General features: G+C 43.0%; 3 protein-coding genes and 1 non-coding gene across 54 annotated transcripts; 2 read left to right on the forward strand and 2 right to left on the reverse strand.

The window, feature by feature from the left end:
• Window positions 1-18,317: 18,317 nt before the first annotated feature.
• MB (myoglobin) lies at window positions 18,318-34,703 on the reverse strand. 2 transcript variants are annotated; one of them, XM_069581089.1, is made up of 5 exons: window positions 34,456-34,703; window positions 31,020-31,086; window positions 29,581-29,683; window positions 23,465-23,687; window positions 18,318-19,008 (listed from the first exon to the last, which is right to left on the reverse strand). In XM_069581089.1, exons 3-5 carry the CDS (start codon window positions 29,673-29,675, stop codon window positions 18,862-18,864), a joined length of 465 nt encoding a protein of 154 aa, XP_069437190.1. In that variant the 5' UTR covers window positions 29,676-29,683; window positions 31,020-31,086; window positions 34,456-34,703; the 3' UTR covers window positions 18,318-18,861. The 2 variants fall into 2 exon arrangements, with proteins under 2 accessions (XP_069437190.1, XP_069437191.1); XM_069581090.1 differs by lacking the exon at window positions 34,456-34,703 and adding an exon at window positions 34,260-34,452.
• Window positions 34,704-76,069: 41,366 nt separating this feature from the next.
• On the forward strand, window positions 76,070-84,857 carry LOC138435908 (apolipoprotein L6-like). The gene is made up of 5 exons (XM_069581091.1): window positions 76,070-76,246; window positions 78,335-78,419; window positions 81,412-82,237; window positions 83,223-83,318; window positions 83,894-84,857. Exons 2-5 carry the CDS (start codon window positions 78,373-78,375, stop codon window positions 83,903-83,905), a joined length of 981 nt encoding a protein of 326 aa, XP_069437192.1. The 5' UTR covers window positions 76,070-76,246; window positions 78,335-78,372; the 3' UTR covers window positions 83,906-84,857.
• A 23,073-nt stretch (window positions 84,858-107,930) lies between these two features.
• Window positions 107,931-401,134, reverse strand: RBFOX2 (RNA binding fox-1 homolog 2). Of its 50 annotated transcripts, none has more exons than XM_069581109.1 (15): window positions 400,445-401,011; window positions 313,967-314,017; window positions 175,609-175,833; window positions 148,650-148,793; window positions 146,215-146,268; window positions 136,998-137,090; window positions 134,145-134,205; window positions 130,835-130,888; window positions 130,602-130,694; window positions 129,351-129,483; window positions 125,636-125,675; window positions 120,515-120,546; window positions 115,973-116,061; window positions 115,452-115,524; window positions 107,931-113,526 (listed from the first exon to the last, which is right to left on the reverse strand). In XM_069581109.1, the coding sequence occupies exons 1-15, from the start codon at window positions 400,625-400,627 to the stop codon at window positions 113,472-113,474; spliced, it is 1,380 nt and encodes a 459-aa protein (XP_069437210.1). In that variant the 5' UTR covers window positions 400,628-401,011; the 3' UTR covers window positions 107,931-113,471. The 50 variants fall into 50 exon arrangements, 44 of the variants coding, with proteins under 44 accessions (XP_069437210.1, XP_069437208.1, XP_069437225.1 ...); XM_069581107.1 differs by having other exon boundaries at window positions 129,351-129,493; window positions 130,600-130,694; XM_069581124.1 differs by having other exon boundaries at window positions 129,351-129,493; window positions 130,600-130,694; window positions 148,650-148,796; window positions 400,445-401,006.
• On the forward strand, window positions 317,268-317,374 carry LOC138438381 (U6 spliceosomal RNA). Its single transcript, XR_011256320.1, has one exon. It is a non-coding gene; the product is annotated as a U6 spliceosomal RNA (small nuclear RNA).
• Window positions 401,135-447,973: the final 46,839 nt, after the last annotated feature.

Below are 447,973 nucleotides of genomic sequence, written 5' to 3' on the forward strand. Positions count from 1 at the left end.
TCTTGATTCCAGCTTGTGTTTCTTCCAGTCCAGCGTTTCTCATGATGTACTCTGCATATAAGTTAAATAAGCAGGGTGACAATATACAGCCTTGACGTACTCCTTTTCCTATTTGGAACCAATCTGTTGTTCCATGTCCAGTTCTAACTGGTGCTTCCTGACCTGCATACAGATTTCTCAGGAGGCAGGTCAGGTGGTCTGGTATTCCCATCTCTTTCAGAATTTTCCACAGTTTCTTGTGATCCACACAGTCAAAGGCTCTGGCATAGTCAATAAAGCAGAAGTAGATGTGTTTCTGGAACTCTCTTGCTTTTTCCATGATCCAGCGGATGTTGGCAATTTGATTTCTGGTTCCTCTGCCTTTTCCAAAACCAGCTTGAACATCAGGGAGTTCACGGTTCACGTATTGCTGAAGCCTGGCTTGGAGAATTTTGAGCATTACTTTACTAGTGTGTGAGATGAGTGCAATTGTGCGGTAGTTTGAGCATTTTTTGCCATTGCCTTTCTTTGGGATTGGAATGAAAACTGACCTTTTCCAGTCTTGTGGCCACTGCTGAGTTTCCCAAATTTGCTGGCATATTGAGGGCAGCACTTTCACAGCATCATCTTTCAGGATTTGAAACAACTCAACTGGAATTCCATCACCTCCAGACAGCCTGTGCTAAGAGCACCCCTCCTAGTAACACCCCCATAGGAGGTAGGCACTGTTACTATTCCCTTTTACAGATGAGGAAACTGAGGCCAAAGAGGGAAGCAAGTGAGCATCAGAGCTGAGGTGCCACACAGTCCATCTCATGGTGTACAGGCTGTGAAGCACCCTCCCCTATCTGATCTATATTTGTTGTATACACAGGCATAGAGATAGACTCTAAGTGGCAATAATAACTCCCCACCCCTGAGCTCATTCTCTGTGCCAGGCATCGTACTAGGTGCTTTACACATATTGATTCTCGGTAAATGGTTACAAGAATCCTGTGGTTGAAGAACCAGGCACAGTGAGGTTAAGTGACGTGCCCAACAGCACACCAGCAGAGCTCCGACCTGCCCCCCGGCATCTGGGGCCACAGTGAACATCACACTGCCTGGCTGGCTCCTACCCCATGCTAGTCCCCCCACTGTGGCCCTTGCCAACTCACGGGGGCTCAGGAAGGGGTCCCTCCTGCAGGCTGTGTGGTCCTGCAGACAGTGTGACCCTGGAGTTGAGTGGATGCAGGCATCAGAGCTACGGATGGCAGAATTCATGACCTGGAGCCGGCTTCTCTTGCCAGCTGCTGGGGGCACTGCCTTGTCCCCACCTACGGATGCCAGCTGGACGGGACAGGAGGGGGAAGGCAGCTTGTGTTGAGTCATTCCCAGTGGAACCGAGTCACTGTGCGGATGGCATGGGGGTCAGAGAGCTCAGGTTCCAGCCAGCTTGTCATCATTGTGCTCTTTAGCAAATCCACTAAGGTGACAGCTCTCAGGGGCTGGCTGGGCACATGGAGGGCCTCAGAGACTCTGTTGTCTGGATCCTAAACAATATGGCAGGGGCAGAGCTAAAATTAACAATGGGAAACCACCAGCTCCTCTTGTCCCCTAAGGAAAGGGAGCTAAAACAGTCTGCAGGCTTCTGGGAGAGCATGGAGCTCTCACACCCACGTTTTGTAAAATGGGAACCCGGCTGCACAGAGCCAGCCTCTTCTGAGAGGGTGAGGCGCAAGGGGCCTGGGCGCAGACAGCCTGGGTCCAGATTGAGTTCCGCCCATCTCACTTACTGCGTGACCTCAGGCAAGTTGCTCAACCTCTCTGTGCCTCTGAAAAATTCATCTGAAAAAGATTGAGGTGGGGACAGCATCTGCTCCCCAAGAAAAAGTGGGTGTGGCACGAAGCACCAGGATCTTCAGCTTACCCCAGCAGTCTCCCCATGACCTTACAAGACAGGCATTGCGATGGCCATTTCCGACGAAGGACCTGAGTCTAGTACTTTCTCTCAGGGGCCATGCAGAGCTAGGAAGAGGCAGAAGCAGTCAGGTTCAAACACGAACAATGGCCTTGCTTCTGTGTTTATTTCTGAACCTTCTTCACCTGCCACTGTGTGTGGCACCTGTTAGATGCAATCATTATTGTCAAGCAAACAGATAAGATGGTTTTGGGAACTAGTAATGAGCTCCCCATCACCCCAGAGGTATGCAAGCATAGTCTGAAATTGGCTGGGGTCCTCAAGCCTTGGATTTAGGGTTGAAAAGTGAGAGTGAAAGTCGCTCAATTGTGTCCGACTCTTTGTGACCCCGTGGACTATACAGTCCAGGCCAGAATACTGGAGTGGTTTCCTTTCCCTTCTTCAGGGGAGCTTCCCAACCCGGGGATCAAACCCAGGCCTCCCGCACTGCAGGCAGATTCTTGGCCAGCTGAGCCGCAAGGGAAGCCCAGGAATACTGGAGTGGGTAGCCTATCCCTTCTCCAGGGGATCTTCCCAACCCGGGAATCTAACCAGGGTCTCCTGCATTGCAGGAGGATTCTTTACCAACTGGGAAGCCCATACGAACGTGGGTTGAATTCACTGCCATTTAAGGCCCTTGCTAAGTTGCTTTAGTCATGCCTAACTCTGCAATGGACTGTCTCACCAGGCTTCTCTGTCCATGGGGTTCTCCAGGCAAGACTACTGGAGTGGGCTACTGTGCCCTCTTCTTAAGGCCCTTTGCTGCCCTTAGGCCTTAGGGCTCATCTCTGTCCTTCCCTGGAACACAAAGAGGACACAGGAATTATTTGGCTTGTTTGACGTTGGGGAAAACCGAGGCTCAGAGTCAGGATTTGCCCAAGATCACTCATCCAGCCCAACATGAACCTGGGTTAGGGCCTCAGTCAAGGCAGATGGCCAGCGGAGCCCACCTTACATTACACTCCAGCGGGTACAGGGAGTCAGAAAGGTGGGCTCCTGTCCCAGAGGGACTAGAGAAGAGGGCTGGTGCAAAGAGGACCTCGGCCCTTGGGCAAGGAAGGGCGAGTCTTAGAACCAAAGGCGGGCCCTCGGGGTGCAGGGACCAGGGAGCTGGTGCAGGACCCCCAGAAATGGGCACTTTGGACTTCTTTTGGTCCCTTGCTGGACAACATGAACAGATGAAGACCCAGAGAGGAGCTTCTTCTGTGTCTGTAACGTCATGCAGTGCCCTGGGCCGCTGAGAACGGAAGACGAGGAGGAGACGGGGAGGGAAAGAGATGGGCTGGCAAAGCCTGATTCTTCAGCAAAGGTGGAAGGAGGGTGATTCCCACTGGGCAGGGGTCTTCTGGCCCCACTCAGCCCCTTCCAACTCCTCTCTCCTACCAACAACAGAAATAGCCATGATGTTCCGAGCACTCGGGATGCACGAAGCCCAGTTCACTCATGTTCTGCATTTATCCTAACACAGTCCTGTGAGGGAAGGCCTGGGAATGCCGTCACCTCCATTTCTTCCGAAGAGGAAGCTTCAGCCAGAGAGGTTAAGTCACCTGCCTTAGGCCACACAGCCAGTGAGAGGCAGAATTTGGAGTCAAGCTCTGGTGGGTGCTGAGTCCCAGGTCTTTAACCCACATCACCCTGGTTCTGGTGGCTGCCTTCTAAGGGTAGAGGATGCCTTCCTCCTTTCCCTCTAAGGTGATCATTTCATCTGACCTTCAAGATAAGAATATCTTAACCTCAGCCTCCATCTTCTGGAAAATGAGCCGTGCTCTGGCTAAGAAACCACAGCCCTGGCCCAGGACTCAGGACAGATGGCAAAGCACCCAACCAGGTCAGCACTGTAAGCCTTGGGCACCCATTTGCCACCCACCCAATGGGAATCTCCTTCAAAAAAAAAGAAAAAAAGAGCAGCTTTTAGGTGCTAAAACTCACATCCTGTATGCTTCACACTGGTAAAGTGCACAATTCAACGGGTTCAGCCTCTTCTCAAGAGAAAGCATCAGGACAATCCCTGTAAGAGCACTTTCATCATCCCCAAATGAAACCCTGCACACCTGGGCCGTCCCTCCCCATACCCCACCCCAGGCAATCACCAATCTACTTTATGTCTCTGGGTTTGCCTCTCTGGACCTTTCTAGAGATGGAGTCTTAAGGATCATGGTCTTTGCAGGCATCTATTTTTGAAGCCTTGTAATCACATTTTGTAGGACGACAGTGTTCTCTTGATTTGATAGGGGAGGGCACCCTGGCTCAGAGTGGTCAAGTAACTTGCCCCGGGTCACCCAGCTTGGCCATGGTGGGCTGATTTGGATCATATCTGTCTGGCTTCTGAGACCCCAGTTACTCTTTAAGTCCTCAAACCCAGAGTGATGTGACAGCTTCAGTGGAGTCTGAGGTTAGGGGTAAGGGCGGGAGAAAGACTGAAATGTTAGGTGTGTTTGTGGGTATGGAGGGCCTGGATTGGAGGAGCAGAGGCCTAGGGGAGGCACTGGGTCCCACCACCAGACGCAGGATCACAGGGAGGAAAGGAAATGGGAAGGGTAGGTGGTGGGGCCAGGCGAGGACTAGGGTGGCAGAATGTCCCCGGGGGCGGCAGTCTGGCTCCAGCTCTCTGCCCTCCCTGCTGGTTGGCCCAGTCACATACCCCTCAACCCAGCTTGCCCCCTGCTGCCTCCTTCCCCTCTGGAAAGAGCTCTCTGCCCTCCTGCTCCCGGACAGCCTCCACCCCCACAACAAGAGGATGACTCAGCCTGAGCCCAGAACTGGCTGCCCTTTGACCACCTCCTCCCCCTCCACCTGTTCCTCTGGCTGGAGCTCCCAGGAGGTATTGGCAGTCCCAGCGGGTTGTGCCAGGGCCGCCTCAGCCCACACGTCCTCTGGACCAGGCTCTACCCTCATGCCCTTCTAGCTAGGGTGCTCTGCTCAGCCTTCACTGGAAACCCACCTTGGGGTGTGCACAAGAACCTTAGGTCCTCTTGCAACACTCTGTATTTTTCAAGTGATTTCTATATCTTGACCAAAATAAACCAAGTTTTAGAATGTGCTCTTTCAGGCTTCTCTCAGTTTCGTTTCCCCCATCCAATCCATCCATCAGCCCGCCTGGGGAATCACCAACTTGATAAGCCTCCCCTTTCATGCATAGAGAAACTGAGGCTCAGAGAGGCTTCCCCAAGGTCACACAGCTGGGAAAGGGGCACAGTTGGAGCTTGAATGTGTATACTCATCCCCTGGAAATGACATTCTGAGGGTTTGGTTGTGGGCTCAGCCTGCCAGTGTGTGGAGGAGGACTCTTGACCCTTGGTGGCTTAAGAGTCAAATGATAGCTGCTGTTTATCTTGCATAAGAACCAAACTTCTATTCACTTTTTCATTCACTGACTCATGTAGAGCCAGACAGCCTGGACTGGATTACCAGCTCCAGCAAACTTCGTGCTCTGTGACTCTGAGTAAGTCACAGAGACTTGCTCTCCTTGTCTAAAAAACGGATATGGTAATAATAGCCCTCTTGGACGTCCCTGGTGGTTCAGTGGCTAAGATTTCTGCTCTCAATGCAGGAGGCGTGGGTTTGATCCCTCATCAGGGAACCAGACCCCACATGCTGCAACTAAGACACAGCATAGCCAAATAAATAAATATTTTTTAAAAATAATAATAGTAAACATTGTCTCATAGGGCTATAATAAAGGCTGAATGAGTGAATATGTGTGCATTGCTTCAAAAGTACCTAGCAAGTGTTGATACATATGAGCTGTTGTTATTATTATTCCCAGCGAGTGTATTACATGGGTGCAGCCCAATGCCCCTCCCCTGCCCCCAGCCACAAGGAACTCACAGGGACATGTGGGAATCTGTCTACAAAATAGGGCTGTTATGGCCCAAAGAGGTGGGGCCTGGAGTGAAGACTGAGGCTGGGCTTTCAGGACCTGCAAAGGGGACCTGACCCAGGCTGGGTCCCTAGGGATTTCCAAGATGCTATTTTTACTGAAAGAGTATGGCTACTTGCCCCCACCCCACCCCGCCCAAAGCCAAAAAACAGGCCAGACTGGTGGAAAGGAAAGGTTGCTTTATTTCAGATGCTGGCAACTGGGAAGTAGGGTGGTGGACATCTGTCTAAAGGCCCACTCCCTGCACCCTGCCCCTGGCCCCTGACAGGCAGGGGGTGGGAGCTTTTATAGCCAGAGTGGGGACAGGGGTGCCACATGAAGTATCTCTCAACAGTCATCTTCAAATTGGTCGTCAGTGGTCTGAGCAGCAGCATCTTGGTTGTTTTCAGTTCAGTTCAGTTCAGTCGCTCAGTCATGTCCAACTCTTTGTGACCCCATGGACTGCAGCACACCAGGCCTCCCTGTCCATCACCAACTCCCAGAGTTTACTCAGACTCGCATCCATCGAGTTGGTGATGCCATCCAGCCATCTCATCCTCTGTCGTCTCCTTATTCTCCTCTCTTCAGTCTTTCCCAGCATCAGGGTCTTTTCTAATGAGTCAGCTTTTCGAATCAGGTGGCCAAATAATTGGAGTTTCAGCTTCAGCATCAGTCCTTCCAGTGAATATTCACTGATCTCCTTTAGGATCGACTGCTTGGATCGCCTTGCTGTCCAAGGGACTCTCAAGAGTCTTCTCCAACATCACAGTTCACAAGCGTCAGTTCTTCGGTGCTCAGCTTTCTTTATAGTCCAACTCTCACATCCATACATGACCATTGGAAAAACCATAGCCTTGACTAGATGGACCTTTGTTGGCAAAGTAATGTATCTGCTATTTAATATGCTCTCCAGGTTGGTCATAACTTTTCTTCCAAAGAGTAAGCGTCTTTTAATTTCGTGGCTGCAGTCACCATCTGCAGTGATTTTGGTTGTTTTAGGTACAGTTAATCTTCAGTTCTGGGGTCCATTTGCTCCTATTTCTTTGCAGCCAATTTTAGGAATTATGGGAGCTCAGGTTCTGGGTGCAGTCTGGTCCTCATGTAGTTAATTTCTCCACCTGGTGTTTTGGTATCTACAAGACAGCTCACAGGGTATGGCTCAAAATATTATCTACAGCCCTTGAGAACGAACTAAAGGCTCTTGACTGTGCTTCAGCTCAGTTCAGTCGCTCAGTCGTGTCTGACTCTTTGAGACCCCATGAACTGCAGCACGCCAGGCCTCCCTGTCCATCACCATCTCCCGGAGTTTACCCAGACTCGCGCCCATCGAGTCGGTGATGCCATTCAGCCATCTCATCCTCTGTCCCCTTCTCCTCCTGTCCCCAATCCCTCCCAGCATCAGGGTCTTTTCCAATGAGGCAACTCTTCGCATGAGGTGGCCAAAGTACTGGAGTTTCAGCCTCAGCACCAGTCCTTCCAATGAACACCCGACTGACTACATTATTATTGTTTGGTCTCCTTTAACTGTTTTCCTTTTTTCAGTGTTTCTCGCTTCTCTGATGAAACTTACTCTTTGACTAAAGTCTTCCACAGGCAAAAGGCAGGCAGAGGATATAGCAGGGGTGGGGGTGATGCAAAGACCATAGGTCCTGCTCTGTTTCTCTGTGGAGGTGCCAGCTGGGAGTCAGAGGCTGGAGTTTCAGCTCCAGCTCTGCTGCCCATCTGCCCTGTGACCTTGGGCAGGTCACTTGCCTGCTCTGGGCTGCACGGTGGAGGTGCTGGACCATCCTCTAGGGATCTGGGCAGTCAGACATCCGGGAGGACAGCCATGTCGCTCGGCTATTTTTACCAGGACCATGGGCAGTCACATACTTGCCTTGGAATCAGAACCTGGGGGTTGCAAGGAAGCCCCGAGGTCATGCAGCTCAGCCCCTCTTGTGTCTGAGGCTGGGCAGACTTACTCAGCAGCCTTTTGGGGCCCAATCTGGTCCCATCTATAAAACCCAAGGTGGGAGTATCCCACTCTCTCTGGTCCCCTCAGAACACCTCACAAAGGTGATTACAGCCTGACCTCAGGCACCTGCCATGCTTGGACAAGTTATTTTTATTTGAAGCTGTTTAGAAAGTCACAGACAAATTGGATTGGAGAAGGGGAGAAAAGCTGAGCACAGAGATGACTGACATGGATACAAAGATACAGAGATGGGGAGAGAGAACAGGGAGACGGATGGAAACAGACAAAGACCGAGAAGGAAAGAGAGGCACATAATCAACACAAGGAGACATAGAAAGACAAGACATAGAAAAGGATTTAAAGAAAGAGAGAAGGGGACGTCCTTGGTGGTCCAGTGGTTTAGACTCCCGGGTTCCATCCCTGGGCAAGGAACTAGATCCCACATGCTACCACTAAAGATCTTGCATGCCGCAACTAAGAGCTGGTACAGCCAAACAGATAAATTAATTTTTAAAGGAAACTATAATAGGCTAAAAAAGAAAGAGGAAAAACCCTGGGGGTGGCGGGGGGTCGGGGCGGGGGGAATGGTGAGTAAGGAAAGCGCACCGTGGAGGAGATATAGAGCAGAGGAGGGGCCAGGCACAGGGTCTGGCCAAGCTATCTCTTCTCTGGGCCTCTTTGTTCCTACATGTGCAACCCCATCTGGGCTAAGTGACCCCTAAGGGCCCCTGGACCCTGCTGTTCGGACCCTGTGGCGTGAGGCATCTTGAGAATGAGTTGGGCGATGGGTCCTGCCACCCTCCTAACTCCTCGGAGTTGGATAACACTTTATTATTCACTCCCCACTGTTGGCTCAATACGACTAACCCCTTCTAGCATGTGGAAAGTTGGGGCTCAGACAGGGGCAGACAGTTCTTTGAGGCCACACAGCTGACTGTGATGGGATGGGCAGACGTGAGCCAGCCACACGCACGTTCTGTCCATGCTGGCTGTGGGCCCTCTCTGAGCAAAGGGCAAGGGGAGAGCATGGCTTCTGCTCCTAGGCCTCCTTCTCCACCTCCCTCAGTGATACACAGCAGCCTGGAACATCTTCACGAAGGAAAGAAATGCAGCTCAGGGGGAAGAAATGGAGAAATAAAGCCGAGGCCGGCTTCCTGCTGCTGCAACAGGACAACGTGCCCTCCCAGAGTGCCCCCACACCCCAGCCCTCACGGCCAACACTGTTGGTTCCCTACCCAACAGCCCTCCCCTCAACTCCATCCCACCAGCCATCTTCCTTTCCTTCAGAGTCTCACATTAGTTTGCAGGCTCACCCCCCCCCCCCCACCCAGTAATGCTCAGGAAAGATGACTCCAGGCTGCCCTGCGAGGTGAGTTACAATTGCTCTCAGGCCGTCATGGTGGTCTTGCCTGTGACTGGCTTTAGGCATGGACATGTGATTGTGTCCTGGGAAATGGAGGCTGAGAGGGAACTGGTCAGAGCAAAGAGAGAGGGGTTTCTAGGAAGTTCTTCCTTGTTTTCAAAAGGGGACATGAAGCAGAAACTTGCTTTTTCCTGCCTTTGGATGTTGAATAAGGATGTGATGCCTGGAGCTGTGGCAGCCATCTTGTGACCTTGAGGAGAAGGTGACTTGTGGAGAAGCAGACTCAGAGCTGCAAAAGTGACCTTGAGTCAGAGTCCCCTTGCTGAGCCCTGTCAAGCCCAAGAGCCATGAAAGGCAATAATGAAATATTGAGCTGTTGTCCTTTAAAACATTATAGTTTGGAATGATTTATTATACAGCAATAAAACCCAGCAGTGTTTCACAGATATTTGGTGAATTAGTGTATTGGGTACATGGTTAGGTAAAATTATTTTTCTAAGAGAAGCTGCCACATAAAAGAATCCAAGAGTTTTCATTGAGTGGCAGTGACCTCAGGTCCCCTGGAGTGACTCACCTCTTCTCCAGAGAGTTCTTCAATGGCCTCTTGTGAACAGTTTCACGTAAGGTGAGAGGTGAAATATGGGTGACCCGGATCTGGCTAACCCGTAGCTTTTGGAACATCACCCGTAGCTTAGGAACCTTGCCAGCCCAGTCTGCAGACACTTAGCAGGGATTTGGTCACTTGGCTTCAGCTAGCAGTTCAGTGAGTCTTGCCTGGAGAATATCATTGAATGTCATAGGCTCTATCTCAAGGTGCCCGCAGCACAGAGGGCGGGACTTCAGGACACAAGTCACTGGAAAAGGGAGCGTCAGCCTGTCCAGAAGGTATATCAAGATCACAAGCATCTGGCAAGTGACAGGGGCAGCACCAGAGGCCACCACAGGAGGACAGACCAGGACTTCCAGACTTCTTCCACCCCGACTGGACATGCCCTCCCCCATCAGACTGAGTTAGCCCATGGGCTCTAGGTCAATTCAGGCAGAAGAAAGGAGGCCCCAAAGGAGACACTGGACTTCCTGCTAATTTGAAAGCGGAGGCTCAAGCTGGTTTTGCTTTGAAAAATGCGGGAGTTGGCGTTCTATGAATCCCCCAGGGAACGAGGCATGTCATGCTGCTTACGTAAAATCTGGACATCCCATGAGGAAGGAAGCAGTTAAGAGTGAATACTCTATGATACGTTCTGCAGAAATTAACATTGTAAATCAACTACACATCAATAAAATAAATTTTAAAAATTCCATCAAAAATCAATATTGTGATGAAAAAAAAGAGAGAGAGTGAATACTCTGGGTGCAGTCTCAACTCTACCATTTCTCAGCTGGGCACTCTCAGGCAGGCTGTCTAAAATCTCTGTGTCTTGGTTTCCCCATCTGTAAGATAGGGATCATGGCTGTACTAGTCAGAGTACTCCTGAGAAACAGAATCACTAGGATGTACAGAGAGAAATTTACTTTAAGGAACTGGCTTGCACAATTGTAGGGGCTGGCTAATCTAAACTCTGTATGGGCACGCCGGGAGCTTAGACAACCCCATCTCCACCACCTGCGCACACTCCACCATCTCGTACATCTTAGCTTGGCGCAGGAGACACTTAATCTCCCAGAATTATCTAAAACCACCATTTCCTTTTTCACACTGGGGCTTCTCAGGTAGCTCAATGGTAAAGAATCTGCCTGCCAATACAAGAGACACAGGTTTGATCCCTGGGTCGGAAAGATCCCCTGAAGAATGAAATAGCAACCCACTCCAGTATTCTTGTCTGGAAAATCCCATGGACAGAGGGGCCTGGTGGGCTACAGTCCATGGAGCTGCAAAGAGTCAGACATGACTGAGCACACACACCAATTTCTCCTTCACACTATGGGCTGCAGCTCCACTAAGTTGCCTCCAGGTGGGACCTGGTCCATCCCAGCTCTGCACTATCACATCTGTTCTCTCCTGCCTGATCCCCACCATAAGGATGATAAACTTCTGCCCATCCTTCAAGACCCAGAGTGCCTGATCCCCTCTAGGCAATATTGACCTTGTCTTCCCTGTCTGCTTACACTGTACCCTGTGGACATCTCCCTTTCTTCCCCCTCCCCAACAAGATTGCAAACTTCCTGAAACTGGAGATTTTGTCTTATTCATCTTCTGGTCTCCCCTTCTCCACCTGTCCCTGGCTCAAAGGCGGCTGATAAATGTTGCAGATGAGTTAAATGGTTCATTCTCGCTTGTGTCTACTGACAGGGAGTGCACTTCTCCCCAGGCAGCCTGTTCCATTTTCAGAAACTCTAACCTGCTGGGATGGTACAAAAAGTATGAACATGGGATTTCTACAGAATCGCTGGCTCTCAGATCTGGATGAAGACCATCTTTCGGTTATTTGTCCATTTTTCACTCTCCTTCTCTTCTTCCTAAAGAGGAGGACAATTTTTTAAATTACTTGAGAGAAGCTAATTTTATGTATATAATAAAGTCATGGCGGTGGAGAGAAAGATGAGAAAAAGTTGTGTTGGCAAGGAGTTTTAAGAAGAGAGGTGCCCAGACTTCCTTGGTGGTCCAGCGGTTGGGACATCACCTTTCAATGCAGGGGGTGTGGGTTGGATACTTGGTCAGGGGGCTAAGATGCCACATGCCTCAGTGCCAAAAAATCAAAGCATAAAACAGAAGCAATATTGTAATAAATTCCATATAGACTTTAAAAGTAGTCCATACCACAAAAAAAAAAAAATGAGGAGGAGGGGAAGAAGTAGTGACGTGGCCTGTGTATCGGGGGATCTTTTAAGGGCCTTCAAGAAACTCAAGAATGGAATTTCTCCTTAATGACTTTTTGTTGTTGCATGGTCTCATTTAAACATGACATTACTCTGAGACTGAGCTACATGAGTCTCCAAGTTTATCAGGGTTACACCCAGTTAGTGATAGATTCATCTGTGCCCAGATACTGGTTTCTCTTTGGTGTTGTGACCTTTACTTGTGTGAATGCACAATCATGTTGATGAGCATCTAGTTTAGAACCTGCAGTTTCTGAAGTTTATTTTCTAACTGTGCTGTAACTTTGATGAATATTTTCCCCTACACCTCCTACCTATACCAGCCTCCTATACTACGGGAAATCAGAACGGTTGGCCCCATTGCAGAGGCCTCAGGATCAGTGGTTATCAGCACCATTAGGCAATATCCCTTCTTTATAACAAATATTTGGTAACAACTCCTTTATTATCCTAAAATGAAGCTCACTGATAATATAATCTACCATATCCATAATGTTAAAAATTTAATATCATGTCCTAGCTATGATATGTATAAAGATAAAAAGAAAGTTTTTCAATGATCAAATAAATGCTTTTCAATATTTAAATGCTCAGGCATGATGGCACCAGAGGACACGTGGAGCAATTCAGTGTTTGCACCTATTCACAGACTCACCTATGCAATACTTTGCAGCGCAAGTTTGTTGGGTGGAGGACTGCATAGTCAGGACAGGACAGGCTCTGCTGCAGTGACAAACACTCTTAATCTTCTCCCAACCCCTCAAGGTGATTTCTCACTCACATTTCACGTTTAGTGTGGTCAGGAGGGGCTCTGCACGTCCCTGAGACCCAGCTGGACCACAAGCACCCCATCTAGACCTTCATGATCACCACCGCCGTGACTGCTGCCCAGAATACTCATTAGCTCGTAAAATCTCCACCAGCAGTGACGCACATCTCCATGCATTTCACTGGCCACACAAGCATTATGGCTGTACCTACACTGAAATATCCTACCACGTGCCTGAAAGAGGGGACGTCAGACTATGTCCTGGAATCCATTGTAATGGCCACAGGCACCACAATCCCGTGGTGGCACTGCCATGAGGGGTGTCATTTTTTCTGAAATGACAAGACTTGGAAAGTTCCCAATAACAATTTTTTCCCCAATTTACACAGTAGCTGTATTCCTGGAACATTCGATGTATTTTTAAACAATTCAAAGACAGTGTATGTATAAGTAAAATTTATAAGTTTTAGAGTAAGGGTCTAGATCACAGGATAAATCTTCTCTGTGTGTTTTTTCCTGCAGATTCCAAAACACCCAGCACGCCTCCCTCTCCCCTCCCCCCACCAAATGTCAATATTGGTGGAGCAGGAAACACTCCCCCAATACCCAAATGCCACCGTAAGGGACAATACAAGTCCCACTGAGAACCACTCATCTGGGCTAGTGGTTGGGGCAAACCTTTTGCAACAGGATACCCTTATTTGGCTTACTTCTAACAAAATATCATCAGACTCTAAATATTACTTTGGCTGAAAGTCCTACTGCTCTAGCTGAGGCAGGGATGCCCATTCTGCAGAACCCCTGTTCTGCCATACCCACTCCTTCCCACACCTGTCAGAAGACCCTGAGTCTCCAGTGCCCAAACCCTGTGCTTGGACTTCCCTGATGGCTCAGTGGTAACGAACTCACCTGTCCATAGAGGAGACAGATCTTCCTGATCCAGGAAGATCCCATAAGCTGCAGAGCAGCGAAGCCCATGTGCCGCAACTATCGAGCCTTCACTCTAGGGCCTGGGAGCCGCAGCTACTGAGGCTGCACGCTGCAGCCACTGAAGCTCACACCTCTGGAAGCTGTGCTTTACAGTGAGAAGCCACCCCAGTGAGAAGCCCTTGCACCCCAATGAGGAGTAGCCCTCGCTCATAGTAACCGGAGAAGCTGGGGCTCCAAATAACCTGGTGTCATCATTCACTAGACACACAAGCTCACCTCCCCTCTGTGATGAGTGGGGGGCCACCCTGCCCACTGAGTGTTTTGAACTGGATAATTCACGGGAAAACTTTTGATGAGGTGGTTGAACTCTGCATTCGCCATGATGGAGGGAAAGGCCACCAGCCAGAATGTGAAACATTCTGTACCTGGGACACGAGATTTTCACTTTCCTTGAGAAGATAATATCCTTTGGTGAGTGGAAATATTTCCAGCAAAGATCCTGGTCTTCTAAATGTGGTAACATAGGTTCAATATTTTTCACTTTCTGTGGGAAATGTCAGCACAGAAAGAGTTTCATATCTGTGGGTAATGTATATGCACACTCACGTGGTTGCACCAAGGCAACAGAATTGATGTGGGTCAACAGAGGTGAAGCTTTTGTGGCCATTTTTTTTTCTTTAAAGATGCACCTTTCACTTGCTTAGGGACAAAAAATGAAGCTTGTGTGTGTCTGAGAGAGAGAGAGAGAGGGAGGGTACACAGTGAAAAAGAAAATGCAAGATATAATTTAAATTATGGATTAAAAGGCAAACGTGTGTGTGATATCTGGTAGACTTTACAAAGCCTGGCCTGTCATTTGTTTGGGCATCACCTGATACCTCCAGCTCTGCTCAGTTAAAGGTTTGCCAAGTCAAGAGCTCAAATGAGTCATCGCATACACAGCCCTTCACGGTTTATCACTTAGACTTTCTCAGATCTTACCCAAGCCCTGATTTCTTTTATGTCCTCTCCAAGTTCTCAGCCTGTCTCCACCCCTAAAAGCCACAGTCCTGGGCAGAGACATTAGAGCCGGATTTTACAGTCCAAAGAGGTCACATCAGCTGTCCCAGGGGCCTGAGTCCCGTGGATTTCAGAGCAGCAGGTAAAAGGTCAAGACTGGACCTCACAGTGGAGGGATTAGACAGATGCTCACACACTCAGACTCACACATAGAGCTGCCCACACCTCAGGCATCCTCACAGAACCACACACACACACACACACACACACACAACTCAACCTCAGGAACCAGATATTCAGAATCAGGCTCCACTGATGCTGTCTGAGTCATCTAATGTTTCAAATGTTCAAAAATAAATATATCAATGGGACTTTCCTGGTGGTCCAGCAGTTAACACTCCATGCTTCCCCAGATGGGGACCTAAGATCTCACATGTCATGGATAAATAAACAAATAGAATGCTCTACAGTTGAGAGCATGCCTTCATGTCCAGGAAAGAAACAAGGGCGGCTTCGTTCTCATCTTCAACTCACACCATTTGAACTGCCGTAATAGAGTGGGAGCTGGGTCAGGGGATAAGCACACAAAGATAACCAAAGCTGAGGGGACCCCAACCTTCTGTGTCTGACCGAGGAAACACAAAAAGTCAAAGGGAACAGACAAAACAGGGGGAAAAAAACCCCACAATCATAAATTGTAGTAAAGATGTCCACTTCTGGAAAGATGGCAGACTAGATGGGGTGAAATACACATTCCTAACATCTCAATGATTCTGGATAAAAGAACATTTGAGAAACTGAAAGAAATAAAAAAGGTATAACTGCACAAGAAGATAAGGAAAATTCTCAGGATGCAAAATAGCCATGAGATGGAAACTAGGAGAGAGTCACGGAGGAGGATGTGAGCCAGGCGAGAAATGCTTCACGGAGATTCCAGGAGGCGATGAGAGAGCGCACGCAGGAAAGGTGGCACGGAAGAGGTGCTTTATCCATAAACACGCATAACACATGCATGACTGGCCAACAAGTGATCCGCCCTCTCTGTGACTCGTCCCCAGGACTGGACCCCCCAGTCTCCCCAGAATCCTCAAGGCTCAGCCTTCCCATATCTATACGGGAAGAGCCCTAAGCCCATAAGCTCCCAGAAGACGGGGCCAGGCCTGTGGGCTTCACCAGGGCACTCTGGAATGAGCCCAGGACCTGGCATGATGTAGCCCTCAATAGATACATGTCTGATGAATGCATTTTCGTGCTGCTCTCAAAGCCTAGCACAGATTCTTTCCTCTTCACTCCCACTCCACAGAAAGTGGAGACCATTTGCCTTATTTGAAGCTGGGACCCTTAGTCCCAAATCTGGGGCCTGGTCCATAACATTTGCTCAAGAAATATGTGTTAGGTTAATGCAGAATACATTCCATTGCAGGATCACATTTTAAAAGTATTATCCTGAATTTTCCCCTGAAACTTCCTTTTCTCCTTTGCTCTTTCCTTTTGAGACAGCCAGGTATTTCTGTGCCCAAGCCTCAGGAAAAGACTTGACAGCTGAGAGCAAGAAAAACATGTCCCTTGCCTGGATTTGAAGATTCAAAAGCTCAGGCCTGAGAGGACCAGAAAGAACACACAGAAAGGGCAAAAGATTTGGAGGAAAGCATGAGGCATCCGTGCTGTACAGTTTGGAAAATCGTTTTCTGAACCATCAGAAGGGAAGGAGTTGAAAGGAAAGAATAAGATTGCAGTTGGTGGAGGTTACCAAAGAAAGTGTGCCTGTGCTGGAGGCCACTGCGAGCTCACAGAGCACCCTTATGTGAATGGGGATGAGGCATCCTTTCCCAGTGCACAGTTCAGCAACTAGAGCACAGTCTGGGTCTAGCTTTATTAGTCCCCTGGCCAGGCACTCATGTGCAGTGTACACCCTGTACCACTGCACAGGACAGCCAGGCATAAGCCCTGCTAATCCCTGCAGAAGGTCCGAAAGCTCAGACAGGCCCATGGGGTCTGAGCAGAGGAAACTTCTGCCTCATATCCCAGGTGGAGAGCACTTGGGGTGGGTGTAGGGGTCCCTGGAAAGAAGTGGCAACAGGCAAAGGGAGCCTTGGGCGGCCTCAGAATTTCCTTAAGTGCCTGATGGGGACAATAACTCAAGACCAGGTGGAGTGCAGCACCCCTGAGGATACTACTGGGGACAGATGACAATAGTGACCAGATTGCCACCTCCCTACCCATGTACACCACAGCCCAGCACATGTAAGCTTCTTGGAAGTAATTAGTCAAAATCCCAGGGACATTTGGATTGTGGGGAGTGGGGATAGGGTGTTTCTTAAAGAGACTGAGGTTAAGTATTTGCCATCCAGCCACACTGAGGATTCCAAACAAAAATTTGAGTTGTAGAAAAAAAAGAAGTTGCCTTTTTTGCACATCAAAGGTATAAACTGAGCTTTTCTTACCTGCTGAGCTCCACAAATATTTGTTATATGAATACTGATGGTGTGTGACAAATACCTGGTTCTTCTCTGCGACCCTGAATTTTTTTTTATCATCAGAGCACACGTGTCTCCCTGACTAGATGGTCAATTGCTTGAGGGCAGGGACCAAATTATTCCTCTTTACATCCCGCATACATATATTCGTCATTTGGGCATTCGGTGGAGTTACTATATAAATACATGGAATTTTTCTCCAGGCTCCAAGATCCCCCTCCCGCTGTTTTCCCTTCCACTCGTTTCTCAACTTATCAGATTGTGGAAGAATTCCAGAAGCCTGAAGCAGAGCAGGAGGCCTCTGCCCTCTGCTGCTGCAGCAGGACCGGACGAATGAGTCTGTTAGGATTTGAGACATGTCTATTTCTGAAGATGGGCTCTGGTTGGTTCAGTGGCTGTGAAACCTGGCATAGTCTGAGATTTGGGACAGGGAGGTCGGGCTCATCACAGGGGTCTGACTGCTTGAGGGCAGGGGGCACCAGGTTGCCTGTCCTGGGAGCCCCTGGAGATGTATGGGGCGGAGGACTCAGGGCTTCCCACAGATGGCGCCCTGAGTCTTGAATGCTCTTCAAGCCCCTCTCAGCTTGGGTACTCACATTGATCCAGACTACCAGACCCCTTTCTACAGCCTGTTCCAGCCTGCTACCTGGCTGCTGCAGCCACAGGCCAAGGTTTTATTCTAGTTCCCTGCAGCGAAACTTACACATTCCACCCATGCGCTCCGCTCAGCCTTTGTAGATATGGACTGTGTCTCTTGGCCCGCTTTGGTAAGTTATTCTCCATGCTTCTGCCCTGTCTCTGTGGCCAGAAGGTCAGTCCTGCCACGGGCTGGCCGCCTAGCTGTCTCCTCAGCTGGAGTCTCTGCCAGCTTCCAGGCTGCACTTTAAACCAAGTTCTGCCACTTACTAGTGTCCTTGAGCATCTTTCCTAAGTTGTGGTAACCATGATGACCATCTTCCCCTGAGTCTGCACCTTCTCTGGGCCCCCACACTTGCTCTAGGGCAGCAGTCCCCAGGGATCCGTCTCGTGGGAGATGACTTTTCCATGGACGGGTGTGAGGGGTAGAGGTGGGGGATGAGGGGATGGTTTCAGGATGACTCAAGTGCATTACTTTTATTGCGCATTTTGTTTCTATTATTATTACATCAGCTCCACCTCAGATCATCAGTTATGAGATCCCAGAGGTTAGGGACCCCTGCTCTAAGAGATGAAAAATGCCAGACAGAGACTGTGACGTGAGAAATCCTTTATTAAACCAGGTGTCACTCCCCCACCTGAGAAGGGACATTATGTTGCAGACACCATGCCTCCATGCCTCCCTAGGGCTGGGTGTGACTGTCTCACCCAGCCCACACTTCCTTCTCAGGGCAAGCCGACATTCTGCTGTCTTCAAGGGGCTAGGTGATGGGGTCAGAGAATTAGGCTGGAGTTTATGTTGACAGCTCGGATTAGGGATTCAAGGTGAGGGTAAAGGTGCGGGTCAGTTTAGGGGTTGGTAGGAATTGGCTTGGCATTGAGGTGAAAGGAAAGTTGAGTTTGACCCAAACTTAGCCAGCCACAGTCAAGCTTCTCCTGGTTCCCAAGTTGATGACCCTCCACTGAAAGCCCGGTCCCCAGGCCTCTCCCAAGGCTCCCTCCACCCACAACCCATCCACCTCTTCCACCCACCTCTTTTAAACAAAGCACACACTCAGAAGCAAACCCTATAACTACTTGGGATTCAGTCCCTGCCCGCCCTGCCCAGGTGGGTAGGGTGAGGGGCACAGGGGTGGGACTTAGCCCTGGAAGCCCAGCACCTTGTACTGGGCAGCCATGTCGTTCCGGAACAGTTCCAGGGCCTTGCTCATGGCGCCCTGTGCATCAGCACCGAAGTCTGAAGGATGCTTGGCATGCAGAACATGGATGATGGCGTCCGAGATGAACTGCAGGGGCAGGAGCAGAGGGGTGCTGGTCACGGCAGGACGAGCCAGGGGCCAGATGGTAATCAACCCCAGCCCCAGCTTTGCTTTATTGCAGGGCCATTTATTGAGCACTTATTATATATCAGGCACACTACTGAGTGGTCTCCATGGATTAACTCCTCTAATCCCCACAACCCATGAGACAAGTACAGATGGGATAACAGAGGCCCATCTTAATACAGAGGAGGAAAGGTCAGGCCTTGGGCTTGTGGCCACAGTCACATGGCTTGGTGGGTTGGCTACCCCCACCCCCAACCAGGGGCTTCCCAGGTGGCTCAGAGTAAAGAATCCACCTGCAATGCTGGAAATGCAGGAGACATGGGTTCAGTCTCTGGGTTGGGAAAATCCCCTGGAGGAGAGCATGGCAACCCACTCCAGGATTCTAGCCTGGAGACTCTCATGGACAGAGATGGGCTACAGTCCCTAGGGTCACAGAGTTGGACATGACTAAAGCGACTTAGCATGCACACACGCTACGCCCCTCTACTATGTTCAGGATGTTTTATTGTTCAGTCATCAGTCCTGTTAGACTCTTTGCAACCCCGTGGACAGCAGCACGCAAGGCTTCCCTGTCCTTCACTATCTCCCTGCATGTGCTCAAACTCACGTCCATTGAGTCAATGATGCCATCTAACCATCTCATCTTCTGTTGCCCCCTTCTCCTGCCCTCAATCTTTCCCAGCATAAGGGTCTTTTCCCATGAGTTGGCTCTCCACATCAGATAGCCAAGGTACTGGAGGTTCAGCTCAGAATGAGGACCCAACCTATTACATGGTTTTAATCCAGGATTTTGCAATCAGAAAGTCTAGAAAATACTTCTATGTGTGTGGATTTAATTTTTGCATTTAATGGCTTAGGATGGTGATCTCTTTCAGTAGCCTTTTGGAGGGATGGTGGGGGAGGGTGGTCAGAACATCTTATTTTCTGCACCAAGCATGGAGCTGGTCCTCAGAAGCATTGGTGGAAGGGAAGGAGAGAGAGGAAGCGGAAAGGGACCAGTCCATGCTCGGGCCCAAGACTGATAATATGTTACAGCAGCCTCACCGTCACCGCTGGCTCTACCATCCACATTGTCATGCCCAGAAAGATGGGCACAAACATCGCCACAGCACAGGGCTGCTTTAAGGGACTGAGCAACCTTATATAGTAAGAAGCGACTTGCTTTTTCAACAGTTCAGAAAGATTTGATGCCAATTTCAGCCATGGCCTTTGGACAAGGGGTGTCATTTTACAGAGGCCCAGACTGAGGTCATGTTGCAAGGGGATGAGAGAGCTGGAATCTGCACCCAGGGGACTGTGGACAAACAACAGCCAGAGCCAGGGAGACAGAGGCCACCACTGGTGGGTTTGTTCATATTCTCTGGCATCCAGGGTACAAGTGGCCAAAAGCTGATGGGTAGGGGTGAGGGGAGCACGTGCAGGGCAGCCTCAGAAGCACAAATGTCAACACCTAGTAAATCCTGCTTGGCTCAGAAACTGGGACAGCGCCACAAACACCTACTGCTGGGCATCAAATGGAACATGTATTTAATTCCCTTTTAATGTCATAAACATAACAAAGCCAAGTGAGGGGATGAACTGACCTAGCAAGAACTTGGAGACCCAGGTTCCAGGCCCAGTTCCACCCTGACCTCCATGGATGACCTCACATGTAAGAGCGAGATCCTGACTCCATTAGGTCCCTCAATTCAGCCTTTCCTGAGTCAACTTCTGAGTCACTAATACTTACAAAATTGTGGGCTGAGGCAGCTAGAAGACTGAGAAAAGACTTTAGCACCCAGCACCCGCTGGGGCCCCCTTGCTCACGGGTGAGAAGGAGCAGTTTCTCATGAAGAACAGGACAAAGGTTCCATGGTGAGGGGAACAGCAGATGCAGGGCGCTGTCTCAATTTTTTACAGTAGCTCAGACGGTAAAGCGTCTGCCTGCAATGCGGGAGACCTGGGTTCGATCCCTGGGTCATGAAGATTCCCTGGAGAAGGAAATGGCAACCCACTCCAGTACTCTTGCCTGGAAAATTCCATGGATGGAGAAGCCTGATGGGCTACAGTCCATGGGGTCGCAAAGAATCGGACACGACTGAGTGACTTCACTTCCACTTTCTTTTCAAACTTGTTTTAAGTAGACCTGGTTCTAGTCTGCTAGCTGGTAGTCCTATTTCTAGACCGCACTGGTTTCTCTCTAAGCCTGTCTGCTTGTCCCTGGAGACAAGATCCATCATTCAAGCTGGGTTGTGAGCCCCCTGCCTGTCACTGGGGTTCAGATATGGAAGAAGCCAGGGTCTGACCTTGAGGAGCTCCTGTCCCACCCAGGAGACAGCTGGATAAAGAGATAAATTACAATACAGCCGGCAGGCGCCACAGCAGGACTGGAATAAATGCCTTTGCTGGGGAGGGCTGGCAGGTGGAGCAGCTGACTGCCTCGTGGGCCAGAACTGAAGAGGTGACTTCTGAGCTGGGCCTTGGAGAATGAACAGGGATTTGCCGAGAGAAGACGGGGAGGCAAAACCACCACTTGTGCAGAATCCCAGGGGCAGGAACTGTTCCTCATGTCTGTGATGCTCAGATGGGCAGGCAGAATTGTTTGTGTGTGATGTGGGAGAGCAGGTGGGGCTTCCCCGGTGGCTCAGAGGGTAAAGAACCTGCTTACAATGCAGGAGACCTGGGTTCGAGATCCCCTGGAGGAGGGCATGGCAACCGATGGTATTCTTGTCTGGAGAATTCCATAGACAGAGGCTGGACTGATAGGCTACAGTCCAGAAGGTCACAAAGAGTCAGACACGACTGCTGCTGCTGCTAAGTCGCTTCAGTCATGTCCGACTCTGTGCGACCCGATGGACTGTAGCCCACCAAGCTCCTCCATCCGTGGGATTTTCCAGGCAAGAGTACTGGAGTCGGGTGCCATTGCCTTCTCCAGACATGACTGAGCAGCTAACAGTTTCACAGTAACCATTGGGAGAGCAGGTAGGGGAGCTAGATGATGGGACAGAAGACGATGGTGACAGCAGTTGCTCATGGGAGACATTGTACCATCAGGAATTAAGAGCATACGTTCCAGAGTAACATAGATCAGACTGTCCCTCCTGGCTTATAAGCTGTGTGACTGGGGGCAAGCTACTCAACCTCTCTGAGCCTTGTTTCCAAATCAGTAAAATGGGGATGAGAAGAGTCCCTGCCTGGGGAAGAGAATGCTATTTACCTGCCCAATGGCCATTTTCACCTTCTTCCTTGTAAGAGAACACTAGTTTGTCTTTGGAGTGGCAATAGACCATGTTTCCCAGCTTTCCACACAGATAGATGTGATCTCATGACTAAATTTTGGACAATGAGATGTAAATAACACTGTTGGGTGAGATGCCTGGGGTTTCTCAAAAGAGAGCCTTTGTCTCTTCCTCCTGCTCTCTGTTTGAAATATGGACCAGAAGGCTGGAGCTCTAGCAGCTTATGCCAAGGATGCCAACATAGAAAGAGCCTGCATCCCCGGTGCCTATGGGGCTCCCACACCAGCTCTGGGCTCCTGATCTCTGAACTTCTTTCATGAAAGATTAAAAGACAACACTGAATGCAGTTCCTAAGCTCATGGGGGTGATCATGAAAGTTCCATGCCATGACCCATGCAAACTGCTTCTCATGGCCCATCCTAACCGGAAGTTATCATGGCTAACCGCACCTTCACTGCTGCACCAAACTGCCTGTGGCCCCCATCCTCAGGGGTGATAGCCCCAGGGCCCTCTATTCACCAGTTCCCTAGTTCTCCTTCCTGCCACATCCCTCCTCCCACTGGGTCTGGACACAGGACTTGAAACTCAGACTCTCCCCAGCCCACCCAACTTCTCAGTCAGTCACAGGAGATTCAAGCCAATTGCTTATGCCTCGGACACCTGAGGTGCCCTCTCTTCATCTGTAAAGATGCTAGAACTAATAATTCCCACCCAGAATCAAGCCCCAGCTACGGAACTCCTGCCACATGAGTCCTGTGTATGTCCGACTTGCAGTGGCACAGAGACTAGGAGCTGGGTTTCTGGAGGAATAGAGACCTAGTCTGAATCCTGGTCCTGCTATTTGGTGCCTCTGTGACCAGGGGCAAGCTGCTTAAGCTCTCTCTGCCTCAGTTTCCTCATCTGTCGAGAGGGTGGGGTAGTGGTGCCTACCCGTGGACAGAATGCAAGCTGTGTACTTCACAGCCACTTCTCCCTTGATAACAAGACACTCATTTGGGGGAAAAATATGCTTACTCTCAATGACCCAGGAAGAAGGCCAAGTGGGTAGCAGCCCACTTTACAGATGAGAAAACTGGGGGATAAAGAGGAACAGCATAGGTTACCCAGCAAGTTATAACTAAGCTGGGACTTGAACCCGAATCTCAGGTCTTCGAGGTCTCCCCTTCCATCTTCCCAGCCACTCAGGCCCCGCCACTCACCTCCAGGTACTTGACAGGGATCTTGTGCTTGTTGGCGTGTGACTCGGCCAGGTGCTTCACCTCCGCCTCGTGGTGACCCTTCTTTTTCAGGATACCCCCTAGGGCCGTGAGCACGGTGTTGCCATGCTTCTTCAGGTCCTCGGAGGCCTTCATCTCAGCCTCTGTCTTCAGGTGCTTGAACTTGTCAAATTTCTCCAGGGTCTCGGGATGACCTGTGAAGAGCCTGGGGGGTACAAGGAGGGCTCGAGTTAGACACAGGGGTCAGGAGGTGGCCAGACTCAAGTTCAAATCCATACCTTCCCAGTTGCTAGCTGTGTGACTCTGGGCAATTCACTTCACCTCTCTGTGCTTCAGTCTCCCCATCCAAGGAATAGGGATAACGAGTCCCTCCTTATAGAAGGGTGAGGATTAAATTGAGATGGTATAGGCTGAGGGCCACACAGGAAGTGTCCTATAAATGCTTGCTATTACTATTTTTAGCATCATCATCCACTTCATTGTTACTGTAAAAAGCTGGAAGGAAAAACATGTGCGTGGTTCCTGGCCTCACCCCCATCTGCTCTAAGTTGTTGGGAGCAAAGATGACTAGACGGTGTCACAGTGGAGCAGGGAGGAGCACGGGGGCTAAGGATTTGTGAAGCATGTGCTGTGTGCCAGGCCCATGCTAGGCTCTGCACTTGCAGTTCCCTTTGGGGATGTATTATCCCTATTTTACAGATGAGGGAACAGAGGCTGAGGAGCATGAGGTCCTAGCTCAATATCACATAGCCGGGCTGCAGACGAGCCAGACTGAAATCAGATCTGAGTGACTCAAAATGTAGTCCATGCAGGGGACCATCTCTGCAGCTTCCTGCCGGAGGATCATCCTTTGGTCACTTAAATACCTCCAGCCCCAGGAGGCTCACCACTTCCTGTGACAGCTTTTCTAGTCTGAACAGCTCTCAGGCTCAGAAAGCTCTTGCTTATTTTGCTCTGCCTCCCTGTTCTTCCCAGGCCTCTCACAGGACTGACAGTGAGAATCTCCAGTGGGAGCCATCTGCTAAAGACCAGGTCCCCACTCCTGCCAGGGACCCAGGGAGCTGGCCGCAGTGATCCGAGGAGTCACCTGTTGCCTCAGACTTCAGTCTTTCATTCTGCAGAAAGGTGGGAATCATTAAAGGGAGTTGTACCTGCCACGGGGAGGAAGGAGAGATTTTCCCCATTGCTCATGGGCAAAGGGAAGGCTGCAGAGGTAGGTGACTTGTCCAGGGTCACATGTCTAGTCAGTAGCAGAGCCAGACACGAACCCACACAGATGGTTTCATAACTCATGCTCTCTCTTTTGTGTTGCACCAGGAAACCTCTGCCGGAGTGGCCCTGTCTGCTGGAGTTCCCCTCCTCTTGTCTGATGGCTTCAGTTCCTTGAAAGCTTTCTCTTTTGCGGTTTCCTGGCTCTGGAACACCCTTAAACCTAACTGTGGACACACTCCAGTGTGCACAAGTATCTCATAGCATATACCCACAATCACACGCGTGCTCATGCAATCACACACACACACACATACATACACAGGGCATAGCACAGACAGGGAGCGCCCCGTTCCCCCAGGGGCGTGTCCCCCCTGCCCTCCCAGAACACCCATGGCCCACAGCCATGCTCAATGTCACTACTTCAACTGGGGCCCTGGCCAACCCTTCTACATCACTGACAGCTCATCTCCAGCACCTTTCACCCCAGGGTCCCTGAGATCCTGACTATTATTATCTGGTGACAATGATCCTTGGACTCCTGCCTGACAGGTGCAAGACCCAGAACCCACAGGTGAAGGTCGGGACACTGGAGGGAGACTCTCTGGGGAAGAAGAGGACCGAGGACCTGGGACCCAAGGCCGCCAGGGGTCTGAGACATCTTGGGAGACCCCCGGATGTCTGGGGAAGAGACTAAGCACTGAGAATTATGAAAGCTGGGTTCTGGCCCCAGCTCTGCCTCTGCTTTGCTCTGTGATGTTGAAAAAGTCACTCAGCTCCTCTGGGTCTTGGATCAACTATCTGTAAACCAAAAAGTTTATTTCTCAGCTTCCAAGTTCTAAGGCTTGACCCCTCCAACCCGGACCTCACCCTACACTCTTAGCACTTGTCAGCCAGAGAGGTAGCCCCGGATTTACTTTAACACTGCAGAAAAACCTGGCTCCTGAATGCCCACCAGATCTTTTCCTATAGATGCCTCCCTCCACTGCCCCCAAGGCCGGCAGCTGGGAGTCCCTGGGAAGCCACAGAAAGCCCTACCTGGGAACTTGTGACAGTGGCAACTCAGAAAACGAGCAGCTGGAAGACCTTCACCCTGTAGAAATGGGTGGGTGGGGGGATGGGGGGCGTTTTTCTTCCAGTGTTTCAGAAGCAGGCGCTTGCCTTGTGCTTTCATCCTCAATCCTATCGTCAACCTGCCTAGTTTATTACCGGTCAGTGGGAAAGGAGGCCAGTTCCCAGCTGTGCTCTGAGCTGAGACCCAACCAGACACCCACATGAAAGATGGAAGACACTCCCAGGCCTGCATAAATTCTTCTCTGCTCTAGAACCCAAGAGCCAGATGAGACTGGGAACACATCTCTAGTGTGCTGAGACTGCGGGACGATGTGGCATAGGGTTCAAGAGTGGGCGTGCTGATCCGGGCTGCTGGACTTGAACTCCAGCCTTGGGATTTCAGGCAAGTCACTTAACCTCTCTGTTAAAAGTGGGGACTATAATAATGTCTACCTCATGAGGTTATTGTGAGGCTGAAATGAGTTAATATACAGGAACACTTAACACAGGGCCTAGCAATCAGTGTGTAATATATATACATATTTGCTGTCCTCATCAAAATCTCTAGGCCACTATCACCATCACCATCTGCGTCATCCTCACCACTCCATCCTCACCATCATCCCCTCCATCATCCCCTCCGTCATCCTCACCAGCTCCATCGTCACCATCATCCCCTCCGTCATCCTCACCAGCTCCATCGTCACCATCATCTCCTCCATCATCCCCTCCATCATCCTCACCAACTCCATTATCACCGTCATCTCCTCCATCATCCCCTCCATCATCCTCACCAGCTCCATCCTCACCATCATCCCCTCCATCATCCTCACCACTCCATCCTCACCATCATCCCCTCCATCATCCCCTCCATCATCCCCTCCATCATCCTCACCAGCTCCATCCTCACCAGCTCCATCCTCACCATCATCCCCTCTGTCATCCTCACCAGCTCCATCGTCACCATCATCTCCTCCATCATCCCCTCCATCATCCTCACCAGCTCCATCATCACCATCCTCACCACCATCATCCCCTCCATCATCCTCACCAGCTCCATCATCACCATCCTCACCACCATCATCCCCTCCATCATCCTCACCAACTCCATTATCACCATCATCTCCTCCATCATCCCCTCCGTCATCCTCACCAGCTCCATCATCACCATCCTCACCACCATCATCGTCATCACTGGGATTGGGCATCTTGGGTTCTGTCTGTAGCTGCCACTGGTTGACTGGGACTCTTGAGCCATGTTTTCTCCTGGAGACATGAGACATACTGGCCACCAGCAGTGACTTCCCAATTTTTCATGGCCTTGAAATCCTTTGCTCAAATGCAAAAATAAATAAAGCAGAAAAGGTCTAGGGAAAAGAAGGAGAGGCAGGGGCCCAAAGCCCTCTTCCGCTGCTTCCGCCCTCCTAAAAATCCCCGTTTCCTGGAGCCAGACTCTGCAACTGACCTTCCAGCTATTATGTTCTAGGATATAATGATCACATACTTGCAATGAAGCCCTCAGAGTTTTATTAACAGACCGAACAGAATTTGCTATCTGTCATAACCAGAGGAGTGGGAGAAATGACCTTTTCAAGAAGAGTAAGAAAGCCCAGGTTCGGCATCTGGAACAAAATCACAAGGTCATTTCTCACAGGGCACCCTGGGAGTCAGCATTCCTTTCTCCTTGTCCTTGGCCCCCAAACACCAAGAGGCAGAAGCTGTCGGCGTGGTTTCTGCATGTCTTCAGCTTAAGACGTGATGGGGCATCAGGCTCTCTGGGGCCTGCCAGGGGTCAGCAGTCTCCAGCATCACATCTCGCCCCTGGCTCCTGGCCCCTGGCAGTTTTCTCTGATCCACCCTGGGAAGGGAGGGGCTGTTTCTCCCATGATACAATACCCCAAGTCTCCTTCCAGACCTCCAAGTCACTGACTTAGGGCTGACAGCCCCCAGGTCACCTGGGAAAGACTCCTGTTTGGCAAACTGGTCTCCCACCCAGCTACCCTGCCTCCTCTCCAAAAGCAAGGCAGGATTAAGGACTCAAAGAATGCCAAGGCATGAGGGTGGGCAGGGATCTCAGAGACCATGAAGGCAATCCCTCCACTCAACAAATAGGGAAATGGGACCAGAGAGGGTTAGTGACTTGTCCAAGGTCACACAGCAAAGGGAGCGCTGAGGAGGTGATGTCTGCTTTGGAGAGTCTTCTGTCCAGTCAAATGGGACCTGTTGCAGTGCCAGTAGCCAACTGACAGAGGCGTAAGAGGAGAAAGACACAAAGGAAACCCCCCAGATGCCAGTTAGATTCAACAGGGAACTTGACCATCCTTTCTCATGTGTTTTTGGCATGGGCCACTAAGGGCTGAAACTCCAGATAACAGAGCTTATAGCTTATGTCTGGGTCGTTCTCCCAGACACGGGAGCTGGAAATGGGTGAAGCCTGAGGGAGGCTGAAAGGGTGTCTAAATGGGAGAGGAAAAGCTGCTCTGACTCGTAAAGAAGGAGAAATTCATCTGTAAAGTGTAAAGGACAATCCATTCACTTATGGCAACCAGGGCCCAGCTCTTCCCAGGTGCACAAATGTCGATGTAGGCTTTTGACTCGTGCTGCCCAGAGCATGAGAAAGGACCAGGAGGAGAGGGGAGTCTATCACCACTTGGGGAAGACGGCAATGGGAACATGAGGTTCTATTTCTGAACCACAAGCCATCCTCTGCTTACAAAACTCGGAATTTGGGGGCGGGGAGCGGGAGGGTGTTCTTTATTCAGGAATCCCTTGCTAAAGAAGGCAAGATGTGCTTGGAGATTATTCTGAGCCTTCAAAAGACACACCCAACATCAAAAGTCAGGATTAGGGACTTCTGTGGTGGCACAATGGGTAAGACTCTGCCGGCCACTGCAGGAGACATGGTCTGGAAAGATCCCATATACCGCCGAGCAACTAAGCCCACGCACCACAACTACTGAGCCCAGGCTCTAGAGCCCTAGAACCGCAACCACGGAGCCCGCGTTCCTGCACCTACAGCCTGTGTTCCCCAACAGGAGAAGCCACAGCAGTGAGAAGCCCATGCTTGGCAATGAAGAGGAGCCCCGGCTCACCACAACTAGAGAAAGCAACAAAGACCCAACACAGTAATAATAATTCCTATTATTATTATTATACTTTAAAGGGCCCAATTCTAAGCTTCATCTCCAAGAGTTACTGACATCTTTCAGAACTCACTCTATGCCAGGAATTATGCTGGGCTCCTTAGATGCAGCATCTTATTTAATTCTTACTTCTACTGTATAATGTAGGTATTAGGATTCCCCCCTCCCATTTGATAGGAGAAGAAGCTGAGGCTCAGAGAGGTTGTGTGCTTTCCCAAAGGTCACACAACAGCTCGGCGGCAGAGCCAGGTGTAGAACTCCACATCTCATCTTGAAGGCCGTGTCTTAATCCTTGGCATTTTACAGACTTTAATGAACTTGTGACTCTGGGGTCATCCTTCCCTTCTTAGGTCCTTTGGGTCCTCATCCATTAGGTGAGGTGAGAAAGACCTCTCAGACCTTTCTTGTTAATTCTAGCTATAATTTTAGGATTCCTCCTGGTGGGCTCTAAGCATCGAGGATTTGATCATTAAAGCTCCTCCCAGCTGCTAGCACAGGTGTGAAATGGATCTGCTTTCCTGATTCCAACCTCTGACACATAAAAACAAAGGAGAACCAAATAGGGGGTTTAACAAAGTTAATTAACACAGCAGCCAACTGGTCAACCCCGGGCGCAAACGTTCCACCTTGCAGGCAAACATTCTTGACCTTGAGGAAGGAGGTGATGGGGGCAGTGGGATCTCTTCCTTTTACCTGATGAGGACCTCCTGCCCATGGCCTGCGACATCAGCCTCCACCTTCCCCCAGGCATTCAGCACCAACTGCCATTCCCCGTCGCTGAGCCCCATGGCGCAGTCTGAAGAAGAGAAAAAGAACAAGGGCGGACTGACTGGGTGTTCTGTCTCCGACAGCTGGGGTTTGAGGCTGCCTGGCCCCAAAGGGATTTTATACCTTCCCAAATGCTTGACAGGGATCACCTGACAGCTTGTTCACTCTCTCTCTCCCTCCCCCTCACCCCCCTCTCTCATGCAGGGGTCTAATCTCTTCCTTTCTCTAGCCCTCACATGGAAGCTATTTTGAGGCAGGTGCCATTGTGGGGAGGTAGGCCAACTCAGGTCACGGGTGTGGTGGTGGGGTTGTGTGTGCGGAGAGTGGGGTGGAGGCTGGGCCACTGTCTGGACTCTCAGAGGCCAACAGAAAGGGCACAGCTAAGGCCGATGCCAGTGGCCTGAAACCCAACTCCCCCTGCTGTCAGCTACCCCAAGAGGAACTGCCATGTCTCTAAGCCCAGGGCAGCAGGCACCCTGGCGTGGCCCTGGGACTGTCCTGGCCTTAGCAGTCTCTTTGCCCACCTTCTAGAAGCCCACTTTGCCAGAATGCCTCTCACTCTTCAGAGTGGTGGGAAGGAACCTTGATGGTTTCCTGCTTATAAATGGGTGAACCCGGGCAGATCCATAACCTCTTGGAGCCTGCATTTTCCTGCTCCACCCAGAAAGCTCAAATATTGTTCAGATATTTTCCTCTGAAAAATTTTGCTTCATGGACCCCCTCAAGGCACAATTAACTTCCTGCCCTTTCCACTTATTCCCTGTGTTCCTGTCACACTGCTCACCTCACTGCATCCTATTTCTTTGCATCCATGCTGGCTCCTCAATTAGTACCCTAGCACCCGGTACTCAGAGACTTTGCCAGGTGCCAGGCTCTATTCTAATCACTTTACATTTGGTAACTCGCTTAGTCTCCTGACAGCCCTATATGATACAGACATCACCCCCGTCTCGTGGAGGAGAAGTTAAGGAGCTGTGCCATGATCACACACATAGCTGATGGAAGAGCTGGGTTTTGAACCAGGAAGTCAGGCCCCTGAGTCCATGCTCTCAAACACTTTACTTGGTTATCACGTGCAGGAGCTTTGTTTCCTTCATCTGTGTGTTTCTTGGGCCTTGCACAGTGCTGTATACCAAGTTGAACTGAATAAATGTTCACTGAATTAAAAAGGTGGATGGCGTTCCGAGGAAGGCAAGAGAATGATCAACCCTTATTTTTCATTCATCCACCTTCCCATCCATCCATCCATCCATCCATCATCCATTCATCCACCCATCAACCCCTCTATCCACTCACCCACCATCCATCCATCTGTCTATCATCCATTCTGCCATCCATCCAACAAACAGTTATAAGGTACCTACTGTGTGTTAGAAACTGCTACATGCTGAGGACACAAACCAGATAAAACATATCCTGGTGTTCAATCTCCTAGGAGAGATAAATAAGAGGAATAACATTACAGTTCAGTTTACGTAGCTGAGGGTCTCCATAGAACTTTACAGTTTACAAAGTGCCTCCTTGGGCAGGATTAATCTAGTCTTCCCAATGCCCCAGCAAGGTAGAAAGCATCATCCCATTTTATAGCTGTGGACCATGAGATTCAGCAGGGATAAACATCAGGTGTCCTGGCCACCCTGGGACTGTATTGGACCTGTCAGTCATGACTGCCCTACATACACAGCTCTTTCTAAAGATAACTGCCCTGCCCCAGCCCCTGAGGTCATGTCCTCTCCCAAATCCCGTGGCTAGTCACAGCTGATTGAACCAAGGCTGGGACCTAATTAGAGGCAGCCAATGGCATGGCTCTGTCAAATAGCCAGTGTCTATTAACTACACCAATCAGATCCCCCTCTTTAAAATATGAACAGGGATGACTGATAAGAATTGGCTATGTGGTAGGAAATGCTAGGTGAAAGGGTTCCATGGCTAGCACCAAGTAAGACCCCCAAACTGAGAGCTTCTCCAGAACAACCTTGGGTCTCCATTATGATTCTGGTAAAGCCTGCTCCCATTTCAATTCAAGGATGACCATCACACTTCCTGTGTGACCTCTTGTGTATCATTGAGTGATCCCTATTTAGATATTGAGTCAGCAAACTCCTAATAACCGAAGAGACCAGAAGCACAAAGGCCCCTTCTTGACAATGTGCTCCTGAACCACGCGTGAGGTTCCATATTAACCCAGGACACTGAGCTGGTATATCTCCAGAAGTCATTCAGCTTTCACAGCGAAAGGGTCAGTTGTAAAATGAGTAACTAAGGGACTACCCTGGTGGTCAGGTGGTAAAGAATCTGCCTTCCAATGCTGGGGACGTGGGTTCGATCCTTGGTCAAGGAACTAAGAGCCCACGTGCCCGCTAAGCCCAAGCGCTGTCACTAGAGAGCCTGCACACTGAGACTACTGAGCCCATGCAGGCTGCAACCAGAGCCTGGGGGCCACACAAGGGAAGCCCGCGCACCGCGACACAGACCCAGCTGAGCATTTGCTCATCTGTCCATTCCCCATCCCGCTACCGAGGGCCGACTCTGTGCCAGCCTCAGGGTCAAAGAGAAAGGCCACTCTGAGAGAGTTTGCTGAGGTGTCAGCTCCTAGTCCTGGCTCCTTGCTGGAGGGTGAGCCCATCAGTATGGGAGGGAAGCGCAGAAGGAAGAGCAGCGAGAAGAGCAGAAGCAGCAGCGAGCTGCCCCCAGGCTGGACCAACCCCTGGGGCCCACTGGGGCCACCCTTGAAAGAATCAGCATCACTGGTTCCGATTTAAATCCCCAGCCCTGGCTATGCCACTTGCAAAAACCTTCCACCTGGTGCCCTCTTGAGAACCTCGGCACATCCCTGAGGGGCTGGCAGAACAGGGCTCATTGTTATCCCACATGGCTGTTCAGAAACAGAGGCTTGGAGATCTTGTGCACCTGCCTGAAGTTGGTAAGTGGCAGAGCTGGAATCAACAGCCCAATCCACAGCCTTTGTCCCATCTCCAGCCTCCAGAGTTTTCCAAGGATGGCCTGAGTACTTAAAATCTCATCAACTTGTTACCAGCACTAAAGTGTTTAATATAAAGCTGTCACCCCCTTGGCAGGCACCCTCATTAACTGGCAAGTTCATGGAAACCCATGGCTTTGAAGTTGATGAACCTTTTAAGTTTTACCTTGTAAGTTAATAGGAGGGACCGACATCTGTTTGTACTTACACATCTCTACAACAGAACTGGCGGTACCTAGCAGTTGCTATGGCTACCTGCAGCCGCCAGCTTTGTTTGGGGGCTATAATTATCCCTGTGACAGCCTTCTAATAGCTGGGGCAGGGAAACTGGAAAGGCACAGAATAGGAAAGCCAGGCTGCCTCTGCACGCAAAATTTTCTGCAGCCTTACACGCTCATGTATACACACACACAGGTGAGTTAGTCTGACACTCAGTGGGGCAGAACTAGATCCCACCAAGGGAGACCTGCCTCTTCCTCTTCTTCCCTTTCATATCACGGAATCCTTTGAATGGGAAAATCTGAAACATATAGAATCATCCTCGAGTCTTCAAACTCTGGGCACTTGAGATGCTAGAGTTACAGTTCTAGAGGGCCAGAGTCTTCAGCTCTCACCCCTCTGAAAATTTGGGTTCTACATTCAGAGTCAGAAAACTAAAGAAAGAGGAATCTAGAATCGTAGAGACATAGGATCTTGAAACTTACAGAGGCCTAGGTGGTATCAAAGTTCCCACTGAATCAGCGGTCCCCAACCTTCTTGACACTAGGGACTGGTTTCGTGGAAGATAGTTTTTCCATGGGCCAGGGGTGGGGGGATGGTTTGGGGATAATTCAAGCGCATTACATTCATTGTGCAATTTATTTCTATTGTTATTACATCAGCTCCACCTCAGATCATTGGGCCTTAGATTCCAGAGGTTGGGAGACCCCTGCACTAAATGCAGGAATTTTCCCTACAGATCATAATCTGCTTGAATACTTCTAGGAGCAGCGAATTCACTTTCTAAAAACCAAAGTATGCCCTGTTGTCAAGCTCACTCCCTTGTCCTGGCTCTCTGGTGCTCCTTGGGAATGTAGAGAAGTAGCTGAGAGAAGTTTCAGGCTCACCTAAGATTTTTCTTGTCCAGACTACACATCCCCAAGGCTTTTTAACTGAATGCCCTCTGCTGGCAAGGTAAGCCAGGAGCCTGTCTAGTCAAAAAAGGCCGTTCTCCACCTTGCTCCCTGTGACTCCCACCTCTCCTCACTTACATACTCAGAACTCTCTAGCAAGGGGCTTCCAGCTCCCCCTGCACAAGTTTGAGGCCCAGATGACTGTGCACCAAACTCTCTTTCAAAGGTGACCTGGGAATTCATGAACCCAGCTAACAACTCACACCTCGCCGCCCCCCCTCCCCCCACCCCCGGCCCCCCGCGGCCCCTCCCCAGTGAATCTGGGGGAGGGAAGAGGTGTTACACTTTAAGACTCCACGGTGGGGAAACAAAGATGGCAAGAAAGAACATTTTGGATCTTCAAAGCTGTAGGTCCCCTCAGTCTTGGCCACCCCCCTTCCTCCTCCACCTCCTCCTCCTCCTCCCCGAAGCCGCCCCTTTGGAGGCCAGCCCAGGCAGCGCCTCCCACCCACTTCCAGCTCAGCTTGCTCCTTCCTGGCAGAGTCTGCCTCCCGGACCAGTGCCAGACGAGACTCAGAGCAGGGCTGGGGCCTGGAGCCTGCAGGATCTGCTGAGGTCATGCATGAGTTTGAGGACCCTCCAAAGCTGGCCCCAGACCCCCCGAGGCCCGCCCTCCTCCCAGCCCCCACCAGCAGCCCTTGCACTGACCACGTCTCCCCTTCTGCCCAGCTGTCCTTCTGGAGCCTTCAGCCAAGTGGGCTGGGGGTGGGGAGAGGTGTCTTATAGCAGCTGGGGAGAGGCACAGGGAACTAAAAATACAGTTTATATGGCAAGGCTCCTCCCTCCTCTCCCTGGAGGCCCAGAGGGGCTTATTGGAGGAGGGCTGGCAGGGACCAGAGCCCAATATCCCAGTCGACAGGTGTAGCCCAGGGTCACCTGCCTTCCTTCCTGCCTTCACCCTACACCCCCAGCCTCTGAGGCTTACAGTCACCCTCCCAGCCCCTCCTCCTACCTGTCATCTGTAGGAGTCCAGCACCACCCCCATGCTGCCCCTCCCTCATCAGTCCACCCTCCCTCTGTCCTGGTGGATCTCACAGAAATAGCTCCCCCTCCAAGAATCCCCCCTCCCCATGCCACCCCTTTCCCAGCAGGTGTGCCCTCTTCCTCCCCACCTTGGGCTCCAACATGGATGCAGCCTTCTCGGCTCTCTCTGCTTCGGGGTGCAGCACCCCATTCCTACCCTGTGAGCTTCTTCACAGGTAGGGATGTAAAAGCTACAGACACACTGGCCTTAAGACCCCTCCCAGGAGCCCTTTGCAATGGACACTTAAGAAAAAGAAACGGAAGCAGAGTTGCTTTCCAGCGTTTCAGGATAGACACTCTTCTAAGCCTCACTCGTCACAAAGGGAGAGAAAAGCACAGTGATATTAAGTTGCCCAAGGTCACAGGGCTAGGAAATGGGCCAAGCACGAAATTCAAAGCTGGGCAGTCTGGTTTCAGAATTTGTGCTTCACAGTTAGGAACTGGTCTAACCTGGGATTCTGCAAACCCCTACCAAAGAGCCAGTTCGATAAACTCTCTGAGTTGTTTTATTGAACTGAGTCCATCCAGGTTCCTGGAGGTGAAGGCAAAGACAGTGCGCTGGGAGGCCAACAATCAGGAGGCCCTGCTGTCATCTAGTGGCGGCGAGGAGAAAAGCCTCCATCCCTGGCTCCGCCCCGCTCACTGTGTTCTTTTGTTTGTTTAGCCAGCCGGCTGGCAGGCAGACGGGATCTTTTTCCACCTTTACTTTTGTGGCACCCACCAAGACTGGCTTTCCACGTTATTTAAATAGGCCATGGTCCGTGCTCTCAAGGACCTCAAAGTTGGGGGGAGGAAACGTACGAGGGGCATTAGAAACACAACAGAGATTTGAACAAAGAGCTACAGGCAAGTGAGAAGGTGGCCCCCCAGGTCCACATGGAGAAGACCTGTTGGCAGAGGTGACAGCTGGACTGGGTCTTAACGTATAAGGGAGCTCCTGCAGGGCCTCCTAAGCAGAAATAGTGAACTGTGTATGCAAAGACCAAGGGGTTCAGAGGAAAGGAGTGCTACGGGGGTGGGAGCTGTAAGACCCCTCCCTGTCCAGGTCCTCCTGCACCCAAGCAGGAGGTTTTGAATGGGGGACTTAGAACTGACATTCCAGTTCCACAAACACTCGTGCTCACTGAGTGCCAGGTTCTGTGCTGCACCCCAAGGAGACCAGGGTGAGAATCAATCCTCCTTGAGCTTTAGAGGGAATGGGAGGAAGGCATGTGTAAACAGATGGTGACAGCACTGTGTGATAGGGGCAGAAACAGAGGCAGTTCCACACAGGAATAAAGACTTTGGAATCAGACACCTGGATTCGAGGCTTGGCTCCATCAGGTATTGTGCTTGTGATCCGGGGACGGTTTCATCACTTTTCAGGGCTTTTGTTTTTGTATCTGTAAAATGGGAACTTTGAAAATAATTACCTATCTCAAATGTCATCATGAAGATTCAAAGAAGAGTGCACGCATAGGATTCAGGGTAGTGCCTGGCACACAGTAAGCGCTCAATAATTGTTCCCTGTGAAGCAAGATGCAAAGGAATCATAAAGGAGGAAATTATTAATTCCATCAAGGAGCATGCAGCAAAGAAGGTGATGTCTAGGTAGGAATTTGAAGGATCAACAGGGGTTGGAGCAAAGTGAGGAAAGAATATTCCAAGCACAAGGACTGAAATACTCAAGGACATGGAAGTTGGTGTATAAGGACTAAGTTTTAGTTGTGGGTAGCAGGAAATCCAAAGAAACTTGGCGTTAACAAGAGAATATTCGTTTCTCTTTCATATAGAAGTCCAGAGGTAGTGGTCCAGGGTTGGTGGGCCCATAACATGTCAGGACTCCAGCCCCAGTCTACTTCAGTAGCTCTGTCATATTACACACATGGTCTCCACCTCCTGATCCAAAATGGCTGCTCGCGTCCAGTCATCACATCATCATTCCAACCAGCAGAAAGTCAAAAAAGGTGAAGACGCTGTGTCCTCTACCTTTAGGGACACTTCCCGGAAGTTGTGATCAATACTTCCTCTCCTTAAACATCACATGGTCACACTTCTCTGTAAGGGAGGCTGAGAAATGTAGTGTGTATTTCTATATGGCCATATCCCCAGATAAAAACTGGAAAATGTTTTACTTAGAAAAAGGGGGAAATGTAAACTCGATGAAACTAGACTTTTCTGCCATCGGAGGTGTAAAGAACATGTAAAGATACAGGAAACTAAAAATATTTTGATGTTTTTATGGTGGAAAAATTGATGGAGCAAGTAATGAAAGATGCAGCCTAAGAAATAAACAAAAGCTGAGGAAGGGTTTTGAGCACAGGAGAACCATGGTCTGATTTCCTGCATTGGAAACACCACACTAGTTGCATGGGGATAATGTAAGGGGTGAGGGAAGTGGAGGCAGGAGACATTTCTTCACAACATTTCCTTCTGAAAGTTCTCATGAAGCTAAGTTCAAAATGCAAAAAGGAGTATGTCAAAGCTATTTATTGACACCCTGCTTATTTAAATTATATGCAGAGTACATCATGAGAAATGCTGGGCTGGATGACTGACAAGCTGGAATCAAGATTGCTGAAAGAAATATCAGTAACCTCAGATATGCAGATGACATCACCCTTATGGAAGAAAGCAAAGAACTAAAGAGTCTCTTGATGAAAGTGAAAGAGGAGGGTGAAAACATTGGCTTAAAATCCAACATTCAGAAAACCAAGATCATGGCATCCGGTCCCATCACTGCATGGCAAATAGATGGAGAAACAATGGAAAAAGTGAGAGACTTTATTTTTTGGGGATCCAAAAATAAAAAACTTTATCTTCCTGGACTCCAGAATCACTGCAGATGGTGACTACAGCCATGAAATTAAAAGACGCTTGCTCCTTGGAAGAAAAGCTATGACCAATCTAGACAGCATATTAAAAAGCAGAGATATTACTTTGCCAACAAAGGTCCATCTAGTCAAAGCTATGGTTTTTCCAGTGGTTATGTATGGAAATGAGAGTTGGACCATAAAGAAGGCTGAGAGCTGAAGAATTGATGCTGTCGAACTGTGGTGTTAGAGAAGCCTCTTGAGAATCCCTTGGACTGCATGGAGATCAAACCATTGTAAAGGAAATCAACCCTGAATATTCATTGAAAGGACTGATGCTGAAGCTGAAACTCCAATACTTTGGACACCTCATGCGAAGAACTGAGTCATTTGAAGAGACCCTGTTGCTGGGAAAGATTGAAGGCAGGAGGAGAAGGGGACGAACAGAGGATGAGATGGTTCGATGGCATCACTAACTCAATGAAGGTGAGTTTCAGCAAACTCTGGGAGATACTGAAGGACAGGGGAGCCGGTGTGCTGCAGTCCATGGGGTTGTAAAGAGTTGGTCACGACCTAGCAACTGAACAACAACAACAAGTTAAACAAATTTTAACGTGACCGTCTTATACCCACCACCGAAATTCTATCAACATTTTACTAAACCAGTTTTCTCCGCTATCTAGCCAGCCTTCCATGCCTCCAATCTTATTTCCGAGGCCTTTCAAAGCAAACTGCAAACAACTGTCCATCCACTTCTTCCTAAATACTTCAGCATGCATGTCATTAGTGAGAATTTTGTTTGCGTTTTTTTCTTTTGATGTAAAATTTACATCCAATGAAATCCACACAACTGAAGCCGACTCTTGCTGTTTTGATAAATTTATACACCTGTGTAATGTGAACCCCTATCAGGATATAGAACGCTATTATCATCACTCCCAAAAGTAGTTCCCACAGGCCCTTTCCCGGTCAGTCCCCGCTCCCCGCCCCCGCCCCCGCCCCACGCCCCTGGCCAGGCAACCGCTGTCCAGCAAATTTGGTTTGTATAAACCACAGATTGGTTTGCGGGGAAAAGTGAAAGTCGCTCAGTCGTGTCCGACTCTTTGTCACCCGGTGGACTGTACAGTCCATTTCTCCAGGCCAGAATACTGGCATGGATAGCTGTTCCCTTCCCCAGGGGATCTTCCCAACCCAAGGATGGAATCCACGTCTCCTGCATTGCAGGCGGATTCTTTACCAGCTGAGCCACAAGGGGCACCCGTTAAGGGCCACCTCTGGGTTGAGGGAGAGGCGAGGCGGAGGGGCGAGGGGGAAGAGGGGACTGGCTTCACAAGGGACGCTGGGGACGCCGAGATGAGCTGAGAGGCCAGCACAGCGCCGGCAGCCCGAGCTGAGTTTCTGGCTGAATTAACTGAGCAGATGGTGGCGCTATTTACTAAGGCGGGCGGGGTACCGGGGAGGAGGGGATGGAGAATGACTCTCCCTGGGTTCCGTAGCATTTGGGCGTCTGTGAGACATCTGTCTAGCAGGCCTAAGGCGACACACGCGTCCCCGAGGCTTGCACTGTCGAGATGGCATCGGAGAAGTGGTGGCCGGGCTTCTCCAGAATCTCCATCTTTCCCCCCGCCCAGCCCCGGCACCCACAGGACTCCGGCGCCCAGAAAGGAGAACGGGCCCCTCCTCCGCGGATCCGCAGGCCACAGCCCTGCTTTCCCCGAGGCCGCCGCGGGAGGGCGGTGGGGAAGGCACTGGGGCGGCGAGTTCTGGCTGGCGGGATCCAGACAGGAACCCTCACTCCCGACTCCCGAAGGCGGGCGGAGGAGGCAGGGAAGGCAGGCTCCGCAGCCCACCTGGGCGGTGCCTCCCTTCCCTCCTCCCTCGCAAGCGTCCTGCAGTCGAATACTTCCTCTCTAGCGCCTGCCGCCCACCTCTTTCCAAATTCCTCTTCCCTCCCCTTTAAAAACTACGAAAGCCCAGGTCTTAGCTACTCAGCTCTTCAGGGAGGAGGCCGTTTGGTCCGCTTCTCCTGCGAGGACAATGGAAACAGAGAAACAAAAGTGAAACCTGACCCTCAATCCCAGACCGCAGTCGGGTCTCCTAGACTACCTAAAATCAAACGCAGCTCACCCTAGCAAAGGCATTTCTTTCTTAAAAACCCCCTTGGGCAACAGGAGATATTCCTCTTTCCCCTGAGCAAGACTTGGACTTACTCCTTGGGAGTTAAGGAATTCTGATTCTGCTAAGAGAGGCCTTGTCCCCACACCCACCCTCTCGGGCTGCAGCACAGAACATCCTGAATTTGCCTGGCCATTTGGAGAATCATCTCATCAGACACAGGACCAGAGGGTGAGCTGTTAGTGTACGTGAAGTGGCGGGGATCACCCCAGGAGAGAATGTGAGGGAAGAGGAGAAGGACCCCAAGGAACACCCCAACATTTAAGAATTGAGAAGGGGAAGAGGAGCTAGAGATGGAAACTTCCAAGGATGATGGGGACCCTGGGAGATTATGGGGGCTGGGGAGTGACAGGGTCAGGATTGCATATAGAGGATGGTTGGAAGAGAAGTCTTGTGGGACGCGAGGATGAATATTAAGGACTCTTTATGCACCAGATGTGGGTCAGGGCTGAACCACAAATATGGAGGCATTCATGTATTACAGCACTAGCCACTATAAAAATACCCCCCAAATCTCAGTGGCTTGTTAGAACTTCACAGTGGCTCCATGGGTTTGGATCCCATTTACCTCACTATCCAGTGCAAGTGGAGAGAGGACTTTGCTTCACACAGTGATTCGGAGACCCAGGCTCTGCCCCTCAAGGACTTCAGAAACCTGATTCCTCCCTATCCAGCAGGCAAATAGATGGGTTAACAGTGGAAACAGTGACAGACTTTATTTTCTTGGGCTCCAAAATCACTCCAGATGGTGACTACAGCCATGAAATTAAAAGACGCTTGCTCCTTGGAAGAAAAGCTATGACCAACCTAGACAGCATATTAAAAAGCAGAGATATTACTTTGCCAACAAAGGTCCATCTAGTCAAAGCTATGGTTTTTCCAGTAGTCGTGTATGGAAATGAGAGTTGGACCATAAAGAAGGCTGAGAGCTGAAGGATTGATGCTGTCGAACTGTGGTATTAGAGAAGCCTCTTGAGAGTCCCTTGGACTGCAAGGAGATCAAACCAGTCGATCAAAAAGGAAATCAACCCTGAATATTCATTGAAAGGACTGATGCTGAAGCTGAAACTCCAATACTTTGGCCATCTGATGCGAAGAACTAACTCACTTGAACAGACTCTGTTGCTGGGAAAGATTGAAGGCAGGAGGAGAAGGGGACGACAGAGGATGAGATAGTTGGATGGCATCACCGACTCAATGGACATGAGTTTGGGTAACCTCCAGGAGTTGATGATGGACAGGGAAGCCTGGTGTGCTGCAGTCTATGGGATCTCAAGGAGCTGGACACGACTGAGTGACCAAACTGAACCGAATAGATCCAGCAGGCAGACCACAGGACTGTGTGTGAGAGGTTTTACAGGCCATGCCTGAAATGGAGGCTCACCGTTTCTGGCCATAGTCCATCAGCCAGGTCACAGCCACGCCATGGGAATGAAATTTGTGTGTCCAGGAGGAAGAGAGGCTGGCTAGGCTGGCTAGACACAGCATTGTGTCTGCCAGTCATGGCCTGAGATAATAAAATGTTTTTATAATCTAGTGGGAAGATGAGGAAGAGGAGCTGGGAATGAAACATTCCTATAAATCATGTCTTAATAGTTCACAGAGTAGATGTTTCAGATTTATTAGGGCTGTTTGGGTCATCATCCTCCAGATGAGTTTTATCACCACTGATAAAATACTTAGGAAGCGGGAAAAGACTTCCCTGGCAATCCAGTGGTTAAGACTCTGCACCTTCACTGCTGGAGCCCAGGTTCAAACCCTGGTTGGGAACCAAGATCCCACAAGCCACATGGCATAGCCAGAGAAGAGCTAGCACCCTTTCTGATGATGAGAAAGGCATTCTTAAAAAGGGGGCATCTGAATAAGGAGCTGAAAGATGGTCAGAGAGGGCTAGGGAAGCAGGAATGCATATGGAATCTTCAGGAAACCCTGAGAAGACCAGTTTAGCAGGGTCAGAAGTTTCGTGAAGGGGATTGGTCATGGACGAGGCTGGAATGTGGGCTTGGAGCGGCTCAGGAATGACTTTGAACTTGAAGAATTTTGGCAGCTCTTCAGCAGGCCCTGTGGTTGTGGCTTAGGGTGGGGTGAGGTGGGGGTGGGGTGGAGGAGGAGGTTCCCAGCCATCTCGGATGAATCAGCAGGGTCAGTTAAAATTAGTCATGATGGCCCAGAGGACATACGCCAAGGCCAACAGTCATGTCGGTCCATGTGGCAGCCGAAGTTTGCTTCTCCAGGGAGTGTTCGGGTTGGGGGAGCTCAGAGCCGGAGCAGGTGCTCTGGGCTGTCCGGGAACCATTGAGACTGCTGGGCAGCACCTCTCGGTTTCTGACCTTGATTGCAGGAGAAGGGGGCACAGTTTGGCCCGACTCCCTGATTATCCTCTCGTGGACCCCCTTGGCATGGAGTGGTCTTCCCTTCACCTTGCCAATCCCTTCTTCATGGAGCCTTCCTCACCAGTAAAACCGGGTTCTAGACTCTTTTGCTTGACCTAGGTAGTATTATTCACAATTGTAATTGTGAACTGGATAATGGTTAAAATTTTTAAATAATGCATTATTCAGCCAGTCACCTCCAAGGGCATGTCTCTCATCTCCTCTCTCCCATATATCCGGGTATCATCTTAAAGAGGAGAAGGTGCGTGGTGGTTAGGGGTGCATGTGTGTGCATGTAACCAGAGACAGAAGCATGAGGAGAGATTGAGATCCCATTAACTGAATCATCTAAGTTGCCCCCAACACACACGCACACACAGAGTAGTGAGGGGTGCTTACAGGCAAGAGGCAATGTACTACAGGATCAAGGCTATGGATTCTGACACCAGACTACTGATTTTGAATTATACCTTCATTGTTTGCTTGCTGTGTGACTTCAGGCAAGTTACTTAACCTCTCTGTGCCCCAGTTTCTTCATCTACTAAATGGCAGTCATAACAGTGCCTTCCTTACAGGGTGAAATTTAAGCTAGTAATTTAGGCTAATACCTAAAACTATGCCTGGCACAGAATTGAGTAAACGCTCATATACATGTGGTCTATGGCACCTATTAATAGTAATAAACCACTTTTTTCTCAGACATCTGAGTTGAAATGAACAGACTCTTGACTGTTTTATATAATTAGTGAATTAAGGTCCCTCTCCCTGATGGACTAGGGGGTCCATGAGAACGTGTTTTGAATTTCTGTTGTCTGATGCAAGGCCAAGTTCAGGCTGATTAAAACAGCTGCACCACATCTCCCTGCCCCAGTCCCACACTACAAGCATGCACTGCTGGCCTTCCAGGGCCCACTGTGGCTCCAAATCCTTTATATAAAGAGGTCATTTAGCCCTCAGGACCACCACAGAAGGCTCTTGATAAATATTTGTTGAATAAAGAAATGCCTGCCACCCAGGAATAGGTAGATTCTGAATGGGAAAATGCTTTGTAAACTGTAAAGCATGCAAGTTGCGAGAATGGAAACACTTGGAACCTCTTTCCCAAGGGCCTAGGATTCTTTCCACTTTTGACTTCATTGAGTGCCTTGGGAACAAGTCCTGTGTTCTAGAACTTTCCCTCCACTTGCCCCTCTATCTCAATGTAGTTGTCTAGGGTATCATTTTCCCTTGTGATCTGTCTTAATGGTTACTAGTAGAATTCAACCCTTTTTCCTCCCCACCAAGAGATTTTATTTCAACAAAGGCAAGCACTAGCTTGTCATCTAACCTCTAAGAAAAACTCCTTACTCCCCTCTGCCCCCACCTGTTCAAAGCCCACCCTTCTCAACATGTCACTTCCTCAAGGAAGGCCTCCTTGCAGAGCCACAGCATCATATAGACACCTCCCTCCAGGCTCCCATTATATCTACTACTGTGGGCAGGAATCCCTCAAAAGAAATGGAGTAGCCATCATGGTCAACAAAACAGTCCGAAATGCAGTACTTGGATGCAATCTCAAAAACGACAGAATGATCTCTGTTTGTCTCCAAGGCAAACCATTCAATATCATGGTAATCCAAGTCTATGCCCCAACCAGTAACGCCAAAGAAGCTGAAGTTGAACGGTTCTATGAAGACCTACAAGACCTTTTAGAACTAACACCCCAAAAAGATGTCCTTTTCATTATAGGGGACTGGAATGCAAAAGTAGGAAGTCAAGAAACACCTGGAATAACAGGCAAATTTGGTCTTGGAATGCAGAATGAAGCAGGGCAAAGACTAATAGAGTTTTGCCAAGAAAATGCACTGGTCATAGCAAACACCCACTTACAACAACACAAGAGAAGACTCTACACATGGACATCACCAGATGGTCAATATGAAATCTGATTGATTATATTCTTTGCAGCCAAAGATGGAAAAGCTCTATACAGTCAACAAAAACAAGACTGGGAGTTGACTGTGGCTCAGATCATGAACTTCTTATTACCAAATTCAGACTCATATTGAAGAAAGTAGGGAAAACAACTAGACCATTCAGGTATGACCTACATAAAATCCCTTATGATTATGCAGTGGAAGTGAGAAATAGATTTAAGGGCCTAGATCTGATAGATAGAGTGCCTGATGAACTATGGAATGAGATTTGTGACATTGTACAGGAGACAGGGATCAAGACCATCCCCATGGAAAAGGAATGCAAAAAAGCAAAATGGCTATCTGAGGAGGCCTTACAAATAGCTGTGAAAAGAGAAGTGAAAAGCAAAGGAGAGAAGGAAAGATATAGGCATCTGAATGCAGAGTTCCAAAGAATAGCAAGAAGAGATAAGAAAGCCTTCTTCAGTGATCAATGCAAAGAAATAGAGGAAAACAACAGAATGGGAAAGACTAGAGATCTCATCCAGAAAATTAGAGATACCAAGGGAATATTTCATGCAAAGATGGGCTCAATAAAGGGCAGAAATGGTATGGACCTAACAGAAGCAGAAGATATTAAGAAGAGGTGGCAAGAATACACAGAAGAACTGTACAAAAAAGATCTTCACAGCCCGGATAATCACAATGGTGTGATCACTCATCTAGAGCCAGACATCCTGGAATGTGAAGTCAAGTGGGCCTTAGAAAGCATCACTATGAACAAAGCTAGTGGAGGTGATGGAATTCCAGTTGAGGTATTTCAAATCCTAAAAGATGATGCTGTGAAAGTGCTGCACTCAATATGCCAACAAATTTGGAAAACTCAGCAGTGGCCGCAGGACTGGAAAAGGTCAGTTTTCATTCCAATCCCAAAGAAAGGCAATGCCAAAGAATGCTCAAACTACCGCACAATTGCACTCATCTCACACGCTAGTAAAGTAATGCTCAAAATTCTCCAAGCCAGGCTTCAGCAATACGTGAACCATGAACTTCCTGATGTTCAAGCTGGTTTTGGAAAAGGCAGAGGAACCAGAGATCAAATTGTCAACATCTGCTGGATCATGGAAAAAGCATCAGAGTTCCAGAAAAACATCTACTTTTGCTTTATTGACTATGCCAGAGCCTTTGACTGTGTGGATCACAAGAAACTGTGGAAAATTCTGAAAGAGATGGGAATACCAGACCACCTGACCTGCCTCCTGAGAAACCTATATGCAGGTCAGGAAGCAACAGTTAGAACTGGACATGGAACAACAGACTGGTTCCAAATAGGAAAAGAAGTATGTCAAGGCTGTATATTGTCACCCTGCTTATTTAACTTATATGCAGAGTACATCATGAGAAACGTTGGACTGGAAGAAACACAAGCTGGAATCAAGATTGCTGGGAGAAATATCAATAACCTGCAGATGACACCACCCTTATGGCAGAAAGTGAAGAGGAGCTAAAAAGCCTCTTGATGAAAGTGAAAGAGGAGAGTGAAAAAGTAGGCTTAAAGCTCAACATTCAGAAAATGAAGATCATGGCATCTGGTCCCATCACTTCATGGGAAATAGATGGGGAAACAGTGGAAACAGTGTCAGACTTTATTTTGGGGGGCTCCAAAATCACTGCAGATGGTGATTGCAGCCATGAAATTAAAAGACGCTTACTCCTTGGAAGAAAAGTTATGACCAACCTAGATAGCATATTCAAAAGCAGAGACATTACTTTGCTGACTAAGGTCCGTGTAGTCAAGGCTTTGGTTTTTCCTGTGGTCATGTATGGATGTAAGAGTTGGACTGTGAAGAAGGCTGAGAGCTGAAGAATTAAAGCTTTTGAACTGTGGTGTTTGAGAAGACTCTTGAGAGTCCCTTGGACTGCAAGGAGATCCAGCCAGTCCATTCTGAAGATCAGCCCTGGGATGTCTTTGGAAGGACTGATGCTAAAACTGAAACTCCAGTACTTTGGCCACTTCATGCGAAGAGTTGACTCATTGGAAAAGACTTTGATGCTGGGAGTGATTGGGGGCAGGAGAAGAAGGGGCCGACAGAGGATGAGATGGCTGGATGGCATCACGGACTCAATGGACATGAGTCTGAGTGAACTCCAGGAGTTGGTGATGGACAGGGAGGCCTGGCATGCTGGGATTCATGGGGTCGCAAAGAGTTGGACATGACTGAGTGACTGAACTGAACTGAACTCCAGGCCCCCATCCTATTCTTGCCAGCAGAATGCTAAGTGAAAGTGAAAGTCGCTCAGTCATGTCCTATACAGTTCATGGAATTCTCCAGGCCAGAATACTGGCGTGGGTAGCCTTTCCCTTCTTCAGGGCATCTTCCCAACCCAGGGAATGAACCCAGTATCCCACATTGCAGGTGAATTCTTTACCAGCTGAGCCACCAGGGAAGCCCAAGAATACTGGAGTGGGTAGCCTATCCCTTCTCCAGTGGGTCTTCCTGACCCAGGAATCGAACTGGGGTGTCTTGCATTGCAGGTGGAATCTTTACCCACTGAGCTATCAGGAAAGCCACAGAATGCTAAATATGCCCTTATTATATCTCCAAGGGAAGATTTTGGAGAAGGCAATGGCACCCCACTCCAGTACTCTTGCCTAGAAAATCCTGTGGACGGAGGAACCTGGTCGGCTGCAGTCCATGAGGTTGCTAAGAGTCAGACAGGACTAAGCGACTTCACTTTCACTCTTCACTTTCATGCATTGGAGAAGGAAATGGCAACCCACTCCAGTGTTCTTGCCTGGAGAATCCCAGGGATGGGGAAGCCTAGAGGGCTGCTGTCTATGGGGTCGCACAGAGTCGGAGATGACTGAAGCGACTTAGCAGCAGCAGCAGCAGGGAAGATTTTATCCATTTACTGATTCATTCATTCATTTGTGCAATAATATTTGTGACGTCCGTCTTCCTTATCAGGTACTGTAGCACTTCAAGGATATAGAGAATTATCTTGGTTTCTGAAGAAGAGGAGAGTATCAGCTACAGGCAAGAAGATGAGCGAAGGCATAGCAGTGTCACAACTTTTTTTTAAATTAAAAATTAAAAAAAATTTTAATTTTGGCTGCACTGGGTCTTTGTTGCTACCCGTGGGCTTTCTCTAGTTGCAGAGAGCAGGGGCTGCTCTCCAGCTGTGGCACGCGGGCTTCTCATCGCAGCGGCTTCTCTCATTGCTGAGCACAGGCTCTGCGGCACTCAGGTTCAGTAGTTGTGGTGCTAGGGCTTAGTTGCTCTGAGACATGTGGGATCTTCCTGGACTAGGGATCGCCAAGTAAGGAAGATGTGAACCCAGGGCAGCAAGTGGCCCCTGGACTGAAAGGCAAAATCAAACAGATAAGAGAACCATGAGATATAGTGAGGTGATGCCCAGGGGAGTTTTTCTGATCTACTGGGTTCAACTATGTCTGAAGTCAGTTGTATCCTGGACCACCCAGTTACATGCATTTGATCATTTGTTCATTCAACAGTTAGTTACTGGGCTTCCCTGGTGGTCTAATGGGTAAGAATCTGCTGCCAGTGCAAGGGACATGCTCTGACCCCGGCTTCGGGCAGGTTCCACATGCCGCAGAGCAGCTGAGCCTGTGTCAGAACTACTGAGCTCGCACTCGAGAGCCTGTGCTCACCAACGAGAGAAGCCACCGCAACGAGAAACCGGTGCACCCCAGCTTGGGTGGAACCTGCCACAACTAGAGAAAGCCTGCGTGCCGCAGCGAAGACCCAGCACAGCCAAATAAATAAATCACATGATTTCTCTAAAGAAAAACAAGAGAGAAAATCCAGAAAAACACCTAGTTACTGAATGCTTACTACACTAGTCAGGGTTCTCCAGAGAGACAGAACCATTAGGAAATAGATAGATACGAAAAAACTTATTAGAAGGCACTAGCTCATGCAGTTAGGGGCTGTGAGGTCCATGATCCACAGTTGGTGAGCTGCAGGCCAGAAGAACCAGTGGTGAGTGTCCATTCGGAGATCGAGGACTGAAAACCAGGAGAGCTGATGATGTAGGTCTCAGTCCAGTGGCAAAACCAAAGTCCCAGCTCCAGCAGTCAGGCAGGCAGCACACTCTGACTTCCTCCACCTCTTTCTTCTATTCAGGCCTCAACATATAGGATAAGAGCCACGTTGCAGAGGGCAATTTGCTTTACCCAGTCTATGAATTCCAGGGTTAACCTCATCTGGAAACACCCCCACAGACCCAGAAATAATGTCTAGCCAAATATCTGGGCACCCTGGGGCCCTGTCAAGTTAATAAACAAAAGTAGCCATCACGCCCACTATGCAATGCACACCTCTAGGAGGCGGAAATATAGCAGCAGGCGAGGAGAGGGTAGTGTCAGGGGATGGGAGACAGTGAGTTAGTGGTTTGTTGTGGTTTTTTTTGAGTTTTTTTTTTAGTTAGTGTTTAATGGGGACACGTTTCAGTTTACGAAGGTGAAAAATTTGGGAAATGGATGATGGTGAGAGTTTCACAGCAATGTGAATGTACTAAGTGCCACTGGACTGTAAAGCTAAATATGGTTGGATAGTATGTGTTATGCTATGTGACTTTTACCACAATTTAAAAAAAAAAAGTTAAAAGAAAGGATGAAAATCCTACAAGTGGAGTTTACCCGGTAGGAGGTGTGAGGTGCAGGTAGAAAGATTTATAAATAAAATAAGCAAATAATTAAAATAGCATGTTCAGTGATAACAAATGCTATGGGGAAAAGCGACAAAGCAGAGGAGAGTCATAAAGAGTGTTGGGTGGGGAGTAGGGGATACGTTTTAAAATTTTGTTTCAAAATGTAAGTAAAATTTTAATTTAAATTTATTTGGTAACCATCTAAAGAGATACAGAAAAGAAAAAAAAAAAGAGGTAAAGAAAAGAACCAGGGATAAATATTGAGAAAAAGCTTTCCAGCAGAGGGAACAGCAGTTGCCCTGAGGTAGGACCAGGCTTTGTTTGTTCAATTAGACATCACTCCTTCTGGCCTCCGCTGCCTGTGGCCTGTTCCTCTCACATTTACTGTCAGTGCTCACCACACAGTTGCCTTTATCTGAGTTCATGTGTGATTTAGAAATACCACCAAATACCTGCTGCTGCTGCTGCTGCTAAGTTGCTTCAGTCGTGTCTGACTCTTCGCGACCCCATGGACTGCAGCCCACCAGGCCCCTCGGTCCATGGGATTTTCCAGGCAAGAGTACTGGAAAGGGGTGTCATTGCCTTCTCCTACTATTTCCCAAACAGTGAAGCTCTCACCCTGGTGTCAATACGATCTCTCATTTATAGATGAGGTCAGGAAAGTTCAGAGAAGATAGGTAATTTTTTCCAGGGCAACCATCCCAGGAAAAGGCTGAGCTAAGATTCAAACCCAGGCTTTCCCACCTCCAAACCGGGTTTTGCAGCCCTGACTCCCACGGTTGGTGGTTGAAGACACTGAGTACATATTTGGGAAGAACACTGACTTCTTTGAAACTTATCTGTAATTCAAGCAACTGGCTCTGAGGACAGCAATGCCTTGAATAATCAAACTTTGGCCAAATATTCCATTTATACTGTGACTATTAGCCCATTTCATTTCATAAACCCCTTGTAAGGCAGGGACAGCTATGTCTGTTTTCGGGTGGATAAAGTGAGAATCCACCAACCTGCTGAAACTCACAGGTCAGCCTGGTTGATGACTGTCTCAGTTTCTGGTTCCTTAATCCTCTCCTCTGGAGTCTGCAAAGCCCTTGGCCCTGGGCTAGGCTTTGCCCTCTGCATCCTTTTTCTGCCCTGGCAGACGGTCACCCCTGAGCTTAGACCCCTGCACCTAGAGGCCCCTTTGCAGAGCCACTGCATGCCCTAGAAAAGATGCTGGCCCAGTGCTGGCCCTGTGGTGCTTTGAGCTCCCTGGGGGTGACCCTGCCAGCACTGACATCCCAGCCCCCCTGCTCTGCACCCTGCGGGTGCTGGGGGCCAATCCTTCTCCGTGCTTTGAATTTCCACCCACCACTCTCCCTGGCTGGGAGCACCCACCAGCCTGGGCACCTTGCATTCTATGTACAAAAGGGTAATCAAGATGGCATTTCAGGGAATTCCCTGGTGGTCCAGTATTTAAGACTCCATGCTTTTACTTCCAAGGGCCCGGGTTCAATCCCTGATCTGGGAACCAAGATCCCACAAGCTGCGTAGTGTGACCAAAAAAATTTTTTTCAAATAAAGAGGGGCCTTCCCTGATGGTCTAGTGGTTAAGAGTCCTCCTGCCAACACAGGGGACATGGGTTTGATCCCTGGTCTGGGAAGAGCCCCCATGCCATGGAGCATCTAAGCCTGTGAGCCACAACTGCAGAAGCCTGTGCACCCAAGAGCCTGTGCTTTGCAACAAGAGGAGCCGTTGCAATGAGAAGCCCGAGCACCACAACTAGAGAGTAGCTCCCACTTGGAGGAGCAAGAGAAAAGCCCGTGTGCACAGTGGAGACCTCAGTGAAGCCAAAAATAAATCTGTAAACTATAACAAGGATTGGCATTCAACAGATAACTACACATTAAAAAAAAAAAAAAAAGATGGCACTTGAAATGTAGTAACTCTGTGCAGGTTTTTTGGTTTCTCGACTCAACTGTGAGCTTCTCAGGGTGGGGACCAAGTTCAGGTCTCTTTTATTCTCTTAACCCATGGGAGACGTCCTGGCCTTATCAATAATCTTGGAGACGCTGTATTAGTTTTCTAGGGCTCCTGTAACAAATGGAAGCAACCTGGTGGCTTAAAACAACAGAAAGTTATTCTCTCATAGTTCTGGAAGTCACAGGTTCAAAATCAAGGTGTTGGCAGGGCTGGCTCCTGCTGGAGGTGTGGAGGGGTGGTCTGCTCCAGCCCCACTCCCAGCTCTGGGCAGTCACCGGGATCCTTTCCTTGCGCCTGCATCACCCCAGTCTCTGCCTCCGGCTTCACACAGCCCTCCCGCTGTGTGTCTGACTTCCCTTTGGTCTCTCTCTCTTTAAACAAACAGCTCTTTTTAGCATTTTATTTTGTTTTAGTTTTCTGTGTTCTTGGCCATGCCTCATGGCATATGGGATCTTAGTTCCCTGATCAGGGATTGCACCCATGCCCCTTGCAATGGAAACATGGAGTCGTAACCACTGGACCACCAGAGAAGCCACTCTTGGGTGTCTTTTAGGGACTCTGTTGTCAGATGTAGGGCCCACCCTAAATCCGGCTTGACCTCATCCTGAGAGTTTTAATTACATTGGCAGAGGATCAGATGGTTAGATAGCATCACTGACTCAATGGGCATGAATTTGAGCAAACTCTAGGAGACAGTGAAGGACAGGGGAGCCAGGCGTGCTGCAGCCATGGGGTCAGAAAGAGTCAGACACTATTTAGTGACTGAACAACAACAATTACGTTTTCAAGGACTCTTTTCCAGGTAAGATCACATTCACAGGTACTGGGGGGTTAGGACTTGGACCTGTCTTTGTAGGGTCACTAATCAGCACTGGAGCGACTTTGAGGAGATACCCCACATCCAAGGGCAAAGGAGAAACCCCAGAAAGACAGTAGGAGGGGTGAAATCATGTTTAGAATCAAACCTCATACCCACCAGAGATGCTCAGAGGACTCAAACAAACCTTGTGCACACCAGAACCCAGAGACCCCGCAGAGACTGATACAGAACTGGGTTTGAGTGTCTCCTGTGAAGGTGTGGGTCAGCGGCGGCCTGCCACAGGGGCAGGGGATCTGGGTGCAGCAGACCTGGGTATGGCATACTCCCTCTTGGAGAAGGTTGCCATTAACCCCACCACAGAGCCGCCAGAACTTACACGGGACTGGGAAACAGACTTTTGGAGGGCTCAAACAGAACCTGTGTGCACCAGGACCCAGGAGAAAGGAGCAGTGACTCCACAAGAGACTGACCCAGACTTGCCCATGAGTGTCTAGGAGTCTCTGGTCGGGATGTGGGTCGGCAGTGGCCTGCTGCAGGCTTGGGGGCACTGAGTGTAGCAGCGGGTGCATGGGACCTTTTGAAGGAGGTCACCATTATCTCCATTACCTCCACCATAGTTTGGCCTCAGGTCAAATAACAGGGAGGGAACACAGCCCCGCCATTCAACAGAAAACTGGATTAAAGATTTACTGAGCATGGCTCCGCCCATCAGAACAAGACCTAGTTTCCCCCTCAGTCAGTCTCTCCCATCAGGAAGCTTCCATAAGCCTCTTATCCTTCTCCATCAGAGGGCAGGCAGACTGAAAACCACAATCACAGAAAACTATCTGATTACACGGACCACAGCCTTGTTCAACTCAATGAAACTAAGCCATGCCATGTCCACCCAAGACGGACAGATCATGGTGGAGAATTCTGACAAAACGTGGCCCACTGGAGAAGGGAATGGCAAACCACTTCAGTATTCTTGCCTTAAGAACCCCATGAACAGTATGAAAAGGCAAAAAGATAGGACACTGAAAGATGAATTCTCCAGGTCAGAAGGTGCCCAATATGCTACTGGAGATCAGTGGAGAAATAACTCCAGAAACAGTGAAGGGATGGAGCCAAAGCAAAGACAACACCCCGTTGTGGATGTGACTGGTGATTGAAGTAAAGTCTGATGCTGTAAAGAACAATATTGCATAGGAACCTGGAGTGTTAGGTCCATGAATCAAGGCAAACTGGAAGTGGTGAAACAGGAGATGACAAGAGTGAACATCAACCTTTTAGGAATCAGTGAACTAAAATGGACTGGAATGGGTGAATTTAACTCAGATGACCATTATATCTACTACTGTGTGCAAGAATCCCTTAGAAGAAATGGAGTAGTCATCATAGTCAACGAAAGAAATGCAGTCATAGTCAACAATCATAGACTATGATAGAGTAGCCATCATAGTTAACAATCTGAAATGCAGTATTTGGATGCAGTCTCAAAAATGACATAATGATTGTTCATTTCCAAGCAAACCATTCAATATCACAGTAAACCAAGTCTATGTCCTGACCAGTAATGCTGAAGAAGTTGAAGACCTACAAGAGCTTCTAGAACTAGCACCCAAAAAAGATGTCCTTTTCATTATAGGGGACTGGAATGCAAAAGTAGGAAGTCAAGAAATACCTGGAGTAACAGGCAAATTTGGCCTTGGAGTACAGAATGAAGCAGGGCAAAGGCTAATAGAGTTTTGCCAAGAGAACGCACTGGTCATAGCAAACACCCTCTTCCAACAACACAAGAGAAGACTTTATACGTGGACATCACCAGATGGTCCATATGAAATCAGACTGATTATATTCTTTGCAGCCAAAGATGTAGAAACTTTATACAGTCAGCAAAAACAAGACTGGGAGTTGACTGTGGCTCAGATCATGAACTCCTTATTGCCAAATTCAGACTTAAATTGAAGAAAGTAGGGGAAACCACTAGATCATTCAGATATGACCTAAATCAAATCCCTTATGATTATACAGTGGAAGTGAGAAATAGATTCAAGGGATTAGATCTGATAGACAGAGTGGCTAAAGAACTATGGACAGAGGTTCGTGACATTGTACAGGAGACAGGGATCAAGACCATCCCCAAGAAAAAGAAATGCAAAAAAGCAAAATGGCTGTCTGAGGAGGCTTTACGAACAGTCAAGTAAAGAAGAGAAGTGAAAGGCAAAGGAGAAAAGCAAAGATACACCCTTTTGAATGCAGAGTTCCAAAGAATAGCAAGGAGAGATAAGAAAGCCTTCCTCAGTGATCAGTGCAAAGAAATAGAGGAAAACAATAGAATGGGAAAGACTAGAGATCTCTTCAAGAAAATTAGAGATACCAAGGGTATATTTCATGCAAAGATGAGCACAATAAAGGACAGAAATGTCATGGACCTAACAGAAGCAGAAGATATTAAGAAGAGGTGGCAAGAATACACAGAAGAACTGTACAAAAAAGATCTTCAAGACCCAGATAATCATGATGATGTGATCACTCACCTAGAGCCTAAGATCCTGGAATGTGAAGTTAATGTGAAGTTAGGAAGCATCACTATGAACAAAGCTAGTGGAGGTGATGGAATTCCAGTTGAGCTATTTCAAATCCTGAAAGATGATGCTGTGAAAGTGCTGCACTCAATATGTCAGCAAATTTGGAAAACTCGGCAGTGGCCACAGGCCACAGTGACCAAAAGATCAGTTTTCATTCCAATCCCAAAGAGAAGCAATGCCAAAGAATGCTAAAACGACTCATCTCACATGCTAGCAAAGTAATGCTCAAAATTCTACAAGCCAGGCTTCAGCAGTATGTGAACCATGAACTTCCAGATGTTCAAGCTGGATTTAGAAAAGGCAGAGGAACCAGAGATCAAATTGCCAACATCTATTGGATCATCAAAAAAGTGAGGGAGTTCCAGAAAAACATCTATTTCTACTTTATTGCCAAAGCCTTTGACTGTGTGGATCACAATAAACTGTGGAAAATTCTGAAAGAGATGGGAATACCAGACCACCTGACCTACCTCTTGAGAAATCTGTATGCCGGTCAGGAAGCAACAGTTAGAACTGGACATGGAACAACAGATTCGTTCCAAATAGGAAAAGGAGTACATCAAGGCTGTATATTGTCACCCTGCTTATTTAACTTCTATGCAGAGTATATCATGAGAAATGCTGGGCTGGATGAAGCACAAGCTGGAATCAAGAGTGCCGGGAGAACTATCAACCTCAGATATGCAGATGACGCCACCCTTATGGCAGAAATTGTAGAGGAACAAAAGAGCCTCTTGATGAAAGTGAAAGAGGAGAGTGAAAAAGTTGGCTTAAAGCTCAACATTCAGAAAACAAAGATCATGGCATCTGGTCCCATCACTTCATGGGAAATAGATGGGGAAACAGTGGAAACAGTGAGAGACTTTATTTTGGGGAGCTCCAAAATCACTGCAGATGGTGATTGCAGCCATGAAATTAAAAGATGCTTGCTTCTTGGAAGAAAAGTTATGACCAACCTAGACAACATGCTGAAAAGCAAAGACATTACTTTGCCAACAAATGTCTGTCTAGTCAAAGCTATGGTTTTTCCAGTGGTCATGTATGGATGTGAGAGTTGGACTATAAAGAAAGCTGTGTGCTAAAAAAATTGATGCTTTTGAACTGTGGTGTTGGAGAAGACTCTTGAGAGTCTCTTGGACTGCAAGAATATCCATTCTAAAGGAAATCAGCCCTGAATATTCATTGGAAGGACTGATGCTGAAGCTGAAACTCCAATACTTTGGCCACCTGATTCAAAGAACTGACTCATTTGAAAAGACCCTGATGCTGGGAATGACTGAAGTCAGGAGGAGAAGGGGATAAGAGAGGATGAGATGGTTGGATGGCAGCACTGACTCAATGGACATGAATTTGAGTGAGCTCCAGGAGTTGGTTATGGACAGGGAAGCCTGGTGTGCTGTAGTCCATGAGGTCACAAAGAATCAGACACAACTGAGTGACTGAACTGAACTGAGTCGGCCCACTGCAGATGGAGAAACACAGGCCCAGAGGAGAATGGATTTTCTCAGGGTCCCAAGGGCACCCTGCTCTCCAGATGCTAAATCAGAGCTCTGTTGCCCTCCAGTACTGGCCTGAATTCCGGAGACTCTCTGGGAAAGCCTTCAGTGAAAACCGTCTGGAGACTGACTGTCTGGGCTTCGGGGGAGCCTGCCCTTTCCTGTGCAGAGTGGCTGAGAATGTGATCAGAGAGGGAGTTTCCTTTCCCGTTGGCTCTGTGCCTGGGGCCTGGCGGGGCTGTCAGGCAGACCCTGCTCTGCTCCTCGTCCTGCCTGCGCTCACAGTCACTGCTCCCTCCCTTCTTTCGCAGGCCTGGACACTGCAGGGAGAGGAGAGGGACATGGTTCTTCTGACCTCAGGGTCAATTTCTTTCCAGGAGAAAGCTCCTGCCTTCTTTGGAGAGAGATGAGAACATTGCATAAAATTTAAACCAGTGACTGACTCTGAATACCTGATTCCTAGAGTCTGTAGAGCATCGTGATTAGGATTCTGGCCTCAGAATCCAGACAGCCCGGCCTAGGTTCAAGCCCCTGCTCTGCCGTTCGCTGAATGTGCGGCCTTGGACACACTATTAATTCCTCTAAGTCTTGCTTCTCTCAGTGGAAAGAGAGGCGCAAAGACAGACAGACCTCCTGAGTTACTGAAAGGATGAACATGACCACAGTAGGCCCTTATCCCAGAGCCTGTACTGAGATCAGGAGAGATGACTGTTGTCCCCATGTGTGACCTGGAGTGTCGCTGGACCTCGGGCTACAAATATAGTCAAATGTCAGCTGTGATCTAATTCATATGACCTTTAGAACTCAGCTTTTCCTGGAAGCCTCCTCTCTCTTCTTCCCAGGGTTTTGCTTTTCTGGCTAAATCACAACTCAAGTCCATACCAGTAGGGAATGGCCATGGGTCATATTAAGCCAATCCCGATTTTAAGAAATTCCAAGACAGAAAGATAGGGAGAGTCATTTTTAGTCTGACATCATCTTATTCAGTGCTGGCCAGGATGGTGACTTCAATTTCTTGCCTTAAGAAAATAACCTACAAACAGGCCCTGATGCCTGTCATGGAGACCAAATCCTGTTGGTAGACCCTTTCTTCTGATGCATCCTCACTGCCTCACGGAAGCCTGAGATCTGGGGGCCAGGCTGCTGGTGAGGGCTCTTGGGGTCCTGTGTCCCAAGAGCAGTATGTCACAGTGCCCACCTTGGCAGGAAGGAGCAAGGGGCTTCCTCCTTCTGTCCCAGAAGACTTCTTAGTCTCTGCATATCCACCCAACTCCTAGCCAGCAACCTTGGTGCCCTGCACAGGGTGGGATGTGAGTCTGTGTTGTTCTGTGTCAGGCCAAACATTGCCTTCCTTCCTATGGAATTTTAGAATCTAGACCGAGAATCTAGAACCTCAGATGTCAGCCGCCCAGCTTTGGGCCTCACCCTGCCAGCACTTCCTTGTGGCCACATGAAAGAGTTCAGATCCATAGACAGAAAGATCTGGTGTCAACATCTTTCCTGGCAAGGTGACAGGGACCTGGCGGAGACTGTCTTGACAAACAAAAACTCCATTTGCTGTGTTTGTTCAGCCACAGTTCCACAATAGCAAGTCCTTTCTCCCTGTGCCCTCTGACCTCTCCCCAGCTGCTTCTTCCTCCCCTGCCAGGCCCTATGAACTTGATGTCATGCCTCAAAACACGCTGCCCCCAAGGACTGAGGCTAGTGTGCAGCCCCACCTGCTTTGCGCACAGAGAACAAGCTATGAGCTGCTGGAGCTCCCTGGAGCCCCCCTGGATAACTTCCTCCATCTGGCTATTGGAACCACATGGACCATGAACTGTGGGATTTAGGTCACTTTGAGTCAACAAAGGTTCACTGTGCTAAAAGCAAATTGCCAAGGAGAAAAAATGACACAGAGGCAGGCCCTGCCCCAGTGAAGAAAGGGGCATAAAGATAGGAGAACGCAGTCTCATTTCTTCTGAAGCTCACTCCAGGCGAGGGCGAGACCAAATATATTTCCCGTGGGTGGCCTTCTTGAGGTCAAGGGCAGTCTAAAAAAACAAATCTGCAGGACTGGGGAGAGAATAAGGCTTGGATCCAAAGCAACAGTCAAGGACACAAAGGGCTCTTCAGTTCCTAGGATCTCAGAATCATAGAATGTTGGAGTCTAAGGATCATAGAATCATAGCCCAAAAAAAGATCCTGGCTCCTACAATGGGCTTCCTGACTTTCACAGATGGGGCGGGAGTCTGGCAGTTTCAGGGGGAAGCCCAATAGGCTTCTTACTCATTCCTGAAGGCTAAGGGTCCACCCAGCAGAAGACACTCCCTGTGGAAGACACTAAGATGAAGTTATGGGGATCCCCTTCCAGCTAGAGCCCAACTGCCCAGCTTTGCAGGTAAAGTGCAAAGGGAACAGACCTGGGTCTGCCAGTCTCCAGGCAGACTCTGGTGGCCTCTGGACTTTCTGTCTTTGGCCACAGTAATGTTTCCCGTAGCCACTCTCCCACCCCCAGTAGTGCCTTAGAGACATCAACAAAAGCCCCAGGTGAGATAACATCACCTCATCCAAACAAAAAGGCAAGTTCTGGTTCCAGGAGGACCGGCTCTCTTCTCAGAGGGCATCTCCCTAAGTCCCAGCTCCAGAGAGGGCAGGAGACATCCCAAAACAGAGTCTTCTGTTTGAGCAGAGTGGGCAGCTCAGCCAGGGACCTGCAGAGCCGCAGGGGGCCCAGATCCACACACATACACACCCACCTTGGAGGGTCAGCTGCTTGGGAAACAGGCTACTCTGCAAAACACTACCCAGGTGATATGTGAACCAAGTTGGCACCCCCAGCTCTTAGATCACTGACCCTCCTCATGGAAGACAGTCATGAGTTGATTTGTCCAGAAGAGCCCCCCGCCCCTCCCTGGGCTGTAGGGACCTTGTTTCTTCCTCTCTTCAACCTCAGGGCTTTGGTGAGGACTTTTGGAAAAAGCACACTGTGTTCAGTATGGGAGAGGGAATGTGCCCCGGGCTGGGGAAACCAACGACCATAGTCCTCTGACCACAGGGACCAGCAGGACATGGGACACAGGGTAACCCAGAGAGCTCTTCCCAAGGAATCTTCTTCCTAAATCTGGCGGAGAAAATGCTCTTGCATCTGCACTGCAGGAACCAGAAAGACATAAAGAGGAATAGGCCTGAGGCTGTGTTCTCTCAGTTATGGGGGGAAAAAAACCAACAATCTATGGACTTCCTGGGTGTTCTTGCGGTTAAGAATACACCTCTCAATGCAGGGGACACAGGTTCCATCCCTGGTCTGGGAAGATTACTCATGCTACAGGGCAACTCAGCCCGCGTGCCACAACTCCTAAGCCTGCGATCCGAAGCAGAGAACCAACTACAGTGAGAAGCCGTGCACGACAGCTAGAGAGTAGCTCCTGCTTGCAACAACTAGAGGAAGCCCACACGCAGCAGTGAAGGCCCAGCGCAGTCCAAAAGAAAGCCTGCCTATAACAGGACAGAATGAGGTTGGAACCCGGCCCTTCTCCCCTCTGAGGGAAGCCCAGAGTTTGGGGAAAGGAAAGAGTGAGCGAGAGCACGACCACCTACAATGGACTCCTGGTCTCAGGGCCTGTGGTCCCTGCAGCTGCCTGACACTCCGTAGGCTTTTCTTTGGTTCTGTGAGCGATTAGGACATTAGCAGCTCTGAAACACTCTCTATGACCCAGTTCACATGGCAGTTCAGAACACAGGCACACATGCGTGTGTTATGATTATATGCATATCATTTTCATGAAACAGTATGTAAGCCCTTATGAGGTATGATACATTCCGATACTTTCCATTCTATTCCATGTCATTTTCCTTTACTATTAGTCAACTAATAAAATTAAATCCATTAAATTGATTTCGTGACACATTGAAAGGGTTGTGACCTGCAATATAAAAATAACCAAGCCAGATCAAAAGCCCTCCAATAGAGCCCTGTTTTCGCCAACACTAGTTCAGGTTGTGTTTGTCACTTGCAACCCAAGACTAACTAGATTCACTTCTCTGGCATGCCCTCTGCTCCCATTCCAGCCCCACCCGGCCCTGGCCAGGCTTCCACAAGGAGCTCATTTTGCCAATTCACTTACTCACTCATCTATGCAATGAATCCACCCTGGGTTCTGACCCCAGCCCTGGCACTTAGTGGTGGCATCAGATCCTGGGTGAGGGCCTCCACCCCACCAGCTCAGTCTGGGCCACTATGAATTAGGCTTGCGTCCCCTGCCTCTTAGAGGGACCATGTGGGTCAAATGAGAGCCTGCATGAAATGCTCCCAGACAGGGCTGCACATGTGAAGGGTGCTCTGCCTGTGCCATCCCCATCCTCCAGCCCCACCAGTGCAAAAATCTCATTTTAATTTGAGTTCCGAGAATGAGGGAGAAACACCCCTTCAGGAGTTTCTCAAGGACTTCCCTGGTGGTTCAGTGGTAGAGTCTGCCTGCCAACGCAGGAGACCTGGGTTCAGTCCCTGATCCGGGACGATCCCATGTGCTGCGGAGCAACCAAGCCTGTGCACAGCTCCTGAGCCTGTGCTCCAGAGCCTGAGAACAGCGAGCTGCTGAAGTCTGAGTGCCCTAGAGCCGACGCTCAGCAGCTAGAGAAGCCTCAGCAATCAGAAGCTCACACCCACCGCCACGAGAGAGCAGCCACTGCTTGCCACTAGTAGAGAAAAGCCCCTGCGGCAACAAAGACCCAGCGCAGCCTAAACAAACACCTGTGTGCTGTGTGCTCGGTCGCTTCTGCTGTGTCTGACTCTTTGCAGCACCATGGACTGTAGCCCGCCAGGCTCCTCTGTCCATGGGATTCTACAGGCAAGAATACTGGAGTGGGCTGCCATACCCTCGTCCAGGGGACCTTCCCGACCCAGGGACTGAACCGCATCTCTTATGTCTCCTGCATTAGCAGGTGGGTTCTTTAACACCAGCACCGCCTGAGAAGCCCAAATGAATATATATAAAATTATGTACATAAAAAAGAGTTTCTCCTATCTTCCATGAATGGAAAGTGCTGTGTATGTGAAAAGGGTAACAATGCGGGAGCAACTGTTGGCGATTCTTCCCACCGTCCAGATAAACCTGTTTTACACCCCTAGGAAGTGGGTGAAATGGTGCTGGAGGGTTATTAGGACAGGCAGCAAGAGCCTGGAACCCAGGGGTCCCAGGGCCAAGTTCAGTGACCCTCTCTCCCCTGAGACTGCTGCTTTCCTGCTCCGACGAGAACTGGACTTGGCTTCCCGGCAGAGCGATGGGGGTGGAGACGGTACTTTTGCTACATTTGGCAAAGTGGTCTCAGACAGCATTTACTCAAACTATCCTAAATGCCAGGGTGACAGGCAGCAATTCCCAGAATCCAAGGATTTGGGGATCAGAGTGTTCTTTGGTCCCCTTCTCCGTCCCTCATGCCAGGGACTGTCACTGCCCCAGCCAGGGACAATGGAGCTGCCAATCGATGCCTTTCGGGGCCATGAACATGGAGCCACAGTTGGGGATTATTATAACCTTGGGCCTGAGAGTCCTGCTCTGAGCCGCCCAATGGGATTCAGGTTGCTGACTCTCCTGTCCTGGGTCAGAGGAGGAGCCAGTAAGCAGCTGTTGCTGTTATTCAGTTGCTAAGTCACGTCTGACTCTTTGTGACCCCATGGACTTCAGCATGCCAGGCTTCCCTGTCCTTCACCATCTCCTGCAGTTTGCTCAAACTCATGTCCATGGAGTCTGTGATGCCATCCAACCATCTCATCCTCTGTCATCCCCTTCTCCTCCTGCCTTCAATCTTTTCCAGCATCAGAGTCTTTTCCAATGAATCAGTTCTTCACATCAGGTGGCAAAAGTATTGGAGCTTCAGCTTCAGCATTAGTCCTTCCAATGTATTCAGGGTTAATTTCCTTTAGGATTGACTGGTTGATCTCCTTGCAATTCAAAGCACTTTTTAAAGTCTTCTCCAGCACTACAGTTCAAAAGTTAGCAGCTGGGCTGGGCCATTTTCCAATAGCTCAGAGTGGGGAGGGAGCCCCTGTGTTCAGCTCAGGCCCTTGCCTAACAGAGAACCTCAAAGAGCATAGCGTGGCATGTCCTTTGGGAAATCTAACATCTTCACCATTTGTCGGTGTACCGTTCAGAGTCATTAAGTACATTCACATGGCTGTGCAACCATCACCACCATCCATTCACAGAACCCTTTCCATCTCACAAAACTACAGTCTGTCCCCATTAAACAACATCTTCCCATTCCTGCCTCCCCACCAGCCCCTGGTAACCAGCATTCTACTTCTGTCTCTATGAATTGGACTACTGTAGGTGAAATTGGAGGGAAGGGGGCAGGGTACAAACTCTAAAAGAATGACGTAGCCCCAGGACATGACATAAACTGATTAGAACCAAATAAGTTCAAAATGGCAGACAAGTCAGCTTTCACTAGACCTTGAGCCTCAGTATAAACTCACTGTAACACATCAGCAAGCCAAGTGCTACCCTCACTAGCACCATTACAATTCTGAGGCCACCCATCAAAGGCCAAAAAGTGGCCCAGTTCCTGGAAGTCCTGGCTCCTTCCCCCAAACTATTGGAATAATCCTCCCACTGATCAGCCTATGAAATTACCCAACCTGGTAACCCATAGCCTTGCAGTGCTCTGGCCTTCTGAGATGGCCCACACATTGGCTATGGAGTGTGTTTCTCTCTAAATAAATCCGCTTCTTATCTATCACTTTGTCTCTCTCTGAATTCTTTCTGCAGTGAGACAACAAGAACCTCTGATCTTCATGAAGTCCTGAAACCAAGTGTGTGATCTCAGTTAAAAGACCGTAAATTCAAGTCCCAATCCGAGTTACATAGTTTCATTGGGACCTCATCAAAGTGGAATTGTGCAGTACTTGTCCCTCACTTAATTTCGCTGAGCATAATGCTTCCGAGGCTCATCCATGTTGTAGTATGTGTCAGAATTCCTTCCCTTTTTTAAAGGTTAAATAATATTCAAATGTGTGTGTGTGTGTGCGTTTGCTTTCCTTGTGTTGGCAATCCAAATTCATGTGCCCAAATAAATACGAGGTCAAACAAACCAAAACATTGGAGTTCGGAGCAGAGAAAAGTTTACTGCAGGTCTGAACAAGGAGGATGGGTGGTTCATCCTCAAAAATCCAAACTCCCTGATGGTGTTTAGGGGAAGAGCTTTTAAAGGGAAAACTGGGGGGAGGGTTGCAGGGTGTGTGGCCTCCTTCTGATTGGTTGGTGGGAGGTAACAGGGTGGGGCTCCAGGAATCTCAGGCAGCAGCCTCTGGTTCCATCCAGGCTGGGGTCTCAGAGCTTGTGCAGATCTGAAGTCCCCCTTGGCCATGTGGGTGGGAGCCCGCTCCAGCAGCAGAACTCTGAGTTGTCTGTCGGATTAAGCCAACCCCTTGAGTAGAAACTAGGACTTTTTACTGCTGCACTGTTGTTTCTTGACTGCTTTCTCTTTATTTCTGTGTCCCCTCCCTCCTAATTAGTAATCTAATAACTGATCTGCCCTCTGGAACTCAGGGAAGATTTAGGAGACTGAAGCCTTTTTCCTGTAAATAAGAAATAGGGGACACGGAAAGGCTCTTGTACCCAAAAGGGTCCCTTTGGGTCTTGTTTGGTTTCAGTCCTTCCCTTTTCTTTGATACTCCTCAGTCTCAAGGATAACAGGTGTGGGACAAGAAAGAGAATAATTTTTTTTGGATAGAGAGGTTAATCGTAACCTTGACAGAGGAACCCAGTTTTAGGGAGGACTTTGTTTTACATGGACACTTGCTTGTCTCCGTCTTTTGGCTACTGTGAATAACACTGCTATGAATGTGGCGGTACAAATATTTCTGAGCTCCTGCTTTCCATTCTTTTGGGTGTATGCCCAGAAGTGGAATTGCTGGGTCGAATGATAATTCTATTTTTAATTTTTTTGCAGAGCTTCCATATTGTTTTCCACAGCAGCTGTACCATTTTACATTCCCATCAGTAATATACGACTGTCCAATTTCGCCATGTCCTTGCCGACACTCATTTTCTTTTTTTTTTAATTTAAAATTTTATTTATTTATGGTTACACCAAGCAGCTTGTGGAATCTTAGTTCCCCAACCATGGATTGAACCCAGGCCCTCAGCAGTGAAAGCACATTCTTAACCACTGGACCACCAGGGAATTCTCCCTCATTTTCTTTAGTTTAAATATAATAACCATTCTAGTGATAGCGAGGTATCTACGGGGGATGTCATGTGGTGGTGATGGGGAGCCCAGCTCTACCCCTGCTCACTGCCAGGACCTGAGACTCTAGTGAGTGCAGGAGGGGTGGGGCAGGACGCTACTCAAAGGATCCTGTATAAGTTCCAGTCCACGTTCAGTTTCTCCCAATAACTAGAACGCATGAGCCTGAAATCCAGGGTCACCTCTTGGTCCATGTCAAGCCAATAGATACAACCAAACCAGAGATCAGGAAAGTGAAAGTGAAAGAGATCAGGAGAAGGAAAGATTTATTACTTACAGTAAGTAAAGAGAACACCAGAGATCTTTCCCAAAGCAGTGTCTTCCTGAGCATGAAAATTAGGGAAGTTTTAAGCTAGGATACATGAATATTCATAAAGAGGCTTGAGCAGGGGAGAATTCAGCATAGCGTTGGGGCAAAGATTGACAAACCACTCAATCCTAAAGGAAATCAGTCCTGAATATTCATTGAAAGGACTGATGCTAAAGTTGAAGCTCCAATACTTTGGCCACCTAATATGAAGAGCTGACTCATTGGAAAAGACCCTGATGCTGGGAAAGATTGAAGGCAGGAGGAGAAGGGGATGACACAGGATGAGATGGCTGGATGGCATCACTGACTCAATGGACATGAATTTGGGTAAACTCTGGGAGTTGGTGATGGACAGTAAGGCCTGGTGTGCTGCAGTCCATGGGGTTGCAAAGAGTAGGACATGACTGAAGACTGAATTAAATTGAACTGAAAGGTTGACAGACTCCAAGCTCTAGTTGATTCATGTCAGTCAGTTCAGTTCATGTCAGAAGGGTCAACATCACCATTCTGTCTTCCACGTGGGTGGGGGGCTTAGTTCCTGCAAAACTCAAAGGTATATTATTATGAAAATCCCTTGAGGAGGAACTGAGACTCAGTTTTAATGCTAAACTATTGTTTCTTGATTGCTTTCCTTTGTTCCTATGGTCCCTCACTTTCCTTAAGATCATTGATTACTGAGAACTGTTCAAGGGCAAGTATTGCAGCTAGGCTTACATCACAAAATGGCTTAGGCCAAACTGGTTTTTCTTACATCAGGAAAGCCATTCCTGGTCGTTGTCTCTGGGGACCCCATAACTTATCTGCTTGCTTACAATTCTATGACTTCTGGCTTTATTCCTTTAGAACATTTAGCTTGGTGTCCCCTCAAAAAAAAAAACTTCCACCAGTTCACAGAGTTCACTTAGTATATTAAATTGGAAGTTAAAAAAGGAAGCTGGCCTTTGAAAAAACAGCACAACTTCACTGAGATAAATTCACATATCATACCATTCGCTTATAAGATGAACAAGTCAGGGGTGTTTGTATGATCATGGAGTTGTGCAGGCGTCACACTAATTCCAGAACATTCTCGTCACCCCCAAAGGAAACCTGGTACCCATGAGCAGTCTCTCCCCATTCCTCCCTCACGCCTCCCTGGGCAACCACAAGTCCACTTTGGTCTCTACGCATCTGCCTTTTCTAGACATTCCATGTAAATGGAATCAGACACCGATATGAGCAAAGGATGAGAGGCCATTAGCACCTGTCGTGTTTGCCTGCACATCCTCTCTTGTTCTTTTCTGGGATCAGTGCCCTTTCCGTTGAGTAACTGCCTCTCTTCCACCACATATAGTGCTGGTGGGGGTGCTGACCAACAAATCTCAACTTCATGCCCATCACCCTGTTGTAGCCTGAATGTCTGTGCCCCCCCTGCCCCCAACATTCACAAATTGGAATTCTGCAACCAATGTGAGGTTATTAGGGGGCAGGTCTTTTGGGGGTGACTAGGTCATAAGACACAGGAAATGTGGATTCAATCCCTGGGTCAGGAAGATCTCCTAGAGAAAGAAATGGCCACCCAATCCAGTATTCTTGCCTGGAGAATCTCATGGACAGAGGAGCATGTTGGGCTATAGTCCATGGGGTCTCAAATGGTCGGACACAGCTAAGCAGCTGAGCAGGTCACAAGGATGGAGCCCTCCATAATGAGATTTGTTGTTGTTCACTCAGTTGTGCCCAACTCTTTGCAACCCAATGGACTGCAGCACACCAGGCCTCCCTGTCCATCACCATCTCCCGGAGCTTGCTCAAACTCATGTCCATTGAGCTGGTAATGTCATCCAATCATCTCATCCTCTATTGTCCTCTTCTCCTGCCTTCAATGTTCTCAGCATCAGGGACTTTTCTAATGAATCGGCTCTTTGCATCAGGCGGCCAAAGTATTGGAGCTTCAGCATTAGTTCATCTAATGAATATTCTGGATTCATTTCCTTTAGGATTGACTAGTTTGATCTCCTTGCAGTCCAAGGGACTCTCAAGAGTATTCTTCAACACCATGGCTCAAAAGCATCAAGTCTTCATCATTCAGCCTTCTTTACAGTCCAACTTTCACATCCATACATGACTACTGGAAAAACCACAGCTTTGACTAGATGGACCTTTGTTGGTAAAGTAATGTCCCTGCTTTTTAACATGCTGTCTACATTTGTCATAGTTTTTCTTCCAAGGAGTAAATGTCTTTTAATTTCGTGGCTCCAGGCACCATATGCAGTGATTTTGGACCCCAAGAAAATAAAGTCTGTCACTGTTGTCATTGTTTCCCCATCTATTTGCCATGAAGTGATGGGACCAGATGCTGTGATCTTTTTTGAAATGTTGAGTTTTAAGCCAGCTTTTTCATTCTCTTCTTTCACTTTCATCAAGGGTCTCTTTAGTTCCTCTTTGCTTTTTGCCATAAGGATGGTTTCATCTGCATATCTGAAGTTATTGATATTTCTCCCGGAAATCTTGATTCCAGCTGTGCTTCATCCATTATAGGATTTTGCATGATGTACCCTGCATGTAAGTTAAATAAGCAGGGTAGCAATATACAGCCTTGATATACTCCTTTCCCAATTTGTAAACAGTCCATTATTCCATGTCCAGTTTTAATGGTTGCTTCTTGACCTGCATACAGGTTTGCAGGAGGCAGGTCAGGTGGTCTGGGATTCCTATCTCTTTAAGAGTTTTCCATAGTTTGTTGTGATCCACATAGTCAAAGGCTTTAGCATAGTCAATGAAGCAGAAGTAGATGTTTTTCTGGAATTCTCTTGCTTTATCTATGATCCAACAGATGTTGGCAATTTGATCTCTGGTTCCTCTGCCTTTTCTAAATCCAGCTTGAACATCTGCAAATTCTCAGTTCACATACTGCTGAAGCCTGACATTTAGAATTCTGAGCATTACTTTGCTAGCTTGTGAAATGAGTGCAATTGTGCAGTAGTTTGAACATTCTTTAGCATTGCCTTTCTTTGGGATTGAAATGAAAACTGATCTTTTCCAGTCCTGTGGCCACTGCTGAGTTTTTCATATTTGCTGACATATTGAGTGCAGCACTTTAACAGCATTATCTTTTAGGATTTGAAATAACTCAACTGGAATTCCATCACCTCCACTGGTTTTGTTCATAGTGATGTTTCCTAAGGCCCACTTGACTTCGCATTCCAGGATATCTGGCTCTAAGTGAGTGATCACACCATCGCGGTTATCTGGGTCATTAAGATCTTTTTTGTATAGTTTTTCTGTGTATTCTTGCCCCCTCTTCTTAATATCTTCTGCTTCTGTTAGGTCCATACCATTTCTGTCCTTTATTGTGCCCATCTTTTCATGAAATCTTCCCTTGGTATCCCTAATTTGCTTGAAGAGATCTCTAGTTTTTCCCATTCTGTTGCTTTCCTCTATTTCTATGCATTGTTCATTTAGGAAGACTTGTAAAGGAGACCCCAAGCTCCCCTGGTGGCTCAGTGGTAAAGAATCGCCTGGTAATGCAGGAGACTCAGGTTTGATCCCTGGGTCAGGAAGATTCCCTGGAGAAGGAAATGGCAACCCACTTTAGTATTCTTGCCTGGGAAATCCCGTGGACAGAGGAGCCTGGTGGGCTACAGTCCACAGACTTGCAAAGAGTCAGACACGACTTGTCAACTAAGCAACAGCAACAACAGGAGAACCCACAGAGCTCCCTGGTCTTTTCCGCCACGTGAGGGCAAGTGAGAAGTTAGTTCTCACCAGAATCTCACCACCTGGCTGCCTGACCTCAGACTTCCAGCCTCCAGACTGTGAGCAGCAAATGTTGTTTATAAGCCGCTCAGTCTGCATAATTTCGTTACAGCAGCCCAAATGAACTAAGACATACCCCAACACACAGGGATGGCCATGTGACACCAGCTAGCCAATCAGATTCTCTGGCAGGAACACAAAACTGGAGCGGAAGAGAGGGACAAGTGGCCGAGTCATGTGATGGAAGCAGCCTTGTGCATCAGTCCCGAGGCCCCGACAAGTTACCAGGCTGCCTGCTTCCTGGTCTCTCCTAGCCTTGCTGGTCCAGATGTACCTTTGAGGCTGGAGCTGCCCCAGAGGCCTTCCAAAAGATTCTGAAGTTTAAGTGAGCTCTACTAGAGTCCTCGAGCTGCCGTGACTGAGCCCACATGCCGCAACTGCTGAAACCCGTGTGCCCTAAAGCCTGTGCTCTGCAACATGAGAAGCCTTTGCACTGCAGCTAGAGAGTGGCCCCGCTCTCTTCAACTAGAGAAGGCCCTGTGCACAGCAATTAAGACCCAGCACAGCCAAAAATAAGCAATAGATAAATACATAAGTAAAAATGAGCCCTGCTGTGCTTTTGATTTAAATGAGTGATTATATAATATTCTAAAGCAATTATTTCGTGTCCCCTTAAGATTTAGTAAATAAAGGGAATGAATCAAGCATTAAAACAAATAAATAGACAAGCTCAAGAATCAGTCTCTGTTGCTTGCAGTTCAAAGGACTTAATAAAATTGTACCTCCAGACAAATGTCTGATATTCAACTCGATAATGCTTCAGCCACAGTGAAGGGGCCAGGCCCCAGGCCAAGGGAAGGTGAAGCTTGCTCAGTTGTGTCCAACTCTTTGAGACCCCATGCTCCTCTGTCCGTGGGATTCTCCAGGCAAGAATACTGGAGTGGGTTGCCATTTCCTTTTCCAGGAGATCTTCCCAACCCAGGGATCAAACCCGGGTCTCCCGCATTGTAGGTAGATAATTTACCATCTGAGCCACCAGGGAAGCTCAGACCAAGGGAAGGTGACCAGGAAATTCTGATTTCCTGCAATCTGGCTGATTAAACAGATTGGTTTAATCTGTTTAAACCAATTGAAACAGATTCCCCGTTAGGTCACTATAGTAAAAATGTTGTGGTTTATTTTCTTGCTTGTTTGAAGATTCCCTGGAGAAAAGAATGGCATCCCACTCCAGTATTCTTGCCTGGAGAGTTCCATGGACAGAGGAGCCTGGCAGGCTACTCCATGACTGAGTAACTAGCACTTTAACATCTTTAGCTTTCATTAACAGTAGAAATTCTCTAAGTGTTTGACAAGTGTAACTAGGATATTTTTAAAAATACCCCTCAATGCATGTGGTGGTGGTTTAGTTGCTACGTCGTGTCTGACTCTTGTGACCCCATGGACTGTAGCCTGCCAGGCTCCTCTGTGCATAGGATTTCTCAGGCAAGAATTCTGGAGTGGGTTGCCATTTCCTTTTCCACCCCCAATGCATAGTTCCCTTTATTTGCAAACTGTTCCTCTCCCCCCAACCCCGATCCTGTTCAACAGTGGCTAAATCTTGTGCTTCATTTCCCAAAGAATAAGAATGGGAGGACAAGTCCTCAGGGTGTGGGAGGGTTGGACATGATTTCAGTTCAGTTGAGTTCAGTTGCTCAGTTGTGTTCAACTCTTTGCGACCCCATGAATCGCAGCACACCAGGCCTCCCTGTCCATCACCAACTCCTGGAGTTCACTCAAACTCATGTCCATCAACTCGGTGATGCCATCCAGCCATCTCATCCTCTGTCGGCCCCTTCTCCTCCTGTCCTCAATCCCTCCCAGCATCAGAGTCTTTTCCAATGAGTCAACTCTTCCCATGAGGTGGCAAAAGTACTGGAGTTTCAGCTTCAGCATCAGTCCTTCCAATGAACACCCAGGACTGATCTCCTTTAGGATGGACTGATTGGATCTCCTTGCAGTCCAAGGGACTCTCAAGAGTCTTCTCCAACACCACAGTTCAAAAGCATCAATTCTTTGGCACTCAGCTTTCTTCACAGTCCAACTCTCACAACCATACATGACCACTGGAAAAACCATAGCCTTGACTAGATGGACCTTTGTTGGCAAAGGAATGTCTCTGCTTTTCAATATACTATCTAGGTTTGTCATAACTTTCCTTCCAAGGAGTAAGTGTCTTTTAATTTCATGGCTGCAATCACCATCTGCAGTGATTTTGGAGCCCCCAATAATAAAGTCAGCCACTGTTTCCACTGTTTCCCCATCTATTTCCCATGAAGTGATGGGACCGGATGCCATGATCTTCATTTTCTGAATGTTGAGCTTTAAGCCAACTTTTTCACTCTCCTCTTTCACTTTCATCAAGAGGCTTTTTAGCTCCTCTTCACTTTCTGCCATAAGGGTGGTGGCATCTGCATATCTGAGTTTATTAATATTTCTCCCGGCAATCTTGATTCCAACTTGTGCTTCATCCAGCCCAGCATTTCTCATGATGTACTCTGTATATAAGTTAAATAAACAGGGTGACAATATACAGCCTTGATGTACTCCTTTTCCTATTTGGAACCAGTCTGTTGTTCCATGTTCTGTTCTAACTGGTGCTTCCTGACCTGCATATAGGTTTCTCAGGAGGCAGGTCAGGTGGTCTGGTATTCCCATCTCTTTCAGAATTTTCCACAGTTTCTTGTGATCCACACAGTCAAAGGCTTTGGCATAGTCAATAAAGCAGAAGTAGATGTTTTTCTGGAACTCTCTTGCTTTTTCCATGATCCAGCAGATGTTGGCAATTTGATCTCTGGTTCCTCTGCCTTTTCTAAAACCAGCTTGAACATCTGGAAGTTCACAGTTCACGTACTACTGAAGCCTGGCTTGGAGAATTTTGAGCATTACTTTACTAGCATGTGAGATGAGTGCAATTGTGTGGTAGTTTGAGCATTCTTTGGCATTGCCTTTCTTTGGGATTGGAATGAAAACTGACCTTTTCCAGTCCTGGTTTAGCAAGTAGCTTTCCAGGAATGGGAGGGAAAGAGGCAGAGGAAGAAATCACCTGCAGTTTCTCCCCATTGTGCTCAAACTTGGCATAAGTGGTATAAAACCTTCCAATGGGTTTTGGGGTGTGGAGGGCGTGGCTGAGAGCAGTAAGGAGGCTGTTGCTGTTTAGGTGGATAGAGGGGCTGAAACACCTCCTGCCTCCCCGGCCTGAGTCCAGTCTTCCCACTGCAGCCCCCAAGGCCTGAGTGAGGCCTGGGAGACAGGCTGAGGGATAAAGGACTTCACAGAGAGATAGGAGCCTGGTCTCAGGGTGGGCTGGATGCTGGGGGTGGAAAGGCTGAGAAGCTTACAGCTCCTCAGAGCCAGGCTGGCACCAGGGAGCCGGCAGAGAGATGCCAGGGGGTATTTCACCAACAGGAGGCAGCAGGCACCCAGTTGGAGGGCTGGGCAAAGGGGGCCTCTATGCAAGGCAGCCAGACCTCAGAGGGACCACACAGGCACCTCCAGCCAGATGCCACCCAGGGCATAGCAAACTTTGGGAAGGGAAAAGCCCCTGTTAAAAGGAAACAGAAGGGCTTCCCTGGTGGCTCAGCGGTAAAGAATCGCCTGCCAGTGCGGGAGACACAGGTTCGATCCTGATCCAGGAGGATCCCACATGCCCCAGAGTGACTAACTAAGCCCGTGCACCACAACTATTGAGCCTAGTTCTAGAGTCAGTTCAGTTCAGTTGCTCAGTCGTGCCCGACTCTTTGCGACCCTGTGCACTGCAGCCTGGTAGTCTTCCCTGTCCATCACCCACTCGTTCTGGAGTCTGGGAGCCACAGATGCTGAGTCCCTGCACCCTAGGGCCTGTGCTCTGCAACAAGAGGAGCCACCCGATGAGAAGCCCACGCACCTCACCTGGAGAGTAGTCCCCACTTGCTGCAGCTAGAGAAAAGCTAGCAAAACAGTGAAGACTCAGCACAGCCAAAAATAAGGAAATGAGTAATTTTTTTAAAAAAGGGAAACAGTAGCCCCCAGATGGAGTCACTCAGGTTAAACTCACAATGGCAAAGCAAGACTTAGCACTTACCCTAACTGCAGCATCAACCCCCCAGGAAGGGGACCTATCATCAATCAGCCTGATGGGGTGACTCCGTTCCCTTTAAGAGGTACGCTTTGCCTGAAACAATGCACCCTTTCTCTGCTACTAATTTCCTTTTTCTATCTCTTTCCCCCTTGAGAAACCTTTCCTTTTCTACAATTCAGCTCAGCTTCTGTTTGCTAAATGGGGCACCGCTTGATTTATGAATTGGTGCATAAATCCAATGTGATCCTTACATTTACTCAGTTGAGTGGTTTTTTTTTTTTAATGCCCTGATAGGAAATTGGGGCCTGAATTTGCCAAATACTCACCCACAAATGACTTACTCTGAAACCATGCCTGATAGGGTTAAAAAACCCATATTGAAACTGTGTCCAATTAGAGTTAATAGAAACTGGTGACTAAGAAATTCCTGAGCTTGCCTTGCAGAACAGGAGGTAAGAACAGCTTGTTAAAAACTCCCCCGCTTGTAATCCGCCTTCCCTGACCAGGCTCACCTTAATTATTTTCTGACTTCTTAACCCCCTATGCAGACAAGTCTGCATATGGGTCATTGTAGTAATAGGTAGATGGGCTCAAGTTGTTTTCCAAGAACTTAAGGTTGACTCTGGTCCGTTTCAAGCCAGCTAAGAGTGTAGGGACTACCTACCCTAAAACTGGACCTGCTCAGGTGTTCAAAGAACAACCTTTTGACATCAAACTACACCCTCAGATCACACTAAGAGCTACCACTTTAGAACACAACTCCCCCAGAGAAGGATGTGACTCAGATACACTTGCACAGAACCCTGATCACCTCACCTTTTCCTCTGCCTCCCATCTCCCTGCTTCTTTATCCCGTAAACATCTCAAGCCCATTGTCTTGAGGCAGGCATGTCTAAGATTCATTCTCCTATCTCCTCACTTGGCTGCCTTGTGAGTAAACTCTTTCTCTGCTGCAAACCCCATGGTTGTCAAGAAAATGTTGCCGAAAAGATTGTGTTTCATATGCAAGAGATGGAGGTTTTTTCCTTTCTAGCAAGTTGGAGATGGTTAGGGGAGTTTAAGGAAATGAATTGATTCATGTTCATCTGGGTTACAGGGTGTGCTTTCTGTCTCACCAGAGAAGCAGGTTTCCTGCAGGTGACAGGTAACTGGCTCATCCAGCATCTCTTGGGGCTATGGTTTCATAAAAATCACTGTAGCAAACACACCCTGCTGCCCTCAGTCCAATGGCCGGCCAATCCCTGAGGCTCCCAGGACTGAGAAGAAGCCATGCCTGGAGTGTTGCCAGGGAAAACAGCAGGGAGGCCCGGATGGCCCGGTGGCCCAGGGTTGGTCAGTTCCACCTCCAGGATGGCTTCAGGTCAGAGCAGCTCCAGGTGTGGGAGGCCAGGACAGCAGGGCTACAAAAGTCCCCACGGGTCCCAGCTCAGGGCCCTCCAGCTTCTCATTTCTCCTCACAGGCCCAGGAAAAGCAGTCAGTCCCCATCCTGCAGACCAAGCCTGGCTGGGTGGGCTCCCTACCACCACCCCCAACAAAGCAAAGCCCCCAGTGTGGCCTCAGGGGGCACTGAGGAGAGGGCCTGGGACCTCTGGACATATAAATGTAAACAAATCACACAGCCCTAGGTTCCAGCTGGTGTGTGAACACACACACACATACACACACATGGACAAATCTCAGCCCATGACTGCCCAAAAGGCTGTTCCCACAGGCACAGGGTCTAGAACTGGGGCTCTCATTTCTTAGCTATATGACCATGGGGCAGGCCACCCCACCCTCTCGAGCTCTCAGTTTCCTCATTTGTGAAATGGGAGGGAGCATCAGGACCACAATCCCATGTCTCAAATCAAAGGGGTCAGAAGCGTTTCAGTTTCCAATTTGGGGGATCCTGGAAAGGTGCAGATATCATATATTATGTAACACCCCCTGAAGCCCTCTTGTAGAGTAAACCCTAAACCTGGGGGTTTTTGTTGTTTGTAATGCAAGAGCCTGACTTAATCTTTTATTGCTGAGGCATCCGCTTTGAAGATGGTGATATTGAATAAACACATTGGTAGCCCTAGCACTCGATAAAAAGCCAGCTGCCTTCCCCATGGAGGCCCCTTGGTTTTAGAGCTCTTGGCCATGAAATTAAAAGACGCTTACTCCTTGGAAGAAAAGTTATGACCAACCTAGATAGCATATTCAAAAGCAGAGACATTACTTTGCCGACTAAGGTCTGTCTAGTCAAGGCTATGGTTTTTCCTGTGGTCATGTATGGATGTGAGAGTTGGACTGTGAAGAAGGCTGAGTGCCGAAGAATTGATGCTTTTGAACTGTGGTGTTGGAAAAGACTCTTGAGAGTCCCTTGGACTGCAAGGAGATCCAACCAGCCCATTCTGAAGGAGATCAACCCCGGGATTTCTTTGGAAGGAATGATGCTAAAGCTGAAACTCCAGTACTCTGGCCACCTCATGCGAAGAGTTGACTCATTGGAAAAGACTTTGATGCTGGGAGGGATTGGGAGCAGGAGGAGAAGGGGACGACAGAGGATGAGATGGCTGGATGGCATCACGGACTCGATGGACGTGAGTCTGAGTGAACTCCGGGAGATGGTGAAGGACAGGGAGGCCTGGTGTGCTGCGATTCATGGGGTCGCAAAGAGTCGGACACGACTGAGCGACTGAACTGAACTGGTTGATTTTAATCACTGACCATTTGGGTCACTTGCTCCCGTGCCTTCAATTTCCCCTCTTAGGTTTAAATTTACCAGTAAAGAGGGAGCCCTTGAAGACTCTGGGCCCCACCTTTGACCCCAGTAAAAGCAGAACCCCAGGCTCTTCTGCTCTGTCTTTTCTCCATTCCCCTCTTAACCACCCCCCAACCCCGGACTTGTAAGTAATAAACCTTTATTTAATTAACCAATTTTTTTTCTTTTATGTAATTTTATAGTCCATGGGGTTGCAAAGAGTCGGACACAACTGAGCTACTAACACATAAGTCTTAAACCTTTATTTATTTTTAAGTTTTTTGATGGTTATTGCTGCAGGGCACCTTGTAAGCATGAGAACCCCAGGGGCGGTCCAAACACAACATGGATTATTGTACACTGAGACCGGGGCTTCCCTGGTGGCTCAATGGTAAAGAATCATGCAGGGAACCAGGGTTTGGTCCCTGGTCGGGAAAAGCCTGCACGCTGTGTGGCAGCTAAGCCCATGAACCACAACTGCAGAGCCGGTGCTCTAGAGCCTGGGAGCCGCAACTGCGGAAGCCCATGTGCCTGGAGCCCGTGCTCCTCAACAAGAGGAGCCGCTGCGACGAGCCACTCATGCACCCCAGCTAGAGAGGAGCCCCGCTCGCCAGACGAGGGAAAAGCCCACAGAGCAGTGAAGGCCAGCACAGCCGAAACCAAATAAACGAATAAATACAGTTATATATATAGATAGCCCTGAGATCAGCCCCAAACACCCTCCTTGTTCAAACATTAGGTTTATTTCTGCAGGGAAACAATATTCAAGAGAAGGTAGATGCATCAAAACTATACACTTGTTCCAGCTTGGGTCATTTTACCACCAAATGAACCATGAAAAAACGTTTCTGTTTTCCAGAGCCTTTTGCGTTTCACAGTCACAGAAAAGAGGCCTTCGACTTTGGGGTCAACCCCCTCCTCGGAGGGCAGGTGAGCGCTCTCATGGCAGGGCCGTGGACGCATTTGTTAGGTGTTGGTTCCATGCTGAGCGTTGCCTCATTTGCTCCGGGGCTCCTCACAGTGGCTCTCTGCCACAAGGGCTGTTTTACTAAATACCCATTTCACAGATGGGGAATCAAGGCCAAGGGCAGTTGAGAAAGCAGCTCACAGTGACACAGCTCCAGATGGTCTGCTTGACTTCAGAGTTCTTGCAGGGCGTAAGCACCCTCACTCTGCTCTTGGAACAGCTGGGACCAGGAGAGGTGAGACTGGACCTGACAGATTCAGATAGCTCCTTCATTGCACATCTCCTAGAGAAAGAAGCAGAAAGGAAAGTAAAAGTGCAGCCATTGCTCAATAAGCTCCGGGGAGGTCTCCCCCACCGCGCCCCCCCCGCCCACCCCCCCAGAGCTGCTTTGGCATTGACACTTCTGTGCTTGCCTCACTGAACTTGCATCCAGTTTTGCAATCAGAGCCTCGGGTCTTTCCCATGATGAGCAAGACCAGCTGGAGACTGCTCTGTGTGTTTGCCCTCCTGCAGCCTAGACGCTCACAGCCCTCTGCTGGATCTGAGACCCCTGGAGGGGAGACGAAGGCAGGCCCTTGGGACCTGAGGCCACGGTGAGTGCTTCATTGAGAGCAGGTGGGCCAGGAGACCCAGGAGGAGGGCTGCTCTGCGGCCTCACTTCTAAAGGACAATGGGCCCAAGAGGTTGCCCCTGCAGTTGGTTTGGGAGAAAGAGTTATACTGTCAGGAACCCCCATGCTGTTCAAATCCCCATCCGGCCAGCTCCTAGTGTCAGCTCCGGTCTGAAATTCAGTTTCTTTACTTGATAAATTGGGATAGAAATCTCTCCCTCAGAGGTCATTTGAAGTTTAAATAAAAACATGATTAAGCATGTGATTAGACCAACCAAACTGCATCTTCCCCTCCATTGGCTGGGGACCCCTGGATCGTAGACAGAGAGAAACCTGGACCCCAGAACACAGGCGACATCACGGGCCAAGGCATTTCCCTAGCAGTTCTTTACAAGAGTGGTTTAGGAGTATCATCTTTATAGGAAAAGATGCCAGATGAATTGTCTCAAAATTGCCACCTGCAATGTTTCTTGTGTTGTATGCTTATTTAGGGAGTTTGAGGGGCAGGAGTTGGTGATAAAGATTAAGGGGATTATCTCAAAGCTGTGTTCCAGAGTATCCAACTTCTCTGACATCAATGGTGTATATGAGGGAATTGGTTTGAGGGGAAGGGACAGAATACGGCAGAGCTGAAGGCTCCCCAAACAACAAAGAAAGTCTCATACATATCAGCTCTCATATGAAAATGACTTCTCTAATCCTCGCCCATCATTTCCATCCCTCTCCCAACATAACATCCTCTGACATCTCCCGAGAGAAGGTCAGTAGTGAGAGGATGGGACCTGGTGGGACCAAAGGGCTCCCTGCTGTCACTTTAGCTCTTCATTTAGTAGGAATAATAGGGGAAATGGGGGAGCTTTCAGGAGCTGCTGGGAAAGGCTGGGGCTCCTCCAGGGTTTCTCAGCCTCAGCACCGCTGACAGCTTGGACAGGACCATTCTTTGCTGTGGGGCCGTCCTGTGCACTGTAGGGTGTTTAGCAGCATCTCCGACCTCTACCCACTAGGTGCCAGGAGCAGTGTCCCCTGACGCCCACCACTGAATGTCTATGGGCGTCACCACTATCCCCCGGGGAGAAAGCTCATCCCTGATGGAGATCCACTGCTCGAGACCTAACTGGAATCACACGGGGCTCCTCCACTTCCCAAGTGCTTGACATTTGCTTTGTAGCGTATTTCTAGCATTATTTATTTGGGGCTGTGCTGGGTCTTCATTGCTTCGAGAGCTCTAGCTGCGGCTAATGGGGCCTTCTCACTGCAGTGACTTCTCTTGTTGCGGAGCACAGACTCTAGGGTGTGTGGGCTTCAGAAGTTGCAGTTCCCAGGCTCTGGAGCACAGGCTCAGTAGTTGTGGCACACGGCCTTAGCTGCTCCCTAGCAGGAGGGATCTTCCCCGATCAGGGACTGAACTAGTGTTTACCGTATTGGCAGGCAGGTTCTTTACCACTGAGCCATCAGGGAAGCCCTCTCATTTTTTGAAGCTACTGAATGTTTTTAAAACCACGACAACATGAAAGAATTTCACAGACATTGTGTTGGGAGAAAGAAACCAAAGAACTGATGCCATTGACGTGAAAATCAAGACCAGGCAAACAAATGAAAGGTTATAGAAATCAGCGTAGTGATCACCAGTGTGGTGGGGTGCATGTTGGCTGGGTTTGGGTTAAGGAAACCGTCTGTCCTTTATCTCGATCTGGGTGGTGATGACTTGGATGTGTGACGTCAAAATGTATGAAGCTGAGGACTTTGTTTTGTGTACTTATCCTATAGAAGCTCACCTCAACATATAATGTAAAAACAACAGTTTTCAAATATTTAGTCCTTTATGTCTTATTATTATTTGGATTTCGCATCATCTAAAATCCCTCCACACTTGAGTTTCTTTTTTGAAGTTTTAAAAATCTTTTTGTCCATAAGTCACAGCAGGTGGGATCTTAGTTCCCCGATCAGGATTGAACCTGTGTCCCCTGCATTGGAAGTGTGGACGGAAACTTAATCACTGGACTGCCAAGGAAGTCCCCACACTTGAATTTCATACGATTTCATGGAACTTGTTTTCTGTGTCTTCACCCAGAAAATCCTTTGAGTCGTGGTGACAGCTCTCATTCTCCCATGGACAAAATGAGCATGGATTTGGTGCCACAGAACCTGCTGGACAGGTAGGCAGGGAAAGCCTGCAAGACTGGTGTCAGTTTGCAAAGGTAATCCAGAGCCCTGTGTCCCTGGGGAAAGGGCGACTTCTGCAGAAATGCTTAGGCATTCTCACGACATGTGACAAATGTGTTCCAGGAGAACAGCCATGAATGAGGCCTGCCGTCTCACTGGTCATTATGTATGTGAAGATATGTCCCTGGGAGAAAAATATTCCACGGTTTACACTATTTTGGAGCACAAGTCAAGTTCTTGTTAGGTACCTGACCCTGGGCAACAGGACTCCGAGGGCAGAAACTGCCCCCTTGGACGTCACTTCTGTGAGGTTGATGTATCACCAAAAAAGCCCCTTAACATTGCCTCATTCATGAATTTAAGCTCCAGCATGCATTCATCAGCAGACATAGCATCGCCAGCCCCACATAGGCCATCAGCCAATGTCTCCTGAGGGAATTAGGTGAGCTACACATGTGTAACAGAATTAGATTGTAGTTCTGTGTCAGGAGGCATTGCTGCCTAACATAGGATGCGTGCATACTCAGTCATTCAGTCCTGTCCGACTCTGCGACCTTACAGACTGTAGCCTGCCAGGCTCCTCTGTCCACTCTAGTATTCTTGCCTGCAGAATCCCATGGACAGGGGAGGCTCGTGGGCTGCAGTCCATGGGATGCCAAGGAGTTGGACACAACTCAGTAACTAACACTTTCACGTTCCATCTGGGCTTCTGCTTCCACCACAGAAAAGTAAAGGAGGAAGCTTAGATCTTCCCCAGGGCTCCTTCCACCTCTGATATCCTCCTGTGGGCCTCACCTGGCCTCCTCAGCTCGCCCTGAAGGAGTTGCACCCAGGGCCCTGAGCTTGAGGAAAGCACCTGAGGGAGCAGGCTTTCTTCCTCAGCCCCCAGACTGCTCTCCCATGGAGGCCACACTCAGCCGAGCCGGTGAAGATCCCTCGGTACTGCCTAAGGACACGGAGAGGGGAGGGGAGGGGAAGGGGTCCTCTTGTCCCTGACTTCTTCCGTGAAGAATCAGTCTGCTTAAGAGAGGGAGGAAAGCCAGCCAAGTGCCAAGGAGAACACTCAGAACATTAGCGATCATTTATCTCAGCCCTCTCAGTGTGTGACTCCTGAGAGAAACAAAGGCACAGCAGAGTAACCGAGTTCAAGGGCATCAAAGTGAAGGATGCACTATACAATACAGGGCCCCTTCCCGCTGACTCACCCCTGCGTGTGCAGGGCTCCCAACCTCCCGCCCAGCACCTGGTCGCCTCTTCCTCCTACTTTCCTCAGACCTTTCCCTGCCCCCAGTTAGTCCCAGGTTCCTGATCGTGACTCGGATCTTAGCATCAGCCACTGCCCCACCTCAGTTACATTTTCATAGCCTCTTTGAACACGGTTGAAAAAGTCCCTTGGCGCTAATCCATTTCCTCCCTCCCTTTGGCCAAAGCTCCATTTCTCTCATTTCCTTCCAGATGCCCCTCTTACATCTTTCTTCTCTGAAGCAAATTAGCAGCTCCTAACGATGTTCTGGGACATTTCTTATTAATAGTTGGGTTAGAGGTAACAGAGATGCTAGGAAGATGCAAGGAGAATGTAAAGTCTGGAGTGGCAAGAAGATCCAGAAACCATGTGGGTGCCGGGGTCCAGCCCTGGTAGACCCAGGGTGATTTGAAGGGGAGATGGAGTAGGCGAGGAAAAAACTTATTTATTTATAAATATAAGATTAGATTAGGAAGAAATAGTGTAGTAGGAAAATTTAGTGGAGAAAAGAGGCTGCATAACTTGGTTTACGTGGAAAACTAATAAAGTTTCAGACAAGGAACTTGCACCATCTATGTTAGGCCACTGGCGTCCTCTTGAATAGCAGGGGATGCCCCACCTTGGGCTCCCTCTCCGTGGATCTTAGAAGCCAGGGCAAGTAAATAGACATGGCGAGCCTCCACGCCCCAGATGGGAATTCAGCCTGAAATTAGAATAAAGAGGAGACACGGGGGAGACCAGTCCTTCCAATGACTGGCCTGGCCTCTATTGTCTAGAAAGGCCTTTTATACCTTTTTGATTATACATAGAGATCAATGAGTAATATAAAATTATGCAGTGTTAGCAGCCCAGACTCTTATCAAAACCAGGCTTTTCTCTCTGTATACCTAGTTGTATACACAAGTCTTAGGTGATTTACATCATCTTTTGGCCAAAAGGGCCAATTAACATTTTACAGCCTTTTTTCTGATAAGGGTTTGTCAACCAGAAGATTTATTTGTGTTTTTTTGTTGTTTTTTTTAAAGTCTGGTGCCACTCTCAGAAAGTACTAAATAAAGTTACATTCTTATATAGCAAAGATACAGCAATTTATAACAAGTAAAAGGAGTACAGTGATTTATAACAAAAGAAAAGTAACCAACTCAAAAGTCTAGTGTTGCTAACATCAAAACTACTGTATACCTTTTTCCATATCCCAATTACATTGATTAATATCTTCTCAGGTGCCTAAAAGATAAAGAATATGGAGGCCTGGCAGCAATCTTTGAGTCAACAGTGAAATCCATCACCAATATGATTTTTAGCTCTTTAGAAAAGGCTCTGTATTTTTAAGATGCTTTAAGCTTTGTCCCTCTCTTGGTTGGGGGGCTGTAAGCAATTTATAAGCTGTAAAAAGTCTAGGGGAACCTGTTAGGCAAACTAGAGAGTTATCAGAGGGGGTTTGAACTGAAACATCCCTTTCAAATGCAGAAGACTAAAGCCCTGAGTTAACTTTATCTAGAGTGTGTCAGAAGAGTGGAAAAGTAAAATACAATAAGGCAGGCAGATTCTGGTTTGGGGGGTACATGCTCAGGAAATTCCAGGGGGAAACCCTGAGGCTTGACTCGCCTTGCCCATCAGGCCTCTCCGCATGACCTTGTCACGGGTGGGATTCCTCACACTGGCTCCCGGCACGTGGGCTTGGCTAAGAATTTGGCTTTCCCATCCGGGGGACTGGAAATCTTTATTTCGCTCATCCACAGGGACGCGGATGACATTCTTCCGTGTGATGATGTGAAGCCGCAAGATAGTGACCTGTCAGCTGAAGAAAGAATATTTTTGGAAGAGTTTCCCAACTTGAAAGGGGAGCTGGACGTGGACATCCAGAAGCTCCGTGCCCTTGCAGACCGCGTTGACACAACACACAAAACCCTCTCCAAGACCAGCGTGGTGGCCAGTTCCATCACCGTGGTCTCCAGAGCCATCAGCATCCTGGGCTTAGTCCTTGCTCCGGCAACAGCAGGGGGAAGCCTGGTGCTCTCCACTGCAGGTAGAGTTCTGGGGACAGCAGGGGAGGTCACCAGTATCTTGACCAATGTTTTGGAACGTTTTCACAGTCAAGAAGCCCAAGCTCAGGTCGGTAGCCTAATGCCCTCCCATGGCCGAAAAGTCAGGCGAGCAGGGGTGGACTACATCATGGCCGCTGGAAAGGTGATTCAGAATTGTAGAAGCACCATCGAGGATGTTCAGAAGAGCATCCGTGCCTTTCAGATCACCAAGGCCCACCCACACCTGGCCACCGCTGCCAAGCGCCTCCTGACCACTGGCCAGGTCTCAGCCCGAAGGAGCAGGCAAGTGCAAAGGGCCTTTGAAGGTACCACACTGGTGATGAAAACCAAGGCTCGCTTGCTGGGCAGTGCGCTGGCTGGCTTTTCCCTCAGCGTGGACTTGGCCTCCCTCCTCAAGGACTGGAAGCAGCTGAAGGAGGGAGCCAGAACAGAGCTTGCGGAAGGGCTAAGGGCCCAGGCTCGGGAGCTGGAAAGGCAGCTGACACAACTCACCCAGCGCTACGAGAGCCTGCAGCAGAGGGTGAGGCTGTGCGGTCCCTCGTGGGTGGCAGAGCGGGGGGAAAGCTTTAACTGGGTGTATGGGAGCTGGGGCCTGTGGGAGGGGTCATGAGGAAGCCAGTGTGTGTACAGTTTGCCTGCCTATTCCCAAGGATGTGGGGCGTCTGGTGGCCCTGGACGTCCAAATGGCATCAAGTGCATCTTGAAACTGTTCTGCATAGACCTGTCATGCTTTCTGTTTTCCCACCAAAGCTTCTTCTTTTTGTTTTTTAACTTTTCTTTATTTAGAAAAACAACTTTTTATTTTGTATTGGAGTATAGCCAATTAACTATGTGATAGTTTCAGGTGGACAGCAAAAGGCCTCAGCCATACATACACATGTACCCATTCTCCTCCAAATTTCCCTCCCATCCAAGTTGCTACGTAACATCCGCCAATGGTTCTAGACTTCCCTGTACTGGGAAGAGGGTCTTCCCAGCAGTACAGAAGAGGACACTGAGTCCAAGGGAGTGTTAGGGATTGAAATGTATCCCCCTAACCTTTATACACAGAAGTGCTAAGCCCAAAGGTGACGTTTTGTTGCTGGGGTCTTTGGGGGGCGGTGACTGGGGTTGAATGAGGTTGTAGGACTGGGGCTGTAATCCTCGGAGACTGGTGTTCTTATAAGAGGAGGAGGGAACACAGGGGGACTCTCTTTCTCTGCCTACACCGGCACAGAGGAAAGACCATAAGCCAGGAGGCGTCCTCACCAGGAGCCCAACCGACCAGCACCTGAATGTAGGGCTTGCAGCCTCCACAACTATGAGAAAATACATTTCTGCTGTTTAACCTCCCAGACTGCAGTGTTCATAAGGAGCTTATATAACTTGCCAAATGCTTGCAGCAAGGTGGAGGGAATCAGAATGACAGCCGGGAAGCCTGACCTAGGAGCCTGGGCTTGGATCTCCATGCTGAGCTGCCCCAGTAGCGTCACTCTGGTGTTTTTGTGGCTTTTTTTTTCCCCCAGAAACTCTTGCAAGAAAAAAAGCCTGTGAGCTCTTCAGAGGGAACCATGGGGACTGTGCCTCTGCCTCCAGCCACGTGTGGGGAAGCCGGATCCCAGGTGACAGGGGAAGATGAAGGCAATTGATCTCGGGGTCTCTGAGTGGAATCAAAGGGGACCAGGGAGGGGGAGGGCAAGGTTGGCAGAAGCCATGCCTGGAGACTTACCAGCTGGCAGGCCCACAAGGGGCTGGTGCGTGTCACACTGTCTGCTAGTGGGAGTCAGTTGGTCCCCCTTCTTCCTTCCTGCATGTAACTCACTCCCTGGACTCCAGCATCTCCTCCCCTCACACTTACTCTCTTGCATTGTTGACGCCAGGCTCTAGGTTAAGTACTGACATCAGACACAAGGGCTCCAGGGATGGAGGATATGTTGTGTTCTCCTTCGGGTTGCCCTTCTCTGTCCTTCCCCTCCCCAACCTGGGCAGTAATTGCCAGAGAAGTTCCTGGAGGTTTGCACAAAACAGGATGTCACTGGAACCTGCTCAACCAGATTTGCATTAGGAAGGGGCCGCTCTGTCCTCCTCACTGAGCGCAAGTTCTTGGAGCTCCTCAGTACCTTGGAACCTGTAAGGACTCTTAATTCCCAGTTCACCCAACTTACATCTTTTTTTTTTTTTCTTTTCTGTGTTTCAGCTCCTATTTTAGAAGTCATGCATGGACGTTCAGCACAACTTTTTAAAATTCAGGAAAGTAATAAGGGAAGAAAATAGTGCCCCAGTCAAGGCTGACAGCTGCTGGTTATTTTGCTGGAGAATTTTCTTCCTGTGCTTTTCTTGCTTTGGGCATTACTGCCTACTGGAGAGCCTTCTTCAAGGTTGCATTGTAAAATAGACTTTTCCTGTAACCCACTGAGTTTTCTTTCTTTTTCATTCTCAATTCCCTCATTTGTCTGCAGAGCTATAACCTTCCATTTTGGTGTTTTCACTTAGGAATATTTTCTACCATTCCATGTTTCCCTGCATTTTTATAGACATTGTGTTTTTTTGTTACAAACTATTCTTACCTATAACCTTTTAGTTAGATATATATTAGTCATCACTGTTAAGTGGCCAAAACCAATTTAAACAGACTTATACAAAAGAAAAGAATTTATTGGCTCATGTACTTTAAAACCTTAAGGGAACAGTGAGCTTCAGGTGTGTGTGTGTGTGTGTGTGTGTGTGTGTGTGTGTACCCAGGGGATTAAAATGATGTCATCAGGCATCTGTCTTTCCATTTCTCAGAAAGACTTCTGTCAGGTTCAGCCATCTTTGCCTCATCACCCCCAGGTGTGCCTGCTGCTGGCTGGGGGCTCCCACGTGGAAAGGAGTGGGGCAAAGTCTAGAGACCCACTCTGATTGATCAGGACTGGTTCACGTGCCTATGCTGGCACTGGTTGCTAAGATGGGCTATGGGAACTCTCTTCTGATTCAGCGTTTTTAAATAGTTGTCTCCCAGGCTGTGGTTCCTGCTTTTTTTGCTGCCATTCCCTTTTTATAATTTTTTCATGAGCCTAACAGTAAGTAAACAGCTTTCATCCCATTTAATATTGTTCTGTACGTGTGCATGAGCACTGTTCAAGTTCTGAATAAATATTATCAATAATACTTGCATAAAATACTGTGTTCACAAAACTAGGGGGTTTGTTTGTTTTGTGGAAAGTTTGGAATGAAAGAAAAGAAAGAATCAGACAATGGAGACTGGAGATTCACGTCTGAGGCTTATTGGCCTGGTTACATTTCTGAGTTTCGGTTTGTTGAGCCATGAAATAAGCGTCGCCTGAATAAAATCCAGGTCTCCATCTGGGTGCAGATATGCAGCATCCAGCTCAGTGCAGTCTGGGATAAAACACCTTGACATAAGCTCAAATCTTTGCTAGTGCCCTGAGTCAGCACGCAGAGAGGATGAGGGTGGAGGCTGGGAAAGGGAGGGGTTCTCTGGTTCCTCCACTGGGGCAGAAGCTTCTGGAAAGAAGACATTCCTCTTCTCCCCTGCCCCTTTCTCCATCCCTTCCTTCCTTCCTCATAGCCCAGACAGCTTCTGTGCCATCTTCTTCCCTGAAATGCCTTCAGCAGGCAGCACCCCCACTAAACACACACTTCCCTATTAGGGTCTACGTCCCAGAAACATGCTCGTCTACATCACCTGGAACTCTGGTGAACAAATGCCTTCCCGTCATTTTATCTCCCCACTGGTTACATCTTAGTCCTCTTTGCCAAGAGAAGCCCATTGACTTCTTCTGTTACTTAGGGCAGCCCCCACCCCCACCCCCACTGTCCTCCTCTCCCTTCTGGATTGAGTGGGGTTCTTCATGGGTGCCCTGGGGGTGGCACATGGCCCTCCATCACAGTCAGGAGTTCTGAGACACCTCTCAGTTCTGAGGCATTCTCTATAAGATGAAGAAGGTGCAGTTACATGACCCAGTGAGAGCAGAGCCATCAGATACCAGATACCAGATACCTACCCCTCTCCTCAGGGTCCTCTGCCTGCCTCTTGTCTGTAGAAAAACTTTAGCCTCCTACGCCTTTCCTGAGTTCCAAAGAATAAATTAGAGAAGTGAGAAAATGCAGAAAGACAGGAAAACAGTCAAGCAAGACAAAATGATAACAGTCTAGCCCACTAAACAAAGTCAGGAACTTTCAGCTCTCCCTCCAGGCCTGTAGAGAATACTCTGAGCTCCTCCTGAGTTGTTTTGCAGATACTGAAACCCCCACCAGGGGGAGGAAGTTAACTGTTTGCTGCCCGCAAGCCCGCAAGCGCATGGATCCCAGGCTGGTCAGAACCAGATGGTTGACAATGTTGACAGTTGATTACCTCACCACCTGCCAGTCAGAAGACGGTCCACGAGCTGGTCATGCACCCCACAATCCCCCTCCCTCACCATGTCTTTAAAAACCTTTCCCTGAAAGCCATCGAGGAGTCAGCGTCTTTGACCACTAGCTTCCTGGACTCCTTGCTTGGAGCCCTTCAATACGTGCTGAACTTTCCTTGGTGTCTGCACATTGTCTTTATTGCATGCAGGTGAGTGGACCCAACTTTGGTTCCTTCCATTACTTCCTAACCTTCTTTTAGAAAAACTAAAACAGGGACTTCCCTGGGGGTCCAGTGGTTGAGAATCCACCTGCCAATGCAGGGGACTCAGGTTTGATCCCTGGTTGGGGAACTAAGATCCCGTATGCCACAAGGTGACTAAACCAGCATGCTGCAACTAGAGAGAGCCCGCGAGCTTCAACTAGAGAAGCTTGAATGCTATAATAAAGACCTAGCACAGAGAAGATACATAAAAATTTAAAAATTAAAAGAAATAAAAATCTTTTAAAGCTCAGAAGAACCGAAGACCAAAATCAAATTCTCTTCTACAGTCCAAATGCAATTTTTAAAATCAAGAAAGCATCCTCCCCAACGTCTTATTTTGACCAGTTTCAGCGAATGGCGTTCTCCTAGTATAGTTTTTTAATTTAGGAGTAATTTCAAACATATAGAAGTGTTCAAGAGTGTGTAAAGAACTCCCGATTCATGGCCATTCTTTGCCCCTGTGCCAGTTTTCAATGTATTGCCTCTCCGCTCCAAACCCACCCTTGAGTGCACAGCCTGTGAGTGCAGAACTGGACCCTCTTGATGGTTCTCTGTTGCCAGCTGGCTCCATGTTAAGCTTGGTCAGTGCAGGGTGTACTGCAGGGGGAGGGGTGTGGGCGCGTGTTCTTGTCCCTGGGGAGCTCAGTCGTCAGGTGGACCGGTGAATTCAAGATCAGCCCCAAGGCAACTTTCTTCGGGTTCCGTGGATGCAGCTTCCCACCTGAGGCTTCCCCTAAAGGCGGCTTCTGCCCAGTTGGATTGAGAAGGTCGACAGCGGCCCCTCCACCTGGTAGTTTTTGCCTGCCCCTCAAACGGCAAGCATCAGATGCCTAGTCCAGTTTCATATTCAGTTTTCTACGGGACTGTTTGTAGTTTTTTAGTGGGCTTGTTGGAGTTCTTTAAGTTTTCTGGATACGGGTCTTTTGAGGATCAGGAGACCATGCAGTAATGAAGATGGAGGCAGAGGCTGGAAATGGGGGTTGAGTCAAGCAGACCGTAGGAGCTGCGGTAAAAAGCCTGGGCTTGGACTTGAAAGCCAGGGGCATCCTGAGAAGGGTTTCTTGTCACTGAGTTTCTTGCCTAGTTTGGTCAAGGACTGGGGACAGTAGAGCTTCCTGGGAGTTTGATTAGAAATGTGGAATTTCAGTCATCTGAATCCTAGTCAGCCATCGGACAAGACCCCAGGGGACTTGTGTGCACATTGCGAGATGTGCTGCCCCATGAGGAACCCTCAGCATCTCTGGAGCATCCTGTCTCTGTGGCCGAAAAGGAGGAAGTGGGCAGAGTTGTCTTCAGACATGGTTTCTGGTCCGAGGTAAGTGCCCTCATTCCTGTGAGCTGTTCACTAGCTGAGCTCTTTTCCTGACTAGAGGGCTGAAGTATGGTGATAAGCAGCTCCCCAGTTCCCGAGAGCTGTGTCTGCTACCCAGGCAGCACTGCAGACGGCAGTCAGCTGTGGCCCAGACCTTTGGAAACCCAGCTCAAAGCTGCCTCATCTCATCTGCCTCACTTTCCAAAATGAGAGATGTGCCTTCAAGTTGTGGGGACCCAGCATAGAAGCAAAAAGTGGGCCAACCTGTGTCCACACGCTGCACATACCAGGAGAGATGCTCAGTGAACACACTTCCTACTGAGCTGCCTTCCCTTGGCTATAAGATGCAAGGAACATAAATGCACTGACCTATGTGTTGTGTGGAGCAACGTGGGAGAAAACGAATGTAAAGTCCTTTATTAAATAACACACCCTTCAAAATACTCATTTGTACACTGGCTGAGGGTGGTAGAAGCAAAAGAGATTCATGTCTTCTCTCTTGCTTATCTGAAGTGTCGGTATCTTTTATAAAAAACAGGTAAAAGGTAAATGGGTTCTGAACACAAAGCTGAAAAGATGCATCCTTTGTCAGTTTCCAGATAATTTCTGAGTAGACCTAAGCTATCGTATGCCAGCAAATTTGGAAAACTCAGCAGTGGCCACAGGACTGGAAAAGGTCACTTTTCATTCCAATCTCAAAGAAAGGCAATGGCAAAAAATGCCCAAACTACCGCATAATTGCACTCATCTCACACGCTAGTAAAGTAATGCTCAAAATTCTCCAAGACAGGCTTCAGCAATATGTGAACCGTGAGCTTCCAGATGTTCAAGCTGGTTTTAGAAAAGGCAGAGGAACCAGAGATCAAATTGCCAACATCTTCTGCATCATCAAAAAAGCAAGAGAGTTCCAGAAAAACATCTACTTCTGCTTTATTGACTATGCCAAAGCCTTTGACTGTGTGGATCACAAGAAACTGTGGAAAATTCTGAAAGAGATGGGAATACCAGACCACCTAACCTGCCTCCTGAGAAACCTATATGCAGGTCAGGAAGCACCAGTTAGAACTGGACATGGAACAACAGACTGGTTCCAAATAGGAAAAGGAGTGCGTCAAGGCTGTATATTGTCACCCCGCTTATTTAACTTATATGCAGAGTACATCATGAGAAATGCTGGGCTGGAAGAAGCACAAGGTGGAATCAAGATTGCCAGGAGAAATATCAGTAAACTCAGATATGCAGGTGACACCACCCTTATGGCAGAAAGTGAAGAGGAGCTAAAAAGCCTCTTGATGAAAGTGAAAGAGGAGAGTGAAAAAGTTGGCTTAAAGCTCAACATTCAGAAAATGAAGATCATGGCATCTGGTCCCATCACTTCATGGGAAATAGATGGGGAAACAGTGTCAGACTTTATTATTTGGGGGTCCAAAATCACTGCAGATGGTGACTGCAGCCATGAAATTAAGACGCTTACTCCTTGGAAGAAAAGTTATGACCAACCTAGATAGTATATTGAAAAGAAGAGACATTTCTTTGCCAACAAAGATCCGTCTAGTCAAGGGTATGGTTTTTCCAGTGGTCATGTATGGATGTGAGAGTTGGACTGTGAAGAAAGCTGAGCGCCGAAGAATTGATGCTTTTGAACTGTGGTGTTGGAGAAGACTCTTGAGAGTCCCTTGGACTGCAAGGAGATCCAACCAGTCCATTCTGAAGGAGATCAGTCCTGGGTGTTCATTGGAAGGACTGATGCTGAAGCTGAAACTCCAGTACTTTGGCCCCCTCATGCGAAGAGTTGACTCATTGGAAAAGACTCTGATGCTAGGAGGGATTGAGGGCAGGAGGAGAAGGGGATGACAGAGGATGAGATGGCTGGATGGCATCACCGAGTTGATGGACATGAGTCTGAGTGAACTCCGGGAGATGGTGATGGACAGGGAGGCCTGGCGTGCAAGGATTCATGGGGTCATGCAAAGAGTCAGACATGACTGAGCGACCGAACTAAACTGAAGCTATCGTGAGTCAAAACATCTTTTCTTCTATAATCCTGAGAGCCAATAGCATAGCAGACATTATCCTGGAAAGTGAGAATCACGGCATTGGCATGCACACCCCCACTTGCAGAGCCTCTGAAGATCTCTCCATCTCCATTTCTGTAGCTGCTGCTTGCTTGCTCTTGTGATGGAGGTTACTATGGAAAGGTGTTTTTCTTTTCTTTTTTTTTATTTTATTTTATCTTTAGATGGGGCTAAGGCATGGCCAGGGGCTTTCCTGGTGGCTCAGATGGTTAAGAATCTGCCTGCAATGAGGGAGACCTGGGTTCGATCCCAAGGTCCAGAAGATCCACGGGAGAAGGAACTAGCAACCCACTCCAGTATTCTTGCCTGGTGATTTTCACAGAGGAGGGCTACAGTCCATGAGGTCGCAAAGAGTTGGATACAGCTGAGTGACTAACACCACCATATCTTTACATATTTGTTCTGTTCACGCTTCTCAGTTTCCTTCTTCGGGGATTCCAATGAGCACAGGTTGGAGTTCTGCCTTTATTTCATCTATTTTTGCCAAATCTTTTCAGCATTTCATTTTGCTCAGTATTCTCATCTCTGTCTTTCGTGTGGCTTTTTTTTTTTTTTAATAGTGTCTCTTCCCCCTTGTATGAATGCTAATAAGCATTTGCTTCTGTGACAGATTTATTTTTCTTTTCTGGGGGTGTTGAATCAAGAGGCATGTGGGATTGTAGCTCTCAGATCAGGGATCTAATCCGGGGCCCCTGCAGTGGAAATGCGGAGTATTAATCACAGGGGCATAAGGGAAATCTCTTATTTTTCTCTTCTTTTCCTTCCTAAGTTTTACCAGTTGCCAGTGAATTTCCTCCAACTGTCTGGCCATGCCTTTCCTCAGCCCTCAGATCTCTGTTTACAACCTTGCATTGTAGAGGAAATTGCTTCAGCAAATTTTTAAAAAATTAATTGCAAAATAATTGTTCACAATTTTCATCAGCTTTTGGCTTCACTTTTCTGGTGAGGATTCTTTATCTGTCATCTGTTTTTGTTGTTGCTGTTTAGTATCTTCCTTTTTATCATTACTTTTTTTATTGTGGTAAAATACATAATACCACATAAAATTGATCATTTCATCAGTGGTATTAAGCAAATTTACATGGTTGTACAACCATCACCACCATCCATCTTCAGAACTTTTTCATCTTCTCAAATGGAAACTCTGCTCCCAGTAAACACTAACTTCCTATTCTTCTCCCCCTCAGCCCCGGGTGCTGCTGCTGCTGCTATGTCACTTCAGTCGTGTCCGACTCTGTGTGACCCCATAGATGGCAGCCCACCAGGCTCCCTTGTTCCTGGGATTCTCCAGGCAAGAACACTGGAGTGGGTTGCCATTTCCTTCTCCAATGCATGAAAGTGAAAAGTGAACGTGAAGTCGCTCAGTCGTGTCCGACTCTTAGTGACCCCATGGACTGCAGCCTACCAGGCTCCTCTATCCATGGGATTTTCCAGGCAGGAGTACTGGAGTGGGGTGCCATTGCCAACAACCCTTTAATTTTGACTTTTTTAAAAAACTTGCATTGTGTAACTTGTGGCATCTTAGTTCCCTGAAAAGGGATCAAACCCAGGCCCCCTGCAGTGGAAACACAGAGTCCTAACCACTGGCCCAGCAGGGAAGTCTCCAAATTGGACTGTCTTAGGTGCCTCAGATAAATGGAATCATACAATATTTGGCTTTTGAAAGTTCAGTCGTATCTGACTCTTTGCGACCCCATGGACTGTAGCCTGCCAGGCTCCTCTGTCCATGGGATTTTCCAGGCAAGAATACTGGAGTGGGTTGCCATTCCCTTCTCCAGGAGATCTTCCTGACCCAGGGATTGAACGCAGGTCTTCTGCATGGCAGGTAGATTCTTTACCATCTGAACCACCAGGGATCTGTGACTGGTTTATTTCAATTAGTTTTCTTAAAATAACTTTCTAGGCTCAAGATGCTTCTGCCTAGTGTGCCAAATAAACCCAAATGTAGACAGTTTCCCTGTGTCTGTAAATGGTCTGCTGACCAGAAACACAGTGTATCCAGTTGGCTGAACCCTAAACAGCAAGCTGTTCTGGGCCTTCTCGTCCCAAACAAGGTTGATTATATGGCCCCGGCCAATCAGATAGTTTACTTTTCTCGTCCTTGCTCTTTATTCTATAAAAGCTTCTTGCCTGCCACCCTGTTTTACACTCCTCCAAAAGGACACTATCTGCTTCATGAAGTGTGAAAAGTTATTTGTATCACCTAGAATTTTTTCATTGATCATTATTTAAACAGTATCAATACAATGTCCTCAGTGTTCATCCATGTAGTTGCCTTGTCAGAAAATAATTTCTTCTTATGTCTGAATAATATTTCATGCTACGGATGCACTACGTTTTATTCCGCCATTCATCCATTGACAGACATTTGGGTTGTCCACCTGTTAGCTATTGTGATTAGTGCTAATATGAATATGCATATACCAATATCTGTTCTAGACAGCACTTTCAATTCTTTTGGATATATACCCAGAAATGGAATTTTGGGATCATATGGTCATTACAGTTTTAATTTTTCAAGTCGCTGATTTACCGTTAGCAGTGGCCACACCATTTTATATTCCTGCCAACAATGCACAAGTGTTCCAGTTTCTTCACAGTCTTGACAATACTTGCTGTCCTCTGGAATTTTTGCTTTTTGTTTTCATTTTCTTCTGCATCATATTGTGGGTATGAGATGGTACCTCAGTGTGGTTTTACTTGGCCTTATTGATTAGTGGCGTTGAGCATCTTTTCATGCGCTTATTGGCCATTTGTATGTCACCTTTTCGTCTATTTACTTATCTTTGGCTGTGCTGGGTCTTTGTGGTTGCTCGTGGGCTTTCTCCAGTTACAGCGAGCTGGGGCTGCTCTCTAGTCGCGATGTGTGAACTTACCGCAGTAGCTTCTCTTGTTGAAGAGCACGGGTTCCAGGGCATGAGGACTTCAGTAATTGTGGCCCACAGGCTTAGTTGGCCCAAGGCATGTGGGCCAATCCCGGATCAGGGATGGAACTCATGTCCCTGCATTGGAGGTGGATTCTTAACCGCTGGACCACCAGGGAAGTTCTATATATCTTCTTTTGAGAAATGTCTATTTAAGTCCTTTGCCCATTTTAAAATTCGGTTGGTTGTTTTTTGCTGTTCTTGGGTTAATACTTTTTGTGTAGACTTTGTGTTGGTTGCCTTTTTTCATGAGCCAGCTTTTTGTGAGACATCCAAATAGAGAAGAAGCCTGGGCTGTGTTCTAGGCTCAGAACTGTTCTTTCTAATCTAGGACCATCTGCATGTCTGATCTGAAAGTGAAAGTGTTCATTGTTCATTCGTGTCTGACTCTTTGCCACCCCCATGAACTGTAGCCTGCAGGCTCCTCTGTCCATGGAATTCTCAGGAAAGAATACTGGAGTGGGTTGCCATTCCCTTCTCCAGGGGAGCTAGCTAACCAACCCAGAGATCGAACTTGAGTCTCCTGCATTGCAGGCAGATTCATTAACATCTGAGCCACCAGGAAAGCCCATATTTCTGCTGCTGTAGCTAAGTTGCTTCAGTTGTGTCCAACTCTGTGCAGTCCCATAGACGGCAGCCCACCAGGCTCCCCCGTCCCTGGGATTCTCCAGGCAAGAACACTGGAGTGGGTTGCCATTTCCTTCTCCAATGCATGAAAGTGAAAAGTGAAAGTGAAGTCGTTCAGTTGTGTCCGACTCTTAGCGATCCCATGGACTGCAGCCTACCAGGCTCCTCCATCCATGGGAGTTTCCAGGCGAGAGTACTGGAGTGGGTTGCCATTGTCTTCTCTGCTATATTTCTGATCTAGAACCTTATACCCCACGTCCAAGGTAAGAGAAACCCAACTAAGACGGTAGGTGTTATGAGAGGACATCAGAGGGCAGACACACTGAAACCATAATCACAGAAAACTAGCCAGTCTGATCACACAGAGCACAGCCTTGTCTAACTCAATGAAACTAAGCCATGCTGTGTGGGGCCACCCAAGATGGCCAGGTCATGGTGGAGAAGTCTGACAGAATGTGGTCCACTAGAAAAGGGAATGGCAAACCACTTCAGTATTCTTGCCTCGAGAACCCCATGAACAGTATGAAAAGGCAAAATGATAGGATACTGAAAGAGGAACTCCCCAGGTTGGTAAATGCCCAATATGCTACTGGAGATCGTGAAGAAATAACTCTGGAAAGAATGAAGGGATGGAGCCAAAGCAAAAACAATACCCAGCTGTGGATGTGACTGGTGATACAAGCAAGGTCCCATGCTGTAAAGAGCAATATTGCACAGGAACCTGGAGTGTTAGGTCCATGAATCAAGGCAAATTGGAAGTGGTCAAACAGGAGATGGCAAGAGTGAACATTGACATTCTAGGAATCAGTGAACTAAGATGGACTGGAATGGGTGAATTTAACTCAGATGACCATTATATCTACTACTGTGGGTAGGAATCCCTTAGAAGAAATGGAGTAGCCATCATGGTCAACAAAAGAGTCCGAAATGCAGTACTTGGATGCAATCTCAAAAATGACAGAATGATCTCTGTTCGTTTCCAAGGCAAACCATTCAATGTCACAGTAATCCAAGCCGATGCCCCAAGCTGAAGTTGAATGGTTCTATGAAGACCTACAAGACCTTTTAGAACTAACACCCAAAAAGATGTCCTTTTCATTATAGGGGACTGGAATGCAAAAGTAGGAAGTCAAGAAACACCTGGAGTAACAGGCAAATTTGGCCTTGAAATACAGAATGAAGCAGGGCAAAGGCTAATAGAGTTTTGCCAAGAGAACGCACTGGTCATAGCAAACACCCTCTTCCAACAACACAAAAGAAGACTCTACACATGGACATCACCAGATGGTCAACACCGAAATCAGACTGATTATATTCTTTGTAGCCAAAGATGGAGAAGCTATACACAGTCAGCAAAAACAAGACTGGGAGCTGACTGTGGCTCAGATCATGAATCCTTATTGCCAAATTTAGACTTAAATTGAAGAAAGTAGGGAAAACCACTAGACCATTCAGGTATGACCTAAATCAAATCCCTTATGATTATACATTGGAAGTGACAAATAGATTTAAGGGACTAGATCTGATAAACAGAGTGCCTGATGAACTATGGAATGAAGTTCGTGACATTGTACAGGAGACAGGGATCAAGAGCATCCCCATGGAAAAGAAAGGCAAAAAAGCAAAATGACTGTCTGAGGAGGTCTTACAAATAGCTGAGAAAAGAAGAGAAGCAAAAAGCAAAGGAGAAAAGGAAAGACATAAGCATCTGAATGCAGAGTTCCAAAGAATAGCAAGAAGAGATAAGAAAGCCTTCCTCAGTGATCAGTGCAAAGAAATAGAGGAAAACAACAGAATGGGAAAGACTAGAGATCTCGTCCAGAAAATTAGAGATACCAAGGGAACATTTCATGCAAAGATGGGCTCGATAAAGGACGGAAATGGTGTGGGTCTAACAGAAGCAGAAGATATTAAGAAGAGGTGGCAAGAATACACAGAAGAATTGTACAAAAAAGATCTTCACGACCCAGATAATCATGATAGTGTGATCCCTCACCTAGAGCCAGACATCCTGGAATGTGAAGTCAAGTGGGCCTTAGAAAGCATCACTACAAACAAAGCTAGTGGAAGTGATGGAATTCCAGTTGAGCTGTTTCAAATCCTGAAAGATGATGCTGTCCAAGTGCTGCACTCAATATGCCAACAAATTTGGAAAACTCAGCAGTGGGCACAGGACTGGAAAAGGTCAGTTTTCATTCCAATCCCAAAGAAAGGCAATGCCAAAGAATGCTCAAACTACCACACAATTGCACTCATCTCACATGCTAGTAAAGTAATGCTCAAAATTCTCCAAGACAGGCTTCAGCAATATGTGAACCGTGAACTTCCAGATGTTCAAGCCGGTTTTAGAAAAGGCAGAGGAACCAGAGATCAAATTGCCAACATCCGCTGGATCATCATAAAAGCAAGAGAGTTCCAGAAAAACATCTATTTCTGCTTTATTGACTATGCCAAAGCCTTTGACTGTGTGGATCACAAGAAACTGTGGAAAATTCTGAAAGAGATGGGAATACCAGACCACCTAACCTGCCTCTTGAGAAACCTATATGCAGGTCAGGAAGCACCAGTTAGAACTGGACATGGAACAACAGACTGGTTCCAAATAGGAAAATCAGTATGTCAAGGCTGTGTATTGTCACCCTGCTTATTTAACTTATATGCAGAGTACATCATGAGAAATGCTGGACTGGAAGAAACACAAGCTGGAATCCAGATTTCCGGGAGAAATATCAATAACCTCAGGTATGCAGATGCCACTACCCTTATGACAGAAAGTGAAGAGGAACTAAAACACCTCTTGATGAAAGTGAAAGAGGAGAGTGAAAAAGTTGGCTTAAAGCTCAGCATTCAGAAAACAAAGATCATGGCATCTGGTCCCATCACTTCATGGGAAATAGATGGGGAAACAGTGGAAACAGTGTTAGACTTCATTATTTTGGGCTCCAAAATCACTGCAGATGGTGACTGCAGCCGTGAAATTAAAAGATGCTTACTCCTTGGAAGGAAAGTTATGACCAATCTAGATAGCATATTCAAAAGCAGAGACATTACTTTGCCAACAAAGTTCTGTCTAGTCAAGGCTATGGTTTTTCCAGTGGTCATGTATGGATGTGAGATTGGACTGTGAAGAAAGCTGAGTGCCAAAGAATTGATGCTTTCAAACTGTGGTGTTGGAGAAGACTCTTGAGAGTCCCTTGGACTGCAAGGAGATCCAAACAGTCCATCCTAAAGGAGATCAGTCCTGGGTGATTATTGGAAGGACTGATGCTGAAGCTGAAACTCCAATATTTTGCCACCTCATGCGAAGAGTTGACTCATTGGAAAAGACCCTGATTCTGGGAGAGATTGGGGGCAGGAGGAGAAGGGGATGACAGAGGATGAGATGGCTGGATGGCATCACCGACTCAATGGACATGGGTTTGGGTGGACTCTGAGAGTTGGTGATGGACAGGGAGGCCTGGCGTGCTTTGATTCATGGGGTGGCAAGAGTCAGACACGACTGAGTGACTAAACTGAACTGAACCCCCTATTTCTCCTCGGGCAATGGAATTGGCTGGTTTTCAGACTGTTCATAATGCATATTCTTTTTCTCCTTCCTGTCTTGAGGACAAACTGCTTCTAATTATAGCTTCTCTTACTGTGTTTCCTCACTTAGTCATTTAAATAAATTTTTTAAAATTGGAGCATAATTGCTTAGCAGTGTTGTATTGGTTTCTGCCATACAACAACGTGAATCGGTTGTAAGTATCTTCAACGTTTCTTGGAACCAGTTCAGATTTATTGAAAAACTTATTCTTACTATTTTCTTAAAATGGATTTTTTTTGTAGTTTTTTACTTTGGGAATGCTCTCCACTTGAAGAGGCACAATTTTTCCTGAAATCTTCAATCATCATCCACTTTTTCTGCAATCTGCAATTATTGGCATCTTCTCCCCTTTCCTCTCAAAGCCCTACTCCTTCCCAGTGCTTTTGGCTTCCTTCTGATCTATTTTACCTACTTTCCCTATTCTCTAATAGATGGTGCCTGAATCCTTTCTTTGCTGCTTTGGGTAATTGCCAAGAAAAGAGACACCGATAGCTCGGTCCATTCTTTACACAGAAGCAGTTTCGGAGCATTATGTCAAAATGGAGATAGGAAAGACTTGACATCAGAGGAAATACCCTTCCCCCTACTTCTCCTGCCTCTTAGGCAATTTCCTCTGAGTCTTTAAAGGGTTCCTTTCATTCCTTATTTCCCTCCCTAGGGTTTCCTCCCAAGCTTTCTTCCCTCACAGTTACGAACTCCCAGGCCCGAGTCACAGGGTCTCAGCGCTGTAGGATGTCACCACTTCTCTGAATGACTGTGAAGTCTGTTTTCTCCTCTCTGGGGTGAAGCCACATCTCTGGCCCAGGACCCACTGTCATCTGTAGAAAGAGAAGCACCCAGGAACCTCAGAGGCCCCATGACTGCAGCCTCGGCTGAACTCCACCCAGGAAACCCTCTCCTTTTCCTGGCATATTCTTTTCAACACAGTGCACTGTCTTGGCCGACAGGGGATGACACTGGGACCTGGGGAGGGACCAGGCCCTCGGTGTGGGTGATCCCAGCTCCTCAAGGGAAGGTGCGGGTCTGATGTCCTGCTCCTGCCCTATTTCCCTGAGACCCAGCTCCCACTCCTCCTGCAGTTACAGACATCTCATCCTGGATCCCTTAACTACAGGGACTGTATTTTACAACTCTGAATCAGAAGGTATATTCAGAGCAGGATACAACATCTGTGTTACCCCCTCTGGCCCCTGCCACTCTCAGCTGGCAGGTTTCTGTGATCAATTTGGGGGTCATCTCCTGGTTGTACAATCAGGACCCCCAAGAAGTTACTGAACTTGGCCTTGGTCCAGCCATGCTTCCTTACTCAGTGGTCCTTGATGGAGGTATTAGGAGAAGGACATTGGTGGCGGGAAGGCAGAAAGAACATCCTCTTCTTCTGGTTTGGACCTGAACTTCCAGAGCAGAGTCTCTGGCAAAATGAATTTAGTGATGAGGCTTTCAGTCCAAGAGAGCCTCTCCTTTGCTTTAAATCCAAACCGAGGTCTCAGGAGCATGCTGACCTCCAGCTAGTGAACAGATATGGGAAGAAGGAGAGAAGAGGGCGCGAGGCAGAGGAGCTCAGCCAGAGACCACATCCTGGTTGAGGATGGAGGAGGAAGGAGAGCGAGCTAGTGTTCTGAGCATTTGTGAGCGGGTCTTGAATAGAATAGCCGTGGTTGGGGCTAGATGTGGCCCCTCGGTGTCAGGGAATCTAAGCCAGAGGACTATCATGCCGTCCTTGGGGGAAGTGAGGAAAAGCAAGCTTCTTCCCAGGTAGTGGGGTATTCTGAGCTTTCTCAGCAGAAGCAGAGACGTGATGGAATACAAAATAGGATGACTCCTGAAACCAGCTGGGAAAGTGATGAAACATGGTCAGGGTTCTATCTCATCTCTAATCCTATGTGTCAATCACAAACCTCTCAGAGACTGTTTACTAAAATGGGGAAGGAAACAGCCTGGCCCGTCTCCTGGAGACCAGAACACCACCCCCACCATTTGACTTGACTCTGCCTTTTCTCTGCCTTAGTCCTGTTCCCTCCCCCGTCACTCCTTCCCCAAAATGAAGCAGAGTTCTCTCCCCAAGGCCTCTTCTAGGCCACGACAGGGGAGCCTGTCAACCATGGTAGTACCATGAACTATGAGCCCTTATACTAACGTGTCCCCAGTAGCTGTCATTTGCCAGAGGAGGAGATGGTTGGATGGCATCACTGACTCAACGGACATGAGTTTGAACAAACTCCTGGAGACAGTGGAGGACAGGGAGGCCTAGCTGCTGCAGCCCATGGGGTCACAAAGAGTTGGACATGACTTAGCGACTGAATAACAACACCAGGTACATGTAGATAAGAAGGCAGACAGGACTTCTTTGGTAGTCCAGTGTTAAGAATCTGCCTGCCAATGCAGGGGATGCGGGTTTGATCCCTGGTCGGGGAACTAAGATCCCGCATGCCACAAGGCAACTAAGCCTGTGCTGCGGTTACTGAGCTCTCACTAGTGGTCTGTAACTAGAAACCCCAGTGCAGTCACAATTTAAATAAACAAATAAGAAAACAGAGCCATTTCTACCTTCCAGAAGCTGTTCTGGGCAGCATGCTAAACTGCTCACTACATCAGCTGAAACCTACTCACCATGTGCATCTGTGGAGCATATAAAAACCAAAGAAATAAAAAGCAGGATTCTTAAAATAGGGTGGCTTGAATCCAAGTGGAAAAATTACGACCATGAGTTCAGTTCAGCTCAGTTACTCAGTCATATCTGACTCCTTGCGACTCCATGAACCACAGCACACCAGGCCTCCCTGTCCATCACCAACTCCCAGAGTCCACCCAAACCCATGTTCATTGGGTCGGTGATGCCATCCAACCATCTCCTCCTCTGGCATCCCCTTCTCCTCCTGCCCCCAATCCCTCCCAGCATCAGAGTCTTTTCATATGAGTCAGCTCTTCGCATGAGGTGGCCAAAGTATTGGAGTTTCAGCTTCAACATCAGTCCATCCAATGAACACCCAGGACTGATCTCCTTTAGGATGGACTGGTTGGATCTCCTTGCAGTCCAAGGGACTCTCACGAGTCTTCTCCAACACCACAGTTCAAAAGCATCAATTCTTCATCGCTCAGCTTTCTTTATAGTCCAACTCTCACATCCATACATGACCACTGGAAAAACCATTTTTTTATGACCATATGTAATAATAATTAATAGCGCTAATAAGTAAAGGGTATCAAATTGGGTGAAAATCAGATTGGAATAATTTTCTGCTTATAAGAGATATCCTGAAGTAAAATGCCACAAAAGCCTAAACTAATAGGAAAACTTACCACAATGTAAATTTTTAAAAAGATGACAATATTTAACAACAATTTATCCAAACTTTGTCTTACTAGGTGCTCAGTTGTGTTCCTTGCACTAAATGCCATTTATCCCAAGTTAGAGATTTTATAGCGATAAAAGAATGAGTCATACAGATGTCTGTTTTTACTTTATTGGTTTTTATTATGAAAGCAGGACATGATGCTTGAGTGAAAGTTACAGGTGTGGGTCCCCCTCCCCTCAACCTCAACACCTCTCTCCCAAGCTGAGCCTGCTCAGATGTATCTCCTTCCAGAATTTTCCCTTAGTCCTATACCACACATTTAATACTTAAAAAAAAAATGGAGATTATATTCAACTATTTTTCTTTTCTTAATATATATTCTGGGTCTTTTCCCAGGTCACTTTATGTATGTCCCAGGTCACTTTATGTATGTTCTTTCTGTGTCTGTGTCCTTTATTATTATTTTAAACAATATAGTTATTTGGCTATGCCAAGCCTTAGCTGCGGCACCTGGGATCTTCAGTCTTCCTTTTGATATACAGGACCTAGTTACCTGACCAGGGATGGAACCCAGGCCGTCTGCATGGGGAGAGTGGAGCCTTGGCCACTGGACCACCAGGTAAGTCCCGAGCCTTTATTTTATATTGTTGTCTTTTAATGTGAACAGTTTCCCTGCATGCATATTTCAGATTGCTTCTATTTCTTTTTACCACTTCAAGAAACTGGCGGACATCCTTATGTGTTTCTCTGTGTATGCCATTGCAGGGTGAATTTCTAGAGGGAGGGTGTTGAGTTTCAGGCATATGTACTTTTTATGCTGTGATCACCGTTTCAGAAATTACATCATTTTATGCTCCCACAAGTGTTTAAGAGGGGACACTCTGCTCTTTCTTTCTCAGCAACATAGGTCGCTTTCATTCTTTTTACTTTTGCCAAAGTGATAAAAAAAATGGGGTCTTGCTGAGGTCTAAATCGCATTTTTGGGCAGACTAATGACGTTAAGTATCTTTTCATATATTTATCGGCCATTGTATTTCTTCGGTAAAACACCTTTTCAATGGGCATGAGAAATACCTATTTACAGAAAATGAGAACCAAGTGCAGTTTGAAATGTCAAGGGTTTTGTTATTACTTCTTAAGTCTTTAAAAAAGAATAGGCGTGGAGACAGAGTGGGAGAGTGAGGTTTCAGGAGTGGGGAAGAGAAATGGAGTCACGTTTATCAATCACACTGAAATCAGAAAAAAATAAAAAGTGTCCTATGAAGATGTGGTGAACCTAAGCGAGTCTGCAAATTTTTTTAAGCTTTCAGAAAATAAGCAGTTTTCATGTTAGGAAAATTGTCCTAGAAACAGAAAACATAATATGCTATTGAGTTCATTTTTATGAAGCAAATATAACAGTAATAATAAACCTTGATTACCAAGAAAGACAACTTATTATCATTTGTGGCTCTAAGATGAACATATTAAACACACTGCTAGAAAATAAAATCTATAACATACTGAAGCAAAATTCTGCAATAACAAAGTTGACATTTTTATGAACTATAAGGAAAATTTGATATATGTAAATTTATGCACATAATATACAATATTCATGGGCTAAACAGGAAAGGAAAATTATGGTCTTCTCATTGGAGTCTGAAAATTCAGCACCTAATCCTAATACAAATCTAGGAATAAAACATACTGCCTTTTCATGAAGAAAAGTAGTTTTTGTAAACCAGCTGCCAACAATACTGGAGTCAATTTCATAAAATTAAATAATTTAGGAATTAAGCTAACCCAATAAGGTATGGAACCAAAATAAGAAAAATAAATATTAAAAAATAGAAAAGAAAACCAGTATTAGGTATTCATAGAATATTCATTTCATAGTTACTGTAATTAGTAAAAATTCAGCAAAGCACAAGGGAAGTATTTTAAATGAATAATATTTCTACAGAGTAACAAAACAAGTTAGAAAACATGACATTATAAGATATTATTCATAGTAGCCTCAAAACAATTCAAAGTACCAAGGAAATAATGTTAGCACAAATGCAAAGAAGCAACAAATCTTAAATGAAAAATTTAAACGAGAAGCCCTGGGGAGGCTATACCAAGAGACTATTATTATTCACACTATATACAGAAATTAAAAGATGCTTGCTCCTTGGAAGAAAAGCTATGACCAACCTAGATAGCATATTAAAAAGCAGAGACATTACTTTGGTGACAAAGGTCCATCTAGTCAAAGCTATGGTTTTTCCAGTAGTCATGTATAGATGTGAGAGCTGGGACCATAAAGAAAGCTGAGTGCCAAATAATTGATGCTTTTGAACTATGGTGTTGGAGAAGACTCTTGAGAGTCCCTTGGACTGCAAGATCAAACCAGTCAATCTTAAAGGAAATCAGTCCTGAATATTCATTGGAAGGACTGATGCTGAAGCTGAAGCTCCAATACTTTGGCCACCTGATGCGAAGAATTGACTCACTGGAAAAGACCCTGATGCTGGGAAAGATTGAAGGCAGGAGAAGGGGACGACAGAGGATGAGATGGTTGGATGGCATCACTGACTACGGACATGAGTTTAAGCTGGTTCCAGGAATTGGTGATGGACAGGGAAGCCTGGCGTGCTGCAGTCCGTAGGGTTGCAATGAGTCGGACACGACTGAGCGACTGAACCAAACTGAACTGATATACTGAAATCTTCCCAATGGCCCACATTTGCAAATACAACAGCAAATAACTTCCTGCATCAAGTTTAACTAGAAAGGTAAGCTGTCCCCAGCCCCTGCATGGGTGTCATTGTCCACAGAAGCGCATGAAGCCAGCAAACAGAGGAGGACGAGGAGTTGACCATAGGCCTGGTCACTGGTCAGAGTGGAGACATCAACCAGGACAGAATCAGTGCCATTTTATAAAAAACCTGAATACCCCAACGGGCCACAATAAAGGAGCGTTTCTATAAACACAAAGTTACATCCTCTCTTGGTGAAACAGCACAGAGTCACCAAAAATATCCTCATGACAGTTGTGTAGCAATATGAAAAAAACTTGCCTTATAATATTACTACATTTAAAAAATAAGACAGACAGGGACTTCCCTGGCAGTCTGGTGGTTAGGACTTGGAACTTTCACTGCTGGGGCCCAGATTTGATCCCTGGCCAGGGAACCAAGATCCCACAAGACATGCAGCGTGGCAAAATAAAATAAAAAGACACAAAATGACAAGTATGTAATAAAAGTCATGAGGAAAGGAATATGCATTGGAAAAACAGGTAAATGAATAAAATCAAGAGATGTTGTGCTCTTAGGAGTGGATCTTTAATTATATTGAAAATATATTTAAAGTGATTTCTGAGCAACAAAATGTGCAACAGAAGAGGCTTTAAACAAGGATATCTATGCAACCCTGCCTGTGTTGGAGAGGAAAAATAATTTGCCCTCTACCTTTCAGCATTCTAGAGTGAAATCCCTGTAATAAAAGACAGGTTAACCAGAAAGAAACAGACAGAAGTTAAGGAGGGGTAGGCTTCTGGGAAGCTGGAATCCTAGGTTCTTAGGCTAATCCCATTACTATTTGGTTTATAATCTAGGGGGAGTCACCTTGCCCTTGGGACCAGCTTTTTCCTCTGTGATGGGGAAGGTGGCATTCACTGATGGTGCAAATGTGGTAGATAAGCACTTAATCTTCTGTGTTGGGGCTGCAGAAAGCATCACGGGCCAGCTGCAACATTTTCTCAAACAGCCTGGATGCAGTATCCCAGCTCTCCTCGTGAAAGTGGTCCAGATACCCTCACCAACAGTGGCAGGGGAGATCATGTCTCTTTGTCATCTATGTGCAGATGAGCTCTACGATGTAGGCTGGAAAGGGGCTGAACTCCTAAGTGTATGGAGATGTCCAAAAGAAAATGCTAACTTAGCCTTTTAAAAAAATTGAAGTATAGCCAATGTATCAATCTTAAGGGAGATCAACCCTGAATACTCACTGGAAAGACTGATGCTGAAGCTGAAGCTCCAGTATTTTGATCATCTGATGTGAACAGACAACTCATTGGAAAAGTCCCTGATGCTGGGAAAGATTGAGGGCAGGAGAAGAGGGTGTCAGAGGATGAGATGGCTGGATGGCATCACCGAGGCAATGAACATGAATTTGGGCAAACTCTGGGAGACAGTGAGGGACAGGGAGGCCTGGCGTGCTGCAGTCCATGGGATCGCAAAGAGTCGGACATAACTGGGCGGCTGAACAACAACATAGCCAATGGATAACAGAATGTAAGTTGCACAAATACAATACAGTGATTCACAATTTTTAAAGATTCTATTCCATTTATAGTTAATATAACATATTGGCTACATTCCCTGTATTGTACAATATTCCACGTATGTTATTTATTTTATACATAGTAGTTTGTTCTCCTTAATCCTCTTGCTGTTTCTTGCCCCTTCCCCTTCCCTCTTTCCTCATTCATTTGTTCATTCAACAGATTTTAATTAAATGAGGCCTGTGACTGGACATGGAATAATAGACTGGTTCCAAATCAGGAAAGGAGTACGTCAAGGCTGTATATTGTCACCCTGCTTATTTAACTTATACGCAAAGTACATCATACAAAATGCTGGGCTGGATGAAGCACCAACTGGAATCAAGATTGCCAGGAGAAATATCAATAACCTCAGATATGCAGATGACACCACCCTTAGGGCAGAAAGTGAAGAAGAACTAAAGAGCCTCTTGATAAAAGTGAAAGAGGAGAGTGAAAAAGTTGGTTTAAAACTCAACATTCAAAAAACCAAGATCATGACATCCGGTCCCATCACTTCATGGCAAATAGATGGGGAAACAATGGAAACAGTAACAGACTTTATTTTCTTGGGCTCCAAAATCACTGCAGATGGTGACTGCAGCCACGAAATTAAAAGATGCTTGCTCCTTGGAAGAAAAGCTATGACCAACTTAGATGGCATGCTAAAAAGCAAAGACATTACTTTGCCAACAAAGGTCCGTCTAGGCAAAGCTATGGTTTTTCCAGTAGTCATGTATGGATGTGAGAGTTGGACTATAAAGAAAGCTTTATAGTACTGAAGAATTGCTTTTAAACTGTGGTGTTAGAGAAGACTCTTGAGAGTCCCTTGGACTGCAAGGAGATCCAACCAGTCCATCTTAAAGGAACTCAGTCCTGGATATTCATTGGAAGGACTGTTGCCGAAGCTGAAATTCCAATACTTTGGCCACCTGATGCAAAGAAATGACTCATTGGAAAAGACCTCGATGTTAGGAAAGATTGAAGGCAGAAGGAGAAGGGGATGACAGAGGATGAGATGGTTGGATGGCATCACCAACGCGATGGCCATCAGTTTTGGTAAGCTCTGGGAGTTGGTGATGGACAGGGAAGCTTTGTGTGCTGCAGTCCACAGGGCCACAAAGAGACACAACTGAGAGGCTGAACAGAACTGAACTGTAGAAGGGGCCAAGGATTTAAGGAAATGTTCCCAAATGTTGGAATCACCTGGCAAGGCTTTAAGAAATAGTGGCGAGTGGGTGGGTCTTACTTCCAGTGATAGGGATTTCACTGATCTGTGACATCACTCGGCGTGGGAAGTTTTCAAAGATCTGCAAGTAATTCTGTCGAGTTTGGGAACTGCTGCATTAAGGCATGAGGTCCTTTTTTTTTCGGACTCTACGGCAGGCTCAGTAGGGGTACATACCCCAGATAAGGTTTTAACAGAAGTAAGTGGTAGGAACAAGGGGAGGCCAAGGGGGATGGGGTGCTGTGGGAGCCCCTCAAGGGACATCTTCTCCTGGGATGGGTGGGCTCTGGGGGGAAGGGAGGGAGTACCTGAGGGTGAGAAGCTGGTGCTTTGCCATTCTGTTTTCACCACATGGAATCCTGGACCTGGGCCTTTGCCAATCAGCACACTGAGCACTCTCTGCCCATTACCTACATGCATTTCCAGCCAGAGGGGCCATTCATTAAGTTATTTGATGCAGACGTGTTAATTGAGTACCTCTGTGCTGGGCATCAGACCAGATCCTGCTGTGAACTAGGCAGACAAGGACAGGGAGAGCATTACCTCACCCAGCCCTGTAACCTCTGGGCAAGCATGTGAACCTTCAGGGAGACGGCAGCGACGCTCCACAAGCGAACACACTACTTCCTTCTCCTTTATGTCCTAGTTACCGTCCCATGGACACCTTGTGTGCCAGAGGCAGAATGCCAGTCTTTGACTATGCCCGCAAAGACGCTCCCAGCAACGGCAACACAGGCAGATCAGCCATGGTTCCTGATCACCCCTGGGGACACCAGGAACACCTGGGATGGAAGGAAAGTTTGTCAGAGACCAGACTTTCGGTGTGGACAAGTGGGGCTGGAGACCAAGACGACCTACATATTCATGTGAATTTCAACTGACTTTGGGACATATTCAGACCACATTTTCCAAATTGTATAAAACCACACAGTATATTTATGACTAAAATGAGAAAAAAATCCTTTAAAATCAACTACGCTCTACAGCTGGTCTATATCCTTCCTTGCCCTGCCCCCACCCCATCTCTCATCACAGCCCGCAGCACTGCTGAGATCTGATCTACTTTCCTGGTACCCCGAGGAAAAGTCAGCAATTTGACAGAAGCCGTTACTGAGAGACAGTTATCCCTTTTATCTCAGCGGAATTTAGAACCGTGAAAAATTGGACACAGTTGAAACGTTCCAACACTAGGAGTCAAGACTTGTTAAATACAAACCATTCGTCCACTGGAGAGACCACAGCGTAGTGATCAAGAGGATGTTCACGAGAGCCATTAACTGGATTCACATGGAAAATGTTTATCAAGTACGGCGGACAAGGCAGGGTGAACACTGTATACGCACTTTCTCACTTAGACTCTAACCAGGGGAAACACACCTTTCAAACCTGGGAGTAGAGAAAACAAAACCTTGCAAGGAAGCTGAGCAAGGTCACATTGCAGCTATGGTGGTGGCTGCTTAGTTGCTAAGTTGTGTCCGACTCTTGTGACCCCGTGGACTATAGTCCACCAGGCTCCTCTATCCATGGGATTTCCCAGACAAGAATACTCGAGTGGGCTGCCATTTCCTTCTCCAGCGGATCTTCCTGACCCAGGGATCGAATCTGCATCTCCTGCATTGCAGGCCGATTCTATACCACTGAAGGGAAGCAAGGAAGCTATGGTTATTTAGAGGTCGTCTCGTTCCTTTTTCCCTTTGATGTGATCTCTATGGTTTGAATTATTTTATGAATTGGAAACAGATAATACATCAAAAATACTTTTCTAAAAAGAGAGGACCAACTCAGGGTCTGCTGGTCTTAACTCAGCTTCCTCCAGCAGTTGAACAGGCTCACCCTCACGAGTGTTGGAGGTCACAGCGGGATGAGCATGAGCGTGTCTTCTTGGGAGGCCACGCCCATAATGCTCGCCTTGGCTGAAAACCACGAGCCCATGAGGCTGAGTCTTTCGGGTTTCTGGATCGAATTCTAAGGAAGGGTGGCTCGGGAGTTTGCATGGCAGCCAGGGAGCCAGGGGAGAGGTAGCAGTTTCTGAAGCAGGTGAGGGCGGCAGCGGGGACACGTGGAGAGGATGGGAGAGAACAAGGGAAGGGGAAATTTCTGAGGGAGAGACAGGAAGGCAGCTCCCGAGGGGCTGGAGAGCAGGCCTCTCATTCAGGGAGCTCTGCATTTGCCGCCTTCCTTTCTCCATCTTAGAATTCGGATCCAACCTCTACCTTGGGAGCCTCAGGGGGAGGCAACAGCGGGATTGCTGAGGATCAACACACGCAGGCAGGAGAATGGTGTTTCTCTCTTTTATTTAAAAACAGTGCTTCATTACCATTTGCGAAGGCAGAGGCAGTGCTCTTCCTTCGCTTAGAGTTTATAAAAGCCAGCAACATGATCAATAATTTATACACATGGATAGTAATACAAAAAAAAATAAGGAATCAAAGCTAAAGATCTAACTACTCCGACCTTCACAATTCCAGCTACTTGATAATAATAGGAGTAACCCAATGAATACTGTATGGTCTAAAAGCTACTATACAATATGATTCTTAACGAGAGGGAAGGGATTAGAGACTGTCACAAAGCCCTGGGTGCTTCTCTGGAGTTGGCAGGGAAACAGGACCCTGGGCAAGCAGCTCGGGTGTCCTAGGAAGTGATTCCGGAGGGTGGGAAGGGGAGGGAGAAAAGGCGAGGCGGTGGATTATGCGAGCATCCCACTGGAGGCCCCCGTGCCCTGCAGGTACCTGTTTTGCCATGGCAACAGGAGGGGGCCTAAGAAACTGCAAGTAAGGATGGTTCCGTCCCTGCCATGGGGAGCGGGGAGAAGAGGGGAGGTTTGCTGGCGATTTTAGCCTTGCAGAGATTTGGACTGAAAAGCTCAGAGACTCAGGTGGGTCAGCCTGTCAGGGACAAGCCAACCCGCCCTGCTCTCTCAGCACTCTGCAGCCCTAGCTTAGTGTATCAGCCCCAGGTTTGCTCCAGCTGTTCACAAGCAGGATTATAACACAAGGAGAAAACAATTAATATCCCATGGGGGGGAAAAAAGGATCAATTCATCACTCGATATATAATACAGCCAAAATGAGCTGCCAAAACTTTGCACACACACACACAAAATACTGTGAACAGAAAAATACAAAAAAAAAAAAATGAAGAAGCTGGGGGCCTGGCAGGGTATTGATGCTGCTTAAAGCACTCATCGGTCCCCAGAAAAACCAAACCAAAAAACATTTTTTAAAAAATTCAAAAACATATGTACCCCCTGGGAATCTGGCATTGGTAACAGGGGTGGGGAGCGGGGGTGTGGGGTTGGGGGGAGAAAAGAGAATTGCTGTTCCCTTTTGCTGGCGGGTGTGAGCTGAGCCCTCACCACACCGGCTGGTGTGTGAGTCACTGCCAGGCGGGGCCCCTCCAGCTGGCAGTCCCCTTCAAGGCCAGGTCTGAGTGGTGGCCGATGAGCAGTTCTCTCCGTTACCAAGCCCTGCCAACCAGCACTACCATGGCTGAAGGATCGACCGTTTTCCTGAGTAAGCTGTAACTGGCTACAGTTCTGGTAACGTGGAGAACTCAGCTGCTGCGGCCGCAGGCCCATGGGCTCTGCGCGAGCGCTCCCCTGGCCCCCTCAGCTCCTCCTTCCTAGTGCACTGGAGTTGGGAATTGGAGAGTCTGCTGTGGCCTGGTCTGGAAGCCTTAAAGATGGGGGCCAGGGACTCGATGGCAGCCGCTGGACCAGAGGGCACCCCCCGGCTGAGGACACCCAGAGTCTACTTGGAAAGGGCCCTGCTCCTCACTCCAGCTCCTGATGGCTACTGCCTGGTTGATCAGTCAGGCGAGGATGAAGGAAGAACACAGGAGAGGGGAAAGGGAGGGAAGAGGCTTTCAGACAGTAACATTTCCAAAAAAATAGTGTTTTATGCAACAGAGCATCAGGCTTCACCGGTGGATACTATAAACGGTCAAACATTTTCAAGAGCATGACAAAAGAAAAACACACAAGCTTACGTTGGATGTTCACCTTGCCCACTATATATTTTTTTTCCTATCTCAAAACAGTGCAAACAGTAACTTATGCTTTTAAAACACCACTATCCCTTCCCCACCCACCAAAGTCCCTTTCCTCCTATCTTCTGGGGGAAACAAGTCTGTGATTTTGCACATGTTACTGTGCTATAGGGGGTTGCAAGCAGCAGAGAAGCGGTGGGCTTGGTGGAAGGGGGCGGTCCCCAGGGCTTCCCCTTCCCCTCCCTACGGCTCTGTCCTATCCTTGCTGGGCTCATCCTCCTGCCAGAGCGAAGGGGGCTGCCCAGCCCTTCACAGATAGACCTGGAGGGTGCTCCTGCCCCGAGTTCACACCTCCCTTCTATCTGGAAGCTATGTGACTAGTTAGAACGTGGCGGTGACTCAAACTTCTCTGCCAGAACTCTAGAAAAGTAGAACCTAAACTAAGAGCAGTTCAGCCCCTGAGGAGTCACTTGCAGGAAAAGCTGCTATCATTGACGTCTACTGAATAGAGCCCCACTAGCTCCCCTGAAACTAAGAGCTGAGCCCCAGTTCCCTTCTTTTTCAAGGAAAGATAATATTGGCTCAAGTCCACTGTGGCTGCTGGAGGAGGATGGTGCCGGTAGGTTTTGTAAAACCTGAGAGCCTTAAAAATGACGAATCACAACAGCTGATCAGGGTCAGTGGGAGCTGAATTATGTAATATAATGGATTCTGGAGAAGCTCTGAGGACAGCTCTCTGGGCTGAAAGACGGATATTCAGATAAAGGTGTTCACTAGAGGATTCCTGGAAGGAGCCTGGCTTCTAAGAGTAAGAAGCATGGTATAGAAGTCTACATGGTGACCTACAGTAAAGCTGTTGAAGTCATTCACGTGACTCAGCATGGGTAAGCTTTCTAGATTTATCCACCAGCATCCTCTAACAAACTCACGAGATGCCAGCTCTTCTGACTTTGTTTCTGAGTCCACTGGGAATGAGAGTCAGGAAGAAACAAGCACTGATGGTTCGAGGAACCTGCCTCTGATGAAGTTGCCTGTGTGGAGTCTCAAAGTTCAGAAGCTGATGGGGTAGACTGATGCCAGTAAACTGAGGTGCTTCAAGAGCCCCAATCAGTGCTGACACTGAAAACCAAAGGCCCTTTAATAACCCTTTAATAACTATTTAGTCTTTCTTAGTAAAGGGAGCTGAAGGAAGCAGTGTTAACACCATCCCTGGAAGTACAGCAGAGGCCCGCTGGGAAACACAGAGCTTGCCTACCAAGTCCTCAGCCAGAGCCAGCTGAACTGAAATGTACGAAAGCTCAGGCCTCCGCCTCTTTTAAAAAGGGCTGTGGAAGCTGCCTTCCCTGCCTTTCCCATCACCATTCCCTCTTTCTGGAAAAAAGAAAAGAAAATCCTTGAACTCACTGCCCTGTTCTCTTCTGCCATGGATACGACTATTTAGCATTTGGCCTTGTCTCCACTGAGGCAGTGGCTCACCATTTGTAAGAATGGCCCCTGTGTGAACAGGACAGAACATTTCTCTCAGATTCTTTAGTCAGTAAAAGCTCTCCCTCAAAACAAAAGCGAAAGAAAGAAAAATCCTCTCTGCCCCTAGTCCTTCAGACTGTGAAAGCCCCACATCCCATTCCCCTACCCCAAACTGAAATATTTATATACACACAAGAAAAATTGTCTTAACAGCAACAAACCAAACTTTGGCTTGGGGAGGAGAACCCTTAGAAAATGGCCAATGGACCGGGCAGTCTGGCGCACTCTAACCGTGCGTTCCTCCCCAGAGTCAGTAAGATTGCATCGAGGCCTCTAGCTTCCTTGATGTCTCCCCTGATTTCAGGGAAGCCTCTCTCCCGGTTATTAGGAGAGAAAGGATTCTGAAGGGGGAGAAGATATGTATTATACATGACAGGTCAGCCCCCCCACCCCCACCCCAAGACAGATCCCTCTGCTTACAAAGAATGCTTGATGCTGTCATACGTCAGTCATTTTAATTCAGGGACAAGAATCAGGATCAGGCAAGAACATGTGTGGAGGCAGGAGTGAAAAAAAAAAAATTAAAACAACAACAACAACAAAACAACAAACCAAAACAAACCCATAACAAACCAGAAGCTCCATGTCTCTGAATTGCTCCCTTTAGCAGCTATCCCACGGGTGAAAGGTCACCCTAGTACCAATGTGAATAGACCAGGGAGCCAAATGGACCGTGCTTTTCCATTTGCTAATGCCTTCATTTTGGAAATACTGCAGGACCCTTGCCTTTAACAGCTAATAGCTAGAAGAGAAGCCTAGCCCCCCTGCCCTGATAAAAGACAGAAAATTGAAGCTGGGTAGTGTAGCAGGGACTCACTGTGTGGCCACATGAGTGGCTCTTTCTGGCGACATGTGAAGTCCTGGCCATTTGAGACTCTCCTTCCTGTACGGGAGGGAGGGGAGCAGCCTCAGGGGCTTCAGGTTCACGTCCTGTAGTGTTCACCAATACCAAGTGGTCCAGGTGCTCAGCTGGCTGTCTTTGGAGGATAATGAGAAGCTGGGTGAAACGGCCATGAGGGCTCCAGGCTGTGGGCAGAGACGTGACTCGCACAGGCTCTGGAAGATGAGCAGTCCTATGGCTGTGCAGCTCGTACAAAGTGCCTTTGCCTGCTCTTACACGCCCTGTTCACCAGACTTCAGGGACCGCTGACCTAGGGCTCGGTGCTTTATCTTTTGCCAACAGAGCCTATATTACATGTTTTATACTCTGAGCTGACTTTCTGATGCAAGAGAAAGACTGGGGATATCAGGGCACCTTGTCAGATAGCATCTAACATCCTTTTTCTTGCCCTCATCCTCTTCACTGCCACTCGACAATTTGGACTTCCAGCCTGCAAGCCGTGCCCAGATCTCTGGGGAAATCTGGCCACTGGCTATTTATTCTTCTATCCCTGGGTCCTAAATTCTTGAATCTTGAGGACATGGGAGCAGGGTGTTAGTAAACAGAGAGATGAGCTAAGCGGCGGTTCAAAGAAAGGGAAGAAGCCCAGCAGGAACGCTAGGGTTTACAGGAAAGAAAAGAATGGTCTTTCTCAGACTCCAGAGTTCATTCTGAGACCGGATGCCTAATGAGGTGTTTATTATCCACAGTCTGAGTGCATGTTTGGAAATATTAATACTATAATTCCAAAAACCATGCCAACTATCTCAGGCTGTGCATGTTAAGATGATTATAAAAAGAATGGAGAAGACAGGAGGGAAGAGGAGAGGAAAGCGTCTTTGTGATTCTCCTGCTTTGCAAGCACACATTCCTATTATCCATTAGCATGTGGATTCCAGCCACAGCCAATCAGAATGGCCTGCCAAAGACCAGAAACTCAGAAGACTAGAAGGAGATCCTGTTGCAGAGAGGTCTCTTCTACTTCTGCTTGTCCCCCAGCCAGTCAGCACCAGATTCACTTTGGTAATCCTGTCTGCTGATTTCTGATCAGGTGCATGTATCAGCTCCTAATGTCTCTCCTTCCTCATTAACTGCCTCTTCCATGACTGATAGAATAAGCTAAGCACGGAGATACAGACATGGAAATGCATTTTTTTTTTTTTTACCACAGTTAAAAAAAAAAAGAAAAAAAAAAGAAAAAAAATGCACAATCTTTGGAACAAAAGAATTAAAGGCAGAAATTTAAAGGAAAAATACATATTCAAAGAACATAGTGAGGTATAAAAAAGTATTCTCTCTTTTTTTGTGTTTTTTTTTGTTTGTTTGTTTTTCCTCTTCATCTTGCTATAGAGTTCCTCTACTAGTAAATATTGCAATAGCCAGGCCTCATGAACTGGGGGGCTGTCCCACTTGCAGGGGTCTCACGTCACTTCAGTAGGGGGCAAATCGGCTGTAGCCACCTCGGTATAAACTCGCCTGCAGTAATTAAAGACACAAAAATTATTAAAAGGTTGATGAGAGAAGCATTATGAAAGAAGACATATGTCCTGAGAAGGTTTTTGGAAAAACAGCTTCCTTAGAAGCGTCAATGCAACTGGTTAGTGTCTAGTGCATGAGGTCAGGAAACTAACTTCTATCTCTAAAATGCTCAAATCGGGACCCAAATATTTATTGCCAACCTGATATTCTCAAGGGGAGGGGATCATAACAATTCATTTCATTATTTACACGAATTAGCACAGAAGAGAAATTGTGCCCAGTTTAAAACCAGGTCTGTAAATAGGTGGATTTTGAAAAGCATGTTATCTTGTTTACCTTGATTATTTCAACATAATCGTGGCCTAAAGCAGATTTGCTGACTTTACCTACCTACCCTTTACCTGACAATGGAGAACATGGGACTTCTGATCACTATCACTGTCATATCCCATGCTTGAGATGGTGCTGGATTTAAACCTGAGTTACTCTTTCAATGAATAAAGCCTATTGCCTCAGTAATTTATAAAAACAACAACCAGGTTGTTTCTTGACGTATGGATTTTTATCTTTATATGTATATGTATATGTGTGTGTGTGTATATATATATGTATATATATATATATGTGTGTATATATATATATATATATATATATATATATATATATATATATATATATAGCAATGGCACCCCACTCCAGTACTCTTGCCTGGAAAATCCCATGGACAGAGGAGCCTGGAAGGCTGCAGTCCGTGGGGTCGCTGAGGGTCGGACACGACTGAGCGACTTCACTTTCACTTTTCACTTTCATGCATTGGAGAAGGAAATGGCAACCTACTCCAGCGTTCTTGCCTGGAGAATCCCAGGGACAGGGGAGCCTGGTGGGCTGCCGTCTATGGGGTTGCATAGAGTCAGACACGACTGAAGTGACTTAGCAGCAGCAGTAGCAGCATGTATATATAGCTGGGGTTTTAGCTGGACTTTATTCCTTTAATCATTATCAAATGATTTATCCTTTTCAATCAAAAGTTCCTTAGGACCATATCACTCCTTGGGTCATTCTTTTAGTATAGGATTTATAATATTTGGGCACTAAATAAAACCTTAGGAATTCCCATCCCTTTCTTTATATTTTATGTTCCTATCTCAATTCTGACACCTCCCCCACCCCAACCCAGACCTATTACTTCCTCCTACAGATCCTCATCACTAGACTCAGTGTGGAAAATGGCAAGCTCTCGAACACCCTTTATGTCTTAACTGGGACCCATCACCTGCGTCCCTCTCAGACATGGCCACCTGTGTTCCCAAGCCCTTGCCTGGTGGCACTGAAGATGGCAAGAGAAACTCTGGCATGAGGTAGCATCTCTATGGACCGGCCACTGCTGAACCCAGTAAGTCCTGGTCACTGGACCTGGAGGTGTCCTGGGGGATTATTCTAGATGAGCTCTATGGACGCTTTGTATACTTCTAAGAAAATATTGTATTTTGCCACAAATGTTACTAATAAAATATCTTTGGAAGGCAATTGCTTGGTGATTTCTAGTACTATCTACTGGAAGGCTTAAGAATAGGGACATCTTTTGGCATCTGCATTTGAAAACAGGTGAAGTTTTCTGAAAACTTAACTGTGAAAACTAGAGAGTCCTATGTCCCCAGGTGTTAGTAAAACTCTCCTCAGGCATGCATCTAACATCTGCGGCAACATAAAACAGCAGACTCCATTCTGCTGTCTTTACCCAGGCCGGGGGCTCACATGAGCACACAAAGGAGCCACGTGAAATTTACAGGTAGTCCTACTGGATTTAATACTTGGGCAATGGAAACAGGGCTGAATTTATTACCTCCCTACATCTTTTATAATCTGTAGGTAAAAGTCAGAAGTAAAATGTTTAAAGAATAAAAAAAGGCACATCTACTTACCACAGCGCCAACTCCATAGCTAGCGGCAGGGGCAAGGGCATGGTAGGGGTCGGCTGTGTACACCCTGCCATAACTGGAAAAAGAAATCCAATCAGAGATAAAGAGAAAGGAAAGACAGTAATCAAACAAAAAATGCAAAAACTTAAAAGTGTGTTTCACTGTCTAGGGATTTGTGAGTAACTTAGTCTTGGAATGCTATTAGGAAACTAGCAGAATGGAAAAAAAATCTGTCTGCTCCTAAAGGCAGTAACTGAAAAATCTCTGAAGTACATCTATAAAACAGGAAAGAAGGGCATTGGTGATGAGGAAGCGGGAAACCGGGGTCAGAGCCAGAAGGTCCCAAGAAAGACGGAAGGAAGGGTCTGAGCTGGTGGGTTTCTGGTGGGGCAGGGTCTGGGGAGAAGGCCTGCAGAAAACCCAGCTCAGCAGCAGCCCCGGGGCCCAAGTGCCCTTCTGGAAAGGGTGCAGGAAGGGAAGGGGGTGGCACAAGGCGGCGGGGCTCGCCCTCCCTCAGCACCTACCCGTCGCTGTAAGCGGCTGCAGCAGCGGCAGCGGCGGTGGCTGCGGTCGCAGTGGCAGGCTGTGCGTATCTGTAGGCTGCGTACCCACCCTACAGGAGAGAAGAGAACTCACTTTACAGACACCTCTCCCCCCGGGGGACAGGTGAACACACACCCGCCCACACGCAGACAGACGGGACGCAGAGACAGACATGGACACAGACACACGTGGGGAGAGTGTTTCAAACTGCATCAGTCTGCATGTTGCTCCTCAGTGCAAAATTAAGCTCCACCCAAGACAGGGATCTGATTTGCAATTTGTAGTAGTAACATAAGTAAACTACACTGGGGTACCTGTTCTCAAATTTAAGAAGTGAAAATATGATTTAAAATACTTTTTAAAAATTAAAATATGGTTGATGTACAATGTGGTGTTAGTTTCAGGTATATATCTAAGTATCTATTCTTTTTAGGATTATAGGTTATTAGAAGATATTAAGTAGAGTTCTCTGTGCTATACACTAGGACCTTGTTGGTTATCTATTTTTATATATAATAGTGTATATGTTTTAATCCCAAGCTCCTAATTTATCCCTCTTCCCCTCAAATGAAGATATATGATTTTGGATCTATCTTTGTTGGAACCTTCAGCAAGGAAAATATTTACAGCAAGTTGGGAGAACTTTATCTGACAGGAAATGGAAACTTAAGAATTAAAACATTTAAGTTTATATGTGCTATCTTCAGATTCTCTGACATGTACTCAAACTGATCTACTGCTAAAAGACAGCAGTTTATAGAGAAAGGGCCCATACAAGTGCTCTGCTCCATGTGGCCTAGCATGTTTGCCAAGAGGCTAGGACAATCAAATGACATTTAGAAGGAAGAACCAGTGTAAACCAGGGGCTGGCAAACCTCCATACGTGGGCCAATGTGGTCTGCCACCTGTTTCTGAAACTAGCTGTAACACAGAACGTATGGCCAATGAAGATGAAAGGCTTTACCACTTGGCCCCCTACAGAAAAAGTATGCCAACTTCAGTCTATATTTCAGACTCAGGCACATCAGATTACAAACAGCTGGGGGCTCCTTGGGCCAGGTTCAAACAGATCAGGAAGCCCTTCCCACCTCCCCCGAGCATTTAACCGCATTTGCTTTTCTTCCCTAGAAGGTTTTGGGATCCTTATGTCCCAATCTCACAGCAGGCTCTGGAGCTTTTTTTCCACGGGTTCAAATATCCTCTTAGTCCCAAAGAGCTTCCAGCTCCCCTGTCCTGCTATTTTACCTCCGTTTAGATGAATCAAATACTCAAAAGGTTTTTACTGCCAGGGGGAAGCATGTGTATTTCTTCATAAAGTATTCCAAAGATAATCACAACAACAAATGGCACATGAGACAGGCTACTGGAAAAAGTGGAAAGCCCTATTTTCCTTCTTTTTCTTTACCTTTTTAGAATTCATCTATTTTGCCTAAACCTAATTCAGTTGTGTACTTATATTATTGTCTTAGCTCCATCAGATATAGCAAAATACAACCATGTCCATTTGGAGGGCTTCTCAGCAGTGAGCCACAGCCCATTTCATTTCCATAGATTAGTATGTCTGTTTCTCATGGACATCTGAAGCTTTCTGCCCTGTGCTTTCTACTTTCGATCTCTTCAAATGTTCAATTTTTGCTAAGTCTACAAAAAAAAATTTGAATTTTTCTGTATTGTTTCTTAGGATTGAAAACAAGCATTTTCTAATGGGACCTCTGGTCTTCTTAACCATCTTACTGGGCAGCTTCTAGCTTGCTGCTTTTATTTCTGTCCAAATCTTTTGGAAATACCTGTAATTTCTTCTTACGGCTTTTTGCTTTTTTCTTACATAATTTATGCTTTCTCTAACTGACGACACTGTAGGGTGGGGTGAAGCATACTCCTGCTCTTTAAGTTTATGCTCCTCAAATTCATCAGAAGTAGCTGCAAATGTACATTAAAAAAAAAATCTGATTGGTTTTCAGTGGTTTTGTATTATTCCTTTCTTGTTTAAGTGAATGATTTGAACACTGCTTCAATTATAGATCTTTCCATAGATATTTACATAAATAAGAAAATTCTCATTAATATTACTAACACTGTAATGGGATGGGGCCATGGCAGGAGCACCCTCAGGGGCTAGCTACGATCCACAAGCTTCCTCTGAATTCTAGCCAGGTCTACCAGGACACACAGGAAAGACTGATTTGGGTAAAGCCCTATATCCAGGCTGCAACACATACCCTGTCATACATACACGCCTAAGTATCTATATTATATATAAACTAACTAAAGTATCTCCTTCCTTCACTGTAAAAAAAAACTTATAAAGAAGAAATGAAACAGTAAAACCAACTGTTAAACAAAACAAGATGTTAATCATTGTAGTTGAGATTTTAAGCTTTGTATGAATCTTGCTGCTGCTGCTGCTAAGTCGCTTCAGTCGTGTCCGACTCTGTGCGACCCCATGGACTGCAGCCCACCAAGTCCCTCCATCCATGGGATTCTCCAGGCAAGAGTACTGGAGTGGGCTGCCATTGAATCTTGAAGGTTCACTTTTTCCATATCATTATAAATGGTTGCACTTATTTAGAATTAAAGTTTGCTTGTGTGAAGTCTAGAGCAGGGCCACGTTCAGGAAAACCTCTTTGTAAATGAGGATGATGTGGTAAACAAGACATCAGGAAGTCTGTCCCTTCAGCAGGTTTCCAAAATCCAAAATAATCTCTAAAAATGGAAAAAGTCAAGGTAATAAAAGCAATTAAAGCCCAATGTATACTACCCGGGTAAAACAACTAAAAACTTAAGTTCTATGCCATGGAGCAGAGGTATACGTTCCCATAAAAATACTAACTAGATTCTCAGTAAGTCCTGGTATGTCGGATATACTGGGGATTGTATTCAGTCATTAAATTTGAGCAGTAGTGCACTAATTCTGGAAGAAAAGAAGTTCTGAATGAGGTTACTAATAGACATTTCCTCTTGGTTTCCTCAGCCTGCAAGAAACCAGGGGAACCTTAGTGGTTTTGGGGCAATGCTATTGTTTTATTATTACTTTTTGAACTTTTTAGTTTATATTGGGGTATAGCCAATTAACAATGTTGTGACAGTTTTGGGTGAACAGTGAAGGGATTCAGCCATACATATACATGCACCCATTCTCCCCCAAAGCGGTAATGTTACTGTTGATCAAGACAATTTTAAAAGGATCAGGCTGTGGGAAAGAAGGCTCCTTCCAAACCAGAAGGAAATGCAGATAATCTACCTCCAGTCCTTTCCTTTTCCTTAAAGTGAACTCTGACTCTGGAGCCTGAATCTGATGAGGGTCTTTTGCCATTCAAAATCAGAAGCGCAGGACAGAGATGCAAATATTTGATTAATAACAAAAGGCTCAAGAACGTCAACAGAATTTTAAGAAAACTACATCTATTTGTTTTTTTTATAAAAAAGCAGATAATATTTCCACATGTCTACTCTTCTAATTACTTTACGATAATGGCGCTATAGACAGGCTCTTTTAGGAGGAGGGATCTACCTTTAGGACAGGAAGTAATATCCTAATTAACTTGTTAATTTCATCTATGACTACCCCCAAATTAGACAAGCTAAATTGCATGTCACAGATTTACTCCTCTTAGATGTATTCTTGTCTAAAGTATTTCTGACGGTGCTTTCAATTGGTTATTCAACAATGTGTCTCACCATAATGTAAGCCAGTGAACATTCAGGCATATTTATTTCCAGTTTGGATGTTGGAAGGCATAAAGCATCCAGGAGGAGAAACCATTTTCTCAACTTTCACTTCTATGAGCAAATCTGAAGTTGTTTATGGAACATGAGAACAAAGTGCAGTTTGAAACACCAAGGGTTTCATTGCTGTTTCTTAGGTTGTTCAAAAAGAACAAGGGTGGGGGAAGGGGTAGGAGAGACAGGGTTCAGGCGTGGGGAAGGGGTATGGCGCCACATTTATTAATCACATTAAAAACTAAGCATGCCAACATCTGGAGCTAGAACGACCAGCAAAATCACCACGTTCAGACTCGGATTGGCTAACTCTATCTATCCCAGCATTCTCTTGGGACAGCGGTTCGCCCTAGGCTCTACCACAAGCTCGGTGAAGTACACAGCCTCAATTACTAGAGCGTGCAGCCACAACGACCTGGTATTACGGAAACAGTCAGTCACCACTCGAGTTAACATTCCAGACCCTAACGACTGGCCCCTCCCAGCCCAGAGAAAGAGTCAATCTGGCCCGCCCGAGCCCTGGCCCACACCACGATGTTAATAATTATAACAAGCAGTAACCCATCTGTTATATCAGAGAAGGGAACAGAGACTCCACTGAGAGATTTAGAGTGAGATGTTAACATTTCTTCAGCTGACTGCACAAACAAACAAACAAAAAAAGAGGAGAAATAATTCATTTGGAGATATGAAGTCATGAGATAGCTGATGTGTATTGCTTTGAACCATGCACCAATGCAAAACTGAAGCAACCATTAATAATAAAAATTAAAAAGGACATATGTATTTACACACAATCAGACCTGTTTGATCTGAAGCAGTTTGCAGATTCTATCTGTGTGTGATTTGAAATAAAACAAAAAATGGGGATTAGCATGGCCACAGCACATCCTAATGTCGGAGGGCAGACACGGACAGCTTTTTGGAACCTGACAGCTGGATAAATCTGGCATGGCTAAGCCTGGTCCAAATATTCCACATGCCCCAAACAATTACTTTCTTATTCCTTTGTAATTCATTTTGAATGACTCCTCATGCTCCCAACTGGGGCAGTCCAATGCTATTCCACTTCCCTAGTCCATCTTCCTGATTCACTTCTGACCCACAGTGCTCACTTGTATGCTTGCCCTCTGTCAACACCCAGACCTACTGACCCAGTGTTCTCAAATATTTCCTGTGTTTAGGCATTCTATCTTTTCACATGTCTGTAACACACCCCTGCCTTCAACTTCTAGCTTTTTCAAATGAAAATGCTGTTACCTTTAAGATCCTTTTGTTGTTGTTAAACTCTCACTTTTCCACTGCTCAATGTCACCTAGGGACTCCGCTCTGAACCAATTTTGTTGTCTAGTGAACTTTAGAGTGCTGCCACGCCGACCACGTGACTCCTCTGCACAGGCCTGAGCTGTGTCTTAATTAGAACAGAGTGGAAGCGTTCTACAAAACTCTCCTCTTACACCTGGCCTTTCTCTGTCTCCATTTAACCTTCCCTTGTCTTGATTTTAACCTGGCCATTAAGTATATTACTACATTTTTGTTTTAGGATTTACATTAAAACAGGACTTTGGTGAGCATGTGATGTCAAGACACCTTCTTTCTACCTGGAAGACAATGACATTATGTGACACTGAGGAGAAGAATGTATATTTCAAGACCAGCAGACAAATGAAAGCTTGTTCCCTGCATGTGGTGTATGGATTTACAGAGCAAAGGGAGTTGGGGTTGGGGGGGGGGGAGGTGGGGAGAATGGCAAGTGTGATGCTTTGAATCACTATGGCAGAGCAGAGATCTAGTCCACCTGGCTTGGGCCTAAGGCTGTGCCTCTGGGGATCACTGTCTTTACATGATTCTACCTCCTTCCTTTCCCTCACCTCCTCCACTGAGATCCATGGCTCTGGACTGAACTTGTATGAGGAGGGGCTCTTTAGGAGAACAAAGGTTCTTTGGTGGCAAGATGGCACACTGGATTAAATGTGAGTAATACAGATGTGAATACAAAACTTGTAATAATGATAATATTGTTACTGCTTTTGACTGGGAGACCTTATCTACTTGGAAGAGTAGATAATGAAAAATTTTTAAGGAAAATATTTTAAATTTCTATTATTATTAAAATTGGGGTTAAGGAAAGAAATCTTTATGACCGATTTGGTATCCTCCACTTATTAATTTTATGATAGATGAAAGACGATCTTCAACTGACTAAGCCTTTCAAACACTTTTCTTCCGCATCTCTATAATCGGTTCACCTCCAGAAGCTCGCTGGGTGGCCACATAAATAGACTAACTGAATTGTGACAAGTTACCTGCTGCTTCCCCTTTTGCTGAGCACCCAGCTACCAGCAAATTGAACAGGGCCTCAATCCACTGCCCTCACTAATCTGGTTTTAAAGTGAAAAGGAGAGAGGGCCCAGGAAACATATGCTTCCATTTTAGAGTTCTAGTATACCTAGATTTTTAGGACAACTTCAAACTTACATAGCAGCACAGCCCAACTACTACAATGATTTCACAACAGGGGCCAATTTGGGATTCAGAAATCCTGTCTAGACGGATTCTACTTTTTCTCTTTTCTCATTTCTTTCACAGAAGTAAGAAGATGTCCCAAATGGCTAAGCTCTTCAAAATATAAAAGACCAGTTTCAACACCATGGATAAATGTGATTGACAAACTAAAAGGGGTGGCAGTGATGGGACAGTGCGTGTAACACACCTGGTGCGGATGTGTGGCAATGGGGCGGGAGCACGGAATTTTGGAGGAGGTGCCCTCATGTAAGGAGCTTGACTGGGTGCACTGCTGAGGTAGCAGGCCTTAGATCACACGCTCACAAGTCTTGATTGTCCAAAAAAGCCTCTGTTCCCATCTCTAACGTGGAGCTGGAATGGTTAGTATAATTCAATTTTTTCACTGCAATCCACAATCTGATTGATTGGCAGGTCACACTGGCACTCCTACCTGAGGTATTTTAGCGCTAATGATTGGTTCCTGTAAGACTATTCTATAACAGAACACAGGAAGAGCAGTTCAAAAAACACAGCTGTGGAAGGAAAACAATCATACAAAAAAGCCCGCGAAGGGGCCCACCAGCCTTTTCTTTCCTTTGGATGCAAGCATGCTTTTCACAGGGTGAGAATTAGGAGCAGTTGTTATCCCATTAAAAAAGTGGTTTAGGGTAAACGGTGTCTTTCCTACTGATCAGAAAAAGAGGGTGTGGGCAGACACATAATCCACCTGCGACACTTCCAAATCTTAGCGTGGGGAACCTCTTTACAAGTCATGGGCACGACTGCTAGATCAGTTCTCCAGACAGGAATGTGCCATGAAAGACACGGGGAGGAAGGAAGTGGCCAGCAGGGGTTACGGCCTAAGAAGAGGACAGGGAGAGATTACAAACAAAACAAAACCAAAAAAACCTACAAAAAACACCTTCACAGTTAATAGCCTAAATTAATACAGCTTAAATAAAAGCCAGCAATTTAAACTCTTTTCCCTCATGTTGTCTCCTCAAGTTCAGGTTCAGGGCACTTTTCAGACTAGATAAACCAACCTCTCTATTTCTGATCTTCCTTTCTGAGATAACAAGAACTAAACATACATTAATAGATTTTCACAGAAGGGAAAATGTACAGAGAGAAGCAGAAACAAATTCAACATAAAATGAGGGGTTTTTATTGTTGCTGTTTGTATCTTTTTTAAAGAAGCCTCCTTTTCCACCTCACACATGGAGTGGGGATTGTGCAGTTTTAAAAGCTGTATTCAAAGTTAACTCTAAGCCTCACTCAACAGTTCCTACCTCATGTTTTCCGGTTTTCCATTTGTGGGTTTGGGTATTATTTCAGCACTAGTAACCAACTCTTTCTTCTTTCCTCTAAGTAACTAACTGGTTTAAGATAACTAAGAAATAAAAATACCATCAGTATTCAGTCTTTTCATCAACTAGGGGCCATGGGTCAAAAAAATGTTTTGGCAAAGTTGCTGAATTACTTCTGTTCAGCTTGATAAGGTGGTCCAATTCATAGATTAAAAAAAAAATCAAGAGTATTTTCTCAACAAGTGCAGAAAAATAATTTCTCTCTTAATAAAGTCATACATTGTAAACTAAGGAAGTGAGAGAACTGTTAACAAATACTCGGTTGGATGACTTAACAAGGTGGAAGGAGGCAAATCTTAATAAGGTAGAAGTACATTATACTTAAGAAATCCCCAAATAAGATATCAGAGGACAAAAACAAACCCCAATTCAAGAGGAAGTATACTCTAACAGACCAGATTTCAAGAAAACTTAAATAACATAAACGTGAGCTTCATGAGACTATGGATACTAATGTATATGGGAGGATGTACATGCTTATAAGAGCTTATGTAAATACATATATTTAGAAAAGTGCACTCTGGTGTAAAAGTAGGATATATTAATAGTTTCCTAATCCTCAAGTTTCACCGTGAGCATAAGAAAAAAAGATCTTTCATTTACTTCTTGAAGACCATTAGGGGAAAGATGTGGATTTTAACTAAATTACTATAGGAGGTAATGAAATATTGATTATTTGGGTTTTATGCTTGGATAAACAAACACTTTCGGTAATCTGGGTGTCACAATCTAAGAAACATCCGCAAAGTGAGGAGGCTGGACCAAATTATGGTTAAGATTCCTTCAAGCATGTGTTCAAGTCTACTTTGAAGGTCTGCTCTAAATGGCCAGGTGTGTACACCCCCTCACCGTATCTCAGAGAACTGCTCTCTCCTGTTTACTTCCAGCAACACAGAATGCATACTCCACATGCATTCTGGAGGGGCATTAATGTTTTAAGATTGCTGGGAGTCTCTGGCAGACTGTGGAAACAGTTCATTAAAAAGGTACCCTTATTGACTTTGGAGAAATTAGGGTGTAAAAATCATTTCCAGACAATTCTACACTGTGCCTAAAGAATCATTTCATGCTGACACGTTTTTCTCAGGAAACTATTTCTTAGCAATGTGGGTAGTTAGACTAAGCATGCATTCAGAAAGAGATCTTTGGAGAGAGGTCCCAATAAAAGACTTGCAAAACTCAAAAACTTGACTCTTTTGTCAGGTTAGATCATTTTGTCCATATTTTAAATAACATGTGACCACCAATCATGAGACTCGAGCTATAGCTAGGCAGTTTAAATAATGGAGAGTAATAAAGATGTTACCATGGCTGGTCAAATCAACAAATCCTGTATGAGTCAAACATTTGTAGAAGAGTGTAGGTTGTTAATGATGCCATTTGTTTCCTTCTAGATGGCTCTTAAAGAAAGAGCCCCACTGGCTGTGGACCTTCTGATATAGAAAAGCCTTATGCACTGAGTATTTGGTTTCCTCTCATTCCTACCCACTCTCCACTGGCATCAATTCCTCACCTCACTCTCACCAAGACAGTGCTCTCTCAAAGTATGTGAAACAGGAACACACACATTTCAGGAAGCTTCTTGCCATTTACAGAAATCAAAGCCCTAATGATCTAAAGAGGGATGTGAAATGAAAAGAAAAGCAGAAAAGGGAAAGAGCTGGTTTCAGGCTATGCTGGTCCTGTTATTTATGTATGCACATGAGACGACAGGAAGAAAAGACTTTAAACCTGCTGATCATCTCTCAAGTATATTTGTGGAACACAGAATATCTGTGGGAATAGGGAAGGGAAAAGAATATGTCCAGTAGACTGATTCTAGCAATGACCAGGAAACCCAAAGGCTTAGTTTTTGCACCCAGGGGCAAGCGCAGTGGCAGAGAAGCATGCTTGCATTCTTAAATATATAAATATATATATATCCACAAGGAAAAAGAAAATAAAAATTAAATAAACTATATTAAAAAAAAACCAAACAAACCAAAGAAACAGAAAAAAAAAGGCTGGCTTGTCAGGGGATGGGGACGAGAAGGCCCCGGTGTGTGTACTTACATAGAGGTCAGCACCGTAAAATCCGTCCTGGTAAACCACACTGCAGAAAATCCACACAAAAACAAAAACAAAAAAACAAAAGAACAGAAACACATTCCGGTTATTGAGGACGGCAGCATGCACATGCGCTCTACACGGGCAGGTGATGTATGAATACGGACCCTGGGCTGGAGAGGTTGGGGCAGCTCTGGGACAGGCAAGGCAGGGGAGGGTTGCAACCCTAGAAGGAAACGCCTGCCAATCTAGTAACTAGAGTGGGATGAGAACAATAAAGAGCATCCCCAGAGGGCCAAGTATAGCTATGGAGAACCTGCTGGATTGGAAACACCAACCTTTCATATTGAGAGTATTAAAAAAAATAAGCATGTCCTAAGAGGACATTTTTCTTCAAAAAGGGTGTGTGTATGTGGGGGTGGGGGCAGGGTTTGTGCAGAGAGGGGTTAAATATGAAAAAAGGAAAAAAACAAAAACAGAAAAAACCCCCAAAGAATCCCACTAGGGCAGGACCTGTATGCAAAGTATGCTTCAACATTATGTCTAGTATTTTGTTATCAGTTTCAGAGAAACGTAGAAATTCTTTTCTGATATCCATACATCACCTGCTTTTTACCCTGCACATTAGACATGCGATAAGATTTGGCTGATCACACAAGCATGCAAAGTATTATTATTCAGCATTTTAAGAACCAATGCAACACCTCAGAAAAACAAGTCAATCAATTCTGACCAAAGTAAACAGAGAAATGTAATTAAAAAAAAAACACAACCAAAAATACCCACAATGCATTGCTTTCACAAGCAGAGATAATGAGCTAAAGGTTAAGGTGATTGGTCCAAGGTCCAAGAATTGAAAGGTGCAGTGGGGATCCCAGATAGTAACAATATAATCCAGAGTGGGGGGAGTAACTGGAAGACTTTAAGGGTTCTTTTTTGACCATAAGAATATTCATGGAATTCTGAAAAATACAGCTGATAACTAAGGTTCTGGGCATGACCTGTTTTATTTAAATGAATAAAATCGAGAAGGTAGCTTGATTAGGAATAAAAATATTTATTTTCCTGTTTAGAAAATAAATTTGCATTGAACAAAAAAAATACACGATTCTGTTTTTAATCCTAAGCAACACTAAACTATTATAATGAAGATATAGATTTCAAGCCTTTTGAGGTATTTTGTGCATACAATTTCCCCAAAATGTTATGTTGGGACCAAAAGACAGGATAGCAGTAGAGAAAAAAAGATAAAGAGTCTTTTCACTAAACCAAGATTTGGTTATTTAAAATTAAAAGATCTGTTTATCATTTATTCAACTAAACAAGCTGGAAATTTTCACTACTACCTTCTCCGCTATAACAAACAAGCTAGCAAGTGAGGTTATCAAGTCATAGTTTTAATATGAATATGAAAATAATTTATTTTTTACAGGTAGCTATAAAGTTTCTGAATTCTACTCCCAGTGAGGTTCTGTTGTATTTACAGGATAGTATGATAACACTTTGTGATGCCCCAATTATTCTGTGCCTTTGTATTATTACACAACAGGCAAATTCATCGCTAAGGTCATTTAGATAAATTCTGTCCATTTTCAGTCTCTAATTGCAGTTAAAATCTGAGGTTAGAAAATAATCTGCCTCTCAATTGCATTTTAGTAAAAAAGAGACTTGTTCATAATGAGAAGGCTGATAAAATGCCAAAGCATTGATGCCAAGTGGTGACTAATTAACCTTCAACTATTTTAGTAAGGGGAAATAGGCAAAGTTCGAAAATATTTCTTCTATAGAGAAGAGTGGTGGCATTAAAAATATGAGTAAATTTTATGCTAAACTGTTTCACTCATTGGGAATATTCACCTAAATCTAGGAGAATTCCAATATTCCCTATATCAAATGCCACGAGGAGGCTAGAACACAATGATTTATGATGAAATTAGTTCACTAAGCTAAAAAGCAATTTTAGGCCACTCCCCATAAAATACTGGACTTATTCCTTGCCATCTTCCATGTAAACAGGTGGTTTAGTTAATAAAAAATAAAACATGGGAAATTAGTGTTCAATGTAATGCACAGAAATTGATGTGATTAGACATAAAGGTAAAATATCTTTGAGAAAATATATACCTAACACAGACTTGGTAGAGAATGGGTTTTCAAGTCTGGCAAATATACTGAAATGACCTATATTGAATAGGAACGAATTCAACCACTTGATAAAGTTAACTCAGGAATATTACAAAATGCAATCCCATGTTTCTGGTGAGCAGTATCTCTTTGCAAACATGACAGCACAATCTTTTGGACTGAAATGGAAGACACTTTGTAAACAATTTTCCTAGTGTGTAGAACATCCAAGGCTCAGTTTTATGTTTTACTTGAATATTTCTTGATGAAACAATATTATGTCTTTAGTCACTTCTTTAAAAGGAGATGTCAGAGGTTGAAGGTCAAAGGTCAAGTTGAGAGGGAAAAAAGGATAAAATTAAAAGTAAGTAATGGTAGAAGATGGAGATGATGGAATGCATGGGATTTAAACATCTATAAACTGCAAACAAAGGTTTATTTCTAAAGTAGTTCCCCTTCCAGTGGCTTCTGGAGCCTGCCAATTTCAACACCCATTATTTGTCTTGTCTGATAAAAATGCTTTAATTCTGTGTAATTGAGGACCCCAACTGGCATGTCCCTTTGGTCTATGACTGACTACTAAATTAGTACACCTCACAGTCAATTTTGCTGTCAGAAAAGGACCTACAAAGGAGGCTCTTTCCCTTTACATTTTTACTAAGTAGCAATGAATAGGCTGCTCTGCCACTGTTTATTCTTCAGTAAGTATATGGGAAAAAAACCTGTCACAGGCAGAAAAAAGATGAGGAACACAAACGTCACATCTTTGAAGAAAGAAAAGTCCTGATACAACTAACTTATAAAAGTCCACTTTTTATATAAAAATATACATTGTAGGCTGACCTTGAGAAACAACGGAAATCAAAATCTGCCATCTTCACTCCTTCTCCCCCGTTCAGTAACAAAGGATTTATTTGTTGCTATGGAATCATTCCACTGCATGAGACACCCTCCATACAAAAATCAAAAGGTGAAGGATGCTCAGCTCCATTAGTTGTTTTACCATCATTCAGAAGCCAACTGTAGTTTAATTCTTCCTACTTCTCCCTTTCTCCCTTGATTCAATTGGACTTGGCTCATCTTTGAATTAACCTCTTTTAATCCGTCTCCTACAAAGAAAGCAAATCCATTGTGGGTAACTAGCTCTGCTGCTCACCACCCAGGCAGTGAAACCACAAGGGAGGGCACATGTGAGAGCCTCAGCCCCAGCAAGGGTGGTGGTGAGGGGTGAGCCCAGCAGATGCAGTCTTGCACTACAATCTTCAGCTCCTAGTTTGGTTCTCTGCAGGAGTGTTAATCCAAATTCGTGCGATGCTGAGTGAACTCCATGCCAACACACTGCTAGTGAACACAAGACAGTTCTGGCTACTGTCTTAAGCCACTACTGTGAGGGCTTAAGGTGGCCAAGATGAAGATTTATATAATGCATTGATATTCTGTTACATTCTGACAATGGTATGGTTCTTGCCATCTAATCTGTTAATTTGCAAATATTCAAAGAGTCTCTACTATGCGGCAGGGCAACAACCCAGAAGTTATAAGAGGGCCATGGTATTCTGGTTTTATCCAGTTGCTTATTTGGGAATCTACTGCTTACCCTGGATAGGCGGGAATGGCTGCTGGAGGTACCGCTCGGACTGCGCCATATACCGTCCGCCCTCTGCCCCTCAGGTGGGCTCCTCTGAAAGCGGCCGCCGTGGTGGCTGCAGTTGGGTAAGGGAAGCCAGGAACTAAAGGGAGACCCAAAATATGACAGAAATGTCAACTTGCATTCAGCAGCACGTGTAACATCACAACATCACAACAGCTACAATTGTTGTAGCTTTACAACAATTACAGGAGAGATGAAAAGGTACCTCCACATCACAACTTTTCTCAAAAAGAAATGGAAATATGCGATATGCCATAACTCATTGACACCATGCCTCACTTATCACAAATCATGAGTTTTCTTTGTTCCTTCCCAATTTTGGCCTTGCAATGCAAGCTGATGAGAAACAGGTCAAGAAACTTGAGAACTGCTGCCATAATGGAGACGAGACTTTTCATTTCTACAGCCAGTTTAAGTTTGATATAAACTCTTTCACTGACTGATTATTAATCTTATTTCCAGATGTTATTACATCAATTTAAATAATTATTTTTCATAAGCATATCCTTTTGTGCTTTGACATGCCACCACATTCCAAGGCACACTAAATAGTCTTCAGACACGTCATGAGTCCACCTTACTCTTTATCTAACATGTTTCAATCCAGAAATGAGAGGTGAGAAGGAAACTGCCTCTCCTCTGCAGCCCTGTGTCCTTTAAAGAGGCAGACATTCTCTAAGGACCTGTTTTAAGTGTGCTATCCTCTGCAAAGCATGCAGGGACATTGATTCCGTATCCACTGAACTCTGTTTAATTATATCTCTTGCTGGAGCTAAATAGCTCAGGTCAAAATGACTTTAGAGGTACCAACAGAGCTGAGAATAATCAATAAAACTGGAGCAGTGTTTGAGTGGTATTCTACTCAAGGGCCCAGAGCTGACTTGCAGATAGCATGTACATGTTCTACCAATAGTCCCTTCTTTGCTTGCTTCATTACCAAAGTGCAAAACTAAAATTTTCTTTACATGCCCTCATTCTCTTCTACCTTTTCCGACTATTTGTGCTTTATGGCCATCTTAACATTTGATCAAAAAGATTCTAGCACAGGACAGGGCATTAATGACAGTATTTAACTCTCTCGTGAATGCCTCCTTTTCAGTTACGTGTATTTGGGAGTACAAAAAGACCAATACCTCGCTGTTTACTCACAACAGTCAAACTCTCAAACTCCAAGCCAGGTCAACATAGGCTACTTACTGATTAAAGGAATGTAAGTGTTGATGCCCCCTCTTCCTGACAGGGGCACGGCTGCATCGTTGCCTAGAGACACATCTGCTTGGAAGCTGGATGCTAAGTGTATTTAGGAAATGAAAAGGTGCAAAAAGATTACCAAGGAGTAGGAAAGTGAAAAATAATAGATTCATATATATATATATATAAATAAATATATATGTAAATAGCACAAATGGAAAAATTAACTTAAATACTACCTGCATACAACTCAGGGCCATATACAGCTCCAACTACTGGGCTTAATTTCCAACCTGAAATGGAAGAGAGGACAGTGAGCAAATGTTTAAGACTACATGAGGAACAGAAGGTAAAGGAGGGCTTCAGATGCTCTGGATTCGTTTTTGCCTGGTACCATCTTCTTTTTAGGATACCGGTGGGTGTTTACATGCCGGTGGGTGATGATATTTTTGGACCTGACCCTCTTTAAGCAGGACTAGCACAGTGAAGGGATAATGAAGATTTGGCAGAGGGAGAGGTGGCAGGGGAAAGAGGAGGTGAGAAAAAAATTGGGAGGGAGGAAGGAAGGAAGATGGAGAGGGAATGAGAGAAGGAAAAAGAAATACAAATAAATCCTGGGGGTTTCGTACACTGTCTCTCACAGAACGGCTAAATGACCTAGTCCTTGTTTAGAAGAAGGGAGAAAGGCACAATATATGTAATTTGGTATCACACTGTGATGCGCTGTCTTCTATATCATCTTGACATTGTTTATTACTCTAGCTGTTTTATTATAAAACAGTATCCTTTGACTGAATTAAAATCTGACCTGGACCTCTGAACTCCAGGTTCATTTATAGCATGCTAATGGTATTCTGGGTAAATGGAAATCTTTCATTGCGATTTCCCATTGAGATTTCACTGGAATTTATTTAACCAAGTCACCAAGGAGAGATATGCAATGATAAAATTCAAGGTATGTTCCTAACTTTGGTGCATGTCTTCTGAAATTTTAATTTTATAAGAAGCATATTTACATTAATCAGACTTTTAAGCTAAAGAATACAAGACCACTACAGAACATTAGTGTAAACATTTTAAGTATTTCGAAACAACATTATGTTTGATGTCACTTTAATTTCTACATTTCCTTTTTTATATTTATAGGAATATGGTAAGTGGTTAAAAAAAAAGAGAGAGAAATGTTCTATTGCCCACTGACAGAGTAGCATTCTACATGAAAAATCTTAATGAATATTTCTGAATTTTATCACTTTATAAAATTTTTATAAATAAATAAGCCATTTTACTTTTCTGAAAAATTGGCCCTTTGGTTTAATTCTTTTATAACATTGTAACATTGTGTCACTGCTAAGCTGCTTCAGTCGTGTCCGACTCTGTGCGACCCCATAGACGGCAGCCCACCAGGCACCCCAGTCCCTGGAATTCTCCAGGTAAGAACACTGGAGTGGGTTGCCATTTCCTTCTCCAACGCATGAAAGTGAAAAGTGAAAGTGCAGTCGCTCAGTCGTGTCCGACTCATCGAGACCCCATGGACTGCAGCCCACTAGGCTCCTCCGCCCATGGGATTTTCCAGGCAGGAGTACTGGAGTGGGGTGCCATCGCCTTCTCCGATTGTGTCACTGCTACTCTATAAATATGCGACTGGAAAGATGAAAAGGCCAATCACCAGATGTAAATGACTATAAGCAAAGAAATTACTCAAGAGAAAACCCATTCATTTGGAATCATTCCAATCCCCCATTCATTATTTTATGTGCTTATAGACACGCTTCTTCATTATTCTGCATGGAAATTTCAAAATTTGTCTTTAGATCATACTGGAGTTGTAAAAGCACAAATATTCTGCATTGTTAGACAAGTCAGGAGACTCAAAGCCAGTAAGAACATGCTGAGAATTCACCAGAAGGCACCTAGCATGCTCTTTGCAGAGTCTCTTTTTAACACAGCAGCTGAAGGTTTCTAAAGTCTGCCTCCAGTAGGCTTGAGTAGTGATTTAGAATAATATTAAAAAATGAACTTTTCCTTTCCTATCAGTGGCACTACTACTTAAGCACTCCCTTTAAATGCATACAATGGCTGCACATGATAATAATGGAATATTGTCAACAAAAGCTTGAATATGTTTAGTTTTGTACACTTTACAATGTATTTTTACGAGTGTTTATGTCACTTGATTTTCACAAAACTGAAAAAGAGTGGTAAGATAGGCACCACTTCTGGGACAATGAGTAAATATCCATATTATATTTCCCTGTGCTTTATTTCCTGAAGAATAAGCTAAGAGGGCTGGATTTTGATGACTTCTAAAGAAGAGCCTGGTGGTGCTAAAATTCTGGCTGCCACTTGATAGCGGTGAAAACAGAAATGGGTTAGGAAACTGGCCCACTGTCACAGAGTAAAATGGAGAGACAGATTAAACAGGAGAATTCCTGTCTTCTCAATTCCAGTCAGTAGCTCTGTCTGTCCCACTGGATCTAAAGGAAATCCGACATACGTTGCCTCTCCTTATTTTGTTTAAATTTGATTTTTTAAAAATCAAAATTGCAAAAACTTGTTTTTGTGAAGCAGTGAAAAGAAGAAAACAAAAGGTAACTTGGAAGGTGATGGTATCCCAAGATACACCACTGGTAAAATGACTAAGGAAAATGCAAGTTACGCTAATAAATGCAAATTATGCTATACTCTATTTGAAAAGCTGAGCTACACATATTTATTGAAGGCCAACTAATACATTTCTTCTTGACTTAAGACATTACCAGCACATACTGTCATACTCTAGCAAAAGAGGGAGAAACTCTTCTTTTTACTCTAGATAAAATCTCATGCAGAACTCTAAAATATACAATAGTGAATGAGGTTCTTCAAAGTAGAGCCATGGGCCTCAAGACGCAGTCCATTCAGTTTTCTTTCCCCCCGAAAGATGGTCCTGTGGAACACAGTGTGCAAAACTACTCTTGTGCTATAGATTAAAATTATATCCTGTCTTACTCAGGCAACATGAATCTAGATTAACTTTGACAACCGAAGCAGAAGTTCGGTTTTTGTTAAACAAAATATTTACAGAATAATTCCCACTTAATGAGAAACATTTATAAAACTCACTACATAACATGTAACCATCAAATATAAAATATTTTTATTTTTACACAAACACATACCCCGTGGCTATTACCTCTAGAGCATTCCTTTAAAAGGAGAACAAGAGGTCAAGAATTATTCCACTCATGTTCAGATAAGTAAGATCTTGAACAAGCCTAACATATTACAAAGAACTTCAGCAGCTAAAAGAGGGTTATGAGCAGAAATCTCAAATGACATGCTCACACTATATAACATGGATTTTACTAAGACTGTAATAATTTAAAAAACCAAAAAGGTAATTTATAAAAATTAACTCTGCCAGGTAAAAAAAATACTTCAATGTACATGAAAAAAATTGAAGACTGAAATCAAGAAAGTCTTTGATGTTTGTGAAAAGTTCATGTATCTATACAAGAATAGATGACATAAGTGACATTTTCCTGAAGATGATTCGTAGCCTCTTACCGTTTGCATATGGTGTGACCATCTTCTTATTGGTCATTACACGCGCTGTAGCATTATTCACCTACAGGTACAAAGTAGAAAGGGGGGGCAGGGAGGAAGGAGACCACATTAGGGAACATGGAGGTGCTTTTCAATAACAAAGTATTCAGTTTACAATGCAAATTTCAGAGATAATTTATTTAAATACTACAGCAATATAAAATATTAATATATAGTATTTTAATTAAAGTGTTCATTAAATGAGGCTAACAAGAGTAAAATACAGTTTCTTGGTCTTCAAATGGAAAACTAGGGCAACTTTACCACCCAGGACTCCAAAGAAAAAGTACATTTGCAAGTTCTTTGGAGATCTTTTAACAGAGGTCTCTGCACTGAGGAAAATATGGAAAAAATTGGAAAGAGCCCTGTTTGCATGTGAACTTTGAAGTTCATTAATAAAACAAAGGCTTGCTACATTGGTTCAGGAAATAGATTTACAGGAAGATAGGAGAAAAAAAATCTGTGGATCTGATCTGTTCTTATGTTTATCGTTGTTTACATGCTTGTATAACATTTTACTGTTTGAAAAAAAAAGTATAGGAACTTAGATTCCTATGTTGATAGGCTTTAGGACTATTTTGAATTTTCTTGATTATGTGCCCTCCTCATTTAAGAAGAAAGTTTTCAGAAGGCTGTTAAATCAGGCACTTAAAAGAATTGAAAAAAAAATAAAGCTTTATGTTTCTTTTGTTTTATGGTACTCTCTACCCTCATTACAGAACTGCATAATTAAAGCATTCTCAGTGCTAAGGTAAGTAGGCATTATGAAGATGGTGCTGATAAAGAAAAGATGAATGGGGCTTAGAAGCCAGGATCCTGTAGTCAGTCCAGTGTCAGAATCAGCTCCAAAGTTCTTGCAAGGAGGGTAGAGCCTTACCATAGAACCTGGTTATATACTATGCTGTCAGGTACATAGAAACAGACCAGTTTTTAAAAGAATTATAAAACATAAAAATTATACAAAATGTTTTATTTCACTCTGTGGATTTATATTACGTTAAATTTGAATAGCAATAAATTTGCTACCAAAAACTCCACCAATTTTAGGTGGAGTTGGAACCAAAAATGTTTTGTGTTTTTTTAAGATTTGTATAGTGATCACCTTCCTATGTGAGGAAGAGCTTGAAACTTCATTTACTCTAGTTTGCCCATAAAATCATATCAACATTTCACATTTAAAAAGAAAGAATGGGATACAACAATGATGAGACTGAGAGCATGCAGTTAAAAAACACACACACACAAATAAAAGAAAGAAAAAAACAATCAATTTTGGAAAGACGGGAGAAAGTGAAGAGCGAGGCTCTCACAGACAAGGATTAGAATGGGTCAAGAGCTTCTACTAGCTGCTAGAGCAGAAAGCACCCAAGCACTTAAAGGAAAAATGGCCAGAACCAATCAGAAACCACCAGTCAGCAAAGAGACCAATAGCTGCACAGAACAGAGAAGGGGCGGGAAGGACTAGGGCGGAGGATGGGAAGAGAGTGGGTCAGGAGAACAAAAAGCAAGGGAAGAGAAGAGAGAAAGTCAGGAAGGCTGTCACGGGCAGGAGAGAGAGCTGTCAAGGGCAAAGAAGGGACAGTCATAGCTACAAACAGAGGTCTGGGAAAGGAGGAAAGGAAGTAGGGGCAGGAAGTGCATTAATAAAACCAGCCAAACTGGAGTTCAGTAACTCTGAGTAAGATGTGCAAGGGGAAAAAAATCACCATGACGTCAGTACTCAAACAGCTCAGACGGCTACAAAACAATATGTACATCCAGAGTCCAGGCGGCATTACTCAACAGCATTGAAAATAAAAGGGGGAAAGGAAAAGGAAGAGGAACAAGTCAAATCACATTTTGTAGTGTTAATGTGAGATGGCAGATGGACTTTTTCTTTCTTATTTGTTCGTAATTACATTTTTAAAAAGCTTCTTCTCTAGTGCTTTGGTTTCACTTACCGCCAACGGGCACCATCGCCAGCATTGTGTATAGTTACCATGGAAAGAGTGAGTCAAGTGAAGGGCCCTAAATGCTAAACCATTGGAAAGGGAGGGGGGGAAAAAAAGCAAAATATGCAGACATCTTACTCAAAATGGTGGCTTTTATATTTCATACTTTTAAAAACTGGGAAAGGGGAAAGGAGCCAGTTAACCTTCACCGTGTGATGAAAAGGGCCAGTGAGCACCAGGTGGCCAACTCAGTCTCAGTTTTAGTACATGCTACAGGTGGCCACCCAACCCTCTGCTGGAGAATTTTACCCAGTAATTGCTGAAATTCTGGATATTAAATATATTTAAAAACCACATGAGTTTTGGATTCTTTCCTCCCCACCTCCCAACCTCTACTATCTTTTATTCCTTACTTATTAGACACAGGTGGAGGCAAACTGGACTCCCAAGAGAGAGAGGATACTGGCTGGCCCCTTGATTCATTACAGGACACACTTCTAAACTGGACAGTTTTTAGACGTTTTCAAAGTTAGTTTTATTTTGGCCTGATTACAGGACTTCAGAGTCTCGCAAACCGAAGCAAAGGAAAAAAATCAAGAGAGTAGAAGGATGAACATCTCAGAGGAAAACAGTAAATGAAATCAGATACATATACATTCGCACACAGGTAAATTGAAAGGAAAACCCCCAAACAATCAAAAAATGGGGGGGAGGAGGATAGAAGTGTTATTTTACAGCATTTTAGTGCAAGAAAGTGAAGGACACAGAGACACAATACACACACCACACACAAGACAGGGTTCCAAATGTGAAGTAAGTGAGGCAATACATAAAAAGAGAAATAAAAATATAAACCAGAAGTTGAATTATTGAAGACATGCACCTCGATTTTACGGCCCTCTACCACGGTGCCGTGTAATTTCTCCCTGGCCCTGTCTGCATCAGCACTATTCTCGAAAGTTACGAACCCGAATCCCTGCATGCAGCGGGAGAAGGGGGGAAAACATGCACATCGTTATATTGAAGTACTCATTTCTTGGTAAATAGAAAAAAAAATATCACAGTATGAAACTGACATCAGCAACAACTCAGCAATACTCTCCCAAAGTCACATTGTTGGTCCATGCATATTTTGTAAAGGGAAATGAAATCCAATAAAAGGATAAAGAACTATAGTAGTAGTGATAACAGTAATAATGTGATTAACAACAATAATAATGAAATAAAACAAAAAGCATGTGAGGCCAGACCAAAACTGAGGTATAGAGTTACTCGGGTCAAACTAGTCAACCGAGAACCTGAACATTTAAAAATAATCCTATCTTTCTCATTTCATGCTGTTAATGTACATGTCTCTTTATCTAATACTAAAAAATAATCAAATCTATTACTCCTCAGCAACTTCTATATGAAGCTTGATATTTGGGTGCCAGCGTCATAAAATGAATTTGTTAGGAGGTCTGACCATTTTAGCTTCACTTGGCCTATGTCTTACAGCACCATCAATTCCTCTGGGAACGGAACAATTTAAGACATAGTGTGGATGTTTGATTCGTGGGTACTGGGTGTGGGAGAAGACAGCACTCATGTTCGTCTAAGCAAATGAAAAGACCATTAGGCAGTGGTCGATTATAACTTTTCTTCAATGTGAATTTTAAACAAACAGATTGACACAAGAGTAAGAATATATTCAGCTGGAGCTCAGAAACTGCTTATCCAGATCTGCCTAAATTATACATCTGTTGAAGCCTACTCAATGTGTTCGTTTCTTTCCATATGTAGAGAGAAAAGGAATCGTTAAAAGATAGTGGGAGTGAGATCTAGTTGGTGACATGAACTGCGTACTATTCAACAGGAAAGAATACCATAGAACAGCAATAGGATTAATTTATTTGTCCACCGTAGACACTGGAAACAAACAAACCATGAGGCTTTCATTCGTCAGCAGAAAATGCAGGAGACCAGGGAGCCAACCCGCTTTACTCCTTTGTGTGTAAGCGCGTGTGCTGTCGCTCAGTCGTCTCTGACTCTCTGCGATCTTATGGACCACAGCCGTCAGGCTCCTCGGTCCATGGGACTCTCCAGGCAAGAATACAGGAGTGGGATGCCCTTTCCTCTACTTCCTTTGTTCACGCTATATCTGAAAAGCCAGTCTGGGTCATCATCCTGCTACCAATTTCAACACCAGCAGGATGTACTATATACTACAGGGCTATTTCAAAAAGCACTTCATCAGCTTCATTCTAGGCGCCTTGTCCTTGTCTCGCTACTCAGCAACTATAACAATTTCTCAAGCTATTTTCCTCTGTAGAGCGGTAACTTCTTAGAGTTTTCTGAGACAGTCCTCATTTTTCAATAGCTTCACTGTCCCTCCAGCATTCTTTGAATATTCCATTGTAGGATAACCTGAACCCTTTATTTTTACGGAAGTTCTGCTTTGCTGCTTCATCCATGAGCACTCCTATATATATGACACATATTCTTAACTGAGATGGCCAGCAATATGCACTGTTCGACAAGATTTTTTATAAAAGCAATTTCATCATTCCGAAAGATCTGATGACTCAGCATCTAAATGATTATACGATTGGGTAGCAATCCGTGGAGGATTCCAGTGGATTACCTCCACCTTCAATCTGGATATCTAGAAAGTGAAATGCTAAGCTGAAAAGAATTTTTTTGTAAAAAATATATAGCTTAGGATATAATACTATGGGTAATTTTAATGAAAAATGTTCCTTTAAAATGTATATGTGTTGAAAGTATCAATGGGAACTCATTTTCAGAAACAAATTTTGATATCAAGATGTTATAGCCACTTTGACAACTCAAGTTGTACAAGGGCAAGCTACTAATTAATTATTCCATCTATCACACTAGCATCTAAGGCAGGAAGCCAGTTCTCCAATCCTGGAGAGCCCTCCAATAGGAAAGTCAAATCTTTTAAAAAAGGTTGCAGGTTGTAATGAGGTTTTGTATCACATTTTAGAAGTACTATAAGCTGTATTTCAACTGTTTGTCACAGCCTCATACATTTGATACCTTCAGTTAAATTAGTGAACTATAAATTATCTGATGTCCAACTAGCACCTAAGTTTTTAATTCTAGCATTGACTATCTGTATCTGTATACCCATATACATACATACATACTTGTCTTTTAAATACACCCATGGGTAGAAAGGATTAACCTGTTGGTCTCCTTTTGAAGTAAAGACATGGAGTCAACCTGAGGTTAAGGACTCAAGCATCAACAAGGCCCAGAGCAACAGCAAGGTCTTCTTCCTTCTGTGTAGCTTTTTTTCTACAGCTAATGGTGAGAAAATTAGAAATTACACTTCGAAATCTAAGTTCTGAATTCCATTAACTAAATTACATTAGCCCCACAGTTTTTTAAATTTCTGCTTTCAAATCTAATTGTTAAATGTGTTCTATGATCCTCCTTTCTGTAATGTGTTGATGGGCCATCTGTGACACAGTGGCTGCATGGTATCATAAGCACTGGCAGCTCACGGTCAGCAAATGACAAAGTTTAACATTGAAGCCTACATGTGTAAGATTTTTTTCAATATGACTTTAGTATTCTGGAACAAAATTTCACTTTTAAATGCTTTTAAAATATTTTATAAGGAAAAGTACTTATAAACTAAAAGAAACTCTAATTAAGGTAGCAAAGACTTAAAAATGAAGCCATCTTTACAGGCATATTTACTAACCTAAGAGGAGGAAGAAGGCCTTGTTGATAATTTTGGGATTTCTTGATAAGAAACACAGAGCTAAGAGGATTTCTTTCTTTCCTTCAAAGGTAAACAGACCTTGTGTCAGGCAGAGAAACAGCCCCCCAGCTGTCCATGGCCTAATCCCCTGTGAATGTGTTCCCTTACAGGGCAGAAGGGGTTTTGCAGATGTGATTAAATTAATGACCCTGAGATAGGGAGATGATCATGGATTATCCAGGTGAACCCGATGTAATCCAAGGGTGCTTACAAGTGAAAGAGGAAAAGAGGAGAGTCAGAATCGAAAGGCTGGGCTGGCCATTGCTGACTTTAAAGGTGCAAGGGAGGCTTACAGGCCAAGGAATGTGGGCTGCCTCCAGAAGCTGACCAAGGCAGGCAGCGGAGCATCCGTCGCTTAGCGCCACCTGAAGGAAAACAGCCGCTGACACCTTGATTTTAGCCTAGTGAGACCCTCTTTGGACTTCCAATCTCCGGAACTGCAAGATAATAAATCTGTGTGGTATTAAGCCACACAGTGTGGCTTAATGTGTTTGTGATAATTTGTTCAGAAGCACCAGGAAATTAGGATACACTTCTCAGGATTAAGGTCTGTGATAAGGAAGGGGAGAAGCATCACCAGCATTTTTGGAGTATTGTTCTTAAGTACTTTTGTCTTGAGTGGAAATTTCAAACAGGTGATTTTCCATCAACTCAGCTTCCTTCCTACCTGCTTATCTGTCGAATTTACAATTTGGTTTTATGAATATTAACTCAAAGTTTGAAAAAAATTTAAAGCACTGCTCCTTTAATAAAATTTACCCATTTTTGAAAATGTGCCAGGAATTGAGCTAAGGATATTCACAGACTTATAATAAAGTTACTAAAAGTAAAACTCGCTTCCACAAAATTATGCTTAATGTTTCTTTATTCTTAGAAATCTAATTCATATTAAGTCTGGTCATTTGGATCTCTTGTTTTGAAAAAAAAAAAAAATCATACAATCATGTCTAAACCCAATGGTTTCCTTAGAAGAGCTTCAAAATGATCATACATTTATCAAATAGGAAAATGTAATAACTCTCCGAATAATCACAAACTCTTAACAGGAGTAACTATTTAAGGTATGTAAGAAGATAAAGAACAGATAAACAAAAAGTAAAGTTTTATTTTTAATTAAAAAAATTATGTTGACACATTTGCTTGTACCAGAACTATCTGATAGAAATGTAACATAAGCCACATATATAATTTCAAATTTTCCTCTAGCTACAGTAAAGTAAAAATATGTGAAATGAATTTCAATAATGTATTTTATTTAAGCCAGTATATATGACATAATTGTAACATGGCATCATTATAAAACCACTATTAGTGAGATGTTTAAGATTCTTTTTTTGATGTAAGTCTTTGAAATTGGCATTTATTTTATACTTAAAGCACATCCTCAATTTAGACTTGCCACATGTCAAATGGTCTGTTTGGCCACTGCACTGGACAATACTCTTAACAAGGTTCTCGGCTTCCAAAGTTCTTCTATGTTAATAATTTAAACTTATCAGTGTTAATTCATGATTTACCAGCTATCTTAGCTGTCTTTTGGAAATTAAGAGATGCTGTATTTATCAGGTGTATGGTGTGGTTAAAACTTCGACAGAGTGTGACAAAAATGTTACTGTCTGCCTTGATATCCATTTGTCATCAAGGGCACACAGGAGCCGAATAACTGTTACCTTTTTAGTCTGGCCTCAGACTGCAATAAATAACAAGCAATAGGATGAGCATTGTAAAAATATCTTAAAATTTGTATAATCTTTGAATTTTTCCATCTCAGAAGAATGAGAAAGAAAATTTACCATGTAACTTTTAAGGGAGAAATCAAAAGCAGATGGTTCTCCTGGGTATGGCCAGAACACAGAAATTAAAAAATAAATAAAAGAAAAATAAAACTAAAACCCATAAAATGGTAACAAAAGAAAATAAACTAAGACTTTTGGAATTACATGCACTGTTAATTCAGTTTTAAATATAATGAAAACATTTCATTTCAGCATTACCCATCAAATTTTACCAAAAATCACAAACGCCTACTTAGTGCAATTTCAAAGACAGTCTTTCGACCATATTTAGAAATAAATAATTTCCCTTTGCATAAAATCAAGAGCCAGGGAAATAGGAGAGAAATTACAGCACACTTCTTATGTCTGAGGAATGGGAATAAACATTTTATCTTCCCAAACTCCAGTCTAAACTATAGCTTAACCCAAACCCAGATTCCCATCATTCCAGAAAGCCACCTGAGAGAAGTAATGAGAACACATTAACTAAAAATCCACTAGAAATCTCAATAATTGTTGCTGTGCTCTATTTTGCAATCCTTTAGTGGACTTAATAATTGACACTGTCTGAGGAAGTGCAGAGCTCCTACACAGTCAGTATTTGTAAGACATGTCCCTTCAAAAGTGACAACTGTACTTCAAAGTGTGTTGACAAAACTCTATGGAAAATCTAAATGTTAGAATCTGTGTATTTCTTTTAAAATAAGCTTGATAATTATCACAAATGAATTGCTACAGGGCTGGGTGATGGTGAACAGGATTGTGGAAGGTCTGAATTTTAACAATGGAAGAAACTTTTGAAAAACTAGTCAGTCATTGAAAGTGTCTAGCAGACAGTACAAGGTCAAGAGTATTGGTTGTTGAATTAGGTGACCTTTAAGAGTTCTGTTTAAGATTCTATGTGAGATTTCTATATTTTAAATGGCTAACCACCTAGAACCTACTGTATAGCAAAGGAAACTCTGCTCAATGTGATGTGGCAGCCTGAATGGGAGATGAGTTTGGGGGAGAATCGATACATGTATATGTATGGCTGAGTCCCTTCACTGTTCACCTGAAATCATCACAACACTGTTAACTGGCTGTACTCCAATACAAGAATAAATTATTTTTCTTCCAATAAAAAGACGAAAAAAAAGATTCTACATTAAGAAAAATGACTGGAAGGACATACATGAGAATATTGTGAATAATCTCATTAATGAACTATGTATGTCCCCCTTCTCATTAAACATCATGTTTTCCTTTTATAATGATTTTTTTAAGGGTGCTTTTTAAAAATTGTTACTTAAAGGATCTATGAGGAGAGTGAAAATAAAATTTACTGTTCAAACTAAGACACTTTGAGGGAGAAATAGGACATTAACAATTATACTAAAACAACAGGTATAAACTAGAACAACTAGGTATAAACTAGGACATATGGCTGCTCTTGCCATCCATTATCTTCTTATTGTTTGTACTAATACTTTGTCATGACTGGTGAAATCTGGAGGATCAATAAAGCTATTCATATCTGTATAATCATTTTCTAGATTCTGAATACATTAGTTAATTTTTTTGGTAGGGGTACCATTTTTCATCATATATCTTAATTGAACATTTTCAAAAGGATAGTCTATTCTTTATTTCAGTTAATCATAGAAAACTAAATACAGGTGACTTTGTCTGTACAAAGGAATAAGGGGTAAAAGGAAGATTTAAAAAATCACATGAAATAATTTAAATAAATATGTATGTATATGCATGTTAATGAAATAAATTCCTTTCATAATAGCCAAATTCAGAATATGCAGGTCAAAGGAGAAAAAAGGAAAGTAGTTAACAACAAAGAAGCAACTACTTTCTGGAACACAGAAATCCTACTGCCCAGGCAAGCTAAAAAGGTAGGCTATTGGTAGGCAGGGAAGAAACGGGCATGGCAGCAAAAGCGTTCATTTTGTTTTTAAAGGGGTATATTCACAAACCCGGGTCCAATATTCTCATAAAAAATAAGACATGGCAATAAAGAGATGCTTTTTGTCTTGCAGCCCACTTGGTTAAATATTGTTTTACATGTAAGTATTACTTATGTCTAAAAACTTGTCAGTTTTTCCATTATTGCTTCAGAAAAAGTTCAATAAAGCTAACTTCTGTATAGAAAAGCACTCTGTTAAAAGACTGAACAATTCTTAGCTAAAAATGTAAGTTTCCTTTTCTCTGGTTCCTTCCAAGACATGTGGTAATTTTATAGTCAAGTCCAGACACAAAAGAAATGAGAAACTAAACTTAATTTACAAAAACCAAAGTACTCATCACTTTATCTTAGGTGGATCCCGGAAGAGGCATCTAGGTTTTGACTCCAAAATAAATCTCTATTAATAAGCCTATTCCATAAAAGAACTCTGGGTAACAGTTAAGAAGGGCAAAGGATGAAGACAGGTTTTGTATCAGTTCTGGAAGGCAGGTGCAAGGCAATTCTGAATTTTGTTCTGTAACACATTTTCCAATCAGTACGTAGTCTATCTCCCCTGCAGTAGCCCAAAGCAAAAGGGGCAGTGAGGACACAGCATAAGCTGAGAGAAGGAGCATATACTTTTAGATTCCCCAAAGAGAAAGGAAGGCTTGTGTCATTTTAAATGAAAACTACAGGGGAGAAGCAATTGAATTGGATAAATTAAAAAATTTCTGGTAGTAGGCAAATCCTTGAAGTCAGTGAAAGAAGCCTTAGAAAGATCAATTTCCTTTGCTTCACAAGAATTCAAATTATTTTCTTGGTAAGGAGCAAGTCCTCAATGCCTGATAGAATTTTATTGGGCTTCTGGCTGTTAGAGTCTAGCAAAGAGTATTTTAAGTGCATACACTTAAAACCAAAAACATTTAAACTACTGGTTTAGATAAACAATGTGGTCAATAATCTTCACCTATTTATTTCACATTCACGTGCTTCTCATCTCTAAACCATCGTCATTTTTCCACCTTTTATCTAAAAAGTTCACAAAAAATACAGCAATCTATATAACAAAAGCATAGAAATCCACTGTGAGCAATTACAAGTATAAAGAGTTTTACTGGTTACGGTTTGAACAGATTTCTCTTCAAAAATACTTACCAAGTTAAGTGCTGGAGAAAGTTCTGTATAGGCATATTAATCTTTAATCTTTTTTTTGTTTTAACTGAAAACTAAAAGCTTAAGAGTGTAATTACCTCTTTAATAATTAACAAATAAATTATTATAGTCAGAATTAAACACTTATAGTGTTGATGCATTCTCTAAAGGAAGGGAATAATAATCATACATTTGTATTAGCACAGATGGGGGCAGAAAAGTATTAATATATACAACTCGGTAGGTATGTTATCAGTTCCCAGAGTATGGTTAACTTGGAGTAAGAAACTGAAGAGAGGCAAATATTAGCTCATTTATTCACTTCAGCTTTTCTCAAATTACATTCTTAGAGATTAAATCATAGCGAAGGGCTATGTTCAAAGTTTAGCAGAGATGACCACAGGAAAATTAATTAAAACAATTGGTCTAACCTAAAAGTGCAAGTAGAGTGAAATCTAACAAGGTAAATATTTATAAGCCCGGCCCACATCTGACTGTGTCTGTGGTGTATATTCCATCTGCTGAAAAGGAAGAAAACTCTCAAATAGAACTTTATGAAATTCAGTTCATCAAATATTTTTTCACAACACCACTTTACCATTCCCTCATTTCTAAAAGCGCTGCTGCTTATTTTAGGGAATAAAATTCTAAATCATACAGATTGGGAATTTAAAATAGCAAACTACTAGGTAAATTATTATGCCCATTCTCATGTGAAAAGCTCCCAACTCATTTGTAACTGAACTAACGTGACTCTCAGCCTCAAGTCTTAGTCTTGAAGCTTGCGTCTGGGTATAACTTAAAGGAGGAAATCCACAGTGAATACCTGAATCTCTTCTCCCTGTGTTTAAGCTTTGTCAAAATTTCCTGAACAGAGAGAGCAAGTCAACTGGATAACTGAAATACTAAGTTTCTTCTAAGTATGTAAATTTGAAGTTCTATTTTTCAAAGCTGAATTGTTCCGATAGAATTCTGACTAGAATTCTCACAGGATTTAACTTTCTCCCTGTCATGTCTCTCATCCTTTATTATTCTTACTTTCCCGGCTGTGTCCACAGCATGTGGGATCTTAGTTCTCTGACCAGGGATGGAACCCAGGCACCCTGCAGTAGGAGCGTGGAGTTTTAACCACTGAACCGTCTGGGAAGTCCCTCTCTTGTCCTTTAAAATAAGAAGCTTAGGCCAAATTTAAATCTGAGAAAGAAATGGTGTCTCTGGCAGACTTTCTTCCTTACAGCCACACTCTCCCCTCAAACTTCTCACTTTTATCCCATCACTCTCCAATGTAAGATTTAGGAAAACGTATGGACCCTTGGTGGTTTCTGTACAGAGGTAATCTAATCAAGCTAGATTGCTGGGATACTTTTTGCAGGCTTAAAACAACAACTTAAGTTTTCTGACTACTTACTATTTTAAATAAAACTAAAAGAAACCAAGCACACAATACTGAAATGGAGCTTACCTTAGAGCCACGTTCATTAAAGATTATTTCTACATCTAGGATTTTGCCAAACTGCTGCAGAGACAAAAATAAAAGCATTTACTTATGGTCAGCTTTTTTTCCCATATACTTTACTTTCTTCTGAAAAAAGAGGAGTTTTTTTCTTTTTTCCTTTATTTATTGGACCAATACCAGTTGGTATTTCCTCATCATTGAGCTGATAGTTCCATCTTTTAAAATTCACTCACACATGCATCATCCACCTAAATACAGTGGAAGCTATTTTCAGAAGATATTCACAGTGTCACCCCATTATATGCTTCTTCACATGGACAAACTGGAGGTTTTCCTATCTGCAACTCTAAGTTTTGAAATGCTTGTTTTAAGAAGTAAATCCTAAGTAGAAAGATAAACTATCAAAGGCTGTTTTTCTTCCCTTTCTTTTTTAAAAAATTAATAAAAGTGACCATGTTCACTGACGACCAAAAAAAAAAAAAAAACCACCCAGAAAATATAGATTAAAAAAAAGGAAAAGGGGGCACAGAAAATCAAGATCATCTTTAATCCCATCATCTTAACATTAAAACCATGTTTTAAAATGTTTGTATTTTGGCTGTGCTGGGTCTTCACTGCTGCCTGGGCTTTTCTTCAGTTGCAGAGAGTGGGGGCCATTCTCTAGTTGCAGTGGGCGGGCTCAGCAGTTGCAGCTCCTGGGCTCTAGAGCAAAGGTTCAACAACCATGGCACTTAGTTGTCCTGTGGCATGTGGGATCTTCCAGGACCAGGGATCGAACCTGGGTCTCTTGCATTGGCAGGCGGACTCTTTATCACTGAGCTACCAGTGAAACCCCATCTTAACATTTTGGTATCATCTTCCCAGCCTTTCCTTAGGCATGTGTGCGTTTGTATAAAACTATAGACATCTGACATACTATACATATTGCTTTTATTACTTTCCTTAAACTTAGTATACTTATATTTATAAATCTGAGTAACTTTCCAAATCAATAAATATATATTTGTATTATTTCTGTTTCCAAGCATACCAAACATTCATGGACATTATGAATGATTTTATTCATTTGCCACTTTATATGTGGCATGTGGGATATCAGTTCCCCAACCAGGGACCGAACCTGTGCCCTCTGCCGTGGAAGCACAAGTCTCAAACACTAGACTATCAGGGAAGTCTCTCATCAAGAACATCTGAAATAATAACTGTATCTTGTAATTAGTTAAGTATTTCAACATTAAGAAAATCAAACAAAGCTAAAAGCACAAAACCTAAATAACTATTGCTACATAGCCAAATAGCTGAGGAGGGGCATACACACACAGAGTAATTATTTTGAGGAGAGGTATATATATAAGGTGACCAAACTATCTGTTTTAATCGATAAGTGAATAAACTGAATTGAGGGATGGGAAGGGAATTATACATTTTAAGAAATCCCTGACAACTGGTATAGGCAGATCTTCAGTAGACAATATTTTTCTGCCTCAAGAGAAAACACACTTCTGACAGAAGAGGATGTACCCATTTTCACAGACCTCCAGAGATTACGGTTCCATACCATCTCTGATAATGCAGTAGAGAACCTAATAACTCATATTCCTGGGAAGTTTCTTCTTAAATGTAACCTAAATTCTTTATGTTGCCCCTTATATTTTCTGTTGCTCTTCTTTCTATAGAGCTGGAAAACAGCTGGCTACCATTTTCTGTCTAAAAGCTCTTTCAGTGCTTCAAGAATATCATTAAATCTCAACCATGACCTTGTATTTGGTATAGAAAACACTTCCAGGAAGTTGTCTGTAAGTGACAGAACTCTGCTCCAGGGTCTTGTCACCTTGAGGTGGCCACAACCAAGACGTAGACAAGGGTACCTGCTTTTCTGACAAAGAACTCGACTGCTGCACAAATATTCAGGGAAAAAGACCCCAATCATTTCTTATTCCTAGTTCAAGTTAAGAGTTTGATCAAATTAAGACAGGCAACAACATATTAGCCCAGAAAAAAATTAAGGTTCTCAGCAGCCATTCACTTTTGAGTGATTTTGGGAGGAAGTAAAGCTGGAAGAACGTGTCAGGTAACAAGCTAACCCTGTATACATGATTTGAGATCACAGATATTATTTCATTTAATTCACTGCCCTTGAAAGGCAGGAATTACTATCTGGTCCTGATTTTAGCACCTGAAGTCTCACGTCCCAGGAAATCCCTCAGTCCCAGGCAAACTCAGTTCTACGGTCACCTTACGTATGTGAGAACTTGCAAGGCTAATGTCCAGAACAGGCCGGGTGATGGGAATGTTTCTAAAGGGTGATGAAAATACTGACTGAGCTTACAATCCTCAGTGTATTTGTAGTTTTACCCTAAACTATCAATACTAACGACAAATTATACATTGGCAGATTATATTTTCATTGAAAAGCCAATAAAAGGACTTCAGAGACTTACCCCAAACATCTGCCGGAGGTCAGGGTCCCGGAAGCGGAAAGGAATATTAGAGACATGCAGTCGTTTAGGGGTAGATTTACTTTCTGAATTTTCACTACTTTGTGTCTGTGACTGCTGGCCGTCTGTCTGTGCGCCTCCTTCTGTCTGCTAAGCAAAGAAATAAACAACATTAAGGAAAAAATAAATACAATTATTTCACAGGAATTACATAAAATAAGGTCCTTTCCCATCCCGATCGTTTTCAGTGTGTCTTTAAGCCAAAATACAACTGTCCCTTCAAAGAGAAAAAAAAACCACTAAGATGTTATCTATGTTGAAAATGCTATCAGTTCAGTTCAGTTCAGTCGCTCAGTAGTGTCCAACTCTTTGCGACCCCATGAATCGCAGCACGTCAGGCCTCCCTGTCCATCACCAACTCCCGGAGTTCACGCAGACTCATATCCATCGAGTCAGTGATGCCATCCAGCCATCTCATCCTCTGTCGTCCCCTTCTCTTCCTGCCCTCAACCCCTCCCAGCATCAGAGTCCTTTCCAATGAGTCAACTCATCGCATGAGGTGTCTAAAGTACTGGAGTTTCAGCTTCAGCATCATTTCCTCCAAAGAAATCCCAGGGCTGATCTCCTTCAGAATGGATTGGTTCGATCTCCTTGCAGTCCAAGGGACTCTCAAGAGTCTTCTCTAACACCACAGTTCAAAAGAATCAATTCTTTGGCACTCAGCTTTCTTCACAGTCCAACTCTCACATCCAAACATGACCACTGGAAAAACCATAGCCTTGACTAGACGGACCTTTGCTGGCAAAGTAATGTCTCTGCTTTTGAATATGCTATCTAGGTTGGTCATAACTTTTCTTCCAAGGAGTAAGCATCTTTTAATTTCATGGCTGCAATCACCATCTGCAGTGATTTTGGAGCCCCCCAAAATAAAGTCTGACACTGTTTCCACTGTTTCCCCATCTATTTGCCATGAAGTGATGGGACCAGATGCCATGATCTTCGTTTTCTGAATGCTGAGCTTTAAGCCAACTTTTTCACTCTCCTGTTTCACGTTCTTCAAGAGGCTTTTTAGTTAGTCTACCAAAAAAATTTAGGTTCTTGCATATTTATAGTATGTTAGTAAAATGGGAGATAGAAGAAAAATGAAAAGACTTGAAATATCACATGAAAATACATTAGGAAAACAAGATATAAGAGGAGTACATTATTCCTAGACTCTGCATCACTGACTCAATGGACATGAGTTTGAGCAAACTCTGGGAGATGGTGAAGGACAGGGAAGCCTGGCATGCTGCAATCCATGGGGTCGAAAAGAGTCAGACATGACTGAATGACTGAACAACACTTTGAAAATAAAGAGTTTGTTATGAAGATTCTAGCATTTCTGGTTCATCATTTCAGGATATAAGGGAATATTTTTATATTTCATTCCCTCTAGTAGTTTCAGAGTTTATGGCTACTAGGTTACCAACGTACTCTAATATCATTTATTAAGAAGAGATACCTAGTGACCAAGGGCATTCTGCTTGAAAACTGAAGAAGCTTCTTAATATGAAGCCAATCTGTACTTCCCAATTTATGCACTCACTGCTATTTTAGTAGAGGGAACATTCCTTCTGTAGCTCAGAGCAAAGCTGAATTTATAGTCTGTCGGGAAAGGCTTGAAGGGACCCTGATCAATCTACTACACACAAATATATGCTAGGTTTGTATATATCCGCAGTGAAAGAATAAGGAGGAGTGTGGGTATGCATTTTTGTTTCATTTTTTATGGGTTAATCAATGATTAACAATGTTGTGTTAGTTTCAGTTGTACAGCAAAGTGACTCAGTTATACACATACATTTATCTATTCTCCAAATTCTTTCCCATTTAGGTTGTAACATAATATTGGGTTGAGTTCCCTGTGCTATACAGTAGGTCCTTGTTGGTAATCCATTTTACATACAACAGTGTGCACATGTCAATCCTAAACTCATTATGGGTGTGCATTTTTAATCTTGAATCTCCTTGGCAATGTCTTCAGTTCAGTTCAGTCGCTCAGTCTTGTACAACTCTTTGTGACCCCATGAATCGCAGCACGCCAGGCCTCCCTGTCCATCACCAATTCCCGGAGTTTACCCAAACTCATGTCCATCGAGTAGGTGATGCCATCCAGCCATCTCATTCTTTGTCGTCCCCTTCTCCTCCTGCCCCCAATACCTCCCAGCATCAGAGTCTTTTCCAGTGTATCAACTCTTCGCATGAGGTGGCCAAAGTACTGGAGTTTCAGCTTCAGCATCAGTCCTTCCAATGAACACCCAGGCCTGATCACCTTTAGGATGGACTGTTTGGATCTCCTTGCAGTCCAAGGGACTCTCAAGAGTCTTCTCCAACACCACAGTTCAAAAGCATCAATTCTTTGGTGTTCTTCACAGTCCAATTCTCACATCCATACATGACCATTGGAAAAACCATAGCCTTGACTAGATGGACCTTTGTTGGCAAAGTAACGTCTCTGCTTTTTAATATGCTGTCTAGGTTGGTCATAACTTTTCTTCCAAGAGTAAGCGTCTTTTAATTTCATGGCTGCAATCGGCATCTGCAGTGATTTTGGAGCCCAGAAAAATGAAGTCTGACACTGTTTTCACTGTTTCCCCATCTATTTGCCATGAAGTGATGGGACCAGATGCCATGATCTTCATTTTCTGAATGTTGAGCTTTAAGTCAACTTTTTTACTCTCCTCTTTCACTTTCATTAAGAGGCTTTTTAGTTCCTCTTCACTTTCTGTCATAAGGGTGGTATCATCGGCATATCTGAGGTTATTGATAGTTCTCCCAGAAATCTTGATTCCAGCTTATAAGCATGTGTTAATTTAATTCCTTTTCAATAAATCCTCAAAAAACGCTATGTTGAGAAATACTTTTGACAAATATTTAACTGGTGTGATATACTTCAAGCATTCAAATAATATTTACTCTGAAGTATTAATCTGACAATTCAAGGACCTTATGTTTTTAACTATTCCCTATGAAGTGCATGCCAAACTGGATAGCTTGCTAAGATAATTTAATCAACATATTTTTTAAAACAGGAGAGGAACCTGCTGTTCTTATTATCTCAACTGAAAGAGCACTGAGAAAACTCCAGCAGATTCTGGGTGACACGGAATGGATTCCCCTCCTCTACTTTAACCTAGTGTTCAGCTAAAAGAAACTAACCAGAGATACTGCTGGCTCAGAGATGTTTGCAACCATCTTGAAATGAAGTCTGAGACTTTATAAAGGATAATCAGGAATGTACTCCAAATGAACACCAGCTTTTCAAGTGTCAATCTAAGGGATGGCAGCTTTTATCTCCTATTCAGGCTTTGCAGATGGCTTCACTGTGCCATGATTCACATGTTACAAAAATAGCAGAAAAGGGAAGAGCTGTATACAAAGCCATGTTCTGCGAAAGTGCAAGGTTTTTAGTCCTCAATCTGGGCACAGTGCAGACTAAACAAAACACATTCCACTCAAAGATGAAACTCGCTCAGTTACTAAAACAGCATCACGGATGCCAAAGCAACTAGCACAAGCATCAATTACAACTGATGCTCATTTGGGCATCTGCCAACTTGCCTCTCCCATCTCACAGCTGGATCACATAAAACTCTTTCTTCAACCAGTTTCTAGGCCCACCAGATCTGAACTGCAGGTGAATTACTCTGAGAAAAGCAAAAAAAAAAAAAAAGCTGATAAAACTTCAAAGCACAGTTCTATAATTTAATGTAGTCCATGTAGTCTGTAAAAGAGTATGTAAGGTGGTAGGATAAATGAAAACTAATCATTACTTCCAAGTATGTTGCCTGAGGTCCTTATTTGTGGTTCTTGACAATTCTTTTTTTTTTTTTTTTAACAGTCCTGAAGATACAACTTATGAAGAAGCCAGATTGGTTAATTTTCCAGCCTTGTGGTAAGTACCTAACATTATTCAAAGGTATGAAATCTTTAATTCTCAGAAAACGTGGCAAGTAGAAAAAGTAAACCCATTATTTCCAAAATTCTTAAGCCATCTGATTTTAAATACATTTACAAATGGAAGTTTAACATATCTAGCTACAAATACATAAACCATAAGCCTACAGCTGCATGAGTTTTCACAAAGAAAATACACTCCTGCAACAGCATCACTACAAAGCTAGTGGAGGTGATGGAATTCCAGTTGAGCTATTTCATAAAATATGATTCTGTGAAAGTGCTGCACTCAATATGCCAGCACATTTGGAAAACTCAGCAGTGGCCACAGGACTAGAAAAGGTCAGTTTTCATTCCAATCCCCCAAAATGCTCAAACTACTGCACAATTGCACTCATCTTACACGCTAGCAAAGTAATGCTTAAAATTCTCCAAGCCGGGCTTCGGCAACATGTGAATCATGAAATTCCAGATGTTCAAGCAGATTTTAGAAAAGGCGGAGGAACCAGAGATCAAACGGCCAACATCCGCTGGATCATCGAAAAAGCAAAAGAGTTCCAGAAAAACATCATTTTTGCTTTATTGGCTATGCTAAAGCCTTTGACTGCGTGGGTCACAAGAAACTGTGGAAAATTCTGAAAGAGATGGGAATACCAGACCACCTGACCTGCCTCTTGAGAAACCTGTATGCAGGTCAGGAAGCAACAGTTAGAACTGGACATGGAACAACAGACTGGTTCCAAATAGGAAAAGGAGTACATCAAGGCTGTATATTGTCACCCTGCTTATTTAATTTATATGCAGAGTACATCATGAGAAACGCTGGGCTGGATGAAGCACAAGCTGGAATCAAGACTGCTGGGAGAAATATCAATAACCTCAGGTATGCAGATGACATCACCCTTACAGCAGAAAGCAAAGAGGAACTAAAGAGCCTCTTGATGAAAGTGAAAGAGGAGAGTGAAAAAGTTGGCTTAAAGCTTAACATACAGGAAATGAAGATCATGGAATCTAGTCCCATCACTTCATGGCAAATAGATGGGGAAACAGTGGTAACAGTAGCTGACTTTATTTTTTTGCGCTCCAAAATCACTGCAGATGGTGATTGCAGCCATGAAATTAAAAGACGCTCACTTCTTGGAAGGAAAGTTATGACCAATGTAGACAGCATATTCAAAAGCAGAGACATTTCTTTGTCAACAAAGGTCTGTCTAGTCAAGCCTATGGTTTTTCCAGTGGTCATGTTTGGATGTGAGAGTTGGACTGTAAAGAAAGTTGAAAGTGAAGTCGCTCAGTCGTGTCCGACTCTTTGCGACCCCATGGACTATATAGCCTACCAGGCTCCTCAGTCCATGGGATTTTCCAGGCAAGAATAGTGGAGTGGGTTGCCATTTCCTTCTCCAGGGGATCTTCCCAACCCAGGGATGGAACCCAGGTCTCCCGCATTGTGGGCAGACGCTTTACCGTCTGAGCTACTAGAGAAGCCCCAAAGAAAGTTCAGTGCTGAGGAATTGATGTTTTTGAATTGTGGTGTTGGAGAAGACTCTTGAGAGTCCCTTGGACTGCAAGGAGATTCAACCAGTCCATCCTAAAGGAGATTAGTCCTGCGTGTTCATTGGAAGGACTGATGCTGAAGCTGAAACTCCAATACTTTGGCCACCTGATGCAAAGAGCTGACTCATTTGAGAAGACCCTGATGCTGGGAGAGATTGAGAGCAGGAGGAGAAGGGGATAACAGAGGATGAGATGGTTGGATGGCATCACCGACTCAATGGACGTAAGTTTGGGTAAACTCCAGGAGCTGGTGATGGACAGGGAGGCCTGGTGTGCTGCAGTCCATGGGGTTGCAAAGAGTCAGACATGACTGAGCTACTGAATTGAACCATCAGATTAGGTCAAGCCACAGAACTCCAAAAGCACCCATGGGCCCCACTCTAGTCCCCACTCCCCTGCCAAAGGGTCACCAGTATTCTGACTTCTAACTCCACAAATTAGTTCTGTTGTTTTTGAACTTACAAAAGAAAAAAAAAGAAGGAATGACACTATGTACTTTTTTGTGTCTGGCTTCTTTTCCACATTGTAATACATATACTGTTGTAAATTTTATAAACATACAGAATTTTTATCTGAGTGGCTTCCAGTTTTTAGCTATTATGGATAATGTTCCTATAAATATTCTTGTTACAGGTCTTTGAGTGCATAGGAGCAGGCATTTCTGTTGGATGAAGACATCTAAGATTGGATTTGTTGGGTCAAGGATATATCTTAATTCAGCCTTCAAAGTTATTGTCAGTTTTGCAAAGTGGCTGCATTAACCTACACTCCATCAATGGTGTATACAACTTCTAGCTGTTCTTAGTAACTTTGTCTCATTTTAACTATTCGGGTGGGAGGTAGTGGCATCCTACTGTGGCTTTCACTTGCTTTCTTCTCTTTCAGCCTCAGACCTTTTCTTCTCTCCACTTCTATATTTTTGAATTTTGTTGAAAAATGAGAATTCCCTGTAAGACAATAGCTATTAAAAAAAAAAAAAACAGCAAAGAGATACTTTTTGGCTCAGATGTTAGCAACCACCTTGAGGAGTCTGAGGAATAGAAAGATGGCCTAAGTAATGGCGCAAGGACTTGAATATAAGCAGCCTGGCTCCAGAGTATATGTTTTTAATCACTACTTCATAGTGTACTTCACATGTATTACTTCCTTCTAATCTCACAGTAATTGACCAGGCAGGTACTGCTGTTGTTGTTGTTTAGTTGCTGAGTTGTGTCTGACTCTTTCGGGACCCCATGGGCTGTGACCCACAAGTCTCCTCTGTCCATGGGATTTCCCAGACAAGAATACTGGAGTGGGCAGCCAATTCCTTCTCCAGAGGATCCTCCCAACCCAGGGGCGGATCTACACTGGCAGGCGCATTCTTCACCACCGAGCCACCTAGGACGCCCATCAAGTACTATCACTGTCGTCCAATTGACAGAGGCACGAACAGGAATGGCAAAGTTAAATTTATTGCCCAAGGTCACAGATCGAGTGGCAGTGTAGGAAGTCAAAACTAGGAGCCCAATTTCATATGCTAAACCACCCCTGTTTAGCATTGCACCCACGCTCACCTTTTTTCTCATTAGATTGGAAAACATGCTCCACTTTTTCAGGAACCCCACCTGAAGGAGCAAGGTTTCTCCTGGAGTGGAGGCAGGCATGAGGTTATGGGCCAGGGAAAGCTATTCAAGAGGTGATGTGACTTGAGGGAACAGGAGCAGGTCAGACCATGAAAGGAAGGAAAGAAACAAGCAAAGGCACACTGACATTTATGAAAGAAAAAAGTCAGAGAACTACTAAACTGATACTCAGAGGGGCTGAAAAGATTTCTGCACACAGTGGAAATAGGAAAGTGAAATATACACTGAATATAGTTAAATGAGACATTTCCCATTTGTCATTCTCAACTTTAAGTTTACTTCACTATAGATTACTAATTGTTGAAATACACAAATCAGAGCAAAGGCAAAGAAAAGTTTAAACCGTTCTGAGAAAAATCTCAGTCAATGCAGTGCTGTTTTGCTTTATTTTCTATTGTTAGCTGCTGAGCAACTTTACTAACTATATAAATAATCTTCCGAGGTTCTGTTTCTCCCTTCTGTTTTCTGATCTAATTGATTCCTGGGGCAGAGGATGCAATGGAAAAGGCTGGAGTCCATGGACTGTTTACAGTAAGGCCCGAGAGTGGTCCTGATGGATGTCACCATGTGACTAAAAGCCTATATATCCACTCTCCAGACATCCTGGCCTCCTCCCCAGCAAGGGCCACTCTACTTGAGGGCAAGCCAAGGGCACGTGACGCTGAAGAGCAAATCTAAAAAAGTTTTAAATAAACTTTAAAAATTCTTATAACTAGAAAATGGATTTACCTTTCTGACTTGCCTATGAAACAACAGAAATATATTTTAACTATTTATACATTGTGAACAAATGTTCTATTATGGACTGAGAAAGAACCCTGGGGAATACAAGATGAAGTAGTACTTTCTAAGTCTGCTTTTGAACTGTGGTGTTGGAAAAGACTCTTGAGAGTTCCTTGGACTGCAAGGAGATCCAACCAGTCCATTCTAAAGGAGATCAGTCCTGGGTGTTCATTGGAAGGACTGATGTTGAAGCTGAAACTCTAGTACTTTGGCCACCTGATGCGAAGAGCTGACTCATGTGAAAAGACCCTGATGCTGGGGAAGACTGAGGGCAGGAGGAAAAGAGGACTACAGAGAATGAGATAGTTGGTTGGATGGCATCACTGACTCAATGGACATGAGTTTGGGTTAACTCTGGGAGTTGGTGATGGACAGGGAGGCCTGGAGTGCTACATACAGTTCACGGTGTTGCAAAGAGTCAGACACGACTGAGCAACTGAACTGAACTGATCACATACTACATAATCTGCGATACTAAGGAATCTCTTGATTAATTCAGGAATAATATTTTGATTTATGGACTATCTATTTTCTTCAATTTTTATAATGTCTTCATTTCTTATTTCCACCTCTGTGAGGATGAAGGGGAAGAAAAAGAAAAGAGGACATTCAATTTAGCAAAGTTTCTTGAGAATCTGATTCATGTCCTAACCATCCCAGTTTAATGACAGTTTGGGTACAGAATTCTAGGTAGGGGGAAAAAATCCTTTGGAATTTTTAAAATAAGTTAAAACTTTTGTAATTAATTAGCTTGTTTTTGGCTATGCTAGGTCTTCGTTGCTGTGCATGGGGCTTCTCTGGCTGTGGTGTATGGCTTCTCACTGTGGTGGCTTCTCTTGCGGAGCATGAGCTCCAGGGTGTGTGGGCTTCAGTAGTTGTGGTGCTCGGGCTTAGCGGCCCTGAGGCATGTGGAATCTCCAGACTAGGGATTGAACCTGTGTTTCCCTGCAATGGCAGGCAGATTCTTAACCCCTGGAACACCAGGGAAGTCCATCCTCCTTCAGAACTGTGAAGGTAACTCTCAACTGCAGCCAAGCTTCCAGTGCTGATGTTGAGAGATCTGGACACTGTGACTCTGTCTCCCTGTCTGTGACTTTTCCCACTCTCCCTCTCTGGTTTGTATACTAACCAAATATATCCAGTGCTCCTAAAATTTCATAGTGATGTGCCTTAATGTGGGTTTATTTCAGCCTATTTTTCTGAGGTCTCTTTTAAGGTGGAAATTAAGATCTCTCAGTCCTGGACCTTTTTTTGTATTACTTTGCTGATGATTCCCACTCTATGTCATTTTGTCTCTCTTTCTGAAACCTGTATTATTAGACACTGGATCTTCTGAACTGATCCTCTAATTTTCTTATTTCTTGTATTTTCCATCTCTCTGTCTTTGGTTCTGTTTTCTGGGATATAGGTCCTTAATCCCTCATCTGAAAACTTTGAGTCCATATGTATAGCAGAATTCAGAATTTTTAGAAAGGCAATAATGATTTAAACCCATATATAACATTATCAAAGAGACGTGAGGCAGTGGTATTTCTGTAGCAAAATGTAAGCATATTCATATAAATGTGATAAAGACTGTACATAAAGTTGTGTGCTTTACTGTAATCTTTTTTTGATTTTTAGGACTTTATAGATTTTGGAATTGTGGATAAGAGACCAGAGACTTCTATATCTTCTATCTCATCTTTCAATGCTCCAATAAAGTTTCTTTATTTTGTTACCATGCTTTTAATTTCAAGGGCACGTTTCTCTTCTCTGAATCTCCCATTCCCCAACTTCCTTTTTAAAATTATATTTATTTATTGGGTCTTTGTTGCAGTGTGCAGGCTCTAGAGTGTATGGACCCCCTAGCTGGGATGCACAGACTTAGCTGCAGTATGTAGGATCTAGTTTCCTGACTGGGGATTGAACCAGGGCCCCCTGCATTGGGAATCTTAACCACTGGGCTGCCAGGGAAGTCCCCCACCCCTTTTAAACTAGCATTTCATTCTTGTTTAGATAATGCATATCTTCCCTTATTTCTCTGAGGAAATCAAATATTGTTTTTGATGGTTTTTGAGGAGAAAGGGGATTCTCTTTCTTCCAAATTTCTTTTTTGTTTTTATTCGCTGTCTTCCATGGTGAGGTTTTCCCCATGTATCTAGTAATCTTTGGCTGTCTTGTTTATAATTAAGAGCTGAAGGGAGAAAGGTAGCTAATAAACTAATTAGAAGTTCTGAGTGGGTGGGATGGAGGGGCTTGATGACTTTGTGTTCATTCTAGGTTCAGTTAGGTAAGCAATTTTTTGAGAAACCCCTTGATTTGTACATCTTTAGGTATTTCCTCTTGAGTTAGGTTTTCCAGAGAAGAGTTTTCCAAATCTTCTAACTAGAGTCATGTTTCTGAAACTCAAATTTTTGTAGTATAAACTGAATCACTTGTCAACTTTCCCTCACTACTGGCCTAGTGATAAATTCATTTTGGGCTTGTTCAGTTAGTTGCTAATTGGCCATGTGCTTTCTAGCTTCAAAAATTATTAATTCTCTTGTTCTTATTTTTTATATTTCTGAAAACACACAGACACAAACACCATTTACGGCAGTTTTGGAAGAAGCATTAGATGGATGTATTCAAAAGTAACCTGAAATTAATAAGTGTTTTAAATAAAATCTTGTAATACGATATGTACATATTTTATTGAAGGCAGCAAAATAGGGCAACACAGCCTATATTTGCTTTGAGCTGACTCCTGTACAATACTTTGGGAAACATGGATTGCTTTAGAAAATAATCTTAGTATCTCAAGAAGGAAGAGCCTTATTACAGCCCTTTTCCAATGAAAGGTTGAGGTAGAATGAAGGCCTCCGAGACAAGACACTGTTATCAGTTAATAGCAAATCTATAAACACAAGATTTTTTCCTTTCTTTGTTCTTTAGATCAAAGAACTAAGAACTACTTCAGATGTAAGCTGAGGATGATTAAAACATTTTGGGATGGCACTTCCCTGGTGGTTCAGTGGTTAAGATTTTGCCTTCTAATGAACGGGATGCAAATTTGATCTGGAGAAAGCAATGACACCCCACTCCAGTACTCTTGCCTGGAAAATCCCATGGACAGAGAAGCCTGGTAGGCTGCAGTCCATGGGGTCGCTAGGAGTCGGACACGACTGAGCGACTTCACTTTCACTTTTCACTCTCAAGCATTGGAGAAGGACATGGCAACCCACTCCAGTGTTCTTGCCTGGAGAATCCCAGGGACGGGGGAGCCTGGTGGGCTGCCGTCTCTGGGGTCGCACATAGTCGGACACGACTGAAGCGACTTAGCAGCAGCAGCAGCAGGGGAGCTAAGATCCCTCAAGCCTCCTGGCCAAAACCAAAACATAAAACAGAAACAATATTGTAACAAATTCAACAAAGGCTTTAAAAACGTTAACATAAAAAAAAATCTTTAAAAACAAAATACTGTGGGATAAGGAGACATGACAACTTACTGCAATGTGGGATTCTGGACTGGATTCAGAACAGAAAACTGGTGATTAAATAAGATCTATATTTTACCTAAAAATATTGTACCAATGTTTCTTATTTTCTGATTATGGAAGATGTTCATATCAGGGGAAGTTAGGTAAACAGTACTCAGAAACTTTCTGTACTATTTTTACAACTTTAAGTCTAAAATTATTTCAACAGAGTTTTTTAAAAAAGAAAAATAGATTTTTGGTTTGTCAGATTCTAAACCCTACAATATATTAGAACATGGCAAAGAATGTTTTGTTGGTTTAATGATTATTGTTGCTGTTCAGTGGCTAAGTCATGTCTGACTCTTTGAGACCCACGGACTGCAGCACACCAAGCTTCCCTGTTCTGCACTCTCTCCCAGAGTTTACTTAAACTCAAGTCCATTAAGTCAGTGATGCCGTCCAACCTCATCCTCTGGCGTCCCCTTCTCCCACCTTCAATCTTTCCCAACATCAGGGTATTTTCCAATGAATCAGTTCTTCACATTAGGTGGCCAAAGTATTGGAGTTTCAGCTTCAGCATCAGACCTTCCAGTGAATATTCAGGACTGATTTCCTTTAAGATAGACTGGTTGGATCTCCTTGCTGTTCAAGGGGCTCTCAAGAGTCTTCTCCAACACCACAGTTCAAAAGCATCAATTCTTCTGCACTCAGCTTTCTTAACAGTCCAACTCTCACATCAATACATGACCACTGGAAAAACCATAGCTTTGACTACACGGACCTTTGTTGGCAAAGTAATGTCTCTGCTTTTCAAAATGCTGTCTTTCCTTCCAAGGAGTAAGCATCTTTTAATTTCATGGCTGCAGTCACCACGAAATTAAAGATTTTGGAGCCCCCCAAAACAAAGTCTGTCACTGTTTCCATTGTTTCCCCATCTGTTTGCCATGAAGTGATGGGACTGGATGCCATCTTAGTTTCCTGAATGTTGAGCTTTAAGCCAACTTTTCCACTCTCCTCTTTCACTTTCATCAGAGGCTCTTTAGCTCTTCTTCGCTTTCTGCCTTAAGTGTGGCGTCATCTGCATATCTGAGGTTATTGATATTTCTCCTGGCAATCTTGATTCCAGCTTGTGCTTTATCCAGTCCAGCATTTCTCATGATGTACTCTGCATATAAGTTAAATAAGGGTGTTCTCTTGATAAGTTAAATAACCAGCATATTCTCTTGACAAAACCCTGTTAGCCTTTGACCTGCTTCATTTTGTACTCCAAGGCCAAGTCCTTGTTCTTCTGGGCATCTCTTGACTTCCTACTTTTTCATTCCAATCCCCTATGGTGAAAAAGATATCATTTTTGGTGTTAGTTCTAAAAGGTCTTGTAGGTCTTCATAGAACCGGTCAACTTCAGCTTCTTTGGCAGCAGTGGTTGGGGCACAGACTTGGATTACTGTGATGCTGAATGCAAACAGAGATCATTCCGTCATTTTTGAGACTGCACCCAAGTACTGCATTTCGGAGTCTTCTGTTGACTATGAGGGCTACTCCATTTCTGCTAAGGAATTCTTGCCCACAATAGTAGATATAACAGTCACCTGAATTAAATTCACCCATTCCCATCCATTTCAGTTTACCGATTCCTAAGATGTCAATGTTCAGTCTTGTCATCTCCAGCTTGACCACGTCCAATTTACCTCAGTTCATGAATCTAATATTCCAGGTTCCTATGAAATATTGTTTTTTTTTTTTTTTTCACAAAATCAGATTTTACTTTCACCACCAAACATATCCAAAATTGAGCATCATTTCCACCTTGGCCTAACTGCTTCATTCTTTCTGGTGTGCTCAGTCCCGCAGTCGTGTCCAACTCTTTGCGACCCTACAGACTGTAGCCCACCAGGCTCCTCTGTCCGTAAGATTTTCCTGACAAGAATTCTGAAGTGGGTTGCCATTTCCTCCTCCAGGGAATCTTCCCAACCCAGGGACTGAACCTGTGTCTCCTGCGGCTCCTGCATTCGCAGTTGGATTCTTTACCACTGAGCCTGCGGAGAAGTCCTATTCGTTCTCTCTAGAACTGTCAGTAATTACCTTTGCTGTTCCCCAGTAGCACACTGGACACCTTCTGACCTGGGGGGCTCATCTTCCAGTGTTGTATCTTTTTGCCTTTTCATACTGCTCATGGGGTTCTCCAGGCAAGAATACTGGTGTGGGTTGCCATTTTCTCCTCCAATGGACCACATTTTGTCAGATCTCTTCACTGGGATGCCTTCATCTTGGGTGACCTGCATGGGCTCATGGCTTCATTAAGTTACACAGGCCCCTTCTGCCACCACAAGGCTATGATCCATGAGGGGGTGAATTTTGTTAACAGCTTAAAATGTACGCAAAAGTGAAATGAATTAATTTTTCTATATCATACTATTTCTGTCCTGAACCATTCAAATTTGTATTAAGATGGTGATATATTTTAAATCTGAGAAAATCTAATTGAAAGGTCACTGCCCAAAACCGCTTTAACCACAACTAAAGGATACATGTGTGTGTGTACATGCTTCAAAAATTATACAGCAAGACTTCCCAAAGGGTAGATTAACACTTCTGCAGGATGCTAACTGGTATTTTTAGAAAATGAGTTTCACGGTCAAACAAATTTGGGAAATACTGGACTAATAAAGTTAAAAGGTTTCCTGTGAATTTTGAATAGAGAAAACTCACCTTTCTCCCTAAACCTATACATATTACTCATTCATTCATTTTATAGGAGGCAAGCTATAAAATTCACTTTCAAAAATACCTCTTTTATCAGAATGACCTTTAGAGCACTGGTTCCCTAGAGTATGAAGGTAAACAATGGCAAAAGAGAAAAGACATGTATAACTGGATAGCCTATTAATTTGTAGTAAGTCAAGAACTGCCTATAATTCCTTCTTTGAAATGAAATAATTACATACTAATAGAATTATAGGTAATATTTATTGAAGATTTATTATGTGCCAAGTATTTCACAAAGTATTTGCTATTCATTTTCTCATTTATTGTTAAAAACAACTCTATGAGTCAGGAACTAGTATCACCAGTTTTACAGGTTAGGAAAATGAGCATGAGTTGTCATTCTCTCACGGTTACACATTTAGCAAATGGAAAGGGCTGGGAGCTAACCCTAACTCAATCTGGTTTCCAAGCTTGAGCTCCCTCACCAAATATGATACAATAAAAAGTTTTTTCAAGATTGCCTTAAAATAAATTCAGTTTCTCCTAATAATATTTTAGAAAGTTGGCTGGGATACTTTTCATTATGTCATCTTGCACAGCCTTAAAGGAAAATTAGGTACTAAAATCCATGTTGATCCATCAACCAGACTTGGTAGCATTTACAACTTAAAACATTTTTATAAATGTTTATAATGGAGTACATACTGGGTTAAAACTGGTAGAATTATATCTTATGAATTCCTTCTTAAAGAGTAAAAATCTCCTAACATGATTGAATATCTTTCTAAAAAGTGAAATCCTGGCTTATATACTTAGTTACCAACAATCAGAGTAATTTCATAATGCTAGAATAACATATCAAGAACACCTGTGCACATAAAATTATTTACCCAATGCAACACCAAACAAATTTTAAGGGCATAAAAAATTGGATTTACATCTATGTAGAGCAATGGCACCCCACTCCAGTACTCTTGCCTGGAAAATCCCATGGACAGAGGAGCCTGGTAGGCTGCAGTCCATGGGGTCTTGAAGAGTCGGACACAACTGAGTGACTTCTCTTTCACTTCACTTTCATGTACTGGAGAAGGAAATGGCAACCCACTCCAGTGTTCTTGCCTGGAGAATCCCTGGGACGGGGGAGCTGGTGGGCAGCCTGGTGGGCTGCCATCTATGGGGTTGCACAGAGTCGGACATGACTGAAGCGACTTAGCAGCAGCAGCAGAGCAATCCCTTGAGCTAAAATACATATAGATTTAGTTATTTTAAAGATTAATGCTTAAGTATTTCTTCTGTGTATTTGAATGTTGCTATAAGTCAAATTCTGAGAATCTGGTCTTGTTTGGGCATTTAGAGGTAAGCTAACATTTCCCCAAAAAACTAGTAATTCAAGTTTCTTCAGAAAATATCTAATTCTATTTTATCAGTGGGTCAAAGTGCTATAAACCACAGTAAATCATTTATTTTTTTAAAACCAGGAGTCAGAATTATGTAAGAATTATTATGGAGAACTAGCAGAAACAATAGACTCAATTTCTAAACGCTTTACATTTAACTGAATGATTCTTCTATATTTCAGAATGAAAGAAATCTGTTAAGTATATTTTCGTTGGAGTTTTTGCATTTAAAGTTGAAGAGCAAGTGGAAGCTGAGAAGACACAAGGGCTTCCCAGGTGGCTCCATGGGAAAGAATCCACCTGCCAATACAGGAGACGCAGGAGATGTGGGTTTGATCCCTGGGTTGAGACAATCCCCTGGAGTAGGAAATGGCAACCCATTCCAGTACTCTTGTCTGGAAAACTCCATGGACAGAGGAACCTGGCAGGCTACAGTCCATGGGGTCACAAAGTGTTGGTCATGATTGAGTGACTGAGTGTGAATACATCAGAAGTATAGATGTCTTTTATTTTCTATAATTTACATGGGGAAGTAAAAAAAAAAAAAAAAAAAAAAGGCCTTGACTTAAAGCATTTTTCCTGAGTCCCAGCTCTGCTACAAGCTAGCTTGTTCAAGTCACTTAAAATTGCTGGTTTCTGCTGTAAAAGAAAGGCATGAGATGATTTCTAAAATTCATTTGAGTTTTAAAATCCAGTGATTCTAATGAGTTTACTGACTTCAAAAGACAGTACAAAATATTTACAGAAAATGCACACCCCCTGTAAACAGGTTAAGAAAAATCACGACATTGAATTAATCATTGGTGCTTCTTCAGCCTGACCCTAAGGCACAGGGGAGCAATAAGGGCCAGCAGAGTGGAGTAGGAGCAGTACTGTTCTCAGAACATTTTAGCTCTAATTTCTGTTTTTGAGGGCTTCCCTTGTGGCTCAGCTGGTAAAGAATCTGCCTGCAATGCGGGAGACCTGGGCTCAATCCCTGGGTTGGGAAATCCCCTGGAGAAGGGAAAGGCTACCCACTTCAGCATCCTGGCCTGGAGAATTCCATGGAATGTGTAGTACGTGGGGTCGCAAAGAATCGGACACGACTGAGCGACTTTCACTTCACTTCTGTTTTTGAGGGGTGAAAGTGAAACTGAAGTCGCTCAGTTGTGCCCGACTCTTAGCGACCCCATGGACTGCAGCCTACCAGGCTCCTCCATCCATGGGATTTTCCAGGCAAGAGTACTGGAGTGGGTTTGAGGGGTGGGGTGGGTAATAATAATCAATAATTAATAAGTAAATAAATAAATGAAGGCATGCAAAGGAGAAAAAGCAATAATCTTAACAATATTAACAATTTGCTGAAAGGGTGTCCTGAGTCTTACATGAACCAAAGGGCAATTTTCTCTACTGAAAAACATGCCTGCCTGCCTCTGAGTGTGGTTTTCTGTAGCAACTTTTACATTTCAGGCCAGGCTGTAGTTTCCTCATTAACCCAGCTGTGAACCTGTCCAGCTGCTCACAAGCATCAACACTCCCAAGGTGGAGTATATAAGTAATTGCCTTTTAAGGTTCAATCAGTTATAAGTGTGGGTAATTTGTATAGGCTCATCATCCTCTACTATTTTTTTATTTTGGGGAAAAATCAGGACCTCTCCTGGAAAAGTGGATGACGGCATAAATGAATCCCCTGCTGTCTGAGGCCTCTAATTCTAGCCTGGAGGTGGAAGATGCTAATGATCATACTTACATGGCAGGTCAAAGGTAACATGGCACAACAATACACAACGGGAAGTAAGGACTGGGTCCTATTTTTACTATTATATTCCAGAAGTCCTCCTTTGGGGAAATGGACCCATTGTTCAGGGTTATAGCTGCTTGGCTACATCTGAGTGGATTATCAATCCACAAGGCATCTTCAAGTAAGGGTTAGTGGGTAATTCCAAGTGAGGATGATTAGACTGATCTTCTGACAGAAGAAATACAAGAAAATCTGAACTCCAGAGAAAGGGTGTACAAAAAAGAGAAGAAATTGAGGATGATGAACAATATGGGGTCTGAGTCATCTTTACTTGGAGGTGTGCTCAAAGACCCACCAATGAGGAGGGCTGTAAAACTTACAGTGGACTATGTCACAGTAAGGCAGGCCACTCAACTAGTCCTCAAATCTCTGGTGTAAAGGCACCAGCAACTTATTTGGAATGTTGTTACTGACTGGTGTGTACTCTGCTTTAGAAGCTTCTTTTTTTTTCCCCATTCAGAAATCATTTACTAAGTGTCCATTATATACCACTGAGAGTAATAAGAAGAGGGACTAAGTAATAGTTCCTGCCCTCAATAGGTTGCAATAGGTCCAATAGGTTGGAAGAATGTGTACCCAAATATAAATCTTGTATCTGAAGATCACTCACCAAAGTTTGTCTACTTCAAATACTTGGGTTATTTATTCTTGCTGGCATTTGGAAAAAATATCTAAACATACAGGAACTGAGAACCTTTCTTCTCTGCAGGCAGGCTCAGTGATAATCAAGCCTCTGCAGACCCAGGTGGGAGATCCCTAACTGTTATCTCTCTTGCTCATGCACAGTATGGGACCAAATGACTGTCAAAACAAGATCTCACATCAAGAGCATGAGACACTTCTAGCCCAATGTTCAGTTCAGTTGCTCAGTCGTGTCCGACTCTTTGAGACCCCATGAATCGCAGCACGCCAGGCCTGCCTGTCCATCACTAACTCCCGGAGTTCACTCAGACTCACATCCATCGAGTCAGTGATGCCATCCAACCATCTCATTCTCTGTCGTCCCCTTCTCCTCCTGCCCCCAACCCCTCCCAGCATCAGAGTCTTTTCCAATGAGTCAACTCTTCGCATGAGGTGGCCAAAGTACTGGAGTTTCAGCTTCAGTATCATTCCCTCCTAAGAAATCCCAGGGCTGATCTCCTTCAGAATGGACTGGCTGGATCTCCTTGCAGTCCAAGGAGCACGCCAACTCTCACACCCATACATGACCACTGGAAAAACCATAGCCTTGACTAGATGGACCTTTGTTGGCAAAGTAATGTCTCTGCTTCAAAAGACATATGCTGTCTAGGTTGGTCATAACTTTCCTTCCAAGGAGTAAGCGTCTTTTAATTTCATGGCTGCAGTCACCATCTGCAGTGATTTTGGAGCCCCCCCAAATAAAGTCTGACACTGTTTCCACTGTTTCCCCATCTATTTGCCATGAAGTGATGGGACCAGATGCCATGATCTTCGTTTTCTGAATGTTGAGCTTTAGGCCAACTTTTTCACTCTCCTCTTTCACTTTCATCAAGAGGCTTTTCAGTTCCTCTTCACCCTCTGCCATAAGGGTGGTGTCATCTGCATATCTGTTAATACCATCTAAAACATTCTGGAAACAAAAATTCCAGATTTCATTGCTTATTTCTTATTTTTATGTCAGAAATCCTTTCTTTTTGTTTTCTCCATCAATAAGATGGAACTATCCAACATAAACAAGATCCATATTAAGATACAGCAGTTCAGTTCAGTTGCTCAGTCATGTCCAACTCTTTGTGACCCCATGGACTGCAGCACACCAGGCTTCCCTGTCCATCACCAACTCCTGGAGCTTACTCAAACTCAAGTCCATTGAGTTGGTGATGCCATCCAACCATCTCATCCTCTGGCGTCCCCTTCTCTTCCCTCCTTCAATCTTTTCCCAGCATCAGGGTCTTTTCAAATAAGTCAGTTCTTCGCATAAGGTGGCTAAAGTACTGGAGTTTCAGCTTCAGCATCAGTCCTTCCAATGAATATTCAAGACTGATATCCTTTAGGATGGACTGGTTGGATCTGTTTGAAGTCCAAGGGACTGTCAAGAGTCTTCTCCAACACCACAGTTCAAAAGCATCAATTCTTCGGCGCTCAGCTTTCTTTATAGTCCAACTCTCACATCCATACATGACTACTGGAAAAACCATAGCTTTGACTAAACAGACTTTTGTTGGCAAAGTAATGTCTCTGCTTTTTAATATGCAGCAGTAGCCCACAATAATGAAAAGGACAAATAAATGTCATTAACAAATGATTTTTAAAAAGATGATAAAAACAATTATTTCAAAGAACTATTTAAACAAGCAATCTCCATAGCTTCTCTAATTTATTCTCCCTATAATCCTACCAGGTAGGCATTATTACCTTTGTTTGATAGATGAAGAAACTGAAACCTGGGAGGGTAAAATGATTTTATTCAAGATACATTTATTGCAATAAGGATGAAAAATCTCACTCTGATCTCATTTTACTCATCCAACCAGCTGTCAAATTCTGTTTATTCTACCCTCATAATTTTTTTTAATGTATTTCCTCCTTTATATAATCACTGCAGCCCCAATTCCAGAACCCCATTATCAACTCCAACCACAGGACCCTTTCCTAACCAGTCTTCCTGCTTCTCTACTATCTTGTATACGTGAGATCAATTTTCTGAAGCACCATTCTGCTCGCTTCCATTTCCTGCTCAAACATCTTTAACAAAGTCATTTCTCAGTCAGGCACTCAAACACTTCCCCATCTGTGTTCTTGAGTGACCTTTCTCCCACCGTGCTCCCCATTCGTCTCCACCAAGCACCCAAGCTTCAATCAAACAGAAACCCATGCTTTTATTCAAAGACATTTTTATCTTTTTTGTCTCTCCAACTTTGCTTTGAGAAATGACTTTCCTAATTCTTCCCACCATATCGAAGCATGTCTGAACTCCAGGCACTTAAGAGTACAAGGCCCAGGTCTATGCCTTCTCCACCAAGGAGGCTGAGCTTCTCTCTCCTCAGGCTGCCCATGGCACACCTCTATCTTTTCATTTTTTTTCCCCAAGAAATATTTACTGTGTAACTATTAAGTGTTAGTTACTACAGTAAATCAAGCAAAAAAAGCTTACACTTTAGTTAGGGAGTCAAAAGTGAACAAAAAACCATCACATCTTATAAGGTCCACAGAAAGTGGTCAGCTCAGGAGTCTACCTGAGCTTAAAGGAAGGGTACATGAATTTGGCTTTGCCTAGGAAGGTCAAGCGTGGCTTCCCAGGAGACTTAACACTTGAACTGAATGGGAAAAGCTGCACAAGTGTCTGTTCAGAAGACCAGTGCATATACATAATCACAGGCATTGAGCTGGACATGCAGAGTCAGAGTGGCAGCCTGGATTCCCACAGTATAAAAACAACAGCATACCACCACAAAGGGCTATTTTATGAGCCACAATAAAATGTCTGTGGAAGCAAGATTTAAATTGAAAACTGTTATACAAATTTAAGATATCATTTATTTATAAAGTGAAAGAAAATAAAGTCGCTCAGTCATGTCCAACTCTTTGCAACCTCATGGACTGTAGACCGCCAGGCTCCTGCATCCATGGGATTTCCCCAGCAAGAATACTGCAGTGGGTTGCCATATCCTCCTCCAGGGGATCTTCCTTCCCCAAGGATTGAACCTGGGTCTCCTGCATTGCAGGGAGACGCTTTACCATCTGAGCCACCAGGGAATCCCTCATTTATTTATAAATAACATATAAATGCTTCTCATCTACCATTTGAATGTAACTGGCCACAGGAATTATCAGACTCTTAAGAAACATATACGTAGGAGGTAAAGGTTTAACAGTATCATTTATAAGGAAGGCAAACCTAGGTTTCACAATATACTGCTCTACTGCTCAGTTTCTCTATGCACACATTCCCTGGCCTGAGAAACACACACCCATACACAACTTCCAAAAGTGAAGGGCTTACGAGCAGCGGATCTACACTAATATTTTAAATGGACACTTAAAAACATAAGCAGAATCTTCAACTAGGGCTTCCAGATGATCTCCCCTTTTACTGTTAGCAGCTTCCTAACATGACAGAACCTGTGTGTGGTTTGCAGGCACAAGTCAAGGAGTTTCCATTTTCTCCACAGCACTAATGAACTCACAATCTATTCACAAGGATTCCTAGTCTTACTTCAATATATCTGTAGGAACTCAAACTGGTCAACATACTATAAAATAACATAATGAATAGTTGGTCATATGGATGAGGAACACAAGTCTAAACTGTATATATTCTTATGGAGGAACAGAGCTCACTGTCGTTAGAAACACACACTCTGGGATTCTGAAACCATGGGAAACTGTGGCAATGAGAGAGAGAAAGAAAGAGAAATGGGTAGGGGTGAGGAGAGGTGTACTGTGCCTTGTACCTGTTCAGGAAATGATTCAGGGAAGGGACTTCAGGCTCTAACGGTATGAATAGGTTAGTGAGTCCCCTCCTCAAAACAATGAGAAAACTTATCAGTCATTTCAGGGTTCCAGAAATCAGTTAAAGGCAGATAACAGAATAATTTCATGAAAAGTTGCTACAGCTTTAGGGTTAATACCAGCAGGGGGCTAGAAACCTTCTTGCTGGGGCTATTCCAACCCAAGAACTCCATCCTCTAATCCTCAGCTCTGCCAGGAAAGCTTTCAGGATAGTTAGGCGAAGACTCTTGAGAGTCCCTTGGAGAGCAAGGAGATCAAACCAGTTAATCCTAAAGGAAATCCTAAATATTCATTGGAAGGACTGACACTGAAGCTGAAGCTCCAATACTCTGGCCTCCTGATGTGAAGAGCTGACTCATTAGAAAGAACCTGACACTGGGAAAGACTGAAGGCAGGAGGAGAAGGGGACGACAGAGGACAAGACGGTTGGGTGGCATCACCGGCTTGATGCACGAGTGTGCACAAGCTCCAGGAGACGGTGAAGGACAGAGAAGCCTGGTGTGCTACAGTCTGCGGGGTTGCAAAGTTGGACATGACTGAGCATCTGAGCAACAACAAACCATGAAAACCAGTAGTTTTGCTGTCAGAGGGGGTAGACTCAGCTTGGGGTACTGGGGTGCAGTAGAAAGCCACAGCTTTGTCAGCTAAAAGTGGCAAACTTGGTAGGAACCTAACTGGTTCTTCTAGCTTGAGGTTGTGGTCTGACTGGTGTGCGTGGCCGATCAGCTACAAATACGAGGGGAAGATCTGGGAAATGAGAGAATTGTAGAGTAACCAGTTATGCTCTCCTGACACTCCCGACTGGCTGAAAATACTGGGATGGGGACGGGGGAGACAAAGGAGGGCGCAACGAGAGAAAAGGCGAAGGCACACTTGAGAACTGGCTGGGCTCTAAACGCACTTCCCAATCACAAACAGATCGGTTGAAGGCAGAAGCTTTCCACACTCCAGGTGCTTGAGCACAACATATGCCCAAATCACTGTCTACGAAGAGAGAGGAGTGACTCCCAGCCAGGATAACAAGTAAACAGGAGAATAAAAATCATTAAGCAGACACATCAGTGACCATGGTGGAGTCACAGTCCACAGTTTAATCCAGGTTAAGTACTGAAAACACACACATAAACACTCATCTCTGTGTTTCTCAAAAACAAAACCAACAAACTTCACAGTGTTGAAATATATTACTAAAACATCCAATTTACTAAAAAGTTACAAGACATGCAAAGAAATAGGAAAAGTGAGGCCCTGACTCAAGTAAACAAGAAACAGGCCCTGACTCAAGTAACTAGAAACAGGCTCTCAGCAGGCCTAGATGTTGTAGCAGATGACTTCACAGTAACAATTACAAATGTATTCAAAGAATTAAAGGAAACATGACAAGAATTTAAGGAAATATTCCCTAGTCAAGCAGGGAATCTCGACAGAACTATAGAAATCCTAAATGAAGTTTCTAGAGTTGAAAAGTACATTAACTAAAATAAAAATTCACCAGATGAGCTTAATAACTGATTTGACCTGGTGGAATAAAGAATAAGTAAACTGAAACAGATTAATCGAAATTATCCAATCAAAAGAAAAGAAAGAAAAAACACTTTAGAAAAATGAACAGAACTTTAGATCCAGCTTAAAAACGAACAGAATCTGAACCTGTAGGGAACAAACAAGCATCCCTATATACTTGTGGCAAAAGTCCCAGAAGAAGAGAAGGAAAGAACAAATATTCGAAAAAATTATGTTAAAAATTTTCCCAATTTTGATGGAAAACAATCCACAGACCCCCAAATTTCAATAAACTGCAAGTATGATAAAACCAAAAATATCTATCCTTGATCTATCAGTGTCAAACTGCTCAAAGCCAAAGATAAACCAAAAATCTTGAAGACCGCAAGAGAAAAACAGCTCAACACATACAGGGGCACAACAGCAGGGTTAACAACTGACTTCTCGCTGAGGTCATAGGGCTGAGGAGACAGGGAGAAACTGTCAACCAAGAATTCTACAGCTAGCAAAACTATCCTTCAGAAATGAAGACAAAAGAAAGACATTCCTAGACAAATAAAAACAGAAATTTTGTTTCAAGCAGATCTAGCCTCCAGAAAATTCTACATGATGTACTATCAGCTAAAAGGAAATGACATTAGAAGATAACTCAAATCCATAGGAAGATATGAAGATCAATGGAAATGGTAAATTTCTTTAAAAATAAAAGATTTTTTAAAGCAATAATTGTACTACTATATTGTTTCATTTCATATGACAATAATCCTGCAGAAAGGATGGTAAGGGACAGAACCCCACTGGACCAAACTGCTATATTTTACCAGCAGCATAACACATACATACAAACACACACACACACAGCCATCAGTAGGTTGTAGTAACTCCAAGATGTAATTCTTGATCCAGAACTAAGAAAATAAAAAAATAACAACAAAAATAAATAATTTAAAAAATTGCAAAGGGATTCAAAAGATACAGAAAGAATTTATTTAACATAAATTAGTAAAGAAGGAACAATAGAGGACAAGACACATATAAGAACAAATAGTAAAATGGCAAACATAAATCCACCTATATTAACAATTATATTAAAAGTAAATAGACTAAATACTGATACAAAGGCAGTAATTTTCAGATTGGAAAAAGAAGTACGATCCAGATGTATGTATGTTTGCTTGTTTGTTTGTTTTCCCCAAGAGACATACCTTAGATTCAGAGTTTGAAACTAAATGAAGGAAAAAGATGCCATGTAAATAGCAATTAAAAGATAGATACAGTGGTGATATTAATATCAGACAAAACAGAATTAAGACAGGAACTACTAATAGAAACAAAAAGGGACATTTCATATTGATAAAAGGCCTAATTGGTTAGGAACATTCTGTAGGACAGACCGTCTCATCTACTAAGCTGTAAAACAAGTCTCATTAAGTTTAAAAAGACTGAAATCAAAGTATATTCTCTGAGAACAATGGGATTATAAAAGAGAAAGACTTGGGACATCCTTAGACATCTGGAAATTAAACAACACACTTCTATATAAGCTAAGACCAAAGAAAAAATCATAAGGAAAAATTTAAGAATATCTTGAACTGAATGAAAATGCAAACACAATATATCACACTTTATGGGATGCAGCTAAAGGGAAACTTAAGGGGTAAAGTGTACCTTTAAACATATATTAGAAAGGATAAAATTCTAAAATCAATGACGTAGGATTACATGTCAAGAAGCTAGGAAAATAGGACCAAATCAAACCCAAAGCAAGCAGAAGGAAAGAAATAATAAAGATCAGAATGGAAATAAATGACATACAAAAGAGAAAAACAATAGATTTTTAAAAGTCAATGAAATTGAAAGCTGGTTTTCTGGAAAAAGCTGCAAAATCAAAAAACCTTAGCTAGATGAACCAAGAAAAAAAGAGAAGACATAATTACCAAAATCAAGGATGAAAGGGTGGGTATCACTGCAAACGCAGTAGAAATTAAAATAATCAATGGAATTATTATCAGAATAACTTTATACCAACAAAATAGCTAATTAACAGGTAACAGAAAAATTCTAGAAAAACACCAGTTACCAAAACTGATTTAATAAGAAATAGAAAATAGAAAAAAGAAAAACACTGATAACTAGCAAAGAAATACTTAGTGATTAAAATACCTTGATAAAGCCTCTGATGTATAATATTTTATTCTTTCTTTTTCCTTCTTTTCTAGTACTTCTGTTAAATCTGTAAGTTCCTCATCATTTGTACGTGATTTGGAAATGCAGCCAATACAGCAGCCTGTGTGTTTTAATTCTAGAATGGACGCTATAGAAAGCCTCATTTGTTACTACCATGCCCACTTTTCAAGGCTCTTTACAGGGAAGTAAATCTTATCAAGTGATTTAAAGATTGAGTTAAGCTCTCCTCCTGATAATCTGATACAGAAAGGCAAAAAGAAAGCTAAAAACTAGAGAGAGATCTTTCTATGCAGAGTACTGGACATTTTTATCTTAGGAAATATACCACACAATTCCACAAACAAAATGATTTCCTGTATGATGTGATAACATACCTACTGTAATTTATGATGCTTCCTTTACTCGCTTACTAAATTAGTAGTAACAGGTAAAGTCAAAGAGGGAGGCTGGGGCCAGGGATTAGTAAACCAAGTACGAGTTTGGATTTTATTCTAAGCATGTTAGAAAACCATTAGAATCAAACAGGGAAATAGCATTATTTGCATTAAGAGGAAAAGGATCTTGGCTGCTATGTGATAAATTAGGCAACAGTAACAGAAAAAGTGAAAAGGTTTGGATTAGAGTGGTGACAATGATGATGAACACCTCACATGAATTAAATTCTTTTAAGTCTCCTAAAAGCCACTTGAAATAGGTGCTACTGTCTTCATCTTGCAGATGAACATGCCAAGGCAGAGAGAGATTAAATAACTGGCCAAAGGGCATACTACTAATTAGAGAAGATATTAGGATTCAGACCTAAAAAATCTGGTGGAAATGCTGAGCTCTTAATTATGGACACTATCCAGCTATGGTCGTAAGATGAAGAGAAGAGGCTGAAGTGAGAAAATGTTCTAGAGTCACGGTGACCACGACTTGCTAATGGATTGGATGCAGAGATGATGGAGACAGAGAAAAAACCATTCATAGGTTTCGCTTGAGAAACTAGGTGATTTAGTAGTATCAGTATGCAACAGAGACAAGATAAAAAACAGGAGGGAAAGGAGTCCTAGGACCCAGCTCTGGAGTAACTACATTTAAAAGCTCAACAGACAAAGACAAACCAGCAAGAAAGACCAAGGAAGGACTTTCAGTGCCTAAGAGGGAAACAGGGAGCGTCATGAAAGCCAACAACTCAAGTGTTTCAAGGAGGATGGAGGAGGCAATGTGTAGAATACTGCTGACAGATTGTGGACAATGAGGACAGAGAAGGACCGTGAGATTTTTGCAGAATGAAGGTTACCCGTAAAGCTGAAAAGAGCAGCATCTTGCTAAGTTAACTCTCATCATCACATTTACCTTGTTTTACTGTCTGTCCCATGTCTAGACTGTAAGCTGCTGGGCATTGACTGTGAGCTTTATTCTAAACCCTTATCTTCTAATTACAGTGCTTGGAGTAGAATGGAAATTACATTAGCGTTATGCAATGTAAGGTACATGCAAAATTAATTCAAAGGGTTTTTGGGTATGATGATTAAGAAGATTTCAAAAGGACGATGACAGGCCTCCTTCTATTTTGCTGCCTCATCACTCACGTACCGTCAGAGATCCGTTCTGTGTGCTGGGTGAGTTGCTGCTCTGCTCCCCGTGGGCTTGCGTGCTTCCGTACAGTGTCAGGTTATGCTCACTGGTCTGGCCGGCATAGTCCTGAGTGTGTGGCACTCCATACTCTGTGGGAATTCCATTCTGTGGAGGTGGTGGAAACGGGATGGTAGTAAAAGGCTGAACCATTGCGTCAGGAGTTGTTGTTGGCTCCTGGTTACCCTGGAACAGAGAAAGAGAAGATAAGACTAACAAAAAAAGTTGACTAGTTACCAAAGGACCAAAGATTTTCCTTTAAACCAAACTTTTTTAAATGCAAGGAAATTTGTTACAGAAGGTAAGTTATAAGATTTGAAATTTGTTTGAGCCATTACTGTTTTCGTTAGTACACTCTATTCCTTTAGTGATTCTTAGGGGAAAACAAATTAATTTCACTAAATTATAATTCTTTGTAATTTATTTGTAACTTGTTGTAAACTCCAATACTTTGGCCACCTGATGCAAAGAACTGACTCACTTGAAAAGACCCTGATGCTGTGAAAAGACTGAAAGCAAGAGGAGAAGGGGACGACAGAGGATGAGATGGTTGGATGGCATCACGGACTTAATGGACATGAGGTTGAGCAAGCTCTGGGAGTTGGTGATGGACAGGGAAGCCTGGTGTGCTGCAGTCCATGGGGTCGCAAAGAGTTGGACATGACTGAGTGACTGAACTGAAATTACAATTCATAGCAACAGGTAGAATGACAGTATAAATTAAATTCTCAAAACCAGATGATATATACCTCTAGATTTTAAGAACACAGAGTTCAGGAGAAAGTATATTTTTGACAAAATTAATCTTTGAATTTCAAGGTAGAGATTTAGTTAAGTCTTGGCCACTAGGTTAATTAAAAAAAAAAAACCAAAACAAAACCTTTCCTTAAATTAGAAACTAGACAAAAAAATTTCCTAGACGAAAACCCTGAGTTTTTCATAATTACTGCTAGCATTTCAAGGCTAGCAGGTACTTCTCGACACGGCGTCCATTCCCAGATGCTTACCTGGGATCTCCTGTGCTATCTCAAATATCACTACAGAACATACAGTAACAGCGGGAGCCCGTTAGAAGCCATGTTGACTCCATAGCCCCTGTCTTGTTTCTGTTCAGTCTTTAAGTTCAGATACAAACAAGGAGTTAAATCTTGTGTAAGAGATTTTGTAAAATCCTCCCTCTCAACAACTTACCTTCTGACCTCCCATTTTAGTCCATAAAAGGCAGAGTCATTATTTTACTAAAAACAAACACATTTTCAAAGTCTGGGGCCACTATCCTTTCGGAAATAGCTGAAAGAGATGGTCAAATGCTTCAAAGTGGTAGCGCTTTGATAAACCCTCTCCCCCATATTTTAGACATCATATCATTAGGGATCAAAGAAAATCTGGGTTTAAGTCACTTGGATTCCTCCTAGTCATGAGCATCATTTCCTTCCAAACAACATAGTAATTATTCCTCTTTCTTTCTCAGTTATGGTTATCCTTCTTTTCCCTCAATTTAAGAAGGGATTCTCTACCCACTGAGAGCTACAGGAAACTAAACTTCCAGCTGCTGCTGCTGCTGCTAAGTCACTTCAGTTGTGTCCGACTGTGCAACCCCACAGACGGCAGCCCACCAGGCTCCCCCATCCCTGGGATTCTCCAGGCAAGAACACTGGAGTGGGTTGCTATGTCCTTCTCCAATGCATGAAAGTGAAAAGTGAAAGTGAAGTCACTCAGTTGTGTCCGATTCTTAGCAACCCCACGGACTGCAGCCTACCAGGCTCCTCCACCCACGGGATTTTCCAGGCAAGAGTACTGGAGTGGGATGCCATTGCCTTCTCCGAACTTCCAGCAGCACTAACACCATTCCAGGTTTTTAGCATTAATTTGCTGGCCATTAAACTCATACTATTGCAACAAAATGAATCCAAAACTGGAGAAAGATCTCACATTACTTTTTAAAGGAAGGTTCACCCATCCTTTAAAATCTGCCTAAAATAAAACAACAATTTTACAAAGACTGTTATAAATAGAGAAATATATGATCACAGGTTGGAAAGCTGGATATTCTGAAAATGACAATGCACCCCAAATTCCACAAACCAAATCAAAATCTCAGCAGGTGTTTTTGTATAAATTGACAAGTTGTTATTAAAATTTCTATGGAAATGCAAAGGATCTAGAGTAGCCAAAACAGTAACACAAACTGGAGAACTTACACTACCCGAGTTCAAGATTTACAAAGTGATGATAATCACAATAGTGTGGTACTGGTTTAAAGACAATGGATAAATGAGACAGAAAAGAATCCAGAGTCAGAAATAAACATTTACAGTGAATGTTAAGGCATCAAGTCAATTCAGCGAGGGAAAGGAAAAGACTTTTTAATAAATGGAAAACCGAATACCCAATGAAAAAAAAAAAACCTCAACTTTCACCCTATATTTGTAAAAGTTAACCTGAAAGAGATAACAGACCTAAGTGTAAGAGCTAAAACTGTAAAACTTTTAGAAAAGGCAGCAAAATCTTCACATATTTGCGATAAACAAGGAATCTGGGGGGACACAAAAAAATTAAGAACTATTAAAGAAAAAAATGACAGACTAGATTTCACCAAAATTAAAAAACAATTGTTATCCAAAAATCAACTTAAAATAATTAAGAGACAAGGCAGAGACTGCAAGACAATATTCACAATACATGTATCTGGTAAAGGACACTAGAATCTATAAAGAAATGTTACAGATCACAATGAAAAGAACAAGGCATGTTTGAAAGAAAGCTAATGACTTTTTAACAACCACATCCCACAGAAAGATATACCAATGGGCAGAAAATACTTGAAAAACTATTTAAAAATACATGAATGGCTATTTTAAAATTAGCAATAATCATCTATTTAAGAGTACCCAAATTTAAATTATAATATAAAACATACAATATATAAGATCTGAATAAATAGAAAGATATATTTTATTTCTGAGTAATAATAAAGATAAAAGGTTAATCATTCCCCAAATAAAATATAAACCTAGTATAATTTCCAATTAGAAGCAAATCAAATGGTGCCTAAAGAAGGAAACAGGACCAAACACTTTTCTAACTTGCATATGAAAAAATATTAATAATGTCTGCAAAAGGAAAAACCATGGAGAAGGAGATGCTCTATCATATATTAAAACTTGCCATAAAACTACTATGATTCAATATACAAAATGATTAAAGGAACACTGATAATGCTGATTCAAGTTTATATGGAAACTCAATAGAAGATAAAAGTGGCATTTCAATTCAGTGGAGGGGATGATTATTTATCATATGGCATTGGTATTAAAGAGGCTTCCCTGGTGGCTCAGATGATATTTGTATTGAATAGAAGTTGGCTACCCACCAAAAAGAAAATACTTATGCTACATGCAAAAAAAGAAAAAGGAATAAAATATAATTAAAACTATGAAAATATAAGAAATATTGGGAGTGTTACTGGGGTGGGGAGATTATTAAGTAAGACAGGAAACCTAAAAACCAGAAAAGTTAAAAAAAAAAAGATTTGGCTACGGAAGACAGGAAGAAAAGAAGAGAGAGGAGGGGGAGGAGGGGAAAAGAGAGGGGAGAAATGGATTTTAAAGTCAAAAGAAAAACCTACTGGGGAAAACATCTACAAAGTCAGACAGACACACACTGGTAACCATCACTAAGTGCAGGTTATTCAAACTGATGAGAAACACACACATAAACAGAAAAAGAGGCAAAGAATGTAACAACAATTCACAGCAGATGAAATACAAATGGCTGTATGATAAAAATGCTTAATCTCACTAACAAATTGAAATACATATTAATGGCAAAATAAGTCCATTTTTTTCACCATCAAGTCATAAAAAATTAATAAACCATTTTATTGACACAATTATAATACAGTTGGCCTTCTCTATCTGTGGGCTCTGCAGTGTGTATTCAAATAACCACTGATTGAAAAATACTAGGGAAAAAAAAAGTCCCAGAAAAGTAAAGCTTTACTTTGCCATAGTCCAGCAACTATTTACATTGTATTTATAACTATTTACATGACATTTACACTGTACTAGGTATTATAAGCAATCTAGACGTGATTACCGAACTGAACTAAGACATGATTAAAAATATATGGGAGGATGTGCACAGGTTATATGCAGATATAGTTATGCCATTTTATACAAGGGACTTGAGCATCTGCGGATTCTGGTATCTGCAGGGGGTCCTGGAACCAATCCCCTGTGGATACCGAGGGACAATTCTACAGTAAGCCTCACTGGTTTATTCATAGTGTACGCTTTGGTAAGTTTTGACATATATATGTACACTCATGAAATCACCACAATCAAAACAGTGAACATATCTATCCAACCCCCTCTCTCAATTTCCTCTTGCTCCTAATGAGTTTATATTACTTTTGTAATAAAGCCTACAAAGTATTTTTTAATATAATCAGAGAATGATGACTAGTGTAATCAGTAAAGGGAAACCAATATACTGAAGCATTGAGTTATTGTGCTCTTCTCAAAAAAAATGGCATTGACATTACCTACAGAAGTTATACAGCATCAAAATTCAGCTGTCTCTAGTGTCTAAGAATCACGTCTACAAAGCAATAGGAATGCTTTACATAAAAATCCTTCCCTTTATTTAGTTCTTAAAAATTATGCTAGTTTTTACCCATAGTTTTTCAGAAAAGAAAATCCTTGTCATTCATCACTATATAAGTTCTTTTCATAATCTCAAGGTCAGGGTACTGTAAATGATTTTGCTTTAGCTATTCTGGGTGTCCTAAGAAGGAAATAAAATAATCCTGTCCCTTCTCTTTCAAATTATTCAGTGCTATCTAACTATCTATCTACCTACCAACCTACATGAAGCATACCTCTTCAGAAGTCCTCATGGGATTTACTGGCCTGAAGACAGATAAGAAAAAATTCTGTTTCAGGTGGGTTGGTGAATATAAGGGAATAAGAGCACCAAAGGTATTCACAGACTTACGCTTCAACTCCAGGCATAAATAGAGACACAGGACAGGTCTACTAAATAACCCATAAAGGCTAAAGACACTGTTGTGCAGTTTATGGACACAGCAAGGGTGACTTCTAATGCCCCACTGGGCTCCTCTCAGACTCTCCTCTTTCAGGGCAGCCTCCATCCTCCATTTCAGCTCTGCCGGGGAGGGTGCTCTGGCACACAAAGCACAATATTAACTCTCCCCCAGAGGCAGTCTTGACAAAGCTGGCTCAGTCAACTGAGCAAACCTGTCAATTAGCAGTGGGAGATGGGGGGAAGAAAGGTCAAAACTTCTAAGATTCGCTTGTGGCCTTTGTACCATGTGTTTCAAAGTAATGCAAGACAGGTAGAGGCTGAACTATTTCTCCCCCAAAAGGGAAATGTAAACACTTATCAGGAGATATAGAAGAAACTCTTGATAGTTTATTTTGTTACATACAGGAATTTTTTTTAATGTTATCAAAAAATGCTATGTTTATACACTACAGGTAAGAAACTGGAATAGGAGTGAGTTTGCGTTTTACCTCACACACTCTGCAATGTCTAAAAACTTCCCCAGGTAAACATCATTATAATTTAGAAATGTTATATGGTTTTCAGACTTCCATTAAATTTCCAGGCTATATTCCTAAGTTTTAAGTTCAGAAGGGAAGCACTATAGCCTGCAGACAAACTGTGAGATAATAGTCAACATGATTATTTCTAGGTAAGAATTTACCTCTTAAGTTTGTATGAAAATGTTTTAAAATCACAGACTAAACAGTTTAAGTATATCTCATCTGACAGAATGAATTAACTTTTTCTTGTAGCCCACAAAACTAGACATAACTTCTTTTCCTTAATTTAACAGCCTATAAACTTTCTCATCCACAAGATTAAAAAACTGACAATAAGGAGTACGATGAAAATAAAATTTCTACCTTGCCTAACAAGGCTCTAATAAAGATTTATCTACAACGCCTTTCTTTCCTAGAATATAAACTAAGATTTTATGTGAAAGATGAGAGGAAAAATAAAGGACAGTTAGCTTTTAGTTCTTATCAGTGTAGCTCATTAAAACGAAAGAGAGTTACTTTGTATTCTGCCCTGCCTCTCATGGTGCCACAGGTACTCCAGCATTTGTTGACTTGTACACCTCCCTCAGGTCTCTCTGCTCAAACGTCAACTCCCCTGAGCATTCCTTTTAGAACTTCAACCCCTATTTCTCCCTAACCCTTCATAACAACACTGCTTTCAAAAAAGCAGAATGATGTCCCCATTTTGTGAAGAGGATACGAAAAGCAGGATGCATCCAATCCTCCCACCATCCACATGAATTCGCTACAGTGGCTGGCAGGATATTATAAACAAACAAAAAAAAAGCTTTGGTTTCCAGAAGCAACATAATTTACAACTATACTAAAAAGTCAGATTTCCCAAATTTCAGAAAAACCTACCTACATTTCTAATTCTCTGGTTTAAAAAGTAAGAAGATATAAATAAGTGAGAAGAGTTTTTCTAAAGTTATTTTCAAATGACTGGGGGAAAGAAAAACCCTGAAGAGAGGTACATGAAACAGACAAATCTCGGTTATATTTGATATTTCAACAAACTGAGTCAAGACTGTCATCTCATCATCATTATATTATCTACACAAAAGTTTAAGGAGAAAAATTAAATATTAGGAAGATAAGAATAGTACTTATTTCACACAGAATGTACACCACTGCAACTCAAATGATTTGAGGGTGCCATCTTTGAGTAAAGTTCAAGATGATAAGCACAAAGGAATGTATAAGTTATGAAGACTGTTAATAACTTTTGAAAATGTATTTTTCGCCCATGCAAACAAATTTGTTTATTCCACTATTTACACATTACCTAAAATTTTATCAAATTCATCTGAGACCCAACAAATTTTGTATTTCACAAAGAGGAATGCTGGAGTGTATGGTCAGAACATAATTTCAACCTCAGTTCTGTCACTTACTACAGCTGTAAACAATTAAATATGCTACAACCTACTTTCTCTGTGGCCCATTTTCTTAATCTATAAAACAGCAATGTTAATGTTATTATACTGTTGTGAAGAACTGGTAACATAAAATGTGAAGCGATTAAAACTCTAGACTCTCAATAAAAGTTGTTTTCAACAAACACAAGCACCAGGTAGACCAGTGGAGCCAAACTTCCACAACTTGATAAAATATTAAAATCCTACTGGATGCCCCTGTAATGGATGTCACGTGAAATTAAAAAAAAAAAAAACAAACCAAACAAAAACAACCCTCATTACCATATATTTGTGGGAACAATATTTAAGAAAACAAACTACAGGGATTTCCCTGGCGGTCAGTGGTTAAGGCTCTGTGCTTCCAATGTAGGGGGCATAGATTCAGTTGATGCCTTACAGCTCAGCCAAAATAAAAAGAGAAACAAAACAAACTAAGTGAAAAGTCACTCAGTCGTGTCCAACTCTTTGCAAACCCATGGACTATACAGTCCATGGAATTCTCCAGGCCAGAATACTGGAGTGGGTAGCCTTTCTCTTCTCCAGGGGATCTTCGAATCCAGGGATCAAATCAAGGTCTCTCTCATTGCAGGTGGTTTCCTTACCCGCTGAGCCACCTGGGAAGCCCAAAACAAACTATAGATATACAAAACTTATTATAGTGACAGAGGCACCAACTTGCAAAGAAGAAAAATCCACTGAAAAAGCTTTTAGAATGATCAACCAGCTGAAAAGGAAATGAAGAGATTTGAAATCTAATTTCAATTCCAAGACATGTACTAAATTAACTACTGTGGGTCCACAGCTGTTTTAGGCACTGAAGACATAACACAAATTAAAAATTTGCCTCTTAGGAGTTTCAGTTCAGTTCAGTTCAGTTCAGTCGCTCAGTCGTGTCCCACTCTTTGTGACCCCATGAATACCTGTCCATCACCAACTCCTGGAGTTCACTCAAACTCATGTCCATTGAGTCAGTGATGCCATCCAGCCATCTCACCCTCTGTCGTCCCCTTCTCCTCCTGCCCCCATTCCCTCCCAGCATCAGAGTCTTTTCCAATGAGTCAACTCTTTGCATGAGGTGGCCAAAGTATTGGAGTTTCAGCTTCAACATCAGTCCTTCCAATGAACATTCAGGACTGATCTCCTGTAGGATGGACTGGTTGGATCTCCTTGCAGTCCAAGGGACTCTCAAGAGTCTCCAACACCACAGTTCAAAAGCATCAATTCTTCGGCGCTCAGCTTTCTTCACAGACCAACTCTCACATCCGTACATGACCACTGGAGAAACCATAGACTTGACTAGATGGACCCTTGTTGGCAAAGTAATGTCTCTACTTTTGAATATGCTATCTAGGTTGGTCATAACTACTGTCTACTAAATGTATTTGAAAGTATATATTCTAAATATACAGAGGGTCTATGTTTCTCATATGTCTGGTAAAAGTCTAAGCACTTTGAATATATTAACTCATTTAATTCTCACAACTCTAAAGCTAGGTATTTCCAATGTTCTCCTTTTACAGATAGAGAAACCGACACTTTAAAAGGTTAAGAATCTTATCAAAAACCACTCAGCAAACAGCTGACATATGCAGACTCTAATCCAAATCTAAGCCAATTTTATAGCTGGGGTTGCTAGTCACTACTCCTCGTAGCATCTCCAGCAGGGTTCTCAACACAATATATATATATGTCTGTATTGCACTGAATCTAGAATATTCCCTAAAGATGATGCTTTCCCAAGTCACAGCCAGACTGCAACAGTGAGGGTCAGGGTCTTTCCCAGTGCTGTCCTCCCTCTATCACAATATTCATTATACTGAAAAACTAAGCAACTCAAGTAATGCCTTCCTCTGTAAAGCCATCCTTAGAGGAGGGTGGGAGAAAGCAGGAGTCAGCTGCAACTCCTCTGCTGCTACAGCTGGAAAGCAGCCCACAGGTAACAGGTAAACAAAAGGGTGTATCTGTGTTCCAGGAAAATCTTCACGGACACTGAAATATTCCTCTTTTGATTTTTTTCTCAACCATTTAAAAATGTGAGAATATCACGAGCCTTACTAAAGCAGGTAGTGGGCCCAATTTGCCCACAGGCCAGTCTGTTGACATCAGGTGTAGAAGAGACAGATTACACTTTAGATCTAAATAAACCTGGGATAGAACCCTAACTCTGTGATCGGTTACTTATGTGGCTTTGGACAAGACACTAAGCCTCAGTTTTGTCTACCATAAAACAGACATAACAGCACTGACCGTGAGGCTGAAAGGAGCTAAAAGATAAAAACAAAAACAACAGCACCTCATACAATGTCTAATACAGGAGACCTTCAGTGAGTGACTGCATTCACCCTTTCCAGTTGGAAACAAATTCTCCTCTCCTGGATTCTCATAGCATTTAACTTGCACAACTAAGGTCTACAGACATTTAAACGCAAAGCCTTATATTTAACATATCTAGATACGAGTTCCATCTCTCCTATTAGATTAAAAGCTTCATCATAATGAGTGGGGTCAGTTTTGCACAATGCAGAATTACATATGGTACCTAATAAATATAAAGTGTTAAGATTTTTTAAATAAATGAAGATTAAGAAGAACGGTCACATGTATGTGCCCAGCAGTAAATTGTTTTGTTTGGCTAGAGTAGAGAGCCATCAGGAAGGATAGTATGAAATCAAACAAATGTTATCTTGGGTTGATATTAAGTGGGGGATGAGTGTTGGAAAAGGAAGTGAGAACTGGTGCAGTATTGTTTGTAATGAGAGGAATCAACACTTACACGCTTATGCTTTAGGTATGTGGTTTTGCAAACACAAGAGTTAAAGATGATGTCTTTCTCCTTTAAATCACATGGAGTAACAGAGGTGAAACATTATCTCTGATCTTCTGGTGTACAATGTGAAATATGTCTAATGTCTTAATCTTAAATTTGAATGTACTATCATAGTGAACAGGCCCCATCAAACAGGAAAAATGTATAACCTAAGGACCAAGCAAGACTCAACCCTTTTATCAGTCTACTCTCCCACATCAATCCCAGAACTCCAACAGTTACCTGCCTAGGAGTGACTTCCATGTATTTTTTAGGTCCAGCCATGCCCATTCTCCCAAGCTTTCATTGAAGAAACAGCCTGACCTTGAAAGACAGACCTTGGTTCAAATCCTAACCATACCTCTTATCAGATATGGATGAGTCACTTTAAGCATTTCTAGCCCGTTTCTTCATCTGCAAACTGGCTTATTTACTTAGAAAGTTAAGAGGATTACATGAGAACAAGTGAAACTGTTGACCTGGGGCCCAGCTTCCCAGCTGATCAGTCCAGGTCTTCTGGGTAAACATCCCCTCTTAGCATCCCACTATCACGACAAACTACTGAAGAACTGAGTCTGTCACTTCTTTTTCGGATTTCTGCTGATGAGTTAAGCACCCTTCCAGTCCAAGACTTACTTGGAATCTCTCCCTCATCCTTTGTGATGTTCTGTTCTGTGTACTGAATATCCCTATACCCCAATACTTAGATACTGATGATTTTAACTATTATTCCTCGGCAGTGAACAACTGTTCAAATAGAGGAATAACAGAATCACAGTTTATAATATTAGCAATACATGGAATGTACTATAAGGGGGGAGAACTAGAAGGCTTTTGTAATATATTGGAGAAGACAGGTAGGCCTAGACAAATGTAGCAGGGCAAAGGAAATGGAATCAAGAGATGCTGTGTGATGGAATTATAAGAACTTGGAAACCAACCAGTTACAGAGAAGTAGGCAGAACAGGTGATTTTTTAAGATTTATAGTTGCAGACTCACTATTCATGATGACCTATTAACCCACTCACCTTTATCAATACTTTAAAGAAAAAAATTTTTCACTCTTTACAAGTTACACTGCCTAGGGTAAATGAGTCAAGGTTTGTTATCATTCCTTAACTATGTTCTCTGTTCTTAATAAATTATTCTGCATATTGTTCGACATTACTTACCGACATTTAAACATTTATAACACTCTGTCTTCAACACGGTGGGGAGAGGAAATAAAAATGAGATTTTGCTTTTGTAGGACCAAATTTAGAAACTGAGAAAGGCACATAAGCTAATAATTACATCAATGTTATCTGTGCTACAAATAAAGCTAAGCATAAAGTACTGTAAGAAAGGCCCCAAATATAACTATCTTCATTTTCCTAGGGTAATAAAAGTCTAAGTAATCTTAAGGAGAGAAAAGTATTTTGTCTGTATCTTCCAATTTACTTTTCAACTTCACTGTAATTTTTTCAGCTTGGTTATCTTGAGTCCCATTTTGATACTAGTCTGCTGTTGTGTTACAAATCACAGGCTACAAATCCTATCTTAAAAGTTTACCAATTTGCACATTACATCTGTGCTCAGAATGGATCACCGATAGAAACAGATCAATATTAATTTTATTTAAACCATCATAAAAAGAATCACTTAGTTTTTTAGATAATGCCAATGTCACTAATCTTTTTCCTAATGCTGTAGATAAATGGACATTAATTCTCTAGGTTTGTAACAGAGGAAAAAATATTTTTATATTAAGTATTTTATAAATTATATCATTTTTATCCCTTGGGATTTTTCAGACAGGCTCAGATTTCAAACTCTACCTGCTTCTGTAAAGTAAGTTTACAAAGAGCTCTCCGTTGAGAAGGACCGAGCAGAGGCTTGTCACTCTTCTCAGCTCTTATACCAAATGTTTGTGACCAAAGGAAGAAAGAGCTGTACAACTAGTAATGCAGAAAGATAAGGACAGAACACTGGATTTAAGATGATCCAGAGCCAATTAAAATAATTTTTAAGAACTCTGTAGAGAATTGACAGGCCATGGAGAAAACCCAGAGAAATAAAACGGATGAGTAAACATGTACAAAGACAAAACAACACCAGTTTACTGGGCAAAAAGTGAAATTCATTCTAGACTCTCAATTTACCTACACGCTTATGGCAAAAAAGAGAAAAATAATGTATTTTCTCTCTTACAATAAATATAAATTATACCCAAAGCCATAAGATGTCAGACAATCTGTAGGTCAGTTAGAAATTGGGAGGAAAAACCTATGAAGTTTTTCATGAAGTTTCATGAAAGTTTCCATGCAGCCTCTAAGTGGGACTTCCCTCGTGGCTCAGATGGTAAAGTGTTGCCTGCAATGTGGGAGACCCAGGTTCAGTCCCTGGGTTGGGAAGATCTCCTGGAGAAGGAAATGGCAACCCACTCCAGTATTCTTGCCTGGAAAAACCCATGGACGGAGAAGCCTGGTAGGCTGCAGTCCATGGGGTCGCAAAGAGTCGGACACTACTGAGCGACTTCACTTCACTTCACTTCAATTTCAGCAGTTCATTTTTCATTTGGCTGTTTGTAGCTTAGTAGATGGCTGGGACCCCAAGGAAACTCACAAAAACAGATTTAATGATTATAGGATAATGACTACACTAATAAAATCCAATCACCAATATTAATTTTGAAATATTAATTTTAAGGGAAAGTATTTCTGATTCCAAGAAAGGAGTCCAGGGCCACATCTATTCCAAATGCGGTCTCAATGATATGATCACCAAACCCACACGGTAGGGACCCAGCCCCTCACACCCACAAACTCATCTTTTACCTGGTTCCTTGAAAGTAGAGATTCCGTATTTTACTGTGCATAACAAACACTCTGGGGACATATCTTTAACGAATCATGATACTGATACTACTCCAGTAGGCAGTTTGGGTACCACACTGAGAAATACTGCTTTTAGAGGCTTTGGCTGGGCAAAATGAAGAGAGTGACGGTGGGGGCAGGTGCTTATAGAAAATACCCTGAAGCATCTAAACGTCTAGAAGGGCAGACCTTAGGGAGGGAGTGGGCTATGAGAAGAAAGTAATAGTGGCCATAAATGTAGGTTACCTGAAAGGAGACAATTACCTCATATGGAATCCACAGATAAGAGAATAAGCACCATTTTTTTTTTTTAAATGCAAACCCTGAAATGCAAGCCTAACAAGGGCCCTTGTTCTAGAGTGGGTATAACTGAGGAACCAGGACCCAAAGTGAGAGTGTTCTGTAGCCACATGAAGGGGAGATGGAGTGCAGGAGGGGACTGAGGGTAGTTCTGAGCTCTTGCAAACAGATGATAAACAAAAATAAAACAGGAAATACAATATACTTTACCTTCATGCTTAGACTAAAAGTCAATTTCAGGATCTGGTACTAGTACTAAGGGAGGCACAGGCTTGGCCGACAAGAACATTGCAAAATGTGTGTTAGTTGCTCAGTCGTGTCTGATTTTTTGCGACCCCACGGGCTGCAGCCTGCCAGGCTCCCCTGTCCGTGGAGTTCTCCAAGCAAAAATACTGGAGTGGGTTGCCATTCCCGTTCCAGGAGAATCTTCCAGATCCAGCGATTGAACCCAGGTCTCCCACACTGCGCAAACTTGCCACCAAATCATTTGTCTTCAAAATACACACACACATCCCTCTTTCAAATTAGTAAGAGAGAAAAGCCAGCCTGATCTCTCCCCTGAGGCTGAGTTCTGCTATCTCAAAACAATAAATATTTAAACAGAAAAATAAATATTTCAGAACAAAGTCATTCAAACCAATAGTCTATTAGGCTAAAAATGACAAACCCGGTAATAGTCTTAATGTCTCCAACCTCTTAAGAGCTCTTTCTTCCAGATCTCCTTAAAGCAGTATTGAGAACCTCAAACATCTGTGAATCACGTCTTCTACTGGCAACAAGAGACCACAAGAGATACTCCGGTCAGCTACCAGCTTCCTTGGAAATGAAAGGATCTTACACAGAATTAATGGTTGACTGTCTATTCTATCCAATGTAATTTGGATAGAATGCAATGGATAATTATTCTTTTTCTCAACCAAACTTTTCACTCCAATTTAAATTAATTTAGTCTTTATTGTGTCTTCACGGACAATTAAGTTTTGTGTCTTCTCTATGTTAAACTGAAATATCATTAAAATTATCCGCAACTCACGTTCAGAATAAGACATTAGCAAGATTTTGCTGTGTGGGCTAAATAATAAAATAGTTAATGATTCTTCATAGATTTTTGCACTGGATGTTCTATTATAGTCTACCTCTTTAAAATGAGTAATTTGCATGATATGTACATACAATAATAGACAAAATTTTTCCCCATACCCTTTACAGGATAAAACTGCATTTTGCCTGGCAACCACAGTTAACATGATGGTTTATATTTCCTCTAGTCATTTCATAAGTAAAGCCCCTAAACAGATCAGGGACTGAGTCATATACTACTTTACAGTAGCTTCCTCACCAAACAATAAGCACACTGTAATTGATGTTTAAAAAATACACGCTAAACTGAATTAACCAGGTAGTTGAATATCTGCTTCTGAAGTTGTCTGTAAAAAAGATAGGGACCTTTCTCTCAATAGCTTAGGAACTCTGAAGGAAGTTCACTACAACGTAATCACTCATAATTATTTACTATAGAAGGAGTTATTCATATATATACATATTAACTGAGAAGCTACATGTGAGAGTCCATGCTACGTACTGCGGAAAATGAAAAGAAAAATGAGTCTCTGCTCTCAACAATTCTCACCCAGGGTAACCCAAGAATCTTTCTTTTAATAGTTCTTCTTTCTTCTAGCTTAACCTCAACCTAATGAATTTTCCAAGCAGCTGCCAGTGAACTTTCTAAAATAAAACCTAAATCAGGTATCACTAATTAATTCTTTTCTTAAAATCCTAGATTCCTCAATGCCTACAGCTCAAGTCCCAATACTTCTGCATGGAAGTCATGCTCCCTGCAAAATTCATCTATTCGGCTTCAATTCTTGCCATCAAATATTTACCGAGTACTTACTATGGATTATTAAGACACTTTGTTCTAGGTGCTGGGGAACAGTGATTAAAAATACAGGGCTCCTGCCCTTATAGAGTCTACCTTCTAGTGGAGAGACGGATAATGAACAGGTGAGAAAAACAAGAAACAGAAGGAGCGGTGTGGAGAGAACGAAGCAACAAAGCGGGCAGGGGAAGACCAGGCTGGAGGGGCACAGAACCCTCTCAACTACTGATTAGACTTCACCTTTCAATATTTTCCCCCCAAATATATTCTAAAAAGCTTTTGGCATTTATTTCCAGGGTATTTTGGGTCATCTATTTTTTGTTTTTAAAGTTGATTTTTATTTTTATGAAATTATACCTGCACATGATAGTGAACCCAATGGATACGGAAGAATTTATGACAGAAAACGGCAGTCTCCTCCCCGCTCCTTCCCTTCACCAGTTCTCTTGGGAATGACCCTCTGTTAACCTTTTCTTAAAAGGCAGAGGCTCCAAGGCTGGAGGCTACCTAGAGTATGTGCTCAGTTGCTCAGCTGTGTCCAACCTTTGTGATCCCGTGGACAGCAGCCCATCAAGCTTCTCTGTCCATGGGATTCTCCAGGCAAGAATACTGGAGTGGGTACCTTCTCCAGGGGATCTTCCCAACCCAGGGATCAAACCCAGGTCTCCTGAATTGCAGGCTACCTTAGGGCTACTGACTCCTCTCACCTCTCCAGACTTAGATATCACATCAATCTGCAGATCTGTGCACACAGAGAGTAGGTCTTGGCCTCCCCAAGAGGCCACTGAACAGGTCAGGTGTGGTAATCGTTTGAACAGCAAACTTTGACCAAAAAGTGGGATGAGCAGGAGGTGAGAGGAAACCAGTAGATGAAAACATGTCCCCATACTCAGGAGGCCTGGCAAGAGGAACAGTAATCCATACAATGTCTCTTAAGACTTCTGCTGAAGCCAAGGCATCAGCAATGTCTTTTACAAAGCTTTGTCCAACCTTTCTCCTTTGTTCTCTCTCCCCTTTTCTTGTCCTGCTTTCCTGAGATTGTATTCCCCAATAAAGTACTGTCTCAGGCTCTGTTTTTAGGGCACACGGGCTAAGGAAATCATCTGAGACTTATCTCTTGTGTTTTCCATCTTTGCATCTTGAAGCTTGCATTTTGGGAAATATCTTTACTTTCTTTCCTTCGATGGCCTGTTTTCTTTTGACTATCACATTCTTAACCTCTTAAGCTCTTTCACATTCTCAAATTGTCCCCTTCTCATTGTACCCAGTACTGGTTTTAGGCATGCTTTCTCTTCTTTAACCTTACTACGTTAGTTAGAATGCTTCTTTAAATTCTTCTCTGCCCCTGGATTATGTTTCCGTTAGGGTAAGTACTTCTTTTTGTTTCTTCTCTTCCCTTTCATGCTTAAAGTGCACTGGTGACCCAGGTATAAAACTTGGTTAGCTGGTGTGGGTTTCCTCTGCTATCCTGTAAGGAAATCTGTTCTGTTACTCGGTCTCTTCCTAGAATTAAAATTCTAATTGGGAACTCAGTATGAGATAAGAAAGAGCACATCAGTGGTTTTCAGGGTTCATTTCAGAGTATGCAACGACCTCCTCCTAGGCCCCAAATATCATATTAAAGAAGGGGTGCCAATATTTAATACAAAAAGCTAAATTTCGCCAAACATTTTTGATCAATTTATTTGGAGTTAAACAACCTGGGGTTTTGATTTTTCCTTTTTTTTTTTAATGCTGGAGAAAAGAGGCAGCAATCGTAAACACTGGCTACTTCCACTGGGAAGGAGTTGGAAAGGTTACATTGAGGCCAAGCAGTTGAATCAACCCTTGTAGAATGCACACGAAATCCCTGTTGTCCATCCCTTCTTCACTCCTGCTCTGAACCCAGAGCCTCTTGGGGTTCCTGCTAGGCAAACCAGCTTCCACACCACTCACAGGCTCCTGGTAATAACCGGCAGGCTTTAGCTTCTCGTCCATTCATCCATCAACTGGTTCCTTTTTGCTTTCTTTTAAAGAAATCTGTTTAACGTTTGTTTATAATAATTCTTCACCCTTTTCTGTTAGTGTTTGCTGTTCTTGGTTTATTTCTTTTTGCACTTCTATACTGTTATTTCAGTGGAGTCTTATAAGAGATGTAAGGCAAGTAAAGTATCTATCATTCTGACCCAGAGGTCATAATTTATTTTCCGGAAAGGATTTCAACCATAAGTAAATTACAGAATTCCAGGTTCCTTTTTCATTTTGAGAAAGGACATTGATTTAATGGACTTCTATGTTTCTTTCACCATTTAACAATACTAAGATTTATTAAAGGCAAATGAAAGAAGTTAAAGGAAGATGAGAAGTATTTAGCACAATTCTAAAAACAGCCCTTTTACTTACACTTTAGGCAATTAGATACATTTAGATTACAGGAAGTAAAAAGAAAAACAAAACAAAAAACTCAAAGAAGAGCAGAAACAGATGTGTACTTTACTTCTGGTCATAGTCCGAGCGCCATGTACAAGTATATCCAACACTATGTGCTAAACATCATTCTAAGTCCTGAAAAGCAAGACTTTCAAGGGTCTAATCACTCTCAGAACATAAACAAAAGAAAAACAAGTATTTATCAATTAAAATGTGTAACTCTTCGTCTTCCTCCTTCACAAATGTAATGGTGGCCAATATCAGAATGCAGTTTAAAGGAAGGAAAACAATTCCCATTATTCTACTGGTCTCTAACACACAAATCAATCAGGCACACTACAGACTCTGACCCGTCAGGAATGGCAATGAAATATAAACTAGTGGCTGCAATATTTATTCCTTCCTCAAAATGAGGCAAATAAATCTAGAAAAGAAATTAAAAGTCCTATGTTGGGAGAAGTCATGAAAAAATATCTATCATGGAGAAACCGTCATTACTAACCAGGAAAACCTAGTCCTATCTCAAAGTAAGGGAGGATATTCAACTTTAGAAAGGTGGCATGCAGAAAACCAAGAGCGGAGATCTAAAATCAGTTCCTGAGAGCACTAAAAAGAAGCTATCTATATGGATGTTAGAGTTGGACTATAAAGAAAGCTGAGTGCCGAAGAATTGATGCTTTTGAACTGTGGTGTTGGAGAAGACTCTTGAGAGTCCCTTGGACTGCAAGGAGATCCAACCAGTCCATCCTAAAGGAAATCAGTCCTGAATATTAACTGGAAGGACTGATGCTGAAGCTGAAACTCTGATACTCTGGACACCTGATGTGAAGAACTAAGTCACTGGAAAAGACCCTGATGCTGGGAAAGATTGAAGGCAGGAGGAGAAGGGCATGACAGAGGATGAGATGGTGGGATGGTATCACTGACTTGATGGACATGAGTTTGAGCCAAGCTCCGGGAGTTGGCAATGAACAGGGAAGCCTGGTGTGCTGCAGTCCATGGGGTCACAAAGACTGGGATATGACTGAGCGACTGAACTGACTAATACACTATAATGATTGCTTGGTAACAAAAACACTCCCAGATTTCATTCCACGTTTCCTATTTCCAAGTCAAGACAAATGCTCAAAAAGCAAACCAGAAAATCTTCAAGCATTTCAAAGGGCACATTTATTTCTTACTTATAATCTTTCTTCCTTAGAACTTCATTATCATTATCACATCAACTAGACTATCCAGCTTCATTCAAGAATAATTTCCCAGCAAAGAACGCCCAAGATATCTGAGTTCACCTTTTAACTCATTTTCATTTTTTCTCTCTAGGAACAGAGGGCATACAAACTTCACATTTTAGCCTCTACAGACTGAACATCTTTTATTAAAGGCCTGGAGGTTTCTAAGATGTTCTGAACTGGAGAACTAGCTCCAGTTCTGCTGTACTGAACTGTATGACCTTGGACAGCTCACTTCCTCTGGGGTTCTGTTTCCTGATTAGTAAAGTAAAGCTCATTACAGCTCTTAGAATCTGATTCTGTGAGAAAGAGACCTTACCCAAGGGATAGCATATAATGAAAAAGAAGAAACATTAGGTATACCATGTGAAACTGCGTTTTCTTCTGTAATAGTCAGCAAAGTGCCATTAAATCTTAGCTGCTTCCTTGCCCAAAGTGGCTAAGAGCTGCTCAAAAGAGCCAGTGCTTTGATATCTCTCTTACCCTGTACAAATGCTCCCATGTGATACACTAAGCCATCAAACTCTAAGAGCTGAGATAAAATTTCAGGAAATGAAAGTTATGTATACTGCTACTGCTAAGTCGCTTCAGTCGTGTCTGAATCTGTGCGGACCCATAGACGGCAGCCCACCAGGCTCCCCCATCCCTGGAATTTTCCAGGCAGGAGCACTGGAGTGGGTTGCCATGTCCTTCTCCAACGCATGAAAATGAAAAGTGAAAGTGAAGTCGCTCAGTCGTGTCTGACTCTTTGCGACCCCATGGACTGCAGCCTACCAGGCTTCTCCGTCCATGGGATTTTCCAGGCAAGAGTACTGCAGTGGGGTGCCACTGCCTTCTCTGAAGTTATATATAGAATAGTTAAATTGATCAATTCTGTACTTAGCCCAGAGAAACCTAAGGCTCTAAGAAAATTAGCAGACACTTCTCAAGGTTCTGGCTAAAGGTAAATTACAGAGATTTTTCTTATGTCAAAGAAAAAGTTAAATAAATACTAAGGCCTGTATCCTCCATATGATACTTAAGGTAATGGCTAGCATTAAAAAAGGGGGGGGGATAGAAATAGCATAAATGCTGAAATAAGCTAAATGTGGATTCAAACCCAGGCTTTGCCATGTACGGTTGTGTGACTGTGGACAAGTCACTGACCTTCTCAATTCCTCAATACTTTTATTTGTAAAATGAAGACAGCTACCCAGTGGGGTATCTACAAGAATTCACTGAGAGCATGTATACAAAATTCTCTGCTTTTGGCTAAAAAAAAAAAGTAGTAGAAATAATAACTACCTATTGTGAAGGAAGAAGAAAAAAGGGGGAAAGAATATATAGTCCACAATATAAACCTAAGAGTTGAGTTATAACTTTAAAGTTCTTCAAGTTCTTTTTCACACAATAGCAATATCACTACCAATGTTCGGGGGTGGTGGTGTTTGGTTCATATTCTTTTTACTAAAAGCTTTATATAAAATATAGGCTAAGTAAAATGAACCCAAACACAACACATATATTCCCAGTTGTTCCAAAATGTCTCCTGGTTCCTCAAGAGAGAAAATGATAACAGCATATATTTGGCTGAACTTCTGTTCATAGTTACTGCACAGGTAAGTGACAGGCAACCATTCCAACTCAAGAAAGCTCCACCCAGAGCCACCCCACTCACTTTCTCTAGCAGGTCCATGTTGAGTTCAACAGCACCCCCACCCCACTTCAACGTCTAGATAACCTGAAAACCATTTAAATAGCAATGGCTGAAAGCCTAAAGGCTACTTACTACGGGATTTCTAAAGATTCATAAATCTCAGACCAACGCTCATCATCTTCACTGTCCACAGTGCTGTGTCTTCTCCACTGCTGAAGTGAGCAGATGGAACACTGACTTTTCTTCCTTCCTCTTCTGCTAGGACTGCAATGACAGGGAATCTATAGGACAAAGGCATCTCTCTCCTTTTCCACAACAGACCACAAATCATGCTCAACCAGAAAAACACAGAAACCCTATTCTTCCTGTGATCTTCTCCATGTATTCTTAAAAAACTATCTTTAACTGTGATTAGACCAGTCCTAGACTCTCTCTGAAATTATTCCACCACTGAGTCTCACGTAATACTCAAAAATTTGCTTCTAGATCCACTTAATATCTTACCTAACACACACACACACACACACACACACACACACACACACACACACACACACACACACACGCCATAGCCTTTTCTCACTCCTTCCCGTTCTGCCAAACTCCCCAAACTAATTCTTTTCTCATCGGAACTTCTAAAGGTATTTTATGGACATCATATCCACGTAATTTACCATATTCTATCTTGGTATTTTAATTATTCTTTTACATCAAATGCATTCTTCTCCAACATTGCTTGAAATTATTGTTCAGCTGATTTTTCATTCATAAATTAGGAATACATTAAATGAAAATCATGTAATCTTTTTAAAAAATAAACGTTCTCATTTCTGCTTTCAATTAGGATGGAGTAACGAGGACAAGACTTATCTTGCCACCTCAAACAACTAAAAACAGAAAAAGTACATGAAGCCTGGAGAAAGTTCTCAAGCTGTGGCACAAAAAGGGAAGCCAGGCAGTGGTCTCCATGAGATGAGGCGATAAAGCTTCAAGTCCAGGGAAGCCAAGACCGCCAGAGGTCACAGGGGAGAGCGCTGTAGGAGAGAACTGTAGAGAGAGAATCCTGAAGACCCACGGCGGGCTCTCCTCAAGAACCCAGCTGAATGACAGCATATGCGAGAAGCTACTGAAAGAATTGAAGGGAGCAGTGCTAAGAGCTCACACAGCATCAGAAACAGCCTGTTCTCCAAAGTGAGAGTGGAAAATCTGATAATTTAAAAATCATCAGTTACAGCACCAAGAAGAGTCTTGCCTCAAACGCGAGGCAGACTAATAAACACAGCTCTAGTCCTATCTAAGAAAGCTTAAAAATAAATCCAGAAAGGATTAAACTATTTCTAAGAAAGTCAGCTGTGTTGTAGACAAAGCTCAAGAATATTTGCAAGCAGAAAAAACAAACAAAACAACCCATCTAGCATCTAACAAGGTAAAATTCACAACGTCTGGTATCCATTCAAAAATTACCATGGATTCAAAGAAGCAGAAAAATACAACCCATAATGATAAGAAAGATCAACCAACTGCAACTGATCCAGAATGAATATAGATATTAGAATTAACAGATAATGACATTAAGACATCTGTATTCCACATGTTCAAAAAAACTGTACATAAAAGAAAACTGAGCATGTTAAGAGAAATGGGAGATACAAAAAGATCTGCATCAGAATTCTAGAGATGAAAACTATACTATCTGAGCTTAGAAAAATTCTATTGGACTAATAATGACAGGTTAGACATTGCAGAAGAGAAGTTCAGTACACTAAATACTACCACAACAGAAACTACCCAAAGGAAATACACAGAGAGTAAAAAAGATTAACAGTAATGAACAGCAAGCCCTGAAAATAACATGGAATGGTTATGACCTAATATATACTGGTGATGATCGTTTTTTTAAAAATTGAAGAATAGTTGATTTACAATGTGGTGTTAGCTTCAGGTGTACAGCAAAGAGATTCAGTTTTATGTAGATTCTTTTCCATTATAGATTATTATAAGATATTGAATATAGTTTCCTGTGCTATACAGTAGGTCCTTGTTTATCTCTTTTATATGTAATAGTGTGATCTGTTAATCCCGAATTACTAATTTATCCCTTCCCTGCCCACCAGCTGCATCCCCTCCTCCTCCTAAACTTTTTTTTTTAATTTTTAATTTTTATTTTTACTTTATTTTACTTTACAATACTGTATTGGTTTTGCCATACGTTGACATGAGAAAGAATCTACTTCTGGTCATCTTGAGTGGAAGGAAAAGGGAGAAGGAGATAGCTTGTAGTCAATATACCACATTTGGTATACTTATTATGGGTTATCAGTCCCTTAAATTTCACTGTCACCTTTTCACATTCTTTGCCTTTCTACACTTATTGGAGTCATACTCTCTTTCCTTTCCTCTTTGCTGACCTCTCAAGCCAGAGCTCCTATGCCACCTACCCACATTCTATCTTCTGGATATATGCAGCCTTCCACTGGAAGATCTACAAGAGATTTGTGTGTTCTCCAAACAGCCAAAAGTCCTCCTTTCTTCTTACCAAATAAAACATCCATTTCCAAAATGACATCCTATTTTAAGTATTGACTGATTTAGGTAATAAACACGAGAATATATGTGACTTTAACTCTTTTGGTTTGAACTTGTCATGAAGGAACAAGTTAAAATTCATTAATTCAATCAAGAAGTATTAAATTGAACTAGATATGATGACAAACACAGGCGATACAGTCTCAATCCTACAAGAAACTACAGTCTGATGGAAAAAACAGACAAATGTATTCACAATTAGAGTAAAAATGGAAACCTACATACTATGGACTAAGAGAACAATACATACACAATGCCAAGGAAGCACAAAAAAGGGAAAACTATGAGACAGGGCAAGTTTTCTGAAGCGGGTAACATCTAAGCTGAATCCTTAAGGCAAGAAATAAATCACGTGGGAGAAAGTAATAATATATAAAAAATAATATATTAATATGAAGAATTATATGAAAAGCATGAAGGTACAAAATTGCAAGTGGTTCAGTAGAGTGGAGGGAGAAAGCAAGTGAGGAAAGGAAAAGAATCATCAAGATTTCTAGGAGGAAAATGAGAGAAGCAAACCTTAACAGGGATTGAAGACGACCTGTCAAAGCTGCTAGAAACCATGTCCCCGTCATCAAGTTAGATGGGGATGCTTCCCCTCTGCTAAATATCAGGGTGAACTGCAGCCCTCCAAGTCAGGGGTTGGCAAGATACGGCTTTCGTCCAAAGCTGCCCCACCACCTGCTTTGGATAATCTGAAAGCTAAGTGTAGTTTTTACATTTTCAAATAGTTAAAAAATTCAAAAGAAGAATATTTTGTGGCACATGGAAATAATATGAAACTAAAATTTCAGAAGTGTTTTTAAATAAAGTTTAACAAGAACATAGCCACGCCCATTCACTTACCAATCCTGGATGACCACTTTCATGTCACAACAGTAGAACTGAATAGCTGTAACAGAGACAGCATGGCTTGAAAAGCCAAAAAAAATTTACTATCTATCTAGTCATTAATGGAAAAAGTTTATGGAATTCTGCTCTGAGTCTTTCAAAATCCCATCTCCTTCAATTAAATCTCAGCTTATCTGTTAAGAAGTTCTTATAAGAAACCTCATAATATTAGATAAAAGACTAATTATATTATTTGTAGATATGAGTATTATTTTTTAATTTCATAAAGTAATTACTGATTTCCATTTCTATATTTTCTTCTTAAATATTCCTTTACATATGAAATATCAAATTTTGATTGCAGAACTTTATCCTGCAATTCTAAATGAATTAAATATCTCTAGTTATATGATTCCAAATTAAAAAGTTTAAAACTGTGTTTCCTTCTGTTAATAGCAGTCGAGCTGTACTTATTTCCTGGGTCATTAATTAAATAAATGTTATTCTAATATTCCAAAACTGATAGATAGCCTTTGAAAATTTTAAGAGGAATGATGGAAAAAATAATATATCAAAATATGATAATCTAAGATTATTTCTAAAGTATTTGATTTATAATAAGTATTATTAAATCAAAATAATTTCCCAGGATTTAATTTCTTTTTTTTGGGTGTGTTTTGCTTCTATTCGCAATAGAAATAGAACAGTATGATTTACTGTTGCTATCAATTTAAAAGACTCTATAATTCCCAATTTTAGCTCTTCAACACTTTTTCGATACAATTTCAACATCTCAAGGAAGGTGATCAAATTTATTTTTGTTGATTTTTAATATGTCATTTGTTGGCCCAACTGGCATCTTCAAAACAGAATTTGTAAAAAAAACAAGTTTAAAAAGTGAAAACTTCAGTGTTAGTAACCTTTGAAGGATCTGGGCAAGACCTAGAAGTTAGAAGGCAGGGGAGAGTCTCACCAATCAGCTGACAGTGTGCATTAAAATGGAGAAGAAAACAAATATTCTACTTTAAGAGGTGAGGGAAGTAAGTCATTACTTTTGAAGTTGTGAATTGGTGACAACATTACATGGCCAATAGACTTTGAAAACTGAGTAAACTCAACGTGCTGTCAAAAAATAAAACCTATAACAAAGATATGCTGCTTAATAATACTCATAACTACTTAGTAATTAGATATAAATGATACACCATTCATATAAATTGTCATAATTAGACCAGAACAGCAAAGACTCTAGAAACCATATGGTTTCCTATCTATGAGGAATAATTCAAGGAGGCAGGTAAGATGAGCACAGAAAACAGAAGACTGAAGGGGACATGTAGCAGTTATTTTCAAATACCTGGGTTTTATGAAGGAGAGATGAAACCCCTCCAACGTGAGTCTGGATGACAGAACAATGAAGAAGGAGAAGACAAGAATGGAGACAGACTTATGCTCACCATGAGGAAATGAGAAGAGAATAACGGAAACAGATTTGACCTCACCATGAGCAAAGTATTTCAACTCTGTAATGGCCAACAATGGAGCGGTTTATCTATGAGGTTTGTGGTATAATGGAAGAATATGCAAATCTGGAATTAAAGGCATCTCAAATCTGAATCCTATTCCTATCCGTTCCTAGAACTATCAAACTGCTTGACTTCTTGAATCTCAGTTTAATGTACTGGAAAAAAAAATGGGAAAAACACCACCTACCTCAAAAAGAGATTGGCAAGTGACATATGATATCAGTAAAACAATTTTATATATGTAAATGTGCACACGTGTAGGTATGCTAAGTCTCTTTGGTCATGTCCAACTCTTCGTGATCCTATGGGCCATAGCCCACCAGGCTCCTCTGTCCATGGGATTTGTACGTAAAACTGGTACAAAGTAGGTATGCAAAAACAAAAGGTTATTTCAATAACAGTAATTATTAGTGGTGGTCAAGAACAGGGAAGCTGAAGGCAAACTCTGGTTGAAATCCTGGAGCTGCCAACTTAACTTCTTTGTATTCCTGTTTGCTGATTTCTACAATATGGGTATAACAGTACTTATACGGCTGCTGAAAGGAACTGTACAAGGTGCTGACGATGGTGCCTAATGCGTAATATATATACGCTACAATGTTATTGCCTGTGTGCTTAGTCGCTTCAGTTGGGTCCAGCTCTTTGTGACCCTATGGACTATAGCCCGCCAGACTCCTTTGTCCATGGGAGTTTTTCAGGCAAGAATACTGGAGTGGGTTCAGCCATACCCTCTTCCAGGGGATCTTCCCGACCCAGGGATCGAACCTGCATCTCCTGCCTTGCAGGTATATTCTTTACTGCTGAGCCACTAGGGAAGCTCAACCTATTATTATGTAATATCAGAAAAATAAATTCATTTAGTGAATTCCTTGTTATTTCAAGTATTCTATCAAAGCCTTGAACATGTAAGAGATGGAAATTTCAGAAGTAAATAAGAGAGTCTCACCTAAATTTATTCATTAACACAGTCAACAAGTATTATATGAATATGTAATACTTACAAGGGGCATTAGAGCACAGTGGTTAAGAGTACAGATTCCTAAGACAGTCTGTGGATATGAATCCTGACAGTATCTCTTAGTAGCTTATAAACTGGGGCAAATTACCTAATCATGGTATTCCTCAGTTTCTTCTGTCCTATGAGGGATAATTACAGGGCTGATGAGAGCATTCAATGATCTCAGGCAGGGACTTCCCTGGTGGTCCAGTGGCTACAACTCCACACTCCCAAAGCAGGTGGCCTGGGTTCAATCCCTGGACAGGGAACTAGATCCCACCCACATGCCTCAAATGAGTTCCCAGGCCACAACTAAAGATCCTGCATGCCCCAACAAAGACCAAAGGTCCCGCATGTTGCAACTAAGACCCAGTGCATCCAAATAAATAAATAATTTTTTAAAATGAGTTAATATAGGTAAAGTACTTAGGACAGTACTTGACAGTAATACATCATATATAAAGATTAGCTGATTAGCTATTCTTTTTTTTTGACTACATGCCAGGCACAGTTCTAGATACAACTGACTTCTGACAGCGTTCCTGCTTTAAAGACCTTACATTCTTTGGAGGGGTGGGATAGCACTGATGATAAACAAGCAAGTAATAAGTAACGACAAAAATATCAGTGACCAGAGAAAACAGGTTAAGGGGATAGGGAGAGATTGGGGAATTTGAGTTAAGAAAGTCAAAGGAGAGCTCTTGAGAAACCTCGAAGATGAGCATTTATATGACTAAAGAGAAAAACAGAAGGAAAAGTTCTGAGCAGGAGGATGCAAGGCATGTTAAAAGGAACAGCAAAGATGTCAGTGCCAAAGGGCAGTAGGAGGTAAGGCTGGAGAGAGACAGCCAGGTTCCCGATCACTCAAGAGCCTTAAGAGATCAGAGTGAGGGCACTGGATTTTATTCGGAATCTGAAGGGAAACAAGGTTTAAAGCACGGGAGTGACAAAATCCAGTGTGCACTTCAAATGACTCACTCTGCCAATGAACCCAATTATTAATCAACTATTAATCAATCTAATCAATTATTTGGCTCCAAGGCTTTCTGAATTTAATCATTCTACTACTAGTGGTGGTTTAGTTGCTAAGTCGTGTCCAACTTGTGTAACCCCATGGACTGTAGCCTGCCAGGCTCCTCTGTCCATGGGATTCTCCAGGCAAGAATACTGGAGTGGGTTGCCATTTCCTTCTCCAGGGGATCTTCCTGACCCAGGAATCGAACCCGGGGCTCCTGCATTGCAGGCAGATTCTTTACCAACTGAGCCAGGGGGGACATTTTGCATATTTTGGGAAATGGAAACAATACGTCACAATAGCAGACTGAGGCATTTCTGACTGCTTGAAAATCAGGCATCCAAATCCAATAATGAAACTGCTACATTTAAAATGACAAAGCATTTACTGCAGGAGAGCATTCCATTTGTGTTTGTTAGACTTCACATATGAAGTACTGTTTAGAAATGTTTGAGAAAGATTTGACAGCGGTTTTGGAATATTGGAAAAAAAAAAGACTGAGAAGTTATGATTCCAGAAGGGAATGCTTGAGATATCAACAACATAAGATTCCAGAGAGGAACTATACACCAAAAGGCGGGCTAGGGGGGGCTGTATCATCACCATGACAACACACACAGATGACCAAGAAACAAACCAAGATAAGAATGACCTGAAGAGAAGTTAAAATGTGAGCACTCCACGAACCAAAAGTCTGAAGAGAAATGAGACTGTTTCCATACGGCAGGCAACCTTTTAGAAATGAGTCTGAAGATTTTCAGAGAGATCAGAACAATGGAGGAACAAAACCAGGACTCTGAGCTGAGCCACTGACCAGGATGAGGAGTGGCATCTCCTTTTCAACAGGGAGGTGTCCTCCACAGCAAGACAAACTTGAACAGCGGACTGTCAAACACGAAGCTTTCCTAGTCTCAGCTGCAAAACTAAGCATAAGGATAAAGGGAAAAAATTTAGAGAAAGGGTCAAAAAAAGGTGTGTGTTTTGGGGTTATGGGAGGTGACCAAAAAGAAAAACCATTCGATAAGTCAAAATTGCTCAGATTTATGGGATTCTGGGTATCTTTTATGGAATTCTGGGTATCTTTTCAGGGCAGCTGACTAATTTTTAGAATAGCAGTGTTTTTCAAGAGCCAGCCTTGGCCATGGCAAGGAAATGGTTATAAGTGAAGATATGTAGCAATGTAGAAGAATTCTGAAACAAACCAAAGCTCTGGAAAAAGTGAGGCTTTTTTTGGGTTCATTGTAAAGGAACATAAATTAGTCTCAAACCCACAATCTCCGCCTACCCCCCAACTTCCCAGAGTCCTGTGCAGCCCACAGCAAGTGGAAGTGTGCCAAGACCAACAGTGTGGACTGAAGCTCTGTGGATGAAGGGCGTGATGGGCTCTGGTGGACCTGGCGGGCAACCCAATGGGAATCATTTGAAAGCGGTGTCACAAAATGGAGACTAAATAATCACTAAGGACAGTCAAAACGCACAGAAAATACGCTTAGCAAAATCAGAGGACAGATTCCCTACTCCAACTCATTAAAAAAAAAAAAATCCAAAACTAAACAAACAAAAAATCCAGATAAGATAGTAGAAAATGAAACAAAGCAAAATATACCTGCCCCCTTACCTGCCTTTAACTAAAGTATAACACCCTCCCTCTTCTCTCCTCCCAGCCACCCTGGAACAGAATAGGGAACTAGCCACAGCTCAGGTGAAGACTTAGGCCATCTAGCTACACAGAGGGGAGATGGCAGACAATGGAAGTGGTGATTCATTACAAAAGAATACACTCCTAGCGGCCTGCTGCCTCCTGGGCTCACTGCACTATTTAAAGGAACAGCAACCCCCTTTCCAACCTCCCTTATTCTTAACACCTTCCCTCCTCTTGGTCCTGATGGAAAACAGATTTTGAAGAAAATGCCAGCAAAGCACTGAGCTGTCCAAGAAAGGGAGGGCTTTGTGTTCCACAGAAACTGGCAGTCTTACTCTAGAGAAGAGAACAAAAATTTTCTTTCACATCCACACTGTAAGATCTTCCTCTCTGTCTAGTATACCTTCCCTTTCAACCTTTTCTTATTAATTGGAGTTGAGGTCATTTACAACTTTGCCTAATTTGACACATATTACAAGGATGATTTCTCTTCTCCTTCCTTTTATTCCACACTGTTATTTTCACAGACGAGAAGAGATGCAATATTTTGGTTCATAGGCTCTGAAAGAAGAGAGCATCTCAGTGAAATACTCCAACATATATAGGAATGACAGGAAACCTAAAGTTATTTTTTTTTAAATCACATGAGCATGTGTGTCTACTATACTAGAATTCCATAATTAAATGGCCATCTGCTTTTTTCTTTTTAAAGCAAAACTTTGATAACATCGCAAATAACCGAGCATTATAAACCAAAAGCAGGCCTTATAAAACCAGAGCATAGATAATAACAATGAGTGCACACCATGCAGCTATTGATACAGATCTAAACATGTGATGAAAATGTCATCCACTGAAAGCCCTTCACCTTCTTCCACCAAGTGAGGGACGGAAATGGGATGCAGATCAAAGATGCAAAGAACCTAGGTGACAAAATGGTGAAAACATACCTAAATGCCTTTCCTAATATACTTGCTGAGATATTAAATACCACAATGAACTCTTTGATAACTTGAACCATAAACAATGCAGACATTTTCTACTCAGAAAGCTTTACGTTGACAGATCATTATCAAATACTGGGATCCTATGTCTGGCTCAAAAAACCAAAAACTAGCCCTTCACCCTCCCCCCAAAACCCCCATAGAACAAATAAAGATTTGGCCTGTTTGGCTACTTGCTTCATTTTCCCCCTAGATTATTAACAGCTATGTATGTTACATTAACATAGGAAGTGTATACAAAAAACAAACACATTGGAATACCGGAACTTCCCAAGTGTGACATTCTGTATTTTCCATTTGTATACATTCAGAACCGGAAAAACTGAGCTCCTACTTTCCCTTCAGCATTCACACACACTGAGAAAATCATTAATGAGTTTCACTCATCTATTAGAATTCTTAACCACTCCCAAACTCCTTCTTTCCAGTTTCTACTTATCTCTTCTGCTTCCTTCCTAAAATTATAGTTTTCTTAAATGCTGATTATTAAGACCAAGTTATTAAGTGTGCAAACGCTTATGCATTCTAACTTGGGCTTGCACATGCTTACTCAGCTCCTCTAGAAACTAAGGGGACAGGTTCCAAGAGGTCATGGAAAACCTCTGATTATAAGAAGTCCTAGTTTAGGTAACTCTTTCACTGACTTAAAAATATATATAACAAAAGTCATATTTACATTAAAAAGTATATATATAATGAAAGTCAAGTAGTTGAAAAGGCTCCAGTAATAGCTGAGAAAGAAGAGAGCTGGTACCCTCTAATACGGTCAGTTAATGAAAAGTGAATGAGGGCTCCAAGGTTAAGAAGTATCATCTACCAAGCAACAAAGAGAAGCCAGAAACAGGTTCTCTGTCTCTCTTTGTTAAAGTATAGCATATTTCAAAAGAGTTAATCAGGCTCATGATCAAGGGATAAGAAATGCAACAGAAAATATTTCAAGGGCTTCTCCCCTTTGCAGAAGAGGGAGGGGTCTCTTAATAATCTCCAAACTTAAATCCACTGAAAAATTATTTTGCAGAGACATATTCTTTGAAACTCCCCTTTCCTCCAGGTCACGTTGGGAAAACCTCCCTAAAGCTTTACCTCCTTCCAAACAGCACTGCGGGGCATTATATAACATTTACGGAACAGGGCTCCAGCTCCTAAAATCATGCCTCTATCCAGATAGCCAGCTGACTCTCTCGCCCTCCGGTGGTGACTTAGGAAGAGAGACAAGAGAATACAAAAAAGGGGGGCAACATCCTTAAAAGGAAAGCACTGTCCAGTGATGAAATTTCCCTACAGAGCATAAAACCTGGAGTGAAACACATCCCAAGTCTGAGACCAAAGGATATGAAGTTCTACAATGCAACAATGCAAACGATTCTAATTGATCAGTCACAGCCTCATCATTTCCTCTCAACCTATATATAAAGAAAAATGGGTAAAAGGATCATACGGAAGGATGCCAAAAGGAAAAACAGCACCGCCAGGGAAAATCGGGGAAGAGTATTCACCTTTCTATTTGTCAGGAATGACTTGCTAAAATGCAGATACTGCTTGGCACAAGTAAAGACAGGCAGAGAGGGAGAGGGAGGGAGGGAAGGAGGGAGGAAGGGAGGTCTTCCATTTCCTACTCCCTCTCCTTCAGATGTCTTTTAATGCCCCCGTGACTGTCACTTATACATTCAGACCTGCTCTCCTGCCAGGGAGGGCTCTAACCTGCCTGTGGTGCACCTAGATGCTTCTACAGTTCTCATGGAAAACAAACCATGCAGTAACAAAGACATGAAAATCAAACGTATTTTTTTTCAAGCCTTCATTTTTAATAAGCCCTTTAGAGCAAAGGCAGCAAAACTGCAATTCCATCGCCTCTTTGGAGACACCGAAGTGCATCTGAAATTGGATTTCCCTACAACACAGATTCTTCTGCTATTCTTAAAAGGAAGTCAATCCCGCTCCCCTCTTTTTGGCCGTCTACAAGAATCTCTTCCTACCTCTGCAGTCTTTCTCTCCCTCCCTCTTCTCAGAACCAAGACAAAGAGGTAGACAAATCCCCACAGGGTCTTTCCTGAGCCACAGCTGCACAGTACAGGAAACAGGAATCTGCTATGGAGCTAAGGGAGGGGGAGAATAAAGGATACGCACACAACACACACACACACACACACACTCACTCACTCACTCTCCCTCTCTCTCTCTCTCTCTCTCTCTCTCTCTCTCTCTCTCTCTCTCTCTCTCTCTCTCTCGCGGACCCACAACAGGCACAGACTAGCTTTCCAGCTGATAACAGTAATTTTGACCCTTTCTAGAAAGACAATAATAATTAAAACTCTGGTGATTCTGCCCCACCCGCATAGCTCTTTTTAGATCTCGGAAATGAGAAAAGAAACGAACGGAGCAAACACAGATCTTACCTGAGTTACCATTTTCTTTTTCTCCATAAACCAAAGGGAACAGATGATGAACACTCAGAGCAGTTGCGCTGGGGGGGACACCTTCCACGGCTTTCTTTCCACCCCCCTCCCCCCCCAGTCTAGCTTGTTAAGGGCTGGTGACTGTTCTCCCTTTATCTCGTATTCCTTCCTTTTTCTTTCTAGTGTTTCTTCCTTTCTTTTCTCTTCCTCTCTGGCAGTCTCTCCCCCTCCTTCCTTCTCCAGCTCCCTCCCATATCTCAGGCAGATGGCTGAAGGAAGCCCCACCCCTGAATGCCTAAGGTAATTAATCAGAGTAGAGCCCCACCTCTTCCTCCTCCCCCCACCCCCTCCTGGCTGGCTGACATCTCCCAACTCCAGAAACAGGCCTGCTGGAGAATGGCAGTTTGGTGTGTGCTTTGCGCACGCGTGTGTGTATGTGTGTGTGTGTGTGTGTGCGTATGCGCGCGCGTGTGCTCGTGAGGAGAGGAGGGAAGGAGGGGGAGAGAGGCAAGGGCAGGCGCCATGTGCAGGCATATTTTAAGGAGTGAGATTCTGCGATGGTGGCATTAATTATATAGCACAGGAAGTATTCAGGGCAGCTTACCATAGTTAGTACAGATTTAAAATGTTCCATCTAAGAATATCTGATAATATGAAATAAGAAAGAAATTATTTTTTTAAAAAACATTTCCACAGATGTATAGTTTATAGATGCAGTGGATTTAATAAAAGATGAGAAAAGCTGCTCAATGACAGTTGACTGGAAGGTTTTCAAGGAACGGAAATATGCAAGAACCTGCCTGTCCTAAATCAGCCTAAAGACTTCAAAGAACCAAAAGAGAGAAGGGAGGTAATTTAAGTGCATATTTTTTCCATTGTAAAAAAACTGGGGATTCTGAAAAAGGTATCTACAAACATGATGGCTTATGAAACGTAGGGTGGATACTAATTTGACTGTTCAAGGCCTCCAGCTTCATTACAAATTCTGGTTAACTGAGAATTCACCTTTTGTGTTTCTCAGCCTTCTGCAACTCAGCCTCTAGTGAAAAACGTAGACCTTTGTTCTACACATTGGACAACTGTTTCATTGCTATTACTAGTTATTGTTACTATACAGTGCTAGAGATACAGGAGACATGGGAGAATATTCATTAAATATAAGAGTTTCTTTTAAGTTCTCTTAGTAGAAAATCAGGTTTTATTAAAGGGCTTCCCTGTGGCTCAGATGGTAAAGCATCTGCCCGCAATGCAGGAGACCCGGGTTTGATCCCTGGGTCGGGATGGCAACCCACTCCAGTACTCTTGCCTGAAAAACTCTATGGACTGTCTGCTGAGAAGCCTGGTAGCCAACAGTCCATGGAGTTGCAAAGAGTTGCACACGACTGAACACCTTTCACTAAGGTGGCTTAGTGGTAAAGAATCTGCCTGCCAACGAAGGAGATGCTGGAGATGCGGGTTCCATCCCGAGTTGGAGAAGATTGCTTGGAGGAGGAAATGGCAACCCATTTCAGTACTCTTGCCAGGAAAATTCCATGGACAGAGGAGCCTGGAGGGCTAGTCTGTGGGGGTCGCACAACTGAGAGACTGGACACACACACACAGTAAAAAGCCATAGTGGAAAAAAAGCATCAGAGGTGTGATTCAGTTCAGAAGCCCTGGTCAGAGTCCTAATTCTGCCTTTTATAAGTGATCTTGGAAAAGTCTTTGACCTCTGAATATAAATGGTATAATCTTCCTACTTCCCTACTTTCTATTATTAAATATTCAAATAATCTATGTGAATGTTTGATGAGTTCATGGTATTTGTCTCATAACAGTAACAATTTCTATTTTTTTAGTATTCTAATAAATAAGATTCTATATTGTTTTTTATTTTGTATTTTAAGTTATGCTATATTTATGTTATAACCTCTAATAGATTACCTGAAGGGCAAAGAGATTAATTCCAAAGTTAAGCTTCCTATTTTTAACATAAATGCATAAAAAAATCAAAATTAAAAATCACAAATCACATGGAGAATACATTAAGTTTTTTCTGTCTCAATGAGGATTATTTGGCAAAATATATAGTCAGGCTTTAAAAGCAATGTACATATAACAGTGCTGGTTGGCACACTGCCAATATAACATCATCATAAAGTGCTAGTCACTCAGACACGTGCAACTCTGCAACCCTATGCTCCCATCCAAATTAGTAACCATTTTAACAACTCGGAAAACACAGAAACTACCAAATCACCTGAAGAGCCTGGCACAGTCATAGCTATTTACTGAGTGCCTACAACACGCCAGGCACTATTCTGGGCACGTTACAGATACTTGAATACTTTTAGTATATGTGTAAAGAAATACATACAAAAGAAAGGGATCTTTTAACATTAGGAAAAACAACATTAAGAGAAAAGGGGTGGGTCAGTTTTGAACTTGTTCTCATTTAACATTTTTAGAAATGATCTAGAAGACAGAACATATTACATTCTCTGAATCTGTGACTGCAAAGCCAACCTGGAGATAAAATGCAGACAAAAAAGGCAAAGACAGTGGCAGTGAGAGCCGCTCAGTCGCGTCCGACTCTTTGAGAACCCGTGGACTTTAGAGACCACGGAATTCTCCAGGCCAGGGTACTGGAGTGGGTAGCCTCTCCCTGCTTCAGTGGACCTTCCGGACCCAGGAATCGCACTGTGCATTGCAGGTGGATTCTTTACCAACTGAGCTATTAGGGAGAGACAAAGTAAGGAAGCAGAAAAGAGTTCCCTGGGAGCAAGGGCAATGCAGTGTGCTTTGGGGAAAATCTAAACCATATTCATGAGATAATTATTTATGTTTTCAGTTCTAATATAAGAAATAAACTGAGAATCATTGTATACCGTTCTCTGAATCCGCTGGCCCATGACAGGGCAGGGGACAAAAACCCGGAGCACGGAGAAGGCAGAGTCCCCCATTCCGCACCACACAGACACACACACGCACACACACGCACACACGCTACTCTTACGAAACCATAGCTGTCTTGAGTCTGCAAACCTTCATACGTATGGAAAGACAACAAGCCCCAAGAGATTTTTTTTTTTAATAAAAACGAGGAATTCCCACATGCAAAAAGCCTAGGATATAGGTTTCCTTAGGTCTGGTATTCATGCCTCTTTTCCACACGTAGGACGAGTATTTTATGTCGCAGATAATAAACTTGAAACTATTAAAATAATTTTCATAAACTCACTGATTCTAGTGAGCAGTGCACAAATGCAAGGCTATTCTGATGCGCGTCCCTGACTTTAAAGTCTGTAGTTATAGAGGACAACTTGCTCCCTCATGCCCGAGAGAGAAGAGCAACTGAACAGCCTGGGTCTGACCCAGCAACATGCCTAAAGTCCCCTGGTGCTGAGTGTGCCCAGTGGTGTTCCAAGGAGAAACTCATTTCAGGGCATTTTCTGGGCAGGAGGGAGGGGTTTGGGGAGAGAGGCAGGCAAACAGACAATCAATGTCAGCTAAGGGAGGAGACCATGTCCACCCTCAAGGATCAACCCTCAGCTTCCAGCACAGGGCCTAATATATGGCAAGGACTCAATAAATATCTGGGAAATTAACAAGTGAACTTCTAGTCGTCTCAATGTCTTCATTGTTTCCTAGGGGCTTCATGTAATCCCCAGAACTCTAGCTTCCTTTCCCCCATAACACTGAGTGGAAATGGATCTTATCAAAGTCACCAAAGACAGACCTCGGATGGCCAAATTCAATGGACAGGTTATATCTTCTTCTTTGGCATCTGGCACTCCCTCCTTTTGGAAACTTTGACTCTCAGCTTCAAATGAGACCAGTCCTTCCTGATTCTCCTCCTTCCCTGTTACTCGCTTCCCCACCTTACTCTTCTTCCTCTGCTGTTGGGCTTTCAGTCACTAAGTAGTGTCTGACTCCGGGGCCCGGTGGACTGCAGCACGCCAGGTTTCCCCGTCCTTCACTATCTCCCGGAGTCTGCTCATCATAATCATGTCCATTGACTCAGAGATGCCACCTAGCCATCTCATTCTCTGTTGCCCCCTTCTCCTCCTGTCCTCAATCTTTCCCAGCATTAGGGGCTTTTCCAGTGAGTCAGCTCTTCAAATTAGGTGGCCAAAGTAGTGGAGCTTCAGCATAAGTCCTTCCAATGAACAGTCAGGGTTGGTTTCTTTTAGGATTGACTGGTTTGATCTCCTTGCGTCCAAGGGACTCTGAAGAGTCTTCTCCAGAACCACAATTTGAAAGCATTAATTCTTCGGTGCTCAGCCTTCTCTATGGTCCAATTCTCAAATCCATACATGACTACGGGAAAAACCATAGCTTTAATTGCCAACCTTCAATGTTGGTATTGCATGACATGCCATCTTCAGACCTCTTTAACTATATACCACAGGTCCTTAACCAAGGTCCTGAGTATATAGTTCCTCACACAGGTAGCCCAGTGGAAATCTGTTTTCTTATGTGCAATTCTGTGCAGAGAGGATTTATGGTATTCATCAGATTTTCAAAAAGGTACACAACTCAAAAAAGTTAGGCAATGTTTCTTAGTTCCCAAGGCCTCCTGTTGACCAACATGCTTGCCCTGGGTGGTGTGACCGCTCCACTGCTGCAGCTACTACCCACTGACCTTGGTGACCCCCCACATTGCTATGTTCATTCCAGACACCTCTCCTGAGCTCCAGACCAAATTATTCAAATACTGAACAACTGTTACTACCATTTAGATATTCAACAAATTTCTCTATTTTAAAAGTCCAAATTAAATTCTCAAAATGGAATCAATAATTCATTTAGCAAACATCCTAGTGTCAATCATGTGCCAGGCACTGGGGGCGCACAGTAATGGACAAAGGAGATAACCAGTCCTGGATTCTAGGACTCACTCTGCCATGCCTTACTTGGTGAAATGTGGTTAAACTTGCTAACTGGTAAGAGGTATCATTTCTTGAAAACTTACTCTGTGGTGGCTTCTTATCAGGACACTACATATATTCTTAGCTCACTTCATCCTCAGGAAAAGATGCTTTAATCTCCTTTGCAGAGAGGAGGGAACTAAGATGAGGTGAGGCTAAGTATCTCGCCCAAAGCCACGCGAGCTTCACCCAGATTTAAACCCAAATCTGACGGAAAGTCTGGAGACCTTCCAGGTCTTCCAGGACTCCTCCCTCTCACCTGACACCACACCAAACCAAATGCAAGTCCTTTTGATTTCTCTGAAATCTCTCTCTTTGATTTCTCTCTGAAATCTGCCCTTTCTTTTCACCCTGGCACCACAAATTTGGCTCTGACCTTATTATTTTGCATTCAACCTCCTACCAGCTCTCTGCCTTTGGTCTACCCCTCTTCCTGTGCAGGCCTCTCACCATTGCCAGAGCCTGAAATCTCATCATGCCACCTCCCTGGTTAAAATCCTCCACTGCTGCCCACAGCCTAACAAGCGGGACAATCCTGACAGTTAAGGAGGCACCTAACACATACCATGTGGCTTCAGCTCACCTGTCCAGAGCCCCTGCTTTCCCTCTCCCCACCCACCGCCTTCCTCTGCTCCTGCCACACTTCACCGTGTGCAGTCAGCTCCTCTACAACTCCTCCGTTCTTTTCTGTTTCTCACTCCAGGCATCCCAGGCTCCAAAGAGCCTCTGCTGCCCTAACCTGCACCCACACGTGGGTTAAGGACCCCTTATCCCTGTGCCTTGGCACCTGAGCCACAGTTCATATTGTTCCTGTATAACTTTGAACAGACTGTGAGCAATCTGAGGGTAGGAACTGTGTTTCACAATCTTAACTCAGTTCCTAACCCAGCACCTAAATATCTAGTAGATGAATGAATGTTTGATGAAATCAAACTGTGTAATGCTTTGATTTCTACCTCTTGCCATTTATATATCCATGGAGGGTACCTAAGAACAAAAGGCATCTCTGTGGTTACCAATATACTATATAAAAGCAATCTTTTCTTCCCAAAGAGTACTTGGAAATATCTTTAAATTTATAAATTTACTTTAGTATTTTAGAAATTTGAAGGGGAAAGGAAGATGTACAAGATGAGAAAATGGGAGAAAGGCCTGATTTTCAACGTTATTAGAATAGTTTAGATTCTAGACCAAACAATAATCACTGATTAAAAAAAACAAAAAAAAACAAAAAAAAAACACCTCACGACTTCAGGTACCTTGCTCCTCACAATTTTACCCAGACCAGGACGCAACCTCCCCACCTCCTACCCACATACCAGCAATGCTCTAAAACCAGGTCTGAGAGTCCCTGACCAGAAGGCATACTTTCCCAGGCTGCCGCTAACACCCAGGTGAAAAGCAACATTAAAGGGATGGCATTTCCTGTGACAATAAAAACTTGCCAGTATAAAAGCTCTTCACTGCACAGCCCCCTCACCCATAATCCTAAGTGTAAATAACAATTTACACCTAACAGATATAAATACCTTTGCAGAAGCATCTCTAAGACAATACTACTTTAATATCACTTGCACCAGCATTCCCTTTAATATAAATGATGTCAAATTACAGATAATTATATTATATCCTAGCTCATTTTCTCTGGCTTAGGTAGTGTTCAGTTATATATAACTCATTCTAGAACAACAGGTGAGAGCAAAATTTGACATCAACTGCTTTGGACCTTAAATGCTTATAAAAATCAAATAGTCCTCAATTTATTTCCTGTCTCCCCAAAATCAAACCCTTAGAACAAGATCACAAGTAGTACACACTAAGACATAAGTGAGGCCAGAGAAACTAGAAAATATAACTTAATAAACTATTAACTTAGAGTTGCATAACATGTTCTGTAAATCTCTTTAAATTATCCCAAAACATATACAATTGAAATTACATGTACATTCTCTATATTCTCTGAGAGATTAAGGAAATGGTTCTTAGACAAATACTAAAAGGGATGGGACACAAACATATTTATTAATAACCAAATTAACAAGAAAATATATGATTAATCTGTGAAAACCGAACTGTACTGTTTTTCCAATAATAAAATATGCCACGTCTCTATTACTAAATTACTGGAGACTCTGCTGATTTTCTCCACCACTAAATCCTTGTGCCTGGCATAGTATCTGGCACATAGTATGTGCTCCACTAATTCAAAATGAGAAATTACAGTGTACGTATATATCCCTCTACATCAAGGTCATCTGCCCACAAGGAAGTGGGCAGTCTTTGGTCTAGCTCACTCTATACACTCTATCCAGCCCCCAGCATTCTCTTGGCATTCTCTACTGTATTCATTAAACAGGTCACTTCTGTCTCTCGATCTTCCAGAGGCCTAATATCCTCAAGCTGTACTTTACTCTCCTAAACTCTCAAACCATGACACACAGCTGCAACCCCCAAATGTAAGACTCTGCTTCTTCTCCCTCCAACTGCCCTATTCACCTCAAAATGACAATCACTGCCAAAATGGGTGATTGGCAGGTTAAGTACAGTGGCCTCAGGAAAAACTGTGATAAAAGATGAACCCCTAACTTGCAACCAGTTATCACATAACATGAATTTACTGTCTTAGTCATTTATACGGTTCTGTGGTATTAAATACAGTGGGGCTCTGCAGAACACAAGTTTGAACCACTGTACGTTCACCTACATGGGGATTTTTTTTTTTTTACTGAACATGTGCACAATCAGTGGTCGGCTGAATCTAAACAGGCAGAACCACAGATACGGTAATTCTTTTATTTTTTAGGAACCATCAAACAGTTTTCCACAGTAGCTGTACATTCTTATAAACAAATGCACAAGGGTTCCAATCTTACCACATCCTTGTCAACACTTGTTATTTTCTGTCTTTCTTCCTTTTTTTGTTTTTACAGTAGCCATCCTAACAAGTTATATTTTAACCATTCAGTCACAGGCGGTAAATGTACAATCCAAAAGACTAATTTCAAAAAGTTTCTCAAATAGATTTCCCTCTGATCTGGCCACGCTGTGAGGTTTGAGGGATCTTAGTTTCTGGATCAGGGACTGAACCCAAACCCTTGGCACTGAAAGTGTGGAGTCCTAATCACAGGACTGCCAGGCGTGCATGTGTGGTTCAGTAGTTCAGTCATGGCCAACTTGGCGACCCTATGGAACTGCTGCCAGCCAGGCTCACCTGTCCATGGGATTTTCCCAGCAAGAACACTGGAGGTGGTTGCCGTTTTCTTCAGGGATCTTCCCAACCCAGGAAGTGGACCTGCATCTCCTACACTGCAGGTAGATTCTCTACCACTGATCGACTGCGGAAGCCCCTAGACCGCCAAGGAATTCTCTCACATCGGTTTTTATGGGCAGGGAGGCCATACTTACTATCCTTTAAATCATGTCTAGCAACCCTCTACCTACTTACTTTGCCTGTATTTTAAAATGATTTGGCTCAGATTTGGTTCTGCAAAAATTATAACTAATAAAATAACTAATTTAAATTTCACACTCTTAAGACAGGTATGATTTTATGAATCATAGGAGCAATAAAAGGTCAAATATCTAAAATACTTCATTGCCCTATGCTGAGAATTCACTTTGTTTCATTATCTTCACATTAGCAATTCTATAAATTTAATCTAAAAAAACATGTGCAAAACTTTTAATTTTTTAAAAATACTATTCAATCACCTCCTCAATAATGTCCAATTGCATAAAGCATTGGCACAGAACCATAAGCATCAGGCAACAAAGAGCTTTGATTTAACTAAGTTCAAGAATACAACAGAAGCTAAAAATAAAATTTTATAACTATAGTGGAGATAAGAGTTTGGAGAGCAAACAACCATTGTAAATGCACCAACATTTATAAATGTACTGGAAGAACCTGTTACCCTAACAGAATTGAGAAACACGACTGTAAGACAGTTTGGGATCCTTCAACATAAAGTTTAGTTTCCAATCACATTAATTTCCATAATGTGGTGGAGAGTGTACTCTTAAATTTTAGTATCCTATTACCTGCATTTCTAAGCTATCTTAATTTCAGATAGAATGACCTAATAAATGGAGCAAAGTCGGGAAAGTGCAGTTTTAAATCCTGAGCACCACATTTATCAGTACTAAACCTTAATGACTGAAAAGATTTGGGGTGGCAAGTTCATTTTATCATAAACGAATATAATTTTAGCATAAAGACTATCAAATATGTCATAATTTCTAAACAACAACCCTTTAATCCACTCTACCATTTTTAGTTTTGGGGAGAATGGCCAATTTTCTACATTGAAAAATTTATTTACAAATTAATTTATTTTTCTCATAAATTTTAAATACCTCAATCTTCTTTAGAAATATTCTTGCCTTTTCAGTTTCTTTTTTTTACATTACTTACAGTTATTACAAGTCCCTTCCTTTACTAGCTGGGTCTCAGAAATTTACTGTTCATAGATGTTTGTCTTCAAAAGCACATCATTATTTACTTGTGAGAAGTTTTGCTTTTAATCTAGCCTCATGACACTTTACACTGACCAATCAATTGTGTTATGCCAGGAGAGAAATAGCTCACACATAAACGAGATATATAAATACTTTAAAACGTCATTATGGAAAATACTTGCTCAATCTGACTAACTCAAATCATAGAAGATTATACAGTTAAAACAAAACATATGGTATAGACCAGTACACTAGAATATAGTTAAAGAAACATAACCATATCCCCTCCCACATGACATCCACACTGGTAGCTCACAACTTGAACGAGAGCTGTGAGTTTACACTGGAGCGCTTATCCATTAGGTCCAATTAAAAAGAGCTTGGTTTAGCCTTCAGGCCCAACCTATCTAATAAGATAAACTGGGGTTTGTCACTTCCTTTAACCCTAAGCATTTCTGTCAAAACCACAACTTAGGAGCTAATTACTAGAGAAATGTCTGTCTGAAAGAAAAAATTAAGTGCCATGAAAACAAAACAAACCAAACAGAAACCAAATAGTACTGATAATTCAGAATTAATTATATCGACCATTTTTGTTTTCCTAGTCTAGATTTTCAGCACAATCAATATTTCAAAGAATTACAACATATGAAAAATAACCTAGTTCAATCTCTTTATTTTATATACAAGTAAAGTGAAGTCAAGAAAAATGAAGTTATTTGAACATGAATATGGAGGTTTAATACTATAGCTTGAATCAGAATCCATAATCCTTCAACTTCATTCACTATATTGCTACTAACTTAAAGGCAAATAGTTATTCAAGAGTATGGCTGATAAAGGCCTAAATTTTTATGATTCTGGATTTCAACAAGTAAATAACTAAAATGGCAATATCACAGAATAATCTAAAATGCTCAGTGTGGATAGAGCGCCCTCTACTGTATATTACCTCTCTGACAACTACGGCAACAGTTAGAAACTGCCATCTGTGTATCTAGTCTACTCAAAATGAGCCTGAAGTTACTATAATATATACTGTGGCTTAGTTATGTTACAACTATAATGCCAGGCCCAGTATTTAAAACATACATACATACATGTGGGTTAGGTAACCACCCTTCCCCCTGCCACACACACACACACACAAGAATCTCTGAAGCTTCAGAACTTGTAGGACTGAAAGCAACCACCTCCCTGCCCAGCCGTCAATACCATAAATATCAAACTTCCTGTTATAGTAAATTAGCAAATAACTTTGGGAAATCTATGCTCTGAATGGTACCAGGTCAGAAGACAGGAAACTTATAAGCATTTCATCCCACCATAAAATTCTCACTTCAATCAATCACTATCTAGAAAACAAGTTACAACCCTCAGCTTACCTGGACAACAGGATACTGATAATCCATACAATATACACCATACATAGCAAAGGGGGAAAAGATCTTCAGATAAAGACAGTACAGAAAGTATTTAAGCTTCTGCCTTGTTTGATGTGGGTGTCCTGTCCAAAGGAACCTGGAAACACCAAAAAATCCTTGGCTGACTTCCAGCCTACGCAGATAAGTATGTTGACTCAGATGACGAAAGAGCTTGGCTCAGCCCAGGCTTCCACCCCAATAAGACTCTACACTACACAAAAGAAATGTTCAAGGAAAAGCAGACAGTTCCAAACGGAGTTACTAGCTATAGACTGAAAACTACACTAGAGGTTTGCTGTTACTGTTGATTTTAAACTGAAAACTTCTCCAGAAACTCAAGAGGTAGAGAATGACAGCCAAGGACGGATCGTAGGCTCCTTAAAGTGGCACAAAGAACGGTAGGAAGCACAAGGTATCCAGGATCCAAAGTGATATATATATTCCAGGCTTTAAATACGTCAGAGGGAACACTCCCAATCCAGGAGGTGGAAAAGCAAGTGGGACTCGTGTTATTTCCCTACTTCTTCTGGGGCGGGGACTGCGCACACTCACATGCACGTACACACACACACACACACACACACCCTTCTCACTGTCTCCGGCACAGACAGGTGTTAGGATTAACAGTATAAAATCCTTCTGCTGTGGAAAGAAATGGGAAAGAAATGAAGTCACACTGCTACAGGCAGTGAAAGGAGCTCTTTCATGACATTGTATGTTTTTGTATCATTTAACATCTCCTCTGCTGGGCTCCAGCAGAAGCGCGGACAGCTGGCAGGATCAGCACAAGAAAAGAGGAAGGTGGCCCCGACTCTGAGGCAACATGAGTCCACTGGAGACCTTCAGATATGCCAGAGACTCTCTCAGCTGTTCCAGTCAAACATGGAAGGATTAAGTGCGGCTGCCTGCAGAAAGGTGGGGGTGGAAAGGTCTTTTCAGAAAAGCCAGTTGCTCTTCCCCTTTTAGGAAGCTGCTATACCCACCCTACCATTATATACAAACACACATGTGCACACATATTTCTATAACAGATATTAAAAGCAGTAACAAACACAGACAGGTGTTTGGTCAGTCTGACAATGTAGGGCAGGTTAAAGAGTTGGCTTTCAGAGCTTAAACGGCCCTGTAAAACCAGGGAACTGCTAAGTAATTCTTCGAAAATTGAATGTAGAGTGAGCAGAAAGTAAAGATAAATGCTCAGTAAGAGAGGCACATTTATAACTATCATTGCTAACAAATCCCCTAGTTGGGGTAAACATTCAAAAGTTCAAAATGATAAATAATTCTAAATTAGTTTCGGGGGCTCTGATCTCCCTAGTCTTAGAGAGAGAGTAATACTGTAACATGTTTTACTAAGATTAACCCATGAGGATTATCTGCAACTGTGAGGCATTTGTAAGAGTTAAGTCTTACCAAGTCCATTCCACCCCCAGTGCAGTTTTTCTCCTTTTATGGTCACTGCAATTTATTTCAGTATTGTTCAGGAGAAACTGCTTTTTAAGAGTCAAAATGGCCTTAGTACGTTTAAGATAGATATCTTGGTTAAGCATTTACATTAATTCGGTTCTTAGAGATCAGGTGGACCACTGCAATGTACTAGATTATCTTTGCACTGCTGGTACTGATTCTATGTGTATTACACATAAGGGACAATAATAAACCAATCCAGTATAATTAAAAAATTTACTGACCTATTATACACAAGGTATTGTGCTAAGCAATGGAGAAATGAACAGGCACAGTTTTGTTGTCAAGGAATTTGCAGCTTGTGGGAGAATAGACAAGTACACAGGTAAAACCAAAAGGCAAAACAATGCTACAGCTCCAAAATTAAACATCGTGAGCAATTTCTCACTCAGATAATGATATTTTTTAAATGCTACTCTTAATGAACACTTCCACAGTGTCACTTTCTTACCACTAAAACGATGCGACCCTGCTTCAATTCTTAACAGAGATTGTCTGAGCCTGGCCTGTAACAAACATTCTACTTGTCCCAAGAGTCCCTTGGACTGCAAGGGGATCAAACCAGTCAATCCTAAAGGAAATCAAACTTGAATTATTCATTGGAAAGACTGATGCTGTAGTTGAAGCTCCAGTACTTTGGCCACCTGATGCAAAGAGCTGACTCACTGGAAAAGACCCTGATGCTGGGAAAGTTTGAATGCGGGAGGAGAAGGGGACGACAGAGGATGAGATGGCTGGATGGCATCATTGACTCCATGGATATGAGTTTGAGTAAACTCTGGGAGACAGTGAAGGACAGGGAAACCTGGTGTGCTGTAGTCCACGGGGCTGCAAAGAGTCAGACACAACTTAGCAACTGAACAACAACAAAGAGATAACAAAAGGGATGTTTCTATAACAAAATCTTATACTAAATTTTCCCTGGGGTCTTCCTTGGTGATCCAGTAGCTAAGACTCCATTCTCCAATGCAGGGGGCCTGGGTTTGATCCCTGATCAGGGAACTAGATTCCACATGCCACAACGAATTCGCATGCTGCACCTAAAGATAGATAATCCCAAGTACTGCAACTGAATAACGAAGATTTCATGTGCCGCACCTAAGACTCGGTGCAGCCAAATAAATATATAAAATGTTGTTTAAATAAATACAAATAAATATTACAAATAAAAACTAAAATTCTCCTTCTAATCAAATCAAATAATCCTCCAATCCTTCTTCTTCCTGTCCATTCTGCTGTCCCACCTCCAGCAGTACAGTGGTACTGGCCACACAAACACAGGTGAACTAGCATCTTAATCACTATTACACCTTCTTGATATGACTGGTATCAAGATTCCCTTGATATAAAGACTGGAAAATGATACTCGTAAACTGGAAGAGGGCATTGTTAACCATGAACTACAACTGACAAACTTAACTTTCATGAGTTAATAACGCAGTTCAGTACCTGATGAATTAATCACAGAAGATGCATTTTTCCCAAACTGTACTATATTTAAGATGACAGACTGTAACTCAAACTCTGGAACAACTAACCTAATTTCAACCTGAAAGTATCCCCAGATATGTTATTGAGGGCCTTATCAATCTCTGTAGCTTTAAGTTCTTCTTGTGGATAGATCTATATGGACATGGTGAAAAGATATGACTGATACATTTTTAAGTGAGAAAAATTATGTTGTTGAATAGTGGTTATAGTACAATTCTGTAGTTCCATATTTGTAAATGCATATATATATATATCTGTGTGTCTGTGAATAAATTATATATGTAATTTACAAGCTTTATGTGTCTCACATATAAGTTATATTTTATATATTTATATACACATATAATTTATTGGTTAACATGCACACCAATATATGTCATACATAGTTCATATTTATATACACACATAGGCATAGGACAAAACCAAAAGCTCTAGGGGGTGGGATAGCGGTTTTCATTTATTACCTTAAAATAAACTTCGAATTTGTTTAAATACATTTAAATGAGCATTTAATGTTCTATAATTCATCTTTTTTTAAGTTTAAGGGAATCAAAGCAGATTTTATTTTGAGTACAAGTACTTTAAAAACTGGGCTTCCCTGGTAGCTCAGCTGAAAAAAATCTACCTGCCAATGCAGGAGATACAGGTTCAATTCCTGGGTTGGGAAAATGCCCTGAAGAAAGGAATGGCAACCCACTGCAGTAATCCTGCCTGAAAAATCCTATGGACAGAAGAGCCTAGCAGGCTACAGTCCATGGGACCACAAAGAGTTGGACATGACTTAAGGACTAAACAACAACAACTTTAAAAATTAGTAATATTCTCAATGTTATCACATTTGCTTTACCTAACATGATGACATAAATATAAGCTCTCATTTAATACTGGAGGATTTAGATGATAAACAATCAGTACCTAGGTATAGTTTAAACAATGAGCCCTTTGGAAAAATGTCAAAATATTTCAATATGTGAATTATAACTCCTTGTACTTTTGCTTGCCCTTTTACTTACCTCTTTCTACAGATTTTTTGAAATTGTAATTTAAGGCCAATAATTTAGTCAAACAAAAATTCTAAAAATTTCTTACAGAAAGAAAGGTGAATCTTTCACCAGGAAGAAAGCATACTACAAAAGATCAAATTACAAATGTTATGGTTAAGAGTCAAGCTTCTTTCTTTTCCAGACATACAGTCTTTCTGTAGACTAACAGAGCCTTAGTTACTAATAGAGATTTGTTGCGTGGGTCAAAGTTGAACATCGTTTCAATATTTTTCTCCCATTTTCAAAGATTTAAAAGATAAACAAAAAATGTGAACATTTTCAGTTTAAATTAGTACTGTGTCCCTCCCTCAGAGGAAACAGTCTAGGTATTTCCTTTAGATTTAAATACTATCGGCAACCCACTCCAGTACTCTTGCCTGGAAAATCCCATGGATGGAGGAGCCTGGTGGGCTATAGTCCATGGGGTCGCTAACAGTCGGATATGACTGAGCATCTTCACTTTCACTTTTCACTTTCATGCACTGGAGAAGGAAATGGCAACCCACTCCAGTGTTCTTGCCTGGAGAATCTCAGGGACGGGGGAGTCTGGTGGGCTGCCATCTATGGGGTCGCACAGAGTCGGACACGACTGAAGTGACTTAGCAGCAGCAGCATGTTTATTAAAAATAAAATTCCAAAAACAAAAAGACTATTCTCCACAATAAGCTCAGTTATTTGCTGACAATCCCAAATTACACCAATAAAAAATATGCAATGCAACATCATGAATGCTTTTTAGTGTTAAAGTTTCTGCGTATGCATCAATTAGAAATATGAATATAGAAAATGGGCTCCATATACTTCTATATATTTCATTAGCAGAGACACGTAGTCTACAAATTTCAACACCTGTTACACCTAGAACGTGTCTGTTAAATAGAATGTTAACGATATAGAGGAACAAGACCTAGTGAGGGAGTGCGCTATCTAGAAATGATCTCGAGATTTAGGAAATTTAAATTTAGCTAAAGAAAAGGAGACAATTTGCAGTCCCATGCCAGAAGGAATAGCTGGTAACTGTAGTGTAAACTGTACTATCTACAACCCTAGGGATCTCAAGACTTACTCAATACTGGATAATCAGAAAATATCTGAGAGTCTTTGTATTTCTACTCTCTCATTCTTGTTTTCTTCTCTCCTTTTCTTTCCCTTCTGCCTATGTCATAAACCATAGGTATTCAAAGCATAGGTGTTCAAAGATGTGTTCATTGTTCAGAGATAACTAGCTAGGCCTCTGGGTAGAATGCTTTGGCAAAGACTGTAAAGACCTCTGCCCTAAGGTATAACTGATTTTAGTAGCAAGCTAAGAAGATGCCAAAGATTGCTGTGTAGTGGACTAACACATAAGTTCAAAAAGAGATAAAGCTTGAGATAGACAGATGAGGGTGGAGGGGATGGGACAAAGAAAGATACATATGTAGGCAAAATACTATAGTTAGAGATACGTAAGACTTACATAGGGATTAGTGTGGCCAGTCTATTGGACTGTGGGTAAATAGTGGCAAGCAAGAGGAGTAGGCCAGGGTCACTGTGGAGGGCTTAGGCTATCAAGCTATGTATTTCAGACTTTTAAAGACTGAGAGGGAACGAATATTACAAAAGTAACTTTTTGTGAAAATGGCCTTTGGTGGCTGCAGGAAGAATGGAAAGGGGAACACAGCAGTAGACAGATTTATTAATGTAAAACCCACATGTTACCAGAAGGAATAAAGAAGGAACAGATGTAGGAGACATTACAGGAACTGGAGACTGTTCACACATAGTTGGATGGCATCACCGACTCAATGGACATGAGTTTGAGCACACTCCAGGAGATGGTGAAGGACAGGGAAGCCTGGCATGCTACAGTCTATGGGGTCGCAAAGAATCAGACACCACTGAGCAGCTGAACAACAACAAAACACATAGGGTCTAAGAGAGCAGGTAATTAAATATAACACTAAGGTTCTAAGTCTAGTTGGCCAGATAGGGATAACAGTGCTAAAACAGGGAAGTCAGAAGCATGAACTGGTTTGAAATTGTGAAAGGACATCCAATAGAAAATGTCTAACTGGAGAATCACCACTCACAGAGGAGTCTGGTGGGCAGAGGAGCCCATGGGGTCGCAAAGAGTCTGACACAACTTAGTGACTAAGCACAGCACAGCACAAGTACTCAGAATTATAGGTGGCAGCCCCAGAGAGAGGTCAGGGTTAGAAATGAAGATCCAAGAGGAGCACGTGAGGAACAGTTAAGGTCATAATGAGTTAGTCCACAGCATGTTCTGAACATCAAACATAAGCTTCAAAAAGGGAGGGGGGGAAGGGGAGGGAAGGAGGGACAGAGGAAAAGAAGAGGGAAAAAGACAGCAGTTGATACAAGGCAAAGGTCTGAAAATAGAATCTTAAGGAATACACACTTCTAGAAGGCAGAAATAGCAACAAAGGATTAAAAGATTAAGCAGGATTCTGTACTATTCACAAAAGCCAGGACACAGAGGACATGTGTGACTTTTCTTCTATCCTGTGTCTCTTACAGTAGGGATAGCATTTAATAAATTGATACCCAGATAAGAGTAGTTAACAATGTCAAGCAGATATAGAAAGGTTAGAGAATGTAGAAAAGATGATTGAATTGAGCAAATAGGAGAGCAAGAGAAGTTTTGAGAGAGCTATTTCAGTAATATCAGTAAAAAGATGGCAGCAAAGTTGATAAACACATGATCAGAATGAAAAACAGACATGATGCCTACTTTAACAAAACCTTTTACCTTGGGCTGCTTCTTTGTCTTCCAAGTGGCAAGTAAATGCCAAAATTATCGATACATTCAACTCTCCACTGTTGTCTCCATCAAGGCAGACTTTTATCTTCTTTTGTTTGATTATATTGTTCCTTTACAAAATATTCACATCTGAAAGTGACTCCTTCAAGGCCTACCTTAAATGCTATCTGTCCCATGAAGCTCCTCCTGATTACTTCCAGCTAGAAATAATTTTTCTTTTGTCTGAACTTCAAGATGGTTTATCTGTAGCCGACTTAATAGCACTTAGCACTTTCTATACATTTTAAGGCATACTTTATTAACTGGATGATTTCTTTAAGAATGGGACATGTCTATTCATCTTGGTATTTCTCTCAAAGGATGAAGCCAGTACCTTTTACACAGATACAGCCATCAGTATATGAAAAGGGAGGGTCTACATTTTATTACTTGAGAATACAAACCAGAGGTAAATGAATTAAACACCAGGCACAGACCATCTCTTATCTGTTCAGTCAACCTTCATTTATTCAAGCAAGATGTCCCCAGCAGTGAAGTCCTAGGAATACAGAAAGCTCTCAAAGAGCTGACAGTAGCGGAGAGAAAGTAGAAAATAATAAGTATCAAAGTACCACGTGATTAATGCCATCAGAACAAGGCTCGGGAGAAAAATTAAGAGGCAACTGCTGCCACAGTCACCACTGCCATCATCTAATTTCCCAGGGTGGAGTCACCCAGGAATAGCTCACAAGCACTTAATGCTGGAAAAGAATTGTGGAAAGCTAGTAAGAGTCTTCCAGATGGATTGGAGTCAATGGCGGGGAGCTTGGAGGCAGCAGGACAGCATTCCAAATCCACAAACCAGCATAGCATAAGCAAAGTCATACTTTAGGTGCTTACAGCAAGGCAGGCACGTAAACATATGCAGAGTCAAACGCCTATTCAAAAATATTCATATGAGTTCCACTCGTTCTCAGGTCCTGTAAGAATCACTGAATCTTCTATACCAGTGGAAATGTTTTGAATTATATCTGCCAGAGAGGAGCAAATCAAAAGGAAGTGCAGAAACACTCCTTTGTGTGACACATGGTCCAGAAGGAAGGATGGGTAATAACAGGGGGTGCCATGCTATGGCTGAGACACATTCTTCTGTTGATGCTTGGAGTGACAGACATGGCATACAGTCTGCGAGGCCAGGAATTAGTACCGCTTTTAGAAGTGTCTTTCAACTGCTCTTTCATTCTAAATCAGCATTATTCAGAGGTAAAAAGTATCCATAAATCATGGGACAATAGACATTCACTTTAAATCCATAAAGACAAATAGTACATAAAAGATCAGGGTAAAAAGTTATTACCTTTAAGACAGAAAATAATTGTAAATATTCTCATATTGTTGGGGAAATAAGTCTACAAATGATTCTACATAATTATCTTATACAGTAGAGACTTTTACTTTCCACAGAAACGTTCATCTCAACTGACTGATAATATCTCTGTGTGAGATTACAAAAATGGTCACAACATTTCACAGCCCCCCGTTTAAGAGATGCAATTTTCCCTCCAGCCCTGGAGTTTGGCCTCAGCTTCGCGACTCGCACCGGCCATTGGGACATCAGCAAACGTGACACAAGCAGAGAGCTGGCAGGTGCTTGTCCCAGGGGCTGGCCCTCTCTTCCTCTCTAGAACCCTGAGCTGACATGGGAAGAACTGGGAAGAACGAGAAGCCAAGTAGAAGAGGGCCGAGCTGTTCCAGCTGAGCCTCCCAACCCACTAGCTCACCAACTGCCAGACATGTAAGTGTGGTCACCCTAGAGCACCTGCGCCCAGCCGCCCCAGACGAGAAGAGCCACCCAAATTCCTGACCCACAGAATTGTGCGCAAATAAATGATCAATGTGGTTTTAAGCTATTATGTTTGGGGGAGGTCTGTTATGCCACAAAACCTAACAGACACAATCTCACTGCCTAACATTAAAAGGGATATCTCAATATTGGCACTAATACGACATCATCTTAATTACTGTCACTTGAAATCAGGCTGTGTTAGTCGTCCAACTTTGTTTTTCTTTTTCAAAGTTGTTTTGGCTCTTCCAGGTCCTTGGCATTTCCACATGAATTTTAGAATCAGCTTACTAATTGTTGAAAGAATCTGGCTTGGATTCTGATTTGCATTACACTGAATCTACAGATCAGTTTGGGGAGAATTATTATCTTAAGACTATAGGTCTTCTAGGCCATGAACACAGTATATTTCTCTACTTCATTCTACTATTCAAAAATAGGTTTTAAAATATTATGATTACCTTTTTTTTTCCCCTAGTATGTGCTAAAAGCAAATGCTATGTCTGAGGTACAGGACATCTTATTACCACTTTCCTGAAGTCTGCTAAATCCCATAATACTCACATTCCTATAAGACAGTGTGGTATTGGTGTCAAGATAGAAAAATAGATCAATGGAACAGAAGAACCAAAAATAGACCCACAGGTGCAAAGGCAACTCAGTGGAGAAAGAACAGTCTTTTCAGCAAGTGGTACCAGAACAACTGGATATCCACATAAGATAAAAATGAACCTAGATCCATACTTTACACCATGTACAAAATTTAACTCAAAACGAACCACAGACCTGAAACGTAAAACACAAAACTATAGCACTTCAAATAGAAAACTTCTGTGACCTTTGATTAAGCAAAGATTTCTAAGATGTGATGCCAAAAGCACAATTCACAAAAGAGCAAGTCTGCTTTTCAAAAGACACTGCGAGGACAACAAAAAGACAAGTCATAACTGAGAGAAAATATCTGCAAAGCATGTATGATAAATGACACCCAGAATATATAAAACGTCACCAAGCTCAACCATAAGAAAACATGCAACCTATTTTTTTAATGGGCAACGATTTGGATACCTGACCAAAGACAAGTCAGGGATGCTCAAGACACTCCTGAAAAGGTGCTCAATATCACTATCTATTAGGAAATGAAAACCACAACAATACTACTACCTTCCTATTACACTAAAATTAAAAAAGACTGACAACACCAAGTGTTGACAAGTCTACGGAGGAACAAAGTCTCAAATACTGCTGGCAGGAATGTCAAACGGTACAACCAATGTGAAAATAGTTTAAAAATTTCTCAAAAAGCTAATTATACCCCTATCATATGATCCATGCATTTCACTTCTAAGTATTTACTCAAGAAATATGAAGACATATATCCATATAAAGATTTGGCAATGAGCACTCCGAATGGCTTTATGTGTCATGCTGTGAAACTGAAGATGAACGCAAACGTCCATGAACAGATAAGTGATGAGCAAACTGTGGTACATCCACATGGACTACTGCTTGGCTATAAAAATAAATGAACCATTGGTAAATGAAATAATATGGATGAATTTCAAAATAACTATCTGGGTGAAAGATGCTAGGCAAAAAATATTTATTGTATTATCCCATTTTTATAAAACACTAGAAAATAAAAACTAAGCCGCAGTGTCAGAGAGCATAGCAGAGGTTGCTTGGAAATTGCTTGGAAATGGGTGGGGATAAGAAAGACTACCAAGGGGCACAAGGAATCTTTTGGAGATGATTAATATATTTATTGTCTTGGTTGTGGTGATGATTTCATAGGCATATACATATGTCAAAACTTAAAATAAGCTTTACACATTTGCAGTTTATTGCATATTAATTATACTTCAATAGAGCTGTTTAAAAATTAAAATAAATGAACTGCTGTCTTATTTACTGCAATGAATTTGCAGAGGGCTAGTTATTTCCTTTTGGGGGAGATATGTAGACTGGTAAGGGTCTGAAGGGGAAGTATGCCCTAAAATATTACAGAAAAAGTCTTATCAAAAGGAAGATTATGTGTATGGTGGTAAATTAGGTATAAGATATAAGCAGAAGCAAAAGGGCAGGTTCTTCTGAAAATCACCTTGGATTAATCTAGGTTGGACCCCTACTACATGTCCCCTTAGCACTTGTATATGTCCTTTCCAACTTGTCATACATATAATTTCTGCCTCTCCCACTCCAGGAGAGCAGGCACTATAGCATCTATCTTATTCCTTAAAATATCCCTAATGCCCATGAGAGGGTCTACTGGGTTACATAAGCAACACACTGGGTAGTCAGGAGTCCAGGGTTCTGAAGCCAAACCCCTGGGATTCAAATTGTAGTTCCATCACTCCTAGCTGTGTAACTGGGCCAGAAGATAAAGAATTCACCTTCAGTGTGAGAGACCTGGGTTCTATCCCTGGGTCAGGAAGATCCCCTGGAGAAGGGAATGGCAACCCATTCCAGTATTCTTGCCTAGAGAATCCCATGGACAGAGAAGCCTGGGGAGCTACTGTCCACGGTGTTGCAAAAGTCGGGCATGACTTATGACTAACACTTACACTTCTAGCTGCGTAACTTTGGAAAAATTATTTAACATCTCTGCCTCAGGTCCTTCATGTGGAAAACGAAAATAACAAAAATTCCTACTTCAGAGGATGGATGCGATTGTTACGTCAGGTAACGTATGAACGCACCTGCTGCTGCTGCTAAGTCGTGTCAGTCGTGTCCGACTCTGCAACCCCACAGACGGCAGCCCACCAGGCTCCTCCGCCCATGGGATTCTCCAGGCAAGAGTACTGGAGTGGGGTGCCACTGCCTTCTCCATGAATGCACCTAGCGTATAGCAAATAGTTACTGTTATTGTGGTGGTTGTTGTCATCGTTTCCAATAATTTAAGAAGGGCATTTAAAAGAGATTCAGAATTACCTGATTTATGAAGTCAGATGGATATCTGAGGAAAAGCAGCCTCAACAGGAAGCACAAAGTATGTAAAAGCCAGATGCTTGTGTCAAAAAGTGGAACGGGTGCTCCTTGGCACAGGCAGGAAGGGCAGCACATTTCTTTTGAATGAATTTCTCAAAGTGAGAAGACCATGCTTGACCAAGAAGGCAATATTAGTAAGTAAAGCAGCAGAGACAGTACACAGTGATTTTTATCTCAAAGCAAATCTCCTCAAGTGGAAACCGTTCATCATGCCTGCGCCTTCTAGATGAACTGTCAGGCATCACTTGGCGCTTGTCCCCACTGAGGATGGGAGCAGGGCTCTGACAGCAGCGATGCAGCACTGTGGGAATCCCTGGGTTGGCACCAGCCCCTTGCTTGATGCAGACCTATAATCTCTTCTGACTTTGATTTAATACAGCAATTACTGGTAATGTGTTTTGAAGGAGATAAATGCCCAGTGTAGCCGCCTGTCGCTTACTCTGCTTATGATGCAAGAACATTCTTTAATTAAAATTCTCTTTATGATAAAAGAGCTGCTTCATTGAATGTTTCTGTACAGCCCTGATATGGAGCTTCCCCCAAAGCAGATTAGAAATCTGGTTGCCCCTGCTCACTTCCGGCAAAGCATCTAGATACACAATCACTCCATCACCTAAAGTGAGTTCCTTAACCGCCCCCCCCCCAAATTCTCCCATTTTTATAATTAGATCCTAGTAAAGAACCCATCTGCCATTAAAGATCTAAATGTAAGACCAGAAACTATAACACTCTAGAGGAAACATAGGCAAAATCACAGCAAGATCCTCTATGATCCACTTTCCAGCGTAATGGAAATAAAAGCAAAAATAAACAAATGGGACCTAATTAAACTTAAAAGCTTTTGTACAACAAAGGAAACTATTAGCAAGGTGAAAAGAGAGCCTTAAGAATGGGAGAAAATAATAGCAAACGAAGCAACTGACAAAGAATTATTTAAAAAATATACAAGCAGCTCATGCAGCTCAATTCCAGAAAAATAAACGACCCAATCAAAAAACAGGCCAAAGAACTGAACAGACATTTCTCTAAAAAAGACTATAGATGGCCAGCAAACACATGAAAAGATGCTCAACATCATTCATTATCAGAGAAATGCAAATCAAAACCACAGTGAGGTACCATCTCACACCAGTCAGAATGGCTGCTATCAAAAAGTCTACAAGCAATAAATGCTGGAGAGGGCGCAGAGAACAGGGAACCCTTTTACACTGTTGCTGGGAATGCAAACTAGTGCAGCCATTATGGAGAATAGTGTGGAGATTCCTTAAAAAACTGGAAACAGAACTGCCTTATGACCCAGCAATTCTACTGCTGGGCATACACACCAAGGAAACCAGAATGGAAAGAGACACGTGTACCCCAGTGTTCATCGCAGCACTGTTTATAATAGCCAGGACACGGAAGCAACCTAGGTGTCCATCGGCAGACGAATGAATAAGAAAGTTTCGGTACATATACACAATGGAATATTACTCAGCTATTAAAAAAATGCATTTGAGTCAGTTCTAATGAGGTGGATGAAACTGAAGCCTATTATACAGAGTGAAGTAAGTCAGGAAGAAAAACACCAATACAGCATATTAATGCATATATATGGAATTTAGAAAGATGGTAACGACAACCCTATATGCAAGACAGCAAAAGAGATGCAGATGTAAAGAACACACTTTTGGACTCTGTGGGAGAAGGCAAGGGTGGGATGATTTGAGAGAATAGCATTGAAACGTGTATATTACCACATGTGAAATAGATGACCAATCCAAGTTCAATGAATGAAATGGGGCACTCAAAGCCGGTGCACTGGGACAACCCTGAGGGATGGGATGAGGAGGGAGGTGGGGGGGGGGTGGTTTCAGGATAGGGGGACACATGTACACCCATGGCTGATTCATGTCAACATATGGCAAAAACCACCACAATATTGTAATTAGCCTCCAATTAAAATAAATTAATTAATTTTAAAAAATCTGCTTGCCAGTGCAGGAGATGCAGGTTTGATCCCTGGGTCAGGAAGATCCCCTGGAGAAGCACATGGCAACCCATTCCAATTTTCCAGTATTCTTGCCCGGGAAATCCCATAGACAGGGGAGTCTGGTGGGATACAGTCCATGGGGTTGCAGAGAGTTGGACACAACTGAGTGACTGAACACATTACTTCTCACAATCACAATGTCAGTATTACACTATTTCCAGTAAGACTCATTTCTCGTTTTTGCAAAGAAGATCCTTTAATTTTCTTCTTAATAAGTATGCAAAGTAAACATTTATAAACATACATGCGTAAAAAGATTTTGGACCCATTTGATTGAAAAATAAAATACAGCTGAATATACCAACATATATACCAATAAACCAATATATTCTAAAGTTTGGTTTTAATTCGTAAAGCAATGGTTTGTTATACTTTTTATATATAGGAATCCTTGCATAACTGTCATAAGTGAAATAAGTAGAGAAAGATTAATAGTCTATCACAGTTGTCTTTGCCCAGAACATAAAACCATCATGTTCTAGGAGTTTAAGGAATCGACATCAGGTATTCCAACTGTTAGTTAGACAACAATAGCAACAACTACCCAACAGCTAGAGGGAGAACAGTATCTACATGGGGCCTCCAGAAGGATCATCTGGTACAGGTTTACTAGCTCCTGAATCAATAAGTATAACTTTTGATCCAGTTACAAGACTTTCCACTGCTAAAAGTAGAGATTAGAAGAGGAGGGGAAAAAAAAAAAAAAGAATTTACAGTTAGCTAGGATCTGTTATTTTGATTGCCTTGGAGAAGATGGTCATTGACAATTATTCCTTTAAAATAAGGAGAGAAAGAAACAGAGAATACAGGTCTAATCAGTTCTCTTCTGCAAAGTGGAAGCAAGGAGATCCAAGACCAAACACGCGCTTTCTTTTCCCATGACACAAGGTACAATTTCAAGGTGAAGGTCAAAACCTGAGAACTATTTTCTGTTCTATTACAAGGGAGTGGTGTCTCAATTACAATCAATCCAATGAATATATTCTGACTAAGAGCTTCTAAATTCAAATAATATCTTCTTTCAGAAGAGTGCCATACGCCTCCCTCAGGAAATACAAGAAGACAACTAGATTCCCCTCTCAGGAGGCCATGCCAAGACCCACTTTCATCTTATGTGTACGAACACAGAACTGATGTCATCCTTGCACTAATACTAATGCTACTTCAGAGAAGTATGTGTGTCTCTCTAGTTCTGCATGAGAAAAGTGATCTTTTTGAGAAAGAAGGGGCTGGTGGAGAGAGATATCTTGGAGAAACAACTATATGAATATATACACTATATTTACCCAAGCCCTTGGGAAAATGGCCTGGCATAATTAACAAGATTAAAGAGGGATTTAGGATAAATAAGATGAAAGTTAGTCTGATCCTTACAGGATTAAACTCAAAATCCTAATTCGAATCCAACTGTATTTTAAGATCAACACCATATAACAGGATTAAACCAATAGCTGCTTTTGTTTTTGTACTGGAAACAATCACAGTTGGCAAATCCAGGCCTAGAGCAGCACCTCAGCAGTCAGACAGCTGGGAGTTCAGGTCTAAAAATAGCGGCCTCTACTCTAACTGGGCTTGCTGAGTGTCTGTCTCCGCAGGTCCACAAGTCCTTCTGTGTAAAATAAAGTCCAAAGACTTGGAAAACTTTCCTTCTTTCTGCTCCCTCTCCCTACCCTTTTTTTGTGTGTGGTGGTGGAAGAGAGAGATCCATTAGGTGATGAAATGGGACCCAACACTGTAACCCGAGTGAATATTAAAAATAATTTAGCTGGAAATATATGAACGAGTGTGATGACTAGCTAGCATCCCAACTAAGGGTGTGACCCTAACAGAGAGTACATGTACTGCTTTTCCTTTCTAAAAATCTAAGATTCCAAATTATAGTAGATATCTGACTCCAAAGGTCTCAGATAAGGACTGTGGGAACTGGAATTACTTTCTAAAGTGTAGTTCTTTAACTTTAAAAAGGTGGCCATGACATGAACAATGGCACATCCAGGGAAACAAAACTGCTGACACACTAAGCAACGAGATGTCAAATAACGGCTGTCAAATTGCAGCCAGTGCGTCTAAGACAGACATGCGCTGGGGACGAATGAGAAGACACACAGACCCGGTGGAACCAAACATGTTGCAGACTGACGATTACATTTTAAAAGTGGCCAGAAAAGCAGTGTATTTTGAGGAAATTTTCTCAAAAGTCTAGTTCAGGGGTAAGTTTTTAAAACTTGCCATAAATCAAAAGAAACAAACAAAAAAAATTGGGGGTGGGGGGGTGGGAGGTGGGTCGTATACCAGAAAAGATCCATGAAGGCTCCATTCACTGGCATTATTAGATAATTATCTATTTGCAGAAAATCTCTGGAGTCCTATGATTTGTAGAATTTTAATTCATAGGAAAAGAAAAAATGTAACACAGAAAGACAATTTGGAAGATAGCACATGGACCATTTATTTCTCTTGAAACATTTATATTGAGATATATGTTTCTCTTTGACAGGAATACTATCAGTTAACATAAAACAAAAGGAGTGACATCTGCTTCCCAGAAGGAGTACATACACTTATCCCTATTCTTTCCACTAGATACAATTTAAGACCCTACACATTTATATATTAAACAAACATAAGACACCTCTTAGAGGTGGAGAGAAGACAGCAAACTGGACTGGGACCTCAGAACACGGTGGTGAGTTCCCTGGGTTTCCCATATGCCTTCTAGAACCCAAACTTGTAGCTAAACAACCTGGAAATGCCAATGGTTCAGACAAAAGAGGTCCTAAATGAAAGCTTGCTCTCTGTAAGCAAAGGACACAGAAACGGCCACCTTAGCAAGATGGAAAATTTAAGACTGCTCAAGTCTAGCCATATCCCCATCTCACTCCCACACACAGCAGAAAAGGCCAAGTGGAGAGCTGAGACTTCCACCCTTGCTAGGCTATAACCAGGCTTCCCAACAGCTCTGCCCAAGTAATATTCTAGTGTCGAGAAAACAGAAAGAGCCCTCAAAACTCAACAGTGAAGAAACAATCCGATAAGAATGCAGGCAAAAATCACTTACACCACAAAATGATTACGCCTAACATTTATAATTATTCTATCATATGTTCCTTCCTATGGAGTTACCAAAACATTATGGGCTTTACAAGGTTTTCTTTGTGCTCACTAGAGGCATAGTTGCTCTTATCAGAAGACAAAAGCAGTATGCGGACCTTGTCTCATAAGAGTCATGTTTCTTAAACATACTAACTAAAGGTTTTGCTTTGGAAAGCACTATCAGAATTTAAGTACAGGCAACTGTACTCAGTAGCTTATGAAAAGGGCAAAGAATTAAGAAGAAAAAAATGTATTTCTTTTACAGAATATATATATTAATATATGTTAGTTTCAGGTATGCATATATACAGTATATATAACATTGCAAATCAACTATGTTTCAATTTTTAAAAAATTTTTAAGAAGAACTTAAGAGATGTTTCCTTGGTTAACATGTTTGATAAGCTTTTTTCCATTACACTCCTTGAAAATTATTTTATGCAGAAAAGTAATAAGGATTCACATGTTCCATTTGATTGTCAGTTTCCAAGCCAAAATTTTGTGTTCTTTATTATCTCTAGATTAAGTTCCCTTCAGTGACCTTAGCTAAAACGAAACATAAATATAAGAAAACACACTTTTAGATATGATTATTTTACCAATGTAATATCCAACACTGTATATCACATCACTTTTTAAAAAAACTTTTTTATATTACTTATATAAACCATTAAAACTGAAAGGAAGAAAGGAAGAATTAAAACAGAAGATCTGGTTCAAATCAATAAGGGAACAATATGTAGAATCTTTTCTAGAGAAGTCTTGTAGGTAGCATTACGGTACTCATTACTTCCCACTTAAGACAACTAGAGGAAAGGATCCATCACAGAGACTCTGAAATCACATCTAAAACCAAAATACCATGCATAAGATTCCCCCAAATATCAAAAACTATGATATTATTCACCACCAAATCAAAAGGATCCAGGAAAATCAACCCTTAAGTTCTAAAATATTTGTGAGGGCAGGAAGAAATAACTGTTTTATTTACTGTCTCCTTCCTTTTATTCCAGCCAGACTGTCTCGCTCCAGACTGTGCCAAGCTTTAGGCTAATTAAGTCTAGGAACTCACCCCTACTTTTACCAAAAGCATATAAAAGTAGTTCTCTGATGAAGCACTGGTTTGATTGATTCAGCATCAAGTCAAAGATGCTGCATATTCCTAGAACTGACAGCAGTGCTTGGCCCACAGCAGGTTTGCACAATGTATTTGCTGAATAAAAGACAAATTAAAAAAAGGAATAAATGGTGTACAAAACCTATTTACTAAAGAGGCCCTGAATCCCTAGTGCTCAGGTACCTTACTCAAGAATGGAATCTCTTAACAGTCTGCCTGGGCTATCTGCCTCAGCATGAAAATGCACCTGCCTCGGCTAGTATCCTTGGGTTCCAGACTTTGGCACATGAAAGGTCAGTATCACCTGACCTTTCAGTTCTTAGCCCCAGTGAGTAAGCCCACCACAGCTTCAGTTTTCTTACATATACAGGAAAGGAAAGTGAAGTCGCTCAGTAGTATCCAACTCTTTGCGACCCCATGGACTGCAGCATACCAGGCTCCTCCGTCCATGGGATTTCCCAGGCAAGAGTCCTGGAGTGGGTTGCCATTTCCTTCTCCAGAGGATCTTCCCAAACCAGGGATTGAACCCGGGTCTCCCACATTGCAGGCAGACACTTTACCAGGGAAGCCTTTTTACATATACAGGACCTCACTCTAAATCTATCACCTGATCCAGCCTGCTATCTTCACCTTAACTACAAGCTGCCATGCACAGAAACCTTCAATTTTGTATTAGCCTCTGAGATCATGATTCCCTGGCTTGTAGTTCTATGATACCTATGGTTTTAACATGAAGTTACATGACTTGGAGCAACTCTGTATGTGCTGCTTTCCAGTATCCTACAATTTAGTTTGCTAGCATTATCTACAACCCACTCCAGTGTTCTTGCCTGGAGAATCCCAGGGACGGGGGAGCCTGGTGGGCTGCCATCTATGGGGTCGCAGAGTTGGACACGACTGAAGCGACACAGCAGCAGCAGCAGCAGCAGCAGCAGCAGCAGCATTATCTACGACGCATGTTTTTATACAACAGGATAAATGACTTACTCAGAGTTGTAGTGAATGACAAAGCCTGGATTGCAGCTGATTTTCTAGGATCTTATGTCCAGCCCATTAAATAATATATATATACACCCCCTACTGCAGCTGTATCAATTACCTTCTTTTTTAAATTTTAAGTACTAAATAAGGAGACATGCAAAGAAAGAAAATTCTTTAAAATCCAGATTCTATTACTGCCTGGCACAAGAGTTCGAGTCTAATGCACACATACACTTTTTACCTTGAATTTAATCCATTCTTCATCCACATGCCAGCAGTATTAATCATCTTACAGCATTCAGATACTTCCTATGGCACCAAGTTCATTATCTTTTGGCTAAGTCTGGGCAGCAGCAGCTAACAGAAAAGTTAATATGTTCTTAGTATGGTTGGGCTTCATAAGACCCGTTTTTCCTCTGAAAACTGTGTACAAAATGTTGTAAAAATGGACATTGTTCTGGGGACCTGGTCCAGAGCTCTCATTTGATTCTCAAGAGGTTCAAGATCCAAAATAAAGATCAAGAACCCAAAGGCCAAAAAACTAACAGGGTTGTGATAATTCCTTCTTTAAGAAGCTGTTCCATTCAAACATTCTTATTTTTCCTTGGTGAACAATTAATATTCTAATTTATGTATTTTCCCTAAGTTCTCTTCCTAATCCTAACTCTGATGTTTCCTTTTGATTAAAGGTCCTTTACTTTCATTTATAACCCTCATCACCTTTCACAAAACCCCCAAGCTCTTTCTCTCTGAAGAGTTAGAACAGAGACCCAAATCCTAGGCCCACTGTAATTTTTTCAAGTCGGGGACCAACTGACAAGAAACATTCCGGCTCCAACATTCCAACTGTCTTACTAAGGGGCTAAAATAGTAAGAGAGACCTTTGTTGTGTGTGTGTATGTGTTTTGCTTTTTTTAAACAGTTGTTTAAGCCAATCTGGCTACAAATCCTCAAGGGAAAATATGGGGTCAAGAATCTATTGCCCCTTTCTTGTTGGGCCCGAATTTTCCTCAAGCCATCCCACATCGTCTAAGTTGAACAGGCTCTAATGAAATACTTTACTGCAAGCATGGAAAATACTGCAAGTGGAAATTCTTCCAGCCACTCTGAGAAAATCAGAGACTCCAAACAAGTGTTTCTTACTCATTTTAAAAACACTTGTACTACACTATTTACTGACTTTCATCTTCTGAATCCTTCTTCATCAGCCCAGCCTAACTTGCATAAAATGTTCACTATGACTTGGAGGTCTGAATATTCTTTTTTGAACTGTACAGTCTCACCCCCCAGCTCTGAGATTCTGGTTTATATCTCCTTCTCATTTCTAACTGAGATCATGGCCCTAAACACACTTCTGGACTTTTGTGACAAGCTTCTTTCCAGTGGTTCAAAACAGTAACCTATATGCAAAAGGAGGACACCAGAAAAGGCTTTTTAACAACTTCTGTGCCCTACAAGAATTAGTAAAGTTGAATTTTAAAAAAAAAATACAAAAAAAAGCCCACCACCACAGAACTTTCTGGTTAACTGAGAACTGTTGTACATGAGAATTAATAACACAGAACTAAACGGAAGATATCTGGATCACATTATAAATACCAACTATTCTACAGAGAATACGCTGACAGTGCAGGAGACTCGGCTGGATTTACACAGAGCATACGCCTTTCTGGATAAATGGTGAATAAGAGCAGGTCTCAATTTCCTCTCAGAATGGTAAGATGGGTTATGTTTTTAGGCACTGACTTCCAGATATTTGAACTGTCAGGATTTGTTTGGAGGCAACAAGAGTTTAATGTTCCACACAAAATGTGAAAATTAAGGAAAAGCACTCCCTGGGGTTCTCCGCACATTCCGGATCGCCTTTATTATCTTTACACTCAATCTCACCCACATCTGCGTCTCCCGTCCCCCCCGCCCTACCCCCTGCTTCTTTGGCTTCCATTAGCTCCAGAGCTCTGATGGGTGATTTTAATGGTTCACTCTTTGTGCTCCTCCTCCCTCGTGCCACTTGGCTCCCCATCGGCAGCATCCTAAGGGAGCTGGTATGTTGCTCCCTCCCTTGAAAGCTACTCTAAAAGGTCACTATTTTCAGTAAGGTGAAGGGGAGGTAAGATGAAGGGAAACTGAACTTTGGCGATGCATAAACATGTTTCAAGACCCACACTCTGAAATACAGCTGGGTTTCCCTAAGTAATGTGTGTCGTGTGGGTGGAAGAGAGGGGGACAGAAGAGGTGTGGAGGTAAGAGAAAGGAAGACAGAACAGGAGGAAGCAGGGAAGGCCCAGTGCAGAGGGAATGGAGTCCTGAACAACAGTGAAGAGAGATTCAGGGTGAGGGTAACATCAGTAGGCAGCATGAACATATAGGGACATGGTGAGCGAGTCTGAGGAGCAAGGAATTATTACGTGGAAATAAATAATGCAGTATAAATGGGGAAAGACGCATCTTACAGAAAGAGGCCAAGATCCAAACGATTCAGGCTTCCAGTCATTATCAAATTAGCCTAATCTGAGCTGTCCTCATTTAACGGGTGCAGTGTGAAAGGACAGGCCAAACCTCACTTTTCCTAGTCATACAAGGAATGCCATCCAACTCAAAGAAGAAAAAGGCAATCAGGATCCAATATATCAAAGAAACATACGCGTCAAGGGAGTCCTCTGTAAACTGAACCGGGGTTCAGTGCTGGGTTCAGGCCCCAAGAAAAACTAGGGCATCATCACGAACCAGAATAAAAAGACCAGGCGAGGAGATAAGCCACTCTAACAAGGGTCATGTTTAAACCCTGGGACATAGGTAAGGAAGCATCAGATTATTTAAAGACTGTGCTGAGCAGTGGGAAAGTGGCTCTGTGATATAAGGCCAGGATGAACTCTAACTCAGAGATTTGAACTTGCATGCCTTCTGTGGCCATGGCTGGGCAGGGCAAGTGCAGGTGGAGACCAATAATTCTAAGCAAGATGGTATGCCAGAGTTCAAGTCGATTCAACCTTTACCACTGAGTATCTGATATACATTCAATCCTGAGCTAAGTGCTGGGACACAGAGAATTCACCCCCGACTTGAAAGAGTTCACAGGGAAAACTAGAACAAACAGCTTGAAATTGTGGAGAATTTGTTTCAGAATGATTTGTTTCTTCAGATTCTGCCCATCAGACTAAGAATTTGTATTACACCTAGGGTGCGACCTCTCCCCACTGACAATCTAGTTCTTATAACAGTCCAGGTAACACTGTTTCTGGCAAGCCTTCTCCATCAGTCATGGGAATGTCAGCGCCAACACAGTCTTGCACCCATGTTACCCATGTTTTTTATAACCTGTGAAGCTGACTTCAGAGATCATTGCTGATCCTCACAAAAGACGACTGTGGAACAACTATATTATTTTGTCACAAATCAAAAGGGAGAGATTGGAAGGGCTAGCACAGGTCATTCCTTGCCCTGAAAGTGAAAAGTCCGTTGCTGTCATCATTGTTAAGTCATACTGCTCTCCCACAATGAATCTGAGTAAAAGCATACATGAAAAACAACACCTCTAGCCTCCATCAGGCTAAATTCTAAGAAAAATAGGAAAACAACCTAAAAATGTTCAGAGTTGATCTGATATAAAGATTTGCAGTATATCGTAACAGAAATAAATATGAGACATTCCATCTACCTGTTAAATTTTTGCACCAATAAATATAGTAAACTTAAAAGTTCTTAGAAAATATGTCTAATTTAGGGAAGAGTGGATGGAGAGAGAAGGCAGAGAAAAAAAGGGTAAAAACAGAGAGAACACCTGAGGCAAAATCCTAAGTGTACCAGGGAAAGAGGAAAATAAGAGCAAATGAAAATGGAATTAGTATTGATGGAGGTTGAGTGAATCATGGCTACTGACAGGTTCGACCCTTTGTTTTACAGATAAGCTGTGGCCTAGTGAGGCTGAGTCACTGCTTTGAGTTTACATAGTGACAGACTTATTTTCCTGGGTTCCAAAATCACGGCAGATGGTGACTGCAGCTATGAAATTAAAAGACGCTTGCTCCTTGGAAGAAAAGTTATGACAAATCTAGACAGCATATTAAAAAGCAGAGACATTACTTTGGCCAACAAAGGTCTGTCTAGTCAAAGCTACGGTTTTTCCAATAGTCATGTATAGATGTGAGAGTTGGACTATAAAGAAAGCTGAGTGCCAAAGAACTGATGCTTTTGAACTGTGGTGTTGGAGAAGACTCTTGAGAGTCCCTTGGACTACAAGGAAATTCAACCAGTCCATCCTAAAGGAAATCAGTCATGAATATTCATTGGAAGGACTGATGCTGAAGCTGAAACTCTAATACTTTGGCCACCTGATGTGAAGAACTGACTCACTGGAAAAGACCCTGATGCTGGAAAAGACTGAAGGTGGGAGGAGAAAGGGACGACAGAGGATGAGAGGGCTGAACGGCATCACTGACTCGATGGACAGGAGTTTGAGCAGGCTCCAGGAGCTGGTGATGGACCAGAAAGCCTGGCATGCTACAGTCCATGGGATCACAAAGAGTCAGACACGACTGAGCGACTAAACTGAACTGAACTGAGCTGGATGGTGGCAGGACTAGAAAGGAGGTCAGTGCATAGTAACTACTCAAATTTGGGATGAATTAAGAAAATAAGTGAATGGTCTGAATGTTGGTGGGTCCCTCCCTGGCAAAATTCACGTGATGAAGTCCTAATCCCCAGTGCAGCTTTGTTAGAAGACAGCGCCTCAGGGTCCCCAAACTGATAGTCCTTACAGTGGTGAGTTGACCTCCACGAGCACCCAAATTCCTGCTCTTGCTCCCCAACAAGGCATGCACAAAAATGAGGTCAAGTAAGCACACAGGGAGATGGTGGTAGCCTATGAGCCGAGAGGCCTACCTGGTAGGCACCTTGATCTGGGACTTCCCAGCCTCCAGAACAGCGAGAGAGAAACTTCTGCTGTTTAAGTCACGGGTCTCTGGTTCTCTGTTACAGGCGACCCAGTGAACTAAGACAACAGAACTGAAGTCCTTTGGCAAGGTATTCGAAAGGAAAGCTTAATTCATTTGTTAAATCTAAAATATAAACACATCTTACCCTCCTCCCTCTCACCTTTTCTTTCAGTTGAAGAATGAGAATGGGCCACTAGTTAGCTTTAAGCAAAAATTCAGGTAACATTCTGAGAGGCAAACTATAAGACACCTACACATAGGAGAAATTAAATAAAATCAGTCAAATAATGGGTGGTCAAAATATGATTCTGTGCTTAGGAAAGTAACATATCCTTCACCCAGTCTCCAAACTATGCAAATAGCACATGCTCAAGGTAGGTCTGTGCATGTGTCTGTTCTGCAGCCAGCACCATGAAGAGGCAGACTGCCATTTTAAGAACCTGGCCAAGCCCCAAGCACCCTTTCAACCTGCCTACTCTCCGAGCTCCTTCTTATGCCATGGGAGTCTATGACTTGACACTTATATTTTTACATATTACTTGCAAAACAAAATAGAATTTTTCATTACCAAATTTTTAAGCAATTTGCTTAATATATTTCTGTTTGGTGAAATAGTAAAAATAAAAAGCTTTACTGCCTAGCTTGAACATATATTTATTTATTTGATTAATAAATTAGGCTACTTCTTGGTGAAAAGAGAATCTTAAGGGTTCAAAGGAAAATAAAAATGAGTGGAGGGAGGGAGGAGGTTTAAGAGGGAGGGGACATGTGTATGCCTGTGACTGATTCATGCTGATGCATGGTAGAACCATCACAATATTGTAAAGTAATTATCCTCCAATTAAAAATTAAAAATAATAATAAAAATGAAAACACAACAAAAAAGCTACTGGAAAACGCAAATTACCAATATATAGAAGTAGAAATTCAGCAGTTTTCATTATGCTTTATAGTACTTCCGCACAATGGTCACCGTCAATTAGCATGGATGAATGGGCTATGTAACAGAGAAACAGTAAGAAGAAGCCACAGTTCATACATACAGACAGGACACTTTCAACTAACATTTTAATCATCTTTAATTTGTTTATGAAATGTGCCCAGAAAATGATTAAACCGAGAAAAGGGAGCAAAAAGAGTACTGTTTTTCTTGTAACATGAATTAGGTAAAACCACAGCATACCTTACAGATAGATGAAAGGCCCACAGAGTTTCAAAATAAAACCTCTTTAAATAGATGCCTAGATGGGTCCATCTTGTCTGCTCTGAAAAGAATTTTATAGCCAATATACAATCTAAAATTTATAAAGTGGGTCATAGTCTAAAAATTCATCTTTACTTCAGAATGTTCAGAATTGATCATATTTCCCCATTAAAAGAAACACACACACACGTACATATTTATAAATGGTGGCTGGGTTTCCAGACCAGACCATGAGAGCCCAGTAATGTAATCAGGGAGGGGTTGGAGGGGTGGAATAGGAGGAACACAGGAGTCCATGGAACCAGTAATGGACATGAACTACCGTACATCTGAAATAAACAGGAGGACAAGATAGCTAAAACAGCAGCAAATTACAAGTAATGCCAATGTAATTAAATAAGAAATGATGTGTTTTTTTCCAAATCATCTTGCATATTGGTTAGAAGTAGAAGACAAATTTAATCCACTAAGAAAGTGGAGGCTTCTATGGAGACTTAGAGGAAGGAGCAGGAGTACTTTCAAGCCTTTTATCGATGGGTGCAATTTTTTGGGGGGAGGATGCAACTTTTAAAAATACAACCTCATTTCCAATCTACATTTCCATTTTCCTCGATACAAATGCATTTCTAATCAATCAGTCTTAAGGAAGGTAATCTGTTTACTTTGTAAATGGGATAAAAAGATGGAGACAAGGAAAAGGAAACATAGGAAGATTTAGAACAGAACGGGGAAGGGGAAGTAAGCGCTTAATTAAATACTTGCTGAAATGAGAGGAGGGAGAAACCTAAGAGTGTGCTGGTAGTGGGAATAACTAAAGTTTGAATAGTAAAAGAAAAAGAGCTAAAAAGGAGAAAGAAAGACCCAACATACCCGTACTATTTTCAAAGGAGGAAGAATACAGATGTTAAGTAAACCCTGAATCAGAGTTCTCTGTACTGCCATCAGAAATGTCACTGACTCAGAACAGTCTGGATGGGTCTAACCAGGTAGCAATCATGGTAACTAACATAAACTGAATATTTATCATATGCCAAGGACTAGAGCTTTTACAGGCTCAAAACAACCTTCTGAGATACATACTATTTTTGATGTTCTAATTTTATAGATCAAGAGACACAGTAATATACCCGATGTCATTAAGACAGAATGCCACACAGCCAGGTTTGAAAACTTGTCAATTTGGTTCCAAAGCCCACACCATGAAGCACTACTGCCTCTACAGTATAACCATCAGAGAGGGACAAATGGCCGTAGTATATGAGAGAACAGGAAAAATACAAAGAGAGTTCTGCACTAAAAATTTCTATGAATGAATGAATGAATGAATGAAAGTCGCTCAGTCGTGTCCGACTGTTTGCAACCCCATGGACTGTAGCCTACCAGGGTCTTCCGTCCATGGGATTTTCCAGGCAACAGTACTGGAGTGGGTTGCCATTTCCTTCTCCAAGGGATCTTCCCGACCCAGGGATCGAACCGGAGTCTCCCACATTGTAGCCAGATGCTTTACCATCTGAGCCATCAGGGAAGTCTTAGTTACTATAAATATTCCCTTGTCAATGAAAAAGTGAGAAGTAGAAAGGGCCTCCCAGGTGGTGCGAGTGGCACAGAGTCCACCTGCCAATGCAGGAGACGTGGGTTCAGTCTCTGGGTCGGGAAGATCCCCTGGAGGAGGGCATGGAGACCCACTCCAGTATTCTTGCCTAGAGAATTCCACGGACAGAGGAGCTGGTGGGATACAGTCCGCAGGATTTCAGAGAGTGAGCACACACTCTTTCAATGACTGAGCACACACACACACACCCAGGAGGTAGAAAACCTCTGGAATTTACCACCCATGTGACAAATATTTATTGAGCATCATTACTATTCTAGACACTGAGGAAACAGCAATAAACAAACCCGACAAAAACCTCTATAGGTGAGGAAAGCAGTAAAAGAGATGTTTTTATAATATACTAGAAGCTGGTGAGGGCTGTGGAGAATTTACAATAAAATGACTGAAAAAGCGCTAAATGCAAAGGTAACGTGAGCAAAGATGCGGAGGAACTGAAGCCGTACACATGAGGGTATCTGAAAGGAGCACAATCAGCAGAGGAAAGAAGTACGATTACAGAGTGCCTGGCAAGCCTGAGGAGCAGCGAGAAGGCCAGGGTGGCTGCAGGAGTGTGAGGAATGGGAAGAACGGAAGGAGACAGACGTCAAAGTGGCCCCCCAGGAGCCAGTTCAACAGAGCCTTGCAGGGACTCTGCCTTTTCTTCTGAGTGAAACCCGTCAGTGGATTTTTGAGCATGATCAGATTTATATTTTCAAAGGTTTAAGTCAGATGGTGTGCTCAGAATAAATTATTTGGAGTCAATGGTGGAAGTGGGGGAGAACAGGTAGGAGACTTCTGCAATAAAACAGGCGGGAGAGGATGGGGTACTGAGCTGGGAGAGCCACTGCAGAGCTCCTAAAAGGAGATGAGATTTAGGTGATTTTTGAAAGGCACAGCCTAAAGGATTTGCTGATTAATAAGACTGGAGTGAGGGAGAAAGAGGAGTCCAAGACAGCTTCAAGTGTTTTTCTGGCCCAAGGAACAGAAAGACGTCATCTGAGATGGGAAGACTGTAGGTGTTCCCACAGGTGTGAGACTCAGCGAAGGCAAGTGGAGACCAGGAGTCCAGCTTGGCCAAGTTAAGTCTGAGGTAACGATGAGGTATGGGAATGTCAAGTAGGGAGGTGGATGCAAACTTCCTGGGATGGGTCTTCTTTTAGAACGTGACAAAATTTACTAACACCTGAAACAGTTAATAAGCGGCCACATGCTGAAGGTAGATACATGTATAAAGGTAGCTGGAAGAAAACAGACAGTATAGAAATGAAAAAAAAGGTTCTGCGTTGATCATTCTAAATACTGCTTTTATAAAAATAAAAATGTTTTGCAGTTATGAAGCAAAGAAGATCATCTTGTCAACACAATTATGTAGTGTCAAAAGATTTCAAAAAAATCTTTAAATATTGCATTTAGACTATGTAAGTATGGGAAGAAGAACCAGAAGCAATAATTAACTAGAACCTATTAGAGGCTATGTTTGGAATCTGGAATCAGAACTTATAAGATGGGTATGTTCCACGTTAATGAATGACTATTCAAAAGCAATTAGATTATATTCAAAGGAAGCTGCCTTTTTAATATATGCTTTCAAAACTAAGGAAAATTGGGAATAAAAATTGGGACAGTGCATGTCGGTGAAACATCATAGATTTGGAAGATACAGATCTACACAGATAGAGCTCTACAAAAGGACCAGGAGCAGAACAAAGGGTCAAAACAGTACAAACACTGACACAGAACCTAGAACTCATGGCATAAATATAACTTGTGACAATTTTAGAACAAGTTTGGGATTGGCTTGAGTACTACTCAGCAAAAAATTTGCTTCAGTTAGTGCTTTGAGGAAGAAAAGGGCTGAATTTCAATGTATTTTCACAGATGGAAAAGGAAGAGAAATCAAGAGTACATTATTTAGATTTCAAAGAGAGCAATGATTCTTTCTGTGCTTAAAAAAACTAACATTCTTCTCAGCTCAGTGTATTAACTATTAATAGATTAAAAACCGGTTTTTAAAATATATCCAGAGATCTTGTACTATTAAAAAGGCTAAAGAAGGGGTAGACACAATGATGAGTTAGAATCTGCACTTGCAAAAGAACGGCTGGAAGACAGCTTATGTCTGTTTCCTTCAATATGATATTAGTACAATAAATGCTTTCGTTTTACAGGAGAAGCTGCAATTACAAGACTGCAAATTAGTAAGACAATTCCTCATACAGCTAGGAAATGAACTTGCAGGAATAAATACAGAACTAGGAGGAGAACATCGACCCTCTCAACCATAAGCACATGTCTTGGATAACAGGAAGAAAGGGAGAGGATACAAAAAGAACAAAAAAACATGAAGCACTGCAAAAAAGATTTTGTAAAAAACCATGAATAGTATTCAAATGTGACTTGTAGTCATTACAGGAGAGATATGTAATTAGTTGCATGAATGAATTTTTTCTTATCTCTAATAAAGCTGTTTTTCACTCTCATTTCTTAATTTCTTAAGGCAGATTTTTTACCATCTGAGCCCCTAGGGAAGCCCTCATAAAGAATTAAACAAGATAAAACATCAGAGCTCCCACTGGACCCAGATGATAAATGGTTTTGGCTATCTGTCCTGGTTAACTGAAAAGCAGGAGGGGCCTGACGTTGAAGGTCAGGAAGGGTGGTGGTGAGGAGATACCCTTCGTCCAAGGTAAGGAGCAGCGGCTGCGCTTTGCTGGAGCAGCCGTGAAGAGATATCCCACACCCAAGGTAAGAGAAACCCAAGTAAGATTGTAGGTGTTGCAAGAGGGCATCAGAGGGCAGACACACTGAAACCATACTCACAGAAAACTAGTCAATCTAATCACACTAGGACCAGCCTTGTCTAACTCAATGAAACTAAGCCATGCCCGCAGGGCAACCTAAGACGGGCAGGTCACGGTGGAGAGGTCTGACAGAATGTGGTCCACTGGAGAAGGGAATGGCAACTTCAGTATTCTTGCCTTGAGAACCCCATGAGCAGTATGAAAAGGCAAAATGATAGGATACTGAAAGAGGAACTCCCCAGGTCAGTAGGTGCCCAACATGCTACTGGAGATCAGTGGAGAAATAACTCCAGAAAGAATGAAGGGATGGAGCCAAAGTAAAAACAATACCCAGCTATGGATGTGACTGGTGATAGAAGCAAGGTCCGATGCTATACAGAGCAATACTGCATGGGAACCTGGAATGTCAGGTCCATGAATCAAGGCAAACTGGAAGTGGCCAAACAAGAGATGGCAAGAGTGAACGTCAACATTCTAGGAATGAGCGAACTAAAATGGACTGGAAAGGGTGAATTTAACTCAGATGACCATTATATCTACTACTGCGGGCAGGAATACCTCAGAAGAAATGGAGTAGCCATCATGGTCAACAAAACAGTCCGAAATGCAGTACTTGGATGCAGTCTCAAAAGCGACAGAATGAACTCTGTTCGTTTCAAAGGCAAACCATTCAATATCACAGTAATCCAAGTCTATGCCCCAACCAGGAATGCTGAAGAAGCTGAAGTTGAACGGTTCTGTGAAGACCTACAAGACCTTTTAGAACTAACACCCCAAAAAGATGTCCTTTGCATTATAGGGGACTGGAATGCAAAAGTAGGAAGTCAAGAAACATCTGGAGTAACAGGCAAATTTGGCCTTGGAATGCGGAATGAAGCAGGGCAAAGACTAATAGAGTTTTGCCAAGAAAATGCACTGGTCATAGCAAACACCCTCTTCCAACAACACAAGAGAAGACTCTACACATGGACATCACCAGATGGTCAACACCGAAATCATATTGATTTTATTCTTTGCAGCCAAAGATGGAGAAGCTCTATACAGTCAACAAAAACAAGACCAGGAGCTGACTGTGGCTCAGATCATGAACTCCTTATTACCAAATTCAGACTTAAATTGAAGAAAGTAGGGAAAACTGCTAGACCATTCAGGTATGATCTAAATTAAATCCCTTATGATTATACAGTGGAAGTGAGAAATAGATTTAAGGGTCTAGATCTGATAGATAGAGTGCCTGATGAACTATGGAATGAGGTTCGTGACATTGTACAGGAGACAGGGATCAAGACCATCCCCATGGAAAAGAAATGCAAAAAAGCAAAATGGCTGTCTGGGGAGGCCTTACAAATAGCTGTGAAAAGAAGAGATGCGAAAAGCAAAGGAGAAAAGGAAAGATATAAGCATCTGAATGCAGAGTTCCAAAAGACAGCAAGGAGAGATAAGAAAGCCTTCTTCAGCAATCAGTGCAAAGAAACAGAGGAAAACAACAGAATGGGAAAGACTAGAGATCTCTTCAAGAAAACTAGAGATACCAAGGGAACATTTCATGCAAAGATGGGCTCAATAAAGGACAGATATGGTACGGACCTAACAGAAGCAGAAGATATTAAGAAGAGGTGGCAAGAATACACAGAAGAACTGTACAAAAAAGATCTTCACGACCCAGATAATCATGATGGTGTGATCACTCATCTAGAGCCAGACATCCTGGAATGTGAAGTCAAGTGCACCTTAGAAAACATCACTACGAACAAAGCTAGTGGAGGTGATGGAATTCCAGTGGAGCTATTTCAAATCCTGAATATGATGCTGTGAAAGTGCTCCACTCAATATGCCAGCACATTTGGAAAACTAAGCAGTGGCCACAGGACTGGAAAAGGTCACTTTTTATTCCAATCCCAAAGAAAGACAATGCCAAAGAATGCTCAAACTACCACACAATTGCACTCATCTCACATGCTAGTAAAGTAATGCTCAAAATTCTCCAAGCCAGGCTTCAGCAATATGTGAACCGTGAACTTCCTGATGTTCAAGCTGGTTTTAGAAAAGGCAGAGGAACCAGAGATCAAATTGCCAACATCCGCTGGATCATCGAAAAAATAAGAGAGTTCCAGAGAAACATCTATTTCTGCTTTATTGACTATGCCAAAGCCTTTGACTGTGTGGATCACAATAAACTGTGGAAAATTCTGAAAGAGAGGGGAATACCAGACCACCTAACCTGCCTCTTGAGAAATCTGTATGCAGGTCAGGAAGCAACAGTTAGAACTGGACATGGAACAACAGACTGGTTCCAAATAGGAAAAGGAGTACGTCAAGGCTGTATATTGTCACCCTGCTTATTTAACTTATATGCAGAGTACATCATGAGAAACGCTAGGATGGAAGAAGCACAAGCTGGAATCAAGATTGCCAGGAGAAATATCAATAACCTCAGATATGCAGATGACACCACCCTTATGGCAGAGGGTGAAGAGGAACTCAAAAGCCTCTTGATGAAAGTGAAAGAGGAGAGTGAAAAAGTTGGCTTAAAGCTCAACATTCAGAAAACGAAGATCATGGCATCTGGTCCTATCATTTCATGGGAAATAGATGGGGAAACAGTGGAAACAGTGTCAGACTTCATTTTTTGGGGCTCCCAAATCACTGCAGATGGTGACTGCAGCCATGAAATTAAAAGACACTTACTCCTCGGAAGAAAAGTTATGACCAACCTAGATAGCATATTCAAAAGCAGAGGTGCCGACTAAGGTCCGTCTAGTCAAGGCTATGGTTTTTCCTGTGGTCATGTATGGATGTGAGAGTTGGACTGTGAAGAAGGCTGAGCGCTGAAGAATTCATGCTTTTGAACTGTGGTATTGGAGAAGACTCTTGAGAGTCCCTTGGACTGCAAGGACATCCAACCAGTCCATTGTGAAGGAGATCAGCCCTGGGATTTCTTTGGAAGGACTGATGCTAAAGCTGAAACTCCAGTACTTTGGCCACCTCATGTGAAGAGTTGACTCATTGGAAAAGACTCTGATGCTGGGAGGGACTGGGGGCAGGAGGAGAAGGGGACAACAGAGGATGAGATGGCTGGATGGCATCACTGACTCGATGGATGTAAGCCTGAGTGAACTCCGGGAGCTGGTGATGGACAGGGAGGCCTGGTGTGCTGCGATTCATGGGGTCTCAGAGTCAGACACGACTGAGTGACTGAAGTGAACTGAAATCTGAGACTAGGAGCAGCAGCAGATGAAATCACTAAATAAAAGAATCAAGAAAAGTGGCCCAAGACTTGGCCCAGAGTATGACAACTTTAAAACAGAAGGAATCACCCAAAAGTTAAAAAAAAAAACCAAGAGAGTATAATGTCCTGGAAGTCAAGTACCCAGGAAAGTGTCACAGAGAAGGAAGTTACTGACCATGTTCTGCTCTGCAGGTGGTCCGGTAAGCAGAAGACTGAGGCCTGACCACTGGACTGAGCAGCAGGGAAGCTGCTGGTAAAACTGGCAAGAGCCACTTCAGCAGGACAGTGGCAATAAAAACCTAACTGAGGCGGCTTAGAGGGAATGAGGGAAAAATTGGTATGTACAAACAGAGACAACTCTAAGGGAAAATAAATTTATCAGTAGCTGAGAAAAGTGAGGCTAAGGGCATTAAAGCGGCTGAAAGAACACCTTAATTGTAATGTTAACAGAGCTCACCCAGAAAAGAGAAAACCTGATGATCCCAGAGAGAGGGGGAGAATTGCTGGGTCCAGGTCTTCAACAGGCCAGCAGAGATGGGACCCACTACAAAACTGAGGGGTTGGCCTGATAAGGAAGGCAACTGTTTCATGTATAGTAATAGAAGAGAGGACAAGTTCACTGACGCTGATGGGACAAAGTGGGTCAAGTGTGGGGATGGGAAAGCTGATTGCTTCAGCTTTCTTACATATACTCTGGCAACTAGAAGATCTATAAACTAAAAGGAGTGATTCAGCAACGGATACAGCATTCTGGGGAGACTGGCCTAAGTGGCACGGTATCAGGGCACCCTTCTCATCTGCCCTCTAGGCTTCTGGAACTCTGAAATCTCTTGTAATCTCTAAATGGCGTAACTTCTCCAAAGGGGAGAACAAAGGAATCACTGGTCCACAGTGATGCTGAAATCTCACTGGGCAAATGCTGAGAGTTCCTTGATCAGGTCTCAGGCTAGGGTAGGAATTCTCTGTGGTTCTTGACTTTGAATCATCCTTCCCTTTTCATGAAAGGTAGCAGGTGTTAGCAGCTGAGTAATTTTCTCAGTCTGCTTCCTGCCAGAACAATTTTTGGGGTTCAACAGCTTCTTTTGTTCCTTCTCCTTTCAGCTGTAGCTGCAGTGGGCCTCCTATGACTCTTGCTGAGATTACTGCAATAGACAAAAGCTACACCCACAAACACCTTCAAGATAAGCCCTTTTTCTACTCTCTCCTGCTAAAATGGCTAGAAGTCCTAGTGCTTGACTGAGAGGTCTTCTGTGTGACTCTTAAGGCACTACCTCTGGTTTTTCTCAGGTCTTAACAAAAGATTTTACAGCCACACCCTCAGCTTCATCTTTAGACTACCATTCTCCTGACTCAGTGGAAAAGACTCTGATGCTGGGAGGGATTGGGGGTAGGAGAAGGGGACGAAAGAGGATGAGATGGCTAGATGGCATCACCGACTCGATGGACGTGAGTTAGAGTGAACTCTGGGAGTTGGTGATGGACAGGGAGGCCTGGCGTGCTGCGATTCATGGGGCTGCAGAGTTAGACACTACTGAGTGACTGAACTCCTGAAAGTGCCCTTGAATTGACCTTTCCTAGAAATTTATGTCTTAATTTTACCATCATTTGCTCTGCATAAAGTCCGAAAATTTTCAAAACAATCACGTCCTGGCTCCTTTTTTAACAGTCCTTTCCTCAATTTATTTCTCTCTTCTTACCCTCTACTATAAGTAGCAAGAAGAAAGAAGTGGGCACCTTCAATGTTTTGCTTGAAAATTTACTTAGGGACATCTCCCAGCTCCTCAGGCACGTTTCCACTTTCCACACAACTACAAACAAGAGTGCTGCTAAACTTTCTGCCACTGCATAACAAGGATTCCCCTTCCTCCAGTTTCCTTTCCTTTGAGCCTTCATGGCAATCTCCTCAAGGTCCCCAACTTTAGCAACAACATAGGTACTCTGATTTTTCACCAAAACTCCCCTCAAAGGCCACTGCCCCATTCCAAAGTCACTCCCCCATTTTACATTTCCTGTGCAGAAACACCCACTTTGGGTACTAAAATCTACAGCTGTCCATTTCTCTTTAACAAATCATTCTCAAACAACAGCTTAAAACACTACCTTTTATCTTGCAGTTTACATGGATCAGGAAGCCAGGTGAGTTGGAGCTGGGTGCCTCTGGTTTGGGGTCTCTCCTTTGGTCTCTCTGTCACCGAATCTTAGCAGCGACATCCTATCACATTTGCCACATTCTATTAGTCCAAAGTGAGTCACTCAGTTCAGCCTACACTCAAAGGCAAGAGACTGCATAAGGGAATGAATACCAAGAGGCAGGAATCATGGGGACTATCTTAGAGGCTGTGTATCAGAGATGAGATGGAAAGCATGTAGCAGGCTGATTAACAGTATTGACTCTGAAACAAAACTATGGGGTTTGACTTTTGCTTCCGTATCACAATGTGAAAAAAGGATCATAAAGTAAGACAAGAGTTGAAAAAGGACCTGACTTCATAAACACGTTGCACTTGGGAATTTCTGTTCCCCTCTCTCTTCCAATCCTAACTGTCTTAAACCACCTTGAGGATTTCCCTGGTATTAGATGTAATCTGCAAGCAGCCGGTGCCAGAGAAACATGCAAAAACATGATTTTGACTTTCAGTGAGTCCAAGAAACTTATTTTTAATAAATTTAATAAAAAACAAGACAAAAGGGTAAAAAGAAAGATCCAGAATTAATGAAACAGCAGAGGGAAATCTACACAAAACCGCACAAGGGTGGAGGTTTGTCCCTCCCCCCCAGCCCCCTGCCCTAATTGTGGCACCTGCTTTTAAATTGTAATGCCAGTCTTAATCAATAAATACCATACCACCTTTTCTCTAATTGGCAAATAAAAGTACAAAATAAACAGAAGAAATAAATCATTAAGAATGATTTAGATGCTTTTATTTAGATGTCAGTTTATATGAGGAATACAGCATTCAGCAGTTAACACTGGGGAGTGACACCATCCCCATTTTACAGATGAGACACAAGAGCATGAAGGTCTTGTGGCGCGTTCTAGTGACACAGCAGCAGTGACCGCCGAGCACGAGCAGAACTGCTGCCAGCATGTGATGTGACAGGCAATGAAGCCACAATTGACTGGTTTTGATTTGCATGGATATGATGATCTGGCTGAGATGGCCAGTGATCCAGTGTTCATTTCACAGTCAGGAAAAATAACTGACACTTATTTTAAGTAATGAAAGTCAGGTTTTGATCACTTAACCTCTAAATTAATGGTCTGAATCCAAATAAGCAAATAAAACACCATATGAGCTAACATGCAAATAAGATAGCATAGACCCTACAGATATGAATTAAGTTGGACACTGTACTACACAGATAGTTCATTTTACTAAGAATATCTAATTAACCTTTCAATTAATGTATGTGGAGTGTCTATTCTATGCAGGTCTTATATTACAGATATTGTATGTTATCTCATCCAATATCATTAATAATAAAGGATGCTGAAAAAGCATTTGGGAAGAGGAGCCACAAGCTTACCTTCAGAGAAGGAATAAGAATGCAGTGCTTAAAACCAGCTCAGGAGTTTTATTAAAAACAGCACATACTTCCAGAACCAAAACGAGGAAAGGGAGCACTACAACTCCTAAAATGTAATTTCTTCATTGCAAAAAGAAGTGAAAGAAAATGCGTCTTGGGAGTTACAGGCTTCGCTTCCCTCCCCTCCCCATTCCCAAGCCAGTATGTGTGTTTTACCACATTGATTTTCTACCCCTTCAAGTATACAATTTAAATCTTTAAAAATGAATGTTTGCTTAAATGGTTTCAACGTTTTATCCCCTAATTTATACATTTTACAACAACAAAATTCCATATTATGGTTCAAAAAATGATAAAGGATACTTGCTTGAGATTAAATGCCACATTTACGACAAACAGCATTGAAACATACATACTAAGATAGGCAACTTTCTTATATAACTGGAAGCACTTCTCTCTCAGCATTCGAGCATCCGGCCATCATCTCTATCTAAACATGTTATTCTCACTTTCAAACCCTGATCCTAAGGCCTTTTACTTCATACCTGTACAACCCTATAGTTGCTACCCAACAAGTGCCCAATAGTAACTATCTTCCTGCTTCTAGTCCCTCTCCAAACTATTCTATCCACAGAATCTTAACAGCAAAGCACTCCTTCGAGAAGGTTAAATATTGCTGTAATGAAAAATTTCAGAATTTCTTATTTTCTATAGAACAGTGATCTACTATTCAAGATCTGCCAGGTTATCCATCAAGGCATTTCTTCCATTCCTGTCTCTCCAGCAATACTGGACCCTTCACTATTCCCCAAACTTTCTTTCCTCCTTTCTTTTCACTACACGATGTCCAGCCAGTGCCTACTCTACACAGGCGCAGAGGACACACCAGTGCCTTCATGGAGTTTACATTCTGGCTGGAAGAGAAAAGCAATAAACAAACACAGCGAGTCAGATGGTGGTAGGTGCCTGGGAGAAAAACAAAGACCAGGAAAGGGAATGGGAGATGTTGGACACGGGAGTAGGGAATTACTATTTATCTAGGATGCTCCTGATAAGGTAACCACTGAGTAGAGATTTCATATAAATAAGAAGTCAAGCAGATACCTGCAGAAAGAGCAAGCCAACAGGCAAAACCTAAGGCCTGGCGGCAATGGTGTTGTTTGAAATATTCAAAGAATAGGCAGGGGTACAGAAAAACAGGAGGTCAAAGACAGCCACGGGAACAAGTCATACAGGGCTTTACAGACCAGTGCAGGGCACTTGACTTTTATGCTGAGTGAGATATGAAGCCTCTGCAGAGTTTCGCCAGAGGAGCAATATAATGTGACCTATGAAAGGATCACTCTGGCTGCTGTGTTGAGAACAGACTTAGAGAAGGGGTTGAAGAAGAAGAGGAGAAGCAGGGAGGCTAGTTAGATAATTGTTCCAACAATACTTCTTGCCTGGAAAATTCCATGGACAGAGAATCCTGGCAGACCACAGTCTGTGGGGTCGCCAGAAGCTGGGCATGACTGGACAACTGAGCACACACACACACAGGCAGCATGAGAGCACTGGGGCTCATGAGCAGCTGGAAGGCTGTCTGGTCATTCTTGACACCATAGGGCTGCTCATGCCAGTTCTCCATCTCTTGTATTTATTTAGTTCTCCCAGAATCTAGCTTAAATCACATCTTCAAGAAACCTTCCCCAGTCAATTCCATCTTCAGTGATTAATTTTTCAAGCTCCTGCTGACAACTGCCCAAACCACCTACCAGAGGGCATGTCATCTTTGCTACAACATATGGTTGTTTATCAATTAATTTGTCTGTCCCTATTTTGTCCCATTATCCTTGAGAAAGAAAATACTGTATAACTCTCAGTATCCTCATCTTGCTGCATAAAACAGATATTCAATAAATGTTCACTAATAAACTGCATCACCTATTTTGAGGGATAAATTACTATCCCTCAAAAGAAATGATCACAGACCCACTATGTCCTTTAACTGCCAAAGTCAAAGAGAGGCCTGACACAGCTCTGCTATCACCAGGCCACATAACATCCGGAGCTTCAGTCTTCAAGAGTGGCTGACTTACCCACAATGAGATTCTCTGGACCAGTGGTTCTCAGAGAGTGGCCTCTGGCCCAGCAGCAGCAGCAGCAGCATCACCTGGGAATTTATTAGAAATGTAAACTCCCGGGTCCGCTCAGATCTCAGGAATCTAAAACTCTGGAAGTGGGCCCAGCTATCTGTGCATTCTGATGCACCATAAAAGTTTGAGAATTACTGCTCTGGCTTGAAGGTTTAAGTAATTACCCTGTTTTTCCACAAGATTTCTGGAACGATCCTGGCTAACATCTTCACTCACCTCGACCATCCTCAGAAGCCCCAGCCTTCCAGATGGCTCACCCTGTGCGATCCTGCACAGCCACTTCTCTGATCCCCGCTCCTGCGCTCCCTGCCCTCCCAAGCCCTCGTGGTCATGAGTGAGTAAACTCTTCTCTATGATGTTCCTGTCACCCTTCTGCTCCAAAGGAAGCCTGACTGCTCGTGAGAACACTGCTGCTTCTTCAGCACAAGCTTTCCTTTGGCAAACATCCTCCATCCTCCGCATTGCCATCTAGTGCTGAACCTCACAGGTATCTTCCCAGCTTCTTCCCAAGACTATTTCCACTCTCTGTCCAAACTGCAGACCCTCTGAAACAGGTATCACCCACCTATCTCAAGTCTTAGCACGGGGCTCCCTCTCTTCATCTCCTTTAATACTTTATAATTCTTGATGACCTCAAAATTCACAAAGATTATTCATTAACTACTCTGGCCTCTGAGCTGTTGCTGTTACTGTTCTAATGTGTATTTTTTTCACAACTTCACTGAAGCCTCTGACCTCACACCATATCCCAGCACTGTCAACAGAGTAACTGCGTCAACATCTCACGTGTTTCAAGCCTTCTCCTCGCACACCACACCTGTGAGCTTTCCCACGCCAGCATTTCACCAGCCTCCTTCGGATCTCTAGTCTACCAGTCGATCCTACCACTTTTTCACCACTCCTACTCTTCTCCTCCTCATGTTCTTAATTCCCTCTCAAGCCAGTTTAGATTCTAGAGTCCAACACTATACATAATCTTTTTCAAAAAGTCTTAACTCCCTTGCCCCCTTTTCCCTTAATCTAACTTACCTAGTAAAATCTCAATTCCTGGTTGCTGCTGCTGCTAAGTCACTTCAGTCGTGTCCGACTCTGTGTGACCCCATAGACGGCAGCCCACCAGGCTCCCCCGCCCCTGGGATTCTCCAGGCAAGAACACTGGAGTGGGTTGCCATTTCCTTCTCCAATGCATGAAAGTGAAAAGTGAAAGTGAAGTCGCTCAGTCGTGTCCAACCCTCAGTGACCCCATGGACTGCAGCCCACCAGGCTCCTCCATCCATGAGATTTTCCAGGCAAGAGTACTGGAGTGGGGTGCCATTGCAATTCCTGGTTAAGTCCAACTATTTACTTAATCCTCTCTTGTATCTAAAAGATTGCCACCACTCACTCAAGTTTATGACCACAGATTTTAAGCACCCTGCACCTCTCCAGTAAGTTTAACGTCCCAGTTTTGGGGGGATGACTACCACTTCACACCCTGTCCTCTCTCCTCAAACCAGCAACACTTCTCCACTCCCTGCCCTAACACTTTCAGCTATGTTCATCTTACATGTTAGAAACAAAGCAGACACGCACAGAAAGCTCTCTCTTCTGCCTGAAGCTGATGCCACCAGCCAGCCTACTTGGCTCTAAACCCATATACTCATTCCTTCTTCATATTAAGAAGAAAAAAAACCTGCCTCTGGCCAATCCCTCTTCTCTATGTGGGTTATAACAGACTTTGTTCCTGCAAGCAGCCTCTTTCTTTTCAGCACTCTCACTTCTTCTCCTACTTGATCTTTCCTACTGACATAAGACATGCCTTCACATCACCTATCTTTTCAAAACGGTCCTTGAATACACATGAACAAGCTGCCCCAATTCTTTGTTCCACCCTACAACTATACATGAGAAACGCTGGGCTGGAGGAAGCACAAGCTGGAATCAAGCTTGCCAGGAGAAATATCAATAACCTCAGATATGCAGATGACACCACCCTTAGGGCAGAAAGTGAAGAACTAAAAAGCCTCTTGATGAAAGTGAAAGAGGAGAGTGAAAAAGCTGGCTTAAAGCTCAACATTTAGAAAACGAAGATCATGGCATCTGGTCCCATCACTTCATGGCAAATAGATGGGGAAACAGTGGCTGACTTTATTTTTCTGGGCTCCAAAATCACTGTAGATGGTGACTGCTGCCATGAAATTAAAAGATGTTTACTCTTTGGAAGGAAAGTTTCAACCAACCAAGACAGCATATTAAAAAGCAGAGACATCACTTTGTCAACAAAGGTCCGTCTAGTCAAGGCTATGGTTTTTCCAGTGGTCACGTATGGATGTGAGAGATGGACTATAGAGAAAGCTGAGCACTGAAGAATTGATGGTTTTAAACTGTGGTGTTGGAGAAGACTCTTGAGAGTCCCTTGGACTTCAAGGAGATCCAACCAGTTCATCCTGAAGGAGATCGGTCCTGGGTGTTCATTGGAAGGACTGATGCTAAAGCTGAAACTCCAATTCTTTGGCCACCTGATGTGAAGAGCTGACTCATTTGAAAAAACCCTGATGCTGGGAAAGATTGAGGGCAGGAGGAGAAGGGGATGACAGAGGATGAGATGGTTGGATGGCATCACTGACTCAGTGGACATGGGTTTGGGTCGACTCTGGGAGCTGGTGATGGACAGGGAGGCCTGGCGTGCTGCGGTTCATGCGGTTGCAGTCGGGCATGACTGAGCGACTGAAGTGACTGACTGACTGACTGACAACTATACAATATTTCACTGTCTCAACATCTTCACCTAGGGACTTCCCTGGTGGTCCAGTGGTCAAGAATTCACCTGCCAATGCAGGGGACAAGCATTTGATCCCTGGTCTGGGACGATCCCACATGTTTTGAGGCAGCTAAACCCATGTGCCACGGTTACAGAACCCAGGTGCTGCAACTAGTAAAGGCCACATACCCTAGAGCCTGGGCTCGGCAACCAGAGAAGCCGCTGCAGTGAGAAGCCCCGTACTGCATTGAAGACCGAGCACAGCCAAAGTAAATAAACGAACAAGCAGAGAATGAAACATCTTCACCTACCAATTAACAATTCCAGCTGGCTTTTCAATCCCCATCATTCCAGTTCAAACAGCTCTTACCAAGCTCACCAATGACTACCATCCAATGAACCAGGCCTACCAAGACCCATTATTTCCTCCTGAGTAATCCAAACCTAGCAAGCCCTCCCCAGAGTCTGTGGTGTCACATACTTGCCTTGCTTCCCCACCACCTTACCCAATTTCCAGTATTCTCTGACCTCTAGTGACATCCTCAGGGCTTCAGCCCCTTATTCTCCAGTTACATTTTCTCCCAAGGCTTTAAATACGTGCTGATAAATTTTGACCTTATGCTTTCAACTCACATCTCTCTTCTGAGCTCCAGACTCATATCAAATTGCCACTGAATTTCTCCACTTGGATATCTACTACACATTTCAGACTAAACAAGACCAAACCATAAATACTGTTTTGTTTTTGTTCTTTCTTCTATGTACTCTCTGTTGTTACAAGGAAAAGCCCCTTCCATCCTAATTCCTTCAATCCCAAAGTTGAATAAACCAGATTCCTCTTTCATCTAACCCACACACAAACCATCTTTAATCTTACCAAATTGCCCTCCCAAGTCTAAGCCATCACCTCTTGCTTCTTGATCTCCCTTATCACTTTTCCTAAAGAAAATCAACTCTCCTGCTGAAAATCTCCCAATACCTTCCCACTTTAACTAAGAACAGAATTCTAATCTCTACCATGGGGAATGGTCCGGCCCTCACCTACCTCTCCAGTCTTATCTTTCTCCATGCATTTTGTTCTCTACACTCCAACCACATCCCCCCTTTCTGTCCTTTAAAAGCCCCAAACTCATTCCATCTGAGAACTCTGGATTTGCTATTCCTTCTGCTTATAAAGCTTTCCTCCCAAAGTGACGCAGGTTGGCATCTCTTGTCACTCAGGCCTTTCTCACTCTAGATAAAGCTTTCAGGGTCGCATTGCCTTTTCCCTGTAGCACGCATTAATTCCAGAATTTATCTTGTTTGCTTACATGTTTACAACGTTGTTTTTCCAGTTTAAAAACACAGACTCCCTGGGAAAGAACTTTGTCTCGTTCATGCTCTTTCCTCACCTCTTAGAAAGTGATCAACATACCAGCAGTCATCAATAAATGTGTTAACTGCTTGAGTCTCATTAATATAATCCTTTAATTAGTTCCTTACAGTTTCCTGGGCTTTCAAAATATACATCAAACCAATTTCATTCAAAGTGTAAATATAAATTCTGTAACAATAATAGAAGCCTCTTGTTATCTTTCTATATACAAATCTGATCACACTTGATCCTGCCTAAAATCCATCAAGAGCTTCTATTAGAATAAACAAACATCTTAAACTGTTCAGATAATCCAGCTTCCAAATTTTTTTTGGTAATTTTAGCTTTTAGAAAGAACTTCATTGAAATTTGTATGCAAACAAGCCAAAAATCCAAACTGCCGATCTTCTCATTAAGTCTCTGTCTATATATATATATATATATATATATTCAATGAACCCATACTTTTAGTTATAAATAAAATTTTATGTTACTTTTCCCTTGACATACAGTACATATCCTAGCCTCTAAAATTTTAATTTTTCATCCATCACTATCCCACTCATCTCACACATATAATTATATATGGTTCCCAAACGTATTTCTGAGATCCCCAAACTATTTTACCAATCTATCTCTTTTGGAGAAAGCAACGACCCTTTCCACTCCTCACTTACTCTGCTTGTCTATCTCCTCCTCTGTAAAGTCTCTTCTGAACTCCTAGACGCTGTAGGCTCTTCTGTCCTTTATCTGCTTTGTCTCTTGTTAAATAGAAGAATTCTCCCTACCCCTAAAGTTAATTTCATCTTCTTAAAGCACAAGCACAATCCTTTCTCCTCTCATATACTCCACTTTTCCCTCTCAAATGAATCTGTTCAGTCAGCTTTTAAACATGACCAGGTCTCTTTCATTTAAAATAGAACATAAAACTTTTCCCTACCCCACATACTCTTCAAGCTCCCTCTATATTCCTTTAAGTTAGTCAAGGTTTTCCAACAATTGTCTACACTAGTTCTTTCTCCATTTCCTTCTCCCATCCCTCCAATCCCCCACCATGAACTCCTGAACTGACTCCATTCCCAGGCTTCTGCCCTCATTAGTCCATCAAAAGAACTCCTGCAGAGGTCATCAATGACCTCCATGTTGCTAAGCCCATGGACATACTCCAGTTCTCTCTTCCTGCCACTGTTTTATCTTAGTTTCCTAGTGTCCTGGTTTTCCTCCTGAAGAACAAGCTCTCTGGAACCTGGCTCCTGGGCTCCTCTGCAGGCTCATCTTCTCCACCAGGCATCAGCTTCTCTTCTTGCTCTACTCCGTAGGCCACTGTCATCTTAAGGCACTGAGTTTCAACACCATCAAACATTCCCACATCTTCAATTACTACTGCGTGAAGATTCCTCCCAAATTTATACTATTTTTCCTTGTATTTCCAGACCTGGATAGCCAACTATGTAAGCAGTATTTCCCCCTGAACATCTCAAAGTTACCTAAAAGTACTAAATCCAGAAATCAAACTCATGAGACCCTGCATCTCCAAACACACTTGGCCCTCTTCCACATCATGACACCAGCCTGCTGACTGTACCTGGGGCATCTCTTTCAGGCAGTCCGCTTTCTCTAGCACGTGCTAGCACTACCACTCTCTGCTCCTTGAACTATGACTCAGCCATCACCTAACCTCTCTCTACACTCCTATCACTCTCTAATCTGTGTAGGTATCATTTTAAAAAACAAATCTAATTATAAACTCCACTTCAACCTATTCCCAACCCTATTTAAAATCTTTTAATGACTTTTCACTGCCAAGCATCTATTCACAGCATCTGGCCTCCAATGTTAACTGAGCTGAACTATGTCTACATTTTGTGATAACTCAATTTACTAAGTTTAGTTTTCTCAATGTGTAAACCAATCAGAGTGGCAAAATAGAGATTAAAAAGTGAGCATTTAAAAATTAGCCTGACTACAACCTGAATTGCTGCTGCTATTATTATCATTATCTTGTATATGCTTAGTACAAAATAGCTTCCAAAAATAGATTATTTCAGTAATCTTTTAGGTATTAGTTGTCCCATTTTAAAGATCAGAAGGCCAGTGTTGGAACGGTTACACACTGACAAATGGTGCCGCTGTTTCTCTGTTGTATGACAGGACTTTCACTTACTGACTAGTCTTTCTAAAACGGCTACATGTGCTTTTCTAAGATTACTCAATTACCGTTCTCAAGATCTATCACATCCTTCTCACAGCCTGGAAAATCAAGATACAAACAGTTAATAACTTGTCTCAAGTAGTTAATGGAAATGGAAACAGAATTCAGGCTACCTTATTTTCATTTCCCTACTCCAGCCTCTATCAGGATGGTAAACTGGACGCTACTGAACAAATAGTGTCAGACTTCTTTTGAAACAGTGACAGACTTTCTTTTCTTGGGCTCCAAAATCACCGCAGATGGTGACTGCAGCCATGAAATTAAAAGACGCTTGCTCCTTGGAAGAAAAGCTATGACCAACCTAGACAACATATTAAAAAGCATTACTTTGCCGAAAAGGTCCGTCTAGTCAAAGCTATGGTTTTTCCAGTAGTCAAGTATGGATGTGTGAGTAGGACTATAAAGAAAGCTGAGTGCCGAAGAATTGATGCTTTTGAACTGTGGTGTTGAAGAAGACTCTTAAGAGTCCCATGGACTGCAAGGAAATCAAACCAGTCTATTCTGAAGATCAGCCCTGAATAGTCACTGGAAGGACGGATGCTGAAACTGAAACTCCAATACTTTGGCCACCTGATGCAAAGAACTGACTCAGTGGAAAAGACCCTGATGCTGGGAAAGATTGACAGCAGGAGGAGAAGGGGACGCCAGAGGATGAGATGGTTGGATGGCATCACCAACTTGATGCACGTGAGTTTGAGCAAGCTCTGGGAGTTGGTGATGGACAGGGAAGCCTGGTGTGCTGCAGTCCATGGGGTTGCAAAGAGTTGGATACGATTGAGTGACTGAACTGAACTGACTGAACAAATAAAAGAAGATGGTACTTACGGTGTAGGAAGCTCTGAGGCCAGACAGACCAGAGTTCAAGTCTTACCTCTGCCAATTCTAAACTGTGTGACTTTTGCAAGTTACTGAAATTTCCACTTCCTCCTTTGTAAAATGAAGATAACAGCTAATTCTCGCATGAGTGGAGGACTAAGTGAGGTATATGCCTACTATATGTTATTACTAAAAAAAAAAAGGTTTAAACAAGAAAAAATTTAGCTTCTCAAAAACAAAAACAAAAAAATGTTAGCTTCTCCCTTCCAAAAAAATAAGATTCATAGAGTTAAAAAAGAAAAATCAGGAAATTTGAGTTTCCAGCCTTGCCACTTACTAACTGTCATGTACTCTTTCTTGGTCTCTTTCCTCTTCTGTACAACAGAGATATTGATTCTGGGCCCTGAGTACTGCTGTGATGATGAAATAAGATGACATATAAACATACTTTCTTGATTGAATAGCACCATGCAAAAATTATTATTATCTGTGTACACACACTGACTACCAACCACTGTGTTATAAATTCTTTAAGGCCATGAGACTCTTTAATCATCTTCGTACTTGTAACAGCTAGTGACATAGTCCTCTGTCCCCCTAAAAGCATAAAAATTATATGCTGGCTGAACTGATTTATTGAGAAGACAGGAGTGAAGTACGACAAAGCAATAGTTCAAAATGAAATCCAGAAGTTCATCCATATAGAATGTGAGTCAGGGAGTGTGAGACCAGTCTAGCTAAGATCATCTCAGACAGACAGACTATATCCTGACTTCTGGGAATTTAAGTAAGTGGTCTATAATTTTGTTTCCTGGGCTTAAATTGTAAAATTATTAAACAAGTAAGCTCCCTCAGCACAGGAATCATGTGTCTCCTCCCTCCCTCTCCCCTGCTTCCGCCTCCTACTCTCTCTGCTGCCCTCCCTGTTTTGGACACTGAAGAGGAGATGAGGAGAATAAATGACACAGTAAGTGCCCAGTGGTACTGCACCCTTTCAAAAACAAGTTTGCAAAAAGTAAAAGGGACATTCTCCATCCGGAGGCAACTTTGAGGAGAGTTTTCTAGTTGCAAGTACTTAAAAAACTGATTAATGGGAGACATTAACATAAAACTAATTTGTGTTTATCAAAGTTCTCCCTGCATGCATTCAAAGGCATCCTTTACATGCTAGAGAAAATGCTCTGGAGTAATGAGCGGTCTGCTGAATGTTCAAAGCAAAAAACCTGGCTCACGCTGGCTATTTACTGAGCATCTACTCTGTGCCATACATCATGTGAAGCACGTTTCACGGCTTATCTCAAATCTTTACAGTAATCCTGTATGACGGGCATTATTTTCCCTATGAGACAAATGAAGAAACTGAGGTTCAGAGATGTTAAGCACTTGTTCATGGCCATACAACCGGGAGTAAGAGGTGGAATTTAGACCTAGTAAAGTCTTTAAAAGCTATATTCTTTGTGCCATATCATGCTGCCCCCACTGACAGCAGAGTCCCTATAAAGAAGGGTGACAGGAAGGTGGGGAGGAGATCTGACAAAAACACATGTATAGAGCAGAAGACAGAGTTCTATCTCAGAATTTTAGATGCAAAGGAGCAAATTAATGAGCAATGTCCATCTGCACAACCCAAAATGCTAGGATGAGCTTTCCCCATTACTCTTCAGCTCTACCTGTCTAAGAATGTCCACACCACGCAGAGGTACTGACAACCAAACACAGTTTGGCAATTTTTCTAGAATGTTTAGAACGGTGCCTTTAAGCCATTGCTGGTACCAAACCAGGCAGGTGATGAGGGTGACATGTTTCATATCTCTCTCATGCCTTCCAGACACTAAACTTTCTTGCACAACAGAGTGTCTTCTTGGAACATCTATAAAATATCTAATTCTTTAGAATTAGAAGGGATATCTTATAGATGTGGAAACTGAGGTCAGAAGACTTCAATGACTGTCCAGTATCCCGTAGCTGAATGCTGGCCTGGACAAAATTCTGATCCCCCTTCCTCGTCCAGTAAGTTTTCTCTGCAGCAGCCCCTCAGGGCCTCCCACTAATCGCTTGACCACCTGGGGTTCCTTTTCTAAGGAAACAACTTGGATGTCACACAGCTATGGCTCCTCCTGGACATTTTCCTGGAATCTGACAAGTGTGTGAGGCACTGGGCAAGAAGATGTGATCATAAAGAGAGTCGACACACTTTGCCCTCTACACAGTGCTATCCCATCTTTCAGGCGTCATGGCACACACAGAAAATGGTAGTATTTTTATGGCACAAAGTAGCAAACTAGAGTGCACACAGACCGAGTGATCAGGGGGATCCTGAGTCCCTCCTGGCTGCTCCTGGGATAGAAGGGAACAGTTATCTTGGTGTACATGTATCTCAGCCTCGCATGTGGTACTCTGGATGAAAAGTCCTGTTCTGGGGCTAAATAAAGGGTATTGAGACAAATTTACAAATAAGTGTAATATAAGCACAGAGGTCACTGTCTGCTTTCCTCAAACATGAACTGAGTGGAAATGAGACTAATTCAACTTGCTTCCTTTCATAATTTCTCTTCCAAACAAATCGAAAGACAGAACAACCAATCCTCTGGCCTACAGATAGCCATCAGTCCCACTAACAAGTCTGCAAAGACCCTGGACACGGACTTCTTGTTCACAGAGATAAGAACTACTTCAAGGACATAAGTGAGTCAGAAAAGTTTTTTGACTTCCTCGAAATACCACAAAAATAAATCAACAGAGAGGAGGAAATTAGATTTTAAGGTCATATTCAAATATGAAGGAGAAAGCGAGAAAAACACTCCTTACACACGCGCGAGCGCGCACGTGCGAGCCCACAGGCACACACCCCTTTCTGATCCAGCTCCACCACCATAACCCTAATGAAAATTCCGCCGTCTGATAGTTTCAATGTAGTCTGCCTGAGCCAAGTAGGTTTCTGCAATTCCAGACATCTAGGCTGAAGGGCAAAGGGCAAAGGGAAACTCAAAAGCTGGCCAGTAGCCAAGGGCATCACATCTAGGAGGCTCCCTTAGCAACACACAACAACTGTCTCCTCAAGAGAAGACACCGCCATCTTTGCAAGGGATTATGGATGTTCTTGTTTTCCCAACTAATAGCAGGACTCTCCCCCCCTGTATTATTTTCCCGGTCATTCTCCTAAAAGTTATCACATTTCATAATTTAAAAGTCTCTCTAATCCCAGTGTGGTTTCCTCCATCCCAAAGTTCAACACAGGAGTTAACAAATTAAAATAATGTGTGGTACTAAGTTCCTGACAAACAGAAACTGTTTTGTAACATTTGGTTATGAATTAGTATTCAAGCCACCACAGACTTGGTTCCTAACTATGGGCAAGTCACTCTTTTTGAATTAATTACTTCCCTTATAAAATTTTCATAACAACAGTGACCTACTTCACATTTCTATTGTGAAGGACAATAAGAATTATTAGACAAAAACTTTCAAAGGCTTATTCCTAATTAAGAATCATGCCACCTACTGGCTCTCAGTATCTGAAGAGATGCTTTGGCTATCAAGGTCAGTGTCCCCCAAAGAGAACACAGGCAGGCCGTGGCCCGCCAGGAAACCTGCAGCTCCTGGGGTGACCGCTCACTTTCCTGCCCCATGTGCCTGCTCCAAACCTCCCAAGCCCTGGGGATGGCGCTGCACTGGGAGCTCAGCCCTAGCGCCTAAGTCAAACAAGGTAAACAACATTCAAAAAAAAAAAAAGTGCAGGCCCATGTCACAATCCCTGCGAGGTTTTAAAACCTTCACACCTGTGAGGAGAAGGGGCTGCGGCAGCCCGCGCGCTCCGTGGGGAAGGCCATTCGTGCGGGAGCAGAATCTCACAGCTTTCCACTCCTTATATGTGCAAGTGCAAGCCCTCACCCGCAGCACTCTGTACTCACCCAGAGGTACATCATGTCAGACCCGGCTGCTCAAACTCAGCGGCCAGTTGATCCTGGACTGCAGAGAGGCCCTTCAGTGGACTGGAGGAAAGGAGGTGCCAGAATGGGGGGCCGAAGTGCAGGGTGGGGAGAGCCCCCCTCCCCAGTCACTTGAATTTAAAAACCTAAAACGACCGGTCTCCTCCCCCCTCCTCCCTCCTCTCCAGCTGACTGTTCTGTTGTTCTCTCCTCCCTCTCACCCTCCCTCCCTCTCCCTCTCTCTCTCCCTCTCTCTCTCTCTCTCTCTGGGAGTTCCCAGCCCCGTGTGTCTGAACCCGAGTGTACAGCACACTCTCTGTGTATCTGCCTTCAGGGACTCTCTCTGTGTCATTCTACTTCAAGAAACACAATCATCGCTCACAAAGATTATTGCAAAAGGCAGGAATGGGTGGGGTTCCTAATAAACTACCGGCACTGGTTTCTAGTAGCTGGACAACTAGAATAAGACGGCTTCTTTAAATGTGAATGGAGCAATCAGAAAACCTCTGCCCTCCAAGATCAAGGAGGGTGAGCCCAGGCTGCCCTCTGCCTCAGTTCTTCTGGAGCCTCATGCAGAAGCCGAACCTGCTCAGAGCCTACGTTCCCTCCCTGCTAGGTCAGCCTTACGCCACAATCCTATAATAACGATCAGTCTACCAGTCATAATTCTGAATCTTAGAAGATTTTAAAACATAAAGAAATTTTCAAATAAGCTTCACAAGGTTTTCATCTTTTTTATTACTACTGCCCTAGTTCAAATCAAAAGAGAGCCTCTCCTGTTGCATATTCTTTAGCAGGCATGGGGATGGGGCAGGGCACAAAACCTGGGCTTGAAATCTGGTCTATAATTACTGTCACCATGCCCTGGGGCAAGTTATTTAACCTGTCGAGGCCTCTGTTTCCTGAAGCAAAAACCGAGTATAAAACTCCTTTTGGAGTTGCTTAGATCCAGTGATAACACTATGTAAACTGTCTGCCATGCCCCCGCTGGCCATGATTTCTGAGTTCAGTTCAGACATTTACTGAGTTTCTCCTGTGTATGCCGGGCATATTTTTGTTTACCGAGTCTCTCCTATATGCCAGGCATATTTTTGGCCATTATGTTCAGCGGTGAACGACAAGTATTATCCAGTCACCTGTCCTGGTGGTTTCTCTACCATAGGCCAATGCTCTTTCCTTACTTCCCTCCCCATTTTCCCATGTTCAAACCCAAAACCCATCCCAGCTGGAAGTGACATCTCCTCCTCTGAAAGCTTGGTGTTTGTAAAGTGGCATTCACCAACCCTGCCAGTTACTATCACAGGTACTTACCTGTACCTACCAACCTTACCCCCTTTATTCACATTTTCAGGGTACAGTTCACCTCTTTTGAGCCATGGCATCTTTGCACAGTACCTTGCACACAGTAGGTGCACAATACATTCTCAGAGGGTTGTGTGTCTTGAGGAATATTTTACTCTTTTAACTCCTTAAAGGAAAAACAAAATAAAACAAAAACAAGAGGTCTTCCACCTTTCAGCTGCCTCAGGGCTCTGTTCCCCTCAAACATGTTGAAACAGCTCTCTCCTGTTCATAAAATCTCCAAGTACGGTCTGCGAGTCTCACAGCCAAGGCAGGCCCGGCACAGGTACTAAGCACCCTCCCCTTCCTGTATAATGCTTCCGGCTGTGGAGAGAGCTCTGTCTTAAAGTTTGCTGTGGTGGAGTGTCTTTTTCCCCCAGAAGTGAAGTCACCTGTTCTCTTCCACGCTAAACATGTGCCTTTCTCAAGAGAGCTTATACCTTGCCCCTCCTCCCACCTCAGACTCCCACTCATTTAAACCTGGAGAGGCAGGGCAAGCATTCCTCTCAACCTCACCCAAATCTTTTCTTTATGCAGAACTTCTTTGCATCTTCTGAAGTCAGGAATACCTCCGTTTCAGTACAGAACAGAAGAAAGAACTTCCAAGTCTGCAACAGAGACAACCTTCTCTCTAAAATGGGAAAACAAATCTCGGCTTTCTATAAACTGCTGCTTGGCATCTGTTATATAATCAATGTTCACAGGCAACTCTCCGCTCTCGTCTCACAGCACATGCCCTAAATCATAAGTCACCAGACTTTCCTATACTCCATCCTAAACAACTACATTAAAATCACGCCGTGAAGAGATTATAGTCGTTTCAAATTCTTTGAAGACACAAAATTGCAGGGGGCTTCCCTGGTGGCTCAGACGGTAAAGAAGCTGCCTGCAACACAGGAGACTTGGGTTCGATCCCTGGGTCAGGAAGATCCCCTGGAGGAAGGTATGGCAGCCCACTCCAGTATTCTTGCCTGAAGAATCTCATAGACAGGAGATTAGCAGGCTACCCACAGGAGCCTAGAGGGCTACAGTCCGTGGGGTCACAAAGGATCGGACATGACTGAGCCACTTTCACTTCCCCTCACGGTCCAATGGTTAGGACTCTGTGGTTTTACTGCTGTGGGCCTGGGTTTGATCCCTGGTCGGGAACTAAGATCCCACAAGCTATGCAGTGCACCCAAGGGAAAAGAATTAAAAAAAAAAAAAAGTTACTACTCATTCTTAATCAAGCATCAAAAACAAATACAGTAAAATATTACTGTCATTTTATGGTTTTATCTTTTAATCAAATTTGGGATGGTATAATGGTACCCCTGTTCTCCTGGAGCAAAGCAGGAGAAAAACAGAGAAATGAGATCCCTGAAATGAAATAAGAAAAGATTAAATGCGTCACAAAAACCTACGAACTACCTCCAAAACTTCCATGAGTGGAATCACTGTAAACTTCTTTGGAACCTCAGGAAACTCTTAAACTTCTACTCTCAATGCAAGTCTTCCTTTTTTGATCATAATCTTAATAATCAGGTGAACAGTCTGTTCTATGTGTTTTCTTCACATTAAAAACAAACAAACAAAAATCCTTCAAAAACCCAAAAGCAAAAGAAGTGGATCATGCTCCTGCACGTCCACATTTTCCTAATCTTAAAAACAAAAAAAAAAAAAAAGGAAGAAAAGGAAACAAAGAGGTAGGAGAAAACAATTCTTTCCAATCAAGTCAAATAAGCTCTGCTTTACCGCTATGCAGGATTCAGTTTAAGAGACACAAACATCTAACAACTGGACATGATGAAGACCCTCTCAAAAGGATCCCAGTCTTACACACAGGATGAGGACCCACATATGCCTCCTTCTCTCAGGAGAACACTTTATCAGGCTACATAATGGTTCTCTGAAGCTTATCAGCCTCTATATTTGGAGGAAAGAACGTGTGAATTAAAACATCAGAGAAGGCACTCTTCTTGGGAGGGTCCACAGAGGAAGTCTAGCATGATTGCTTCTGGGAAAGAAAAATCAGATTATCTGGGATAGCAATATGGGTGCTGCCAGTAATTCTAACCTGATAATGCATCTTGAATTCCTGCTTCTGAAAGCACTGGATGTTGTAATGTGAAGAGTCTGGTGGTAGAAAGGGTTTAAAGCCACATTTCTGACTCTGCCTCAAAGTCTAACAATTAAAGAGGCTGCTTTTTTTTTTTTTTTTAAATTTTATTTTATACTGGAGTTGGAGAAGGCAATGGCACCCCACTCCAGTACTCTTGCCTGGAAACTCCCACGCGCAGAGGAGCCTGGTAGGCTGCAGTCCATGGGGTTGCTGAGAGTTGGACACGACTCAGTGATTTCACTTTCACTTTTCACTTTCATGCATTGGAGAAGGAAATGGCAACCCACTCCAGTGTTCTTGCCTGGAGAATCCCAGGGACGGGGGAGCCTGGTGGGCTGCCGTCTATGGGGTCGCACAGAGTCGGACACGACTGAAGCAACTTAGCAGTAGCAGCAGCATAGCCGATTAACAATGTTGTGGTAGCTTCAGGTGGACAGCAAAGGCACTCAACCATACTTATACATGTATCCATTCTCCTCCAACCTCCCCTTCCATCCAAGCTGCCAAATAACACTGAGTAGAGTTCCCTGTGCTACACAGTAGGACCTTGTTGGTTATTCATTTTTAAATATGAGACTGCATGTTTTATGACAGTAGTTCTGTTGGTGTAAAAGGCTGATGTGGCAAAGTGTGTACAGCTGGACAACCGATACAATTTTGCAAAGATATTCCTGAGAAGTCAGACATTGAAAATTTTTCTAAAGAAATATGAAGCAACCCTCTCTACATTATTTCTACTCCTTTCACTTCCAGGATCTGCAGAGATAACACAGACTCACCACAGCAATGAGCTATAGAAATGGGCCATATGAAGTCCAACTGAATTTGACTCAAAAAAAAAGTTTAAAGAATGGGGCTCTTTTAACCTCATTTCCTCTCAGCTTAAAATAGCAAGGATTCCCACAGGGCAGTTCTCTAATAGAATCTTGCTACTCAAAATGTGACCCACGGACCAGCATCAGCAGCATCAGTGTCAACTGGGAGCTTCCCAGATAAGGAAGAATCTCCAGCACCATCCGAGACTTACAGAGTTAACATCAACATCATGACAAAAGCCACAGCTGGGTCACAAGCACACTGAAGTCTGAGGTGCTAGTCCTCATGCAGTAGCACAGACTTACGCAGGACAGGAGAGCTGTGGCTGTCACTTTCCAGTGACGGCATCTAAACCACTCTGGAGCACTAACTGGAGAGAGTGTTCCATCGCCGTCTTTCAGTGTAATACCACCTGTGCTGTGCTCAGTCGTGTCCCCCTCTTTATGACCCAAGGACTGCAGCCAGGCTCCTCTGTCCATGGGATTTCCCAGGCAAGAATACTGGAGTGGGTTGCCATTTCCTTCTCCAGGGGATCTTTTCGACCTGGCATAGAACCCTTGCCTCTTTCATCTCTTGTACTGGCAGACAGATTCTTTACCACTGCACCACCTGGGAAGCCCCCATAATGCCACCAACAGCTACTGTTTGCTGAGAACATACTATGTGCCAGAACTCTCCTCGCATCATCTCACTGCATCTTCATGCCATCTCTGTAAGGAAGGCCCTACTTTATCTTTTTCACACATGGAAGAAAATTGGGGCTTAAAGTGGCTAAACACTTTGCCCATGGTCTCACAACCAGTGAGTAAAGGTGCCACAAGTTAAACATAAATTTGTAAGACTCCAAGATCAGTCCTACACTACACTTTTTCACTGATAAAATTAAACCTGCCAAGATCACAGGAAAATTTTCCCTGGGTAATACCCTTGCTCTCTTATCTCTGCTCAATACCAAGACTTCAAACAATAAAGGACAGAGATGAGGCTTGGAACCCACTGAACACACACTGTGAGTGAATTTCTGAAGGCTGCAGCTCTGTTTGAGTGTTGCTGCTATGACAGGTGTCATTATAAGAACGGTTCTGGAAACCTCCTCTGATCCTGTGGTTACCTTCTATAATGTCTAGGGAACTCTAGATGCAAACACAGAGAAGAGGGGACGTCCCTTTCTCACCTCTCGGTAAAGTTACCAGCAAACAGATGTGCCAGAGCTCTGACTGCCAGGTTTAGGGAACCCAGAGTGACCGTCCCTAAAAGATGAAAAGTGAACAATATCTTAAGAGCTGTGTTCTTCCTCATTGTGTTTCAATCATATTCTCAAATAACCTCCCATCCTTCCAACCAACTTGCTCTGGTATCCCCTCCACAAGCTCCGACCTCCTCAATGAGCTGTTCATTATCTATCCACCTCAGTCCTGTCTTCTTTTTTTTTACACAGACCATTTTTTAAGTCTTTATTGAATTTGTTATAATGTTGTTACTGTTTTTATGTTTTGGTTTTCTGGCCACAAGGCATATGGGATCTTAGCTGCCTGACCAGGGATTGAACTGGCACCTCTTGTGTTGGAAGGCAAAGTCTTATCCACTGGACCACTAGGGAAATCTCTCCATTCCTGTCTTCTACTCCCTCGTATGTCCAGTGCTGACTCTATGATCCATGATTATAATCCCTCCCTTGCAAATATCCTCAATCATTTGCCCACTCCATCACTGGCATATAGCAAAACTCGAACCCTGGTTGAATACAAGTATCTGCCTTCTCTGTGCCTGTTCCCAACCAGCTAAATGTTGCCGGAGAAAAGCCACATGACCAAGCTGACTGACTTCACTATATACTCGTGATCACAAACCTCAACTGGGCCCTTGGCAATGCCGAACAGTCCTCCCAAAGCTGCCCCAGAAGCTTTCTCACTCTCCAAAATGACTGTTTCTTACCTTCTCCTGAAACCTACTTCATTCTTTCCCCACAACTCAACCATCAGCTGTTGCTCTACTTAAGTACTTCACTTTAAAAGAGGAGCATTCAGTCTCATCTGTCCACCAAATCCACAATCCTACCTAGAAACGCGTGAATCTCCTCCGTATATCCTGTTACAATGACAGAAGTGTGCCTCGCACCAAAGGCCTGTTTCACTACTTGGGCTCACATCCCATCTGCCAGCACCCATGTAAGAACCAGGCTGCTCTGTTGACCACCTCCTCTCTCCTGCCTCATAACTCTCTCCCCTTTCCACTCACTGTCAGGCCAGCAATAAACATATGTCCATCTTCAGAAAACCTCCCCTCTGCCCTCATACACTGACAGGGAAAGTGTACGTTGGCAGCATCACTCTGGAAGTCTGCTTGGCCAAAATCTGTTTCAGATTCTGAAACTTTCATGGCCTGTAACTCAGCAATTCCACTTCCGAGTAACCTATCTTAGAAAATCCTCACAAGCGTAGAAGGAAGTTTGCTGTAGCAATCTAAGAGCAAAAACCTTAAAAAATAAAAAATAAAGTCCAATAGTAGGCAACTGACTAATTGAATCAAGGTGCAAAAATCCTCTGTGGGCCCCTCACCTCTCCCCAGCCACTCTCTCCTTTTCCCTGCTCACTACTTCACAGTGAGTGAAAGCCTCTCAGTCATGTCTGACTCCTTGTGACCCCATGGACTGTCCATGGAATTCTTTAGGCCAGAATTCCGGAGTGGGTAGCCTTTCCCTTCTCCAGGGGATCTTTCCAACCCAGGGATCAAACCCAGGTCTCCTGCACTGCAGGCAGATTCTTTACCAGCTGAGCCACAAGGGAAGCCCAAGAATACTGGAGTGGGTGGCCTATCCCTTCGCCAGCAGATCTTCCTGACCCAGGAATGGAACCAGGGTCTCCTGCATTGTTGGTGGATTCTTTACCAACTGAGCTATCAGGAAGTCCAACTTCACAGTAAATCTTCTCATAAAAAGTATCTATACCTGCTTCCACTTCTTCACCTCTTATTTCTTCTTCAGTCTACTCAAAATAAAGTTTCCAAGCCCTCCACTCCATTAAACCATTTGGTCAATGGCAACTAGGGGGTGGCCAAAAAGTTCGTTCAAGTTTCTGAACCATCTTACAGACAAACCCAAATGAACTTTGTGGCCAATCCAATACATCAGTGCTGCTGCTGCTGCTGCTGCTGCTGCTGCTAAGTCGCTTCAGTCATGTCCGACTCTATGAGACCCCATAGACAGCAGCCCACCAGGCTCCCCCATCCCTGGGATTCTCCAGGCAAGAACATTGGAGTGGGTTGCCATTTCCTTCTCCAATGCATGAAAGTGAAAAGTGAAAGTGAAGTCGCTCAGTTGTGTCCAACTCTTAGCGACCCCATGGACTGCAGCCCACCATGCTACTCAACCTAATAGACATTTTGCTGTCCTCAACTTAAGTGACCTCTTCAACAGAGTTGGCAACCTTCTTAAAACATTCTCTTCTGCTAGTTTCTAACAGGCTACAATCCTGCTTTTTTCCCCATATTGATGATTACTTCTGCTCAGCCTCTTTTTTAGCTTTTCCATTAATAGACCTTTCAAAAGGAAGTGTTTCCTGGGGCTCAATCCTGAGTCACCCTTTTCTTTTTGAGTTCTCTCAACCTATCCCATTGCTTCAAATACCATCACACTAATAATTACCAAGCTAGAGCCCTACACTAGAACTCTTCTCATGCTGCAATATGACTACGTAGCTGCCTCACAAGCATGTGAAACGAAACTCTCCCCACACTGGACTCTTGAACACCACTCTTGAAACTGGTATGTCCTTGGTGTTTCTTACCTCCGTAGGTGGTACTACCTGGCAATTACGGAAGTCAGAGACCCTCCCTGTATCCCTCACCCCTCATATCAAACCCCTCAGCATGTTGTGTGTGTGACTCGTCTTGATCTCCACTCTACCACCGGAACCCAAGTTCCGATCACCTCTTTCTGGAACATCACAGGAGTTCCGCCACTTTCACTGCTGCTCTCCTTCAAAGCACTCATCACATAGTGGCCAGAGGGACTTTCTAATCCAATCATATCACGCCTGTGATTCTGCAGCTTCATATTATGCTTAACTTTTTTCTATCTGAAGTCCTTATAACGGCTCTGAAGGTGCTACATGATTTATTTGCTAACTGCCCACCTCTCCAACCTCATTTCATATCATTACATCCACTTCAGTCACTATGCTCTAAATACTGTGCCATTTCCTCAGAGAGAAAGTCCATCCCTCTCCTGAGCACCCTTTTAGTCCCTTTATCCCATTCTTGAAATCCCTTCTCAGGCTGCCTTCATTCTCCGTAAGCCTGGCTACTTCTTATCGTCCAGATCTCAGCTTAAATAACACCCCCTCAACTAATGTTCTCTAGACCACTCTCTCTAGTTGGAAGGCCTTCCCCACAGCCCTTATTCTCTGTATCACTGTACTCTGTTTACTTTCTTCCTACTGCTGCTAAGTCACTTCAGTCGTGTCTGACTCTGTGCGACCCCATAGACAGCAGCCCACCAGGCTCCCCCGTCCCTGGGATTCCCCAGGCAAGAACACTGGAGGGGGTTGCCATTTCCTTCTCCAATGCATGAAAGTGAAAAGTGAAAGTGAAGTCGCTCAGTCCTGTCCGACCCTCAGCGACCCCATGGACTGCAGCCTACCAGGCTCCTCCACCCATGGGGTTTTCCAGGCAAGAGTACTGGAGTGGGTTGCCACTGCCTTCTCCGATTTTCTTCCTAATAGTTACCAAAATCCATAATTAGTTAATATATTCATTTGTTTTCTTATTTGCTACAGATTTCTCCATTAGAAAGTAATATTTTTCGTATACAGCATACAACTGAGATCTTCTGCTGTGGGTCATTTTATTCTTTGACTTTTTGCTAGGGAAGGTCAAAGTTATTTGTAGGAGTTTCTGGCACTCTGGTTAGGCAAGTGTCTAACCAAGTCCTATAAATAAAGTTAGAGCGCAACTAATATGACCCTAGTTACCAAGAGGACTCAAAGTCTTATCACAGCTGCAAACCATAAACACAGGCCAGCACCAACAGCTTTAGAATGTAACAGCTTGAAATAACCATAACATTAACATGAAAAGCAATTTCAATTTAATTATTTACCTTAAGCTAATTTGAGTTGTTGTTGTTCAGTCACTCAGTCATGTACAACTCTTTGCAACCCCATGGACTGCAGCATGCCAGGATTCTCTGTCCTTCACCATCTCCTGAGCTTGTTCAAACTCATGTCCATTCAGTCAGTGATGCCATCCAACCATCTCATCCTCTGTCGTTCTCTTTTCCTCCTGCCTTCCATCTTTCCCAGCATCAGAGTCTTTTCTAATGAGTCGGCTCTTCACATCAGGTGGTCAATGTATTGGAGCTTCAGCTTCAGCATCAGTCCTTCTAATAAATATTCAGGACTGATTTCCTTTAGGATTGACTGCTTTGATCTCCTTGCAGTCCAAGGGACTCTCAAGAGTCTTCTCCAATACCACAGTTCAAAAGCATCAATTCTTCAGTGTTAAGCATTCTTTATGGTCCAACTCTCACACCCATACATGACTACTGGAAAAACCACAGCTTTGACAATACGGACCTTTGTGGGCAAAATAATGTCTCTGCTTTTTAATACGCTGTCTAGGTTTGTCATAGCTTTTCTTCAAAGGAGCAAGTGTCTTTAGTTTTGTGGCTGCAGTCACCATCTGCAGGGATTTTGGAGCCCAAGAAAATAAAGTCTGTCACTGTTTCCCCATCTACTTGCCATCAAGCGATGGGACTGGAATGCCATGATCTTTGTTTTTTTTTCAATGTTGAGTTTTAAGTCAGCTTTTTCACTCTCCGCTTTCACTTTCATCAAGAGGGTCTTTAATTCCTCTTTGCTTTCTGCCATAAAGGTGGCGTCATCTGCATATCTGAGTATCTAATCTGAGTATTACATTCTAAATCGCCTTCTTTCCAATACTATAAGCATGCATTTTGCTCAGTACAATAAAACAACAGCATCCCAAACCAAGATTTCCTATAATCAAGCTCACCGTTAATTATTTAGTCTAGAACCATACATCCAACAGAGTAGCCACTAGTCATGTGTAGCTATTTGATTTTAATGCAGATTAAAATTTCTGTTCTCCAGTCTCATTTGCCTCAAGTCTCAAGTGCTCAAGAGCCACAAGAGCCTAGTGGCTACTAATAACGGACAGGGCAGATATAAAACATCTCCATCATCACAAAAGATCCACTGGACAGAGCTATTCTACAACATGGTAATAATTAGGAAACAAAGTGAAAGTTGCTTAGTTGGACTCTTTACGACCCCATGGACTGTAGCCCATCCAGCTCCTCTGTCCATGGGATTCTCCAGGCCAGAATACTGGAATGGGTTGCCATTTCCTTCTCCAGGGAATCTTCCTGACCCAGGGATCGAACCCAGGTCCCCTGCATTGCAGGCAGATTCTTTACCATCTGAGCCACCAAAGGCCCTCTAAATATCCTGAATATCAAAATGCTCATGCACTTTCATCAGCAGGAAAGCTCTGCCAGGCCTTCTTTTAATCTTTTTTTTTTTTAATTTTAGAAATATTTCTTTCCTGATTATCTGGCTACTTACCCACTGAACATTTAAAAAGCAAATTAGGAAAGGGAGCTAAGAAATAGTAGGGAATAAGTACCAAAGGAAAGAGAAATATTATGTGAGAGGCAGCCACATCAGATGCAAGAGACCAAGAGAAAAAAATCTAAAAAGCAGATAAGTTATCAAAAAGCAGACATATTAAAATAAGGTCATTTAGCAAGGCAAAAACCATGAAAAGCTCTTAGATATCACTCTTTTTCAGTCATAAGCAATAATTGATGTTGACAACTGTGTTAAAACCATTAAGAAAAGTATAACTGTTAGAAAAACTGTAGTTAAGTAACAAATTTTAGAAGGACTAAACTATATAGCTAAGTAATACATTTAAGAAGGACTTACTTCCAAAATAAATAATTCTTAAACATCCTGATGCTTAAAGAAGGGAAAATCCCCTCAGCTAGTTGGAATACTTGACCACTAAAAATAACTCATTTCTAAAGTATTCTGCATAGTCAAATTGAATCAAAGAGTTCGGCTTAACCAATATGAATGAATGTTGCTTACAGAGCAGGTGCAGACATAAGAGCAAGACAAAGTTCTTCTGTTAATGAATGATGGTTCACCCAGACAATGGGCACTATATAGCCTTGCGGGGTGGAGAAGGGACATGGCATCTCTTCGGGTGATAAAAGAAAGGTTCAGAACAATGTATAGCACAGTGCCACTGAATTTCTTTCTTTTTTTAAGTAGGAACTATATACAAAAGGGAAGACATCCATTGCTTCTAGGGGAAAGACACTGGGGAATCAAGGTAGGAACTAGGGAGCAACTATTCACTGTATGGCCATTTGGTACCTGTTGAGTGTTGAATCATATAAATGTATTATTTGTCAAAAAAACATAAAATTTTAAATTAAAATAAGCAAGTTCTCTATCCCCAAGAAACGTATAATTTAATAGCTGATCCAGGCTTCAAAAAACTGAAGGAAAATTTACACGTTTTCCTTTACTAATGACTAGACACCTAAATATTTAACACTTCATTTTATGCTTACTAAAAAGCTCACTTTATACTATTTGTAGTCCCAAAAAACTGGTTTCAAAAAACTCAAAGTTGAACTTATATGGAAATTTCACTGATCCTTATTATCTTCTACTAACTTTTTTAAAAAAGTGTTTACATAAAGGTATATACATCTCAAGGGAGAAATCACTTTATTGGACAACACAGCAAAGACTGACTGAAGAGGTTCCAAGGAAGCTACAGAATGGTCTTCTGCACCATATGGGAGGTAAAGTCATGTCATTCTGATGGTCCCCGAGGTTGAGAATGCTAGTGGTTCCCCAATATCCTTTCTTCCTCAGTAACAAAACCCCAGTTTTCATCCAGGGATTAATACACACACCCTCCAAGAAAGGGCTGTATCTCCCAACCTCCGCTGCTGCTAGGTGTGGCCATAGGCTAAGTTCTGGCCAATGAGATATGAGAAGCAACGTTATATGGGACTTTTTGGAAGGTTTCTTAAGTAGGGGAGGGGAGCTTTTTCCTCCTCTAAACTCTCCGTGGAAATGCAGGAATGACGGCCGGAGCTGTAGCAACCATCTGGGTCACATCCTACAGGCAGAGAAGCAAAGAGCAGTGAGGATCCTGGATCCTTGATAACCACTGAGCACTACACCAGCCCTGAGCTGCCTACTTCCATACTCCGTTTTCATCAAAGACAAGTCTTGTTTAAGCCACTTTGGGGTAAGGGGAAAGGAGGAGGGGGATTCTGTTGCATGTAGCTGAACTCAATCCTAAGTGATACTTTCAACAATTATTTTACTGTAACTTTACAAATCAAAGTTCAACGTCACAGAAAGCTCTATACATATTAATAGTGTACACGCCTCACGACAAAGACAGAGACTGCAAAGAATCCTGAAATGTCTAGGCTGAAAGTCTTGGCCAAAAATCAACTTGTCTGTCCCCACAATCTGCTGCTCCTAACCATTCTACACCAGTATGACAGAAATGAAAATTCAACTTAACAATTCCTGAATTTCAGTAATAAAAAAGTCAAATATATATACTTTCATTTTTGTCATCTGTAAAATGATAGTAATGACACAGGGTTTTCTTCAGACCCAGATACAAGAGAGTATGCTAGCTATTCTGTAAACAGAGCATGATTCACTATCATTGCCATTACCACTGTAACGGCTGGCTGATAAGTGTGAGACACAAGAAAAATTAGATGAAAGCAAACAGACAGAATCTTGGGTTTGGGACGCAAGGAATTCCACGAACTTGTCGAACCTCTTTCACCAACTTTCTTATCTCTTTATCTATCAGAAAAATACTACATCAGGAACTTCAGCTTCCTTCTTAAAAGCACTGGGAGAAAGAAAGGAATTGAGTGGTTATAAAGGGGAGAAAGAGACCAGTAGAAAAGGGTTTAAAGCAGTTGGTGAATATGACATTTAAAATATATTACCATGTTTTTAGCATTTCACAAGCTGTCATTAGGTAGTTCAACAATTTATAAATTGATGCTAGTAATATTTCTTCTATTTGATTTATTTATTCTAAAGAAAAATACTAAACACATAAATACAGTTTCTAATGAGTATGCAACAACCTATCATTTAAGAGTGAGATGCCATCTTTGAGAAATAAGGATAAAATGTGAAGTACTACAAGCAGGAAAAAGATGTTTAACATGTACATAGGCCATATATTAAAACAAAAACAGCTTAATTGCAGTCATTTTTTAAACTGCTTTTATTTCTGCACTTAATGATTTAACTTCTCCAAAGCTAGTTTTGAAGTCTGAAAAAAAGTAAATGATTTCACTTTTTGAAGGCATTATTAACTCAACTTTGAGACCACGTCTGGTGACTAATCCACAAAGAGAATGTACGTGAGTCACACTGCGCTCTGTTGTGCATGTCACTAGATTTCGAAAAGAATCCCACAGTCACATAACTTTGAGAAATATGCTTTAAGCAGTTTTACTATTTAATGAATGTCAGCTTTTCCTAGTCTTCTCATAGGCTACTAAAACTAATAATGCTTCTTACTAATTTCAAATATACTCACACGAAGAGAACAAACTATCCAGAGGCGTCAGAGACTGGCTGACAGGCAGCTAGATGCCAAGTATTTGCTGCACAATTTAAAGGACTACAATCAGGATAAGGAGAGTGTGAGGAACAAACTCAGACAGCTTGAAGGATTTTTTTGTTCCCCAGAAGGGATACCAAAGGTATGGCCGATTCATATATTCTTCTGCTCTGAATGGCCATAGCCAAGCAGCTTTAACTAAGCAGTAAGATTCCTGAAGAATTAGAACTACTCTGTCTTTCTTAGATGATACACTTATCATCTCTTTATGCCCATTTATGAGTCTGAATGAGTCTGAATATACAGCTAAGGTTTGAGGGACTCCTGGACTAGCAGAAATGAAATAACACTGTCTTCTGAGAAGGCAACCTACCTAATACTCCACACTAAACTGGACCAGACCATTTGACCTCAGATCTAACTGAAGGATGGCTTCAATATGCAAGTCCTCTCAACAGTTAGTATGCATCAACCTCTATAAATTTATTTTCAGGCTATGACTACATTTTTAATAACATAAATGAGTTCAGTGGGACTTACTTTAATGGCTTCTGAAACACAGTTTATTTTTAGTAAATATAATAGTCCCCCACATGGGAAGCTACAACCACGCCAAAAATGTCCTAAGAGGAGATAAAATCCTATTTATAGGCCTATCAGTTGCTCCTTGCTTAGGTTGTAACATAGTTTCCACTTTAAGCCTGATATGACCTCCCCTGACCTCTCCGGTCTCTAATGTTCTTTTCATCCTGAAGTTTCTCACATTTATCTTTATCTCCACAGGGTACTTAAATTAAGCTACTATGGAGTAGGGGGAGGGAGAAGGAAGAAACTTCATTCCCTACACGTTCTCCCACCTCAGAGTTTTAGGTTAAGTTTCAGGAACCTAAAAAAGGAAAAAGAAGAGCTCTTCCCTGGGTGGGCTTTGTGGAAGGACACTCATAAATATGCAGCAGCCATCAAGGACAAGGCCACCGTGAGCCATGCACACAGCAAACAGGCCTACTGATGTCTCTGTCTGTGTGGACTCAGCTTGAAGTCTCCCAACTTTTAAAAACCAACAGGAGTAAGTGGCAAGGCATTTCTAATATAGAGAACACTATATTAAAAAGCTAAGGGGCAGGGGGCGGGGGGATGCTAACCTGGGAACCAGCTTTTTTCCCTAACCATGCAGTTTCCGCAGGGATTAAACTGTCGTGGTTTACACTGGCTATTGCCACCTTTACGCTCCCTATTCAGAATGCTAACTGTGGAGTCTTCCTTCCCAGTCTCTGGCTACAGCTCCATCCACAATGTTAGGGTACTTACCTTAATTCTGTGAACCATTTCCATTGCCTTGTCACTGAAAGTGACCAAAAAACCTCGAAAAACCAAAAACCTCATCTCACCCCAGCTCTGCCCCATTGCATACCCTGGATGAAACTGTAAAGTAACTCCGTCTTTACTACTCTGGCAAACCCTACTCCTTTCATCTCAGAACCCCAGTAAAATCTGCTGCCCCTAGTTCATTTATTTTTTAAATATTCTTAAGCATATACTGCCTTTCATTATTAATTACATGTTTATACGTCTTGTTTCCTAAATGAGACTGTAAATTCCACTCCACTATGAGATCCTAAAGGGATGTCTTATTCATCTCAGAATCATCAGTGTTATGCCAAGCAACTGGCACATAGCAGACACACAAGTAAATGCTGCTGAAACATTTGTTAGGCTGATATGGATGGCAGAGACTGTGTAGTGAATATACTTCTTTTGTGTGACTCTCTCGTTGCACACAACTGGCAAAGCCCAGCATCACTGTGGCAGAACAAAATCATAAGCAATTCTTGAAAAGAGTTAGGGTGAAGCAAATGGCCATTAAGTAATACCAACCCATCTTCCACTGGATTCTCAACACCATCTTAAGGTGCTCAAAGAGATGGTAGACAGAGGCTGTACCAAATGATGGAGCAAATGACAAATTCCTTACCCCAAGAAAATTCTGCTTTTCTCCATCTACTCATATATAACTCATCCTCTAAGGTCCTCCTCTTCCTGTGCACCCCAAACCACAGTAGAAACCCCTAACTCTCTGGAATCTGAGGATGAACAGCCACCAATTTAGCATTTTCACTTACAATTAGACGTGATGGATTTAAATTTTAGTAAAAATAATTCAAACTAAACATTAATAAAAGTTACCTGATTATAAAAGTTGGCAAAGACCAGAAAATACTTCCCTTAATTTTTTTTCCCCAACTGTGAAGTTTATCATCTAAAACGGTACATCTCTTTTAAAAAGAAAGCGTATGGATTTTCTGGGGTGATCAGTGCTGAGGAACGGGCATGGATGATTAAATCAACTCTCAAGATCATCTTCCAGAAGCAGCATGGTACTGAAGAGAGAGCTTAGGTTTGGAAATGAAACAGATCTGGAATCAAAGTACCAAACCCGTCATTAGCTGTGACCTGGGCAAGTACTATAACCACTCTTAACTGTTTCTTCATCTATAAGTACACATTTATCATGAAAATTAGAAATTATGTACATAAAACACCGGGGTCAGTGCCTGGCTTCATAATTTACAACTTAAGAGACTTGCTTATGGTCATTTTTCTTAACCCACAACAAAAATAAAAAATGACTCCTTAACAAATCTGACATTTTAGGGTTACTACTATAATTTATTTAAAATCAGCAGCAATAATCAATAGAAACACACCTAAAGAAAGCTATTTTCTCTGTGGGTTTAGAAGTATTCAATTAAACTGCAGGAAAAAAAACACAGCATGTTTCATGGGGCAAAATGTCCCCCAGCCAGATAGCTAGAATCATTTATAAGAAACTACACTGGAAACCAAGCTCTCGGATAGAGGGAGCTCCTGACAGGGCTATACATATCACAGTGCTTCCAGGGGCAAATGCGATAGTGTGTCTCTAGCTCACAGAAAAGCTTTGAATAAAGGGGATTTTAAAAAATCTCCTCAAAATTTCACCCTTCCCTTAAACCAGAGATCCTTATCCGACTATCAAAACACAAGGCAAAGAGAAAAAGGAAGTATTAATACCTATATCTGTCTGAGGAAAGGGAATGCTGAGGAAGCAGGAGATGCTGGCCCTAATCAGGAGTCCCCAAACTCTGGGATCTAATGCCTGATGATCTGAGGTGGAGCTGATGAAATAATAATCACGTGTACAATAAATATAATGCATTTGAATCATCCTGAAACCATTCCCCCATGCTCATCCATAGAAAAACTGTCTTCCATGAAACCAGTCCTTGGTGTCAAAAGCGTTGGGGACCGCTGCTCTAAAGGATGAGGACTTCCCTGTGATGCAGAGAGAAAACTGATGGCTGTATCATTTTCTTTTGCTGCTTTCAGGAGATGGCAGAAATGTCATTATTTCTGAAAAGTTATGCACCTGCTCTACTAACAGGGCTGTGGAAAGGGAGACAGTAGTCCCTCTACAGGGCAGAAGCTATTAAGAAGTTTTAAGGAGTTAAAACTATCACAGTATTTGAAAATGCTAGGAGGACTTTGAGGGCCTTTCGAGCCAACCCAGTGGCATGGAAGAAAGTGTGGGCATTAGAGCCAGATGAGCCTTCCTCGCTATTTGACCTTGGGCAAGCTGGACAGACTCTAGCCTTCACTCTTCTCATCTATGAAACTGGGTGAACAGCACTTGCCCTGCAGAAGGCAAACTATAAAAAAACAAACTGCTTCAAACTAGGCACTCAACACAGGTTAAATGCTTTTCCCCAGACCTCAGGCTAGCTGTACATAAAACTGAGAATCTGGCTGGTGACTTGCATACACAGCTATGTCATACATGTTCATCCTGTCCTCCTCTCCCTCTAATTTAGCAGAAAGGGGATCAAGTCCAAGTAGGGAAAGTAACTTGCCCAAGGTCATGCTGCTGGGTTTTGGCAGAACTACGGCTTCAAAAACCAGCTTCTTCAAGCTCAAAGCACCGCACTGTGCCTCACTAGGAGCCTTCCCTTGGGGCCTGGGTAAGCTTACTTAACATTAGATGGGCTCAGAGAGGCATGGCGAACAACAGAACGAGCTAACTGCAACGGCAAGTCAGACACCCAGGAGTTAAACATCCTGCCGGTGAAGGCTCCAGAGAACTGCTGCTGGGCACACTCTTCTGGGAGGAGGCCTGAGAGGCCCTGAAATCCATTCCTTGGCGTGATTGGTTGGTTCCCAGAGGGGTGGGGAAGAGGGAAGGGGAGAAGAATGTCACCCGATCCCCACGGGTAAACAACAGCAGGAGCATCTGCTCAGGTTTTCAACTAAAACTGTGAAATATTTCTGAACAGTTGACCACCAAACTCGGAAGACTGGGACCTCTGACCTTCATAAACAATCCCGTTCTTGTTCTCTAACAACCAGATCCTTAGTGATACAGTCTAGATGAACAAATGCAAAGACAGCTGACCATTTCTCTAGCACAGTCTTAGCACCCGGTGCTCACACTAGATGCTGGAAATCACCGGCCACCCTCCCTGCGGCCCGCCTGCCCTTATAGAGAGAACAGAGCCTGCTCCGTGCTACTCAAACTCTCGAGTGCTACGTTCCCTCCTCTGAATTCCTTTCCTTCTTCTTTAAGAGGATCCCCCTCCTTTGTAAAAAGGCTATCTTACTGCAAGATGCAACCTCTCTCTAATTGTGTTAGCACACATGTGCAGAGCAAAGAGAAGGGAGGGTCTGGGGAGAGAGAAACCTAATACCGTGCCAAATCCACTGGGAAGTCTGCCCGAGTTATTAAGCCAGGACGGGGCCACTTAACTGAATTGGTTGAGGCGATGCCCTTCAATCCTGGCTGCATTATTCCCCCCAGGGAGAATGTAGGAAGGGCTGTCTCCTCCAAACCTTATTATCCCAACAACTCTCTGCCTCTCAGAAGTTTCTCTCTCCCATTTTAGGATATACACAGAATGTTTACGTTATGAGCAGAGAAAGAGAGAAAGCCCCTCAACCCTAGAGTCCCTATGGGAACTCCACAGGACTGACACTAAGAGCTGCTGAAAACTGAATTCCCTTTGTTCTTAGATGAACCACAACTAAATCCTCAGGTCCCAACGACTAACGGGGTATGGGGGCAGGACTCAAGAACTGAAGAGAAAGCCTCCTGTTGAATGCCTAAAATAGGAGGACCTTTAAGAAGCCAAGTCAGTCCAGGGAACAACCGGTGCCCATCCGAGTGGCCCAGGGAACCAAGACTAGGCCCACCCTAAGCAATCTGGAACTGCTGGGCAGGCCCATGTCTCAGGAACGACCTGAAACTACTGTGGACTTAAAGAGCAAGGACTCCTCCACACTGGGCCAAAGTAAGCCAGCTTCAGGAAGTGGCCGAGGATCCTGAAGTCTCCCCTTTGTTCCTATCCTGCAATCCCAAAGCCAAATCTAATCTAAACTGTGTTCCGAATGCCCTTTGCGAACACAGACATCTCATTTATAAGTCCCAGGGAGCACAAGTGACTCAGCTCTTTCTTGCAGGAATGTTCAGCAAATTAACTACTCAGGAAGGTTCCACATGGTTACTAAAAACATAGGCTTTGGTGTCAGACAGGCCTAGGTCTCGATACCGTTTCCCCATTTTCTAGCTAAACCTCAGTTTCTGCAGCTGTCAATATGGCTTCTGCCATCTCCTGACAGGGAGAGCTGTTGAGAACAATGAGGAATTCAGGGTGTGTGTACGTGAACACTGAGCGCAGTAAGCATTCAGTAAATAGTAGCTGTCACTATAACTTATTACTGAGGACCAGGAAACAACTTCTATAGAGAAGCTATGCTGCCAGCTGCCAGCTGTCTTAGCCTTCCTGTACCTCACCAGTCATCAGAGAGTGGTCGACAGCGTGAGGATGCCAGAGATCATTCCTGACTATCTGCGGGGCACTGTGCAGGGGAAGTAGGGAGACACTGAAGGACATAGCCTCTCCTATGGAGCAGCTCCCCAGCGCTGAGCGTGGCCGTGACAGAGAGGAAGCGGTGGGGAGGAAGGGAAAGTTCAGAGGGGGCCTCACCATGGGCCTTCTACTCAGCTTCTGTGTGCCACTATGAAGGGGCTGCTTTTACTTCTAGTCCCAGCAGTTAGGGTCTGGCTGACTGCTGGCTCTATCAGGGTCCCAAGCAGGGGGCCCTGGGAAGCGAGGCTCCTCCTACAGTTCCACACCAAGAGGGAGATGAGGGAGAGGGGGACGATGGGACAGTGGAGAAGGGTTTCTGTCTTTTCACGTGATACCAGGTAAATGTCACCCCAAGCATGGAGGCGGCAACCATGAGCCAACTACAAGACGACTGCTTGACAGGTTAGTGCAGCAGCATAGATATTTTTGAGTGAACAGACATGGGGTCTCAGAAATTACAACCCTGTGATCAGAAACACGTACACTCACTGGAGAGAGTACACGGGGAGGGCCAGAAGGGCTGCGTTCTTTGGGTCAGTGGCCCCCAAACTCATTACCCAGTGCTCTTGCACAGATTTCTACTATCCCAGTCCCCACCTGCCAAACTCTTGCAAACACTTTAAAGCCTGAGCCACAGATGCGTGGAGCAGGGCTGGGCCCCTCACTGGTCAGGAAAGCACTCGCCCTTCAGGTAACAGCATGACGCTGGGGAAGAGCACTGAGCTGAAAGTGAGGGCTCACACCACCGGCGCAGCTCCGCCCTGGCAAGAGCTCTGAGAATGCAAGCCCTGGGACGGCTGTTTGGCCTCTCCCAGACTCAGTTTCCCCATCTGCAGTGCCAGGGCAACATGATGAAATCCTGCTCTGACATCCGAAGGACCTGAGCGCCACACTGGTGATCCCGCCCCTGGCTTCCTATCTCCGTGTTAGGGCAGATGGGCCTTGGAAGAGCCAGGGTATTAAGACAAGGGAGTACAAGCCACTCTAAACTTTCTGAAAACTCAGACACAGTAGAAAGTCGGCCACACTTGTCTGGAATTCAAACAGGGATGTTTTAGAACTTACAGTTCTGGCCCCAACGATTCACTTTATGAGGTCAGGACACTCTGTCCTTGGATAGCCAGTCAGGAAAGAAAGCACAGAACAGCACCAGGACCACAGTAGGGTTACCTGGCGCCTGGAAGGGCCCTCCAGAGACGATACTGAGAAGGGCGCAGAGGGGCCTCTGGGTAAATATTCATTCTAATAATACCGGCACGACAGTGGCTATTTCTGGCCAATGGACCTGAAAGATGGGTGTAATCTCCACTACACAAATCGTACAGTCAGAAATAACCTTGCAACTGCCAGCATTCAACACACTGGCGGCTCTTTAGAGAGGACTCTCTGGGGACCCAGAGCTGTAGTAACCAAGGGAAATGGATTGAGATTAGATCAGCAAAGGCCTCTCCGTTTCCTCACGGGGTATTGTAGGGGGCAATGACACCGCCCAATACACAAGATTTACACAATGAGCTCCCTGAATGCTGCACATGTCCAGGTCAGGAGAGCTGCCACTGAGCAGCAAATGGCTCCTGGAGCAGCCAATGCCAAGTGCACTATTTACCTCTGCCTTTGGCTACAATTCCTCAAGAGGGCCTGGGAGGTTTACTTTTCACAGTATTACCTGTTTCATCCATTTTAAATTAGGAAGAAGAATTTCTGGTTGTTTCATTCCCTTTACTTGTCTCTTCCCAACATAAAAACATAAATAAGAGGTGGTATGCCTATACAGTAGCCGTGAGAAACAGATTTAAGGGACTAGATCTGACAGAGTGCCTGATGAACTATGGACAGAGGTTCGTGACACTGTACAGGAGACAGGGATCAAGACCACCCCATGGAAAAGAAATGCAAAAAAGCAAAATGGCTGTCTGGGGAGGCCTTACAAATAGTTGTGAAAAGAAGAGAAGTGAAAAGCAAAGGAGAAAAGGACAGATATAAGTATCTGAATGCAGAGTTCCAAAGAACAGCAAGGAGAGATAAGAAAGCCTTCTTTAGTGATCAGTGCAAAGAAATAGAGGAAAACAAGAGAATAGGAAAGACTAGAGATCTCTTCAAGAAAATCAGAGATATCAAGGGAACACTTCATGTAAAGATGGGCTCGATAAAGGACAGAAATGGTATGGACCTAACAGAAGCAGAAGATATTAAGAAGAGGTGGCAAGAATACACAGAAGACCTGTACAAAAAAGATCTTTACGACCCAGATAATCATGATGGTGTGATCACTCATCTAGAGCCAGACATCCTGGAATGTGAAGTCAAGTGCACCTTAGAAAGCATCACTACGAACAAAGCTAGTGGAGGTGATGGAATTCCAGTAGAGCTATTTCAAATCCTAAAAGATGATGCTGTGAAAGTGCTCCACTCAATACGCCAGCACATTTGGAAAACTCAGCAGTGGCCACAAGACTGGAAAAGGTCAGTTTTCATTCCAATCCCAAAGAAATGCAATGCCAAAGAATGCTCAAACTACCACACAATTGCACTCATCTCACATGCTAGTAAAGTAATGCTCAAAATTCTCCAAGCCAGGCTTCAGCAGTACGTGAACCGTGAACTTTCAGATGTTCAAGTTGGTTTTAGAAAAGGCAGAGGAACCAGAGATCAAATTGCCAACATCCTCTGGATCATCGAAAAAGCAAGCAAGTTCCAGAAAAACATCTATTTCTGCTTTATTGACTATGCCAAAGCCTTTGACTGTGTGGATCACAAGAAACTGTGGAAAATTCTGAAAGAGGTGGGAATACCAGACCACCTGACCTGCCTCTTGAGAAACCTATATGCAGGTCAGGAAGCAACACTTAGAACTGGACATGGAACAACAGACTGGTTCCAAATAGGAAAAGGAGTATGTCAAGGCTATATATTGTCACCCTGCTTACTTAACTTCTATGCAGAGTACATCATGAGAAACGCTAGGATGGAAGAAGCACAAGCTGGAATCAAGATTGCCGGGAGAAATATCAATAACCTCAGATATGCAGATGACACCACTCTTATGGCAGAAAGTGAAGAGGAATTAAAGAGCCTCTTGATGAAAGTGAAAGAGGAAAGTGAAAAAGTTGGCTTAAAGCTCAACGCTCAGAAAATGAAGATCATGGCATCTGGTCCCATCACTTCATGAGAAATAGATGGGGAAACAGTGGAAACAGTGACAGACTTTATTTTTGGGGGCTCCAAAATCACTGCAGATGGTGACTACAGCCATGAAATTAAAAGACGCTTACTCCTTGGAAGGAGAGTTATGACCAACCTAGATCGCATGTTCAAAAGCAGAGACGTTACTTTGCCAACAAAGCTGGTCTATGGTCAAGGCTATGGTTTTTCCAGTGGTCATGTATGGATGTGAGAGTTGGACTGTGAAGAAAGCTGAGTGCCGAAGAATTGATGCTTTTGAACTGTGGTGTTGGAGAAGACTCTTGAGAGTCCCTTGGACTGCAAAGAGATCCAACCAGTCCATTCTAAAAGAGATCAGTCCTAGGTATTCATTGGAAGGACTGATGCTAAAGCTGAAAGTCCAATACTTTGGCCACCTCATAGGAAGAGTTGACCTGTTGGAAAAGACTTTGATGCTGGGAGGGATTGGGGACTGAGGAGAAGAGGACAACAGAGAGCTGGCTGGATGGTATCACTGACTTGATGGACATGAGTTTGAGTGAACTCTGGGAGTTGGTGATGGACAGGGAGCCCTGGCGTGCTGCGGTTCAGAATTGGACATGACTGAGCGACTGAACTGAACTGAACTGATACCCATACGATAGGATATTATTTAGTAACAAAAAAGAATGAAGTACTGATGCCTGCTACGACAAGGAGGAACTGGGAAACATCATGCTAAATGAAAGGAGCCAAAAACATAGGACTGCGTACTATACTGAGTCTATTTATAGGTGACATCCAGAACAGGAAAATCTGTAGAGACTGAAAGTAGACGAGTGGCTGCCTAGAGTTTGGGGGCAAGGGAGACAGAGACAACGTAGTGATGACTCAGCAGTACATGGTTTCTTTCTGGAGTGATGAAGACTCTGAATACACCAAAAAAGACTCTGAATCGTATACTTTGAATAAGTGAATGGTAGAGTATCAAATTATATCTCAACAAAGTTGATTTTGAAAGGTGCCTTAAAGGAATTACAACCTCCTTCAGGAAGGGCCATTTCATGAGTGAGCTCTGACTCTCCTGACCATCACTGCCCTTTCCTACCAGTGATTCATTGCACTAGTCCACTCCGCAGTACGTGGCAGTATACGACACAGGCTTCCACCTTCCCTGAGACACCTGGGCGGCTGGCAGCTTTGCTGGATCTTCAAGTCTAACCCTGCTCTGTTACGACTTTAGTGTCCTTCCTCCCCCATCTACGTTCCCTCTGTCCCTGAAGAGTGAAACCACCCCCCACCTCCCAGCAATGGGTGATGACCTGCCACGCCGTGAAAAAAGAATGAAAATAAGTGATACTATAAAAGCGTAAGTTTGGGAGTTTGATCAAATCTGGGTTCCAATGGAAGCTCTGAACAAGTTACCTTAAGTCTCAATCTCAGGTTCCACTCCTGTAAAATGTGGGAAGCACCGCTTAATGCATTGAATGCATATGGTTATTATAAAAATTAAATGGTAAAGTCTATATAAATGATTAATATGGTACCTGGCACACAGATGGTATGCAATAAATAATAACTGTTATTTATGAAAGCTTTATGCCAAGACTTCCCTTGAGGTCCAGTGGCTAAGACTCTGCACTTCCAATGCAGAGGGCAAGGGTTCGATCTCTGATTGGAGAAATAACAGCCCCTATGCCACGTAGTGCAGCCAATAAATAAATAAGTAAATAAATAAAAGCCTTATGCTCAGTTTTGTCATGCTGTCAACTGGCAGATCAGCTTCTATATCAAAAAGGCAGTAATAAAAGTAGGCCACTGACACACTCAAAAGGCTTCTAATCATTCTCCTATTTGTTTAATCCACCCCACTCAACAGGTCCCTAGTTCATTCCTACTAATTCTGTGTTTTTTACTTTAATTTTGTTTTCCTGTTTCTGGGCTCAATTTAACCCATACATTAGGCTTATTATTGCCTCTCTAGTTCCATCTTCCCTCCTCAACTTTAGTCTGTATTTATCACTTTAATTACAATACTTTAAGGCACTCCAGGTAAACTATTTACCCAGAGTAGCACAGCACTCGGTATCCATGTTGTTGCTGTTCAGTTGCTCAGTCATTTCTGACTCTTTAAGCCCCCATGCACTATAGCACTCCAGGCTTCCCTGTCTTTCACTATGTCCTGGAGTTTGCTCTGATTCCTGTCCATCACTGACTCAATGGACTCAGCATCCTAGTCCTCTTAAAAGCCTATAATAGGATCAAAACAACTTAAGACAGGCTTGAGAGAGAACCATAAAATGGAATACTAGGCAGCTATGTAAAACAATGCTGTAGAAATATTTAATGACATGAAAAGATATTTGCAATGGAGTAGAAAGACACTAGAAGCATATCACAAAGTTTGTACCAATGATGAGATAATTTAATTTTATAATGCATGTATATGCAAAAAAAGCTGCATAGAAATAAAAATAGAACAATAAAGAATAGACAGTTGAAATAAAATTAATATATTCAGGCAATTTTATTTTATTCTTTTGGCCTACTATATTTTCTAAATTTTCTTTGGTCAATGTAAGTTTTTTTCCTGAGAAAAAGACTGACAAAAATATAAATTTAAACAATACAGAACTTCGCATTTTCTTAGCAGATGCTGTGGCATAGCTCTGGAGTCAGAAAGACCAGGACCCAAATCTCGCCTCTACCACTGGTTCAAAGTCTCACTTCGGCAGTCCCTGAGCCTTTAGGTGGTGTGGTTACCTGGAAAATGAAGATGCATGTCCTAGCAAAGTGCCGGTACCTGGTCTGCAGCAGGTTCCATGTCCTTATTCTTTGGCAGTGGTCCTCAGCTTGAATGTGCATCAGAATCACCTGAAGAGCATGCGGAGCCACATGGCTGGGCCCTGACTCCAGAGTTTCTGATGCAATGGGTCTGGGGGGAGGAGGATATCACGAGTTTGCATAAGTTCCCAGGTGACACTGATGCTGCTGGTCTGGAACCATGTTTTGAGGACCACTGCTCTAGGCAACAATATATTACACAGATATTACATGCTCTTTCAGAGAAACATTTCCAGAATATGTGCTCACTGGAAACTGAATTATACAAGAGCCGAATACCACAGATTCATCCAAAAGCCCAGACATTATTACACAGGATCATTCACCGAGACAGTGAGGAAACTGGGTTTCCACTACAGGTGAAAGCAAGTAACAATTCCTAGGACTGCACTTAGATGGGAGACAATCCCTGCAAACGTGGACAGGATCAAGCAACACGCAAGAAGCAGACACTGTGTGGGTCCTCCCCCCTGCTCAATGACATGTGCCTGTGTGGACAGGAGGGCCGTGGACAATGCGGCACAGAGCGCTTGCTTTGCTCTGGGCGCCCTCTGTTGACAAAAGTCAACATAGCCACTAGTTCCACTGCCCCGTCCCTTTTCTCCTCCCACCCCAGGAGAGCCAAGAGTCCTAAGTGTGACTCAGACTCCAGGAAAGGTTTCCACTTAGGAAACTGTCCTAAAGCCACACGAAATCAGGACAGGCCTTTTCTTCTCCCACTTTCCCCAGCCCCCTTCTCTCTGTGTCTGCGCCTCATCTCCAGATGGGTTCACAACTATGGCAACATGGCAGTCATCTTAACGGCATGTGGGGTTTATATCACAACCGCTAGGCTGGCACTAGCAGTGGGAATAAAGTCCTGTTGTGAACAGTCTTTAACACTCTGTGAGGCCCGGTTGGTAATTTTGAAAACACACTAACTGGTGAAGTCCTTAAGAGTTTCTATAGATGAAAATTGTTCAACAGCACCCAGACAACTAAAAGTAGAATGAGAGAATTTTAGAGCTGGCAAAGGCCTCTAATACGATGACCTCCAATCTCTTCACTTTTATGAGGAAAATGAAGGGCCCAAAAGGTGAAGTGACATACAAAGTCACAAAACTAGTGACAGAACAAGTTTCCAGCCTCCTCATGACTCATCATCTTTCCACTATACTATTTCGGTTTTATTCAGAAAGCTTATTCATTCGTTAGTCATTACCAAGACAAGTATAACTGCATTTTAATCACTTCATGGAGGGTAAAGAAACTAATGAACATGTAATGATTCCCGTTCTACCCTTTTACAAAAGGTAAGCCTTCCTAGTATCAATATTTTTTTTTGGCTGCACCACGTGGCTTGTAGGATTTTAGTTCCTCAACTAGGGATTGAACCTAGGTCCTTGATAGTGAAACTGCAGAGTCCTAACTACAGACTGCCAGGGAATTCTCTATTGATACTTCTTTAAAAGCAATCACTTTAATTCACAGTATCAAACGCTGCACTGATTACCAACAAGCAATGTCTAAACTGCGCATCGCCAAATTTTGGGCCATGGACCAAATCTAGCCTGTGCAACCCACATATAGTCCATGAGCTAAGATGGTTTTTACATTTTTAATGACTGAAAAAAAAAATCAAGAACATGGTATTTCGTGATGTATGAAAATCATATGAAATTGAAAATGCTAGTGCCCACAAAAAAAGTTCTATTAAAACACAGCCATGCTTAGTGGTTTCCATACTGTCTGTGGCTGCTTCTGTGCCACAGCGGCAGAGGTGATTAGCTGTGTGAGACTGTGTGCCCCAACACCTAGAATATTTACTCTCTGATCTTTCACAGAAAATGTTAGCCTATCCCTGTTCCCTCATAGCTCAGTTGGTAAAGAATCTGCCTGCAATGCAGGAGACCCTGGTTCGATCCCTGAGTCAATCCCTGGATCAGGAAGATACACTGGAGAAGGGATAGGCCCATTCTTGGGCTTCCCTTGTGGCTCAGCTGGTAAAGAATCCGCCTGCAGTGTGGGAGACCTGGGTTTAATCCCTGGGTTGGAAAAATCCCCTGGAGAAGGGAAAGTCTACCCACTCCAGTATTCTGGCCTGGAGAATTCCATGGACTGTATAGTCCATGGGGTCACAAAGAGTTGGACACGACTGAGTGACTTTCACTTTCATTCCTGTTCCCCGATGGTGCTAGTGTTAAAGAACTCGCCTGCAAATGCAGGAGATATAGCAGATGCAGGTTTGATCCCTAGGTTGGGAAGATCCCCTAGAGAAGGGCATGGCAACCTACTCCAGTATTCTTGCCTGGAGAATCCCATGGACAGAGGAGCCTGGCGGGCTATAGTCCATAGGGTCTCAAAGAGTCAGACAGGACTGAAGCAACGTAGCACACATCCTTATTCCAAACTATTGATAAATGTGATGTGTCAGCCTTTGGTCAAGTACAAAGTTCTGGGCAGTAAGTCCTGTGGAGGCCCAGGCTCTCCTGGGAACCTCCCAGGTTTAGCAGGAGGCCCTCACAGGGCAAGCGGCTGACCTATGCTGCCCTTCGACCTGATCTGTCCTCCGCAGAAGTTGAGGGCACTGTGCTAGGCTTGGCCCGTTTTTTAATTGATATTTATCAGCAATCCTATGAAAAGAGCACTGAACATGAGAAGTGTACCCATTTTACAGATGAAGAACCAAACCTAAGCAAGGTTAACTATCAGGCCCAAACTACAATTTGATCCAGATCTATCTGGCACCAAAGTTCTTCGCTCCTTCCCCAGGGGCTTTCACCTGTGTTCTGGTCAGCTGAGGGGCCTCACGGGCAGAAGAAGTCCAGAGGTGGGGCCCCAGGCCTTTCCCATCTTTTCTACTAGGACTGACCCACTTACATTTTTTATATTGTATCCATATAATTTGTTTGAAAAAGAAAATTTTCTGCTACAAAATTAACCTGAAGATCAGTGTTCCTCTTCAAAACAAAAGCCAATTTCAGTATCACTTATTATTACCACCTTCAACAAATCTCTCACAAAACTGGAAATCTCAATTTCCTCATCTGCCAGTCACGATTAGAGCCCTGCCTCCCTGCCTGCAGACCAAACTGGTTGAGTGGGGTCTCACCACTCCCAAGATCAAACGAGACTAGATATGAAGCCATGTGTAAATGAGAGGACTACAGAAACTTAACACAGAATTTTTCATCCCCTCCCTAACGGGCAAGGAGGGGAGCAGGTTGGGAAATAACATTTGCTGCTGACCAAAGAAAAATCAAACATGCAAGCAAAATGTACACAAAATAAATGTTCAAATAAGCGTAAATAAATAAAAGACACGTGCACGGTGGAAATATCATCAGCTCTGAAATCTAACACATTTCAAGCCCAGCTTCCCTAGTTAACAGCTCCATAGCCATGGGCAATGGCTTAAACCTCTTTGACTCAGGGTTTTCTCACCTGCAAATGAGATGAAATAAAATAATACATGTTCAGTGCTTTATACAGGAACTGGCAGTGTTTGGTACAGGTTAGCTCTCTTTTCATGGGGACCTGCCATTTATTACTAAGACCCACCTGCCAGAATTAACGAGTGGGTTCCCTGTAAAAAAAGTAATGGAATTAAAGCGCCAGGAGTATCTTTAGCTGAGACGATTCTATGAGCCACATGACAGTACAAAGCTTGTGTGAGCACAGGCTGAAGGCACTCTAAAGGAACAATGAAAGGTACTAATAACAGGAGATACACAGACCATCCCCTGTCGACAAGTTCTACTAATTCAATAAGGGTATTTATTGAGTGTTTTAAGAGCCTTCTATGGCTCCATAAAGTGACAGATTTACATTGAACATCCACTTCACCAAACCCATTAAACTTGTAAGAGGCTCTCTCTTGCTGAAGATTAGATGTCTAGCTTCTTAAGTATTAATTTTTCATACTGCTTTGGCAAAGAAAAGGCAACAAACCTAGCTAAAAGTCTGAACAAAGTTCTTTTTTTTTTTTTGGCTTTGTCCACAGGAAAAATATCACAACAGAATAGTCTCTGTATTTCAAGAAGGCTGAGATGACTTTACTTTTTAATTTGTCCATTTACCAAATTCTTACTGAGCACTTACTTTGTAAAAGGATTCAGGAATATCAAGAAGTACTGAGAGGATAGGGTCCTTGTCCTCACAGGACTGTGTGAGTCATCCAACTTGTTTACCATCACACAACAGGCAGTAGTAAAGTGCTGGTACAAAGTAGGCAAAATGTGCCTCGAAGGTTCAGTGGTCTGTACGGAAATAAGTGCACTAAGCAAGACTTCATGGAGCAGGGAACATCTGAAGTGGGATTTAAAGAATGCAGTGTATTTAAACAGAGAAATACAACCAAGAAAAAACTTAGAATTAAAACTCATATTTGATTTCAAAGCTACATTATCCTACCCCATTATGTGCCTAAAACACAAAATACCTTACACGAAACAAAAGGAAAAAGACTAGGGCCAGATCATGGAAGGCCTAGAGTAGCCACTAGTGTCTTCAGCAGATAAAAGCTAAGCAGAATATGAGCCCCAGTGAAATCAGAGTGGTGCCTTTAAATGCGTGATTACACAGAACTTGCTGAAATTATTTTTTTGGTTGCATCAAATTTTGTTAACACAAGACCTTAAGTCATCTGCTGCATTTCCCGTCCTCTCTAAGTCAACCCTAAATCAGCTCAGTATAAGGGTATACAGCTAATGCTACTAAGAAAATAAAAATATTTGACCTCTAACTGAAACGCACAACTATACTCTCCAACTACAACACCTTTGGCCTTATCTTATATTTGACTAGTTGGTTTCATTCTAAATCATTGGTCACGGTTGTCTGTTGAAGAACAACAGGTTGAAGAGATATACCAAGCTTCTTAAAAGTAACTTACCAAACGTAACCAGGGCTGGTTGAAGGAAGACCACCTGCTGCTCAATGGTACTAACTACCAGAGCAAGACTAACTACTTGGCCACTCTAAGCAATCCTAGATCGGTAAATCTCCTCATATTGAAAATTGCTAATAAAGGAAATTCTATAATTTTCTTTTCATAAATAGCCCCAGTGATTAATAATCTTTAGTCATATGATTCTTTTTGATGGACATGTTAGATCTTTCATCATAATACACATCAACTGTATACATAGTATTAGGTCAGTCTACTACAAAGTCAAGCAGTGAAATTATGATCAATCTGTTTGCAAAATACATACTAAGCATTTGGGTCAAGAATGCATACAAATTGTTCTAACAGCCTGAAATCACAGCAACCCCAAACTGAATGAAAGGAGGCAAAGTAGGGGAAGAAGTCAAACTCCGGCATAAAAGACAGGATATGCCAAGAAACCAGGTACAGAGAGGGGTGAGGAGGAAAGACAACCGCACTTTCCATTCTTTGGACTCAAGTCACTCCCTCATCTATCCAGAGCCACAGGAACCCTGCAGATTCAGAGGGGAGAAGCTAAGGGACAAAAACTGCCACTGTTTCCACAATAAAGCGTGACACTCCTGAGTACCACAAATGCAAACCCATCGCGGCCAAAACAGCCCTGAAAGGAAAAGAGGGAAGTTGAGCCCAGAGATGAGAAGAGTTTTTCTAGAGTCCAAGGAAACCTAAAGGTAGAAGTCAGTAAACAGCATCAACCAGTAAGACACTTTTTACCTACGAAGTTTTTAAAAATTTAACCTTTACAAGCACCTAACAGACTTAGACATTTACCCTCACTTTCACAGATGAGAAAACTGAGCCTTAGAGAAGTTAAACAATCTGTTCACAATCTTCACAGTATTTCCCAAACTTCCTTGATCTGAACCTCATGGAAATGTTCATATAGACATGTTAAAATGAGTTCAAATGATTAGCAGAAATTAGGAAAGATTTCATAAAGCAGGTTAAATTGTGGCCAGAGATTCTAATGGATATATAGGACTCTGCTGGGGAAAGGAGAACATTTCAAGCAAAGGGCACTACGAAGAAATCAATGTACAGGAGAGAGACTGAAGGACTGAAAGAAGACACACAGATCAGAAGAAATATGTGGGTAGGGTAACAAGGAGCAAGGTGGTTGCAGAGAGGCTTCAGTGTCTGCTCAACCTGAACCACTTTCTGTTCAAGACATGAAAGTCCCAAAAACAACTCCCTCTTTCTATTTATGTTGCCAAGACCCGTAATGAGTGAGGTAAATAAACTTACACAGATTTCATTTCCCTCATATTGACATATTTTTTCTTGGAAATATGGTAAAGCTATGTTCCTGCACTAGAAATTTCAAATCGATACATGTAATTCATTTCACATGGTGAATAACTAAGACTCAAAAAGAAAATGAAAAATAGACTTAAATCAGAGACTGTGAGAACTAATCATTTCCTTATAAAGCTTCCTTAAGGCCTCTTTCCCATAAAATAGACAGGAAAAATGATTTACTGACCCTATTACATGTCAAGAAACTTACATATGTTATCTCAAATCCTACAACAACCTTTCACAGTAGATACTGTTCCTATTTTACAGAGACTCAGAGAAAGCTCAAGAAAAAACTTGCCCAAGGTCATCTAGCCTGAAATGGCAGAGCTGATATTTAAACCAGAAGTCAGAGATATGGGTGTGTAGGTGTGTATGGGGTATGTGTGTGTGTGTGTGTGTGTGTGTGTGTTGGGGGTGTGTGTGTGTGGTGGGTGTGTGTCTACAGAAGAATTTCCATGAAATAACTTTACACAGAAGCTACAGTGTCTTGGTTGGGGGTGAGGGGGAGCCAATGAACCTGGCGGATCCCTTACCATATCATATCCCTTCAGACATGCAGAGAGTAGCATAATTTCTCTCGACAACATTAAGGGCTTTCTTGCCCAAACACGCCTGCCACTAAGGATCTGGAGAAGGCTGTCTCAGCCAAACACAAAGCCACTATAAACCTGCCAATCTTTTTGGAGCAATTACCAGGCCTGAAAAGAGGTAATCAAATGCCTGTTTTCATAGGATGGTTATGCAGAGTTTATTCAAACTTAGCACATGAGAATCAGTTTTGTTTTATTGGGGGAAGAAGATTTGTCTTGCAAAATCGTATAACTGGGAAAAAATATTTCCAAATTGTAAATATGACAAAGAACTCATATCCAGAGTATATAAAGAACTCTTACAATTCAACAGGAGGAGGACAAACAAACCAAATATTTGTATAACCAAAGAAAACTAAATAAATGGGCAAAAGACTTGAACTGACAGCTCAACAAAGAAGATACATGAATAGCTAATAAGCACATGAAAATGTACTCTACATTGTTAATCATCAGGGAAATGCAAATTAAAACCACGACGAAATACCAATTATACTCAGTATAATCAAAGAGATGGATAAAACCACGCCACTTTGGAAAACAGTTTGGCAGTCTCTTAAAGTTAAGCATAATACTTTTTATAATTTCTTCGATCATATTACTGCATTGAAATTTTTATAAGGTTCAGTCAAATATTTAGAAATATTTTATTTTCCTTTCAAATTGGATTTAACCCTTTAATTGTCTAGATATTATTTTGATTTGTAATAGAAAGATAATGAGTTACTTGAGTAGTTTTTAAAAATAACTTTCATTAGAATTGTTCGGTGACCCCCACCCCCTACAAAAAAGCTAAGCATAACTTTACCATAAAACCCAGCTATTCCACTCCTAGAAATCTGCCCAAGAGAAATGAAAACTTACATCCATACAAAGACTTGTGAGTATTCACAACAGCATTGTGTACTCATAAAAACCAAACTGGAAATAAGCTAAGTATCTATCAACTGGTAAATGGATTAACAAAATGTGTACACCCACTCAACAGAATACTATTCAACAATGAAAAGTAATGGTATGGTGATACATCTGACGACAGGGATGAATCTCAAAAACACTATGATAAATGAAAGAAGTCATACAAAAAACATTACATACATATTATATGATTGTATATATACAAAATGTCCAGAAAAGGTAATTTTAGAAAACAAGTAGATGGTTGGTTGTCTGGGGCTTGGGTGGGAGTAGGGATTGACTGCAAACAAATTTAGGGGGATGATGGAAATATTCTAAAACTGGACTGTGGTGATGGTAATATAAATCTATACATTTGTCTATAAATTTAATAAAAATCCTTGAATAAGTACACTTACATTGAGCAAACTTCATATATTATATCTCAATAGTGCTTTTCTGGCCTGGGGAATTCCATGGACTGTATAAGTCCATAGAGTCACAAAGAGCTGGACACAACTGAGCAATTCTGTTCTGAAATTCCCTCATAGCTCAGTTGGTAAAGAATCCACCTGCAGTGCAGGAGAAAGTGAGGTTGCTCAGTCATGCCCAACTCTTTGCAACCCCATGGACTGTAGCCCACCAGGCTCCTCTGTCCATGGGATTCTCCAGGCAAGAATACTGGAGTGGGTTGCCATTTCCTTCTCCAGGGGATCTTTCTGACCCAGGGATCAAACCCAGGTCTCCTGCATTGCAGGCAGACGCTTTAACCTCTCAGCCATCAGGGAAGCAATGCAGGAGACCCTGGTTCAATTCCTGGGTCGGGGAAGATCCGCTGGAGAAGGGATAGGCTAACCACTCCAGTATTCTTGGGCTTCCCTTGTGGCTCAGAATTCACCACAATGTTGGAGATCTGGGTTCAATCCCTGGGTTGGGAAGATCCCTTGGAAAAGGGAAAGGCTACCCACTCCAGCATTCTGGCCTGGAGAATGCCATGGACTGTATAGTCCATGGAATTGCAAAGAGTCAGACATAAATGAGCGACCTTCACTTTCACTTCATGCTTTTTAAAAAGTAATTATTAAACATACATATGTACATACATACATATGTATTTTCTATACATATATACGTATGTATTAAATAACTCCAGGGGAAACAAAAAAGTACATAAGAAAGGTAATGTAATCATATTTTATGGTTCAGCTATATTCACTCATAATAATGTATGTATTATGTGAACATAAATAAATAATGAACACTGATTTAGCAAAAAAAAAAAAAAGGCTTTGTTAGAAGGAAGGGGAGAGTGTCTATAAAACTGCTAATTTCTCAGCTCTAATATAGTAAGTAGGAAGCCAAAGGACAGAGCTTCAGACTGGTAAATCAAGAAATATCAGAACAAGCATGTGATTTAGGTGCATGGTTGTAAGTAACAAAAGAAATAAAATGGTCTTTCCTAGGAGAGAGAAAAGTTTATGAACTTTCTACAGGACGGAATGATCTAAAAGACAATATCAAGTCTGAACCCTATGAATAGTTTGAAGCTGCAGCGTTTACCAGCCCTTCATCCACTAGAGGGTGTAAGGCAACACTGCACGAGGACCTGAGCCACTGACGGTGACCTGATGACTGACACTGAAGAGAAGCAACATTTGAATAAACTTTGCATGAGGCTGAAAGCAGGGTTCTAGGTAACCTACTGGGAAGAAAAGAAAGCGACGGCATACATTTTGTAATTTAAAAGCAAAGTAGAAGTATTTTTAGTTTAAAAAAAAGGTGGGGCACTACAATTACTCTTGATTGTGAGATATAAGAGAGGTATGAAGGAGGAAGGAATAGTTAGGCAACTTGGGATGGACATGCACACACTGCTATATTTAAAATGGATAACCAACAAGGACCTACTGTATAGCACAGGAACTCTGTTCGACATCATATGGCAGCCTGGGTGACAGAGGAGTTTGGGGAAGAACGGACACAAGTATCCGGATGGTGGAGGCCCTTCGCTGTTCATCTGAAACTATCACAACAGAGTTAACTGGCTATACTTAAATATAAAAAAATTTTTAAGAAATAAAAAAAAAATTTTTAAAGAAAGAGGTGTGAAACATTTTATTTCTGAATCTGTCATTTTCATCCAGTCTCCAACTGGGAAATGGCAGTGGGATAAAATTTCTCATTCAACAATTAAGTGCTAGCTGGAACTGATACTAAACACAGCAAATGAAAAAGCTGTTGTCTAGATAGTTCTAATGTTGCCTTTTTTTGTAGGGAGGTGGGGGACTCTAAGTGGTCATTCTTTACAGCAACCACAATGTAGTTCTGAAAAATGTAAAGCAGATCATGTCATTCTCTGCTTAAAATCTTTCAAAAGCTTCACATTAAACTGAGAATATTTTTCGTTTATTCATTCAACAAATACTTATTGATCTCCTCCTACATGCCCAGCTCTGCTCCAAGCAATGTCACAACTTGCATAGAACTTATATTTTAGCGGAAGAGACAGACAATAAAGTACACACACTAAATAATTTAAGATAATAATGAGAAAGAGTGTATATGTGGGTAACTTTAGACTGGTGTGGTCTGGGAAGGCTTCTCTGAGAAGTAAACTGTCCCTGTGACCTGAATGACAGTGAAGATCTGGGTCAAGAGCACTGCAAATCTGACAGCAATTCCATACCTGAAGCTGAAATCAAGGTCCACAAGTTAAAAAATGGAAAGAATGCCCAATGCACCTGAAGCTGACAGTAAGTAAAAGAAGGTTAGGAGATGAATTACAGAGGTAGGCAATAAGCTCACATAAACATACTCCTAAATCCATACAATGAGATATTATTCCATCAAAAATAGAAAGGACTGATACATGCTACAATATGGATGAACGTTAGAAACATTACACCAAGAAGCCAGTCACTAAAGACCAGTGAGTGAAGTCGCTCAGTTGTGTCCGACTCTTTGCGACCCCATGGACAGTGTAGCCTGCACCAGGCTACACTGTCCATGGGATTTTCTAGGCAAGAGTACTGGAGTGGGTTGCCATTTCCCTCTCCAGGGAATTTTCCCAACCCAGGAATCGAACCCAGGTCTCCTGCGTTGTAGACAGACGCTTTACCATCTGAGCCAAGACAAGATATTGTACAATTATGCTTTCATTAAATGTCCAGAATAGGCAAATACACAAAGACAGAAAGCAGATCAATGGCGCATGCGTGCAAAAGATGGTAAAGTGACAGCTAAAGGCTATGTATGAGGTTTCTTTAGAGTGGCATTCTTAAGAACAACAATTACGCGAATCTTGTTTTTCAAAACTGCAAACTGCAATCCATTAGTGAGTTCAGGAAATCGATTCTGGCCAATCGCTAGTCACAATCAACAGTGTTTGTTTGTTTGTTTGTTTTCTTAATGGAATAGAATAGAAAATATCACAGAGAATCACGATGGCGTAATCACTCATCTAGAGCCAGACATCCTGGAGTGTGAAGTCAAGTGTGCCTTAGAAAGCATCACTATGAACAAAGCTAGTGGAGGTGATGGAATTCCAGTGGAGCTATTTCAAATCCTGAAAGATGATGCTGTGAAAGTGTTGCACTCAATATGCCAGCAAATTTGGAAAACTCAGCAGTGGCCACAGGACTGGAAAAGGTCACTTTTCATTCCAATCCCAAAGAATGCTCAAACTACCGCACAATTGCACTCATCTCACATGCTAGTAAAGTAATGCTCAAAATTCTCCAAGACAGGCTTCAGCAATACATGAACCGTGAACTTCCAGATGTTCAAGCTGGTTTTAGAAGAGGCAGAGGAACCAGAGATCAAATTGCCAACATCCGCTGGATCATGGAAAAAACAAGAGAGTTCCAGAGAAACGTCTATTTCTGCTTTATTGACTATGCCAAAGCCTTTGACTGTGTGGATCACAAGAAACTGTGGAAAATTCTGAAAGAGATGGGAATACCAGACCACCTGACCTGCCTCTTGAGAAACCTGTATGCAGGTCAGGAAGCAACAGTTAGAACTGGACATGGAACAACAGACTGGTTCCAAATAGGAAAAGGAGTATGTCAAGGCTGTATATTGTCATCCTGCTTATTTAACTTATATGCAGAGTACATCATGAGAAATGCTAGGATGGAAGAAGCACAAGCTGGAATCAAGATTGCTGGGAGAAGTATCAATAACCTCAGATATGCAGTGACTCTTATGGCAGAAAGTGAAGAGGAACTAAAAAGCCTCGTGATGAAAGTGAAAGAGGAGAGTGAAAAAGTTGGCTTAAAGCTCAACGTTCAGAAAACGAAGATCATGGCATCTGGTCCCATCACTTCATGGCAAATAGATGGGGAAACAGTGGAAACAGTGGCTGACTTTATTTTTTGGGGCTCCAAAATCACTGCAGATGGTGATTGCAGCCATGAAATTAAAAGATGCTTACTCCTTGGAAGGAAAGTTATGACCAACCTAGATAGCATATTCAAAAGCAGAGATATTACTTTGCCAACAAAGGTCCGTCTAGTCAAGGCTATGGTTTTTCCAGTGGCCATGCATGGATGTGAGAGTTGGACTGTGAAGAACACCAAAGAATTGATGCTTTTGAACTGTGGTGTTGGAGAAGACTCTTGAGAGTCCCTTGGACTACAAGGAGATCCAGCCAGTCCATCTTAAAGGAGATCAGTCCTGGGTGTTCATTGGAAGGACTGATGCTGAAGCTGAAACTCCAATACTTTGGCCACCTCATGCAAAGAGTTGACTCATTGGAAAAGACTCTGATGCTGGGAGGGATTGGGGGCAGGAGGAGAAGGGGAAGATAGAGGATGAGATGGCTGAATGGCATCACCGACTTGATGGACATGAGTCTGAGTGAACTCCGGGAGTTGGTGATGGACAGGGAGGCCTGGCGTGCCGTGATTCACGGGGTCACAAAGAGTCGCACCTGACTGAGTGATTGAACTGAACTGAAATGAAGAACACAGTATGGATAAGTTATTTTGATAAGACTAATTTAACTCTTATGTTTGTGTATGCGCATGTGTGAGTGTACTGGGTCATGATGTGAAAGGTATCATTTACTAAAAACTGCCATCTTTTTTAAGCTTGAAAGTGCTGAGCTAGACCTTGAACACCTTTACTATGTCCTCCATTCCAAATCTCCCCAAGGAAAGAAAAGCAGCCATCGTTTCTTTGCCACCAAAGCAAATGAACATGACGGAAAACACACTTGCTGTTGCCCACGGCTGTCACTCAAAATAAGCCCTCCAAGTTCATTTGTGAAAAACTGGACAAAAATAGAGTCCATTCCAGGGATAAAAAAAAAAAAAGGTAACTGGTGAGAAAAGGGGAAATTAAGAATCCTTAAGAAGAAAGAAAATACTTTGGGGATACAAATCTATGTAAATTTATAATCTTCCCTCTAAATTAAAAGTAAGACTGCTACTCCAGATTTAAATCCCTAAGTATCTCAGTCACATCTGTCATCTTCTTTGAAAGTTCCATTTTGTCGGAATCACTTTATCATGTCCATATAACAGCTCTTGGACAGATTTTTAGAAAATTGAAGGAAAAAAACTCTTTAAGGAACTGCTGACTAGCACTTAAAAAAATCAGAGTCTAACACTGTGACATTACTTTTCTTTATATTAAAAATCCAAAATTGTAACAGGAAGCTTTATTTCATTCCTCATGGGCATGTTCTCTTTGACACTCCCAGGAAAGCAGTGTTCTCTAATGTAAACAGCAAATCACAATCATAGTCCATAGTGTAGCCAGCAAGCAAAAGTAAGTAAATTCATAAAATAAAAAAAGATAAATTGTAGACCGTAAGTTATTTTAACAAACAAAACAGGAAGGAAACTTGACAGAAGTAAGCCATGCAAGGAACTTCCAGTTCACATGAAAACTTTTCGTGCTGTTACATTCTCCAGAGATTCCGTAATATCTTATCTTGCCACAGGAGGATGAGAACATCCCCATTTAAAGAGGAGAGAACACTGACAGAAGAGTACAGAAGGAGACTACAAGACACGGAGGCTGAAGATCCAGGGCTCAAGCCTAATTGTGCCGCTAACTACGCGATAAGGGGAAATTCATTTAAAAATCTCTGCAGTGAGGGACAGGGTGGGTAGGGAGGTGGGGCGGGGTTTCAGGATGGGGGAACACATGTATACCTGTGGCTGATTCATGTTGAAATATGGAAAAAGCCATCACAATATTGTAAATTATCCTCCAATTAAAATAATTTTTTTAAAAAAAAGTGTTTTCCTAGGAAGTGTAATGCTAGGGGCTTCTTAAAAAAAAAATTCTCTACTTTGGTTTTCTTAGCTACAAAATAGGGATAATAAAGCCTGACCTTCCTAGCAGAGCTACTGTGAAGATCAAAACTGAATATACTGATACATGGCAGCACACACTGTAAACTGCAAAATGATTTACTAGCATTCCGGTTCCTTAGCTGATTCAACACCTGAAACCAAGAGTCTGTGCTCTCATCTCCAATGTGAATGGCAACGCTTCATGCCCACAGGTCGAGTGTGGGCAGTGCACCAAGCCATAATCCCAAACCTTATCACCCCAGTTAAGGGGTGCTTAGTTGCTCAGTCATGTCCAATTCTCTGCGACCCCATGGACTGTAGCCTGCCAGGCTGCTCTGGCCATGGGATTCTCCAGGAGACAATACTGGAGTGGGCTGCCATGCCCTCCTCCAGGGACCAGTTAAGGGGATACTCACTGTATTTCTTCAATCAAAGCTAGGATGACCATACATCCCATTCATCAAGATCTGCCTCAGACTATTTTGACACTAGCTTCCCTTTTCTCTCTCAAAATTGCCCCAACTTGAATGATAAACTATACAGAGTCCCCCTAATTACAGCAGATATAACGCTGTAGCACCAAGAGGTGACAGGCAAGGTCTAGGCTTAGGACTCCCACTGTAGTTCCTAGGGGCCCCTGAAAACCATTCCAAACAAAAACACAACATTAGCAGAAATATTTAGTTTCCTATGCAGAACTAAGGCCCCTTCTAATCAGTCTGCTGTTCCCAGGTCCCTTCTGAATAAAAACTCTGGTGCTAATGCACACAGATATTCTCTCATTCAGAGAACATTACAAACCCACAAAATATTCCAGCCTTAATCAACACTTGGGAACTCTATCATAAGCACGTGCATATACACATAAATCACAGAGCTAGGAATCTAAACCACGACACTGTGTCATCAACCTAAAATTCTGCGTGGCCTGAGATAAAACATTCAGCCTTTCTGAGCAGGTTTTCACTTCTGCTAATTTGGAACATGTCGGTCTCCTCCACTTCCACGGACAGACCACATCAGCAAGCACTGTGATGTGCTCAGAGTGCTTTGTAAAAGCAATGGAGTGCAATCCTTGAAAGCCTGTTAACTAACTGGGATAGAACGCTGAGCTAAAACTGCATAAAAAAGGAAAACCTCTACAAGGTGACAGGTGGATTTTTCTCCCCTCCTTTCCTTCTCAGGTTTTTTATTCAAATGTGTTACCAGGGGTGTGTGTAACAGGGTGAAAAGGGTCACCATAAGGGTGAAATGCTGGCCCACTTAGTGCTAAGGAACTTTGTTGTTATAATTCTTAACCAGGGTCATGGACTCAAAGATTTATAGTTCAGTGTTAAGGGATCTATGAAGCCCCCAAATGATAAATAAATAAAGTGAGTGAGCAGAAATACTGCACATGACCACATTTTCCTTTGGTAAGTCAATAATGGCCACTATAGAGAAAAGGACACTCAGGGGACAGAGTGACAGAGGACAAACTTCAGCGCTAGTTCAGCTACAAACTTGTATTGTTACCGTGGATAAGTCACTTTAATCTCTGTGTGTCTGGTTCCTTATCTTTCCAAAGGAAATACTTGCTTATCCATTCAAGAGGTGGTGGTGAGCATAAGGGGAGAAAATACTGAAGAAAGCCCCACTCTGCAAGAGTCAAAAGATTGTCGTTTTTATCTCTTTTAAAATCATAATTAGATGCTGACAGGAATTCTATCTGGAGATGGTTCCTATTTATTTGGAAAGGAAATGAAAAAAAACAAGGAAAAGCAAATAAAGATTCACATAATTAAAGTTCACCTTCACCTCCTCTCTGGTCTCCGGATGTGCTGAGCCAAAGGTCTCTCGGGAGGTGTAAAGACCACAAGTTCAGTTTCTGCCCAGCTTAGGCTGCTCGGTGACCAGTGTTTCACACTGATAAATGCCTCCCAAATCTCAGAGCACAAAGTGAGAGTTCACAAGGTTAGGCGCATTAATTAACAGGATTCATTTGGATTCTGTATTCATCAAATGCAACAAGCAGCCATTCAATATTTGCCTGTTTGCACTACACTAAGGTCTCTAATTCAAAGATCCAGACAGAAAAAACAAAATAAAACCCAACAAATTAAACTAAAATAAACCTGTCACCATCAGAATGTGCCTCAAAGTAAATTAAGCAGCTTTAAACCATAGCAAAAAGGTCTGCATAGGCCCACAGCAGAGACAGTATGAGTAATAAATGTGCAGCCTACAGAAGTGGGTCCCGCTGCAAAAGAAAGGAAAAATAAAGTAGTTCTAAGCAGAGACTACTTTTTGTACTTTAACAAATTCCTCTTAATTCCTTCTGCTTAATTCCTTATTGATCTGTAATCCCCGCAGGAAGACACATTATACCGTACCTTTTCAGATTCTTTTAAACTTCATAAGTCTGTTCCCCATATTTAGCTTCAATTAGTTTTACCTTCCTATATCTAGAATAAGCCTATATCCAAAATAAGAAACATTTTATAAGCAAATATTTGAGTTAGTATACAAAAGTAGATTCAGAGACTGACCACAATCCCTTATGTTTTCAAGGTCCTAGGTGGAAAATACAGGGTGAAATAGAAAATTCCACTCATTTCAAAGCAGCCGAGAGGGTTGTAGTTTTTTATTTTGGCTGAAAAAATCACCTGGAGGAATTTCTAAATACCTGACTGGTTAAGCCCAATCTTAGACTCACTCAATCAGAATCTCTGGGGCCTAGATCTCCAGGTAATGGTACTTTTTCTGTTGTATGGCCAGGATATAGAACTGCTATCAAAGGACATGAATTTCACAACTTACAGAAGCTCTAGGGCAAATCTAAACCAGAAAGAAAACAGGAAGACCTTCTACATTATCTTTAAGTCTGGGGTAAATGACCATCTCGTTCACCAAAAGCTCCCACAGGAACGACCTTCAGTGCCAATGGGGTTCCCACTGGGAGAGGAACACAGAGAGGAACAGCACTTTCTCTTCCCCCCTTTTCGCCATACCCTACCTGGACCACTCTGATGCCAACTCAACATCAGAAATGCAAGAACTGAGCCAAAACTTCCAAATCTGGAAGGCACTCAAATAGTGATTGTTGATTACGGCGCCATCCTGGTTTTTAAGCTCAGCTTCAGGGGTTTTGATAAGATTTAATTAAGTTCTAGGAAGGGGAACTAGGTCAGCCCCTTGGTCTAGCATTCTGATAATGCACATCCCTTAACGAGCATTATTGGACAAGTCTAATAATGGTGACTTCTTTGGACAGCCCTAACACAACAGAAGACTCTACTCATGCATGGACAAAACCAGAGGGTCAACACCGAAATTAGATTGATTACATTCTTTGCAGCCAAAGATGGAGAAGCTCTATACAGTCAGCAAAAACAACACTGGGAGCTGACTGTGGCTCAGATCATGAACTCCTTATTGCCAAATAAGACTGAAAATGCAGACTGAAATTGAAGAACGTGGAGAAAACCACTAGACCCTCCAGGTATGACCTAAATCAAATCCCTTATGACTATACAGTGGAAGTGAGAAATAGATTTAAGGGACTAGATCTGATAGAGTTCCTGATGAACTGTGGATGGAGGTTCGTGACACTGTACAGGAGCCAGGAATCAAGACCATCACCAAGAAAAAGAAATGCAAAAAGGGAAAATGGCTGTTGGAGGAGGTCTTACAAATAGCTGAAAAGAAGGAAAGCGAAAAGCAAAGGAGAAAAGGAAAGATATACCCATTTGAATGCAGAGTTCCAAAGAACAGCAAGGAGATAAGAAAGGCTTTAACAGCAATCAATGCAAAGAAACAGAGGGAAACAACAGAATGGGAAAACCTAGAGATACCAAGGGAACATTTCATGCAACGATGGGCTCGATAAAGGACAGAAATGGTATGGACCTAACAGAAGCAGAAGATATTAAGAAGAGGTGGCAAGAATACACAGAAGAACTGTACAAAAAAGATCTTCATGATCCAGATAATCATGATGTAATCACTCACCTAAAACCAGACATCCTGGAATGTGAAGTCAAGTGTGCCTTAGAAAACATCACTATGAACAAAGCTAGTGGAGGTGATGGAATTCCAGTTGAGTTGTTTCAAATCCTGAAAGATGATACTGTGAAAGTGCTGCACTCAATATGCCAGCACATTTGGAAAACTCAGCAGTGGGCACAGGACTGGAAAAGGTCACTTTTCATTCCAATCCCAAAGAAAGGCAATGCCAAAGAATGCTCAAACTACCACACAATTGCATTCATCTCACATGCTAGTAAAGTAATGCTCAAAATTCTCCAAGCCAGGCTTCAGCAGTACGTTAACTGTGAACTTCCGGATGTTCAAGCTGGTTTTAGAAAAGGCAGAGGAACCAGAGATCAAATTGCCAACATCTGCTGGATCATGGAAAAAACAAGAGAGTTCCAGGAAAACATCTATTTCTGCTTTATTGACTATGCCAAAGCCTTTGACTGTGTGGATCACAAGAAACTGTGGAAAATTCTGAAAGAGATGGGTATACCAGACCACCTGACCTGCCTCTTAAGAAACCTGGATGCAGGTCAGGAAGCAACAGTTAGAACTGGACATGGAACAACAGACTGGTTCCAAATAGGAAAAGGAGTATGTCAAGGCTGTATATTGTCACCCTGCTTATTTAACTTATATGCAGAGTACATCATGAGAAATGCTAGGACGGAAGAAGCACAAGCTGGAATCAAGATTGCTGGGAGAAATATCAATAACCTCCCTTATGGTAGAAAGAAGAACTCAAAAGCCTCTTGATGAAAGTGAAAGAGGAGAGTGAAAAAGTTGGCTTAAAGCTCAACATTCAGAAAATGAAGATCATGGCATCTGGTCCCATCACTTCATGGCAAATAGATGGGGAAACAGTGGAAACAGTGGCTGACTTTATTTGGGGGGGCTCCAAAATCACTGCAGATGGTGACTGCCACCATGAAATTAAAAGATGCTTACTCCTTGGAAGGAAAGTTATGACCAACCTAGACAGCGTATTAAAAAGCAGAGACATTACTTTGGCAACAAAGGTCCGTCTAGTCAAGGCTATGGTTTTTCCAGTGGTCATGTATGGATGTGAGAGTTGGACTGTGAAGAAAGCTGAGCGTCAAAGAATTGATGCTTTTGAACTGTGGTGTTGGAGAAGACTCTTGAGAGTCCCTTGGACAGCAAGGAGATTCAACCAGTCCATCCTAAAGGAGATCAGTTCTGGGTGTTCATTGGAAGGACTGATGCTGAAGCTGAAACTCCAATACTCTGGCCACCTCATGCAAAGAGCTGACTCATTTGAAAAGACCCTGATGCTGGGAAAGATTGAGAGCAGGAGGAGAAGGGCACGACATAGGGATGAGATGGTTAGATGGCATCAGCAACTTGATGGACGTAGGTTTGGGTGGACTCTGGGAGTTGGTCATGACAGAGAGGCCTGGCGTGCTGCGGTTCATGGGGTTGCACAGAGTCGGACACAACTGAGCGACTGAACTGAACTAATATATATCAACAACACTTCTAAACTGATAAGGAATAGTGGATAGGCATTCAAAGATACAAATGATGGCTAGAAATTCAGAGATATTTCTAGGAGCTACCCTTTTAAATCTCCTGAAGAGTATCAATATCTCCAAACAGCAGGAGGTAAATTCCAGAGGCAAGGTGTCTTACATCATTTCTGAGGCAGCCTAACCTGTTCTACCCTAACTCTGTCCGCCTCACCAGATCCAAAAAGCACACAAACAGGGAAGGCGTTTTATACCCTTCCCTAAACCTTACTGAGGATGTCTTGGCGGGAGACAGTTTCGCTCTAACCCACAAATGGAGCCTGGGCTTTCTCCAATCATCCTCCCTATCTAACAAAGAAAGACAGCAGAAATTTCCTCGATTAAAACCATAAGGCTGAATTCCCCCAGGAACAAGAATGGAATTTTCTTGTTGCTGATTACCACAGGGACTCCAAATATCTGTGCAGGCAGGGGCTAAGTGGCTGGGAATAAACAGACAAGTACAACACAAAATCATGAGACATCAAGAAAACCAGGTTAAAAACATTATCATGTAGCTTGTAAAAGAAAAAACAAAAGCAATCACAACTGTGCTTGAGTGACTTTCCCCCTATAATATCCACAATTTCAAAAATGTGATTACAATACCTTTAAAGTTAAGAAATATGTTTTATATATTGCTAATGTAAATTTATTGCTGAAACTAACCAAATCACTCTCCAAAATAAGTAATTCCAGGAAATGTTCTCTATCATGTAGCATTCTTAGATAAAAGACACACACACCACATCTGAGTTATAAACAACTTATACCAACCTGGCTGTCCCGTGTTGGGAATCCATGATAACCTGGGGTCAGAGGCTCGTTCTGAGACAAAGAAAAGAAAAGAAAACCGTAAGACAAAAGACAGTGTTCAGAATCGCCAGAAGCACCCAAAATGACCAGACATACCTTCCCGCAGTAGTTCCTGAGGTGCCACTGCTCTACTCCACTCTACCTACATACATCTCTGAGTTCAGCATGCAGCATAGCAGAAGAACCAAAACCAAATGAAAAACAGTATTTGCTTAGGAGCACTATCCATGAAGCACTGTGTTCCTCCTCGACCAGCAAAATGCTTGCTTCTCAGTGCCTCTCCAACAGAGCACTCCAGGGGTTTGGGGCAGATCAATTCCTAACTTCACACTATGGGACTCCAGCATGTTTGGCCCTGAACTCTAAAAGCCAGTAGCACTCCCAAACACTGGACAACGAAAAACCTTCACATATTTCCACAAGCACCATCGTGGGGAAGGGGACAGCATCACCCCTACTAAGAACTGTCTCTTGACCTGGACAAGTTTTGACCCTTCCCTCTATCCGTCTGCCTTCCTTCAGTTTTGCCCCTGTTCCAGACTTCCTCTACCATCCTACATCCTATGGACTCAAGTGACTCCTAATACATATATGTGTTAAATTTATTAGGTTACTTGCACAATTTACTTTCCATATTATTTATAATTTCATCCACCTTTTTTTTAAAGGTGTATCATACTGAGTAGGTCTTCCCAGGTGGCATCAGTGGTAAAGAACCTGCCTGCCAATGCAGGAAACATAAAACACACGGGTTCAGTCCCTCAGTCAGGAAGAACCCCTCGAGGAGGGAATGGCAACTCACTCCAGTATTCTTGCCTGGAGAAGCCCATGGACAGAGGAGCCTGGCGGATTACAGTCCATGGGATTGCACAGAGTTGTACACAACCGAAGTGACTTAGCACACACACACCCACGTCATACCGAGTGTCTGATCTTCACATTAACCATTAAATCAAGATCCTTGAGGGCCAGAATGGTAACCAACAGAAGCTATGCAAACCCTGACTAAGTATAAGGTCATACAGTATGAGCACTCACTAATGGCTTCCCTGACGCATTTAGTCATTCAGTTTACCTACATTCAGTATCTTATATCTTGAAAGGACTGTTTAGATGACTGACAGAGTAGGCAAGATGCATAAAACACGACCCTTGCCTCCAAGGGAACCTTAAAACGGGAGGAGACACACACGCACATAAAGATGTAAGTGAGAAAACAGTGTCTCTGTCGTTTTTTCAAGGTGCTCGATACAGCTGCCTCAAAGATGTTCATCCTCTTCTTCAATTCATTTGTATTTCCACTCCTACTAGCGGAAGGTAAGTTAAGAAGAATTTTCACGGATAGGACCTTCTTTTATGACGAGATAGTGAACTTTCCATCTAATGGTACATCTGCTTTGATTTTATCTACATCTTTGATCATCAAAAATCCACACTCCTTTCAAAAACATGAAAGCAAGGTGTCAACTTAAGCTCCCTGCATAGACCCCATGTCTTATTCATCATGATTTCCCCACAGTCAAGTACAGTGTCTAACACATGCTGGACATTCAAAAGAATGTGTAAATAAATAAATGAGGTTCAATAATCAAAAATAAAAATCTACTTCTGCTTCACTAACTGTGCTAAAGGCTCTGACTGTGTGGATCACAACAAACTGTGGAAAATTCTTATAAGAGAATACCAGACCACCTTACCTGCCTCCAGAGACATGTGTATGCAGGTCAGGAAGCAACAGGTAGAACCAGACATAGAACAACAAACTGGTTCAAAACTGGGAAAGGAGTATGTCAAGGCTGTATACTGTCATTCTGCTAATTTAACTATGCAGAGTACATCATGTGAAATGCAGGGCTGGATGAAGCACAAGCTGGAATCAAGATTGCCAGAAGTATCAATAACCTCAGATATGCAGATGACACCACCCTTAGGGCAGAAAGAGAAGCAGAACTAAAGAGCCTCTTGATGAAAGTGAAAGAAGAGAGTGAAAAAGGTGGCTTAAAGCTCAACATTCAGAAAACAAATATCATGGCATCCAGTCCCATCACTTCATGGCAAATAGAGAGGGAAACAGTGACAGATATTATTTTCTTGGGCTCCAAAATCACTACAGATAGTGACTGCAACCACAAAATTAAAAGATGCTTGCTCCTTGGAAGGAAAGTTATGACCAGCCTAGACAGCATATTAAAAAGCAGGGACATTGCTTTGCCAACAAAGGTCCATCTAGTCAAAGCTGTGCTTTTTCCAGTGGTCATGCATGGATGTGAGAGTTGGACCATAAAGAAAGCTAAATGCCAAAGAACTGATGCTTTTGAGCCATGGTGCTGGAGAAGACTCTTGATGGCATCACCAACTCAATGGACGAGTTTGACTAAGCTCTGGGAGTTGGTGATGGACAGGGAAGCCTGGCATGCTGCAGTCCATGGGGTCACAAAGAGTCGGGCACAACTGAGTGACTGAACTGAACTGGACTTCAAGGACATCAAACCAGTCAATCCTAAAGGAAATCAATTCTGAATATTCATTAGAATGACTGATGCTGAAGCTGAAACTCCAATACTTTGGCCACCTGATGTGAAGAGCTGACTCATTAGAAAAGACCCTGATGCTAGGAAAGATTGAAGGCAGGAGGAGAAGAGGATGAGAGAGGATGAGATGGTCGGATGGCACCACTGACTTGATAGACATGACTTTGAGCAAGCTCCAGGAGATGGTGAAGAACAGGGAAACCTGGCATGCGGCAGTCCATGGGGATCACAAAGAGTCGGACACGACTGAGCGACTGAACAAATTAAACATTCAGTTGCTGACTCATAGACAATTCAAGTTCTCTTTTTTTTATTCCTAAGTCTCTATTTTGGACACTTATAAATTGTCTTCCCAAAGAGAGTACATCAAAGATAATTGCCTTTAAAAATGATAGGTGCCAAAACAATCATGAGAAAGAATAAAGTTGAAGGGCTCACATTACAAAGCTACAGTAATCAAAACAGTGTAATACTTTTAGGAACAGACAGACAGACCAATGAGGTACAACTAAGAGTCCAGAAATGAACCCCTGCAGTTATGACCAACTGACTTTTAAAAAGTGTGCCAAGAAAAACAACAGAAGAAAGAATAACCTTTTCAACAAATGGCGCTGGAACACCTGGATATCACGTGTTGAAGAATAAAGCTGGAACTCTGTCTTACACCAGATACAAAATTAACTCAAGACAGATCCTAGACCTAAAATCATACAACACTTAAAAGAAAACAAGTGCTCGCTTCGGCAGCACATATACTAAAATTGTAATGATACAGAGAAGATTAGCATGGTCCCTGCGCAAGGATGACACGCAAATTCGTGAAGCATTCCATATTTTTTAGAAAGCTGTGGTACGTATACACAATGGAGTATTACTCAGCCATTAAAAAGAATACATTTGAATCCATTCCAATGAGGTGGATGAAACTGGAGTCGATTATACAGAGTGAAGTAAGCCAGAAAGAAAAACAACAATACAGTATACTAATGCATATATATGGAATTTAGAAAGATGGTAATGATAACCCTGTATGTGAGACAGCAAAAGAGACACAGAAGTATAGGACAAACTTTTGGACTCTGTGGAAGAGGGAGAGGGCGAGGGTGGGATGATTTGGGAGAATGGCATTGAAACATGTATACTATCATGTAAGAAACGAATCGCCAGTCTAGGTTCGATGCAGGATGCTTGGGGCTGGTGCACTGGGATGACCCAGAGAGATGATATGGAGAGACAGGTGGGAGGGGGGTTCAGGATTGGGAACTCATGTACACCCATGGCAGATTCATGTCAATGTATAGCAAAACCAATACAGTATTGTAAAGTAAAATAAAAAAATAAAATAAAATAAAAATAAAACAAAGGAAATCTTCATGACCTTTGATTACATAATGGTTTCTTCAATATAACTACAAAAACACAACTGACAAAGGAAAAACAGATTAAATGAACTTCATCAAAACTTAAAACTTCAGTACTTCAAAGGACACCATCACTTCTGGGGATCTAATACACACACAGTGATTACAGTTAACAAGACTGTATGATATACTTGAACTGTGCTAAGAGAATAGGCTGTAAATGTTCTCACCACACAGACACACACAAAGATAATTATGTGACATGATGCAGGTATTAGTTACAGCTATGGTATTAATCATGTTGCAATATACAAGTGTATCAAACCAACAAGTTGTACACATTAAACTTATACGTTGTTAATGCCAACTATGTCTCAATACAGCTGGGGAGGAAAAGATACCAACAAGTTAGACAACAGAATGGGAGAAAATATTTGGAAATCCTTTGTCCAACAAGGGACTTGTATTCCAGAACATAAAAGAACTCTTAGACTAATACCCAAAATTTTAAATGTGCAAAAGTTGTGAATAGTAAGTTCTCCAAAGAGGATATACAAATGACCAATAACCACATGAAAAAATACTCAACACTGTTGTCATTAGGAAAATGCACATCAAAACCATAATGAGATAACACACCCACGAGGATGGCAACAGTCAAACAGTCAGACAATAACAAGTATTATCAATGATATGGAGAAACTGGAATCTCACACATTGCTGTTGGGAATGCAAAATGGTGCATGCACTTTGGAAACAGTTCGGAAATCCCTCAAAATGTTAAAAAAAAAAAAAAAGTGACCACGTGATCCAGCAATTCCACACTAGGTGTAACCAAGAAAACTGAAAACCTACATCCATAGAAAGCCTTGTACACAAATGTAAACAGCAGAGTTATTTCATAATAGCCAAAAAGCAGAAACAATACAAACGTCCATCAACTGATGAATGGAGAGGCAAAGTGTGGTAAATGTATAACTGAGCATTATTTAGCAATAAAAAAGGAATGCAGTATTGGTAAAACAAAGATGAACTTTAAAATATCATGCTAAGTTAAAAAAATCAGAGACAAAAGCCACAAATTATAATTTCATTTATAGGAGCTATTCAGAATGGGCAAATCCATAAAGAAAGAAGATTAGTAGTCTAGGGAGTAAAGGGAGTGACTGCTAATGGGTACTGTGTTTTACTTTTGGTGATGAAAATATTCTGGAAGTAGTGATGATGGATTCATTACTCTGATTTTGCTGAAAACCCCAAAACACTAAACACCACTAAAAACACTTTAAAAGGGTGAGATTTATGGTCTGAATTATAGGTTAATAAACTTGTTATTTAAAAATAATAATAACAGGCAATGTTGGCTGGCTATTCTCATACTAAGTTTTACAAAGGAGACACCTGTTGCTTTGCTGTTGTTACTTAGTTGCTCAGTCATGTCCAACTCCTTTGTGACCCCATGATTAGGCTCCTCTGTCCATGGGGATTCTCCAGGCAAGAATACTGGAGTGGGTTGCCATTTCCTTCTCCAGGGGTCTTTTCAACCCAGGAATCAAACCCATGTCTCTTGCACTGGCAAGCAAGTTCTGCAGCACTGAGTCACCTGGGAAGCCCACCTGCAGCTTGGACCAGAACAAAAACAGGGCTCCTTCCAAAACCCCCAAGAGCCTTGTTCATTCTGGAGTCCATACATTTACTTCAGCACCATTCCCTCCAGATTTAACAATGCTGATGATAAAGATGATGATACTGAGCAATCAACCAGGCATGGTTTTAAGATGATGGGGAGAAACGGAAGAGAAAGTGGCAAAGAGAAGAAGATAATAAAACACAGATAATAGGTGGGAAAGTCAAACTTTCAACCCAGGTCTGCTGTACTCCAAAGCCCCTGTTCTTCCCATTTTATCAAATTATCTTTTTAATGATCATGCCATATTATTCCTTCACAATAAATTTCAAGACTGTCTGAGAAAGGAATTAGAGGATTAAGAAGGTCATCAAAAACACCCAAAAGCATCATTAACAAAGATTCATCACTCCCAGAGACTATCCTATATATATACTCTTTGAGTTCAACAATGCACAACACTTTATAAGGGGAAAAAAAAATCCTCCTATAAGCGAGCACTGTCAAAAACTTTAATAGCAAAGACAGATGTGCCAGAGGAAATGGACTTCCTCCTTCACCTGCTTAGCAAAGCGGTTCTCCTTTCTTCCCCATCTCTCTCTCTCAGAACTCTCCAGCCCTCAGACACGTCCTGCCTCACTGAAGGTGGCCTACACTTAATGACACAGGTTTGCTTTCTTTTTTAATTTTACTGTATATATACCTGTCCCTTCAAAATGCATGAACTTTGCATGTAAATTTTATAGAAATGAATCCTATTGCATAGCAATTTCCTTTTTTTCTCAATATTCTGAGATTTATCTCCACTTATGCATGCCACTATATTTCACTAATTGACCACTATATTCACTATTTGACCACTGCTTAGTTTTCTATCTTATGACTATGTCACAATTTATTTATCCCTCTTGCTTTCCTATTAACAGACTTAAATTGTTCCCAGTTATATTCACAAACCATGCTGCCTGTAAACATTCTTTCAGAGCTGAGGTATCACCTTCCACCCATATACTGGCAAAAATAAAAATATGACAAATTGGCAAGAAGAATCAATAGACATCTTCACATCTAACAGTAGGAATACAAGTATATTAGGGCTACTCTTTTGGAAAGCAACTTTACAATAATTATTAAAATATTAAATACTCATACCTTTTTGTAATTTCATATCTCTGATTTCTTTATCTACTCTAGAGAATCACCTGAACTTGTGCTCAAAGAAGCATGTTGGACCATAACAAAAAGAACAGGGATCCTTCCAAAATCCCCAAGAGCCTTGTTCGTTCTGGAGTCTATACATTTACTACAACACCATTTCCTACAGACTTTAACAATGCAACTGCAAAGGTTTTTTAATTCAGTGCTGTTTGCAACACTGAAAAACTAAAAAGAACCTCAATTATAGGGAAATACTGTTATCAACCATCGTCTTTTTTCAACATCATCTGTTGAACTCTGCAAGCTTTTCAAAAGGTAAAAAATCTCAATGAACTAGCTCAAGTCTAGCATGACACCAAAACAGTCGGCGTGCTGTTCCTTTAAATCACCATACAAAAGAGGTATTCCTACGGGCTTCCCTGATGGCTCAGATGGTGAAGAAGCTGCCTGCAGTGCCGGAGATCAGGACTCAGTCCCTGGGTCAGGAAGATCCCCTGGAGAAGGGAGTGACAGCAAACAAATCAGTGTGCTACTCCTTCAAACCACAACACCAAGGAGGTATTCTACATGGATATAAAGTCATGAACGACTGCACAGAGAAGATCTAGAAGGATATACAGAAGTTCCAACAGTGGCTCCCTCTAGGGAGAAGAGCGAGATTTGTGGGAGGTTGACAGGGCACTCTCTACGGGAATCATTTGAATATGCAAAATCTAACATTCATGTATTAAGAACCAAAACGGTCACTATTACCAGCGTTTCATAATGGTTTATACAAACAGGTATTTTGTGCAAAAACACCTTCATATAATCTTATTTAGTCCTCACAATGCAGAAAATGGGTTTCATAACCCTCGTTTTACCAATGACAAAACCGAATTTCAGAATGATTAAGTGGTTTGCTGAAGGCCAAACAGCTAATGATAGTGGTCGAGCTGCCTTTAGATTCAGGTCTTTTAACTCTATACCTAGTACTCTATTACCTCATGACAACCTGTACAAACCAGTACTGGTCCTGGGAGAGATTGATATAATTGTCTAAAAACCTGCAGATCGGAGTTTTTTAATCAGTAAAAATAACTGCTGAAATGTATTATTTTTAAAATGTTTTATTTCATACTGGAGTACAGCTGACTAACAATGTTGTGTTAGTTTCAGGTATGTGGCAAAGTGATTGGGTTATACATTAATAACAAATTTAAAGCGGAGATGAAATTACAGGGAACAGATGGGATAGAAATCAGGTGTGTTTAAACTCCAAAGAGGAAAGGCTTTAGCAGCTGTATTGCCATAAGCAAGAGTTATTGACCTAGTAAGACTGGAAGACTTAGAAAATGACTGCCAAGACATAGAAGCTGCCCAAAAAAAAAAAAAAAAAAAAAAAAGGAATATGTAAGAAATTAAATACTAACCATAAGAATTTTACTACAGGTCAACAATGAAACCTGTTTAGAAGCTTCTGATTAATGAATATATGTAACTAACAAATAAAGTAATTGTGACAGATCGTGCATGTACAACAGACACTGAAAGAAGTGAAGAAAAAAATTACCTGATTTTTATACTCTTCCCTGGCTGCTTAGAAGCTCCCCCTGCATCTATGTTTGAAGAATCCACTTAAGCAGAAGCATCCTTCATTTATTCAGTAAAAGTGGATTTAACAACTGCTTTATGACAAGTACGGTGCTGGTATCCCTGCCCTTGAGGAGCTCTAAGTCATAATAATAACAAGATAATGTGACTGATAACACAACTAACATCTATAAAAAGAACTACAGGACTCCATAAGATCTTTTGGAAGCGTGTGTACTGGAGTGGGGGTTGGGCGATGAGTGGGTAATAGCCTCTAATCTCCTATCAGAGGACAGGATCTCCACACAGTCAAGAACCAAGGAATACTGAAAAGACACAGTGGATTTTAAAACCACTCCTCTAAATGCATTCTGAAAATCATCAACATCATTTCTAAACGGTTAGATACATACAAAGGGCCAATAACATATTTGCACATTCCAAATTAAAATCGCCTAGAATACTGTGCCTAGGAGGTACAATAGATCAGCTTACTTAAGCATATTTTTTAAAAGAGAGGCACTAAGAGGACTTAGTAACACTGAAGATCAAAAAAGTCTGCTTTCAGTACAGAAATACAGTAATGATATAACATACTAGCTATAAATCCTAAGCAACGATCAGTAAAACTCCGAGGAGTCTAAGGAAGACAACTCTGCCAGCCTCCCCTGGCTTCACCCACTTAACAGGCCATGTGTTCAGCATCCAGAGATTTATCACAAGAGTATTTTTTTTACTGGCTTCTATCAGTGATGAAGGTTGTCTAGGAACAGGAGCACAAAACTGAAAATGTACAAGAAACTTACATTAAGCAATTAGGAAAAAAAAAAATTTAACCCACCTTACGGTCTTTCTTTTGTATCTAACAAAATCAAACCCGCTTCACAAAATGGAAGAGAAAGAAAAATACTGAGTCTGGAACAAAATAAGTTCTTGCCATCAGGCAATTTGGGAAGAGGAAAGGAAAATCAAGCAAAGGAAAGTAAGAATGAAGCTGTCCTCTAGCAAACAAGCCTGGTCTTGTTTTCATTGGTTTTCATTGACTTACCTACTCTCAGTTGAAAACTAATTTCATATTACCTTACATACATTTAACAATGAAAGGAAAAACTGATTTAGACCATATTGGCTAGGGAAGAAGAGCAAATCAAGTTTCGCAGGGTATTTCAATACCTTTGTTTTGCGGCCCAAGTTACTTGAAGTAGCCTATTTTTGAATGGGGACACGGAAAGGAACACCACAGGAACTGAAGAGGCAGCTAAGTTCCACATGTCATTACGTACAAAAACCAACCCTAGCAACAACCACTTCTGAGTCAGGAAGAGACTGCTTAACAAACCATACAAGGCTCAAGGTACCCAAAGATAAGAGGACTAACCTGGTAGTATCTAACAACACAGTCCCAATAGAAAGTGCAATGGGTAACTGGCAAACTAAACTTTCACACTACTATATGCTGTGCTGTGCTTAGTCGCTCAGTCATGTCTGACTCTTTGCAACCCCATGGACTGTAGCCGCCAGACTCCTCTGCCTATGGTGATTCTCCAGGCAAGAGTACTGGAGTGTGTTGCCATTTTCTTCTCCAGGGGATCTTCCCAACCTAGGGATCAAACCCAGCTCTCCCGCACTGCCGGAGGATTCTTTACCATCTGAGCTACCAGGGAAGCCCATAATAAAACAAAACGTAAAGAAATTAATCCCACCTCCCCAACAAGAAAACTGACAGCCAATACCTCTTTGTTACATTCATCACTTCCACCCCAAATATCCCCTTTTTTTTAAGACCAGTTCATTCTGGGGGTGCTTTATCTCAGCCCTGGGGCTCGTTGCTATTATAATTTTTATAATATTAATTTAATATTAACTTAATGTTAAATTAACTTTATATTAATGATATATTACCATCTATTAATCACATTATTACAGTATATCTGTTATATCTATTATTCCTTAGAGTTCACTCTACTTACAAGCTAATCCCTTATTACTTTGATCTGCTGTTACAGTAAATAATTCTTTATGTTAAATTCCTTGTTTAAATTACTTTAGTCTCTTTGTCCTGATTGGACCCAGATTGGTACAGATGAGCTGAAACAAAATGCTAATAGCCACTGATTTCACACAGGACAGACATTATGTTTCATATTTTCTATACATTATCACTCTGTTTTCGCACCAAAACTCTATAATATATCTCTCAACAGTAAGAAAACAGGCTTAGAAAATGAAGCAATCTGTTTACGATAATGCAAATCCAGGTTGGTCTGATACTCCAGTCCCTGCTGGTTCCCTACTATAACATTTATTTTTCTTCACAGAACCTAGCAACACTTTTTAAAGAACTAAACATCTATGTCCCGGAGAAGAATGAACATAGCAGTTCTGGCTGCTATACTTAGAAAAGGCAGCTTCCAAGGTTGGCCTTGACTGGTGCCTGGGAACTTAGATTTCAGGAGGGTTCTATTCCCGGAATCAGTTAAGAGTGGCTCACTGTGGCTAAACTGTGCAAACCATATGGTTGATGCTGAACACTGCTTTCCTTCTGGGAGTCGAGAATCTGAGCACATGCTAGGCAGAGGGTGCCTAAGTGCACAACCCTTCCCAGCCATGCCCCAGAAAGAAAACTTCCCCCACTAAGGCTCTAATGGGCTTCCCCGGTAGACAACACTGCCACCACTGGCTGAAGCAGAGAAGCACACCCCGTGTGACTCCACTGCAAGGAAAGCTGAATAGAGCCTGATTTCTTCTGTACATTACCACCACGCACCTTTAAGGGAAAAAGTGATTTTGCTTTGTATCCTCTCACTGCTATAAATCATGGCCATGAGTATGTCTAGACACTGAATTCTATAAATCCTAGCAAATCACTGGAGCTGGGGTAGTCTTGGGGACCTCTTAATACAGCCTGTGACATGTCAAGTATTTTATTAAATGCAGAGGACACAAAGATGAACGGGGCCTTTGTCCTCAAGGAATTTTACAGTCTATTTAAATTTCCCTTCTTTCACTTCTCTGATCTTCACTTCTCAGTCTGTTCACCACTTAAAATAGGTTAGATACATTTCCTTGAGCTAAATCTCATTCTTGGTACTGAAATGATGCTAAATATTTAATAAGTCCATCAGGCAAAATCTGAGATACAAAGCTCTAATAAACTCAAAGGCCACACATATTTCCTTTTTACTTTCCCCCATCATATTGTGTTCCTCATTAAAAATAAATTGACAAACCCTTGTACACTGCTGGTAGGAATATAAAATGGTGCAGCTGCTACAGAAAATTGTTTGGCAGTTCCTCAAAAAGTTAAACATAGAACTACCACATGGTCCAGCAATTCCACTGTTAGGTATATTCCCCAAAGAATTAAAAACAAGTACTCATGCAAGCACTTGTAAACACTATGCAAAAGAGCTGAAAGGTAGAAATAACATAAATGTCCATCAAGGAACAAATAAATTATTGTATATACATACAAAGGAATATTATTTGGCTATAAAAAGGAATATAGTGCTCAAATATGCTATAACATGAATGAACCTTGAAAATATGATGGTATATGAAAGAAGCCAGACACAAAAGGTCATGTATTATGCGATTCCATTTATATGGAATATCAAGAATAAGCAAATTTCTAGAGGCAGAAAGCAGATTGGTGGTTTTCAGAGACTGGAAGGAAGGGGAAAGTGATTGCTCGACAGGTGTGGGGTTGTTCTGGGGGTGATAAAAATGTTTGGAACTAGAAGGGGTGGTGGCTGCACCACATGTGAATGTACTAAAGAAAACCAAACTGTTTACTCTTAAAAGGTTAATTTACATGTTATATGAATCTCATCTCAAAAAGAATTTTTGCAAAGCAATACAGTATACAATGTGGCAATAATGATGTCATTTGACTGGGTACTTGTAGCCTGAAAAAAAAATCAACAGTGACTACAATAGACATAGATTCAAAACAGTGCTGTATCTCCATATACACCCTAGAAAACTATCTGAAAACTCAAGGCGGTTCTAAGGTATGATAGAGTAGAGTATGCATACCTGACGCAGTAGAGTATGTATAAATTTTCCTTCAAAGCCCATAGAAAATAAAATTATACCATTACTATACATTACAGTTATAACTATATTATAATAATTATGAAACAATATTATAATATTGTATATTACTTTGAATAGCATGCATGCATAAATAAAATCAATATTTTAAAGACATTTGCCTATGTCATCAACATCCCTAAAAATTTATAAATTTTGGTAGGCTGGTCTTTTCAATGAAAAAACAATTTAAAGACTTATATTCAGGGTTTCCTCATATTCAGGCATTTACAACACATATACATAACTTTTCTTTCTCTTAAGTCTAGAAGGATGTATCCCAAAATGCTTAGTGATCATAAGTCTTGGTGTTGAGGTAGGTTTACAGAGTGGTATATATATATTTTTCTTTCCCCTATCTACATTTTCTAATTTTTCAACAATGAATACATATTATTTTCACTCAAAACCATTTAAAAAAAAACAGGCCCTTTTATCTGAACCAATAGGTTCACTGATGGTGTCTCAGATGGTGAAGACTCTGCCTGCAATGCAGGAGATCCAGGTTTGATTCTTGGGGAGGGGAAATCCCCTGGAGAAAGGAATGGCAATCCACTCTAGTATTCTTGCCTGGAGAATACCATGGACAGAGAAGCCTGGTGGGGTACAGTTCATGGGGTTACAGAGAGTCGGACATGACTGAGCAGCTAACACTTTAAAGGATTCTGTAAAAATTAAATGAGATAAAACACACAAAGCCTTTAACACAGTACGCAGAATGTTATAAGTATGCAATAAACATTAGGTAAAATGGATTTTATTAGGTTTCTGTTTTTGAAAATATTCCTCAGGAAACATCTTTCATTACCTACAGCAAAAGCACTCACCTTAATCCAGGCCTGGGTCACCTGAGTCAAGCCTAAACAACTAACAGTTTCTCAGCTGGTCCAGCAGCCTTCATCCACCTCTTCCCAGTTTTCTCACCAGGGCCAGGGTTAATTCAACAAACACCACTCACAGCACTCCCATGCTAATGGCTCTCCACTGCTTACATGATCAAGTTCCAAAAACTCTAAAATCTGGTCTCACCTGTTCATTTCTTTTTTCTCCCTATTTATTCATTCCCTCAACAAACATTTACTGAGGGACATTCATGTGTCTGGTACTATGGTAGAAACAGAAAGACAAATAAGTTACTGATTCTTTTCTCGAGGAACTCGTAGTCTAGTGAGAGAGACAGGCATGTAAACAAGCACAACATGAATCATGCGATAAAATGTAAATATTAGGCCCAGAGGGAACGAGTGTACAAGGCTGACAATGGAGTGCGAAAAGCAGGAAGGAATCACAAAGAAGGGACATCACAGGAGGCGAGGTCTGGATGGGTTTGAAGATCTAAACTTTACTCAAATAACTTCATACCTAAGGGTGTTCTCCCATATCAACTCAACTCAAGTAAAATCGAGCAAAGTCCTCCTTGCCTTCACAGTGCAATTCCTATCTGGCTCAGTATACTTTCAAACTGAGTCAAGACCCATTCATGATTGGTTTAAGAGGTCTCAATCATTATTATAAAATCAAAAGTTAAAGCGGCAGTTCTTAAACTGTTTGGTCTTTGAATCTCTTTTCACTCTTAAAAATTACTAGAGATCTCAGAGAACTTTTGTTTATGGGAGTTAATAAAGATTAGTATTTGCCTATTAGAAACTAGAACTGCAGTTTTAAAACTATTTGTTAATTCATTTAAAAATACCAGTAATAAACCACTATGCTAACACTAAAGCTTTTACAAAAATTAACTGTATTTTGATACAGCCACTACGGACAACAGTATGAAGATTCCTTAAAAAACTAGGAATAAACTAACATATGACCCAGCTCAGCTGGGAAAGAATCCATATGCAATGTGGGAGACCTGGGTTCGATCCCAGGTTGGGAAGATCCCCTGGAGAATCACATGGACTACAGTCCACGTGGCTGAAAAGAGTCAGACACGACTGAGCAACTTTCACTTCACTTCACTTCATGACCCAACAAACCCACTCCTGGGCATTTAAACCCTGAGGAAACCATAACTGAAAAAGACACATTTACCCCAATATTACTGCAGCACTATTTACAATAGCTAGGATATGAAAGCAACCTAGATGTCTATCAACAGATGAATGGATAAAGAAGCTGTGGTACATATATACAGTGAAATAGTACTCAGCTATGAAAAGGAACACATTTGAGTCAGTTCTAATGAGGTGGATGAACCTAGAGCCTATTATGCAGAGTGAAGTAAGTGAGAAAGAGAAAAACAAATATCGTATATTAACACATACTTATGGAATCTAGAAAAGATGGCAGCAGGGCAGCAAGGGTGACACAGACTTAAAGAACAGACTTGCGGACACAGTTGGGGAAGGAGAGGGCAGGACAACATATACAACGTATACTGAAATATATACATTACCATATGGAAACCAGACAGCCAGTGCTATGTGACGATCTACAGGGGAGGGAGGGAGGTCCAAGAGGGAGGGGACATTTGTATACCTATGTCTGACTCACGTAGATGTATGGCAGAGACCAGCACAATAGTGCAAAGCAATTAAAAATAAATTTAAAGGACAGAAACATACAAAAAAATGTGGTGAGAACAGTGCCACTGCCATACATTTTTCTGCAGATATCTCTCACAGCCAACTTAATAGAAGATGGCTAAGATACGTGCTTCTGCTTTCAATCTGTTGTGATATTTTATTCTGATGAAACTATATGAAGAAAATTTGGCCTCTTACAGATATGTGTTTGTAAAAAGTAGGAGTACTTTCACATATCTATGGATATTCTTCCTTAATATAATATCAAAACTTGCAAGGTAACAGTTCCTTAAAAGTTAGTTGCAGTGTGGCAATGCATATCAGTGAATTTTTCATAAAATCCATTGGCCTGTCCTGTATTTTGAACAATTGTTTTACCTATCATGATTATGTAACATCATGCATTGCTCATTTATAAATTACTGGTTCACTAAATTATAAAGATCTTCTCAATATTGACACATTTTATTATGCGTCATTAAGCAATGAAACTGGCTTTCCCCCCTTCTCCTTTAAGTGCAAGACTGTGGTGGTGAAAAAAAAAAATAATGACTACTAACCAGTACAGTTTGGTGCCGGTGCCTTGACTCACACTAGGATGACCCATCATCGTTGCTTATACATCAGTGCAAATGTCAACATAGTAGGAAAAGCCAAGAACATCTTAATGTTATGATGAGTTTTGACCTTGAAGACATCCTAAAAGGTTTTGGTGCACCTTGCGGGGCAGGGGGTCGGGGCGTGGGGGAGCTGTCCATGGACCACACTTTTTAAGATGAGTATACTGGACTATAATAGGATTTTTAAACAGAAGGAATCAACTATCTCATGTTTTAATAATCAGGGTAAGGATTATTCCATGAAACGTATTTTGGTCACATATATACAGATAAACATCTAACTATACTAGCCTGTCATGTAAAATGGATCTCTTATCATGGGTCAAGGTCAAAATCCCATGGTCAAACAACTCTTATGTTGTCATATGCAGTTGAAACTGCTATTTCACTGAACTGAAGACTTAAAAAACAAAAACAAAATGAAAAAAACCCTCTAAATTAGCCTCAGTATAAAGGAAATATATCCCAAAAGGATAACTCTGCAGCATTTCAAAATTCCTTTCAGACAGGCTAACATGTCAATCCTTTAGCCCAAAAGGTCAATACAAACATAATAAATTGTATTTTAACTGGCATACAATAGCTATTTCAATTTCACTTTTATAATCATTTCATCACTCACATTACTATTCAACATGATTCAGCTCTGTTGCTATTAGCTGAGTGACTTAGGGCAAATTACTCAACCTCGCTGATTTATTGTACCTGTAGAGATGTTAAGATTAGGCATAATATAAACAAAGCGCCGTGCCACCTTCTAGAGAAAAGCTGCTACAACAATTTTATTATCTACTTTGAGTTCAGAATCCTCCCTCACCTACGGCTGAGTGACAACAGGCCTGTCTGTTTCCTACTCTCGCTGTTGCTTCCGATGCCTACTGTCTACAACTAATGATCCTCTGACCTAAAGTCTCTCCCAGCTACTTCTGGTGTCCCCAGTGCAAGTCCGCAAACTTCCTCTCATCCTATAAATTTCCTGGTCAGAAAGAAGATAAGCTTATTACAATTCAAAGAGCTTCTGATAAATGCCATGTCAATGCTTGCTTGGAACTAGCCTAGAAGACTTCAAATGAAATCATCTGAATTTGTGGTGGGCTGGTTTTTTTTTTTTTTTAACAGCAATATTTTTAAAAGAACACACAAACTTAAATTCCTAAAACATATGGTGAACTACTATGAATTCATGAAAGGGCTGTCTCTATCAGATCTCATCACACCTTAATTCTTGAACAAGCTCCACTCCATTATTTCATGGTCTACGTGTTACTTTCATGATCAGTTGAGAACACTGAGATTCAGAGAGGTTGAATGACTAGGTCAAGGCCAAACAGCTAATAAGAGGCACAATTATAACTCTATTCTTTCCATTACTCGGTGACTTAGTCCAGAAAAGCGTTTATTTCCAGGCTAGGCAACAGGGAAGGGAAGTACAAGTTCAAACTGTCTTAGCCTGACTGTTTCTCTTCTACCAATGACAGTAACAGAGATAATCCAATCTTTTTTGGGGGGGTGGGGGAGGGGACTTTCCAGGTGGCGCAGTGGTAAATAATCTACCTGCCAATGCAGGAGATACAAGAGACACAGGTTTGATCCTTGGGTTGGGAACATCCCTTAAAGTAGGAAATGGTAAACCATTCCAGTATTCTTGCCTGGAAAATTCCATCAACAGATGAGCCTGGTGGGCAACAGTCCATGGGGTGACAAAGTAGAATATGCCTGAGAAGAAGCATGAGCACAATCTGCCTTTTAACGTGAAGTATCACCCAGTTACCCTTATTGGTAGAAGAAAACCAGTGTTTCTTAAATTTTAACATGCATACAGGTCACTGCAGGGCATCCTGCTAAAAATGCAGATTCTGATTCAGTAGGTTTGGTAGGGTACCTGAGACTCTGCATTTCTGGTAAGATCTCAGGAAATGATGACAGACCTAATGCTGGGGCCTTACTCAAAGCATATTAAATGCAGTGGCTCTCAAACCTGGCTGCTCATCACAATCATCTGGGAATCACTGAACAATCACAGATTCCCAAGGCCCTCCCTCCTGGATGTTCAGTGGTGTCTGAAATCATCTACTTCATAATTTTGTAATTCAAAGAAATGTATAATTATTAATGACAACAGCCAGAGCAAGCACTGATTGAGCATATACTAAACGTTTAAGTGTTTTTCATATTAGTTTACTTACCCTCAGCACCACACTGTAAGGTTGGTATTCACAGCACTACCATCCCTGTTTCAGACATAAGGAAACCAAAGCACCACGAGACTGTCCAAGGTCAGTCACTGAGCAGGAGGACAGGGTGCATGCCTAAGCCCATCTGGCTCCTCAATCTGTGCCCTCAGACACACCACAGAACACTCTTCTTCCTCATATGCTTTCATCAATCATGCAGCCACTGTCAAACTATATAATCTAAGAGCTCTTGATCTGAAAATGAAAATGCCTTCAGAAACTAGACCTATGACTTTAAATATCCTTAACTGGGACAAAAGCTCATCATTTGAACACAGATTTGATTTTTTGACAACCCCAAATCAGGAAAAGCCAATTCAAAGAAAGCCAGTGTCTGATCAAGCTAGGTATTCTTTTTAAATAAAAAATACGGTGTCAGGTATTAAAAATGTTTTCCTCATCACTCATCTCTGAAGCTGATTCCAAAGGAGAGTTCTTTATGTTTTGCGCAGTGGTTATATCACCACAGTCAAAGTGGCTATTTTGAAGGACAATATTCACCTGGATGCACAGATTCGGTTGTATTTGTTTTTTAGAATATTTGGCCCCTCAGACATTCCAAAAGAAACACATTTGCCCTTCAGCATCAGTCCAGACACGCACGCGTATGTTCAGAACGACTGTCCTGAAGCATGCAGTTTTCTGCTGCAAAAGCAACGCTTTTTCTTTCTGATTTTTAAAAAATAAAAACTGTGCTTTATTTATACACATCCATTTGTAGAAAAATAAATACAACAATCAAGCATTAATAATGAAGCACTGAACTGCATGCAGTACTATAAAAGGCACCCTACAAAGGCAACTATAGATCCAAATAGGTGCACAAATACCCTCACACACAAGGGATAAAGGCACATACAGATACTACAGGGAACAGAACTCTAGAAAGGTATTCTATTTCTACATCTAGATTAGCTCCTTTGTTAAATGACTATATCCTTTCAACAAAGAAAATATTCTGCAAATTCAGAATGATTTACAGATTTTTAAAAAGCAGGCATTAACGCAGATCAGCACGATTCCACACAACCAACCTCTCTGCTTAAACTGGACTCCCCACACCTTAGTGAAGCCACAATTCCCTTGCACAAACTCCCATCCACCACCCCCCACGCACACCCAACTCCCCACCAACCTCACAGGGGTTCCTGGGCTGGTCCATGGAATCTGATGACATCACTCTCTCTTCCTTCCTGGAATTCTAAACCCTGCTGCTCTCCCCTTGCACACAGCTACCATCTCCATGGCAACCTCACCTCCTCCTGCTTCCCTATTGGCTTCATGGAGCAGGATACACAAAAAGGTTTTCCGTTCTCCCCTCACCACCCGCCCCCAAAAAATGATGCTTTCAACAGGAACCTGTGCTAAATTTAGTTACTTGGGATTCAGAGTCCTATGACTAAGAAAACACAGAGAAACGTCCTCCTTCCCACATTCCACCCTCCTCCTTCCAACCCCACCCCAAAGTGGCTGCTTCACCTCATCCTCTCTGGCCCCCAAAGCAAAGCAAGTAATGGTATCTGCTCAGCATTAAAAACATCTAGACTGTCCCACATATAAGGCTGGCACAGAGAAAATTCTCACGGCCTCCTCTTCTTGCAACAAGGGGGGAAAAAAAGAGCAAAAATAAAGGTACGCATTGGTCAAAAAACCAGTTAGGACATGTCACGGACTGAGTATCAGTCTTCTGCTGTTTCCTTCCATTCCAAGCCAAGGATCCGAAACTCTGTGCCTAGAGGCAGAATTCCTAAGTCTCTAACCACTTAGAAGACCAATTCTCTCCCTATTTGCTTGATATTATTTCCTCCAGCAGAGGGAAAATAGGAGGAAGAAAAGGGGAAAGAAATGAAGTTGAAAGACTGCACACTTCAGGGACCAAACATGCTAATCCTAGAACCACAAATCCTGGGTCAAATTTTCCATCCCAGAGACTGACCTGCTATGTAAACTGAAGCAAGTTCTGACATCCCTCACGTCAAAAGAAGCTCCCACACAGGGATGTTGTAAGAATTACTGACAAAATTAATGTAAAGTAGTTTAAGTCCCCGGGCCAAAGGGACTGAATAGAGTGTAAGCTGACATCTCAGTAGTAGTGAAATTCTTGTGGACATTAATGGAAATCAACTCTCCACAAAGGAAGAACATGCCACCTTCTAAAAAATTATCCTTTCATAATCACAGATACAGCACAAAGTACACATAATTTCTTGAATCAAAGCTCCCCCAAAGGTCTCTACTTCTAGTAAAATCCAGCTGATTTATGACTAGTTCTCAACTTTGGAGCTAGCCCTGCCCTTTCTTTACCTAGTCCTAACTTTAATTTTGAAACTGTCACTCACTTTCCCTAAATGACTCAATATGGACCAAGGTTTCATTTTCCAGTGCAGCTGCCCATTTATAGGGAAATAACTTTTTCTCAGAGCCATATTTGATAGCTAAACGCTGAGTCAACCCAGTGGCCACTCATATATGACTCTAAAGGACAAAGCATTAATTGTAGCCAAGTATAAGGCTCCAAGCAGGTCAGAGCCTTATAGTATGAAAGGGATTGGATTAAAATACGACACACCCAGAAAAACTGTGTTTTGGGTTTGCAGGGCAGAGACTCTGCTCCAGGGCACCAACTCTCCAGTGAAAAAACAGACATGAAAGGAAAATGATTTCATGCAATAAGAAATAGTCATCTGCCCCAAACAGAATTTAAACAATTTGGAACTTTCAGCAAAGTCCAAACGCCCCACTAGTTAACAAACAGGCATCCAGAATAAGCTTCACAACTGCTACAGAAGACAGCAAAGGACATAGTATTTGCTAAAAAACAACTGAAACTCACATGGGGAGGCGGATAAGGAGAGGAGGAGATAGAGGAGGAACACAGCGTAATATGTCCATCTCTGAAATTTCTGCTTCCTTATCTCACTCCACGTGGACTCCGTAACAAACTATTCCCTGTGTGATATCACTGGTCAGATGGTTCCACAGGCTAAATATGATGAACCCTCTTCTAACAATTCTCCTTAATACTCTTAAAAACAAACAGAAGGTCACTTACTTTACTCCACAATGGGAAGACTGAAGCACAGTTTCCCATCCAATCAACTACGGAGCTTGACTTACATTAGCTATCATCATGAAATCTATCAACAGTGGCCTGGACTAAGCTGACTGCTGCAAATAAAACTATTTATGTGGCTCAGACGGTAAATGCGGGAGACCCAGGTTCGATCCCTGGATCGGGAAGGTCCCCTGGAGAAGGAAATGGCAACCCACTACAGTACTCTTGCCTGAAAAATCCCTTGGATGGAGGAGCCTAGTAGGCTACAGTCCATGGGGTCACAAAGAGTCAGACACGACTGAGCGACTTCACTTTCATTCAAACACCCATTAAAGTGCACTTATCATATGCCAGAAGTTTTATATGGACTGCTATTAACTCTCAAAAATAAAAAAACTACAAGTTGCATATATTCTTACCTCTCTTAGCACACAGAGAAACAACAATTCCAGAGATGTCAATGTGACCATGATCATAAAACTCGGTATTTAATTTTTTTTAAAGCCAAGATTCTAACCCAGATCTGTTTGAACTCACAACCTGTGTCTTTTCTGCTTGGCCTCCCATTTATAGCCAGTTGGAGGTGGAAAGAAATAGTCAGAAATCACTTATGTATCGGTCTTTTCTTATATCATCAATAAAATACAGGCTGTTAACATCAAGGTCAAAGTCACAATTTTTAGATAACACTAACGACAAACTGGTTCCAAAGAGGAAAAGGAGTGTGTCAAGGCTGTATATTGTCACCCTGCTTATTCAACTTATATGCAGAATACATCATGAGAAACGCTGGATGGGAAGAAACACAAGCTGGAATCAAGATTGCCAGGAGAAATATCAATAACCTCAGATATGCAGATGACACCACTCTTATGGCAGAAAGTGAAGAGGAACTCAAAAGCCTCTTGATGAAAGTGAAAGAGGAGAGTGAAAAAGTTGGCTTAAAGCTCAACATTCAGAAAAGATCATGGCATCCGGTCCCATCACTTCATGGGAAATAGATGGGGAAACAGTGGAAACAGTGTCAGACTTTATTTTTTTGGGCTCCAAAATCACTGCAGATATTGATTGCAGCCATGAAATTAAAAGACGCTTACTCCTTGGAAGGAAAGTTATGACCAACCTAGACAGCATATTCAAAAGCAGAGACATTACTTTGCCAACAAAGGTCCGTCTACTCAAGGCTATGGTTTTTCCAGGGGTCACTTATGGATATGAGAGTCGGACTGTGAAGAAAGCTGAGTGCCGGATTGATTCTTTTGAACTGTGGTGCTGGAGAAGACTCTTGAGAGTCCTTTGGACTGCAAGGAGATCCAACCAGTCCATTCTAAAGGAGATCAGTCCTGGGTGTTCTTTGGGAGGAATGATGCTAAAGCTGAAACTCCAATACTTTGGCCACCTCATGCGAAGAGTTGACTCATTGGAAAAGACTCTGATGCTGGGAGGGATTGGGGGCAGGAGGAGAAGGGGACAACAGAGGATGAGATGGCTGGATGGCATCACCGACTCGATGGACGTGAGTTTGAGTGAACTCCGGAAGTTGGTGATGGACAGGAAGGCCTGGCGTGCTGCAATTCATGGGGTTGCAAAGAGTCGGACACGACTGAATGACTGAACTGAAGTGAACTGAACTGAACAGTTTTAAACCCTGAGCAGGCACTCCATACTTATTCATTTCTTAATCTAATCCTATTAGTCTAAACTTCTGGAAAAATGGCAACGATTCTACTCAGATCTTTTAAAATTAAAATTGGCTTGAGAAATTACATGCTGAAGTGAAATGATAAAACTTCAGATAACATATTCTGGAATTTAACTTTATAATATTCAAGATGAACAAAATTATCACTAGCTAATGCCTACACTGGCCCAACTATAACATCCTGATGCCGACACAGTCTCATCTGCTGGTTTTAATCTGTAAACCCTGTGCAGTCAAGATCTATATATTAGATTTATGATTTCTAAATTCTGCATATAGAACCAGAACATTTCAAAGTATTTCTCCAGGGATTCCACTAAAATTGTATCAGCTGTTAAAGGACAACGCTAAAGAGGCCAAGGTTACATGTCTGATACCCATGTGAACCAGTTAGCATCACTCTCTCCTCCTGTCACAATATGGCCTCTTCTGTAAATACACACTCCTGGGTTTACTGAAAATTTAACACAAAGTATCACTACTTCCGAAAAAAGTTAAAATGTATCTAACAGTATCAAATACTATCAGTTCAGTTGAGTTCAGTGGCTCAGTCGTGTCTGACTCTTTGGGATCCTATGAATAGCAGCACGCCAGGCCTCCCTGTCCATCACCAACTCCCAGAGTTCACTCAAACTCACATCCATCAAGTCGGTGATGCCATCCAGCCATCTCATCCTCTGTCGTCCCCTTCTCCTCCTGCCCCCAATCCCTCCCAGGATCAGAGTCTTTTCCAATGAGTCAACTCTTCGCATGAGGTGGCCAAAGCACTGGAGTTTCAGCTTTAGCACTTCTAATCTGCAGAAAACAGCTATTGTCTTTCAGAAAATATGCCCAATCATTCATCCTTTCAATACTTATTGAACCTCTACCACAGGTCAATTGATAAATCTTAAAAGGCTAGTACTAGAAGACAAATAAACAGTTATGTGTGGTATGTGACATGGTAGAGACGAACATATATGGTAAAGTGAGAGGACACGAGAGACATGGGGACCTCTAGCAAGCGTCATGGGAAAGGAATTTCAGGAGTTCCCTGAGATAGGTAAGGGCCTTCCAGGGAGAGAGAATTAATTTTTACAATGGTATGGTCAGAAAACAAGATGGAAAACTTAGGAGGACTTTCAAGTATTTAACTAAGGCCAGACTGAGAGTTGAAGATGACCTGTTGGGAGAAGTCAATGCAACAATGGGATTTTCTACCCCAACCAGGTTACATTTTCCTAAACTGCCTTATTTTGAGTTAACTTCCAGAGTAAAGGAGGGAAATTTTTTTAATATCATGTGAAGAGTTCCTATCTTTTTAGCTGCCATGATAAAGGTCAATAAAACGCCTCTCCACAGCAAAAGAAACCACCAACAAAATGATAAGGCAACCTACCGTACAGAAGAGATTTGCAAATTATGTATCTGACAATATATAATATCAGATGAGGTTAATAACCAAAACACATAGAGAACTGTATCAGGTGGGGTTAAAATCCAAAACATATAAATAACCCATACAACTCAATAGCAAAACCACAAACAATCTGATTATAAAATGAGATGGGGATCTAAATAGACATTTTTCCAATGAAAACCTACAGATGGCCAACAGGTACACAAAAAGCTGCTCAACATTCACAGATCATCAGGGAAATGCAAGTCAAAACCTCAATGAAGTATCATCTCACACCTGCTAGGATGGCTATTATCAGAAAGACAAATTACAAGTGTTAGCAAGGATGTGGAGATAAGGGACCCTTTGTACACTGCTGGTGGAAATGTTAACTGTTGCACGCACTATGGAAAACAGTATGGAGGTTCCTCAAACAATTAAAAACAGGACTACCATATGATCCAGTAATTCCATGTCTGGGTATTTATCCGGAAGAAACAAAAGCACTGCACTAATTCTAAAAGAACCACATGCCCGAGTTCACTGCAGCATTGTTTACAAAAGCCGAGACATGGAGACAACCCGAGCATCCGCTGACGGACGAATGGACGGAGAAGATGTGGTGTACAAATATACACATAGAATATTACTCAGCTATAAAAAGAGGGAAATTCCGATGTCTGCAACAACAAAGATGAATTTGAGGGCATGAGGATGAGTGAAAAACTTCACACAGAGAAAGATGAACACTCTAAGATCTCACTTACATGAGCAATCTTAAACAAACAAAACAAAAAAATATCCTAATAGAGAACAGATTGGTGGTTGGGGTGAGAGATGGGTGAAGATGGTCAAAAGGTACAAACCTCCAGTTATAAAATAAATAAGAAATGGGGATGTAAACAGCATGACTACAGTCAATAACACTGTACTATATATCTGAAAGTTGTTAAGAGAGTATAGATCTCAAAAATTCTTATCACAAGAAAAAAATTTTGTGTGGTGATGTATGTTAACTAGCCATATTATAGTGATCATTTGCTATGTATACATATTTCAATGTTATATTTCAATTACATCTTAATTTTTTTAAAAGAATGAAGGTTAAAAGGAGGTGCATTCTTCTGAAAATGAAGTCTTTAGTGACTGAGAACATTTCATGAGGAGGTTCTTCTGTTTGTAGAGCAAATTCCCAATTTGCTGTTCTGTGAGGCAGAGTGAAAGTTTCCTTATTCCTTGCAGCGAACTGGTTTAAAACAGTGATCAGCGGAGTTGGTTCATCATTTGAAACTCGGTGGGTTGACTATTTGACAAGCATATTTACATTAATAAAAGAAGCATCTTCATGTCCATACAACATCTATAATACATAAACACATAAATGCATGTGGGTACCCACAACCTAAGCATCCCAGGTGGCACAGTGGTAAAGAATCCACCTGCCAATGCAGGAGACTCAAGAGACATGGGTTCAATCCCTAGGTCGAGAAGATCCCCTGGAGGAGGGCATGGCACCCCACTCCAGTATTCTTGCCTGGAAAATCCCATGGACAGAGGAGCCTGGTTGGCTACAGTCCATGGAGTTCTAAGAGTTGGATACAAAATGAGCCACTGAACATACACACAAGCTGCCAATTTTAATAGGCAAAGGAGTAATGTATGTATGAGAGACCCTGACGCTGAGGAAGACTGAAGGCAGGAGGAAAAGGGTTGACAACAGAGAATGAGATGGTTGGATGGCATCACCAACTCAATGGACATGAGTCTGAGCAAATCCAGGGAGATGGTGAAGGACAGGGAAGCCTGGTGTGTTGCAGTCCATGGGGTTGCAAGCAGTTTACACAACTTAGCAACTGAACAACAACAACAATGTATGAGAGAGAAAAAGCAGTCTAAAGGCTAAAATAATCACAGGTCAAAAGTGGCATCTAATTTTTAAGCAAATTTTTTACTGAAGTGACTATATATATAGAAATGGGGGAAAATAATCAGAAGTATACAACTCAGTGAATTTCCACGAAGTGAACCCACCCATGTAAACAAGTTTCTAGGTTAAAAAAAAAAAAGAACACTATCAGCACCCTGATACAGTCTATACAGTCAGCAAAAACAAGACTGGGAGCTGACTGTGGCTCAGATCATGAACTCCTTATTGCCAAATTCAGACTTAAGTTGAAGAAAGTAGGGAAAATCACTAGACCATTCATTCAGGTATGACCTAAATCAAATCCCTTGCAATTATACAGTGGAAGTGAGAAGTAGATTCAAGGGATTAGATTTGATAGACAGAGTGCCTGATGAACTATGGATGGAGGTTCGTGACATTGTACATGAGACAGGGATCAAGATCATCCCCAAGAAAAAGAAATACAAAAAAGCAAAATGGCTGTCTCAGAAGGCCTTACAAATAGCTGTGAAAAGATGAGAAGTGAAAAGCAAAGGAGAAAAGGAAAGATATACCCATTTGAATGCAGAGTTCCAAAGAATAGCAAAGAGAGACAAGAAAGCCTTCCTCGGTGATCAATGCAAAAAAACAGAGGAAAACAACAGAATGGGAAACACTAGAGGTCTCTTCAAGAAAATTAGAGATACCAAGGGAACATTTCATGCAAAGATGGGCTCGATAAAGGACAGAAATGGTATGGCCCTAAGAGAAGCAGAAGATATTAAGAAAAGGTGGCAAGAATACACAGAAGAACCGTACAAAAAAAGATATTCACAATCCAGATAATCATGATGGTGTGATCACTCACCTACCGACAGAAATCCTGGAATGTGAAGTCACGTAGGGCCTTAGGAAGCATAGCTAGCAGAGGTGATGGAATTCCAGTAGAGCCATTTCAAATCCTGAATGATGATGCTGTGAAAGTGCTGCACTCAATATGTCAGCAAATTTGGAAAGCTCAGCAATGGCCACAGGACTGGAAAAGGTCAATTTTCATTCCAATCCCAAAGAAAGGCGATGCCAAAGAATGTTCAAACTACCGCACAATTGCACTCATCTCACATGCTAGTAAAGTAATGCTCAAAATTCTCCAAGCCAGGCTTCAACAGCACATGAACTGTGAACTTCCCGATGTTCAAGCTGGTTTTAAAGAAAAGGCAGAGGAACCAGAGATCAAATTGCCAACATCCACTGGATCATCAAAAAAGCAAAAGAGTTCCAGAAAAACATCTACTTCACTTTATTGACTATGCCAAAGCCTTTGACTGTGTGGAACAAAACAAACTGTGGAAAATTCTGAAAGAGATGGGAATACCAAACCACCTGACCTGCCTCTTGAGAAATCTGTATGCAGGTGAAGAAGCAACAGTTAGAACTGGACATGAAACAACAGACTGGTTCCAAATAGGGAAAGGAGTACTTCAAGGCTGTATACTGTCACCCTACTTATTTAACTTACATGCAGAGTACATCATGAGAAATGCTGGGCTAGAAGAAGCACAAGCTGGAATCAAGATTGCCAGGAGAAATATCAATAATCTCAGATATGCAGATGACAGCACCTTTATGGCAGAAAGCAAAGAACTAAAGAGCCCCTTGATGAAAGTGAAAGAAGAGAGTGAAAAAACTGGCTTAAAGTTCAACATTCAGAGAACGAAGATTATGGCATCTGGTCCCATCACTCCATGGCAAATAGATGGGGAAACAGTGGAAACAGTGACAGACTTTATTTTGGGGGGCTCCAAAATCACTGCAGACGGTGATTGCAGCCATGAAATTAAAAGACGCTTATTCCTTGGAAGAAAAGTGATGACCAACCTAGAAAGCATATTAAAAAGCAGAGACATTACTTTGTCAACAAAGGTCCGTCTTGTCAAAGCTATGGTTTTTCCAGTAGTCATGTATGGATGTGAGAGTTGAACTGTGAAGAAAGCTGAGTGCCGAAGAATTGATGCTTTTGAACTGTGGTGCTGGAGAAGATTCTTGAGAGTCCCTTGGACTGCAAGGAAATCAAGCTAGTCCATCCTAAAGGAAATCAGTCCTGAATATTCATTGGATGGACTGATTTTGAAGCTGAAACTCCAATACTCTGGCCACCTGATGTGAAGAACTGATTCATTTGAAAAGACCCTGATGCTGGGAAAGATTGAAGACAGGAGGAGAAGGGGACGACAGAGGATGAGATGGCTGGATGGCATCACTTACTCAATGGACATTAGTTCTGAATAAACTCTGGGAGATGGTGATGGACAGGGAGGCCTGGCATGCCTCAGTCCATGGGGTTGCAAAGAGTCAGACACAACTGAGCAACTGAACTGGACTGAACTGAACTGATCAGCACCCTGCAAACCCATCCAGGGCATTGGCAAAGTCACTCCTACCAGCTCACAGGAATGACTGTAACACCACAGATTCAATTTGCCTGTTTTTAAGCTTCATATAAATGAAATCACACGTTATGTACTTTGGGGCTGGCTTCTTACACTCCACATCATATTCGTGAAACCATTTCATCTGTTGAACAGAGCAACAGTTCATTCATTGTCAATACTGTCAAGTATTCTGTTTTATAAATATAATTTTAACTTACTGAAAAATATTTTATTGCTGTTAAAAGGCAACTGTGTTATTTCTAGTTTGGGGCTATTACTAAAAACACTGCTACGTACATCTTCGTACATATTGTTTGGTGCACACGTGTATACACATTTCTGTTATGTGTAACTGGAGTGGAATTGCTCATCACAGGACACACTTAGATTCAGCTTTGGTAGAGAGTTCCAACTGCCTATTTTCCAAAGTTGTTCCAACAAACATCCTCACTGAATTAACACCTGGGTAACATCTATCTTTTTCATTTCAGTTATCCTGGAGTTACTGTAGCGGCATCTCACTGTGGTTATTTGCTTTATCCTGAAGGTTAATTTGATGATAACCACTTCAGGGGCATTTGGATATCATCTTTTGTGAAGTACCTACCTACGTACCTACGTTTTTGGTTTTTGTTTTTTTTTTTCTGACCTGTTCAAAGATCGATTTATAGGATCTCTTTTATATATTGATTTGTAGAAGTTATTTATATGTTGTGGATCTGAGCCAGACACCTATATTGCAAATATCTTCTCCTACTCTGTGGTATGCCTTTTTATTTTCTTAATGGTGCATTTTAATGAAAAGATAGTGCTAACTGATTCAATGGACATGAGTTTGAATAAGCTCTGGGAGTTAGTGATGGACAAGGAAGCCTGGCGTGCTGCAGTCCATGGGGTCGCAAAGAGTCAGACACGACTGAGCGACTGAACTGAACTGAACTGAACTGAATTCTAATGTAGTCAATCGATCATTTTTTCCTTTACAGTTATTATTCATGTCCTGGTTCAAGTAAAGAATATCATGAAGACATTCTCATAGATTTTCTCTATAAACTTTAATAAAGTATCATTTTAAATGCATATTTAAAAAATTTCCAGGCACACCATGTATATATATAAAGTGCACAACTGAAGTTTTCCTCTAAAACACAGAGCAACTCTAACAATCTGTGAGTTACACACGTCACACTAAATTAAATTTACTGAGCACCTCTTACGTGCCCAGGACTGTGTTAGGTGCTACAAGAGATAAAAGCAATATATAAGAGGTGAGTCCTGACCTAAATGAATATTAACCTTTGTTGTTGTTCAGTCATTAAGTCATGTCTGACTCTTTGCGACCCCATGGACTGCAGCACACCCTGGTAGCTCAGAATTGAATATTAACCTTAGCTGGCAGCATAACACTTAAATATTAATTGTGAGGAAGGACAGATGCTGAAGCTGAAACTCCAAACTCCACCTGATGCAAAGAACTGACTCCTTGGAAAAGACCCTGATACTGGGAAAGACTGAAGGCAGGAGGAGAAGGGCATGACAGAGGATGAGACAGTTGGATGGCATCACTGACTCAATGGACGTGAGTCTGAGTGAACTCCAGGAGTTGGTGACGGACAGGGAGGCCTGGCGTGCTGCAGTCCATGGGGTCGCAAAGAGTTAGACACAACTGAGTGACTCAACTGAACTGACTGATATCAGAGCTCGAAAATAACAATCCTCCACCACCCGCAACTCTCCAAGCACATTTCTACTTCACTAAGGAACAGGGAACTGTGGTGCTGGAGAAGACTCTTGAGAGTCCCTTGGACAGGAAGGAGATCAAACCAGTCAACCCTAAAGGAAATCAACTCTGAATATTCACTGGAAGGACTGATGCTGAAGCTCCAATACTTGGTCACATAATGCAAACAGACAACTCGTTGAAAAAGATTCTGATGCTGGGAAAGATTGAAGACAGAAGAGGGTGGCCGAGGATGAGATGGTTAGATAACATCACCAACTCAAAGGACATGAATTTGAGCAAACTCGGGGAGAGAGTGAAGGGCAGGGAAGCCTGCATGCTGCAGTCCATGGGGTTGCAAAGAGTTGCACACAACTTAGCAACTGAACAACAGGAAGGAACAGAAGAACAAAGAATTTCTTTATTACGGCTACTGCTTCAATGTGCTGTGCTGTGCTTAGTCACTCAGTCATGTCCAACTCTTTGAGACCACATGGACTGTAGCCCACCAGGTTCCTCTGTCCACAGGGATTCTCCACGCAAGAATACTGAAGTGGGTTGCCATGCCCTCCTCCAGAGGATCTTCCCAACCTAGGGATCGAACCCAGGTCTCCCGCACTGCGGGCAGATTGTTCACCATCTGAGCCACCAGGGAAACCCATGAATACTAGAGTGGGTAGTTTCCAGGGGAAACTGTTTTCCAGGGAAACTGCATCACCCAGGAAACGAACAGGGATCTCCTGCATTATAGGCAGATTCTCTACCAGCTGAGCTACCCAGGAAGCTCTATTGCTTCAATGCACACATCTAAAAACCATACCATTTACCAACTTTCAAAAGTGTAGACCAAATGCCCTAGTAAGATTCAGTTCAGTTCAGTCGCTCAGCCATGTCCGACTCTTTGCAACCCCATGGACAGCAGCACGCCAGGCTTCCTTGTCCATCACCAACTCCGGGAACTTGCTCAAACTCATGTCCATCGAGCTGGTAATGCCATCCAACCATCTCATCTTTTATCGTCCCCTTCTCCTCCTGCCTTCAATCTTTCCCAGCATAAGGGTCTTTTCTAAGGAGTCAGTTATTTGCATCAGGTATCCAAAGTTCTGGAGTTTCAGCTTTGGCATCAGTCTTGCCAATGAATATTCAGGACTGATTTCCTTTAGGATGGACTGATTTGGTCTCCTTGCGGCCCAAGGGCTCTCTAACAACTCTAACAAGGTTAGCAACTGCAGTTTCAGTATTTCACAGCTTCACTACCTAAAAGAAACAGCTGAATCCAGAAATCATGCAATCTTTTCCAGAATTAAAAAACTATATCATTCTAGTTACAGAAGAATGTGGCAGAGAAGGGGAAAATAAATATATATGTATATACAAACACAGGCTTCCCAGGTGGCACAGTAGTAAAGAACTCACCTGTCAATGCAGGAAATGCAGGAGACTCCAGTTTGATGCTTCAGTTGGAGAGATCACCTGGAGTAGAAAATGGCAACCCACTCCAGTATTTTTGCCGGGAAAATTTCATGGACAGAGGAGCCTGGTGGGCTACAGTCCATGGGGTCGCAAAGAGTTAAACACAGCTGAGCACACACACACCCACACATACACACACACCCACGTAACTCTACACTTTTTTCCTATACTGTTTTCTAATTTTCTTGCCCACTATTACTTAACTTTTTCTTCCTAGACTTGGGGACAAAGATTACTTAAAAAGGAAAAGCCAAGCGTGACCCCTTCATAAAGATAAATTTAGGGAAGGTCAATTCCAGGATAAGAAGTTAAAGAGCCAGTAAGCCAAGTTAGATGAACAGAGAGTTTTTAAACCAGAGTCATCCAGTTTTCTTTATTCTCTTTTGTAACAAGCATTAAAATAGAATTATGCTACTCCAATACTTGGGAGAACATGTAGAACAGGAGAGAAATGAAGAAGTCTGCTAATTTTAGAGGTCAAGCTGGACCAAATGCTTCATGGCCTGGGATTCTAAGCCTTAAACATGTTTTCTGAAATGATGCAAGAATCCATTAGCAGAACTCAAGTGACGACCACAAGATAAAGTGGTTTACTAATTTATGACAAGAAGAAAAGAATACTAAGGGATTAAAACTCTTCTATCCAGAAAGTTTTCAAGTCTCTACTCTTACCTAAAACAATAGGCAAAATAAAAGGCAACTAAGAGTTAAGCTTTTCAGCAGGAACTATCATTTCCCATGATATTTATTCATTCAACAAACCTTTATGCTATGTACACCTACTGGCCTAGTTTCCAGGTATACAGTACAAAAAAAGGGCACAGTCCTTGCCTTCATAAGTATAGCCAAATTGGGGGAAAATATTTTAACCAAGTAAACAAAAAAATATTTAGTTACAAATTACAATAAATGTTTAAAAAAAAAATGGTGGTAGATGTACTTTAGGTTAAAGAAGGCCTCCTTAGAAAGATGACATCTAAGCTAGGAGGAAAACAATGAAAGAAGTCATCCTAGTGATCCCAACCAAACATGCCTGGTTGATTCACCCCTATCAGTTCCAACTCACTTCTCCCAAGGTCTGTGGTGACTCCAACCTCTGCCCACCCTGCAATCTAGCCCTCCATTCTGAGTCCTGTCTCTGCCTAAACACATCAGCAAGATTGCATGGTGCGGCCTGCTTGAACTGAGGACTGAACCTGGGTGCTTCTCACGCTAGACCGTATCTAGTATTCGACACATGCACAAACCAGAGAGTGGACAGCCACCAAGGTGAGCAGAGGGCTCAAGGGCCCCCGTCTAGTCTTCCTCCACTCTGCCTCAGGAGACCAGGAAAGGCGTCTATCCGCCTCTAAACCAGAACCTCTGCCTTCTCACCATTTCAGAAGCAGCTTTTGTACAACTGTGTGTGAATCTATAATACCCTCATAAAAATTCCAATTTAGAAAAAAAGCAGCTTTTTAAGACTCAAAGTCTGTCTATGAATAGTAAACAACTGGTTCACCCCCTTCCTCTCTCCAGTGTCAGCTTTACATCAAAGGCATGAAGTTAATTAGCATGCCTAAAAAGGGCCGAGGATGATAATACAAATAAGTTTAAAAATGATCTTTAAAAAAATTTCAATCACTATATTCCCCTTAGAAAAGAATTTCTGAGAAGAGTGTAGGCCTCATATGCAACTCAGAGTGGAAGAATATATACCACCTTTGCACCCAAAATGGGCTGAACCTGTCTCTCTGACACTAGCTTTGTGACACTGGGCAAGTGTGGGGAGCCATCTACAAATGAAATTAAGGCCACTTCATATTAAATGTGGGGCTTCCCTGGTGGCTCAGTGGTAAAGAACTTGCTTGCCAATGCAGGAGACCTGGGTGGTGAAGATTCCCTGGAGAACGAATCGGCAACTCACTCCAGTACTCTTGTCTGGAGAATCCCATAGACAGAGGAACCTGGTGGGCTACCATCTCTGAGGTTGCAAAGAGTCAGACACAACTTAGCAACTAAACAACAACAAAAATTCATTAGTTTCAATGCTATATTGCTAAGACTCGCTGACCAGAAGGTTGACCATGTGGCCTATCTTAAGAAATCCCATTTTCAAACATTATTCCCACTAACACCAAAATATTCCAGAAATGCAAATACTTTCATTTCCAAACTACATCTCCCAGACAACCTTGATACCTAAAAACTGCACAGAACTTTTTCATTTGACAATATAGTCCACATTTAGCACAGGAGAAATACGTGATCATCACATTTACAGGAAGACAAAAGGGACACTAAAATTATGGGCAGGTCAGGAAAAGCAATGTTGTTGAGAATTTTATTCCAACATAGAATTTTACAAATTTACAAGTGCAATAAATTCACATTTATGCAGCAACATGAATACAACAGCCAAATGGATTGGGATGAAAGCGCAAGGACCTAGATGAACCCCTGAGCCCACAGTCTGCAATCATCAGCTAGATCCAGAAGACTGAGATTCAAATACCAAGCATACATTTGAACCAAAGAGTCTTAACAGGCATCTATCTGCACGAAAAGAGGAAATCCAGTTTATACATAAAATACTGATACAGTCCTAGGTGGAGTCTGGAAGGCCCACAAGAACGACTCAGTAGCTAGAGCTGAGCATCACCTCCTCTTTGCACTGGTGCAGAGTGCCTGAGATGCCCTGCAGCAGCTGAGGAGCTGGCCAAACACAAGCCTATGTCAGGGCACAGAAGGAGGCATCCTCCCGTGACAACAATGCTACCAGAGATGTGAGCACAAGATACCTTTCTGTCTCTACTGGGGTTTAAAGTCACTGTCAAACTCACCCTGTGGCACACAGCCAGAGAGGGCCAGGGATACTCAGTTTATAATGTAAACAAACCACGTATTATTCTGAACCCTTTGGAAAGGATGCTGGGATTGAAAAATGGAGTTGGCTTGGTTTTCCCTGTCTGCTTCACGTTCTCATGTTCCCAATACCCACTTCCAGCAAACAGCTCCCAGGTCCAGAAAAAAAGCCTTTCAGCATCTGTCTTTAATTTGGCCGTTCCACCCTCCTCCCTCCTTCCTCTTCCTTCCTCTCCTTTCCCCTCCCCCTCCTCCCCATGGCTCCCACCCCATAAGGAATATATATGTCCCCATATATATTCGGAGAAGAGATTAGAGAGGAGAAAACAAACAGAGAAGAGATTAGAGAGGAAAGGAGATGAGGATGGGGAGATAAACAGGGCAGGAGAAGAGGGTAGTTCACAGAAGGAGACACAAAGATAGCCCGAGATGGCTGCTCACAAGGCCCCACGGTAAGGGCTGTTTCTGATTAGGTGAGTACAATTGCCGAGCTGCACAGGAAGTGCTCAGGGGGCCCTCTTGGTCTGCCCCATCCCAAACACACAGAAAACCTTTGTACTGGAGCAGGCCCATCTGGAATCAGTTAAGACCAGGCTCCTAGCAGGCCTTTCCTTTAAAAAAAAAAAAAAAAAAACCCTCTCTAAAACCACTAGGCTGAGCTTTCCCGCCTGCAACTTTCTCATCCCTTCCCCCCAAGTCACCCTTTAGAGAACTCCAGTTCTGGGGTCACCACACACAAAAGAGGCATATAAGAACATAATGTATTCAGAGACCCAGCATCCTCCCCCAGCTCAGAGGACCAGAGCCTCCCCCCAAACCTGCCAGAAAATTACAGAATTCGTGAAACTAAAATCCCTTTTTACACAATTTTGGGATTTTTTTTTTAATGTTATTTTTGGGAATCCAAAGTGGCCTACTTTTTCCTTTATGCATTTAAATGAAGCATGCATTTGATGAAACTTTTATCTTTTTGTCCTGTCTTCTAAATCATGCAAAAAGCAGAGAAAGAGAAACTTTGGGATAGTTATAGCATTCAAAAGGGGAAAAGGTTTTGTACTCACATTCCTAAGCTAAATTGCCACTATTCGTTTCTGCACAAAGTCGGGTTTTACTGATGCTATTAACCAAAAAATTAAAAAAATAAAAATAAAACAGGCCTTCTCTGGTAGAGTGATAAATGCCCAGAACTGGGACTTGGCAGACCTGGAGGACAGTCTTGGTGGCCGACTAATTCTTGTGGCTAGGAACTAGTTGACCTTTCTGGGTCTCTATTTTGTCTCTGGTAAAATATGGAGTTGAGGAAGAGTCTCTAAGATTATGTCCAGCACCACTACCCCCTCAAATTCCACATACCTAACAAAAATATGAGCACATATACAATTAGCCTCCAGCTTCACCTAGGAATCATACCTTTAGCGTAAATTTTTTTTTAATTGTCCCCAAAGGCTGTACAAAGCTTCCCAGGTAGCTCAGTGGTAAAGAATCTGCCTGCCAATGCAGGAGATGTAGGAGACGCGAGTTCGATCCCTCAGTCAGGAAGATCCCCTGGAGGAGGAAATAGCAACCCATTCCAACATTCTTGCCTGGAAAATCCCATGGACAGAGGAGTCAAGGGGGCTACAGTCCATGAGGTTGCAAAAAGTTGGACACAACTCAGCACATACACACACAGGTCAGACGGAAAGGAGTTAGGTAGGTATGTGGTGGGGGAGAATGGGCTGAGTCTCAGCTAGATGTACTTCTGGCTCTTCTATGAACCACATTCCTGTCTTCACTTTGCTTAGTGATAGCATAACCAAGGCAGAGGATAAAAAGTTTAAAGTCAAGTACCAGGCTAGTCATCTGGGCCCAGCAACCTGATTGGAGAAGTATGGCATGAAGACCTGGAGAATCAAATTCACAAACTACTGAATTAGCACTCTGTCCTTTGTGCTTAGTTTAGAAGCTGCCTGTTTATTTAATTGATCTCAACAAATATTTATTGAATCTACCAAGAAGACCAGACTCTCTGGACAATCCAAAACAGAATCAGAAACTGCTCTCTCCTCAGGAAATTTATAATCTACAGAAGAGACACAGAGATGTTTGGACATAATTGTAGTTCCAGACTTGATAACCCTGGGGTAATTATATAGTATTGTGAAAGATCCCTGACTGCTACTTCCTCCGCGTGCCTCATTCTCTTATCTCTTATCTGCCTCCTTCTGCTCAAATGTTAAGAGGGTTCTAATAAATCTGAAAATTACCAAAATTACTTCACCGTGAAACTGAAAAGCTAGCATTATAAACTGCCTAAACTTATCACAGGGTTCAATAAACGTTAAATAAGTCGTTTGTACCCAGAGAGAGAAGGTCTGACCTATACAAGCCATGCCCCAATCCTCGCTGACACCAGCAGAGGAGCACTGAAAGCTGTCTCAACAGTCACACTCAAGACAATCCAGAACCCAGTCTTGACCCAAGCCTGGGTTCCGGGGATTAAAAACCTGCAGAGCAAGTGAAAGGTTTGCAACAGAACTGTCACAGGGCACAGGCTTGCCCTCGGCCAAAACCAGAATGGCAGGAGTTACTATAGACCACAGGTAAGAGATGTGTGCCATGCAGGATCACCGGCCTTCATCTCATGTCAATGCGAACAATGTTTCCTCACAACTAAAACTGGACAAACAAAGGTCCAGTCAGAGGGCCTATTCTGCCATTTCATAAAAAGAATCCCACAAAACTGATACTTGTTTCCTTAACCTCATATCCTAGGTAACCTGAAGGACGTAGATTCCTTTTCCTGGGCCATTCATCAGGGTATCCCATTCTGGGCCAGTTCCCTAAAAACATACTCTGGACAGTGAGTTAATGTTCCCCCTTCCCTGAACTGGCAAGACTTCAAAGGCATGCAGAGAGAAGGAAGAATCTGTGACCCGGGGCTCCAGAAACAGCAAGGTCACATTTCCTCCTGAAACAAGTTGAACTGCCGGAGATGCGTCTAAGGGCCCTGGCCCACACCCTCAACACTAACACATTTCGAGATGGATGCAGAGCACTTGGCAGCTCAGCTGACTCCTGACCAGCTCTGAACAAAACTGGACCAGTCAGGATTCTTCATGGCAAACAGCCACAGAGGGGGCCAATCAAAGCTGGCCTTGCCAAAACACCGCAGCCTTTTCCTTAAAGGGAAAACACTTCAAGGTGAGTGTTCGTGTATGAGTATGTAGTTGTGAAGAGAGAAGCAGGTTTGAGATTTTCTGAATTCCTACCTTTGGTTAGCTTTATATCTATAAATTCCTTTTCCTATATTTGTTCTCCTCTACGACAACACCAGCATTGCTACAGACAGTAATAAAAAGCAGGTAAGGGCTCTACAGAAAGGTGGCCACAATCCAAACACTGCATTTGTCCACAGGAAGCACAGGATCCACCATCATCTTAGCAGAGACCTGAGAGTCACCTTCCACTACTTCAGGACAAGGTCTAGAGCCTTCTCCCAGAGTCTCCCGAGACCCTCACCTTCCTCTCCTGCCTCTTCCCTTCAATTGACCCTGTCCCCACTCCTGCCTCTTCCCCTTCTATTGACCCTGTCCCCGCTCCCGCTCAGAACTCAAGAGTCAGCTAAAACGCTGGAGCTAACTGCCCACTGATGCAGTCTCACTAACAGGCAGCATGGCACAGTACAGGCTTCTCAAACTAGCCACAGTGACCCTTTTCTTTTCACAACCCCCAAACCATCAATAGAATGGTACTTTTGTAATAATGCAATAAAATAAGCTAAAAGAAACAGTGAAATTACGGACATGTACACATTGCTATATTTATGCTATATTTAAAACAGATAACCAAGAAGGACCTATTGTATAGCACAAGGAACTCTGCTCAATGTTATGTGGCAGCCTGGATGGGAGGGGAGTTTGGGAGAGATTGGATACATGGATATGTATGGCTGAGTCTGTTCACTGTTCACCTGAAACTATCACAACATTGTTAATCAATACAATACAATATAAAAAGTTTTTTAAAAGAAGACAAACTATGGCTAAAGATGAAATTTTAAAAAAAAATGAAGACACATAAAATAAAGCCCAACTGTTTTAATTATTAGACTCAACACTCACGTAATTAGTCCATCGAAATGTTATGAAAAGTCAATGTCGTGTAATAACCTATGATGGAAAATAGGTTATTTTTCCAAAATAATCTATTATTAGATTATTCAAAAATAATATATATGTGTTTATCTAACTGAATCACCTCACTGTGCACCTGAAACATTGTTAAGTCAACTATACTTCAGTAAAATAAATATACATATAATGTTATGAAAGTTTCCACATACTCACCATCAAGCTCTGTCCCTGTCCTGTAGTGAGTCTGTAAACCAACAGTGGACTAACACCAGTGTTCAAATTACACTGATCAGCAATGGCACAGTAATAAAAGAACGCGTTTTGACACCACCCAGTCTTAGGGAGGAAGCCCATCCACCAGGTACGTGACTTTGGATCTATCATTTAATTTGTCTCAATTTCTGTATTTATAAAATAAAAATGTAGTATCAACAAATACTTTGCAGGATTATGAAAGGATTAGGAAAATGTAATGGCAAGGAGCACAGCACAGTGCCTGAATTAGACTAGGACTCCAATACTATTATTATCAGGCTTTCCCAGGTAGTCCCCAGGTATTTCCTTTCATCATTCTCTTTTAACCAAAAGGCAGTTCCAACTCCAGTAAACCCTAACCTTGGGAGCTACTATTATCATAACTAACTGTAACCAGCAAAAGCCAAACCTATGATTTCTTATTGTCTTTAGCATCCTTTTCTCTTCTGATGTCAGGAAGAACCAAACATTCCTGTTGTGCCAAAAAATACATTCCCATTTGATTTCCAACATTTTCTGTTTAATCCAAAATATATTACAGTTTTATTTATGGTAAAACTCATAGCAGCTCCATCACCAATTCTGCCAGCATTCCAGCTTTCTTAATATGTTTTACTGAATACTGAATAGACACAAGAAGAATATTTATAAATTATGTAAAGGATATAAAGACTAACAAAACCATGTCACCCAGCTTAACATTCTCATTTTCTCCCATCCACCCCCTACTCAGTGTGCTGCCCTTCTTTATAGCTGTCCTTAAAGATCTCAGTGTCAGGCCCAGCTCCTCAGTAAGTGAGCTTCCCGGGGCACAGTGGTCAAGAATCTGCCTGCCAGCGCAGGGGCCGCAGGAGACATGGGTTCGACGCCTGGGTTGGGAAGATCCCTTGAAGGAAGAAATGGCGACCCGCTCCGATATTCTTGTCTGAAAAATTCTAAGGACAGAGGAGCCTGGCGGGCTATAGCCATGGGGTGCAAAGAGTCGGGCATGACTGAGTGACTGAGCACACGCACACACAGCTTCAGTAAGTGGCGTCCTCTCTCTAAGCCTCTCTCTCACCTACCACATGAAGCTCCCTGTTTGACTTCATTTAGGTTTAACACTCTCCATGGTAACCCCCTGGCTCCTCTGAGGCTCCTTACCCTTCTACTGTAGACAGTTCTAACAGCCATCCTCCCACCCCTGAACTGGTTATACTGAATTCTCCTACCAAAGGCCCTGGCTACCACCACCGCTCTTATTCCCTCAGCTCTTCCTTCCTTTTCACAAGCACCCTTTGGTCCTTTCGCGGAGGCAATTCCATATGATCCTCCAAGATCCCCACTTCCTCTCAAGTCTACATTCATCCTTTTACATATACTTCTCTTGTGTATTCACAACAGGGAGGCTCTATGGAAAGCCCCAAATAATCCAATCCAACATTTTGATGAACTAAAGAAACTATGTTTATCACTTATAATAACAAAATGGGAGAAAATATTTGCAAACATGTATCTGACAATGGACTGGTAACAAGAATATATAAAGAACTCTCAAAGTTCACCAACTCAACCAACTCAATTTTTAAAATGAGCAAAAGGTTTAACAGACTCATCATCAAAGAGATATGAACGGCAGCTATGCTTCCCTGGTGGCTCAGACAGTAAAGCATCTGCCTGCAATGCGGGAGACCTGGGTTCAATCCCTGGGTCAGGAAGATCCCTGGAGAAGGCAATGGCAACCCACTCCAGTACTCTTGCCTGGAAAATCCCATGTACGGAGGAGCCTGGTAGGCTACAGTCCATAGGGTCACAAAGAGTTGGACATGACTGAGCAACTTCACTTATTCAAATGAAGAGCTGCTCAACACCACTGGAATTTAGAGAAGTACCAAGTAAATTCAGGCTTCCCTGGTAGCTCAGCTGGTAAAGAATCCGCCTGCAATGTAGGAAACCCCAGTTCAATTCCTGGGTCAGGAAGATCCCCTGGAGAAAGGATAGGCTACCCGCTCCAGTATTCCTGGGCTTCCCTGGCAATGCAGGAGACCTGGGCTGGGAAGACACCCTGGAGGAGGGCATGGCAACCCACTCCTGTGTTCTTGCCTGGAGAATCCCCAAGGACAGAGGAGCCTGGCGGGCTGAAGTCCATCAGGTCCCAAAAAGTTGGACGAAACTGAGCAACTAAGCACACACCAAGTAAAACCACAAAGAGACAGCACTACATACCTAATGGAGTGACTCAGATTAAAAAAAAAAAAAGAAACTAACAATATCAGATGGTATAAAGAATGTGGAGCAACTGGAACTCTCTTATACACTGCTGATAGGAATGCAAAAACGGTAAGATGCTCAGTTTAGCAGTTTCTTAAAACATTAAACATATACTTAAGGTATGACCTGGCAATCCCATCCCTATGTATTTACACAAGAGAAGTGAAGACATATATCCACACAAAAATCTATAGACAAATATTTATTGCAGTCTTACCGATAGTTGTCAAAAGCTGGAAACAACCCAAGTGTCCATCAACTGGTGAATGAAAAAAAAAAACTGCGGTATAGACATGAATAAATAAGTGCTCAACAATAAAAAGGAATGAGTTACTAATCCATAAAACAGCATGGATGAAACGCACAAGAACACAAAGTGAAAGAAGCCATGCCTCCAAAGACCACACAGTGAGCAGAGCTCAGATCAGTGACTGCCAGCAGCTGGGGCAGAAGGAAGCCCTGAAAAGAAAGGGACCCGAGGGAACTTTCTGCGGCAGTGAAAGTATTCTGTATCTTGACTATCTAAGGCTATCACCACATGCCTATATTGCATTTGTCAAATCGACAGAAATGCATACCTTAAAAGGATGAATTTTATTGCATATAAATTATACTTCAATAAACAAACAAAAAATACATAATCTCCCTCAGAAAAGAATAAGAGCTCGCCTCCAGCATAGAGGAGTTAATGCAATAGGTAAGGACCTGGGTGAGGTAAGGAGGTGAGGAATCTGAAGAAGGCACAGGCCAGCAGGCCCAGAAGCCGAGAACGCAGGGCACCTGGGGGAGGGGGGGAGCCACCAGGAAGGCTGGGAACGAGAGGGAACACTGGGAGGCCAGTGGAAGGCGGAGCAGAGAACCCACTGGCTAAGGCCATGAGGAGCGGGATGAAGAGCTGGAGAAGACAGTCACACCAAGCAAATAATTAAAATGAAGTAAGTAAATATACCGAGGATAAGAGTAACCCAATTTTCTCCCTAATTGGGAATGTATTTCCAATAATGGAAAGAGGTTGGCTGGATTTAAGATGGAGTTACAGATGTGAACTTTGGTTTTTACAATATAAATAAAACTCAAGGTTTTATAATATAAAATACATAATATATACACACCTATAAACATCATACATTTGCACATACTACATATATATACAGAGAAATCTAGAGATAATTACAGATGGACATGGATGGTGTGTGTGTGTGTACATATTTACTTACATATATTTTCTAGCTCTGTCTGCTGAGAGAGCCAAGAGGCAATGACACCCCAGTAGCACCCAGACTATGGTTTCTAATCTCTCTCACCCACTTAAAAGAACCAAGCCTCCTTGGAAATGGCTGACTCCAGGGCTAGGGCAGGAAAAGTGAAAGATTTGGAAAATCTTCTTATGCCAGAGTGGCAAGAGACACTGAAGAAGCCAGCATAAAATGGGTCCTACTGGCCAAACTGGGAATAGCCTGAAGATCAAGAACAATTACAGAAATGGATTTCAAACCACAGAGCACAGTAGGGATCCTTGAGTTCATACTGACAGAAATAAACAAGTAAAGGAAAATTCTTCCTTATAGTACAATGGCAACTGATAAATATAGACAGACTGATAGAGAATCACAATTTGGCAACTACTACAGAAGTGGCTGGTTCAGGATGTTAGATAGCGCTCTGATGAGGAACAGGCTAGTGGTATAACCTCAAAGTATCTTGCCACAGATAATAATCACTAACTGTAAGAGAAAAACTGGTGAACCTAGTGTGGAGAAACCTGGTGAACACCAAATAAACCAGGAGATCAAGGCTAACATCACCGGTGGTAGGACGGGCACACACGGCCTGCCTCCAGGTCTGACGCTCTGGGGAGAGCACAGCCTGTCTCTGTGCCATTCCTGCCGGAAGTGACATGAACTGCTGCCATGGAGAACCAGACAGAGACAGACCTAGACACGCCAAGAATGTCAAGGACATGAAAGAAAGGCAAAGGCTAAAGAACTGTTCCAGACTGAAAGACTGAGGAGACACTAAATGCAACACACAGTCCTAGACAGGGTCCTGGACCAAAAAGGAAAGAGACACGACAGGGACACCTGGCAAAATGCTAATGGGGCCATGGATGGATGGTAACGTATCAATAGTGATTTCCTGATTTGGAGAGTTATATACCGGTCATGTAAGAAAGTCCTACTTGGGGGAATACACATCGAAGTGTTTGGTTCACAAAAGTTCAGAAAAGGAATAATGATACAGGGTATATGTACACATACACACACATATAGGAAGGGCGGGCAATGAACCAAAAGCAATAAATTACTAACAACTGGGGAATCTGAGTAAAAGGAATATTGGATTTTTTAGTTTTTGTTTTGCAAACTTTTCTCTAATGGTGGAATTATTTCCAAATAAACTATCAGAGAAAAATAATAGCCACCTACTGCCCGGAACTGTGCAGGGTGCAATAATTTTTATCCTCACAACAAAAGCTGATCTTAAAGCTCAGAAGGTTAAAACCTGGTCCAAGGTCCTCTAGCTAACAAGTGCTGGACCCATCCCAACCAAGGTCCACAAACTCTAAAGCCTTCAATCTTCTACCACACCATGCTGCCTCATTCCACAAACAGGTAACCACTGTTTACCGAGAGACATGCCAGCATCTGTACTGATCACTGAGAATGTGAAAAGAATCAGACCATTCCACCCTCAAGGTATTCAGCCTAAAAGACACAGACTTGTGAAGTAGTAAAGGGTTATAGGCACTGTCTGTCATTACTTGTCCAGCTGGCCCTCACTCTACCCCAAATACAGTATGACCCATTAGAGGGTGGAAGGTAACTTTTGAGATGTATAGGACAAAGAGACCATGGCCACGTGGGGTAGGCTTGGGTCACACAAGGGAGAGGTCCCTACCTGACCACAGATACACACACACACTCCCTCACTCACTCTCTCTCTTACACTCCTTTTCTCTCCCTCTATTCCCTCCCTCCTCCAAGGCCTGAACTGCCCAAAAGAAAAAAAGGGGGAAGGGGAGCAGACATCCAAGTATAATTAAGGAGTCTCAAACTATTCTTCCCCTTAGGTTTTCATCATCCCCAGAGGCAGTCTGTGTTTTGTTTAAAGGGGTCCTTTTAATAATGAGTAGTAGCTGTGGTGGGACTAGAGCTGCTTGGCCCAGCGGACTGGAAAGGATTACTGCCAAGTCATACCCTTGCTTTCCAGTGGTTTTCTACTCAAGAGCAAGAAACAACTCTTGTGTGTGAAAGAGACCGAAAGTCTGAATCTCTACCAAAGTACAAGAAATCAGGTTCATGAGGATCCCAGCTGCGCTGACTCGGAAAGCCCAATTTACCCCCACAGGAAGTGGGTTTTACCATCAATTATGTGCAAATTAAGTGGTTTTCTTTTCTGGTTATAAATCAAGTGAGGGAGGGTGTGTGCGGGCGGGGGAGGGGGAGAGGGAGAGGGTGGAGGGGTGAGGGGGTGGAGGGGTGAGGGGCAGGTGCTGTGCCTCTTGGTATTGTTCTGAGTTTCACAAAAGCTTGGGTTCAGACCACACACCACCTAAGTCAAGGGGAGGAGGGAGGCACAAAATGCACACTGGTTACACAACAGTACAAAGGACAGTCACTGCCCTCAGAAAACTTACTTTTAGCAGGGGACAGATAAATTTTTAAAAAGAGTACTGTGGAAAATCTGGAAAGAATACCTTCTAGATTGCAATAGGACCAGGATCAGGGAAGGCTTCCTCGAAAAGGGATCACCACTGAGATGAGATCCAAGGAACAAAAGTGGACTGAACTGAAATTGCCAGGTCTCCACATGTATGTGTTTTATTTGCTAGAGAATTTTCTGAGAAGGCAGGTAAAAAGAAATATAAGAAAAGTATGTGTAAAAGCAAAGAAAAGCAAAAGGAAAAGAAATAGCAAGTGATGCCATCTTGTTGGGACATAAATACAAAGAAAGAAGCCTGGGAAAGATTTTTAGTAGTTTCATAATAAATATTTGATCACAACAATTCTATGGTAGTTATTATTAGCTTCAGTTTACTGAGGCTTGAGAAAATTTAGGTCAATTGGACAGAGTCACACAACAAATGAGGGGCAGATTTGCTGTAAAACCCATCCTCTCTTTCTCTTCCACTCCCCTGAGAGTTTTACCCAGAATGTGTCTAATTCGTTGGATTTCCAGACAAACCACCTATTCCCTGGATATTCAACCCTTGCTATTTAACACTTTAAAAATCCAAACAGTCAACAAAGTTAGTGTTAGCTCCATTGAGAGGACAATCCTTCAGTTCAGTTCAGTTCAGTTGCTCAGTCGTGTCCAACTCTTTGCGACCCCATGAACCGCAGTACACCAGGCCTCCCTGTCCATCACCAACTCCCAGAGTTTACCCAAACTCATGTCCATTGAGTCGGTGATGCCATCCAACCATCTCATCCTCTGTCGTCCCCTTCTCCTCCTGCCCTTAATCTTTCCCAGCATTAGGGTCTTTTCAAGTGAGTCAGCTCTTTGCATCAAGTGGCCAAAGTACTGGAGTATCAGCTTCAACATCAGTCCTACCAATGAACACCCAGGACTGATCTCCTTTAGGATGGAATGGTTGGATCTCCTTACAGTCCAAGGGACTCTCAAGAGTGTTCTCCAACACCACAGTTGAAAAGCATCAATTCTTCGGCACTCAGCTTTCTTTATAGTCCAACTCTTGCATCCAAACATGACTACTGGGAAAACCATAGGCTTGACTAGACGACCTTTGTTGACAAAGCCATGTCTCTGCTTTTGAATATGCTATCTAGGTTAGTCATAACTTTCCTTCCAAGGAGTAAGCGTCTTTTAATCTCATGGCTGCAGTCACCATCTGCAGTGATTTTGGAGCCCAAAAAAATTAAGTCAGGCACTATTTCCACTGTTTCCCCATCTATTTGCCATGAAGTGATGGGACCAGATGCCATGATCTTAGTTTTCTGAATGATGAGCTTTAAGCCAACTTTTTCACTCTCCTCTTTCATTTTCATCAAGAGGCTCTTTAATTCTTCTTCAGTAAAATCTAGTAATACTCATTTTTTGTTTTCACCAATGCAGATTTCAATACAAAAAAATAAAACATTTTCCCCCTTATGCTGCAGAGACTTCAAAAGCTTAAGGCAGCAGTAAGAAGACAGCCCACGCAGAATTCATTGTATACTACGTAATGCACAACACATCAGCATCTATTTTATCTGGCAGCAGGAAGAGATATAAGTTAGGGCCCCGCAATTACCCCTGTAGAAAGGCACAGCAAAGGGAATGCAGGCATAACAGCTACAATAACGGTAACACAAACAGCCATCTGTACTTGGAGCTAGTCACGCCAAGAGCTCCCAACCACCCACACCCCTCATGCCTCCTCTCCCCCCATGCAGGTGGGCCAGTTCCTTGCCGTTCTCCATCCCACATAATTCCACAGGAAGAGAGACTCTGCTGCCAGGAGTGGGAAGCAAAGTAAGCTGCTGTACTTCTGAACACAAAAGCCCAAAAAGTAACGCTCCTGCCTCCCTACCCTGCATTCTACCCATTAAAGCAGGATTTCCTTATTTCTTCTAGAACTGTCTAAAACACAGAGACTTGTAGCTCCCCTGACAGCCCCCCGGTCCCGTTCTGTGACACGCTCCCACCCCAGTTAGGATGGGTACCCTCTCCTCTATACCCACACCTACTCCCCTCTGCACTGAGCACATCACAGGTCTGCCTGGGATCAGTCTCCTCCTATCACACCAAGAGCTCCCAAGGACAGTCCTTCAATCTGCCTCTCTGCACATGGGCAACAGCTAGCACAGTGCTGGCCGTACAGGGGCTGAATTAGGTTCCCGGGGTACATACAAGGACTGCAGAATGAAACAGGAAGTGGGCAGTGGAAAAGGAAACGGTTCAACAGTAATCTGAGGTCTGAGGATCCAGGATGTCTGAACGAACAACATGGTACATACGGTCTCTACACTAGACTGATATGCTGAGTGCAAACTTTACATTAAAAAAAAAATCAGCCTTTCATTGTCTTTAATAGAGTGCTCTAGAACAGAAGATGCCACAAAGAGTATCATTTAAAGAAAGAAAGAAAGAAAGACCCTAACTAACCATAATTATTAGTGTGTCCCTCAAATCAAAACAGCAATAAGAGAGTGTAGCCTACAAACAACGACCACAGCCCTACCACTCTGCCCCAGTTCCTAGCACACACAGCTTTTCAGGGTTCTTTGGGAGGGGGGGTGGGGAGGTACTTTTTGCCCACTGCTTCCTCTTACCTTCCCCACTCTCCCTTCCTCCAACAACCTACCAAAGAAAACAATGACTATACTGCAATACCCAAGAACCTCCAGAAAGATACATCTCCCCAGTTCTCCTAAGCTCTCCTTGAGGGCTGCTGGCAAGATAAGCAATTTGTTCCCAATTATAGCAGACTTCATCTGGGTGATGAATGTACTCAGCAATTCAACAAAGTGCTGGAAACGATGGACGATCTCAAAACCAGGCTCTGGCAGCACATTCCCAATCTGCCTGCAGCTCCACACGACTGCAGGGTTTAACTAGACTCTTCTTTTTCCATAACCCATCAGCCACTTCCTCCCCCAGGGACATCTGCTCTCCAGTATTCCTTACCCATTCTACTTGTCAAAATCAAACAGAACCTGCTAGAGAGCTAAGACAGGAAAAGGATCTAATAAGGTCCCAAGGTTGTTTCAGTTTAAACCCTGTGGCCATACTTTGCTTAGATTTTTTTTTTCCTACCGAACAAAAATTACAGTAATTACCTTAGAGAGGTGCCAGTTTTCACTAGATTTTACTTGGAATCATTGTAATGAGATAGCTGAGACGAAAGCCACCTCAGAAATAATCTCATCATAGCCTCCCTTTTCACAGAGGGAGAAAGGCTCAAAGAAGTTAAGAACTGCTGAAGTAAGTTACACAAAGGAATTCCCTCTAATGTCAGATCCTAAAATGCAAGAGTTGTGTCTAATTCATCTCCAGGGCCGACACAGTGCTCAGGGCTTGATAAATGGCTGGTGAACTGAACCAAACAAACACAACTAATTAGTCACAGGACTATGACCCCATGACGTTTGACTTCAAGCACACTGTGTTCTCATCATCTGTGACTAGAAAGCTAGGATCTATGGATGGTGGTTTACACACAGCAGACTCTATGGAATTCAGGCTCTCTCCTTCCCCAACCACCAGGTACACTCCCTTCATCTCTGACACCATTCGAAAGATTTCCAACCTCTTTACGTTCCAACTGTTCCAAAAAACATACACATTTCTAAACCAATTTCCTAAAATATCTTCCACTCGGATACTTTTAATTCTCTTCAACTGCCCTCTTAATCTCCTTAATGACTATCCTCTTTGGGATTCCTCCACACGTTTTTAGCCAACCACAACCTGTCTCACCTCCCATGTCAGCCCCTCTAAGCCAAAGGTTCTCAACTTTGACTGCATACCGAAGTCACCTGGGGAAGTTTTCATAAAACTACTGATTCCTGGGTCCCTCCCTCAGAGTCCCTGATTTCATTGGTCTGGGTTTCAGTTCAGTCCAGACAGCTCAGTCATGTCCCATTCTTTGAGACCCCGTGGTCTGGGCTGGGTATGGCCTTTAAATAAGCTCCCTAGGTGATTCTAATCCACAGCTAGCTAACACTGAGAACTTCTGCCCTGCACCCTCAGAAATCCACCGCCTGGTCCATTATATACTCCAAAAATAACTACTGCTGACTGTCCAAGACTTGAAAAATGTTAGACTGCCCTGTGCCTGGCACACATGCTGCTAGACAAAAGGTACCTTAGAATCATGCCCTGGATTCACATCTGTTTGATAATAAAAATGCTTTGGTAAATGTGTCGGCAAAGCCCTATAAATCACTAATGATGATGAATAGCCAGATCCTGCTAAAAGACTACACAGGGGAAAAAGCTGTATTGGAGTTTTCTGACTCAGAAACACATTTAGTTTCTGATCTTTTACCAAGAATTCAAGGTCCTTCAAATCCAATGGTCTTTTGGTATGAAAAACAGCCTTCTGTGGCCAACCCCAAAGAAGCACAAGATACGTCATCTATTTTCATGCCTCCATGCTTCAGCATATATCAATCTCTACCTGCTTGAAAAACTCCTATTCATTCTTCAAAGTCCTTTAGTCATTCATTCAACAAATCCTGAGAATCTACTAAGTGGCAGGCATTTTTCTAGGCTCTGGAGAAACAATGTTGAACAAGACATAGTCACTAGTCTCACAGGAGTAAACAAGGAGACAAATTAAAATAATTCCAGATGGTGGTTAAGTGATATGAAGAAAATAAAATAACATACTATCATAGAGTAATGATAGGTGGTAACTTTCCCCAAAGGCAGACTCACTGTATCTCAAGACCACATCAAGAACAAGGGGCTTTACCATATTCCACACTCCCAGCGTGCACTCTTGGTACATACACAATGAATATCTTCAATGAATAAAAAACCCAGGGTAAGGAAAAAGGTAGAAGTTTAAAAAAAAAAGTTTCATAATCAACTAAGAGTTAAGAGACATGAACCCTCACCTGAGTTGGTGATGGACAGGGAGGCCTGGAGTGCTGCGATTCAGGGGGTCGCAAAGAGTCGGACACGACTGAGCGACTGAACTGAAGTTTCTCCCACTAACTACAAGATTTGGGGCAAGGCCCTTCCTCCCTTGTATAAAATAAGTAGACTGGATTAGACTGGGGCTGTAACACTCCCCCGAGGAAACAGGGAAGAGAAGCATGCAGGCAGAGCCCTGTAGCGGTGGGGCCAGCTGTTTCCAAAGCCCCAACAGAGCGGCCCTCACAGGACCCCAGGGCCAGTATGGCGGAGAGAAGCCAGAAATCTGTGTTTCATGTGAGCTCTGCCAGTGTTTAAATATTGCATCCAAATGTCTTTAAAATACTGTGATAGGCAAACAAAACCCCTTGCAGAAGGGTCAGGCCATAGACTTACAGTTTGCAACCTCTATACTAGATCGCCTCTGAGTCCTTCCTAGTTAACAGTCCATGGCTCTAGAATGAAATATGTCCTTGCAGAAAAACACTAAAGAAGACACAACAGGATTAGAGGACAAAAAGAGAAAAGAACACACGTTTCTACTTGTGTTCTACTAAGATCATAGAAGAGCCTTCTTCATAATTCATCCGTCAGTAAATCCTCATTACTTGGAAAGAAAATTTTGCATCCTGGACAATAAAAAGACTGACCCCAGCCTTCCTTTAGGTTATAAGAGCTACACACATGCGCTTAATAAATATTCCTATCCCAAGCAGTCAGGAGTGCCTAAAGAGGCACAACTTTTGTGCACACACACAGACACACACACCCCACAAAGCAAGGAAATCAATTATGCTGAAGACTGGCAAGATGCCCCAAAGACGCAGCAGGAATTTGATACGAACAGCGGGATGAGGAAGGAGAATGAATAATTCAGTCTCCCTGATTCACTTAACCAAGTGCTGTCAGGCCCAAGCTGAGGTCCACAGCTCTCCGGCTGGGCTCCCTCATCTGCAAGCAACATGAGTTTCTGTCTGAATGGAAAGCCAACCATGCTGGCTCAGAGGTGGGAGAGGGAAGACACGACTGACTGTCACCCAGAATGAGTCACGTTCTCTTTCTTTGCCCAATTCATCACAAAGACCACACTTGAAAGCGAACAATGTTTTCACACTGCCATTAGCAAAGGAAAAAGAACATGCATATTTTATTCATGCCCACCCTCTTCAAGGAGGCCTCCATTAGACGAGAAAGCCAAAGGAAATAAGATAATGGGGAAGGCAAAGGAAAGAAGTACTGGCCAGTATATACAATACGGCTGAATGGCTGACAATATATCCAGACACCTTCCTTGTGGCTCTGACGTTAAAGAATATGCCTGTAATACGAGAGACCTGGGTTTTTGATCCCTGAGTTGGGAAGATCCCCTGGCGAAGGGAAAGGCTACCCACTCCAGTATTCTGGCCTGGAGAATTCCACGAACTGTATAGTCCATCGTGTAGCAGAGAGTCAGACACGACAGAGCAACTTTCACTTTTCCTTACCCCTACTGTCCTGCTTCCAAGGATGAAGAAAGTTCCCAATGTTAACTACCTTTAAATTACCAAAGATAACCGGTTTATGAACTGCTCATCAATTGCTTAACCTAAGTTCCACAGTATTTTTAGACAGAAGCTATTCTGAAAACAGACACAGAACTAACCTGAGGATCAATCAGTCATCACAAAATCTGTTGGAGACCAGGACTTTGCACTGTAGATTAAAAAAAAAAAAAAAAAAAAAGCTGCTACAGAAATGACCTAGGGAAGAAAAACGAAAACAGCCCAACTTGTTTTCATGTGTCTCTATGACAGGTTTGGTGTTTCATCTTCCTTTTTTGTTTGGTTTTAATGACAAGGATGAAATATTTGCAATCACTCAACATTTAAATCCCTCAGAACTACAATACTCACTGAGGCAAGTAATTCTTTCAGCCTTGCACTGGTGACCAATACAACAAGAAGGAATTCAGTTCTGAACCCCACAGTGCCAACATCGTGCTGGCGTAAAAATCAAGGGAAGAAAACAAACGTGAGGTTCCTCAAATCCTCCCAAGGCTGCGTGTGAAGATACGCAGGTTCTGTGCAAGAAATGGATCTTAAATACTACACTAGTTGAGTAGCAGGAAACAGACTGTATTAAGCAATTACTACCAGAGATAAATGCACTTGAGAATGAGCTCACACTTTAAAAAACCATTTAAAAAGTTAACCTGACTCCTCCAAGTTACCAAAAGCAAATACTTCTCTAAAAATCAAATGTCTGAAAAGAGATGATCCAGCCCTGAAAGCAAAGATGAAATAGTATTTTTTTTTAAGGGGGTAATTAAATAACAATGTGTTCCTTCTGGTGCTAATAACCAAATTTTCCTATTTACATCAGGTCAATCCCTGGGAATTAGTCTGTGAGCAGAGGTGTGTGATACAACAGCAGTGACTCAGATCACAGACCCCATCAGAGGACAAGGCGACTACACTGGATAGAAACCTTCTGCTCACATCGCACATTACAGATCACAATCTGAGGGTTCACAAGGGAACTTCCTGAGGGTCGCAGGCAGAAAAGTGCCCCTGATTTCAAAATGATTAACAACTGGTGCATCTAGAAATTAGATAATACAAAGTCTTACCTGCCATTTCTTTTGTCTTGTCAAAGAGTAAGTAGTAAGGCTGCTGTTGATCAATTTTAATAAACTGGAAATGGATGACAATCTTACCAGAATAAAAATAAAAGTTCTGCTCTTATTTGGTGAGTTAAGGGCAATGGAATTTTTTTTTAAAGCTCCCCAGAAGATGGGCTTCCCTGTGGCTAGGTTGGTAAAGAATCCACCTGCAATGTGGGAGACCTGGGCTCGATCCCTGGGTTGGGAAGATTTCCTGGAGGAGGGCATGGCAACCCACTCCAGTATTCTTGCCTGGAGAATCCTCATGAACAAGAAGCCTGGCAGGCTACATTCCATGGGGTTGTAAAGAGTCGGACACTACTCAGCAACTAAGCATAGCACCCCAGAAGATGCTAGTGGGCAGCCAGGACTGAGAAACACAGGTCTACCTAAATGTGGAAACTAACCACTTAGGGTTACTTAACTAGTGGAACCAAAGGTAACGCATTAAGAGGCGGTTTGGCTTCTGAATACAACTTAGCTTGAAATGATTATCTCCAGCAAAAGAACCAAATGCTGCACAGTGAGCATCCACCCTGAAAATCCAGGACATGTTTTCTATATAGATAGGGTTCTTTGAGTTCTGAAATCCTATCATCTATCCTACCATTAACCATCCAATAAATATTGGCCCTACTACATAGCAGGTGTTGTGCTAGAAGAGGATAATTCAAAAAGGAAAAGAGACCAAAGCAGAGTCCTTACCCTCAAGGAACCTACTGGTACCAGATCAAAGTAGACGGGTATTTATAGCACAGGGAGATAAAAGCCAGAAAGGGAAAAGTGCAAGCCACTATGCCAGCAGCCAGGAGAGTTACTGCCCCCACTTAAGACGTCTGACAGAAGGCCTCCAAAGAAAACTGACCTCTAAACCAAGGCCTCAGAGATGAGGGCAGGCGAGAGCAGGTGGAAGAGAAACTTACAGCGGTACCTCCAAGCAGAGGTGCACGGTCTATGTGCGAGCAGGCTGAGGGTCTGGGAGATGAGGTAGAAGCCGGATCACCGGTGTCATTTAATGGGACTAGAGGCAGCAATGTGATGACAGCTGTTGTAGAGGGTCACTCTCAGAAAGATCCCTGCGACGCAGTGACGTGAACACAAAGGGCAAAACCAAAGGCAGAAAGACCACTCTGGAAACGGTGACACCAGTCACTGACTTACACCAGGACAGAGTTCTGTAGCAAGAGCAGATGAGGAGAGGTCAGTTTCAGACATGCTGGCTCTGAAGGAACTATGGGGCATCCACACGCAGATGCAGCTAAGCACCCGGAGACAGACACCTGAAGTGCAGAGAGGAGATGCAGGCCATGCGGAGGCTGTCAGCATACAGACAATCAATAAAGCCTTAGCAGTGGAGACCCAGGCCCAAAGAGAACATGTATAACACAGACAGCAGAAGGCCTCAGTTCAGTTCAGTCGCTCAGTCGTGTCCGACTCTTTGCGAGCCCATGAATCGCAGCACGCCAGGCCTTCCTGTCCATCACCAGCTCCCAGAGTTCACCCAAACTCATGTCCATCAAGTCGGTGAGGCCATCCAGCCATCTCATCCTCTGTCATCCCCTTCTCCTCCTGCCCTCAATCCCTCCCAGCATCAGAGTCTTTTCCAATGAGTCAAATCTTCGCATGAGGTGGCCAAAGTACTGGAGTTTCAGCTTCAGCATCAGTCCCTCCAATGAACACCTAGGACTGATCTCCTTTAGGATGGACTGGTTGGATCTCCTTGCAGTCCAAGGGACTCTCAAGAGTCTTCTCCAACCTCACAGTTTAAAAGCATCAGTTCTTCAGTGCTCAGCTTTCTTCACAGTCCAACTTTCACATCCATACATGACCGTTGGAAAAACCATAGCCTTGACTAGACAGACCTTTGTTGGTAAAGTAATGTCTCTGCTTTTTAGAGAAACCTAAATAACAGCAAGTTTTAAATGGCAGGTTGAGGAAGAGATTAAGAAAGAGGACTGGCAGAGAGAGAAATATTTTTTAAGGATAGTGCCCGAGAAGCTTGGGGGAAGAGGCATTTCAGGGACACACAATATAGAAGAAGAGAGCCATTGGATTTAGCCACAAGGGAGTTACTGGTGACACTGGGGGAAGGAGTTTCAATATTGTGGTTGAAGAAGAAACCTGACTACAATGGGTTCAAAAAGTACAGACGATTATTTCAAGAAGTTGGTTTGCAGAAGAGAGAAGAATGAAAAGGAGCTGGAAAGTGAAGGAGACTGAAGGACTAAATATGGTCGATCTTATTTATTTTTAATGAGATAAGCATACATAAACTTGATAAAAAAAGATACAGAAGAGCAGAATTTAAAGTCTAAAAAAGAAATTCAAGTAAGATTCACCATAAAAAGAAAGATACATCTTTCACTACAACAGGTGAAATTTGTAGGTTTAGGGGCAGGAAGTTAAAAAATTTCCAATTTCATAGATTCTATTCCATCCACCTGCAATGTAGGAGATGCAGGTTTAGTCCCTGGGTGGAGAAGATCCCCTAGAGAAGGAAATGGAAACCCATTCTAGTATTCCTGCCAGGACAATCCCATGGACAGAAGAGCCTGGTGGGTTACATACAGTCCACGGAGTTGCAGAAGAGTCAGACATGACTTAGCAACTAAACAACAACTTCATCTATAAATTAAGAGGCAAGATTTCTTTCCGTAAATGAAGAGACAGTGAATGTAAGATAATGCGGAACATCTGAAACAGCCATTGTGTCAAGTTCCCAAGAGAGGTCACTCAAAAGCAGAAAGACTACCAGACAGGAATCAAGCGTCCAGGAAAGGCTGGAAATCACGAAGGCAGACATCTATATCGATCTAGGCCTGGGGTTTGCTAGGTAGTGAAAACCAAATGAAACAAAGAGAGGATACCAGCCAAAGAGCTGTTTAAGCAAAGAAGCATGAAATCCAAACAAGATAGGGAAGGAAGCAAAGACAAGGGAGTCAAAAGACAGCGTGAGAGCAGAGAAGACCAAAGCTGTGCATTTCTCAGTGACATTTTGGGAAAAGATGTGGTGGGAGTAAATGAAAGAGAGAACTGGAAGAGTGTTCATGAGAAAATAAGATGCCCATCTAGATTTTCAGAAATGAAGCAGTTCTAGACTGACAGGACCCAAAGCGCATCCTCAGAATAGGTGGTAAATGGGCAACTCACAGCAGGGAAGCTGATAAATGAAAGGACTGAGAGCCTGGGACTAGCTAAGGTGCTGGGTCCATCCGGGCACTCTCTGAAGACAATAGCAATACTTGAGGTAGGGCCGAGGTACCAAGATCCAAGGGCCAAGGTAGTTTTCTTCTGTTTTTCAAAAAAGTCAGGGTAATCAATATGCCACAGTACCTAGTCAGGGAAGAGGGCAGATTACTAGAGTTTGAACAGAGCAAGGAATTTCACCGAAAGGCAGACGATTCGATAGGAGCACTGGAGACGGAAGAGAGGGGACAGGATTCTGACCTCCCCACTGCAGGGGGACAAGAGGGACATGCCAGGTCCTTGGAAAGAAACCACATGAAGTCAAGAGAAAGGGGCAGAAATAACATGCAGTTAAAAGGCCGAGGGTGAAGAAATCTGTTTACTATGCAACAGAGAAAATGGGATAGTCGATGAGGGAAGAAGTCACTGGAAGGTCAGGTCAGGAGAGAAAAACCATCAAGCCAGGCCTGAGATCACAGGGATACACAGATGGCCATCACTGCTTACATTCTGGATGCTGACCAAGGAGTGCAGAGTTGAGAGGAATGATCTGTTTGGCTGCTGCAAGACTTCTAAAAAAAACTAGAAACAAAAGAGTCCCAACAATTCCTTAATAGAAAACTGGAGGGCGCAGAAGGGCTTGGGCTTTTTGAAAGGAGTCAGCATTAGCCAGGTTTCAGTGACCCAGAGGCTAAGCTGCAGGCCGAAGGCAGGCTCTGTGAATCACAGGTGACCTACCGGCAGCCTCTGGTCGTGGGAGAAGGGAGGTGGCCTCAGGCTCTGCGAGGAAGAACCTGGCCTAGAATATCTACTTTACCACAGCAGACAAGAAAATTCTCTGAGTGGAGTCAGTTATGACCTGGACCCACGTGGGCTGACAAGGACAGGCACGAGAATCAGGCTTCTGCTGCCTCAAATAAATAATGTCAAATAAATTTTATGAGAGGCTCGAGATTCAAGAATTTTGATGCCTCTAATTAAATAAATGAATAAGCTAACCGATTAATTTTTTCACAAATCTAACATATGTAACTGCTCCTTTGCTAAGTGCTTTACTTGCAGTATCTCATTAGTTTTCACAACCCTATGAGGTGGAAACTATTATTAACATTTTACAGATGAAGGAACCAAGCCTCAGAGAAATTAAGAAACTTGCCCAAGGTTATAAATGTATTAAGCAGCAGAGCCAATAGGACGCTAAACTCCAGATTCTTACCCATGAGCTCTATGCCTGACTCTCACCACACCAGTGGATGTTGACAATATATCTAAGTAAAAAGCTTGCAATGTGGGAGACCTGGGTTCATTCCCTGGGTTGGGAAGATCTCCTAGAGAAGGGAAAGGCTACTCACTCTAGTATTCTGGCCTGGAGAATTCCATGGACTGTATAGTCATGGGGTCGGAAAGAGTTGGACACGACTGAGTGACCTTCACTTCACAGAGCCTCTCAAATACACAACTCAAAATACAGTTACTAGTAGGGAGAATATAAAGAATTAAAAGGCATGAGCCTCAAGAAAATTAAGTCCAGTAGAGAGACAAGAGGCTTCCCTTGTGGCTCAGATGGTAAAGAATCTGCCTGCAATGCAGGAGACCCTGGTTCGATCCCTGAGTTGGGAAGATCCCCTGGAGGAGGGCATGGCAACCCACTCCAGTATTCTTGCTTGTAGAATCTCCATGGACAGAGGAGCCTGGCAAGCTGCACTCCATGGAGTCTCAAAGAGTCAGACATGACTGAGCGACTAAGCACAGCACACAGAGAGACAAGAGATAGTCACACACACACACAAAAAAGGGAAAGCAACAATTCAAAACTACTTAAGTACCAAGATCATGATAAAGATAACAAAGGTTTAAAAGATAGTTAGATGCAACAGATTTTTAATTCTCTCTCCAAAGCAATAAACTCTCTAACAGCCCATTCATCTAAGCTTTCAGACTTCCCAAACGTGAGAGATAACGTTAAATTCCTTACGAAATACCTGAGTAAATTATACCAAGATACTAGAAAAAAATGAAGTTAAGTGGACTGAAATGAATACTTGCTCTCCTAAATCTTGAACCCTCTACTAACCCAACCATTTTCCATAGCATACTTAGTTTCCATGTACTAAAGCTCCGTTTTGACCCAGAGCAGGCAAAAATCGACCTTCACTGATTATGTCTAATGGATCACTGACATCCTACATCTTACATCTTGCCGCAGTCTAAATTTGAGAAGATTGAGGCTGAGCCAAAAACAAAACAGCCACCAGGAGGGGAGGCATGGATGAAACCACCACAGGAAACAGCAGCGTGCTCTAAGCACACTCACTCACATAGTGTCTTAGTTCCCACACTACATTTTGAGCTGCCTGCGAGCATCATCTATGTTTTCACCTGGTACACCGCTACGCCCCTCTCAACACTTTCATTCCGTCTCAAAGGTAAATGAACTCACCTCAATTTCCCTACTTGCGCAATAAAAAACAGAATGGCACCCTGCCTTCTGTTCAGACCTCTCAGAGGTAGAATGAGTTATGGAATGGTTCTTAAGTGCTCTGAATCTCACCTAAGAGGAATGTGATACACAAGTGCACAAGGCAGTCACCAAGTAACACCCAAACAGCTTATTCCACTACTCAAAATCGCACACACGAACACAGGGACATACCAGTGCTCAAAGTTCAGGCAAAGCTAAACTCATCTTGGCCCCTGATCCCTGAAGGGCCCAATTCGATTATTGGGTCAGAATTTACACTTTCCAAATGAATAGAATTGTTCCAAATTATACTGTGAAGTAGCAGTTGAGGGTAAAATGGACTTCAACCACTGGACTCTGACCATCACCAGAGGCAGTCAGTGAAATATGGGTGTGCCAACAGGGGAAAACAAAAGAAAAACGGATACGTGGAGTGGTTCCAAAATATAGCCACAAATTCTTTGACCCTATTCCCTTCAAGAGGTGGAGAATAATTCTCCTCCCCTTGGGAGAAAGTAGATTTGGACACTTGCTTCTGACAGATAAGTAAAGCAGAAACAACAGTGCGCGCCTCAGGAACGAGATCACAGAACTACGCTTCTTCACCTGCTCTCTCTCTCTTCACCTGATTTCTCACTTGATCCCGCCAAGAGAGTTCTGTCATGCAAGGAGGATGCTCAAAGAGCCAAAGAGACAGTCATGTTGGGCCAGGAGAGGGAGGGGGACCCATGCCTCCTGCCAGCAGCCAGTGAGGAGCTGACAACGTGTCAACAGCCATGAAATGAGCCATCTCAGAAGTGGTTCCTCCAGCCCCGGTCCAAACTTCAGATGATGGCAGCAGCCCAGCCAACAGCTTGACTAAAACCTCATGAGAAATTCTGAGCCAGAACCACACAGCTAAGTTGCTCCCAAGTTTCTCACCCACAGAAACTGAGATAATAAACATTTGTTGTGTTAAGTCAGTAAGTATGAGCTAATTGATTACAGGGAAAAATAACTGTGGCACACTAGGTTGTGAATCCCAAACTATCAGAAAAGTCCCTCCAAGGTTCTGGAAACAGACACCACCAGAGAGAAGCACAGCTGTACTCCACAACTTCCTCCTCTCTTCAAGGAAGACATCTAACAGATATCCTGAGAACCAGAAATATCGGCCATTTATGTAATTTAAAACTTTCTAGTAGCCACACTTAAAGGGAAATAGATGAGAGTAATTTTAACAATATACTTTACTGAAACTAACATTCAAAATACTAACATCGAAACTTCAGCATGTCAGTATAAAATATAGTCAGTATTTTAAAAATGCAATGAATTTTTTTTTGGACTGAGTCTTTAAAACCTAGGGTATAGTTTATACTTCCAGAGCATCTCACTTCGGTCATGTCACATTTCAAGTCCTTGACAGCCACAACTGGCTACTGTGTAAGACAGAACAGGAGGCCTCCACGGTGGCTCAGTGGTAGAGAATCTGCCTGCCAATGCAGGAGACACAGGTTTGATCCTTGACCTAGGAAAACCCCACAGGCCACGAAGCAACCAAGCCTGTGTATCACAACTCCTGAGCCTGTGCTCTAGAGCCTGAATGCGGCGAGTACTGAGTGTGTGCGCCCTAGAGCAGTGCGCACTGCAGGCAGACAGCGGGCCCCACCTGCCGAAACTAGAGAAAGGCCTGCACAGCAACGGAGACCCAGCATGGCCAAAAATACATAAACTATAAAAGTAAATAAAATCTTAAAAAACAGAGCAGGTCTAGGATTTCTTCTACAGCTTGTTGCCCTTTCAGGAACATGATTGTGGAAATCAGAGGTGAAAGTAAGAATTTTTTAAATACCTAAAGGATTCTTTTTTCTCTCTCCCTACTGAGATCTCCCTACTGAGGCTCCCAAGCTAAGAAGAAGTGGCCTTCACAGAAGGAAAGAGGGAGGGGACTGTTAAGAAAAGGAAGGACCACCCTGAAAAACTGAAAAGAAACTAATTCCACCAACAAAACATCAACACCAAGAAGCAGGGTGAGTACAGAGCATGTCACCACGATTTTTGATTGCTGTCTCCCTCATCATTCATTTACCCTCCCACTACACACACAATCCTAGATCCAACTGAGAAGGAAAGACGCAGTTTGCTCTGAAATGGAAGCTCTGAAAGGGGTGGGCGGGAGCAAAGTAGAAGAACATTTGGCTTTCTCCAGCTCACACATTTGCCTCCCCTCCACCAGCAATGTTAGCTTCTAGGATCACTGCTTGAAAGGAGGACAAATCAAACCCAGAGAGTTCAGCAGACAGTAATCTCAACAAGAAGATCTGCTCCAGTGCAACCAGAGTCACCCTCTTCCTCCTCCCGCTCCTCCTTCTTGAGAGGCTAGATTCAGACCACTGTGGAAAAAAGCCCAGTTGTGTGAGTCACCGCAGCCATTCCAAGCGGCCTGGGCAAAATCCAGCGGACAGCTGGAAACAGCTGCTGTGAGATCAACTGCAACTGGGCGGGAAGGAGGAAAAAAGGATGAATTCATAGTTTATCACACACGACCCCATTCTCGCCTCAGAAAAGCTGGGTTTGATTTTCTCTCCCAAACAAAAAGTTTCTTCTCCCTGCTTACTTAAGATTCTTCTCCTAATGAAGGAAATAACAACAGGCTCACCACCCTGAGATAATGATCCAGTGTGGGACACCACCTCCACCGCGTGTCTCCCACAGTACAGGGTAACCAAGAACCCATCAGGTGAAGTGAAATGAGTGAAAGTCGCTCAGTTGTGTCCGACTCTTTGCAACTGCATGAACTATACAGTCCATGGAATTCTCCAGGCCAGAATACTGGAGTGGGTAGCCTATCCCTTCTCCAGGGGATCCTCCCAACCCAGGGATCAAATCCAGGTCCCCCGCATTGCAGGCAGATCCTTTACCAGCTGAGCCACAAGGGAAGCTCAGGTTCAAGAACCATCAGGTGGGTAGCTGTAAAGGCAAAACACTGTCAACTTGAACAAAACTCTTAAAAAAAATAAAAATTCACCAGGAAATAAGAGACTGCTGAAATCTGTCAGAGAAATAGCCCCAGGGAAAGAGGAGTTCCACTCTCCTTACATGATAATGATGTTATAAACACTGTTGATTAAGGGAAAATGAAAAAGTGCCAGAAGCGGAGTGTTTCTCTGCATAACCAGAAGGCAACAAACCTCTAGACCTCTAATCCACTTTCCTACTAGCCAAAAGGATGCAGATCTTCACACATTAGTCCTTGAAGAAAAGGCCGCTGACCCCAGGTCCAGAAACTGTCCTAAATAAAATTGGCAGTGTACCAACAGGTACCTTTCCTAAGCGAGAACTTCTTAGAATCTCAGGCTAAGGGAACAAGAGGGATTCACGGCATCTGACACATTTAAACAATCAGTAATGGTCTCTGGTCATGAGACTCAGGCAACTCGTGAGCACCCTCCTCTACTGGGTCTCTGAACCCCCAGCCATCCTTCAAAAGCCCCACGCCCACAGCTCGTGGTATTTTTTTTTTTAATCAACACACACTCCAGGGTGGTCAGTCTTGGATTCTTTAGTCACTTTAGACATTCGCATGGTAGAAGTAGTACATATCCTCCTAATTCACCAGGCAGATCATCCATGAGTATAGAAGAGCTGCAGCCTTCAGAAGGGGGCTCCAGAGATTTTAAAAACCAACGAAAAGCTCCTTCAGCTCTCCCTGCTGCCCACCTGCCAGCAGTGACACTGTTTCTAAAGTAAGCTACAAAGACTTAAAGTGTCTCTATACCTTCTCCTCCTGAGTGCTGTTTTTCACTACAGGACTTTAGTTATTTCTTCCACTAATATTTTTTAAGTATTTATGATATTACATCATACATAGGACCTCTTGCAACTAATTGCTGAAGCCAGCCATTGGAGAACCTATAAATCGTGGAAGGAAGTGAGATGGGGAAGGAGCACAGAGGGAAGTCTGAGTCAGCTTCCAGGACCAAGGGAAACTTTTCCTGGCCTCCCAGGTTTAAGATTAAAATAATTAGATGACAACTTTTGTTTAAAATATGTAAAAGTCAAAAAAACTTCTTCAGCTGCCATAGCTTGTATTTTGGACCCCCTCTTATTCTCCTTTATGTTTTGTCTTTTCAAGCATACACCAAATCCAGAAAGACAATTATGATACAATTTTGTAACAAATATAGACTTTCTAACCAACAAATTAGCATATGTGACACCATCAATTTCAACTGTTATTTAATTTTGGCTGAGTTTATACAGCACCTACCCAACTGAATTGAAACCCGTGACAGAGCACCCCGGGATCTTCCTGCCCATACTACTTCATAAGAGCAGAACCTCAAACCACCACCTCTTGATTAGGTTTCACTTTATATCAAATGAGTGCAAAGATGAGATGGAAGACTGGATCTAAAACGCACAAAACGAAACAACAAAAGTGATTCTTTCCCAAAGAAACCATCCTCTAGAAGAGGAAAAGAAGAAAGCTTCTGCTCAAGTCTGAAAGATGACAGTGAGGCCTCTGCAGACCCCGATGAGAACCCATCTACTAGCCACACGGCTAAGCTGCCAAAGCCACTCACATCTGCATCCCCTTCTCGTTCAGCTTGCATTTCTGGTAACCTCCTTTCCCACCAGCCCACGGTGACAGCCACTGCCATGACAGCCCGTCCTGACTGCAATAAATCCGGTCATCTGTTTTCCAGGGCAACCTGAAAAGGCCAAAAAATGAGCACGGCCTAGGCCAGCTCTGGCGGGATCCACAAAGCTAAAAAGGTAGAAAGGGGTTTGTAAGGAGATTACCATCAGCTAAAAAGTCAGAGTGTATTCAGTTCAAATGTGGGCATGGTAGTGATCACAGATTTTTTTTCTTTTCCCCCAACCAAAGCAACTAGGGAAAAGAATCATACTTGGGGTCTAAGGGGAAATTGATTTTTAAAAAATAAGAGGTGTAAATAACTGAACACTATACTTTGGAGGAACTTGTCATATTAGAATTTTGGTTAACTATGCATTGCTGGATGGGTATAATTACCTATACTTAGCAGACGGGTAAGAAGTTAAATATCTCAGTGCAACATTTCACAGAAGACAGATGTCCAAAGACAGAAACTCAGTTACTTAAAGGCACAAATTATGGGGAGAACTTCTTAGACATGGAATATAAAACATGGGAATGCATTATTAATTTTATACACTTAATATCTAAAAACAGGATATACAAAGGTTATAGTCCTTTTAACAATGCTAAAATAGATACGCTATATTTAAAGACATAATTTTAGAGCTGGAAGGGATTGCTAGACAATAAATCTGTAAAACAGCAATGCTAACAGACACTTAAGTCCAAGAAATTCAAAGCACTTGGCTTTAAATGCTATATATATGCAGCATGAGCAAGACTTTGAAGCGTTAACTTTTGTACTTTATGATCTGTGCTAATTTATAGCCTCTGTATTATACTCAATGTTATTTTAAAAAAGAAAAAGCAAGGAAAACAGACAGAGATACGAGAAAGAGGAAAAAGGGAGGGAAGGAAGAAGGGAGAGTGAATGAATAAAAGTGCTCCAAATGGTTTAGACCTCCTGCAACAGGAAAAATGCCTTCCACTGGGGTTCTAGGTACCTCCTTTCCTGTGTCTGTTTTCCTTCGCTTTTCCTCTATTTCTCTGGGTCTTTTGTCTCTCATTGGCAGCCCTGGTTTCCTTCTCATCCTCCTTTGTGCTTCTGCTCATCGCCCTTCCACGTCTGCCTGCCTGCCTCTTTGTATCTTTCCCTTTGCCGGACTCCAACTCCACATCCCCACACAACACAAGAGTAAATCCCACTCAAAAGTAAACAAGAAGTTTTAAAAAATTCTTTACAATGTTACAAATGAACAAATCAAACCCTTCCATCTTAGGAAACTGAGGTTCTGGGAGATTATACAATTTGACCAGTGTCACAAAACTAGTAAGTGACAGAACCGAAACTAAAATCCAGCTTTTCCCATTAAAGCACTAAAAGAAAGCACAGAATGTTATTTTTAAATCTCAGTAGATAAGGTCTCTCTCAGAAAGAAACAAGATCCAAAAACTTAAAAATCAACACCTTATATAGTTAATTATACTAAAAATTTTTATCTGGCTTCAAAACACACATAAACACATATAAACAAACTCAAAGAACCAATGACAAATTAAGAAATTTTGTAACATGAGTGGCAAAAGCTAATTTCCTTAATTTTATAAAGTTCTTACCACCACCACCACCAACAAAACCCCACCATTCTTCCTAACCTTAGTTTATGACAAAGAAATACAAATGACTTTTAGATATCTTTTTAAAAACAGACTTTTTTATTACAGAAAAACAAAAGATCACGGTACCAGTTTTCATGTATCAGAGAACTGGTTAAAATCAGAGTATGGTAACATACAGGTTTCACTTTCATGCATTGGAGAAGGAAATGACACCCACTCCAGTGTTCTTGCCTGGAGAATCCCAGGGATGGGGGAGCCTGGTGGGCTGCTGTCTATGGGGTCACAGAGAGTCGGACATGACTGAGGCGACTTAGCAGCAGCAACATACAGTTTGCCAAGGTGATAGGAAAAAGTCACTCCACTATACACGCAAGTATACAATTTTGAAGGCTGCTTGGCAATACCTATCAAAAGTTTAAATGAACATACCCTTAGAAATCCAACAACTCCACTTCTCAGAATCTGTCCTAATGTACTTACTTATATGTACAAGAAGATATTATATATAAGCAGCATGGCTTATAGTAAAAGATTGGAAGCAACCTAAATGTCCAGCAATAGTAAATGTTTAAACAAATCATAATTTTAGAACTACAACAAACCTTACTATGGAATACTAAATGGTCATTTCAAAAGAATGAAGCTGATCTGTACAAACCGAAACAAAATGTGCTCCAAGATGTTCTGTTCAGTGAAAAACAAAGAAGAGACTTCAGGTACATAAAGGAGTGTACATACATGCATAGAATTTCCCCGTAACAGAACAGAAACTACTAAGGTTTCTATCACGCAAACTTTGCAAAAGGAACTTTAGGGCCCTTCTAGTTCCAAGAAGTCCTACAATTTAAGTTCTTCCTGACAGCTGCTGCTGCTGCTGCTAAGTCACTTCAGTCGTGTCTGACTCTGTGCGACCCCATAGACGGCAGCCCACCAGGCTCCCCCATCCCTGGGATTCTCCAGGCAAGAACACTGGAGTGGGTTGCCATTTCCTTCTCCAATGCATGAACGTGAAAAGTGAAAGGGAAGTCGCTCAGTCGTGTCCAACTCTTAGTGACCCCATGGACTGCAGCCCACCAGGCTCCTCCGCCCATGGGATTTTCCAGGCAAGAGTACTGGAGTGGGGTGCCAGCTAACTTGCGGTAACTCTCCTAGAAGACCCATCCCCACTTCCTCTCCTAGAGCTCTTAAACCCTGGAGAGAACGATGACTCTCTTCTCTGCCTTTCAACCCGTTCAACTAGGTACCTTGGTAGCCCCCTTTCCAGTTCTCTATAGCTTTGTATCTTTCTTCACTGTCTCAATACTTCTCCTATATCCTAACACTAATTCATTTTCCCCATAAATATACCTCACAGCCTTTCAAAGCCTAAAGGCTATTGCTAGCAACTGGCATTCTTTCTGCTTCCCATTGCTGCTTTTCTATCAATTTCATTTGTTACTCAGCAAACACTTATTGGGTAACAACCGTATATCCACATAGAGTAAGTTCTACCTAACAGGTGATCCCTGTTTTAAGAAACTTGCAGCCTAGGACAAATATTCAAAAGCAAGCCTCTTGGCATAGCATGTAAGAGGGAGAGAAACTAGATGAAGAGGAGGTAACCTTCCAATGTTTAGCTACATATACCAAGTTCAGAGCTCTGGATACCTCTAAGGAAGGAAGAGAGACTGGGGTTGGTAGCCAACGTGTCCACTGGCTTTTATGTGTTTCAATTTTTAGGCTTTTTATCTGTAAGAATATACTTGTATATTAACTTATAATTAAAACATAAGACTTTAAAAAGGAGGCAATAAACCCAAGCATGGTGCCTGGTAGATAAATGGAGCTCCATAAATGATCACCAAACATCTGTTCAGACAGTTCCAGAGTGGAGTGGAAGGAGAAAGAAACTATATTCTGTTGCCCTTACTCAACAACTCCTCTTTTAAAGTTAACACAGGGTTTCTCAGCCTCAGCACTACTGACCTTCTGAGCCAGACCACCCTTCACTGTTAAGGCCCACCCCACGCATTTTCAAACACGACAGCAGCATCCCTGGCTTCTACCCACTAGATGCCCCCAGCACCTCCAGTTGTAGAACCAAAGATGTCTGAAGACATTGCCAATGTCCCTTGTGGGCAAAATCTCTCCAGTTGGGAACTACTGAATTAATGCTTACATATTATGCTACTTCCTCAAACTCAAACTGACAGCCCTTCCAAAGCCTCCAAGCTCTTCAAATCACTTATTTCCAGGAGACTTGACCTTTATCACAATCATCCATTTGATTACCATTCCTTAGGAATCATCACTACCTAAACTCTTCTAACATCAAGATCCCAAACTCGAGTCACAGGCCCTCTCTCTTTTGTCTTCTCCCACTTTTTTCCTCCAGCTGAATCTGTCAGTCCCAGTTTACCAATGCTCAGCCCAGGGTAATGTGCACTTGGTCACACTCGTGGACTCCTGAGTACTGTTTGATAGATTTAAGAAATCACCAAGACCACCTCAATGCAAGCTGGCACTTAACTGAGACTTAGCGATCTTTTTATTCTACTTTTCAATGAATGCTTATTACACTGGAATAGCACTTACCTCTAAAATGTCTCTACCTCCTCAAAGTGTCAACACAATCCCTGCCTAGAGGTTACTATTCTTTTCTACCTGAAGGAAGACAGAGGTCTTCTGACATGAGCCTGATCAACTTCCCTTCTCATTACCTCATACACAACAGGTGCTCAATAATTATGTGTTAAATTTAAGAAGGAAAAACATCATGGTTTTATATTGGCTCTACTTAAAAGAGCAATCTTTATGAAGGGAAAAAAGCTCTAAATTTCTAATTCAAGACTTTATTCTACAACACTAAGCAAACTTAAGCATGCCTTTTCAAGGCTACCAATAGAAATCAATGGTGTAAACTGCTGCTGCTAAGGGACCCTCTCCGTAATCATCAAGGCACACAATGACAAGGAATCACACTGCAAATAAAAACCCCTGCCCGTAACTGTGAGTGATTCGTAATTCCACAATTCAGTGAGACGCAGAGAAGTACCTTAACAGCACGCCAGAGCATCAGTGGCAGTGCCGCGTGCTAAAGGCCCAGCACTTGGCTCTCTGGGAAGACCAACAGATATTCTCTGAGAGTATAAACTGCTCTGCCACAGAAGATAAGGGCTTTAACTAATTAATCAGCATAGGCAATTGTACAATATCTTTAGAATTAAGTGTCCCATTTTCACGTAACCCTAATGTCTCCCATAAATAGGAGTTTACTGTCAGAAGAAATGGGCAGCCTCTATGTTCCACTTAAAGAATGTTGAGGTCCTCACTGAATCTAAGGCAGAACACTTTCCTCCAGCTTTTGTCTCCCAAGGCAATTAGAGAAAAAGAACATCTATTTTGCCCTAGCTTTGGCAAAATAGAGCCAATCATTTCTCAAAACGTGTTCTAAACCTTTTTCTTGACCTTCAGCTTATGGTAGCTTAGACAAGTATCTTAAAAGCATTTCCAGTCAGCCATTTTTGGTAACTTGTGAGCAAAATTATTTTTAGCTGAAAAAGTTTATTTCAATCCCTCTCTCATAACTCAGAAGCATCTGACCAGGTTTGGTTCAAGCTTTCCAGAATAATTTGTCTTTGAGAGGATTCAAGGCATAGGACAGTTCAGCTTCAAAGGGGAAAGTTTCTCCTTAAGAGGTATGGGCCACCAAAACATGAGAATATGCAAGATACGTGAGGAAAAAAAAATCATCTGACTACCTACCCTGTACACTGTGGAGATAAAGCACTTAAATGCTCATAGATGTTCAAAAAGCTTCTGATGGAGAAAACATTTTGTTACAGCATTCCATGCTATGAAGAGCAAAATGCTTGCCTGCATGGTAGAAAGTGCTTCACATAAATTTAAATATAATGAAACGGAATATAAAGTTCGAGTTGCTCCCATGCAGCATTCAAACTGTGATTCCAAATAGAGGGAAAGTTTCTTCTAGGATGAAGAGAGCTGAAAAGAAAACATCAGTAATTCTGCTAGAAGGCACATCTACATATATACAACATATACAATTAAACACAGGTTTTCTTTGTTCTCTCTTACAATTTTTTTCTTTTCTTTTTCCCCTGCTTTGGGATGAACTGAGACAGTGTCTCTACTCCCCTACCACTATGAGATTGTGCTCCAAGAGTGGTAGGGTAGTCCATTACCGTCATCCAGTCAGCCTTGGGAACAATGCCACATGACTGCAAGGGGACGGCTGCCTGCGAAAGACTCTCGGGAAATCTGCTGCCCTCACGCCCTCAGTCCCAACCCCACCGGCCCACCGGTAGTTCCTCTCCTACCTGCTCCTTGGACAGTGTGCTGCTCCTGCTCGGATGGCCTGTGCCTGCCTAAGCCCTGCTCACCAATGGCTCCTGCAAAATGCTCTCCTTGCACCCATCCCAGCCTGGCTGGATGAGAATCCCTCTATTATGCTGCCAGAGAAACCCTGTACTCATCCTGTCAGGGTACAGAAGCTCCTTTATTTACCATCAGGTTAAGTCTGGAATAAAAAGCAGTTCCTAAGTCTATTAGTTCATAAAATTCCAACATGAAAAAAATCCAAGAAATCCATGGATGCGCCTCTAGTAAGGGAACATTTCTTAAGAAAACTAGAGAGGCTTATGGTAGTGGTTCCGACTTGTTTTGTTTCTTAACTCACTTTATGATTTGCACATGGCCCTTTATATCATCTGCTGTTGAATGAATCATCCCATACACATATTAACATTTATCATCTCCTAATTTCACCTCCGTTCTTATTCATCTCTATATTTATCTATTTATTCATATGAGCACTTCCCTTATAATCAAGTTTCATCCTTACTGAAGACAGTTAATAATAAATGTAATAAGACATAGTTAACAAGCACTGGAAACATTCCATATACCAATAAAGTGTGACAGACAAAATGGCCATGTGCCACCACCAGTACTACTGTTTCTTTGCTTGTGGTACACAGAATTGGCACACCTGCGTTCCAACATGTAACTTTACTCATTTTGCTCTGAAAACTAGCAAGTTTAAGGATCATAAGTAAAATAGCTCCTGTGCTTATTCCTATATAATTTCAATAAACTATTTTTAAAACAACACATGCAGGTAATACGAAATTCAAAAGGCACAAAAGGTATACAATAAAAATTAAATCTTTACCTATACCCACTTTCTCCATCACTTGTTAGCCCTCCCAAGAGGCAACAAGTGTTAACCAGAACCTTGCATTTCCTGGCAAAGAGATTCGATGTGTACGTGGATATATACTTTTTTTTCATTACACAAACAGTAACAAACTATACCCTTTTCAGCACCTTAACTTTTTATACTTGATGTATTTTAGTGTCTTCTAAATGCGTTTACCTAGAGCTAATTCTTTTTAATAGCTGCATGATATTCCATTTTATGAATGTACCTTATTTTAATTCACAGTTCTGTCGAAGAGCATTTTGATTTTTTTCAACCCTTTGCCATTTCAAATTATGCTGTACTATATATTCTTATATAGAGAAACAGCAGTATCTGTAGGATCAATTCCTAGAGATGGAACTGCTGGATCAAAGAAAACATGCATTTTAAATTTTGGCAGACATTGCAATAGTTCTTCATGGAATATATGTGACTTTTCACCACCCAGCAACATGAGTACCTATTTCTCTACCTACACCCTTACCAATACACAGTGCTACCGAATTTTTCTTCCCATGTAATGTTGTTCCAGAAACCTCCCCCAACAAGCCTCACACATTCCATACGAATCTCCTTTAACTCATAATCCTGGCATCTAGCATGTTGTAAGCATTCAAATGTTGAATGAACGAATGAGCAAAAGGGGAATTATCTTTTGTATAACATGAAAAATTTACTTTTAATATAAAGAACAAGGAAAGGGATTTAAATACTAACAATTTTTCCTTTTGAAGGAGGGAGAGAGGAAAGTAAGAAAGGATGGATTCTGCTCTAAAATGCCTTCTCCTAGAGGTTTAAAAAGCAGCGAAAGATGCCTGTCTCAAACAGTCAAGTATTGTCCTACCTTAAAGGACGGTATATAGTCTATATTCAAAATGTCAAGAAAGCTGAAGGGCCTAAAAAGGAATAGCAAGATCCCTTCTCTGAAACACACGGGGGATACTGAAGCCTCTCACATCAGTATTCCTTTTACACTTTCCAGAGAATTGACTCTCAACATGTGCTGTACACAGTCACACAGCCAGTTACCGCTTCATGTATTTGCTTCCACGCAGCACTTGGCACAGTCACTGCTGAAAATCTCTCACTGAATACAGTAACACCGACCCCCGCACTGCCACTGGTTATGGGTTTGCCAGGGTCCCCAGTGCCCTGCCAGGTGCTGTAACAACCACTGAAACAGAGAGCACTTACATAGTGCTCATCATGGACCAGATACTCTTCCAAGCGTATTATATTTACTATATTAACTCACCTAATATTCACAACCAGTTTGTAAGAGTTGTTATTATCCCCATTTTACAGATGAAAAACTGAAGCACAGAGGAGATAAGGAACTTGCCCAAAGGACACACAGCTAAGTAGATGGAGGGAAAAGAATTTGAATCAAGGCTGTCTGATAGCAGAATGGCATCTCTTACCCCAGTATTTCAATACAGGGTGATCACCGCTCTGACAGAGTTGCACAGAGTGTCTGTAACCCAGAGCACCAGGCTGTGACATATGCAGTTGAGCCTCTATCTGAGCAATGATCACACTGTATGAGCATCATCTGTGTGCACATCCACTTCCCCTCTGCAGGTTCAAGGCTTAGTCCTCACTGTGCCTAGCACCACCTGACAATAAACCCTTCAGCTGCGTTTTAGGTTAAGGTGAAGTAATAAAACCTCACCCTATTCCTTGGATTTGCACTTCATATTTTCAGTGCTGATGCTTCTCCTGCTGTGAGCCACCATTTCCTACAACTCATCTCCTCTGAGGCAAGATGTGCTTCCTAAATCGCGCTACTTCCCCGAGATGCCAGCCAGACCTCTCAAACTGCCTCTAGGTACCTGCCTGGAGTCCTAGAACAGCAGAGACCCACACCCCACCATTCCTGCTGGGCAGGGCACTGCAGTCCATCGCCCACCCCCACCCCCAGCAGCCACCAGGCTGCATCAATGGCTCTTATCAGGAACATGGAGTAATTTGAACCACTTGCCAACCCATCTCTCAACTGCTAATACGGGCGCTTTCTGCTCTCAGGTTGCACAAATGCCTGGAAACCTTACACCGCGTGTGAAAGAAGAAGCAAATAGGAGAATCAACACAGCATCTGGTGCCCTCCCCTGCTCCCATTCACTGTGTGGGGCCACAGAGACCTCAGGAACAGAAAAACTGTATGGTGAGATGAACATAACCACACAGTGGAGGTCAGCATTCTTCTAGGATGCAAGACACATCCCCACCGGCCTCATTCTCCAAACAGCTGGAATGCAACCTCCTCTATGATATTTTTGTGGAGACAAAGGTCCACTGCAGAAGCCAATTTTGAAAAGCACTGTTTTTAGTTCATATCTTTAAATGCAGACATGTATACAGGTTAACTGAGCTAGAATCAAAGCCTTAGCTTGAAATCTTTAATTCTACATCTGAATCAGAATCCACTACTGTCCAGTAAACATAAGAAAAATATGCCCTGTTTGTTGACCCATATGTGTTTACCTCCCATTAAGTCTTAGTCGCAGAGCGGTCATATTCCAGGGATGAAGAGCACTGCCTCAATCCTGAGCTTTCCACAAACAGAAGAGTGAAGTGAAACTAACAGCAATTATGGCTGCTGAGACGCAAACAACTATGAGGAACCAAATCTTTCTTTCTCACAATTTAGCACCAAACTCGGTTCACTGAACAGCCTCCTGACAGCAGTAACATTCAATCAGGATAAACCTGGGCATTCTGGATATGTCTGGTATAGAAGGTGTCATAATGAATAAAATCACACTGCAGTTAAAGTTTAAACGCAATGACTCAAGGCAGATCCAGAGTATCATTACTAAGTCAATGACACATGGAACATCTGACCCGAAATGGGCCCTACAACCACAAAAAGACAGGACTAGGAGCAGCTGACATGGGCAGGTGGAGAGAGGAGGATGCCTACCTTGTGCTCAAGCATCTTTAAATGGTATCGTCCATCAAGGATTTATGGGTATTCACATGAAAGAAGACAGATGCACATTAGGTCTCTAACCCTGTGATTCCATAAAAACACAGGCTCAGACTTTATGAGATCCTATACTAATCAGAGTCATTCTTATCAGAGACATTTAGATATAGTTATCTCAGCAGACCAGAACAGAATAATCCTAATTCCAGAAACCTAACAAATGGAGAAAAATGTCAATATAAGCTGATATAAAATGATCTCCAAATACTTCAGAGAAAAGTATATGAATATTAACACTACCATTTGAGTTTCTAAAATGGGGGGGATGGAGAAAATATTGTGCAAGTACTATCTCTGGGCAGATACTGAGATAAACAACCATACTGGTTACTTTCAAGGAGAGAACCTAGGTAGCTGGAAAAGGCAGAGATTTTGTACTCTTCAACCTTTTACACCGTTTGAATCATCACCCATGTGAATACACTATGTGTTTAAAAAAATAAACGTAAATGATGGAAAAAACCCTCCATATAAGAAACTCCCAGAGAAATCACATCCAAACAGTAGAAAATTATAAGAAATGAAAGATTCTACTTAGTCCCAAAGCTGAAAATCTGAGCATATTGCTTGCTCTCTCATACTTCCTTGAACCTGAAACAACCTATCCATAAAAATGGGCACAGATTCTACTTCATCTCACTGAAGCAGAGAGCTGATCCAGGAAACTTTGAGATGACCTCAGCTCTCATGATTTCATACTATCCACCATTACCAATCCACTGATTTAGCTATTGTTCACCCATTATTTGATCGGTAATAAAACTAGAGACTGGTAACTTTAAGGCAAAAAAATAAAAGCAAAAACCCAAAAATAACATGTACCAAATTCTTATTATAATATATCCCTGGTACTGATGAAGAAGCCAAGAAAACACAGATTAAGAGACTGTTCCTGCCTTTAAGAAAGTGAAAAAAGTACTGAGATATAAGAAAACAGGGCTTGATAGATACACCCACTCAGTGTCAGGCTCTGAACTAAGCACATTACATACATTATCTCTTTTAATTCTTATACCATTCTATAACATATTTTATAAACAAAAAAGCTGAGCCTTTTCTTAGGCTGTGTAACCAAGATCACATAGCTGTGATGTGGAACAGCTAGGGCTCCAACTCAGCTCTGTCTGTCTGCAAGTCCATTCTGGTTTTTATAATCATAGAGTGGGAAAAACTTTCCTAAGCATCACACATACACAAACCCAGAAATCATTAATGAAAATATTAATAAGCCCTGTTACAAAAATAAATAAATAACCTCCGATAGAGTAAAGCAAGGTGCAAAAAGAAGGTATGGAGTATACTAGTTTGCGTAAAAAGAAAGAGGGTGGAATAACAAGAAACTAACACGGGGAAGAGGGAAGAGAGGAAGATGCTTCACTGAACATGTTTCTATAAATTCAGAGTCACAACATCTGCTTATGAAAAGCAAAATGAGATAGCTTAAATTTTGTTTAACTCTATTCCAAAGTTACGTCACTTTGTGTGTATGTCTGTCAGAATGACACCAATTATCATTTCTCAAAGGACAACCAATAAAAAAACGGCTTGGGATAATATGAATTAGACCATTTCCTTGCTTAAAACAGGATGCTGGACCAATCTTTTTTTTTTTTTTTCTTCAAACTCTGGGGTACTGTAAAACCAAAGAAATATTTACTATTTGCCTAAAATGAACACTGCAGAAAACAATTCATAGTGAAGCTAAAATTCAGTAAGAGTGAATGATCCCCTACACCAACGTCAAGAAAGTCAAATATAAAGGTTTCTTGAAACAGGCTTCCAAGGATTAAAATGCAAAGCCTACTGGGGAACACTTAATCCAAACTACTGCTAGAGAGAGCAGTGCCAAGTAAGCATAAAGGAAGACTGCTCATCCACATGGACACATGGGTATGGGTTAATCACAGCATTTTTACACAACTGACAAAAATCACGAATGGTCCGTGGTAAGTATCTCTTTGAAAGGCTTCTGCTTTGTGGACACCACATGCCAGTTAGCCAACTGATCTCCAACACTGTAAAACACAATCAGCTCAGAGCCAAACTGCTGCAGCAGAAAGATCTATTTAGTGCCACAACAAGCAGCTGAAGACCCGTAACACAAAGTGCAGGACAAAAGATGTGTTGCTAATACACACCCAGCGGCAGCCGGGGAGGGGAGGAGGCCACCAGCAGAAACCGCCACTTCTAAGCCCTGACACAGACCTTTTATTGGTAAATATGACCAGCATCACTTCAAAGTCCAGGATGATACCAAGATTAGCCAAATCAGTTTACTGAAAGTCAGTTTACTAAAAGTCAGACTGTGGCTTCAAGAGTAAATGCAACATTCAAAATACGCCATAGAATCTGGACGTGAGACAGCAAACACAAACAGGAGACGGGACACCTAAGTAACAGCTGTAGAGCACGACTCTCCCTTCTTCAGACAAGGCCACCTCTTCCCCTCTCACTGAGATGGGCAGTCTAAGACCAGCCACACTTTCAAAACAAGCGTTACCAATTCCCCTTAGCTTTGCCAATGTTCCCACTGCGAGAGACTGCCACTGTGGAGACTTCCTGAAGCGCCAACGAAGTCCCCAAGGCCATCACGCCAGCCACTGACAGTGTTCCTGGGAGTTCGTATGAGGTGCAAGCCCATGAGCTCAGCTTTGTAGGTGCTGGGAGCCACCACAAAAACACCTTTCCATTTTGCCAGTTCTTGCTTTGAAATCACGATCCTACTACCCCACTCCCTGGAAACGAAGAAATAGCAGGTGAAAGCTGTGAAAGCCACAGATTCAGATGGATCAGGGGACAGGCCAGTCTGACTAGGGGATAAGCGACCTCCTTTGCAGATTCTTTTGCAAAGGATGGGGTGGGGGAGGGCTGGGCAAGAAAGGGAGGTGGGGTAGGGAGCCAAACAATTCTTGTCTTCTACCCCAAATTCTCCGGTGTCTCAGTGGTAAAGAATCCACCTGCCAATGGAGGAGACACGAGTCTGAGCCCTGGGTTAGGAAGATCCTCTAGAGAAGGAAATGGCAACCCAGTCTAGTATTCCTGCCTGGAGATTCTCATGGACAGAGAAGCCTGGTGGGCTACAGTCCATAGGGCCGCAAAGAGTTGGTCACGACTTAGCGACTAAACAACACCACCCTAAATTATTACCCACTTTCCTCAGAATTTTTATGGAGCACTAAACTGCAGAAGGAAAAAGGAGGGAGGGGAGAGGCAAAGAAAATCTTAAGGCTGTAAATATGACTGTACAAAAATCCCCAAGAGGATGAACTACGAAACGAAGCTCCTGCAACAAGGCCTAACTGTGCAGCCGCTTTTCTACTTGCCTCCCTGTCCAAGATAAATAGAGCAGCTCACAGAAGCCCACCAACTTCCAGGAAAATGGAACCGAAGTCCTCTTGACTCCCAACAAAGCACACACCCCTGAAATAAATGCCTAAATGAAATCCATACGGGTCTGCTCTGGAAACCATCCTGGCTGACAGCAGCTAACGCCCCCTCCTCCACACAGCTGCCAACACACGGAGGAAAAAGCTGCTCAAAATAAAGCAATTGGAAGAACTTCCCGTGAGCCTCGGCTTCAAAAGTGTTCCAACTCAAGCAGCGACTGGGGCCCACACACACACCCCACGGCGCCCCCAGACCATGTCTGCAGCTCCTCTAGTCCCACCGGCGTGGCTCCCGCTCCCCGCCCCCAACCCCAGAGCTGAGAGAGTCCCTCGGGTACCCCCCTGCCCCCTCCTTACAGTAAATCATGCTTTGCCTGTGGTATTTACAATTAGGATCCGACAAAATCGATGCAGCCCTGAAGAAAAGTAAACAGTGTGCCTCCTCAAAAACCACATGCCTGGAAAAAAATATCCAGTGCTCAGAGCAAAATCTCTTTCCCTTGGCAAAGGAGAAACCAGGGAACCAGCCTCTCTGCGGGAAAAATCCCACATACCAGGATATTATCTGGGGACTTAGGTCCCTAAAAAACCTGAGAATTGTGGCTGAACACACCCATGTGGAAGCCTAAACTTCAAAGGCTCGGTTTCCACCCTTGGGAAAATAGGTTTTTAAGCAGTTACTCAACCATTATCATTTGGCAATTCAAAACTGTCATCTACTTCATAAGTGGTATTTATCATGTGTGCTGTGCCTTAAATCCTCAACTGAAATTTCTAGATGCCACGTATGTGCAGAACACGTCAGAAGGAAGTGATATAACGGGTTGCTCTCACTCTCATTCCCATTTTAGAATCTGCCTTATTCACCCAGCATCTGAACAGCCAGAAGCACTATAAAGTATGCCCATTTCGCCTTTAAAGAGGCCCCAACTAAACTGGCAAGGGGAGTCTCGAGGCTGGAGAACAGGCGAAGATTAATAGGAGCACAAATCAGAGGACGAAGGGAAGGAGGTGGGTATGACGAGGGCCAGAGAGAGAAGATTCCTGCAAAATACTTCTATGAACCCATCTCCAAAGCTGAGATTTATAAGAACTGTATTAAGTATCCCTGTTTTCAAACATATCCAATGAACCATCTGAAAAAGAGTGTGCATTCTGTGAGGTGTCTTAGGTATTTTTCTGCATCCATAAAAACAAGCTGTAAGAGCTTATGAAATTCATTGGTTGAGAAGGGAAAGGTGAAGGTCCATAGTTGATCAAATGGGCTTAGTCCCAAATGGTGGTAAGACATGAACCACAGCACTCCAAGAGCTCTCAGCAGCGCCGCCACTGAACGGCAGGTCAACAGACTGCTCCAATGAACCGGAACAGGTCAGCTCTAATCGCCCTGTCCTCGTTGCGGCTCTTCTAGTTCCTCAGTCACAAAGGCACTTTTTACACACACACATGTGCTCTCAACTAATATCTGAGCACAGGAAACCTAATGGCAAGTTGCCGTGCTCACCCGACACTTTCAGCAGTTAAACGCCACCCCCTCTGAAGTCACCTTTAACCCTGATATCAATGGAAAGATCAGGCACCATTCACGAATCCCACAACACCTAGCCTTTGCAGGAGCTGGAGAGCAGACCAAGGGCCAGACCCCCCAGGGATAATCTGGGAAAATAATTAAAGCCATCTGCTGGCTCCAACCAGGGAGCAGGAAGACAAAGCTCAGTTCAACAAGAAAGACAGTTTCTTGATTAGCCAGGCCGGGCAGTGCTAGATCCTATGGATCCCAAAGGCTCCCTTGATCACACAGTCTGGCGGGGGGTGGGGGGGCGGGGGGTGTGGGGGGGACAGACAGCTGAACAAATGTTAATCTAAAAAGTCCTAAAACAGAGCTCTGGACAGGACCGTCTGGAAAGCAGCAGGAATGCAGGAGGGATGAAGCATAGACAAAAGGCATCCAGGAGGAATCAGCATCCCAGCTTATTCATGAAGACAGCCTTACCGATGAGACGAGAGGTGTGAGGGAAGAATTTTGGACAGAAGAACAAACAAAAGCACGGAGGTATGAATGAGCCGAGCCTGAGCAGCACAGCCTGCTCAGGAAGCTACCAGTCCCTCGCCACGGACTAGAAAGGAGCTAAAAGGGGAGGCACGAGTCAGGCCAGAAGGACCTGGCAGGCCAAACAAGAGAACGGACCTCATCCATCTGATAAGCTCTCTATGATTTTAAGCTCTTTTAGATGGAGTACGATGTTAATAGCCAGAAAGGTGGGTTTGAAGAGACTGGAAAGAGAGCACAAGAGACCAACTCATCCCAGCTCAATTTCCACAAACAAAAATGAAAACAAAATGCAATACATTTAACCAACAAACCTTATAAAATCTGGAACACAAACGACATTTTCATTCCTGCATCCCATGTGCCATCAAAACAGCCAGTGCCTCTGTCATCCACACTCCCAGGAAAGATCCCATAGATTCCTGAAATGTCCACACGCCCCATGCAGGAGCCCTCTTAGTCCTTAGCAAGGAAGTGAATGTCTCCTCTTCCTCTCACTGGAGGGACCACCACGACCAGGTCCATATACCTCTTCACCCACGTCAAACCAGTTATATTTCCCAGTTTAGTACACTGCTCATCTGAGGTAGCTCCCAACTCTGTCTCTTAATCAATCAGAAGCAAATTAACCACTCCATGCTGATGGAGCAATGAGCAGGAACTTGTGGAATACTGTGTAGCAGGTTATAAAGGAGGCAAGAAATAAACATTTACTGCTGGGTTCCATGATGGGAACTTTAAATAATCTCAGTCTGTGATTACAGCAGCTCATGAGAGGATGCAGTAATTCCTCCAGTTCACAGATGTGTAAACAGGAGCTCAGATGCTAAATATCCTACCAAAGGTCATTTCAGTTGGCTGGCAATGGGAAGAACCAGGATTCAAACCCCAATGTGAGAAATTCTAAACAGTGTTTCCTGCACTATACCATACTTCAAGTATGTATGGATAACAAACATAATGATATATCAAAGTTGGTAATAATGGTAACAACATCTTCCCTTTAAAAATTGAGAGGCAACACACATAATACAGTCTCAGATGAAGGGATCACTCAGAAAAGACACAACTGAGTGATCACAACTGGAATCTCCAAATGTTCCCAAAATGTCACTCCTTAGCATAAGTGACCAAAAAATGTTCAGACTCAAATAATCAAAGCAACCTGACTATACTCCAGAGAAATGTGTCAAATCCTCCATCTACTTCCCCTCAGGGTCCCCAGGACAACATGTGGAAACACTCCAGGCTGATGGTGAGGTCTGGCTCCTAAGTGATTTCCCAAACCGCTTTACCACCCAAATTACAGAAATATGTCCGGGATTCACAAGGCAGTTCTGATCCGATTTGCCCCAATCCTGGCTCAAGCAGCTTTGCACTACCCTCCTAACTAGATCAGTGCCAGCCAATGGGTTTATTCAAGCCGATCTATGATGGATTAGATAATGAAACCTTAGCCATGTAAGCTGCCTGCTTGCACTGGGGCTGGAGGGGCAAGGAATAGGAAACTGGATACTCGCAGGGGCCACCTAAACACCACACACACTCGTCATCCCGCCTCCATCTGTCTGCTCACGCTCCAGTTACTGCTGTTTCCTCTCCATCATCTCGAGGGCTCTTCCCTCCTATCTTTAAAGGAAGGGTACATTAGCCCCAGAAAAAAAGATGTGCACTAAGCTTTACAAATGTGTATCAAAACACAATTCAAACAAGTCCACTCACTAAAATGACCAGCTTTATTGGGTCTTCCCTGGTAGCTCAGCTGGTAAAGAACCCACCCGCAATGCAGGAGATCCAGGTTCGATTCCTGGGTCAGAAGGGGTAGGCTACCCACTTCAGTATTCTTGGGCTTCCCTGGTGGCTCAGGTGATAAAGAATCTGCCTGCAATGCAGGAGACGTGGGTTGGGAAGAGCTCCTGGAGGAAGGCATGGCAACTCACTCCAGTATTCTTGCCTGGAGAACCCCATGGACACAGGAGCCTGGCGGGCTGCAGTCCAAAGGGTCGCAATGAGTTGGACACGACTGAGTGACTAAGCACAGCACACATTGTTTCCACAAATTATTAAAGCCTGATACCAAACTGATGGCCTGAGAGATGTCAAACCAGAGATTCACTAGCAACATTCTTGTTTACACCAAGCAGTACACTGAATTTCTTTCTCAGCCCTGTAATCTTGAGGCCTGTCTGCACCAGTCTGCTTTATATCAAAATGAAAGTTAAATCTCTAGCTAGCTTCTGTGATGTTCACATATCAGTGTGATAGGGAAAAAAAAAAATGACAGTGACTAGAAAAATGGGAGAGGAAGTTAGGAGACAAATTCAACTCAGGATAACCTCTTGAGTCACCCTGCAGAATAACTCTATTTTGAATTCAGATTTTTCTGCCTCTCAGACATTCCCAGCTATATACTCACAAGCTGCCTTGTGGGTCTGGGGGAAAAAAATTAGTCATTTTTACATGACTGTGCTATCTCAGTTTCTCCAACTACAATATTTACCACTCTGGTGGTAAATTATGGGCTGTATTATGGGCTGAATGTCTGTGTCCTCTCCCCCCACCCCATCGCAAACTAATATGTTGAAGCCCAAGCCCACAATTTGATGGTAATTGGAGGAGGGGCCACTGGGAGGCGATTAGGTCATAAGGGGAGGATCCCACCACCACCACTGCATCCCTTGATGGGGGAGCCCTTATGAAAAGGAGATTCTCTCTCTCTCTCTGTGTCCACTAGCATACATGGAGAAAAGCCCACGTGAGCACACAGCAAGAAGGCAGCTGTCTGTAAGCCAGGAAGAGAGCCCTCATCAGACACCAAATCTGCCAGCACCTTCATCTTGGACCCCAGCCCCAAGAACTGTGAGAAACAAATTGGTGTTTAAGCCACCCAGTCTACAGTCCACCTGAGCAGACCAAGACATGCAGAAATGAAAAATTCAGTAATTTAGTGAGAGATTGTTCACCAAATCCCTTGGAAAGAAAGCATATTAGTAACTCCACTCAAACGGCAGCACCCATATTCAGTTTCAGCACCATACACTCAAAGTCCAAAGAGACTTCCACCTAGGAGGAGAGAAACCCAGAAACAAGCAAATGGGAAGATAAAAAGAAATATAGTGTCTACAAAGCAATTACAGGCTACCTGCAAACCCTTCCCTAGACCAGAGAGTCCTCCTACTACTAGAATCAAACACCAACATGAACAACTTCTGAACTCACTTAGCTATGCTAGACTTACGATTCTACGGCCAGAAGCAGTCAGTTAGCCGTGTAATAACCACATTCTGACATTTCACTACCATAAAGAATGTTGCTGAAAGCTATAAATAATAATTAAGGTGCACCTTGCTTTATGAAGGTGAACTTTCTAAGTTCCTAGAAAGCTGCACAAAAATCTGAATTTCTGCTCATCAAATTGTTTGTATTCACTAGAGAAGCTGACCAAAAGAATTCATTCCCTGGTATGTTTCATAAGGCCCGAGTTTTTCACACATATCAGACTTGCTTAAAGTGAAACAAATCTCTAATAACTCACTTAACTTCCTACCAGGTTAGAGTACAGTATTTCCAAATACCCTCTTTAACAACTCACTGCATTTCTCAAGCTGTGTTTCAGTTTTCAAGTGGAATTTGTCTCTTCCCTCCTACTCTGCAGTTGAGGGTAGGAAACTCTAAACTGTTTCTAGGGCTATGCCGACTCCTCTGCCACCCACATAAAGCTTCTGGATACTGGCCTAGAAAGGAGCGACCCTTCCTCTTCCCCCCCGCCCCAGGGGTCCTTCTTAGCACAAGGATTATAACATAAGCACCACAGACTCTCTCATGTCCCCAGTGATCCATTTTAGGAAGTAATGATTTATCCCCAAAAGCTTAGTGGCTATAACTCATCAGGGTTCAGCCTTGGAATCTGCAGCTTAGAGCTATAGCTCCATTTAGTCTGCAGTCTTGGGACATTAACCCCAGCAAATGACTTCCGTCTAAAAATGGGTTAATCCTTTGACACTCAAAAGGTTAGGATATTTCCTGAAAGTACTCTCACCCCTAAATTTCATGGCATTTTTTTCTATCCCTTAATTATTTTAAAAAGGCAAAATTTTAACTTCAGTTTAACAGGCATTGAGCACTTACTACGTACTCAAAACTGTGAGGTATTATAAAGGATAAACACAAAGAAAATATAGTTCTTGGCTTCTAGAAGCTTACAGTATCACTAAGGAAACAGGAATAAAACAATGAGAAGACAATACAAGATGATGCATAACTAACCACCGATACAACAGGAGCCAAGAGGTGGGTCTAACTGGTGTGAATTAAGCTGTCAGGAGGGAAGGCTTCCAAAAGGAGCTATAATCTCAAAGAAATGCCATTTGTGCTAAGATATAAGGAAAAAAACAAGTGCTTCAAGACAAATCCGTATACCAAAAAGCAAGCTACTCTAGAATTTTTAAATGTCTATTTACATGAACCTATCCTGAAAGATGATGCTGTGAAAGTGCTGCACTCAGTATGCCAGCACATTTGGAAAACTCAGCAGTGGCCACAGGACTGGAAAAGGTCAGTTTTCATTCCAATCCCAAAGAAAGGCAATGCCAAAGAATGCTCAAACTACCGCCCAACTGCACTCATCTCACATGCTAGTAAAGTAATGCTCAAAATTCTCCAAGCCAGGCTTCAGCAATACGTGAACTGTGAACTTCCTGATGTTCAAGCCGGTTTTAGAAAAGGCAGAGGAACCAGAGATCAAATGGCCAACGTCCGCTGGATCATCGAAAAAGCAAGAGAGTTCCAGAAAAACATCTATTTCTGCTTTATTGACTAAGCCAAAGCCTTTGACTGTGTGGATCACAAGAAACAGTGGAAAATTCTGAAAGAGATGAGAATACCAGACCACCTGACCTGCCTCTTGAAAAACCTATATACAGGTCAGGAAGCAACAGTTAGAACTGGACATGGAACAACAGACTGGTTCCAAATAGGAAAAGGAGTACATTAAGGCTGTATATTGTCACTCTGCTTATTTAACTTATATGCAGAGTACATCATGAGAAACGCTGGACTGGAAGAAATACAAGCTGGAATCAAGATTGCCGGGAGAAATATCAATAACCTCAGGTATGCAGATGACACCACTCTTATGGCAGAAAGTGAAAAGGAACTAAAAAGCCTCTTGATGAAAGTTAAAGAGGAGAGTGAAAAAGTTGGCTTAAAGCTCAACATTCAGAAAACGAAGATCATGGCATCCGGTCCCATCACTTCATGGCAAATAGATGGGGAAACGGTGGAAACAGTGTCAGACTTTATTTTTGGGGGCTCCAAAATCACTGCAGATGGTGACTGCAGCCATGAAATTAAAAGACGCTTACTCCTTGGAAGAAAAGTTATGACCAACCTAGATAGCATATTCAAAAGCAGAGACATTACTTTGCCGACTAAGGTCCGTCTACTTAAGGCTATGGTTTTTCTTGTGGTCATGTATGGATGTGAGAGGTGGACTGTGAAGAAGGCTGAGCACCGAAGAATTGATGCTTTTGAACTGTGTTGTTGGAGAAGACTCTTGAGAGTCCCTTGGACTGCAAGGAGATCCAACCAGTCCATTCCGAGGGAGATCAGCCCTGGGATTTCTTTGGAAGGAATGATGCTAAAACTGAAACTCAGTACTTTGGCCACCTCATGCGAAGAGTTGACTCACTGGAAAAGACTCTGATGCTGGGAGGGATTGGGGGCAGGAGAAGGGGACGACAGAGGATGAAATGGCTGGATGGCATCACTGACTCGATGGACGTGAGTCTGAGTGAACTCCGGGAGTTGATGATGGACAGGGAGGCCTGGCGTGCTGCGATTCATGGGGTCACAAAGAGTCGGGCACGACTGAGCGACTGAACTGAACTGATAGACATGTCTACACCACTGATATCACTTCCTAAAACTGCTTCGCCCCTTTACATTCTCCTCCAGCTCCACTGGTCTCTTGTTCTCAAACACATCAAGTGTATTTATCTCTCAATGCCTCTGCACCCACAGTTCCTCTGTCTGAACCCCATTCCCTCAAATTCCCTCAGGTCACCCAAAGGTCACCTATCACAGAGGCCTTCCCTAACCATCCTCTTCACCACTCTTACCCCTTTCCGTGCTTTATTTTTCTTCTTAACACTTAAAACCCCCTAATAATAGTTGATTTCTTTATTGTCTGTCTCTCTCAATTAGAATCTTAGTTCCATGAGAGCGGAGTCTTTATTTTGTTTACTACTATATTTCCTAGGCTCTAAAACAGGGCCTGGCACTTAGCAGCTGCTCAATTAACATCAGTTAAATGAATATTAAATATCCTATCATAATTATCAGAATGATAGGAAGGTCCTACAAATGTAGGTGACCTAGGTTCAAATTTCATCTTTTCATGAACATTACTTTTCCTTTACTCCTGATTAAACCTCAAATTTCAACTTCTCCATGAAGTCTTCCTTGACCATTTCAGCAAGAACCACCATCTTTTGCTTCTGGCTCCAATGGCACAAATCCTCAGCATACTTTGGTTTTAAAGTTTGCAAAGCCTTGTGACAAGGATCTACCTTTTGGTATCCCTACTCTTGTTCCTCTGGAACTTACCAAAAAATTCATATATATACACATAATACACCTACATACATATATATGACACATATACATACACGCACTTTTTTTTTTTTTCCAACTTTTCACCCATTCTGGCTCCCTCCCTAGATTGCAGACACCAAGTTCTTTAAAGTCATGGAACTTTCTGTATCTTTTTAGAGGTAACTTATAAATCATCCTTTACAAACACTGTATTTTACAACTATGGTAATAGAGGCCCCCAAAGAAGGGATTTTCCCAGAACCATGCAGACTGTTGCGGGCTGGGGGCTAAGTCAATGAGGACGTGAATACCTGTGTGACATGGTGTACTGGAACTACAAAAAAAGAGAACCTATAAGGTGAAAAATAAAGATCCACAGAGTGAAAAAAGCATTCTCTGTGGGATAGTTCTAAGGTGCCCATCGGTACCCAGAGGACCTAACCCACTGCTTCCTCTGCATACTCCAAAGTCTCTACACACTGCTCCATTTCCAAATACTGCTCTCAGCCAATTTGAAGGCAACCAGCAAATAATGGGCCCCAGGAGGAAAGAGGGGGAAGGCAGTAGGAGACTCACTATTAACTGTGATTGACAGCAACAATAAATGGACACAGATATATGCACACACCAAGCGGATGCGCTCACCAGCACCCACACCCAATCTTCTCTCGTCTTCCAGTGTCAACCCAGCTCACCTGAAGTGTCCCCATATTCCTCTATATTTTTTCCAAGGCCCGGGGTGTGTACTTCGCACAAGCACCCTGCCTGAGGGAGTTCAAATGGAGAACAAAAGCAGGCAAGTGAAACAAAAGAATTCAAAAATAAACACCAGGAGGGTCACTTTACCCAAGTCAACACAAGTAATAGAGTGGCCTCTGCAAGGGAGACCAAGAAGCACAGAGCAAACACGCCAGGCTTAAATACAGCTCCGTCTCTAACACAGGAAGTCAGACAGAGCCTTGAAAAGCAGCGAGAGCAGAGCACAGGAAGTCTTTTAGCACTGCAGAGATTTCCAAGAGTGCTGTAATGGAGAGAGCCCAGGAATAGGAATTAGAAGACCAGGCTTCTAGCTCTACCAGCTAACTGGGTGGCCCTAGGCAAGTCACTAGTCTGCTCCAGAGTTTTTGATTCCTCATCTACCTAATGAGGTTGAAACATTTTGGGACTCGAATAAAAGAGATGAAAACTATTGACTTTCTCTCACCAGAGAGTACCTGTAAACTATTCCGCAGAAGAATCTTCCAAGTCTTTCCAAGTTAAGAACTCCAGTCAAAGATGTTATCTCTGGTTGCTTCTCTAACATTCTATGATGCTAAGAGAATTGGGCAGATTGCTGGTAGGTAAGTAAACCCGCTATTTCACAGCAAGTATGTTCTGAACAGAGACCAAATCTAAAATCAAATCAAGGAAGGCTTCACGCTCTTCCCCAACTACGAAGTCAACTGACAGGGTCACTACATTTGCCAGTCCCTTTCCAAACCAACCAGCTTCTCCGTAAGTCCACAATTCAGAATCCAATCTTCTAACAGTCCTATAAATTTTCTTTTATATTCCAGGACAATAAAGATCTAGTCAGCGTCCTAAGATACAACTGGCCAGGTCCTGTGTCTCCAGACTCACCAGATGCTCCACGAAGTTAATGAGCTTGAGCACCACGGTGTAGCCACAACGCTACCCAACTCCTCGTACTTCTCATAATCCTCGTGTAACTGATTTAACCCACAACCTAAGCCACATCCCCTTTGGGCTCTCGAGGAGTTTTCTCGCTTTTCACTCCTCCCTTCTATGCCGATCCCGTTCTCCATCCCAGCTGTGTGTCCAGGGCTGCTCAAAACAGTACTCCCTCTTTTGGGAAGGTGTCCCACCACTGTCCCCCACCCCTACCCCCCACCCCCAGTCTTCGATTCGGTCCCCAGCTCTCCGGGCAACGGACCAGGATCTTTCGGCTTCCACTCCCCGCCAAGGAACTAAAGAAGGGTGTAAAGAAATGGAATCCATCTCAAGCACGTTCGATTTCCTCTCAACACCTATTCGTGCTACGTGCCCCCTCGTCCCCTCAGAGATCAGGACCCTCCAGGGCACACCAGGCTCCTCCTGCACCCTTAGCTTCCAAGTCGGGGCTCGCCCCACCTTCCACGCAGGCCCCGACCGGCCCCCTCCCACCTCCAAGCCGGGACCCCAGGCAGCCCTCCGCCCTCTAAGCCCCGCAGCCCCGCGCTGCTCCCTCCGCGCCCCCCGCCCCACCCCGCCACGGTAACGGGGCGCCTGCCCCGCGCGGTCACCTGCATCCCGCTGCCGTCGGCCGCCGCCTCCTCCGTACGCGGCCGCTTGCTCAGGCCGGGCTCGGCTCCGTCTCCTCCCCCTCCGGGCACCGGCAGCTCCAGCTCTGACTCCCGCTTCATCCCCCGGGCAGCGGCGCCGGGCCCAAGCTGAGGCGGCTGCTGCGGCTGGGCGCCTTCCGCCATCCGCCCGAGGCCCCCTCGCCTCCGGGAGCCGGGCGACCCGCGACAGGCCACCTCCTCCTGGGCCTCGGCCCCGACTGTCGCGACAGGCGGGCGCGCGCCTGCACCCGCCCCCGCGTGCGTGCGTACGTGCGCGCGCGCGCGCGGGCCCGCTGCCCTCCTCGGCGGCGGCGGGCGGTAGCCCCTGGTCTCTCGCTGGCCGCCTCCCCGGCTCGGGGCCGCCGGCGGGTCGCGACGGGCACTCGCTCGCGCCCCCACGCGCACACGCGACCCCCGGCCCGGCCCGCCGCGCGCCCCGCCTCGCTCACTCACGAAGCTAGTCCGCCGGCCCGCGCTCACTCCCTTACACTGGCCCTCGCCACACGCCGGGCAGAGGGAGGAAGGGGGCGGTCCGGGCTCCTGAGGCTTGGGGAGGGGTGTTTATTTGGGGGGAGGAGGGGCTCGAGGCCGGAACGAGCTGACTGGCCGAGATCCTCCGACCCGCCACTGTGGCAGCATCGGGAAGGCGGGGAGAGAGAAAGGAGGAGGGAGGGCCCGGGATCTGGGACTCCAGCCCGCGCGGGAGGGCGGCGGGGGAGAGGGGACGGTGGTGGCCGAGCCCGCGGAGGGGGCGGGGCCAGCCCCCTCGGCAATCTCCGCCGCCTCCGCTCCCGGAGACCGAGAAAGGCCGGGTGGAGATCGAGGGAGTTCGGGAAACTCCGGCTTGAGAGAGGGATTGTCCTGGAGGCACCGCGCCTCTGGAGTTCCAGGGGCGGAGTCTGTTCCCTGAGGGCGGGGCCACAGCCTAGAACGGGCGGAGCTTGAGTGGCCGGAGGGCAGCGTAGCAACTCCCTCTGGCGGGACTCACTGTTCGGAGTTGCAACGCAAATTCGCCCATCTGACAGGGTCGGTTCCAGGCAAGGGAAGAGGTGCTCTGAGAGAAGGAGCTCTTTACTTGGTCCCTCTCCGCAAAAGAATGGGGCTCTCGAGTTGGAAGGTCTAGGAATGAGGCCACCGCTATAGGGCTCTCCCCAGTCCTAAAAGCCTTTAATCATAATTTTTATCACATTTCTGGTCATCTTACTAATACCTGATGTCTGTAAGAGCGTCACAGTTTGCACAATGAATTCACAGACCCGTTTTGGACCGGGTGGTATAAGCAGAGTATATATGAGCTCTGTTTCATTGATGGTGAAACTGAACCTTGGTTAAGTTCCTCAGATAAAAACTGGCAGATCCAGATCTCAGGAAACCAGATCATATTCTTTTTCTCTGGACCTTGCTGCCTAACACTTTCTTCCTTATCAGCTTCGTACAATTAGAGCTATTTGTGCAATAGCTTTTCTCTCCTACCAGACTGTAAGGACTAAGATAGCATCTAATTTCCTCAGGTTTCATGTTGTGCCCTGTATGTTATAGGGACACAGTGATGTTGCATGAACAACATGGATTCTGCTGACTAGCTTAAGCCAGTTGCTTGTCACTTTGAGGAAGCAAGTTCAGATCAGTGGTTTGAAACCAGGGACGATTTTGCCCCTTTCCCACTCTCCTCGGACATTTGTCAACATCTGAATATATTTTTGGTTGTTACACCTAGGGTGGGGTGGAGGTGGGAGTGCTGCTGGTGGATAAAGACCAGGAGGATTGTTCAACATCCAGCAATGAACAAGACAGTCCCCACAAGTTATCCAGCCCAAAATGTCAGTAGTGCTAACGTTGAGAAACCCCAGGTTAGATGATTTCTAAGTGCTTTTCAGATAGGTCTATGACTTGTCCTTTGTACTGGGGTTTAACCCAAGTTAAAAGTTAGTGCTGGAACAGTGCAATGATAAAGATTCCTTCTTTGAAGTCAGAAACCAACCCAGCTTTGAATCCAATCTTTACTACCTACTGCCCATGTGATGCAGAACCAGCGATGACTTAAGAATTTTTAAACTGAAGGGAATTAGAACCAGCAGTCTGGTTGCAGGGAGGACTGGTGGCCTTATCTTGAAGCTGAATTTTCATAGAAGGCACATTGTTTTAACTAGGCTGTGTTATAGACCAATAAAAATAGTCAAGTTTTAGCTCTGCCACTCACAAGTCATGGTACTTTGTAAAAGCTACTTAGCCTTTCTATGTCTTCATCTGAAAACTTAAGACCTTCCTAAAAGGATTATTGTGAGGGTTTAAATGAGTTATCATTATCACACATTAAGAACTTTGAACAGATGGACCTAAGAGAAGCACTCAATAAATAGTAAGAATATATCAGTATCACTACCACTGTGTGCATGCTAAGTCGCTTCAGTGGTGTCCAACTCTTTGCAACCCTATGAACTGTAGCCCCTCAGACTCCTCTGTCTGTGGGAGTCTCCAAGCAAGAATACAGAAGTGGGTTCCCATGCCCTCCTCCAAGGTATCTTCTTGACCTAGGGATCAAGTCCATATCACTTATGTTTCCTGCATTGGCAGGTAAGTTCTTTACCACTACCGCCATCACTACCATTGTTTTTTTAACTTTTGTCTTATTTTTGTCTTGGCTGCATTGCAAGGTATGTGGGCTCTTGGTTCCCAACCAGGGATCAAACCCATGCACCTTGCAGTGGAAGTGTGGAGTCTTAACCACTGGACTGCAAGGAAAGTCCCATCACTGGGTTTTTTTAATTCTTAAGGTGACTTTGTGAGGCTGTTAGAGATTAAAATGGGCAGACCAGACTCCTCAAATCAACCTTTTGTACAGTGACTGTTGGGCAAATTGCGTCTTTTCACCAAGCCTTCAGTTCCTTATTTGTAGGTGACAATAATAGTGACAGTGTTGTTCTAAGGATTAAACGAGACAAAATAAAGCACCTAGCATAGCACTCAACAGATAGTAACTGTTTAATAAGTGGCAAATATTTATCATATAATTCGTTTTGTGACAGTAAGCTACTGGCAGGGACCCCTGGGGTTGGAGAGAGGAGTCTAGGCATCTCTTCATACTGCTAATTGGGCCACTGTGTTGGGAATCCAAGTGCCTGCAAGCTTATTCTTGAGCTGAGTTAGGCAACTCCGCAGCAGATGGAGCTTCATCCTGTCCAACCAAGTGTTCCGAATTTAAAGTAAAACCAGGATGTTTTCTGATAGCCTATGAAACAACAATGGCTTAAAAAAAAAAAAAAAAAGCTAGGGACATCAGTGTTTGATTTTCCAAAAAAAGTTTACTTTCTAGACTGGCATCTTAAGAATTCTTTTCCCCTCTCAACTCACCTTAACACTGGAATCTAAATGCTGCTAGGTCCTTCCTGGGCTGCTCCATGACCCAGAAAAAAAATAAGATTTGGGATCAGGGCTATTTGTGCCTCAAATTATTGTTATTCCAGTAGTGTGCCTGACCCTAAGAAGTAGAGCAATGTGGTATGGTTATGTTTGAATGACCAGGCAAAATAAAGAGAAATTGGACCCTGCTCTGTAAACACACATTAAGCATTTAGGGAGGGAGAGAACAGAAGCCTATAAATAGTGGCCAAATGCACCCATGGCAGCACAAAGACCAGGATCATTACTTTCATACACATCTGCAGCTACCTGTTGGTGGACAGGTGGCTACAAACCATTACATAGAAAAAGGAAAATTTTTAAATATTTCCCTAGGAAGAATTTTGAGCTGCATAAACTACTGAAGTCCTAACACTTATTCATTTATCTATTCAACAAACTATGGGCAGGAGTCTGGGATACCAAAACAAATAAGTAGCTCACAGTCCAGGGAAGAAGGGATGAACAAATAAAAAGGCAATTGCAATGCATCACGTTGAGGAAGTAACCTCTCATAGTGGTCAAGATCATGGACTCTGGCCTCAGACATGGGTTTGAATCTGACATGGCCATCTATCTGATCTTGGACAAAAAAGATCCTTAGCATCTCTAAGGCCCAGTTTTTTCATTTATGTGACAAGCATAGGTAGCAACCCATTCTCCTCTTATTCTTTACTAGCAAAACCTTAATTTTGTTCAGGCCAGAAATCTGCCTAGCTTAAAAGAAAAAGAAAAAAGGGCTTCCCTGGTGGTTTAGTGGTTAAGAATCCACCTGCTGGTGCAGGAGACACAGGTTCGATCCCCAGTCCGGAAAGATCCCACATGCTGTGGAGCGACTAAGCCTGTATACTACAGCTACTGAGCCAGAGCTCTAGAGCCCTCAAGCCACAGCTAATGAGCCCACATGCTGCAACTACTGAAGCCCAACACCTAGAGCCCAGGCTCCGAAACAAGAGAAACCCCTGCAATGAGAAGCCCAACCACTACAATAAAGAGTAGTCCCACGTTTGTTGCTACTAGAGAGAAAGCCCATTGCGAAGCAACAAAGACCCAGTGCAGGCCAGAAAAAAAAAAGAGGGAGAGAGAATTCTCAGGCTCCCTGGCAGGTAAATGTGGCCACCTGACACAGTTCTGGTCAGAGAGATGTAGACAAGGAAGAAGTATACCTTCTGGGCTAATAAAAACCACAAGAGGGAAAGGCTCTTTGCCCTTCACCTTTTGCTTTTTTGTCATTTATCCTTCCTCCCTCCTGGAACACAGACTGGCAAAATGACAGCCCTCTGGTGTCCACAGTAACAAAAACCAAAAACTACATGCTAAGAATGGTACCATGGTGTCACTATAGCAGCCCTAGCCCATTGTTATTTGAGCAAAATAAGTTTCCATTCACTTAAAGCACTATGGACAGGTTTCTGCGTGCAAACTCAACTCCTCACTGATACAATCTGTAAACTGAGGATAATAATAGTATCTCCCCCTGGGGTTCTTTTGAGCATTAAATAATGCATGTAAAGCACTTAGCATGACACCTGGCTCATAGACACACTCAATAAACAGTAACTTAGACCTTTTTACTACTATTATTACTCCTATTATCCTTATTAATATGGTTAGTAAATGTGCCAACAGCTCTAGAAGCCTATAGGAAGATGTAACTCCCCCTGCCTCAGGGAAACAGAACAAGCTTACCCTATAATGTTGTTTGATCTGGGTCTTTCAAAATGAGGAGTTTCCCACGATGTGGTTTCTGATCAAAAAGTGAGCACATTCCTGGGTGCCTGCAAGGGCTTAGGAGATGTTCATTAGTGTTCACCAGGAGAAAACTCTGATAAGGGGGTAATAGTGCTGGGCTGGAGGTCAGAGGGCCAGAGCTAGATTCAGTGGTCTTCAAACTGAGACTGGGAGAAGTAAGTAGGTGCAGGAGCACCCAGCCACAGGGCCATTGTGAGCCCATAGGAGATAACAGATCGTAATTCAAATACCAGTTATTGTTAACCCTGTACCCTGGTTCCTAACCACCATCAGAGGAGCTGATGTCACAAATCTCTGTATTTATAGGCTCTTTGAGAACACGAGTGCTTTCTTAATCCTCTCCTTGATTTCTGTGTATCCCTAGCTCCAAGCATACAGCTTGACACAAAACATGTGGCTATTCCAACAACCTTGAAAATATTCAGAACCACAGCCCTACATCTCACATCCCCCTGAAGACCAGATGAAGACCCAGAGCAGAGCAGAGGCTCTTAGAAATGCTGTCTTAACCGTGCACTTTCTAAATAGAGAACTGAAGTCCATCCCCAAACTGTATCATCTCTTTAATCAGAGGGAAAAGAGTAGATATAAATAGAAGAGAACGTTTTCTACTCCAAAACTTTCCTTTCCCAAAAAAGAAAGGTAGAGAATACCCTTGATAATTCATCAGCCGGATGAAGGGGAAACCACTCCTGCCATGTGGCTGGCTGATCCTGGAGCAGATACGGAGCCTAATCAGAAACCAAGTTCATCGCAGGAGGAACGTGTGATGTTTAAGCCTCATTAGGACTATAATACCAGCCGTCCAGACACAAACCCCACCGTTGACTTTGACCTCACTTCCCTACCTCCTGCTGCTCATGGCATTATTGAACCTGGGTTTTTCCTGTAGGCCAGAACCTTGCCAACCCCTTTGCCCTTCACATAGTGTGTTTGTCTGGTTTCTATTTCTGCAGCGTGATGAAGGATGATAGCAGGGTATTGAATGGTTGTTTTCATTTAGTGCCGTCGCCGCCCTAACTCTGTCCCTTACCCTCCGCCCTCCTCTCAAGTTGGCTTTTCATTGTCCATTTTGTGCTTTGTCCTCGGTTTTTATTGTTTCCTTACAGAGTAGGGAAGGCATTTTATTTTATTTTCCAGGCCCTGGTATACATAGCCTCCTGTATGCATCTTTCCCACAAAGAATCATCATGTTTTGAAAGTGGAAATGACCTCAGATGGGAAAGACAGGAAAGGTTCAGATATTCACTGAGCCCCTAATGTGTGCCAGGCCCTGAACCAGGGCTTTTTTTTTTTTTTTTGCATTTAATCCTCACAACAAGTCTGTGAAGCAGGTAGTATTACATCTCATTTTACAGATGAGAAAACTGAGACCCAGAGAGGTGAAACGACAAGTTCAAGGTTGTATTGAATGGTTACTGACAAAGGAACTCCCATTTCCCCTACTCCAAGCCCACCCCCCCTTCCATGCCTTAGCTTGTCTTTGAGGACTTTTTAGGGTGTTTTAAAGTATAACATTTTTTGTTTTCTGAAACAGAAGGCAACTATCTTAAGCCTGCATTTGCCCAGGGTATAAACTCCTAGACCTCTGTTGGTCAATCAAGACATTGGGTCTTCACTGTCTCTGGCATCTGCTCAGGTGTCTTCTTCCAGGTCCTTGTCTGCCTGTGGATACCATGCCAGCTGGCCTCCGCTGAGCTGCCCTGTCTGGTCCTCCGTGGTTGATCCACAGAAAGAGCAGTTTACCCAGGGCCTCTACAGGCAAGGCTGTGTCTTGTCAGCTTCACATCTCTGTCAAGGGCAATGGAAAACCTCAGCTGTTCCCACACTGCTGCGGGGCCTTGGGAATCTCCCAGAGGCTGTCTCGAGTCCCTGCTGTATAAACATGGAGGAGGCATCCCTACCTCTCACACCCTTGCTGGAGATTGTTGTTGTTGTTTAGTTGATAAGTCATGTCCAGTTCTTGCAACCCTATGGACTGCAGCCCGCTAGGCTCCTCATTCCAGCAAGAATACTGGAATGGGTTGCCATTTCTCCAGGGGATCTTCCCAACCTAGGGATCGAACCCAGTCTCCTATATTACAGGGAGGTTCTTTGCTGCTGAGCCACTAGAGAAGCCCCCACCTTTGTTGGAGGGGAACCCTGCAAAGAAGACAAGACACAGACCTCCTCTCCTATCAGATACCACAGTGACCCAGAGCTGCTTCTCCCTGTCTCTTCCCCAGGACTCCATCCAGGAGGAGGTAGGAGGCAGGGATCCTCAGAGAGCCACATGAGGCTCCTGCTCTGATCTCCTCAGGGTTAGCCTCTCTCTTCTCAACCCTTAACACATTTGCCTCTCCTGGATTAGGGCAAGAGACTAGTCCTGGCTGAATCCAATTCTGGAAAAAGCCTCTAGATTTTGCAGGGTATAGATTTCATTACTGAGTCATTCAGGATTTAGAATTAGGGAATTAAAAAGACCAGGCTTTTAAGTCACAGAGATTTTTTTCTCAAGCTATATGTTTCAAAAGTCTTTTGAAGTTGAAAAGCTTAGTCTGGACTCTTCTTTCTCTTTGCTTTTCCACTGAAATAGCTGTGTTCCTGAAAGGAAGGGAGGGTGGGAATAGTGGAAGATACCAGGGAGATGGGGGAGAGAGAATATGAGTTAGTATTTTTGTGGCAAAGACAGTTGCTGCACTGTGTCTTCATCCTGGGAACCTAGAAACTGATCTCAACCTCTTCTGCAGTTAGGATGGGGACATATGACAACATTCTGGTCAATGGAATGTGGGTAAAAGTTTCAAGGCTGGCCTCTGAAAACATCCCAGTTGATCCTGTTGCCCCTCCACAGCAGCAGTGGAGACCATGAGCTAAAGAGAGTAACCTCAAAGGAGGAAAAAGGAGCCTGGATGCCCAAGTCATCAACTGAGGAGAGCTGCAAAAGAATGCAATGTGAGCAGAAATGAAACTTAATTGTACTGAGGCACTGAGCTTTACTTAGGTTTTTGTGTGGGGGTGTGTGTGTATCTTCTACAGCAGCTTACATTACTCACCCTAACAAAATAAGTAAATGTTGTTCTACCTCAGCACCAATGTGTAAAAAGATCAGAGATGGAGAATCAGAAATTTGAGCATTTTGATTAAAATCTGTTAAGCCGAAGTTATTTAAAATGACGCCAGCTTTAATAAAACATTATCTTTGGACAATATTCAAAGCTTGACATTGAAGGAGAAGTGATGGGAAAGAAAATAAGAATGAATAGATTAATAACAAGGACTAACTGCATAGCACAGGGAACTATATTCAATATCTTATAATAACTTATAATGGAAAATAATCTAAAAAAGAATGCATATAATATATATAGTATATAATTGTATATATATAATATACAATGTTACATATAGCATATACATATTATATATATTACATAATATAATGTATAATACATAATGTATTATGTACAAATTATTATTATGTTATATATGTTGTATATATTATATATAGTATATATTTTATAATAGGGTTTCCCAGGTGGCTCTAGTGGTAAAGAACCTGCCTGCCAGTGCAGGGGAAGCAGGAGACACAAGTTTGATCCCTGGGTTGGGAAGATCCCCTGGAGGAGGGCATAGCAACCCACTCCAGTATTCTTGGCTGGAGAATCCCATGGACAGAGGAGCCTGGTGTGCTACAGTCCACAGGGTCACAAACAGCTGGACATGATTGAAGTGACTTAGCATGCACATGCACATATTTTATAATATAATATACAATATAATGCTGCTGTTTAGTTGCTAAGTCATATTCAACTCTTTGTGACCCCATTGACTATGGCCCAGGCCCTCTGTCCATGGGATTTCCCAAGCAAGAGTACTGGAGTGTGTTGCCATTTCCTTCTCCAACACAATATAATATTATTAATATATTGTATATTATATACTATGTTGTATTGTATATATTATATACATTATATTATAGATAGTGTATATATTGTATATTACATATATATATATATCACTGAATCACTTTGCTGTATACCTGAAACATTGTAAATCAACTATACTTCAATTTTAAAAGTTTTTTTTAAATACCACAGTAAAAAAGTGATATCTCGAACCCTTTGTTTTGACCAGCCTGGCATAAATCCTGGCATACTGAAATGCTTAATAAGTAATGATTGAATGAATAAAAAATTCATTAACCTATCAACTCTGCTTACATCCAGAGTTTGATAGGGAAGAGGAAAGGAGGTAGAGATAAAGAAAACAGATGAAGAGGGAAAAAAAGTTGGGACTAGTGAGAAGGTGAAGTGGAAATAACTTTCCACAAGGCGGGCATCCTCCCCATCCCCACTGTGGGACTTAACATACTGCTTATCATCGAGAACTCCCTGTAACTTTGCTCTCTTCATGCTCACAGACACACAAAAGTAAGGTTACAATTCCTGTGTATTATTGATGTTAACATACAAAACGGCAAGTGCCACAATGAAAGGCAGCCAGAAGCTGTGGGTCACGGGAGGCGGGAATCTATTTTATCTCTGAGATTTGGAATCATGTACAAAGGCTTCTGAGGTTTGATGAAAGTGAAAGTGAAATTCGCTCAGTTGTGTCCCACTCTTTGCAACCTCATGGACTACACAGTCCATGGAATTCTCCAGGCCAGAATACTGGAGTGAGTAGCTGTTCCCTCCTCCAGGGGATCTTCCCAACCCAGGGACTGAACCCAGGTCTACCACATTGCAGGCAGACTCTTTACCAGCTGAGCCACCAGGGAAGCCCATAGGGCTCAATAAATTGTGAAAGTGTCAGTCGCTTCAGTTGTGTCCTATTCTTTGTGACCGCATGGACTGTAGCCCTCCAGGTTCTTCTGTCCATGGAATTCTCCAGGCAAGAATACTGGAGTGGATAGCCATTCCCTTCTCCAGGAGGTCTTCCTGACCAGGAGATCGAACCTGGGTCTCCTACATTGCGGGTAGATTTTTTTTTACTGTCTAAGCCACCAGGGAAACTCTTCCCTATCAAGTCAGGAACTGATTCACAGAAACATAGAGAAGAAATCAAAACCTTTATTACTGGTAAACACTAGGTTTGAGTGTGCAGCCAAACCTAGGGAGTGCTGGGAACCTCCACCCTTGAATTAGACAGACTCAACCACCAAGCCACTGCCATAGCTGGAAAGCCACAAGCTGCCCCCAGTAGGGACAGGCTCCCTACTGCACGGCTTGACCCTCTCAGACTCAAGCAGATTTGAAGAGAGAGTAAGGAAGTTGCTGAGTCATGTCCAGTTCTTCTTCCCAAATCACTAATAAGAGAAATCAGTCTCTGTCCAGTCGGCTTTGGCTAAGATATGTGACAGGAACAAATGCTTCTGATTTCTCAGGGGTGTAGAATTACAAGGATCTCTTGTTCACACATCCCTATGTGAACTATAGTGAAGTCGCTCAGTCGTGTCCGACTCTTTGCGACCCCATGGACCGAAATCTACCAGGCTCTCTGTCTATGGGATTTTCCAGGCAAGAGTACTGGAGTGGGTTGCCATTTCCTTCTCCAGGGGAATCTTCCCGACCCAGTGATCGAACCTGGGTCTCCCGCATTGCAGGCAGATGCTTTACCGTCTGAGCCACCAGGGAAGCCCATATTGGAAAAGACCCTGATGCTGAGAAAGATTGAGGGCAGGAGGAGAAGAGGGCAACAGAGGATGAGATGGTTGGATGACATCATCAAGTCAATGAACATGAGTTTGAGCAAGCTCCAGGAGATGGTGAAGGAGACGGGGAAGCCTGGTGTGCTGCAGTCCATGGGGTCACAAAGAGTCAGACACCACTGAGCGACTGATCAACAACAACAAAGCTGACTCACTTGGATGTACAGCAAAAACCAATACAACATTGTAAAGCAATTATACTCCAATTAAAAATAAAATTTAAAAAGCTGAATATAAACTCAGTGTAAACAAAAAATAAAATAACCATGTGAAGCTGGTACCATTATTATCATCCCTACTTTGTGGATGAGGAAACCAAGGCTCAGGGAGGAGAGCCACCTCCCCCAGCACTTGCAGGGAAGCTTCTGACGCCTTGTCCAACCGCCATGACTCTGTGGCCATCTCAGCTGGTGTCAGCTGGTCTCCGACTTAGACATCTTGGTGCCTCTCTTTCTTTCCAGCCTGTAATTTAGGATTTCTCAATTGTCTCTGTGCAGCCACCATCGTGCCTCAGACACAGTTCATTCACATTCAGCAAGTGTTAGGCGGCTCCTAAGTGGCAGGATTGTTGTAAACACAGGGAATACGACAGTGAAGGTGACAGGCCAGGTCTCTGCTCTCATAGGGCTTATTTTCTGGTGAGGAAAGAGGGAAAATCAGCTCTAGAAATGTTAGCTGGTGGTAAATGCTACTCAGAGAATCAGACCAGACTGATGGGATCGAGGGAGAGAAGGTGGCTAATTTTTTGCTGGGAGACCAGAGACGGCTGCTTTTCTGAGAGGGTCACTTTTAAGCCAAGAGCTGCATCACAAGAAGGTGTCAGCCACGGAAAGATATTGTGGAAGAATATTCCATGCAGACAGCACAGCATAAGCTGCTGCTGCTGCTAAGTCGCTTCAGTCGTGTCCGATTCTGTGTGACCCCAGAGACGGCAGCCCACCAGGCTCCCCCGTCCCTGGGATTCTCCAGGCAAGAACACTGGAGTGGGTTGCCATTTCCTTCTCCAATGCATGAAAGTGAAAAGTGAAAGTGAAGTCGTTCAGTCGTGTCCAACTCTTAGCGACCCCATGGACTGCAGCCCACCAGGCTCCTCCGCCCATGGGATTTTCCAGGCAAGAGTACTGGAGTGGGCTGCCATTGCCATCCCCGCACAGCATAAGAGAAGTCCCTAAAGGGACTAGTGGCCCGAGGACAGTGTCAATAAATAATAACCACTGACTCTGGCGGCTTAGCAGTCAAGAATCCACCAGTCAACACAGGAGTTGCAGGTTTGATCACTGGGTTGGGAATATCCCCTGGAGAAGGAAATGGCAATCCACTCCAGTATTCTTGCTGGGAAATCCCATGGGCAGAGAAGATTGGCAGGCCACAGTCCATGGGGTTGCAAAAGAGTCAGACGACTGAACAACAACAATAAATAATAACACTTGTTCAGGGCGTATATATTCTTTAAAATGTATTTTATTGAAGTATAGTTGATTTACAATGTTGTGTTAATTTCTGGTATACAGCAGAGTGATTTTATATACATATATATATTTTCATATTCTTTTCCATTCTGGTTTATCACAGGATATTGAATGCAGTTCCCTGTGCCATACAGTAAGACCTTGTTGTCTATCCATTCTGTATAAAGTAGTTTGCATCTGCTAATCTCAAACTCCCAACCCCTCCCTCTTCCACATGCTTTGACAACCACCAGGCTATTTCTGTCTTTAAGTCTGTTTCTACTCCATAGAGCTTCCCAGGTGGCGCTAGTGGGAGATGCAAATTCCATCCCTGGGTCAGAAAGATCCCCTGGAGGAGGGCATGGCAACCCACGCCAGTATTCTTGCCTGGGGAATCCTCATAGACAGAGAAGCCTGACAGGCTACAGTTAGTAGGGTTGCAAAGAGTTGGACATGACTGAAGCGACCGAGCATGCATGCACATAAGTGACACGGAATTTGCCTTCTGTTTCTTGCTTCACTTAGCATGTAATCTCTAGGTCCATCCATGTTGCTGCAAATGGCATTATTTCATTCCTTTTTATGGCTCTGTATAGATATACTACATTTTCTTTACCCATTCCTCTGTCTGTGGGCATTTAGGTTGCTTCTGTGTCTTGGCTATCGTATATAGCGCTGCAGTGAACATTAGAGTGTATTTATCTTCTCAAGTCATAGTTTCGTCCTGACATATGCCCAGGAATGGAATTGCAGGATCACACGGCAACTCAATTTTTAGTTTTACTTTTGAAGAATGTCCATACCCTTTTCCATAGTGACTGCACCAATTTACATTCCCAGTAATAGCATAGGAGGGTTCCCTTTTCTTCACACCTCAAGAGGGTCACTTTTAAGCCTACAACTGAATCACAAGAAGGTTTGGGCCATGGAAGGGTGTGGGGGAAGAGCATTCCACACAGAGAGAGGAGCATCAGAGAAGGTCCTAAAGGGAGTAGTGGCTTGAAGAGGATATAAGTAGGTGGATGTTAATAAATAATAATACTTGCCTTCAGTGGGTATATGTTTATCAGAGGCAAGCCACACGGGAGTCCTGTGCTTTGAAGAATTAACACAGAGAGGGCAGACTCCCAGCTTAATCTGCCTCCCAACCCCTCCTGGTTTCTCCACCTGTTTCAGCTGATTCTCTGTCAACACTGCTTGGAATCTGGTCCAGTTCCTGACTTAGGTGAAATGAGCTGTTTCTTCAAGACTCCACCAGGGCACCAGAGCACATGCCACAGACAGGGTACTGGACTTCTACATTAACTCCCGGCCGCCCTCCTACACCAGGGACTCGGAGGGAGCTGGAATCTCTCCCTCCCTCTCTCTTTTCCTCCCTCCCTCTCTCTTTTCCTCCCTCCCTCTCTCTTTTCCTCCCTCCCTACCCTTCCTGGTTGTGCAGCACTCACAGAAAATGTGCTAAGCATGTCCTCTTAGCACTTCGCAACAGTTCCAGTGAGTCTTTAACACATGGTTACTTATTAACCTAACTTCCTCTCCAGCTGTTCATCAAGGGTGGCAGACCCAAATGCCCAGAGGGACCAGGTGGGGAAGGGACATGACCCTAAGGACTGAAGGCTATTGGGAGGCAATGGCAAACTCACTTTCCTGGAATTCTGGAAACTTGGATTCTTAATGTGAACTCTCCAGATATTTACATGTTGACAATTATTTATTTGGAAAAGAAATGAGCTCTCAAGTGCATTTTAAGTGCATTTAAAATAAAATGCATTATAGGTGCATTTTATTCATAAGGGTTTTCTCAGTATCTCACATACCAGATGACAAATAATATCTGCTCGATAATATTTGTTGAATGAATGAATGAAAAAGATAAACTTAATGGGAATTAATCAGATCTGCTCTTCTCATTGGAGTCCAAATTATCACTGACAATTTGTCACTGACACTCAAATTGTCATCAGCTGCCTTAGTCAAAACTGGATTCCAGATGAAATGTAGGGTGGGCTTAGTTTTCTTTGTTATATCATGTGTTGGGATCAAGTATGTTTACTTGATTGCTTTACTATACTAAATGACTCCAATGGCCCTGGGCTTTCTGGACAGGAGATCAAACATCTCCAAAGCAGGCTTATTTCCACACATGGCTCAGCTGGGTTCATACACTAATCAAAGAGACAACTGATAACTAAGTGCTTAGGATCCAGAAATGTTGACATAAGTAGAACTGTAGAATATTAACACTGGAAGCATCACCTAAGGTCTAGCCTCTAGGCAAGGAGCCCCACTGAGCAGAGGAAGAAACTCATTTGAAAACTGACCCCCTCAAGGTCACATGCTTCTCGGGCCTGAGGCATCCCTCTTCCTGCTTTCTCTGGCTCTGCTCAGAAGCCCCATGGACTCATCTTTCCCCATTTCTAACACAGTAGCCAGTCTCCGTGAGAAACACCAGCATACGTCATAGTCCTCCAGACTAGTTAACAGTATGGGCTGGCTGGACTAATCCCAGGACTGCTGCCTGAAGAGTGATTCTAGAGAAACAGAATTAGATTGAATGTAAATATTCTACTAACAGAAGCCCAGAAGGCATCTGAGAGATGTGATTCAAGGAGAAGGATTAGGTCTTTCCTACTTTTGTATTCCCAGGAGCACCTAACAGAGGGTGTTCTGTGTAACAGACACTAGGTACATATTTGAGTGGTGCCAACTCTGTGCTGGGGTTTCCCAGGTGACTCAGTGGTAGAGAATCTATCTGCCAAGCAGGAGATGCAGGTTTGATCCCCGGGTCAGGAAGATCCTCCAGAGAAGGAAATGGCAACCCATTTTAGTATTCTTGCTTGGGAAATCCCATGGACAGAGGAGCCTGGTGGGCTACAGTCCATGGGGTCGAAAAGAGTAGGACATGACTTAGCAACTAAACCAACCAACAACTCTGTGCTGGGCATTGTTCCAAACAGTAGTTCTCAAAGCAGAGTTCTTGGCACTACGGGGGCCCCTAAAGCCCTTTCAGGGGGTCCTCAAGGTCAAAAGTGTTTTCATAACAATACCAAATGATATTTACCTCTGCATCCTCATTTTTTTCATGACTGTACAGTATTTTCCAGAATCTACATGATGTCTGACAGATTACAGAATGTGTGCTTGTGATCCTTGGGTTTTGAAAACTTCTCAGTGTTAACTTCAAATATAGTAAATATCAATAGATACAACCCACATAAGAGTGTTTTGAAGTTCAATAATATTTAAGAGCATAAAACAGATCTTGGAACCCCAAATTCTGAGATTCATTATTCCAGAGGATGTAAGAAGCTAATAAGTACCAAGAAAAAAAAGAAAGAAAAAGTAGAGCAGGCTAAAGGGAATTGGAAGAGCCTGAGGATGGGGGTGGGCGCAGGTGATGGAGGCAAGTAAGGGGTGATGGGTGAGGAGGGGCAGCTTCCAGTATTAAATGGGAATGATACAAGTTGGCCTAATTGAGAAATAAATCTACAAATCAAACATCTGACAACTCTGAGTTGCCATTTAAAATCCCTTCATTTACCCTGAATTTAAAATATTTATTGAAAATTGAATCATGAATATAGGACTTCCCTGATGGCTCAGCAGGTAAAGAATCTGCCTGCAAAGCGGGAGACACATGAGACTCCGTTCAATCCCCGGGTCAGGAAGATCCCCTGGAGGAGGAAATGGCAGCCGATTCTGGTATTCTTGCCTGGAAAATCCCATGGACGGAGGAGCCGGTAGGCTATAGTCCCAAGGGTTGCAAAGCACTGGACATGACTGGGCCATTAAGCAGCAATTATGTGCATGTGATTTAAAGAGATAGGTTAAGAAATAAGAAAACTTCCAGTAGCTTTAAAATTCTACTGTGAAGATAGTGTCAGTCTCCTCACCAGGGAAAGCCTTATCCTTTTTTTTTTTAATTGAATTATAGTTGATATACCAGGTTGTGTTAGTTTCTGGTATACAGCAAAGTGATTCAGTTATACATATACATATTCTTCTGATTTTTGAGTGAAGTATTCTTTCATATATTTTGGCAGTGTTACCATCTGCATAGGATATAGGAGCTATACAATAAAGGAGGTCTTGTTTAATTTTGGAAAACCAAGAAGCAAACCAGCCCAAACCACTGTAAGGGAAGAGCAGTATTACTGCTAATAGATGAAGTCTTCCGGGAGAAAATGAACTGGACCAAGCAAGGCATCACAGAGTATTTCCTGTTATTTGTAAGAGCTGCTTCCAGAGCAGTGAGCGAGTAACATCAGGGTGTCTGCAAGGACTGTAGGGCAAGCCATGCACCGTAGTCTGGCAAAAATACATTCACAGGGAGAGGGCTACTTCCTTTTTCGCTTTATTTTGATTTGTTTTTGTTTTCCAGCTCCACGATCTATCTCTAGGAGTGGGTCAAATCTGAACACATGCGAAGTTGAAGCAATTGCAACGCACCATTGGGAGGGCAGAGACTCCACCAACACCCAGTCAAAACAAGATCTAGAAAAGAATCAGGGCCCTGCGTATCTGGGCAGGCATTCTCTTCCTTCAGCTGGGATCTTGGTAATAATGCCCCAAACATATCTGTCTTTATGCTCTAAGTTCCAGGTCTCCCTTGGGACTGGTTGAACTGGTTGCCTGCTGAGTCTGGGGCACAGCTGTCACTCAGTAGATCTCTGATTTACTGAACGCACACCTTTCTATTTAGTGATTTACATTCCGTTTTGGTGGAATTTAGCCCTGGGCACCCCACTCCAGAACTCTCGCCTGGAAAATCCCATGGACAGAGGAGCCTGGTAGGCTGCAGTCCATGGGGTGGCTAAGAGTCGGGTACGACTGAGCGACTTTACTTTCACTTTTCACTTTCATGCATTGGAGAAGGAAATGGCAACCCACTCCAGTGTTCTTGCCTGGAGAATCCCGGGGATGGGGGAGCCTGGTGGGCTGCCATCTATGCGGTCGCACAGAGTTGGACACGACTGAAGCGACTTAGCAGCAGCAGCAGCTGCTTGCTGAGACGAAGAAGGTAATGGCAACCCACTCCAGTACTCTTGCCTGGCAAATCCCATGGACGGAGGAGCCTGGTGGGCTGCCATCTCTGGGGTCACACAGAGTGGGACATGACTGAATCGACTTGGCAGCAGCAGCAGCTTGCTGAGAAAGGCTACACGGAAAAGAATTGGGATCTTAGCAATTTGAAAATGTTTCTGCCAAAACATCGTATGTGGCTAATACCTTCACTGAGAATAGAATTCTATTTTGAAGATTATTTTCATTCGGACTTCTGAAAGCATGGGGCCATCAGTACTGCTATGAGAAGTCTGAAGCTGTTCTAATTCTGTTTTATTCTTTTATTATGTTTTTTTGTTTCTCTCCTGAAAATCATGAATCTTTCTTTTTTAAATCTCAGTGATCTGAAATTTTAGCAATATGCCTTGATTTGAGTATATTTTCATCCATTATAACAAGCTCTTGGCTCTTTCATTTTGGAAATTGGTTTCTGCAGGATTTTTTGAGTATTTTGTAAATAGTTTCCTCCTCTCCATTTTCTCTGTTCTCTTCTTCTGGAATACCAATTATTCTGATGTTAGGTCTCCTGGTCTCTCCTGGTCTGGACTTCCTTTCTTTTTTTTTTTTCTTTCCTGTTTTCAATCTATCTTTTTGCTCTAATTTCTAAATTGTTTCCTTAACTTGATTTTCCAACTCTTTTATGGACTTAAAAAAAATTCAACTATCCTATCTTTAGTATCTGAAGCTCTTCCTAAATCTTGGAATGTTTTCTGATGGTATCCTGTTTTTGCTTCAGTTCAGGGATGCATGAATGCTTTCTTACTTCTCTGAAAACAAAATATATTTTTAAAAACTCCCTGCACGTTATCTGTTTCTCCCAGGTTGCTTTTTCCTGTTTGTTTTGGTCTCTCTGTCTTCCATGTTAAAGGTATTTAATCTGAGGCATTTCTTAGGTCTACTGTCAATGAAATACTAAAAAAAAAAAAAGAAAAAAGAAAAAAAAATTGGAAGCTTTGGGTGCAAGAGAGATTGTCCACTTGGAGCTTCCCAGTAGGGTGATCTGCGGGTCTGCTGCTGCTAAGTCGCTTCAGTCGTGTCCGACTCTGTGTGCAGCACACCAGGCTTCCCCATCCCTGGGATTCTCCAGGCAAGAACACTGGAGTGGGTTGCCATTTCCTTCTCCGATCTGTGGGTCTAGGTATTGGTAAATCCAGTATGTCAGTGTTTTTAAGTCTTTTCCTTATGCTAAACATCTTCCAACCTACTCCCTGGAGGGCAAGGTTTGATTTCAGGACTCTAGGAACCCAGGTGAGGGTGAAGGTTGGAGCCATGGGGGTGTGCTGTTTCCACATTCAGCATAAAAACACACGCTGTGTTGCTGTTGTTGTTTAGGCTCTAAGTCATGTCTGACTCTTTTGCAAACCTCTGGAATGTAGCCTGCGTCCATGAGATTCTCCAGGCAAGAATACTGGAGGGGGTTGCCATTTCCTTCTCCAGGGGATCTTTCTGACCCAGGGATCAAATCCTTATTTTCTGTGAAATGCCCATGCCTTAACTGTGCCTGGCATCTACCAATCCGGAGAAGATGTGCTTTACCATCTTCCAGGTGGCACTAGTGGTAAAGAACCCACCTGCAAACGCAGGAGGCGTAAGAGACACAGGTCGGATCCCTGGGTCGGGAAGCTCTCCTGGAGGAGGGCATGGCAACCCACGCCAGTATTCTTGCCTGAAAAATCCCAAGGACAGAGAAGCCTGGTGGGCCACAGTCCATGGGGTCGCACAGAGTCAGACACCACTGAAGCTATTTAGCATGCACGCACCCTCTCCTGAGAATAATCTTGTAGACTTCTTCCAGTCTGAGGGAAAATCAGCTGCAAGGAAGTTGGGGGTAGGGAGGTTCGCGTGGAGTGGGGGTGGACCCAGGATCTAATTTCTTCTTAGATACTCCCTTAGTCCTTCCTATCTAGCCTCCGCCCCTCCCCCGCCCGTTCACCCACAGAGAAACCTGGTACAGCCAGTTTCTTTGTCTTGGGCTGAGTCTACTGTGTAAATCTGGCTTGTGCTCCACCCTCCCCTTGACTGCCTTGGACTCTGCTTTCCCAGGACTGCACAGTAAATTACCACTGTCCTTTTCTTGCGGCTGTGGTTTCTGTTTTCTCAACATTGTGGGTTTCTTTTAAATTTTTGAAAAAATTCCTCTTCCGGAAATTCTAATGGGGTTTCAGGAAGGAGCAAAATTGGAGGCGTGTGTTCAATCTGTCCTTGTAACCTGAACACTACCCTAGACTTCTGAAGTCCAATCTGCTCCTTAAAATTTGGTGTGGGAGCTCCCTGTAGAGTTAAGGAAAAGTCATAAATTCCACTTATTCTGCAGACCTTGCTGTGTGCAGGCACTTTGTTGGAATCTGGGAATACAGATGTGTTTAGGACATGGTAGCATCCTCATGGATGTCAGTTAAGCAGAAGAGACACACTCACGGGAACATAGTGCTAGTCCACAATCCCTCACCCCAAACCCTCAGGAACCCAATGGGTTTTGGATTTCAGAATTTATTAGAGTTTAGAAAGACGCATGCATTCTAAGTCACTTCAGTCATGTCCAACTCGCGAGGCTCCTCTGTCCATGGGATTCTCTAGGCAAGAATACTGGAGTGGGTTGCCATTTCCTTCTCCAGGGGATCTTCCTGATCAGGGACTGAACCGGCATCTCTTACTTCTGCGTTACATCTACTGTGTTAACAGGTGGGTTCTTCACCACCAGTGCCACCTGCGATAACACAGGGCGCATATCGTAATTCCCATAGCACCCCAGTGGGTCCTGCAGCAATATCTGGGAATCAAACACATGTATATTGCTGCCATGAAGCATGCTGATATTTGTATTAAGTAGGATAAAAAAAATAAGACTATAAATAGTCTCATGTACAACCAGGGCAGATTTTAAAAGTGAATGATTTAACAAACCAAGTCCAGTTTTCCGTTTGGGGGTTTCTGAGTTGATGAGGCCCTGTGACCCTCTACAGTGTACCAAGTTCTATAAATGCAGTATACAAAGTACTATGGATACAGGCTGGAGGGCTCAGGGAAGGCTTCACTGAGGAGGTGGTATTTGAGCTGGACCTTGAAGAATGAATAGGAGCTCCCCAGAAAAGAAAGGGGCTCTCACACTGATGGTGGGAATGTAAACTGGTACAGCCACTATGGAAAACAACATGGAGGGTTCTCAAAAAACGAAAACTAGAGTTACCAAATGACCCAGTAATCCCACTCCTGGGCACATACCCAGACACAACTCTAATTCAAAGATATACGCGCTCCTAGGTTCATTGCAGCACTATTTACAATAGCCAAGACATGGAAGCAAGCTAAATGCTCCTAGACAAGAGGGATGGGTAAAGAAGACATGGTACAGACATAATGGAATATTACTCAGCCACAAAAGTGATATAATGTCATTTGCAGGAACATGGATAGACCTAGAGATTATTGTACTAAGTGATGTAAGTCAGAAAGAGAAAGACACATGCCATATGACATCACTCACATGTGGAATCTAAAATGCGACACAAATGAACATATCTGTGAAGAAGAAACAGACTCACAGAAGAAGACAACAGTTTTGTGGTTGCCAAGGGGAAGAGAAATGGGGGAGAGGTTGGGAGCTTGGGATTAGCAGATGCAAACTAGTATCTAGAGAATGGATAAACAGCAAGTTCCTACTGTATAGCACAGGAAACTATATTCAATATTCTGTGATAAACCAGAGCAGAAAAAAATATATAAGTGAGTCACTTTGGTGTACAGAAATTAACACTATATTATAAATCAGCTATACTTCAATAAAATTTAAAAACACGCGCACACACACACACACACACACACAAAGGAAAGGGAATTCTAGGCAGTGAGCAGTTCAAGCAAAGGCCCCAAGGTTGGAAGGATGAAAGAAAGTCACTTTGTTTCCTGCTCCAGGAGAAAATGAGCAGCTAGGCACCTTGGTTTGGGTTCTAGAGCCAGGTCTCTTCCCCTACAGGATGAACCCACTCTTACTTCAGCAGGGGTGGAACAATATGAGAGGGGACTGACGTTAGCAGGGGCAGTTCATGGACAGCTGTCTGGGCCACACCAAGTTCAGGCTTCACTCTATAGGACAGCATTTCTCAAAGTGCTCCCTAAACCCTTTCAAGCTGTCTAAGAGGTCAAAAGCATTATCATAGTAACACGAACACATGATTTGCCTTTTTCGGGAAAAAAACAAAAACAAAACCAAAAGCTGTTGACATGTACAATGATGTGAAACAATGTTGAATAAAATTGCTGACACCTTAAGCAGGAATCATGGTACCAAACTGCACTGTTAGTTATTATACGGTTCACCACAGGGCCCCTGCAAACATCATCACCATCAGCATCATCATTATTATTATCTTTTTGTGGTTGTGATATGGCACATGATGTCTTAGTTTCCTGACCAGGGATTGAACCAGGCCCCTTGTAGTAGAAGCTTGGAGTCTTAACCGCTGGACCAACAGGGAAGTCCCTGGGTCCCTTGCAATTAAAAAACAACAAAAAAGCTTCCTTTACTTACAAACATCCTTGCTGAAACAGTAAAATTATCATTTTTATTAAGGCTTGACTCTTGATTTTATGACTTTTCTAAATTCTGTTTGATGGAATGGGATATATCCATCAGGTAATTCTGTTCCATTAAGGTACCGCGGTTATTTCTAGGAAAAGCATTTAGACAATTGTTTGAGTTGCACATGAAACCAGCTGTGTTTCAGGGAACACCATGTTTACTTGAAAGAACAACCACCAGTTTGGGTATTTGGCAGACATTTTCTTGAAAATGAAGGCAATGACTCTGTCACTTCAAGGAAAAAAAGTGACAGTACTTGATGCCAATAATAAAATTCAAGCTTCTGAGCAAAGATTAAAATGTTGGAAATTTCACAACATGGATTTGACAGCTTCCCATTATTAAAATAACTTGCTGATGAGATCAATGGTAATAATATCAGTGATAATATTAATAATGAGATTTTTCATTATAGTATAAAGAAACATGTCAGTGTTTCAAAGATTTGCATATGTCAGTAACCCAGCATTTTTTACAGGATCGATGTATAATGTTACAAAATCATAGAGGGATAAAAGATCTACTGAACATGCAAGATAGATCAATGGATTTTAATGTAACAGAGTAAGAAAAGTTCATTGATATGGTTTCAGATTCCACATTACAACCCTTAAGAAACTATCACTCATTGAATTTTCATGTAGTATTAAAGAAGAATATTCAAAATTATTTGAAAGGACTATTAAAATACTATTAAATCCTTTTCCCACGTACATAGTTGTATGAGGTTCAATTTTCTTCATAAAATTCAACCGAAACAATATACTGCTACATACTGACTGTGGAAGCAAAGATGAGAATCAAGCTGTTTTCTATTTAAACAAGCAAGTAAAAAGATTTGCAAAGCTGTAAAACATTGCCACACTGCTCATTGGTAATTTTTGTTTGGGGAAATTTAGCCATTTTTTTCCTAAAAAAAAAAAAATCATATGTAATGGGTTTGCTACTTTTGTTTTTTAATTACCAAAAAGTATTTTAAATATTCTCATTTTTAATTTCTAATATGGTAACTGTTGAGACATATAACCCACACAACCAAAAGCTCTTTGGGATCTCAGTAAGTTTTAAGACTGCAAAGAGGACCTGCCTGAGGCCAAAAAATTTGAGAACATTGCTGCAAGTCAAGAGAAGTCACTGGCAGACTGGAACAAGAGGAGAGATTTTGTTAGAAAGATCCTTCTAAAAGCAATGTGGAAGTGGGCTAGAGTGAAGCCAGGTTGCAGGTAGGTGCTTCTGTCAGGGAGTCAGAAGTGACAAAGAGAATGGGTGTGGCAACGGGGATGGGAGAGAAAAGGGTTTTTGCAGGAAACATTCCAGGAGTAGAAGTATCAAGATGTGTTGATTATCTGCTCATCCTTGCCCCACCATTTCTCTTACTTCAGTGAGCATCACTTTCATCTACATTCCTTTCAGTCTTGGCTGATCGGCCTAATGGGCATCATGTTTCATGTTCTGCAAAATAGGCTCTTGGTTTCCCCAAACCCCAACCTGCTTGTCTTACAGATGAGGAAACTGAGGCTCACAGAACTTAAGAGCTAGCCAGGGTCATGGGTATAAACAGACAAGATTCCACTCTAGTTTCAGCTCAGCTTGTTTCTGAAACTCCAGTTAACTCCTTCCCTGACCCGAGCCTGGCTCTCTTCAAGCATAGAGTGGCCTCTGGGATCTGACTGGGGTGCACCATTCTCCTGAACTCACTGAAAGCCCCCTAGGGTCAGGGAATCCGGACTTCCTGTTGATCTCCCAGGCAGGACTGGAGTCTGAGGACACCAGCTTGGTCCAGAAACGCTGACTGGGAAGTTGGTAAAGGGGGAAGAATTTTTAACATAGTTCCAAGTAGTGTCCCTTTTTATCCTGATCTTTCCTATCCCTCCAGCTTGCTCTGGCCAGTGTCAGTCACTGCCACGTAAGTTAAACCTCATTAGCAGAGAGGCCGGCCAGAGATCCCCAAGTAATTTAACATAATAGCAGAGTCCTTTAAACACCAGACCCTGCGACCTGAACTCACAAGGGCTGCTTTCCAATCAGGCATCTCAGTGCGGTCTGTAGAGGCTAAATGAAGCTCCCTCCTACATCAGGGAAAAGGGAGACAGGCACAATCAAATCTAAAGACGTGCTTATTCAGGGACTAAAGTGAAGTGGGACAGAGGTCCAGCAATCCAAGAAACTCACAGCCCAGTTGGAAAACGGGACAGACTCACGTGACTGGTGTCCGTCTTCCGCCACCCCCCCACGCCATCCTCTTCCCACTTCGCCTCCCCTACCCCCTGGCTGCCAGTGCAATGAAATCGCGACCACAATAATACCCTGAATCACAAGTTCTCGAGGTCCCCACCCATTTCATCACAGGAAATGCAGTATTTTCCGTGAGGTTTCCAAGAACGCTCAGGGCTGCGGACCCGTGCCCGAATTCTGCGAGCGGCGCGCCCTCTAGAGGCGGCCGGCTGATGGCTCCTTCCCACTGTGGACAGAGGTGCTGGGGCTCCACCTCTGTTTAGAGCGCCTGGTAGCCCAGAAAGCACCTTCCAAAAGACATCTTTTAAAGTGAATGCGAAAAGAAAACGTCTTTTCTTTGCGTTACTCTCTGTCCCATAGCAAAGCGGCTAGGGTCTCAAACCACTTTCCTTTCAGTTCCCTCTATTTCCTCTGGGGGGCGCGCGCTGCCAGGATTGGTTTGAGAGTGAGCTGTCCACTTGCTTAATGTCTCTTCTCCAGGCCTCTGGGCTGGCCTTGTGATGCTCAGACAGGGAAATCTACAGGCTCCTCTTAAGGGTGGTTGGAGAACTGGGAGCAGCCACCTCAACCACGCTGAAAGACCCGAGTTCCTGCATCCAGCATGGGGAGAGAGCACTAGAGAATATTTACTGAACCCTCGGTGTCCACCATCGTTCTAAGCACTGTTGCATGTTCTTGCCACTTTGATCCTGGTAGCAACCATGTGAGGCAGACACTATTATTATCCCCATTTCACAGTCGGACTTGGGAAGGTTTAGTTATCTGCCCAACTATCTATAGCTCCTGATGGCAGGCCACGCTGTGCTGGGTTGTGAGGAGATGCACTGAACTGAGACACCCCAGGAGGCTGGTGGGGAGGATGGCTAGAGTGGAAATGATGATGGTGATGGTCAGATTTCTGCATCAGTGGAAGGCTGTGGTCTCCGGTTAACCAAACACTAGATATTGCTATGAAGGTATTTTGTACATGTGGTTTGTCTATAATCGGTTTACTTGAGGAAGAGGAGATTACCCTATGTAATCTGAATGGACCTGACGATTAATTGAAAAGCTTTAAAAGCAGAACTGAAACTCCCTGAAGAAGAAATTGCGCCTGTGGAAGGTAGTTTCAGCTCACACTTGAGAGTTTCAGCCTTTCTGACAAACCTTCCCTGCAGATTTGGAACTTGCCTATCAGCTCTTGCGGGCTTCCCAGGTGGCTCAGTGGTAAAGAATCCACCTGCCAGTGCAGGAGATCTGCGCTTGATCCCTGGAGAAGAAAATGGCAACCCACCCCAATATTTGTGCCTGGGAAATCCCATGGACAGAGGAGCCTGGAGGGGTGCATGGGGTCGCAAAAAAGTCAGATACAACTTAGTGACTAAACAACAGCAACCAGCTCTCACAATTGCATAAACTAATTTCTTGCAATAAACCTCTTAGTATCTCCTACTGGTAATGTTTTTCCAGTTGAACCCTACCTGATACAAGGAATAAAGACCAGGCAGAGGCCTACGAGGGTGGATAATGATGCCCCTCCCTAGGACCTGATTCAGTGTGAGTCCCCTTCAATGGGTAGCTGCCATACTGGGAGAGCTGGAAAATTCCAAATCGAATGAAATAGAAAAAAATCTAGCTCACATATTGCACGATGAAGAAACAGACATTTTTGCACTCCCAAGTGTATGCATGACGTAGATCCACACCTATGACACTTGTTAACAGCCTAGATCTCCTTCAGGGAGCACAGGAGAACAGAGACACAGTAACACTAACCAGACTCTCATACTAAGAGTTATAACTACCTTATGGTAAGAGATTACTGGGTGCCCGATATTGCACTTTGCGTACATTATCTAACTTAATGCTGACAACGACCTTGTGAACTAGGGATGGTTGTTTTGTTGTTTAGTAGTTCAGTCACATCTGACTCTCTGCTTCCCCATGGACTGTGGTCTGCCAGGCTCCTCTGTCCATGGGATTTCCCAAGCAAGAAAACTGAATTGGGTTGCCATTTCCTTCTGCAGACCTAGGGGTGCTTAGGAATCCCGTATATAAAAGACAAACTGAGACCTGGAAAGATGAAATGATTACCCCAATGTTCCATGGCTGGTGAATGAGGGTCAAGATTCAACACCCCACCTGTTTGCCTCCGAAGTTGCACTTTAACTCCGATGCTATGCTGGTCTCTGGCGTGAAGGACTGGAATTCCCTCTTTAGACCCACCATTTCTCCTTCAAAACTCCTGGAGACTTACAGGTTTTTTTCAGCTACGACCAGCAACCTCTTTTTCTCCCGCTTGTCTCCTGTCCTGTGTCCTTTGATCATGCCCACTGGGATGTGACCAGACTCTGTCAGTGTCTCTGCTCCAAGTTGAAGATGCTGTTTGCGTCATTGCCTACGGACTGGTTTCCTGCCGCTGCTCAACTGGGCTCCAGCCGTCTTAGCCAGTGATCACTCCCTCCTCGTTCTTCCTGGCTAGCAGCATTATTCACAATAGCCAAAAGGTAAAGGAAACACGGACATCCATCAGCTGATGAGTGGATGAAGAAAAATGTGACCTGTTCACACTATTCAACCATAAAAAGGCATGAAGGACAGATACATGCCACAACATGGATGAATCTCAGTGAAGGAAGTCAGAGCCCAAGTGCCACATATCATATGATTCCGCTTGTATGAAATATCCAGAATATGTACATCAACAGAGAAAGAATGTAGACTAATGATTGCTAAATACCAGCAGGAGGAGGGTATGGGGCGTGATTGCTTCATGGTTACAAGGTGTCCTTTGAGGGTGATGAAAATGCTTTGGAACCAGAGATGATGGTTACACAACTGTGATCGTACTGAATGCCGCTCAACTGTATATTTTAAAAAGGACTAATTTTATGTTGTGTGATGTTGCCTCAGTAAAAATACATGCACACAGAAATAGATCAGCAATGCTAGTGTCTATCCAGTTATATCACCATGTCATCTGACTTTCTTTTATCTTCATGTCAGCCATCCTTATGAGATCCTGAGCTGGGGCTGGCCTGGCAGCATTGCCCTGGTCAGCCTGATGCTCCCCTCCCGCTAGTCCCCATTGTGTCAAGTGGGGAAAACTGCTCCTTCAAGGGACCTCTCCCATCTGGTGGCTGCCAAGGGTATCAGAGTATCTGTTAGCCAGGACTCTTTGCTACAAGTGGTAGAAACACACTCTGGCTGATTAGGCAGAAAAGGAACTTATTGAAAGGGTATGAACTCACAGAATTGGTTGAGGGGCTGGCAGACCTGACTTGAGGCTGTTTCCTGGATTGATGTCCCAAAATATCCGCTGCTGCAGCTCCTCAAGGACATTTTTGCACCAAAATTTCACCCTAAAGCTGAGCGACTGGAGCCACTCACCACTCAGAGCATCCTTCCTTTGCCTCATCTCCCCAGGTGAATCTGATTGGTAGAAACAGGTCACATGCTGGTACCTTAGCTGCAAGGAAGGCTGGGAAGTCAACATTTCTGTCTTCTGCCATGGCGATGATGGGGCTCATAAGGTTGGAAATTTCTCAGATATTGCAAGGTGTTGAAAATGTGGCAGAAAACATGACAAACAGCAGACACAACGTTTATGATTCCTGAGCTGTTTGAAGGACTATGTGGCAGCCATAGCTCATTTGACATCATCTTGAGGCAGCTGCAAGCTGCAAGCTGAGTCTTCTGCAAGCTGAGACCCAGCCTGGTGCATTCTGGTTTTTGACTGTCCAAAAACGTTACACCTTCCCCTTCACCTCCCATGAAGGGAGGTCTCATGGGGCTGTCGGTTATAAAGACCACTCATATCACTGACCCCTAGTTATGGGGTAGGTAAATAACTCAGACTGGATCAGCCTTTGTATCCCACTTCCTAAGAAGAGTGGTTGGTCCAAGGGGGCCCATAATCAAAATCCCTAGGACTGATACAATGTTGTACGTATGGGTGGAGAAGCTCTCTTTTGCCCTGGAGTTGTTAATCTGGAAGAAATTTATTTATTGCAGTTGGTGGCTATCTTCCCTGGCCATTAAAAAACTATATGCAATAGGAGAAAACTAGTTCAGCCTAGAGGGAAGCAGAGATGAGAGATGATGAGACAGCTAGGAAAATATGGTTTCATCTCCTGGATCCAGCTAAGCCTGAAGTCATTTCATCTCTGTTTTTTAATTAAATGAGCCCGTAAGTTCCTTTGTACAGCTTAAGCTACTTGGAGTTGGATTTCTATCATAACTGAGTATGTAATAAACCATCTAATCCCTAGTGGGAAATTTACTATGAAGCACTTTTCTGTCCATTATATTATTTGATTATGGATTTTAGAGTAAGGAGGAGAGAGTTTTAGTAAGAAAAAATAATGTTATTATCATCTCAATTTTACATAGAGGAAAATATGAGCTCAGAGAGGTTAAGGGACCTTGGGGTCACAGAGCTAATTGTGGTCTGACTTGAATTTGAACTTGGTTCTTTCTGCCTTAGTGTTCAGCACTTGTCTTACAATGTCTAGAGTCAAATTTTATTTTTAGAAATAATTCCATTCCTCACAGTTTTCTCTAAACCTTGGTACACTTGGGCCTTTCAAAGTCAGATCTCAGCTCCTGATAATGTGAAAAACTGAAAGAATTTATGAAGTTATTCTTCTTGGGGTGTTTTTACTTTCAAAACGTTGTAAAGGCCAAGATACAAAGCTTCAAAGGAGAAATTTCAGTCATTGATTGTGTGTGGACAAGAGGGACTCAGAGCCTCCAGAAACTCATTCCCCATATCAATAATTATGGGACATCCTGGCCTTTTCCTTAGGCCTTTTCCTAGATATAAGATTTTTTTTTTCCCCTGGCAAACCTAAGACTTTCTAGACAATGGGAAGACACAGTGTCAACATGTCTTTGTAGCCTGATATAATTCATGGGACCCTACTCTCACCAAATCAGGTCATCACCTGGAGGTTAGTTAGTTATTTGGGAAGGAAAGGTGATAGAGAAGCATCATGGGAATTAATATTCACTGAACTCATGCCAAGGATGGCAAACAGAGTTCATTTCCACCCTCAACTTCACTCATGCATTAACAAGAATGCCGAAGCAGCCTCTAGGCTCAATTAGTAATGTCTGCCCTGGGTGTAGAAAAGGACCTGGTAGCCCGGCTGCCAGTAATGTGCCCTTTCTGGCTATAAGCCAGGCTCTTTACCTCATTAACCCCACATTCTCACAACAGCCTCTGAGCTGGGAGTTACTTATTTTCCAGAGGAGGAAATTTGAGGTTTAGAGAGATTGTTGCTTACCCCTTGGGAAAGCTGTTAAGTGGGTGAGTCATTAAGAACTCACAAATAAAATAACACACCACCCCAACACACACAGCAACGTTATGTTTCCTTTACTGTGTGCTTTCTACATGCAAGACACTGCAATAAGCCTGTTGTGTGTATTATCTTAGTTCATGTCCCAAAAGGTTGATGGGGTAATGCGCTGTTTGACAGATGAGGACGCCAGGAAACAGAATCCAAGTGTCATGTCTAACGTCACCGGCTCATTGGAAGCAGAGCGGAGGTGGGCGCCGGGGGTGCCCGAGGCTCTGTTACATCACACTAGGTGATTTTCATCATGAGTTGGGGTTTGGTTGGGGAGGGATTTCTGAGAATGTGATGGACTAAAACACAACAATCGTGGCAAAAGCTGGCTCAAGTCACCTCTGGAGAGGTTTTCTAATAAATCCTACTGCAGGGACGGTTTCTGCACGTCAGGCTTGTTCAGAACCCACCCCTTGTGGCCAGCCACCCCTTTAGGTTTTTCGAGCACCCGACTCCCCACCATGGTGCCCTCTGCCCTGCCTGCCCCAGCTTTTCCCCATCTGGGTGAGTCAGAGGCCTCTAGAACTTTCTGCATGAGGTGCGTGCCTTGGGGAAAATCTTCCAGCATTTTGTATCCAAAACACGCAGCAGCTTGGTACTGTGGCAGGAGTGAGGCCACTGCTCCTGGCTGGGTGGCCTTGAGCCAATGGAAGCAAGAAGGGTGGCCAACATGACCACAAGTGACTCGGTTTCTCTAAACTATGTGAAAGGCCTGAGTCCACGGACCCTCTCTGTGGCCACACTCAGACCCTGTTCATCCTGTTCTCTCTCCTTCTCCCCTCCCCCAACACATGCTAATTTTTCCAACATCTTATTAAGAAAATTTTCAAATGAACACCAGAGTTAAAGCCATTTTACCCTGAGCACTCATAGACCCACCCATGGGATTCCATCTGGTTCTCTTCAGTTCGTTTCCCTGGTGACCACAGAGGCAGAAAGCCCCCCAGATGCACCTCCCTGAGCACAGGGAGGGATTCAGAACCCCTTCTTTCCCCAGAGTTCATATGTCTCACACATCCCCCTTGCTCCTGACTCCTTTCTCTGATGGTAGCGTCTCTGCTGCTAAGTCGCTTCAGTTGTGTCCGACACTTTGCGACCCCGTGGACTGTAGCCCGCCAGGCTCCTCTGTCCATGGGATTCTCCAGACAAGAATACTGAAGTGGGTTGCCATTTCCTTCTTCAGGGGATCTTTCCGCCCTAGGGATTGAACCTGAATCTCTTACGTCTCCTGCATTGGCAGGTGGGTTCTTTATCGCCACCAAGCTTCTCTCTGGCCAGCAGCAGTGACTTTGGATGAGACCCTGGGGGCCCTTCTCGCCGGGCTTCAGAGGGAAGGGCTTGCCAGCCGGGAGGTGGGGTGGGGTAATAGGTACCTATTTCTTAAGAGGTGACTTTGCACCGGGCACCTTCCCTATGCTTCTATTTGTATAACGTTTCTCCCCCAGAGATGCAGAAGTAATACATAATTGATGTAGAAACCTTGGGAAATCCCACAAAAGTCTAATAAAAACCTGAAAACCACCCATGAGCACCGTCCACAAACGCAGTACTTGTGGGCCCCTTATTGAGGGCCTGCTGTGTGTTGGGCATTGCGTGTGTTACCTGTATTTCCTCAGCAACCGTATTCAGTAGGTTGTTGTGGTCGTTTAGTCACTAGGTCATGTCTGACTCTTTTGTGACCCTGTGGACTGTAGCCCACCAGGCTCCTTCTGTCCATGGGATTTCCCAGGTAAAAATACTGGAGTGAGTAGCATTTCCCTTCTCTCTTTCTATTCATATATTAATCCTCAAAGTCACCCTCTGAAAATAGACAGTGTTATTCACATTTATAGATGAGAAAATGAAAGGCTACAGAATTAAAGATGGAAAGTAGAAATTCAGAGAGGGAAATTACTTTTCCAAGGCCGTGGTAAGCGATGTGATGGGGTTCAAATATTGGACTAAAGCTGGTAATCCTCACCCTTGCACCCCTGCCTCCCACACCCAGGGGTGGGGTGCAGCCTGCAGGTGGTTGAGGAATGCAACCGCAAATCATTTTCTTCAAACCTCCCTGTATTAGATCATGCTTAATTGCCAGCTGAAGCCTGGTTGCTTGCTTTCTCCTTCTCTCTGGAAGCTGCTTTGCTTGAAGTCTGTCCATCCAGGGAGGACACTTGCATGTCTGCCGGAGATGGAGGTAGGTCATTTCCCAGCAGAAAAAAAGACGAGTGCAAAAATTAAATGGAGGAATGTATCTATAAATTCTAACAGTGTAGGAGCGCAATAAATGATATCTAATCATCCTTATCATCATCATCACCATCACTGTGACAATAACAAAACTAGTCAGAACTGTGTCCGAGAGGGTGTCTTTATAAATTTCGCCACAAGGTGGCAGGTTGCTATCAGACTGCATATTTGCCAAAAGATAAAGTGAAAGTGAAGTCCCTCAGTCGTGTCCGACCCTTAGACCCCATGGACTGCAGCCTACCAGGCTCCTCCGCCCATGGGATTTTCCAGGCAAGAGTACTGGAGTGGGGTGCCATTGCCTTCTCCAGCGAATTCACTAGTTTAGTATGCAATAAAATAACAGAGGCTTTGAATAAGTTAAACTGGCTAGTAACAACTAATCAGTTTTCTTCAGTGATTACTCTTCCTCTATATAGGCAGGATAATTAATTCACGGCTGGTCTTTCTGATCTATCTTCAACTATTCTTACACTACATAATCAATTAGGGACATCTTTTTACAGATATATGAAGAGAACACAGGTAGCTTTACGTAAGCTGAGTTTGTTAAATCTATTTGTTATGAGAGGGGATTTCTGACACAAAACTTGCTCACTGCACACTGAACCCCAGAGAAGTGCTGAAACAGGACAGCTGATGTTAGGAGGTATATGGGGGTGGGGTAGGGTGAGAAGTCATGGATAAATTAAAAACTGGCAAGTATCTGCTGAAGCAGAGCCACTTTTTAGGGGGCATAAGAATAACTGATAAGTCACCATTTTGGTCTCTTTACAGAAATCCATTTGTTGTTAAGAACTTAAGGCCATTTACTACCACTCATGCTACAAAATACAGTAGTCACACTATTTCCAAAAGGATCCTAAAAACTGCAGTGCAAAAGAAATCTGAGAAAATAAATAATTACAAAACCATCAACAGTTTTCAAAGAAACGTGCTCAAAACCGTGACTTTTACAAAACATGTGAATTTGTTTTAAATGAAAAAAGAACAAGCCAGGCTTCAGCAATACGTGAACTGTGAACTTTCTGATGTTCAAGCTGGTTTTAGAAAAGGCAAAGGAACCAGAGATCAAATTGCCAACATCCGCTGGATCATCGAAAAAACAAGAGAGGTCCAGAAACACATCTATTTCTGCTTTATTGACTATGCCAAAGTCTTTGACTGTGTGGATCACAAGAAACTATGGAAAATGCTGAAAGAGATGGGAATACTAGACCACCTGACCTGCCTCTTGAGAAACCTATATGCAGGTCAGGAAGCAACAGTTAGAACTGGACATGGAACAACAGACTGGTTCCAAACAGGAAAAGGAGTATGTCAAGGCTGTATATTGTCACCCTGCTTATTTAACTTATATGCAGAGTACATCATGAGAAACGCTGGACTGGAAGAAGCACAAGCTGGAATCAAGATTGCCAGGAGAAATATCAATAACCTCAGGTATGCAGATGACACCACCCTTATGGCAGAAAGTGAAGAGGAACTAAAGAGCCTCTTGATGAAAGTGAAAGAGAGTGAAAAAGTTAGCTTAAAGCTCAACATTCAGAAAACGAAGATCATGGCATCTGGTCCTATCACTTCATGGGAAATAGATGGGGAAACAGGGGAAATAGATGGGGAAAGAGTGGAAACAGTGTCAGACTTTATTTTTCTGGGCTCCAAAATCACTGCAGATGGTGATTGCAGCCATGAAATTAAAAGATGCTTACTCCTTGGAAGGAAAGATATGACCAACCTAGATAGCATATTAAAAAGCAGAGACATTACTTTGCCAACAAATGTCCGTCTAGTCAAGGCTGTGGTTTTTCCAGTGGTCATGTATGGATGTGAGAGTTGGACCGTGAAGAAAGCTGAGTGCCGAAGAATTGATGCTTTTGAACTGTGGTGTTGGAGAAGACTCTTGAGAGTCCCTTGAACTGCAAGGAGACCCAACCAGTCCATCCTAAAGGAGATTAGTCCTGGGTGTTCATTGGAAGGACTGATGCTGAAGCAGAAACTCCAATACTTTGGCCACCTCATGAGAAGAGTTGACTCACTGGAAAAGACTCTGATGCTGGGAGGGATTGGGGGCAGGAGGAGAAGGGGACAGAGGATGAGATGGCTGGATGGCATCACTGACTCGATGAACATGAGTTTGGATAAACTCTGGGAGTTGGTGATGGACAGGGAGGCCTGGCGTGCTGTGATTCATGGGGTCGCAAAGAGTCGGACACGACTGAGCAACTTGAACTGAACTGAACTGAAGCACGTGTGCATAGCAGTCTCTATGGGTCATCTGCGAAAGGGGGGGGGCATATAAAAAATAACCTCACAATTATTATGTTGGGATTTAGCTCTTACTTCTCTTGGCCTGACTGGCTCCCGCTGGCCCCACTACATGTAGTTTTGAAAGCTTTCTCATGCCTCCCTGCCTTTGCTTAAGCTTTTCCTCTGCTTCCATTCTACTCTCGTCAGATCTGACATCATTCTGGAAGCCTCTCCTGACCCCTCCACCTAGACCCCAGGTAGCAGACCCCAGGTAGCGTAGGCTCTGCCATCCATGCTCTCCACCATCACAGCCTTTGATTCCACCCCCTGTAGACTTCGATCTGCAGTAGGACTCGGGGGGCTGATGGTCATTCTATAAACATTTATTGTTCTCCCCCTCTGCACGAGGAATTAGGTGCCAGGGATCTGCTGGTGTTTTCTTTGAATAAAACAAACCAGGCCTGAAAAAGAGAGACTGCCAAGGGAAATCATCAGTGTTTGAAAATCAGAAGGACTCTGTTCCTCTTTTCCCTTCTTTATAGATGCAATATATAAGACATATTAAATAATAAAATAATAGGTCCTAAATATTTTTTTCTGTGTAATTAAAAAAAACTTTTGCACTGTAGGTAAAATGTGCATAAGATTTACCATTTTAACCATTTTCAAGTGTACAGTTCAATAGCATTAAGCACGTTCACTTTGTGTACAGCTGTCACTGCTATCCATCTCCAGAACTTGATTTCATCACCCCAAACTCAAACTCTGTACCCATTAAACAGTAACTGCCCGTTCATCCCCCCACCCCCCAGGCCTTGGTAACCACTATTCCACCTTCTGATGTGTATTTTATGACTATTCCACATACCTCATCTAAATGGAATCATGCAATAAATATTGTCTATATTCCATATAAGTGGAATAATAAAATAAGTATTACATATATGTCTTCTCATGTCTGCCTTATTTCACTTAGCATCATGCCCTGGAAGGTCGTCCATGTTGTAACTGTCTCGAGATTTTATTTCTTCTGAAGCCGAGAGCGCTTCATTGTTTGTATATGCTACGTTTCACGTATTATTTCATCAGTTGATGGATATTAGGTTGTCTCCACTTTTTGGCTATATGAATAATGGTGCCATGTACATTATGTACAAATTTTTGTGTTCAGACATCTGTTTTCATTTTTCTTGGGTTTATCCCTAGGAGTGGAACTGGTTAGTCATTTGGTGACATATGTTTTGCTTTTTGAACAACTGCCAAACTGCTTTCTATAGCAGCTGTATCATTTTTCTTTCCCAACAGCAATGTAAGAGAATTCCAATTTCTCCACATCCTCACCAACATTTGTTATTGTTCATTTGTTCCCCAGTGGGTATGAAGTATTATCTCATTGTGGTTTTGATTTGTGTATCCCTAAAGACTAATGATGTTGAGCATCTTCTCATATGCTTGTTGGCCATTATCTCGATTAACATTTTAATTTTCGTGTTGATTTTTTTTTGTTTGCTACATTTTCAAAGTCTTTTTTTAGAAGTTCTTCTGAGGATTATATTTAACATCTCAAAAACAATCTAGTTCAGATTAGTACTAACTTAATTTTAATCATAGACAAAAACTTTACTTCAGTGTAGATCTATTCTCTCTCTCCACCCTTGTGGCATTGTTGTCATACAAATGACATCTTTATGCATTTTAAGTCAGTCTATAAACATAGCTTTATAATTGTTGCCTTTTGCATTTGTCTTTTAAGTCAATTAGAAGAAAATTGTTACAGATGAAAAAGTATGTATGCTGTCTTTCATATTCACCTACAGTTACTCATACTGGTTCTCTTAATCTCTCCTGCCTGCTCCAATCTGCTGTTGAGCTCCTCTTATGAAACTATTTCAGTGTTTATGCTTTTTAGCTCCATAATTTCTATTTGTTTCTTTTAAAAACATTATTTCTTTAGTTGATTTTATTCTCCTAATTTCCCATCAGTTCAGTTCAGTCGCTCAGTCATGTCTGACTCTTTTTGACCCCATGAACCGCAGCACACCAGGCCTCCCTGTCCATCACCAACTCCCGGAGTTCACTCAGACTCACGTCCATTGAGTCCGTGATGCCATCCAGCCATCTCATCCTCTGTCGTCCCCTTCTCCTCCTGCCCCCAATCCCTCCCAGCATCAGAGTCTTTTCCAATGAGTCAACTCTTTGCATGAGGTGGCCAAAGTATTGGAGTTTCTGCTTCAGCATCATTCATTCCAAAGAAATCCCAGGGCTGATCTCCTTCAGAATTTCCCATACTGAATTTTTAATTAAAATTTTAATTTATTATTTTTAAAATTTGTTATACAATTAAAAAAAATTGTTGTTGTTCAGTCACTCAGTTGCATCCAACTGTTTATAACTCCATGGACTGCAGCACACCAAGCTTCCCCTGTCCTTCACTGTCTCCTGGAATTTACTTAATTGAGCTCATGTCCGTGGAGTTGATGATGCCATCCAACCATCTCATCCTCTGTCACCCCTTTCTCCTCCTGCCCTCAAACTTTCCCAGCATCTCTCTTTAAAAGATTATACTCCATTTACAGTTATTGAAAAATATTAGCTACATTCCCCCTGTTGTTTAATACTTCCTTGTAACCTATCTTACACCCAAAAGTTTAGTTGATATTCTTTATTTCGTGAGACATCTTTCTCATACTTTATCTTTGGACATGGTTTTCTTTAGTTCTTTGAATACATTTATAATATAATAGCTGATTTAAAACTGACAGGTAGCTCTAACATCTGGGCTTCCTCAGGGATGGTTTCTATTGATGGTCTCTTCCTGGGTATGGTTTCAGTTTCAGTTCAGCTCCATAATTTCTATTTGTTTCTTTTAAAAACATAATTTCTATTTCTTTAGTTGATTTTATTCTCCTAATTTCCCTCAGTTCAGTTCAGTCGCTCAGTCGTGTCCAACTCTTTGTGACCCCATGAACCGCAGCACGACAGGCCTCCCTGTCCATCACCAACTCCCGGAGTCCACCCAAACCCATGTCCATTGAGTCGGTGATGCCATCCAACCATCTCATCCTCTTTCGTCCCCTTCTCTTCCTGCCCTCAATCTTTCCCAGCATCAGGGTCTTTTCCAATGAGTCAGCTCTTCACATCAGGTGGCCAAAGTATTGGAGTTTCTGCTTCAGCATCAGTCCTTCCAATGAATACTCAGGACTGATCTCCTTTAGAATGACTGGTTGGATCTCTTTGCAGTCCAAGGGACCCTCAAGAGTCTTCTCCAACACCGCAGTTCAAAAGCATCAGTTCTTCGATGCTCAACTTTCTTTATAGTCCAACTCTCACATCCATACATGACCCCTGGAAAAACCGTAGCCTTGACTAGACGGAACTTTGTTGACAAAGTAATGTCTCTGCTTTTTAATATGCTGTCTAGATTGGTCATAACTTTCCTTCCAGGAAGTAAGCGTCTTTTAATTTCATGGTGAAGAAGGAATTCATAGGTCCTGGACTCCATCTTAGGCCTGTTCATGCTGATCATGCTCGGCCACCTTTCCAATGGACTCTGAACTCTGTGTTTAGTGCCTATGAAAACAACAACAGAAGGATAAGACCCCCTCCAGACAGGGGAACCTTGAAGACTGTATCCAGGTTACTCATCACCTAAGAGAAAACATACACTAATCGCCCCTTCCTCCAGACAGGCCATAAATTTTTCTGTATCAATCGGAGTGTAACCTCGGGTTTATTGATTATTGGCTAACTGTTTGACTGGTTGAGCACATGAGCACATAGCATGTGAATGATGGGATTATTAGGATTGTATTTTCCTCGGTTTATGTAAGTCTCAAGGAATTTGGGGTGGTGGGTTCGGACACGTACACATGGGGTATAAAAGATTTTCACAAATGCTGGTCGGGGTCCTTGGCTAAGAGGAGACTCTGCCTTGGGCCCGCTGGTGTAATAAACTGAACTCCACTATCTGCACTGTCCTTCTGAGTGAGTTTGTTTCCTGGAACGCGTGGCTACAACAATGGCTGCAATCACCATCTGCAGTGATTTTGTAGCCCAGAAAAATAAAGTCTGACACTGTTTCCACTCTTTCCCCATCTATTTGCCATGAAGTGATGGGACCAGATGCCATGATCTTCGTTTTCTGAATGTTGAGCTTTAAGCCAACTTTTTCACTCTCCTCTTTTACTTTCACCAAGAGGCTCTTTAGTTCCTCTTCACTTTCTGCCATAAGGGTGGTGTCACCTGCATATTTGAGGTTATTGATATTTCTCCTAGTAATCTTGATTCCAGCTTGTGCTTCCAGCCCAGCGTTTCTCATGATGTCCTCTGCATAGAAGTTAAATAAGCAGGTATGGTGTCTATGTTCCCATTTGTTGTCTTGTTTGCAAGTCTCACAATGTTTTTGTTGAAAACCATACATTTAATACAATGTAGCAACTGTAGAAGTCTGCTACTCTCTCCCTCCCTAGCATCTATTGCTGTTACTATTTTGGTTGTCACTGTATTTGTTACAGTTGCCCTTGTTTGTTTAGTGATTTTCCTGGACTAATTCTGTATAGTCTGTATTCTGTGTGATGTGCATCCACGGATGCTTCTGCTGGGTAATTAATCTAGTAGTTGAAATGCTCAGCTAATGATTAGAGATTCCTTTGAGATACTTTAACCAATAAGCCTCATATCCTCTGTTGAAGGGCGCTCTGCTCTGTATGTTGGGCATGTCTTCAGTGCTCCATCCAGCAAGAGGTTTACAACTTTGCCTTGGCATCCACTTCCTGGTAGGTCAGCCAGAGGTGAAATATGAGCATCTTCTCAGGTCTTTTTGAGCATATGTATTTCTGTACATGTCTGTGGCCCTCTGGATTCCCAGGGTCATGTCAGAGCTTTTCAAAGCCCCTATGAACGTTATATCCCCAAAGGAAATGGCAACCCACTCCAAAATTCTTGCCTGGAAAATTCTACAGACAGAGGAGTCTGGCAGGCTATAGTCCATGGTGTCGCAAACAGTTGGACGTGGCTGAGTGTGCACGCACACAGACACAATCTTTCTTTTAGGTTTTTCAAACACTCTTTCCTTTACCCCAACTGCAGTTGGCACCTCAGAGAGTTGTGATATTAAACAATCGCCACTGATTGTTCCAACAACAATCTCCACCCCCCCCCCCCAAAAAAAAAACAATCTCCCAAGACACAGGGTTTTTCTCAGTGAGCTCTGAGTCAAATCAATAAAGACAAACTAAATAGGGCTTTTCCTGGGAGCTGCCAAACAGGTAAAGTGAAGATCTTCTCAGTAGCTCCAAACCCACTCTGCCCCCTGTTGTGACTATTAATTAGGCTGCTGGTTTTCACAGCTATCTTGGTTACGAGTTGCTAGTTTTCAAGGCTATCATGGAGCTGAGGGAAGTAGATAGAAACAGGACAAGTTAAAACAGCACAAAGTTCATTGCTCTTATTGAGATTCAACTGTTTTTCTTGACTAAACACTCATCAGATTGTTACGAGCCTTTGATTAATTTACAGAATTCTAAAAAGTTGATGTTTTGCCAGTGTTTTCACTGCATTTATTTTCAGAGGTCCTTATTCTGCTATTCTGAAAGTGATCCTCAGGCTATACATTTTAAATACATTAAACCAATTAGCTGCCATTAAGCTAATTTCTTAAGAGCAGTACTTGAGAAAATAGGGAATATCTGGTCTATACTGGCTTGAAGGCAGGAACTCTATTTTATTATATCTGTATATTAATACAGAGGCCTGAAACAGTGGCTGATGTAGAGTAAGTAATTATTAACAATTTAAAAGAATAACTACAAATGTCTTATTTGAATTGTGATTTGAAATTTACAAAGTGCTTTCTTACAATCTTTTTTAATATAGTGCAATTTTTAATCCACGTATATTTCCTGTTCATTAACTACATACCAGTCAGTGTATCAAGTGTCAAGAACAGAGTGATAAGTAAGACAAAGTCTTGCCCTACAAGGTATTTTCAGGCTGGCTGAAGACACAAGATGCAAACACAGATATCAAAATAAATAATAATATGGAATGTAAATTCCATGGGGCTTCCCTGGTGGCTCAGTGGTTAAGAATTCACCTGCAATTCAGAAGACATGGGTTTAATCTCTGGGTCAGGAAGAGCCCCTGGAGAAGGAAACGGAAACCAACTCCAGTATTCTTGCCTGGGAAATCCTGGTGGGCTACAGACCATGAAGCCGCCAAAGAGTCAAACATGAGTTAGCAACTAAACAAGTTCCATGAGAGTGGATATCATGTCTGTCTTGTACTACAATGTGTTTTCAGAGCATAGAAGAGTATCTGATATCGTGAAGATGTTTTTAAAGAGAAAAAGTGGGTTGCCTATAAAGAAACATGTTTTGATAGGGTCAGAAATTGAGTCAGCACCACTGAATGCTAAAGGACCATGGAACGATCCCTTCGAAGTTCTGCAGGAAAAGTGCTTGGAACTTAAAAGCCTCTGCCTAGCCACAAATCATTTATAAGAGAGGGGAAAATAAAGACATTTATAAACATGCCAGAGCCTAGATCCAGAGTCACTTTCAATCTAAAGGAAAAGTGGATCTAAGAATGAGGTTCGCAGTGCAGAAAGCAGGCAGCTAAGACCTCACCACTCTCGGGACTCTGCTCAATTCCTCTCTCTGTGTGCTGCTGACCCCTGCTGGTCCCCAGGGGTCTTGCTTCCCGCTGAATTATTAATTTCCCATCTCACCAACCTGACATTTGATCATGAGCTACCTTGAGAGATGGCTTACAAGGCCACAGCAAAGCCCTCTTGCTCTGCAGGTTCACTATTCATGTGTTTGCTTGGCCTTCCTGCCTGGATTACAAACTTTCATTAATAAGAACCGTATTTTGTACATAATAAATAGTCACCAAACTTTAACAAATCAATCTCTCTCATTTCACACAGTATTGTGATTCCCTTTGTTCCCCAGCCTCTTTTTCCCCATCTAAGCTGCTCTAAACACCTTCTCAAAACACAGTCTGCTGTCTTTTACTTTCTCTTTCCCTTCTTTTCCCTTTCCAGCTCCATTTTTCTTTCTCCTACCCCTCAGTCCTTTCTTCTGCACACTGGTCTCTGTGATTTCCTGGGTATTATGCAGTCATTCTCCTGATCAGTGTTAATTAAAGCCAAGAGCCAAGGAGGTAGAAGGCTAATCAGGAGGCCGCCACGTGCCAAGCAGTGTTCTAAGCTCTTTGGATGGGTTAATGAATTCCTGTCTCGCAGCCGTCCTATGGGATAAGGACCGTTATTTGTCCCATTTTTCAGATGGGAAAACCAAGGCAGAGAAAGGTGAAGTAACTTGCTTGAAAACTCACAGAAGTTCATACATGGACCTGGGATTCTGAATCAGGCAGTCTTACTTGCTTTCAACCGTAATAAATTTCAGAGGCATTGCTACGTTTTACCTCTTGTCAACCAGTAAAAGCCCAGAGGTTTAAAAACAAAGGGGATAGGGACTTCCCTGGTGGTCCAGCGGCTCACTCTGTGCTCCCAATGCAGGGGACCCAGGTTCAATCCCTGGTCCGGGAACTAGATCCCACATACTCCAACTAAAGATCCCTTGGGCCACAACTAAGACCAAATAAATATGTAAATGAATGCTTAGAAAACAAAAACAAGTGGGATATATTCAGGGGGCAGGGAGTGAACAAGAGAACAGCACTGGAGAATTAGAATTGGTGCTAATGGGTGACAAGTGAGAATTAGTTAGAAGACGGGATATACAACAGAGTGGCAATACGTGACATGTGACAGGTATAAGTTGTAGAGTTTACAAACCGTATGCTCATTTCATTGATCCCAATAATAATACTCAGAGAAAGGATTCGAGGGGATCATTGTTCTTGACATTTTACAGATAAAAGTCTGATGCTCAGAGAGGTTAGGTGACTCCTTCAAGGTCACACAGCCAAGAAATGGCAGAGCAGGCACTTGGACACTACAGATTCCTGACTTCAGACATGGATAACTGGAGCATAAATGCTGAGCAGAGGTGCAGAATGCCAGTCAGGGCTCATGAAATATTTACCTGATTCTCTGCAGTTACAAAACATGCTGCTTCTATTAATACACCTACTGTTTGTCTTCTGGGGGAAAAAAACAGTATTTTTGGTTAGGGTTCCACAGAGGACGGATTTCTGTCTCTGCCCGTTCAAGCTGAATCGCTCCTGCCTAGGTGGCTGCCCACCCCTCTCCAAATAATCTGAGTTTGGAACAGATATTGGACAGAAGGCAGAGAAGAAAAGGGAGTCAGAAACCAGGAGACAGTCTTTGGAGAACTATTCCCATGACGCAGGAGTAACTTCCACTCCCATCTCATCAGGTAGTTTTAAGCTGCTCCACATCTTTCTCCAGTTACTTGGCGGTTTGCGTAGGTGCGGGCTTCCCTCATAGCTCAGTTGGTAAAGAATCCACCTGCAATGCAGGAGACCCTGGTTTGATTCCTGAGCTGGTGGGAAGGGAGGAGGGAGCCGACGTGGTGAGACCGAGGCAAGGGCCTACCTTGACATTTAAACATACCACGGGAGGCTTGTGTTTGCACAGAGAAGCTGCTAGAAAAAGAAATTGTGACCTGCACTCCCCCTGAAGCCAGAAAGCCTGCACCCAGAGCTTACCTTGGCCCTTTGTTTCCTCTTGGCCGTGGGACAGGGTCCTGTAAAGAATGAAGGCTGGGAGGCCAGGCCCCAGTGCTGCCTGGGCCAGGCTGCCAGGGCCAAGCAGCCCCTGGTCCCATGTCCCTTCTGATCACAAGGGAAGGCCCCTTCAGCTGGCGCTTTGTGAGTGTCTGTGCTTGTGGCCCTGGGGAGGTGGAGATATATAACACCTGGTCTTCATCCTTGCCAACCTTGCTGTTGACCAGCGAGGCACGTGTGCATCTCATGGTTCTTATCTGGCCTCACTCTTGAAGCAGTGGCTCACAGGGGCCTGTGGGGCACAAGGAGATGAGGCCAGGCTACCCCACAGGACAGACTTCTGCTGTCTTTGGGTCTGGAATTCTGGTGAGCCAGCTTCCTAGTGATGTGACCCAGAGGAAAGCATCTGACTTCCTCAGTCTGGGCTGCCCCTGCTCGGAAATAGAAAACATAATAATACTCACCCTGCAAGTTGTTGAGAGAAGAAGCAGCACCATAGAGATGGGGGTTGGGGCTATTCACTACCCAGAGCAGAAAGGGGGACTGGAAGCCTGGGGAGAGAAGGGTTAAGCCAATGAAAGCGCCCCTCCTCCTAGTGGCTGGGAGCCAAGGAAAGGTTTGGAAAGGAGGGGAGGTGTGTTGGGCCCAGAGGGCAAGGGATTAGGGTCAGGGGCCCTCGTGTGTTGCCGACTGTGGACCCATCTCTGGGTCCACATTGCCCTCCCACCTCTGCCCAGGCAGGTAGCTTCCTGCCAGGTTGGGAAATCGCTTTGGCCTGGAATTTTTCTGCTGGGGTGGTGTGGGCTTGGGAATGCTTTTGGAGACAGGTTTAGAACCTCCAGTTACCAGCATTCCTGAGACAAATCCAGAGAAGGCGGGACAAGGGCTGCACAGTCTCCGGTGGGAGTGGAGGAGGAGACCGGGGAAGCGAGGAGGAGATGGCCGTGCCAGACACGCCTTCCCAGCTCCAGAGCCACCCCCAGGGCCCTCTTCTGTGGCCGCCATCTCTCCTCCCATGCCGCTAGTGCAGACAACGCTAAAGTCCATAACAGGCACCCTGAATCCTGGAATGTCAGGGTTGGGAGAGCTTCTGATCAGCCCACTTACATTACAGGTGAGGAGGAGAGAAAGGACCACATGAGGCCAGGCTCTCCTCCACCCGCGAGGGTCCCCACTGAGAGCAGATCTCATTAGCAAGCTGACTGGAGGTTCCAAGTGCTCCCTGGGACCTGACATGTCTCTCTGGGGAGTGTGCTAGACTCATAACAGCACCGACGCTTAGAATAGCGTATATTATCTTCCCCATTTTCCTGATGAAGAAATTGAGACTCTGAGAGGCTGGCTGACCTTGCCGAGGTCATGACTGTAGTTCATGGGGACCCAGGTTATTTTGCCTCAGGGACCCTGCCCGCCCAGTAGCTCTGGGAGCCTCTCTAAGGCGAGGGGTCACCGTGCTCCAACCTTAAAGACTCTTCTGCCTTTGGAAAGCAGCTGAAATCCCAGCAGGCCCCTGAGGACATCTCTTCTGCGCTGCAGGTGCAGATGTCTGTGTCTTCCCCTGGCTTTCTTCTGTGTCCCAGCAGCACCCCCGGATCGATTTAGGTTAAAACCACAGATTTATGTACCCTCTTGTGATGCTGGCAAAGGAGTTCAGGCTCATGGCTGCAGATCTGGGTTTGAGTCCTGTCTTTGGCTCTTGATACTGAGTGACCCTGAAAGTGAAAAGTGAAAGTGAAGTTGCTCAGTCGTGTCTGACTCTTTGCAACCCCATGGACTGTAGCCTACCAGGCTTCTCCGTCCATGGGATTTTCCAGGCAAGAATACTGGAGTGGGTTACCATTTCCTTCTCCAGGGGATCTTCCCAACCCAGGGATCGAACCCAGGTCTCCCGCATTGAAGGGAGGCACTTTAACCTCTGAGCCACCAGGGAAGACCCTGGTTAGGTCTATTTCAATATCTGTTTTTGACCAAGTCATAAAAGTCCATGTTACAAAATTCAAAAATACATAAAATTAAAAATAAAGCTGTCTCTCAGCCTTACTCTCTCCCCTACCCCCGCCAAGTTCGTCAGGTGGTTCAGCTTGAAGGCCTCCTGGGTTTGGAAGGTGGGTAGTGCTCCTTTGGAGACAAACCGTCGCCAGCACCACCCCTCCCAAAGGCCGATGGTGCCACTCACTTCACCCCTCCCCTAGCCTTACTCAACCCCTATGATTAGACTTCCTTATGCAATGGTTCCTGGTTTTCCTACCCAAGCAGGATTAGCTCAGACAATTGCAGCAGAGACTCCATAATCCAAGACATAGGGGTCTGGGTGGGAAAGCCAAAGCAAAAGGATCAATTCCGATATCAAAAGCTGGCTTAAGAGGAATGCAACAACTAAACAAAACGTGTGATCCTGGGTTCATTTTTCCAAATGAAAATTTTGGCGGAAAAGCAAGAGCTGACTTAGGAAGCCAGGAAATCTGAGAAAGAGCAGGAGTGGACTAAAAGCCTGAGGGGTTGGACTGCTGCAGAGATGGCATCTCTGCTGTTGGTCTCAACATTTTAGGAAGGGTATGGGGTGCAGTCCAGCTAGGACACAAACCAGCCGAGTGCTGAAACTTTTCCCAGTAAATCCATCACTAGGTTCCTTACCCCTCTGTCTTGGGTGGCCCTACACAGCATGGCTCATAGTTTCACTGAGTCAGACAAGGCTGTGGTCCATGTGATCAGATTGGTTAGTTTTCTGTGATTGTGGTTTTCAGTCTGTCTGCCCTCTGCTGGAGAAAGATAAGAGGCTTATGAAAGAGAGTGGAGAGTACTGACAAAATGAGGTCCGCTGGAGAAGGGAATGGCAAAACACTTCAGTATTCTTGCCTTGAGAACCTCATGAACAGTATGAAAAGGCAAAAAGATAGGACAGCCCTATGCAAACAAGGAGCTGAAAGGAGATCTCCGAGACACTACTGGGGCCACCATGGGCTCAGAAGACCTGGGGGGCTGCTCAGGTAATCAGCTGTCTCTTCTCTGGCTGGTTCCTACTTGTGACCTGGAGTTGAAGTGGTGCCAACTGGCTGAATTAACCCAAGAAGAATCAAGAACCAAGAAGGGGATGAATAAGCAACCTCCAGCCGCCCGCAGGGGTCGGGGGAGTCCCGCAACCAGGAATCTGTCCCCAAGGCCTCCTTCTGGGCTGTCTACTCAGGGAGCCAAGTCCAAGGTGCTGACTTCCTCCCACCACCCAACAAGTGACTCATAAGTGAGGCCAAGACAGCTCACAGGGAGAGAGGACAGCAGAGGGAGTTCCCAAGGCCAGATAGGGCTTCTCCTGCCCTCTCCCTTTGGTCCAAATCTCCTCCTGCTCCCGGACCCTGGAGTGTCATCACAGAAGCTGTTTCTTTCAGCTCTTGCCCTGCCTCCAGCCCCAGCCACTCTGTGAAGGTCAGTGGACCTTGAACTGAACTCCAATCTGGCCTTTGCCATCTCTCACCTGTGTGACCTGGAGCACCTTACCTGCTCTCACCTGTAAAATGAGAAGACTATTTCCCTATACTTTTATGAGGATCAAATATCATGTGTGTCCGTGGCCTGGGCCAGTGCCTGCCACACAGTAGGTCCTGCCGAGTGTGGTGCTGTCCCCTCTACCTGGAATGGGTTAGTTTAGGTGGAAACCTCTCCCCTCCTCTTGAATCCCTGCTTCCCTGTGCTATGTTAGGGCACCTGCCCAGCACTCTCATATAAAAGCACTTACTTACCAAATGTGACTGCCTCAGGCAGGTACTAGCTCAATTGATCTCAAGTGTTCCTCCTCAAGATTCCACGAGGAGTGTTTTTTCTGTGTCATTTGCTGGCAGAGAATGTCCTCTGATTGAGAAAAGATGAAACCTACAAGGAAGGGGCAGGTTATGTGACCTTGGATAAGTTATTGAGCTGCTCTCTGCCTTAGTTTCCTCATCTGTTCAATTTTATTCTGAGGAAACTGAGATCACGCATGCAAAGTGCTTGGCATGATTGCTGATACATGTAGTGACTTCACACCGAATGATTCTCACAAACACACAGCATTATCAGAGGCAGCAAACGGAGAGCTCGCCAAAGAGACACTCTCGGAGAAAATGCTGAGTGCATATTTATTGCTAACTTATCTTGTAGTCTTTAACTAAGAGTAGTAGGCAAGGCAGAGACCAGAATTCTAGGATTAAGGAAGTCTTCTCCTGGAAGTCCAGAGGTAATCACATTCAGTTCAGTTCAGTCACTCAGTCATGTCTGATTCTTTGTGACCCCATGGACTGGAGCACGCCAGGCTTCCCTGTCCATTACCAACTCCCGGAGCTTGCTCAAACTCATCTCCATCAAGTCAATGATGCCGTCTAACCATCTCATTCTCTGTTGTCCCCTTCTTCTCCCACCTTCAATCTTTCCAAGCATCAGGGTCTTTTCAAATGAGTCAGTTCTTCACATCAGGTGGCCAAATTCAGGATTGATTTCCTTTAGGATTCACTAGCTGGATCTCCTTGCAGTCCAAGGGACTCTCAAGAGCCTTCTCCAACAGTCTGTCACTGTTTCCATTGTTTCCCCATCTATTTGCAATGAAGTGATGGGACCGGATGCCATGATCTTAGTTTTCTGAATGTTGAGTTTTAAGCCAGCTTTTGCACTGTCCTCTTTCATTTTCATCAAGAGGCTTTTTAGTTCCTCTTCACTTTCTGCCAGAAGGGTGGTGTCATCCACATATCTGAGGTTATTGCTATTTCTCCTGGCAATCTTAATTCCAGCTTGTGTTTCATCCAGCCCGGCATTTTGCATGATGTACTCTGCATATACGTTGAATAAGCTGGGTGACAATATACAGCCTGACATACTCCTTTCCCAATTTGGAAC

The sequence above is a fragment of the Ovis canadensis genome, chromosome 3, assembly GCF_042477335.2.
Source record: "Ovis canadensis isolate MfBH-ARS-UI-01 breed Bighorn chromosome 3, ARS-UI_OviCan_v2, whole genome shotgun sequence".
In the NCBI taxonomy this organism is placed as follows: domain Eukaryota; kingdom Metazoa; phylum Chordata; class Mammalia; order Artiodactyla; family Bovidae; genus Ovis; species Ovis canadensis.

Excerpts from the sequence above, each read along its gene's own strand:
- LOC138435908 (XM_069581091.1), top strand. The coding sequence starts at position 78,373 with ATGGACAAAATGAGCATGGATTTGGTGCCACAGAACCTGCTGGACAG. Across the intron at positions 78,420-81,411 it reads CCACAGAACCTGCTGGACAG|GGACGCGGATGACATTCTTC; the intron begins GTAGGCAGGGAA and ends GCTCATCCACAG. Across the intron at positions 82,238-83,222 it reads ACGAGAGCCTGCAGCAGAGG|AAACTCTTGCAAGAAAAAAA; the intron begins GTGAGGCTGTGC and ends TTTTTCCCCCAG.
- MB (XM_069581089.1), bottom strand. The coding sequence starts at position 29,675 with ATGGGGCTCAGCGACGGGGAATGGCAGTTGGTGCTGAATGCCTGGGGG. Across the intron at positions 23,688-29,580 it reads GGGCAGGAGGTCCTCATCAG|GCTCTTCACAGGTCATCCCG; the intron begins GTAAAAGGAAGA and ends TGTACCCCCCAG. Across the intron at positions 19,009-23,464 it reads TCCCTGTCAAGTACCTGGAG|TTCATCTCGGACGCCATCAT; the intron begins GTGAGTGGCGGG and ends CTGCCCCTGCAG.
- RBFOX2 (XM_069581124.1), bottom strand. The coding sequence starts at position 400,627 with ATGGCGGAAGGCGCCCAGCCGCAGCAGCCGCCTCAGCTTGGGCCCGGC. Across the intron at positions 137,091-146,214 it reads TTAATGAACGTGGCTCTAAG|GGATTCGGGTTCGTAACTTT; the intron begins GTAAGCTCCATT and ends CGCTGCATGCAG. Across the intron at positions 134,206-136,997 it reads TAGAGGGCCGTAAAATCGAG|GTGAATAATGCTACAGCGCG; the intron begins GTGCATGTCTTC and ends TTGTACCTGTAG.